The 413,498-nt window shown below is 39.3% G+C and overlaps 18 protein-coding genes across 34 annotated transcripts; 11 read left to right on the top strand and 7 right to left on the bottom strand.

The window, feature by feature from the left end:
* Positions 1-470: 470 nt before the first annotated feature.
* On the bottom strand, positions 471-125,628 carry march8 (membrane-associated ring finger (C3HC4) 8). Of its 5 annotated transcripts, XM_036574020.1 has the most exons (8): positions 125,216-125,628; positions 92,099-92,289; positions 34,530-34,580; positions 22,263-22,342; positions 21,099-21,863; positions 12,022-12,202; positions 7,213-7,348; positions 471-4,008 (listed from the first exon to the last, which is right to left on the bottom strand). In XM_036574020.1, exons 2-8 carry the CDS (start codon positions 92,201-92,203, stop codon positions 3,704-3,706), a joined length of 1,623 nt encoding a protein of 540 aa, XP_036429913.1. In that variant the 5' UTR covers positions 92,204-92,289; positions 125,216-125,628; the 3' UTR covers positions 471-3,703. The 5 variants fall into 5 exon arrangements, with proteins under 5 accessions (XP_036429913.1, XP_036429908.1, XP_036429912.1 ...); XM_036574015.1 differs by lacking the exon at positions 21,099-21,863 and having other exon boundaries at positions 125,216-125,321; XM_036574019.1 differs by lacking the exons at positions 21,099-21,863; positions 125,216-125,628 and adding an exon at positions 124,445-124,721.
* A 5,278-nt stretch (positions 125,629-130,906) lies between these two features.
* Positions 130,907-151,226, bottom strand: zfand4 (zinc finger, AN1-type domain 4). The gene is made up of 11 exons (XM_036574014.1): positions 150,237-151,226; positions 149,816-149,948; positions 148,401-148,704; positions 140,192-140,267; positions 139,726-139,793; positions 139,314-139,500; positions 138,260-138,407; positions 136,556-137,728; positions 135,818-135,872; positions 132,946-133,063; positions 130,907-131,949 (listed from the first exon to the last, which is right to left on the bottom strand). The coding sequence occupies exons 3-11, from the start codon at positions 148,582-148,584 to the stop codon at positions 131,814-131,816; spliced, it is 2,145 nt and encodes a 714-aa protein (XP_036429907.1). The 5' UTR covers positions 148,585-148,704; positions 149,816-149,948; positions 150,237-151,226; the 3' UTR covers positions 130,907-131,813.
* Positions 151,227-151,362: 136 nt separating this feature from the next.
* washc2c (WASH complex subunit 2C) lies at positions 151,363-169,299 on the bottom strand. Of its 4 annotated transcripts, none has more exons than XM_036574011.1 (32): positions 169,108-169,299; positions 167,718-167,857; positions 167,464-167,628; positions 167,280-167,348; positions 166,654-166,827; positions 166,446-166,539; positions 166,266-166,327; positions 166,022-166,075; positions 165,773-165,868; positions 164,471-164,558; positions 164,261-164,314; positions 163,748-163,869; positions 162,466-162,526; positions 161,770-161,820; positions 161,458-161,643; positions 161,165-161,325; positions 159,881-159,991; positions 159,705-159,800; positions 159,504-159,605; positions 159,318-159,419; positions 158,395-158,570; positions 158,180-158,291; positions 157,433-157,669; positions 157,050-157,256; positions 156,847-156,975; positions 156,070-156,174; positions 155,823-155,903; positions 154,794-154,850; positions 154,025-154,243; positions 152,743-153,363; positions 152,113-152,287; positions 151,363-152,009 (listed from the first exon to the last, which is right to left on the bottom strand). In XM_036574011.1, the coding sequence occupies exons 2-32, from the start codon at positions 167,853-167,855 to the stop codon at positions 151,867-151,869; spliced, it is 4,248 nt and encodes a 1,415-aa protein (XP_036429904.1). In that variant the 5' UTR covers positions 167,856-167,857; positions 169,108-169,299; the 3' UTR covers positions 151,363-151,866. The 4 variants fall into 4 exon arrangements, with proteins under 4 accessions (XP_036429904.1, XP_036429903.1, XP_036429905.1 ...); XM_036574010.1 differs by having other exon boundaries at positions 164,261-164,326; positions 169,108-169,294; XM_036574012.1 differs by having other exon boundaries at positions 164,261-164,326; positions 167,718-167,843; positions 169,108-169,293.
* Positions 169,300-171,863: 2,564 nt separating this feature from the next.
* On the bottom strand, positions 171,864-183,967 carry alox5a (arachidonate 5-lipoxygenase a). The gene is made up of 14 exons (XM_036574009.1): positions 183,666-183,967; positions 182,322-182,520; positions 181,642-181,723; positions 181,201-181,323; positions 179,879-179,985; positions 178,173-178,345; positions 177,931-178,077; positions 176,295-176,498; positions 176,048-176,134; positions 175,083-175,261; positions 173,777-173,898; positions 173,212-173,312; positions 172,249-172,419; positions 171,864-172,162 (listed from the first exon to the last, which is right to left on the bottom strand). Exons 1-14 carry the CDS (start codon positions 183,813-183,815, stop codon positions 171,983-171,985), a joined length of 2,025 nt encoding a protein of 674 aa, XP_036429902.1. The 5' UTR covers positions 183,816-183,967; the 3' UTR covers positions 171,864-171,982.
* Positions 183,968-189,007: 5,040 nt separating this feature from the next.
* On the bottom strand, positions 189,008-199,825 carry slc25a16 (solute carrier family 25 member 16). Of its 2 annotated transcripts, none has more exons than XM_036574007.1 (10): positions 199,714-199,825; positions 196,780-196,924; positions 196,054-196,146; positions 195,722-195,855; positions 195,116-195,179; positions 194,861-194,982; positions 194,352-194,418; positions 194,049-194,211; positions 193,393-193,461; positions 189,008-190,917 (listed from the first exon to the last, which is right to left on the bottom strand). In XM_036574007.1, exons 2-10 carry the CDS (start codon positions 196,877-196,879, stop codon positions 190,761-190,763), a joined length of 969 nt encoding a protein of 322 aa, XP_036429900.1. In that variant the 5' UTR covers positions 196,880-196,924; positions 199,714-199,825; the 3' UTR covers positions 189,008-190,760. The 2 variants fall into 2 exon arrangements, with proteins under 2 accessions (XP_036429900.1, XP_036429899.1); XM_036574006.1 differs by lacking the exon at positions 199,714-199,825 and adding an exon at positions 199,312-199,466.
* Positions 199,826-204,420: 4,595 nt separating this feature from the next.
* On the top strand, positions 204,421-244,937 carry tet1 (tet methylcytosine dioxygenase 1). Of its 2 annotated transcripts, XM_036574002.1 has the most exons (12): positions 204,421-204,763; positions 205,620-207,216; positions 231,307-231,357; positions 236,005-238,117; positions 238,319-238,409; positions 238,788-238,881; positions 239,640-239,848; positions 240,017-240,167; positions 240,516-240,605; positions 240,830-240,967; positions 241,365-241,674; positions 242,040-244,937. In XM_036574002.1, exons 2-12 carry the CDS (start codon positions 205,789-205,791, stop codon positions 243,131-243,133), a joined length of 5,769 nt encoding a protein of 1,922 aa, XP_036429895.1. In that variant the 5' UTR covers positions 204,421-204,763; positions 205,620-205,788; the 3' UTR covers positions 243,134-244,937. The 2 variants fall into 2 exon arrangements, with proteins under 2 accessions (XP_036429895.1, XP_036429896.1); XM_036574003.1 differs by lacking the exons at positions 204,421-204,763; positions 205,620-207,216 and adding an exon at positions 230,896-231,142.
* A 4,134-nt stretch (positions 244,938-249,071) lies between these two features.
* On the top strand, positions 249,072-256,183 carry eif4e1c (eukaryotic translation initiation factor 4E family member 1c). Of its 2 annotated transcripts, none has more exons than XM_036574005.1 (7): positions 249,072-249,190; positions 250,529-250,620; positions 251,535-251,630; positions 251,731-251,794; positions 251,909-252,022; positions 252,158-252,297; positions 254,688-256,183. In XM_036574005.1, the coding sequence occupies exons 1-7, from the start codon at positions 249,173-249,175 to the stop codon at positions 254,800-254,802; spliced, it is 639 nt and encodes a 212-aa protein (XP_036429898.1). In that variant the 5' UTR covers positions 249,072-249,172; the 3' UTR covers positions 254,803-256,183. The 2 variants fall into 2 exon arrangements, with proteins under 2 accessions (XP_036429898.1, XP_036429897.1); XM_036574004.1 differs by having other exon boundaries at positions 249,155-249,241.
* Positions 256,184-258,617: 2,434 nt separating this feature from the next.
* Positions 258,618-266,547, bottom strand: si:dkey-228d14.5 (uncharacterized protein LOC796266 homolog). The gene is made up of 7 exons (XM_036573425.1): positions 266,231-266,547; positions 265,048-265,095; positions 264,189-264,260; positions 264,026-264,093; positions 263,642-263,772; positions 262,063-262,240; positions 258,618-259,341 (listed from the first exon to the last, which is right to left on the bottom strand). The coding sequence occupies exons 1-7, from the start codon at positions 266,293-266,295 to the stop codon at positions 259,154-259,156; spliced, it is 750 nt and encodes a 249-aa protein (XP_036429318.1). The 5' UTR covers positions 266,296-266,547; the 3' UTR covers positions 258,618-259,153.
* Positions 266,548-267,203: 656 nt separating this feature from the next.
* zgc:110319 (uncharacterized protein LOC796111 homolog) lies at positions 267,204-273,884 on the top strand. The gene is made up of 8 exons (XM_036574001.1): positions 267,204-267,286; positions 269,606-269,700; positions 270,304-270,439; positions 270,837-270,903; positions 271,010-271,121; positions 271,826-271,889; positions 272,680-272,854; positions 273,035-273,884. Exons 1-8 carry the CDS (start codon positions 267,219-267,221, stop codon positions 273,104-273,106), a joined length of 789 nt encoding a protein of 262 aa, XP_036429894.1. The 5' UTR covers positions 267,204-267,218; the 3' UTR covers positions 273,107-273,884.
* A 1,129-nt stretch (positions 273,885-275,013) lies between these two features.
* ccar1 (cell division cycle and apoptosis regulator 1) lies at positions 275,014-293,527 on the top strand. 5 transcript variants are annotated; one of them, XM_036573998.1, is made up of 26 exons: positions 275,014-275,076; positions 276,130-276,285; positions 276,625-276,800; positions 277,190-277,309; positions 280,191-280,223; positions 280,709-280,905; positions 281,047-281,173; positions 281,272-281,385; positions 282,582-282,774; positions 282,884-283,025; positions 283,753-283,908; positions 284,023-284,248; positions 284,445-284,558; positions 285,197-285,363; positions 286,149-286,359; positions 287,492-287,575; positions 287,669-287,902; positions 288,063-288,254; positions 288,672-288,905; positions 289,288-289,423; positions 289,516-289,604; positions 289,705-289,851; positions 290,066-290,189; positions 291,636-291,821; positions 291,983-292,188; positions 292,287-293,527. In XM_036573998.1, exons 2-26 carry the CDS (start codon positions 276,174-276,176, stop codon positions 292,341-292,343), a joined length of 3,777 nt encoding a protein of 1,258 aa, XP_036429891.1. In that variant the 5' UTR covers positions 275,014-275,076; positions 276,130-276,173; the 3' UTR covers positions 292,344-293,527. The 5 variants fall into 5 exon arrangements, with proteins under 5 accessions (XP_036429891.1, XP_036429893.1, XP_036429889.1 ...); XM_036574000.1 differs by having other exon boundaries at positions 275,044-275,140; positions 287,669-287,857; XM_036573996.1 differs by having other exon boundaries at positions 275,044-275,140.
* A 16,015-nt stretch (positions 293,528-309,542) lies between these two features.
* stox1 (storkhead box 1) lies at positions 309,543-329,343 on the top strand. 2 transcript variants are annotated; one of them, XR_005007412.1, is made up of 5 exons: positions 309,543-310,049; positions 324,168-324,320; positions 325,245-327,555; positions 328,341-328,605; positions 328,885-328,987. XR_005007412.1 is itself a non-coding variant. In XM_036573994.1 (4 exons), exons 1-4 carry the CDS (start codon positions 309,719-309,721, stop codon positions 329,036-329,038), a joined length of 2,949 nt encoding a protein of 982 aa, XP_036429887.1. In that variant the 5' UTR covers positions 309,543-309,718; the 3' UTR covers positions 329,039-329,343. The 2 variants fall into 2 exon arrangements, 1 of the variants encoding a protein (XP_036429887.1); XM_036573994.1 differs by lacking the exon at positions 328,341-328,605 and having other exon boundaries at positions 328,885-329,343.
* A 1,834-nt stretch (positions 329,344-331,177) lies between these two features.
* si:ch211-198a12.6 (uncharacterized protein LOC563253 homolog) lies at positions 331,178-336,842 on the top strand. The gene is made up of 2 exons (XM_036573992.1): positions 331,178-331,403; positions 333,193-336,842. Exon 2 carries the CDS (start codon positions 333,327-333,329, stop codon positions 334,905-334,907), a length of 1,581 nt encoding a protein of 526 aa, XP_036429885.1. The 5' UTR covers positions 331,178-331,403; positions 333,193-333,326; the 3' UTR covers positions 334,908-336,842.
* A 3,818-nt stretch (positions 336,843-340,660) lies between these two features.
* LOC118810323 (toll-like receptor 4) lies at positions 340,661-343,442 on the top strand. Its single transcript, XM_036573990.1, has 3 exons — positions 340,661-340,770; positions 340,939-341,105; positions 341,197-343,442. Exons 1-3 carry the CDS (start codon positions 340,684-340,686, stop codon positions 343,397-343,399), a joined length of 2,457 nt encoding a protein of 818 aa, XP_036429883.1. The 5' UTR covers positions 340,661-340,683; the 3' UTR covers positions 343,400-343,442.
* A 1,549-nt stretch (positions 343,443-344,991) lies between these two features.
* On the top strand, positions 344,992-349,052 carry LOC118810322 (toll-like receptor 4). Its single transcript, XM_036573989.1, has 3 exons — positions 344,992-345,159; positions 345,338-345,504; positions 345,596-349,052. Exons 1-3 carry the CDS (start codon positions 345,073-345,075, stop codon positions 347,802-347,804), a joined length of 2,463 nt encoding a protein of 820 aa, XP_036429882.1. The 5' UTR covers positions 344,992-345,072; the 3' UTR covers positions 347,805-349,052.
* A 212-nt stretch (positions 349,053-349,264) lies between these two features.
* LOC118810324 (toll-like receptor 4) lies at positions 349,265-352,198 on the top strand. Its single transcript, XM_036573991.1, has 3 exons — positions 349,265-349,562; positions 349,741-349,907; positions 349,999-352,198. The coding sequence occupies exons 1-3, from the start codon at positions 349,476-349,478 to the stop codon at positions 352,196-352,198; spliced, it is 2,454 nt and encodes an 817-aa protein (XP_036429884.1). The 5' UTR covers positions 349,265-349,475.
* A 480-nt stretch (positions 352,199-352,678) lies between these two features.
* ftr14l (finTRIM family, member 14-like) lies at positions 352,679-359,613 on the top strand. Its single transcript, XM_036573993.1, is given in 7 exon segments — positions 352,679-353,681; positions 355,881-355,976; positions 356,106-356,339; positions 356,556-356,715; positions 356,826-356,885; positions 358,739-358,846; positions 358,849-359,613. Coding segments are annotated over 7 exon segments (1,488 nt in total). The 5' UTR covers positions 352,679-353,264; the 3' UTR covers positions 359,262-359,613.
* Positions 359,614-363,476: 3,863 nt separating this feature from the next.
* Positions 363,477-401,657, top strand: zgc:154058 (uncharacterized protein LOC795538 homolog). 2 transcript variants are annotated; one of them, XM_036573987.1, is made up of 8 exons: positions 363,477-363,865; positions 364,172-364,390; positions 371,478-371,525; positions 373,978-374,064; positions 378,049-378,116; positions 389,175-389,302; positions 397,521-397,698; positions 399,089-401,657. In XM_036573987.1, the coding sequence occupies exons 2-8, from the start codon at positions 364,326-364,328 to the stop codon at positions 399,331-399,333; spliced, it is 819 nt and encodes a 272-aa protein (XP_036429880.1). In that variant the 5' UTR covers positions 363,477-363,865; positions 364,172-364,325; the 3' UTR covers positions 399,334-401,657. The 2 variants fall into 2 exon arrangements, with proteins under 2 accessions (XP_036429880.1, XP_036429881.1); XM_036573988.1 differs by having other exon boundaries at positions 363,865-364,090.
* A 1,362-nt stretch (positions 401,658-403,019) lies between these two features.
* Positions 403,020-410,825, bottom strand: mat1a (methionine adenosyltransferase I, alpha). The gene is given in 10 exon segments (XM_036573986.1): positions 403,020-405,565; positions 406,322-406,455; positions 406,609-406,791; positions 406,913-407,131; positions 407,709-407,852; positions 407,958-408,070; positions 408,163-408,285; positions 408,712-408,789; positions 410,481-410,508; positions 410,510-410,825. Coding segments are annotated over 10 exon segments (1,173 nt in total). The 5' UTR covers positions 410,558-410,825; the 3' UTR covers positions 403,020-405,462.
* Positions 410,826-413,498: the final 2,673 nt, after the last annotated feature.

Raw genomic sequence — 413,498 nt, 5'->3', positions numbered from 1 at the left:
ACACCCCTGCTCTACAAAGACCTTAAATATGACCTTTTTCTGTTAAATTTAGTGGACAATTTCTACATACTGGAAAAAATAAAACATAAAATGTAAAATGTGCCATACATTTTGCACACAACATTTGCTTTTTTTCTCTGTGTTAAATTCAGCAAATAAACTGTAATTGTGCATTAAAGTGTACTTATTTTCACTTAGAAAATCAACAAAATGCAACAAAATGTAATTTGACCAGGGGTGCCTAAACTTTTGCACACGACTGTACATTCTTACCACTAGTTTGTATTTACCATATAATTTTATAGTCTTTCTGGAAAACATTCTCAGCACAACTGACGTTTCTGCATCGCAGTCTTACACAGCTGTTCCACACTTACTAACAGTCACGTCTCAGATTGCCATGAAGAATTTGGACGCGACAGCTGCAGTTACGCTCTGGCGGTTTTGGAGGAACCCAAGTGGACACCGACTTTTTTGATTAAGGTTTTATTTTATTGCTCCATTTCATCTCCCCTTAAAAACACGACACAACATAGTCACTTACATCTCAATTAAGAAACTTAAAGTCAACCTCCTAAAAGTGTGATAATACTGAGAGAAAATTATAAAGATACATAAAATACAAAACTATACATGTAAATTACAGTCTTTTCAATTTCACAAAACCATATTTAGCTACTGAGAAAGCCACGACAATGTGAAATGCTCATTCAGTTCCACTGCTTCGTCGCTTATTTTGACACAGTGTTCATGAAAGGCCTTCCTTGCTGACATATAACGGCCTTGAGGAAATTTAAGGATGTTCCAGGAAACGATGGTGACAGTTTGAATCTTTTAGGCAGTATCGCAACCACCGCTGATATAACGGGAGCACAGAGTCTGGCAAAAACAACAAGCATCATATTTGCAAGAATGTATAGGTTTACTTCATTTTATTTGGTTGTTTTTCAGTCTATATACGCTTGCTCAAATATGGGTAATCAAACAAATCAAAACACATCAATAGTTCATTAAAAACAGTTTTTACAAAAATTACATTTACTATTGAAAGAAAATTCACAGAGAGAAAAAATGGAATAAGATGGAGGGGCAGAAAACAGTCAAGTTGACTATGTTCAAGTCGATTCAGTAGTAATGCACTGCAGTTTTATGCAAGAAACACTTTCTAAGCACATCTGAATCGTCCGGGTGTATGTTAATTAAAGAGTGATCAGCCAAATGACCGCCAGAACTACAGGCAACCTTGAGAACGGTACTACAATGAAAAGACAAACAATACTGCTACTGCGCTTTCAAACAGATCAGAGCTGAACAAACAGGACGCAGTGCAGCAATTCAGTGAAGGATATTCCCCACAAGGCCAAATATGCAGCTGAGTCACAATGTAGAAATTTTCCAAATCCTATTTTGTCCAAATAATGATGAAGTATCACAGTTTGAAGTTGATTACACATCAATGCTTAGGGGTCCCATGCTGCTGTTAGGTTAAAGGAGCCAGCTCCTATTCATCTGTAATGTCGTCAAAAATCCATCAGTACACTGATCGTTAATTGTGAAGTAAAATCTAACATAAAAAAGACGCCAGGCTGCATTTACGTAAAACCGAGCTCATTAGGGTGTGCAAGCTTTATAAAGGGCATTCCTGCATTCATCATGTAGCAAAGCTCAAGGAAAGTCAATGGTAAGGTCCCATCTGCCCAACACAACCTCATTATCTTATACAAGAGGAGCTCATTTGGTGCAAGTACAAATTTTACTACCTGTGCAAAATCAAATCTGTGAACATGTAGTGTTATTTGCAAAAAATGGGAATTCTTTATGAGGTTATGCTGGGTCACTGCTATTAAATACAGCAAAAGTAAGAAATCTTTGTGAAACAAGGAGAGAAACAGGGAGGCCTGCAAGTACGATCCCATCAACAAACTTTATCTGCACTTTTTCTCTTGGTCAAATTGCACAGAGCAGTTTTGGTACATTAAAGTATCTATTACAAAGGTATAACCTGCCAAGTGTCACTAGATGGCAGGAGTATTCTTTCAAGTTCTGATTTCAAGTAAACCCACATTGTTTCACATTCTGAAATCATCATATTGTTAGGGAGATAAATGCGCCATATTATGTCAAAAACATTTGCTACATGCGGAAATGGTGCTAAGCTGACATGGCAATTTCTCAGCCTTTACATCATACAGTATATATCATATCCTTACAACATACTGAAAGCCTCAAGAGTAGAAGTAGAAAGCACTGCCTTGGGAAATTTGCCACCCTTTCTGCCACCATACAAACAAGTAAACACAATGTATTTGCAAAGCTGACAAATTTAACACCTTTTCTGAAGATGGTTTTGACATCTGAACAGCTGCAGGATCAACTTTAGAAACAAAACGATGTATAAACTAAGGATGATGAAAAAGAATGACAAAATGAGTCGAGGATACAATTGAAACCTGCCGTTTAAGTGTGTTACGTCAAGCCATTATGCCACATGCGATAGCATATCTTAATTATAATATGGGACAGGAGAGTCTTGCTCGAATACAAAATATGCAGAAAATCTAAATGAAACCTTTAAGTAATAAATGCCTGGTTAGGGTGAGAAAAATAAGTTGCATTTTCCACCCAAGGATATATTTCATTAAAGGAAGGTGATCAAAATAAAGACTGAATATAAAGTGTCATTCAAGCATAGAAAACAAGTTGAGTGGTGCTACAAGAAATGCCCCTCTCTGCACAAAAATGTCCTAGATGGTATTTTTTTAAAAAGTAGTCTACATTCTAGAGCCCTCGGAGGGTACATTTAAGGGCTGATTTACTAAAGTCTTCAGCTTGTGCAAAGTTTTTAGCATGTACAAAAACAGCACCATAGCTAGTGACTGGTCAATGTGACCCAGTCAAAAGTTACAGTATGTTAATGTATTTGCTAGTGCTAAGACTTTTAACATGTGCAAATGGCTTTAGTGAATCTAGCCCTTAGTAAGATGAAGATAAACTCAATTAAATTTGCTTTGATTCAATAACACACATAGAATAAATTACAGGTCAAATAAAACAAACAAGAAAGAAGAACAAAAAGTTAATAACCCATTCATCTGATACGGCCCGAAGTCAGAAAATATGGAATGATGATAATAAAAAGACGGCCATTTCCCTCCAAATTCCTTTTTTCCATCCGAAGGTTGTGTGGGAATACAAATGTCATCTATCATATCATCATATAAAATGTGAGAAAAGCTTTCAAAATTTCAAGCTTGTATTTTTTCCTCATATCTTTTCATACCACACGTATAAAGAGAAATATATGGATATTAAAACAGGGGAGCCTTAGAACAGGGAACTAAAAAAGTGCTTAAATGCATTGTTAAGGACTCCATTAGAACCGGCACAGAGACACATACTCACACACACACGGCGAGTGCAGATGCGCACACACAGCTCGACTGGCGGTTTTCACATCTCGTACGACAGCAGTACAATGGCAGTAGTCGCTTCTGGCGCACACCGATTCATAATGGTCAGCCAACAACTGACAGGAACAGAACAGACAAACGAAGAGAAAGTAACACCTAAACAACAGAAGTTCCGTCTCAGCCACTCTGTCCAGTGCTGTGTGGCGTCACCGGTGGCCTGGAGGAGGCAAAGCATCTTCTGGTCCCCTGGAAGTTGGTGGGGGGATGGGAGGGATTATAGTGGACAGGGTGGGTCACACGTGCAGTATCTCCATGCTGTAGTCCTCTGTCTCTGTGTACTGGGAAGAGTTTGTGTCCGACTGCGCCAGCCCGAGAGCCTCTTTGTTGTCCAGGTTTGGCTCCATAAATGCAGGTTTCTCAAAAACAATCTTTTTATAGGTCTCTGGGCGGTTTTGCACATATATCACTCTGTTGTAGGCCTTGAGTCTCTTCCACAGCTGAATGTAGACTTTGCATTGTACATACATGAACACCAGTCCGCCAGTGAAGCCGATGGCCACCACCACGAGCTTGGTCCAGAAAGGCCATTCAAGTATCCCTACAGAAAACAGGAACAGAGCCTTATTATCGGAATCGCATCACAGAAACACAAAATCCAGACTGAAATTCACTTTCATGGTATAGACTTCCTGTGATAAGGAACTGATAAAAAACTCTTAGGGCCAGTTTCCAAGATCGTAAGTCTACACTAAAAATATTGTCCAATAGCGGTTCACCATTGGCACTTCAATTTCCTCCAACAGTAGACTCACGTCCGGGAAACCAGCCCTTATAGACCTAAGTCAGGTTTCGTTTAAGAGGCGGAAAAAGCAATACACTGTCATGAATGAACATATATTCATTCCAGGACCAATCATATGAGGGAACCTCTTTTGCAGCACCACAGAATGACAATTGCTAAAAGCAATCGGTCATTTCTGTACACATATGATCTGATTCTGGAATGTTATGCATTCTCTAAATGTATGCCAAGCGCACTGCTCTAGCTACAGGGCAGACATCAGAGGAGATGACACTGGAATCAAACACAAGATGCTGAATGAGGAGTCCCCATGAGGAGCACTGCTTATTCCACCTCCAACTTCACCCTAACTTCTAAATGTGAATGAAAAAAGTAATTACTAACAGGATATAGACAGAGCAAGCCTATTCAACAGGAAAGAAGCTCTTAGGTAATTTAATCTGAAGTAATTTAAGCTGTAGTTTTCTTTCCAGCCTAACTCATGTTTGCCTTGACCATCTTCTAAACCTATTCCACTGACCACTCACTAATTCTGCTCTGTAATGCACTTCTTATCTTTTCAGAAGCAGTCAATTTCCTTCAGCATGTAATGGTCTACCATAAGCAATGGAAGTCACTCCAGAAAACTGCAGAGGCAGCACAAAGTTAGGGGTCCACAGTTTGCCTTTCACTGAGACTATATTCAAGAGCATGATTTTCACATTAGAGTAGAGAATCGAATCTTTCTATTGCAGAGTGTTTCTTAATGTCAAAAACAGACAGATTGGGAGGGGATTGCAATGTGGTAAATCACTATTTTCTACTGCCAGCTCACGCACAAGGCCTGAACATGGAATGAAATACTGTACTGCTTTTGGAAGCTCCGTAAGTTAGGCCAGGGTGCAGCTTTAGGGCTCCTGACATGGTGAGCAAGAATAGAGTAAAGAGAGGAGGGGTTAGTGCTGGGGGTATGGCACCATCTCTCCAGGGAAATCTGCACAAGCTAAAAAAAACAAACCTGGCCCGAGTCTAATCAGACTTGCACACCTTTGCTGATCACTGACCCAGGTTGACAGAGACACTTGTTCTGCACCACTCCTTTTTTACAGATCAACAGTGGAATGCAGTGTGTGTTTTCCTCTAGGCTTTATTTGAGTTGGGATTCTTGGGGATGGTATGGAATTCAGTAAATACTGTAGATGGTTACTTTGGCTGTGACCAAAATGGATTCCTATTTGTGTTTTACTATTTACACCATTATGTACGTTCGCCATTTTTTTCTATTTTCTGAAATATAAAATGAAAGAGTGATTTTGAGTAATTGCTGCTCATCAGAGCACAGTCACCTCATGGTAAAAGTCATAGATTAATGCAGTCATGAACCAAGAATTAAATGTGTGGCCTAGTCTCTTGGACGTGGGGTCATTTTAGCTCCTTATTAAGCAAGTGTTTATACCGTTGCCTTCTGCATGCATTAAGTCTATAAGGTTGCCATTACGAATCTGTTTGCCAGTGATCCCAGCCCTCAACTTCAAGTTCTGCAACAGGTTTGTTTATGTGACTGGTGATTGCTGATGCAGGGTGATGATGTCTGAGTGTATTTAATTATTCATGTGTATATCACCATTACTTAGTAAATTACACACTGCATTAATTAGGAAGTAGAAATCCATTTCAGTCACAGCCTTTGTCTGTGCCAATCTATGCTGCTCCCACAAATGCATTCTTTCATAACAACTGTTACTAGGTTGGACAAGCTTTACACAATGCTGACAAAAATCCCATTTAACCTAATGAGAAATTGTCAAACATATAAATATAGCTAAATCAAAATAGCGGAATCATTTGAAACATTAAAATGTTTGTTTAGTGTCATTACATGTTAAGTTTCCAGTTTAAAATGCTACACTACTCACTACTGCATTATGTTGTGGTAGCTTATCAAAACTAAGCAGGAAAGAAAAAAACACTACACCCGATCTATCCTAACAGCGTGGCCACTCACACGCATACAAAATCTGAAATTAATAACGCACTCTAAATGTAGGTATTGTGACAAAAACTGATTTTTGTCAGTATTCACACACCCTCACAACAGTTGCTACGAAATAGCACATTTGTAGGCAAAGCATGGATAGGTTAATCAAAGTCTTAATTTGAGTTCTATTCAAACACATCCGTAACTTACAAGCCTTAATATTTAAAGTTACACTGCATTCCCAATGCTCCTTCCTGCATTAAATAAAATCAGAATCAAGTGGCTTAGCCCATCAGCATTAAGCATGCACTTACAGCATACAGAAATTATTCAGAGTGTGTTAGAACTCTTCCCTGGAAGTGCTTAGCAGTTAAGGCTCAAAATGGTGGATGAAACTCTAGCATGTAGAGTTGAAGGGAGAACAGAAAAGAGGGAAGTATCAGACAATCTGAGCAGAGAGAAGCAAGGGATCAGACATCTGAGGAGAGAAGGGGAGGCAAGATTAGACATTTGGATACGTGGATTAAGAACCAGAGTCAGATGTCAGAGGAAAGACAAATCAGATGTGAGAGGAGAAAGTGTTTTACCTGGTATTCTTCCGGCTGCATGGTTAAAGAGAGTTTATTACTATTTCGCTACAGGTAGGAATAGGAGGCGTGAGCAAGTGGGGAGGGGAATTTTACTTTTTCCACTTTAATTACATCTTTAAATAGCTGCAGGAGTGACTTATATAAGCTGTGTACATAATGCAGCGTGATGACTATCAGATAAAAATGTTCTTTTGGTAGGCGCAGCTGAAAAATAGGCATTTAACTTTAGAACAAGACGGCTGAAGATACATCGGCTGAATGAGGGACATCATTAACACTCCACACTACGCTCCATTAAGTAAGACCATTCTTCGGTCGGGATGTAACAGACCTACAGCAAACCCTGAATGAGCAGCAGCAGAACAAATGGGGTCTTGGTGAGATGACTCAGGGAGACGGGTGAAGGCTGGGGAGTCAACAAGGGCTGGCTGGGATCAGGGTAGGACAACTGACCTTGTCTGATCTCCTCTGCAGTGCGGTCAATCAGGACGTACAGTGACCACACCACGCAGGTGATGGCAATGACGTGGAAAGTGACCGAGCACATGATCTTCCTCCTCTCGCTCGCAGTCATCTGCAGCTTCTCCCACTACAGAGCGAGAGAGAGACAAGGAGGGCATTAGCACAAGCCTTGTGTCTTTAAACAAAAACACACAGAGAACAGGCATCCATAATCAGAACGACAAGAATACCTCGATTTCTTTCCTAACAAGTGTACAATAACAACAGACAGTATTTACCCCTTTATTGATGTCATAACAAACAGGATTTTGGTCCAAACCCACTCATTCTGTCTTGCAACCTGCACTGTTTCATTATAGAATACTCAGACAGAGTGCATCCAGTTTAAAGACCTGATTTTACCTGGTCTTTCCACTCATAACCATAAATATTTAATGTGGATTTGTTTGTGCCATCCCAGTGTAGCAGCTTCATAGCATGCCTCTCAATAAAGCTATAAGTCCTGAAAAACAAATACCCACAGGGCCAACAAACTCAGGGCTGCTGAGAAAAGTCAAACTTAACAATCAATCAAGTCCATTTGCTAAAACACTCTTAATATCAATACATAAACTTCTTATTAAACTTCAGCCAGGAAGCTAAAGAACTGTGATTCATTTGTAGAGCCCACTGAAGGCAGAGCACATACTTATGTTCAGTAAATTTCAGCGATGTCCCTGAAAGGCTCTGCTCTAAGCAGCTGGTGTTCAGAAAAGCCACTGCTGAGAAAAAGAGCCACCCAGTGCTCTAAAATTCTGCTCTCAAAGAAAGCTACTGAAGATCAGCTCTTCTGCGTCCTGTGATCAGGACACCCCATCTATTTTGCTTTGAATAATTTATTAGATGGGCCCCATGTGATAAGTTCTGAAATCAAAAAGTCAAACTGCACTCCAAGTGCAAACAGATAAGAAAATATGCAGAGGCAGCAAGCAAGTGAGGAAGTGAAAACCCAAGTTTAAAAAAAAAGGAGTTAAAAAAATATTAAAAGATTCAGAGAAAATGGAACTCCTAACAACCGTACAAGATCTGCTAGACCACCAAAAACTGTAACGGTCAGATTAACAGTACGTAAAGCTTTCATCTTTGAGAAAATCAAGCCCTACTCTTGCTTCCACAAGCATTTCTGTCCATATTTTCACTATGAGTCAACAACATAAAGCTATGGGTCTGAAATGATGCACAGCTATCAAGTATAAATTACTGAGAAAATGAAATAGACAAAAAATTAAAGTGCAAATCAAAGTGCTGGTGTTCTCAGAACAATGGATTGGCCACCCCAGAGTCCAGACCTCATCACTGAATGTGTTTTTTTTTATTTATTTATTTATTTTTGTGATGAACTGAATTGTGAAAAGCAGAAAACACCACTAATTTATAAAACTGACCTTTCAAACTTCTACATAATTTTCAGTTAAACCTTTTTTCCTAACGCTGAAAAAAACAAGCATACTTAACGACCATGGACATTAAATCAATGAAGGGTGGTCTCTGACAGCACTGAATACACCTCCACAACTATTCCATGACCTTAAATCTTAATATCCATCGGGACAATGCTATGGTTCTATACCAGTTAAACTGACAACAACCACAAACTCAAAGTAGGGCATTTACAACCTCTGAATACAAACCACTCTTTTCCACCCATTACACACTCAGTGTGAGAAGACGGATCAGCCAGAGAGCATAATAATGTGGCAGAACTGAAGAGAATGCATTCACCGTGATCTAGGCTGACATGTCCTGTTGGTATTATCTTGTGTAACTCACAGGCACCTGGCCTTGACATGTTCTACGGCAGCCTGTTAGAGCTCAAAGCCCAGGGCAGTACACAAGCCACTCAGAGACTCACTATTTGACGCGCTGTATGAGACACACAACACAGGAAATTTAATTAAAGGAGGAACCGGTGGGCAATAAAGGTTAATAATGGCACTGCCTGGAATTGCATTTTGCTCCTTCTACTAATAAACATCCAGCATTTAATCATTAAAGTCTGCTGAGAAGGAAGTAGTTTGTAGCCTCAATTGGCTGTATGAGATGGTATGATATGAACAAGAAAGAGCATCATTTACCTCATCCACTTGGCTGATGCAAGTCTGAAACGCTGGTGATTTAGCCTTTTTGCTGAGCTCACGTTAATCTCGGGTGGTAACAACTTAAGCTAACAGTTCCACACCCAAAACATATGCTTATCCCCTCAAATTTGAGTCTTTATTCTCTAAACGTGTGTCAGTGAATCTTCAGTGAGCTGGAATGAACCTGTGCTGTGATGTGTGAAGCTGTAACATACTAAGCTACTGCAGTAGCATGTTATCTGCTACTGGCTCTACACCACATTGGACAGTTTATTAGACAGATGTCGAACATATTTATCTATTTTAGCTAACAGCTTACTGCACTGCCCATTTCAAACAAGTAAGCCACATTATTGCAGGCATGTTCTGTAGCTGTGCACAAGTTTCCTGCTGTCTATTGTAATACACTCATTAGCATACGTTAGTACATATGACCATGATAGATTCATGCTCACAAAACTAACAAACGTTTTTTGTTTTTTTTTTTAAGAAAGGCTGTGCTTTCAATGGAAAATATGAACTCTGCTCCAAAGTAACACATTTGATACTCAGTCAATATAATCAAAAGCCCTCCAAAAAGATTTATCCATATTAAAAGCACATTTTTGCATGCAGGGTGTCAAATTAGGTTTAATTAGAAATAACCGCAATCTAGGCTTTCAAGCAGCAGCAACTCTGAAAATGGTAAATGTATTTACACACTAACAACATTCTCTGCCTTTTTGTTCATGATTTGTCCAACATAGAATGAGTTGCCAGTTTATTTGCTACACCTACTTTGTAGGTACACTCAGTATCTACATTTACATGCACACCAATGTTTCAATATCAGTCTGATTAAGACTGCTAGTCTAAGATATAATCATGTAAACATGGTTCATTTGGCACGATCCAACTACATAATGTAAATTAAACATAGATCACTCCACTGACCTGACCTTGTTCCTGTAGTACCACACATTTCTGTAGTACCACACTTGTGATGACCAGGTTTTAACACCAAAACAAAGGAGGATATGACATGCCTTACGTTAAAAACGGCATGTAAACAATGTTTAACATAAATGGACAAGGTGTTTATACTCTTGTACACATCTTGGTTTGGTTCAGACTAAGAACTTAGCTGGGGTTTTATGTGAATGTAAATGTAGTTTTGCTCATTTTATCAGTCTACATTCCATTCAGATGCACTTTGTTGGTTTACACTGACATGTTTGTTTGTATGTTTGTAGCCTATCCATTATACACCACTATATTTATGTCAGCCACCCACGCCATCACCTTAAACAGGCTGGTTATGTGTATAACTAAGCAACACGTAGTGACAAGCTTCAGTCCTGCAAGATTCGCGATGCATGTTTCAGCAGACAAATAATACTGCAAAACAAGTCTCTGCATAATCACTCTAATAACCTGACCGCAATTACAGTACGCAATACCAATGCCAAAAGTATATGTAACTATTAGCCATTTAAACCTTGTGAAATTCTCTGTTATTTGAACTGACCCTTTGCAGCCTACTGGCACTAAATGAACAAAAAGAAAGAAGCTACAGTCTAACCATATAATTAAAAATGTGAAGCTTCTTTAAATAGTGATCCACAAAGACGAGATGAAGATAAGAAGACTGTTCGTCTACTGCAGAACAAGTAAACGTGCAATTATGTGTATTTTAAGGATAAAATTAAATGTGGGTTACCCATTAGAGTAAGGGCAAAGGTAGGATTTATTCAGAAGTACACAGCCCATTCACAAAAAGTTACAGTGGATATTGCCTCTTAGAAGATGTCTATGTTTTTCAACTTGTGGCTTCCATCATGATTACTTAATCTCATTATTTGTCTCAGCTACAGATGACACTAAATCCACTGAGTTAACAAAGAAACAGGACTTCAACAGGAAAGCCAGACTTGCTAGTTAGCCAATTTATCCACATATCAGACATGTTATGTGCGGTTTCTTTCACAGGTTTAATTGGTAATTCAGCATTTAACACTGTTTAATTCTCACAACAGACTTCTCGTGTCTTCGGTTTAGGAAATGGGTAAAATTTCACTTTCTCCTCCAAACCCTTGGGATATTAGGTACCAGACAACTTCTCCACACTCGGTGTGTATTTTGAGTGTTCAGTCTCAACGTGTGACTATAGATGTGACAGAATCAACAATCTGATTGGCTGCTGCTCAAATAATTTGCATAGAGTTTGTCCAGAACAAAAGAAAGCAGAGTGAGCAGTGTGTGCATCAGTGGTCTGATGCATTTCGCTGTTGTTAGAACAAAACCTCATAGCTCCATAACAGCAACTTTACAGGAGACAGAAAAAAACATACTTTACTTTTAATGTAAGTCAATGGAAACAGACTTTTTCCATGTACTTTTGGGTGATTTCTTTTGGTCCATTCATCAGGAAAAACACCTTCCTGATCTCCACTGATATGTGTTGCGTTGGTACGAGTATATATGGTACAGCTGCACTGCTGGGATGCTACAAATCGCACCCATATGGTAGGTGCTCCTGATGAAATGGCCAGTAAGGGAAGGTACAAGGTAGATGTATTTAATACCTTGACATGTGTGGTGTATTTAACATAACACATCTCTACTCTCAGAGCTCTAAAATACATTCATTGTGCATAAGAAGCTGAACATGACAAGATATCAGCATGAGTGCGTGTGTGGTTACCTTCCGCAGAGGCTTCAGTTTGGTCTCCATGATGAACTCAAACTTGCAGAGCTCACAGCAGCGCGTGTCGGAGCTTTTGATCCACTGCTGCAGGCATGCCTGATGCACGAAGCGCAGACTACCCGTGCAGTGGCAAGGCATGATCAGCGGACTCTCATCATCACCTTCGCAGTGACAGATCCTGCACACACACACACACAGCATCAAGCTCACAATCGCCCAAGAACCTAGAGAACTTCACATGAACACACAGCAGGCTGACAAAGCAGCTCCAGCTCACAAGCAGTTTTGCTCCAAAGTAAAACTGTAGGATCAGAAAGATGTGGGAAGCTTTGTGTTCTGGTAGTTCTATATCTATAACAGTAAAGGATGAGTATATGACATGCTGTGATGTGAGCTGAATGCTTTGTCTGCTTGATGTTTCTATATGTCCATTTACAGGCATTGACACTACGAAAGGTTAGAATCAGCTGTATGAAAATGACTACATGTATTACAAACAGAAAGGGAGATCACAAGGCACATGGGCAGCGGCTTTCCAGGTTCAGCACAGTCTTGACCTATATTACACTGTTACCACTGTAGACCCTTTTCATCTACTACAAGGCTGAAGCTGCGTGCATGCAGCATGGAATGAGATCTGAGATGCAAGAAAAAAAGCAAAATGTACTCATGTATTCATGGTACTCTGCGCTGAGTTATAAAGCCTTTATTACAATATAGATACATTGACATTACAGGGTTAAAGTGGCTCAAAAATCAGATTTTTTTTCCTAAATGTGTCACGGATCTGACTTTTTTCAGAGTTATATGAACAACAAAAAAAAAATAAAACAGTTCTTTTCAAATCAGTTCTGAGCCCCTTTTATATACGGCCATAAATATATACAATCATATGCCAGCGTTGGAATACCAAAATGGCACATTCTGTTGATCGTCTTAGTGAAAGTATGATGAAATAGAACACGTTTAAGTGTGTTCTACAGAGAACACACCTAATCTTGGCATCTGTGCACAGTTTAATTAGAAGAAAATAAAAGAGAAAACATAAAATGTGCCATAACATTTGCAAAAGCCTTATTTCTTATTTTTTACTTTTCACTATGTTAAATTCAGCAAATCAACACTAACTGTGAATCAAAATGTGCAGAAGTGTGTTATCTGTAGAGGAACTGAACTTATTTTTCACTTAGAAAATCAACAAAACACTATCTGACCAAGGAAACATTCAAAACTTACACAAAGACGGACTCAGCAGACACTCACAGGGTAGGAATAAAATAGGCACATAACACAGATTTCAGCAGACAGGTAAAGTCTGAACAAGCACCCTTGTTCCAAGCCAAACACACACTGAAGAGCAAAGACAATGCAACCAAACTTTCCACCACTCTAATCAGTAGGCAGGACTAGATTTCCCAGTGCTCTATTTTGATACTGTGGAACAGCACCCACACTTCTGCATGCAACTGTTTCAAACAGCAATGCAGCTATAAAGAGAACAGACAGATCAGAAAGATTTTTCTTCATCATAACTGTTATTATCTAAGGTCATCAGCAGCTAACTTGAATACACTTGTAATGTGAATGCAGCCTCAGCATGTGTGAAGAGACCGCCACATGGGGGCATGAGTCCACCACATGCTCTAATCACACCCCATCGTCCATCCTGCATTCAGATCAATGCTGCAAACATCCAATCTAACATCTCCCTCCCTATGTAGGATTTCTGGAATGACACCTCTCTCATTTCTCCCAGCTGGATCAACAGAATAGGTATGAAATCCCACCCCCCATGCCTTTACATCAGACCAGAGACAGGGACACTAGAGCAGCCTTCAATATGTGACAGAGGAGCTGGAGACATTTGTTACTGTTGAACGAGGGATGAGAATGCCTACTGAGAGAAAAGAAAAAGGGAGGCCACTGATAGAAAGCAAAGCAACTTCATGTGGTGGAAGTGGAGGAATGATTACAAGAGTCAACAAAGAAGAGGACACACAATCAATTTCACGCTGGCACACACACACAAACACACACAGAGCCAATTTGTGATTTGGAACCCACAGCTAACAGCTAAGTAGTTAGCTATGATGGTCTAAAGTATAGGCCAAATGTAAGCGGCCCTGTGGTGAAGGTGGCAGTGCCCTTGTGCTGCTGAGAAACACAGCAGTTCAAAGGGAATCTCAAAGCAGTTCACGTCAGACTGATGCACTTCAAATGGACAGCAAATGTTGCTGAAGCGCCAGGAGAGACACTGCCTGAATTTTTCTTTTCTTTATAAACTACACTCAAAACAACAAAAAGGTTCCTAAATGGTTCTTGGTTTTCCTAGATCTACATGTCCAAGCCTTTAACTAATACAGCATTTACATTAGGTAAAAGTTCTTTAAACTTAAAAAAGGAAGGTCATTCATACTTGTACATTCACTGAATGGTTCTTTAGAGAACCAAAATTGGTTCTATTATGCTCTTAAAACAATGTTCTCCAAGGGTTTTTTAGTAAAGCGATGCTTGTCCATAGAACCATGAACACTCATGAACCATTTGGATGCATAAATGGTTCTTTGCATGGTCAGATGGTTCATCTCTATGAAGAAAAAACATAAACGGTTATTTATAGAATCCTTTTAAAGTGGTTCTATATAGCAGAGTTTTTTGCTAAGATTGCTAACATTGTAGTACTATTCTGACTTACATGTGGAGGTGGGCTAATGTAATTTTACCTCAGGACGTCAGTAATGTTTACACCATTATGAAAGGGGTAAGAAATCTCAAATGTCAAAATATTTCAGTTAAATATAAATTTGTTCACTCTAATAATCTACCTAGCTGTCTTAAATGAATTCCATGTGTCATTAGCACTGTCATTAGCTTGGGATCTTAGATTAGACTGGAACATCGCCAACGTCAACATGACTTTTCTCTGTCATTTTACATGTTTCAGTGTTTTCAGTTATACACTTGCGGTAGGAGGACATACAGGGTGATTCAAAAAGATTCAGCCGATTTCAAAACGCCATATTTTTACAACCGTGAGGCTCCTAGGAACCAATCACATACCAATTGAAAGAGGGGGTCATAGAGTTTCACCGGAAGCTGGCTCCCTTCAGTCTGCGAGGAGACAGCGACCCTGAGCAGAAAGCATTTTGTGTTCTCCACTTCAATAAGAGTGAATCTGTCATAACTGTGCAACGTGATTTTCATCGGCAGTGAACCTCCAACAGCTCAGAGCATTCGTTGTTGGTTCCACAACACTGGATGATCTCTGAAATCACACTGAAAGAGCCGTGAGTGCAGTGACACCCGACATGCTCAATCGAGTATGGGATGAATTTGACTATCATGTTGATGTTGTCCATACAGCTGGAGGAGGTTCATATTGAGCACTTGTAAAATTACATAATAAACTTTGTGCTCAGTTTAACCATTTACAGTTTACTGCATTGTTCTGTAATGATTTACAAGTGAAATAAATAATTTTGAATTCGGATAAATTTTTCTGAATCACACTGTATATTGGCTTGATTTGAGCTACACGGAACAAAAGAAATGGCTTCTTTGAGTGCACCTATACTTAGGAAAACACACAAAACTCCTTTTCCACAAGAATAGCATTTTTACTGATATGTCAGTTCCTATGTGGATAATATAACCTGGGGTTATTTCTATGGTACATGTTATACTGGGTTAGAACTGCTGGAATCTTTACTGACGGGGTACTGCCCAGTCCAAAAATGACTGACATGCTGGATTCATAAGGGACTAAAATGAAAAATTATAATACCCTACCTCCTCATGTAAAACTAATACTGTCCAAACAGTATGACATTGTCCCTAGGAACCCCTCCTAAATTTTCACTGTTTTTGCATAGCTAGGGCATTCGAGTTTATGCAATACTTCTGTGGATATGCTTGCGAAAGATGTCTGTCCTTTAGCCAGATTCTGAGAGAAAGCTTAAGAAAATAAGGGGCCAACCCACAGCGAACAAACACCAAGCCACACCTAGAACGGCATAGCACGGACATCAGCCAGAGAAACACATCTGCAGACCATCCCCCGTAGCCTGTAAATGCGTTCCTGACAGTGTGGGAAGGGCGTGGGGGCATTAATGAGGGGGACGGAGGATTGTTTCCGTATTAGTGTTGAGACGCAGCTTTTCAGAGTGAATGAGCAGGATAATGATTATTTCCAGGCTGGCCTTATCCGGTCAAGGCTTTACAAGATTAACAGACAGCACGAACAAAAGAGAAAACAAGACATGCTATGTCTCCTTCAGTACACACACTCCTTTACAAACAGTGGAGATTCTGCAGATAACAAGCGTACGGAGTTGAGAGTAATGGAGAGGAACAGGCCACTTAGTGGTTGTCATCACTGATATTATTTGTATTCAGATGGCGGGAGACAATTCATTTCTCTACCCAATTCAGAGAGCTGATGAGTCTGCAGACTTCGCAAGACCTCTATGATAAACCCTACACATGCATAATGGCTGTAACGCTCAGCCTGAAACCCGGTTGAATCTATTGGTTCTGATGCGTTAACGGTCAGGCCTTTGTGAGACATGGAACAATTGTGAGTAATATGAATGAATGTAATTTGATAAAGTGAAAAATGGTTTTCTCTCACCTGCTGCGAGGCGAAGAACAGTGAATAAGCAACTAAACTCAAATGAATAAACAAAACGACTGGGCGAGTCAGCATGACAAATGAACAGCAAAAGAAACCAAATGAAATCCAAAAAAACATTTTCTATCGAAACTTGATTCAAAAACAGAAACAGAGCAAACATCAACTTTACATCAGACACAGAAGATCAATAAGTAATGACCGGATCTATTTTTAAAGCGCTATTCAAAATGTAGCCCAAAGGCAATAGCACATCAGAGCCCCCTCCACACAGATTTATTTCAGTCAGAACATCTTAAGCCCATCACACACTCCCAGATTCTCAGAGATTAGACCGACTCAATCTAATTAGCACATATAAGACGTTCCCTTTTTTCTTTATCCTTCTTCCCAACTCAGGTAACTGGTCCTGGGCTCTAGCGCTGGCTCTGTGACCTCTGCCTTTCCTGTCAATGAACAGCACAGTAGCTTAAATTGGACACCTGTTTTATATCCTACAGTTCAGGCCTCTCCCAGCGATCATTACACAAGCTCAGAGTAAAAACCACTACAAGCTAAAGATATCCACACTAGATATAACTACAAGTACTTGCGTGAAGAAAGGGCAAGTGGTCCTCTGCACAGAGTCACATCCATATTATACTGAAAATGTCAGTTTCATGTGCCATATTGACTAAAATATTCATCTATCTAGGTTACCCAGCATACTGCAACATTCCTTTTATGAAAACATTCCTCACAGCTTGATTCATTTCACTACCCAATTTTTCTTTGCAGATATCTGCATCAGTAATATTGCGCAAACATCCATGAACTGTATAAATGAAGACCCACACAGAGTCTAAGAATGCTTTCTTGCACTCATGTTACATCAACTCTCTTAGAATCAACAACACTTGCACTCATACTATACCAACTCTTTCATCAACTCTACATTCATGTTTGGCACACATGCAAACACATGAGCTTTGTTTGAGGTGCACATGCAAGTGGTGCCCTTTGACCTGGACTGACGCTTGCAAGGCTGATCCCATGCCCTGGCCATCACAGCGCTGCTTTAACCCTCTCAGCCAGGCTCAGTGGGCTCGGCTGTTCTGCTATTTGCGGAGCACGTGCTTTTCTAAAGTACTGCATGAGGAAGGAAGGGCATGTGGGAACAGAAACCTCACCTGGCCTTTAAAAAGGTGTACAAAAAGCATCTAGCACAACAGAGGGACTGTGACTCACTGGGAACGGACAGGCAGAAAAGCACAGGAAAACATATATTTGTATGTATATTTGTACATATAAATGTTCGAATTACAACGTGAAAATAAGCTCATCATCTACGGAGAACATACGTCTGCACATTTGATTCACAAATAAAATAAAACATAAAATGTGGCCTTTGCATCTTTTATGGTTTATTATGGTTGCACATTGCAAAGCAATGGCCTGAACTGTAGGATATAAAACAGGTGTCCAATTAAGCTACTGTGCTGTTCACTGACAGCAAAGCCAGAGGTCACAGAGCCAACGCATATTCCCAGCCTTGCAATGCGCAACTATATTGTTCTTCATTTTACATTATTCTTCCTTTTATTGTTCTTACTTCTCTGCCAGATTTTTGCTGTGATTCTCATCCTGCAGTTTTCAAAATGTCAGCACTGTTCCAACTCCAGATTGTCTGATCTGATTGCATGATTCAGGCTTGTATAGAGCTTTTTTGATCAGATGCACGGTTTTTACAGACTTTTTTCTCCATAGGAATAAATGGGGTGAAAAATTGCATGACAATCCTCGACCGAAAGACACTGTTTTGGATGTACTATCTCAGGGCAGGTCCCCGAATTTAATGTTGTTCTGACCCACACTCATCTGTTTGTCTTTTTTTGCCATCCCTCATTTCTCCCATAGAGTCCCATTCATTTTCGCCACCACACAAACTGTATTACTTTGTTGCCCTACAGCCACCAATCTACATGTACTTACTAATGGTAAGATCTCAAACTATACTGCACAGCCATACTGCCCTGCACTCCTCTATGTGTAATTTTTTCATCCCTCATTCCTCGCATAGCGTCCCATTCATTTTCGCCTAAACACCAGCCCTGTTTTTTTCTTTGTCCAACAGACACCAAAATGCATGTACTAACTCAGGGCAGCTCCACCAAGCTCTAATCCAGTCATACTGACCCGCACTCCTCTTTGTGTCATTTTTTCATCTCTCGTTCCTCACATAGACTCCCATTCGTTTTCAACAACACGTAGCTAACACTTGGCAACTCCCTAAGAACAACAAAATAAACCCCATAACACCATGGCAACTGCCTAGCAGCAATTTAGCAACCACCTGGGATGCCATAGTAACTGCCTAGCAACAACCTAGCAGGAAGTGGGAACAATAATTTATATGTAATAATTTAACATATAAAACTAGAAACACGTTTTTTGTTTTCTAATATACTAAATTCAGCAAACAAATATAAATTAAAATAGCACTGCAATCTGCAGGAAAATGCCATATCTAAATTGTTTACTGCAGACAATGTGTTAACTTATTTTCACTTAGAAAATTAACCTAATATGTCATTTGACTGCAGGTATTCAAACGTTTGCATGCGACTGCACGGGGGAATTCAAAGGTAATTAATTGAGAATGCAGTAAGTGTGAACGCAAGTCAGAGTCAAAATCCTAAGAACAAGATGAGACCTCGTACAATAACCAGGAAATTATCTAGAGGGCTCATGAACATAAGCCAATACACTGCCAGGAACATTTCTTCCATTTTCCTTTGTTTAGTAGTTCACTGTTTTCTTTGATTCCTCAAGCCAGACTTTCTCATTCTCTTTTAACTCCAGCACTTGCAGTATTTTCAGCTGTGCTTTTTTCTAACCAATAATGTTTCCTCAAGGACAGCACTGAATGTTTAGCGGTATAACCATTGGAGCAAAGCGTTATAGGAACTACATCTCTCTTTCTGATATATATTTTAAACAAAATTATGTGTTTAACTTAAAAAATGATGCAGTAAAAAATTATTTTAAGTTTCTCTTATGATGTTTGAAATGCAGTCACCAAGAGGGAACAGGGATGACAAAGTGATGGCCACCGTCTGTAAAACAGTCTGAAAAGATGCAGAGACAGGCTTCATGCACATTAGAGGCACCACATAACGGGAACTGCCATTAACAAAAAAAAAGGAACAAATGGAAAATTTGACCTTTTTCAGAAAAAAATGGAACAGAAATGATGTACGCATGCATGAATAACTAAAACAGATTCACAGTGCTGAGAGAAAACACCAGAACTAAAATGGACAATTAAGGGAATGATTTCAGAGCTCCATGCTCAAAAGTTTGCTGTAGGTGAACCACGGTTTACACAGCTCATAAAGTTATACCGCAGTGCATCTACGCAGCCTCATGGATGAGCAGATAGAAATGCAGTTATCTTGCTGTCTTTTAGCTCCCCGGGCTGTGGAACTACGACCTGTGCTGTAATCAGATCTACCCCTCCATTTTCTCCCACAAAACCTGGCAGCGTTCCACCAATCGATGAGCTGCCACAGGTAACTGAAGCCAGAGTCTGCTATCGACTGGACTCCCTGGACGTGTTCTCACCTGGGAACCTCCACAGAATATCCATATAAGTGTGGCTATACATCATGTAACTATATGACTGTACATAATACAGACTGTTAGTCTAACCTACTAAAAGACAATATGAAAAATCTAATTTGCACAACTTTCTCCTTGAAAAACACAAATGACCCTAAATATAATACTGATATCAATCAGCTGTGACATGTTAGCTGTAATGTAACCTGGTTATGTTGTTTCTGACACTGTATGAAATACTGTTATTAATAAAAATGGACAAAAGTACATCATATAGCTAAGAAGCAGCAGCCACTTTGAAAGCTGAATTTTGACCTTATTTTCGTCTTTTTTATAGATAACAGTATATTATACCATGTCAGAAATTACAAAAGTGACATTATTAAACAATTTGACTTAATTTAACGAAAAGTGATGAAGGGAAGAAGTTTAAACATTTCTAATTGTTGGCATTTAAGTTTCCACGACTTATTTGCTACATCGGTAGCTACAGTGAAAACTTCAGACAGCAGTCATGTCATGGCTGATCAATTACATTTCAGAATCTTTTCTACATTTCTGACTTTTCATTCATCTTGCTAAGGCAGTAACTGATCACATAATTTGATCTCAATGATAGCAATTAGCAGAGGAAAAAAAGCACACAACTACAAATCTACAGCACAGCCACACTTCCACAATAGGGGGTTCAGCCAGGCTGGAGGAGAAGGGTTTTTTCAGGACCTTATCATTTTGGAAAGGCAGGCATGAGGGTGATGGGACTCTACAGATGGACCACCTCTGCTAAAAGGCCGGGACACACGGGTAATGGGGGGCCGAGCGTGAGAGAGGAAGCCCCACCAACCTGCAGCAGTCTCCGGACAGAGAGTACGGTGAGAGAGGTGCTGCTTTTTCGGACAGTGGTGAGGAGCATCGGTCCAAGTCGCTGTCCTCTTCAAGCGAGCACAGCGGGGCGCGTCGCTCCTCAGCCTTTAGTGGCCTCCACTGGGACGGGTCATCCTCGAATACCTCGTCGTCACCCATCTCCTCGCCGCAGGCCTCCAGCAGGGCGCTGGACGATTTGGTGATGTAGCCGGTCAGTTCCCCGGCCTGCAGACTGCCCGCTGTGGATGAGCGAGGGAACGGGAAAAGGAAGCGCAGCAAGTTGGAGCTTTTCTGAAGCTCGGAGGTTTGGGAACAACGCTCTGGCCCAATGCTGCCTCCATAGGCGCAGGTGCTGGAGAGGGACAGAGGCTGGGAGGGTAATGGGGGAGAGGGCAGGTTGGCCGGTTTGCCATTGAGAGCTTTTGGTTCTGTTTCTGGGCCCAGTTCACCCTCTGAGCATGTGCGGTCGATGAAGTGCAGGCCGCTGCACAGGCCGTCCATCTTCTGGCCCACATCGTTCAAGGACTTTGAGAACTTGAGAGCTCCGCTGTTCGGCCTGAGGCCAACTGAAGGCTTCAGCAGCGAGAGCCACTCCGCTCCGAATGCTGTCTTATTTTTGGGTTTGGCGGGGGAGTCGAGACACAAGGTCGTCATGGTGACGCTCTGCGACACCAAGCCTTTGCCGTCAGAGTTCAGCAGAACCACAGCGGTCTGCGCAGCTTGAACTCGATTGCCACCATTAGAGCTGCATGCCAGAGAAAAGGGACAGTGTGGAAACAGAGGACAGTGGCAAGGATGAGAGAGAGGGCAGAGAGAACAATGAAACAGAGACATGCAACATGCATTAGACAGCGAGAGAACAGAGTGAACTGAAAAAAAAGAAAAGAAAGAGAGGTGTGAAGTGAAAAATGGGATAAAAGAGACAGCAGAATAAAGGCAGGCAGTGCCAGCCTATTGGAAAAAGGCTTCTCAATACTGCTATGAGTCACACTACCAGTCCTTTAATAAAAGCCTCAACCTCCCCCTCCATGCCTAGCATCATATTCCTCATGAGTAGCGCCAAGGATGGCCTGCTTTGAGGACATGGCCAAGCGCACACTGCAGCACCTGAAAGAACCCGCAGTTCATAGTGATGAAGTCCTACCTGCAGATGTCCTGGTTCGAAGGTGTGACTGAAGTCCGGGAGAAGCTGCAGGGGGCGTTAACAGAAGTCGGACTCCCTGCCTGTGGGGAGACAGAAACAAAAAAACATTCACACATCTGACTTTAAACCAGAGGAGAGAAGTCAGACATGAAACTGCAACTGCAGTTACAAGAATTCACTTGAACTGTTAGAGGAAGTGCAAGTTTCATTATGTCTCCCATGGTTAGCAAATATAGCACTGAATGTTTCAAGTACAAAACACCATTCATTTTGTATTAGCAATTATTCACGTGATATTCTAATACTCAGGGTTCATACTTATCATACACACATTACACACACACATTACACACACACACACACACGCACACCACAGACCGTGTTTTAATCCACAACGTATGTTCTCAACTAATTACCTATCGATTCAGTGTGTAACAAAGAGAAAACTTGTAGCCCAAAGCTTGGCAGTAATCGATACAGGATTGAGCGGCCACAGCTGCCCTTCACGCCAAAGGCATGGACACGCAGATGTTTTTGATTGAAAAATTACCACATGCTATTTTGAGTTGGGCAACTAAACCAATTAAGGCAAAGAAAAGACAGGAACTGAAAAGGCTTGAAGTCAAGATAAGCATTTCAGGAGCAAAGACAAGACTGGTCAGCTCTGTAAGTGTTCCTTATACAGAAAAACACCACACTGAACAAAACTCTCACAGCCTGTACACCTGTCAACTCAAACGCAAATATTAAAATATCTCAATTACAGCCTAGAGCCATTAAAACGTTATTAAGAAGTTATTTTTCTGAGAAAATTAGGTATCAGATAATCCACTTAAATAAGGAAGGGGGAAGTCAAAGAAAAATAAGAGAAAAACAGGAGTTTCCAAAACTGGAGTTCAAAAAATGATTAAAATATACAGAGAAAATTGGACTCCAAACTAAAAAGCTGCTGGTGTTCTCACTTGGGAGAAGCAGAAAATGCAACCAGCTTCTAAGACTGAACTTTGGAGGTGTGGAAAAATATCCCTGTAGATTTCTTTGAAAAACTGAAAACAGGTTTCCTGAAGACAATAGACTTAACCAGAATACAATAAACTCATCTGCACTGCTTGGTTAGCACTGCCTGGGTTTTTCAGATCACACAACGATTGACAGTGCTGCAGTCATAGCAAGGTAAACAACCCCAAGGCAGCAGTATTTTTTACCAGAAGTCAGGCTTTGAATGTGGATGAAATATTGGATTACAGAGGTAATATTATGTTCAAGCAGAGAGCTGCCAGTGTTAGCAAATAACACAAGTGCAAATTTGGCCAACATGCATTATACAAACATCGTTAGCATTTCCTAAATTATAGCATGCTGCTGTGTCTAGGTGGCCATCACAGTCGACAAATCATTCAAGCAATATCGAGGGACTACTTCGTACAAATAGTACCTATTTGTACCAGCTAGGATACATTCTCTCGACAACAAAGAACTCTTGTAAGTTGCTTTGGATGAGAGTATCTGCTAAATACCATACATGTAATTATAAACAATGAATCTCAAATCTCTCAGTTTTAAATATCAAATCTAAATATCTAAACATCTGTCCAATGCTGATCATTTTTTGCAATTACCTGCTGATTCACATATCACTGTGCATTATTACCTAAAACTTTCCCCAAAAAAGGACAAGTTTTTAGACTAACCAAACACAGAATATGACAAAATTGCTCATCATTTGCTGTTCTCATAAATAAAGTCACCTCTGCATGTCTGAAGCCTGCTTGCTGCTATGTGATTCAGTAGAGATGCACGACTGACATGTTCTATTAATCACACATTGCTGTCAAACACTGGCCTGCCTATACAACCTGCTGTTCGTGAAAGAGAATAGGACATGTGGAGGGAGCTGAGGACATCTGAGTGTGTGTGTGTGTGTGTTGACTAAGTGCATAATTTACACTGAATCACTTTGGCTTCCTGCAGTTTCCTCCATCCCCAGGGAGGTAATAGCACTGTGTGTGTGTTCAAACCTGACACAGGCTCTGACATTTAGCAGAACCCTACATACACACACACACACACACACACACACACACACACACACACACACACACACACACCCTACAAACACAAACACCTCGCAGTGACTGTGCCAGAATTGGCCGTTAATGAGACTCTGGGCAAAGCTTTTGTTGATGCCAGCGAGGACACAACAGAAATAGAATCAGAAAAAGCTAAAAGCAACCAAGTGATGGGCAGCGTCTCTAAATACACGCCACGGGGCAAATCCAATTTCTCTCTCTGTCCATCCGTGAGCTGGGCATTGGAAAGCTCTGTGGAGGAACACAACCCGCATGCACACACACAGTACGTTCACGATGTTCAAGATGTGCCCTCCAGTCCTTAATACTCAAATCATTACATCACTCATGTACTGCAGCAATCACTTCAAACTACTACACAATACTGCAAACACAACACAAAACAATAACAATCACAGTCTCCATCAAGCGTTTTTGATGGACATGTGGGATTCTGAATGCAAAAATTTACATAAGAAATCCTCCTCTTGCCATCTGAATGTTTTTTTAGGATGTCTAGGAGGATGAAGAACTATGTGAACAAAGCACTGATACTTAATAAGCATGTATAAGCTTTGGTGGTCGTTGTGGTAAAGGGCCTCAGATCTAAAAATAGGCTGTCAATTTTGCTTATACTAATAACAAAGTAATTGTTTTGACGATTAAACAAGCAAGTGGAGTTTTAAAAAAGGGGCAAATAATCCATATACACTTACACTAAACAATATCATAGCCTTTCAAAGATTCTAGAGCACTTTACTGGAAATTAAACAAACTAATAGGCCATTTAAAAAGACTATGTAAAATCATAAAATACAATATGTGCCAAAAAAATGCATATAAATGGGTGTGTCCATCCAGCTGTTACTTATTGTAAAATAGAGCACTAGGACAATTTAAAATTAGCATTATCATCATGCAACTATTGCTAATTCTTCACCCCTAAACCATTAAAGGGGTAAAAGTTTTGAGTTTTTTAAATCAAGTAATCGAGTTTCAAGTTCTAATGACATCCCTAATATCGTTATTATACACCCCTAAAATAAGGATAAAATTGTAGAGATCTACTGATTCTAATGCACGCTATATTCTTTTATTACGCTGTGAAGCAGGTCCCTGAACGATGATGATGATGTGACACAGAAGCTCTGACTACTGTTTAAGGAATACACATTCTTTCATGGGTCATTACATACAAACCCCTCCAATGAAATGGTTCTATCTGAAAACAAGGACAAGCTGAAGAGCTCAGCAAAAGAGCCCTTAAAACTTCAGCAAGGACTTGGATGGGACTTGGTGTATCTTCTGATTTGGTTCACCTTGAGTTCCCTACCCAAGCAATCTCTCTGATGCATACTGCACCATCACAGTGGACCTGTTCTAGAGGAAGTAGCATAATGATGTGAAATTAAAAGTAATCTTTACCAGTCATAATATGTGCTGACATTAACAACCACTTCATACATGCTGCCACAAAAAAAGAAGGAAGAGAGAAAAACGCACAGTCAAAAAAGTGAAATGAAAGTCGAGAGAAGAAGAGGAAAAAGCCACTGTAAAGCACAGTGAGTGAGAACAAGTCAACACTGCCTAAAACCTGCTGGGTCAGTGAGCTTTGCTGAGCGTATGCAGCTTGAGCTGCTACCTCTGCCAAAGTGCACTTAGCACAGTGTTGTTTTCATGGCACGATGCATTCACTGCAGTGTTTGCTTAGTATGTGGAAAGGCTGCATTCACTACAACTGTATGTTTCCTGGAGAGGCCCTACCCTGCATATTTTGGTGTTTTCACACACCTGAACACACTGTTCAGCTTCTTAACAAGCACTTCCTGGGTTGAAGTGGGTGTGTTAGAGCAGGAAAAAACATCTCAAATTTCTAAGCCAACACCTTGATGACTAAGTTTTCAAGCCTGCATTTGGGACAGACCCAGACAGACAGGGTGTAAGTATTGTATATCCTTATGCTTTTGGTTATGTTATAGCTAATTTGCTTTTCTACAGCAGCTCCATATCGATTACAAGTTTAATGCAGCTCCACAACAAGAAAAATGAATCAAGAAATGCATTTGATCACACTTGAATATCTGCTGCCATGTCGGTCAGGAAGCTGTAAACAAAACCATCTGCTAGGACTGGTCCTTGCAAAGGAAGAAGACCGCTGACAAGCTGTCTGTATCAAAAAAGCCTTCGCCAAACGGTGCAATAAGTGCACATAGAGGGGGACTAGGCGAAACCTTTTGAACACTAAAATGAGAAAAGGGACAGCCTAGAAGGCACATGTTAATAAGGAAGGCAAGGATGCGAGTGCCCCAATTAGTGCAGGACACTGGTATGAGCAGGGCAGTGATACTCCAGGACCAGGGTTGGGAACCACTGCTTTACATAGTACAGTTAGTATTAGTGGAGGCAGCACCAGCTCCCGGTTTTAATGATATATTGTGGTATAAAACCCAATGATAATCATAATCATAATCATATTTTACTTACTCTGGCAACCTTGTATGGCTATCTTCTTTTTAAAAAGTCATAGTGGAAGTATAGAATGTTTACAGTAGGGATGCACCAAGATTTTGGTCAAAAAATAAGGATAAAAGTTATGTCTAGAAAAAAACCCCAAAAGATTAAGTAAGACTGCAATGAAGTGTCAAACAATAAATGCTGTTTGGTTTATTCTGCATCAGTCAGTGCAGACGTGTTTAAACAGAGTGGCAGCAGATCGATAGTATAATAATAAAATAATAAAAGTGTTTTTTCCTTTATTACCTTGTAGTTTTTCTGTTTAGTATGTTTATTCAAAAGCATAAATAAATGATTTCCGGTTTTGGTTTTTGGCCAGGTGTTTCTTGAAATTTGGTTTTGGTTCTAGCCAGAAATTTTTATCACTAGATTACACAGTTATAGTCATTAAGCAATTGTAAGCAATAATAGTGCTGGTGATAAAGTCATATTTATTTAAACTGGTTATAAACAAATACAAGAGCTATACTTGTCAATGTAATATCTGTGATGAAATGATTTTAATGATTAATAGGACTTTTTAAACATTTTCAGTAGTTAAACTAGGGATGTGCAATCAGGATCGGGCAAATTTTTACTCCAAAAATGCAACTGGCAATCGGGCAAATTATTATTTTGACTTTGACACCTATACCAAAAAATGTTGTAGCATAATTATATTTAAGTCACTGTGCTAAATAGCACTTTATTTGAGTTATGTTATTAAAATATGAACTGATTTTTTGTTTTGTCAATTTAAAATGGTAGTTTGGTCCATTAAAAAGCAAATAATGCTATTTATATTTGACTTCGGCTAATAGAACGTACTGGAAAGGTGTTTTGTGTGTTTATTCAGCTCACACTCTGTAAGTCTAAGTCTAATAAAAATAAATCAATAAATAAATAAAAAACAGCAATCCAGCAATTTGGTGGTAAATAAATTAGAATTGGAACATTAAAGGTCATGAACGATGCCTCCCTAATTTTAACAATTTTATGATAATCATGAAAACCATGATTATTTTCTTCACTGATACCATGATAGGAAATTTTCATGCCACCTCAGCCCTGGTACAGTGTTTGGTTAGTATTCAGAGAGGCTCCTCCTAACACACAGCACAGCGCCTGACCCATCAGTCTGGGCTAGGATTATCCGCTCCACGAACCTGCCTGGGTCCCATCATTAGCATGACCCAACGTGCACCCAGAGGAGGGCAGGGGATAGTGAGAAGTCTAAACCCGACTGCAGGAGAAGGCCCTGCCAGCAGGACTCAGCACACACACGCGGCCACGTTTATTGATGGCCATACTTCTGTCTGGAGTCATTCCCATGCCCTCCTGCCAGGCACTTAACATTTCACATTGCCTGCAGACAAACTAAACTGCTCATTTAGACGCACTATTCCCTTCTCAGTCATCTGCTTCGCAGTATTTTCTGTAAATTGGCTTCTCTTTCAGGAAGGTTAATGATTTATAAAAAGATTGTTTGTGCTTAAGGATAAAATGTAATAGTACAGAATCTATTCATATAAAGTGTCTGTGCTATTATATACAATATTGTACGTGAAAAAAAAATAATGCTCTAGGATCACTGCACAATTCTTTGATTGGTATTCTAGTTAGTATGCATAAGGTACATTATCACATAATACATTTTTCTTTCAGCTTGAAGACAAGATAATATGTAACTACTCAGTCTGTATACACATCTAATGACTTTAAGTTAGCTAACTTATCCATGTCCACTGTGTTTCCAGCATGACCCCGCAAAGCACCAGAACAAAAGAGCTTTTTACGAGCTGTGAAAAGGCTGTTTACAAAGAACACCTAATTAAATCCACTAACTGAATAATTTAATTTTATTCTTGTAGCTTTTTTCTTTACTGAAAGCAATATATTAAAAATGAAACGCATCTAAAACGCTACATGATACTCACCGAGTTTGGAGAGGCACATAAATCTACAACGACTTATTTGGGCATATTGAGCTAAATACAAATTATGCTGATCATCTGCTCAATTTAAGACGCATATGTTTACAGAAGCATTAAAAGTAAGTGCATGCAGATGGTGTTTTGGGGAAGAGGGCTGTCAATCACCAGGGCGTGACAGAATAGGTGACAGAGAGAGAGAGAACACAGATGTTTCATTTACACAGACCCAGCAAAGTGAAGGTCTGTGATGCCCTTATCACAATGAAATGTAAATTAACACATTGGAAATGTTGAATGAAGAGAGTGCGTTTAGACACAGCACACGGGCAGCGACACTCAGAACAGTCCTTTTAGAAGCATCAGAGATTTGGAGCAACTGCTGGACTGACAGGTACCAATTGCAGGCAACCGGAGACATTGTAAGTAGCACAGGAAATGATAGGAGGGAATAAATAGAGAGTGAGATGCCAGTCCTGACAGGAATACTCAGTAGATCAGTATCAGGCTCCTCTGAGCTTTCAGCAGTCAAACTCTTCCCATGCACTGCGCATGTGAGAGCAATAACGTGTGTGTCTGTCTGCTGGTTGGATGCTGCTGTTTACTGAACTGAACGGGTAACAAGCATAATTGGACATCTTTCTATTATTTATGTTGCTGCTGATAAAGTGGCTGCAGAATGATCAGGTCCTGCTTCCCCTGGGGCTTGCTGCAGAGGCCTTACACTGAGTGCAGGTAAACAGTCAAATAACGACGCTCTACACCGTGCTCCAAGGCTAAATGAAGATAAAGAGTTAGGATAGCTGTGAAAAGAGCAGGCAAACAGAGAGGGATGGGTACTGCAGTGTCTGTCCAGCTTGTGTTATCACCTCTGGGTGAACAGTACTGAGGGTGCTGCTCATTACTCTCAGACAGACAAAAGCGATGTTGATTTATGAAAAACCGTGGATGGGTATTTTTATTGTTAATGCTTTGTTTATTAAAAAACACTCCATAGTGCACTTGTGTCATGTTAGGGTTGTAGCTATGATTATATTACACTTAAACTTGGCTTTTCAAAATACTTTATTGGGAAAAAAGTCCAAAATATCTTATTGGAAAAAGATAAACTAAGAAACATTTGAAAAAAAGATTTAATTTAAATAAATTCAAATATATAGATTAAAATATAATGCTGGGGCCATTGCTATGGAATCCAAGGTAGTGCTAAGGTACTGCTAGGCTGTTGCTATGGAATCCCAGGCGGCTGCTAAGGTGTTGCAAGACTGTTGCTATGGAATCCCAGGTGGCTGCTAAAGTATTGCTAGGTCTTTGTTATGGTATTCAGGGGGTTGTTAAGGCATTGCTAGGCTGTTGCTAAGGTGCTACTAGGCCATTGCCTTCACATCCCAGGTCGCTGCTATGTATTTATAATGTCTTGAAAGACAGTGCAAGAGATGTCCCTTATAACATCATTTGTGGCAGTTAGACTTAAATTTTCTCAACATATGGAAAAAAAAAGTCTGAACGAACTCTGCACGAAAACCACATGTGCACTATTCCTGTGTAGGCTCTACAATTTTGCAAAGTTTTGTGGTTCTAGCTCAAAAACCATGACCTTTGAAAACGGTACAAATAAAAGTGCAAAGTAATACATCTTACTTATTTACTTAACATAATCTTAAATATTTAATAAATCTTTATTTATACAGCGCTTTTCATTTTAGTTACAAACAACTGCACACAGAAGAAAATGAGCTACAGTACTTCTAGTCACAGTCTAAACATACATACATACATACATACATACATACATACATACAATATAATATATTTTAAATCTAGATTAAAAAAAAGAAGTTTCCTAATATTCTCTGGACCTACATGAAAATGTCATCTACCAGCTGAGCTGCAAGTGATCCTATGAGTTTGCAGTAATCCTGCCTCAGCTCAGCAAAGTGGTGTGGACAGGGTATAACACTTTAACAGATCAGGAAGATCTGTCTGCATTCAGCCGTTGAGAGCTTGAAATGTCATAAGCAAGACCTTGTAGTCGATGCAACACTTAAAAGTAAACTGAATAAGGCTGAAGCAATATGCGCAAACGTCTTTCTCCTGGTAAGCACATAAGCTGCTGCATTCTGAATTACTTGGAGCCTGTTTAAAGGGACAGCAGGGCAACTAGCCAATAACACATTACAGCAGTTGAATCTAGCAGTTAAGAAATCATTAACTAATTTCTCAACATCTTGTAGGGATTGTAACTGTCTTTTTTTTGGATAAGTTTCTCAAGTAATAAAACATGATCTTAGACATATTACTGATATTAGACTCACATGACAACCTAGAGTCCAGTGTTACATAAAGGAGTAAACATTATGGTCAATACTTCTGTTTTATCAGAATTTAGTTCCTGATCATCCAGGCTTTTATGTCTTTTATGCCTGGACAGACATGTAGAACTATCGCCTGCAAAAACAACAAAAGTGAAAAACAACATTTTGTTTAAAGACTGTGTGTCCTAGGGGTTGTAAATAATAGGAGAACAACAAGGGCCTTAAAACAGAGCCATTAGGGACACCACATTGCACTCTTCTATAAAAAAATGTATTAAAAATATGTAAATGGGTATGTCCATCAGGCTCTGCTTCTTAATTTAAGAAGAAAGAGAGACATCAAACCATGCATTATCATCATGCAGAGTGCCAACTAATCATTTCAAATTCCACAAGAAAGTAGTTTTTAGGCAGGTAATTGAGCTCATTTAAGTAATTGTTGACAGCCCTAACCATAGCTTTTACAAAATACATGCAGTTATTCTGACAATAAATAAAATACACTACAGGATATGCAACAGTATCGGCACCATTAAAGAAAATGGACCTCTGAACTACAGAAGAAGTAGAGGGAGAGGAACCAAAAAAGCCATAATAACTTGATTAGTTGATTAATCAACTAATGGCTGATAGGTTAATCAACTACAAAAATAACCACAGGTAGACAGACAGTCAGGCAAGAGTGGTGGAGTCTCAGTAGCAGGGCCACTCTGTCCTAGAGCCAGGCGCGCATTACGCCAAACAGGTGACCCTGACATCTATTAGCACATGTAAAGGCTTTATCTGCTAAGAGGCTCATTGCTGCGCAGAAGTGCACTAAATCTGCCGTAAGAGGAAGAGATCCATGCCAGAGTGAAAGTGGCTGCCAGGCCTGATCCCAGCATGAACTCACTGCTCACGGCTCAACTAGAATGCCCGCCTGTCCGCCCTGCAGCGCCTGTAAACACTGAAACCAGTGACCATTTGGCTGAGGGGCCGTTTGGACTGGGTGAATGAAAAACGTGTGAGAACAATTTCTCAGCTCAGAGCAAATTCCAGAGCAGCTGCTGTTTGTGATGAGAAACCAGAAGCCTTGGGAATTCAGTGAGACCTACAGTAACACAACTGGTTTAATCCAGCTTTGGACAAATGTGCGTTTCAGTTAAACCTTGATCCTTTAGCGTGTATACACTGCATATAGAGAGCACCAGCTGACCTTTGAGATAAAAAACTGAACATTAAAGGGGAATTCCATCCATTTTTCAAAATTTCTGCATAACTGAGTGGTTGAGATGTAAACAAAGTCATTCAGAGTGGTGTGAAATGTGAAATAGTAATATATATAGCCATTTTATTTATTATCCAAAAAGACCAGTGAACCTACATGTCTTCTGGGGTTTTATATGTAACATTTATAAACGGTAAAACAGTAGTAATCTGAAAAAATGTGTTTTCTTTTGGGGACTATTTTGCCTTATAACACTCTTCCTGTACCCCTCCACCATGAACGGCTTTTAAAAGGACAAAACCTTATCTCAAAAATTAACGTTCAACAATGTCTTAGGCCTCAGGCAGCGTAGCCATAGCCATTTCATGTAATAACTTTCTGGGAGGAAGCTTTTAGAGGCAATAAATGTTTCAGACATCTGCTTCCTATCACCACCACTGTGAACAATTCTGACTCAGTAAGTTTCTCTAGAATGGAGTATTTCACAACAACCACTCTGAGTGACTGGGTTTACATCTTAATGATTTAATTATGTAGATTTTTTGAAGAATCAGTGAAATTCAAGCAAGCAAGTCTGTGTTCAAAATATCAGTTACACAATATATTGTGGGTAGGCTTGTGGAAATATGCGTATTGCCGTGGTGGATGTACTGACAGTTATACATTTATGTGCTGTAATGCACAAGTGTAACAGACACATTGCATGCATTCAAGTCTGAAAGTGTGACATTTTACAGCATCCGGCATGTGGTAAACAAGGTCTAATGGTCAGGATTCAGCTCTTTATTTATCATTTTTTGTATAAAAAACTGCACTGAAGAAAAAAACTGGTCAGTTTCAGGCGAAACAGAGCACAGTGTCAAGTTTATCCATTAGTGTATCATCTGCTATTGTGTATGTAGAGAAAGTGAGTCCTTTATTAACTGTTGTTAAGGCTGTCATGACCCTTGTTAGTTAGTGTAGTTAGTGTATTCAAAGTAATTTAATTTTTTCAGGGGTGATTTAGCCTGTGGTTGTAGCAAGTTATTAATTTTTTAGCTTGGCATGATTAGTTCTTAGCTGTTAGCAGTTTTTTTTTTAAGAGCTGCTTTGTTTTATAGCGCTGTTAAAACTCAATGGATGATGTTACTGTGCTGAATGTGATCTGTGATCTTTTGTTGTTCACTGATAGTTTTATATCCACGGACTTACTATATATGCTGCTTTTGGGATTAAAAGTACAGGACATTCATTCTTCTGCCTCTCTCACTCTGACCAGCACCTCAGAACCACATATATATATATAGTTCTCAGAAGCACCCCCAGCACTTTTCATGTATTCATTATTCTTATAGTTTTTAAGGCTCTAAATGACCTTGCACCCGCTTACATCACAGAGTGTCTGTCTGTTTATGTTCCACCATGTGATCTTAGATCTGCAGATACTGGCCTTCTGCAAATACCTTCTGTAAAATACAGCCAACATGGAGAGGCCTCTTTCAGTTATTCTGCTTCTAAACTATGGAACTCAACCTTTTATCAGACAGTCAAGCTCAGTGCTCACTTTTAAAAATTTCGTGGTATTTATCTTTTTATTTGATTTGTATCATTTTCTTATATGATTCTAAATTAATACTTATAATTTCTTGTATTACTGTTTAACTTTATCACCTGTCTGTAAAGCACTTTGAGCTGCCACCAGCAAAAAAAGCTACAATGCTAAGAAATGCTACATAAATTAAAAAAACATTATTATTGTGGGTGAACACTGACCAAAAATATCTGTTGTACATCAAGTGTTTTTGCATCATTTTGTGATGTTTGTATCATGCTATCATATCGTGAAGTTGCTGATACTACCCAGCCCTAATTAAGAGGAAGACAGAAGCACTAGAGATGTAATTTTTAATTATATTTATATGTTATTATACTTCCTATATAAAAATACACACACACCAAGATAAACCCCTCATTGAATGAAAAGTCTATATAAAATATGAGAGGTTTTCTGCTTTTTCTTAATTCTCAGCTTCTGAGTTCTCACAAAATGTTCTGTCCATCAATCTTCTGAGCCAGACAGTTAATAAACACTCTGTCTGAAGTCTCTCGGCAATCCTCACAGTCTGGGATGAGCTCTAGTTGGGGAATTGCAGGTGCAGACCCCCTGGAAAGCTCAGCTGTTCCCTCTCACATACACACCTACATGCATGCACACAAGCAAACAAATAAACAAACATTGCGTAGGAGTGGCAGAGGAAAACAGATTTCCATACCTTTGAAATGTTGCTGGACCTGCTTGCAGAATGACCCAGTGGCTTGTCATTCTGTGGAGAAGAAGAAAAGAAAGACAACATGTTACCACAGAAACGATTTAAAGGAAGAAAACTTTCATGTATACTGGCTTTATGAAAAATGACAACCTCCAGTTAAAATGCCTTAATAATAATACAATTTTTTCTGAAGTGTCTGAGGCGTCTCTTTCACGGTATGTTCAATGCCCTCTAGAATATTAATGCTGTCAGCTTGGATGAAGAGAAAACATACTTTTATGCAGAAACTAGAAACTGCAAATGATTATAATGTGGAGTGATGAAATGACTCCTTTTAAAATGGGCGTATTGCTTGAGGCATTGATGTTTGCCAACTGCTTGATTTTACCCTAGAGCTTAAGGAACAGCCACTTAAACTAGCCAGGAAGCACAGGCAGACATGCTGTTATCAGGGCAGAGCATCCAACAGCAGCTAACCAAAAAAAACTTTAGAGCCTTCTGCATGCTCCTCCCGTCGTGCCTCAGTGCCACTAAGGAGTTAAGTAGAGAATAATAACCTTTTCAGCCGAGCCTCTTCCATTTTTGCATCTGTTGCCAGATTTCAGTTATAAAAGAGTTATCAATCAAGTTTATGTAAGTACAGGTTCCAGGCTTAGCTGTGCCACATAGTCTGGGGGAGAGAGAGGCTAGTAGATTTAATAAGCACCTTTCCAACTGAATACTCAATTTATCTCAAGAAATAAGTTGTTGGTGAGCATGCAGTTATGTAGTATGTTTACTATTAAAAGTAGATGGAAAAAAGTATGTGCAAAACATAAATATGTAATATAACCCTACGTTAATTACTGCACTGGCTACCTATATCGATCAGGATAGATTTTAAAAGTCTGCTACTAGTGTTTAAGGCTCTAAATGACCTTAAAGCACCTGCTTACATCACATTGTGTCTATTTATGTTACACGACTCGTTCAGTTACTATGCTTCTAAACTGTGGAGCTCAGTTCACCTTTTATTAGACAGTCAAGCTCAATGTACATTTTTAAGAAGCATCTAACAACGTATCTCTTTAACTTGGCATTTAATTAAAACTCTATGTCTCTTGGTATTTACCTTTTTAAATTGATCTGCGTAATTTTCTTATACGATTGTAAATGAATATTTATAATTTCTTGTATTACTGTTTAACTTTATTACCTGTCAAAGTGTGTAAAGCACTTTGAGCTGCCACCAGCATGAAAAGTGCTATATAAATAAAATATTCTTCTTCTTCTTCTTCTTCTTCTTCTTATTATTATTATTATTATTATTATTATATCATCACACTGTAGTAATTAAACATGTAAAAGATAATACATGAACACAGTGTTCTGTATGTTATTTTTTAGTTGGTAGATGGGTAGAATGTTGTTTGTTTGGTTGGTAGATCCTAGACACTCTGGATAGAAGGTCAAGTAGAAAAGGATGGAATTGCAACCCTTATGATGAGCTGTGAAGGTACTCGCATCAAAGCACATGATCATAATGTGATAGCAAAACAATAATAAATGAATAAATAACACAAAATGAGGCTGCACACTGAAAAGGGGGCTCTGGACCATCTGAGATCGGTCTGCACACCCACAGCACATGCAATTAAAACTGGTTGGAGTGCTCATTTGCAGAGTGCTGCAGTTACAACTACAAATGCTTGATTTTGCTACACCTGGTGTACTATTACATCAAATGTGATAATTACAGTCTTTTGCAATTAGCATACTGCAGGGGCAAATGCTGTGTGGTGATTTACATATGACATACAGACCCGACTAACACAAAAGCCTGTCAAGCAAATTTCCACAATTATTATACAAATGGAAAACAGACAGAGTGGAGTGATCAGTGCTTTTATCTCTCACCTTAAGACACACATGGGTGCCTAGACCTCTACCAGGCAACAGAACTCAATCAGCTGCTGGTTTTAACATGGCAAGACATTTATATGTTCTGTTTCTTGTCTTGCAATCTATTCTGAAGAGGCATTGTCCAGACTCTTCTCCCTCTGCCACATATAAGCAAGAGGACATCCATCATCCAACTCCACAATGTCCTGATTGTGACTCTGTGGCCTGCTAGCATCTGTCAAACTCTGTACACAACTGGCTCAAGGAGAGACCTCCAAACACATTTTCCAAACCTCTCCTCAAGGAAGCCCACTGTTCGCAGTTACCAGCAAATCTTATAACTGGTTCAGCTTATCAATACTTACATGATACTTAAAGTAATATGTTATATCAAGGTATTTTGCCGGCATTCTGGTGGTGGAATGAACAAAATATTGTAATGGCTGGTGTTCACTGTGTTCTTCCAAACATTTAATAGGGTAACATTTTAGAAAACAATGCCAGGCGCCCGACCCTTGGGCACAGATGACAGCTATGAGAGGCAGCGGGAAGCTAATACCCGAACCCTGTGTGCCGACAACAGCCGTGAGAGGCGGAGGAGGAGAGCGACAGCCATGAAAAGCATGAGAATGGCGTCCAAGTCCCAAGCCCTGCCTCCTGGTCTGCAGCGAGGCCACTGCACTACGTCTGATGTTTGATCCCTGTGGCCAAGCTGCAGAACAGGGGTGGTAACAGGGGGTGGAGCAGCAAGCTCTCTTGCCTGCTCGGCTCAGGTGCTCGTGCTGCCCTTAATGAGAGCCAGCTGATGCTGGTTTGGCTTTGGCAGCGTGGGTACCGTTAAGAGGAACGGAGTGGGACTAAAGAAAAGGGGAAGATGGATGAGCAGCAGCAGAAAAAAAAGACTGATGAACTGAAAAGGCTGTGTGTGAGAAAACAACTGAAAAGTTTAGCTAGAAGTCACTGAAAAGTGGCCAGTCTTTGGTTTTATGTGAGTAAAATAAATTAGAAAAGCTTGCTGCAACCATCACTCCTGCCTCCAGCATCCTTCTTTCTTCCAGGGTAGCATATGTTGTGCTACAAAGACCTTGTTCCTTTGTACTGTAGTAATATTTATTTTGATTTATTCAAATGTCATACAGTGTTTTCACACATTAAAACAGACTTACTTTCCAGAAAAGTAGTTTTGAACAATTTTAAGCTTGTCAGAATTATTAATAATCGCCTGATTGCACTTATTTAAGCTGACCGCAATCATTTTCCTCAGTTGTTAGCTGTCACAATCATATGCTTATGTTTACAAGGCTTGAGGCAATTAATGTAAATAGAATTAGGCTTAGAATGCATTTATTGAGACACTTCATGAGAACAACAAATTCTGATCTCTGAGAGGTGCTATGACATATTTCGAGTCTTCAACTGAGCCCTGCACCACTGAAAAAACATATATTAACCATTCCACCCGTCTTTTGGATTATGTCAATCCAAAAAAAAAGGGTGGAATATTGTTTTCTATTGTATTTTGTACAGCCTTTCATATTAAAAAGCCAAACTATATTTGTTTTAGTGACCCATTTATTTTAAATACAGGCAATCAAACAAAGCCATACCACGCTTATATGATTTATGTAAAAAATGACATATATACTGTTTTTCGCTGCAAAGGCTCATTAGTATCAAGGGGCTACTAAGTAGATAATTTGGCCAGTTTAGGCTTGTACTTTCACAGTTGCATACAATAAACAACGAAAAAAAGTTAAACTGTTGATCTTGCTTTGACTCGCATGAGAAAACCTTCACATCAAAGAGCACTCGGCAGACTGGGTGTTACTGTGTGAATGAATATAAGTATGTATAAGAGCACTTGTACTGTTCTTGAAACTGAAATGAACTGCAGTGGTCTGAGCAAAGTGTTGCTGGCGATTAGGATAGAGAAAGTATAGGTATTGTGGTGCAGCGCAGCAGCAGAAGGACATGTTCTTTATCTTTAATTACTCCGTTGCCGTACTCACAGCTCCTGCCCTTACACGTTACCATGGAGATGGCAGTGATGGAGGACTGTGTGTTAAATCCCTGCTGGTCTCTCTGTTTGGAATGAAGGAAAATTCAGCCACACAAGACCAAAAAGATCCACATCTCACACACACACACACACACACACACACAGAAAGAGCAATGCTCTGTAACTCTCTCACTACACACTCTCCTTTCTAACCTCAAGTGAATAGAGAGAGAGAGAGAGAGAGACAGAGAAAGAAAAGAGAATGAAGGAGCAAAAGAAAAAAGAACCAGTAAAAGAGACAGAAGGAAAAAAGAGAGAAAGAAAGAAGATAGCATGAGAAAGAAAAGAGGGAGAAAAAGCAAAAAATAAAAAAAGCAAGAGGAAATAAAGAGAGAGAAAGAGAGATGGAATGCTAGAGAGATTGAGACAAAGACAGATCAATAGAAGGAAAAGTAGAGAAAAAAATGGAGATAAGAGTGAGAGAGCGAGAGAGAGAAAGAGAGAGATAGAGAGAAAAGAAGAGAGAGATAGGGACAGTGCAGAAGAGAAAAGAGGGAGGCAGAGACAAGAAAGGAGAGAGAAAGAGAACAAGAGAACAAAAAGAGAAGGAACGAAAGAGGTAGATAGAGAAAAAAAAGCAAGAGAAAGAAAAGATGTAGAGAGAAAGAGAGAAGAGAGACAGAGAGACAGGAGGAAAAGTGACAAAGCAAGAGAAAACATAGAGAGAGAAGAGAAATAACCAAGAGAGATACAAGAATAATAAGAGACAGCGAGAGAGAAAGAAAAAAAAGAGAGAGAGAGAGCGAGAGAGCGAGCGAGAGAGAGAGAGCGAGCGAGCGAGAGAGAGAGAGAGAGAGAACGTCTCTACATGCTTATAACTGTCACTAGTCTGTCTCCTCTCTGATATACCGTCACGGCATTTGTTCTCTCGTGAACAAACACCGCACTGCTGCGTACACACTGCTGTATGAACGTGTAAACAGGCTCTTACACGTCTCCTGGTCATCTGTGCGAAGGCTGTTTCATGCTGCAGGCTAAAGGAACTTGCAGCAGGCTAGAAAAAGTGGCTGGTTAAATTGAGGTGATTAAGCTCTGCTGCATTCTCCCCAGAGTGGAGGCTCAAACAGGGATAGATGAATTAATGATGTAGGGGCGAAAATGCTCCTGAGGAACGGGTGCCTTTTGAAATAATGGCTTCAGCTACGGCAAAAGCGTCCGAGTGCGAATCTGCTATTTACCACTCACAGTATTTAGTGTTGATTTTTTTGTGTGATATCAGAACAGAAAATAATTGCTTTTTTGAATTTCTTTACTTCCTCGCTCTCTCTCTCATTTGTTTCGACATGCTGTTCGATCCCGAGTGTGTGTGGGTTCGTCTAAGGGCTGTATCAGCTGAGGTGCAGATACAGACTGGGTTGCTTTCAGGCCCCGTTGGGGAGAGCTGAAGACTCCAGCAGTGAGATAAGAGCAGGCCTGAGTGTCTGTTCCAGCCTGTCAGAACAGCACACCTCAGTGGAGAGCAGATCCACTGTCTCAATGCATTCACAGCATCCTGAAGCCACAAAGGCTTTCTTTTATCTGACCTTCAAAGAAGCTGATAGTTTGCCAAAAGAAGAAACTTTGGGGCAGCTAACTGAAGCCTTATGTCATCTCAACTTCTGAATCTTCTGCTGTTGTTAAGACACTGATTTAAAGCGTCCATATCATGGAAAACCTAACTTTAATTGCTTCTTGATGCATATTATTGTATGCTAATCATCATTAAAATTTTTCATCCTCTCTATAGTCCATGCAGTCCATATATGAAACAAGAATAGCCTCTTTTAAATTAGTCATGGTTGTGAGGTCACACCCATGGATACATTTGCTTATGACCGCCCATTCAACCTACATACATTTTGGCCCACTAATTCAGGTGCTAAGACGTGTTGTTGCTGCAGACAGCCTGTAGTGGAGATATCGGTGAATGTTATTAAATGTTGTGCTATTTCTGGATGTCGAGATGTATAACTGCAGCCTGTCAAAGAATCCAGACATCTGAATGGAGCACTTGAAGTTCTTTGTTTCCCCCAATATCTATAAGGATTTTAGTCTAAACTTGATAGTTTGTTCCATACATTTCACCCTGGATGGATTTTTTAATAAGGCACAATACTGGGCAGCCTCTCAGGTTAGCAAATGGTCATGCAAAATACAATTATGGATATTTTTGGTGCATAAAACTACACAAACATTATAAGTGGACAGGTAGAAAAATTAAAATACAAGAAAAATGTAGATTATGAGCCTTTTAACATAGGAAGACTGCATTACAAAGCCTTGTTGAAATCCAAAGGCTCCATACTAGGAGGCTTTTTGGAATATCAACAGCTCTGAGAGGCATTATGATAACATCTCAGGAACATATATGGCAGCATGCACGGTTTGCTAAATATTAATAGGAAGGTCCACCACTCTGTGCGTTCTGCTGCTCCAAGCTGAAGGGCAAAACAGCGAGGGCTAATAGGCCTCTGCTGCCGTTGATCGGGCACGATCTGTGAGCGGGCAGAAATAGAATAACGAGCAGAGCTCCAAGGTTGCCATGAGTGTACTGCCAATATAATGAGGCAGCAAATGCATGGGCAGTCCTCGAGAATAATGGGAGAGGGATGATTAGAGAAGAGCAGAAGAGAGTGGAGAGTAGAGAGTAGGGAGGAGAGATGAGAGCACCACGCTACACACAAATGCTCCTCCTGCCCAAATTACAGCATCTCTGTGTCTGCTACATGCCACAAACAGACGAGACGCGAGAGCTGATGTTCCAGATGGCTCGCACAATCAGGTTTCAAATGTTGTGTGCAAAGAGATGTCACAACTCTTACTCCGTTTTGTATGTGGTCTCGTCATTGTATGATGATAACGGCTAAAACGAAACAGCAGAGAGTGATGCTTCTACGGTTTAGGGTGGCAACAATAAAGCGCTGAATGATTTCAGTAAAATATCTAATTACGATTCTCCTGACCAATATCATGGCTGTGATTTAAGCAGCGAATATTTTCTAAAAATTGAGGTGCAGGACTTTTTTGTCCAAGAAGTCGAGCAAATTCTTTTTTTCTGGCTTGAGTGCTGAACATTTTGGTAGACTGTGCTCAGTGCTATTAGGGTAAATTTCCCCACTTCAAACTCAAGACTCAATGATGTTAATAATGTTCTTGCAACTTGACAACAGCACTCTTTCAAATTGGGATTTCAATACACAAAAACATAAAAGGACTGGCTTAAACATTTGGTTCCAAGAACACATCTGGTTATATCTTTTGGTTTAGTGTCAGATATGGCAGTGTGAACCCAAAACAAACTAGAACTGTAATGCAACTGTATCATTTCCTGCTTTGGTTCAAACCAGGGGTGTAAACAATTAACCGATTACCTGTTATCTGTCAAATAAGCAACTGTTCGACTAATAGTACTGGTTAAAAAAACAGTTAATTTAAATTTGATTCATTTCTAATAAACAACAGTTCCTATCTGAATAGGCTGGGATTTATCATAGAAGATAAGGAACCATTTTTTAATTGCACGCATGAAGGAGCAACAGGCAGTTGGGAGCAACAGGCAGTTGGTAGCAACAGGCAGTTGGTAACAGCAGCCAGACCTAAAAACAATGGCATTTTGAAACACTTTAAAACAAAGTACCAAATTGAAAGCAAACATTATCATGTGACAGGACAGACTAACTATTTCATCCATGTCCTCCAAGAGAAAGTGTGATTCACACTCATGTGAGAAAAATCACACACTGGTGCACAAAATAAATGACAGCGATGTATGGCGACAGCTTTTGAGAGCTAATAAAGTATTTTGAGTAACTTTTTGGGCAGTTTCATATGACGTTCCATGGTCCAGGATCACTTTTTAATATCTCGATGTATTAATACACAATTAACTTGACGTGCACTCATAGGTCTACATGTATTATGTATTTAACAATGGCTTTGAACATGGCTCAGTCAATCAGATTTTAGAATGGGAACTATCAGTGTAACGACTGATATTTTGATGAGTTGCTTCCTTGATTTTAGGACTGCCAGTTAATGATTAACTGCCGTCTAATGACAGTTAGTTATTGGTGAATAGCATCTGCCAAAATGTGCATCCCTAGTTCAGCCCAAGGGAACAAAACAACAGATTTAAGTGCGCCCTAGGAGTAATGCTAGAAATCCTGGAAAGACTCAGCCTTGTTAAATGCTCAGTACTGTCATCAATAAAAGCAGACATTAGCGCTGCTACACTCATATTCTCAGCCATTAGCACTACTCATCTGGCTTGCACCAGAGCTGAGAAACATTCTCCCAGACACTCAGGCAGATGGGCAGGATCTGATGGCTCCATTTTTGGGTCACCGCATCCTGAGTCTCTGTTGTGCAAGTCTGTTTACAGACTCACACAACTGAGTTGGGCAGCCACGGGAGACTCTCCATCATTCGGCGGAATAATTAAATATCCATGAAAGCCATCCAGAACAAGAGTCCATCCAGTGAGTCGGGCACAGTGGGCAAAAGACGTTTCTTGATTTGCTGTGAAAATGTGCAATCTCTTTGTGGTAACATCCTGGTGAGCTACCTCTTGAAGTCTGTAGTTTCTTTAGCCTGAAGCAATTTGTTGGAGCTTTAAAGATGGGCTTGAAGCAGGGGTCAAGGGCTCTTTATAATACATGCTCTGCCAAGTTGGGGATAGCAGTGCTGTAGAAGTATAATTTCCCCACAATATCTCTGCTGCTGTAAAAAAAGGCTGGGGAAGATCCAATGCTTTGTCAAGGACACCATAATCAAAGGACAAACGGAGAGGAGACAATATTGCTTCAAGTACAAAAAGGTCCAGTGTATCGTTTTAGCCAGGTAAGATTCTTTCAGAGCATGATTGCGAAATCTTTAAGGCTCTCTCTGTCTCTCTTTTATGTGGTGTGTCTCAGAGGAGATGGCAAGTTCATCGATGCCTCGCTCAGAAGATTGAATTATCCTGCCTGGAGAGCTGGGGTTGTTATCAGCATTGAGTGAGTGGAGATCACTGACACACCGCCATCTGCACTGCCTCAGCCTGCTGTTCGCTCTCCTGCCATCTCGTCCTCCTTCTAGCTCTTCTCCACTCCATCTTGCACTGCCTCCATCTTTCTGTCTCTCACCAACTGCCAAAGAACCGACAGATCCCTGCAGACACCTCTGCTTCAGAGTCACACTCTCCCCTGTCTAACTGCTAATCTCTTGTGATCTGTATTTGTAGTGCACACTTTTTCCTTTGGTCAAGAGTCAACCAGGAGGAGAGAAGACCAGACTTAAAATCGATACTTCAGATTTACAACAATCAGCGGGCCTCAGGCTGCTGCTGCTGATTTTAGCTGAGATAATGTAGTTTTGTCCATCGTTTTCGATAAAAAGTTCATAAAGGGTCAGAAACCACATAAGCAAGTCGATTTGAGGTTAATTCACAGCTTAGGGCAAGTGTTTGACGATTTACAGATGTTTGCGTAATGTTTATCTGGGAAGAATAAGCTTGCTACCTTCATTAGCCATTTCCTTCAGTGCAAAACTAAACAAGAAAAGATGTCTGGGGTCATCAACTACATTTAGGCTAAGGAGAAAAAAGGGTAACACTTTATTTGGACAGTCCACTGTAGATGCTTTGTGAATGCTCAGTATATCTTCAAGTAACATTCAACTAAATATCCATTAAATGCAACTGAACTTCAAGTTCAGTGTGAAAGAGTTTATTAAATCTATTAACCTCAAGGCAAAATCTACTCCTCACCATAATGTTGTTGACAAACAACTGAACATCACCAGAAGGTTTGTTAATGATTTAAGTATCTGTAGAGCATCCATAGGGGACCATCCAAAAAAAAACTGACCAAAAAAAGGTCAGTTTATTTTGATTTTTTGCTAAACTATTACTTAAAGCAGCTGATATCTCATGCCAGACAGGTAAGAAACAAAGACAGATATTTAGACGTATCCAGCATAAAGAACCTGCAGGAAGGTAATCATGGTTCAGCTGCTGTGCCATTGTATGGACGCACAATCACAGCAATAACAGCAAGATGGCTGTTATTTTAAATGAAACAGTGGCATCAAATGGTGCTTTTAGAGCACAGGGAACACAAAAGCTTCCAATCAGCTAAATTCAGACCTAGCGACTGCGTCCACCAAAGGTTATTGTTTGGAACAATTTGACTGCCTTGTAACACTGTCTGCCACAAATGCTGCTAACAGGTCAGAAAAAAATTACACTTACTCTTAAATCACAGACCAATTACAGCTTTATGGATGTCAACAGCAAGACATAACGCTGAAAGAACGCATCATGTCCACTAATTTGAACTAACAGCACGTTTTCTCAAGCTAAAGAAGCCTTCTTTAGCTCAAAGAAAGGCCTCAGCAGTGAAGCTGATGTTCTCTGAATGAATAACCCAAACCACAGTCAGACAAGAAATGATCAAAAGCCCAGCAGCCTTTTTAAAAGATAATAAATTCTCTTTAGTACGCCACTCGGCTTTCAAACACAGAAAGGCACCGATGTGCCTTTAACAGTAGATGCATTTTCCCAACCCCATCTTAGCCTTAAAAAACAACAGCAGCACTTAATATAAATACAACTCAAAATACTGTGTGTAAAATGTATTTTACATGCAGTATATTGCAAAAGGGTCAGTGGCTAGTTCAATTTCTGATCGGACAACAAATATTCTTGGTAAATGAGCTACAAGAGCTAAAGTGCCCTTCCTTTCTTAATCCCCGGTTCATGAATAACAGTAGTGCTTTACCTACCATCTCTGGTAATGGTGATTAAAGTGCTTCAGCCAACTTTAAAAAAGGACAAACATAGGTGCTCATAGTTTATTGCAATCAGACTCAAAGGTTTTTAGGGGCCTCAAGGAGTCTAACTTCTCAAAGTAAAACACTGGAGCACTCAGCATTTGTAAGAGTTTCGCAAGTCTGCTAAAAGGAAATGATCTGTGAAGATGTGAATGTGTTCAGGCCCTGCTGCTCTGACAGATGCTTCAATAAAGTCATGTGATTATCTTATTAGAGAGAGAGAGAGAGAGAGAGAGAGAGAGAGAGAGAGAGAGAGAGAGAGGGAGGGAGGTATTTTGATGAGTTTTAAAATTCCTGACGCCTAATTAAGGTAGTTGCTTGTATCTCTCCAGAAGTTATGCTGGCATTTGCTTAAATCATCGCTGACAACTTTATTTGTCCCAAATGCTAGCAGATCTCAGGATTTCACATGAAAGAAAACAGCGCTGAGCAGCAGAGTCATGCTGGCTAAAACAGGCTAGCCTTCAAACCCCGTCTGTAGATCGTACACAGGAGGGAATGTGTGTTAACACAGTTTAAACAGTGCCTACACGTAAGCATGTACAGCCACTTTTCAGGCCACCATACTATCCGTGTGGAGGACTCGGGCCTCTGTTGTGCTAAAATATACTAAAAAGTGCCTAAAAATAATCACTGGAGCTGTAGTTCCCATCTCATGGGTGACGGCTAAGTAAGTAGTTCTCAATCAAAAAGTTGAACTTTTATTTGTATAAATTCACAGAACGTATCATGGTGCACTTTTATTTTGAAAGCCACTTGCCATTTCCAATTACAACTTGCATTCAAGGCCCATCATTAGTAGCCTAGCATTAAACAGTAACACAGGGGTCTACTGTTAAATCAAATTGGCTTAATAATAATAACAAAATCAGCAGGTTGGTAGCTTTTCTCAGTACAGCCACCTTCAAACAATGATAGAAAATGTTCAGAATGGCATTAAGTGAGCAAAAGAGGAGGCCAGAAATCACATTTTATTTTGTGTGGTAAGATATAAGCAAACAAAAGAATGAAGCCTAAGCTTAGGCTTATCTGTGAAGTAATTTCCAACAGTGGTTGGAAGGTTAAAATGCTTTTGGGCTATCACTTAACGATTTAACGACAATAATAAAGGACCGATGTGGGTCCTGAGACAAGACAAGCTGAAGGCCACTGCTTTAGAGTGTAGTAAATGGACGGCTGATGCATGCAAGCCTATAAGAAATGAGGTGAAAGTATTAAATTGAGGTCGTTACCAGAGGCACTAACTCTACAGACACTGTAAGCAGTGAATGAAGGAAGCTTCAGTGTCGTGGTGTGGTGCTGCTCTATATTCAGAATAGCACACTGTGGTGGACAGTGCAGCAGCCTTGGCCCAGGCCCAATCAGTCACAGCTACGCTAACCTTTCAGCACACCACGCCAGCTCCAAACATCCCCTCAGCCCTCCATACACAGCCACAGAATAAAGCCACAGAGGGTGACTCATGGCACCAATGTAACATAACTTCACTCCCATGAAGCTCAATCAGCAGAAACCGCCACTCACACTGTCTTTTCTGAGAACTACTGCCAGTCAGCAACAAGGTGGCACTTCACAGTGAGCCAAATAGCTACATTTCACAACTCCGAATATATTCTTTAAATAGTTTACTTTTAACGCCATTCTGTTTTATGGCTCATTGTTAGAGGAGGGCGCCGATAATGTCAGCCACATTTCTGTCATTTTTAGCATGAAAACATGAAAAAAAAAGAATTTTTTTTTTTTTAGGCAGTGTGTTTCACAGTCTGAGACAGTCTCCAAAGCAGTCTGGGCAGATGCACTCTAACTGCTAACCTTTCAGCAACCGTGTATAATTATTTTATTTTTTATTCACATAGTACATTGAAATAGATTGGTTTAATGTCAGATCAGGGTGATGAAACAGCAGCACTGTGTGTCACACCTGGTTATAGACATACAAGTCATCTCTTGCCTCTTTATCCGTCCATCAAATTAAATTATCATGGTAAACGCGACATATGGCATATTCCTCTTTCTAAATTCAAATTAAGCTTCTTCAAGTATCATATATATTCCTACCTCTAGACTCAAATTCTATTACTGACTGTGTGTTTCCATACTGGTATTAACATGGTCTCATGCACTTGGCCTCGTTATCGCTCCTCAGAAATCCCCAATGGCATCTTATTTTGTACTAGATGAGTCTTCTGAGGGGCGGCGAACCGAATGAACACAAGTACCAACTTCAGCAGTATAACTTACCCAGAAATGACTGCAATCTGACTAATTCCCCCTTTAATCCCAAAAATGGCAGACAAAGTAATTTATAAGTCACAGCAGTAAAATACTTAAAACGCTTAATATTTCAAAACCACAGCATTCGACTGGCTGCGTTCAAACTGGGGTTTTAGGTAGCAAATTACTCCATAGTTTAAGTACTTTACTCTTCTAGGTTGCTACTTAGCAAGATAAGGCTACACAGGAACAATACAAAGGCAACACACCATGGTTTTGAATCAAAACTTGCAGCCAGACAGAATTTAATATGCTCAACCTTCTCCAAAATTGTGTGCATGGCTAGCTCACTGAGGCTAACCTTCTGAGGGGTGAGTGGATTCAACAATCCACTGCTCATTGTGCTGCGAGTAGCCACTTGTCGGTGTAAAGAACAACAAAGACCTGAGTTGAAGTGAGGTTTTCACATTAAAAGTCACATTAATATTTATTTATTTATTTATTTTTGCAATTAATAAATTCATCCTGTAACTAATAATCCTGCTGTAATAAAGCCCACCCTCCCTATGTTGTTTTCATGCTTCCATGGTTGCAAGTTCAAATAAATGAACTCATGCGAAGCAAAATAAACTGCTATCAGAAGCAGATTCATTTTTTTTGCGTTCTTGTGTACTTTCCATTAAAGTGAATCTGCCTTTTCACAAGTGAATCTGCCTTTTACATTTCTGCTGGGGTTATTAGTGAGGAAGCTAAGTGACCTATTGTTCATTATCTGACTTGCTTATCTCTGGAGACAAAGACTTGGGAGGGAAAAAAACACTGATGCTCTAGGTCACAGTTTAATGCATTTTAGTGGTTTACAGTTTGTTAGATCCAGCCTCAGAGGGATCCACAATACAATATCCCTTTTATACTTCTCAGGCAAACCATTGTTGCAGAAACTCTCTGACACCTACACAAATGCCATGAACCATACAAACATGCTTCCTTCACCATTATGATTACAACTGTGTGCAGAGGTAATATGATCAGCGTGTGCTGTGGGAAAAGGCTGAATGAGTGCAGAAGCAGCGGTCACCCTGAGAATCAGAGATACGGCGGCTTCCTGGAATGCGCACACTCATCTCACAGGAAATCGGCCTGCGTCCAGCAGTCAAATTCCAGATTTCCTCAAATTTTAGACTTGCAGGAGTGAAACCCAAGCGGAGGTTAATTCATGCCGCAGTGATGTCAATGACATTACTGTGATTCAAAACAACTAACGGATCTGGCCGAGCAAATCCTGTCCTGGGAAGCCTGTGGATAGAAGGTCAGAGTGCAGTGTGAACAGGATGGTTACCAATACACAGCAAACCACAGGCCTGCTGAGTGCATGACAACATGCTCTCTACTGAAGACCACAAAATAACTCCTATTTCGACAGCAGGAAAAGAGGCTGTGTCTTCATCTCTCTCTCTCTTTCTCTGCCTCACACACATACTTGAACAGAGTCACAGCAGTGTGAGAGTTCAGGAAGCAGTGTCTAGCAGCAGGCACCTGTGGGCCGTGAGCTCTGCTGGTCACGTGCAGCGTGAGGTACAGCTATGTGCTCTCTCTGTCCTGCAGGGCTGTTGGGCGAAAACCCTAATCAGCGCCTAAAAGGATCAGGCGCGGGTAATATGAGTGCTGTGAGCCGTGGCTTTGGGGAATTCCACAAGATTGTGTAAAGAGATAGCTTTGTGCTGTACGTATTTGTATGTCTGTGTGTAAGGGCATCATCCTAGTAGTGAAATATTAGCTGAAATCATGAACACTTAACCCTTAGGCTGGCTTTGCACGGTGCAACTTTCATGCAAGTTGCTTGAAACCCACATTAATCTAAACTGCATTTGCACAAATCATTTGAAATTCAGCAGCAACAGCTGCAAATAAGTTTCATGAAACAGCCAATCAAAACAGTATTATCACATCATGTGATGATGGAGAACGGCATACTTTCAAATGATTATTTTCACCGGATCAATGGACAGTAAAATAAAACAGAACATGGTTTATTTGGTGGTTGAAAGGGATGAAAAGGCGAATGATAAAAAAAAAAAGCTGCAAATGCCAGTTAGACCACCTGGATGACTATATAGAGAGAATGATATGATGCATCAAAAATACAGTGCATCTAGTGGGGCAATGGAACATGTTGCATGCATGGTTTTGCTTCATGTAACTATTAAGTTGCACTGAACTTACATTGCCTGCAACTCACAATATGCATCTAGTTGCATTAAGGTGTAACTCGGTAAAGCCAGCCAGATGAATTTGAAAATCAAACAAAGAAGCTGCTGGTGTTCTCAAAACAATGACTGGCCACTCCAGAGCCCAGACCTCTGCTTCGGGATTACCCAGACGATGAGAAGAAGAAAATGCCAACTTCTAAGACTGAACTTAGAAAATTATCTCTGCATTTCTTTAAAAGACTGGAAGCAAGTCTCATAAAAAGAATGAAAGCTGTCATAAAGGCAAAGGGTGGACACACTAAATGCTTAAACATTTCACATCATAATTAGTTGTTGAGGCTTGTGTGCAGTTTTAAGTATGTTAAATTTAAATATATGTTTCTCTTTTTTCTGATTCTGTTAAATCAATTACTTGTATTTAATGGCCTTCCTGACAGGAAATTCAATAAATAAAGGGTGGTCTCTGACTTTTGCATAGTACCATATTATTTGCAAATTTACATTTTACAGAAGCTACAGCAAAACAGTAGCATAACTCCAGACTCCACTTCTCAAGTTATGCCTTGTGAATGTCCTAATTTGAAAGTGATACCAAGTTACTTCCCAAAAAATATCTAACATTAAGCACCATTTGAGTGCTTAATTTATTTCATATCAAGTTTCCAGGCTCCTTCTGGTAAATCCTAATTAGTGCACTGACACCAGGAGCTTTGATTTCCTTGCTGAGAAACAGTCCATTGCCACCGCAGGGGACAGAAGAAGTAGCAACTCTGACACTGCTTTGGTCATAGCATTGTTAAGATAACTAATGTATGTTCTGTATGTTTCTGCAGCTCTAAACAATATAGCCAAGACAAACTCATCACTAGGTACTAAGCTGACTGTGAACGGCTCCACTAATATCCAATGTGATATTCATTGTGCGCATACTGATCATCTTCCAACTGCCTTTCTCTCAACTTGTCCTGCTAAATATCCCCTCATTAGGCTTGGCCTGCCTGCGGCACAGTTCCTCTCGCTCTGTGAGGTAAAATGAGCTACAGTATGGGGGCAAATGAGGGCTAATCTGAACCACACACAAACAGCAGCCAAACTCACTTTCAAACTAGTCTCCCAGCAGGGTGGAGGAGCGGTCACCTAGGTGATGGACGTCTGGAGACGTTCCCTGTCCCTTCCAGCCTGCCTCTCCTTAACACACTGTAAGCTGCCATGTGTCATGTGACCACTAATCTGTGCCTTCCCTCCCCCCTCATCCCCTCTCCACCTCCTGCTAGTGGATTTTCACACAAAGCCTTCAGTTTGGTGTGTTTGTCAATGATGCGATTTGTTAATCGCAAGAATCCAGAAAAAAAACATGACATATAAAATCAATCTGACACTGAGAGTGTACAGTTCTATTTTAGAGGGAACATTTAATAGGAGTCACAATTAAATGGAACAGCAGGCTAATGGCTAGCGAGAGCACTTATTCAACGCTATCTTGCGAGGGCATTATTCAACGCTATCTGAATGACACTTAATGAGTCGTAATGACAGTTAATGACACTCCGTGAGGAGGAAGACGCAGACGTGCTGACTAACGGCCGGTCCACAACACAGAGACCAGAAGTGGCCTTAATGCATGAGGCTGATCATAGATGTGCGGACTAGCGCTGCAATGATTAGTCAACAAAGTTGGCTGGTTGTCAATGACATCAGTTACAGTTAAATAGTCTGTGCAGTGCTTACTACAGAACAGAAAGTGCTCTATAACATTTATATGACATATTCCAGCAAATCACAATGCGTTACAAAAAATATGCGGGAAATACAGCTCCTGTTGATTGTACCACAAAAACTGTCATATAGGAGGATCTTTCAACAAGTTATACGCCGTGTCAGTCGATTAATTCAAGTCTTTACAGCCTGACTAGAAGACGGCACAATCATCGATACACTTTCCCGACACAGATATCGAAACCTTGAGCATCAGCTAATATCGATGGCAGTCTGATACTTTTCCTATTAACTAGGACAGTACAAAATGAGCTATTTCTCAATGAAGCACTTCATTTAAAGTGAAATTCCCCCAATGTTTTCAAATGTTTTATATAATTAAATGGTTAAGACATAAAAATCATTCAGAGCGGTCTGATCTTAAATGCTCCATTCTAGAGAAACTTACTAAGCCAGAACTGGTGACAGAAACCAGAAGAGTTTCATGGCTCTGAAAGCTAGATTACATGTTATTACACAAAATAGCTACAAAGACGTCTCCTGATGCCTGAGACCTTACTTTGTAGTAGTTGTGAGAAGATTTTGGCCTAAAATCCATTCATTATGGAGAGGTACAAGTAGTTCTTCATACGGCAAAACTGCCCCCAGAGACAACTTTTACCATTATTTTACCAGAAGACACGCATAAGTCCACTGATTGTTTTGGATAGTAAATATAATGCAAATGTTGTCAATATTATGACCCCTGGTTACTACTACCACATTTACATCTCAATGACTGAATTATGAAGAACTTTTGAAAAATGAATTGAATTCCCCTTAGAGATGAGCATCTTAAAATGAGCTATAGAGCAAGAACTACTCAAACACTCTACTAACCCACATGAAGAAACACATAGCTAACACCGTAACATCGCACAGTGCGAGTGTGGATACTTCAGGCTAGGTTTGTCGCAGGATTAGATCGGATACATTCCTTTTTTCTGATATCCAATCCAGCACTTCCAGCTGATATTGACCCAATACAATCATGCACTGAAGCAGATATGCCATCTCTAAATACTGGTATAGACTCCAATACCACAATTACACAACAGACCAGCCAAATGAGGCACACAGACATAAAGCATCACAGTGTTGTCTTCATGTAACAGCGAATAGACAATTATACACACTGCTACACCACCACTGCACTGACCACAGGGAGAAATATAATAGCTGTGCTCTATAACATAATGGCACAGCATTGTCTTCCCTCACACACACCCACTTCCATGCTGCACATGACCCCTCCAGCCAGGTAGTTAGACAGTGCTGCACGAAAAAGGCTGAGGAGGAAATAAAGAGAGAAAGTGGGTCAGCAGAAAAGTGCATTGTCCTGCGAGTAAATATAGCTGTGCACAGAGACAGACGCAAACAGAGGGGAAAAGAGGTAATTCTTTATCTGCACACACTGCAAGGGGGAAGCAAAGATGCACAGACGCACATACAAACGCACAAACCTTGCTCTCAATGTGCTCTACTGCACAGGGCGACTCATCTCCATACAACAACAATAGGCCTCACCATTACAACCATGGAGACAGTGTTTTCTCCCTCACCATGCAGGCTGCATCCTCTGTGCACCCTGCACACACGCACGATCAAACAAAACACCTACACAATCCTCACACAAACACATACATGTATTTTTATTTACCTGAAGCTTCATTTTCCAACAGGAATGCATCGGCAAATCCTTTCCACGGAAGGCTGTTACCTCCCTCTCCCTCTCACACACATACACACGCACACAGACAAAGCCTTGTTGGAAAGGTTACATGTCCCCTGTGTAAATCCAGTGGGGGACGGGGTGCTGCTGATGGCGGAAGTGGCACAACAGCGATGAGGAAAGAGCACAAACACAAGCCCTAAGGGTGGGACACACACACACTCTCAGGCGCACAGACACATCCAGCGTACAGCAGCAGACTGTCCTACATTCACATCTCCCTCTGTGCCGCTGACAAACACACGTTCCCTCGGCCACTACTTGTCTGGACTTGCTATGCGTTGTCGGTCAGTACCGCCCGCCCACACACCACTTCCTCCAGCTGACTCCAATCAGCAGAGGCAAGCTGCTGAATTATTCATGAAGAGGGGGGGAGGCGGGGCTGAACGAGCCTCCCCATCTCACTGTGGAGACCATTACGCGAGTTCCAAACCCCCGATGGCCTGCACACAGAGCCCACCCCCTGCTCACTGCTGGGTTGTAATGAGTTCAGTTCAGTTTACAGAATTGATTCTTTTGAACCGTTCAGTTCAATGAATCAGATGTTTCGGGCTGCGACTAAATTGATTAATTGGTTTATAGCTTTGATTAATTGGGAAAGTGGAGCTGGTAGCCTGTTAATAGTCTGTCAAATATTTCACGTCATACGCAATGTTTGTTTCAACAAATCAGGGACGCACATTTGAGCCTCTATGCAACATAAAAGCCTACATACAACGCTAGCACCACTTAAAAGTTGCAGATTTCAGACATAAATCTAGGCAGAGAAAGTATGCCGAGTTCCCATGACATCAGATGCTCTACATGTCAACATTAAAACACAAAAACAAACATTTTTATTACCAGAAAATACTTATGTGGACACTTTGTAGTGTTGATCTTTATTATATAGTAGATATTTATGGTCTTGAGTCTTTTAAAAGTGGGAGGGATATGTCTCCCCCCTCCCCATGCTCAAACTTGATTAAAAATCGATTAAAATTTACCTACTTGAATCAGTAATGAGAGTTTGGATAATGCACATCATCGCTGTCAGAACAAAACCTTGCATCTTCAAAATGGTAACTTTCAGGAGAACGAAAAACATTCTTAACTTGCAATGGAGGTTTATGTAACAAGACTTTTTCCCAGGACATTCGGGACCATTTCTGTTGGTCTGTTCATCACAGACTTGCAAATGCAAACAACACAATGCAAAGGGTAACTGGATCTTTTAAATTAAAAAGTAAGTAAAAAGAGTAAGGCAAAAATGGAGAAACAAGGTTTTCGCACAATGGCAACAATATTTAAAATTATCCTACTGGTCTGGTTACCACAGGAAATAGCCTGATGGACACATTCTTTTGAAAGGTTTTTTTTGTCACATGCTGTTTTAACATTTTCTAAATATAAAAGTCTTCCTTGCTCTTCCTTTTTCCAACAAAACCATTTTGTAATCATTAAAAGGCAGTGAACAGTTTTTGTCCAGCAAGTCCATTTAGAAAAAACTTTGATGATCAGTAGTTTGCTTTATTACTAACATAATTATATAACTAACATAATAATAGTGACATCCCTAATTGATTCACAAGACAAGTTAACGTTATTCTGATCTCCTCCATGTCCAATGAGAATGTGGTTCAGTGAGAGTCTAAAATCGCTACTTCTACTTGCAGATAATGCTCAGGCGAAAGAGGAAGTCTGTTACAGTCTACAGAGAGGAAATAAAAGCAAATTTAAAGAAGTTGTTTTTAATGTGTTTTGATTTCATCAGGTTAAATTGTGCAAGATTTTCATTCAAATTTTTAGTCTTCGGCCTGTAACACAAAGGTAACATACTACAAACACTTTGATTCAGCTGTACTTGTGAATCAGTTTAGCCAGTTTATTTAAAAGAACCGGTTTAAAAGAACGATTCTTTCACGAGTTGAACGCTGCACACTGTTGCTGAGCTTGGTAAATAAAAGCACTCTCTCACTCTCTCCCCTCCGCCACCTCCATCCGCATGATTGAGTCTCTAATGCAGTCAAAGGCTCCCAGAGAGAGACGACAGCGTCTTGTGTTGACACAGAGCAGAGCAGCCAATGCGCTACAGAGCAGCTAACAAAGGACAGGGATAATATAGTGACATGGTGGAAGAAAAAGTACGCTCACAGCACTGCCCCTATAGAAGGACAGATATTCAAAAAAAGGAAAAAAAAAGGAGAGCAACAGAGAAACAGGGTGAGATAGAGAGAGAACCAGCGGAGAGCAGGCAGCGCTTCAGGGAGCAGAGATGGCAGAATGTAATTCGTTAGAGAAATTACCATGGCTGAAACCAAGGGTACTCTACTCTATCCTGGCTTTATGCTGCATTAGTCTCAGCACTGCATTGTGCTGCTTCACTGAGAGGCTGCAAACTACTTTCCAGTACAGCTCAATCCACACACATGATCTATGATAGATTCAGGTAGAATTTATTTTCACAATAAAAGGGCACATTCACGAGAAATCTTCTGCTTAAAACCTTCAGAATACATGTTTGAAGAGAGTGGATCAACACAGCAGTGCTGCAGGAGTTTTTAAACACTGTCACTCTCTGCCCACTCTATTAGACACACCTACCTTGTTGGTTCACCTTATAGATGTAAAGTAAGAGACAGCAGCTCATCTGTTGCTGCACAGTTTGCATAAGTCATCTTCTAATCCTTCATCAGTGGTCACAGGACGCTGCCCACGGGACGCTTCTGGCTGGATATTTTTGGTTGGTGGACTATTCTCAGTCCAGCAGTGACACTGAGGTGTTCAAAAACTGATATGTGTCTGATCCACTCGTACCAGCGCAACACATAGTAACACGCCACCACTACGTCAGTGTCACTGCAGTGCTGAGAATGACCCACCACCCATCACCCAGTGGTGACCAATAAAGAACAGGATAAAAGGGGGCTAACAAAGTATGCAGAGAAACAGATGGACTACAGTCTGTAATTGGAGAACTACAAAGTGCACCTATATAGTAAGTGGAGCTGAGAAAATGGACGAGTGTAGAAACAATGAGGTGGTTTTAATGTTATGGCTGTTCAGTGTTTATACAGAGCATGTGCATGTGATTGCCGGAATGGCACTAGATCTCACACATACGACCCAGAGTCAGTTAATTATAACAATCTGTCTAAATGTCACAGTGCTCACACCATTGAAAACAGCAAGAGCAATGACGAAAACAAAATAACGCAGCATTGTTGTCTTTGCTACGTGAGAAAAGCACTGCCTTATGTTTTCGATTGCCCCATCATGAAAAACTGATTTTTTAAAATAAAAAAAAAAAAACACTGCTTAAGCTTCAAAGCATATCTCTCCCCAAAGCATACAGTCCATTTATGTCACATTTTTCATATATTCACCTATTCACCCTACAGCAGTTAACTCCACACATTCACAGTGAAAGTGTAAGGAAAGTTTCAGCTCAGACGGCTTCTTAAATTAATGGCACATGCACAGTGCAGCCAATCAAAACAGAATCTGTTAGCAAATGTTAGTCTTAATGGTAGAGTGACAAAATCAGCCTGTTTAATGGCAAGTTGAGAACTAAATTTTGACTGTGATACATAAAACCACATGCATGTACAACCACATTTCCAAAAAAAGTTGGCACGCTGTGAAAAATGTAAATAAAATCAAAATGAAATGATGTGCACATCATTTAAACCCTATATTTATTTGAAAATCCTTCAAAGACAACATATCAAATGTTGAAACTGAGAAATTTTATTGTTTTTTGAAAAATGTATGCTCATTTTGAATTTGACGCCAACAACACATTCCATAAAAGTTGGGACAGGGGCAACAAAAGGCTGGTAAAGTTGTGTAATACTAAAAAAACACCTGGTGGTCAATTGGCAACTGGTCAGCAACATGATTGGGTATTAAAAGAGCATCTCAGAGAGGCTGAGTCTTTTAGAAGTAAAGATGGGGAGGAGTTCACCAATCTGTGAAAGATAAATGCAAACAGTGCAACAATTAAAGAATAACGCTTCTCAACGTAAAATAGCAAAGAACTCTTGCTTTTCATCATATACAGTACATAATATCATTAAAAGATTCAGAGAATCTGGAGAAATCTCTCTATGCAAGGGACAAGGCCAAAAAACAGTATTTGCAGGCCATGACCTTTGGGCCCTCAGGCAGCACTGCATTAAAAACAGACATAATTCTGTAGTGGAAATCATTTAAAATGGACTGAGGGATAGTGAAAAAGAGTTCTGTGGTCCGACGAATCAAAATTTGCATTTCTTTTTGGAAATCATGGACACTGTGTCCTCAAGGCTAAAGACCACTCAGCTTGTTATCAGTGTATAGTTCAATGCATAATTAATGCTGAACAATATATACATGCTTTGGCAACAAATGCTGCCATCCAGAAGACGTCTTCTTCAGGGAAGGCCTTGCTTATTTCAGCAAGACCACATTCTGCATGTATTACAACAGCATGGCTCTGTATTAAAAAAGTCCGGGAGCTAAACTGGCCTGCCTGCAGTCCAGACCTGTCACCCACTGATAACCGGACTGTTGACCAGCTAAAATCCAATGTTAAGCAAAAATGGAAAAACATTTCACTTTCAAAACCTACAGCAGTTGGTCTCCTCAGTTCCCAAACTGTCCCCAACAGAGTGTTGTTAAAAGAAGAGATGATTAAAGACAGTGGTAAACATTCCCCCGTCCCAACTTTTTTGGAACGTGTTGTTGGCATCAAATTCAAAATGGGCATATTTTTTTAAAAAAACAATAAACAACATTTGATTTGTTGTCTTTGTACTATTTTCAATGAAATATAGGGTTTGAATGATGTGCATATCATTGAATTTTGTTTTTTATTTACATTTTGCACAGAGCCCCAACTTTTTTGGAAATGGGGTTGTAATTTATATATATGACACAGTCACAAAACACAGCTGACTTAATCATTTATTAAATTTCCAGTCAAAATGACCATTAAGTATATTCACTTTCAGGAGATATTTCTAAGGATATTAGACATAAGAAAATCTACTTGCATATTTATCAAAAAATACAGATCCTAACAACCATGCAAGACCTGGTAGACTGTCAAAAATGTCACCACAGAAAAACAGTATTCAAAGTATGCAAACATTGTTGAAGTTTCTTTTCATACACTCATTATCCAGTCCATACATTCTATACATAGAAACTAAACAAGAAAAAGGTAGCTTTGAATTTGTTGTTTCCGTGATGTCACGAAAACCAGTGCATTTATATGTATTCAGCGTACAGCAGTTTAGCCCCACCTACTCTTCTTGACATTAAAAGAAGTGTTTCAGTCCAGACTGCTTTTTGAATGAGGCACAATACACAATAAAGGGCAGTCAATCAGAACAGAGCTTATCCATATATACATACATACATACATACATACACACACACATATATATATATACATACATACATACATACATACATATATATACATACATACATACATACATATACATACATACATACATACATATATATATATATATATATATATATATATATATATATATACATATATATATATATATATAATATATATATGTTTTTGGTCCATATGACATAACAAATATTAGAAATGGGCCCCAGGTTGAAAAAATGATCATACTAGAAAAATGTAGAAAGGGGGCCTTTTAAAGCTCTCATCCCTGAGAGACAGAAGCTTGAATCAATGACTAAGCTTCACTCCTGTGTCAGATCTGAAAAAAAAAATCAACAGGTGTTTATGTCCATCCTTTCACCGAGAGAAGACAACTCAACACTACATCATTTGCAAATCAAACAAAGAAGCTGCCTGACAATGAACATCAACGTGTTTGGGATCATTTGGATTTTGAGAAGCAGAACATACAACCACCTTCGAAAACTAAACTTTAGAGGTTTTGAAAAAAAAACAACCCTGCAGACTTTTGGAAACCTGAAAGCAAGTCTCCAGTAAAGACTGGAAGCTGTAATAAAAGCTAACAATTGGTACACTAAATGCTGAAAAAACATTATGTTTAACTGTTGAGGCTTGCAATTTTATGTTAAATATATATTGTTATCTGCTATTTTACCCAGACACAGAAAAATGAACTTGAACTGAATGGCTGTTTTGACTGGAAGTGAAATGAATGGAAGAGAAGTCTGTGACTTTGCACAGTACTGTATACAAGCAGCAACACAAAACTATGAAGAGAGGATAAAAGTAAACAAATCCACAAAATCAACATGTCCAAATACATCCACTGTGATGTGTCAGATTTTACAAGCAGTCTTCATGGTTTACTGTTTGCTGGTTCATCTTCAATAAATCAGTTAATCTCAAGAGCAGCACAAACTACACACTGTCAGAAATGCATACACACTTAAAGAGGTTTGTCTTAACACATTCATCTGCCTTTGGCATACATTCCTGTCTTAGTTCGTGAAGACAGATAAGTCTGTGACTGCTCCATTACCAGTTTCTCATTTTCAGACAGCACAACATAGATTCCAGAGATTTAGACACGGAAAATAGCACCTGATTAAAGCACACATATTTCACTCGTGACACAAATATTAAATACATCAGCAGGTTTTTCCGTGAAAACTTAACTAGACTTTTCTAACTGACCAGTCTAACAGCTGCGTTAAAGGCAAACTTATCACGTGTGCCAAATATCTGGAACTGAAAGCCAACTTTAAGCCTCACTGTCTGAAGTGTGAAATCCTGTTTAAACTGTGTGTTCTGCTTGTTTTGTTTTTTTTTTTTTTGTTTTTTAGAAGAAGAAGAAGTTTTCCTGTTTCCTGTTTTAGAGGCTCATACATTCGGTTCCCTTCGGTTTTAAAATTCTACACATTTGTTTACTGCATGACAAACAAGAAAATCATAAAATTATTTGTTGTCCTTTATAGAATCTGTAACATTCATCTTATCAAATTGCCTGGCTGATTGCGCAGCGCGCATGATTAAATAAATCATTGTGTAATTAATGATTCGAAGTAAATTATTTCTGACGGAAGCGTTCAACAAAAATGGAACACAGTGTCAAAACACACTGAATTAAATGCACTGCATCAAACGGCTACATCAAATTAATCATCAGCCATGTCAATAAGTATGCTAATATAAAGAAATGGAGAGAAATCATAGAACAGCGAGCAGAAAGGAAGAGACACGCTTCCCTAGTGATTAATGGACTATACAATTACAAAATCTATCTCCATCACACACTTCCTCTTGGCGAGCCATGAACCAATCATATACGAGCAGCAGCTCATGAGCCTTCACATGTGTGTTGCTATTTAAGAGCAGGGCAGGCCAAGCCATTTAGCAGGATAATGAACTAACACTCCCCGCACCTGATGCTGTTAAATGACCCTTCCTTTCAAAATCTCCACTTGCTTCTATTAAAAGCTCCCTTTATGGACTTTGGTCAGTCAACATGTTACAGATTACTGCTATGAGCATAAGCCTGAATGAAAAGCACCCACTGTTCTCTTCGCTTGAGAACACAGAGAGCACACAGAACTGAGGAAATGCAGAGAGATGTTATTCTTACAAGAAATGCTGGGACTGGTTTGACTGATGGTCTTCTTTCGACACCTGGAAGACTGACCAGACGTAATGAGCCCCTTTTATTAAATCATGCATCAGTGAAGACTATTTAAAACAGTAAAGCATTTATCAGAAACATCTATGAGAATTAGCAATCGGCCAGATTAATGAAAGATAGATGAGACAGACAGATTATTAAATGAAACAATCCACGGAAATGTTATTTTAAGTCTTAGCCTATTTTTATATTTCTTTTTTAATCACCATTAAAAGTATAAATCAAATTTTTTAAATGAAAGACTTATATGGAACAGGGAGGAGAGAGAGAGAGAGAGAGAGAGAGAGACAGAGAGAGAGAGAGAGAGAGAGAGAGAGAGAGAGAGAGAGAGATCACAAGAAAAGAAAAAAAATGAAGAAAAGAAAAGAAAGAAAGAAAGAAAAGAAAAGAAAGAAAGAAAGAAAGAAAGAGTGCAAATAAGAAAAAGACAGTGAGGGAGAGAGGGAAAGAACAAGTGAGAAATGTAGAAATTGAGAGAGAGAGCGAGCACAAAAGAGAAACAGACAAAAGACAGATAGAGTGAGGGGAGAGTGGCACAGAGCGAGAGAGAGAGAGACAGAGAGAGAGAGAGAGGGAGGAAGCAAGAGAGGAAAGGAAGAAAAGAATAAAGAAAAAAGAAAGAGAGTGCAAGTGCAAGTAAGATAAAGAAAGAAAGAGAAAAGTCAGGGAGAGAGAGAGAGCACAACTGAGAAATGTAGAAATGGAGAGAGAGAAAGACAGATAGACAGAGTGATGGGAGAGTGGCACAGAGCGAGAGGGGGAGAGAGAGAAAAGGAAAAAAGAAGAAAGAAAAAGGAATGGAGAGAGAAAAAGACAGATAGAGTGAGGGGAGAGCAACACACAGAGAGAGAGACAGAGAGTGAGAGTGCACACAGGTGGAAATGAGGAGAGACGGATAGACAAGAGACAAACAGAGGGGACAGAATGAGACAGACTGAGAGAGAGAGGGAGAGGGAAAGAGAGAGGGAAAGAGAGAGAGAGAGAGAGAGAGAGAGAGAGAGAGAGAGAGAGAGAGAGAACAAGACAAAAGGGGCTGTAGGTAAGGAGCAGGGAGAGCGTGAGCAAGCTACTTGGCTGAGCTAAATCTGGTAAAGAAGACGTCAGATAACCCCCGGGGCATGAAATTGCACTGTAATAGTCCTTTCAGTCCATATTCAAAAATAAAATCATACATACTAATGGGAGCCAGGGACCGATCTCCTCAAGAGACCACTCTCCATCAGGCCTGTGCAGGAGAACTGAGCACTCAGGGGGAGCATACCAAGTCCATCAGCCTTAAATACAGCCAATATTCCAACACCTCCAGCTTTCCACTACCCATTTAGTATTCCCCATCAGTAGGGGCAGAGGGAGACACATAAGAACGTTTTTCATATCCATAGATGCAGCATATATATAAAATTCAAAGCATGCACTCACATTTCCATGTATATTCCCAGTATTCTGCAGCATAAAAAGGATTATTCATGCTACGTTTAAAATGTAACTAGCTGCTGAAAGTCTGAAAGTGCAGCAAATCCTGGAAGAAAAGTGTGCTCCTGTGAATATGATTTAGAACTGTAGCGTGGCCTCTTTCTGGAAAGCATGCTCTGGTTCCAGGAGGCTATTTTTACAGGCCGGGCACAGGCTGGAGCTAAAAGCCTGTCTGAAACGGGTCAGCCGCATACGCACACACACAGATGCCCGGTACTTGACTGTAGAATCAATGCCAGTCAATCAGTGGTCATCAAAAACAACAGCACCAGCGAGCTCACTGAGTTCATACTCTAGACAAATGCACAATCTGAGCATCAGTCTCTGAAAAACAGAGGGTCCACATTTTCCAAATTAGTATATTCTGCAGAAAACTGGACTACACTGAGACATCCAGCGCATGAGCAGCAGCTGTAATCAACATGGGAGAAAAAGCTTTCGCAAAATGGAACGCAAAGAGAAAGAATCTTTCCTCTTCATAGCTCTGTTTATTACCATTTAATTTCCATGCCTTCTGAGTTTCGTTTATCTGGAATGCCACAGCATTGTGGAGAGGACTCATTTTCATGTAAAAGCTTTCTGCACATTATTCATACAAGGTAATTGAAAACAGTGGCTTACACTGTGCGAGGAGTGCGGGACAGCCAGGGGAACTCAGCATTTCTTTTGCCTTTATAAGTGAAACGGAGTAAAGCAGAGTGGCAATCTTAAGAGATGCAATTGAACATGAGACATAAATTGTTTGCAATCTACTGTGAATAGATATGTCTACATCACTCCTCAGCTTCAGTATACACAATGATGAGAGTGTACACTGCGATAAAAACCCATTTGTGTGATTTTGATATCACACAATAATTTTAAATGCAATTGATTTTCTAAATAAATTGATTTTTTTTCAAACAAATAAGATCACACAAAGGGTTTTTTAAACATTCTTATCTTTGTGTATACTAAAGCTTTGTAGTGATGTTGATGCTTTTCTGCAGAATGTGAAATGTTCAATATAAATCAGCGTATTCACAGTATTTGATAGTATTTTTTTCAGCACTTCATCTTTTCTAATTCACCAGATGTAAAAAAAAAACAAAAAAAAAAACATATCACTATATACTGTGCATCGTGAAAACTTCTTAAAGTATTGTGATATTACATTTTTGCCATATTGTCCACCTCTAGTTCCTAATGTGCATACATGTAAGCTGTGCACAGTAACATACTGACATATAAACACTTATCAAGGCACATATTCTGGAACTCCTGCCTTTTGCTTTATCAAGAAATGTGTTGTATTGACTCTACGTGTGTATTGTTAAACCTCTAATATCTTAGTTAGGAGAAAACAGCTAGAAGAACACAAGTTTGGTTTCTGACTTCTTTCTTCTTCTTTCTGGATTTGTTCAATTCCACCAGGCGCACACAATACTGATTTAAGTATTGATTTGATAAACTAGGCATTAAATGTTAACTTTAAATACTGGGCTTTATCAAGGAGAGCTTTGGATATAGCCAACACAAAAATCACAAAGCATTGTTTACTTGTTGTTTATTTGTATTTATACTAATGTTACTGTTTTTTTGTTGTTTCAAAACAAATAAATGCCTTGTGTCTGGATGTAAACGGCTTTACATATCGTACTTATTCTCAGAGGTCTAATACTTTGCTCAGCATTGCATATATAGGCAGGAATCCAAAAACCCAAACAAGTCCAGCTACAGTTTGACCGCAGCTTTGTTTTGTCCACATGGTCTGAACATTTGTCTGGTGTCCTGGTCTAAAAGCTAAGCTCACTCTGCCAAGCCAGACGGTGATGCCTATTAGAGAAATCAATTGTGGACTTTAAAACCCCTTTTACTCTTAAGGGAGCTGATGGATGTCTGGAATATCATCGCATTTTGAAGCGCAATCAATGAGTGGGTTTGCCAGCCTTGCTTACATGTTTATGCTTGGCAGCCTAACAGTGTAATTAAGGGAGATTAAATGCCATTACACATCCTAATTCAGTGAGTTGCACATAAACAAAGTTTAAAGCATCGTTCTAGCCCCGTTCACAGGGTGGGCTGCATATTCCCTGGAGTTAAAGTGGTTACTAGGTGAGTGAAATCTAGCAAAAGGAGAACGTTTTAGTGGCCTGATGATGGCCCAGATTGTGTGCAGGAGGAGCACAAAATCTAGGAAATGATCCACTGCAGAATGGTCAAACCTTCAGCCAAGCAAGCCCAGCTTGACTGAGCTAGATGGGGCTAGTCTGAGGCCTCATGCTGGAATTCCCCCACAGCCTCAACAGAGTGGTTCTCACACAAGCAGTCAACACCATTAAAGCGTACTTCTAACGGAAGAAGGGTGGAGACTGATAAGAGCTACTTGCACAAGCTGCACTAATAGAATTTGCATTATAGGCACACAAAAAAAACTCTTAACCGTTCTAAAGCCCTCATTTATAATATATATTTAATTTAATTGTTTCTCACTCAGTGAAACAAGCAAGGAAGTTCCATCAAAAGTGCTGATTCAAAGATGGTTTATGATGACTTGTCTTGCTTTACAGAAACCTATCCTTAAGATAAATGGAAAAAAAGTCAGTATGGACTTAACCATGTCAACACAGAATGTCAACTTAATTATGCAAACGCAATACATAACTAATGACAAATTAACCATTTAATTACATTTAAATATTACAGCAAAATGGCAATATTTCTAAGGGGTAAATGCCTGAGAGACATAACACTCTGAAAAACAAAAGTGCAAATGGAACCAATATAGGGTTCTTTGCAGTGATGCCACAAAAGAACCACTTTTAGTTCTCTAACTAACAGAAGGAGAGTTGTGAAAATATGTCTTGTATTAAAATTCTGTAATTATTGTAGTGGTGCTCTTATTTTATCGTTAGGTTTAGGCAGGAAACTAAAGGCTTAATTTCATGAAACACAAACAGGAAAAACATCCAATCAGGATTTATCTTTCAATGTGGTATCTAGGTAAATAAAGCCAAGCAAGTTTTTCCATTTGTTAAGCCTTCAGGAGATCAAGTGAAGTCCTAACGTGTCAGATTAACCACTAACATAATTAGAAACAGAGGAATCAACCAATCATATTTCGATTTACAATCAAAATGAGTGGGACACCTTTCGTGAGACTGCGGTCCTGGAAGGTCAGTGTCCAGCACAGTTTGATGATTTTCCTGCTCTGAGCACACCAGCTAAACCTAGTTGCTGAGTAGAATCAGGTGTATTTGTGTAGGAAACCACTGTGCTGGACTGGAGTTGGCCATTTCTGCTCTAAGCCTTCTGGAAGTCCTAGATAGGTCAGTGACTGAGAGTACAAGTGGAAGCCTAAATAATGAGTTTCTGTCAGAGGGAAAACAGCAGCAGCTCTTTTTCAGGGCTCTGAAGGAGTCACTGCGAATGTGCTACATAGCAAAGTAAATGTTAATATGTCTATTACAAGCTTCAAAACATGGAATTTCTTTTAGAAGCTTCAAATGTCCATATTTAATGTAGAATGACCAAAAAACGAGTGAATTGCTCTTAGCTTAGTGCAAACATACTAATAAAGTCCCATAATAGTGCTAGCAGAAATTAGCATCATCACAGAGGTGTCTAGTTTTGCATTTGTGGCCTGAACTGAAGAACTATTTTTGTAACTGAAACCTGAGAGTAGTGAAGGATCTTTTTAAAGTTTAAAGAACCTTAGACATAAAGGTTTTTCTAGAACCATACATCCAATCCAAGAACCATTCAGGAACCTTTATTTTTAAGAGTGAAGGAGATAAGCAAAAGTAGTATTTTTAACACCAGTAAACGAAGTGGTACAAATCCCCCATTATAACATATTCATGTGCATAGAGGTTGGCAATATGACAATATCTGATTGTGATAAATTTGTGACAAACCATGTTTTTCTGAGCATATCATCAATATCGTCAGTACTTAGAACTCTGACGGGCTGCATGTTTCATTGAATACAGAGTACAATTAATCCTGTTTAACTGGATTTAGTGCACTACAGTATGTAAAACACTGAATAAAAATCACTGTAGCCAGAGTTTTTGATGGCAGTCTTTAAATATGGCACTACTAGTTCATTCTGTCTGTGTGTCAAAACAGTGATATGTATCGTGAAAATGTCTTTAAGTATTGTGATCTGATACTCTTGCCTATTCCCCACTCCTGCTTGTGCATCAGACATGCATCAATGTTTGCTCTAGCCTGGCCTGTAGCATCACTGGCTGCCTCTCAGCAGATGGTGTCCACCCAGTGAACCGGCACATAAGGACAGTTTCAGTGACCTTCAGAGGGGACAGAGGGAAGGACTGCCAGGGAGCGTTGGAGTGCGATACTGAGTGAAGGGATCAGATAATCTGCTGTGCACAGTGCATCACACAGAGTATCACAGTAGTGAGTCTGGAGGAACATCTTAAGCACATTTGAAATGAGCAACCCTCTTTCGATCCCAGTCATACTGACTGATCAGAAGGCACTGTAAGTGTCGTCACCATGTCATGTTCCAAAATTCTTGAAAAGTTCAGTTGTCAAGCACAGCCTCTGGTGGAAGAAATTTCACTATGAGCTTACCTTTCCACTTGGCACACATTTAAACTGACAGCCAAGAAGCACAGTGGATTCCATTTCACTCCCTTTTTGGAAACTGAAACGAGGAGGATTATAGCCGAAAATAAAGTGTTCAAACATCGTTCCTTTAAGCCACGATTACACACACACACACCGCCAAAAAATTCTCACATTCAGGTCTCAAAAGCAAGTCTATTGTGTGTGAAGTATTGTCATCCAGTCCAGCCACAGGCCTGTCCTCCAGTCTTACATGTAAAAGAGTGAGCAGACTCCTTCATCTGCATTACCTCAGGACAGAAACGCAATCTCTAGCATTAGCAGGAGGCTGCTGTTGCTAGTCGTTCAGATCAAAAACTAGGCCATTTATCTAGCCTGGGTCTACTGGGAGGGAAAGCAGCTCACTCAACATCATAATTAACAATCCCCCAGTCCAAGCATATGAACTGGATTGAGAGAAAGAGAATGTGGGTGATGATAACAAAGGAACAGAAAGCTATCTGTACAGTTACCCTGCTAATATGACTCAGGCTGGAGCTAGAAAAGCAAAGAGGTGCAGACGATGAAGAGTGGAGGACTGTGCAGCAGCGTTACCCCGCAGGCTGTAGTCCAGGATGCAGACAGAGGCTCTAATTGAGAGCAGTTGCAAGGGCCACAGGGGAAAATAGAACGTGAGAAAGCGCTTTGATTACATGTGACATTACCCAGTATTCAAGTTCCTGGTTTAATGCGACAGCGCAGAGGTGAAAATAGCACTAGAAGACCAGCACCGCAATGAGCTGTGAGACAGAAACCAAGGTATATCTCCACTGCACAACATTAAACTGTTCTCTGCTTAAGACATCCAGTCATTACCTCAGCAAATAATCAGCCATTTGCTGTAAAGACACAAGCAACATCTTTTGGCTGCCACATGCAACCCTGCAGAGCTATATAAATGCAAAGGTGATCACAAACATCTGCCTGGAGAATAACTAAGGCTGCTCTTCCACTGCTAAAGACCAGTCGTGCACTGCATGAGAGCTGCTGTCTTTGATGCACTTTAGCATGCTACACTGTATAGCACAGCTCAAGCAAATGCTGGAATCCACAAACAAGGCTGTTGTACAAAAGCTAGCACTCCTGTCTCAAAAGGAATTCCACCTCATGCCCCATCAGCAGAAATAAGCCTACAGCTACCCAAAACATGGCTTATTTCCTTTCAGTCTCTGATAAGCTGTCTCCATGAAAGTAAAATCTGTGAATAAAAGAAGGGTTTTGCAGTGTCTCAACTACTTGTATACTATGTCTACAATTGGGGACCTTTTCAGAGGTTAAAGATACCAGACCTGCTTCATTACTCTACAGCTGTGTGAGGGAAATGAACTGAATTCACTATATTCACTGATGAAGGCCAAGCGCTTAATTACTTGCAATTAATAAGAATAATGAGGTAATCTGGAAAATGCGGTTAGGCACCGGTGATTGGAAAAAACCAAAGAGGCCAAGCAACCCCTGGAACCTCTTTAAAAACAAACATATTGTAAACCAAACGCTAATCATAAGCTACTTCAAGCACTCACTTGCATGGACTGAACTAAGCTAGGAATGCAGCTTAATTCCTCTCTTTTCTTTCATTTCCACATCGTCAACCTTTAGTTAAAAGTTATAAGCAGAATTCACTTCCTGAAACGAGGCCTTTTTCACTTGCAGAAAAACACTGGCGTAAAAAACACAATCCTCTTCAAACTGGACTCATTATACAAACATTATCTACATTAACTAGAGCATGGTGCCCGAAGAACTGCCTCAGTAGGCTGGACACCATCATGTTGTCATTCATTTAGTCAGTGATGCAAATCGCCACCCAAACCATTCTGCTGTACCTAACCGGATCACTCTGCATGCAGTTTAAGACAGCAAATGCACTAGCAGATGTGTCAATGCAATAACCCATACAGTGTGTCTGTTGCTCTGTAGAGACAGCTACACTGCAATGCAGGCTATTTGTCACTGTAAATGTGAAGTGGGTCTCCACTGATCTATCAGGCTAAAAAAGGTTAAATAAATAATAACAGGTTGATGTGGTGTGATTTCATTGGAGGATGTGAAAATATCAGGAGGCAGGATGGGAGTCCCTCACAACACTAATGTTTTGCTATCTGTTTCTGACTGAAAACAAAGGAGCTTGGCACCAATGTCAATGCAGGCGTGCTGTTAATAAGTGCAGGGCAAACACACCTGGACGAGGCCAGACTCTAAGGCCTCTCTGCTCAGCATCAGCGCTTATAAATTAGCAGTGTGGTAATGAAAATGTCATTTCTCATTTAGTGGGTCTGAAATATATCATCTGCAGCACAGCACATGAATTTGCATTTAAAGGCCATCCATTTTAAAGTCTGCCTCTGAACGAGGAGTGCATCCATTAGCATTTTGAATGTTGAAATCAGAACGCTTATAATGTCATTCCAACGAGGAGGAAAAAAGCCAGCAATCTTCCACTCAAACTATAGATAACTATTAAATGTATACATATACACACACACATATACACACACACACACATATATATATATATATATATATATATATATATATATATATATATATATACACACACACATATACATATACATATATATACATATATCAGAAGTTGTAAAAGCATCTCTTCTCTGGATGATGGCCAACTCTGGCTAGTCAGCTTTAATGGTAATATGGCAAAGTATTGTAGGACAATTCTATCTTGTCTTTTCTTAAGAATAGTAAAAGTTTGGTTGGGTTGGTCCTGCTTCGTTATAAATCCTCTACCTACAAACCCCCTTCTAGATGGTTCTGGCATGTGAAACAAGCCTGAGCTGGAGGTTGGAGTTATGACTGAGGGCTGTTATGCTATACTACTGTGCATGAGTCAAGTGGATGTCCGAACTCATCCCACCAGACTGTGCTCCTGACAGCTTACCTCAGCACTTGTGAAGTACTCCAAAGGGCAGATGCTGCAGTTTATAGCTTTTAAATGACACTTCCCAGATGGTTATTTTTTCCTAGATATTACGTGCACACTAGGAGTCTGAGAAAGCACATCAATTTGTTTATCAGCCAGTCTTACTACTGCACGCAGAGACAGAAATGATCAAAAAGAGGAAATGTCAAATGTGCTGTGCATACCAAACAACAACTACAACCGCTTGAAGCCTGCTGCCTGCTAAAGAGTCGCTACTATTTAAAGACTGGGTACAACTGAGGTGCTGTGAAATGAAGCCAGTGAAGAGGCAAAACTGACCCCAAACCCCACTGAAACAGCACCCCCTGCTGGCTTTGGACCTATTCAGAGTCAGAAGAACCAGCGAGGAAAATCCAAGCTCTTACACTACCAGTGTCCATGGTTGTAGGCAAAGCTTTCTCAAATCACTCAAATGGTTTCAGCTGATAAACTGCTTATTAAGACTAAATTCTGAATGAGAAAAATGTGCAAAATCAAGAACACCTCTGAGAACAATGCACTCAGCATATGCGCTTGGCAGGGAAACCACTCACCATTTTACTTCATAAGAGCTGAGGAATGAGCCTGTGTCTGATTACAGCTCAAAGAGACCATCTGGTATGATGTTTTCCTTTGTTTTAATGAGGCACAACTCAAGAGATCATTCAGTCTGCTTGAACAGCAATCTAGAGAGTTCTCAGTCCTTGGCTTATCTTTGACCACACTAGGCAGACTCTCAGAAGCCTCCGAGTGACCACACTCTCCTGACTCAACAGGAGGTTCTATATGACCCCTACAGACTGTCTGAGTCAGAGTGGACACAAAGATAAATTCTCCCCTTCAATGACAGATTGGCGTCTGGCTGCCATTTTCAAACATCTGTCCTGGGTCGTCTGGTGTGAACAGCACTGTTGTCTCCATGGCACGTGACTGATGGCACACATAGAAGGCTCATTGTTAGTGGTGGAGGGAACACTCTGCTCCTGTTTCTAAAAGGCTGAGAGGCTTTTTCTGAAGTAACAGCTTTTTCTTGTAACTTTTACTGGCAAGTAACAGTTTGCCATATCATTTTATAATAGATTGTACTGTATCGCTGCATCTTGGCTTGTGTTTTAACTTGTGGCTATTGTGACACCTCTGGGCTAAAATATTAGCTTGGGGCTAGGGTGTTAGATTTGGGCACTAAAGAGCTTTTGTTCAGGACTTCTGTGCTGTTAAGAAACCAATTTGAATGGATCAAACAGAACCCCAAGTGTGCCATTATAATACTATAGTCTCAAATATTGTACCTTCAGAATGCTGAATGATGTTAAATGCTCTACCAAACTGAATATGGAACCATTCACATTAACACAAGGCACATTTTCAGGCTCTGCTTATTTGTGCTGCATCAAATAATGTATTAAATCGAGACACCTTTGTCACATTTCCCCTTATGAATTTTACAAACCGTTAAAGGACAGTCTCTGATTTGCCAACTACATGCCCAAAATTTAGTTAGCATCAGTGCTCGGTATCGGCTGATACTTAGCAAACAGGTATCTGTATCGATATTGGAAGGGAAAAATTATATTGGTGCATCTCTATTTAAAACCAAAGACCATAATGCGTTTACTGCCTGCTGCTCATCATATGGCAAAAGCACTGCTGTAGGCTCGTGCAATCATGAACCGAGATCTAAATGTGTAGCCTTGTCAAATATTTCTCTTTTTCCCTGGTCCTTACCCCTCTACACTCTTCAAAATGTTACGTCTATGTCAGCAACAAATATGAAGCCAACTTTATCCTCTCTCAAGCAACTAATGTTGGTTTGTTTATGCGACTGGTGACTGCTGATGCAAGTTTATGATGAGAAAGTGTCCTAATACATTTATTATTTCATATGTTTTACCACTATTATTTAGTAAACTAAATGTTTAGCACAACACTAATGAGGGAGTAGGGATCTTTTGTTAACAACCAAGCTTGTTTTGCTCTGTTTTTCTCTTAAAATCACAGTGAAAGGAACCTTATATAGGCTGTGACAGGAATGGATCCCTACTCCCTCATTAGTATTGCTCTAAATAAGGAGGAACTATTTAGTTTACTAAATAGCAGTAAAAGTGCACAAATCAGTATTTGAATTCAGACACATTCTCATTATCAGCCTGCACCAGTACTCAACAGGCACATAAACAAACCCACATTAGCTGCCTTCAAGGCTGAAGTTGCCATCTTATTCATAGCTGTAGACATGCGAGTCAAGTTTTGAAAAGTGCGGAAAGAAACTTAGACCAATTCTTGGTCCTTGACTGCAGTTACCAGCCAGTGTTTTTGCTGTACGATAAGCAGCATTAGGGGTTCTTGTTTCCAATTGTTTTTTGCAGTGCTTCTCCAGAAAGTTGATAGAGTCTGCTATTAGTTATTGTTAGCTAACCTTCCTCTGTCTTCAGTAGTAGAAGAGACTCACAATGCACATTGATATACATGTAGATGATGTAGTGATGTGTGCTGCTCAGAAACTATGAGTGCATTGTGGGAGGTTGTATTGCCCTCAAAATTACTCTGGAATTTTTTTTACGCGATTTAAAAATGTCTGATGTACATAACAGTGCCCTAATGCTGGGATGAGACTACACAATATTTTTGTCTTACACGGTGGTCACTATGTCAGATTACACAATCATGGTGCAATAAATACCGTGTCTTGGACTTGGCAGAAAAATACAAAAAATTCTGCCATGCTAGACTCGCTGCTCTTTGAGTATATAACCCTACAAGACCTGATCATCGTTCCCGACGCATAAAACACAAATATGGATCCATTTCAGTCACAGCCAAAGTGTATCGCTTCTGGTGTGGTGACTAAGTCATGACTATTTGATGAAACGGTATGTTATTGTGGCTATAATGCTTGTTATCTGTCAGTTTGCTATAAATCACATATTGGCCAACACTACTGCTCTGTGACAGTTTGTTTCCCTCATCAGGAATTTGCACTTACAATCAGTGACAGTAATAGCTTGACCAAACAGACATTGAATTTCTTGCGGTATACATTTATTCATCAATGATTGCTTATTTACCTGTCCATGAACAACTATATACACCTAATCTTGAATTTTGCTTGCATCCACTTATAAGCCCTGTTACCTGCACCGGTCAGATATTTGGCTTTTTATTTATGGGATATGAAAATGCTTCATCAAGTACCTGTTCCCTCTGCAGAGACGCACATTTGTGAGAACAGAGGAAATGAGAAGAAGATCACAGGCTTTATTTGAACCATTAGGCCAGAGCCACATAGCACTTTCGGTTCCCTGTTTCACATATGAAGACGCAGACAGCTCGCTCTAAAAGGATTTCTGTCCTTGTCGTGACGCAGAAGCGTGGCACTGTCTGAAAAGTCTGATAAGAAGGCTAGAACAAATGAAGTGGAAGGCAGCCCATGAAAGCAGAGCCACATTTAGGTAAGTGAGAGAGAGCGCAGATCAGAGCCGGAGCGGAGCCAGGGCTGTATCGGGTCTAAACACCCGCTCAGGGAGTGCTGAGACACACAGAGAGGATACAGGCACAGAAAGCCTTTTCATTCCGCTTTCCCTTTCTGCTCCTGAGCGCTGAACCTGTTGAGCAGGCAGCAGCTGTCACACAAGGCCCTGATTATCACTGTGACGCTCTTCTGCACTGCTACAGAGGATACAGAGTAAAAAGAGCATTACAACAGCAGCGCATAGACAAATAGCACGATGAGGCCGTGGCAGTTATCTATTAACCGAACATTCCCCGGCAGTGGCATCAGGCTCTAATGCACACACGTAGATGATAGATGACCAAGGACTTTGGTACTTAGCAATTAGGTGAGGCCGCTGAAAGCAATCCTTTTAGTTGGATGGCCTTTGAACCCCAAAAGCACCTACCTTGGAAAGAGACACCTCAGAGATTGTAAATGATCCCAGCGGTCCAGCTCCGTTGGTTTAAAATAGCACAGCATTCCTCAGCGTAAACTGTGGGCTTCCTTACAGTGCTGGACGGAGCTGATAAGATTCAATACCATGTTATATTCCAAACTTACCACAATATCAGGTGATATTTCAGTTTGCATTAACAACATATTGGTCAGTGAAGTCATGCTTCCTGAGTACTGTTACTCTATGCTGAAAGAATGTCTTACGAAATTGATGTAACCTGTTTTAATGACACTGTTTTGTTCTCTTCTGTTAAAGGACCCATATCATCATATTTCAAAAAGCATATGACATATGATAACACTTGGACACGTTTCCATACTGTACTGTTCACTCCCCAGTGAATGTGGTCCATATATGGAGATTAAGCTGCAAAAACAGCTCATTTTAAATTCATTATGTTTTTGATGTCACACAAAAACACCACATTTACTTATGTCCACCTATTCAGCTTAGAGTTTGGATTCACCCACATATGTTGAAGTTCTAGGGTGTGTTTCAGCCAAGGAACACAATACAGGTCAGCCAATCAGAACAAATATTATATTATATTTGTAATAAATAAACCCACACAAATGTTACTGGCACATAGAGCCACAACAAATAAGTGGACTTCAGGGAAAGGAAAAAAATTGCAGGAAAAGTTTACAATTTAAGCTCTTTCAAATTACCCCAAAGACAACTTTACATAGTATTATAACATTAACCAGACATAAAACAGATGCCTGGAAAAGAAATATATCCATCCATCCATCCATCCATCCATCATCTAAACCGCTTATTCTTCTGGGTCGCGGTGGGGTGCTGGAGCCTATCCCAATCCTAATCAAGATTAATAATAATTAGCTTTTATATATTTTGAATTGCTCTTTGAACTTAAGCATTGCAGTTAATGAAATTTCTGATATCCCAACATTTTTTGTGTGTCCTAAGACTGAACACTCAATATTATTGTGTAACACCAATACTGGTATACTGGTATAGATCAGTCAATCAATCAACCTTTATTTAAACACGGAATACATTGAGGGAGACCCTCATTTACAATGTACCCGAGTAATACAGGAATCAGGGATTGATGATATATCATCCAACGTTACTGCCTTACCTTTATTGTCTTTGCAGTTCCAGTAATATATGTTGTGCTGCAGTTTGAGCTTCAGGCTTGTAAAGCTATGTTCTGTTCTTTCCCTTGGATTTTGTTGTTTGATAATGATTCCACTCCTCTCTGTCTCTTGCTGTACCTCTGATCTCGACCACTTAACACATCACAGCTAACTAAGCTGATTATATGCTTTATTGTTCATTTTGCCTCAGTAAAGAAAATGAATATGGGTCTCTGAGTGAGTCATGGAGTCTTATTCTGTAGTGTGGGATCACAGTGTTCTGTTTCTTTGACCCAGCTCTGTTCAACATACTTAAAGCCTCTCTGTGAAAGAGGTGGTCACATAGCTTTTTTAAGCACTGTTTGCTTGCTAGCATGAACAGTGTTTGTGAAAGGAAGGACTAAGCAGAGAGGGGCTGTATGTGCCAGAAGATGTCATTGGGAAAATATCACCATCTGCTCTGGCTGTCAGTTCCGATTTTGTACAGAAATCTGATGGGGAGCTGAATTAGATATGATGTTTGTTCAAGATTTGTGTAGTCATGGGTGTGCTGGTGCTGGTGGAGAATAGGAAAGGGTAGATATGTTATATTTGTTTGCTGTTGTTTGTTGAGTTGCTGCAGCACTTGCTGTGCATGTAGATGGGTCCCTGGTTTTGGACGCAGGTTAGTTTGATGGGAGTATTTCTATGTAACCTAACTGGCCTATTAATCCTGATATTTTTTTTTATATTTTATTTTGGTGAAAGCAATGTCCTGCGTCAGAAATGAATGAATGGCATGTACACTAACTTGTAATACTAATTATATGCAGTAAATAAACAAAAACATAAATATATGTGTGTGTGTCTGTATATGTGTATGTGTGTGTATATACACACACACACACACACACACACACACACACACACACACACATATATATATAAACGCATTTTAGATGCTTCATAATCAGTTTTTGTTTATTTACTGCATATAATTAGTATTACAAGTTAGTGTTAAATTAGTATTAAAAACTGAACAATATATAAGATAAACCTGTGGTGTGTACAAATAAGCACACAGCAGCTTATCTGGCTCAGCAAAAAAAGTGCACATCCGAAATTCTCAAGTCATTTGTCTTATATGGGTATCCTGTACACTTGCAATACATCTCTGAGCATCAGACTCTGCTGGAGTTCAGTAAATATTATAGTCATTTACTCTGTCAGTAGCAACAGCTTTCAACAGATTTGTGACCTTCATCAGAGCACCAGGCCACGAGACCCCACCGCTATGTAATACAGCTGACCAAAGGAGGCTCACCACAAGTGGGGCTAGTGGACACGCTAGCCCAGGTAGCGGGCTGCTGCTGCTTAAAGGCTCCTTCCATACGTCTCTCTAACGTTTGAACCTTAAATAACAACCTGAACTAACATATACTCAGACTGTGACAGTCTACACAGCGTGAGATGAGGGATTACTGAACGAAGCATGGCTCAGCCATTCAGATAAATTAGCATGTTTTACACTGTTTGCACATTGCGTTATCTGGTGTATTTGTGGCATACTGGTGAAACTAACATATTAGGAAGAATTCCAACATGCATCAGCCACTACTATTGCATTCCCAGGAAATACTGGTATTAGATTTAGCAATAAACTGCTTGTCATCCCACCCTGCTAACATGTTGTTAAGGTCCATCTATGTGGATGCATGAACTCAGTACTGCTTTGTGGTATCGATATTCCCATCGTCAATATCAATACTGCGTTTAAGGGCCAGTGTTGCTGCTGATACTGATACGGTATCGGTGCAACCCTATTTTAACAGTACAGAGCTGCTATTCTTTTTGCCAGAGAACTGAGAGTCTGAGCAGCTAACATTATTAACATTAGCTAACATTTTTCTGTTTTTTGCATAGTAAAAAGAGACTCACAGTGCTTGTCAGTACACATTCTGGTGATGTAGTGATCTACAGTGTTCACTAGACATTTACAGGTGCGTTGTGGGAGACTGGATTACCCCTAAAATCACTCAATTCTCCAATTCACGCAAGAAAAAAAACAGCCAACATTATAACAGTGCAAATAAGGATCCGTTTCGGTTGAAGTCTTCTGGTCAATAAAGCTATGCCAGGTTTGTTAAGCAATCCATTAATGGATAGTATCAGTACTCATAAAGCATGGCTTCATTAACTTCATTAATGCAAACTTAAATGTCATCATAAATTATTATACCATGATATATATGGAAAATATGTAACCAAATTTGATCAATACCACCCAGCACTAACAGAGAGTGTTTTATTACAGCAATTTAGACTTCCATTCCAACCCATAATTCTTGCTCTCAGTGGGCATCTTCCGGCATTGATCACACTCTCTTCTAAAATGACATTCGCTGCATCTGCATCTCAGCAGCTGTGTCATTTATCGACTGTCCTGCTTCCCATGCAAGCTCCATCTTGACCGTTGCCATTTCTCATATAGAGACCTTGGTGCTTTAGCATCACTGTACGTAAAGGACAAGGACACATGGTCCACTCAATTCACCAGACCCACAAGGTCCCTTTTTCCTAGCTCTGTTTCTTTTGATGAGTAGAAGCCTCAGTCATTCAGACATGTGCAAAGGGAGCAGCGCACAAGCAACAGACTGACCTGAAAAGCACTATATCTTCTACAAAAAGAAAAGAGACCAACATTAACTCAACATCCTTGTAAAAGGCCTCTCATGAAAGCATGTTTTATATGTATGCCCATTAGAAAACAGCAGAAATGCTCAAGGGTGCTTTCAGAAGAGCTTTTCAGTGCGCAGCCAACTCTCTAACATGCAGACAAACACTGATTTGGGGGGAAAAAGATGCTGTGCTACTGCTGTTTCAATGACGTGTAGAAAATGACAATGCCATAGTCTGGGGTATTGTCAGATGAAAGAAGAACAGAAAGAAAACACCCCTATTTAGCCTTAAACTCATATCTGTTGGGAAACGGTTACCACAGCAACCAGCAATTTCTCGGCTCATGTGTCTGCGGCTGTGAATAACTGTTGCCTCCATGTCTCATGTTTTGTAGGTCACACAGGTCACTCTGTGGTCCAGCACGCTGGTCAATTTACTAAACAGGATATGCTGCTTAAATAGGCCATATCCTGCATTTTTGTTCCATTTTATTGTTTTCCCTGATGTCCACTGATGACAACCGTGTGGGTTTATGCACCAGTCATAACTCATTTTGCGTGACCATTTTCCAACCTCTCTTCATGCCTTTGAATTAAACAGGCTATTTTTTTTACTGTGCCTTTAAGACTGGTATATGTGGTATTTTGTTCTGATTGGCTACATTTATTGTATTTGTGATCCATTTCAAAAAGTAGTTTGGGCTTAAACACTCTTCATGACTGCAATGTATTGTTCCTCATTTAAAAATTAAAGTATTCTTTATAACTTCCATATAAATGGACAGGCTAAGTAGGCAGATATATGTAAATATACTGGTTTTTGTGAGATCACAAAAATAATTTACTCAATAGAGAATGTTCTGCAATTAAATTTCCAGATATAAATCTCACAGAATGATACCACGATACAGACGATACCACGAAGAAACCTCTGACGCATGCATGCGCACCAGTAGACAGAACTTAACACATCAGTGTTGTGGGACGACAAGCAGCGGTAAAAATTCTCATGGCAGAATCTGTAACGGCAGTTTTTAGTGTTACAAATGAGCTAAAAGAGAAACTTACCTGAACAGCAGAACCACTTCTTGTAGAAATCACTTGTCTGCCACTGTTAATGTTATTGAGAGCGGAAGGAACCGTCGGACTCTTGGCGCAATGATAACCTTAGCCTGGATTTAATCTTTAGCACAGCAGCCGGCTAGCCAGGCCTGTGCGTCCACTGGCCCCACCTGCAGTGCGCCTCTGTCGGTTAGCTGTATCACTAAGCAGTGGGGTCTCGCGGCCCGTCGCTTCAACCAAGCCAGTAAATATCACAACTTGATCACAACGTGATATTTACTGAAATGACGCTTAGAGATGCAGCATGAGTGAACAAGACACATGTATGAGACAAAAGACTTAAATTTGGATCTGAAAAAAAAAACAAAAAACATTCAGCTCTGTTTTTGAGCCAGAGAAGTTGCTGTATGCTGATGTGTAAACACACAGGTTTATCTATATACAGCTCAGTTTTGTTTTTAACTGTTTTGCACAATAAAGAAAGTTTTACATTTACTTAAGTTATTAAACATGGTTCTTATTACCAACAATATACTAGTAAATACTAATTATACACAGTAAATAAACAAAAATAAGTTTTCTTAAGCATCTAATAAATAAAACCCAACAAGTAAATGCCATCTAGCCAAGCTGAGTGTGTTATTTATGACACAGAAAATAGATTTTACCAAAATAAAATATTTTAAAAATGCAATTGTATAAACATCAGGAATTATAGGTGAGTTAGATAGAGTTACTATCGGTATCGGTACTCTGCCAATGCTAAAGGATCAGGTATTGGAATCGAAGGGAAAAAGTGGCATCGGTGCATCTCAGTGCATTTCTAAAACATAATACATCTTTAAAAAAGCTATTTCAATAGCAGAACTAGTAGTCATCAAGGCAATGAGCGTGTATTCTGATGAAAATGAAAGAACACTAGGAACACAACCTGTTATTATAAGTAATTTGTTACAACCCAGACACCAATGCTAATAAACCTGCTTAAAAAAATAAAACACAAAAAGCCATTAGCTGCTGATGTAAGTGTAGCTTAAACTTTCATTTTCATGATGAATCATCTCCCTGCAATTACTTGTGTGTAACTGAATCTATCCAAGCAAATAAAATCTTCAAATAAAAATCACCCATTTCCTTTTTCTCATTTGTTTTTTTTTCCTCTGTAAGGGCCTGAGGTGCACCCGCATTTCTATTTGATACGACTGCCATGAAAGACTCCTCAAGGCCCACAGTGTAAAAAGAGCACCAAACAGATTAGATTTCACTTGTTCCTTCCATGACTTTCCAGGACAAAAGAAGGCCTGTGTTTTAAAACCAGCATCAACAGCCTTTGAGCACAAATACACACACAGAAACTACTGAAAAGGATTTAACCATCCAGGGCTTGATGAGCCAAGACCTCCACATATGGCTGTCGGCTTTTGAGAGATCTGCCACGTCACACCTATCAGTGTGAAAGGATGAATACTGACTACAGCGCTTCCTGAGTAAGCACACACACACATTGTGCATAGACACTGCTTACAGAATCTGCTTGAGCTTTGTGTGTCTGTAGGTATAGCTGCTGATGAACATGCTGCCAAGGACAGATAACTGCTGAGCTGACATTCAGGCACAGCTTAAAGCAAGAGTTCAGTCAGAAATGCTAATGTCGCTAATGAAAGCAGACAGCTGACAATACGCACTGTGCAAAAGACAACACGCCAAAGGGTGGCTGCTAGACACCACTGTCTTGGTTTAGCTAGAATAGAAGTATTATTTGAACATCTTTATATGCGGTTGTGACAGCAAATGACGTCATGCTAACTAGGGGACTATTGGGTTTTAGGCAAATCAGAAATATTTAGGGATGTCCCGATCCATTTTTGGCCCCACTCTGATCGAGGAATCTTAAAGATTAAGCGTCAGCTGATCTGATTCTTTGCATGTTCATAGATATGATACAGTCACATAATCTAGTTTTGGATGTAGTCTGGCAATTAATTCTACAGTAAAATTACTTCCATTTTAAGTTTGTGCGCAATGTAACACTCTGGACAAATATGTTTTTCTGTGTACTGTGTACAAGGCAAAAAATACATTTTTATAGTGTGTTTAATGTTGATGAAGTTTGATTGGCCTCCTTGATGATTCAGCTGCTTGTTACTTAAAACTGCTGCAGTAAAATCACTTTATTTTTCATATGCGCATAATGGCATAAAATCTGAATGTATATCTTTTGGTTTGTGTTTGGATTACTTATGTAAAATAATCATTCTATAGTGTTGTGAATAAACTATAAATCTATGTTTCTCCAACATGTGTGCTGTAATCTGCTCTTTTCATGCAAATTTGAACACATTGTTTCTAGGGATGCACAATTATACTGGAACCACATGGGTATTGGCAGATAATTGCTAAAAAAATATTGGCATCAGACAGATGCTTAAACCTGAAGAGCAGAACAGTGTTGAGTGACTGGGCTAAAATTTCATTTCATTTATTTATTTTACTGCATTTTTAACCCTACAGAAATATATTTCGCTATAATGCTAATATATCTAACATTTCTAAAACGTCCCAATTTGTACATTTTATAAATGTTTATGTACCAGCATCAGTTTTGGTATTGGCAGATATGTATATGAAAAAAAAATGGATATCAAGTCCAGCTCATAATTCTCCTATCTTTGCATCTCTAGTCATTTTAACCCAGAATCAGCATTTGGCACTGCTACTAGTAAAGCGGAACAATTCTTTGGTACTTGTTTCACTCGTGGATCACTGCTAAGAAAAACATTTTGCATTTTCTACATGGTTGTGGTGGCACGTTGTTCACGGTAAACAGTTGCAGATAATGTCCTTTTACAGCACCTTTTACAACTAAAGCATGAAAAAGCAAAGAAACAAAGGATTGTAAGTGGATCAAGATTATTTTAGCCAATACCCCATCCATTAAAATATGCCTGAATCAGCCCCATCCACTGGATGGGATCAGGACATAACAAGAAATATTGTTTCAATGTCTTTTTATGCGGCTGACTTTACACTCGCACAGCAAGTCCTAAACAGCAATTTGCTAAAGTCGCTAACAACAGGCAATCATTAGCAGAGTACAAATGACCTCACGCTTAAGGACAGGTACCAGATTCCACTATTTCCTTCAGCTGGAATGGAGGTATTGTCTCAACATTTTCATGTGTGGCTGTGACAGCAGACATTACACACAGCTCAAGTCTTAAATAGCAATTTGTCCTTCCCTCAAGGCAAGCTGACTGTTCAGAAAGAGGACCCATCATTATCAGCTGTTGACATTGTAACATTTACGTACTTGAGGACCTTAAACAAATCTAATCTCCTTACTTAGACAGGCTAATGATAGCTATATACTGAGAAAATGATGGACCGTTCTCAGAATGTCTGCTCTCTCTCGCTCTCTCTCTCTCTCATACACACACACACACACACACACACACACACACGTTTGAAGATCAAGGAGAAGCAGTGCTGGACTTGCAGCTCCTCCGTCTACCCCCACTTTGGCAAAGCCCTTCTAAAAATCGCCCAGGACCGCTGCAATTGATTTCCAAGCGAGTGAATCACCCAGGCCGTGGGTGTCTAAAGAACCGCAATCAACATGTCATCATTAATTAGGCACCACTCGAAGACACCCGTGAAAGCACAGCAGAGGCTGAGCGGTGAGGAGAGGAAGAGGAAGCTCGTCTCGGAGCTGGAAAGCAGCCCCAGCTCCTCCCTGCAGAGCCAAAGGAGAGTAACATTTATCTAACGCTTATCTCCACATCTTCAGCCCCATCAGGCCAGGAGAGGCAGCGCCGCTGGCACCATGCCCAACCTTCACTGGTCAACAGATGCAGGCAGGGTGGGTCGCACACTGAGAAAATGAAGCCCCAGGGTTAATTAAGGGGTACCGTGTCCAGTTCAGCTCCTCTCCCTGTTAACAGTTCCACTGACAAACCACTCATAGGAGAATAAAATGAGGCACAGCTAAAAAACAACAGCGTTTTCACAGTGAATGGTATTTTATAGGGGTGTAAATCTCTATTCCTTAATTTAATTTGATTATGATTCTTCAGGAAATAGTTAAACTGCATTGTGAAATCTTTAATTTCACAATGATTGTTTTAGTATAATTCAGAATTATAAAAAAAAACCCTGAATACAAAAACATGCCTGAAGGAACTGTTTACCCAGTAGTGGAATTCAGATAATAAAAACACTACAACTGACTCTGCAGGGAGAAGCCGGGCCTGCTGGGCCTCCTCTTCCTTTCCGTACCGTTCAGCCTCTACTATGCATTCATAGGTGTCTTTGAGTTGTGGGGTTTACATTTGAAAATCTCCAAGGCCAAAAGTTTAACAGTGCATTTATACTAGGCAATATTATACTGAGCAATACATAAAAAACACCCCTAGCAATTGCCCTCTATGCACAACTCAGACTTCTTTTCTATGCTATCTTTAGCTTGCATGCTTTTTTAGGATTAACTGGTTTAGTGAATATCTTTTATGAAATCACACATTAAACAATAATAATACCAATAAACACTGAGTAACTCAACTTCTTTTCATAATAAACTATTTCACCACTCGTCTTGAACGTTGTTGCTACAAACACATTCATTAGCTTCTGCTGATGTGAGTTCATGGCTGTTTCTTCTTTTCAAACATACAAAAGCAGTTTGCATGCTTTAAACTTGCACCGCTATGCGTGCGCAAGTGAAAAATGACTACGTTTAAAATGAACAAAATAAAAACAGATGTTTTCTGTTGTTATAGTGGAGACACTCCGGAAGTCAGCTATACATGCCTGTGGGAAACAATTAAGCATTATATTTTCATGACTTTACAACTCTTCCAGGACCGTCAGGACAATTAAGCCGAATGGAAAATCCTGATCATTATCCTTAGACAGTATGTTGCACTGGGAAACCTGCAGCAGAGACAGCAGGAATTTGCTGTACCATAGTTTAGTAATGCCGCATAATAATCTATTGTTTTAACAGTAAAAATTACATGTTGATATTTTTTAATATTATATTTAGCAAGTTTAAATACAAATTAGTCCTCTTCAATTCTCAGTTCTTTTTGAAAAACATGGACATTTTTCCTTCTGAATCATTGTCGCAGGGTTTCTTGTCAATCAGGGAAAATATCCTATTATCGCAGGCTCTGTCACCCAGGCGTAATTTATACCTCTAGTACTTTATTGTGAACTGCGTGTTCTTGTGTAATTTTAATAGTTTGTGCCAATCTCAATCTGAAAAGAAGCTTCTCAGCTCAGGCTGCAGTAAGTGTGCTGTTAATGGGTACCGTCAGCCCAGGAGAGAGAGAGAAAGAAAGAAAGAGAGAGAAAGAGAGAGAGAGAGAGAGAGAGAGAGAGAGAGAGAGAGAGAGAGAGAGAGAGAGAGAGAGAGAGAGAAGCAGTGGAGCAGCACACCTACAGAGTGATGGACAACTTGGAGGAGTCGTACTGACAACAATATTGGTATTTTCACAGCTCACTTCTGGACAACGTCTGGTCTGATAAAAAAGGGCAAAACAGACGTGGCTTCTTGAGCATTCTGCAGTCTGACCGCCTCACTGACTCTCTGCTCTAATGTCTCAGAGCGCACAGGTCCAAACACATCAACACCCAAACAATTGTACCTGAGCCCTGCAAACATACAGCATTTCCATTAGCAAGCAAAGGTGAATGACCAGAGAAGTCATCCTGCAATGAGCTTACAAATGCAACCTGTTTCCACTTCTTATCCCATTAAAAATTCTCATTTCAAAGCAGAAGCAGAAATGATTTCAGCTAATTAACACAAAATGAAAAGACTATCGCAAGGTCCATGTAATAAAATTTTAATGCAACAACGTGTATTTAAAGTCATTTCCCAGTCCGGCTCTACTGCCCGGAGGCTTGGAGCATCGTGTCCTCCACTCCAAATTTAATTATGTTTTTCAACACTTCAGATCTCAAGTGGCCGTGTCAGATCTATGGGGAGCTTCAGGGAATCTTCTGTCTGGCCGTCTGGTTCCTTGTTAATATTACCCACAAAGGCTTATGTTTTGAAGCCGATCTGGCACCAAGCAAAGCCGTGCAAAGGCAATTAACGCCACTGACCTTGAATGCTGCTTATGACCCGTAGAGATAATATTAATACACTAGCAAAAATGGCCTGGTTTTAGCCCAAGGGTGTGCAAATCCATTCCTGGAATATGCCTGCAGCACTGTACAGGTTAGTGGTCTTTTTGCCCCAACAAACCCAATTTAATTTAATCAAATCGATATTATCTTGTGACCCACAACTCAGCTGCCTAGCTCAGACCTAGTTTGCATAATCACATGGAGTTAACACATGCTCTACCCGACAATAAACTTTAATGTGGCATTTTGTGGCAAATTTTAGAGCACAATTTCTATTTTTTTGCAGAGTTTAATAGTTTGGAAAATGAATTAAATATTAAATGTGCCATAACCTTTAAGGCAGCCCCCCCCACCCCAAAAATATGTTAAATTCAGCAAATAAACAGTAATTGTGGAATTGTGCAGAAGTGCATTCTCTAAAGAGAATGCGTACTTATTTTCCACTTAGAAAATCATCAAAAACGTAATTTAAAGCATCCAAATCAAAGGCACACAAACATTAGCATAAACTGCAGATACTGACACCCCCTGCTCACCAAAAGATCCAACTTCTTAACACTCCTCACCAATCAGCTTCCATCAACACTACACAAACAGCAATATTGTCTAAAACCTCCCCCTTTTCTTCCAAAGTACCGACTATACCCACAATATACTGAGAAAAGCTTATCATGGCCTAATTTGTTCTGATAACGTTATCACATTTTGCCCAACCCTAATCTGCATTTCCCCTTTTACTGCTAGCTACAAACCATCAAAGTTAAAATCCTTGCATGCTTAAGCTTCAAACATAGTTGCCTTGACAAATATCTGAGTATTCACCGCACGCTGCAGTGGGAGTGGTGGCAGTGTTCTGAGAATACAGTAAAGGAGGGCCTGAGGCTTGGCTTAAACCCTGAGGGAGCCCCGCAGCTGTGTGCACGAGCCTGTCCATGTTCTAAAGCCTCTGGCTCAGAGCTGATCAGCTCGCGCCAATCCCCCTGAGGGCTACCTCAAAACCGAGAGGAGCCGCTCACAATCTGCTCCAGTTCTAATAGAAGTGGGTCAGCTGAGATTACAGCCATCTTAGTCTGTCAAGTCAGCTGAAGAGTGAGCCAAAACTTGAACGTAACTGTGAGGTTTATGGGTTAAAAACAGGCTGATTCCATGATCAAAGTTGTCCAGATAGATGCAAAAATGCATATCAGAAATAGGTCGACTTAACACACAGGCAAAAGCCAGGAGCACACATTTGTGTGTACATTAAAGTGCATTTTCAACATTTGTGGAAGAGCAGGTGATTTCCACCCCCCACCCAACTCTTGCCAAATCAAGCCTTTGAGTGAGGCAGCCAGGACACCTGCACATTTTCAAAGCTAGCCTTTGTTGTAAGAAGCCAAAACCATTTGGTTATGTAGGGCAGAAACCTCAACCCAAAACGTCAATAAGCGAGCAGTCTAAAAATGCGGTGTGCAGGTGCTTCCCATCCAAAAATCTGACTACTCCCATCACGCCTGTGTTGCATGCAAATAAAGCTTTCAGATGTGTCTGTTTACCCATAAACAGCGCTGAGCGCTCCCTCTGAGCCATGGCGATAGCACTGCTAATGTCAAACAGTGACTCTGCGATGCTGTGGCTCGACTGGTATGACAAATCAAATGGCACCTTCCTCTCTCTCGCCGAGAGATTAGAGTGTTGACGAAGCTTAAAAGCGCCAGAAGAAGATAGTGCAGACGTTAAAACCCTGTCGCTGCACAGCAAACATCCCCCCTCAAGCAGCCTGATTGCTTCACTGACATTATTTTACAAAGCTGCAAGGATGGTGGGCTTTATTTGCATAGCATTTCCATTCAGGAAACCCAAAAGCAATGCGAGAGTCTGCAGAGTACAGATTTGGTCAACACAGAGGTCCTAAGGTTTGGCCTACTTCCTCCTGCCCTACAGGTGCCAAAAATGTGGGGTTTTTTTCTCCAAATAAGGGAACTTAAGGAACTCCTGATTTTATGCACATTTTTCCAAAGTTAATGGAGTTGTCTGAACGTGTGCCAGAGTGAGAAAACAGGGATCAATCTCGTCGTCCTTCTGTTCCATTCTGTCACTCAATATCGGCCTTATCAGCCAGGCACTAGATGGAAAAATTATTACAGCCAGGAGTGCTGGCATTGCTCACTTTCCTGGCTATAAAAAACATTTTTTTCTTTTCAAACCACAAAGTATAAAACATCGCTATACACACAGCACAGAGGAGCCTTGAGAACATAATTTTCCACCTTATTGGTTCACTGAAGCGTGCGTGGAGATGTTGTTTGGACACATGTGGGGCTGTCTAAACTGCTCTCTCTCGGACTAACATCAAAAACAAAAGTCTTCTTCAAAGCAGAGGCTGCGTGTATGCTCTGGAGGTCAGCGTTTGATCAGATTGGATTTTTCTGGAGTAGAACCATGCTTTTCCCGCACTCCTTCTGAGCCCTGCTCAGTGCTTTAGATGTGTCCAAACCGAGCATCACATGACTCAGTCGACATCAAACGCTCTGAATCACATACTAATCAAGGCAGTAATGTCATTAATAATGCCATCAATATGTATTACAGCACACTGGGGCTGCGTAACTGCTTCATGATGAATTCAGCATTACTTGCAAGGAGCAGGTTTTTTTTTTTATAAACCCAACTCTTTCAGATCCAGCTCCTTCATGGCTGGATGCATGCAATGAAGCAGCCAACAAGCAACAAAAGAAATGAAAGCACTCCCCCATATATGTGACATTTGGGCTACTTGTTCTGCAGAGAACATTTGGGAGCGCTCTGTGCGTGAAAGGCAGCTGACGCTGAATCTAAAGCAGAGGGAAGGGTTTTTTTTTTCCATGGACACACAGAGGAGGAGTTGTCTGCAATAGGCAGATGGGATGTGCTCTCTCTGACTGAGCGCCAGCCGTCACTCTTCACTCATCTGCATGCTGGCGGAGTGGGGAACGTGTCCGTGCCCTCCAGCCATGCCTCGGTCCTAACATTTACAGAGAGTTCCAGGTGGAATGGGAAAGATAGTGAACCACACACAGGGATGTGACAAGTCAGCATTTTTTCTAAATGTTTTAAACATTTCTTTAAAGGGGAACTACTGTCCTTTTCTAGTGTTCCCTTTCCTTTAGTGTGTTATACAGCTTTTGGAGCATATAAACGTTCTGCAAAGTTACAAAGCTTAAAGCACACGCAAGAGAGAGCAACTCTCTCCCACAGACACCACTTTTCTCAGCTGTCTGAAACACCGTGTTATAATTCAATCCCTTTGTCACAGGATGATGTAGACAAACTTTTCCCAGCCTCCAGTACTTGCTATGCATTGTGTGAGTGTGTGCTAAGCTTGCCGGTAGTTGGACAATAAAGATTGTCCAACTACCGGCAAGCTTAGCACACTCACGCAATGCATAGCAAGTACTGGGAGCTGGGAAAAGTTTGTCTCAAACTGATACGACAGAACCAACGCAGTTAGAAAAACAGCCACACAGCTGTTTACATCTGCTCAGGAGAGAAGGGTCTGTGTGCAGAGTGCAAAAAAGGGGATGAACGTGTAGGGGCAGAACCACCCTGGTGGTTGACCAATTAGAACAGAGTGGGCAAGCTGACCAATCAGAGCACACAGGGCTCATCGGAAGGCGGAGCTTAAAGACACAGGAGCTCTAGCAGAGCGTTTCAGTCAGAGGGTGAATAGAGATGAATAGAGATGTATGAGAAACAATGTGTTTCTGGAAACTGAAGCATGTTAATCTATTTTCGTAGACCCCAAAAATAAAGTTATGAACGCTCAAAATGAGCATAATAGACCCCTCTCTTGTCGTTTAACGGTTCCTCTGTCATTCAGGGTGCCACTCTCTAGGTGTTTCCTTGTCCCTCAATCATTCAGTGTGCTGATCTGTGGATGCTTCCCTGCTCCTCTATCACCTACATGCTGCTCTTCGGATGTTTCCCTGCCCCTTTATTGCTCAGTGTGCTGCTCTCTGCATGTTTCCTCGCCCATCTATCGTTCAAAGTGCTGCTTGCTGGGTTTTTCTCCACCCCTCTGTCATTTAGTGTGCTGCTCTCTGGATTTTTCTCTGCCCCTGTATCGTTCAGTATGCTGCTCTATACGTGTTTCCCTGCCCCTCTATTGTTCAGTTTGATGCTCTCTTTATATTTCCTTGCCTTGCTATCGTTCAGGGTGCTGCTCTCTGGATGCTTCCTCTCTTTCTATCGTTAAGCGTGCTGCTCTCTAGGTGTTTCCCTGTCCCTTTATTTTCCAGTGTGCTGCTCCCTGCGTGTATCACTGCCCCTCTACTGCTTTAAGTGCTACTCTCTGGGTGTTTCCCTGTCCATCTTCTGCTCAGCGTGCTGCTCTTTTGGTGTTCCTCTGCCCCTTTGATTGCCCCTCTGTTTGATTACTTTGTTCCAGTGACTAATACTCACGTTCACGCTCAGCTGTGTTAATTTCACCCTCACAGTAACAGCCTTAAAGCCAAAAACAGCAAACTGAAGGAGAATCTGTGTTGACTGAGCCTGGTAAAACTACAGTGCATTTCAATGACAATCGTTTCATTACAGGGACAATGCAAGAGACCACTCGAAAGCATCTGGGCTGACTACCTGCAGCACTTGAGGTCAAAGCTCTATTGTATGTGAATACAAACAGCACTGCTTGAGCAGCACATTGTCTTAGCATATCTTTTGTTTCGGGCCACTTGGGCGGGAGCCTGTTGGAGCCTTATCATGGCCCAGAGAGAGGCTGAGTGCTCCAACTCAAACTGAAACAAGCCAACGTGACAATCAACACATTCTGCCAAGAACATGGTAGTCAGCTGGGCAATGGTCAAGTCAGCTGCACTTGGCAAATGAATCAGGAAAATAATAAAGGCATTAAATAATAAAAAATAATAAAGGCATTAAATAATAAACCAGAATGTGCAGTACCAGCTAAAGGTTTGGACACATCTACACAGCTTTTTTCTTTTTAGTATTTTAAACATTTTAGAATAATTAGACTTATTTAGAATTATGCAGAGAGCAAAAGGTATTAAATGTTACATTTTCATATTTATGCCATGTTTTCTTCAAATTAGCCCTGCTTTGCCTTGATGCTTCTTTCTATAGCAGTTTGATGCAAAGTCACCTGGGATACTTTTCCAGCAGTCTAGAAGTTGCCATCTGCTGAGAGTTTAAACATTTTTCGGGAAATAAAAGGTATAAGCCTTTAGATCAAAATGACTTCATGGTTATTAAAAAAATATATATTTATTCAGGCATTAAAATCAGACTGTACCATAAAAATGGTACGGTCTGAGACATATTTCAGAGTAACACTATCAGCACTTTAGAATCTGCTATTCAGCTGTTTATCTAATGGTTATTTAAAGCTGTGCACAGTAGAAGCAGAACTCTCTGAAATGGTCGGTCCACAAGCACTGACTGACATGCCTGTATTTAAGCATTAACTTCCTGCTATTTAAGTCCGTTCAGGCAAAAAATGGCCCATCTCCCATTTCCTGCTCGACTGTGACAGGTGCTGGCAGCCCTGGGCTGGTCACTGACAGCACACTTATTAGTGTCATCCTCCAATCACCTTCCTCAAACAATCTGCAAGAGTAGAACAGAAGGTGCAGCTGAGGGCTTTTTGCCTTTCCTGCATGGCCGCAGAACTTAGAGAGGGAAAAAAGCGAGCAAATATTGAGCTCAAACACGCGCCAGCGTGCTATGAACCACTGACTCAGCAAAAAAAAATTCTTCAATCCGCAAACAAAGAAAATCCACAGAAACACAGCATATCAGACCACAGTGCTGTCAGCTGATAAGCTGGCCGGTGAGCAGCTCAAGCCACGATCCTGCAGAACATCTGGCCTCACGCGGGCCTGACACGGCCTTATCTGTCATTACGCTGCTGAGATGAGCCCAGCCCAGCGGGCATCGCAACAGGCCTGCAGCCCTAATGATTCTGCAGACCACCATACAGCCTCCCCCGGGCACTAATCCTCGTCTTAACCCACATTCTCCAGCTCTGGGGTGGGTGAGGCAGAGAGGATTTCAGAAGCTTTTGTTTCAAGGTAGCTTTGGACAACAAAATAAGACTGCGCTCACACTAAAAGCCTTGTTCCTCAAATCATCTGTAGGCTGTAGTTTGAAATTGACTTCTGAGGTAGATATGACCTTCTAGGCTTATGCAGCGTTTTCCTTCAGAGGTACAAAACAAAAATTTACAGTAATTTATAAAATTAATTAATTGTTAGTGAAAACAAGTTAACACAACCTCTACAGAGACCACATTTCTGTACATTCTAATGCACAATTACTGTGTATTTGCTGAATTTAACATATTGGGTTTAACATAACATAAAAGGTGGCCTATGAAAAAGTTATGGCATATTTATATTTAATGTTTTTCTTTGTTTCCAATATGTTAAATTCTCCAAGCAAACAGAAACTGTGCACTAAAATGTGCAGAAAAGTGCTATATTTAAGTTCCCCTATAGAGGATTTGTTAACTTATTTTCACTTGGAAAATCAACAAAACATTTGACCAGGGGAGTTCAAACTTTGCATACAACTGTACACGTACATTCACATTATAAGGCTTCCAGCTTAATTTGATTTTTTTTCTTTAGATCCAAGTGATTATTCGCTAGTCACATAGGCACATTTTACCATCAATTTAGCTGCTGACACTGGGTGATGACGACAGTGACGTGAACAAAAACAGTGATGTTTGACGTGAAATGAATAATTATATGTTTTTTAAAAAAGGTCACATGGTCACATACTGAATATTTATATAACCTGGGACCACACAGGAAAGTGCTCAAAATATAATATAAAACAAAAAAAAATGAATTAGTAATTAAAAAAAAAGATCTGTGTGTTCACACAGTTATGAAAAAAGTCTGATCTCAGACAAATTAAGGCAAAAAATAAAATAAATAAACAGTAAATAATTCAGACTTTATCCGAATCCACTTGTAACAACCGCTTATACACTGTAATGTGAATGCAGCCCAACACACAGCACGAGCCCTGTAATTTTCTCTTCTACTTTTCATCACACTGTGTTTCGCCCAGTCACCCCGCTCAACTTCTCTTACTGGAAACCGGCTCTCCCCCAACTCCCCCTCCCGTCCGACTTCCTCTAGTTCACCTACTTCCCTTATCACAGATAAAACCCGAAACTGAGGGGTTACACCACAGCATGGAATAAAACAGGGCGATTCCTCCAAGTCCTATAGTTTCACAAACACCAAAACAAAAAGCAATAAACGCGAAGGGGTGTTTACATGGCCTGTCGAGGAGCGCGAGAGAGAGTCTGACATCAGAGAGCAGAGAGTGCATTCAGAGTGCACTGACCCCAGAGAGGATCAGCGCCAACAGGCCGAAGCCTTGTGAAGGAAGAGGTGTAGAGAGTGAGGAAGAGAAAGAGAGAGATGGTGTGGCTAAGACTCACTTGTTTGTCCCGGTCTTTGTCCTTAGCTTTCCCGCTGCTGCCGGACCCCCTGGAGGAAGTGACATCCCGGGGGATGACAGAGATCTGATGCAGTGGCATGTTCATCCCAGCGGGCCAGTGGAGCTCAGACACACGCAAACTGAAACCAGCCCACCACCACCAGCATGATGGAGAGAACCATTAATCCAAACCTGGGAGAGGAGTAAAGAAGAGACAGAGAGTTAGAATTATAATGTCCTTTAATATTCTTTGTAAGCCTTTGTAAGATTTAGAAACACAAATGTAGCATTACATCATGAATAAACCACCAAATGAAATGAACTAAACAGTATTGAGAGAGAGAGATGTTTCACGAGTGCTCTGACTCATTTCCATTGAGTGCTCCAATGGATCAAAGGTGTTTCCATGGAGGGGACATGTGACTACTGCATGTACTGAAATGTGCAATCTCTGTTAATTGCAAATCGTACCAGCCAAAACAATCACAATTATAACATGCCATCACCATCACGGCCGTAATACCTCCAGCGTACACACTCCCACTCTTGCTTTCACACATTTCTCTGCTACTAATGGCGCTGCCCAGCCTTATAAGCTTACAAATAACAACTAAGATCGGGATGACATGGCACGGCACGGTGACCTCAGAGACTGACCTAGCATCTTATTGCTCCTGACTTCTGTAGTGTAGTGCCACCAATTATAAGCTCCTTTCCAATAAGTCACATAATGAGACACATTTATTTAAAAGGGAAGTGCATGCTCATCGCATGCTGGGAAGTCATAAAAGTCCACTTATAAATAGGCTGTGTTTCTCTCGTTATCTGCCTCTGTGACCATCTGCTGCAGCCTTAACAGCAATTAAATTTCTCCCCTTTAGTCACCGTGCCAACCACCCAGCCCCGCCACATGGGCAGAGCTGGGACTTGAACTCGCCAAAGCGCTCGACTCAACAGGCAGCGGCATCCAGCGCTGCAGAGAAACGCAGGGACTGAGGAGAAGATGTACCTGTGACTCAGCTCAGGGACGCACCGCTTAACCCCAGTTGGGAGCGCAAATCACTTCATCAAATCTAATCTCACTGCAAACAAGTGTTGCGGCACAATGGAGAGTGGCAAAGTGCACACAACTGTAAAAATGTTGACGTTGTGCTTCATAAACGGTCATGGTCATGTCTAGAACTTATCCCGCTCATGACAAAACACTCAGTACAACTCCTTTATAATGCTGAGTGATACACCATCTGTATCAGTATAGAAGTTAAACTTATATTCTTGATATAAATTCATTATCATAGCCATAATGTTGCATGAAAACAAAGATTAATGCTTAATCTCAAGATTAATATCTACTTAATCTCACAATAAGAGTAATAAAATCTAAACCTTACTTGATCTATTTGACTTTATGATTGGTTTAATTACTCATCAATTTGGTCACCAATGTCTGACCCAACCAAACATTTTCTGCAAGTGAAAAAATCAAATACTCCACTTTTGCTAATCTTCTCTTACAAGCAGCAGCTTGCGCTGCTAAAACATTACAAGCCTCTGTCAATAGTATAATGATAAAACATGCAGTTTAGGCAGGCAGTACAGCGTTGAGGTGCTTTGAGAAAATTATGCTCTGGTGTTGATTTCTCATGTTGAATCATATTGCAGGATGAAACGAACCGAACCAAATGTCAAAAACTTGAACTCTGGTGCAAATTTAGCGAGCAAACTAGGTGTGAAAACAGCCTAGAGGAGCAGAACAGAACAACACAGTCCAATTCGAACAAATTTAGATCTCACACTATGATACAGTGACACATTTGGAAAATGTAATATATAATACCGCTCAATATATAATATACCAATATAATAATATTGTGTGTGTGTGTATATATATATATATATATATATATATATATATATATATATATATATATATACACACACACACACACATACATATATATATATATATATATATATATACACATATATATATATATATATATATATATATATATATATATATATATATATATATATAAATAAATATATATATATGTATGTGTGTGTGTGTATACACCAATACCACTCAAGACTACCCCTTGATTACTTTCTCTGTGGATATGTTTACTAATGTAGATACTCTGTTATCCCTGGATATGTACCACAGACAATGGGTGAATATGTAGAAGAATGGATTCTGTTCCATTAGCACTGCCAAGAGAGAGTGATGGAAATTCAGTGAACCACTCAGCAGTAGAACAGCTGGACAGTTTGTATTGACAATGCTCTCTTGGCAGGCCTGGCATAACAGCAGAACCACACTGATAATAGCTGTGTTTTAATGTATGTGTTCTTTGTTTCCCTGTGAAACACTGATTTTTTTAGGACCTATTTTGTTTTAATTTCTTTGATTTTTAATGTCTTCATTGAATTTTCAGACATCAATCTTTTTTAGTAGTCAGACTACATCTACCAGCATTTTTTAAAGGGTCTGAAGATTCTTCTCATTAGAATGAAAAAATAGCAGTTGTTATTTAGTGGTAGAGCATTTGTACCCCGATACTGATTACTTACTAAGTCCAACAAATATTTTTCACTATTTCTTAAACTACACTAGTTTTAACTGTTATCCTTATTGTTGTTTAATGTCTGTTTTTCCATCTAACAAAAAAGAAATTCTGTAACAGTTTTCTTTGTAGTTTACCACAATAACTCTGGTTCACATTAGTGATCGGTGAGCCACACTAATCCCACCACATGAAACATGGCATGGAATCAGTGTGCTGCGAGGAGTCTGAGATAAGATGATGCTCAAAAGATCAAGATCTGGCAGGCCTACCTCGGTTAAAGTCCAAATGATTCATCTCAGAGTGATCATAGTGAGAAAGAACAGTTAGAGGTGATGGTTAAAAAGAATAAATGTACTGCTCTCCACTTGGTCAAAACCTAATTACTGAAGTAGGGACCTTGGTCAAATGAATATTTCAGGGTCACTGGTCTAGCATCAGAATCACCAGGTGTCGGCATTTAGAGTAGGGCTACAGGCAGAATAGTGAAACAATACTAGTATTGCAATTATATGACAACATTTTGTGTTTGCAATTTACCCTGTAATGGATTAAAAATGCACTGGTGAATCAGTAATGTGACATTGTAAAGAAAGGCCATTGAAATTGTAAAGAAAACATATTTTGACCCGAAATAATTTACTGTTGATGGATTACATGAATACCATGATTCAGCAAAACATCCTCAGAAACACTCATCTATCCACATTTAGACCTGGCATTAACATGCATCCTCGGTGATCTGATCACAAGTGGACAGTGCCAAGTACCGGTGTGAACAAGGTCCAGTGAGCCTCTGAGATGCACTGTGATCACTCAAACCACCTCAGGGATGCATTTGACTACAAGACATTTGTATTGTGAATGCTTAAGCGTCCTGATGGATCTCTAATAGCATGGAAGGACGTCTAATCAACAACCTTATCACAGAGGAGACAAAAACAGCTGCTGGGTGTAGCTTCTTTTTTGTTTCCTTATTGGTTTGTTTATAAGTTGCATTAACTATCTTTGCGACTGCTAAACGTTCTTAACAGCTTTTACATCTATGAGGACAAGGATTAGTTGATTAATTTCTTATTTCCGACAATAAAAGCAGAGAGAGATAGTAAATGTGACAAAATCCAATTCAATTAAAAATACATGGGAACGGCAGGTATAAACTGTTATATATCTAGCCTTGGAGTGAGCAGGGTCTTTGAATAGTCTAGATGTACTCCACTGTAAAATCCACTGACTAACTTGCATATTTGCATACCTCAATAGCCAATGAACGATTAAAATTAAAAAAATACAATACTTATTGCTGTGCAGCCCTAATTGACAGTTTTAAAGTGAGCTCATGACAACTATTTACACCACATCTTAGTTCACATACTGGGGAGCTGTGAAAAGGATAAAGGGAAGCCATGACAAAGTGCTCACAGACAGCGCTGTGAGGACACATCAATACTCCAGCTCTATCCTCACTTATATATAGTTAGAAGAGCAGAGTTAAGAAGTCAATAGACTCTCGAAACTTCTACAAAAAAAACCTAAACAGCCAAAGAAAGAATTACTGAAAGGCTAGTTCAGTATTTTTGAACCAAGTATTGATTTTTTTCATTGGGGTATGCTGTCACACACTCAGGCACATGTCAATGACTGCAGTTACATTTTCTTCAAAATTGTTGCTCAAAAATCTTTGCTTGAAAACCAATTTCAACAAAAGACCGTACCAGAACAATACAACCATCACGCATTGCATGTGAATTCATACCACTGTCAAAGCCAAACTCGACTGGTTTCATGTACCAAAGTCATAACTTATTTCTACATGAGCATTTTCTAACCTCTCTTAATTTCTTAGAATTAAACAAGCTTTTCTGTTACAGTTTCTTTTTTGTGACTGAAAATACAAATGAGCTCTGTTCTGATTGGCTGTCTCATTCAAAAAGAGCACTCAGAGCTGTAACCCTCCTTACAGCGTCAGTATGAATGCGCAGGGCCAAACTGCTGTAGGCTGAATAGGAAGACATACACCGATCAGGCATTATGCCCACCTTGTTTCTACGCTCATTGTCCATTTTATCAGCTCCTTTTACTATATAGGTGCACTTTGTAGTTCTACAATTGCAGACTGTAGTCCATCTGTTTCTCTGCATACTTTGTTGGCCCCTTTTTACCCTGTTCTTCAGTGGTCAGGACCGCCATGGACCCTCACAGAGAGGACTACAGTCTGTAATTGTAGAACTACAAAGTGCATCTTTATAGTAAGAGGAGCTGATAAAATGGACAATGAGCATAGAAACAAGGTGTAGTTTTTTTCAGTGACATCAAAAATACAATGAAAACTGGCTGCTCTTGCAGCTTAGTTTCCATCATGGAGCAAATGGACTACAGAGTGACTGGTGCTGAGTAAAACTTTATCAAATGTTTACTTACTACCAAACTCCTCTTTGGAAAAAAAAAGTTAGGAAAGTTCAGCTTTCCATCATACAGGCCATTTTATCTGGAGCAGAACAATATTTCTGATGGGAAGTGCTGGGATTTCTGTTCCTTGTTCTTTGCCTCAGCCTGGGCCTGAGATGCCCTAGTGCTAGAGGTCAGAGACAGAGAAACAGAGCCAAGCTATCAGTCTGCCTCTGATGAGCTCACCTCCCATGTCAGACCAGCTCTGTTTGCACAAAGTTGTGAATTTACAGCACATCCACACCACCTCCAAGCCCCGAGCCCTCTGCCTTGACTCCCTGCAAGGGTGTGTGCATGTAGCATGACGGGCTGCTAGCTGTAGGTTTGGTGAGAAAGTGAGCAACATGGGAGACGCCTTTTCTGCACTCATGACTGTCGAGCGCCGAAACTCGAGAGGGAGAGAAACATGCTCTGCTGGACTGTCAAAGCCAAAATGAGCAACATAAGAAGTGTTGTATCAGAGTGCAATCTGGCAGTTTGGGGTTTCTTGACAATCTGTCAACTACCATATGTCAAAAAATTATAGAAAATCAACACTTAAAATTTCAGTTTTGCAGTAACTTTTACTTTATACAAAGAAATATGAAAACAAAGAAAGCAAAGAGGAGAATAGAGTGCAGTTTAAAAGTAAGGGCCCAACCAATATATCACTGATGTATCACTGACAATGTCAGTCAATATTAAGGTTATACAGGTTTATCAGTATCAGAAGAAACATCGCCAGTACAACACTGATATTTATTTAAGTGGCATGTTTAATATGTTAAGGAACACAGTCCTATGATATGAGAAGAATGGTTAATTCATGAGAAAGTTTATGTCAACATAATTTACAAATCAATGCATTTTCCTTCTGCACCGCAATGTGTTTCAAACTGAAACAGCATGAGGGAGGTCTTGATGATAGGTTGAGGTGGGAGGGAGAGGTGTAACATGGTATTATTGATTGATTATTTTTCCTGCCCACTGGTGCATGACTATATAATCAAAAATCAAAAGACATTTTAGAGCCAGGCAAAAGTTATCACATTTTGATAGAAGATTTTGAAAAATAAAGAATTCTGTCTTTTAAAATGTATGACATGATGACATGACATACTAAGGCATAAAAGGCAGTCAGCATGATAACATTAAAAACAAAAACTTTTTTTTTGTTTGTTTTTTTGTTTGTTTTTTTTGTTATGTGAAGATACAGCAAAAATTGGGCACTGCTGGTCAAATGACGTTTTGTGTTTTTCTAAGTAAAACTATCACTATAACCACATCCTCTACAGAACACACTTCTGCACATTTTAATACACAGTAACTGCTTATATGCTGAATTTAACATACTGGAAAAAATAAAACATGGAACATGGCATGTGCAAAAGCTATGGCAACATTTTAAAATGGTTTTATTTTTAAAATTTGCATATGAACGCTATATTAAATATGTTCCCTGTGGAGGACGTGTACATATTTTCACTTAGAAAATAAACAAAATGTAACTTGATCAGGGTGTTCAGACTTTTTCCATCTGACTCTAACTAAAGGCAAATTAAGAAAAATAATAGCTACATAATAGAAACCTACAAAAACACACAGAATTCAGAGAAGCTCCACCCCATGCTAAAATATTTCAGTTAAGACTTGAGAAATATAACAAGTGAGAACTGATAGTCATATCTGAGATTCATAGTTGACACATGACCATTAAATCAGTGAGCACAGCACTGTTTTCATCTGTTGTAGCCTGTTTAATTTTCAACCATATGCAATCATACTGGCTGCTATTATCAACTATATTTTTTTATCTTCTTAAAATATCGGTATATAGTCCTGGCGACAATATTTGTTGGTCAAGACTAATAAAAAGAACATGCAGCTTTGTAAAATAACAAATGTAACTCTTTAAATATAACAGGCTATAGGGGAGAAAAAAAGAAGGTAAAATAATTTTATCTTTAACACACAGCAGTGATATTAAGTCATTTCTGGGCTCCTTTAGAACCACGCAGAGCAAATTGCTGCGTTCCCCGAGAGGGCATTACATCACTGAACCACTGCCCTTGGATGATGGCCTGAGGTCAATAATGCAACAAATCTACCCACAGGGGCAGATCAAAGCTTTTCAGCTGGCTTTCGCAGGAAAAGCCGTTACACGCTTGTTCGTACGGTGAAATGGCGTGCAGCAAGAATCCAGCGAGTCCAGGCGAGGTTTACTCATCTGCACCTCTGCAGAAGTGGCACAGTTAAGAAATCTCCACGGACTGCATTAATGAAAACAGCAAGATACTGAAGTGGTTTTAAGCAGAGCATGCTGGGAGGCACTTAGATTATTTCCTACTGCTCTTAACTTCATCTTCAAGTCTATCAGAAACTGTTCAGGCTGCAAGAAGTCTTGGCAGTGAATTTCTATCCTTAGGAAAACACCATATGACTCATGAAGTGTCTTCATTCAGAGGAGGTCCACAGTGAATATTTTAATCAGTGGCTACAGGATGTTATGATCTGACTTAACTACAGCTGTGATGACAAGCTGAACTGCTGCATCTCTTATTGATTAGCCAACACACATGCATATGCATAGGCATGCACACACACAGATATATACACACACAAACACACATATATGCACACACATACAATGCAGACTCACACACAGACACACACACAGACACACACAAGCCCATATACATGCATAACCTCACATACACACATACTGATTTCATTTCCAGTCAAAACAAACAATAAACACAAGTTATTAATTTTTCAATGTCAGGGGAAAAAAGCTGAAACACATCTATTTAACAGAAAATTACACAGAAGCATCAACAATTTAATGTAGTAAAAAAAATCATTTCAAAATTTCTAATTTCTTTGTCTCTATTTCAGCATCCATTCTTTTGGGAAACCAGCTTTCAACTTTTCAAAGAAATCTACACGGATATTTTCCCACAATTCCAAAATTTAATCTTAGAGGTTGCATTTTGTTGAGCTCTGGACTCTGGGGTGGTCATTTCATTGTTCTGAGAACACCAGCAGCTTCTTTCTTTAATTTTTTGTATTTGCTTTTCTCAGTAACGGCTTCACATCCTTTCAGGCTCATAGTGTTGAGGTGTCTTCCCAGAGTGGAAGGATGAACAGAAACACCTGTAATTTATTTCAGATCTGAATCATGAGTAGAGCTTGATTTTCTCCTCTCTCTCACATAGCAAAGTTTTAAGTACTGTTAATCTGATGGTGATAGTTTTGATCTACTAGGTCTTGCAAGGCTGTTAGGAGTCCCATATTTCAGTATCATTTGATACTTTTTTAAACAGTTTTGAAAACTCTTTCTTTTTTCACTTATTTTCCTTTGACTTCCTCCTTCTTTACACAAGTTGATTGTCTGATATCTAATCCCAGAGGTATCTCCTAAAAAACAAACTTATACTGAACAATCGTTTTAAATGGAAATTAAACAATAAAGGATCGTCTCTGAATTTTGCACAATACTGTATATCCAAAATATTTGTAGTAAAAAAAAAAAATTGTAATCTGTTCATCAAAACTTTCTTCTGAAATCAAGGTTATTAATAGGAAGTTTGCCCCCTTTGCTGCAGCAACAGCCTCTACTCTTCTGGGAAGGATTTACACTAGATATAGGAACATTGTTGTGAGGATCTGACTGCATTCTCCAGAGCATTAGTGATGTCAGATACTGAGGTTGAATGATTAGCTCTGGATCGCAAACACCACTCTAGCTCATCACAAAGGTATTAGACGGCGCTCTATCACTGCTGCAAAGCCTAATGCTGGAGGACTTGACACTCCTCTAGCCCTGTGCCCCCCCCCACCACACACACACACGTCCATCCATAACTTAACGTTACACGTCCTAGTGATCAGAACCCTTAAAGCAGGCCAGTGCTGGAACATTTTCACCGACTGTTAGCAGATTAGAGTGAGATAAGTCTGACTTGATGTGCACTGATTAAAGCCTGCTGAGCCTCACATAGTCTGTGCAGCTCCAGTGGCTCGAGCTGCAGCTAGGAAGTGGACTTACTGTTTTTATAAGTATACTTCAGACATGTGTGGGGTAACATGTAAATCACAATTTATATTGCTTAAACATATTTTGTGTACAAATATGTACAAAAAAGCTGACAGCTACTGTAAAATAAGGTTAAATTTTTTTATTTTTTTCCAAACTGGAGCCTCTATTCCTGCTTTTCTCTGTGTAAGTTTCACTATTTTGTCATTCAGATCAGAGAAATCAAGGCCATTGAGAAGCAACAAATAAAAAAGATGGAGCATGTAATGGGTCACCATTAACAGCACAAAGTATTTAAACTTGCATACAGGGCAAATCTTACAGAAACAGACAATGACAGCTACTGCTTTGGCCCAGCACTCCAGTTCATTCTATCAGGAATTAAACATGACTACTTACAAAGCGCCTTAATTTCGAAATTATTCACATCTTTACTGGGTCAACATGTAGAGGTCAAAGGCCTGTGCTGGAATAAATTAATTCATACATTGTATATACATCACAGCCATCAGGCCTGCATGTAACAGACATGTCAGCATGATGAGCAATTTGTCGGATATAAATGATGATGCAAAATGCAAAAAAGTTTCAAATGAATTTTTGATCTGTTATTACAGCCCTTTGCAATAAGGTTCACGCCGAAGCTCATATCACAACAATGATAAAAATATGATTAATAATTCAGCAAGAGTAGCCATTTCGGGGACCTCAGATGCCACATGGCATGAGCGTCTGATATCTGCACACAAAGCTGGCCACAACTATGGGCACTTGTCAGCTGCATTCTAATTCTAGAGTTTATTCTAGTGGAGTCTGTTGCTGTTGCCGTTGCCTCTCAAAACAAGAACCAAAGAACTACCAAGAGCAGTAAATGTGGAAACAGTGATATACTGTTATGCTCATATGGTAAAGGCGTAAGAACAGTGTGGTGATAGCTATATCAAACAATCTGGTAGACCACAGCCAACCAAAGAACACCTTTAAGCATGATCAAGAACACTGTCCAGGACGCAAGCAAACGTGGCAAAGAATGTGTGGCGTTGAGTGAATAACACAAGCATGAGGTTTACCACGAGATGCAAACCACTGATAGGTGTCACAGAACAGCCAGGACACAGTTCACTACAAATATTATAAAAAGTCTGTAGAGTCCTAGACAAGCAGACAGATTAGACAAAGATTAAACTGTATCAGAGAGATGGAATGAGGAAACTGCAGAACATGGAAACACTCATGATCCCCACAAATGCCTCAGAATGTGGTGGAAGGTATGTCACTTTGTAACAATGAATTCAAACACATTACAGTAGCAACTGTGAAGGTTTTCAGGGCCAGGAAAGTTCTTGAACAGCAAAGTCAGTCACCTGACCTGAAGTCCATTCACTTAGACAAGACTGTCTCCCAAAATATGCAAGAAGTGAAAATTACCACACTACAGGCCTGAAAGGAGATCCCCAGTGTTTGGTTATGTCTGAAGGTTGCAGACTTCGAGCCGTCATTGACTGCAAAAATTTTCAAGATGTATATGTACTCTAAAATTAGAGCTGACATTCTCACTTTAACCTCATTGTCACTCTTTCACTGGGCTGGAGACCAGAACCGAAACAAAAACTCTCTACTCTCGAAATACTTACAGACTACACTGTATGTTATGGGTTAAGTAAAAGCAAGCAGATTTACAAGCATTAAAACACAAGCAGTCAAGCCAGAAAGACCGGTATATTTCATGTTTATCCATAATGTTATTAAATGAGCAGCTTCAAACTCAGCAGGGTTACATGCATTCATTTTACTGCACCATTAACAGCCATAATGCATAAGAGCGTATCTGTTTCTTCACACCTCTGTACCTTAACACTAAGCTATACTTAGACTGATATATCTGATATATTCTTCCACCACCAAAGTTCACTCTGAAAGTCTTACCGAACACTACTGGATCACATTGTACTTCTCTGAATTATATGGCTCAAATGGTTATTTGTAACCTTTTTTGAAGTCTTTTTTTGGAAGACTTTTCTCAGTCATGTCCTTTTCTAAATGTTTCAGTCCCTGTCCTTGTTACTCTGAGAATGCTAATGCAGAGAGACACTGCGGTTCTTTAATTTTACATTGGGAGAGAGGGAAGAGGTGGAAGGTGAGAACAAATCACAGTTATTGAGTTTTTTGTGAACACACTGTCCTTTTAGTGAAAAAGGCCCATATCTGCATACCTGTAGCAGTGCTGTCAGAATTCAATAAAATTTACCATCTCAGGCTCTCAAGTAGTGCAACCACTTAAGTGTCAGTGCTATGGTCGGGTGACTGCCACAGCCACCCGTGGCCAGGAGTCTAAGAGAGCCTGTCCGGCCTCGTTCTGTCTAAACCTCTCTCTCTCTTAGCTAACTCTGGCAGCTAGTGTTCTCCAATTATGCTACACTGGTGGTAGTTTGAAGTTATGTGGAGGTGCTTCATGTCTCTCAGAAGAAGCAAATGCTAGCTTATACCTTCTCAGCCTGATAGCACCATGCAATAGGGGGAGATCTAGCTAGCAGGGGAGAATCAGACATGCCTAAATTGGGAAGAAATAAAAAAAAACATCAAAATAAATCAATAAACAAGGTAATGACGCCAATTTCAATGTGTTCTATCGGTCTCATCTGATAAACACACTCATTTACAGCATTTTTGCCATGTATCAAAATAAATATTTGGCAGATGATTAGTGACATTCTTACAAGGCTTCTTACATTGCAATTTTTCCAAAAATAAATAGTAAAAAATGTTAAAAAATGAAAATCTACCCTTGGGTGATGTTTGATTTAAAAGGTTTATTTATTGTGAAGACTCGCTCCACAGAAAGGAGTTTACAGAACAGATACTGAAATCTCACGATGCACTGATGTTATAAAATGTGTTTATTTTTATTTTTGGTCATTTTATTGGATATGTTTAGCATAAATCCAGCTATGAGGAATGTATTAGAATATCCCTCTGTATGATCCTTCTGAATATGGTTATGAATTTAAAAGGAAAAACACTCAAGAATGCTAGTATTCCAGATACAGATTTTTGGTTCCGAATGTTGAGGAAAAACAGTTTGAAGAATGGCTCTTAGAACTGCATCACTCAGTGAGATCTCAGAAAGCATGCAATATTAGTGTGAATATTATTGTTAGTTAAAATGATATGTACAAGTTTTGAAATTAGACATAGGAAACTTTTCAATGACAAGTTTCCTTTTCAACTTTTCAAACTACAGTTAGTCCAGGTGGACATGAACGGACTAAACACACAAAAAAAATATATATATTTGTGTCGTGTTGACAGGTTTGTGAGTATCATTTAAGAAAAGACACTATAGATGCGATTTATTCAAACATCTGAAAATTAACTGATTTAAACTTAACTGAACAAATTTATCAGTTCTGCCTGCAGTTTCTTACCTCAGGTCCAATTTTATTGTTTACTTTTCATAAGAATATTACTGTGTTCTTTCATGAAAGCTCTGATTATTAAATTGTCACAATAAACAATACATTACTTGACCAGCAACAATTAACCATGGCAGCCATAATCATAATTGGCAGCATCATACACATTCACTTTAATAATATTTTTAGAATTTTCACTCTGCCTTTAGACAGTAAGATTATCTCATTAGAGTTGAACTCCTGGGGAAGTGAAAAACGCATCACTCTCATAAAAGGTCTATAACTATAAAACCGCAGAGAAGAAAAAACACAGACTGACGCTTCAAAAGAAGCATTTTACCGGCTCGAGTTCTCAATTAGCGCTAATACCAGAGCAGACAATAAAAGATTTCTCTGCCAGCTGACAACTACTCAGAACGAAGTAGGTTGAACAAGACAACAGGAAGGAAAGCTGTGATTATTTGTAAAGTGAAGAGCAAATGTGCAAGTCTAATTCTCAATTTGATAGAGTAGTTAGGTAGAGGAAACACACAGCAGTGAAACTGAGTACTGCAGTTTTTAATTCAGCTCTGAAATGCAGAGAGAGCAGCGCTTTACACTCAGAGAGGGAGCAGGGCTGCCTAAAGGAAGACTCTGTTCTCTTCTGAAGCAATCTTCCAGATTACAGGCACTAACAGGCAAACTCCCTGAGACAGCCAGCCTCCGTCAATCACCTGAGGAGAAATTTAAATAGCACAGAAGACTTTATAACAGTCTGAACTGGCAAACATTTACAGCTCTGCAAAGTGAGTTGTAGTTTTTGACAGAAAGCACTGAATCTGCCTCTCTCCTGCTCGTGATTGTCCATCCATGACCACACGCGCCTTGACAGCTGAGCTGATTACTTATTTTGCAAGCAGAGCAGAATGACAAGTCTCAGAATTTGAAAGAGGAAGAGAACTTTTCAAGTAAAAAGGGGAAAAAACGGAAATCTAATGAAGGAGAAGGCTTCTTGAAACAAATAAACCTTAAATGTTTAATTGGAGTTACTTTTCACATCAAGTTTTTCTTCATTTTTCAGATTTCAAATGAAAATGTCTAAAATGTAATACTTAGGGATGCATAGATATTGTGGAATGATGCAACATCTCATATAGATATTGATACAGATACTAATACATTTATGAAATGTAGAAAATACACCTGGATAAATCAATGAAAAAACAAAATTAACATGTATTTGTGAAGAAAATAAAAATGCAGTAAAATTAATAAAATGTAGATACTTTAGCACAGTAACCCAGTGTCTCCTAAGCATTCTGCCCTTCAAGAGTACAATAAATACTTCAAATATTGTTTTGAAATGTCAGCCAAATCTCAAAAACTTTTCTTTAGGTAAATATCTGTAAATTACAATGGCGTTTTAGGGCCAAAATAAAAAAATGATAGACATATTTTCTAGAATAAAATCGTAATATTTCAAGAATCAAGTCATAGAATTATGGCATTAAAGTAGGATGTTACCAGGAAAAGTCACAATATTATGTCCAAAGGGTTTGCAAAAGCAAGGTAGCAACTTTGCGTTAAAACGAGGGACGCCGAGGAGTTGGTCGAGTTTCGTATCCATTTCACATCAGCACCAGATTGTTATTAGTAAAAGATACGACAAACAGCTGTGCAAGAAACTGTGTTTGTCTAGAAGAAAGAACCAGAACCCCAAAGACTGGGAGAAAACTCTCTATTGTTAAAGGAGAACTCACAGGCAGTGGTCGTCCACAAGGCTGTCGGTGGTTACACCTCCGGGCCATTCGAAGAGGGCATGTAGTTTCACAGGAGTGATAATCAAAATGATCATATCCCGACGAAGCTCGGTGTCTTCGTCATCGCCACTACAGCAACGAAGACCCCAAAGCATTATGGCAGTCCCCCTACAATTAGCCTACTGTATCCTCGAAATATCACAAGTTTATTCCTGTAACTTCAGGACTTTATTCTCAAATTGTTAGAAATTTATTCTAAAATATACAATATTCTCGAAATACTAAAGATTTTATTTTATTCTCGACATATTACGACTTTATTTACGAGGCTATTTTTATTTTTTATTTAACTTTAGCCCTAAAACGCTGTCGTAGTAAATAGGGTTGAACAATTAATAATTTGTACATCAAAATCACAATTTAATATTGTGCAATTTTCAATCACAAGAGCTGCAACTTTAATTCTATTCTATATTATTCAGTCTTTTAAGTTTTAAGTAGAGATATTTAAGCCAACAACGCAGAGCTTGTGAACTGTCAGTCTGGCACACTACACTCAGTATTCAAGCCTCAAGCCCAAAAAATAAAAGATGTGCTGATCTTTTTTGATGGCAGGGAAAAATTTACAGAAAATAACTGTATTTAAACACAATATTGGTTTGAAAAATCGCAATAATTTTCCCCAAAATCGTTCAGTCCAAGCAGATGCAAACACGATTCTGACATCATCGTGCATCCCTAGAAATATTTTTGAAAGATTGTATGTAATTTATGGCACAATAAAACGGGTTTTGTAAAAGAAAAGTGTATGGGTCAAAATGACCTGTCTATCTGATCTACAGTATTGAGCACTGTCAACTGTGTTCAAATTTCACACAAAAGGTTTCAGGGTGATGGATCAATTTAGCAGTCTAAATGCATATTCTCCGCTGTGGGAGGAGGGTGAGGAGGTGGACATTCAGCAGGAAGTGCAGAACTCAGGCTTATTGATTTCTCATCATGTGCTAGAGCAAATCACAGTGGCACACTCCTTGACCTTAAATAAAGCTCCTGGTTGCTATGCTACCAGTAGAATGATGAGAAGGAGCGCTGGTTGCAGACAGTTATAAAGCCGTTTGGCATCTTTAAAAGGGTGAACGTTTGTCACTGGCTATAAACCTGACCTGCTCAAAATGTATCAATGCATATGAAGTCAATACGGTGGGTTTCAACTGCACTGATTTTGGAATTTTAGAACTTTAGAATAATGGAATTAGAATTATAATAATTCCTTAAAGTCCTTAAAGTATGTCCTCATTTTTTGGTCAAAATAAAATTCTTAAAATATTTTGTATGTAAAAAATCCAGAAAAAGCTTGGTGTTTTGCTTTTATTGTTCATATTCTACAACTATGCAAACAGTCCTTCCAGTCTCATTTTATCATGTATTCAGTGTATTTTTAAAAATACATCTGACCAGCATCAAAATTAGCAAATAAAATTTAATCTTGGCAAATGTACATGATATCACAAAAAGCTTCCATCAGCAACACCAAAGACAACAAGAAGGCTAGTTCTTATATCAAGGTACACAAGTGTTTTAGTGGTAAGCGGCGTGATATACTGTGAGGTGATAACAGTCTCGTCACAGTATATCACTCGGCCTACACACAGATGTATTACCAGTGGCCGCTGCTCTCTGCCTGGAAACAGTGAGGTCGGCATTGACGTGCAGGGCAACACTCAAGCCATTATCTCACACATGAGAAGCTTTCTAAGTAACTCAAATCACTAGAAAGCAATGATGGCATTTCCAATCAATCACAAATCTGACAAATTCCCCGAATTATTCTTCAGTAGTCCTGATGGGTATGTGTGCCAAAGACGATGACTTTAATCTGCTTTGCTCTAGTCATCAAGTTAGACTGCCCAGACAAGTTTTCTAAGAAAACTTCTACTGAACGTTGAGATGGAGACAAACAATTAAAGCACTAGCTGACATTCTGCTGAGATTCAACTCCACCACTGCACTCACAATGTATATGGAGCTAAAAGTCCAGTCAAGGAGCTGTACAGTTTTGAGTGAATGCTGAAGGACATGGACAGCACCAGGAGCAGGTGGGAAGGAGAGGCAGAGCGAGCTGAAGTACAGTGCAGTTGTACCTCATTCAAATGGAAACACAGGTGTGCCCCAGTACTAGAAAATAAGCCGAATGTCTGGAGAGCTATGTGTGGAAAATATCTAAGCTCATAAAAAGAGGAAAAGTACAGAGTCTGCATCCAGCTGAGCTCTGAGCCCAAATTCTCAGAACGAAAGATGCAGAGACTGTCAGAACAGAACATCAAGTTTGTATATGCCATCTAAAAAGATACAGCACCATTTTCATTTGACATTTATTCAGCACTGACCCCTGAATATAAGACATCAACACAAGTAAAAAGCGACAAATAACATCTATTCATCTCACACATTAACTGTTTTTAAGGCCACATCAAGTGAGGCGCACTAAAATCATTTAAACCCATTTTGACTGCCAACCACTGAAGCTTGAGCAAGCTTTCTGTAACAGACAGTGCAATCAGCTCATACAAACAGAGAGAATGGAAAATACCATTCAGTTCTCTCAGACGAAAGCATTAATGACAAAGATAACAAAGGCTGTCCAAGCTATTATCTTTCCTGAGTTTATACTTCTTATACTCTCACTCACTCCTTTGTGTGTGTGTGTGTGTGTGTGTGTGTGTGTGTGTGTGTGTGTGTGTGTGTGTGTGTATGTATAATCTATCATTAAGTGAAAGACTGTCTATTTTCTGTCCATTTCAGCAAAACAACTTTGGATCTTATAAAGCTGAAATTCTTTCTTGTGCCTGCAATCATGTCAACGTCAAAACATCAGTGAGGCAAAAAAAATCCCAAACCTCTGCAAAGGGACAAAAACATTGTGCTCAATCACACAATCAACTCTGTAAACAGAAAACATAACAGTACTTTCAACAACCAAAACTGACCATCATCTTTTGATTTTCCAGTCATCGAGGATCATCTGAAACTGTAGATGCTTCCCATCAATACATGTGCTTGCTGAATGTACCGGGAAGTACAGTACTGCGCAAAAGTCAGAGTTCACCCTTTTGTTTATTTGATTTCCAGTCACAACGGTCATTAAGTAGTCAAGTTATTCAAGTTACTTACCCTTTAACACCTATATTGAGATACTTCCCCCTTTGCATACTTGAGCATTTGGCATCTTCATTTTGTTTTTTTGGCAGAACCATAAATTGTTTTATATCTTTAGATTTAGAACAATATCAGCTAGCAGAATATCATTCAATAAATATTTCTACACACTATATTCAGGAATTAGCAAAAAAAAACACAATAGCACAAAAAGAGCTTAATTGTTTGTAGTTTTTATTAAAAAAACAACAGTAAACCATGATATTGAAAAAAATTACCCAAAAAACTGTACAAACCCACCAAAGCCTGGGGGACTATACACTCTCAGAAAAAACGTATGAAACTGTCACTGGGGTGGTACCCTCAAGGGTACATCTCAGTACCTTTAGTCAGGGAATATAATTGTACCATAATCCATTAAATTTATATTTTCTAAGTTGTACTGACTCCACACACCCCATCTCGTCTACAGACTTTTTATTTTATTGTTCTGTTTTAAACAATTGGGTTTAAAAAGGAACAACTATGTACTTTTCACCGGGGGAAACTTATGTGGGCCTTAAAACCACGGTTATACCTTTGAGGTAGGGCTGGGCGATAAAACGATAACGATAAGTATCGCGATATAACTTTTCCTCGATAGAGCGATAAGACAGGTTCGATAAATTTTCGATATAATACACCATTCTCACACTTCCACGTTCAGCGAAAGCCCTGGTGGCGCTTTCTACTGCAAGGATAGCGACACTACTCTGCTGTCGCCAGGAGAGGGCGCACTTCCGAATTTTTCGACTTGATTAGAGAGGGAGGGGGCCACGAGTAAAAAAAAAGGGTCGCCAAATATACTTCAGCAACGGCTGAAACACGGAGTTATACAGTCCCTGTCTGAGTGGATGTTATCGGCGATCTGTTCTCCTGTGACCGAGTGTGAGTGACGAGGTCAGTGGTGTAACTGTACTGTCCTACAGCGAACTCACCTCTTTCAGTACATCCTAACAACTTTAGCGGTGTTAAATCACAATCACAATCCTCACATCTACAGCGCCAAACCGTCATATTTTAGTATTAGTGCATTCTCGAGCAACGAAAGTGAAAGAAAGAAGTGGGTTCATGTTCGAAAGTAAACTGAGGAAGCTGTGAGGCATTGGAGAGCGGGAGAGCGCTATCTTTCCAGGCTAGCCGTTTTTAGCTGCTGGCTAACTTGAAGCAGCGCTCTGGCACAACACGGTGAATTGATGATACGGTAGATCAAACAAGACACAAAATCACCGCTTTCAGTTTGAACATGCCTAAAAGGAGGACTCTGTTTGTCTGGTGTGAGAGATTCACACTGCAGATAATGCTTTTACACAGCGAGCGTCAGATATACTGCGGTTCACCCCTTAAACTACCACGATAGCATAGAGAAATCCAGCCGTCGCTAGCTGGTGTCTGAGTACTGTGATATGCTCCGACATGGATGTGGTAGGAGTGACAGCAGTGACCTACCGAACCGAGTTGACGTTGTTGAGAAAACTAAAGAGTTTAGCTCTGTTGTTGGCCACTTGTTTAGCATTTGTAACGGGGTAGCCGAGCGCTCGTCACCAGACAGCTAAAAATAATCTGTTTTCTTTCTTAAATCATGACTATTACAAAAATTGCAGCGGTGCTTTTCCAGCTGATAAAAACAGCTCAGAAACTTTCTCCCAGTCTTCCATGACAGATTAGTGAAATGTTCCACTGTTTGCCGAGTGTTTGTCATGGTCGGACCAAAAGTGATAGTTTAAAACCACAGTTAACCACCCAGGAGCAAAATCAGCCTTCAAAACGTTAAAGAAATCATGATTTGACATTTATCGCGATATGTATCGATATCGAACGATATGAATTTTGTTTATCGTGATAACGTTTTTGGCCATATCGCCCAGCTCTACTTTGAGGGTACATTTACATTGTTCGTTTCTGGATAAATGAAATATGGACCTGCACAGAACCTGTATTTCTAACAGTGTAAATTACATGAAACAAATAAAGAAGGTGGACTGAAAGCGATCTGTATACAAAACAACTGAACCAGAATCATCATGCCAAGTGCATGGAAAGGATATACGTCTTCTATAAATTTGGATAAATTGGTAGCTTTACGTAGGAACTAAACAACCCAAACCTATAATCTTGGACTTTTATTTCAGCACTGTTTAGTTTCAAGGAGAAAAGCTCTAGCTAACACTACTGAAAAGCTGTGATGCTTTAAATACAGCCCGGTATTCTGTCTCTTCGGCAAGACTAAAGGGTTATTCAGCATATATTTAATAAAACATTCCAGAAACCCCCAAGTTTAACATTAAATCAGTAGTTAATCTGTGCACTTCATTTGAATGTACGCTTGTGCACTTAATTTCCTAAAAGCAGCCAGTTACAGCTGTGTCCTCCCAGCAAAAGCTGCTCCCAAAGGTCCCTCTGATATTAAGTTCCCTTCAAAAACACAATAACATTCACATAAACAACTACCCAAACACATCCTTACTGCCTTGCAAATCTCTCTCTCATGTGTTAATAAAATGCTTAAAGGAGAAATAGAAGTTTCCAAACCTGGAGCTCAAAATATTATTCAAAGATAAAGTGAAAATAAGACTCCATCCACTACCACAGGATAACTCAATGTTACGGGTCTGAAAGGATGAGCAGTGGTCAAAAAGCCCTTCCTGAGAAAAGGAAACAGACAAAAAAAGAAGAGAAAACACTAGAACACTGAAACACTGAAATCAGACATCTGATTTGTGAAAAAAGGTTTCACAGACTGAGGATTGCTTGGATCATGAGAAGCAGAAAAGGCAACAAACTTCTAAGACTGAACTTTTGAGGAGTGGAAAAATATCCCTGTAGATTTCTTTGAAACACTAAAAGCAAGTATCTTGAAGAATGGGAGCTATAATAAAGAGTGGACACACTAAACACTGAATATATTATATTTAGTTGCTGAGGTTTCTGAGTAATTTTCTGTTAAATATGAGTTTCTGCTTTTTTTTGCCCGACGCTGAAAATTGATAACTTAATGGCTGTTTTGCCTGGACATTAAAGAAACGAAAGTGTGGCCTCTGACTTTTGTACAGTTATGTATGTCTTGCAAAGCAAATATGTAGTCTCATAACTCATCCATCCAACATTAGCAGCAAAACAACATGGATCCCTCTAACCACAAAACACACACCATCTCTTATTGTTACAAAAGTTTCTTCACATAAGAAAGAAAAAGAATAAATCCACCTCCTAAAAAAAGGTCCTTTTGACACCAGGTGCATGTGATACATGCATTGACTAATAGAGGAATAGGCTAATTAGCCTCAACTAGCAGTTCTCAAACTGAGGGCTGTAGATAAATCTCTAAAGCTGTATCTCTACTTAACTAGTTTTCATTTTGTCAGTTCATTAAATCTGCTTCCATCACATCTAAAAAAGGTGGTAGTTGTTTAAAAATGACATGATGTTATTAAATGCTATAAATGTTAAATGCTATTTAAATGTGCCAACCAATGACATTTTACAACCATACCTTGACTGCTAAACAAGTTATCTGTAACATCATCGAACAGGACCTTGTCTCTATGTGCAGGTCAGCGATACCTAGCAAAATGGACAGGATCAGATAAGACATGGTCCTCGTTCATTAAGTGAAAGTAATGACTGGGGGTGGGAGGTCACAAGGGTGAAGGGCAGGAGGGCAAGAAGGGGCGCAGTGGCCTTTACCATCCACAAAGGGAGTCTTGGATTTAAAAAGTCTGATTAGACAGACATCGTCTTGTAAACATAGACTGCTGAAGTCAGCGTCCAAGTTTAAAGCCCTTGACATTATGGTTTCAAATGTTTGTTTCAATAGTAAAGATATGACATGGAAAAGCTTTTATGAGTGTTATATTTAAGAAAAATATATACATTAATACAATTTAACAGTAAATAAATGCTCGAAAAATTCTGAGCCGCTGTCTGCTTATAACTGTGTGGGCGTGTCAGAATGCAAGACTGACAGCGGCATCTCCCAGGCATCATAAACGGCCCAGCTTCAGTGGCAGTGGTGAGCTTACTGCTGGATTACGCTCACTGCTTACTGCTGGATCAAGTTCACACAAGCTCCCTTTATGAGTCGGCTCTATCAAATTTGCCGAAACTGTAAAGAAAATAAAGTATAATTGTGAGCAAACACAGTGAGCCTTGACATTGGGGGTGTAGCTAACATAACATTATGCCAGCGTGTCATTTTATTACTGCAATTAAGGTGGACCACAAACTATTAAGCTCTTGTAAGTGAAGTTAATCACTTATAGTAGGGTCCTGCAACAGGCGGCTAACCCAAGTAGGAAGCAGCGTCCAGCTATGCTATAAAAAACGATGCAATAAACCTTCATAAGAAGCAAATTTAGAAAGGCTTAAAAAAACTACTTGTTGGGAATTCTGGCTCGAACATCACCTGCACCAAATTTTAACTGAAGAAAATGGCAAAAAAAGTTATTAAAAATCTCTCAACAGAAAAGACCAACAGATTGTGGCTTTAAGCAAATAAATGACAGCAAGAAAAATTGTGATTTTCAACCTTTCGCACAGAACAGAAAAAAAAACAAACGACCAAAATACAGGCAACTGGTTCTTGTGTTATGAGCTGATTTGCATACTGTGTGCCATGCAGTCGGATTTCAATCTGAATAGATATGTCTCACTACAAAGTGTAAAAGCATGTGGTTAAAAACTTCAGGATACACTCCAAATACACATGACCTGGTCAGGTGTAAACAAGGTCTGCAGGTCTACATGCCATACAACAGTACAAACCCTGGACATTGTGACGTGCCTGCAGACGTGCAGTCTCTTAACATATCCATCCCAATAACATGACATGAGTAAAATGCTGCTATTAATGAAGGGGAGTGAGCCAGGTAGCATTATGCTAGTGGAATAATGCCAGTTGGCCACCACTCCCTGCTTGTTTTCATTCTGTAAGCCACGTTAGCATTTTCATTTAACGGGCACCACCCAGCCCTGTTCTGAGCTCTAGGGGAATAATAACTATGCACTGCAGGTATGACTTCACCACAGATCAGACCTGATCAATACCCATTAGCTTTATAGAGCTGTGTTTAACCGGCCAGCAAAGGTATTTCATGATGCAGAATCGCTGAGTTAGTCTGACTTTAATGGTGATCACATATCCATTCGATTGGGCTTGACTTAAACTAGGCAGGTTTACTTTTTTTGCAGTTTAATAAAGTAGACAGCTTCACAAAAGCTTTAACAGTGCATACAGGGCACTACTCAGATTCTGCTTTTTTGTTGCCAAACCTTATCACCAGTTCATTCCTGTAGGAAGCCAACAAGACTCTGAAAGCATATTCAGTTGCTGTAGTGCAGTTCAACTGAGAACAATACAACTGTCACGTTTCAGTCTGTGATGATGAATGTCTTGGCAAAAGATGCAGTGCTGTCAGTGAGACGGTGTAAAGATGCTTTGTTTTTGATTTGGCATTTGTTTAGCATGAAAATCTTTCACTACAAAGTGCATAAACTGAAATGAAAGTAAAGTGATGCAGTCGAATTTAAATCACACTATATTACATAAACATTTGCACTCTGAAAATGCTTAAAACACACGCAACATATTGATGGATATCACAAACCCATGTTAACCACAGACAAAAACATGATGTAATCTCGCATACGTACATACCAAAACCTTTCCTACTTCTGTTTGTGTTTTTTTCCTTTTATGTGAGCATAATAATTTCCATCCTGACTATACTGCACATATTTGCAACTTGCATAAAATTTACAGTTCTGCTGTAATGAAGAGAAGCAAGGCACAACTATAAAGACTCTTCCATATTACTGATAAGTAACATGTCTATATATGAATTGGTAAATTCCTTTAAAGATTTCTTTTATGTATAATTATGGATTTGTATTCTTTTAATAAAGGTACAGCCTACAGCTGACAGACAATGTATATATTATTGCAATTTATTATTACAATGAAAATAAATACAGTGGAGGTACAGCCATAAGCATATCCACCGACTCAAAACAGGTGGAGCATGGCCTAATCAGGTCAGCAACAACAGCAGTGAAATCCTAATACAGAATAAATAGTGATGCTGTCATTTTAAGTTTTGGTTCTGGACAAATCAGTAGATCCTGATTCTGCAGAAGAGTGAATGGAGCTGATCCAGATTCAGTGAGCCTCACTGCTATGGGACATTTCCACTCAAAGTGAGAGTGAAACTATCTGCAACAGACTCAGGGAATGACAGGAAATGTCAACTGACCAAGGAGAAAAGGTCATGAGAGTGCACAGCACAGTGAATGCACTGGACACAGGCCTACAGCACCAATGTAATCAACAGCTTGACTCCATGTCTAGAGACCGACCCATCAGGAAAATGGTCTCTCTCAGGGCTTCCTGTAGACTTTCTGAGGAAGCTCCAAGCCTCTGCTGTGTTCCCAAGAACCTTAAGGCCAAGAGTCGGTTTACAATAAAGATTTCAAAGCATGGCAGCAATAAGAGACATTTTGAGAAGTCAGCGTAATAGCTTCTCTGATCACTTATAACCATAATTTAGACAAATATACAAGGATGATTATTTATGTCCAACATCTTTGCTTATTACTGCATCAGTACAAGTCAGAATTTCCAGTCAGAAACTACATAAAACACCTGATATCACAGACATGCAAAAATCAAAGCAAGTTTTACACCATCATTTTTGGTCTGGCCTGTCATGATCATGAAGTTTTAGCTGCTGATTAACTGGCTTAGAAATAATTGTGATTAATAACTGAATGGTCTTTTTTGTTTATTTATGCAAATACTAAAGTACAAACCGAAGTGGCCAATCTTGCTTTCTAGCTGCCAACGAAAAGACACAACTGGAGCTCAAATACACAAACATTACCCACCGCTATTCTAATCAATCAGAAGTTAGAACTTCTGTTGTTTTTGTAAGATCCATGCTGTGTCGCAACGAATGCATTTCTGTTTCGTATCATTTACATGTTTTGGACTCAACTGAGTGGATAAAAACACCCCAAGTCACATTCTGTTTGTTGTCATGAAAACATATGATCGTGAAAGCTAACAACTTCGGAAAATAATTGACATCAAATTAAATAACTGCGATCAGCTCAAATAATTGCGACCACATGCTTATGTAATATGTGTGACAGGCCTAGCTGTTATAATTAATGCAGGTGATCTCAGAATGCTTGTGAACCTCCACAATTTGTCATTCAATCATCAGCAGGTATCCATGCTTTAAGGAGTAGAAGCACTGTAATACATACACAAGAAATCATTAGCACTGACTCGAAAACATCCGAGTATGAAGCACAGCAACAAGGTGGAAAAAATAATAATACAACACAAAACAATACACTGATCATACTCAACAAGGGTGCCACAGTGACTGACAGCTGTTTCTGCTTATATTAATGGGGAGGATGTGTGTCAACCAGGCCAAGAGCAGAATTCTGAGCACCATCACTCACAGCTCACCCTGTCTAGCATGAGGCGCCAGAGTTTTGAAAACTGTTTTTGAAAAGCTGTTCCTCAACTTCAGGAGGCATTCAAGGCCAAATAAAGTCAGTGCAATACTTTTTATAGCAATTCTACCTAATAAAACCCTGATACGCTCACTGCCCACCATATAGGCCCTTACCAAGGGTTGGACTTTGTTTCCAAGGCTTTTCTGGGAAAACAGCCTCTTATTTGCTCAGTGGTCCAATGACAGTTGCAGAGGCAAAGGCAGAGGGGACAGAGCTCATGCTATTCCCATAAGCTTTAAGCAAACATGTGAGGTGTATACGCTGTATCTGAGGTCCTCCAGTCACGGAGGATCAGAGTCCAACACAGCAATGTGTATTTGTGTAACACACTTGTTTCAATGTATGAGCTAATCATCAAGATCTTCATATAAACCGGAGCTGCATATTCTGTCAAAAATGCAGCTCAGGCCATGTAGAACTGTCATATTACTACAGCTGGTACGACATACACGAAGCCATGTGACAGTGTGTCCATACTATATTCTGTGTGTGTTGCCTACATAAACAAGCAGGATGGGATATTAGGATGGACAATATTTTGTCATTATTGTGGTTTATTAAAAATTATGTCACAATCTGCTTTTCTGAGCATACTGTGGATATTGTTGGTGCATGTTAAATTGCAAAGCGAGTATAATTAGTCCTGTTTAATTAGATTTAATGCAGAATAAAACACTGAATAAAACCTTGGAGTTGTACGCTCTTAAAATTTATGCGTCTTCAAGGGTTCTATAATAAAAAAATGATTCTATGTAGAACCATGAACACACAAAAAACCCTATGGATGTCTTCTTCAGATTGATGGAGAATATGCTGTAGATGGTTCTATATAGAACCTTTTTGAAAAGGGTTCTTCTATTATTGCAAGTTTGACATTGAAACAATAACAGAACCCCTTTGGTGCTTTCAAAATGGTTCTACATAGAACCATCTACAGCACATTCTCTATCAATCTGAAGAACCTTTCACAGTGCAAAGAACCCTTTTATCATGCAAAGGGTTCTTTAAATGTTCATGGTTCTATGTAGAACCATTTTCTTTATTGAAAACCACCATCAAAACCCTTGAAGAACCATGATTTTTAAGTTTGTTGTTTCTTTTTATTATTATTATTGAAGTATTTTAATATGTGACATGCCACGTTCTATTTTGTCTGTCCCAACTTATTCAATCACAGAAAAAACAAATATTGTGATGCATATCATGTACCAAGAAAATGCTTTGAAATATCGTAATATAATTTTGTTTTTGCCATTTTGAGCCATAGCACTGAATTGCAGGACAGCATGAAACCATCCACTGCTTTCCAGAATTCGTTTAAGCAGATAAGGGCCACACCACAAACGTCTTATCAGGACGTTACAGTGCATTCTCTTGCTCATTGTGCTCTGCAGAGAGGTGCAGTGCAGAGCCCTGCATGACCTCCCAACCTCCCCATTTCACTCTCTGTGCTCTTACACTCTGAACCTACTGCATGAGCACCATATCGGAGATGCATTTGGTTGTCCAGCTTCAGGGTAGCCTCGGTTCCCTAAACGACTTAGGGGACACAAGCCCATCAAGCACACCTGTCAGAAAGTAAATTCATTATGAGACAGCTGGAGTGGCCAAAACTGATTTTTGGGCAGGTGTGGTCTGCCCAGCTAATGAAGCATGGTCCTACAGAGGAGCCATGTAAACAACACCAAGCAAAAGTGCTCACTCCATGTACAAAAAGGCTACAGTCAGTCAAAAGAAGCAGCCATCCTGCCTTTAAAGTTGACATGCATGTTTAACGTGCATGTCATCAGTACAGCATTTAAAGTAACGTTACCCACGCGCACATAGTTTAACTTACTGTAAAGTTAACTGACACAGAGCTGTCAGAGTAAAATTCGGTAATTCGAATACAAATAATATAAAAAAAACGAAAATACCTCTGATACGGCTACTAATATGTTTCAGTCCAATTAGTTACCACCATGGTCACAAACGACGACTAACGTGTCCAACGTTCATACTTGGCCATAAACAAACAACCATTTGTTTTGGCTTCAATTGTAATTGTACTGGGTTTTAAATACTATGGGGATATTACTTTTTTAGTAGCTCGGTCGTTCTGAACGAGGCGATAATATAAACCAAATAACGCTAACGAGCAAAAATAAATCAAGAAATCAATCACCTAACATTGGTCCGGTAGCTATCGTTAGTGGAGCTGCAGGGCTAAGATGCTACACAGCTAACCTACCTAGATCCCGCTACCGTAGCCACTGCGCCTGTTACAGCTTTTACCTTTACTTTCACTACACTGGCGCTTTCAGCTCAGTCACTCTCTTTGGCTTGTAATGACGACAGGATGTCACTAGCGTACGAAAATCCTTCACAAATATACTTAGGAATAGGTTTATGTACCGTTTTTGACGATCATCTCGCAGGTCGCTGAGGCTCACTGGTTTAAACACCGCGTGCGTTTAGGATCGCTTGATCCTTTTGGCTGAGCGTCCGCCTGCAGGAGGCAGCAGACATTACACGGACTTGGAAATCTGGCGATAACTGGAGTTATTTACTTTCTTAATAATGCATGACTGTTTCAGAAATTAATGTATTTAAAATTCTAATATGTCCAAGTATTTGATAGACAAGAAAGGGGAAAACTCGAATATGGTTGTTCTCATTAAGCTCACAGGGCCACACACTGGATATTTATCTAGGACCACATATGAAAGTAGCTCAAATCTGATATGAAAATATCTAACTGTGTTTACACATCTCTGGAAAAACGGAAAAATCTGATGTCAGCTTTAGAAAAGGAATCGGTGTCAATGGGTATCAGGCCAATATGAACCCAAAAAAGGCTCGAACGGATATCAGAGGATGAAAAGATCGAATACCAACACTGTAACTAAACTAGCCTGAAATATCTGTATTGAAATATGTGTATTTCTTCCTGTGGGATAGTGGAGCATTTAAACAGTTTACACCTACTTTTAGAAGTTCATCTTAAGTGAAGGGCTTAAATTTAAAAAAGCTCAGTTCATCATAAAGCTTAGTAGTTGTAAAGAAGAAATATCAGATCAGTATTGGTTATCTGCCAATAATCAAACCTTCAATATCAGTATCGGAAAAGAAAAACTGGTATTGTGCCCCTGTGATATGAACATAATTAAAAACAGCCCAAAGAGCACAGGAATCTCACAGATCTTGGTCTTAATCACATGCAGAAGAGGCAAAGAGACACGCTGGAATGCTTCTTCTCAAAAACATTTCGCAGCGTAAGGGAAGCACCGAGCCAGTAGAGACATGCAAACTAGATAAGTTGCAGATGCCATTTTTCTACACTGCTGACACAAGGCTGCGCTGCCACATCTGCTCAGCCTTAAAATGAACGACAGCGCAACAGACTCTGCATCAGCGATGCGATATTCTATGCATTATTCTGCCAAACTAACACCTCATCTATTGCAAAAGAAATAATTATTCAATGCTTTTCGATTATTCAAAGTCCCACAGCATGACAGGTATTAGGCACCTGAAATAATGCACCGGTACAATAACCAATCACTTCACTACGGTCATTATTAAAAAATAAATAAAAACTATTAAAAGTACTGTTATTATACTGTAGTGCTGATTGTTCTCAAGAAGTGCCTATCAAATAGCAAAAGCTATTATTAGTAATTGTACCAACAGAAACACAGCCTTCACTTGGTTTCCTGGCAGAGCTGGTTTCCTTTTGTACCAAGGAAAACAACTCTGGGAGCAACAATTAGAAGCAGGCATTTGGCTACTTTGTTGACTGATTTTTACTTTTAGCCTATCAGTTGCTTTTAGAAATAACAGATTAAATTAACTGAATTAAAAAAAAACAATGCAGTGCATTGTTCATTTGTTATGGCAAAATGGAAGGCATGCACAGCAGAGATATTTTCAAGCGATGCGGATGTATTTAGCTATAAGGATTATCTTGCGGACAGTCAGTGATAGTGCTGCTCATCCTATTAAAAAACTAGAGCAGAAGAGGTGACTCCATTCAGCTCGAGTGCAATACAGCTGAGAGCAGTCAGCCTAATTTTTACATGGGACCCACCCTGAGAACACAGTGTCTGAAGAAAGAATGTCTAAGACAACGTGGCCGATCATTTACAGGGATGGCAGATATACCATGTTCTCAGAGACTTCACACAGGCCACAAGACCCACAGCTGTCCGTACTGACCCTAAACAGGGAGGAGAAGTGCCAGTGAGGAGAAAAGCCCTTGATTTCATCGCAAAGATGACTAAACTTAAAGTCTGATGTAACACATGAATACATTCCGTTCTAAAGAGCCTCTAGCTATTGTTTCTCTTCTTGTGAAATACAACAGGACAGATATAGCCTGTTCCTTTTCCCCTCCAGCAAGATTTTTGATTGAAAGTATGGCCATGAATCAGCTTTACAGTACAAGCCCTGATGTATCAAAGCCTCCAGTAAACCTCAGAAAAAATGTGCAAATTTGCATATACTACCAGTTTTGACCAGCTCTTAGAATATGTCTCTCATCTCAATCACGTCAGCGTACTTCCTTTTAACACGTTGGTGTGGAATATGCTAAACAGGTTCAAGATGAAAAATGAGCACAGTAAGCTGACCAAGTACAAAGTTCAGCCTGCTGACAGAAATCTGTACCTACAAATTATGAGGGTAAAAAAATGTTTACAAGGCCCAAATCCTAGATTTTTCTTGCATTTATTTTTTATTCAGGGGTCCACTCATTACTTTTCTGTGGGTGTGTGTACCATCAATTGTATTTTTTCTTTTCACACCACCATTTACAACCTCTCTTTATCCCTCAGAATTAAACAAGCTTTTATTACTTAGCCTTTCAGACTGATATATGTAAATGGTTTCTACACTACAAGAAATGGGCCCAGAATGGGCAAACATTTAACAAAGTTAGTATGGCCTAGCTTTTCACTTTGATTTCTTTAAATGTTGAAGTCTCGTGGGTAAACTTGCAGACAACCTTTTTACAGAATGAAGAGTCAGTATTGTTTCACTCATCAAACAGCTGAAAACACTGCCAAGCTAGTTTGTGTTTAATGCGAGACCAAATATTCTCTATCGGGTTTAAATCTGGACCAGGCCAAAACCATAAACAAAAGACATTATTTTGTGCTTGGCCCAGTTTTTCCATAAGAGTGTATTCTGATTGCCTGCTCTGTATTTCGCCTCATTCAAAAAGCAGTCTGTGCTGAAACACTGGATGCGTCCCAGTATCTGCCTGACGAGTGCCAGTTCTGGCATGTAGGCGTGGTTTCCACTTCAAATCTGAAGCATTTCGCCGCCCAAAAGCTCCACAGTTGGCAAATCTGTGTCCCAACATAACAAACATCATGGGGGAAATCAAGGAAAACCCTGGCAAAGAACGTTAAAATTAAAACGTACTTTTTATCCTCAATAAGGACAGCTACATAATAAGGACAGTTTTCTTTTAATTATAGATTAAATAGGCTACACAATAGTTTTTGTAAGAGACAGCTTAAGTGCCACTGACACTCCATCTAAACAGGTTTCTACACCCTTGCTTCCACATAAACAGCAGCAAGCCAGTACAGGTAAATGGTGCGCACCCACTCCTAATAACTTTAATATAAATGAGTTAGACTACACTGCTGTAGGCTTAATAGGCAGATGTATGTAATGCTTCATTTACATGTTGGCATTAAAAAAACATTCCGTGCCTCACTGCAGCACACAGCCAACAACGGCATGAAGCCATCCAAATGTTGGCATGGTGACAATGAAACATGAAAATAGATGAGTATCAGAGAAGAGCTTTAGCTTTAGTATATATGGTTTATTTAAGCTGGAAAAAGTCAAGAGGCTCTGTATTATTTAAAGCTACATTATGTTTTTTTTTGTTCAAAAAAACAGCATTTCTAAAGCAGGTGTGCGTGCATTGCTGTGAGTCATCCTGTAAAGCCTGAAATAGTAATTTAAAACTCAGAGATGTCGAACTTTGGGGGAAATTGTTCAGACATACATCTTTACATATTAACTTCACACGCACAGGCTCAAAAAGAAGGTCCAGCTCAATAGTTAGGCCTCAAATGCAAAATCAACATTACACTGATATAGATGTGATGACAAGAGTAGATAATTCACTTACATCCTCCGAAGACACATCTTTCACCAAGTTTTGACTGAGGACTCAAACGCTCTGGGAAGGGGTCCAAAGCACAACCATCGTTACAAAATGTTCTTTTGCACATTGCGTGTAATTACACATTTCCACCAGAGAGGTCTCCAAATTCCCCAAAATTTACATAGTGTAGCTTTAATGTTGCTGCTGATGGTGGCAACAACGAAACACAATTCCACTGAAAACAATAAAATATCTGGTTTGCCATCATCCGTCTACCGCCAACATGTAAATGTAGGAGAAATGTGTTGGTTTTTGTGACATCACAAGAACAATGAATGCAAAATGGGTTGTTTTTGCAGCTTAGTTTCCTCTACTGTTTGGACAGGGGAGTGAGCGTTACGTTTACATATTGCATCAATCTCTTATTTCAAAACAACAGAGAGGTAATTCATATTTTTATGATATGGACCCTTGAAACACTGAACAGCATGTCCACAAATACAAGGGGGTCTCCAAAGGGTCACAAATAGCAAGTCCTAGAATGCAACCACATCCAGGAGTAAGGAAGAGGAGATTATATAAAAAACAATGACATGGCAGAGCGAGAGGATATTGTGCAAGATTCACAGGACAAGCTATTCATTTAGAAGCTGAAACAAGTTAGCAGTCCTACAAAAGTAAACAAATAAATGTGTTTTATGAAGATAAAAACAAATGAATAAAAGAACAAATAAAAGAAAAGCTAAAAATATAGCAAAAAAAGCTAAAAGTAATCAAAGATAGGCAGCAAAAGAAACTAGTGACGAAGACAAACATCAGGAATAATCCTCTACAGTTTAACAGACGCTATATCATCGCATAGCAGTGCATTAAGCATTAAACCGAGTCAAAGCGCCGAGAGCTGAACACTGCGCCCGAAAAAGCTGCGTTAAGCCAACAGTAAGCCCAGCGTTTTCACAGCATGTTCTTCGTTTGAGGCTGAGCTAACATGCAAGTGCCGCTCCTGCCCAGCAACGCGAGCTACTACTGCTGAGCTATTCAACGACAAAGAAAAAACAAACTGGCCAAACCTGAGACGCGGACTCTTTATCCTGACACAGCGCTGCTGAGGAATAAAACACTGCCCGAGAACGTGTAGAGCAGCAGGTCGTTACTGTAAGCAGCCTACAGACCAGGGCGAGATGTAATCCATACAGCAAGACAGACGTACCAACATCAGGGGCTGCAGTAACGTTAGCGGCACACCGCTCTCCTCGATGTCGTTAGTCTGTTAGTCTGGGTCACTTGGTGCTGTAAGCCTGTAGATACGACTTCACTGAAGTGATATGGACACTTACTCGGTTGTCAGTCAGTCCAGCGCTCTGGATTTTATCCGCGGTGTCTCACAGCGAGATATCTTCGCCGTGAATTTAGCACATTCAATTAAATCAAGCGTTTCAACACAAACGCCGTCTGTACAGGGACGCTTTGTATTGCAGCCTTCGCCGCTAATCAGATATTGTCAGTGAGGTTTGGCAGAAGGCTAACAAGTCTAGCGAGTCTATTCAAAGGAAATGGAGAAAATGGAAGTGGAGTCTATCGATGATGACCGATAAGAGCGTTTCAGCAGATGAATGTTGTTTGTGTTTGAATAAAGCAGCTGCTGCTCTGTTGAGCTTCGGTTTTGCGGCTGCAGTCGAGTGTCTTACAATACAGCTTCATGAGAAAAGCAGCGTTTCGCCGTGTGAGAAGCCCTGAACGAACACCAAATCTTTAAGAGACCAAATTCCAACTTCCAGCAGGACCTACTGGCGTTTAAAATCCGAAAGCACTGGCTGTCATTTCACTGCGAAGCTTAAGTCAGCTTCATATTCGAATTATTTCCGTTCCACCTTAAATGGCGCAGCAGTTACTGCTACCGCTGCACCATTTAAGGTGGAACGTGGACAATTTCAAACAACAAGCAGGCGATTAAGAAGCTGCCTTCAGCTTCATCATTTCACACTGGGCATTTAGAATGGTGTACGGTGATGTGTGAAACATGGAGGAAAAAAAGGGGAAAACAGAAGTAAATGGTCCCGCTTGAAATGCGCGATCAGTCGGTGTGAAATCATTGTTAGCTTACTCACCTTATTGTTCCGATGGTTTGTTTATTTCTGACTGCCCATCTGACTGCATGCGTCATGTCTCTGACTTCCGCGATAGTGTAGCTCGAACACTGGATGTGAGGGAGTGAGGCTGTCGCGCATGCGCACTACAGAGCATCAGTTCTGTGACTGCAGTGGTTTCCCAACTTAAGTCCTGTTAATCTACCTGCTCAGACACACCTGATTCGGCTCAAGAAGAATTTTATTATCTGGTCAGCTCAGATGGTGCTAGGTTACAGGGAAAACGCTAAAACTGCAGTGCCTCCAGGACTGGAGTTAGGAAACGAGGGGTTAGTCTTCAAGTCAGGGACTGGTTGCTTAAAGGGCCTGTATTTCGGTAAGACAAAGTTCCTCACTTTTTTAAAGGCCCATATGATGATTTTTTTCTCACTTTTTTAAGCTAAAAAGTTTGATGTAAACATTGCAAAACTGTACTGTTCACTCCCCAGTCCATATATGCAAACCAAGCTGCAAAACAGCCCCTTTTGAGTTCACTGTTTTCAGTTTTCTAAAGGTTCACAAACGTTTAGCTCTGCCCATTAACACTGAAGTTATAAGGAGTGTTTCAGATAGATAGATAGATAGATAGATAGATAGATAGATAGATAGATAGATAGATACTTTATTGACCCCGAAGGAAATTTAGCATTCAGTTTGGATGCTTTTTGAATTAGGCTCAATAGAGGAGAGCCAATCAGCGCTTATGTATTTACATATAATGGCACAGTTACAAAAACAACCTGTTTAATTAGAAAGAGGTTCAAAGAGGTTGGAAAAGGAGTCATGTAAAAATTAATTACAACTGTTTTTGGTACAATAAACCACACAAATGGGATGACCTCAGGGAAAACAACATGTAAAAAGAATGTATGATGTGGACCCTTTGAACAAAGGAGTGCAATGTTTCAAAACCACACTGTTCACTCCCCAGTCCAGCTGCAAATACCAGTGATGCTCATACTGAATCACTGGAACAAAATAAATCAACTCTTCTGATCAGAAGTTTCAAAAACCAAGTTTCACACATCACCTGCCACCACATAGACTGATGGTATCAAGATACTTTAGTATACATTTGGTGCAAACTGACAGTTCAGTTGAAAGCAAAATGTATTCAGTTTCACTCCTAGACATGACATATATGTGCTCAGAATAGAGCTCCTTAAAAAGTTGTATGTTGTGGATTTACCAAGGTATAAAATCTATTCTACTGAGCTTAACCTATTTTTTCATGTCATTCATGCATGCTGCTGAGGCATTCACACTAGGAATAGGGCAGGGCTGAGTTCTGGGTTTTAAAGCATTTCGGTGCTTCTCCAAGAACAAAAAAAAACAAAGAAAATCAGGGTTACTGGATATGGATTGTTACACTGGATTCTACCATCACTACTTTAGCCTTACCCATTTGTGATGAAGTTATAAAGAGTGGTTCAGTCTGGACTGCTGCTTGAATGAGTGCCACAATGCAGGGAGGAGAATCAGAGCAAAGCTCTTTGATGTATATCAGTCTTAAAGGCGCAGGCCAAGTTCACGGAAGAGAGGTTGGAAAACATTCATGTAAAAATTATGAATTGGTATACAAAACCACACAAATATCATAAACAGAAACAACAAAAAGACAAGAAAAATGCCCTATCCAGCTTACAGGGGAAAAGACTGTGGTGGTCCACTAGCAGGACTAAGAACCAGTCATAACTCATTATTCGGAATGTGATTTACTGATTCTTTTTACTACAGTGATTGATTATTGTGATTATTTACGTGATTTATGTTCCATCCTTAGCACTCTTATCATTAACAATGGATTTTAGAGAGTGAGTGAATAGCCACCAGCATTAAAGCTCCCCCTGTTCCTTGGGACCCAGTAGTCTGTTTGTTATGCAAGGTTACATTTTTATTCCCTGCTCTTCTCTGCCTCTCTGGGGGAATACAACAGAACGTCTGTGTGTTTGCATTGTGTGGGCCATGGCAGAGGGAAGGAATCGCTAAAGGCCATGTGTCGGGCTTTGTGAAATTCAGGCTTTATACACAGTGCTTCTCTAAATGCTTGTTTTATCAACTTGCGCACTGAGGGTTTGATGGGTTTAAACAATGGGCTCGGTTCATTATTATGCAACATTTGTCCTTCATGAATCGCAGATGGAGGACACATGATTCACTCTTCAAAAAAACACCTAAAAGATGCCTGTTCGTGTTGAAGCGGTGCGTGTGTTTGGACATGCAGAGATAATCAACCTGTTAAGCGAGTTTGTGTTGATCGGCTTGTTTCCACAAGGACATGCATTTTCATTAGATATCAACTTTCATGACTAAGCTGAGCAGGTAAAATGTAAATATAATGGGGAGAAGTCTTTGTTAAGAGTAGAAACTACAAATAATTAATGCTTATATGAGAATACAAGAGTACAAGAATACAAAAGAATTGTGCATCTCCCACTGGCTGAGTTGCTACAGTAAAATAAATCACAGAATTCTTACTGGCATAGTCACAACTAGATCCCACTCACTGAGCTTCTGTCTACTGCATTCAAAGACTTCTGCAGCCTTCTTTAACTCCCATGAACCACACTGTATACCATCTACAGCTTTATGTGAGCTACTGTCAGAAAGAGAGTATTCGTTCTATAACCTCCCCCATCCAGGATTTTGAATCTGTTTAAAGTGTTTGTTTTTTTTTTTAGCAAGTACATGTTCATGTATTCTATGAAGAATGCACTGAAAAGGCATGCGCCTCTAGGCTATCTGATCACAACATAGTGGCATGAAGTGTTATTGGCTGTCCGTGTTATCAGATTATGACATTTCTGGATTATCTGGATTACATAAGGCAAGCACTACCCACCAGGAACCTGTAGTAGTCAAGGGCGTCAGAAACAGTCACCAAGATTATTAATGAACAACAGTACAAACAATGGAATACACCAGTACAAACTGTGCTGAACAACTGTAGGTAAATTAACGGAACATTTTTAGCATGAGTTAAGAAACGTTCCTGAAAACAGTTCAGCTCGCTGCCCAGGGTAGATCGGAAAAAGATCGTAATTTCTGCAAAACATTTAGATTACTTAGAGCAGGAAAGCTTTCTCAGTTTCCTTGGTCCATTTGAGGATCTTATCTGAGGTACATGTGGGTAAGGCCTAATTTAAAACTGCCCAAAGAAAACTCACATTCAGAACAGTCTGAAGGACGATTACAAGAGGTAACTATTACCATTTTCAAAAAGAAAATGTCCTGCACAGGTTAAATGAAGTCATGTAATACTTTAAAAAGAATTTTTAAACACCCAAGCTAACTGTGCACTCAAAGCAGAATTAAATCATCCTATAAATGAATAAGGTTTTAGGATATGGATATACGGTATCAAATATAACAAAGTGTATAAAACTGATAAAGACAGCATGAATCATTCAAATATTGCCCCTTTCAATTGAACAGCAAAAAACTAACTCCACTTTATTGGAGTCCTTGTATCTACACTCATTGTCCATTTTGCAATTTTACCACTCGGGTCCACTTATATAATTACCATATAAAGTCAGGTCTAGAAATATTTGGACATTGTCAAAGTTATTGTTATTTTAGCTGTCTACCACAGGATATTGGACTTGAAATTAAACAATGAATATGTGCTCAAAGTGCAGCTTTCCAGGTATAATTTGAGGGTATTTACATCCAAAGTGGATGGAAGTTTTTATTTTTAAACATGCTCAAAAGTAACTGGACACTTAGCTGCACTCAGCTACTCCATGGTCAGTTGTTCCTAATTATTTCATTCACAATTAAGCAGATAAACCATCTGAAGTTGATTTGGAGATTATTTGGATTTGGAATCTGTTACTGTTAACTCTGAATATGTATCCCCAAGAGCAAGACATCACTAGGCTGAAAAATCAAAACAAACCCATCAGAGAGACAGAAAACACATTAGGTGTGGCCAAACCAACAATCTGGTTCAAAAAAGAAAGAAAAAAAGAATGCCCGCACACACACACACAACAACAAGGCCACTGAAAACAACTTTGTTGGATGACAGAAGAATTCTTTCCGTGGTGAAGAAACACCCCTTCACAACAGCTGGCCAGATCAAGAGCAAACTCTAAAAGGTAGACGTTCTGTGTAAAAGTCAGCAATCAAGAGAAGACTTCACCAGAATGAAACAGAGGGTCTACCACAAGAGTGGTAAGCCTTAAAAACTGAAAAACCAAATTAGAGTTAGCCAAAAACATAAAAAGCCTGCATATTCTGGAACATCTTATGGATAGGAGAGACAGAGATCAACTTGTACCAGAATGATGGGAAGAGTATAAAGAAGGAAAGGAACTGCTTATCATCCAAAGTGCATCACCTCATCTGTCAAGCATGGTAAAGGCAGTGTTATGACGTGGGTATTTAAAACCACAAATGAAGCTAGTTTCCTGATATTTATTGATGATGTGAGGATGAATTCTGAAGTGTACAGGGCTACATTATCAGCTCAAATTCAGCCAAATGCTTCAAAACTCTTTGGGTGGCGCTTCACAGTGCAGATGTACAATGTCAATGAAGCGTACTGCGAAAGCAACCCAAGATTTTTTTTTTTTTTTTAGGTAAATAAGTGGAAAGTCAGTCATCTGACCTCAATGCAACCAAGCATGCATTTCACTTACTAAAAGGCAAAACTGAAGGTAAAACACCCCAAGATCAAGCAGAAGTTGAAGCTGCAGTAAAAGCCTGGCAAAGCATCACCAAGGAGGAAAACACAGTGTACGGTGATGCCTATGAGCACCAGACTTCAGGCTGTCATTGACTGCAAAGATTAAGTATTAGTAGTGTTAAACAAACAATCTGATTTATGATTGTTTGTCCAATTACTTTTGAGCCCAAAATATGAAATGTGATTCATTGTTCACCCAATCAGGATGTAAATGCCATCAAAATATAGAAATTCTGTACAATGAGCTCCTATTCATTATTTAACACCAATATGCTGTTAGACAGCTAAAATAACAGTATGGTCAACATCCAAATATATTATGGACCTGACTGTAAATGCACTTTACTAGTTCTATAGTTATAGATTGTAGTCCATTTGTTTCTCTGATGGACTCAATGTTCAGGACCCTACACAACTGAGCAGGTATTAATTGGGTGGGAGATCATTCACAGCACTGCAGTGACACTGACATGGTAGCTGGTGTGTGTGCTGCTCGAGTTTTTAAACATCTTACTGTCACTGCTGGACTAGGAACAGTCCACCAAACAAAAACACCCAGCCAACAGCATGCGGTGACTATGACCTACACAACTTGTGCAATAATAGATGAGCTATCGTCTCGAACATTTCATCTGCAAGGTGGACCAACAAGGTAGGTGTGTCTAACAGAGTGGACAGTAAGTGGAAGCAGTGTTTAAAAACTCCAGCAGAACTGCTGTGTGATCCTTTCATACCAGCGCAACCACGAACTAACATGTACCTACCATGTCACGGCAGTGCTGAGAACAATCCACCACCCAAACAATTCTTGCTCGGTAGGGGTCCTGTGGCAGTCATGACCTTTGTTGAACAGGTTAAACGGAAGCTAACAAATTAGAGAAGTGTGTCCTAACTGACAAACATATTTTGCACACAACACACAACACCCACAAGAAAGCAGCTAAAATAGAAACAGAAACCCCTCAAACAACAACACCACATCTAAGGAAACACAGGTATATTTTATTAGTTGGATCCCCAAATAAATACTGAAAACTTTAAGCAACTGCTGACTGTGCAATTATTCAAAAAAATGACAGTAAAAAAGGAACCTTCACAATGGCAACCAGCTAAGTGTCCACATCTTACCATAGCAAGCCCTTCTGAAAATAGTTAAGAATGCTACGTGGCCATACTGCATAGTGGTGTTTATAGCTGACAAACATGTATAACTTGCATACTTGCATTCAAACTAAAACCCAAGATTAGACAGATATCTTATTTTATCATAGATGTATAGTACCTGGTATGATGTCGAGTAGAGTGCTGTAGGCCTGAAATGAACCAATTCAGAGAAAGAAAAAGATGATTTGTTGAATATTGGGACACTCGAACAGTCAACATAACACTTCATCACAAAAACACATAATTCAGTCAACCCATTTTCCATGAAATATTCATTATTTCTAAAGTGCATCTCTCAAAGATTTGTCTCTTGACATCATCTCTCCAATTTTATGAATCAAACAAACAACAAAATATATATACATATATACTTAAAGTCATGCATTATATTTAAAAGTTTGTAGTGTAATGGAAACATTTAGAAATCAACCTATTTTTCATGCCAGGTTCTTTTTTGTTTTTCTTACCGTATGTGAAGTAAAAACAGAGTGGAGAAAACGAAAAAATTAAACAAAAAATAAATAAAATAAAAAATCACATTTGTGCAAAAAGTAATTGCTTAAAAAAAAGCGTGTGCTATTTTTAGGTTTCTTTCTATATATAGGATCCTTGACAGATAAGCAAGCATGGTGATAAAAGCACACACTGGTGATAAGTTCTTGCTGTTTTAATCGCTTTTAATGAGTATCTCATATTCCCTCTTGAATCGTCCACTTAGTGCCTTCATATTTTGGGCAGCTTTGGTGCACTAATGATGGGGTTAGCCTCCTGTAGAAAACGGCGGCCTGCACTTTTATAGTCGTAAGTGCAGTCGTGGGTCTCTGCATAGCGGTGCGTGGAGCAGAAGTTGTTGCCACACCTTAGTCAAGGAAACAGAGGGACTTCATCAGGAGAGATACAAAAGCATTAGGACACCAAGAAGAATTAATGGAGAAAGTAGTCTATACTAAGTCCAGCACATCTTTGTTGTGTTATGTTTAAATGAGTGTCAGCTCATGTATCACTACTAAACAACAAATGTTCAATCGAACAAATTTCTTAAGTAGTCAAATGCTGTTTGAATTTAGAATTTAATTAAGGGGGAATGCCGTAAAGATAATAAGTAACCAGAAATCAATGAGTAACCAAGACGAAACAGTTTGCAGTACAGTTAGCTCTTGAGTCATCCAGGATTACTCTTTGTTCTGGGGATTTAAGATGACAAAGTTTAACGCTTCTTAAATAGCCATTCACTTGGCATCTTTATCTGTAGCCTGCTTTGAGATATCTAACAAAACTCAAGTCATTCTAAAAAAAGAAGGGTTTCAGTTTAACAGGCAAAATAGGCCATGTGGCATCTGACAGACTGAACGGTAAAAATATGCCTTTCAAGAAAATATGCCAGAGTTGAATCATAAGGTTCTGCGCATTAGGGGTGCTGGCACTGGAGCGACAAAAAGATCGGGGCCAGCCAGGGATGACATCATACCTGACAATGCCAGAACAGAGAGACATGCCTTCAAAAAGCATCTCGGAGCAGAAGAAACACCCCTGCTCCGAGATACTCTGCATATCAAAACAACAGACTTTCTCTACAAAGGCAGCTGCAAGATAATCATGGAGAAGTGAGACTAAAATACATGATGTATCCTTTGTTTGAAAAGAAATCCTGCGGACTTTACATATTAAAGAGTTCCAGCAGTTCCAGAAGGAAACCTGGCTTACCACTGAAACAAAAAGAGCACTTTATCATTCTGATCAAAACACCAAGATACCCTGCTTAGACTAAGAGCTCTTGCCTATCCAGGTCAAGCAAGAACTGCACAATGGAGCACAGAAGACTTAACAACATCTCCCTGTAGCCTTAGGTAAGTACCTGCATTCATAGCTGGTGGCTAGCCCAGTCTTCTTCCCACACATGAAGCAGTGCTTTGAAGTCTTCTTTTTTGATCCAACTGGGGCTTTCACAGGAGGGAGGTGATATGTTGGAGTGCCTGAAAACATTTTGGGCAACAAATAAAAAATGTTAGCAGCTTCTACAACAATGCAAAAGTACAATCTTCATACTGCATAACTGAATAAACAGAAATGTACTACATTTGTAATGGAAAATGTTCCTTCATTATTAATGAAATATAATTTTCCTGTTCATTTTCTCCCCAAAAAGCAGCCACTCCCCAGTGTTGTGTCTCGTTGAGCGACTGCACCACCAGAGTGGTCGGACTCTTGGATATGCTTTCATTCAAAACCACCGAAACTTCTCTTGACATTATGGATGCCGATAGTATCAGGATCATATGGGTACTGGCTAAGCAATTGCTTCAAAATAAAAACGCATTTGTAACCCTCTACAAATAGGTACAATATTTCTCTGTAATGAGAACTGAGGTGGATCTAGTTCTGACTTCTACATTTGGAAATGTGTGTGTCAGCATCAGGAAATATGTTAATGAGAAACACTGGACATCTGTATTATGATTGGGCAATACCCACGTTTTTCATACCTTAAAACAACCTCCAAATACTCCCACAGTATACAGTAATACCAGTGCATAAAAAAGCGTAAAAATGCATAGAAGCACTGTAAACCATGTAAAGGCATTTATGTCAATTTTGTGTCTTCATTTCAAAATCAGTTTGATTCTAATTTCAATCCATCATTCTATACATGTCAAAACGCCTGTCCAACAACCTCTGACAAAATGTTAAAACAATGCTGCTGGGTAGCGTTAGCTTAGCTAATGACAACAGCTGTGCTCACCACAGAACAGGTATGAATCTGGCTAATTGAAGAACACCAGACAAGTTTAGATGATAATGGCTTAAATCTGAGGGAGTGAAGACAAGTTAGTTACTTGTGTGGACAGAAATGAATATTAAACATGCGATGTTTGGTTCTGTAAAACTAGCCAGTCATTGCTTTGTGAATATGCCACACACCACAGTGCAGGCTTGATTCTGAGTAACTGAAAGTGCATGTTTCCTTCCCTGGATATGACTGGGTGGAATGTGTTTATTTGGCCATTTACTAGACAGACATGGAAGAAAAATTTGACACGGTCATAATGTTCATTTTTAACTACCATTCTATACCTTATACCATTACACAGCCCAACCATCGTTGGCATGGGCCACAAGTTCCTATATTGGGGCATCCCTACATGACATGATTGCTGTTAGACTGTACCACACCCATGGAGAACCAGTTGGGTTGATGCTGTATTACTAGGAAATACTCCAATCCTGGTACAACATGAGCAGGTCTACTCAGGAGTGAAAGCTACACACAATACATTCCACCAGTGGGACTAAAACACAGGTCTCAAAAGTAGAACTCATCTGAGATCCACCTAAGTGCATAAAAGCATCAACAACAACACAATAATAATAATAATAATAATAATTTTAAAAATCACAAGTATTAGGGTTGCCACCACCTACAAATCCTTGTTTAGGTTGCGCAGCTAACAAGTCACCAAAGTAGGGTGCAAGGGAGGTTTCCGACAATATGATAAAAGAACTCATGTGTGACGGAAACAGCCACGAGAAGCACTAGGCCAGGCACTGAGGCATGAGATTGGATTTGTAGTTGTGTTCTTCTAGAACTATCAGTTCTGATGCATGCTTCCACAGATGTGCTTCTGTGCCACTGACAATCTCAGATATGACAGCACATTGGGGACAGCATGCAAGCCCTGGCAGTAATATTTCTGGGAACATTTCAGAAAAATCACAAACACCAGCTGCTAGAGAACATCTCGCACTGAAACCCACAAACCCTGAAGACTGCAACATATCTGCTGCCTTTGAGCCTAAGTACGGTCATCTTGTATTGACTGTGCGATTCTGTGGGTATACGGCATGTATAAGGTGAATGTGAGAACATGTACATGCAAACGCATCTGTAAACTGTACTTATGGGGGAAGGGTCAAGGTTTACATTTCCTGTTGCTTGGTTTCTACCAGCAGCTCCTCAGTGAATGGTGGTAAATAATTGAAGGCGTGCTATGCCACTGCTGGGCACATACAACTTGCATCAACCTTATAAGGCATAACTGCCATTCTGTTATCCTCTGGCAGCACTTTTATCAAGATTCTTCAACACACCACACTGACCAGATGTGATAAAAATGCATACATTTTGTTCCATCAGTGCATTTATAGCTGCTTCACTGACACCTACTTCATAAATAACAATAGGAGGTAATGCCCACTTATAATTCATGTCATTTCTGACTAAAACCACAGTGGGTAACCTCTGAGGTAACAGCTCAGTGACATTCTGTCACCCTCATCATGAGAACTTAATGCATCCTATCATTAAGATAATGAACGTAGCTGTGGGGAAAAAAGCATTTTGAGGTCTGGACTGTTCAGTTTCTGACGCAAAGAGATTCGTCAGTTCATTGGCAGCCTCCTAGTCTCCAGAAGTGATAAGACATGCCTCTGAATGTGTGCAGTGTAGCATTAAATAGTTGTCTGGGATGCAGAGAGATTGAGCAGTGTGAGAAAGAGTGGCTGTAAAATGCTAAAAACAGTCCAACTGGAGAAGTATGACCCATGGTTGAGTCTCCACATGGAAGACACAAATACTTAGAGCAAAAGAGGCACAACTGCAAAAACTGTTGTTACAGAGGAAATGATTAGACCTTCTGGTGAAGGCAATAGTGCAGTGATATATGGCGAAATATGATTTATGGCATATTCATCTTTCTGACAAAGAGCTTTATGACTGTGTACAGACTTACCCTGTCTCTTTATTGAACTGGAGGGGCTGCTCAACGAGCCCAGGATTCCTGATGGCTGAAGAAAAGTATGATTTTGTAAATTTGTGGAATTTTGTTGAAAACGCATCCATTATAGCCTACTCTATGTATATCTGGGGGGGGAGCAAACATCTATAACCTAGTAGGCTACTATCATTATTAATATTACTATTATTAAGATTAATTTCTCAATGTTAAACATAACCATGGCAAAGCTTTGGCTTTACAGGAAGTTAATTAAGAGGAGGAGAGTGCTTCTGCAAACTAACAAGACTATTTTTCCACAAATGCACTCCACCTTCCATCTTCCAGCCCACTGAACGACAACCTGATTGGCTGAATGATTAAAAAATACCCACACCACAAAACTGATGTTACTCTGCACTTTTCTGAACAGTTGAACTTTTCTTAAACTTTTAAACTATTCCATTCTAACAAAAAAATGCTAGAGGCAGCGTTTTCTTAAAATAGGGTTTCCTGTATAAAATGCGCTGGTGGTTCAGGGAAAATATGACTAGTTTGAACACAGCCTAGGAAGACTATAGTAAATCTGAATATCTTCTGAAAGTTAAACCGAATAAAATCTTTATTTTATAAAACCTCCCACCATCCTGAGATCAAACAAAAGCCGAGTTCTCAGATGCAGTGCAAAATACAGAGGTGTGTAGAACACAGCTGTTGCACACATCTCTGTATTTCTGGAACGTCACGTACACTCACCATGTATGCGGCTGCTTTCGGCAGGGGGTTTATTCTGCGCAGCAGGTCCTCTTGAAGCAGATGGATGCTAGCTGGCAGGGGGGCTGAAGCACCACACAGTCTGCCCAGCGCACATGGCCCTGCCATGCTCTCTCTACCCCTGGAGCTGGCCAGAGAGGCCAGCAGCTCTGTGTTACTCACACAGCCCAGCAGCTCTTTGGAGGCCTTGTTGGCGGTCTTGGTGATGTCTCGCGCCTCGCTCTTGGAGATCACCTCTAGCCGCTTGCCAGGAGAGTCCATTTTGATGCCACAAAGAGGGATGCCCTGCGAGGGTGACCGGGGTGGGACAGGAGGAGTATCATTAGTGCTGAGGAGGGTGTGAGATGGGCTGGCCCGCAGGGAGGCCCCTGTGAACTCAAAAGGCTGAGGCATGCGTGGAGGAGTTAGTGGCTCGGCGGAGAGGTGCAGGGAGCCAAGTGCAGGTTGGGACTGTAGTGTTTTAGTGCCTATAACCCATGTGTCACTGTCAGGCTGAGACTGTAGTGTTTTAGTGCCTATAGCCCATGTGCTGACTGAGTCTGAGCCCACTGCTTGGGACAGCAGTGGAGGTGCGGCCATGGGCTCGGCGACAGAACCTAAAGAGTCCAGGCTGGCGTCCCGTTGAGTGGACACATCCAGGCTCAGGGGTTCTGGAAGCAGGCTGTTAAATGGAACAGGTTTGGGAGGCTCTATCACAACCGCATCCTCCGCAAGTGCTGCTCGGTCACTCTGCGGCTCTGCCTCGTCTTGACCAGACAGCACAGAGAGAGGTGGGTACACGCAGTCTCTTATAAGCTTAGACCCACTCACATCCAGCCTGGACACTTTGGGAGGCAGTCTAATCTTCCTAGGGGTGGGGTTATTCCATGGCTCTTCCTCCTGAAGCATGTATATGCTAGAAGCTGTCAGTGAGGGAATAGCTCTGCTAGATGCAGGACTCAGGTGAGAGGTGAGAGGCGTGCTGTAGGGGCCGGCAGCAGAGGAGGGGGCTGCAGGTTGCTGCTGGTCACCAACTGGAGGTAGATTTGTTGCAGAGGCGTGACCGATCTGAGGAAGGACACGGAACATTCGGTGGTGGCGGACGGAGCCGAGAGAGCTACTGCTAGGCCGGGGGCCGACTGGAGGCCTGACTTTCAACTTAGCAGTCTTCTTAGGCTTGAAAAAAGAAACACAAATTCAAAAACAAAAATGCAAAAGCAGGTAACATTTGACTATGACATGTAAACATTCATTTACACAATCAGTCAGAGGCTTAAGTGGGTGCTGAACAACATGAACAACCATTTACTGTAATTATTAAGTCTACATAAAGAAACATTTGCATGAGTGTGCTAACAATTTGTCAAGATCCTAATGACTGTGCTATGTTAAGTGTGAATAATTAATTCAATGTGCCAATCTGCTGAGCTTGTATTTATGACTGAGCTGGTTAATCAGAATCACTGTGGGCCAGGCGACACCCCTGCAGCCAGCTGGAAAACTGCATTCACTCAGAGTCTGCTTTTAGTGGCAAATCTAATTACATGTGTTCGAGACACCTGCTGTGTCAGATAAGATGAGTAGGCTTCTTTAACACTGCAGTTTTATGCTGCTCCAGCAGCAAGTCACTGCTTAAATATAAGAATGAAAAACTGGATGCACCACATAAAATGATGTTAAGTAGTATCACAGTCATTCCTCTGGTACCTTTTTGTTGAGGTTCATATTCTCCATCTTGGCTTTGAGGAGCTTCATCTTGTTCATGGTGATGGAGTTCTCCAGCGATAGCTGACCAGAGGAAGTGCTCACACTATCTTCTTCTTCCTCAGTATACACGTTGTGCACAGAACCACCACTGAAAAAGAAACCCATTGAAATAAATCATTTATTTGAACTTCAAGCCCTTGAAGCATGTTCAGTGCTGTCTCAAGTTGTTTATTCTAAATTCTGTTACTGCAGAGAATGCGCAATTTTTTACCAGAGATGAACACACTCTTACTCTGAATTACAATTTCTTTCATCAGACAGTTGAACCACTTTTGACAAAGGTACATTCTTCACAGGGCACAACTAAGCAACGGTTACTTCCTTGTTTGGTTGTAAGGTTGGCCTGTAGTTAACATACTAAAGCAACCAAATTTAACTTTAGACTTTAAGTAAAATAAGCCCTGCCAAGAGCATTTAACACTGTTTTGTTATTCTGTACAATTAATGAATTTGAATCTGTCTGCCAGCAACATCATCTACTTTTCCTTATTAGCTAACAAACGTAATACATAATATTCTTCCTTGTACTGGCTCACATGTCTGGAAACTATGACTAAACTTACCTTAAGTCAGAGTGTAAAATTCCTATAGAAAACTATTTCTAACCAAAACTGGCACGGACTGGGTTTGGTTTGTTTGAGGATAAACAAAAATGCACAAGAGCACAGCTTCTGGCAATTCATACAACCCTTTTGTTTCACAACCCACTATGGGGGGGGAAAACTCATCTCTAATATACCTAATATACCTCTCTTTTCTCATTTTTCTTCTGTTCGGAATATTAATGTTCATATTTGTAAATATATAAGGTTGTGAAATCATTATTTCATTACTATTTCCTTCTGTGACAAAAAAAACTGCCAAGTCATAAAAAGTTAGCTTCTGCAAACATCTGTTTCCATCTTAAAAAAAAACCAAAAAACCAAAAAAAGCAATCCAAGAGTCTAGAGGGAGCAGCTTCTCTTAACATGTGATTTCTCTACTCTGAACAGACCTTAGTGACTCAGACACAGGTGTGAGGGTTCCATCTCCACGGTCCACAACCCGGAAAAAGTTGAGCTGGTCGCCCTCTCTGTACACCAGGAAGGTCACCTGTTTATTAGACAGAGATTTTTCCCACACCTCATCCCTCCTTGAATCCAAGCATTCGGACGTCTCCTTCACTGATTCATCCACAGTCACTAAAGAAGGGCAAAACAAAGGGCAAAACGAAGCCATCCATTAAAAATAAACAACAATTTATGAACAACACAAGTCTATGTACTTTCATTTTTTCTTTAACAAAGATGTTTCTCCCTCTAACCTCAGCACCAATACAAAACATCTACACAAAACTCATTAACTTATTTTGCTTCTGATGAAAATTGATAAAAATACTTCAATGTACTCTCGGCTTGGTCAGATACCTCGTCTTGTGTTGATAGGCCCACCTCTCATGGCAAGGACCAGCTTGAGAGTGCAGCCTTCTGTAATGCTGAAATGACAGTGACAGTCACTTATTATTACAAACCAAATAACACTATTCCATGAGACTCTAAAAGTACAAGAATTTTACCTGAACATCAATTCATTCTAATTCCCCACAGCTATGTACAAAAACGTGCTCATCACATAACATCAGAAACACTTGTGGATATGTGGGATCCAGCCACATAATAGTTTCCCACCAAGCAGAAAACTAAACGACAAGCCACCAGCTGCAACCTCATCCTGAGAGACATTACTGTTTTTAACGATCTCAAAACATGGGAATTCAGCAATTTCACTTGATGTGGCTTTCAGTAACAACTACAAAATGCCTGTGTACTGAAGTGTCCTTCCTAATCAAAGTACAACAAAGGAAAATGCATTTATTTATTTAAAATACAATACCTGTAGTCATGCAAACAGTATTCATCTTCAAGTTCCAAGCTGTTCCAAATCAAATGCTGCTGAGCAACAGGGATACCTTCAACAAAAACAGGAAGTGAGTCTGTATTAATAAACATCTACACAGCAAAACACAGTAAACATTGAACTGTGCAAACGTTTGGGTATGGGGTGCAGGGCACAGTTCTACTGATGGCTTTTGTATCGTAATGCGAAAGGTATTGAAAGGTACAGGCTGTGAGCAAAAGCTCAAACTGCATACACTGTGCTCTGACCATTCTGAACATACAGCATTAACCTTCGGTGAGCATTCTTGAGGACAAGCTGTGGTGTGTACAACAGAAATGAAAAAGTAAACCTGCAGGATTACTATCATTCTGCAGGACTGCTTCATAACTCACACAGCCCCATGAGCTTCCACCTGCATGATCACAGGTGCTTAGCTAATAATATCAGTGAAGTCACATGGAACATCACGCGGCAGCTTGCAATGCAAAGCAGGGCAAAAATGTCTTCGTAGTGTAACAATCATTTAACAAAATATTATGGGACATCTGAAGTGTACTGTGTCATGGACAAAAATGCACTCCTACCAACCGTCCACACAAGTTTACTAAAAACTACACAAATTCACGTCACTACTCTTTCACTTCACAGTCAGAAAGAGGAAGAGCGATTAAATTTAAATCACAATAGCAACTTCCAAAAATGAAATTCAACTGAAGCACTGGAGAAACACCTGGAACAAAGCCAACCACAGTTCTCATAATGTCATAAGTTAAAGCACACATCCTCCGTGAGCCGACATTCAACAGAACAAACATGACTTAGTGCTGCCCCCTTCTGTAGATCACACACATCAATCAGAGCAGTAATTTACTGGTTCAATTCATTCTTTTAGTTTTACTTGTATACGGCTTTTCAACTATAGGCACTGCCACAATTAACCCAGGAGTGCTCAGCACACAAAAAGCTTCTCAGAGCAAAGCTGTGAAAATTGTAGACGCAATCACAGTGAACAATCAGGATGAAGAGGATTACATACTGAGGAATTTGTCATTTTACTCTTCTAGCATAAAACATAGCTCCCCTCATTCAAAACATGTTTTAAACAACCTGGAGGCAGTATTCAATACAAGTGGCAATTCTCCACTGGAAATCACTTTTATTGCAGGGCCAAGTTTAAGCTGTGACCATGAAATCAGTCTTTCACATAAAGTTCTATTCAGATGAGATAACACACAGTACTGTGCAGAAGGTTTAGATACCTGAGAAAATTAGATTTAAAAAGGTATTGAATTGGACTGTAAGCGCTCATCTGCTCAGAAAAAAAAACACTAATAAAATTAGAATATCAATACAGTAAGTAGTGATTTATTTACAAACCTCTCCTCATGGCAGCCCAGTACATATTGCAGTTACCTTCCAATACCTGGTTTAACTAATCAACACTTAAGAAGAAATCTGGAATTAAACCTGTGTTCCAACTAACTCAATTACTTTTTAAAACACACACACACAACAAGAAATTCATACACCAAGCAATATGGATACATCTGTAATACGGAACTGGGCTGCCTTCAGCATCAGTGCAGAACAGGACCAAACAGAATAAATTCATATTGAACTGCTGAGAGAAGGCAGTGTGGCTTGAGAGCTTCTTTGGTTTCTCTCGCTGTATCTCTCCATTCTGAAAAGACAAACCCATCCAGATGAAAAAAGAAAAGAACAAGACATGACTCATCATACCTTATTACTTTCTCTCAGTGCTCTATGGCCTTATTTTGCTCATTACACTACCTCAGGTGTTTTTGTTTACGAGCAGTTTTAAGATGCTAATGATGCACAGTGTTAGTTTACGATGAGTCACTAGACAATGGTCTCCTCTCAATGTATTAAAATGGTTGGTTGTCTCTCTTGAAAACGCGCACCTTTGACATGAGCACACAAATTCACCATTTATTATGTCTTATACTGCCTTAAAATCTCAAGTGTATTGGCTTCAAAATGTTAACAAAGGAAACAGGCTTGTGTGAGTATTACACATACTAAGAAATGTCTAGAGCATTCAATCAAAACAAAATAACCTTTTTTCATTTAACAGTTTCCACTGGATGACACCACTATCACTGTCACCAGTGACTGAAGTATAATTAAGCCCCGCAGGCTGAGGCTCACACACTTTGGTTGGACCACCCAAAAAGGCTCCTTAAATGTACAGTCAACAATAAATTCTTTATATTAGTAAAGAAGCCAAAAACACAAATAGAAATGCACTTGCTAAAATATTTTAATAATGATCAATTTATATTCCGGGCAATCAATAACCTTAACTAAGAGGAATTTGCTAGGCATTTTAACCTCAAATAGGACAAGCTTGTCATTAAAATATAATAAAAAAAATATATTTCCATGATAATCATGTTGCATATGTACTGAAAGCATACAAACATGGCTTACTTCATAGAAAAATAATGAACCAAAACACATAATATAACATTATATACATCCAATAACTACAAACAATAACCCAACTTTAAGCATGGCTCATTAAATCCAAAAGACATAAATGTCAGAATGATAGTGTGAAATCACAAGCATATTAAAGTTATGCCAGACATCAAATGCTTCTTATAGAAAGGCAAGAGGCACATGTTTTGAGTTATTGTTCCTTTTGTTATTAGGAGTCTAGAGTTTTACACATCTCAGTTATAGTCTTCAGGCAGCTCCTATCTGTTAAGTCACCAAATCAAACAAACAATCTCTATGGTGAACTGCTCAAGACTACATATTCAGCATGAGGTCAAGTGGAATCTTGTCTTTTAATAGTACACAGGTTTATGAAGCAATGAGATACCAGAGCGAGCCACACCAAAATAAGCAAGTTACTCAGCACACGGCGCCTTTCGCACTGTTCATAGTCCATTTTAAACCAACAAGAGGCAATAATAACAGCACTGAAACACAAGCGTTAGTGACAACTTTAATACTTCGAAATTAGATTATCTAGTTTAGCAAGGGGAAAGGGGCTAAATTATGTTTTCTATCCTCACTGACTCAGTATGATTCCAGACAAAAATGATCCACAGTGAAAACTGGCAACTAAAGTAATAAAAGTTATGACAAAAGGGGATTTCAGGATCATGAAACAAGTTCACCTTTACAGAGGTGGCAGGCCTACATGGTTGATAAAACATTGTATTTGTAATCTTTCTGGGCGATACATTTGTGGTAATCAGCACTTAATATGTACATTTCACTAAACAGAAGCACAGGACACTCTGCAGAACAGCAAATACTTTAGCAGTTGTAAGTGCGTGAACACTCGACAGATATCAACCCACTCAATATTCAAAAGGAATATTTTAGATGACTTTGGTGGGGCTCAAAGTACCCATGATATAAATTCCTGTATCTGTAATTAAGCACTTTTGTTAAGAAGTGCTGTAAATAATTAAAACATATTCAATGTGATTCAGCAGACAAACAGTCATATGCAAAGGTTTAAACACCAAGTCAAATGACATGTTCTGTTGATTTTCAAAGTGAAAGTAAGTTTACACATGCTCTACAGGGAACCAATTAAATATGGCATTTTCCACAAATTTCAGTGCACTTTTTTTTGCTTAAGTTTACAATACTGGAAAAAAATAAAACAAAATGTGCCATAACCAGCAATATGTTAAATTCAGCAAACTGACTGTGTGTAGAGGATGTGTTAAGTTAGAAAATCAACAAAACATGTAATGACAGTGGGTGTGTAAACTTTTGCACACAAACAGTCCAGTGGCTTAGTTCATGTTTGGCACACAAGACGTACACCATCAGCACAAAGACTGATCTTTTATGTTATTAATGAAATCATCGTTTATTTTTTGATCATCAATAATTGTAAATGATGGTGTATTATTATAATAATAATAATAATAATAACAATAATAATAACAACAACAACAACAACAACAACATGATGATGACTGGCGACCTTTATAAATATATACAAAATAAACTCCAGATGAAAAACACCAGTTTTGAGGTCCTCACACTATATCTGCTTCAGCTCTTCAGCTAAGGCCTACATGCGTTGAAATCAGAGTGTTAGAAGAGGGAAAACACTAATCTCTGCAGAGCTATGGCCCTTCGGGACTTTAGCTTGACACTCCTGGTGTAGTGGACAGACAGGTTATATGTGTGAGATACAGTAAGCAGGGGTTTGGGCTTGTCTATTGTTCTGAAACCTGCCTGATCATGTTCTTCTGCTCCTAAATACACTCATGCTGCATCACACACCTGAATGGATCTAGACTTTTGGGAGACAATACTGTATGGAAAAAACACAGCTATGGTATCAAGGATCCCAACAGAGTGAGGGAAGTGGGCTTCACATACAAGAGAGGCATAATCAATGAACTTCACTGCTGTGATGAGAATAAATTTATGGTTTACTTTCTTTAAGCACGTTCTGCTTAACGCTACTGTGAAACGGTACTAAATTAATATGACTTGGTCATTGTAGAAATCCACTTCGTAAAAGAATTCTTCTGCTTGAATCAGTGCATTGTCAGCTGTTCCTTGGTATTCCTTTGCTCAATCTAAATTTAATAAAAGTAAAATAGTAAGCTAGTATTAAAATTACATTACTGAAAAAGACGACACATACATTTATCTATAAAACCAAGTAAAGAAAGTATATGGTGTCACCACTTAGTTTCAGCAACTGGATTGACCTCACAGCGTTTTCATCATTTGCTGAATCGACTGCTGAGTGTGAGGGAGTTCTATTCTCATTATGTTAAAGCAGGAGACTTACTACTGCTAACCTGAGCTGCTCTGCATCCCAAAGGACCTGAGATTAGTTTAAAGAGCATAATTAGCAGATAAAATATTAAAGCATGTGTGTAATCAAGTCCAGTTAAACCTAAGTCTCAATGGTATCATTAAAGCATCAAAGAAAGCAGTCATTCAAAGTCTGTGATGACTCTTGCTCAAAAATGTTCTGGTGCACTGCATTTTTGAATACATTGCAGAGAGGGGGTGACAACAAAGCAAATTTTGAAGAGAAAACACCACTAATTAAATGAATAGGGATTTGTAGGCCAATGGCAATATCTGATACCTTTCATGTATGTATCTGCCAATGCCAATGGATAAACATTAATAAATTGTAGAATAGCATTTGCAGAAGCATAACATTTATCTCTACATGGTTACAGATGCTCTTTTCAACACCGTAACCCAGCATCACCTAAACATTCTGCTCTTCCAGAGTACAATAAATACATCATCGAACATCAGTCAAATCTAAACATCTGTATAATGCTGATATTTTTTCTAAGCAATCATCTCCCGATACCAATATCCACATCGTTTAAATATAATAATGACTGAAAACATTGGACTCCACAAATCTTCTCCATGAGATGTTCCCAGCACATTATATAAACCAAAAGGCACTGTTTTAAATTCAGAGACCAAATGGTATGCAGAATACAGTTTTATGTCTGTCCTTTTCTGCCACATCTACTTGATTATACCCACTGGCTAAGTCTACGGTTAAAAACCACTGAGCACCACGACTTATCGCATTCAACGATTCTTCAATTCTTGGGAGAGGATAAGCATCTTTCCTTGTTTCCTTGTATTTGTTGAGGTGTAGTACTAATTTCCTGATCTTCAACTGTGACTTCACTTCATTTCCAGATCTTGTATTGTATGCCTCCCCCGAAAACTGTGGGTCTAGGTATACACCAGCTGCCCAACCCGCAGTGAACAGAGTTGGCACACCATGATGTTTCCTTTACATCTCTGCTACATATTCTAAATGTTCTCTTGCTTGCTGATAGGTCTCCTGTAGGCGATTTTGGTGTTCCTCTCTGGTTCTAGAGGAGTTTTCCTTGTCAATGCCTAATAGAATGTCAATTGGTAAATTGAGGGGCTGATCAAACATCAAGAAATATGGTGTACCCCTAGTGCATGAATGCTTTGCGGTGTTAAAAGCAAACACTACTACTGGGAGATGCTCCACCCATCTGCTCTTCTTGGCTGGTGGGAGGTTCTTAGTAAATCACAGTGGGTTTGATTAAATCTTTCACACTGGCCAGTGCCTTGCAGATGGTAAGGAGGTGTCCAACTTTGTTTCATATTATCTCAATCTTATATTATCATGCATCCCTAATCTAAAAATATAGTTATATGAAGATTATTCTATCATTTTTAGATTAAGTATTAAATATCTGAAAGCCTGTTAGGTAAGAAGGTCCTAAACTAAGAGTCAAGATTTCTTAATAGAAGAGAAGATAGGACAAACATCTATTCAGTATCTCTTTTGAGTAATTTTGCATTGGGAAAGACCTCCTCAAATATGGTGGAAACATATTAATCCAGTCCTATAGCCAGTCTTGTTCTGTGCTCCATGTTCTCAGAGCCGTGTGCTGATCTGGAAAAAGGAAGCTCTGGGGTTATCTGTATGGTGTGTACTCAAAATACAGATCCTACAATGCAGCAATGATCAACATCAACAATAAAATAAGATACTGATACAAATTGTGTTCTGTTACGTGATTTATTATTTCTTCATCTATTCCTTTATAAATCTCATCCATGCACATGCTTCTGTGGAACAGAATTCTCTTGGCATTGATGCTCTTTCTTTAATTCACGTTTGCAGTTCTGTAAAATGCAGGTGCAATTTCAATTCTTCTAAGCATTCATCTAAAATCTGTCCTTTCTCCTGTAGACTGAATTATATCATAATCTCAGAAATATACCTACACATCCCCAGGACTAGTTAAGAAAGCAGTTGACTTCACTTCTAACCAGCACCAAACAGACGAGCAGATAAACTCACGTGGAGTCGGTAGCAAAGAGCTAAGCTCACTTCAGCCTAACAGCAGCCAGCACAGCGCGTGCTGTCTAACACCTCAAAGCTAATCAGCACATGAGGTAGACAGGCACAGCTCTGTGCACCACAGAGTCTGGCATGTTTACAGAGCTGCATATTTTATAGAACACCAATCTAAGCTCACACATTCCCCCTCTGGGAGGCAAAGTAACTGAAGTGTATGGTGTCAATCAGCAACACAAACTAAGTACACTAACTCATTATGTGAGACACAAAATAATTGAATTAAACTGCAGGCGACTGAAATAAACCTAATGTGTTCTGCTCCCTGAGAGACACTTATCTCTTTTTAACAGGGACGGGAAAGCTGTTTCACCAAAGCAAATGAAACTCTGTTCACAGGAAGCTCAGGGAAGTAGTCCTTTCTTTCTCAAGAGTTCTTTGCAATATATTTCCAAGAACTCATCCCATTTATAAGACTTAAAATGAGTTCCAAAGACAGTGGGGAAGCTTTGGCAACAGTGTTACTGAGTAATACTAGTAGCTTTGCACGACAGGAAGAGAGCAGATCAGTTCTCCTTCCTCCTTTTTGACCGTTCATGTGTTAAACTGATGAAACACATGAACCAGGAATGAATGCCTTTGTTTAACAACTTCAATTACTAAGAACATTGCGCATCTGTTGAATGTCTCTGTTTCCAAGGGCGCTTCATCAGCCTGCAACACACAGGCTGCAACACACAGGCTGCAACACACAGGCTGCAACACACAGGCTGCAACACACAGGCTGCAACACACAGGCTGCAACACACAGGCTGCAACACACAGGCTGCAACACACAGGCTGCGTGATACCGACAAAATACCATACTGTGATTACTTTATATACTATACTGCTACGTCGTTAAAAAAGTTTAAATAACACACTAGTGTCCCTATTGATGTGACAATTCATTGTTTTGAGAAAAATCTGCTGGAAAATCCAAACACCCAAAAAAAGACACTCATCTGGAACAGTGGAGGTTGGTCAGGATACTCAGTGTGTTTTTAGAAGATTTAGTTTTTATTATTATTAATATTGGGATTTGCCTCAAAATAAAGGCAGTCCTTCTTTGCAATTCATCATCTGTGTAGGATTAATGACAAACTGTATTATGCAAGATGGATAAGTGTGCTGTACCGTAACTCTATATCTATTTTACAAAATCACAAATAAGAACAAATTAGGATGCAAGCCAACAAGGAGAGAAACTATGGTTTAGTGCTGGCAATGTATTTATAGTGTCATTTGGTAGTGCAGTCAACGTCTCATTAAAACAAACAAAACATTTAGAGAGCACTATTAAAAAATGATTCATGAAAGCACACATACCCTCCAGTCTCTGAATCTTGGCTTTGACCGAGATGACCGTCTCAAACGGAGAAACCCTCAACTGGAAGCAGGTCCCAGTCAGAGTCTCTATGAACAGCTCCATGGTCTCATAGAAGGGCAGCTTGTAATGGACAACCCCAAAGTTATCATCATTGAAAAAAGGCGGATCCTTCTTGTCAGCCATGCTCGTGTGGAGAGGTAGGCACTCAGGGAGAGAACGAGATTAAACCTGCCCAGAGTGGAGGAGTGAGGGCTGTGGACTCACCACCGTCCTCCAGGCCACTCATCATGCACAGAGCTCCTGCTGTGGAAAAGATACAGGACACACTGTTTGATCTGTGCAACACACAAAACTGTTAAACTGGGCTGGGTCTCCCACAACATTGCAGCACAAAGAGAACTCTTAAATGGTAGAGCGAGCATCACACTGAACACTCTCTCCACCAGTTAAGGTGATCTTAATACAGAAATCCTTTTGGAAAACTGGGCCCTGACTGTTAAACAAATAAATCAATTTAATTACTGTTTCAAGACTTTGTTCGCAAACATTGAAAGAGAGCACACTATCATATCACCACAGCAAACTGCATTCCAATTGAACCTTTTTAAATTGTAATTTTGTACTTTGCATACAAAGTTTGGTAGCACGAGAAAAGAAAAAAGAAGCCATTGTTTAATGTTTAAAGAGGCAATAAGAGCATATCAGCAATCAGACTAGTCATGCAAACTTGTGATTAAGACTCAGCACAATTACACATGTAAGCTTCATTAAACTTTTACCAATGCTTGCCACTATGTAATGCACTCAATTAAAGTGTTACATAACACACGAGGATTAAGCACTTTAAACGTTAAATATACCGTGAATAAGTGCATTGTAAAACATCTGTTGAAAAAAGTAGCAGCTTTTAAAAATGCCAAACACAAAAATTAAAAAGCTCTATGGTCAATAATTTGTGTGTTCTTGAATAGGTGAATGGGGAAAGAGTGATTTGGTGACATCGGAATTATTTTCTGTAGTACTCAGATCACTTAAATCACGCCTGTCAAATAAAATCATCGACATCAGGTGCAGTTCAGGTTTTGCATTTAGGTAGATGACAGGCGTTCCGCTATATAAATGGGTTTCAAATATATTAATAATTGTAACATATATGTTAACCAGGTACACCAAAATGAAACGTACAATTTTATCCGATAAAAATACCTGAATCTCAACGAATGGTGATCACAATATTGATTTTACCACAAAACAATTTAACGCCACCACGATTTGACTTTGAAACAACTTTGAGGGAATAAGCAGGCTACTGAATATGCGCTTTAGACGACGGAGCCAGTAACCCAGACACTACAAGAAACCAAACCAAAGTAAACCACAGCAAACTCGTAGCCCTCAGCCAGGGATGTCTTACCTTTACAGCATCACCACCGGAGGAGCCTGCGATCCAGTGATGGACTGAACTAGGAGAAGAAAGCCGTCACTGCCACAGAAAGCAGTTTTCGGTGAAGGACGTCCCAGTCGATAAACAACAATGCATCTGTAACCTACAGGGATTCAGTCAACGAAAGAAAGTATGACGGTAAACAGGAAATGGTGTCAGTAAATGAAACAAACTAAGAAGTGCTCTAGCCAGCCAACCTCGCAAGCTAACGTTAACTAAAGTGTTTAGTAGAGAGGCGTTAGCATACAAAAGCTAACGACGGCTACAGCTGTTGATGCTAGCCTGTGGCTTTCAGCTAGCTAGCTTACTCTCTAACCTTTTCCCCGCCCCGTATTTTCGTAAAAAGTAAAAATATCCCAATTATGAAGCACTTTATGGCGTTTCTAAATACCGCTGTGGTCTTGCTAAGCGGTTCAGGGCCTCTTCTCCATGAAACGGTCCGCTCTCGTTTCTCCCGGAGACGGTGGTAATGGAATCGGTCTATTGTGACACACAATGATTGACAGGAGTGAGAACGAATGGCGTCAAGCTTTATTCGTCAAAAAGACACTGTGATCCAATAAAGGCGCAGAGAGGGTGGGACTAACTCCTGTCGGGTCGTTCCGGAGCGACTTTCCAGCGTCTCCCGGATGTTCGCTCTGGTTTCTAACAACAATTTACACGCCGTATCTACACGTGACTTACTTTGCTACCTAGAGATGCAGCTTAACAGGACAATCTATCTATCCAATCTATTATATTTAATCTACGAAGATTTCTTATATAAAGACGGCTGATTAATAAAAGAAAGTTATTAAACGGAACAGCAGTTAGATTGCTATAGCTTCAGAATAGACCTTTCGTTCAGTAGATCAGAATCCTGTTCTACTAAATCCAACATGATTATGAATCACTCTTGCATAAGATTTACCAAAACTATTAACTACCAAATGTTCCTTGCTTGCATCCCATATTGGCATGTTCCTCTACTGCTGGTGACTCCACAGAAACCTGATGTAGTAAGTAGAGAGTTGAGATGGCCTTCATGACATTTACTTGCACTTATTTTTCCTCCTACTCAGCTCACTTTATTTTTTTCCTGTAACTATCTTCTGTAATACACACCTGTGAGGTTCTAAAATTGATCTCCTTAATTGAGCCAAACTCTAATGACAGATAAATATTCCCAAAATAGCTGCAGTATGAAACTAGGTTTAATTATGTTTAACTAGGTTTGAACTGCCATTAAGCAAAGTCAGTAAGTAAGTAATACATCACAGGTGTTCACTGTACAACCACTCCCACATTTATTAGTGTTTTTAAATGATGACTCTTTTGCAGCACATTGTCTTGGACCCCACAGCTCAGGATGCATTTACACATTTACAGCTGTGAACACAATTATATATATATATATATATATATATATATATATATATATATATATATATATATATATATATATATACATACATACACAATGCTGCAGTCTGGTGGTCTGTTCATGAGAGGATTGTGAAAAATAATTTCACTCATTATAAATTTCATAAAATATATTTTCTTTAGTTTACAAAAATCATTTCACATGCAACACAAAAAACTTATAAAAACAGCATCAAAAGACAGTGAGCACTAATCATAAGACAATCGTTAAGAGTTATATGGCACAACCTGATGCAAAAGAATGCAAATTAAACCTTGCAGATGACCATGTCAGAGGAATGTATCCATTCACAATCAAATGGATCTGACTTTATATGATGCGCAAGTAATAATCTCATATTTAAAGTGCTATGCTGAAAATTAAATTAAAAAACATTGATCTAAATAGCACTTTGTGGCTGCTATGTTGCCTACTGATGAGAGATGAGTTTCTAGATGCCATTAGAGGTTACTTGAGTTTTGTCATCATCATCTATTCATAAGGATATTTTTCCAGAATTTATAAATTATCTATGAACAGTGTTAATACAGTATGTTCTAGTCTCTGTGAATCCGATAAACATCTCTACACAGTTATACAAATGGAGGATTTCAGAGATTTAGTTTCCACCAAACACGTTAAGAGGATCATCAAAAATACTGTGACCCGATTCTTCTGCTGAGCTGGGTTCCTGGGTGGGCTTCTTAGGCTTGGAAGATGGGGCCGCTACTGGTTTTGTGATTCCAGATGAGAAAATATCATCTGCAAAGAGCAGAAATAGCAGTGAACATCTTCTGAGTCTGTTTGTGCATGTGTGTTTGTGTGTGTGTTTAACGGTATCTGTGTGACTGTAGCAGTAACTCACCCATGTCATCATCAAATATTGATTTAGTTTCCACTTTCTTCTTCACTTTCTTCCCTTTTGTCTTCATTGTGGGAGTCAAATCAGCAAAAATGTCAACATCGTCATCAAATAAGCTCGCATCCAAGGATGCTTCTTTAGGTTTTTTAGGAGTTTTAGAGGGTGTGTCCTTTTCATCCTGTTAAGACAATATATAGTCAGTGATGGAGACACCCAGGAGTACAAATACCACAGCACATAATGATCGTGAAAACTCTCTGTGCTCTTTGTACTGGGTTCAGATGCTGATTTAACTGCATTGACTGTGGAATGTTAGAATAAACTGTAATGAATCAGAGTAATACTGAATAAAATGTGTGCTCCATTTTTGGCCAAAATATCCAAAAAAAAAAAAGTGTGGTGTATTGTTTTTATTATCATTTCTATATTCTGTTATATAAGTCATATTTGTGTGTTCAGTGTATTTTTAAAGTAAGTCTGAATCAAAACAATCCAACCAAACTGCTGAAATGTGGGATTTCATGGTGCACAAAACTGTTATCCTAAAGTACTGTAATCAAATCAAATCGTCAGGTCTGAGATTTACACCCCTAGTATTAAACCTTCCAGAAATAGGCTTAAAAGTTACTTTACCTGGAAAATGTCTGGTTTGGCTGAATCACTCAGCATCTTAGATTCCTTTCGTTTCTCTGTTCTGAAGATGTCATCATCATTATCATCATCAAGAAAAGGCACACCCTTGGCCTTCTTGACTGGCTTTGGCTTGACCGTAGCAAAGAGGTCCTCCCCATGGTCATCAAAGATGGACAAGGTTGGGTCCTTTTTTGAGGCTACACCAGCATCTCTCTTGGAGGCTCCATCAGGAACTGTCTCAATGGGCTTTGTTTTGGGTTGAGGGGAGGGCGTGCGTTTAGGGATCGAAACAGAAGCAAAGAGGTCCTCAGAGGCAAACAGGTCCTCCTCAGCAGCAGCAGCAGCAGCAGCAGCAGGGGGCATCTTTGGCCTGACAGACTCATCAGAATGTCTGTGTGCAGGCGCTGTGGAGGTGGTGGTTATGGGCAGGGTGAGGGCAGAGGGTCTGGCTGAGACAGGGTTGAAAGAGGGCATTGAGGAAGCCGATCCACCCCCAGAAGCGGCCTGGGGAGAAGAGTTCTCGTCCTGGATGTCCCTGTGTGCTTCTTCAGAGCGCTGGGCTGCCAGCTGCCGCGCTGCTCGAGTCTGGGGCCGCCGTCGTGTTGCGCCTTTAGCACGGTCCTGAACAGGAGAGGAGAGGGTTTGAAGTAATGGCCTTACAAAATAGGTCTCAACAGAGCACTGAAAAAAGACATAAGTCTTCTCTAAATCAAGGTGTAGAACATTAATTTTGAGGTAGCTGACCCCTTTTAATTCAATTTATCAAATTATTCAAAAAAAAGAGTCATCAAAATTTTAATTTTGGGGAACACTTTTACTTCTTTCTGGGACAATTGGCCATAATTAGTGACTGTTTTCCTGAAAAAAAAAGAAACTGAGAAAAGAAGTACTTTGGGAATGACCCCATAGCCCTTGCATTTTACCCCTGGTTCATTGCTCAGTACTAGTAAAGCCTTACAGTTGTTTAAGCCATTGCTTTGGAAAAGAAAACATTCAAATCAAAGACTCTATGATGAACATGAAGTGGTTGAAAAATATACCCATATATTAAAACAAAGCTGTTTTATGTTCATATATATATATATATATATATATATTTGTTCTTAAAATTTAACAGCATAAAGAAGGAATATTTCTAAAGAACTTTACTGACTTTTAATTTGCCAAAAAGCTAAACAAAAAAATCCTGCAATCCTGCAGTACTGAACAACCACAGAACTTCATAATGCATGTCTTGTTCCATCTTATCCTCTCTAAGCCCCAAAGGCACAGCCTAACCCACCTTGTTGGCGTTCTGTAGTGTGGTGACCTGAGCCGGTGTGTCAAAGCTCACCCCTCCCTCGCTAGGAGCCTGAAGCTCAGGGCGGCCAGCGGAACCTGGCGGTGGCCCTGCAGCTCGGGCTGAAGGGGAGGGTGCCAGGCCTGGAATTACACTGACTGCTCCCGGCACCCGTGGCCCAGCTCCTGGCAGGAGGCTGGCAGGGTTAATCCCCAAGTTGGCCTGATGGGAGAGATGATGTTTGAAAGTTCAGATATGGCATCACGCTTATTAAGTTGCACACAAATATTAAGATGCCCATCAGGAAAAATGGGTCTTGTGGCGTTAGTTTAAAAGCATTACTGGAAACTGAACATATGCCTGACGCTTAAAAACTGGATGCACAAACAGGAAAAAACATGTTAAGAGCTATAGTTTTTAGCGCAGCCACTGCAGAATGTCATATTTTGATACATGCCATAGACAGAGAGACAAGAACAAATGCATCAGCAACAAGCAACAAATGCATCGGCAAGAAGCCATGGAAGCAAAGATACATGCAGTATTCAGTGTTTATAGAGTGAATATTACAAGAATGTCTGCACAATATTAGAATATAGGCTTAAAGCTTTTTAAAAGGATCTGACTTCAGTCAGGTGCCGAAAGTAAAATGGCCAGGACCCATTTCTTTTAATAACATTATATTCAAAAAGGATGCAGCAGCAAAGGAACAGAAAGGTTGAAAGGACTCTTATAGAGCGACAGGAACAAAGAGTCATTAATTAAACTTTACTTGAAGTTTCCCAATCCTTGAGGAGGTTTCTTTAGATTTAACAGGGCCTGCAGGCTTCTGTGCAATTAATGACATTGGTTACATTTCAGTAAAACAACCAAATTAATTAAGCTACCTCAACATATGTTGCTAAATGCTGTAGTAGTACTTCAACAGATCTTACTACGTACTTCCTAATAGGCCCTATTTGTTATACGACAGTGAGACCAACTACAGTGACACAGTGAGTCTGTGGGCATAACCTGAAATAACCATGTTAGGGCCCAACCGATATATTCATTGGCTGATAATATCAGACAATATTGATAACTAGCAGTTTTATCAGTGGTTTAAAAAACAAAAACAAATCACCTACATGTCAATAATCAGCCCTATTAACTCTTTGGTTGCATTATTGCCAGGATTCAAACTCGCTATTTGTGCCACAGGGGTAGCCAGAGTAGGACAGATGCCGTCCCCATTTAAATATATATTAGAAATACAACTTGAACAGGTAAATCTTAACACAAAACACCATCATGCATAGAATAATGAAAACATAAAATGTAGCCAAACTTTTAGCATGATAATAACATCTACAAAATATCTTTTATGGAGTGAACTAACAAAAAAAACAAGAAAAAAATAGGTAAATAACAGAAATCTAGGCAGCTCTGCCCCAGTGCTGAAATATTTGCATTCATTAAGAATGTAAGATTCTGTTGTTTATGTGAGTTTAAAAAGTGCTCCAGATGAGAAATGACAACATTAGTCAATAAAGCACTGCTTAACTAAAACTATAGCATTTTAAAAACAAAATCTAAAATATAAATTATACTGACTGATATTGTTCTCTTAAGATTAGTATCGGTCACAGAATTTTCATATCAGTTGAGCCCTAAACCATTTTCTGAAATAACTGATAAAACTTCTTAAGCTTTGCATTATGATTATCATCAAAGAAGGTTTTTCATTCTCAAAATGCAGCTCTGTAAGGATGATTTAAAAAAAATCTTAATTACATTAAAATAACTTTTGTATAAACCATACCTCATTTTGGGTTGACTGTGCTGTACTTGAACCTTTGTCAGTTTCATCTTTTTTAGGTTTACTGGGCTTCTGTGGTACTTTCTAAATTCAGAAATCACATCATAAGAATCATATGCACACCCCATTTTTCTACTTTCAAAATTTTGTAACATATCAATTACCACCCCCCCAACACACACATACATACATATACAAAATACATACACACTAGACCCAGTAAAAGTTAGACTGAATCAAAACATAGTACCGGAGGAGCTTTTGGCTTTGCAGAGCTGAACAGGTCGTCATCATCATCGTCATCATCCCCAAACAGTGTAGGAGCAGCAGGCTTTGCTGAGCTAGGCAAGGGGGCCTGAAACCACAACACACCAGCCATCCTTTATAATACTCCCCACCTCCATCAAAAAAAATGAAATCACTCTACTGTTGGTTTTAATCAATGTTCACACATTGATGTTACTTAACAAATGCATACAACTGAGTCAAATTAAGTTAGTTGTGTTCTTTCAATGAAATACAGTGAGTAGTTACATGTACTTAATAAGTGTTTGTTTGGTCAGTGCAACCGTACAGAGTAAAACACATCTTTCCTATTGGCTCCTGGCACCAGCTATCTGTATACTGTTTAACTAGTTTTACTCACCTTGTTTGTGTTGTTTTCCCCCTGGTCTATACCTTCCTGTCTGTGTGCATCTTTCCTGAACTCCTTGGCTAACTACCTAGCCTCATTTTTGTTGGCTGTTAGTGAGTAAAATTGCCCTACTGTACTACACAGCTGGGTAGTACAATAAAGATTCAACTAAATTATGTAGATTTAACTTATACCTTTTACCTTGTGTTGTTTCATCTACTATCATCGACTGAAAATAGGCATATTAAGTTGAACGTAGGAATAAATAATTAAAATTAATAGTTCTTGAACAATAAAAGGATGAAAACTCACTCATGCGTTTAAACTGTTGCAAAACTGTGTATAATGTATCTGCAGAATAAATGCGTCATTGTTACTGTGGCTTAAACTCACAGAAGGTTTAGCAGTGGTAGCAAAAAGGTCCACGTCTGGATCGTTGTCTCTCTGCTGCGTCTGGCTGAAGAGAAGCTCCTCGTCCTGAAACACACCTGTGCTCTTCACATGAGGTTTCTGCTCCTGAGACTGAAACACAACCAGCATCATCACCACTGTACTCACTGACACACACATTTCTCTAGATAACTGACAAAGCCAACCTTGAATGTGCTTTTGTCTGTCGTCTTGGTTGCTACGGAAACGGGAGATGTCTCATCAGGTTCATCTTCATCGTCAAGGTCATCGTCATCATCAAACAGGCTGAGTGTGGTTTTCTTGGCCTTTTTCTCCTTGCTCTTTATGGGTGGTGGAGTTTCTTTATGCCAGTCAAGATCATCGAAGCCATCCAATGGACTCTTGGTCTGCTTCTGTGGCACACAAATAAATCAACACTGCAAATATGAAGATATCGTGAACATGTGAATTTATTGAAACACACATAACCACATTTCCAGCTAGCATGATTTCTGATGTTATTTGATTTTCTATAACAAAACTATTATTTACAAGCATTTGAAAGTGAACACAGCAGCTTCTATCTTACCTTGGAGGTTTCTGGTCCATCTCCTAGCACATTAATTCCTCCAAACAGGCTAACAGCTCCAGCAGGCTTCTTCTTACTAATACTACTCTCCTCAGGTGAAGGTGTTGTCTGCACAGGCTTCTTGTCTGAGGGCCTCTCCTCAGCAACCTTATCATCTACTGGAGCAGATGCTCCAGATGCTTTCTCTGTGTCCTCAGGGCCAAAAAGAGAGGGAGCCTGAGAGGTGGCAGCAGGCACCTGAAAAAGACGTGTTCATTTTTAAAACTCTTCTTCATCAGCTGACCAGCCAACCCAGGGCCTGTTGCAGTTTTCACCATGTCTGTTGCCTAGGAATGACAACAATCCACACTGGCCAGTCTGTATTAATTGCTAAAATGATCTTTTTGAATTTTACACAACAGATGATCTGTGATAGGCCTTTGGAACTATAGTTATAGTTCAATTGTATAGACTCTGTTAAAATCTAATATGACCTGTGGGAGACTTGATGCCATAGTCGCAGACTTGACTGTGCTTCTTATGCCAAACGTATCTGCTCCAAGCTAATGCTACAGGCACAGCAATGATGAATAAAAGAAAGTTCCATGTGAGCAAAGCTGCATGGAATTGATAGATTGCATTAATATTCATCATTATGGATGCACTGCAAATAAACCCAACAGCTCAACTGACCACAAAGCATGATTGGTGTCTGTATGTATATTGTTGATATGTCTCAATGCCTTTTTTTATTAGCCTATAACTTACTATGACTTCTGGAGTTGTTTTGTTTTCAGGTGGTTTGGAACCAAAGAGTGATCCTTTGTCTTCATCATCTTCATCCTCAAACAAGAGGGAGACTCTTTGAGGCTTCTTCTGACTGCAAGGACAAATTACAATCCAGTGTTAGTCAAGGTATTTTTTGAAAATCTCTGAAAATATGTTACAAAAAGAAGAGGTGTAAAGAAAATGACTTCACAAACCTTGTCTCTTTTGTGGCTGCAAACAGATCGTCATCATCATCGTTGTCGTCAAACAGAATGTCTTTCTGTGGCACTTTGGCACTAGGCAGCCTGGAGGGGGCGCTGGTGCTGGCCTTCAGTCCACCACTCTTTACCTCTGGCTTTACAGCGCTGGGCTTGGAGTTCATCCACTGGTCCTGACACAAGCAAAGAAAACAATGTATAATAGGTACAGATTAGATAAATTCAAGCAAAATCACATCACTGCTTATCTTACTCTTTACCTACACAGCATTTCGTACAATTCCAAACAGGCAAACAGTATTTCATACAATTTGTTCATAGTTTTAACTGCTTTAAAGCAAGATTATATATCAATTTCACCTTAAAATAACAGCTTCAAAATCATTTTGATGGTACATTGATTAATAATTGAGAGAATGGCATCTCTGTCATTGCCACTGCTATAGTGCTATGTAACCTTGGAGTAGCGGGTACAAGACCTCTCGCGAGAACTGTGTAACACTTTATGGCACCACGATACACATCAACAACTATGGCTCTTCAGCTAGATATGAGAAGAAGCTAGCTCAGTATTCTCAGCATGGACATCATAGCAGAGGCTGCCAAAAGACTAAAGAAGATGTTTTTGGAGGAAGCGAGGTAGAGAAAAAGAGAGAGAGTGACCAAGCTAGAGTAAATCTCTGACTGGCTTTTACTCGTTGACAAAAGTTAAAAGAGATAATAAGTGTAATCTCTAGCATTCATATGCCTGCACAATGTGAGTGCACGCAAAGGGGAGCCCCCTTCAAGTGTACACGAAGGGGGCTCAGCGCAATTTGTATTTACGACAGTGATATAAAAGTGCAATTTACACTGCAACTGTAGGGGCAGCCCAACAGCAAAAATATCTTGCATAATGCTTCTTTAATTTTCCCGCATACCTCATCATCGCTAAAAAGAGTGCTTGACACAGTTTTCTCGGGTTGGAGTGCTGTTGTTTTGACCTGAATTGATTTGGATTTCGGCACAGAGGAAAACAGATCCTGAAAGACACAAAGGAATTACAATAACAAATGCTTCTGCAATACTCAATAGAAGTTCTAACACTTAAACCTGCTTTAGCTCACCTCGTCCTCCTCATCATCAAATATAGAGGGCTTTGTCTTGCTTGTTTTGCTCTGCGTGGGGGCTTCATGCTTTGACTGACTTTTTGGCATTGGGGAGAATATCTTTAGGGAAAAAAAAGTCCAAAACAAAATAGAAAAGCAACTTTTAAAATTGCATTGATTAAGGATTCCATGAACAATACAAATGGCACATAAGCTTACCTGTGAGTCTTCATCATCAGAGAACAGACTCTTACTCTGGACTTTCTCTGCTATTTTAGGAGTAGCTGACGTTTTGACCTCAGGAGGGGGTACGCTCTAAAAGACAAACAAAAAACTATGATACAGAGAAAAGGAGAGAAAAGAGAAAAGATGAGAGAGGGGGAATGGTTTTATACCTCCTCAGATTTCTCAGACTCCTCACTCGTTGAAGGCTGACGTTTCTTCAGTCCCTCCACAAGAAGATTCTTTGTGCCAGGCCCAAACACAGAGATGGCACCAGCAGGTAACTGCATGCAAACAAGCTTGATTAGTCAGTGTCGGTGTGTGCTAGCAAAATAAACTCTTCAATATACAGTCATACGTTTCATGAAAAGCTTGTGACAAGTTATTTTTAAAATACATATTAGAGAAAAGCTTGATACCATTTTTTTCTGATATCGATATTAAAACCATTGTATTTAACTTCTTTACTTTTTTCCTTTCTTTCTCTTTATTCTTTTTTTCTCCTTCAGTATTTGGACCAGTGTTTTCTGCTGATTTCGACTCAATACTGATACACAACAATACAGATTTTACAGACATCCAGTCTGTGGCAAACTCCTTAAACTTTGTAATGCATTTTAAAAATTCACAATGTATAATTTATTTAACATGTCTTTTATGTAAACACCTTGATAGATGGGTACCTAAGTACAACCCATCATATGACCCATATCAGCCATTAGACATATATAACAGGTGAAAAGGAAGGTTAATTTCCTATTTATTTATTTATTTACCTATTTATATTACAAATGTAAGCGTGTTTTAAGTCCGCACAGAAAAAAGGGGCTGTAAATACTGCACCTTAGACAGACTGAGCTTCCTTATACTCCAGTAATACATTTTAGCACAGCTGGTTTAGTATGTGACTGTTTAAACTAGAGGAAAAAAGGCTTTCACACAGGCTTTCTGGTCAGAAACTTTGTTCTTTGTCAGAAGTGATCTTTGTTCTTGATATGGTTTGGTCTTGTTTGCTATAGGTTTAATAAATCACTTGTTAACAGCTTATTTATCACATCGTCTTAAAATAATAAAATGGCAAAAGCTTAACTATGTGAAGCAGCCTAAAGGCTACCTTTACTGAAGCTATGTGTTGTCTTTTGTTGTTTTTAATAACTCATGTAAACTCTTTTAAGCCCCTCTTTTAAGTGTGGAAATCTGTTGTACAACTTTTAGTTTAACAGGTACGACAACGGGTTGAAAAAAATATCTACCTTGTGCTGCTGCAGAATGTTTCAAAACCAGACAACATATCAGGGCTCATTCAGGACTAACATTATACATTAAAAGAAAACTGATCGTGAGAAAAATGTAATTAGTTTTCTGCATCTTAAAGCTGCAAGCACAGAGTTTTTGGATGTTGAAATTATCCAATTTGATTGAGAATTGCAATGGATTGATCAAGCCTTGGGCCTTACCTTCTTTTCAGGAGGTCGTACCACCTCCTCTTCCTCCACAGTTTTCTTGGTCTGTTGAGAACTGGTAGCACTTCTTGCATTGAAAATGTCACCTTCATCATCATCTTCATCACCGCCAAACAGGTCCACTGTTTTCTTTGGTTTGGGCTTCTCCTGTCCAGCTAAGTATATATAGTTATGTTATTTGCTCCAGTACTTGATGTTGACGTAAATCAAGACACAATGTTCCTGCAACAGGGCTACAGAGCCTACAAACTGATTACAAATTCCTCATCGCAGCCCTCCACACTTACCAGAAGTAGGTTTTTTGAGAGTCTTCCCACTGAAAAAGTCATCGTCATCATCATCGTTGTCATCAAAGAGACCACCTCCTAGTGCTGCCTGTTTTGGAGCTGCCTGTACTTTGGGTTTGACTGGACTGCCATTCTCTTTGCTCTCCAGTAAACCTGAAGTGTTTGATGAGCCAAAACGATTGTATTCTGACAAAAAAAAATAAAAAATCACATGCACACGTAGGCACACAAATATTAACTCCATTAAAACCTAAAATCATCACTGAAGAGCATAAAAAGTGGACCCTTTAGAGAATTGAGAAATCATATTACCTGGGAAAATGGAGACCGCACCTGTGGGTATTTTTCTAGTTTTGGCACTCTCTACAAACAATTAAATTCTCAAGTTAAAAAAAAACACAATTAAACTCTACAATTACTGGTTTGCAACACATACTTCCAACACATTTATTACAAATCTTCTGTTAATCAATTGAATTAAATCGAGTATCTACACGAAAAGAGATTACTAAAGGGGTGGACAATAGGGTTACTCTAAATTAACCATTATGGATGAATTATTTCAGAATATGCTTTTCTTGTAATTTTGTAATAAGCTATGTTCTGATTGGCTGTCCTGTATTGTGGTTCATTCAAGAAGCAATCAGGGTTAGAAGTTCAGTGTAAAAGCGTAGTAAAACTGCTGTAATGTTTTGTGACAGCAAAGAAAGAAAGAAAGAAGTGAGCTGCTTTGTCTTCTATATACAGATGTGGGAGTGTTTTTGTACTTTTGACATTTTGACAATGTTTCCAGATTAAATCAAAAATTGAAGTGCATTTGTTTTTTCATGATATGGGCCCTTTAAAGAACAACTGCAAGTCTCATTTTGGTGTGTACCAACTTATCAAACCTCAGAAAAAAAACACATGATCTGTATTGTGCATTGTTAAAAAAAATAAAATAAATCATCAAGTATCATGATACTACATTTTCACCATATAGCCCACCTGCTATCAAAGGTATGATACCTGTTTGTGGCACTGTTTGTTCCATCGGCTCATTTTTGGGTGCCTCAGAAAACAGATCACCCTGCAAAACAAAAAGGCCATAATGCCAGTGGCTATGAATGTACAGCCTTTTGAAAAACTATATGCCCATTTTGAATTGGATGCCAGCAACACATTTCAAAAAAGTTGGGACAGGGCAGCAAAAGACTGGTAAAGATGTGTCATGCTTCAAAAAAAATCTGATGGAACATCTCACAACTAATAAGGTTAATTGGCAACAGGTCAGTAACATGACTGGGTATAAAAAGAGCATCCCAGAGAGGCTGAGTTGTTTCAGAAGTAAAGATGAGGAGGGGTTCACCACTCTGTGAAAGACTGTGGGGCAAACAGTGCAACGATTTTAGAACAACATTTCTCAATGTAAAACAGCAAAGAACTTGGGGATTTCATCATCTATTGTGTGTAATATCATTACAAGATTTAGAGAATCCAGAGAAATCTCTGTATGTAAGGGACAAGGTCAAAAACTTTCAGGCCCTCAGGCGGCACTGCATTAAAAACGGACATGATTCTGCAGTGGAAATCACTGCATGTGCTCAGCAACACCTCTGAAACCACTGTCTGTGTACAGTTCATCACTGCAGCAGAAATGTTAAAATTCTACCATACAAACAGGATCCAGAAAAATCGCTGTCTTGGCACCATTTATGCTGAATGATATATACAGATTTTGGAGCGACATACAACGATGTCTTTTTTCAGGGAAGGCATTGATTATTTCAGCTATACGATGCCAAATCACATTCTGCACGTGTTACAACAGCATGGCTCTGTAGTTCCAGGTGCTAAACTGGTCTGCCTGCAACACAGACCTGTCACCTATGGAAAATGTTTGGTGCCTATGAAACCCCGAACTGTTGAGCAGCTGAAATCCTATATCAAGCAAAAATGGGAAAACATTTCACTTTCAATACATCAATGGTCTCCTCAGTTCCCAAACGCTTACAGAGTGTTGTCCCAGAGTGTTGTCCCAACTTTTTTGAAACATGCTGCTGGCATAAAATATAAAATGGGCACATACTGAAAAAAAAAAAAGAAATTCTCAGTTTCAACATTTGATATGTTATCTTTGTAGTACTTTCAATTAAATATCAGGTTTAAATGATTTGCACATCATTGCATTCTGGTTTTAGTTCCATTTTGGACATGAGGGTGTATTTTGTGAAATAAACACTTTTCTTTTCTTCTCCATAGCAGTTATTAAGTGCCTAATAACTTTAACAACAAGCTTACAACAGTTTACCTCATCATCATCATCAAACAGGCCTTTTCCACCACTAAAGATGCCACCTTTTCCTCCAAATGGAGAATATTCATCATCTTCCATTTTTGGAGGCTTGAACATTTCATCATTATCATCTTCCACTGAAACAAAAACGTAAAAACCATGAAATACAGAATAGAATTCCTAATCCCTGTCACACCACCACCCTAGATCAATAATGTTATGTGATTAATACGAGCTGTAAAAATGAATGCAAATCTTAGCATGATATTAATCAGTTCAACCTGAGAGTCTGTAAAATAAATTGACTTTGAAGCTGGCAAAATTACTTACAAAGAAAATGAACAAGCCATCTAACAAAAAAGAAAGGTGGGAATACATACTGAGAAAACATAACCATGATTATTTTACATGAATAATGATTTGCCTCATCCATAAGTAACAGATGCATTGCCATCCTTGTTACTCAGTGATTAAACAAACATCAGTAAGGCAACCTCTGCTATGCTGATTGAATGATGTTACTCATACCTGATGCCTTTGGCAGTTTCTTTCCTTTGTTTTTCTTTTTGCTGACAGATGGGCCTGATGACAATGCTTGAAGAAAACAGAAAGACATGCATATGCAAACAAAAGGATGAAAAAGAACCAAATTAAGGCATAAAAAATGGATCAAGAATAAAAATCCACATAGAAGTCTTATATTCAGCTGATGAATGGTAAGTAAAGGAGTGAACCTACATGTACGGTCTGGCTCTGGTTTGCTTGTTGTATCTCCTTTGATTCTGGCTGCCAGTTCATCAGCAAAAGATGTTTGACCCACATCATCCTGAAACACAAGAACCAGAACAGGACAAAGAGCTGATTTACATTTGCTGAGAATAACATTAGCTCAACAAACAAATCTGGATTGTTTTGATCCAAAACCAAGGTTTTCACTGTGAGACATTTTGTACTAAATCTTTGATAATTAAATACTCTGTCCTATTTGGCACACTTGTGGTCCTGTGGTCCTCATTTGTGCATTGCCATGAGGACCACAAGGCCTGTTTCTCCTTCGTGGCGTTTAAAGGGGTGCTCACGGGTGCCCTAGGCAAGAACACCATCAATGCCAACTCAACAGCAGAGATACAGGGGAGAACCAATCAGAGTGTAGGGGCTTGTTTACACTTGCCTGACCAATATAGCAAAGAACGTGCGAGTTAAACTAATTTTAATGAATTCACCTCATCATGAGCTGGTTTTGCTTGTAATCTATATTTAGACATTACAACAATCACATGCAAAAGTGTTTGTGCCCCTGGTAAAATGACATTTTGTTGATTTTCTCATAAAAAATAAGTTACACATTTTCTACAGAGAACACATTTTAATACATAATTACTATTAATGTGGGGAATGTAATGTATTCTGAAAATATACATCAGTGTGGCCTAATTTTTCCCAATGTATTGAATTCAGCAAATGCATAGAGATTTTACACTAAAGCTGTAGAAAGAATGCCATATTTCAGTTTCGTCTCTGTAGAGGATGAGTTAAATTATTTTCACATTGAAAATTAACAAAACATGTAATCTGGGTATCCAAACATTTGCAAACGACTCTATAAGCAAATTAGCTAATTCAAAAAATAACAAGTACATGCATTAAAATAATTTTGCTGGACACAGTAAACGCATAGCCTGTGTGATGCCTGGTGAAGTCTGGACAAAATGCACATCCACACACTGTTGACAGCACCAAGGACCTCTAGGTAGACCACAGGGCTTAGAATACCTTTTGAGAGTAGGGCAAAGTATATTCCACTCTAGAAAGATACTACTGTTCCATAACACTTCTACAATGAAATTAATCATTTTTACAGTATACACTTCTGTTACTCGAATGCAAAAAAAACAGCTATGCTCTACTATAATATTCTGTTTATTTTCCCATTTCCTTCATGCAAACCCAGTGAGAAAATGTGCACTGTAAATAAAAACTACAGTTGAAAACTGTGTCTGCATTCAGCTGTACAAAAAAAGACATTTTTAAATTATTAACCTTTCTGGCTTCATCTTCATCCTTGTCAGACTCCCCAAATATATCTGAATCTTCGTCTTCTTCCTCCTCCTCTTCATAACTGACCACAGATGGCTTCTGTCAAATGAATGAAAAAAACTTATATGCTGAGATAAAAAACAAAATCACTTCTCAGTTCTCACTTAATATGGCCTTGAAGGCAATGCGGTAAATACATAAAAGGTGTTGTCCAAAATAACTGCTATGAAATTATTTTCATTCAGTTCTTACCTTCTTTATGCTTCCCTGGCCCTCTTCTTCTTGGTCAAAGTCCTCATCTGAGTGCTGTTGATTTGCAAATCATATTATATAAAATCAGCCCGTTTTGTGCTGGCAGTTATCCAAATACAAACATAATCTAATCCAAAAACACTATTGCTCAACTCAAAATTAATATGTTGACAATATTATTCAGCAATATTAAAAAGGTACTGTGACACTGAGGGCACTACATAGCTGGCATATCCAGTTTTACCTCTCCATCTTTCCCCTCGTCACTCTCAATGACACTCTCTCTATCACTGTCAACAGACATGTCTGTGTGAGAGAACGTTGCACAAGTAGTTAATTACAAAGTGAAGGCTGAATAAAGATCAATTCAGACAACATCATGAGGACTATACTGACACTAATTGAAAAACTTGGAATACACTACCATCACTGGAGAAATCTCCCAGGCCAACATCATCTTGTTCCATAAAAGCTTGTGACCCAATCAATAAAGGCAGCGGCCTATCTACATACAGATCCTGAACAAAGCATTTAAAAAAACAACAAAGGTCATTGGAAAGGCAGAAAGTGCTAAGGTACAGTATCACTCTACAGTAAAATGGTATATCTGCAGTGCACATGTGGTATCTCACCTTGGGCTCTAAGATGGGTTCTACTCTATCTACTGCCTCCTCGTCCTCAGAGTCAGAATTGCCCGCTTTAATGTCTAACTGCTCAAAGGCAGACTCCAAAACCTTCAGACCGTAGTTTACAGCCTCCTGGACTTTAGGTATCAGCTCAGCTTCTTTCTGTTCTCGTGTTTTTTCCTTTAAATGGGCAGTAAGAAACAGATACTGAGGCTGTTGTACACATCATTGTTATTTTCTTTTCTCAGACGGATAGTACAGTGACCTTTTTTTCCCTTTTTATTCTGACCAAAACTAGTTTAGAATACATATTAATCATTCAGAAATTAAGTTATATTTCCTTAACTAGGACTGTTTAATTGACCAGACTAAAACTGTGCAAGCTAAAATGAAAAAATATGAATCATTTAAAAACACAATAGTTTTAAATCCAACTAATATATTTAAATGTCCCTGACATGATTGACTATACTAAGAACAAACTAAACATGTTTGCCATTTTAACCTACAAAAACAACGCTCCAGCAAAATACTAATTATTAATACAATTTCACAAAGTGTAGTGGTGGCAAGAATATAAACATCATTCCATATGCAGTGAGCTTTTTGAAAAACATAAGAAAATAACAGACCTGTTCAGGGCGTTTCTCCGGGGCCTCGGCCTTTGGAGCAGCCTCCTCGACTTCTTCGTCATAAACTCTCTGGGTGATTAAAAAAAAATACACTACTTACAGGAAGCTGATGATTTTTTCCCCATCAACAGTAATACATTTATCAGTACTGACTGAGATCAAATACTGAAAACCACAGACGTACATTTTCGATAAACTGTGTATTGGAGAGCATAAGGAAGTCGTTGAAGACAGTGTGTAGGCAGCTGTCAGTTGCTTTAGTGTCCCGAATGAGGCCGTCCAACTGTTTTTCAATCTCATGAGTTTTGGACAGCATCCTCTGAGAGAAATCTTGCAGGTAGAGAAAAAGCTGTGGAGGTGAAAAGACAGAAGACCTCTCAATAAGACATCAAAGAGACAAATTTCATGCACAAAAGATTTCTATAGCTAATATCATACCCCTGAATCTGCAGCTAAGGACCAGTTAGAGCTGGATTTCCGCATCTCATCCAACGTCCAGGGTCTCTCCCACACAGGCTCCGTTTCGCCATTGTAGTTACTGGGCCCGTTCTCCATAGTGCTTATCTGGCACAACATAACTACACACATTAATAAGTCTAGAAGATAATCATGTTAGGGACGCACTGATATAGGAATTGTAGGCCGAGGTCAATATCCAGTATTTTTCATGTGCCTCTGTTGATTGTGATACAGATACCCAAACATCTAGAAATTTGGACTACATCTCTTTGGATTTCCATTGCAAAGAAAAATAAATTTTATTTGTGCCATCTTACAAATGCAGCAGAGTAGTCCAACATCACCTTAACATTCAGTGCTTATGGAGTACAATAAATATGTCACCAAATTAACATCTAACTTAACATCTATCTGACGCCGATACATTTTTCAAGCAGTTGTGAAGCAATTAGGAGTTAGATATAAATCTAATATCATTCTGCATCCCTAAATGATGTTAAGTAAATTCACAGCACTGGTCTCTGCAGTTAGTTCATCAGAGTTAAGCATTTCTAGTTGCACAACAGTGATACTGAATCAAATATTACATTTCGTGGTGTGTGCTGATCCGTCTCACATGAGTATTACAGCCTCACAAATCATTTAAACAAAAAGCTTCCACCACCTTCCACCACCTACAACACCAGAGTGGTAATGCATTGTGAAAGCCATCAATAAAGAAGATGATGTGCATTTCAAAAGCGGCATTTAACACTGATTATGTGTCACTATCATTAAGCCCCGGTAAATCTCGAGAAGAAAACACGAGAATACATGCACCTGTGATAAGTAAGTTATCACTACACAGAGAAAAAAAGACTAACTTAAACTATGGTTACACAACGCTGGCTAACTCGCTACTTGCTTCATTTTTCAATTAGTTAGGCAGTGTTTTATTCATGTTTACCTGATTGACTCTCAGGCATGCAAAAGTTTAAGCCACCAGTTGTGAGCTTCTGTAAACAGAAGTTAGTAAACACTGCTAGCACTGAGTGGTTACACCATGTAGCTAACTATGTAGGTTAGCTAGCTATGTAACTTACAAGGTAAAATAGCCAGCTCACATCTGCGCGTTTCACTGTAAAACAGTCATTTCTGTAACGTTACCTATGTGGGTTTACCAAATCTGAGGTGTTATCAGACTCTTACATCGATCGTTTTCTAGCTAGTGCAGGTTTGGTCCTCAACTTTCAATTACTTTAGCATGCTAGCTAACCTAGCTAGCACCATCATTTCCCAGATCAACTCTGTTTTCCTGCTAGGGGAACGGTAGCTAGGCTGGCTAATGAACGCTACTGTATCTGACTGAAACTATAGGTCTCCTGTATACCTTGCAGCAAGCTCTTTCGCTCAGAATGATCTTCTCTTAAAAGTCATGAATCCGAGAGGTTTTGGGCTGAAAGGCAGCTTGTGATCAGCGGTCTCCTCATCAGTATTCCGTCTGCTCGGCCATGTCCTGTCTGCCTGCAATCAGCTGATCCATAGTCACCTGACTGGCTGACTGACTGAGTGTAGGAGCGGACGTTAGCCTTCATTCATTCACAGCCTCGACTCCTTGGTAGGAATATCGCCTGGAGCCACTACTGTATCAGTCCATATTCCTCCAACACACCCTGCTGCTCAGTCTCGAGTTCCAGAGCCTCATAAGAGTCAAAATGTACCAGTTTTAGAGCGAATGTTCAATTGTGCTCTTTTCATTATCACAACCTGCTGCATGAAGCTACACACTTTAAAAAGATGGTTCTTCAAGGGTTCTTTAGTAAAGGCAATGGTTAGAACTATGAGTTCTTCTTATACAGAACCATTTCATGCTTCTTCAGACTGATGGAGAACGCAGTGTATATGGTTCTATATAGAACCTTTTTTGAACATGGTTTAACTATTTAAGCATGAAATCGTTCTATATAAAATTCATGGTTATACACAGAAGCATTTCCTTCAGCAAAGCACCACTGAAAAGCATCTTTTTAAAGTGTGTAGTTACATGATATATATTTATATATATATTTATTATGATAATATCGACTTCCAGTAGACAAAAAAAAAGTGAGTTCAGCTTCTTTTATTATAAGGGTTTAAAATTACATTACCCATCTATTTGACTGGAAAGAAGACAGTTAAAACTCTCATATGACACCCACCTTTTGAATGTAGCTTATGAAATATGAAAGTTATATTCATATAAAGAAGAGTATGACGAAGCGCGTTTTGGAACCACCGGTGGTCCCAAGGAGTTAAAAATGTTGATAGATTGAGGACAAACGTTTTGTGCTAAATGGTTATGTGAATTCGAATTTTTCTATGTAAAGAAATCACTTTTTTATCCACCTATAGTTTAAATTACATTTTGCTCTTAGCAAAAAAAGAAGGAAGAAGAGAAAAAATCTCACCTGAATGTTTTTTTTTTGTGCCAAGTAACAGTAAAAATTGCAACCTTATCAAACTGAACTTGTGACAGAGGACATTCATAATTTACAAGTAGTTTGTTTTCAACAGGTAAATTACATAGCCTTTCTGTGAATATTAAAAAAAAAGTTTCCTCTACACAGCTTCTGTAAGAGCATTACTATTTTTGCTTAAGGGATCCTGTCAAGGATGGTAAACACAACAGTTGTTGAATAAAAACAAAATTTAAGCTTTAGCTCACCTAAAGGCTTAAACGATATCACTTCTTCATCACGTAATTAAATGTGACAGTACATTATTACTATAATATATTTTTCATAAAATGAATGTTTTTTAATGTTCAGCTGATATATGTAGTGTTAATGTAGAAACAGATATACACTTGAGCAAATGTATTTGTCAAAACAACTTTTATTTTGTAATATTTGAGAAGTAACTCCAATGACTATCTATATGGACACATGATAATGCATAGTCTTCTAAACAAATATGAATGAAAGCATAGCTTTTTCACTTATATTCATTTTTTCGTACACTGTTTAAAAAATACATTTTGCTGTTGGAAAAAAAACCTTGTATCTCCATTTTTGATGTTTTTCAGTTTTTGACATAATTTGAAAATTCCTGTTACCCTTCACATTGCATGTCAATTTCATGATGAAAGGACTAACAGAAATGACACAAAATGACTTGGAAAAATGTCTGGTTCCATTGACTTACATGAAAAGTAAAGTATGCTTATTCCTTCTCCTGTAAAGTTATTGCTTTGGAGATATGAGGTTTTCTTTAGATTTAATATATTTAAGATATTTAAGATAAGATTTAGAAAGTGTGTGTGTGTGTGTGTGCGTGTGTATTTAAGTTATATTATAAGTTATATTATAAGTTATATTAATTTTGCCCCTAATGGCACTCTTCATGAAATGACTTGTCAAAATCACTGGAGCTCTAGTTTCATAGCTTTGATCAACTAAATGTGACGGTGCCCCCTTACACCTACAACATCTCAGAGCCTTAAACCAAAGTTGCATACCGTTGCTTGCTTTTTGTTTTACTAACGAATAGACTAAGTATGTAATATTAATGGTGGGTGATTCTTTTTTGGTCTTTTCTGGTGGTCTCAGAATGCATTAATCAGTCTTTGCCTGGGTTTGGAAAATCTCTCTGAGCTCTCAAGGTTGGTCCGAGTGTGCATCAACCCACTCACAGGGGTATGTGAGCCTGCTTCATATACAAAGTAGTCATTTTCTTATTGACAGTCAAATAACCAAACAGATGCAGTGAGGTGAGATTTGCTGTATTCTTTCTTTGCCAGCAGGAGGTGTTGTTCCTGGTTTTCATCAGATCCTCAGGTTGTCAGGTTAGCTAACTCATTAAACAGAAAATGCTGCGTCATGTTTAGGCTACAGTAAAGATTGTAGCTTTATATGAATGCTACATAGAACACGTAGACTTAGCACAAACACTCAAACAGCTTTGCTCATGTTCACTCTGAATATAGAGGAGTTGTCACTTCTGATGTTAATCTTACAACAATTCTGAGCTCATGTTCTATACTCTAACAAGAGTTGGACAGCAAGGTGTGGTTCAAATATGTCTTTATTTGATATTTTGATAAAAGCAAGGAGGAAACATCTTGCAGAAGATAAAAATGGACAAATCCAGTCATAGCATAAGTGATAGGATGCTGAATTTCACCATGTTTATTTGTGTAGTTATATTACAGTAAGAATAAGAAGCTATGAAGGTGTCTGTGTATGGGGAAGTAACCCTTTGGAAACTCTGCCAGGTGTGCAGACTCAGACAGCCACGCTGTTTGGGATTCTGTCTGGGGACAGGTAGTAATAGGGCAGTTTCTTCCCCTCGTTGCGATTCTTGATCACTTTGGACACCTCCGACAGCTTTTGGCGGAAAGTCTCCACAGCCTTCTTTGTCGGTTTCTCAAAGAAGTGTTCATCGGGATACATGCCTAAGAACAGCTGTAAAGAAAATGTTTTAGTTTTTCTTAAGTAAAATCATTACAGTAGTTTACGTGTAGTGGAAAGGGTTTGTTTTCTGATCTAACCTCATTTTCCTGGAACTGACTGAGAGCCCACACGGCTCCGAGATGCCAGCAGGAGCGGCCACGGTCAGGCAGACTCTCCACTATATACTGCATATCCACCTCGCCCTTCTTGGTAGGAGGGGGTTTCCGCATGGTGGGGGGAGCATTTGGGATCCATGAACACCAGTCATACTGGATCGGTTTTGAAGAGAATGAAATGTATATCTCATTAATTTGTCCATAAATATGTAGAGACTGTCCCACTAATTTGTGGAACACCCCCGCCCACATAATCATAATCATGAACTACTACCATTACCAGAAATACCACCATTTAGTCTTATGCTGATGTGATTGCATCTATGCCTTGACTGAAGACACAAGAGCACGTGTTTGACCTTTGAGTCTGATTATATATTTGTGTTGTGTCGTTCTCCTTCTCATGTTTTCAGAACACTACAGTGTCAAGAAGATGGCCATTTCTTGAGATCGACATTGTAACTTATACTACATGGCCAAAAATACATGAACACCCCTTTAGCAGGTTTGGTTCTGTCAGCCATATCCTGAGGCATCTTTCTAACAACTCACAGTCAAATTTCTGCCCTGGTCAATTGTAAGTACTAGAAAGTGCACTAGCAAGTCTGAACTTTTATCGCACACATCTTTAACCTAAGAATAACTCAGCCAGTTTGCACTGTAGTCCACGTAGTTACTGAATTAACTTCAGGAGGTAATAAGTCTGGTATTATAAGGGGTTAATCCTATTTAATTATATTTTGCATTTGAAATGTTAAAGACTGATGTATGGTCATTAATAGTTCTAATAGTGCTGTTGTAACACTGTCTCATAGTTTGCAATTATTCATGTACCATTGTTATATCGATTCATTTTGTTTTCCCAAATATCTGTAATCTGGTATCTGTCTGGTGCCTATATCAGTTTAGGATGGGCTTTGAAAAAGAGAGAGAGTATAACTCTACCTGTCCAAAGTTGATGGCAGCATGTTGTGCAGAGGCAGTGAAGATGACAACAGTCAGATACTCCACTAGCTGCTCTTGTGTTTGCAGCGATTTAGGGAACTCTACAAACAACGACAATGTACTTTCACTTAATGTCCTCAGACATGGCTCAGAATCAGGTGAAATGTGCCTGGTTTAAGGAAGGACGTTTGTGCATGGTGAAAGTCAGGAAATATGTTTAGAAACCACTGAGCGTGGGGTTATTTTGTGCCTTGATGTATACATGAACAAGGCAGTGTGAATGAATAAAAATGATTAGGGTCAGTCTGGGGTTAGTTGCGTTAGTTGTTAGTGTTTCCCGGAGGTCCTTCACCACTGCAATTTTATAATTTCCTTCCTCTAAAACACCTCAGACATATTATGATCTGAATCAGCTGTGTTAATGCAGAGCAAACACCAAACTATGCTGTGTCAAGGGGGCAATAGGACTGCACACTGATTTAGAGGTATGAATAAAGTATGCTGCTTACTAACTGTATAGTGCTGCAAAGACATATTCATATTAGTGTGTTGACGTTGTTCTTACCGCAGTAGTCAAAATCCTGCATTCCGAAGCTGCAGACATCTTTGACGAATGCCTGTATCTCCTCATCCTCCTGCACTGCCTCATCACTGGCGTAGTAGATGTTCACCACATCTGTCACAAAACTACCAAAAGACACAAAGCAGAGTTTCATATATGTTATATTCTGCCAAATGAAACTTGCTTATCTTCCCATAGTACAAATGTTTCTACTACTAACTCCAAACTACTACTAACTCAAATTACTAACTCGAAACTTTAAAATCAACCTGAAAACAAAATTGATCTTTTCTGTCTTGTAACTTCATGTCCCTAGTCGAACATGATTCATCACATTATATCATTTATAAGACAACTTGCTGTTTTCCTGTAATCTTGCATGGAATTATAATGACTGTTGCCTGTCTATATCACGTTTTCTGATTTTTGATTACATCACCATTAGAGGTGGAACACAGCAAAATGTTTTTTTTGGAGGCGGGGTTCGGGCCATTTTTTACGTACAACATCGGGCTAATGTCTCGGGTTTGTTGTCCAATGAGTGATTTTTTTATGTAGTACACTTTTAAAAAAAGATGGTTCATCAAGGTTTCTTTACTAAAGGGAATTGTTCTATTTAGATCCATGAATTCTATTTAGAATCATTCCATGCATGAAATGGTTCTTCAGATTGATGGAAAAATGTGTTGTATATGGTTCTGTATAAAATCTTTTTGAAAATGGTTCTATATAGCACCCATAAGGTTACCTCTGTTGTTACATTGTCAAGCTTGTAACAATAGAAGAACCATTTTTTGGTTTTAAAGAGAATCGTTCTTAATACAATCATTCCATTTCCTAAAAAACACTTGGAGAACCATCTTTCAAGAGTGTAGATTTGAATTTGAAAAAATATGCCCATGTAAAAGTTACGCACTGTCAGGTCTTTTTTTTATCTACAGCTGTGTTCAGAATTGCTCCCTAAAACTTTAGATAATCCATCTCTGTTAGAGTGTGTGAGGAGGTGTGAGTCGGGTTTGGGATTCAAATTTAGCAGTACCAGTCAGGATGGCTCGGATCTTGAAATTGTGGGTACTGATCGGGTTTGGGCTTCAGTTTTATGTGCAGAGCTCTGGTTAATGTGCTCCAGCAAGCAGGGAAAAAATATTAACCAATAATATTATGTTTCACTTTCCCCTCCTGTCACCCCCATCTATCCTCAGCTGGGTCAAAGACCTCCCAAGTACAGTGTTTCAGTCAGGAATATGTCACAGTACAGAAAGGAAAGGCATTACCAATTCATTAATACATTCAGGAATTCTCTGACTACCTTTTGACAACTTCCCACACGCTGTTGCCATCATCTCTGTAGAAGTAGTAAGGCACTTCCTCTTGACTCTCCATGCCTCGAGCCTTTATGGCATCTGGGAAGCACAGGGACTTGTAGGTAAAAGTCTTCATGGCCCTCTGGACAAGTTGTACATGACCACCTCCACCTGTGCCATTAGCCTGTGCACATACAGACAACCTGTCATACTGCTGTCATCAGGGTCTGGATGTAACAGAACAAGTTTACCCACTTTCTAGTCAAACTAGTCTGCAAGATTTTGTTACTGGGATACGGTGAATTGTTTGCTTAGTTCATGAGACAGCAGTGGGATTATGGGAGCAGCAGTGGACTGAAGTACACAATGAGAACCACAATAAAGTTGATAATATTGTAGCTTCATTTAAATAAGAACATTTTTAAATGAAACATATTAACAGAAGAATTACATGAAGAAAACTGACAATCAGTAAAAGCAAGAAACAGTGTGTTAAATAAAAATTACAACAGCAGAGTCAATATATGTTCTAAATGTAGGCTAAATATATTCTGAATACGTTACTTTTTACCTAGTGTAGTGGAATATGTTACTGAATACATTTAGGGCAATGTATTCAGTGTTCAGCCAACACTAGCTGTCATATCAAAACCTCAAAACAATGTTTTTCCTTACACACAATATGAAAATTCCACCTGGCATTACACTGTGCAAACATTTCAAGATGAGTAGACCAACAGAAATGGTCCAAAACGGCCTGGAACAAAATCTTGCTATATAATTGTACATTAAAACTGTTTTTCCCTTTAACAAAATGACCGTTTCTGAGAAATGAGATTTTTAACAATGCTTAGTAGACATAGGCAGATAAATTTAAGTTTAATTACTGAATAAATAGTGAATAAACAGTGCATACAGATAGAATCACTTGTTTTGGTGAACTACAAATGAGCACTAAAGTTAAACTTACCTTGTCAAAGAGTCCATTCTCACATATGAGCTGCTCACGTGCTTTGGTGTTAATGGCAATTGTGAAGCGAATGTGCGGTAGAAGCAACTGAAAGTTGAGACCATATATCATTAACTCACAGTCATACATTCGATTACTTTGCACAGTTCACCGTGTTCTTTTATGGAGTATTAGCATTGCTTAATCAAATATGTGTCCATTGGTAATGTTTCAGTAACGCTCAAGGTTCAAAGTGAAAGATACACACCTTATAGACCGGATGAACAGCAGGCAGCTGTCTGAACATGGCGATGCCAAACACCTCTGATATCAGATGAGTCCTGAGAAGGTGCGTCACTGTCTGGTGAACATGGAAGTCGGCCGATCTCACCCAAATCTTGGCCAGCAGCCAGTCATGCTGATCGTCACTAGGGAGATAGATGGGGCTGTCTTCTCCTGGGGTTTGGCTCAGCTTTTAAATAAAAAGGAAATTTGTGTTATGCCTGACAGTCTGCAAATTAAAAGTACAACACTATCTTTCACTGAGATGTTCCTTTTTATATTTGAGTTATACTCATTACTTATACATATTATAATCCAGGTTATGTTTACACAGAAAAAAAAACAAATACAATCTCCTAGACCTAGATATTAGACATTAGATATTGCATGGGCCATAGGCCATTGAAAAACGCTTAGGATAAGTTTCCATACACTGTCAAAACTTCACTTCATGTGGTAACAAGTAATTTAATTGGTTTTATTCAACTCAATGTAATATTTTACATTAAATCACATCTCAAAAACAACTTCTTTTCCACTTTTTACAGTATAGTACAACTGTCTGAACCCCAAGATTACTATTCATTTATTAATCTTATTCAATAACCATTATAAATGTCATAAATGCTATGAACTAATATGTAAGTTAAGTAGTTATGAGTTATGAGAGTGAGCAACTGAAATGCAGGCCCACATTTAATTACATGTTTATTTAATAAATTTTTTAGAAACATAATACATTTTTATTTCCAAATGAACTGAGTAATTACTAAATTAATTAATAATGCAAATCAAACATAATCCACTGTTGTTAGTCATGCATCAGTAACATTTGTGATTCCAGAAGTACCAAAAAGGCTAAGTAGTGTTAACTCGGTTGTAGTCATTGTTTACTCGAGTAAGCTACAGTAAATCACTCGTAAAGTAATAATATGAAAGAAGGCAGAACCATACTTGATTCCATACTTGTGATTTTTTTATGACAATATTTTGGCCTGAAATATTATTTGTGAGTGCACATCAATTTGTGTCAATCATAGTTGAGGATAAAAATGTTGCTTATAGTAAATTAACAGTGAATCTCATTTGAACTGCAATGTCACATCTATGTTAAAGAGCTCAAATCCTACATTTTCATTTGCATGGTTTTATATACCAAAAACAGTCATAATTCATTTTGACATTATGATTTCCAGCCTTTCTTCATCCCTTAGAATTAAACAGGTTGTTTTTGTTACTGTGTCTTTAAATGAGCTCTGTTCTGACTGGCTGCCCTGTATTGTGCCTCATTCAAAATAGCACTCCAGGCTGAAACCCTCATTATAATTTTAGCAGTAGTGGGCAGAGCTACACTGCTGTAAACCCAATAGGCTGATATATAAACGTGCTGGTTTTCATGGCATCACGAAAACAGTGAATTCACAACAAGCGGGTTTTGCAGCTTATTTTCCATAATATGGAAACTTGGCAAACAGTACAGTTTAAATCTTTAACAATGTTTATATACTATATCAAACTCTTTTGTCACAAAAAATCAGGGGAAGTCAGTTTGGCCATGATATGGGCCCTCTAATTGTTCATTATGTGTTTAATATACTGCAGAAGAATGTACAGACAAATACCTGTATGGCAATTGGCAAAATTTTGTTCTGGCTGTTCTTGTACAGCAGGCAAATCGGCGCAGCCAAATACTGCACGGTGCACGGGTCTGTAGAGTTTGGAGATATATCCTCCATTATCTCATAATCAGCAATGTATAAGTTTCCTGCCTGCAAGCCACAAAGAAAACACACTGACAAGTTAAAATATAGGTTGAGGAGATAACAGTCAATTTCAGAGAGTTTTAACTTTAGAGTCTGCAAACCTTCAGCTCCTCCTCCAGGGTGAGGTCTCTTTCCAAGCAGTCAGCCACCATTTCATGCGTGACTGGAAACTTCTCCGGTATTTGGGTGCACTTCTGGATCATGACAGGATTGCAGCCGTTTAAGAACTGGTATCCAAACATAAAGTCTTCCCTCCAATGCTGCATCACGTACTCTAGGTAAGAAAATGAAAAATGAACATTGTCATAAGATTCTATATGTCAGATTGTTTTTTTAACACTTTACTGTGTTCATGAGACATGACATCTATAGTTACAGTCCTACACAAATATTTATAAACACTTATGTGAATTAGTGTCAATTGTCATAAAGGTTGCACCTGTCAACTTTGATGTCTATCTATCTCTATATCTATATCTATATCTATATCAAGGGTGATTTAGGGATTCTGGGGCTCTGGGCCAAAGACAAGAGCGGCCACCTGCATGCACATTTTCAAATTAGTGATGCAACTGTCTACACTGCAAAAAATGGTATCTTGGCAAGTAAAGTCTAGTCATTATACCTAATGTTTCTCATTTTGAGATCGCTGTAAAAAATATTTATAAGATTATTTAACTTATTGCTAGACATTATTAACTTAAGTAATTTTATTAAGTGAATCTCACTATATTAAAAACTAATTTTGCTTGCCTAAAGAAATAACAGAGAAAGATAGAAGTGCAGTAATGAGTAATGAGATTCTGTTTTCCAGAAAGTAATAAGTAATTTAAACCCATTACATAGTAAGGGTACGAATGAGGAACTTGTAATGCATTACTTTTTTGGAATAATTACTTCAGCACCGGAGTTATATGTACTAACATTAATGCTAGCATTATGTATGATCTGCTCAGCTGGTGCAGAACTCTGTCCTGACTGAAAAGACAAAGCTAGCTCTGGGATATTATTATCTACATTATTGGGCTTTTCCTGTCAACTAACTTACTAAATCACACCAAGGACCTCCTCTCCATAGTGTAGATTACTGCTTAATTATTTTCACACAGTTGTGTCAGTATGTAACCAAGGCCAGGGGGTCAGGCTGCATTGAAATAACTGAAAATAATCATTCAATCACAAATAATAGCTATTATTAAAATGCATACATATTTTGGAATAGGATATGTAACATCAAAACAGTATGTCTAAGTCGTATTCTGCAGGAAACTCTTGGGTCATGCCGGCTCTAGGCGGCTGCTTATTTTTGCCTTGCACAAAGCCCGCCCCTAACATCTATGTCAAGTGACAATGATTTTTATCAGACATTAAGTTAACTCGTGACACTTTCTGAGGTGAAATGACAGACTTTGTATTTGAGTGTGTCTCATACTGACATAATGCATATAATATGACAGAGCTTGCCAAGAGCTGTCATTTACCATTTATAAGATTTAAGCTGTCACATTATGAGTCTTATATGATATACACTGAATTACAAAGTCAGTTCTTAAAACATGCTTGTCATTTCACCCAAAATAGCATCATGACCTGAACCAAAAAAGAAAAATGAATCAGTCACCTGATATCGTCAGGTTGCATCAGCTTGACATCAGAAGCAGCCTTTGACATTGACTATTGTAATAAGCCTTTATAAATGTTCGTGTAAGTTTGTGTCAGTTGTCAGGGCAAGATTATGTAGTAAAGTGTCAGAAGTGATGGGATTGTGAAATATTCAAACCACACAGATAGAAGAATCAGCCTCAACCTGATATTGTGTTCTTGATCCTCACAAAGATGCGCTCAAAATCTGAGAAATCACCCCATGATGACTGGAACATGTGCATGAACTGGTTAACGTAGAGGTTCTCTATCCTGAAAAAGGAAGAACAGCCAGGTAAGAACAGGGTTGCATGTATTGTGTGAACATTAGCAGAGGTTGTTTGAAAGTGAAACAACCTCAACATGATTCAGTAACGTTCATTAACTATATGTTTGTTAAGCAACACCATGGGTTTGTGGTGTATTTTTCTGCTGCGCAAACATATGTAGTCATTCAGGAAGCCATTCAGTGAGCCACGCAACCTCCTTACATTAACCAACTACTTTAGGCTCTTTCAATTAGGTCACAAAGTCATGCCGCAGCTGCATCTAGTGGCAAATGATTAATTCATGTAAATTCATGTAAATACTTCGCAGGCTTTCATTACACTGAGCTTTGGCTGTACTTAGTCAGTCTGAAACTGCTGTCGTAAATGTTTAGACTGATGCTGCAAAATGAGGAGTCCTGAAAGAAAGAAATTAATCAGGTTACTAATTAGTACTAGTATAAGTACCAAAAGTAGGCGTTCAAGACACTCACGTACGCAACATAATGTCAAAAGCTTCATAATGTTAAGATCACTATCACTATGGAGGCTGTGCAATGTCATAACGGTAATTTTTGCTAGTTTTTTTTTTTTTTAAAGATATTTTGCATTACTTCTAATAAACCTTTTTAGGTCGTAGAGTTTCTTACTTAGAAGACTTCAAAGAAAAAAGTTATTTGAAACAATGGAGAGTAGAAAATACAAATGAATGGAGAGATGCAGAGCGGATAACCAGGATAATTATGGCATCAGTCATAGGCAAACATGGACAACATTTGTATTCAGGCATAGAGGGATACATGCAAATGTGGCTTACAACTAACAGTACAATGACTCTTCTGTTGGAAAGTCCATATAGTTAACCTCAGTGTGTACGGGAGACCGGGGAGGGTTGCCTCAGCCTCTTATGGTTATTTGCTATGATGCCTGTATTTGTCTATTAGTAAATATGCTACAAATAACTACATTTAACTCTGTATACAAATCAGTACATGGGTATCTAATGCAAAGAGCTCTGGTGTTATAACCTACCCTACTAGCAGTAGGTGGGATAAATAATAGAAAACATGTCCAAAAAAGTAATATTTATGAACAACTTTATTAAGCTATGCTTGTCAAGTGTAAATCTTTCCCTTTGTGTTTGTAAGTCCAGTGGGTTTAGGTGTTGGTTTATAACTATAAGACATTTTGCCACAATATCACACAACTCCTCGGGACTCACGCTTTGCTGTAGTTGAGGATGAAGTCTACACCTTTCTCACTGTCAAACTGGATGTCTCGTGGAAGCTCTTTATGGGTTTTAGCATCGATGCTCATTGGGAAGCCAGGGTGCCATTCCTTCCACCTTAAACAAGAAATATTCATCAGCTGCAGTTATACTTGTACTAAGATGTTGACAAAATCATTGAGAGATGATTTTGCACACACAAAGGAACCAAGCAGAACCTCTGGAGCATATAAAATGAGATTAGATTCTATGGGATCTGGTTGACACACTGTAAAACAGTGAAAACATTCAGTGCTCTGAAATAGTTTTAAAGTACTGATTTTTAAAAAATTAAATCTGCTATAATTAATTATTTGTTAAATTTGAACAAATCAAATGAAGTAAACATCCTGTACTTTGTCTGGTTGGCGAGGTTTGAGACATTTTAGGTCAGACCTGTATGTCTTTTGTCTGGTTTCCAGCTCTTTGCGCCTGTGCTGTTTCGCCACCCTAGTTTTGTCATCCTGCGGCAGTCGTGCTAGAACACACATGGAGAAAGCACACTGTGTCACGATCTTCTTTAACCTCACGGAAATTACTTATAGCTTTACAATTCTGAAAAAGTTTCAGCACCCCTGGTCACATTACATGTTTTGTTTTGGGGCTTATTTCTGAATTTCAAAATCTGCTACAGGGAGCCGTGTTAAATATGGCATTTCTCTGCAGATTTTACTGCACAATATTCATTTCTTTGCTGAATTTAACATATTGGAAGAAAATAAAACATAAAATGTGCCTACATTTTTCCAAAGCCCACATTTTAAGTGTAATTTTCTTCCAATATGTTAAATTCACAAAAAAAAAACATAAAATGTCCAGAAATGTGTTCCCTGTAGAGGATGTGCACTTATTTTTTTATTTTTTTGTCTTAGAAAATCAACAAAACTTGTAATTTGTCCAGGGGTGCCTAAACTTTTGCCTAAGACTGTGTATGTTGTCAATATGTTCCCAACTACAGCTATAGTGTATAGATGTAATATATTTTAAATGCATAACTTTTTTGTATGATCCGATTGCTTCATTTACAGCAGTTCAGCAAGCGACACCCAAATCAGACACAACAAACTGATCCCCACCTCGGCCATCTCGAAGGACAACCTCCTTATCGTCCACCACCCAGCGAAAGCAGGGAAACTCAATGTAATCTCCAGAGGGGGTCTTCACTGTGATGTATTTACAATACCAATCATCGTGCATCCAGTATTTCTTCTTTTCAATCTTCACGAGTTCAATGTCGCCAAGGTTCTCCCCCACAGTGATGTCATACGAGTCCACCTTGGATTAGAGAAGTGAAGTCGGTTGAGAAATAACAGGCTGAGGAAATCGTCCATGTTCTCAAAAGTTTACTTCTGCAGAACTGTTCACACTTTAGTAGCGATATGTGATATAAGACCTAGTGATAAACAGTACGCCCATTGAAAATACACAGGGATAGTTCCTGTAGTCCAAAAAAGAACAGATCATGATTGGACATGGGGAAAAAAACAGACCTACTGGCGAACACAGCCATTTTACTAGAACATTCACAACTTCATATTTATCTACCTTATGTATTGTGTCCATACTTAGTTTTAAAGTAATAGAAAAAAAACTTGAAAAAATATCAAACATAAAAAATAACATGCCCTTTTTTGTGTGTTTTTGTGTACGTGAGTGTGCATGTGTGTGTGTGTGTGTGTGAGTGTGTGTGTGTGTGTGTGTGTGTGTGTGTGTACACGTATGAGAATACAGCATTAAGTCAAAATAAGGTCAAATTTAATTAGTCATGAATAGGTTACAGACGTTTTGGAGTCACACTTACTTTGCAGGCTTTAAATGTGGTCATTTCCTCCTATTTCTTAATCTGTTGGTGACTTAATCTGTTCCCTGCCTGTTGCTTTATGCATATAAACTGCCACATTAGTCTGACAAATATCTTTACATTCTCAAAATCTATGTCCTAAATGGTTCTAGGAAGAGCTTTTCATTTGTATGAAAGCTTTACATTATATGAAAGTTCTTCTACCCCTAAAAACCTCAGCTTCATTACATCCTAAGGCTTATTATTCAGTATTGTACATAAAAAACAATGCCAACCAACTGTGATAACTTTAAAAAGATTCTACAGGCTTGCACATGTCATTCGCAAAAAAATGTTTCTTTAAGCACCATCAAAATAAAGTTTCCTCAGGGAACCAAGATTGGCTCTCTGCAGGGGTCATCAGTCCAGCACAGTCTGACAAATTAACTGCACACTGACAAAGCCTGGTAAATGATAGTTGAATCAGATGAGTTTGAATGGGGAGATCACCACTCTGTGAGGGACTCCGTCCCTCCAGGACAGCAATCGATTGCCTCTAATGTGCGACCCCTTCTTGATCATGAATCCCAACCAGTGAAAAGCTACCAATAAAAAGCTGCTAAGATACAAAAGATCTTACCGCTCCTCTTTCAAAGTCATTATATAAGGGTTTATCCAGCAGAGTTCTCTCACTGCAGCCCTCCGTCCCCACCAGGGTCAGGTAGATGTAATCGTCCGTACCCGCAAACCACTGGCTGCCCGTAGCGACGGTCACCGTGTAGCAAGGCATCCTTCTCTTATACAAGGACAGGGATCTGTTTCTCCACTGCTAACCTCTGCAGCCTCTTGCAGAATGCATTTCCCCTTCTCTACTGCACACACATAAATGTACGCGCATACACACACGCAACCACTTACACACACACACCTAAGCATGTGTCCCTGATCTCCCCAGATACAACATGCAAATGCAGAAACATGACGCTGATTCTCAGTAAACTCTGCTCCACAAGTAGGGAGCACTCATATGAGGATCAAAGAATCTATCTAAACTAGATAACTGTGCAATAACAAGCATTTCTTGTGGATGTTAACTGGTACTACACAATACACACGTGCTAAATACATGGTACAGGTTTTATCATACAATGTATCAAAGGCATTTTTGTGAGAAAATTCAAAGGTATCTTATGTAAAGCATGGCAACCACATTATCAGTTGAGGTTCCGTATCGTACACTCGCTGACAATCACAGATAAGGCTGCACACTAAATGTGAAAAAGGAAATGTAACTATTTGCTCTGCCTTTTCTTTTTCAGAAGGACACAGAAAGATCTGTTCGTAGGAGGTGGCGCAAAGCTGAAATTATTCATTGATCACATTATTTAGAGGATGGGGTGATTAATGTTATGTGAGAGTAGGCTACATCTTGGCCTTTTGATGACACGTAGGACACATAGTTTTACTTGTCACCTTATTTTCTTCAAAAACAACTTTGCAAAACATAAACCACAAACAGTACTCTGTGTACAACATATTTACCAGTCAAATTAGCCACTACTTTATACAGCAGTACTATACAAAGCTGCAGGAGGGAAATGCAAATAAGACAGAAGTCAGACTGCATTCGGTCACAGCTAGAAATGGAAGGTGGAAGTTTGGGCCAATCTAGCTAGAACAGTGGTTTCCAGCCATACTCCTAGAGAACCCTCTGCCCATTTCAGTGTTTTCCCTTCTCTAACACTCCCTCTCAGGAAGGGCTTGTTAATCGTCTGATTAGTTTGTTTAGGTAAGTCACAAAGAGCAAAAAAAAAGGCACACGTCATGCAGGAACCCTCCAGCTAAGTTGGGAAAGCCATTGAATGAATACCACCCCCTTTATGAGAAATGCAGTAAGGAGGGGTTGACTGGTACTGATACTGATACATCAATACTTTCAGTCCCGATGTTTCTCTTTGAGAAAAATACTGAAGTGTTTAACCTCTTAAATGGCCAAGGCCAGGGCCAGCAGGCACAAAGTTTTAATACACACTTCTATGACCTAAGAATAGCTCAACTAGTTTGCATTGAAGTCCCTGTTGGTACTGAAAAATAAGCCTTAGTATGTAATAAGCCTGTGATTTTAAGGGGCTCACTGAATATCTACCTGTTATGGAACTGAGTGTGAATTCGATGCTGATATTGAAGAAAAGTACTGTAACTAATTCCATTGCTTTTCTTGAGTGAACTCAGCTTGAGAACACCTAAGTTCAGCCAACTTAAACTTCTTAGTTTAGTTAAAAGCTCTCCCAACTCTCATTTCTCTGTTAACATAGAATTTGTTTTTTACTCCATACTCCATAGTTGGGACTCCTTCTATCACACAATCCCACCAGGCCTTTTCTCCTGCTCCAGACATGGACAGCTGTGGGATCAATGTGGTTCAAACTCACAGTCTTCTGATGCTGGAGTGAATTCTCAGACTGTTGCAACAAACATTGTTTAAAGTGTATTAAACATTTCAGCACACAAAACTCTGACTAATTTCAGGAGCTTGTGAGTGCTGCAACGGGCTAAGCATTCATACTGACCAGGAAGTTGTGAGTTTGAGCTCCTGTAATGCCATATCCATTCGTAACTGGAAGCCAAGTATAGAAAATGCCTGGCGGGACTGTTGGATGGAAAAAGTCCCAGCTAGTGGGCAAACTGTGTAAATAAACAAACCTGTATATTGTTTACTTAACTGAAAACCCTGACATCATTTGTACCTATATAATTAATTTATAATGACTTACTTTGTTGCAACAACTTATCACTCAATCTAGACTTGTTGTTTGTACTGTCTGATTGAAAATTCAAGCTACCTATTTTTGTGAGAAAGACGAACTCAAAAGACAAGCATTAGGTGAGCATGTGGCAGAGTTACCCAGAGTTCCTATAGCGAATTAGTTGATTTCTGTTTGTTAGCTCTTATTAGACATTGTTTGTATGCAAATAACATGTTTACATTTTATATATATATATATATATAATATATATATATATATAGGTTAAATATGAATTTGGATGTACTTTGTTTCTAATGTATGTTTTAATTACCCTAACTATGAATGTGTTTAGTGTCTCTGCTTAGTAGTCAGATTGGTTTTAACAAAACAAACCAGTCAACACCAGTGCTGTGCACCTTTGCTTCAGCGTGAGGTTCATTGTAACGCCCGGTTGGCAGTATAAACTAGAAAAGGGAGCTCAGAATCGGATTTTCCAGTTCAAAACTGGATATCTGGCTACCCTAGTTAGACACATGTAGGTGTCAAGCAGACACAAGTGTACACTTTTAGATTGTAAAAGATCTGCAAAGGGCCAGTATGGTGACAGGTTTTCATTTGAAACAAGCAGGTACTCACCTGAGTACACTTGAATACCGGTTACAGTCTTCAGACAACTGCACGTGAGCTTGTGCTGTGCTGAAATAAAACCCTGTGGCCACACTCGCCCTTTCGTGGATAAGAGTGGACATCCCTGTGCTAGGCCTACTATACTAGCTAGCTAACTATCACAAACAAACAAGCTGGCAAAAATTATTTTTAAAAATATGCATTATATGGCCAAATTTAAGGGTGAATTATTGTGGGTGCCGCTAAAAAACACATCCCCATTCACCTCCCTTCTAAATCTATGGCTATGGCAACTAAGTATAATATATATATTATATAAATATATATATTTCTTTACACTTTCACTCATTTCTGGAAGCTTGCTTTCAGTTTTTGAAATACATTTGCAGGAATTTACACACCTTCAAAGATTCTCCTTCCAAATAATTCAAAGCACATTCAGTGTTGAAGTCTGGACTCTGGGGTGGCCATTGCATTTTTCTGAGAATACCAGCAGCATCTTTATTTGCATATTTATTCTCTTTTTTCCCTTTTCTCAGTACCGGATTCTTGAAGCTTGATATTCTCCTCTCTCTCAAAGATAAAAGCTTTAAGCGCTGTTTATCTGATGGTGACAGTTTTGATGGTATACCAGGTCTTGCACAGTTATTCAGACTCTCATTTTCTCTATATCTTTTAGGAATTTTAAACTCCAATTTTGGAAACTCGTTTTTTCACTTATTTTGCTTTGACTTGTCTATATTTTATGGAAGTGGATTATCATATATCTCCTCAGTAATATCTCCTGGAAAGTGACTGTTTTGACTGGAAATTAAAAATAAATGAAGGGTGGTCTCTTTTTTCCATGTTTTGTATGTTATATATATTTATATATATATATATTGGAAAATGTGTTTTATTGTTTTGAAATGCCACTAAAAATAAATACCAATAAACAATAATACACCAATAACTAAAATAATAACTAAATAATACTTTATATAGTCTTTGTTGACGGTTATAAAGAGTGTGTAAAAATTCAGTGTGGTTTCCATGATGGTTTGGGAGTAGGAAAAAGTGCTGGTCATAACTTAAACCTAATAACCCACAAGATTTTAGGCATTCAGCCAGTTTCCACCACTCCTGCAGACTGTTAGGCAGGGTGGGAAAGAAAGAGCTTGCACTGAAGTAGGCTACCGGAATCAACAGTCAGAATGTTCTCAACATCACAATGATTTTGATACAAGAAGTGAAGAAAGTCACACATCATGGTGAAACATTTCAGCTGTGTGAGACAGATACAGTTGAGACATCACTGACTGAACATCACTTTATCTCTTTCCCTTAACTGGAAAATATTGTGCCCTTTGGCCTAACAAGGTTTCATAAGATGAACAGGTGCTGATAAAGGGGCTCCATGCTCCAGAAACAGTAACGAAAAAGTTAAATATATGGCCAACAAAAGAAAGCATTTTAGCATAAATATAAGTCGTAAATAGATAAATAGTAGAGTGAGCATCACACTGAACACTCTCTCTATCAGTTAAGATGAACTCAACACTAAAATGCTGCTCGGAAACTGGGCCTTCAGCTTTTAGGTCCAAATGATTATCAGTAACAACAATCTATAATAACTGTCACATAAACAATGACAGTTGATTTCACCCTGGGACCAATTATACAGTCACACACCTGTATTTTTATTATTCTTCTGAATTATTATAGCAGAGCCTCCTGAGATGATTTCTGAACAGGCTGAGGAAGTTCCACATTCATTTATATGTGAAAGTTTGAACAACACGGGACAAAGAACATGCTTCTAAGTAAAGGGAACAAATCTAAAAAAGTTTATGCAATTTTTATGCACAGTTTTGTGTTGCTGAATTTATGTGTTTATACATATACATATATTCAACTGATTCAACTGTCTTTTACATATATATATATATATATATATATATATATACACACACACACACACACACACACACACACTAAAATGTAAAATCACATTGTGCATTTATTACAACAACATTGCTACGTATTAAAGAGTCTGGGTGCTAAACTGGCCTGCCTGCAGTCCAGACCTGTCACCACTAAAGGTTTGGTGCATTATGAAATGAAAAAAATGACAAAGGAGGCCTCGAACTGTTCAGCAGCTGAAATCCTATATCAAGTAAGAATGAGAACAGACACACACACACACACACACGGAGAAGTGTCTTCTCTGAATGGGACGTGTACCTTATTTTCACATAGAACTCAACATGTAAAACCAGGGATGTTTTGCATATGACTGTATGCTGAGAACTTGCTGGCCAAAATCATACAGACATCACTTTCACTGTCTTTATTGGTCTCAGAAACAACTTTCTGTCACATATGCACTTCCAGGCTGAAATGACTTTAATATTAAAAAAAAAAAACATTGAGCTGGATGAGTCTAAACTTTTGCCTGATACTGTATGTAAAATGAAAAGCAGTGAGTCTAAACTTACATTGAATCTTGTCTCTAAACACGTCTATCATAGAATTCCATCTCAGATGTGGTTATTGGCTTTTTTAGCAGTCAGATTAGAAATGTGGATCACAAGAGATGAGGAAGTCAAATAAACACACACCATAGTAGTTCATTTACACAAACAGAAACATACATTTAATTTGTGTACGCACTGGAAAAACAGATGCAAAATTAGAATGAAAAAGTACAAAAAAGGGCATTTTCATTGATCAGTAGTTCAATACCAATGAAATATTTGTTCATAGCATTCAGTTGCATTCTGTATTCTGACACAAACAAAATACACTATGATCAGATAAATAATAATAATAATGCTAAAATTTCTCTCAGAACTGTTTTTAATATAACTGCAACATTAACAAGACGTTTCCCTTATTCTCCAAAATCCATGGCCACTTTCTCATTGAGACGATTTGATTCAATGGCACTGTTATAACAGATTATAATAATAAGCATGTTTGTACTAATCATTGTACAATGTCCCACGTCTGAGTCGTGTCTCAAATCAAACAAGGCTGTATGTGACAAATCTATAAGAGTAAACATTTACTTTCAGTCATTCCTTCAGCCAAACAGACAGAATCGTGTATTATGCTATAGAGAGCAGCAACTGAAGGTAAAGGCATGTATAGTGCATAAAGGACAGTAACATTGGGTTTAAAAGCTTTTCACTGATAAACCTGATGTATCCACTCAAGACTGCCACCAAGTGGCAATGGATAAAAACTCAATTTATTCAGATCAAACAAAAAAGGAGATTCAAGAAGTACAACTCTTGACTGACTTATGCATCTTTTTAAGCATAAACTCTAACATCAGCTTATTTTTTCTACATTAAATGATTCTGAATGGAATGACATTAGACTGCCTATGTTCCATGGTGCTGTAAAGATGCTAACACATCAGCTATTACAGCAAAGACAGCATTACAGGTAAAAGTTTCAGGTGGGTTATATGCAAGAACTGCTGTAAAGTAATTGAGAGAAACATAAAGCTGGCAAGGCAAACATGATCTTTAACCTGACCCTATCAGGTTCCCTTTCCCATCTGTAAATAAAAATGTCCATAAAACTATCCTCTACTATAGATATGCACATCTCGATTTCTCACCGAGTGTGCCTTAAAAGAAAAGAGAGATTTCTGTTCAGATAAAGTATGATTACATGTACTACAAACCAAGAGAAGATCTCGAGCTACTGCAGAAGGCATGTGAGCCATGATTGATCTGAAACATGAGTAGAAAGACGACTCTCACAGAATCATATCAGTCCTCCACTTCATAGGCAGCGGAGGTGGAGGGGGTGGGGGGATGCCGATGAAACATCTGACTGTTTCTGAGAAAGGTTTTCTGATTATTGCAGTATTATCTCGACACTGACAAGCACTTGATCACAAATATCCCATTCATGCACATAGTGGATTACAGCTGTGACATACTGTGGATTACAGCTGTGACATACTGTGGATTACAGCTGTGACATATAGACACAATGACGTTAACAGCAGCTGAAAGAAAGATCTATTGTGCGTCACTTGTTTTGCGTCACACAAGACATGTAAGAGTGCAGAACCTCGCTGATTGGTTAAGGCAGACTGTTCAGTGCAACCAACGTTTTTTCCGTAAACTGATCATTGCCAGTGATGACTGTTACGGGGCATTCCCCCTCTCTGTCTCCAAAGCGGGTTGGTGAGGCATTGCCCTCAACCTCACGCAACCCTGGGGGTTTGCTGGGCAGTCTGATGAGCTGGAGATGTAAGAGGTGGTCATTGGATTTAGCAAGCAGGGCTGCTGTGATGCTTCCAGTAGCTGTACGACAATTTGTTCTTGCTGTGGAACAGAGGATCAGCAACGGTTGCTGCACTAATTCAAGTGCAGGATTTGCTTCATAAACTCATATGTGGTGAAGGCGACGGCCTGGGATGGTACACAGCGGATGTAGTTGAGGGACAACCCACGGTACAGTCCTTTCTTAATCCCATATTGGCTGTACACATGCTTAAGGGTCTTCGTCAGGCTACTGCTCCAAACAAAAGAACAAAAACATAAATAAATAAATAAATAGTAATTAAATCAGACCATGGGCAACCACGTTAGAATTGCTAGCCCATGTAACACTGACCCAACGTTCAAGGCCTTATAGCTTTAACTGTTACAGAATAACAACTGACAAGCCAAATGAACCAGTCTGAATGGGGAAGAACATTCTAGAGTCTCCAAACAAATCAGTCTAAAAGACTGTCGGGATTTACTGGTGCTGGAGAACGTTCGGTCAATGTACTCTGGCCTTTGGATATTACGAAAGGCTTCAGAATGACTCTTGTGCTTTTCTTCATTGAACACTTAAGGGTTAAAGCACAAGCCTTAAATGAAAGCCAATTTTTTTGTTTGTTTTTTAAAAATACTCATTTAAATACTTAACATCAGTAGTTTATTCGCTCAATTGTTCATTTGCATTTCTCATTGCTCTCCCACACAATTCTAATGTAAATATAAATTGGTTGTGTTGGGTAAACCTTGATTAAGTAAGCCACAATCACTGTTTATTTGCTAAATTTAACATATTGGGAAACAATAAAAAAAAAAAAAGTGCCCAGTGCAAAAGTTGTAGAATATATTTTATTTTTATCACTTTCCAATATGTTAAGCTTAGCAAATAAACAGAAACTGGCCACTAAAATTAGCAGACAAATGTTTAAGTGTGTTCTCTGTAGAGGGTGTGTTAACTTATTTTCACTTAGAAAATCAACAAAACATGTAATGTGACCAGGAATGTTTAAACCTTTATATACAATGTCATATTACATAACCTGCAGTGATGTGGTTCTGTTGGAATGTCCAACAAATTGATAACAGAGGAAGCTTCAGATTCACCAACACCAAGAAGTTCATTTTCTCACATTTTAGAGCAACCAATCAATTCAGCTTACAGGTAGTGATGTCTTTCCTAAAACTGACCAGTGGCTGGAGAGAAATGACTTCTCAAATTATGTAGCAGTGTGGGACACTGTTAGGGTCATACACATCTGATCGGGGAACGTTTTTTAAGCCTACTGCCCGTTCCTCAGTCCAGTTAAGTATTTCTTTTCAGCATAGTAATGAAAGGTACATCACTGACCTCATAACCACATGTCTTTGCTGGATACAATGGATGCTGCCTTGGAGAAAATCATAGCAGACACAACATGGCTGCATCATGCTGAAAAATGTTTTCTTGCTTTTAACAGCACAGAATATCAGGTATATCAGGCCACACGGACAGGAGTGTTTGAATGGACAGTGAGAAGGTGTGCTAGCATGTTCTTTTTTTTTTACATTAGTTACTAATTTTATATGATATTATTGTATTATTTTCTGTTGAAACTGAAAAAAGTGGTGCTTTGAGTTTTCTATAATTCAAATGGACTAAACAGCTGTACATGGAAAAAATGTATCAACACTATTGCTGTTTATCAGCTTACTTACTTTTGGCCAGAATACTTTTGGCTGTGTTGATGTAACACATTTGTGTGCAATCATTTATATTCTAAGCACCATTTTTTTCAGCATGTTTGTTTGTGCAGTTACTGTGATTAGTTGGCTACAGAGAAAATTCAAGTTTAACTGAACAGTAAGTAACTTTCTGAGAAATGAGGTAAAGAATTATTTTCTTGATCGTATGTTATACTAAAACTCTTCTTAGCAGTTTTGGCTGAACAATAATAAAGAGTCATTTGATTTTGGTGGTATTGAACATTATCAGATATGGATTTATTTCATTTTAAAGCAGGAATTGAATATTTTGAGTCAGTTGCAACCTTTTGCAGGTGAAATAATCTGCAGCACAGTATAAACTGATGTGGTGATTGTACTTATAAATTTGATTATTTTAAAAATGCTGCAGAAAATGTTTAAGTAAATTGTCTAAGCAAAAAGAAATATTAAGAAAAGCAATTTGGAAACTGTTATTCTATATAGGAATGAATTAAACATTAAAGGGCTCGTATCCTCATTCTTTTAAAATAAAGGAACTCGAAACAATATTTAAACAGCGTCCACGTTTCAAAACATGCCGATCACTGCCCAGTCCACACAGTCCATATATGGAAATCATGCTGCAAATACAGCACATTTTGAATTTACTGCTTCAGTAATGTCACAAAAAAACTATTTACATAGATCCACTTAATCAGCTTACAGCAGTTTAGCTCCACCTCTTCACACTGAAGTTTTAAGGAATGTTACAGCCCTGAGTGCTTTTTGATCAAGGCACAATATTGGGCAGCCAATAACAATAGAGCTTGTTTATCGTATATCAGACACAGTAACAAAAACAGCATGTTCAATTGTAAAGGAGGAAGATGGACATAAAAAAGAATTATAGCCATTTTGGTGCCATACAAAAGTTATAAGTGGCTCTCAGAGGGAAAACTAAACGTAGGTAAGAGCCCATTAATGCTGACGTAGAGCTCACACAGGCAATGTTTGGCATCTTAAATCAAAAAACGACACTTACAGACATTTATCCGAGTCAGGGAGCACTGCTCCTAACTGCATTCTTCTCCGGGCAACATCTAGAGGATATCTAAACCAAAAAAGGCAGAGATACAAGAGAAAGAATTATACTGCAGCAGTAACACTTCGAAATGTACAGGTATTATATTTATACTGTACAGTGTTACAAATGAGTGTTTTAGTTCAGTGTTAAAGTCAACCCCCAACCATGTGCTGCTATACTGTACTACATCTAGCTCTATAGTGTCATTACCAGAAACCTCCAGACAGTCCTTCACTGTGATGGCTGTGTGATATAAGATGTGATAAGTAGGAACTTATGAAATGCTTAAAACAACAGTGTTTGTAATCTTCTGGTGGCACAATGCCATACAACAAAAAGATCAGGTATTTTTCAAATTCAAGAAACAAATACTAGACAAACACCTTTGTAAAAGAATGTCATACTTTTGAATGAATAATATATTACAAAACCCCTTAAATAGAGCCCTTAAATAGCAGCAGAAAAAAAAGGCTTTGGGTTGACAACTACAGTAACTTGTTATGCATACTAAAAGTTAATCCCTTACTTACTTGCAAACTATAAACTGGAACAGAGATTCAAAAACGGAGTATTGCAAGAAACGTCCAAGTAAAAACATTCCAACTGTAACTCACGATATAGTCTGAGCAATGGCCCCAGCGATCCCCCCACACAACAGGTTGACGTGAGTCTTCAGAACCAGGACATCAGGGTTGTCCAGTGATGGCTTGCCAAGAAGCTCAGGGAAGTGAGCCAGCCCCAGACTCTTCAGAGTACCAAATGTGAAAAAGGAAAATCCTGAAGAAGAAAAAGAACAGTGGTTCACTTCTTCTGTCCAAGAAAAGGCCATCAGCATCACCAAGTGTGCAGAAGCAATAAAACCAAAAAACACTAAAAATTAAGCTATTCGAAGTGACAATCGCACGGAAAAGCTTTACCTGCATAGGGAGCCATGCCAATGATGGTAGGAGTTAGACCACGGTAGAATCCAGAGATGCCACCCTCCTTTAAAGAAAAAGCATAGCTGGAAGAGATACAGACTCGCAATTCTCATTCACAAACTCTCCCTCTTAAAAGAGTGGGCGATATGGCAAAACTATAAACACTGAAATATGTTTTTTGAAATCTGCAAACAAGTTGAACAAAATGCACCAGCCAAACAGACGTCATATTTATGTTTTAATCCAGCGTTTGGAAAATTAAACTAAATAAACTAATGTTAAAAAGAAAAAAAAACTAATAATTGGTAAAAGTGAACTAATTAATTAAGATATTGACAAATGATTGAGATCCAGTCAGCTACTAGCTGTTAAGAGTTTCAGAACTACTGATGACACCCATGATGTACTCCAACAAGCACATCATAACTGATCACATAATTTACCATGATGTGACTATCAGAGAATATCATGAGCATTGTCATTTTTCCCACTCCAACCCCTTATACCTTCAAGTAGATGGTTTGGAAGGCGTTTCCTATGCCAGTGTAGCGATGGTCTCCCGTCACCTGAAACGCCAGGCGAGCACGAACCACGTCAAGAGGATAAGTGCAAATGACTGCAGTCATTCCTGAGGTAGAAATGTAGGCACAAAGAAACAAATTCAACACCAGCATTAAAAAAAATAGACATTCATTGAGCTAAGATTCTAAGAAAATAAAAATAAATCTCATCTGTTTAAGTGGATGGGGAAGATTACACACCTGCCATAGATCCAGCCATGAGCCGATGAATGTGCCCAGATATACCAAGCTGTGTACTGAGGAGCTATATGTGCAAATTAAAATCAAAATTATTACATGTAGTTTTCCAACTAGCATAGGGAAGACAAGAAGACATGTAATATTACAAATAATACTGTGAAAAAAATCAGTGCAGAAAAAGTCAGAGAAAATAAGGTAAAAAGCAGGTGTTTCTAAAACTGGAGTTCAAAAAAATTATTAAAAGATTAAAAAAAAAAATGCAAGACCTAGTAGACCACCAAAACTGTCACCATCTTTCATCTTTGAGAGAGAGGAGAAAAAACAAGCTCCACTCTTGCTTCAGATCTGAAAAAAACCACAGGTGTTTCTGTCCATCCTTCCACTGTGAGAAGACAACTCAACACTATGGGTCTAAAAGGATATGTAGCTGTCAAGAACCCCTTATATTTGCAGATTTTAAGAAAATTATAGGAAATATGCTGAAAAAGAATAACTTGTACTTCATTTTGATGTTACTTTGATGTAAAATTAAATAAATTCTCTGACTGCTGCACCGTACGTTATGTTAACTAATTGTATTACACAAAAAAAATAATAATGACATACTTTTTTATAATTGTCAAAGGCCATAAACTGAATGGCTCCATAAGGGAATATCCTGACCATCATCGCTCCATTCCCTTTGTACAGTCCGAGGAAGCCCTCTTTTTTTGGCACAGCCCTGAGAGTAGCAACCACACCTACAAAGAGTATAGGCATATTGAGTTTATTCAAACACAAACAAATTACAAACAAAATCATCTAGTTCCACCTAGTTTTATATTAAACATAACAGTGCTACATGGAAGAAAAAAGGTTCTTTGGATGTAAAGGTTCTATACCAATTAAAGCTTTTTTCCTTGAACCATTCAACGCGAGAACCATTTGATTTGGCTTACCTAAGTGTTTGTAATGAGGATTGTGGGCTTGGAGCAGAATTTTCACTCTGTCCAGAGGCGCAATGGTGGTCTTGGCACAGCATCCTGCTACACCTACACAAACAAACAGAGTGATATATCGATATATCATCTTATCTAAAGCATGACTAATCTTTAATGGCTAAACTGGGTCAGGAGGTCAGTAAAAGACGAAGAGCAGGTTTCTGTAACATGCATATTAAGGCAACAGCTGTATGTAATTCATGTCACAGTTAAGGCACAAACAAACCACAGAAAAAGTCCTATTCAACTCAAAAACCGTAAGAAGAGGTTAACAGTTTAGGTACCCTTACTCCAAATGAAGCACTAAAGTTAAAATTTCTTTTTCATCAGACTCAAACAGCATATCACAGTCTAGAATATTTTTAATAATAAAAAAATTGTTAGTGTTGTTTTAAATCATAAGCTAGTCTTTATGTAAAAAAAAACAAAAAAACAGAAAACAGAGCTCACTTGTTTGCATTCAAATACTACTATATTCATAACCATTTACATTGACACTCAGCACACACTGCACGCAAAGTGCATGCAAAATTACGAGCAAACAGAGCTCTTAGACCCACAGAGCTATCTCTCAGCACTGCATGCTGACACAGTAAAAGAGGGTTTGTCAATATATCACCGGATACACAAACTAAGCTCATTCACAACATTTATTCATCAAGAAGATGCAATGACAGACTTTACCTCCTGCTACGAAAGAGCGAAACCAGTAGTAGTAGTCCCTCTGAGCAGGACCTGGAACCTGAGGCTGACCAGCTGAGGACACCGACGCCTCTATTGCCATGCTGCCTGTATCAGGACTCCAGTGCAGCCATGTCTTCAGAGCACTCTGAAACACCAAAACAACATTTTAACAGCTTTGTACAAAAGACATCATGCAAAGCAACAAAGGGGATGAACAGTCAATAAACAACAAGCTTAAATTACTTTACATTAGACCCTGATAAACCAACAAATGCTCACTTGTAAGATATTTCAAGTCTGATCTTCGGGATTGCCCTGAAGTACATTATACAGTTGTGAAAAAATTAGAACACCCCATTAAATATTTAAATAGTTCTTTATTAGGAAACACGGACATATCGATATTTTATCATCTTTCAAACAATATCTACAGATAAACGTGATGTAATTACATCATCTTTGCAAAAACAAAGAAAATCTGACTTCATCATTTATTTAACAAAAAAAGAAAAAAAGATGCCAGCTCCTAAAAGTTAGAACACCTATGCCCTAATAGCTGGTATTGCTCCCTTTGGCTAAAATAACCTTAATTTAGGATGTTTCCTAAAACCATCTACTAGCCTTTGACATCAACTGGAAGAACAATTTTCCTATATGCAGAATTCTTTCAGCTGTGTGATGTTTAGGTACTTGCATGCACAGCCCATTTCAAATAACCCCACAGCATCTCAATAGAATTTAGATTTGGGCTTTGACTTGGCCATTCCAGAGCTTGGAGGATTTCCTAGTCTGTTTTGGCTCATTGTCATGTTGCATGGTCCACCTTAGCTTGAGCTTCAGTTTTTTTTAGACAGAAGGCCTCACGTTTTCCTCAAGCACCCTCTGATACAATAAAGAATTCACTGTGGATTCTATGATGAAGAGCTTGCCAGGCCCGTCTCTAGCAAAGCAGCCCCAAACCATGACATTTCCACCTCCATGCTTCACAGCTGGTATGAGGTTCTTGTGCTCAAATGCTGTGTTTGGTTTGCGCCAAACACGTCTTCTGTTACTGAGCCCAAATAATTCAACTTTGGATTCATCTGTCTAAAGCACATTGTTCCAGAAGGCAAACTTCAGTCTTGGCCTGATGTCTTTTTTGACAGCAAGGGTTTCCTCCTTGCACACCTGCCATGAATATTAAACTTGGCAAGTCTCTTTCTGATTTAGATGCATGTACTTTGACATCAGCTGTGGCAAGAGCAAATCATGGTTACATTTTAGGATTGGTGAAGACTTCTTTAGGCATCTTGCGGTCTGCTCTTTGGCTGAACTTGCTAGGATGGCCTGACGTGGCTGTGTTGGCAGTTGTTTTAAATGTTCTCCACTTGTAAATTATTTTCCAGACAGTGGACTGACTGATTTCTAATTGTTCTGAGATTTTTTTAAATCCTTTCCCAAACTCATAAACATTGACGACCTACTTTCTGAAGGTCTCAGAGAGCTCTTTGGATCTCGCCATGGTGATATATCATTCACTTCAACAATCAAGAGCAAACCAAATTATATGTCTGAGGTTTAAATAAAATAGGCTCCACCAAATCCTCTCTAACAACATTCTAATCATTTGCAGCAGATGTGATGCACCTTATTCTAAATTTGGCATTTTAAGTAGTAATAAATGTGGGGGTGTCCTGAGTTTTTCCTTGCATTTCTATTAATAGCATTTTACAAATGATTTTTTAAGGACATTTCTTCAGGTGTTATTTGTTTAGTTATATTACCTCCATCTCTCAATATTGTTAAAATGAGGATCAAATGTCCAGATGTTCAAATATCTTAAAAAAGAAAAAAGGTTTTCCTGCAGTGTCAGTTTTTTCACGACTATATGTCCAAAGGTATGTAGACGTCTGCTCACCCAACACTTGTCAAAGGTATTGATGGAGAATTTTAAGCCTCCCTTTAAGCCTCTACTAATCTGGGGAAGCTTTACACTAGATGTTGGAACATTGCTGTGAGGATTTGATTGCACTGAGCCACAACAGCATTAGCGAGCTGACGTTAGATGATTAGTTCTGGATCACAGACTGAACTGACATATCGGATGTTGCACAATCACTCCACAGAACACGGTTCCACTGTTCCACAGCCCAATGTTGGGGGTATTAATACTCCTCTAACTTACCTAGCTGACGACTGACATTGTTCATGGTGACCTTAGGCTGATCCAGAACAACTGTACTGGTGATTGATTTTCTATAGCGATTGCACAATCGGCATGAGCGCCCGTGTCAGCAATGAGAGCGCCTTAAAGTATCAATTAAATAGTTAAACAGCTGATCAATGTGAAATTGTCTGATTTTACAAGCTAGACAGACAGCTAACAGATGTTTTGCAACTGACTCAGTAAACCAGTTTAGGTTCATTGCTGGGAGCTTATGCAACGCTAAACTGATAATATCAACAACACAAGATTTCGCGATCTTTTGCTACTCAGTAACAAATACTCTATTACCAGAAAGCACACAGAAGCACGAAAAGCAGCCGTCCTACCCGATAACAAGGTCAAAAGCCATCTGAGGTCGGGGCTACAGACAGACAACCCCTCCAACCCTTCCACCTGTCCAGGACACACAGACTACATAGACCACACAGACCGTGGACTACAGGCCAAAACGCCGCAGAGATCAGGGGAGTAATGCAATATCAGTTAACCTTTGTACCGCCGTATGGGCTTTCGACACGAGTAGCTTTCTTTTCCGGATCACACTCAGTCGATAACGAGTGAAATGCCCGCAGGTCTGTGTGTAAACAGTGAGATCTGCTTCACTCCACAGTAAACACAGTGATTAGCGAGGAAGCTACCGAATGAACACAGCCGGGTGACGAACTAAAGTCTAGCAGGACATCATGTGTCTGAGTGTTGAGTCGTACAGATGTGGAGGGTTTACTTACTCGGGAAGTTGCGGACTTCAGATCTACACTCCACACGTGTGTGTTGGTTTCAACGCAGAGCCATCCGCAGTGCCCTTCATGGCTACTTTTTCTGTCGCATACTTACTGCGTCATCAGCGATAACGGCTGTCAAATGAGCTACGCAGCACCAAGTCATTTTTTAAAGGAGAGGTCCACCGATTTTTCTAAATTTCTACAATACTATAATAATGTCTGCAAGATGTAAACAAACGGCATTGTAAGGCAAAATAGTCCTCAAAGAAAACTTTTCACAGAAATACCACCATTATACCTTTGTCATAGGCTAAACTTTAAAGACGTGTAGGTTCACCCCTGAGAAATTTAAAAAATTGGACCCAACCAGATCAGATTTATGTACTAAATGTCAAACAAACAAGGGCACTCTCTTGCATTACATGTGGACTTGTACATATATTAATAAGTTCTGGGGTTGGATCTGCTCTGAAATCAAGCAGTTTTCATATGTATCTGTGCCTTTTGACCCCTTATTCCTAGTTCTAGGAGCGTCATTTAATAGACCCTCTGCTTATCAAGCTTTATTGATTAGAGGTCTCCTCGCTGTTGCAAGAAAATGCATCCTGGTCAGTTGGACTTCGTCTACACAACCTAGTGTAACTCAGTGGTGTAAAACAATATATAATATCCTCCCCCTTGAAAGATTAGTTTATTTAGATAATAAAAAGATTAAGAAATTGTATCAAGTTTGGGGCGAGTTCTTGGATTACACTAAACCGGCTATTAGGGATGTGCTACAGTGTTGAAATGGAGTAGGTTATGGTGAATGGGACTGTCTTTCTCAACCTTTGTGTCACCTTTGGTATTAATGTTGATAATACTGATTGCAGTACTATTGATATTTCTTATTTACTGTATTTAAATTGTTGCTTTATTTCTCTTTTGTTATGTTATTGTACTGCATTACACATAATATTATCACACTCTGTATCATATCTGTTTGCTATAATAAACAAGACTGAAGGAAAAAAAAACTATTTAACCAATTATCTGGAAAAAAAGTACTTTTGTGGCTAAAAATAAATGAAGGCTAATAGCTACCTGTTAGCCTGTAGATATGTAGGTTCACTGGTTGTGGTTCACTGGCACCCGAATGAACCAATAGCGGAACACTGTAGTATAACACAATATAATTTATGTATGGTCAAGTCATAAACTAATATATTTGAACAATATCAAGTAAGAAACCTGTCTCCCAAAGTGGAATTTCTTCTGAAATGTAACACTGAAATGTAACAGTGTGAGCTACAGCTCACTGAAAGGTGATGGCCCTAAAAACAGTAGTCAAATTGTATTACATCATTTTATTTGTGTTTTATTTTGCTGTTGTTGTCTGTAGATGATAAAATGTGTTGCTGATATAGTACAGTGGGTGACACCTCTCCACGCTAGAGACTGGGGTTTGATCCCTTTGCTAGGGCACGCATTCTACACTGCTGACTCCTAACACTACCTTTGCCTACATGTGTAAATGTAAATTGTAAGTTGTTCTGTCTAATAGTGTCTGTAAACCATCTTAAACAATATTGCAGGAGAAAATTGCAGGGAAAACACAAAACTACAGGTAGATATTTTGGTAAATTGGTATATACACATATCCATATAAAGCCCAGGAGAATCTCCTCTAAAGAGAAAATCAATCTACATTTCAGACTTCAGCTCAGATCTGAGAAATTACAAATGTCATCAGGCTAGTTCACCTTTTGATGCAAGTATATAGAATAAACAGACATTTTAGAGAATAACTAGCCTGCTAAAAACGATTTGTTTTCTCACAATGTCTGACTTTTGAAGTGAATTTATTTCATGAACACATACATAGTTAATTATAGTTTATCCAATTTATATAAAGCTAAAATCCATATCTTCATCTACAAAACTTTAAAATGACTTGTATCATACAATACATCCCTTTTCTATTCATGTATGTTTTAATTTGATGTCAATTAATTATTAGAACTCTAAAACTAGAGTTCTAAAACCTCACATTGGGCAGAGAAATGTATGTTCCTCAGGGCTATTCCTCATTATAGGACAGATTTTTCATCTTTTATAAAATTTTTCTACATTAATCTCAAAAGAGATGCTTTTTTTCAGGAGTCTGTATGTTCCAGCACATCATGAGCATGGATGGACTGTCATGTGAAGAAGAAAGCACCATTAACTTTCTTAAGAATAGTTTAATATTACAGCATATTTTACTTTTATGTTTCCCTAACCAAGTTACAGCTTCCATTTTAATTATTTATTAAACCAAAGAGTCTACCCAGATGCCATGCTCTAGATTAAAGAAGTACTGCCAAATGACTAAATAAATTGTGAAATGTTTTCTATAATAATGTTTCCTATAAGAATTTGCAAAAAAGAAAGTTTCCTGTAAGCGTTTATGAATCTTAAAAACTTCAGATCAGTGTGTCTTCTTTTATGCTAAGCTGCTTTAATTCTCATCTGCATCTCAGTTGAGTCTAGACTTTGACTCAGCCATCACAGAACCCTGATTCTTTCCTTTTTTCAGCTCTTCATTTGAAGATTTCTTTTTTGCATCATTATCCTTCTCCTACATGATCCCATTACAGCTCAGTATTAACACTTGGAGAGACGATCTCACATTCTCCTCTAATGCTTCTAAAAACATGCAGGTTCAGAGAAGTCAAATGACTTGGATCTTCTTCTCTCTATCCTGTTTCATGCACTGTAAAAAATAAGAAGTCTGCATAACTTAAATGATAAAGTAACTGATTACACTCTTATGGACACTAGAGTTCACCCATATCACACTTCATAGTTTTGTTAAAAGTTCTCTTAATTTTTACTTCCAGTTTCCTAGTTAAGTAAACAATATAGAACTTGTTTGTACTCAGTTTCTCCACTACCTGAGACTCTTTCCATCACACAGTCCCACCAGGCATTTTCTCCTTTTGGGCTTGCAGCTCCTTTACCAGCCTTGTGACCGGATGGTCACCGGTTTGATCCCCTGAGCCGACAGTATGTGACTGAAATGCCCTTGATTGAGGCACCTAACCCCAACTGCACCCAGGGCACTGTGGATAGGACTGCCCATAGTGTGTATGTGGTGTTTCACTGCGTGGATGGGTTAAAATGTGGAGGTGAAATTTCCCTGTTGTGGGACTAATAAGGGTAACTTAATTTAACTTAACTTAGATACGGACAGCTGTGGATCACTGGGGTTCCAACTCACAGTCTCCTGCTATTGGGTTTACCGTGAAGTAAACGTTTGACACAGATATCAAAGTAACGTCTGGTGCTCCTGAGTGGGGCAACTAAGCAAGAGTTTGAATCCGAGTGATGCCACAGCCATCCATAACTGGGACCCCAAGAGGAGAAAACACCTGGTGGGACTGTCTGATGCACATGTGTTAAACTCTAGTCCTTGCAGGCCAAAACACTACAGACTTTAGCGTACTGCCTCATTAAACACACCTGATTCAGCTCATCAGCTAATAAGCATGGTCTTCATGAACTGAATTTAAAGCATTAGATGAGGGTAAACCCTAATATCTGCAGCACTTTGGCCTGGAAGGAGTCCCAAGTAGTGAGTAAACTGAGTAAAATCTATATTGTTTACCTTACTGAGATGCTCATATTCAAAACTGTGAGTTAGGAGAACCTTGACTAAACTAAGAAGTGTGAGCTGGGTGAAGAACTAGTGTCCTCAAGCTAAGTTAACTCAAGAAAGGCAGTGTAATCAGTTACCTTACTATTTAAAGTTGAACTGACTTTAATTTTTAACAGTTGGTATGAGGTTTATGTGGTTCAGGTTCACACACAACAATATGTTTTTGCCAAATATTTCTTTCTCCATTACAGTCAGACAGCTGAGCTTTGATCTCAGTTACTCAAGGTCATGCTACCAGATGTTCTGTAAGTCATTGAAGGGCTGTTTTTAAATCTAAGGAATGTAGCAAATGGTCATTTTGGAGGGAAATGGGGTTCTCTTGCCTTCCCTTTCCATAAACGCTATTTATGCCCAGTCTTTTCCTGGTTATCATCAGTGCTAACATTTACCAGATCCCTGGAGGTTCCTTGTTTTGTTTTGATTTTCAGATGATTGGAATGTTTGTCGTCACAGTATGTGTTTTTTCAATTGCCATGATTGTGCTCTCTTATAAAGTTATTCAAGAGTATGTAAAGATACGTCTGTGTTTAATCTGCCATCACAAAGCACTGAAGAAGCTGCAGAAAAAGAAATAAATAAAACAAAAAAATTATTAAACAATAATTTGAAATTTAAACAAGATCTAAACTGATTAGTGTCTGAAAGTGCTATTGTGTTATTGGAGATGTATGGAGATGTCCACTGTATGTGTTTATATTTTTCTACTATTCATATAATTCACATGTGCAGCAGTAGTAGTAACAGTAATAATAATAACTATAGCACCACAAAACAACAACAACAACAACACAGCAACAACATTATTATTATTATTATTATTATTATTACAACGATAATAAAAATAACTATAACAATAACAGCAAGAACAACAGCAACAACAATAATAATAACCTTTATAATAACCATATTATTACTATTATTGTTGTTGTTATTATTGTTATTATTATTGTTGTTGTTATTATTATTATTACTGGTGATGTCGTGGTCGTTGTTATTACAGGCTATGTCTCTAGTACTGAAGTCCTGACTGACTGTGCGCTGTCAGCATGTACTCCACTCCACGTTTTCCTGTCAGCCCGCGGACGTCCATTAAATAACCGATGTGAGCGGAGAGCGTAGGTCATGTTTGGGAGAAGGGGCTGTGGTGCCTGGATTTACGGGTTGAAGTGCTGTTTTACTCCGGGGCAACATGTTATTAAGTGTTAGCTACACTATAAAGACTGCGTGTCGTCCCGCTGTTCCGTCGTCCTGCTGAACTTATGGTGGCTCGACCAACTTACCAAATTCGCCAAAGGAAAATGCAGGAGGATCAGCCGTCTCTCGCAGGCGTGGAGTATTATTAGTTAGTTAGCAGTGCAAGCAGTTCAACTGTGTCCGGTATGTGAAGTATTTGAACTCCCTTAAAAGTGTACACGCCAGTGTAACACACCAACACAGGATTATCTTTATCTTGGTGACTTGCATCTTTCCTCGGTGCAGTTGTGTAGTTATCTGCTGTGTCGGTTTCAATCCAAAACTAAAAAGTGCTGTTTCCAGACGCGGCTGTGAGCTTGTAGCACGATAACGGATCAAACGAGCAGCAGCAGCAGCAGCGAGGAAACTTGAAGTAGTCCGGCTAAGCTAGCTAAAGCTAATTTAGCCAAGTTACAGTGAGAATGTGCTAATAGACTTGCTACGACTTCACAGCTATGTTAAGCGCTTGTCAGCTGTAAGGAAAGCACTCGTAGCCTTTGCTGGCTGTATGTCCAATATCTGTTTCGGTATTTAGCCGAATATTTAAAACTTTGTTCAAGCCCTTCGTGGTCAGTGAATTCTGCCACAATAAGGCGCAATGTTTAAAGCAGCACTGTTGAAAAGTGCAGCCGTTCCTTTTTTAGGCTTAAAGTCGCTATTACTCTGTTGGGGAAATGAGCAAAGGCGTTAAGGACTAAAATGTGTTATTCTTAACAATACTAGTCCTGCATTTTAACTTTCTACATTTTATTGACCGTGTTGCCTGTTAATTACACTGTAACTAATGTGTTACTACTACCAAAGTACACTGTAACTAACAGCAGCGAAACAACTGCACAAATCATGTGAACCTTAACACTTCAGTACTGTGCATAATTACAGTTTGTGCAAAAATATGATGAGTGTGATAGGCCATTACTATTTTAACTTGATGTACTACTTAAGCTTCATGTTTAGTGGTGATGAATAGGTTGATCATAATATGTTTCATTTTTTGCAGGCATGCCCCTGTGGAGGCCACAATGAAATGCTAACTTGTTTATACTGGGTCTGATGATGGGAAAGGAATCCCAAGTGCCATATTTTAAATATATTCACTCTGAGAATTAGTCCATTTCCCATGTCTGCTGGCCTGTCTCTCAACCCTCTTACCCTCATCAAACTTAGCTATGCCTCATCCTCCCAAACCGTTAAAGAAGGTCCAGCCTCCAGGAAAGCGAAATGTTAGGAAACTAAAATCCTCCACTGATAGAAGGCGAGCAGCAAATTCAAGCAAACCCAAGGGTCCAACAACACGTACAAGGCAAGTGAAGACCAGGAAGTCCACAGGAAAGAAACCGGCAACCAAGAGGGTCCAGGCAAGTGCCGTTAGCAGGCCTGCCAAGAAAGCCACCCAGGAAAGAGCAAGCAGAACCAAGAATACATCTGACTTAACAGGATCTATCGAACTCAGACAAACACGCAGCTCTCTGACACAACATGGCCCAGCTGCAGACCTCAGGGGCAGGAGGAGGTCCTTCCGGGGCAGTCCGTTGTCGCAGAGTGGCCTACAAGAAGTGAAGCCTTCTAGGAGGGTGGCCAAAAGCAGAGAGAGAGGCCAGCAGACAAGGGAACAGGATACTCAGAGGATCATAGAACCTATAGAACATAGTGATGATGGTGATGCTGATGACCAACAAAGCGAGACACCTGTTACCAATGTAGAGGCTCTACCTGTCAACTTAAGCTCTGAAAACAAAGCAGATGAGGAGCATGGAGAACCACTTGTTAACGAGACTGCTACAGTGGAGGAGGAGAAGTTTGAGGTCACTGCAGAAATGGTACAAAGTGAAAACAGCCCTGTGCCCCTTGAAAACATGGAGAAGCCAAGCACAACTGATGAGTCAGATGATTTGTTCGCCAAAGTGCATGACCCAGCCGCTGAAGCCGACTCTGTTTGTACACTTGATACCTCAGGCCCAACAGAACTTTCTCTCTCACAGTCATGTGACGTTGCTTCTCAAAGCGCCCTAGAAGACTCTTCTCAACCAGATTTGTCTGCAGCATCTTCCATATGTGAAATTCCCAAAGAATCACCAGCACTTCAGAACCCCACAGATGCTAACCAGGTAGAGGACAGAGAGGCTGACAGCACCACAGCCGTGAAGACCAAAGATGATGATGGAGATGAGTTGTCAAGCAAGAACGAAGGAGCATTATCGCTTCTGTCATTGAGCGCAGGTATTTACAGCGGCTCTCTGGACACTGGGCCTCAAACAGCTTGCTCTTTCGACAGCAAAGTGTCCAGCAGTACAGATAGCACCCAGTTCTCATTTGATACAGAGTCGGAAGCAGGAAGTTTAGAGCTGGCTCTGGAGCACAGGGCCACTGGTGCTTCTCCGCTGCTGGAGGCAGACATACGACAGCGCTTACTGCAAGCTCAGGAGAGAAGAGAGAGGAAGAAAAGGAGTAGATGCGGGGCCTGCGGGCCTTGCCTCCTCAAGATCAACTGTGGGCAGTGCAGCTGCTGCTTGAACCGAAAGACTGGCCATCAGATCTGTAAGCTCAGGAAGTGTGTGGAGTTGAAGAGAAGACCCTTGCAGATCACAGCCGGAGAGGTAGGCCACCTGACTGCACTTTGACCACTGTTTCTGTTCCTCCCTGATAGTGAAACTGAAACTCTTGTTTTGAATTGCACTACTGCATCAGCCTTGCCTTGTTGTGATAAAGGTTACACCTATTCCATCCATACTCATACATTGTCCATCAAATATTTTGAAAGCTTGTAACTTTTCAAGAAAATGTCCAACAAAGGAGCATGTTTTTTTTCTATTTGCAATAAGAGATTGCGCTAGGAAAGTTTATTTTGAGGAAAACAATGGGACACATGTAAATATTTGTAACAGTAACTATTAGGGATGTAAATGATTAACGCTTAACTGACAAAAGAGCAATTGTTTGGGCAATGCTAGTGGTTAAAAATGTTAACATTAATTGTATTTTATTTTAGTTTATTTTATTTCTATTTGAAGTGAGTTTGATGTGTTTATCACTGAAGTTGACGAACAGTTTTGGTTCTGCAGCTGGTTCTGCTAGATAGGCCTACTAAAAAATGAAGTACGCAGCTATAAAAGGTGGTGTTCGGGACCACTTTCTGAGAGGACAATAGCACAACCACAGTGATATACAGCAAATATCCGCAAAAGAAATCACATACTGGTTTGAGAAAGACGTAGTGGATGGTGACGGCTTTTGCAAACTACTAGATACATAGCGCCAGAGCTAGCCCCATCATGACCTTTGTGTTCTTTTTAATTTGGGCTAGTAATGAGTTTGTAAAATTTTGGAACTTTTCTGTAGCCCATCTTTATATATTGCAGACATTTCATGAACTCTTTATAGCATATTATAGTTGTCAGCCTCTGGGTTTAAACAAAACTATGCTCTTATATATAATGTTTGATACAGTTTTGGGCTGTTTACCTCATATATGCACTTTTACCTGAGCCCACCTATCACTACTACACTTCATGATCCATAAAAGAAACACTTTTTAATAGAGGTGGGTGATATGGCGAAAAAGGTAACAAAGTTTTGTTCACAAAGTTTCACAATACACAAAATGTCACAATATGTATTTTACTGACCTCTGAGTTGGAACAGATAAAGTAGTGCTAAAAATAAATATAAGAAGAAACATTCTGCACTGACCTAAAGTCAATTAACCAGAGCTAATTATTCTCTCTTTTTAATCAAATGTGCAGCTTGGTTGGTGTTAAGTACTGATGATATCCATAATATGATCAGAAAAGCATATTGTAACATATTATGCAGATATTGTCATATGTCATATTGCCCAGCCCTTTTTTAAAAATCTCAGTGCATTCAGAATTCAGTTGATGTCTGTGACTTTGAATGTGGCCTATTAAGATTTTAGAAATGGATCTGAATTATAATTGATATTTTGATGAGTCATGTGCCCTGCGATGGACTGGCGACCTGTCCAGGGTGTATCCTGCCTTCCGCCCAATGACAGCTGGGATAGGCTCCAGCACCCCACCGCGACCCAGAAGGATAAGCGGTTTAGATGATGGATGGATGGATGGATGAGTCATGTCCTTGACAATTAACGGTTAATTGCTGATTGGTTATTGGTCAAAAGAACTTGCCAAAATTTGCATACCTAGTAACTAAAAAACTAATATTATTCCTGCTGCACATATTTCTTCAGTCTGTTTTCCAGGGATTTGTATGAAGACAGTGTGCACAGCAGTTTTAGCTGCTACAGGAGTTTTTATGAAGCATACTTGTTTTTAGTTATTGCTGTTGTCACAAGTATTTACTCATGCAAATTGTTTTCCTCAAAAAAAAAACAATGCAAGCCATTAATAGTCAGGGTCATTTTCAGTGCACATTGGCCATCTGGCTTTGAAAGAAGTAGTAAGAAAGAAGTTGTGAAGAAGAGCAATAGGGAAAGCTTTTAATGTGATAAACAGAGGATGGCTCTTATTAAGGCACAGGGATGGGAAACACATGGGTTTGTAATAGAGCACTGAGCACTTTTATTGCTGCGCTCCTGCTTAAGAATGCATGCGGCTGCATTCTCGGTTTTGTGTGACTGTTAGCGGTGCTCTTAGCTGAATGGGAAAACCCTATCACATGAGCTGCTGTCAGTTCAGCACGTGGTGTAAGTGTTTGTGCGTGTACGTGAATGAAAGCCTTCCATGTGCTGAAGTGTGTCTCCACCCTTCCTTATGTGCCGTTGGCGGAGAAAGCTGTAGCGTGCAGTTTTTCTCCTGAGTTGATCGCTGTGCTGTAATTCAGTGCTATTCAGAACATGTCATGTCATGCATTTTCTGTTAAACTTGCCTCAAGGCGAGTGAGAGTGCTTCGCCACCTGCGTGAGTTAAAGTACAGGCTAGTTTCTGCACATGAGCAACTGAGGGTGTCTGTATTAGTGTGTATGTGGCTTCTTAAAGAGAGAGGGAGAGGGATCAGGACAAGATTACACTAGATAGAAGTCTGGAAACACATCATTGGTGCCTAAAATGTAGGTCAGTGTTCACATCTGTCAAATTCATGTGGTCTGACTTTGTCATGGATGATATAAAGTTCAGGAATAGAAATGCTGCCCATTTATTACTGCTAAGGTTGGGGTGGTAGAGAATATGCTTTTAAAATACCAGAACACAATATAGCCTACTGCATGCATATATGGGTTGATGTTTATACCCCTAAGCAAGTCACTGAGTGGGTTTAATAAGTCTATCATGCATTCATGTGAATTTCTAACATAGTCAGGTTAGGTGGTTAACTGGTTAACTGTTTAAATTCCTTGGCCTATCATATCCTAAGACTTACTATTCAGTAACTACACAAATAGCCATGCTAAAAGGCAGAGTTATAGGAGTGAGGAAGTCCTGTTTGTTAAAGGCAGTGAAGAAGATTCAGATGTTGACATTGTCTTTGTGTTCATAAACTCCAGTGAACCATGACAACATGTGGGTGGCTGCTTTAGTACCACAGCTTTGCACCCGTTCTCACTTCAGGTAGTGCTATATGTTTTGCCCTAAAGGCATTAATGTTCAAACATGCGTCAAGTAGCCTATTGACTTAACATGATGTTATGTAGATCTTTATCATGTTGTACAATGTGTAAATTAATTCACAGAGGTACATGGCAAGTTAAAGATCAATTTCTAACAATACTTTTTTATACTTTTTTATTTTACAAGAATCATAACTTTACAGGAGAAGGAAACATTTTTTTGTTGGGCCAGTCATCATAAAATGTGAACACATCGTAATGAACAGCTGTAATTTTCAAATTTCATAAACAAATAAAAAGAACAAAAAACATAAAAAATTGAAATACAGGGTTTTGTTCCAACAACGATATGCATCACCACTGTAGCTTAAACTGATTCATGGTTCACTGAAAGATGTTTTTGGCCCAGATAGAAAATGGCCAGAGGAAACTATTCTCTTTGCTGTGCCAGTATTAATCTGAGCCAATTAAATAAGATCAGGTGGCTTAAAGATAGTTAGATGAATCAAAAACCAGTATTTTAATAGGGGTGTAACTTTAAACATATTTTCAGGTTTGATATGTTTTTCAAATCTGAGGTCAAGATTTTGTTTGAATTTGATAACAAAGTAAGTCCCAAACATCACAACCACTTGAATTTATAAATGGCTATAGAATAAAAGCATGAGTACACATTTTTAGTGCTCACCCATACCAAGTCCAATACCATACTGAATAACCTACTTAGAATAAAGTAGCTAGTGTAAATGTGTGCAGTGTAACTTAACAGTTAAGTCATTTTTAAATGACGTGTGTTAGCTAGCTGTGCTACATTAGTTACCTTTGATTGAGTAGCGCTGCATTGGAGAAGAGTGGGCTTTGTTCCACGTCATTGATACATACCCAGCATGGACGCATGCAAGCCACTCCCCCTCCCTGCCTCCCTTTCTCTGATAGGACGCACCCAAATGCATAGTTTTGATCACTGACAGTCATTTCCACAAATGATGGCAAATGACAGACCCTTGGAAGAAACCGGGGTTTATATCAATGATACAGTTTTAAATTTAATTCATTTTTTGATAATGTATTGAAATTGTTATGCCATTAGTATTAAATGGACTGACATTGACATTTAAATCATTTTTTATGTTGCTAATTTATTCAGTAGAACGAAAAAAAAAATGTTTTGCGTGAGCGAGATTATCTCTTTTTGTTTGCATTTATGGAGAAGAAATTAGAAATTGACTAATCCATTTGTTCAACTACATTCTTAAAAAATCTACTGCAGATGTGGGATGTGTTTGTGTAGGTAACACAAGGTCACAAGGTTAAAAGGATTTTGTAGTGACTCTTTCGGCAGGGTGATCAGGATCAGCCTGTCTATACACTTACAATGCCAGGACAAATATTTTCTACATGTCAAGTGACAAACTTAATCCACTAAAGCTGCTAAACAGGCTGGAGATCAGGCCTAAGAACAGAAACTGTGCAGTCCACATGTGTAATAAAGCTGAACTGCAGATTTTAAGTTAACCTTTAAAGTAGTGATGAGCGGGCTTTATTTATAAACAGACTACCTGTGAATAATCACTTAACTCATAATACACTGTAGCATGTCTGACAGTGCATATGTGTCTTCTGATTTTCAAAAAATTGCCCATGTTTCTTATAACGACCTATTTGTTTAGACAGCACTGCTGCATACTTGTAATAACTATAATTCAGTACCTGCTATAACCTGCCTCCTACTATTTCTGTACAGTAGACATGGTGACAGTAGCATTTGTGTTTTGTTTTCATCTGTATGGACTCTTCAGGCTTGTTTTCTTTCTTCCAAGTGGCAAAATAAAGCTGTGACTTTGCTCATGGTTACATTTCAAGATTATATTTTGGAGATTTACCATGTATTCATTTCCATTCCACCAGGACTCTATGATTATATGGCCTCTATTGCTCATTTATGGCTTTTTCAGGTAATGGCAGGAAAATTCTGGTCAGTGGGCACTGTAGCAAGCTAGCCAGGCCGTTCCAGCTGTGCAGTATTCTCATATGGAGGGAGTACAAAAAGCTCTTCTGTGACTTTATTTAATGTCTCAGTGTGCCATGGAGACGGGGCTACAGCAGTTTGCATTGTAAATGTGACAGAGGCTTGTTGAGCTTTGCAGAGTAGGATAAGGAAGGAGAATCAGGGGAAGATGAAGGGTAAGAGGCCGGATGGCTCAATCATGTCTGGTTTCAGTCATTTCTGACAGCACTCCAGGGTCACGTGGGATGCTGTAGCAACACCGCAGTATATAATGATCCAGAGACTTCAGCCAAATATGATTTCTAATACAGGGTGGGTTGTGTCACACCACTGGAATTTGACATTAGTGTTCTACTGTGAAGCAGCTTTAGCTGGTTACTAAGGGTAGTACGTTTATATTGACAATAAAGTTTGAGTGTTGATAGCTTGAGGGCCTTTCAGATACTCTTTGTCTTCATAGAAGATAAGAAGAGATCTCTGTGCTCTCAGTGCCTGGTCCTGAGGCTTGTTCTTGGCTTGGCTTCGATCTCTCATCTCCCTCTTTTCTTATCAGAAATCAACTCCTTCTGTAGTTTGTCAGTAAAATCTTTGGTGCACAATCTTCAGAACATGCTTATCAAAATGGTGACATTGTATTATGGAATTATTATTATTCCATTATTCAAGGCCCAGTCCTGTGTGATGTCTTGGAGTAATTCTCTTTTACTGCACTGTTTACTTGTATATGTTTGCGATAACAATGAAGTTCTTCTTTCTATTGAAATTGATATCTTGGTTTGATGAGTGAGTGTGTTGGGCCATCTTCATAAGATGTTGGGCCACCACAAACCACCAGAACAGCTTTTTGGCATTGATTCAAGTATCTGGAACTGTACTGGAGTGATGAACCCCATTCATCCAAAAACCTTCCCTCATTTGGTTTTGATGGTGGTGGGGAGTGCTGTCCAACATGATGGTCCTAAATATCCCATTGGTGTTCGGCTGGGTTTAGATCTGGTGACTGCAAAAGCCATAACATATGATTTACATCATTTCCATACTCATTAGTTCATTCAGTGACCCTGTGTGCCCTGTGAATGGGGGCTTTGTCATCTTGGAAGAGACCACTCCCAACAGAATAGAAGTGTTTAATCATAGGAAAAAGGTGATCAGTCAGAATAACTTTGTGCTGATCTGTAGTGACACTTCTCTCTAAGGGGACAAGTCGACCCAAACCATATGAGCAAAATGCCCCCCAAGTATAAAAGAGGCATCGGAACCCCTCATTGTAGGGGATCGATCATTCAGGTCTGTACTGTTCTCTTGGTGTACACCACACTCGCCCACTTATGGAGAACATGGTGAAGGATGACTCATCAAATCACTTTTTTCCAGCACTCTGCAGGTATGTTAAGTCTGATATTTGTTTTTTGCACAACTGAGCTCTCAAATGTGCATTCTTGTTTGTTTTGAGCAGTTTATTCATTGCAATTCTACTATATTATCCCTCTGTACATTTAGATATTTTTTCTCTTGCCTTCTTGATCCAAAATCAAGGTAAGCTGGGCCTGCTCAGCATTTTTGTACATGCCACTGAGGATGGTAGGATGTTAAATTGCTTAATTATGTCATACAGTACAACTATCTGGAAGCATCGGCACTCATTATGTTTCTCCACTTATTTTTTCAGAGTTTTCCTTTGTCACCTGCCTTTAGAAAGTGAGCTTCGGACATAGTCTGTAGATCTCTTTGTGTGCTAAGATCCGTTTACATCATCTGTCTGCCTGACTGCTCATCTCACACTATTTGATTAACTGAACTGAACTGTCATGGTTTCCATGGTTTCACCCTCAGTCACCTTGACATCTAGTATCAGAGCATGTGTCTGCCATCTCAGGCCTCGATGTGTTTGTTGGATATGATAAAGATCAGCATCTTTGCTGTGCTGTGATTCAAGAGTTGCTCTCTTTTTATGTAGTGCTTGAGGAGCTGGCCTCTATATTCTGTAACAATAAAATTAATAAATGTTTGGTCTACAAATTGCATTTTTTCTGTGACCACACATTTTAGCCGCAGTGCACAGACAGAGAAATAAGGCGAATTAAAAGAGTTTCTATATTAACCCCTTAAATTCCTAGGCTTATTACATACTAAGCTTATTATTTAGTAACTACACTTCAGTGCAAACTGTTTAAACTATTCTTAGGTTATAGAAGTGTGTAGTAAAACTTTGGGCCTGCCGGTGGACCCTGGCATATAAGGGGTTAAACATGGCTATATGCTAGTGGCTTATGTTCTTATGTTCACAATTTTATGAACCTTTTTTAAACATTTATTATTTCCACTATGATGATGCTAATCAAAAGGTAGTGAATTTTGCATTATGTAAGCATCAAGCTAGGAGTGCTTTCATTTTATGTTGCTCTAACGTAAATATGGATAATCAAAGCTTGTAACAGACATTTAAGTAACATATTTCTTGCTTCAGTAACCCTTTATTTTTCTGTGTACTGGATGATGGTGTTATCCATAATGCTAATTCCTGATAGCACCACTATGGCATTTGCAAAGTAATCACCAAACTAACACTTGCTAAGAGAAATCTGTGTGAATGATGTTACAAAAACACTCACTAGAGAGGTCTCCAGATCCCTAAAGGTATGGAGCTGTTTTAAAGGGGCTGTCATATTATTTCCTTAATCTGTTTATGCTTTTAGCTACAGGCTCCAGTGTGAATTTACTAGTATCGGTCAAGAACAGTGTTGGCCATTTCAGTTATGATTCTTGCAGTTTTGTGCTTCCTCTGTTTCATATTTGAGCTGGGTGGGACTATTTTGGAAGAACCTTAATGTCAATTTTTTTCTTACTAGTCAGAATTTGTCAACGACATCTTGCCACAGCCCTGCGCCATAGAAGAAAAAGTCTCTTTAGTTGTGCCTTGTCACTAGCCGATCCGCATCCTCTGGTTTGCACTGCACACCACTGTCACACGTGTACGCTGCATTAGGAACAACGCTGCCTAATCGGTACCCTACATGCATGCATCTTATGACATTGTATTAACAGATTGTCTTGGAGTGTTTAATGCTGAGAGCACTATGTAAGCAGTCTCATTCTCTTTAATACTACTTAGTATCACATTTCTTTCTATGAGTGAAAACATTCAGTTTAGAGCACCAGGAGATGAAAAGGATATGGTCTAAAACCTGCGCAATGTTACTATCATTGGTTTAGTATAAGAGCATGTCTGTAGTTCAATCTCAAATGGTTCCTTACTCCCTGTATGGTGCACTGCATAGGTCATGAAATCACAGCTTCTGCATCCAAACAGTGCAATAAATGTTACATAGGTTGTTGTGCAGCTATATCTGAATAGAAACACCTTTGATTTGGACATATAATGCACTATTTGTATGTAGAACCCATTACATATAATGACCTACATAGTACTCACTACATAGGGATTAGGAAGCCATTTGAGATTGAGCCTATATTTTATTAATTCTGTTGTCATTGTGGTGCAAATATCGGCCAAGAATGCTACTGTGCACAAAGCAGAACCGCTCAGGTGGATGATTACACCTGAAAGCTCTGTGTTTTCATTAATAAACATGTAAGATAGCATGCCAGCTGAGCAGGGAAGAGTGCTGATAAAAGTAATATTCTATACGCATGTGTGACATTGGTGCGCATGTATGGTGCAAATCAGGCAGGGGATGCAGATCGGGTAGCGACATGCCTGACTGGTTACCAGAGAGTGAGGTACCTAGAATTTTGAGTGTCATGCCTAAACACGCCCCTTACCCCCTTTAAAAGGCCAGGGCCCGCCGGCGAGCCCAAAGTTTTATTACATACTTCTATAACCTAAGCATAGCTCAACCAGTTTGCATTGGAATTCCTGCAGCTGCTGTATAAAGCCTGGGGGCTTTTTAAGGGGTTAACTGCGATAAAACCCTGTAACACAATAATAAATAAGAAAACTTGTGTCTCCAGTGCCCACTTTATGAAAATGAAACTGGTGTTTGGACAGCAGTTTGTTGACAGAACTGTACCTTCTCTCCCTTTACTGTCAAGGATGCTGCCAAGCAGAGTATGCAAGTAAACTAACCGTTCTTTCTGCATAATTTATTAGTTAGTCTAAATAAGCCAACAAATGCTGGCATTGCTTGAATGATTTGTCTCCATCTAATGACTGAAACAATACTGAAATTTAGCAACTCGTAATGTTAACACTGTTTGCATGACAGGCCAAATTCCTAGTTGGGTTCGTCACTAACACTTATCACCATGGTCACCGTAGTCATTTTCATTTGAATATAAGTTCACCTCCAAAATCTGATATCGTGTACAGATTCATAGCCCAGTTTCTGCCAGAAAAAAAAACAAACTGCCTGCTGTCATGGGGTTGTTTACGTTGCTTTGACTACGCCACTGTCAACCGCAACACCCGCACAGTTTTGATCAGAATTTTTAGCTTTTAGCCTTTCTTCCTAATCTAATGTTGGTTAATGATCATCAGGTCACAAATCTTTAGCATCAAGGAGAAAGTTGCAAATGGGTTGACAGCCCCTTTACATTAATGCTAACTCTCTGTACTGCAGGTGTTTTTCTATCTTTATGGAGCTTTATTGTATTTTTTCTCAGTCAGTTACATTCTCAGTTACATTGTCTCTACTGATTTTGTACCTCTGAGCTCAGCACTCTCATAAGAAGCCTTCAAGCCCAGGCTCTTGTGTCTTAGTGTAGCAAACATACAAATAGTCTGGCTCAATACTCTGAACACAAACATACACGCACACTGTGCCAGTGAACTCATTCAACCCTCTGAAGTTTTGCTGTTGTTCAGTCATGGAAGGAAGTCTTGAACAAAATAAGTTGTGTGACCCTCCACCCACATCCCAGCAATGGTCACTGCAGCACTGGGAAATGCCTGGCACTTAACACTGTGATGCTGCACGAAAGAACACCTAATAGCAACATTGGGAGAGTAAAGTGCTCAGTACTGTCAGTACAGCTCTTTTTGTAATTGTACCAGCTTTTATTTGTTCAGCATACAAATGATGAGGGCGATGCTTTTTGCTACATTTAAAGTGAAACATGCTTTTCCCTCAGAATACAGAAAATGGAGAAACAGAGTGTAGGAATGTGCAATGAGTGGTGTGTGGGTTTACAGGCTGTGTGTGTGTGTGTGTGAGTGTGTGATTGTGCCAGGAGAGTGGGCCTGGCTGGTAGGAGGCTGAGGTGGCAGAGAGGATTCGTGGGAATCGTGAAATGTCAGAAACATTGTGAACGTCTCTGCAGCACTCACTGCTACCGTACGATAGCATCTCATACTCTCCGCACTGCCTACAACTGTACAGAGAAGGTAGCCACACATGAAAACACAAACCACATCATGTTCAATGAGTGTTGACTTGCACTGGGCACATCGCAGCTCTGTGAATTCATTCTTGTAAATTAGGGTTGAATGAAAAAGTCACATTAAAATATTTAGGTTTTTACAAAAAATATCGCAGCATTTGAAAAATGAAAAAAGAGTCAACAATTTACCTAAGTAGTCTATTCCTGATTAGAGCTAATTTAGCAGTCTAGCGGTGGAAAAGGTGCATTTGCAGGATGAATTAACCCTTTATTCCAGGGCCACAATGAGCTATTTCTAGCTTTTGAGCTACTCTTCTCCATTAACCCTTTAAGGTCTACGAAAAAACCTGACTATTACTGCCATTTAACCTCCTCTTCTTTGTTATCCGTCGTGTTTTATCTTAGTGCTTTTTGTGAATTTATTTTTGCTGTATCAAAAAATATGTCAAATCACATCGAACCCCCATATTGTGTTGAATTGAATTTTGTCAATTGTTACACCCTCATAAATTTCACATTTCAGTCACCTTTGTTGTTAGTCTAATGAAACAAATCAATAGCGATCTGAATTCAGCTCTGAATCTGTGCTCACAGAAGATACAACACAGAGAAAGTTCCAGTTACGTTGTACTATGCTGAGCGTGGACACACACATGTTGTAACTACTCTGGCGGCAGAGTATTTACGACATGTCTTCGAATGTATTTGTGGCGAGACATGCTATTTTTGCAAATATGTTGCTACATATAGTGATTACGAATAGACCTGTCATACCTATTACACAATCGCCTAATCACAATTATTTGAGCTAACAGCAGTTGTTATCCCTAGCAAGCTTTCACAATCATATGCTTATGTCACAGCAAACAGAATGTGTGTGCATTTTTATCCATCAGACTGAGGCAAATACATGTAAATTGGCGCTATAATGCCTTTAGAGGGGGCATACTGTTTGTTTATTTGAGCTTGATCTGTCTTCAGATTGGAGCTACTGTTCAACAGCTAGGAAGGAAGGTGACCAATCAGCCAGTATAGCCACTTTAGGCATGTACTTCACAGTGAGAAATACAGGTTCTGTGCAGGTACATTTTTCATTCATCAAGGAACAAACAATGTAAATGTACCCTCAAAGGTACAACAGCTGTTTTAAGGTTAAATAAGTTTTTTGTTCCATACATATTTGTACCTTTTCATAACCCAAAGTTTTAAAACAGAACAATAAAATAAAAAGCCTGGAGATGAGATGGAGTGTGTGAAGTCAATACAACTTAGAAAATATAATTTCAGTGGATTGTGGTACAATTATGTTCCCTGACTAAAGGTACTGAGATGTACCTTTGAGGGTTCCACCCCAGTGACAAGAGGGGCACTGCCCCAGTGACAGTTTTGTACCTTTTTTTTTGAGTGTTCAATAGTTTCATACAATCAGCAAAAGAAGTTACGTTGTTAATTGCAATTATTTACATAGCAATTCATTTTCAACTAAAATTTCATGACTGTGAAAGGCCTAATTACAATATAGTTTCTAATATATTGAAAACATATTAGTGAACCTTTGATGTGACATGGTTATGGATTCCTGTATTACTTTTTACCAAAACTATTTGCATGTTGGATCATCTACAGAACATCTGTGATTGATCAGAATGCAAGTAATAAAACATTGGGATTGGTTAGAGGCTCATTTGCATATTGCACAATGTCAGTGAATAATTTGAAAATTATTGAGTTAACAATATATTTTGTAGCCCTGTTGCACAACAAAACCATACGAATAAGATTTGCAGACTTCTGCTTATAAATGAGTTACATTTGTTGAAGAAAACAAAAGCTGGATCCTGTGTCCACTTTTCACAGATATAAACAGTAAGAGCAGCTCAGCATCTGGATTGTTGGCATGTTTATGTTGCAAGAAACCAGCTTGCTATTTGTACTAGCTTATCGTACTGTAGTATCTGTGAGTACTGTTTAAAATGAAAGATGTGTTTGATACAGTGTTTCTCAAGACTCCCTGCACTTTTTACTGTTTTCCCTGCTTTAACACACCTGATTCTGATTAGGTAATTATCAGGTAAAACAAGCCCATCCCGAGTTGAACTAGGTATCTTAGAGCAAGAAAAAAAAATGTGCAATATAATGGTGCTTTCGGAGCAGGATTGAGAGCTGCTACTTTAATGCATTACAAATTATTCCACAGAGGATTTCGTAATAGGGGACTTGGGGATATGGGTCACGAAGAAAGATTAGAAACGACAGTGCTTTCTGTGGGAAAAAAGCTGTACAAAATCCCTATCCAAGGGTATTAATCTCTGTCTAAAATGTTGGTTTATTCAGTTTGATCAAGTTACTGTGGTGAGGTGAATTTAATATGCCTTGTACTTTTAGGATACAGTCTAAACAGCATTTTAATGTCAGCTTTCTTTAAGATGATTTTAATCTTTGAATCTTTAAAATCTTTTGAACTGAACCAAACTCACTGAACTCAAACAAACACACACATTCTCACATCCATTTCTAGGAGACACAAATAAACAATCGTGGAGCAGCTTACTCCTGCTGTTTTTGCTGCAGTTGTGTGGTGACACACTAAAGAAGCAGCAGGTAGAACATTTGGGTGAGGCTGTGGATGTATAGTTAGAGTTTTTGATATACAAGCACTGTACAAGCTTATTAAAAAGCTCCACATAAGTTCATTAAAAAGCTCCACTCGAGTGTCTGCCATTTTTCTTTGTCGACTCTGACTGCCTTCAAATCTGTAGACTATAGCCAACCAACCAGCACAGACCTGGCCAGACTGAGAATATGGGCTAAAGCTGGGGTAAAAGTCTTGTAGTGTAACACAACAGGCAGTTTGAACAGGTATAGGTCGCTTTTCCTTGTAAGGCCAGAGACATAAATGCAAGAATGCAAACACAAACTACAGTGCCTGGCTAATGCACTGCAAACGCAAGGCCTTAGTGTACAAATCCAGTTAAGATTCTTACATGACTGTAGCATACGGATGTCACAAACATGCTAACGATTAATTTGTCATATAAATATAAATTGTCTTGTTCAGTCTATGCATCTAAAGTAAGCCAAATTGGATTATTAGCATCTTGCTTCCTAACTATGTTTACTAGGTAGTTAACACAGGTAGCACTGTTAAATTGTGACACTGCACTATTAGGTTCACGCACACAATCTCACACAAATGGCTCTGTTACACAGAGTTATGGAGTCAAGCAAACCTTTTTTTTTTATTGAGAGTGAAAATATAAGCAAGTCCCATGACATGTCTCAAAGAATGCATTTCTCCTTTCTGTTAATTACGTTTATTTGCCTCAACCCAACACAGCCAATTTACCTTTTGCTTGTTGCAACTTAATATTATTGTTAAATGGGGAAAATGATAATCGTGATCATCTCACATAATTGCAATTAGGCAATTACGTAATAATTGTGACAAGCCTACTGTGGCGATTAAAACACCCAGTACTCAAAGGGGATGATAAAGGACAAATCAGAGCGTCCGTAGACAGGATCTGTCATTATTCCAACAGCCATGACTTATTTGTTGTATTGGAATGAAGAAGTGATGTATCATATTTTAAATGAGTGGACCAGTTCTCAGAGAGGCTGGTCTGCGCTTATAGTTGGACGGACGAAATCAAGCTGATGGTGCAAGACAACTTGGCCAGGATTGACTGTCACTATAGTGCTCCTTGCTGCAACGCTCAGGATGCAGATCGTGTCGCATTATGAATTACGTTGTGACAAATTTTAGAACTCAGCGGTGCATGAAACTGTATAAGCTCAAAGCGTTTGTGTTTGTGTACCTGTGTGCAGTATGTTTCTGCTTTAACTGTCACTGCTTTTGCCTCTTGTTTGTCTGTTTTCCCTTTTCCTCTGCTGTTATCTGAACGGGGAATGGACAATGAACGTGGCCCCCCTGTGTCGTTTGTCTGAACACACACACCACACATCCCCCCCTTTCAGGGAACCTGGTGGTGGGAGGACTGGGGTCTGTTTCCTCTGACAGTGATAGAGCAAGCTGCAGGCGCACACACTGTCTACCCTTTCAACATCCAGTACTGCTCACGAGCTCCACATTCTGGTGTCCAGAGTATGAACAGATTCAACAGTAAGTCTTAAAGAGTAACTACACCCTAAGAGCTGAAATACACTGCTCTGTGATAATAAAATTACCAGCCATGCTTAAAATGTCAACACTGTAAAAATATCATTTTTGTCTTGGTCAGTTCCACCTCTGCAGCACCCCTCTGGTTCAACTCTGCTATAGGCACAGATGACGTGTCTTCGTACCAAAGTACCATGACACGTCAGAGTATGCAAATAAGTTACTGCCCCGATGATGCCGTACTCATGCTGCGCTCATAAATATGAAAGCATAGGAGCCGAGAGCGAAGAGATAACCACGCTCACGCATTGAGCTAAATAACCCCAGCACCGCCTCACAAGGCTGTGATATGCCAGCTGTCTGTACCAACTGTAAATAACTCAATCAGTCTAAGCTTAGTTTGTAGTAAAGATGTTGGACCGATTAAGTGAGGATTCTTGCGAGTCTCCATAAAGCAGCCGGTTTTGCATCCAATTCACGTTTCCCTCCACAACTCAAAATCTTAGGCGCGCGCACTCACTGAACAGACATCAACGGCACGCAACACTGGAACTACGGAAAGCGAAGCGGTTCAGGAAAGGTTAACATTAAATTAATTTTGTTACTGACTTGGTCAACCTTTTGTCCGTACAGCCTTTCTCGGACTTTGTTCCTGCTTTCCGTAGTTCCAGTGTTGCTTGCCGTTGATTTCTGTTCAGAGAGTTCACGCGACCAAGGGTTCGATTTATAAAGGGGAACGTGAATTTGAGTGGGAACTGAATCAGATGAAACACCGTTAAGTGCCATGAACAGCTTGCAGAAGATAAGAATTTAGGGCCACTGCAGCAAAACCTGGCTGACTGGTGACGCAGTCTGCGACCTTGATGTCAAACTGAATGAAACTTAGACAGTGTTAAAAAAATCCACTTCATTCATTCGGAACTCAGTACATCTAAGAAATCAAGACTCAGGTTATATCAAATATGGACCTGCTGAACAGATAACTAGAAGCTAGCTGTTGCGGTTTTAGGGAATGTTCTACCGTTCAGATGCCTCTCCTACTCGCTGCTAATCATTTTCTGGTGCTATGTTAACTCTTCGGCGGCTTGAGTCATACTGAGTCATACTTGGCTCATTCTGTTAAGGCTCAAGATGCACTGCCTGATCAGAAAAACCTTTCCTCGTTGAAGATGGGGATGGTAGTAGAGAAAAGTCGTCAACCTCGTAAGTCCTCTCAGTTGCAAACGTGCCGTTTGATTCTGTCACTCTCCAGATTTTCTGGTAGCTAACGTATGCGTGCACTAAAAACAAAGCAGCCCAGCCCAACTGGTTTCCCTCTTAGCCACACCTCCAAACCCATACATCACTGCATTGCCCCTCCCAGAGTGCCCCTCCCATTTTTGAGCATTTTTCAAAGTTGAGCCAGGGGTGGAGTTAGCTAAAATTAGTGGGGTGTAGTTACTCTTTAAAAGTCTCAAAAGTGGTCTTAAAGTGATATTTATGTGAAAAAAAATGTATACCAATTTATCTTTATCCCAACATAGTTGACCAGTCAAGACATATTTGGTGTCTTAAGTCTTTACTTTGCACTGGTGCTACAAGGCTAATGTAGCTAACAATTAATAAAGGTTATGACCATCGATTAGCATCATGTGAACTGTCTAACACACACTTGCCTCAAACCGCATTGACTTGGTCAGTAATCTCAAATAGACTTGCTTGCATGGACTGAGGCACTGTGTAACAGACTTTTATCTATAAAAACAGACATTGTGTCGTTAAAAACAGTAAAGTCCTTGTAAGAAAGTCTCTTCACTCAACGGCCATCCTGGCAACACCCCCAGTCATACAAGATCAGGCTCCTGTTCTTTGAATGAAGACAGACCTAAAAACCTGAATCTGAAAGGCACAACATACAAAACATTTTCCAAATTCTGTGAGTGACAGTAATTTGCTACTTTCCAAATCTTAGGCTCTGACTCACATGCCTTTCTACATATTAGAAGGCACTTAGGCATATATAATGAATCATATTCACCTGGTTAATGCATTATTTTATTGGTCCATTGGTGCTGTTTAGAGAGGAGTGAGCTACATGCCTCTGCTCCAGACTCTCTGTTCCTGCTGCCTGGGGGCTTATTTAGCCTGTGGGACTCTGGCCCAGGCATTTAGTCATGCTTCCAAGTTTGTCACCATTTATTCCTTTATGTATCATGAGAAGCAGCTAGAACCTTCCACCACTGGTCCATCCACAACTACCACCTGAATACCCTGGGGATGGTGAGCCTCTCCAGCCACTTAATACATTAATGTACATATAGTAAATCACTGACATTGGCTGTTGATCGCCAAATCACTTTTTGACACATTGCAGCAGTGTGGAGGCTTATTTTGCCAACACGCTGACATGAGCATGATTAATGCCTACACTGCTCATGACTAACGAAGACTGGTCAGCTTGTTAAAGCACAACATGTGGGACATTTTAAGAGAAAGCCGTTAGGAGCACCTCATGAGAGAGGAAGGTGTTTTGGAGGGAGACAGAAGTTGTTGATTTTATCCGTAGTTCCCCCCCGAGCACTGTAGTGTAGTCTGCCAACAGTGTCCTCTGTTGCTAATGTTGCTGATATTGCTGGTATTGTGAGCGCTAGCAGTGTTTTTTGCTTGTGAATGATACTTGTGTTTGAACAAGAGGACTACAGCATGCGGGTAGCTGGGGTTCAGGCTGGAACAACAGTTTGATTAAATGGTCAAACTAGAAAAATGTATTAATGGCATTGAAAAATTGTGCCTTTAATAATTTATTGCATCATTACGTTAATAATGAAATAACCTTAACTTTGTCAACACAAGTAATTATGTAATTAGATGTTTAATTCCATAATTCCATATTGAAATACAATTACATGCATATATGTTCAATGTTGACAGCTTGGAAGTTTGAGTAAAAAAAGACTGTATACACATCAATAACTTTCCATCAAATTCAAATCATAACAAACTATATTCTGTTATATTTATGAACACACACACACACACATCTTCTAAGCCTATCCTTCTGGGTCGGGGGGGGCGGGGCTGGAGCCCATCACAGCAGTCATTGGGTGGAAGGACCCTGGACCCTGGACCCTGGACAGGTCACCAGTCCATCGCAGGGCAGACAGAGAGACATACACATTGACACACACTAGAGTTTTCTCTAAATGAGCTGCTAATGAGAAATAATTAATATTGAATTTAGGAAATACATACATACATACATACATCATCTAAACCGCTTATCCTTCTGGGTTGCGGTGGGGTGCTGGAGCCTATCCCAGCTGTCATTGGGCGGAAGGCAGGATACACCCTGGACAGGTCACCAGTCCATCGCAGGGCGGACAGAGAGACATACACATTCACACACACTAGAGTTTTCTCTAAATGAGCTGCTAATGAGAAATAATTCATATTGAATTTAGGAAATAATTAAATGATTACCTGGTTTTGTATGTAGCACATGTACATAGGGCTGGGCAATATGACTATTGTTATTGTGATAAATTATGTCATAGTATGTCACCGTGTACTTTTCTGAGTGCACTGTGGATGTCATCAGTACTTAAAACACTTTTCAGCTGTGTGTTTGATACAAAAAGAGTATGATTAGTCCTTTTTCATTGGATTTAGTGCAGAGCAATATGAGAAGTGTTAAAAATAATTTTATTCACAGTTTCTGATCCTGCTTTGTCTTTTCCAATTTATCAGATGTCAGAAAAAAACATATATTTTGACACTATGTATCATGTAAACTTTTTAAAGTATTGTGATATTACATTTTTGCCATATTTCCTACCTTTACATGTGTACAATTTTTTGAAGACACTGGAGTGTTTTTTTTTAATAAAAATTACCAAAGTTTCCAGACATAGAAATACCTATCAAAACTGTATAAAATTGTAATAAAACTGTTAGACAGGTGTAGCTCACATCCTAAAATCCCGCTCACACTATAATAATGTGTAATAAACGTTCCTCTCAGAACTGCTCTCAGATCAGGTTAAAAGGAGAACCCTTACACAGACTTATTAATGTATTGCGAAAAGAGAAACATTTTAACCACTATTCAGTCAAAACTGCAGAAAAATTCTGAAAAGCATTTTTTTATTAAAAGAGAGAAACACATGATTTCAGAGATTATTATCAGAGATTGTTATAAACCTCCCTATGCCAAATTACAGAACATGAGGGTTCATTTTAGCAGGAAAGAGGCATTCTATTCCACATGCTTAGGCACATGCAACATCATGTAAAATGTCTTTTAAGTAGTAAGAATTATATTCAAGCTGTGTTATATTTAGCACTATTACTCACATCAGCTTTCAGGTGGATTTTCACTGGTCAAATGTTACCCCACCTGACTGATTCTTTCTTCTTCCGAGTGGATCTCACGCGCACTATTATTCGGCAGCTGCAGCGTGAAGACGGCTGCTGTCTCAAGGCTGCTGACTCACTACACGACCCAAGACTCAATTCTGTTAGTCGCCACAGTCGTCATCACAGAACACACAGCAACAATAGCCGCACATCAGGAGTGCTGGGGGTGGCAGACACGCACTCCAAGAAAGCACATATCAGGGGCAGAACGGAGTGCTTCCATTAGGAACAAGGTTCACATAATATGTGTTTAGCATTACTTGGATCGTGAGAAGCAAAAAATGCAACCAACTTCTGAGACTGAACTTTGAATATCCCTACAGATTACTTTGAAATTAATGGAAGCAGGCAAAGGGTGGACACACTAAATACTGAAAGAATTGATCATATATTCAGGTGTTGAGGCCTCTGGGTAATTATTAGAAGTATGTTTTTTTCTGACATTGAAAAATAAATAATTTAATGGCCATTTTTGTCTGAAAATTAAAAAAATGAACAGTAGTCGCTGATTTTTGCACAGTACTGTACTTTATCTGTTATAACAGAAAAAATGTTTGCCTACTATGCAAAAGTTAACCCCTTAAAATCCCAGGTTTTTACTACCGGCTTATTATTCAGTAACTATATAGATTACAATGCAAACAAAAAGTTATAGAAATATGTAATAGAAGTTTGGAGCTGCTGATGAATTCTAGCCATTTGAAGGGCTAAACTCCCTTGATTTGAAAGGACAAACTACAACTCAAACTGCTGATTTTCTCCCATGTTTTTATATGTACATCTTGATAGTGTTTGGATTGCTTTGATGACTAATAGTAACCTTGCCTGACAAGTTGAGCTCTAAACTGACGTTAACTTAAAAGTAAAACCTGTCACTCCACCTTCACACAAGGTCATTTCTCCACCAGTCAACAAATGGTCATGTCAGAGAGCTGACCTAAACCTGTTGTCTGTTAGGAACACACCACCTTAGATGCAGGTAAACTCCAATTTTCTAATGAAAACATGCATTTTAAAAACCACTCTTTTCTTGTTGTGTGCTGACATAGACTGTATGTAACAAGCTGTTGTTTAGAGCTTGTGTCTGCTAACTGGTAATACCTGACAAGGTGTGTACTGCAGTGCTCAAGGTAGAAAAGTAATGTACGTTACTGGTAGTGACATTCAGAGAATTTTGGTTACATAGTAACATGTCGTTGGTCTTCAGTGGTTGGTGTTAAAAGTTAAAAGTAGCTGTTCCATTGTCCTTATTTGACCCCCTTGATCCACATGTGGCATGCGGATTTTAATGTGCGCAGACTGGCTTAAACATCAGCGTCTAGAGGCAGTGGAGGGGTTTGTGAGAGGACTCTCAGAGCTGCTCTAAACACACGTCTTACGGGAGAGAGAGCACAGCTGTGAAGTCAGAGGTGTTTTACATGTTGGTGTATCCTGAGAGAAAGACTGGAATGCCTTGCTTAAGTGTCATTTAAAGAAACATAAGGTTGACTGAAAGAGTTATATTTTGCAGTTTATTTAAACAGAATATTGTGCACTTCATCATGTGAGTGGAGAGGTATTAAAGGGGAATTCCACTGATTTTTCAAAATTTCAGTCATTAAAATGTAAACAGTCATTCAGAATGGTTCGATGTGAAATGCTCCATTCTGGAGAAGCTTAACTAGTCAGAAGACTGCTGGAGACTTTTATGATAGTTTTGAGACGGTTTTGAAAATGTATTTTCGAAAGGCCATTCATGGCAGACAGTTACATATGCAGTGCATTGTAAGGCAGAATAGCACCCAATTTCTTCCAGATTTGCCACTGTTTTACCATTATCAACATTACATCTAAACTCAGAAGACACATGTAGGTTCACTGGTGGTTTTGGATAGTAAATGGAATGGCTATATTTGTGTTCTCCTGGGGCCGTGTTACAGAAACATCATATCTTTTTGTCTTAAGATCTGACAGGTCAAGATAAAATTTTTCACAAATTCGTATTACAGAAGCAAATCTTACCTTAATTTAAGAATCTTATCTTATCTTGCAGCATCTTTTCTTATCTCAAGTTAGGAAATCTTAACTCGATTGAAGTCGACAATCAACTGTCGTGTCTGTTAACTAGCAACTGACCATACGCGCACAGCTGAAATGTAAACACATCATCAGGTTAGTTAGCCAGACAGCTAACGTTAGCTGCAGTTACTGATGTAGAAGAAAAGGTCAAACAAAACTTAAGCACGATAAACTTAAAGTTACTAATGTTGTGACAGCGCCCCCTGCTGTTTATCAGAGTGTCGCCACTCTCCAGTTTGAGTTTCATTTCCTAAACGCTTTAGCCGAGCGCTAACATTATTCCTCTTAATAAACAGACTCGTTCAGCTCTGTCTTCTCATTATTCACCACCATCACTGAAATATTTTATCTGATGGGTTTTCATCAACAATAACACATGAAGGTAATAAGAGGGGACGGTGTAGATCGTGTCTGCAGTGCCTGGGGCTTTTAAATGCTATTAGAAAAAAACTCACAAGTCAAAGCACCGTTTTCAGTGTAGCAAAATGTAACGTCATTATGCTGGTTGTAATGAACTGTGCTGCCTATCACTGCATAAAACAATATAAACAGACGTTAAGATTTAAACAGAAGTTAAGACACCTCTGGGGTAGGGTTGGGCGATAAAACGATAACGATATTTATCGCGATATAACTTTTCCTCGACATGTTCGATAAATGTTCGATATAATACACTGTTCTCACACCTCCACGTTCTAGCGAAAGCCCTGGAGGCGTTTTCTACTGCAAGGAAAGCGACACTACTCTGCTGTCGCCAGGAGAGGGCGCACTTCCGAGTTTTACGACATAATTTAGAGAGGGAGGGAGCCACGAGTAAGATGAGTCTTTAGCAACGGCTGAAACACGGAGTTACACATTCCCTGTTTGAGTGGAGCGACCGGCAATCTGTTCTCCTGTGACCGAGTGTGAGTGACGACGTCAGTGGTGTAACTGTACTGTCCTACAGCGAACTCACCTCTTTCTGTACATGCTAACAACTTTAGCAGCGTTAAATCACAATCCACACAACTACAGCGCTGTTACAGCGCTCGGACAGTCATATTTTAGTATGAGTGCATTCCCAAGCAACAAAAGTGAAAGAAAGAAGTGGGTTCATGTGAGTTACAGCCCTGATTTAAAGGAAAGTAAACTGAGGACGCACCCCTTAAACTACTACTATTGAATAGAGAAATCCAGTCGTCGCTAGCTGGTGTCTGAATACTGTGATGTCATTTGTAACGGGGTAGCCGAGCGCTCGTCACCAGCTAAAAATAATCTGTTTTCTTTCTTAAATTATGACTACTACAAAAATAGCCATGCTTTTCCAGCTGGTAAAAACAGCTCTCCAGACACTTTCTCCCACTCTCCCATGACAGATTTGTGAAATGTTCCACTGTTTGGTGAGTGTTTGTCATGTTCTGACCATAAAGGAGTTTAAAACAGCAATTAACCACCCAGGAGCAAAAATCAGCCTTCAAACTTGAAAGAAATAATGATTTGACATTTATCGCGGTATGTATCGATATCGAACAATATGAATTTTGTTTATTGTGATAACATTTTTGGCCATATTGCCCAGCTCTACTCTGGGGTTGTCTTTAAAGTCAAGAACATATTTTGGATATTTTGGCAACTTAGGATGTTTCTGTAATACCGTTTTCTTATCTGGAAATAAGATTATAAACTTAAGAACTGTTGTTCTGTAATAGCTTCTGTCCTTACTTCAGTCTTAACTGAAGTTGCCAGGACAACAAAGCGGATAAGATATGATCTTAGACTTAAGAATTTTCTGTAATATGGCCCCTGGTCCTTATCGCCCCCAAAGAAATCAGAGTCAGTGATTTTCTCTACAATTTACCATTTCATATCAAACAAGGCAGAATGACTTTGTTTACATCTCAATGACTTACATTAAAATTTATTATATAAAATATGAAATTACACACACATATATATATATATATATATAATATATATATATATACATATATATGTATATATATATATATATATATATATATATATATATATATATAATTATAATTATGTATATAAAAATATAAAAATTTAGAACAGTCAGTCTCTTCCTCCACATCCAAATGACTCTGTACTTTATGTTGCTGCTTCACTGCTGAATTGCACTACTGATGGGTTTGTAGGTTTTAATCCATATCACTGCTGTCAGAACAAAACCTTTTTTGGCAGTTTCTTTTAGTCCATTCATCATTTGATTTACACACAAAGTAAAGGGAAACAGACATTCAAATTATGTCAGAAACTGAAAAATGGAGATAGAAGGTTTTGTTCCGACAGCAGCGATATGTATGTGTTGTCTGTAGTTTTTTTATATAAGGAGAAGCTTAAATGCTGAAGGGTTCCTAAATGGTATAGAACTGGTATAGAATTGTGTAGACCTGATTTAGAATGGAATAGAACTTGTACTTTATATGGATGTTCTTTAAGCTTACTAAAGACTCCTCACATTTTCACATTTCATTAAGAAAATTGGTTCATTAAACAATCATCCATTGAAAGGTTCCGTAGGGAATTAAAATGGTTCTTCTTTCACATGGCTACAAAGAACCCTTTTACAAAACCTGTTTACAAAATTGTACACTGAAGGAAATCCAATGTAATCTACTCTAAAGAGGGTGAATTTTTGCCTTGTAGAAGAAGAAACTCCAGCCAGAGCTCTTGTCCCTTTGGTGCTGTTTTTTGAAATCCAGTCCAGTGCTGTGATTGTCCACTCCACAGCTTGTCTCTCTCCCTCGTGCGTACTTGTAGAGTAAGAGCCCACATAGGGGATCCTTTGTTTAGGAGGGTCTAGGCATGGGCGATAATTCACGAGCCGCTAAGGTCCCCACGCGATTGGCTGCCTGGGCTGTGCGTGTGTGTGTGAGAGGCGTGTGTGGGGCGTCTGCGGCAGCGGCAGGCTGCGGCTGCTTCACTCCGTGCTGATCATGACAACCCAGGCTGCTCGCTCCTCATCCGCCACCTCAGCCAGTCTGATTCTTTCTGAAGCCGAGGGAGGCAAGATGGCTACCTTTTAGGATTATGCTGCCTAAAATTGAGGGTCTGCCTCTGAGGAGCGAGAAGGTACAGCCCTGCCTTTTTAATGGCCATTGTCTCAGCCCCAGACGCTCTGAATAGCGTGCTGTGGCCGCGGGGCTGGCGGTTTGCTTTGTGCGTCTGACTGTGTTTTGTTGTCATCACTGTGTTACTAACGCGTTTATGCCCTGTGTTTTGGTTCTCCTTTACAGGTGGGGTGCAAGAATCTTCCCAAACCACGGAAAAGGACCCGAGTCTCCAAGGTAACGGACAGCCGTTTTTTTTGTGCCTTTTTAACCAGTGGTCGGTGCCTGCGGCATTTGGGTCCTTTCTCTTTCTCTCTCTCTTTTTTGACCATTTACAGTAGGGTTTTGGCACCTGCTGCTCTTTTGATTGAGGAATGCAGCGTTTGTAATCAGCGTGGAGCGGAGTTTGGGGCTGGCCGGACAAGCGGGAGCGAGAGTGAGATATTCGTCTGCGCTATGTTTAGTCTGTTTTGTACTGGGTTAAGTGAAGTTGAGAGACAGGAAAGGAGTGTGTGTATGAATGAAGCCACTACTAGCAGCTTCAGAGAAACACTCACCAGGAAGGAAGCATACTTTTTTAGAAGTCACGTTACAGTGAAGGCTCAGTACTGTGAAATTGTGCATGCAAAGCAGTTCTGAATTACTCTTTGATGTGTTCAGAGAGCACTAAGGGAGCCTCTCTAGACTCGATTGTCAACTTGAGAGAAACGAAGAAAGGATTTCGGAGCGATTGGTACCTCAAACGCGTAAGAAAGTGTACATCTGCCAACTGCTTGTTGTCACTTTGATTCTCATGTGGTGTTTTGCGAAGCTGTTTCTACTGATGAAAAGGTGAAACGATCTAAAATAGCTTGTTTTAGATGCCTCTTTTTTCATTCTCCAATGGCTTATTATCTTGAACAGCCATATCTGTTCTGTGACTGAGAGAATTTCTCACTCTGTATAGTTAGTGAGATGCTCTGCTCCTCTGTGTTCGGGTTGGAAACTCCCCCTCTGCTCTAACTTTCCCTGGTAACGCTTCCTAAGGGAGGCTTCTTAGGATTCTGTAGGCAATACGCACTCTGTTGCTAGGGGTGTGTGTGTGGTGTCAGTGTGGGAATGGGGTGTGTGCGTGAGTGCTGGACAAAGTTGTTACCGTGCTGAAAAGGAGTCTAAGTCAAGTGTGACTTTCTGGGTTTTTAGGGCTCCAGACACAACAACTAAGCAACAAAGAAGCAGAGGCACTGCTGCCTGAGACCGATACGTGACGTGCTGAGAATGAGCAAATCGTCCGCTTGTGTGGCAAGTGATCTGAGCAAGCCCTCAGAACGTGCTGGTCTAGATGTCAGTGTAAACAAGAAAACTTGATAACAGGATAAAGTGAGTCAGATATTCCAATTTAGATTCTGCTCTGATGTGCACATGAGAACTGAAAGCATGAGGTCAGAAATGACTTCAGTCCCTTAGTAATAGTGTTTCAACATCTGAAAGTACAGACTCATTGTGCCATTCATGACCACTATGGGTGTGCAATATGATGTGAAATTTATTGTTATAAAATATGACAGATTTAGACCAATTATAGAGAGCCTGTAAACAACAACAACAACCAGTGTACAGTGACTGTACAAGCTGCATAGTAACAAGTAGCTGATTGGATGTCAGTCTACTATTCCTATATCTTATTTTACCAATTCTTCGATTTTTCCTTCTTTTACTTCTTAAATACACTCTTAAAATAAAGGTGCCCTAAAGAGTTCTTTGAGTGATTTCAGTTCCCTAAGGAACCATGATTGAGAAGCCTTTCAGAAGTTTAAAGGATCTTCATTTAATGTAACAGTTCTATTAAGGATGCACCAATTCAGGAATTGCCGATCTGATATTTTTGTGTATATATCTGCTGATGCCGATTCTGATGCTAATACATAATATATATAAAATGTAAAACTTGAGACTAGATCCACCTAGATTAGCATTACGTTATTTTGGTAAGGTTACAAATGAAGTAAAATTATTGAAATACTGGTATTTTAGTTCAATAGCCCAGTGTCACGTAAACATTCTGCTCTGCTGTATAATACATGCATCATCAAATATTGGTTTAAAATATCCATCAGATCTAATCTTCTGTCCGATGCCGGTATTTTTTTAAGGAAATATCCTTACCCTGTTTTATATCATTTGGAGGTTCATCACACTCACACATCTCATTTACGAAAATGTTCTCTAAATAATCATCCATTGAAAGGTTCTTTAGAGAACTGAAGTGCCACTGCTGTTTTAGTTGTTCATTTTGTTTGTTGACACTTCTTAGCAAAACTATGAAAAACAAAATACAGTGTTGTTAGTGTATGATAAAAATGTACTGAAGCATGTCATATTTTTGCCATATCGCCCACTCTCAATCATCAGGTTTCAAAGCATCAAGATCTTGACAAGTGAGCATAGAAGATGTATTGACTGTTGATGTTGGTTAAAAAAACATTAAAAAAAGACAATTAGCAAACACCCTTTTTATATCTATTGACAATTTATCTATTTACTTTCCCGTCATCTAGTCTTCTAGAAATTCAAGTAAGCACTAGTCTAGTACCCAAAAAAAACAAACAGAGTGAGTGTTATTTAGTACACTGTAGCCATTAAGTTTTACTGTGTATGACCTATGGTTTAGTCTACTAACCTATACTACATTTTTTTACATAAGCATTGCTGTATCTGCTCATATCTGTGCTTTAATTTGGATTTGGCTTTAGTAAGCAGCTCCCCTCTCTCTCTCTTTCTCTCGTTCTCCCTCTCTCTCTCTCTCTCTTTCATATAGTCTTCCTCCAAAGTAGAGTCTTTAGAGAGTTTAACTTGTCATTGTTGTTAGCTGTTAGAATGCTTTAGAAAGTGACCCTAACTGAACTCATGGCTCAACTGAAGTTGCGGACCACCATGGGCTGTGATACAGATTCATTCAGAACCTGTACAACCCACTCCTCAGTTTAATTTGACACAAACGTTTATCATTCCATGTTCACATTTATTTTACTGTCACAGACAATCATGTACTAAACAACTAAAATAATGCAAAATAACAATAATAATAAAACTGTGTAATCTAATGATTTTATGTGGGCTGCTTGTTTATTTCTGGGGTATGGTCCAGAATACTTGTTTATGAAAAACAGTTTTAAACAGTAACCAAGGCAGTTGCTTTCATTGTCTCACTGTGAAACGTCACAGAAGCTGATTATTATTTTTTTCTACTCCAGCAGTAACAGTTGCAGAGGCTGCCAAGTTATTGCCTCACTCTCATTTTGGCCCCTCTAGTCTGTTGCATCACCCCCTGTCTTGGCATGAGGGTTAATCATAAGTGATGAAGTTTTCCAAATACAACAATATAGAAAATGCTGAGTTTATTTACACACCACACTGAAAGGCTAATGCAGTGTATAATTCAGATCCCAAGAATATTATAAAACAACATGCTCACTCAAAAATTGATTTTTACTTCTTTACTCCCTTAAACATTTTAAGTTCTCTTTTTTATATCTATGCAGAAAGTAAGATAGGTGCTTAAATTTTTGTATGAATTGTTAGAAGCACCTTGACTGTGTGAATTAACTATTGGTGCTTTCACATGCAACTAATGCTCTTCACACTGTTTTGCTGTTGTGTCATTCAGTTGATTTCCAGTCAAAACAGCCATTAAGTACAAGTTATTCATTTTTAGAAGATATTTCTGAGGTGATTAGATGTTAGATAGTCCACTTGCACATGGAAGGGAATATCAAAGGTAAATGAAAAAAAAGTGGAAAAAAAACAGGAGTTTCCAAAACTGGAGTTTAAAAAATATTTTAAAAGATACAGAGAAACTGTGACTCAACAACTGTACATGACCTGGTTGACCACCAAAACTGTCACCATCAGATAAACAGTGCTTTCATCTTTGAGAGACAAGATCAAGCATCACATCCTAAACTTCCCACAGGTGTTTCTGTCCACCCTTTCACTGTAAGACGACCCAACATTATGAATCAAAATAGAAGAAAATCTGCAAATCAAATAAAGAAGCTGCTGGTGCTCTTACAACAGTGGACTGACCACTCCAGAGTCCAAATCTCAACATCACTGAATGTGTTTGAGATCGCTTGGATCGTGAGAAACAGAAAATGCAGAAACTTCTAACAGCGAACCTTGGAGGTGTAGAAAATGTCCCTGCAGAATTCTTAGAAAAATTGAAAGCAACTCCCCTGAAAAGAATGGAAGCTGAAATAAAGGCAAAGGATGGACACAACTAAATACTTTACAATGTATATAATGGCCATTCTGACTGGAAGTTATATAAATAAAGAGAGGTGATTGACTTTTGCACAGAAATGTTATACATGAATACTTCATTGTAATATATTCTGACATCTTTTCATCCTTTTATGCAGTATCTTGGGGATGACAGTTGGATATGTTTGTATATTTGTCTTATGCATGCAATAGTGAGTCATGATTTTACAGTTTGACAGGAATTAAATCATTTCAGTAAACCCATTGTTGGTTTTAAGGTAATCAAGACAGTGTTTGAATGCTCAGTGGCTACTGTCAAGCAGCCAGTAATACTTTTGCATTCTGTTAGTATCAGTTATGACATTACCACAATAGCTTGTCTTTGTTAAATCTGATAAAAGATCAGATAAATAAATCAACCAAGATTTGTTTACAGCTGTGTTATCATACAGCAGAGCAAGAGGCAATGTTCTGCAGTTGTTTTCATGTTGTTTACTGTTAGGTTTGTATACTCACTCTGAGTTCTGGCCAAAGCCCTGCTGAGGCACCGGCTGTTGAGTACTGATGGCCAGTGACAGTGTGCGCTGCATCATTCCTGCGCCAAAACCTCTTAAATCATCTCTCTGTTTTTATCTTGCTCAGGTTGAGTTAGAGGGCATCTTAGTAAATGGCACTAATTCAGAGCAGATGGAAGAGACCTGTGTGGTGCCAGAAGACGAGGCGTGTGACGTATCTCAAGCACACTCCATTCCACCTGACTCTCCCACGCCTCTCCAGCATGATCCTGCACCAGCTGAGAGAGCCCTCCAGCCTGCTGTCAGCCCCCATGCACTTCTTACTCACCACAGCTCTTTAAGCTCCTACAATGGTGCTAAACACATGAAACCAAACACTGAGGATCACAAAGATCCCACTGACCTGCAGTCCGAGTTTCAAAGGTCTGTGAATATGCTAACAGAAAGCCAGCCACCTGAGGCGCTTCCTGAAAGGACAGTTCCCCTGAAAAAGATCAAGTTGGAAGAACTGAGCATGATGCCGGATGAACAAAGTGCATTGCACTTAGATAACAGTGGCTGCTACGAGGATGCTCTGTCTACACTAGCAGCTGTAGTATGTTCCACCATCACTGATAGGAAGGGTTTTGAGGAGACGTTGCTCAGTCCTCAGAACTCAGATGTCCGTTCTTTTAAAACTGAAAGAGAAGAAGAACCATGTCATAGCCTTTCACACCAGAAAAGGACTTCAAACAGTCCAACAGGTGCTGATAACCCTCATCAGAAAGACTTAGTTGCACTTTCGATGAATAGTGTCCAGTCTTTGGTTGAGCATAGGAGCATAAGCATGGATCAGGCCATAGCTATCGAGGCCTTAACCCAGCTGGCAGCTATCCCAGAAACAGCATCTTTCAAAACAGAGTATCAGGATCAGAACCCTCAGCAAGGAAGCACATCAACCACAAATATTTCATCAAGCAGGCAAATACCTCAAGAAACTAAATCTGTATCAGAGGTTGTCTCCAACAAAGTCTCGGTAATCAGCTCATCGTTGCATCAGACTTCTGTTATTTGCAGCCCGTTGAACAGGCAGGAAAACGTCACCCATCGCAGCACACCCACCCACCACAAGCTCTCCTTGCAGGATCTCCTGAAAGCTAGCTCAGAATGTGACAGGCTCTTGCATACCCCAGAGAATGGAAGACTCAGTCAAGCACTTTGTAAAACAGATAGGTTAGATGGCACTTTTAAGAAGTTTAAGCATGTTGAAAGGACACAGAGCTCAAGGAGGAGAGATGAAGAGGAGGTTGCAGCCCAGTTGGTGCAGCTTGCATTCATGATTGAATCAAGACACAAGCCAGTGTCCTCTGAAAACAGTCCCCCCAAGGGTATGCCAGTACAGACCATAAAATACAACCATCATGCTATTGGACAGCATTTTAAAAAGCAAAGAAAAACAAGAACAACTCCCTCAAGTCCTAGGATATCAAAAAAAAGAGCATCTGGGATTGAGGGAGGCAACCATAGGATACCACTAGCCAAGAGGACACCCAATAGCAAAACCCCATACAAGACGAAGGCGCAGAGGGAGGCCTTGCAGCGAAAAGCAAGGTTACACCCGAAGAGGAGCCCATTTTTGCCACAGACTCAAATAGACCTGAAAAAATACCTAGCACAGGCTCATCTTGAGAAAAGGCAGCTTTTCCATTTCAGCAACAAGAGAGAAGATACTCTCGTGAGCTGTGAAAACCAGAAAGCTCTGAGTCATTCCCATGGTAACCAATCCCAACCAAACGGACACTGTTACAGTCTCACGAATGGTCACATAGGTGCTACCCATGGCCAGAAGCATGAATGTGAAGAACATTTGATTTCTCAGGTATTGAAAACGTACAGTGTGCTAAACCATGGTGCTAAATCACAAGCCCAGTATGCCATGCCTAACGTCCCCGGTGCAGATCCATCTCAGAATCTAGGGGGTTGCCACAGAGTTAACAGCCTGAGCTGTGAGCCACGGCAAACTTCCCTTGATCAGAATGGATATTACAAAGTGGAGACGTCTGGCGCTGTCACAGTTTTGTCTACATCAGCTGGAAATGTGGAAAATGGTGATGGGGAATCCTTTAGAGAAAACACACCCACTAAGCATATGCTCAACAGCTTTTTGGAATCTCCATTGAAGTTCTTGGACACTTCAACCAAGAATGTAATCAACACCCCCTCAAAAAAAAACTCTGAGCTCCCGTCCTGCGACTGTAGGGGTAAGCTGTGGCATTACCTTCAGCACAACAGATAAAAAGACTATAAACAAGTATATATTTCACAGGTTTATGAGTTGTTTCAGTTTTATTTAACTCATCTTCACAGTCATATATGTTAATGGTTATGGATTATGTTCTTATATTCTTGTATATGAGCAACATTCTTGCAACAGTGAAACCAGAAATGAATTTCTTTTGTAGAGCATATCATTGAGAAAGAGGAGGGTCCCTTCTACACGCACCTTGGCTCTGGGCCAACTGTAGCAGCCGTGCGAGAGATGATGGAGGACAGGTAACATTCTTTTTTTCTTTTTTCCTTTCTTTGTCACATTACTTTTATAGGACAGAGACAGTTATTGGCTATAGGCCTATAATCTGTGTTTAATTTTCTTGATAAGATGACATGTCTGCTGCGCAACATTCATGTACGTACTTATAGAAACACCCATGCTGACATGCATAAAGACCAAAGCACGTTCTCATGCAATCTCAAAGTTACAACAGGAAGCCACTTTCTATGCTCAAGGGGCCCAGTAGAGTAACTCTTACCACAGTGAGGTCACCTTACAGCTGACCCTCTATAGGTGTGGTAGGCTTATGGCAAACTTGCATTTGGAGATTTTGTGTTGTGTATTTTTTGTTACTCTCTGAAACTACCTTTTTGTTTCAGGTTTGGGGAGAAAGGCAAAGCAGTGCGTGTGGAAGTTGTAGTCTATACTGGGAGGGAGGGACGGAGCTCCCAGGGTTGTCCAATAGCGAAGTGGGTTAGTGACCTGTGTAAATTTTTTTTTTTTATTTTAAAGGCATTAGGAAGAAATGTGTATCAATACCACATTTGTGTTAGTAGGTAGAAGAGATGTTTCATCATGATTTGAATTTTCTGAGAAATTATTGTTGTCCATAGTCTTGTTTTGCAGAAACATTGTTTACATTTTTGCCATATTTTTCTAATTTCTTGACATTTAAACAAATTGGAAAACTTAGACTTACAGACTTAAATCTATTGATACAGAATGTAAATTGAATTCATTATGGGCTGTATTCATAGCTGGCGACTTAAGCCGGGCCACGAAAGTTCAAAAGATATATCAATAGATAAGCTGGAAAAGTTCAGACTTGTGCTACAAAAAGTTGAATTTCTGGTTGACACATATTCAAAATATTGAAATTACTTGTGTGCAATTCACAAAATTATATATTTCACAAAACGTCAATATTATATAATATTTTATATTATATATAAATAATAATAATACATGCAATGGGTCTGAGCACACAAGTCTGCAGATGCATCTAAAGTCTGAATGCTGATGAGTGCAATTTCACTATTATCTCACCGCTGTGCACTCTGAATACTCTGAATACAACCCAATTCATTATGTAATTACATAACTACAATTAAATAGTAAAGCAAAATGAAAATAACTGAAAAAAAGATAATAACTTTAAGGGTTAATCAGTGCTCGTTGATGTATTTAAGTGTATTGTAATTGTGTTTGTCTGAATGGGTTACACTTGTCAGGTGATCCGTCGGGCCAGTGAGGAGGAGAAGCTGCTGTGTCTTGTGCGCCAGCGTGCAGGTCACTGCTGTCAGAACGCAGTTGTGGTCATCCTCATCCTAGCCTGGGAGGGGATCCCACGCAGCATGGCTGACAGACTGTACCAGGAGCTTACACAGACCCTGTACAAGTATGGCTCGCCCACGAGTCGCCGCTGTGCCCTTAATGAGGAGTGAGTCAGAAGCCACAGAGAGTGACCATTATTCAAACACACACATGCACAGATGAAAAATGTAATTTCTGGGGTGTTGATTGAAGATGGTTGAAGACTGCCAGGATATTTTTTGGTGTTACTCTGCAACTAACATGCTTTTTTTGCCCTGTTGTTATGTCTCCTCAGTCGTACCTGTGCTTGTCAGGGTCTGGATCCAGAGACCTGTGGCGCTTCTTTCTCTTTCGGCTGCTCGTGGAGTATGTACTTCAATGGCTGCAAGTTTGCCCGCAGCAAAGTGCCCCGAAGGTTCCGGCTACAGGGAGACTACCCTGAGGAGGTGAGCACAGAGAGAGAGATAAGTAAGGAGGTTGATGCTAAGTTTGAAATACAACTTTTTTCCTGCTAATACTGCTAAGTGTACCCTGTAATATGGTCTGCTTTGATTATACATTTGAGTACAGTGTGTGATCAGATTAATAATGAAAGCTCAGATCTTCATGTAGATCAGTATTGCTTCTTGCCTCCCAGTGGCCATAAATAGAATAGCCTCAGGCAGTAATATATTACTGACAGAGCCAGCCCAAAGTAGCGGTGCTTGTAGTGTTTATTATGCAGGAAATGAGAGCTTAACATATAGTTAGAAAACCAAATCATAAGGTCTTGCCATTTTTCTGCTTTTATCCAGGAGGGGAAGTTAGAAAGCAACCTGCAAAATCTGGCGACAGATGTGGCTCCTTTGTATAGGAAACTTGCCCCCGAGGCCTATCAAAACCAGGTAGGAAACACATAAAGAAAATAACGTTAAATTGTACTAGAAATGCATAGTTTACCTGCCCATATGAATATCTGTGACTTGTATATTGAAACTGGTGCTAAACACTAGCCGCACCACCTCACCCCCAGCCCTCAGGGCTGTCTGAAATACCCCTTCAACATTTCACAACTACAGTCACACAGCTACGTAAAACGGAAGTCTTGACGTGACTTCTGACCTTTCAGGTGGAGCAGGAGCAGTCAGGCCAGGACTGTCGCCTGGGCATGAGAGAGGGTCGTCCATTCTCTGGTGTGACAGCATGCGTGGACTTCTGTGCTCATGCTCACAGAGACACACACAACATGAACAATGGAAGTACTGTGGTAAGCATCACTTCTCACCTCACAAGTCAACCCATTCACACATTGGCAAATTACACGTGTTACACACGTGTTACATTTATATTACATTATAATCATACTAGAAATAATAAATCTTCTCACCCAAAAGAAATTTTCTAAATTAAACTAAATTAGGACACAGAATCGCTGATGCAAAGCACCACTCTTCCAAAGCTACTTGAGTTTGAAGGTCTCCCTTTGTGGAGAATCTTCATCCTGCTATATGTAAAACCCTAAATGTGAGTGATTTAAGTAATTACAAGCCAGGTCCCTCAGATGCTTCAGTTTCAAAAAGTATCATTTTTTTCAAACAGGATCTCCAGCCAGCTGGTCTGGCCTGTATCATATAAATACCGCTCTGTCCCTATTTGTTTTTTAGGTATGCACGTTAACGAAGGAGGATAACCGCGCAGTAAGAAACATTCCAGAGGACGAGCAACTGCATGTCCTTCCTCTCTATAAGATTTCAGAGACTGATGAGTTTGGTCGTGTGGAGGGCCAGTTGGCTAAGATAGAGACTGGAGCTCTGCAAGTCCTCTCTTCCTTCCCAAGAGAGGTGCGTCTGCTGGCTGAGCCTGTGAAGTCTGCCAGTAAGAGAAGACAGGAGGCCAAGAAAGAGCGAGAGAAACACAGCAGCCAGGAGAAAAAGCAGGTCACCCCAGTGAAAGTGAAGAACGAGCCCCTCAAAGGTATCATCATAGTTGCCTGCCCTCTAAGGAACTACACTGTCTTTATGATTTATTTAGCTGGTTCTTTGATCTATGTTGTTCTCACTAAGACTTTGTAGAATAGAACATCCTTGTCCAAGATTTGAGAGTTTCATTTGTACTTTGTAACTCAACAAAATAAATCATTGCATGAACTTTATTTATGTTCATGAATTAAATAGAATCAGCAAATGTAGACTTTGTTACCTCAACATTTGCTGTTTGCAAATCAAACAACTGCCTTGATTAATTTTTTTTATACAGAGAACAAGTCTTTTTACTAATTTTTTTGTTTTTCCTGGTACCTTTTAAATTTCTTACTTACAGACATTTGTTTTCCTTCATAGGTTTTAAAAGCACTTCCTCTGAGCTTTCACCATGTTTCAAAACAGAGACATGTTCCTCAACTCCTTACTCTTCCCCTATGCGACTGCCCAGGACTCCAGACATGGGGAGCCACTTACTGGACTTACTGGACTCCTCAAGCCCTTACAGGAGCACAAACTATACTCCTCCACTGAGCTCTAGCCGAGACACAGCAGCACTTTCTTCATCCCCTTGCACCATCCTTCCTGCACCACATTATCAGAATGCTGGAAAATTGTCCCAAAGCAATGGATCTCCTCTCCTCAGATACGGAACAGGGCAAGAAGCAGTGAGGCACAGCTCTCCAGAGCTCTCAGAACAGAAACCATTCAGAAACCAGCAGCATGTGGATAGCCCCTTGGGACCGAAGTCCTCGGGTTTCCGTGACAACTGTTTCGCAGTAAAAGCTGAGCCTGAGGAGGTGCGTTGTTTTCAGGGTGGAGCTGCTCCCAGACTGCTCTCTCCATCCAGGGCTGAGGGTCTCCACAGCCGTCTGAACTTCCACCAAGCGCAGCCGAGCCTGGATGACCACCATGGGCCGCCGATGACCCCGCGACCCATGACACCTGAAGAGGTCAAAGCCGAGGAAGTGTGGTCAGACAGCGAGCACAACTTCTTGGACGGAGATATTGGTGGGGTTGCGGTGGCCCCGTCTCATGGTTCCATTCTCATCGAGTGCGCTCGGCGAGAGCTGCACGCTACAACCCCCGTCCTGCGGCCGAACCGCAGCCACCCCACCCGCGTCTCTCTGGTCTTCTACCAGCACAAGAGCCTTAACACACCCGGCCATGGGCTGCAACAGTGGGAGGCCAAGATGGCGGAAAAGGCTAGGGAGAGAGAGGCGGAGGCCGAGCGGCTGGGACTGGAGCCCGGAGCCCTCAACTCTGCCAAGGCCAGAAGGTCAAAGGTAGCGGAGAGCGATACAGAAAGCGGAGAGGAAGACGTGTGTCAGGACGAGAGGGCGAAGCTACAGGTCCCGACCCGCCAATCTCTGACAGCCACCCGGGATGGCCTCATCACATCAGCCCCGTACGCCCTCACCCAGGTCACCGGGCCTTATAACCGCTGGACATGACAGTGGCCAGTGCAACTTTTTTTTAGCTAATGCCTTACCTCAGTCAGCTCTATCTCTTTGACACCTGTTTGAACGTGCTCTTTTTTCATTTGTGCTCTTCATCTCAGCTTTTTAGAACGATGCTGACTACCCATTTGTCAGTTTTGAAACTGTGAGTTTTGGTGCATATACATGTCTGGTTTTTAATGTAAAGAGATGGTGCTCAGAACAGATGTTTAAAAACTGGTTTTATAGAAAAAAGAGATGAAATTAGTGCATAGAAGATGTGACTATTTATTCTGAACGTTTTCACAACTATTTGTATTTAATTTCTGGTCCAAGCCTGTTTACTGCAATATGACTGTGTCAACCTGTAAATGATGTGTGTAGTAAACACTCAGAATTGACATTGTAAAATGTGAATTCGATTGTTGGTTTTGTTGGTTTTTTTTTTGTTTTTTCATCTTTGGGTGCTCACTTGTCAGACATTCAGTAATCGCTATTTTATGGTGCCATTGTAGCAGTAACTTACTTTGAATAACCACAAACATACATTACTCCTTTAAAGTTTTAAAGTATTGTGACACAAAAGGTTATTAGTTAGATTTGAATATACATGTAGCATTGGTTTTATCACACCATGATATTGGTATTGAAGGTACATAGATACATAGACTCTGGATTATGAAAAAATATTCCTGTTATACATGGCATTGTTTGAAAAAAGCACTTTTGAACAACTTGACTTTCGAAATGTCCTGTATGCACAGATTTTTTTTTTTCATTTGTTTGTTTATGAGCGACCTCCTTCATCCAATTTATGTATATATGCTTTGCATGTTCGTTTGGAACTCAACCATGATTTTTAAACCATGCTTATCAAAGCAATAATCATGGAACGTTATATGCTGCATTTTTGATAATGTGTCAAATTTAAACCATTTTATTACTGGAACATAAAAGATATTATTATTATTGGTTTCCCAATTTTTTAGGTTTTTCAACTCCCAAAGAGTTTAAAACATGACTTGAAACAGCCTTTTATACATGATCAGATATGTTATATTTTGTCATTCAAGTGTGCTAAGATATGTCTGAACAATATTACTGTATGTTTTTCACTGGTGCTTTCTTGAAGACCTACTATACATCCTCCTGAGATCAGATCATGTTATTTTTATTGGTGCATAGTGCTTTTTTATTTCAAATAAATCACCCCACATCTTATCATTTGTTTACTTGCTAAATGTTTGCATAATATTATCTTTTTTCAAGCCAATATAATGGTTTTTTTTTGCATTAAATGGAAAGTCCCATTTCACAGCTATATTGTAAAAATGTCTCTGTGTAAAGTTTATTTAGCTCCAGCCAAGAAGAAATGCCCACTAAAGTCCTTTTATTATAGACATTTTTATAGGTCTTTTTACATTTTGAGGTGCTAAAAATGTACTGTGTAAATATGCCACGTCACGGTGTGCTCAAAGCTCTTCTGATTCTAATTCTTAAAGCCCCTGTGTCTTCATGCCAGCTGTGTGAAGTCTTCAATGGCTTCTCTGAGAGCCACACTGTATTTTGTTCTTATTGCAGAGGCAGAAAAAGGTCCTACAAAAATCCAATGTGAATCTACATTATGGGGAACTTGAAGTCAGAGAGTGGCATGGATATGTTCACTCTAGTGGGTATTTTTATTTAAAGCTGCTTTTGCTGAACAAGGAAACTGTTGCTTTTGTGGAAAACCCACACTGACAAAGCTGTGTGTGCAGAGTTATTTTGTAAGACGTTGAAAAGCTAATTTTCCTAAATAAACGAAGAGCACCTATAGTAACACTGGCCTGTTATGTCGCTCTTTGTGGGGAGAAGAACTTGATTCTTGATGGTGCTGATAAAGAATATTAGAATCCTTTTACTGGCTGTTTACATGTAGCTTTTTGCTTTGATGATTCATTTATCGTGGTGAATCAACATGTATGATACTCAAGAACGTCTGATGACAGTTTAATGATTATTTGATGATGATAATGACTTTCAGAATTCATCATCACATTAAAATATTACAAAATGTATAGTGAATTACACTTCAAAATAAGGTTTTATCTGACTTAATTTTGAAGGATTAATTTGAATTGTTATTATTAAAGACTAAATAAAGAACATTTTAAAATGTTTCTACAGCTTAGCATGATCCGACATCCCCCCTAAGAAAGAAAAGAAAAGAATCAGGCTCAGTCTGTGGTTCAGTGCTTTTATAAATGTGCAATTGTAAAAGTTTGATACAAAAGCTCCTAGTAAGATACAGTCATATGCAAAAGTCAAACTACGGATTTTGTTGATTTTCTAAGTGAAAATAATACATCCTCTACATGAAACAAACATAAACGTGGTGTTTTCCGGCATGTTTTTGTGTACAATTTCCATTCGTTTGCTGAATTTAACATGTTGAATATATATATATATATATATATTTCAGATTTTGTTTTATTTTTTTCCCAGTTTTCTATAGAGGATGTGTTAACCTTACTTTGTAATGTCAGTTGACTAGGAGTGACCAAACCTTTTCACATGACTGTATTTTTTGTCAAGCACTGCAAATTTCACTCATCTTTAAGCTAATTTCTTAGTTACCTGCCCATTACATCAGTTTTTCTGCTGTAATGTTTCTCTTTTTTTAACTTGTGCCCAAACATTTTTAGAATTTTCACCTTGTCTTCCTGATCAGATTCAAATTCTGATATGACAGTTTCTGCACAGTAACAGTTTTGAGACTAGCATTTCTTTTGAAAGTAAACCATTAAAGGCAGTAAACATTTCCAGGTGTGTGATATATGTCATTTACACCGCCTAGTGTCTTGCTATATCATTGGGGGTATATTTTTTTCAAGGACAGTAAAACAGCACCAGCTTTTGAGTCTTCAGAAAAATAAAATGTAAATGTGGCAGTTTGAAACCTCTGTTATTCTGTTTTTGTCCGTAAATGCATCATGTAATGTAAAGAAGCTGAATCAGTCTTTTCCAAAAATGTACACAATGTAATCATCCTGAGAAACACTGTACAAATATATCTATTTTGACTGCTATCAGAGTAATAAATGAGAACTAGTATATCGCTGTTGTCAGAAGAAAACCTTGTATCTCCAAAATGGTATCTTTACAGGAGCAGTAAAAAACCTACTTTAATTTTAATGTAAGTCAAAGGAACCAGAATTTTTTCCAAGTCATTTTGGACTATTTCTTTTGCTCCATTGTTCATGAAATTTACACACAATGTAAAGAACAAAAGGCATTTACAAATTATAAAAAAAATTGTAAAAAACTGAAAAACGACAAAAACGGAGATATGAGGTTTTCTTCCGACAACAGCGATATATGTAGGTGGCCCTGTAACACAGCAGTACAGAGGCTATGGTGTGATGTGCTTCACAGTCCTATCAGCCGTGTAAAGTAGCTACTGAAATTGAGCAGGAACAATCAGTGAAAGAAGTGCTTAAATTAGGGTAAAACTAGCATCACTTGCAAAGCTAATATAACTACTAGCATCAACAGCTAATAAACATTAAAGTTAAAATTAGCTGCTACTTCATAATTAGACTACTTGTAAATGAGTAGCCTGCTAATTTTAAATTCCCTGTTTTACATTCCCTCAAACTCAGCACTGGTTAAGTTCATTTGCAGGCAGCTTTTCAGCTACACATTTTTCAGTTTGAAGTACAATAATCAGCTGTGATCCTTTCCAGTGATATGTTATAGTAGCATGTGTTGAGAGCCTTAATTTTTACTTAGAGCGATATTGATAGATAACAAAACGTGGTTAACTTTAGTGTAAGTCATTTGTTGAGACTTCTGATTGTTCTGAGTTCTGTTTGCCCCTCTGGTGATACTTTGTCATCACATTTTACAGAATCTATAATTTATGTCAAATCATTTAAAGTCTTTGTGTTTTTTCAAAAAAATGTGCTATTATTGTAGGTACAACTCTAAAAATATATTTTTTAATGAAATTGAAGCTTCTATCAATTTATGTCAATAACTCCACTTCATTTTAATAAACAAAAGACAGAATGACAGTAAGACAAATGATAGGTAAAATTAAAATGAAAAGACATAATGACAAAATAGAAGTGAAAGTAAACTGAAAACATTTGTAAACTTTGTTCATTAGTCAGTGTAATCATATTATTTACATATTATGCAAATACATTTATTATTATTATTAGTAGGTCACTATTAGCCATATCTTTTCACTCTACAGTACACACACTCAACACATACACACAACTTAAACTAATAAATACGGAGCCCCGCTGGTGACATCCTGTATGAAATAAAAATAATGTGAGGCCACGACTTAGTAAGGTGTGGGAACAAGATCCTAATGCGTGGCCACAACTTAGTAAGGCATGGGACCAAGATCCTAATGTGTGGCCATGACTTAGTAAGGCACTAAGTCATGGCTATGACTTAATTATCTCATTCCCATGCCTTACTAATTCGCGGCCACGCATTATTTTTATTTCTATGGGATTTCACCAGCAGGGCTCCGTAAATGAACAACGACATTAACAATAACAAAAAAAGCAACAAATGTCCCTCTCAGTGTGGAGGGGCGGAGCACGCAGTGCCGCATTGCATGCATAGCCACTGCCTCAGAGGTCAGCTGTCCCAGCGACTGACACAGTCCGAACAGAGTCCCAGCGGGCCCCCCATTCCTCTCTGTGGGCCCTGTCCTTGCCAGGGTGGCTCCTTGAAGCACCTTACTCCAAGCGCGCCGTCCTCCTTTGACCCTAGAGGGCAGCCAAACTGCAGCTACATGGGCGCCAGATAGCCATGGTCAACGCCGCTAGATTGCCGTACTGCTCTGCCAGCAGGTCTGCAGGCACCTGGAGCGATTTTCCTTCCAGGGCTGGGCACAGCTGAATTGAAGTGCAGCTCCCTGACACTCTTGCACTGGAAGCAGATGTGCACCGGCTCTTTCATGCCAGGCTAAAGCTGGGTTCAGCAGCCGTTCCTTGCTGTATTGTTTCTTTCACCGTCCTCCTCCAAACCTTGTTGCACTGGTTCTTTCACCATCTCCCACTACATTCTGTCTTCCTTACCATCTGTCCTGAAGTTCTTTAATACACTGCAGGCCGCATTATCCCACTTCTGATGCCATTGTGGCGTCAGCATAGAAGACTCAGAAGACGCTCCTATTTCTAGTCAAGAAAATGGTCTTTTACTCAACACAGCAGAAAAGACATGGGAATAGAAATGGAATGGTGAGGAAGGTCACTACTATTCATATCTCTTCACTCTACAGTAGATACACAACCCTCTCTAACTAAACCCACAGCCTGACACAATAAAGCACACTCGACAGATATACACAGCTTAAACTAATGAACAACAACACAACAACATTAATAATAACAAAACCAGCAACAAATATCCTTCTCAGTGGGGTGGGCGGAGCGTTCGGGACAGTATTTTGCCCTAGTCTGGAGGCCCTTTTTACCCCAAAGGTCTACATCCCTTACAAAGAATGCTCCCCTCCCCATGAGGACATTTCTTTTAGCAGTGATTCTTGTTAACTTTTATATAAATGCATGTATCGCAGTTGCGCATTGTTAGTAACGTCGGTGCCAATAAATTTCAGGAATGCAGCAATCCAGGTGAAATTTCAGAATTAATTAGGGCATCGTGTTTCAGTGAATGTTCTGGGATTAGATTTGACCCCATTTGGTCAAGAAAAAATTAGGGGGCGCATCTTACACTGGGGCCTTCTTCCTCCAAGTTACCCTTTACATACACTTAAAGCAGTACAAGGGAAAGTAATAATAATAGCACAGCTGGGTTTCGATGGTAGTGAAACGTATGAATAGTCTAAAAATGACCAGGCAGAGGTCTGTAAATAGATGAGAGCATTGACGTGGCCGGCGGCGTCGTGGGTGCTGAAGATCGGTACTTATGAGTCACTCGTGTCTACGTTGTCCTTAAGCTCGTGTCCGTTGCGGGCTGCCGTACAATCCGAGCGGTTTCGCGTGACGCAGAGGCGCTGAACGGACAGCTCAATCTCATACAGGCAAGATGGCGACATCGGAGCCGGTAAGAGGGGCCGGGGAGCACGGAGTGAGGGCTTTCTCACGGTCCGAAATGGTAAAACAGGAGACGTTTCGGCTCGCTCATGGGCCGCTGTTTCTCCCTCTGTATGAATTTGGGAGAGCCCGTGGTGCGGTGGTGTGTGTTTCTGTGGAGGAGGGCTGGGGCTGGGAGCTGGGAGCTGGGAGCTGCTAGGCTAACGCTACTAACGCAGGCGGTATTTAAGGGACTTGGCGGCGGCGTCGCCGACTCTGTCGTCGCGGGGGCACACGACAGCGCTTATTGCTCCATTTTTGGTCACATTTATCTGCCAGTGTGGATCATCTCATTAGTTCGGTGACGTTAGTTCGTTTAAGTGAAGCGACGGCTTTATTTTTGCCGTTTTGTCAGTGTGAAGCCAGTCATATCCAGACATGCGGACACGTGTGTTGGCTGCTAGCTCGGTTTACAGGCTAACACGGGCACGAAGCTGAAGTCAGCTTCTTATTCGCCAGCTTGTTGTTCGAATTTCCCCGTTCCACCTTAAATGCCGCAGAATTTACTCTCTGGCGCGAGGCGCCAGAATGTAACTGCTGCACCATTTGAGATGGAACGGAAGAATTCGAACAACAAGCTGGCGAATAAGAAGCTGACCTCAGTCTCGTAACACGGGCTACGCAGCACTGGAGCCTCGGACCGAGATTAGCCCTGCCTGCCTGGCTGACTCAGTTTAACTCGACCAGGGTGGTCGCTAGCTAAGTGAAAATAATGAAATGTGGGGGATTTGACCGTAGGTGGAGTACTTAAGCTGACCTGTGTCTCCTTATGAGGTGAATTGGTGAACGGGGCGGCGTTCCTCTACTTATGAATGAACTAACGTTAGCTACCTAGCTAACATTCATGGTATGAACCAGATTTATGAGGTTGAGTTTGGTTTTCTCGACAGTAGAGGGTGTGTTTGCTCCAAACCGAACTCGGTGTGTGGTTCCCTTTTTATATCACTGAAGTCAGTGTGCTTCTAAATAGCATAGCTAGTTAACTTGGCTCCAGTGTAGCTACCTACATACCTCGGATTGTAACTGGTAGTATGTGAGCGTAAGCCACATATACCGGGATCTAAACAGTACTGCATTTCAGCATCTGTTTCAAGTTAGTTGCACAGAGTTCAGATTTAGTGTTTTCCTCAAACTGTTCTGTCATTGTAAGGTAGATATATTTGCTGTGCTGTGTGTTTAAATAGTACAATCAAGTTATCACGCCGAGTGTTGTGACGTTATTTTTTTTTCCTTCATTATTCAATTATTTTCAAATATTGCTGTGGTTTTGTCATGAATCTGTGAATTAATTTCATGTTTGTTCATGCAGCGAGGAACTGAAAGTGAAGAAGTTTCAAATGATAGTCCGACACCAGCTGTTGCGAGTCCTGAACAGTACATTAAGCACCCTTTGCAAAACAGGTACCTCAAATGTTCTTGTATTGAATTAAAGAAACTGCACAAATTGTACCACATGGGTGTCTTTTAGGCTTCATGCAGAGTCCTCCTGGCCTCAGTTAGCCTTATAGGCTGTTCAATTAAGGATTACACTGTTTATTACAGGTAGGGTCTCTACTGGCAGCTCTGATGACAAAAAGCTGTTCCCTCTGGTTTAAAGCTGTGTTACAAAGTACATGTTACATTTGTGTAGTTTTATTACTGCATGTAAATGTGGCTTGTAGCTGCAATATTATGTCATTATCACTTTATTCTGCCTCCTCTGAAAGTCATATGTGAGCAATGCAGTGGCAGTCGGTCATTGCGCTGTATGCTGATGGGAAGTGCTGACCATACATGTTGAGCTGTCTGTTTCCAGACCCGTCGGCCTTGTCACAGTACATTGCTCACTGTTGCTCATCTCTGAAGCCACACTGTAGGCAAAGCCGTGGCAGTATACTCGGCACATAAAGATGAAGCCTTTTTAGGTAGATTTAGTGGCATTCTTGTTTCCAAGGCCATTGTACATACACCTTTTAAGGTAAACTCAATCTCAATCCAAGACCACATTGTGAATTGGAGTTTAAAATATGGCACACTGACCACCCCTGCCTCCCTTTTTGCCTGGATAAAGGGATAATGTTTCTCCATACAATGGCTTTTTGATGGGAACACTATTCATTGTTCTACAGTTAGCCTAAAAGTTGTCAAGGTTCTTTGTTGAACTCACACTGTCTCTATTCATCATGAAGGTTGACCAGATTGTCTCGTATAATAATACATTTTGTTGTGTCATCTGTTATAGTGTAAACACAGTTTGGAATGAAGACATGCCTTTGAGTTTGTTTTCTATAATTACTTAATCGGTCAATTTAACACCTGCAACTTCTCCTCTGCAGATGGGCTCTTTGGTATTTCAAAAATGACAAGAGCAAAAGCTGGACAGAAAACCTACGACTGATCTCCAAGTTTGACACAGTGGAAGATTTCTGGGCGTAAGTGTCTCAATGTTACAGTATTGGCACTGATCTTAGTCCTAAATATTGGCAGTCCTCTTAAATGTAGTCTCTTTGTCTGTTCTGTTTAATTCAACAGATTATACAACCATATACAACAACCCAGTAAACTTGGATTTGGATGTGATTACTGCTTATTTAAGGTATGATGGAAAGGAGTGTTAAAAATCAGTGTTTGGTACAAGCAAAACCCAAAAGCTTAGTAAGTCTGAACAATGACAACAGATTCACCTCGTATATGCTTCTGTGTGTCTCAGGATGGCATCAAGCCCATGTGGGAGGATGACAGGAATAAACTTGGAGGAAGATGGTTAATGACCCTCAGTAAACAGCAGCGACACAATGACCTCGACCGCTACTGGATGGAGACAGTAGGCTGCCTTGTTTCTTAGCATTAAACTAAGAACTGTGGACCAGAGAACATCTACATACAGCTTGATCATTGTGCACTGAGTTTGTCTTTAAGGTATGATGTTCTAATTTTGTTTTATTGACTTGCTTTATAGCTGTTGTGTTTAATTGGCGAGTCTTTTGATGAAGCCAGTGATGACGTATGTGGAGCTGTGGTCAACGTTCGTCCAAAAGGGGATAAAATAGCCATCTGGACAGGAAACTGCCAAAATAGAGAAGCTATCATGACGATAGGGTGGGTCACTTATTTCTTTATTTATATTTATTTTATTTTATTTTTCTTAAGCGTGTGTCATAGTAGCGGGTGGCATGGCCAAAAATTTATATTGGTGGCTAATTAAAAATTCTAAAAGCATAATATTTTGCTTAACCACATTTCCCTATCAGGCCTGGTACTGGACCCAAAAAAATCTGCCATCTGCGGCGTTGCGCCTCATTGACAACAGTAAAATCACTTTTAGCTATTTTATCATGTAGAACAAAAGCTTTCAGTGTTTTTTTTTTTTTTTTTTCTATCAGTATATAAAATATGACTTCCTTTACTAGAGGGTGCACTAGGATTTTTTTTTTTTGTGAGTGAGCATGCAGGTTTATTAAGAACAGAATTCAGATCAGTAAGCAGTTATTATTGATTTATCTAGTTAGTTATGATAAAGCGTGACTGAACTGTGACTTGTACTTTTCATACGTTTTCTTCGAAATTGTAGTTACATTTTTTACATATCAAAGACATACAACTGCATTCGGAAATCATACTTCTAAAGGAAATGTGTAGGTAAAGGGTAGAAATAGCCACTTTTTTTTTCCTTCGGCCTTAATGAGTTAACAGACCTGCCAACCTGTACACATTTTGCATAGCATGTACACAGTTGGACCTCAAAGTACGCTGGTACGATTCGTCACTTTAAACTATTCAAGAAGTGGTGACGACTCGGTTCAGTTGTGCACGTGCAGCCCTCAAATCTAACAGCAACTGGCGGTAACGTCTAGCCTTTCGAAAAACAAAACAGGAAGAGTTTGACCAGTCATAGCGCTGTGTTCATCCCGTCAAATATTGAAAAGTTGAAATTATGAATTGAATTAACATAACGTTGACCTGCCATCCTTGGGAAAATATTTAACGCTAGAAATTTTAGCTTAATGTTACGCAATCCTTAAGTTAGCTTGCTTGTTCACAAGGCATTTAAGTTGCCAAAGTAAAGTGATATTGTTCATATGTCGCAGATTGGTAAACGTGACTTCATAGTACTGTATTCATAATTATTATTGCAGCCAAACCCAAAACCACAGTGAGGGGAGCAAATAATGGTAGGATGGGGGGAAAAAAAGCGAGTGCGTGTGCTGCAGAAATAACGTTATAAATTTATTGGAAGGGGGGTGTGCGTATGTGCCTGTAAAGAATTGAGTCTAAGCCCCCAGAAGTTCCTCACAATGTATCAGGAGCAATGGCTGTGCCTCTGCTCCTCAAAACTACTAACTTTTTTTTCATTAGGCGTATATGATGTTTGCTTATATAAGCTGATGTAATTATTAAATAAAATGGAAATTCTGGACAGAAACTTGAGTTTTATTCATAATTGACAGTGTTTTACATCACAAGTTTTTTTTATACATTTCAACAAGTTTCTGTATATACTTAAGTTAAAACAAGTTACAATATACAAAATAAATTATTTCCATTTTTATCAACAGTTCACTTATGGTTATCAGTTTGTATAAGCACACATACAATGAAAGATTAATCATAAAAAATGGTTTTAAGGAAGTGTACTGAAACTTGACCTTTAGTGTATATTACAGCTTAGTGCATTGCAAGTTCTTGTTGTAGAATCAGTTTTGCCTGATCACTTCAACAGTCAAAACTAGGATTAAGCCCAGAAACAGCTGTCTGTTCCTAAATGTGAATATATCTTTTCATTAAAAGTTTCTCTCAAGAATATATGATTGTATTCAGCGTATTTTCTTTGTAGCCCATTTATATGTTGAAACTTGATATGGCGGTAAGTGTGGAAATGACTGTGGTAAGCGAAGTGGTGTAAAATCATGTGAACTAAGGCTTACAGTATTGTGGTACTCAAAATATTTTCCCAAGGTTGGTGGGTCTGGGTTAAGGTGACTTGTTATTCTGAAATGTCCTCTCACTTTTAATAAGAACCATATTTAAAAACTAAAGCAAATCTAAACTTTGTTTTTATTTTAGTTTTTATTTTACAAAGTAGAAAACACAACAACAATATATAAATAAATGTCAGCCTTACTTTCGAACCCTAACCATATCAATGTAAAAGGCTCATGCTTGTAAGCACATGTCAGTGTCTATAAGCTCCGCAAAACTGTGCTAAATGCACACTGCTGGGTTTGCTCAGTGACTACAAACAAATACGCACCGTTATCTCCCAACTTCCTTTTTCTGTATGTGTGATGCGTGTCCACTAGGGGTATTCAAGCCCTGGGAAACAACGCCTAGTTGTAAATGGCACATTTTAATGTTTTACTTCTGAACAATTTGACACATTTTATATGAGTAGAAGAGTTATACATAATTCTTTTTAGCATTTACATTCTTTTTCGCAGCATGATCAGTGCACTGATTTCTGTTTTGCTTCCCCCCCCCCTTCCATACAGGCAACAATACAAAGAGCGCTTGAGCCTCCCTATCAAAATGGTTATTGGATACCAGTCCCATGATGACACCTCTAGCAAAAGTGGCTCTACGACAAAGAACATGTACTCAGTTTGAAGAAGACTTTCAACTTGTAGGTTTATAAAATTACAAATTTGCATCACATTAATACTTTTGAGTTGTCAACTACTGTAGTGTCCTTCCTTTTTAAGAAAAAAAAAAGAAAGAAAACTGTTAAATATGTAAATGTGTAGTACTCTCCATCCTAAATGATCAGCGCTGATGGTGAGAATCAAGGAACATCTAATGATTTAGACCTGCAAGGGGGAACTGCGTCAACTGAAGCTATACGAATCAAGCTAGATGACAATATTTTAGGCATTGAAAGTTAAACTAACGTATAAAACTTCCCTAGAGGTTCTAAGGCTTAGATTGAAGAGACACCTTTCTTTCCTTTAACCTTTCTTTTTTCTCATGCTTCTTGTTAATGTCTCCACACATACAAGGAAAAAAATGTTGACAACTTAATTCACACAAATTTTAAGGGCCACAACTATTTTAACATGCTTTGGTTGGAGGTGTTTGGCATGAGCAGTGATTGCAGAGACGCCTGCAGATTGACTATCTTAAAGGTTTGTAACGGATTAGATTTGGTTGCCCTCCAGGTTTAGAATTTGGAGGAGTGGCCATTTATTGTTTCGGCTATGCTGAAATTGTGGAATCTTGCTTGTTAGACCTATTTTCAACTTTTGTGTTAGCCCCACATCTATTTATGATATGCATTGCAGTTGAACTTAGTGAGAGGATGACTGAAAAATCAAGTTCCTGTTTTCATTAATTTTTTCCTTCCTCTGAAGTTGTTAGTAATGTGGACTACTGCTTAATATAGAACATTTTTTACAGTGTATTATACAGTAAATTCCTATACATCCATGCTTTTTAGGTGTGCTTTTCACCTCTCCCCTCTTAACAACATTGTATACATTTTCTAGTTTGCACCACTTCTGTGAGTGAATTTCGAATGAAGAGAGGATATTCATTGTGAATTTATTTTGCTCATAATGTATCTATCTGTAATTTCAGGATGTATATTACCTTCTTTTGAGTAAAGGTTAAGTGCTTTGCATTAACAACAGGATGATCTGTGCTGTTTCTTAACTCTCAGTACACACAGTACTAATGAAATGACGAAGTTTACATTAGTTACCTTTGGCACTGGTATAATCGTAGTTTCTAACAGCTGAATTTACCCTTCCCTTTTTTTCTTTTTTTTTTTTTTTTTAAGAAAGTAAAAATGTAACCGTCGCTGTTGTGAAATTAGCCCCTGAGGTCAGTATACCACACCTATTATCCTGTCTTCAGACACTTGAGTGGCTAAAAATGAACAATTGCAGTCATTTCCTTGCCGTGTGTCACAGGTACAAACCTGATTGTCCGTATGCAAATGTCACTGTGTGAATACAGGTAGTAGACAAAATAAAAATAATCCTACAGTCTACTGAATGCTGTTGTGAATTATGAACAGTCTCTAGATTAAGAACCTGTTCAAGTAAGAGGATAAACTAAAGCATTGGCTGAGCAGATACAAACCATCAAACATGACAAGCAGCGTTAAAGTTACACAATAGACGGGTCAGTTTTTTCATTCCATGAACATGACTGAAAAATGTACTTACAGATGTTTACTGGCCAGTGAATGTTGAGTTGGCTGATGACTGGCAACCTGTCCAGGGTGTTTTCTGCCTTCCACATGACCACTGGGATAGGGTCCAGCTCCCCCCACGACCCAGAAGGATAAGCAGCTTAGAAAGTGTGTGTGTGTGTGTGTTGGCTGGTATTTAATATTTTATAATGCTGTTTAGCCTTCAATCAATACATTAGGTGTGAACATACATACAGATAAATAATGGCATGGGCTCAGTTAAACACACATTGTTGACAGTCGGTGCATCAGTTTTAGTTCCAAGCTGCAAGTGCACCACACCTGTCTTGGAACATGCTAACAATTTGTATGTGGTGAAACCATGTAGACCTTCCGTGAGATGTTTGTATTCAAAGCTCCAGTCAGGAATAGCTGAAATGGCCTTAGGGCCAGTTCTACGAGTTGACTCGTGGAGAGAAAGGTTAAAAATACATGTATTTTTTAGTGGCTGTGCTCTTCCAGCGTTGGTGTTCATAATCATGTGTTGTTGCAGTACCGAAAACTTTATATTTTGCAGCTTAGTATCTTAGCCTAAAACCACATAAGCATTTTTATAAAAACAAGCCTGAAGTTCAGTTTATTTAATTTTGTTTTTAATAGTGAAAATCAAGTTTTGGTTGAATTGAACCTGCAATAGTAAAGGTCTCTGCAAGCTTCAGAGCTTACAAATCTTTGGAGACCTTCAGGTAAAATGAGTACCAGCCTGTAAACAAGTGTTGACCATGATCTTAAAGCATATAAACACTTCTTAGTAGAAGAAACAATCTAATTGAACACCAAAACCAACATAATCCATTAATAGGGAAACATGGTGATAAAAACAAGACCAAAAGGCAGCACACAAGTTAAATTAACTGTTCTTTGGATTGTTAGGAGAAGTGCAGTAGTTCGTATTGATTCATTCTAAAGTCGTCTGGATGGTTTGGTTCTTTGGTTCTTTCTCTACAATTAGTATTGAGAAACATTTATCACCTCTATTGAAATTTCAAGTGTATTAAAACAGGAACGGGATATTCACAATACGGAAGATTTGAATGGAAGTTAAACCACAAAAATTTGGCTGATATGATGAGGATTTTCATTACATAGAATCAATTCATGCAAGGTGAACAGTTTCTCAACCGGCTCAAGTGCTACATTCTTCTCTTTGTCCTTCCCACCATATATGCCCCACATATAACATCTACATAGTGTACTTCTTGGACCATCAGATTTCCAGTGTTTGAGGTATTTTGTGATTAGATTACAATTTAGTTAATATTACAGGGCACTTCCTGAGAATAAATGGCCTGCACTGACGTGCAGAAATGCTGGAGGTTTGCATCTCCAATGAAGGTCAAAGGTGGCATTTCTGAAATCTACAGAATTCCAAAAACATGCCTGCATGCTTGAGGCTCTGGTTTACTGGTAATTCTCCCTGATCATCTCCAGTATTTATCATCATAAATCTCAGCAGAGCAGAGTTGGGATGTAACGGAATAGAAGTATTGGGAATACATATCCAGAATACAGAAATTAAATATCTGTGTTCAGTCCAAGTTACACTTAGTAAAGACCGTATTCAGAATACATTTACTTTTTATATTTTTGAGTACACTTACAAAACTTATCCAGTAAATAGAAAAACCATACATGTTTAGTTACTGTATTAAAATTAGCACACTGCATGTAGCAAACATGCTCATTAGAAGTTACACTGAAGTCCCTACTTAAGCCTGAGTAGACTGATAAACTAATGTGATGAGCCAGTTTTTTTATCTGTGTTACTGAGCTTTTTAGAGGGATGATCAAACTAATAATCTTAGTAGTGGACATGTTTGCGAGTGATAAGTTGAGTATTGGCATTGAGTGTGTTTACATGCTTTTAATAATCCGATAACTGCAGAAAATCAGATTTTGTCAGTAATCCAATCAATGCATTTACATGCACTTGAGTAATCAGATAATGGGGAAACTCTGGGTCTATGTGAGTCAGGCAGTAATCAGATTTCTGCTTTGCAACCATTTAATAAACTCGCACAACAAGACGTGACGCAAATGTAATGTAAACTCATGATTATGATAAATATGATTTTCTGCTTATTTCTAGTACCGCTGTAGACTAAGAAATCCGAAAGAAATAAGAGTAAGAGTATACATGCACTGAGAAATCTGATTACCGAGTTACAATCCAGCTCTCTTTATCGGATTTCTTAATCAGATCTCTAGACCTAACCCGGATCTAAGAAATTGGAGTATGCTGTTTACATGACCATTTGAAAAATCAGATAACTACAGAAATCCAGATCTGATTACGGAGTGCATGTAAACACACTCATTCCTGCTAGAGGGATTGTGTGAGCAGCAGTGGACGGAGGCAGAGGGTGAACGAAAACCTCTTTTAAATGATAAGCTTTTTTTTTATGAAATGCAATGGGGAAAACTGCAAACTAGTAACGGCGACAAACGGTGTGAATTAAGTTAACAAAAAAAGTTTTTCCCATGTAGCTTACCAAGATGTACTGTAGACGTATTGCAAATGTATTCTGAATATGGTACTTTTTAATGTACTGTAACGGAATATGTTACTAAATACATTTGTTATAGTGTATTCAGTATTTGGCCATCATTACTTTATGTTTTGTCCAACCCTGCTAAGGAGATATTATGTTCAGGTGTAACTGAAAACATAACAATATGTATAAAGGGAAACTGTGACAGTGCAGAAGTAATCCATAAAGGAAAAAAGAGAAAATAAATAATCTAAGGTGGATGTAATGCCAGTCATCAGGACAAAATGAGCGGCTTCTCTTCATCTCTCTTTGCAAGAAGTACTGAGAGCATCGCTGAGGAGAAAAAGTAAAACTCTACAGCGTAGCTGAGTTCAAAGAGCTCCAGGTTCACGCTGAGTGTCCACTCAAAGATGGCAGAGATGTGCTTGTAGTAGTAGTCCTTTTGGACAAAGAAGATACAGTCTGACAAGTGGAGGTTAAGGAACAGGGTATAAGGAATTATTATTGTTATTATTATTATTATTATTATTTACATTTTTTCCTACAAGCAAAACATAATTCGATTGGTTTGATTTGGTCTCCAGGCAGAGCACAAGGTATTAGACTAGTTAAATAAATTTCCAACTAATGTACGTCTCAAAAACATAGTGTTCTTAATTAGATTCATTTTACTGACATTAATGACTATATATACAGCTGTATGCAAAAATGCAGGCACCCCTGGTCAATGATGTTTTGTGAAATGAAAATAACACATCCTCTACAGAGAACACACTTCTTTGCATTTTTAATGCAAAATTGCTGTTTATTTGCTGGATTTAACATATTGGGGGGAAAAAATAAACATTAAATATGGCCTGTGCAAAAATCATGGCATATTTAATATTTCATGTTTTACTTTTTCCTATATGTTAAACTCAGCACATAAATAGAAATTGTGCACTAACATTAGCAGATAATGGCATATTTAGGTAAGTTCACTTTAGAGCAATTTGTTTACATAAAACTATCTTACAGATGCACTGAGATAAGAATCATATAGGTATTGGTAGATAAATTTCTTTAAAAAAAATATCAGCATCAGACAAATGTTTATATTTAACTAATATTTCAAACCAATATCTGATCCTTTTCTGTACTTCAGAAAACTATAATGTTTAGCTGAGCTACTGAGAAAATGTGTGTTTTGTTCATTTTACTGTGTTTGTAACCTTACATATATGTATATGTAAGAACAGCTGTACATCGACTTGATCATGCAGTTATCTGATCACCCAATTGTGTGACAGCAGTGCAGTGCATAAAATCATGCAGATACAGGCCAGCATCTCCAGGTAATGTTCTAATCAACCATCAGAATGGGGGAAAAATGAAATCTCAGTGATTTTGACCATGGCATGATTGTTGGTGCCAGGTGGGCTGGTTTGAGTACTTCAAAAACTGCTGATATCCTGAAATTTTCACACACAACAGTCTCAGGTCAACTGAGAATGGCCAGACTGGTTTAAACTGACAGAAAGGCTACAGTAACTCAGATAACCACTCTGTATAACTGGTGAGCAGAAAAGCATGTCAGAATGCACAACACGTTGAACCTTGAAGCAGATGGGCTACAGCAGCAGACGACCTTGTCGGGTTCCACTTCTGTCAGTCAAGAACAAAAAGCTGGCGCTGCACTGGGCACAGGAACACCAAGCCTGGAAAGTTCAAGATTAAAAAAAATGTAGCCTGCTCTGATGAATCTTGATGTCTGCTCAGGCACATAGATGGTAGGGTCAGAATGTGGTGCCAACAGATTAAATCCATGGACCCAACCTGGCTTGTGTCAACAGTCCAGGCTGGTGGAGGTGGTGTAATGGTGTGGGGAATGTTTTCTTGGCACACTTTGGACTGTAAATACCAATCACTCATCGCTTGAAAAAACTTGGAACAGTGGTGAAGTTTCTCAGGAGTGGCCGGCCTACCAAAATTTCACCAAGAGGGCATCAACAACTCATCCAAGAGGTCAGAAAAGAACCCAGACAAACATCTAAAGAACTGCAGGCCTCACTTGCCACAGTTAAGTTCAATGTACACGATTCCACAATAAGAAAGACACTGGGCAAAAATGGCATCGATGGGAGAGTTGCAAAGCGCAGACCACTGCTGACCAAAAAGAACATTTGCCAGAAACATCTAGATGGCCCCCAAGACTTTTGGGATAATATTTTGTGGACTGATGATTCAAAGGTAGAACTTTTTGGAAGATATGGGTCCCGTTACATCTGGCATAAAGCTAACACTGCATTCCACCTTAAGCAAACAGTCAAACATGGTGGTGGTATTGTGATGGTCTGGGGCTGCCTTGCTTCTACAGGAGCTGGACGACTTGACATAATCGATGGAACCATGAATTCTGCTCTCTATCAGAAAATCCTGAAGGAGCTGTCAGTTCATGACCTAAAGCTCAGGCACAGTTGGGTTATGCAGCAGGACATTGATCAGAAGCACACAAGCAAGTCCACCTCTGAATGGCTCAAAAGAAACAATATTAAGGTTTAAGAGTGGCTGTAACAAGGTCCTGACTTGAATCCCATTAAGATGCTGCGGCAAGACCTTAAATGGGCAGTTCATGCTCAAAAACTCTCTAATGTAGTCAAATTAAAACAATTCTGCAAAAAAGAATGAGCCAGAATTTCTTCATGGTGTTGTGAAAAATACTTTTTCACAGCACTGTATATACACACACACACATGCCAATAGCACTGCTGTGTCTGATCCACTCATATTAACGTAACACACACTAACACGCCACAGCAGTGCTGAGAATGAACCAAATAAGAAGATAAAAGGGGGCTAACAAAGTATACAAAGAAAGAAGTGGACTACTATTGTTGAACTAAAGTGGGCACCTATATGGTACGTGAACCTGTAGATACAAGGAGGTATACTGAAGTGGTGTAGTGAAGTGGCCAGTCAGTCAGTGTGTGTGTGTATATATATATATATATATACACATATTAAGCAAAAAAAGTAAACATTTTTTGAGTAACACTGACATATATGTAAACTATAAATCAACCAAACTCGCTGTCCTTGTCTATATTGCTTGCCAGAAGCAATCAGATTAATTGAGAAGTTGTACATGCTGAACAGCGAAAACATTTTATCAGCATGTCATAATGCTAAATGCTGAAAGGATACAAAAGATGGTCACTACGACCTGGATGCTGGTGAAGATGATGCGTATTGGGTAGAGGAAGCACTCCAGTCCTGTGAGGGCACACCTACTGGTCAGAGAGGTCAGCAAAATGGTGTAGAAGCAGACACACACAAAGCTCAGAGCAGCACCGAGGTAATGCAGCAACACCAGCTCTGCCGGCTACGAGAAGAACACAAGAGCTCAGTCATCTCTTCAGTTTAAGCATTATTCTTTGGAGAACAGATTTGATCTGGTGATTCATGTGAATGTAATACTCCATCATACACAGATGGTAATGTTGGCAATGGAACTGAACAAATCAGACACGTTCAGTTATTATTGTATACAAGATCACAGCACCGTATTCATTCACTGCAAACACTGCAATCCACTCTCACAAAGCTGTGTTGACACAGTCAGTGGCCAACCAAACCTGTTCAGGGAGATTTCATTTGTGGCCTCACCTTTGTTCATAATTTTAGATTGAGCTGATTTGAAAAAGAATTATTTACTAAAGTCTTAACAGGCCTTTTTTAAGAAACCAGGAACTGACCTCAAGAACTGCCCAGAGAACGATGCCCCTGCTGAGTAACATACAGCTTTAATTGTCAGTTTTTTCTGAATGCTTTGATTTGCTGGACTAAGTATTGCTTCAGTATGAGCACTAGAAAGTGTAAGAATGTAAATGTTCAGGAGCAGGGTGGGGCACTGCTGACCTAACTCTGATTGGGCAACGAATTACTCATAATCCAAAATAAGCTCTGCGGTAATTATTTTGTAACGTTTAAAACAAATTAAACACCTCAGTATATATTTAATGATCTCTCTCTCTCTCTCTCTCTCTCTCTCTCTCTCTCATATATATATATATATATATATATATATATATACACACATTTCAATGTGGAAATATAAGATTATAATCACAATTTAATGCACCAATCAGCCATAACATTAAAACCACCTCCTTATTTCACTCTTTGTACATTTTATCAGCTCAGGTGCATTTTGTAGATCTACAGTTACAGACTGCCGTCTATCTGTTACTCTGCATACTTTGTTAGCCCCCTTTCACACTGTTCTTCACGGGACAGGACCCCAACAGGACCACCACAGAGCAGTTGCGCTGGTACGAGTGAATCAGACACTGTTTGAGTTGACTTGTTTTTAAACACGTCAGTGTCACTGCTGGACTGAGAATAGTCCACCAACCAAAAATATCCATCTAACAACGTCCTGTGGGCAGCATCCTGTGACCACTGATGAAGGACTAGAGGATGACCAACATAAACGGTGCAGCAACAGATGAGCTACTGTAAAAGGGAGCTGACAAAGTACACAGAGAAACAGATGGACTACAGTCTATAATTGTAAAACTGTAAAGTGCAACTATATAGTAAGTGAAGCTGATGAAATGAGCAATGAGTGAACAAAAAGCAGATGGTTTTAATATTACGGCTGATTGGTGTATTCATGGAAAAGTTTATCTCCATGGAAACTCACAAAAATCTTAAAGCAAGTTTTAATTTTACATAACGGTGAGTGAAACAGACAAACGTTGGCTACCCTGTGTATACTTACATTGCAGTTCCCAGCCACAAATGCACCGATGGCTGCGACACAACCGAAAACCATGGCAAATTTACTGAGGAGGCTGTTGATGCTGCTCTTTTCCACGATATGTGCATGATGGAAAATACAGAAAACCAGGACTGCAGAAAGAGAGGATACATAGAGTATAATAGAGGTTTTCCACAGGTTAAATAAATAAACAAATTACTGGTTAATAAATCAAGTTAAGATTCTGATACTTTAGCAATTCTCTCAATTCGCTGATGTTAAAAGTAGCATCTACATGTTTTTTAGACTTAGTTATAACACTTGTTTAATACATCATGTAGGAAAAAAAATACACCGTGACTAAAATGGTTTCATAGAAGATCATGGAACAGTTGGTCCACTTACACAAAAAAGAACCAGCATTGATTGTAGCACTAAAGAGGGAATTTTCTGGAAAATTGGTTCCACTTGAACTGTGAAACAAAAGATATGACGTGTCATTCAGAACTGCTGTAACAAAGCAGTAGTGGGAGAAGTCTAAGTAGATTATGATAAAGGTTTTGCTGACCTTATAGTAGGTACATTATCGACTGTGCAACACATCTCAGTTTCATTTGTCAGACATGAGTTTCTGTATTCCCTGGAAGGAAAGAGAAATAAATAAATAAATAAAAATAAATAAAAACAGTGATTTACATTAAAGTAAACCTGAACTCTACTTTTTTACTTTGTTAGTTTATGTCTCTGGTCATATTGAGCGTGATTTGTCATGTCTTATCATTACGAGACAAAATTCTTGTTTTTCTGTAATCTTCCCTCAAAATGTAATGATGTTCACTGGTCTCTAAACTTCTGGTCTCTAAAGTCTTCTGAGTTTGGATTATGTCACAGTGCAGCAGAAACATTAATATTAACCAATAATATCTTGCGTCATTTACCCTTTCTTGATACCCCATCTATCACTGAATGCTCAGATAGCTTAAAGACCCCCTAATACCATGTTTAACTTAGAAATCACCGGGAGGGATTGTGATGCATTGTGATTCTGAGTCACTCTGAATTTAGTCAAAGAATTTTAAAAATAGGTGCCACTACTCTTATGTGTAGTTTTCATAGAGGCTGTAGTAGAGACTGTGTATCTATAGCTGTTACATATCTGTACCTACAGAGAAATTTCTTTATGTATAATTAAAGTCTCAGGCTGTGTAAAAAATTAGAACTGCAGTTTATATACTTCAGTGCTTTAAAGCTTTATTTCTTGTTAGCAATGACATCCTTAACATGTAACACTGGTACAGATCCACTGTACAGATCCAAAATCCATCTTTATCTTTATTTATCTTTATCCATCTTTAGTTTATTAACCATACAAAACAGAGAATAAGGAGAAATAATTATCAATAAGGAGAATAATTATCATCACATACCAGTTACTGAGTGGGCAGACATGGTTGAAGCTTATTGCAAGGCCATACCTGAAGAAAACAAGACGAGAAAGCAAAGTATGATTGCAAAAAGATACATATTTATTATTAAGCTCTATTGTTATTTAGGTTAAGCCCTCAATAGCAGCTGAGCTGCATAGCGCGAGTGGTTTAATGTATAACCCGGAACTCGCTGATAGTGACTGAGTCAGACATCCAGAGTTACAAGCTGCTGGACAGTCAGCCTTTCATCAGTGGGTGATACTAGCAAAAAATTAGAGGATGCCTACTCAGCTAAATTAGCCTATTCACTGAAAACGAATGACAGACAAATCAGGCCATTTAATTAAAGCCAAAACAAAACAGGCCAGGGAAAGTTGAGATTCAACAAAGTAAATACTAAGCAAGCCTTGTCTCTGTATTCGGCTACCATAATAGAGTCTGTTTGGTTAGTGGGTACAGCAGAGAATGCCATATGTCAGTCTTAGTGTGACATCAACACCCAGATTACTTACGTGTTTTTCCTCGCTGGGCTGGTTACACTGCATTCTTTTACACATCATTATCATTGTCAAATAACAAAATTTATCAGTCAATTACAAAACAAGATATAAACCTAAATAAAACATGTTGAAACATAATGCTTTTAATAGCTGTCCCTCATTCAAAGCAGACGTTACTTATACTGCAGGAAGGTTACTGGTTCTCACAGAACGCTTTTTATCTATAGAACTGCTCACAGCCTCATTAACTCAGGACTGTTGTAGTTATTGAAGGAAGATAGGTGATGTAAATATTGTCCCACAGATTATTCTTTTTTTGTAGTTTAAAATAATTTCCATAAGAAAGGTGTAAATTCCTTATGCAACTCACTTGGAAATCTTTCAAAAGGACACCTCATGCTTTTCTTATTTGTCTCCAGAACTTCTTAAAGATAACTGCTTATGTTAAGTCTGTCTTTTCTCCTAATGGAGGTTTATGAGAAAGAACTGACAAATCAGAAATCCTTCACTAACACAATATTAAAATCAGCTTTAATTTCTCCTGAAATAAAGAAAAGTTGATCTTAAGAAAGACATTTGCCCAGTAGTTCACAGTCCGCAGAGGACCTTAGGTTATCATTTGTATACCTGGCCAACACATATATTATCTGTAACTGCTAAGAAAATGAAAGAGTCCAACTTACACCACCCAGCACCCGATGAGTGAGATGGCACAGAGTATGATGGGTAAAATAATCCAGAAGCCCATGTCTTTTGGGCAGAGAGACTTGAAGGATTCAGAAGGGCTGCTGCTGTGTTCCTCTTAAGTTTCAAATGGATGTTAAACAGCCAATTCTTGAGTCAAATTCATTGTGTTCCTCTTCACCTCAGCACCTAAATAAGCATGTGGAAACTTCACTGAAGAAGACTTTACTGGTTTGCCATGCCTTCCACCACCCAGACTGCATTCTTCCTTTTCAGTGTGAAGTCATCTTTAAGAACTGTAAGGCTGACTGCCCTCTCTAACCACTCCTTGAAGCTGCTTGCCCTGTCAGAAAGCCTTGAGGAAATTTGGGTTGGGTCAAACACTGGCCTTATCTCAGTGTTTGCTTAGGCCTACTGCCTATTCACATTTAGCCATCAGTCTACTAAGTTAAAGAGTGAGCAGTAATGTTAGTGAAATGGGTTTCCTTTTATTGCTGAAAACTCTTGTTTAAAAACATTTAAAATGAAGTAGCACAAATCTTAAAATAACATTTTGAATTTCTTTATTTTTGATTAAAACATTTTCGTGTCATAAACTATTCCAAAAGCATCCTAGAGGTCTTCAAAGTTCCTCAACATAGCAAATACATTTTATGTAACTTTATATGTGATCAATTAATAAACTGACAAATAAAACCAATCAATCAATCAATCAGATAAACACATCTAAATTGGTGCCCCTCAATAGTGATTTATTAAAGACCTCTGGAATAGCTCACTAATCAAATGCCATGTAAATAAAACAGAACATGCAATTTCGACTCGTGCTACTAGTATTTTTTAAAGTTCTATTTTTTAAGGCTTTCTCAATGTTTTACGTCTAATATTCACCGGTTTTTCATTAGTTAGTGATTTATACCTATACGTGCTTTTTTCAGGAGGTGAAACGTTAACCAACTTTGGGTCCTAAATTTCAAAACAAACGAAATGGCGGCGGCTGTAAGATGGAATCTGCTGCAGTTTTTACGCTCTCAGGCCGCTTCGCCTCCGATTAGGTTTGTACTGAAACAGCTGTTTTTCGAAACATTCAGAATTTGGCCTTTTCACTTAAGAAGTGCAGTAACTTTTGTCAGTAAGCGCCAACTTTATGACTTAGCTTAGCCAGCTAAAGTTAGCAAGTATGGATAACTGTAGGGAGGATAAGCTCGTCAGCTTGTCCGCCGGCTTCTTGTTTGAATTTTCCCGTTCCACCTTAAATGGTGCAACAGTTAAATGGTGTTACTGCTGCATTATTTGAAGTATAAGGGGAAAATTCAAACAAGAAGCTGACGAATAGTAATCCAACTTCTGCTTCGTGTTGGGGAGGTTAATTCTTGCATTAGCCCGCGACCTTTATGAGCACTCACACAAGAGAAAACTAGATTTATAACCATTAACTAAAAACTGCCTAATCTAGCTAGGATAACTAGTTAGCTAGATAACCCGGCTAGTTTAAAATTTCATTATCTGGACACGTTATTATCTGCATAACAGCGCAGAAGTGAAGACGTGAACATTCGTAGGTCATGTTAACTGGCTAGCTAACCTGACACACAAGCGCTGGCTGTTTAACTGCTTGTAGGTTTAACTGGCCGTTGATTTTTTTTTTACATTAGTAAATGTATTTTTTCCTGCAGCATGACATTAGCTAAAATCACTGCTGCAGTATGTGAATAGTTAATAATCACAGTTTTATGTTAACTATATGTGTTTTAAAAATATCGTTCTACAATACTGTGTATAATGAATGTTCTGTTTTCTTTGCAGTTTGTATGAATGAGTGTATGTGTGAAAAACACTACATTAAATACTAATGGAAAAAAGACATTTCTGCTGGTTAAATGATAAACTTAGATAAAACGATGCCTCTGCACTCCTCTGCAGAAAAGGATGTTTGCCATTGTTTGTCACTGTTTTAACATCACAAGTTTCATATTACAATTACAGTTTACAATTAGTACCTATATACAATATCAATTAAACAGGATTTACACATTAAATACCCCAGACATTAATCGAAACATTGAATCCATTAAACCATTAGTTCCCTATTTTTTAAGGAATCATGCAATGATTGCATAATAATCAGTGGTTATGTTTTTATAAAACCATCACTTGCCTCTGGACCCACCCAAGTTTCCTAATATTCTTCTCCTCCCACACTCAGCCAGCAGAGCCCTTGCCTCCATCATACCATCTTACCAACTCTTTACACTCTTTACTCTTCTTATCTCAACCACCTTGTTCTGTCGCTGGCAGGTGAGGAGGCAGGTGAGTTGTTGGACTGTGGTTGGTCAATGGAGGCATCCGTCAAGTAGCCCATGAACAGCAGTTTCCTAATATGGCAACTTATTTCAATTTTACTCCTTTCTGTAACAGGCAGTCCATTGTTTGATTTGAAGAGTTAACTGCTCCATATGGTAGAAACTTGCTGCTGTTGGACAGTCATCGCAGAGCGTGAGATTTACTTGGGATGAGTGAACTAGCAGGTCAAGCTTGTGCATTATTGTGCAAATGATGACAGTTAGGATTAATTTAATATAATTGGTCTGACTGCTTTGGCATTTGCTATAGGAATTTTCTGTGTTCCAGATTATTGTAACCTTATGTTTCACATTTGATCCCTAATCCATCTCTCCGTGCTGAATGAAGTGTTTCCTGGGCCTGCTGTAAAAGGATCTTTTTTTCTGATCCAGAGAGCATGGAATAAAGCAGGTCCAGACTTTGCTCTATAGTTGCAAGCTGATGAGGACTTTTTAAACACGTGGTTATTTTGGTTATTTGTTGTTGGACAGAAAATTCTCAATGAAGGTTTTTAAAGAGGATCCTCAGCAGGGCAGCCTTTAAGGGAAACATTGTTCAGTTGTTCTTGAACATGTTCGTTTCAGCACATATGGTATCATTGAAAAATGTATATGCTGACCGTGACAAATAAAAAAAGGCTGAAGCTGCTTTGTGATTCCGTTTTTATGACAGCTGCCCTTAAAAAATTGATGTTTCAATTAATGAATGAATGATTTTACACACTTGGCTTAAAGTATTAAGATGTCAGTCAGCAACTGCTACACAAGATGGTCTAGTTTTTGTACAAAAACACAGATTTATGACCTCATACCTGAAATGCATAACTAGTGCTTGGAACTTGTTCACGTTTGTTTTGCTTTCAGAGTCCTAGCTATGAATTTAAAGAGGGCATCATACACGAAGCACTTCATTTATTGTTTTAAAGCATTTTTCAGGGCTGCTCCATTGTTGTTTATTCTATTCTGTTTACTACATTCACTGGAAAAGAGCATTGTTTGGATAAGTCAGTAACACAAGTCCTTTCTCTGTAGGTTTTCAGTGAAAGACAGAAGTCAGTGCTACTCCCTCTGGTTAGCCCAGAAGCACAGAATACAACTTCAGCAGTCAGAGAACAAACAAATCTTAGGTGAGACTCTTGAGCAACTTTTGTACATACAGTGGCCCCAAAATGTATTTGGACACATTAACCACTTTAGGTTACTTTATAACAAAGTATCAAACTGATTGTGTGTGGAAAAAGCCTTGAGAAGAATTCCAACTGGACTGCACTGAGAGTACTGTAAAGCACAGAGGTGGAAATGTCAAAGTTTGGGGCTGTTATTGTAACTGTGTCATTGGTGAGCTTGTATTAATGGATGAGATCATCAACTCAGAAATGTACAAAGGCATTTTGGATGCAAACCTGCAAAAGTCTGCAAAGAAACTCCTCAGACAACTAGATCTAAATCATACCAATCATAACTGAAGTCCACCTTTTGAAAGAATACATTGGCAAAAAGAAAATTACACTCTTGCAATGGTCTGTTTAAAATAAATACCTCTTGGTTTGACATTTTCTTTCCTAACACAGAGAACTGAATACATTTTGACACAAATATGCTGCAAATGTCCAAATACGTTTTTTAGGGGCCACTTTGTAGACCCCCCATCCCCTTCATTTAATTTTTGTCTTGTTTTCATCTTTATAGCCTAGTGTATTTCTAAAGACAACATATCCTTTCCTTGGCAGTGCGATGTCTGTCTATTTTGACACAAGACACACCAAACCCCAGGAGTTTAAAGTTTCTTCCTGGGAAGCCTGTGCTGGGGACAGGAACGCTAGATTTCCCAACCTTAAGTTCTGCAGAGTGTTCATCTTTAGCAAAGTAAGCACTTTTCTAAGTTAATTTGTGCCTCTCTTATTTCTGTTTAGGGTAGGTTCTGTGTCACAACAGAAAGTCATTTAGATTGCCTATTGTTTTAGCTCTTTGTCTAAAAGCTTATCAACACATTTGTGCCACTTGAGTTATGACATTAATGTTAGATAGAAAACCTGCCACAGTAGGCAAGAGTCCAGAACAGCTTATCTATGTTTAGATACAATCTCAGTCATTTTGTCCTTGTTCTTTTGATGCCACTTGAGTGCAGGATGATCCAGTACTCAGAATGTGTGTTTGTGGAATATGGTGAAGAACTGATGTGAGTTTTCAGTGTCCTCTTTCAGGACATAGACAGCTGGGGTATAAGACATGAAGTATTAATATTGTTCTGTTCTTTCTACAGGAATCTTTTTCAGGTTGAAGGGGTGAAAAGTGTGTTTTTTGGCCCAGATTTCATTACGCTGACCAAGGTGTTTTAGTATTTTTTTAAAGTAAATGTTTATAGTATTGATTGTGGATCCACAGCATTGTAGAAAATGGGTGCTTGGCTAATACACTGACTATTTGTGATTATAGATAGATGATGATGTGGAGTGGACAGACATTAAATGCCATGCAGTTGAGGTCATCACTAAGTTTTTTGAGAGTGGAGAACCTGTCACAACCGGAGTGACGCATCCTGAGAACAGTAAGGGAATAGCTCTGTTTTTTCTCATCATGCCAAAGCAATGATAGGTTGCTACATTTGTGATTAATTTGCCTCTTAATTAGACAGTTACCCGTTTTCCTTCCTTAAAGGGGAATTCCTCTGATTTTTTTTTTTTAATTCTGCATAATTCAATTGTTAAGATATAAACAGTCATTCAGAGCAGTTTGATGTGAAATGCTCTGCTCTAGAGAGTTGTTCATAGTGGTGTTAATAGGAATTGGATGTGTGAAGAGTTTAATGCCTCTAAAAGCTCCCTCATAGAAATATATGAAAAAGTTGTGATTACATTGTCTGGTGATTTAGACCTTGTTTGATGATAGTTTTGCGATAAGATTTATATATATCCATTCATGGTGTAGAGGTAGTTGTACATGCAGGGCGTGATAAGGCAAATAGCACCCAAAAAATTATTCTTTCAGACTTACCACTCTTTTAGCTTTGTCAGCATTACATAGAAAAGTTCAGAAGACACATATAAGTTCACTGGTGGTTTTGGATAGTAAATAAAAAACTGTATTTGCATGGTGGACATTGTGACCCCTGGTTCTCTACAATTAACCATTTCACATCAAAACTCTGTTTACACCTCAGTGGTTGACTTATGTACAAATAAAAAAAAAAGGATGGAATTCCCCTTTAAGTCTCAGTAAACATTCTTGTGTATGTGTTTTCTTCTGTAACAGGTGTCTCAGAAGAGGATGATGACATTGTTTCTATGATTAAAGAGCTTTTAGACACACGAATCAGGTACTCTTATTCATGTTGAAACGGTTTTGCACAGAAGGGACTTCCAAGTGTCATGTTTATAGCCCTGATTACTGAATTATTATTATTATTATTATTGTTATTATTATTAAAGCACAGTGATTTCAGTTTTAAGGAGAGCTTTGTGTTGCAGTTAATAAATGCTATTAAGCATTGACATAGCAGTCTGATGCTTGGCTAATTAGCCAAGAATGTGTTCTTCATAGCCTAGCATATTTACAAGAAATATAAATATGACAAGATGGACTCACTATTGCATTATTGTGATTTATATGCTACATATTGTGAGTGGTAATTGAGCAAAACAACAAGTGGAACATTTAGTGTTCCTCAAGACAGTTAAAGTTTATCACATGATTAAGACACTCGGCAGGAATGGAGCACACAGGACTCTCACAGCACAAAAAATGTGATTTGTTAATTTCCTGACATTGTTCTGTTGTGACCTTTTGTGATAACATTTTGTGGAGGTCATTATTGTGGCAGATACACAGTATCTTGATGTTCAGATGACTCATTCTTGGTGTAGTGAAATAAATGACTCACTTTTTAGATCGCTTTGTGACTTTTTGAAGCTAATGTAATGTCCGTCTTGACTAGAAATCAAATATCAAGCCAGATTCTGTAATTATGAACAGTGTATTTTGTTCCCAGTGATACATACTGTAGGGTTTTATTTACATGATAAGTTGCTTAGGATTAGTTCTGACAATACCATAGACTGTGAAGGATAATCCCAGCAAAATTTGACAATATGTTCTCTGCTTCTTAGGCCCACTGTACAGGAGGATGGTGGTGATGTCATCTTTAAGGGCTTTGAAGATGGCACAGTGAAGCTGAAGCTGGTTGGCTCCTGCACAGGATGTCCCAGTTCAACAGTTACGTTGAGAAACGGCATTCAGAACATGCTGCAGTTCTACATTCCAGAAGTGGACGATGTGGAACAAGTAAGAGTGAGAAATTTGTTCATGAAAAAAATGCTGAGGGCACAATAAAATGGCTTTGATTGAAGGGAAAAGTGCCCTTATTTTGTTGCACCATCTGCATATTGCACACTTGTACGCTTGCCAGTTTACCATTCACAGTTGCTCATATTCATTTTCACACATCATAATGTTTTTCTTCAGGTGGAAGATGAAGTGGATGAAATCAATATGAAAGTGTTCACAGAAGTGGAGCAGAAATTAAAAGACTCGTAGCATCACACATCATTCTGTGAGCATGCATATAGAGCAAGATAATGACACAGACTGCAACCAGTTACAACCAGCTGCAAATGTATTCAGACTTCTGTAAAGGTTTCAAGTTTCTTCTATATTGCAACTTAGACATTAGCACATTTTTCCATGCTTCTAGGATGGAATACTGTTACATATATATAATTTGCATAACTGCATACTGTAGTGCTTGTGTGCAATATCTTTTTTTATGAAGCTTTACAGTTTCCAGACAGCTTGTCTTGAATGCTTGTCTTTGGGAGATTAGAAATTGTATTGCATGCGGCAAACCGATACACAAGTGTGAAATCTATAAGTGGTTATAGAACAAGTGGTTCTCAAACCCCCACATGGTCCATGTTTTACCTAATTTCAGCTCCACATCTGAACCAACCCATTAGAAAATGCAGAAAACCTGTTTCAGGTTAATTGGGAGCTGGGTTAGAGCAAACATTTGGACCCTGAGGACAGGTTTGAGACATCTAATCTAGACTATAGATGACAGACTTTTAGGTTAAAGAGCATAAATTGCACAATTCAGAGGGACTGAGTTTTAATTATTTTTAGTTTTTGGTCTGTATTAGCAAATTCATTTCTTTGTGTGCAGAAGTTTAGACTCATTTAAATAAATATTTTCAGACATGGTAGAAACAAATGGTTAAATTTAGTGTAGTAGCCTTCAAAAAGTGTCTCTGCAGTTGTTCACTGTGAAGTAATGTCAACTTAAAATGTGTAAATAAAATACAGTCTAAGAATCACATTGGTGTGGATCTTTTCTTATGCAACTCCAGACAGAATTGCTTTGTTCTGTGAGTATAAAGAGAGAAGCTTAATTTTATGGTAATCCATTGTCAGAATTGAAATAGCTGAGCGTAGTTATAGAGCGATAAACTGATTTACACAAAACTAATCAAAGAATGTCAGAAGTGTTCAGAAGTGGGAAGTAACTGGTTACATTCAGCTGAACTTTTGTAAAATTTTCATAGATTTGCATTTTCTTGAGCATATTCAAATACTGCCTTATTACCCCACTTATCTGACTGTTACCTCACTTCTCCCTTTCTTTGCCACTATACACCCTTTAATTGCTGCTGCACTCAGCACTATAATATAAGACACATACTTTGCACATTGTGAGGTTTACAGGTATGACTGTGTGTGTGTGTGTGTGTGTGTGTGTGTGTGTTTGTATCAGTGAGTGATGGTAGGAATACATGTTTTATTTTATTTTATTTTATTTTGTTTTATTTATTTACTACATGTAAATGTTTGTTTGATACTGTGCACTGTGAGCTCCTGTAACCAAAACCAAATTCCTTGTAGGTGTAAGCATACCTGGCCAGTAAGGCTTGATTCCGATTCTGATTCTACTTTTAGCTCTACTCAAGTATACATCCATAAGCAAAAGTTTAAACACCCCTTGTGTAACATATTGGAAATAAATAAATTATAAAATGTGCCATAACTCAACGTTTAAATTAAAAGGTGCATGTTTTTCTGTAGAGATGTGTTAACAGTCCTCTACAGTAATATATTTTTGTAAAAACAATACAATTTCTCAGTTTCAGCCTCTGAATTGTTGTCCTTGTACTATTTTCAATTATATGTATATATATGTGTGTTTAAATGATTTACACATCATTGCATTCTGTATTTATTTATATTTTGCACAGCATCCCAACTTTTTTGGAAACAGGTTTGTAATTGAGTATTGGTCTAGGATTGCTTTAGGTTACTCTACCACCTCTGAGTCCGAAAAATGTAATCATTTATCTTCAATCAGATTCAATCAAATCAGATCAGCTGTTTCACTCAAAGTAATATTACATAATCTGATCCTATATTCGTGCTGTGGGGGCCTGACGTCGTCTTACTCTAATACGCATGCGCGATCCGCTCTAACAGCGCTGTGTCTGTGTGTCCACCGGTCCACACGCAGGACGGAGGAGGGGGTAAGCTGATAACGCAGACGGTCTGCGCGCCGTCGAGGACACGTTTTTGTTATGTTTATAGCGTGTAGGTAGATATTGAATCGTGTTTTTTTGTTGTTGTTTTGTCCGACTGACCAACAGAGCGCTTACGCTAGCTATGTATGATAAACTGTGGGCCTTATTTACAGACGGTGGTTTAACAAAGTCGAGCGCGACGCCCTCACACACACCGAATTAACGTTAACGCTGCTCGGTTAGCCTAGCCTGCTGCAAGCTCTGCAGTTTGTGCTGACTTGTCCTTTTAACCACTGAGACTATTTTCCAATGTAAGTAGATAAATGCGTTGATTTGCCTTTGCTGTTTGCCGCTCGATGCATAAATCGAACCGCTGTTGTTTCTCTTCACTAAATCGTTGTTATGAGTTGTTAGACCTTTGAGGCGGCTGGTGTTGTTGATGTTGCTTGCTAGCCAGTGTGCGGCTTGTCAGTGTGTCTGAGCTACCTAATTTAGCTCGTGTTAGCTTAGCTCGCTTCAGGTCGGCTACATTTGCTGCTAAGAGGAGGATATAGCTAGTTAACAGCTGTATCCGTCGTTGTAACCTGGCGGTAATAGTACGTATGTGTAGCAGTCAGTTACGTTAGGTTTGTTCATGCGTTTTGGAGTCATCTTGGTCGTTATCCTTGCGTTTGTAACGAAGGAGGTTGAAAGACTGTGAATAGGTAGCTAGCTTTTACGAAGCTGAAGTCAGCTTCTTGTTCGAATTTTCATGTTCTACCTTAAATGGTGCAGCAGTTACAGTGTGGCGCCTGCACAATTTAAGGTGGAACGTGAAAATTCGAACTAGAAGCTGGCGAATAGGAAGCCGACTGCAGTCTCGTGCTAGCTGGTAGGTTGTTTACTAGCTAGCTGACCTAAGCTAGCTAGCTAGGTTAGCTAGGTAGGTTGCAATCTCCTGAAGCTGATAGGAGACACCGCAACGTTTCACTTATTTGGCTTCAGTTTTATTAAAGATAACACATGTGATCGACTGTAGTCATAAGTACTGATAAATAATAACAATGACCATACCAACAGGATCGTGTCTGCTGCTGGTCCATCAGAAGCCTAAGCCGGTCTCCATGGCCCAGTTCGGGGGCCAGAAGAACCCTCCGTGGGCGGCTCAGTTTGCCGCTACGGCGGTATCTCAACCCGGCCACTCAGGACAGTCCCTCGACTTGAACAGCTTACACTGTAAGTAATATCAGACATGACTTTTTGTAGACATTCTTATCTGCTCATAATTTTGGAGATATTCTTCTAGGCAGTAGTAAATTTCCCCCTTATAGTGCCCGCATACATCTAACAGGTAGAAACGGCTCTCTAACAGAGGAACTTATAAAGATGACTATTTATAATATTTTTTAAACGTCTGTTATCTTATTGTGAGGATTAACGGTTCAATATGTGTAACCAAAGGGCAACCAGTTTGTGCTGCTGTCTACTTTGGACTCTGTCAAAGTCTGCTTTGAACTGCCGAACTGTAGAAGTGGTCCTGCAGATTTGTATTATGGCCTGTTTGTTCTCTTGCAGCGTTAGGTGTTCAGCAGCCATCTCTCTTGGGTGCTTCCCCCTCCATGTACTCACAGCAGTCTGCTTTGGCTGCAGCGTCCCTCAACACACAGTCAGCTGCCAATTATCAGATTTCCCAACAGACTGCAGCCCTCCAACAGCAGGCTGCTGCAGCTGCTGCAGCTGCACTGCAACAGGTGAGCTCCTTTACCACACTCTACTGTATTTAGGCTTTTGACCAGGCTGGAAGTCTGCAGTGAAAGTATAATTACACTATTCATCTGCCACATTCCAATATTTTTTCTGAGTTTAGATGTGTGAGACCAGATGTAGCAGTACATCCTTGCTTGTTTTTATTTGACAAGCATCTACTCTGTCATAGATTTCAATGTTCACATGTTACAACACTAATAACCACTTCTAGATGTCTGCTCTTTGATATAATATGTACCATTTTGTGTAAAGGGTTCCTTCTGGTGGTCTGTATGTTGAGGTTGTAATGGAATTCCAGTCTCTGGCATAACTGTAAGTCTACTTTTCTGGTGCAGTGAATAATCTTGAGTCACTGGTATGTGTTTAATTTTAGTCTCAGATCAATTCAGCACTGCAGCAGTATCAGCAGCAACAGCAACAACAGCAGCAGCCACCTCAAGCTCCCCCGCCGCAGCCACCCCCTCAACAGACCCTCTACAATGTTCCTCATCAGGTATGCATGCTCACACATTGCCGTCTACTTTATTTTTATCTTAAGGATGTAGAAGTAGAACTTCAGATCACAATTCGATAGAAATTCTGTGTATAACCCATACTGTCCCAAGTGATCATGTGGATTTAAATGTACTTCCAAGAGTATTACTTTTGTCCTCTTGGGAATGTTAATGTCCTGTGTTACAGCTGTGATATGCACTGTTGAGTTAGATTATTGGTAGAGATCAGACAGTTGCAGGAACATTTGCTTTTAGTACTAATGGAATTACAGTCTCTCAGCAAAATGTTGCCTGGGAACAGGTCCAGCACAGAAGTGCTCTCATTGCTGCACTGTACATTTATCAGAGGATCTTGAGCATCTTTGTTTAGCCTAATTGCTGGGTACAGTTGACTGACTTCGTTATTTATTTCTGCTTTCTGGAAGTTGACTTGCACCGTTTACAAAAGGTACCATTTACGTTTGGCAATGCACAAAGTCTAACAAATATAAGGCTTCAGTGTCATTGTTTTGTCAGTTTGTGTGACTTGAGAAAACCGCCCTATTGGTTGGATTCTCTCCAAAACAATAAGCTTGTGTGACTGAAAATCAGTATATTACTATAGTAAATTTGTCAGAAGATATTTATTGGACATTTAGACATAATGTATTTTGACCCACCCTCAGCAAAAGTCTGTATCGCTGTTATACAGGGAGATTCACTCGAAAGAGGCCCTGAATATTCTGTTGTAACTCCCGTTAGGATGAAGCAGTCTGAACCAAAAAAATACGCTACATACCTTGACGTATGTGTAATCGATTGCATTACATGCAATGCTGGAAGTGATCTCCATTTTCTGCCAGACACATTAAGGGGTACGGTGGGTATGCACCCGGAAGTTGCGAATGTTATTGCAAATAGTTGTTTTGTTCAGATTGCTTCATCCTAGTGAGAGTTATTACACAATATTTGGGGCCTCTTTTGAGTGAATCTCCCTGTATTATTAGCATTATTAGCGTCCTCTTTGTTTTCAGTTTTCTTCACATTCTGTGTATGGGAATTATGGACAAAATTGGATTGACTTTGTCCAAAGTACTTTCCAAACACTACAAGTTGGAGTTTCTGATTTTAGGAGCAAGCTAAAGCATGCTTTGTGAACAGTACAAGTACAATAGTAATTTAGCTAAATATTTAAAAATGTGTAAATAACAAGTTGTTTAACAAAGACCAGCTGTCACTGAAGGGATCTAACCAGTCAGAATTTGGGATGGAGTCTAGTTGTTTAGATGTGTGTATAGACTTCAGCCCCATTGCTCTGAGCTGCCGTGGTGATGGCGAACACCATCAGGTCCTTGCCTTTTACTAGTTTGATGCTTGTGGATCACATTAAAAGGTTATTTAAAAGGAATATGTTACAGCTGTTGTCATGGTTAAAAAGTAGTATGTTTGCTTGTTATTGGACTTCTTATTCATTTGTTTTTCTTTCTTTTGTCTGTTCTGATAACTTCACCCCGTGGCCCAGAATGATAAGCGGTTTAGAAAATGTACACACATACTTAGCCATGTTCATCAGTACAGAGATGGCAGGGCCTCCCAATGGAGAATTTGTACAAGGTAGCAGTTTTTATGAGGGAAGTCACTATCAAATGTAAACAATCTCCCCTGCTTTTAGATAACCAGAGAGCCTAAATCTGTTGTCCAACCAGCCATACCAGCGATCTGTGCGATCTGAGATGCAAATCCTGCAATAAAGTGATCTTAACCACATCAGGGCATCACCACCTAAAAGCTTGATAATAAATGTATAGAGCAGTGGACTAGACTAGAGCAAGACCTTCAGATGTAGTGTCCATTTTTACTAATTTCTTCCTGCTCGCGCTATTCTGTTAAGTTCAGCGTGAGTGGCATAGCAGGGGAGTGCTGAGTGTTGGACATAGGGATGTCAATCAAGCATGCTCGTTAGAGTATTAGGCCACACCTAAACGGTTCTGAACAGTGAAAGTAATAAATGCTGAAGTGTATCATCATACAAACTTTTATTTTTTTTAATGTCTTACGCTATGATCCTTTGGAATTTGATTCCTCTCAGAGCTGTATGCTTTTAGTCAGGCCATAGAAAGTTGAGTAGCTGTTCATTGGGTTTACCAACTTAACCCCCACAAAAATACTTTAGTGGCAAAACTGTTTCACACTTGGACTTAAACAACAAGTACAACAGCCATTTTCTGTGACAGAAGGTTAGTGCATTTTTTTTTTTACGATAGCTGTGATCGCAGGATCTGTTAGCGTAATGGTTACATTGTCACAGGACCCTGTCTTTAAAGTAAACACAAGTTTCTGAATGATTAGTCTGTTTTAGAAACAGTACTCTCCAACTAGGACAGGTTATGTACACATTCTTTATTATGTATGTTATTATCTACATATTTTACCTCTTCAGATAGTTAGTGGCAAGTAGTCATGCTACTTGCAGAACTCGATTCTGTTGATTCCGGAGCCCTTTCTCACATCTGTATAAAGTTCCTGATGTGCGGAGTACACTTGTTGACAGCTTGTGCAGTAAGCATATTAAATGGTGCAGCCTGGAGCACAGCGAGTCTTGGCAAGTCTCCTTTGTGTTCTCCTCCCTCTCAACTAGTGAGCTGCAGCATCTGTTTTAGAATTCAGTGTTATTACATGTCACTTAAACGTCTCTGGAATATACTGCCGAAATTCAGATGAAATTGTGTCTGTTGTTTATTTATAGACTTTTAAAATCGCTATTGCTACCTTAGCAGTCAAAACATGATTAGGGGTTGTGTCAAATCGCTCTATCATCTGAGCTCCATTAGCCTCTTCTCTATTCTTCTTGCCCTCATTAATTTCTACTAATGACATTTTTCCTTTCTTTTATGTTGACAGCTCCCTCAACCACAGCCTGCCCTGCTTTCACAGGTAATTTTCATTGCTGTATGTGTTCAAACCAGTTTATTCACAGTTGATCATTTAACAGGCCTGGCTCTTTATGATCCTTCCATTTGTTGCTGTTAATCCATCAACCAAACCACTGAACAGTTGGTATACATTCACACACAACACAGCACGTTTCAAAACAACAAATTTCTTCAAGTGGTAACCATTGAATAATTGGTACAGTAACCAATTATATTTTAAAAGCCCTTTTTTTGTAATTGTCATGTTTTCCCAGTATTGGCTTTGGCCTAATGATATACATTTTTGTAATGAGTTATGAGAAAACACAAGGAAAAAAGAAATTACTACTGTAAAATAGAAAATGTGATTTTCACACATATCGTACTAGTAATAATAAAAATAAAATAAACAGTGCAAAACTTACATACATGTATACATACATGCTGTTCTGCTTGTATCTGTATGGGTTTCTGTTTTGTAACATAAGTGTCACTTGTGTTTCCTAGCCCCCTGTTGCTTTGCCTACTAGTCTGAGTTTGTCGAACCCGCAACAAACAGCTCAGATCACGGTCTCCTACCCAACCCCCCGCTCCAGCCACCAGCAGCAGACCCAACCCCAGAAACAACGTGTCTTTACTGGGGTCGTCAACAAGCTACATGACACATTTGGTTTCGTGGATGAAGATGTTTTCTTCCAGCTTAGGTGAGAGCTGACAGTACAACTGGGGATTTTCAGATGGTTCTGATTTTTTTTTTTCCCACTGAATAAATGGTGGTTAGTAACACTCAGGATATTTATTTTATGGTTATTTAGTCATGTAATTGTTTTTTGTTGTGTCTCTAGTGCGGTAAAGGGAAAAACGCCACAAGTTGGTGACCGTGTTCTTGTAGAGGCCGTCTATAATCCCAACATGCCGTTCAAGTGGAACGCCCAGCGCATTCAGACTTTACCTCAGTTGCCCAACCAGACGGTGAGAAAACCTAATTTGCTAAGCTGTTTCTCCTCTTTTGCTTCCAAAAGCGTGCCATTGCACTGCCATTGATTATTTTGTTCTCAATCTCTATGTAGCACCAGCCGCCCCAGCCCTTACCTCAGGTTTCCCCACAGTTGTCCAGCTTTTACTCTGACGCAGGAGTGCAGCGCTACTCTGACATACACTCTGCGGTGGACTCAAGACCAAATGTAACCCTCTTTCCTTTCTGTTCGTTTTTTTTCATGCCCTCCATTCTCTCACTGCACAAACAGGTGTTAGTCACAGTTCCTCGATTCCTTTCTTTCTGCCCAAGATGAGTTGCTGCTACAATATTACTACTTTCTCTCTGTCTTACAGCTCTAAACTTGTGTGTTTGATGAAGGTTCTGATAAATTGTATTTTCTCACAGCTCATAGTCTCTTTGGCTAATCAGTGTTTGTCTGTGAAATTAAATCTTGGGAGGATTTTTTTTATTTTTTTGGTCTCTTCTCCCCACAAGCATTGAGTGGCTTTTCAGATTTGCCTTATAATGTTAGCATGTTAATGTGATGGAGCAAGAGCATGATGAAACAAACAGAGACTTGCTGTGGTCTGTTTTGTTTTGTATAACTAACTAATACTGAAAGTCTTGTTGTACTTCTGGATTTTAAGCTCTAGTAGTGGATGGCCTCAGCACTTCATAATTGTTTTAGGAAAGGTCTTGATAATTAGCTGGTTATTTGAATTGGATGTGTTTAAACAAGGAACACAGTAAACTGTGCTGCAGTGTTGCTGCCCTCCAGGACTAGAGATTAAGGACCATGTTCTGTTCTAGTCTATACAGGAAAATTAATTTAGACGTCTTTGCTAGGTCGGTGTACATATAAAGGAGAGAGCAAGAATCTTTTGAAACAGCAAGAATGCGCAATGAAAATGTGCATTAATTTCCCTGACCAGCTGTACATTCTTTTTCTTTTTTTTTCTTTTTTTTTTCTCTTTTTTTTTTTAAACAGTCTTGGATTTCTGTCTTTCAACAGGGTCCAAAAGTGCTAACATTTGGTGCTATAATTGATCTTCTTTCTGGCTCTTTCCTATTTAGCTATTTTTTTTTTCTTTTCATGGGGTTTGTTGCGCCTTAACACACTGGGCTTCTTTTCCCTTCAGAGTGGGTCACACCTTTCAGAACAGGTCACTTGTACTGGAAGTGAACTATTAACACTTGTTTTTCCATACACCTTTTTTGCACACTACAGTTTCAGTAACATATATAAATATATGTATAAAATACGCACAAATTTGTTGTACTTCACAAGCATACATGGCCAGCACCTCTGCATTTGGCCTAGTCTCAGATTAGTTGACATAGTCCTCTGCTGGTGAGTGAGTTCATTCTGACCCATGTCTGGTCTGTTTCTGACTGTTTCAGAGCCAGCCTCCTGGCCCCAACATGATCAAGCCAGGTCCCTCCATGCTTCAGTCTCTACCTCCACCAACTACCTTCAGCGTGCCGACCCAGGGTCCCCCTCCCTCCCTGCTTCAGGCCCAGCTTTCTGCAGCCTCTCTAGCCCCGCTCCTACAGAATCCCCCTCAGCCTCTCCTGCCTCAGCCACCCCCTAAAGGTACAGCAGTTTAACCAAGCTCCTGAAGAGCATGTAGAATTCTGTGGTGCTGAATTTGGGCAACATTGTTAGGGGAAATGCTATATCTTTTTTTCTGTCTTTTGTGTAGATTCTGTATTTTCAGGGGGGTTGCTGCAGCCTCCAGTGCGGATGATGCCCCAGCCACAGCCTGTGAGACGTATGGATCCCTCTCCTCGCTTTCCGAGCCGCAGCGACAGACCAGAGCTCATTCTGAGAAAGGATGACCGTAGGTGAGTAGCACTTCAATACAGTTGTTTTCCCCCTATATCTATTTTTCTCCTTCTCTGTTAAGACTTACCTGGTGGTTACTCTGTTGCACTAAAATGATAATTATAGACAGTAGCAGTCATTACTGTCATAATTATCACTGGCTGTTTCTTATAAACACAAAATAGGAACATAAGTATTATAATTGTATGTTGTTGAATAACACCGATTGAGGATTATTAATTTGAAGTTTGTGATGAACGCATAGCCTGTTGACTTACATAATAGTGCAATAGCAACTAAAGAGTTGTTTCTCATTTTAAATGTGTTAAAAACAGGCAAGCCTACTGATGTTTTGTTAATGTGCTTAATTAGCTTTCTCTCACTATTAATAGTGGTCTGACATCTCCCTTACTTTAGGCTTTGCACTATTGTAGGACCACTGCAAGTCAGTATCTGTGTTAACATGCTTGGAGGAGAGCACTATTTGCACAGTTTTGAATTTGATGAGGCAGCCTTGATTAGCTGGCATTACAGGGAGAAACAAAGCTAACCTACCCATCAGTTGGTGGCTCCAGATGACGTACTTGTAAAGCTTTCTAAATTGAGCCTCCTAGCTGCCCCAATGATTTGCCCTAACTTGTTTCATAAGTTTCATATCTAATTTTTAAACCAGTTTTGTCTCAGGACCACAGAAATCATAAAAAGGATTGCTGACCTTAACAAAAATGCTTTATGATTTTCCTGCAGTCGGGAGAGAGATAGAGAGCGGAGACGATCAAGGGAGCGTTCTCCAACACGCAAGCGTTCGAGAGAACGCTCTCCTCGAAGGGATCGCTCTCCAAGGCGCCCACGCAGAGTTGTACCACGATATACTGTGCAATTCTCAAAGTTCTCGCTTGATGCGTAAGTTGAGTGTGTGAACTATTACAGTTTATTTGAAATTAAAACGTGACTTTCTTATTAACACTGCCTGTGACATCTGCAAATCCTGTGTGTGCGCGTGTGCATACTGTACAGCTACAACTGTGACATGATGGAGCTTCGGCGGAGGTATCAGAGCCTCTACATCCCAAGTGACTTCTTTGATGCTGTTTTCACCTGGGTGGATGCTTTCCCCTTATCCCGACCCTTTACATTTGGAAACTACTGCAACTTCCACATCATGCATAAAGAGGTGGACTCTTTGGTGAAGAACACAGCTGTATTGGACCCTCCTGATGCCAATCACACCTACAGTGCTAAGGTGTGAGGACACATTCAGCTGTACTTTTATCTTTGACACAAGCTGTTGGATTGTATGTGCACTGAATTTTTGTGTAGTGTTTGTCATTATGATGTTTTTTAAGAGGCAGGAGTCCTATTTTTGGCTTTCTCATTCTACATTTGCTTTTGTTTGCTTGTGTGTGCATACTAGACAAACATATCTGTTTGTGGTGTAGGTGATGCTGCTTGCCACGCCCAGTTTGGATGAATTGTATCATAAGTCTTGTGCCCTGGCTGAGGACCCACAGGAGCTACGGGACTCTTTTCAACACCCGGCCCGCCTCATTAAGGTACAACCAAACTATACTCTTTTCAGCTATGCATCTGCTTCACTAACCATTGCCAGCTTACTGGGGCAATTAACTTTTGTTTTCTGTGGTTTGGTGTTTCATATGTTAATCAACATAATCTACTAATCATGGTCAGGTGTGCTTTCACAAGTCTGCAGTATGTTGCAGGACTCTGACAACAGTCTGAGCAGCAGTTAATGTTTTACTCCATTATTAAGGCTAGCCAACTTATATAATTTTTTACCTAGACTACTAAAGTGCTGATTTTAAGAGTCAGAATAAGCTTTTCTTTTGACCACAGATATAGCTGAAAGTTATTTGTCCACTCTGTTTCTCATATAATTCTGGGTTAATTTGTGTTCATGCTTTTGGTGGGAGATGACTGTGATGTCTGTCCTATTCCATTGCTGAACGCTTAGCTGTGTGGAATAAGCTCTTCTGATGTTGACTCTCCCCATGCCAAACATTCAGAGCATTTTTCCATCACATGCTTTCTGCACTTGTCAGCATTGCTTCACTTAGAGCACTCTGCTCTTGCTTCATTAAGTTGCATTTATTTCATTCCCTAATACCTTTTTAGCCACTAGATTCATATAGTGTGTGACCTTTTGTGTTTTTGTGAACTCCTCTGTTCTCAGTTTCTGGTTGGCATGAGAGGCAAAGATGAGGCCATGGCCATTGGTGGCCACTGGTCTCCCTCCCTGGACGGAGCTGACCCAGAGAACGATGCCTCAGTCCTTATAAAGACAGCAATACGTTGTTGTAAGGCTCTGACAGGCATTGATCTGAGTTTATGTACCCAGTGGTAAGTACAGCTCTGTTCTAGCACTGTTTTGATGTATCCTCTCTTTCCGTGTGCGTATTTATCACTAGGCCTGAGCAATACTAAAAAGCCTAAAAAAACGTCCAACAGTCTGTGACCCACTGCATGGATTTGACAAAAGCTCTGTCTCCTGACATGTCGGAGGCTTTGTTTTTTTTATTTATTTATTTTTTAATTTTTGGTTTCATTTAACCGTAAACCTGTAATTTTATGTATTTCTTTGCTCTTATCTTTTATTTTGCAATGTCCTTTTTGCTAATGTGTGTAGCAGTCCTGCCTCTTTATCTGTGTGGTGAATGCATTTATTCTGTCGCTCAAAAAGCAGAGCCGGAGGAGGAGTCGCCACCATTACTTTCTGTTTTATATGACCTTTGACCTGTGTTAAATATCTTACATATTTAACTTGCTTTCACCATGTCTTTGAATCTGTCTTTCTCACACCATTGGGGTATGTACGCTATCCTACACAAGCACCCAGTTCAGACTCACAAATGCTAGGGAGAGGGGCCTGGCAGGTGGAAAGGGGGGAGAAATGTCCGGATTGTCGTTGTTTTTGTTTACTTTGTCTGTCAGTTTCCCCAACACGTGGCTGCCGTTCATCGTGAGAACCTACTGTGGAGATCTGCAGACTGTATTTTCATTATGTCTTATTCTGGGGTCAACTTACCACAAAGGGGAGGTAGGGGGATTGGAGTGTATTGGGGGTTAGGCCTTGTGTGATGTCTGACAGAATGTTTCTTTCCAATGCACTTCTTCCTTTGCGACAGGTATCGTTTTGCAGAGATTCGCTATCATCGCCCTGAGGAGACTCACAAAGGGCGCACAGTTCCCGCTCATGTGGAGACAGTGGTTTTATTTCTCCCGGATGTTTGGCATTGTCTTCCTACCCGCTCAGAGTGGGAAGGCCTGTCCCGCGGACTCAAGGAGCAGCTGGCAGAGAAACTCTTGGCTGAACGGAAGGAGGCTGATGGAGAACAGGCACTGAACGCTAATCCTTCTCTTCTCATTTCCGCTTCTCACAGGCACAGGAATAGACAGACAAAACACTCAAAAAAACACACAAAAACAAAAGTATCACAGGCATCATACAAAAACCCCTTTTTATTGTCCCTGTGTGTTGTCCCTTTTCCTCAACCCCATCCCCTCCTGCTTCCTCTACCTGCTCTCCCAGCACCGCCCTCGCCCCTCCACCCCACCCAGCCTGCAGACACACACAGCGGAACAGATTAGCCCATACTTTAATGACACTGCTTCAACTGGTAAAACAGCTTCCAGCTCTGCTTATGAAAAGTAATCGCCAAATCTGATGAGGGAATTCATCATTCTCTTTTATGTACAGTAGTGTAGAAAATTTTGCTCAAAGAGCAAAGTGACATACTTCAATTTCCACAATTTCCGTGTGGGATGTGTACGAGGTTGAGTTTAATTGAGATTTTGGAGGCACATGCTGGAATCTGGAGAGCCAGTTGGGATAAAATGTGTGTTTTTAGAATGTTTTCTTTTATGATTAATTTTACATTTTAATTCAATATCTGCTGAACTCCAAAAAAACTCCTTAAGTTCTGTCTCTTGTCTGTCCCTTTATTGATTTTTACACTATTCTCGGATTGGACTGTACCTAGACTTTGTGGACTTGGTTTTTCCAGGGAGTTTGGTTGATCCCAGGTCTTCTATGACTAGATGTTGAAAAGGAGGGAAAAGGAGTAAAGTCAATTTGCAAATGTAGTTTTAGGGAACCCGTACACACATTGAGTTTGGAGACCATCTTTGAGTGCATCTCTCACATTTTACATTTCTTGGACCCACTGTCATTGATTACCTTTTTGTATTCCACAGAACTGGCATTGATTGGCTGATGGGTGGGGTTTGGATCTGTTGTAAAAGCTAGAGAGCTTCCATGTATCCTAGAAGTGGACTTTTTGTTTTGTTTTATTTTTATTTATTTTATTTTTACCCAATCGAGACCTCAGTTGGAGGAGACAATGAGAGACAGTTGTGACCTTGCTTCTTGCACGGATCAACTTTTGTTTCAGAAGCTCAGACAGCATAGAGGAGTTGCTATTTAACATTTTGTTGTCTCTCTCTTTTCTCCTCTCTGACCGGATGGTAGGAAGAAGAGGAGAAAGATGATGACGATTCAAAAGAGGTTACTACACCCACACACTGGTCTAAGCTTGATCCGAAGTCTATGAAAGTAGGTTGCCTCCATTTAACAGGTTGAGTATCCGAGTTTGCCTCTGTTTTCTTCTGAGGAGTCTCTTCAGCTGCTTGTGTGTTCTGTGTTTAGGTCAATGACCTGCGCAAAGAGCTGGAGAGTCGATCTCTAAGCTCTAAAGGGCTGAAGTCTCAGCTGATAGCTCGGCTCACTAAGCAGCTCAAGGTGGAGGAGCAGGTGGAGGAATCCAAAGAACCAGAGAAGACTGAGTCTGTTGGTGTAGAGGAGGAGGAGCCTTGTAGAGCAGAGGAAGACCGGGAGGTGAGAGAAGAGACAAGCTGTGAGAATAACTACATGACCAGAAAGGTGCCCACTTGAACTTCAAAAGTAATGTTTTATGCATGAATAGACTGTAGGAGGACTCAATATGTGGGCATTGTTTGAAAGGCCAAAGTGTTGTTTTAAAGGGGGTTCACTCTTTAGTGTTAATTTGTAATGTCAGTCTGATTACATCTCTTCTCCTCAGGAAGAGGAGCGTAAGCGGCAAGAAGAACTGGAGCGGCAACGTAGGGAGAGGCGCTATGTCCTCCCTGATGAGCCCACTATTATTGTCCACCCGAACTGGGCAGCAAAAAATGGCAAGTTTGACTGCAGCATCATGTCTCTCAGTGTGCTGTTGGACTACAGGCTGGAGGACAATAAGGAACATTCCTTTGAGGTTAGGAATACTAATCCATTTTTAAATGGCTTCATTAGAGCTCATCACATTGTAAATGCTTTTGGTCCCCGTTTTCACACCGGTCATTTACCTGAGCCCAGCTGTCAGCTCCTGGGATGCTAATATAAATCATTTAATTGGAGTACTTTCTTCAGATTAAGTTTAAATTATGCTTTCTCATGAAACAAAAATGCCTTTATTTAATAATATTTAATCATGACTGTTAGCTTTCAGTGAAATTTAAAGTGTGAATATTTTGCCTAAACTCACTAAAAGAGAGCTGGTGGTATAGGGTTCTTTTCCTGGGTTGTACGCAAAGGGAAGTTTAGGAACCAGTCGCAAAGTTGGTTTCTTCTTCTGCTCAAAAGCGTTTCTTTGAATTTTTATTTATTTATTTGTTTTTTTATTCTTGTTAAGGTCTCATTGTTTGCTGAACTTTTCAACGAGATGCTTCAACGAGACTTTGGCTACAGGATATACAAAGCTCTTGCTGCTCTTCCAAGTAAGGATGAGCGAAAAGAAAAGAAAGAGAAGGCAAAAAAAGAGGCAGAGAGAAAAGAGTTAGAAAGAAGGGATGCAAAGAAGGACAAAGAGGAGGACAGTGGTGAGCCTTCCACAAAGAGACAGAGGGAGGATGAGGAGAAGAGGAGGGTGAGTGGATTATGCATTAATCATCTTATTAATGAATTATTTAATCATTTTTATTTATAGAGGCTTTTGTTTGTTCTTCCATGTGGTTTGTTGTCTATTTCAATATATGCCACGATGAACTATCCTTGAATGATTTTAGAACAGATACCACTAACTCTTTTTAGGGAGAACCACTGTGCTGCCAAGTTTAGTTCCATTCCTAGTGTAACGCAGCTGATTAAAGTTCAGGTTCTTCAACTGCATCTGAATACCAGAAAAAGTTGTGTCTGACGTAAACACCACATTGTGTTATTCTCCAGTAGAGAATACATTGAGAGGAGAGACATGAGACTTGACGCCTATCCGGAAACAAAATGTAAATGGCCTTGTATTTGTGTAACAGGATGATGACAAAGAGAGGGTTCTAAAGAAAGAAGAGTCCAAAGATGAAGACGATAATGAAGATGAAAGCAGCAATAACAACGCTGACGAGTATGATCCGATGGAGGCTGAGGATGCAGACGACTATGACGATGATGGTACAGTTCAAACCCTGTTTTACAGAAGAAAAACCTCAGAGGCTCATGCTTAACTTTTCTTGACTGCTAAACATTTTTGTTCTAATTTTCAGATAAAGATGATGAAGACTCCAACGGTAGGGACAGAAGGGATGACCGCAGAGATGACAGAAAATCAAAAGACAGAGCCTCTAAAGATAAAGTGAGTTACGTATGGTTCACCAAGTACTTTGCAAACTGCACTTTCACCCCAGTCAGTGTGATTAAAAGGTGGTCTTTGTTGACACTTTGTATGTCTGTAGGATGAAAAAAAGAAGCAGATGTTGACATTTGATAAAGATCTGCTGATGGCTTTTGTGTACTTCGATCAAAGTCACTGTGGCTACCTACTAGAGAAGGACCTGGAGGAGATTATGTATACACTGGGCCTGCATCTCTCCAGAGCTCAGGTACTGTTGCTTTACAAGCTCCTTATTGTCAAACTAGAGCACATTTCGTGCTCTTTTTTGTATACTTTTGCTTAGATCACTTAATCTTTTGAAGGCTGCCTGAATAGCTGATTAACAATGCCATGATTTCCTTATTTTATAGCTGTTTGTAAGGAAAATATGTAGGCTGTGTAATATCAGAGCTAGTGCTGATAGAGTGAAATTTATTTTGCAGGTGAAAAAATTGTTGAATAAGCCAGTGGTGAGAGAGTCCTGCTACTACCGTAAACTAACAGATAGACCCAAAGATGAGCCCAGCCCAGTAGGGACTCCTGATTCTCAAATAGAAAACCTCTTGGGTAAGTAGAAATACCAAGCTACTGCAACTTTAAACCTCAGTCTGTTTCATGAATGAGGAGTTATGGCTTAGCCTGCTAACTTTAAACTTAGGCTTTGTTCACAGCAGGTAAAAGCGGCCCAATGACTTTAGTCATAATTTCGTGCTGCTGAGACCTCAAACATTTGGGCTGGTGTTTCTGTACAAACAGAACTGGAAGACACTTATCCAAACCACGCCACATTTGAAGAGATTTCTAAAGAAATGAATGCAAAGTTTAAAGAACCCAAGGACACAAACCAAATAAGTGGCCGTGGCTGAATAACGTGCCCTTTTTACAGCGAGTTAGAACACGTTCTGGGTGAAAAGCCCAACTGTCAGCTCCTGTGATGTTGGCGAAGATGAAGTTTAGGAGCGTGATCTGTTCAGACTAAAGTCGCACATAGGGGTGAACAGCCAAACAAAAAATTGCATTTGATGATAAAATCAGATTTGGGCCACTCTTTTCTGCTCTGTGAACGTAGCCTTAGTTAAGCTTAGCCCTGGGTTTTCCGTCTCATGACAGTTTTTGGCTACATTGCCATGGCAACTTACACTGCATGCGTAACCTGCTCCAGGGCAGGTTAAGATCAGAATTACGGATCATTAACAGTTCTTGAACCGACCAAATTAGATCCTTTTCAGTTTTTTTTTGAGAATTGCTACAAATCAACAGCTATTAATTTGTAGTACACATAAAATCAAGACACTGAAAGAAGAATGGCACAGCGAGCTCTTGGATACCCATTTGTAGTGAACTGCCAATGGCATTAAAATGGCAAAGGAACAAGACGTCATACTACATAAATACAAAGATTGTATCGTAAGGAATCTTATATCGTAACGAGAACATCTGGGCACAGTTAAGAAATTGTTACAAAATGTTGATCATGTTTATTATGGTGAAAACAAATTGAGTCTGAAACTGTAATTTTTAAACCAGTCCAACACCTCATGAAGGTGTAGCTCAGGGTAGGGTGCACTTACCAGCATTATCAAATGAACAACAAGCCTATTAGTCCATGTATGTAACACAAGTTAGCACCTCTGAAAAGTTCCTTTAGAAAAACTCCACTTAAGCATGTATATGTGGGCCGCTTGTGCGGTGAACCCATCACAAAATAAACATTTCCTCTTGCAAACTGTTCTGTTAGCTAAAGATAGCGATTCATTAGCCAGATCCAGCACCAAACGTTTTAACTGGTTGTCTTCAGACGTGTGTTCTTGTAAAGAGATCATGTCTGGGCCAGGGACACTAAGTTTTGTGAAGCTGAAATTTAGTCAAGAACCTCACTCAATTGAATGTGAGACAGGCCCAGGTCATCTGGTAAGATAATAAGCATGTGACTAATTAAGCACAAATAATTCAACATTTTCTGTCAGCACATTGCTGTGAATTAATATAGTATATTACCTGTGTGCTCCACAGGTAACCGTCCTCTGCTGCCCAGCCAGAAGACAAAGCGAGAGGCAGAGGACCACACGGAGTCTGGCAGTCTTATTGTCTATAACGGCGCTATGGTGGACGTGGGCAGCATGCTACAGAAGCTGGAGAAGAGTGAGAAAGCCAGAGAGGAGATTGAACAGAAACTTATGCAGCAGGACACTAAAATGGGTAACACAGTCTGTGTAATGTACTCCTTATTTTGGCTGATTTTTACATAGAAGTTTCTTGCTTATAAACTGTTGCTATCCCTGTGTTGTTGCTCTGTCACACTTACAAATGCTTTGATATATTTGTTTGTTGATCATGTACAACGGTTATTTGGCTTCCAGATGAAGATGCTAAGAATATGTCTGAGCTGGAGTCAGCCAACCGCAATCTGATGAGGGAGCTGGAGCAGGTGAAAGCCAGTCTGAGGGAGACGGAGAAGAATCTCAGAGCCTCTGAGCAGCAGAAGAGCAGCTATCAACAGCAGCTGCACAGCACACTGTCAAGCCTCCGCACAGTCATGAAGGAACTACAGTGTGTCTTACCTAATGTAGGTACAATCTGTCAGTTTTTATATATTAAGCTAGCTTCTTAAACATTTAAGATTCTTCTTAACATGAATATTGTGTCTTTATCTGTTTGACACAGGCTGATCATTCTGAAGACAGTGAGCAGAAAACTCAAACTAACGGCTCAGATGACTGAACTGCCTTTTGCATCTGTTTGTCACTTGTCATTCTCTTGAGATCTGTAAATAGGCACTAAATCCATTTAATTTGAAGCTAATTTTTGATAAATATTTCCTTTTTTCATTTTGTTGTTGCCATGTACAGAATTTTAAGGACAGAGGAGAACACTGTAACTTAAATTTTCCTCCTCATAATTCTTTGACCTAAAAAAAAAGTAATTTGACAAGCTACTTCCTACATAGTTAAATTATCATTACAAATAAATAAAAAGCTTATCAAATTCATGTGTGATATTTAAGTCTTGTTTTAAAAATGTCATTGATTTAAAAAAAACTTCTAGAGAAACCTTTTCTTCCCAGTTGCCAGTAATTTTAATTTTGTTTATTTTTGTGGTGGCCATCTTTTTCTGTCAATTTACAGCATCATCTGTGCTAGTATGTGTGAGTGAGTTTTTTTCAATTTAATTAGCAATAATGATGTTATTTATGTGTAAAAAGTGAATAGAGCTGAAAAGTTTTTTTCACATCAGGACCTGGGTAGAGCTGCATAATGAATGCAGAGCCAGGCTCAGGGTGAATATTTTTTGTTATACTGACATAACAGATCAATAGTTGCATTCTTTGTTTACTATCTATCAACATTTTGCTAACTTGCTGCTATCCTGTTTCTTGATATGCATCTAAACTAATGCACGCATATTTGCTTAATCCTAACTATTGAGTTTGTGAATTTGTGTAATCCTTTGAGAGTGGCATTGTGTGAATGAAGCCGTTCTTTTTGTCTCTTCAAAGGGACATTGATGCACAAAAGCTCAGCTGTTGTTTTAAAAGAGTGGTTATCATAATTGATTGAGTCTGGTGTTGTACACTGCAGAGGAATCCAAACAACTTGGCTGAGTAGTTCCAGAATAGTATTTCACAAGAATGTGTTGTCCTGGAATTGAAGCAGTTTATTTTGTTTTTTTTCCTCCCACTAATCCGTTTTGTTTTTTGTTTTCTTTGTTTTCTTTGTTTTTTGGAGGGGGGGGCCAGTCATCATAAATTGAGGCTGGCTACACTGAGTTGTGGATGTTGAATGGAAAAGAGCCAAACTTAGTAACAATGAGCCCAAAGCAACCAAGTGCATATTATTTTTCTATTCCAAATGTACTATTATGGTTGTCCTGTGTAAAAAATAAAAGTGGTTCATTTTAACATTTCATTTTTTTTTCTCTTTCTGGTCCTTTTTGGTGTAGGTCAAGGGACTGTGATTTTAATGAATCTGCAAAACAAACTGGGCCTGTCCTCTAGATGGCAGTGGTGGTCTGATTTAGAAGTGCTGTGTTTTTTAGAGGTAGAGTAGCAACAAAAGCTAGTTTCACTTTACTCTTGTAGTTTGTTGTGGCTTATTGTAAATGTGGTTGATGGGAGTTATTGCTCAAACGAATACAAATCAATCATTTTTGGGATGTCAAAATTTCACAAACAACTTTTCCTCATCCTCAGCTTGGCCACATGCATAGGCCGAGTAAATTCAGTACTCAGCCATGAAGGTTATTCAGAAACATGGGTTCCATTTTAATTCTTCATTTCAGACCTGAGCACTTTATTGTTCTTAAATAAGGATTATGTATAGTTATTCATGAGCCTTTTGTTAACTGCACTTCCCCTGCCTGGGCTTGCAGTGGATATCAAATGGAGGAAGCTGTTCTGGATGTGATGGCCTACTTGGGCTACATTCCATGGCAGACTACAGCTAACAAAGCAGAATTTAGCAACATTTTTGTTACTTCAAGTAAATGTAGTGACAAACATTTTTCCTTTTCTGTTCCAGAAATGGTCATTTCCTTTCACACATTGATGACTCTACACTTGTCAAGGCTTTGTGTCTGTTTTCCTGCAGTGAACAGGAAGAATGTAATGTCCATGTCCTGTCTAGTCCAGGTGACAACAGCGTTTAATTGCCGCTCACGACTGAGTAAAACTCGATCTGTCTTAATCCCACCATCCACACAATTCTTTAGAAAATCCTTAAGCTGTCTGCCCTGTGACAATTAAGCCCTTCCATGACTCTCTAAGACCGAAAGAAGTAATATGAAACTAGAACAGTTAATGTTCGTAAAAAACTTACAAAAATCTATTCTCTTTCGCTAGTACATTTAAAGTCATGGTCAGTCTGTGACAAATATGTCAGTGAAGGGGAAAAATGGTGAATTTTCCACTTGGGAACAAGCAAATATACCAAATAAAACAGCCAGATATGCATTGTAACTGACAAGTAGTTGTCTGCTTCTTGCCATCACAGTTTCAGCTACAGACATGATACGCATATCAGAACACTCAGCAGACCCGGCCCTCACTAGCCAGTGTGATGTCATCCAGCTGTAACCAAGCATGAGCCAGTAATCCACCTCCAAAAACCACCCAAAATCCACTCGATGTGACATTAGCTCTCTGCTTTTAGCTTTCATGTTATAACAAAAGGTTAAAAGAGTGACACGATTCCTTGCCACTGTCACCATCAGCTCACTCATGGGGGCTTGGACTCTTTTCTGTGAAGCTGCTTTGCGGCAATGCCTGTTGTAAAAAGCACTATATAAATAAACCTTGACTTGATATTTGAATACTCATAATAGTAAACATGAGACTTATTTTGAAATTAAAAACAAAGGCTGTGTCAGAGTTTTAGCAGTCAGCATGAATCCAAGAACACAGAAGATCAAAAGTATGGCTGCCTTATTATTTTTACTCAATTATAAGCAATAGAGTGAACCACTATCACCTTCTTACATTTTCAACTCGCAGCAGCTTTGGAGAAACAATTTCTGAAAAGGTATCAGAGTTGACATTTGTTTTCAAGATCTGTATAAGCAAAAACGTACAAAATGTTGCAGGCACTAAGTAATTTTTTGATTAAAAATTAGCCAAATTCATAAAGACTCAAAATTCTGTTAGCATTTACATGTAAAATGACATATCTGAGTAGCCCAGGGTCTCCTGAAATAAGATATGGCATGTGTGACTGTCTCATGTAAAACCTTTATAATTGTAATTGATCAAAATACCAAAACAATTACACCCTAATTATCATAGAGTTCAAAGAGCTAATGGATGGGGCAACTGGGTGCACAGCCTCCACTTTTCTGGGAAGGCTTTCCACTAGATTTTGGAACATGGCTATTTCACTTCCACTCAGCCACAAGAACGTTAGTAAAATTGGTCACTGATGTTGGGCGACAAGGCCTGGCTCACAGTTGGCTTTCCATGCTGGAACAGAAACGTCTTCCCTAAACTGCTGCCACCAGTTCTCCCAACCCTGGTTTTGGAGGCATGCTGCCCACTTCAACCCAGTAAGCAGTGCTGGACTGGGGACTAAATTAAGCCCTAGACGTTTCTTTAGACCAGCCTACTGCAATCACAGCTACTCTACCACGAAACCCCCCTTTTCAGTCTTCCTGTGCATAAATGCTTAGCAGATGACAGTCTCATGCTAGGATAAGGATCACTCAGGAGCAAAAATAATATAGTTTCATGCATTTCTCTGTCTTGTTCAAGTATCTTCCTGTTTTTATCACTCCCCTCCCAAACAATGCTTTTTGGAGGTTTTCTCCATCTCTCTCCAGCTAGCCTTCACAGTTTACCTTTCCCAGTATGATTTCTATTCATTTTATCTGGTACTTAATTAGATACAACAATGTGGCACATGTGCTGAGCGAACACTTTACTGCAGTTTCTCCTACTTACTGTCTTAGTAGCCCACACACATAGTGGGCCACTGGGAATTGTCCCAGTCCATCCCTGTAAGTAAGGGGTTGTTAATGAGCTAATTAGTTGAATCAGGTGGATTGTGTGCATGGAAAACATTATAATGTGCAGGGGACTGTGCCTCAAGTACAAGGGGCTTGGCTCTAGAATGTCACTGTATGCTGTAGCAGTAAGATTTCCCTTCTGGAACTAAGGGGTCCAAACCGTTATTCCTCCTCCACCAAACTTTGCAGTTGGCATTATGCATACAGACAGGTAATATTCTTCCTCATCTGCAAAACACAGATTTGTCCCTCAGGCTGCCAATTGGTGACGTGTCATTCATGATTCTAGAGAACATATTTGCACTCAGTCTAATGTTGGTGTGCATTATACCACTCCAGCTCACACTTGGCATTGCACATGGTGACCCTGGGCTTGTGTGCAGTTGCTCAGCCATGACACTCCTGAAGAACAGCTCTGTGCTGAAGCTGCTTCCAGAGGAGTGTAGGAGAGTAGTGAGTTGCAACCAAGGACAGATGATTTAATGCACTATGTGCCTGGGTGGTGTAAAGGTGTTGTAAGTTGGGGGTGCTGAAATTTTAATCAGCATATACTTGATGTGATCGATGATATCATTCAAAACAATTAGCTTTTTTCATTAGAATTTTTTGATGCTTTTCACCAAAGAGAATGTGTCATACTGCGCTATAATGAGACGAGAGATGACAATATATACATCTAACTGACATATCAGACCGCTGATGCACATCTTTCCTCTGCTCTCTCATTCTGGACAAACTTTACGCAAATTAGCTGAGAGGCAACCAGTTAAATTGTTATGTGTGGCACTATAACTGATTGTGTCATGGCCACAGTCACATGGTGAGATTTAACACTGGAAACCGCACTGAGCGGGAGATACATTTAAAAATTATGTTAGATGATTTTTTAAAAGTTTACATATAGTTTTAAGCTGCTTTGGAGCTCAGAACTGGCCTCCATCTCTGCATGCGCTTACTCTTTTTGTACCTCAACCGGTGTGTCTTTTAGGGATGCACCCTGAAAGCAGCCGAGGTCGTCGAGGGAAGCGATTCATCTCACTGTAATGAAAATACATTACTAACTTAAATAGGGCAAAGCTGCTGCAGATTTTGAAAACATATAAACAAACAAATAAATAAAAATAGAAAAATACAAACTCCTCTCTAAAACAAGCACGAATGAGTCTTGCTACACTCAAATTATGAAAAGGTTCAAATCTCTGTTGTTGTTTTTAGCAGATGCAGTTCTAAAATCACGGGATGCTGCAGCAGCCTCAGCACCTCCACTTCCAAGTCCCTGCTACATGCTTCAGCACTTGGCAGTTCTGTGACCTTGTGTTGCCCACAACGTTGCAGCTGAGCTGTTGTTGGTTTTAGACGTTTCAGCTTCACAGCACTTACAGTTTACCGGGGCAGCTCTAGCAGGGCAGAAATTTGTGGAAAGGAAAGTGGAAAGGTGACATACTATAACAGTGTCTTCAGTATGACTCATTCTACTGCCAGTGTTTGTCTGTGGAGGTCGCATGGCTGTGTGCTCAATTTTATGCAACTGTTGGCAATGTATGTGGCTGAAATAGTTCAACCCTAAAAGTGTTTAAAGACAGTAATTTTTTTCTTTCATTTTGTACTGAAACCATTATGGGATGGCCAGCATTGGTCTAGTCAATAAGTGCCACAATGTCACTCTGCGGTCCAGCTGCAGCAGAGGCAGGGGGAGTGTTGTGAAATTGGAGCGTGTGCAGGTAACCACACTCTCTCTGTGAGACAGAGAGCTTTTGTGCCTCCACCTTCTCTCAGCCTCGCAGGCCCGGAGAACACTCGCACATTAGAGAGCCACGGGACAATCGGCTCATTTAACACAGGCTTAGAGTGCTTTTTCCCTCTCTTTTCTTTTTCTGGGTGGGGAGTTTGGATGCCTCTGTTGAGACAGCATTTGAGAAAAGATAAGGTTGCAACTCGTTCTTGAAGGTACGGCTGATTCTTTGAACAGAGAGAAAGAATAGAGAGGCTTTGAAATTTCCCCTACATGTTTCTTTACTGTACTGAAAGGAATATTCTAATTTTTTACAATCAAATCTCCATCTACCACATTTAGAGTTTACAGTTGATTATCACAGACAAAAATTTCTAAACACTCCCTAACCAATCAATTTCTAAACACTCCCTAACTGCACTAACCAAGGAATGGAAAACGTGAAATCCACATGCACACTACAAAAATATTTCTCCTGTAGAGATTATTGTAAAATTCAGATTATGTAACTTATTTCTAAATAGTTTTACTTGTTTTAAGTAATTTTATTAAGTCAAATTATTTCACTACATTGGCAGATAATTTTGCTTGTTATAAGAAATGTGCTTGAAACTAGCAAAATCTTCTGCCAGTATAGTGAGACAGTTTTACTTCATAAAATGACCTAAAACAAGTAAACATTTTCTTGAAATAAGCTAGAAAATCTTATTATAAATGCACAGCCATCTCAAAGTGAGAAATGTTAGATATATTGACTAAATGTAAGATCATTTCACTTGACAAGATACCATTTTTGGCAGTGTAATAGGAGGAAATGGACAACTTCTCCAGCAACATGTCGACATCATGTGTTAACTGACCATATTCTACAAATGTTACAGTCATGTGCAAAAGTTTAAAAATCTCTGGTCAAATTACATGTTTTGTTTTCTGCAAATTTTAGTGCAAAATCTCATTTATTTGCTTAAGTTTAAAACATTGTGGGAAAAACAAAACAGTGTAAAAGGTGCCAGAACTTTTGCACAAGACACATTTTATGTTGTGCGTTCAATCCAACTACAGATTGTTCTCTGTAGAGGATGTGTACTTATTTTCACATTTTCACCCTGGGTGCCCAAACTTTTGCCTACGACTGTACATATAGAAATTAGGTGGAGTGTCCCTTTAACCTCTTTACACACTATGGAGGAGACATTGCTCATATAAACAAGGCTTTGTTCATACACTGTGCCACCAACAGTGCAGTCTGAAGTAGTTTGGGTGCTGAAAGTCTCACTTTGAAGGCGCTGATCGTCTCTCGAATCGTTCTGCCTCTCCTTTTGTTTCTCTAAGGCTATTGTCTATGCTGGAGGGCTGTGTACAGGGACCAGCGGCGCTCCTTTGTCTCCCAGTAGGCCCATTAACCCCTGATCTGTGTGTTAGATCTGCGTCTGGCCCAGACCCCCTTCTCTCTCCTCCCCCTCTGTTCACACACTGACATGCTTTCTTAAGTCAGGCCCCAACGCTACACATAGCCCCCTCCTCCCCATTACTCCATAACAATGTTGTAATTATCACAACAAAGATGAGTCGTCATTCTTGGGAGGCCTTGTCTGGCCTGTCAGGAGTGCCTTTCATAATGTGCCAAGCTTATCTGTTTATTTGTTATTTTATTGTTGACATGACTCCCTGACAGTGTTAGGAGGTTACAGGCTAAATGATAGTATTACATGAAGAGTTTCGTTCCTGTATATCCATTTGTAACAATTTTGGATATGATTATTTTTTGAAAAGAATAACAGCTGGTGTATAATGGAGAACATGTTTTATTTCTCTAAGGTGATATTAATCATAATAGAGCACTGATATTTCTTGTATGTACAAAGCCAACCCTCAACAACATATATCTTGAAAGTAATCTATGACAATTTGGAATTAAACCCTTCATATGCAAAATTGGACCACCCCTGGTCCAATTACATGCTTTGTTGATTTTGTGCCTGATTTGTATTTACTCGCTCGAGTTTAACATATTGGAAAAAAAAAACATGAAATATAAAATAACTTTTTCCACAGGCCACACTGTATGTTTTATTTTTCCCTCAATATGTTTAATTCAGCAAATAACAGTAAATATGTATTATAATGTGCAGACATGTGTTCTCTGTAGAGGATATGTTAACTTATTTTCACTCATAAACATTTTCAGCACCCACACTTTTGCCTACAACTTTACATAATACAAAACGACTACCTAAATTTGAATCAGGAATAATACTTAAAAAAGGGCGCTTGTGAAACGTAATGGAAAGAACCCAATAACATAACAGGTTCACTCTGGTGTGACTTTTTTCATTGTCCTACATACTCAAAGTACATGTGATGTGGTAATGTGAGCGCTAACCATCATAGAAAAAAAGAAAAAAGATCCAGTGCAGCAAAAGCCAAACAAACACAAAAAACCACCCACTTATGTGATGTTTGATACTTTAGGTCAGTGATACATGAGAGCAGCCATTGATGGGCGTCTTTAGCTTTGCCTTTCTTATCACTAGCCTGGGCCCCTATGGCGTGTGAAGGGTCCTTATGTGCGGCTCTGCGTCTGCTCAACGGCCTCAGGAACGAGCAAAGTGGTGTGGTTGTTGAGGAAATTATCCTGTTTCCTGGCTTGGAGGCCAGGGAATACAGGGTTACAGTGTGAATAAACCTGTGCAGTTGTTTTTGCCTGGACACTGGGCATCCCCCAGTGGGAGTGCCACACCCCTGCGTAGTCTGGAGCTGGCACAGAGGTGCAAACTTCTACACTGACTAGTACTCCTGCTAATCTGGAATACAGTGGATCTGCAGTGATCACTACTGGAAGAAGAATCACTGCATATGTGTTTTTTTTGTAACTAATTTTACATACTGTATTAAAATATTGTGCACTTACTGTTTAATTAATAATCTTAAAGGGTGAATTTCACTGAGTTTTAAAATTTTCTGGATAATTAAATGATTAGAATTTAAACAATGTCACTCAGAGTGGTTAAGATGTGAAATGCTCCATTCTAGAGAAACTTACCGAATCAGCATTCACAGCAGTGACGAAAGGAAGCAGGCGTCTCAAGAGCTTAAGCCTCTAAAAGCTCCCTCACAGAAAGCTATTACTTGAAATGGTTATGTCTGAGACACTGTCTTATGATAGCTTTGATAAGATTTGGCATAAAAGCTACTTTTTTTTAAATCCCTGCAGTGCAGAGAGGTACATTCAGGGCATTGTAGGGCAAAATAGTCCCCAAACTTATTTTTGAAGAATCAACATTATCAGCATTACATATAAAAACTCAGGACAAGTGTAGGTTCACTGGTTAATTAGGAAAATAAAATAGCTATACTGGCACTGTAGACAGTGAGACCCCTGGTTCCTATCTTAATTTTCTTAACCTACATTATTAAGAAATTTGCGTCTGTAAGTTTCTCTACAATGTGCTATTTCACATCAAACCACTCTGAATGACTTTGTTAACATTTCAACTCAACTATTATTTAGGAGACTGGCGACCTGTCCAGGGTGTATCCTGCTTTCCACCCAATGCCAGCTGGGATAGGCTTCAGCACCCCCCCCACAACCCAGAAGGATAAGCGGTTTAGATGACGATGATGTGTGTGTGTGAGTGTGTGTATTTCTTTAGGGTATGATTCAGTATTCCTTCTTAAAATTCCCTTAGGTTTGATTCAGAAATAATTCAGAATTATTTTGAAAAATGTCGCTGCTGTCGAAACAAAACCGTATCGTTTTTCAGTTTTTGGCATAATTTGAAAATGCCTTTTGCCCTTTACATTGTGTGTAAATGCCGTGAAGAGCGGACCAAAAGAAATGGCCCAGTACAAGTTGGAGAAAAGTCTGATTCCATTGACTTACATTAAAAGTAGGTTTTTTCTTCTCTTAAAAAGTTCTTATTTTGGAGATACAAGGTTTTCTTCTGCGATGTGCTGAATACACAAATGTGACCAGAGGAACTATTTACACACTAGTGGAATGTAGACATTAAAGGGCTAATGTAATGGAAAACTGAATTTTCCTTACTTTTTGAAATAAAGGAGTGTTAACTTTGTAAACATTGTTATTGTTTCACAACATGTCATTTGTACCACTGAAATGTCATAAATGGATATAAGAATGTAGGATATTGGCCTTTAAAAACAACACCAAATTTTTTTAATGAAAATTTTATTTTGAGTAGAATATGAGTGAATTTATTATTATTATGATAATTATTATAATAATTATTATTATAATTACTTTTATTATTGTCGTTGTTGTTACTGCTGCTGCTGTTGCTACTGCTGCTATTGTTGTTGATGCAGCCACCTTAATGCATTTTACACCACTAGTAGCTGCTATGACAATTTAGTAATTACTATGAAAGATGAAACAACAATAACAACTTTTTTTGTGGTGAAATGACATGTTTTGTTGATTATCTAAGTGAAACACATTTTCTACATGGAACACACATTTGTACATTTTAATACACTGTTTATTTGCTGAATCAAACATATTGGGGAACAATAAAACATAAAATGTGGCCTGTGTAAAAGTTATGGCACATTTAATATTTCATGTTTTGTTTATTCAAATATGCGAGTAAATACAGATTAGGCACTAAGGTTTGCATAAAAAGTCATATTTACGTCATATTTAAGATATTCAAAATATGCAAAACACTCGATCAGCATTTAAATTAGCATTCAAACTTTCGCATACATATGTATGTAATGTAACAGCATTTTCCAATGTTTTCTGCCCTTAACATTCTTAACACTTCATGATGAATGGACCAATAGAAATGATTCAAAATTACCTGGAATAAAGTCTTGTTATACACATTAACGTTAAGAATATTCATGTCCTACTCTTATAAAGTTACAATTTTGGAGGTACAAAGTTTTCTTACAACAGCAACAACATGTAAATGATGTAGTTATGAGCAGTGTTACTGTGCTAAAATCACAAATCGTGATTCAGACCCTACAGTGCGCTGTTGTATTTCTTTTTCTCAGTGTAATAAAAAATGCAAATTATCTAATTATCTATTATTAAATGCAATGTCACTGTACATCGCCTTCGGGAGTTTCATGTACTATTGAAAATACCAGACATGCAATTTTGAGAGGGGAAACGTTCCTGCTTGGAATAACTCTTTAGGCATATTTCCATGTATGCACCAAAGCAACAATGGGAACAAACACAGGAAAGCAGTTCTTTCCTTCCAGTCGCCAGGCTGCATCTGAGAATTTGTTGACAGGTTTTCTGTTGAACTTGTGCAGAGGAGGTCATCTCACCACCAATCTTTAACTGTGAACAAACGGAGGTCTTACAGAATAAGCCTGAGGTGTACATTTGATAAGACCAGCTAGAGGAAGTGCAGTACATGTGGATATGGACATTTGTGTTCCTGCTGTTTCTTTCCCCCAGATCTTTGGCCAATCTTATTACATTTTAGCTGCTGGAACTCTGTTGGGTTGTTTGAATAAGCGGCCTCTCTTTTACTCAGAGTGAGTAATACTATACACTGACCCGGATCGCTCTCTCATTGATGTGCAAAGAGCTAAAACAGTGCAGGAAGTCCAGCGGAGGCATTTCCTGCATGGTTTGAGTCACCCTGGTGTAGGGTCACTGGAAGCAGCAGGAGATCCTTTAAAATGCCCGCATACTTAATAACCACCAATACACATGCTGTTTGATGTTACTTTTTTCAAAAGGCACTATGGCTGAAGATTTTTCTTTTTTTTCTTCTTTTTTACTCCTGCATTATTGCATAGTAAAGCCACAGGCGGCCTTGATGTGGCAGCGGAGTAACAGATGACGCTCTGCACATTCTCTAACAGGGCCAAAAGTTGTAGTGACGGGTCGTTCTGCACAGTGTTTTCATATAATTCAGTCCTCTGAACATTCTCTCATAATCACTTCAGAATCAAAAGGAAATTTGAAGAAGAATTCCACCAATTTTTCTACATTTCTGCATAATTTAGTCATTGAAATTTAAACAAAGATATTTAGAGTGTTTTGATGTGAAATTAGAGAAACTTACCAACCTGATTTCTTCACAGTAGTGGTGATGGGAATCAGAGGTTGCAATGTCTGCAACACAAATATAGCCATTTTATTTGCTATCCAAAATAATCAGTGAAGCTGCATGTGTCTTCTGAGTTTTTAAGTGTATGAATGAATTTTAAAAAATACATTTTAAGCCAGAATTTCCTCTCGAAACTATTGTAAAACAATGTTACAGGCCTCAAGCAGTGTATTTGTAGCCATTTCATTTAGAACATTTCCTATGATGTAGCGTTTAGAGACTCTTAGTTCTTATCACTACCATCGTGACAAATTCTGACTTGCTAAGCGTCCCTAGGACGGTGCATTTCACATGAAACCATTCTGAATCAGTGTGTTCACATCTCAACCATTTCATTATACAGAAGTTTTGAAAAATCTGTGGAATTCCCCTTTAAGGAAAATCTGAGACTGGACTACTCAACAGTTCTACCAAAGTACATGTTAACTTCTGCACCTGCATCCTTGTGCATTTGTTCAGCTGCAGTCTTGGTGGCTTTCCCCCTTCATGTTGTATTCATTGTGTTACTCCTCAGGCACTAACTTGTGCACTTAAACCACTGTCATATACCTCTCTCACCCGACTGGGAACGGCACTATCGTCAAGGCCCTGGTGGGATATTACTCTCTACTGTTTATATAGTTCGGTGCAGTATTGATTACGTAAAAGCTGGTTTACAGGCCACAGGAAGCTGAACGAATCTTCATAACAGCCACAGTTCTACATCCAACACTCTTTAAACTATCTCCCAGCACCATAACTCTCCATTACCAAGAACCTGTTCTTATACTTGAAGTGAACCTGAAATCAGGGTTCACCATTTTACCTTGTCAACGCACAATTCGTCATATCAAATAATTTAAAAGACAGTTCTTATCATTTCCCATAATCTTCTATTAAACTATAATGACATTCGTTGGCCTCTAAAACGCCACCATGCACCAGCGGGGTTGGGGGGGGATAATATTAACTTATAATATCATGTTTCACCTCCCCCTCCCACCACCCCTACCTATCATCAAAACACTCAGCTAGCTCAGAAACCCTTCCTGATACCGTGCTTCATTCTGAAAAACATCACAGTACGTAGGGAGTATGTGTTACAATTTCCAGTGTAATTAAATCTAAATCAATTAAAAAAATAAATAAATGGAAAATGATGAGTGTGTAGAAGTATGTTCTCTGGAGAGGACTGTTATTTTCACTTACAAGCTGCTGTCCAATAGCAAAAGCATCTAAAATTGTCTGTGAAAAATAATGAAAAACTTTCTTTCCTTTTAGAGACTTTGCACAGGCCAGTATTATACATTCAGAGTCAGATTACATTTTCTCACATTAACTTACAGCACTGTGCAATACAAAAATCAGACACCCTTCATTTATTTCATTTCCAGTCAAAATGGCCATTAAGTACAAGTTATTCATTTTTTAGCATCAAGATTAAAGAGAAACTTATATTTAGCAGAAAATTACACAGAAGCATCAACAACTAAATATAGTACAATCATTTTCAGTGTGTCTTTATTACAGCTTCCATTCTTTTCATGAGACAGTTTTCTGAGAAATCTGCTTGTACTTAATGACTGTTTTGACTGGAAATTAAATAAATGAAGGTCAGCCTCTGAATTTTACACTATACTTAACATTAAAGCAAAATACTGTCTTTTGTTTCTTTGTGCTGAATGTAAACTAGCAGAGTATAAAACTGTTAAAAGAAAAAAACAAATTAAAGATGTGAGCTTTGGGCCAAACAATCTGCCTTCGCTCCCAATCATAGGTTAAAGTTGTGTGTGTGTGGGATAATGAAAAACTGTGTTTATGAACATGCCCTTTAGGAGACAAGGACTTTCCATACGTCCATTTAGTTTCAGTAGCACATACGTCCATGCCTAATAGCACTTTGGCTTGTTAGCGGCTCTTTATACATCAGCACACACCATAAAGATTTAACAGGGAGTGGTGAACAGCGTCTTTGATCCAGTTTACAGCCCAGCGCTTACACATGCACTCATAATAAAACAGTAATGAGGGAGAGACGTTTCATGCAGGAAGAGCAAACTCACTGTCAATGCACATGTTCTTAATAAACCAACTCCACCAGTTTCTTCTGGAAAGCTTCATGAATTTCAAATGTAGTGGCAGAGATCCATTACTCCATAAAGAGTCACTTGGATAAGACAGACGCCTGGAATGTTAATCCTTTTCACTCTGAATTAGAAGTGGATTACTGAATTTGACAGAGTTGGTGAGTTTGTTTAAACGCATGTTTACAGCTAAAGCTCACATGCTCATTAACCTTAGGGGCCAGACACGGATTGAGTCCATCTTAGACTAAGAGGGATTTTCAGTGTAGAATCCCCGTCCCCTGAGTTAATTATGTCCATGTGACATAATCATGGGTCAGGGTGAAGAGTCACACCTATATAAAATATATTTTAGATAAACTATATAAAACACACACACAAAAGATTGAACAGAGAAATGTTTTGTTGATTTTCTAAATGGAAGTAAGTTTAATGTATTGGAAAAAATAAAGTATAAAATATAAAATGTGACATAACTTTTGCACAGACCACACTTTATGTTAAACTCATCAAATAAACAGTAATTGTGCATTAAAATGTGCAAAACTGTGTTCTCTGTAGAGGATGTGTTAACTTATTGTCACTTAAAAATTGACAAAACAAGTAATTTGACAAGGGGTTTTAAACTTAAAGTATCTACTACTTTGACAACATTTGATAGTACTATATTATACATTTAAAAAAATCTGTAATATTTCTATCTCTGTATAATATTCATGCTGTGAATGTCTTTATTAATAATGCTTGGGTAGGAAACTATAATAATTCTAATACAATAGGACTCTGCTATAAAGCCTGTTGAAGTTCTTGTAGTATATGTCTTTTTCACAAGGGAATATTTTAATATAAATATTTACAAATACTTAAGAAAAGAGTACAGAGATACACTGTGATCAAATTTGTGCCTTCATTAAAATCAGAACTCATTTTGACCCAATCATGTCCAACATCTACATGTACTACTGATAAAAATGCCACAGAACTTGTTCTGATTGGTCTACAGTGATGCAAGTTTGTGTAGTTATACCTTGGATAAACATCTAACATTTTCAATTATTACTACCTATAATTTCAATACTTTATTCCTGTAGTCTATTCAATTGACTACTAATTTTAGGACATTTTCTAGAGCTTGGGTAAAAACGATTAAAGACCCAGTTTAGTAGGACAAGAAAAACTCACTTTTTAGCCATATGGTTTCATCAGTTATGAGAGAACATATCGCTGCCATCAGAACAAAACCTTGTATCTCCGTTTTTATCAGTTTTCACTTTTTTGACCTAAGTTTAAAGTATGCATTGCCCTTTACATTGTGTGTAAATTTCATGATGGACCTGAAGAATTGCCCAAAAATCTGGTTCCACTGACTTACATTAAAAGTTTAGCTTTTAAAAGTTAAGTTTTTCCTCCTGTCAAGTTATTATTTTGGAGATACGAGGTTTTGTTCAGACAGCAGCGATAAGGACCCAAGATAACGATAACTGACAACATTTCAGATAGGGACATTAATGGGTTAAAATACATTTCAGTTAACTCGACTGAGATTTAAATTGCCAAAAAGGAAATAAATGGAGCCCAATTAAACCTAGACTGCATGAAAAATAACAATAAAAAGTACCAGAAAATTAATCCAAATATGTATTTGCTGCATATTTGGGAACTAAGCATCTCTAGATGTTCACATGTATCTCCAGTATGTGAAACTAAACACTGCTCAGTAAACATCAGGATGCTGACCTCACTGAAAGCTTCTGCAGTAGGTGCAGGCTGTCACGTCTGCGTCCAAAAGCACCCAGAGGGTGATTTATAGTGGGAAGATGTGATGTATACTTTACATATACAAAGGAAACGTAGTATCCTGTTCCACTGCTGGCCCCTCATCTCATGGTCAGACGCAGCAGTCGCCTTTTGGGGGTCTGTCGAGTCATTACACTACAGCAGCAGTGCTTTGATTTCAGGGAGCTGATATATGAGGTGACTCTCCGCCTGTAAAACATGAGTCAAACCCTGCACTGATTGGGAAGGTGGAGGTGGGCCGTGCAACATGGATCCACTACAAAAGTGGCCACCTAAAAACATGAAAAGACTCAATTAAAGTAGAATTAACCCTTCAAAACTAGCAAGTTACACATATACATGTACAGATTGTATGGAGTGAAACAATACAAAAGTATTTCCAACTTTGTTTATAAATATAAATTCATAACAATAAATATATCTTCCGTCAGGATTTCTTCAGGAATGTACCATCAAACTTAGTATGAAGAATAAAAACACCCTACAATGATGTTTTTGTGAAGCTCATCTCACGTTCCATGTTATGAATGAAGCAACTACACTGTTAGAAATAAAGGTTCTGTGCAGGTACATTTTTGTTCATCAAGGTACAAACAATGTAATTGTACCTTTAAAGGTACAACAGTGGTTTTAATAAATAAATAGGAATAAAAAGTATAATTTCAATGGATTATGGTGCAATTATGTTCCCTGACTAAAGGTACTGAGATGTCCCCCTCAGAGAACCACCCCAGTGACAGACCTTTATTTCTGAGAATGTACAATTGAATAAAATTAAGCAAGTGAAAAGTATGTATAGACATATCCTCATGATCAGAATAGAAAACTATAATAAATACTGGCCGTAGGATTAATATATATGTTAAAGGGGCACTCTGGCCAAAACTGAAAATCGAACCATTATTTGTTTTCAACATGCCTTTTTGCTTCCTACAGTGGTACTGCAGTAGTCTCTGCAGCAAGATTGTCAGTTTATAGACAAGAAAAAGGGGCCCTTTCTGATGACGTATCTTGAAGGTGGGAGGAACTTACGAAAAACTTCAACGGCTTTAGGAGGATATTTTTTTCTGCGAGCTGGCTAATGCCAGATAAACCAGACAGCTACTCTGTGAGGAAGCTCAATTTCATGCCTGTATTTATTAGCCTCTACATCAGTGGCTATGCTAGCCATCAGGATTATTGCCTTAGAGGACTTCCCAGTGGTTGTATGATGAATTTGCATAACGTATGCTGGGTTTTTGTAGGAAACAAAATTGTGCATGCATGCTGTGCTACAGAATATAAGCTACATAACTTTAAAAGTAACATGTGAAATGCTAGTTTTTGGCCAAAGTGTTCATTTAAAGGAATGGTTTGCCAAAATCAAGTATACACAATTCTCTATTTACCCCTGACGTAGCCAACTAGCCAAGACATGTTTGGTATCCAATTTTTGCTCCTTTAGTTCAGCACTATGGAACTATGAGGCTAATGTTGCTAACAAACAGATACATTCCCAAATGTCTCTCAAACTGCATTCAGGTCTTCATTAATTAATGTAGTTTTGTTCACAGTATGACTTCTTACTAAACCTCACCATTTCTTTTAAGTAAAAGTCAGTTTCCCCAGCTGCACCTGCCCTGCCGCAGCAGGATGAGGACGAGCACGCCTACGTCATCATTATAAGCGCTCTTATTGGTTTGGGGTTTGCGAAGTCGAGCGCCGTGACTCCGCCCCCTCCGCCACCGTTGCCTTGGGAGCAAGACGAGCCAACAGAGCCGAGAGCGCTGAGAGGGGCGAGCGGAGCTGTAAGGGAATGAGACACGCTGAGGGGGAAACAGGGGAAATTGTGGGTGAGGCAGAAGACGGCGTCGCGTTTCTGCCTCGGGTGGTGTTAAAGATTGTGTTCTAAGGAGAAAACGCGGGGAAGCAATGTCTCAGCAGCAGCGGGTGGTGCAGCTGTCAGCGGCGTCGCTGGCTGTGGTGTTGTGGAGGGAGGAGGACAGCTCGGCAGCCGCCGGCGGAGGAGCCAGTGCGACCTGTACGAACGGACAAGAGGTTTTCATGGATTTTAAGTCCCAAAATCTGCGCAGCTTCTGGAATAAAAGACTCGTAAAGGCAGTGGCTGAAGTTTACTTCCAGGGATGGATGGAGAATTCCGTGCTGCTCGTTCAAGGGAACGGCAGTAATTTGGAGGTGTTGAGGGAGGCGTGGATGCGTAGGGCGCTGAGGTCTCCGAGGGGATTCACCATCAAGGCAGTGGGTAGGTTCTCATCAGTGTCTCATTTTGTTTTATGTGGTGCTGAACCCCAAACATGCCAGGCCTTCAGACTGCAGGAGGCGAGTTTAGCTGCGAAGCTGTGGATGAGAGCAAAGTCTGCATTAAGGCTGTGGATTGAGTCCCGTGGGAAGGAAGGGTTGTTTACATTGCACTTTGAGTTGTCATAAAACTCTAAAGGCCTGGAAAACTCTCAGTAGGTCAGTAGGTTTTATGTCTTTCTAGAGCCTCTGAGGCTTTGAATGTTACATCAGTGTCAGAATTGTAAACTGTGGTCACAGAGCAGCTGTTGGGTGTTATTAAACTACTACTACTGCAAAGCTAGCACCCCAAAGAACAGCTCCTTTTCCTCTGCAAAAGCAGAATAATGTGTTTACATCTAATCTCCACCCTATTTGACAGCCAGTAGTGATCATACTGTACTTGGTGGGCTTGGGAGCGGCCCATGGGAGCCACTTTGCATATACTTTGAATAGCTATGCATTGTATGCTTCTATTATATGGACTCTTGTATAACTAATCTCTATCAAAACTTCCCAAAGTGCTATACTTCTGGTTTCTAGTCTCAGCAAAGTTGTATTAGTAAAGCTGGCCTCATGAACCCCACCTGACCAGCAGTTCTCGGAGATATCTCAACATGCTTGAGGCATAAAAGTGTGTGCAGCATTACTGTATTATTTCCAGATGACAGGAAATATAATTTCAGCGGAGAGCGGCCTTTAACCTCAGCACACCGACAACACCCCTGCACTGCCTGCAGCATGAGCTCACCTTATATAAATTACACTCAGAATCTCAGCATTCTAAGCACGTTTACCAGTACGGATTCCCTGCCTGGGACTTCACTGTATAAAGGCAGGAGTTGTTTTCGTTGCACACATGTTGAGGTGGCAGGTCTGTGGCCCCCTCACACATGATTGCCGCTGCTGGGTGGCTGCTGGTTCACCTACACAAAGCCATCACCGCTGTGTGAGATCAGCCATTTGCTCCTGCCGTCAGGGCCTTGGAAGGTGGAGGTCAGTGTGTGTGTAGAGGGGGAGCACAAAGCTGAGGAATTTGAGGGGCAAGACCACACAGTGGGAATGGATCTGTCGGTGGGAGACTCATTTAGGTAAGACTGAGACCTCTTGGAAAGTTCAGATGCATAAACACATGTATTTTCTATTAAGTTCAGGTCAGATGTGTGGCCATTGTCATGCTGGGGTGTGAGCTCAGCCCTAGTGTCACTGTAATTTACTACCCCTTCACCATATTGCATAGTGCAGAGTTATCTCCTGTCCAGTGGCTGCTCCACAAGGCCACTTTATAGCTCTTGGTCATGGACACTGATGCCCTCTCACTGCACAGCAGAAAGCTGCAGTTGCTTTTCTTGCACCCTGAAAGAGACTAGACATTTTGTGTGGTCAAATTCAGAGCCGCTACTGTTCATGAAGGATATAAATAGTTCTGAACTGGAGCATGCAAATTTGCATCAGATTTGCATTTTGTGCTATCTGATCTGTTGTTGATACACTAAAAAAAAGTGATGCACTTAGAGATTGCACGATACCGCTTTTTTGTTATATTGATACTGTTAAGTATTACTCATAAGTCTTTCTGTAAAGCCTTTAAATAGTCATTTAAAAGTCAGAGGTCTCGGGTCGGCCTCAAGTGCAAAATCAACAGTATTCTGATGAAGATATGATGACAGTAGTAGATAATGCACTTACATCATCAGAAGACACACCTCTCACCAAGTTTTGAGTTTCCTTTAAATACTCTTTCAACATACTCGCAATCCAGGGTTCAAAGCACAATCAACATTAAAGAATGTTTTTCTGCATGTCGCGTGCAATAACACATTTCCACCAGAGAGGTCTCCAAATCCCCATATCTTACAGAGCATAGCTTTAACATGAGCATCTGGAAGTAGGCTATCATGTTCTAACTGCCTAAACATTCACTTCCTCACAGAAAGTAATATAAAGCTAATAATATCACATCACACAATGTGAGTGTGAATATTTCAGGCTAGATTTGTTATTGGATTGGATTCATTCTTTTTTCTCTCCAATATCCGATCCAGCATTTTTTGCTGATATCGATTCAATGCCAATACATATCAGTAACAACATGCCGTTTCTACCGCAAGCAATTATGTGCTATTTTAGGCTCGAAATGTTACACGATTAGATCAGATTCATTCTTTTTTTCCTCACTGATATCCGATCCAGCATTTTCTGCTGATATGTGCGTGATACTGATCCCCAGTATCAGATTGGTGCTGTTTCTAGATGTGTGAATTGGTTCAAATGTGTACATAATTTCCACATTAATAAAATATAATACAAGTTATTGCCAAACATAAGGGAACGGAAAGACAAAACTGTGTTGATACAAAAACATGTATTTTATTAATGTGTAAATGATGTACACATTTTCAAATTTAAATAAATGCAATAGTTCACTTAATTGGTGTACCTACTCTTCTGTTTTTTTAAATATGTATTTTACTTTTTGAAAGGGAAACATGTCATCATAAACATTCAGTTAAGTCCAGCTTGTTCCAGGCCTGTGTTTAGTCAGCAGGAGCTGGTTAGTGCCGGCCTGTGATTACCCATCAGCAGATGTGATGATGAATTGGTCCACCTCCCCTTATTCTGTGCTCCTGATTATCAGTGTACATTAAGTGAAAAGATGGATTGTTCTCTGGGGCCGCCGCTGTCTGACCCGGCAGGGTGAGAATGACAAGACCCTGTTATTTTTTTCAGTGGAGAAAGCCTGTTGTCTATGATCCCCAGTTTGACCTTTTTTAAGTTGAAGTTGTTTCCAGGGTCTCTTTATGCCTCTCTTCATGAATGCTTTAACTTACTCACTCCACTGAAAGCACTTGCAGCCCAGCTCCATTTACTTACATTGTTGCAAGACAGCAGCTTAGCTTGAATCTAAATTGGAGTTGGAGCAGGATCTGTGCTATTCAGCACTCATGGGATCTTAATTAAGTTTGTTTGTGAATAGTCCGTGTATTTCTAAGTGCGCAGTGTTACTCGGAACAGTGGCTCACTATTAGAAAGCTAACCAGACAAGCTTAAATGCTCTTTTTCTCTGCTGAAAGGAGTACTGTAAATAATTCCCATGGTCCACATTTAGAGTATAAAAGTGGTGGAATTCCAAAATAAGTTCTTGAGGTATACGTATAGTTACACGCTGTACATCACAGTGATGTGTTTTGACATGCTTTAATACTCTGCAGTGGAATATAGTCTTGTCAAGGCCATTTCTGTACGGTGTGCTTGTGTAGTGAAATTTGAAGCGCTACTCACAATGGTTGACTGGGGCCTCTGCATTATTGAGAGGCTCCAGATCGAGCTCAGAAGAGCCACAGGGGATCTAAAGGGTAACACATTCATGCAGAGCCATACTGAGCTGTATAGAGGTGTCCAGTACCATCAAGCACTGTTAATATGTGCTGTTTAACCCTTAAACTGCAAGAACCTGTTGATTTAATGGTAATAACTAAGGAAAAAGCCTGCAGTTTAACCTATAGAAGTTACATGGTGTCATTCAATATTTCTCACTCGTAACTCATCGAAACTAGAGGAGAATTTAAGCACAGATCGTAAACACTTCCTCTTTGTAAGTAGAAGAGGATACATTTTAGTATCATAAATTTTATAAACAGTTTTTGTTGCACATCCATTATGTTTTACTACACTGTTAATTATTGAAAGGATTTATGATATTGTGAAATCAAATCATAAGATATTTTCAATAATAATGCAGAAGACACATATCATTATGGGATATGAGAGCAACTAAGCCTTAAAGAGGTGTGAACACTTTAATAAAAACATTACTTATCTCTGTATCAGTGAAGTTAAACTATGCATACGCATATATATGTATTTGAATATTGGAATATGTATTTACACTTAAAAATACATACTTGAGATGTTCTGTGCGTATACAGTGCAAAATATAGTTTATACATATTTTAGTTGATATTTTGTTTTATTTTATCTTTTACTTTAATTTTTCTAATGAAAAATTACATATTAAAACATATCATTTTATTACAAAAAAAAACTACATACAGAAGATATATGCTTAATTACAGCTTATGTGTAGAGCCAAGTACAGCCACATCGCAGTAATCTTGCGGTCCAGGTGACTGTGAAGTCACAGTGTACAGTTGTTGTTTTATTGTTGTTTACTCTTAATATACATCAAAACAAATATTGAAACAAATTAAAAAGTTGGAAGTGCAGAGATGATGAATGTAATTAATTGGAATAAAAACTTAATTTACATTTGAATAATACAGAAAAACTAAATTTGTTCCTTATAAGAGTTAAGGGGTTAGGGATGTCATGTCTAATCTGGTTGAAGTCTGTATTTACATAATTCCTCATTTTCCCATTCTTTGGTGCAACAGAAAAGGTTTTATATTAGAGAGAGTGTTCGCAGTGTTACACACTCTGGTATCTTGTAGTAATCTCTGATTGACAGCGGTATTGGGAAATGTGGTAATGGGAGTTTGGGAGCTGTGGTTGTCTGGGAGTCAGATTGCTGGAACCCACATGACTGTTTTGTAAATGACTAGCACAGGACTGAAGGTCTGCTCATCAATGTGGGCCATGTCTCCTAAATCTCAGCATATTAGTCATGACCAGGCTCCATACCGGACTGCTGTAACCAGAGGGGAGCACCCTGTGGTGCTTATGCATTGAAGGTTGCCCTCTCATGTTAACTGGGGACCAAAGGTCACTGCTCCCTGTCCTGTCCTCAAGGAGCTCATTGCGGACCTCAGCAGATAAACACAGCGGTTCCAGGTGTGCCCCATGCACAGAGGAGGCCCAGTTCAGCCAACATGTGCTTGTAAAAGAACACAAGCCTTCTTACCCTCATTAAAGCAGAACTTGCTTTCCTTCCTGAAATTACTTAATGAGGACCAATACGAATACGTTTATGCAATTAACATGTCTGAACACAGCAAACAGTGGATTCTAAGGCACAGTATGAAAACATCTATATTTATCTGGATGTGGTAACCGTGCAAAGATAATTCAAAACAAGTGACAAAACAACTAGAAAGTTGGAGGGACAAGGGGTTTCTGGATATCCAGTGTTGACAGACAGAGTATGTTGGATCTGGTTTCTAAGAAGGCTACCACTGGAATGTTTTCTTGCGGTAACCAAACACCAAACCAAAGTCTACCATAAGCAGCTGTGTGTGGTGCCTCCTTGACTTCACCCGCTTACTCCAGTGAAACCTCGTATCCTTTATCCATCAGCGTAGTCAAACAACCTCGACGGCAAACAGATGAGTTGGAGGCAGGAGTTGTGATCTGGTCACTGGATTTCTCCCCAAGTCTTGGAGCCTCTGGCTGTTTCTGTCCCTACTTAGGCTAAATTTACTTTTCAGACTTACATCTCTCCCTGTGACTTCAATTACCTCAAAATCTCCCAGCCTGAATACTGTCAAAACATGACACATGAGATTTCCCATTTTGAGCATGAAAACCCTCCAGATTTTTGAACACAAGGGTTTATGCATGGCTTTGTGGTATTTCTAAATGTTTAATAAGGGGACAGAATAAGGGGAGTTTTTGTGAGTTGTTATGAATCTTTTTCCTCTCAGGATGTAGCCAAGTCTGGCTCATTTTATTAGCTCTGATATGGAAGGGGACCTTGCCCTCAGTTCTAGAACCTGACCTCTGTTTGAAAGCATGCTGGACATCGTTTGCTGCATCCTTTTCTCATTAGACAGGAAGCCTACTTTTTAAGAGATCCGAGTCGACACATTTATGGTCCACAAGCAAACCCAAGACCTGGGCCGATAAAAACAAATGAAGAGATTAGCCTGCTCCCTTCTAGTTAAGCGAATCCTGACTTGCTCCCATTTCCCTGACGCTTCTCATGTGGGAGGAAGTATCATCAACTTTTGATGTGAATTTACACTCTAGTGGAGATGATTTTTGACCTCTTAAAAGGGTATCCTTATTTTGATGTTTATAGTATTGCCCTAGTTCTGTGCTCTTGCTTGATTGAAATCAAGATATATTGTGCTTTTAACTCTAAAGCTGCTTGGGATTTAGACCATGATTAAGCTGTTGCAATGGCAAAGGCCTCCCACTGTAAGGATAACAAACTCTGAATCTGATGTAGTTCAGTCTTACTTAGAGGAAATGGCTCTCATCTGGTGTGAATTACTGTCATGGATTTTGATTAGTGGTGTGTGAGCGCAGTAAACGTGGGCTCCTCCAGCTTCTGGAGGTGAGACCAGCCTGAAACACCTGGAATGTCTAAACATCTCATGGAGGAAATCTTGTGAAATGGAACCCCCAGCATTTCTCCAGGCCCTCTCTGTCAAACAAGCGATTATAGAGGACAGGGACCATCAGGGTGGGTAAAAATGGAGGCGAGATATTGGTTACATGATATTGAATCTAGGAATTTGAGTCTTAAAATATCATTTTGAAAGAACATTAAAGAGAGCCTTCTGATCAAAGCAGACACTCTGTTGTGTTTAATGTTAATGTCGCTTTAAAATCAACCAGCTGTTGAATGGGGAGAAACTGAGAAGCAGTGAAGAATATACAGTTGCATGCAAAAGTTGGGACACTCTGGGTTAAATACATGTTTTGGATGATTTTCTAAGAGAAAATCCACCACAAAAAACACAATTTAATGCACAGTTATTGATTATTTGCACAGTTGAGCATATTGGGAAAAGTAAAATATAAAATGCAGCTTGTGTGACAGTTATGGCACATTTTATATTTTTATTTTTATCTAATATGTTAAACTCAGCCATATTTAAGAGTTATTATTTTCACTTAGAGAACTCATTTTCACTTAGAAAATTAACAAAACATGTCATTTGACTGGGGGTGTTAAAACATTTGCACGCAATCGTATTCTTATCTACATAATTTATGTTTGTTAAGGATGCCAGTTTAATTTTAGGTAGTTTGTTGAATTTCCAAAGAAGTTGTTCTGTCTAAACTCAGACTTGTACTTGTTAGGCACTGCCATTTGGCCAATGTTTGGCACAAGCTTACAAATGTTCATGGCCTCCTTTTGTGTAACCCGAGGCCTGATGTCTCAGAGCAGTGGCAAGCATTGCCTTTTTCTTTTGCACTGAAGTAGTGACTAGAACTGGCATGTTGATTGCAATTTGGAAATGTCAGCACACATTTTCTCACAGCGTATGTCTGTAGATTTTAAATATATCGCCGCATTGTGTGAAGGGGCTGCAGCTGAGATACAGAAAACTTGAATCACTGCTGGTTTTGCCATTTCCTCATGGGAAGATGGGAAGAAGATGATAAGCCAGCAGACTAAATATTGGTCTTTAACCACCATCTGGGCCTTCCTTTTACTTTCCTGCACACAGATGCCCTGCGCTGTAAACACTGAAATATTTATTCCCTGTCTTTTGGGAGGGAACAGGCTGATTTGAGTGTTGAAAATCAATAGAATAGCTAAGCAATCATAAAGCACTTAAAGAGAGGTTGTTTTAGATTTTATTGCACAAAATGTGGACATAATTGCAGAGGAGCATGTGTGTCAGACGTCTTATCAGAAGAACTGCGTGAAGCCGTTTCCTCTGTTAATCAGTACAAAAGTCCACAGTTATTAATAGTGTCTTTTTAACTGGAGTCACCGAAAGCTGCCAGGCATGTTCACTCAGTTGGACAAACTGTAACAGAAGTTGACAGAAGAAAATCCATGTGAAATTTGTGCAAGTCAGTATCTGCTATGTAAAACACTCATCACTGTCTAAACAAATGATGTCTAGTGGGCTACACAGGAGCTTCATAGTTTGGTCTACCCTGAACTAGTGAGTTTACTTCATTTCCACACTCATGGCTGAATGGCATTTAGACAGTACTGTAATTATCAACTTACAGGTGAAACTGGTTTAAATGCCAACCTGTTTTGTAAGCCATTTAAAGCTAAATCTGATATGTTCACTGAGTTTGATGCTTCTGTGTTATTGCAAGTATATTGGTAAATGTGTTCCTGAGCATGCAGCCTGAGTGGGCTATCCTGAGGGGCTCTTTCAGTCTGTTTATAGCTCCTCTTGACTCCCCTTTTCTGAACACCATGGCAGCCAGAACAGCACTGCCTCGTAAATGCTATTGAATGCTGTTACTGGAACCTGGCACCTTCTAGTGACATTACAAAAGCTTTAACAAGTTAACTCGCTACATCACAGTACTCAAAAAGTCCAAAACTGAGCAGGCAATGGGCTATGAGAGCATGTGATCATTGTAAATGGACTATGTCAAAAATGTAACGTCAAGAGATAGAGACATTTTCATGGTAGACAGTATCTAGAATGATATTTCATTTTTCTGGTCATTTTTCAAACAAAACCTTAAATGGACAGCATGTGCCAGTAACAGAGTAGTACCACATTTTGAACATGTAAAAAAACAAACATATTTAAGAAGGAACATGAGAAAAAAATCAAGCCATTTATAACAATAAACAAAGATAATAGCATAATAATCTGGCGTTCTGCCAGCTACTTGTGTCTATGCTGTTGCTATACACTGGTTGTACTGGTTGGACTTTTATATGATACATGTAGTTGTTCAGTGTTCTAGTACTCAAGATACCCATGATATACTCAGAAAACCATGTTGTGATAACCATTACGATAACATATCATATTGCCCACCCCTAATTGTAGATTAAAAGTGCTAATTTTTCTGCACAGCCCCTCTTTATAGAGGCTTGGAATGTAGCTTTGATTTCCAGGCCTCTGAAGCAGATAGAGAGCAACAGCTCAGTATAATCTGGTGAAGTGGTGATGTGTGTCACTGCTTTCTTCTAGCGAATCAGACGGGTAATTGCAGACCTGATGAGGCAGGATTTATTGCCTTCTTCCTTCATGTGTGGTGCTCACGATGAGACTCATCCCACTCGGTTCCACAGTGGAACTGTACCAGATGTCCAGGTGTCATTTCAGAGCTCAGGACAGCTGGACTCAGTGAAACTGTGTCTAAGCCAGACAGAGATGAGGAGAGTTAGGAATAAGACAGGAGATTAAAGCAGTGTGATGAAGTAAGCGCTTGGAGTGCAGTCTTGCCAGTGGTGGTGGAGGAGGAGGGGAGGGGGGGTTTGCTGGAAGTGCCAGTAGATGAAGGATTACTTGGATTAAGATTTCAGTTAGATAAGAGTCCCATGATCCAGAGAATGCTGGACTTCTCCACTAGGATGTTCATCTATACAATACAATAAATCATTTTTAAACTTTTTTTTTTGTAGTTTTGTGTTTGTAGGAAAAGAAAACTCAGCTAGCACAGGAAATTACATTATCATGATCTTCCCTCAGTAATATGTGTGTATTGTCATTCTGTAAGATGTAAATCATGGGGAAAAAAACAAATAAAAACAAGCAAATTATTCTACATAACATCAGACTGTATATATGCTGCTTAAATTTTGGCACCCCAACTTAAAACACTTTTTTCCACTAAGACGTAAAGTGTAGATGAACATCTTTGATTATAGAAAGGTCAACACCTCCTTGATCTACTGTACAAGTAATTTTTTTATTTGTAATAATTTCATAAATAACCTGCTTTGACATCGTACACATTGAGAAGTCTGTTACTCAGTGATCTTGCAACACTACTAACATTTCATGTTGCCAATGTACCTTTTTATGGGACCTAAGTGACCAAAGCTTAGACTTTGCTAAATAACACTTCAGGTGTTGTCCAAATGTCTCAAGGGCAACCTTAGACTATGAGTTAGCACATTTCCGCATTTTCTTGTTTGTTTTCAAAGAAGGTGCCACTCCGCTTACATCCATCCTTCACGTGAAGGTCTCCTTCAGCGGTTTGTGTGCTTCAGGAAACTGTTTCAAGTCAGAACATGCTCGGTTGTGTGTCTCTAACCATGGACACTGCAAACATGTGCAGTAGCTTATAGACAACGTGCCTTATAGGCAGCTCGCTCAGGTTCTGTTTTCTTCACCTTCTCCACCCCTCGCAGAGGGAAAACACAGCCTCAGAATCACCCTAAACACCCCTGCGTTTGCTTTTGTCCCTCACCTCACCTCCCCGCTGCTATGGGTGGGCTGAGCGGAATGGTGTTTGTGGTCATGATGAGGAATGAACCTCACCACATTAAAATCTCAGCTTTATTAGTACAAGGACATGCATCAGAGGGGAGTCTCAACCCCCTGAGTGCATATGTGTGTGAGTTGAATCAACAGCACCTTTGCAAGTTAATTACCTCTGTGGTTTGCTTGAGTAAAGTCTGGCTCCCACACACATGGCTGAATTTCCTCTAGTTTAAGCGGAGTAGATGAGTGCTCCCTGTCTGCAACTGTTTTTTCACCTCAAATTGTGTGACAGCAAACTTAAACAATAATTAAACTATTTTAAGTTAATTTATGCTCTGTTTTAGCTGCTGAATGGCCAAGCACTCACCCTTTGCCTTTTTTGAATAATTCATATTTAATGGCCATTTTCTGGGCCATTTCTCACCCAGTCACTGTAACTGAAATGTGGAGTGAAAAACAAACCAAGTTTCTCCTAAAAAGGACAAAAATTAATATTATATTAAAATAGATTTGTATTAACTTAGTAGTAAAATAGTAAAATATGTTATAGATAATCAGTTACAGTCCAGTCATCTGTAGCATTAAAGATCCAGTTTTATCCAATAGTTGAATGTAGCATGGCATAAATAGTGTGCCTTATGCAGAATTTGAATAAAAGAAATTCATAAGCATGTAAATATTGTATGCTTGCCATTTAACTGTCTGTGTCCAGTCAGTTCAGATAGGGATTTTTTTTGCATAACTGAAGGATTAAGATGTAAATTAAGTCGTTCAGAGCAGTTTGATATGAAGTGCTCTGTTCTGGAGAAACCTAGCTATCAAGTCAGAATTGTTCTCAGCGGTGGTGACGTACACTTTGTTTAGATTTACGACTACTTTACCATCATTAACTATACATATAAAACTCAGAAGACGTGTAGGTTCACTGGTCACTAGTCAGTAAATAGAATGGCTATATAGGTGTTGTAGACATTGTGACCCTTGGTTCCTAACACCACTGTAAAGCAAATTTGTGTATATAGCACATTTCATACTAAAAGCCAATGTGTCGATATGCAGAACAAGTGTAAAGAAATCTCTGGCAGTCTTTTTCTTCACAAAACACCATTTTATATCAAACTACAACTGAATTATGCAGAAATTATGAAAAATCAGTGGAACTTCCTTTAAACTAGAGTGTAATACCACCACATCAACATGCAAGACTGTCATTTTTCTTCAGGTCTAACATTCAGGGTTTGTGACCCAAAACAGGACCCTTTATTTGTTAACAAAGAATATCGGCCCTAAATGGAAGCCACTAATGACTTTTGCCCCAGTCTCCTGCCACCCCATCCATGCCTTTGTGGTATACTGCGGAGTTACCATGGCACCTGGCGGGGTATTCATGTTGTATGTGACAAAGGTCTTAATGTCCGGAGAGCTGCCTCATGTTACAATGAACACAGAGTCTTTTCCCCCGGAGAGAGGGGAAGTTACATTTACCCCACGGTTGCAGTCACGCCCTGCCACCCGCTGAATTAGAACTTTAATTCCAAGTCTTTGTGAGATGTTTTCCCACCTGCTTCTGAAATCAGAGAGAACTCAAACTGAAACCTAGTTGCATGTTTTTAAAACATTTGGCCTGTGATGTGTTAATGTGTTCGAATCAAGGAAGATTTTGTCTACGCAGTTTGTTTATTTGTTACATTTCACAAGTTATGTAAACATCTTTAGTGTTTTATTTGTGCTGTCTTATCTCCTCCAGTGATATGAAGACACACATACAGATGATTCAGAGTTGAGAGAGTTTTATATGGAGTATGTTATCACTGTCCAGAAAAAAAAAACATGTTCAAAGTACTAAGTTTACAAGAGTAAGGAAGGAAGGAAAAACCGTTCTTAAATTTTAATGTAAGTTAATGTAGACATATTTTATATCCCAAGTAATTTTGGAGCATTTCTATTGGTCCATTTGTAATAAAATTACATTATGTAATTTTCTTTTGGACAGTGATGATGTGTTTTATTCTTTCCTCTGTTTCCTCTTTCAGAGTCCAGACAGGATTTGCCCCTGGGAAGGAGAGAGAAATGAGAGAATAACAATAAAACCAAGATCAGAGAGCTTTTATCTCTAAGCAATCTAATACGACAAAAGACTTGTTAACAAGGCCTGTTACAGTAGCTACTCTCTATTGCCTTCTGATTTAAAGGAGACACAGTTAATGTGCAAGCAGCCTGATATTTCTTTAGAAAGTGTCAGTAAAATTGCCTTTCTGGCCATCAATCATATTAAAATGGTCAGGACCCACTGGCAGGTCCAAATTTGACTACACACACTTCTATAAGCCTGGGATTTTAAGTGGTTAAGGAAGTTACACATTATCCAGATGTAATAGGTAATCAGTTATAAACAGAATGGCTTCCTTAAAAAGTGTTGTTTCCTGCAGTCTGGTCTCTTTCGTGCAGCAGTGTGGAGGAGTGGCCTCGTTTAGCTTCTAGCCTGGTAATAGCAGCTGCCTGATTAAAGTTTTATTTCCTTTATCCCGGACATAAGTGCTGCAAGTGTGTGAAGCCTGCTTAAAGTAATTTTAGTGGCAAGAAAAAAGTGTTTTCTTTAGTGCCCCATGGCTGATACAAGAAACCAGAAAAGGTTTCCTTGGGCTATGAGATGGTGAGCTGTTCAGTGTCTCATCTGAACACGTGTTCTGGTATATCAGAATAAATCTGGAGAAATTAGGAAAAAGAATAGGAATTACTGATTACTAATGATGACTCTTATGCAGTCGTATGCAAAAGTTTTGACCCAGGTGAAATGACATGTTTTGCTTATGTTTTGCAGGGAACAAACTTAAATATGGCTATATTTAACATTGTAAACAACAACAACAATGACAAAACAGAACTATAGAATGTTCTATAACTGTTGCACATGCTACATTTTATGTTTTCCTTTTTGTTAATATGGATTAAACAGTAATTTACAGAAATTAACAGTAATTGTGCATTAAACTGTGCAGGAGTGTGTACTGACTTTCACTTTAAAAAACAACAAAAAATGTAATTTGGGCGCGCCCAAACTTACATACGACTGTACATATTGGTTACATATGAACTCATGTGTGATCTGAGCAACATAGCTGTGTTTTTTTTTTTTTTTAATTAGTCTGGAGTCTGTAAAATGGAGTATGTAACCAGTCTCTCTGGTTTTAATCTGGCCGTCTACAGTTAATGATTAATGCTCAAAGAAACCAGATGCGGTATAGTTGTAGGGGTTGTAAGACCTCTGTTCTCTTTGGTGTTAGAAAAATCACTTCTTCAAAACAGCACATGCTTTTTGAAGAAGGAAGAAGTCAGAACAGAGGGACTTGTTTTGAATAGCATCTGGACCATCTATTAAGAACAGTCATCTAAAAGTCTGAATATGGCCTTAATGCTGATAAATATGTGCTATTATCCCATCCCTTCCATGTACTCACCCACTAATCGTTTCAAATAGGGAACAGTAACAACTATGATTACTCTAATGCTTTTAATTACTATGATGACACTATTATAACATTATTATAATGTTCACAGACATTTTGTTGCCATTTTATAATAGTTATTATTCAGTGACTTTCTGTACTTCATTATTTTGCAATAAGATTTTTGTCTTGTCTTTTGCAGGAACTCCAGAATTCTTTCAAGTTCATAAAACTGTCACTCACTGATATATTGAAATATTTCCCTGTAATTAAGCTTCATGCCTAGTGTAACAAATCACAACTCATTCTTGACTGGATTTAGCATTCTTTGATGTTTCTGTGTTTTTATATCCTAGCTCTGAACTTCAGACAGTGTTTTATGTGGTTTTATGTCATCCCTTGTTTAATGCCTAAAAACACAGCCGGTGGCTTAGGCACAGTTTTAATGTGCCTATTTCAGCCAGGTTTGAAGACTGTATGTTAAATGGCAGAAGCAGACTGGGAGCAAACATATTCGCCTTGAAAAGAGAGCGAAGTATGAGCATGAATATGAATAATATTTCCTTTATGTGTGTGTCTTTTCTTCCTCAGGTGACTTGTCCCCGGTGCAGATGTCCCCTATTTCCCAGTCACAGTTTATCCCTCTGTCTGAGGTGCTATGCTCAGTCATATCTGACATGAATGCAGCTCATATTATGGTCAACCAGGAAGCTCTGATTAAACACATGATGAAGGCCCATCCAGGTACTATAACAAACAAAACATTATAACAGGTTTATAACTGCTCTTATTACCATTGTGGTTAATATAGTTTTTGGTTAAAATAAAAAGACCTAACTTGATATAATTGGCCAAACTATTTCTCAGTCCTTTAGTGTTGACCTTTACTGTCCTTTACTCACTTCTGTGAGCTGATCTGTCTGGATCGGGACATCCGCCTGTATTCATTAAAGTCATATGGTCAAATCAAAATGCACAAATTTTACCAACAGTTTTGTTGTTTATCATTTTTATCTTTGGTGTATTTGTAGAACGTATATCTGGTTGTTTAAATTTGAGCAAAATAGTTTAATAACCTGAAAAAAAAGACTTGAATTGCAGTTCGGTAACCAAAACTATTATCATATGTATATCATCAATATCATCTGTAATATCAATAATAAAAATAGAAAATAACAATAACGCTAATAAGTTGGCAACATTGCAGTCTAGTATAAAAGTAGATGCAAAACACAGCTGGTGTGGAATCATCTAATGATACATCATTTAAATATGTTATTGTAGGAAAATAATCATACTACACCATTAAATCATTACTACACACAACTTAAAAAACTGAAAAAAATAAACTAAAAAATTTTGTTTATTTATTTTAAGTTTGGTCAGTAGGGGGAGCAGTGCTCTCACTGCTTGACCTCAAGCTCAACCTACAAGCACTGCCATTGGCTAATAAGCTGCTGAATGCTGTCCTTTTATTGGCTTTCTACCGAAATGACTGTATGAACTAGGGTGTGTTTCATCTAAATGTTAATGAGGTGCTGGTAAGATGCTGCTTGATTTCACGCACTGAAGCTGATTCATCATTTCCGTTTTATGAATTAGAAACAGAGCAGTTTGTATGTTATTAAATAAAATCTGTGCTCAATTATTTTCTTTCCAATGTTATAGGAATGACCATTCCCACTCAAGACATCCTTTACAATGCTCTGGGCACACTCATTAAAGAGAGAAAAATCTACCACACTGGAGAGGGCTACTTCATTGTTACTCCTCAGACATACTTCATCACCAACAGCATGGCTAAGGAGAAGAACTGGTGGACAAGTGATAGTGATCATCCCTCTCCTCCTCCTGTTACCTACCTGGTAAACAATGAAAGCTGCATGGATGCCTCCACTGAAGCACCCATCATGGCCCACTGTAAGTCCTGTAGTTGCTTCACACCTCAGCCAACAGCTCCTCCATCTGTCCAGGACCAGTCTATCAGTATAAGTGAATGTACTGGGAAAAGCCTCAAGTGGCCCCGAGAACATAAGCCCACTGTCCAGCATCAGTCCACGTCTACTGCAGCAGACTACCAGGCTAGTGAGATCAGCAAGTCCACAGCGACTAGCCGCAAGGACAAGGAAAAGCCGGGACGCAAGTTCGGCCTCAACTTGTTTCGTCGTAACACAGGAAAGAAAGAGAGCAAGCTGAAGAAAGAATATGCCACGTTTTCTGGGCAGTTCCCACCTGAGGAATGGCCAGTCAGAGATGAGGATGATCTTAACAACCTTCCCAGAGATCTGGAACATGCCATCATTAAACGGATCAATCCTGAACTTACCGTGGACAACCTGGTCCGCCATACAGTCCTGATGAAGAAGCTGGAAGAGAAAGCAGAGAGAATGACAAAGGCCTTGACAAGTGACAAAGGCATGTCCACAGAGATCCTGCTCCCTAAGCAGAGACACCATTCATCCAAGGCCGCTGGAAAGAGGCCTGTCTCTAAAGCCACTAGGAGCAAGAGAAGAGGCCCTTCTGCCAAAGAGAAACAGAGGACAAAGAGCAAAGATGTTCCATGTGACAACGACTTAGAGGGAGATGATCTCATTCCATCTCGCCTCAGGCCTGAATTAGTCAAAGATGAAACTGACAATCATGAGGATTGTACTGCTTTGGATACAAAATGCGTCTACAAGAAACGCATAGAGAATCCGTTTCAGTCACTGCCAGGACGGGATGTAGTACCAACCACCAATCACAAAGAACAAAGGAGGAGAGAGGCCAAGATCTCCAGTCGGCGAGAGCGAGCAGGTCATAGGTCCAAATCCTGGGACCCTCATCGGGCGAAAGCGGTCACTGAAGAGACGGAGAAATCCCAGATACCGATGGACCGATCCTGTGAACGGCTCCATGAAAGAGGCCTGAATTTAGAATCCATCATAGATTCTAAAGCCATTAAAGAGCTTCCTGGAGATTACAGTTCTGTTTACCCCGAAAGCAGCACACTGAGGATAGAGGACAAAGTCAAGCTGAAGGACAGCAAAATCAGAGGCAGAGAGTTCAGAGATGGGAGAGGAAAAGAGATTAAACAGAAGGCTTTTCAAGAGGGAGACTTGACAAGTGTTTCTAATCAGAAGCACATAACAGACCTCACTTCACATCCATATGACACAACAGAATTACCCATGTCTTGGCCTAAACCTACAGTTAAGCGTAGACTGTCCCTCCATCTAGTCAACAGTAAGGAAGAATCTGAACACTGTCCTGACCTCTTGTCCTCACATCAGCAGATTAGCAGCCAACAGGTGGTGGACACTGTGGGCACTCTCCGAGACACCAGCCATGCAGACAGAGAAGTGTACACTGATGACGAGCACCGCATTTACCAGAAAGTAGAAAAGGACGATGATGACGGATGTAGCTCGCTCTGCTTGAATGAGGAGTGCATCAGTGAGGTAGTTCACCCTGGCACAGCTCGCTGCCGTGAGCCAGTCTGTCTGGTTGGGGACTGGGACAGCACTTTCATTGACAGGGTTCCACTTCTTCATCAAGACCCCATACGAGCCACACAAAGACAGCATGAATACAGGTGGCAGGCAACTGAGTGCCAGCCTGCTCTGTCCCACCTGCCAACAGATATCATCCCCAACCTAAAGGCTCAGTGTCTGGAAGAGAGGCTTCATGAGCCCAGCCCTGGACACTCTGAACCCATTGAGGCCCTGGACAGCAGCATCTTTGATTACTGTCAGACAAGTGAAAGAGACTCAGACACTGAAACAGTTCTTAAGTCTGCAGATGAAGTAGATGGCCAGTCCAGCCATTGGACCCGTCACCCACAAGTAAAAGACTACAATAAGAGTCAATTTGAGGCACCAGAGGTTGCTGATGACCTTCAGTGTGCAAGCATCAGTCATGGTGACCCCACTGGGGCCTGTATCGTGGAAACAGCAGAACATCAAAGCAACACAGCAGACAGTGGGATTGACTCACCAAGGTCAGTCACTCAGTCACAATCTGAATTCTACACAATGTTTCAATGTTACAAATTCCTACAATTTATTAACTGAAATAAACTGAAAAGAGCCAATGGTCATTTTGTTTAAATCAATGTTTGCTATGTTGTCTTTTGCACTGTGTGTATTAGTAACTTTGCCATATTTGAGTAGAAACATAGAAATCAAAGACCACCTTTCATTTATTTAGTTTCCTGTCAAAACAGCCAAAGTTATATATGTTTCTGGAAATATTTGTGAGGAGATTAGATGTAAGATGTACGTGCATTAAAAAGGAGGTCAAAAGAAAATTAATGAAATTACAAAAAAATGAACAACCATGTAACACCACCAAAACTGTCCCCATCAGATAATGAGTACTTTCATCTTCAAGAGAGACAGGTGAAAACCAAGCTCCACTGTATTTCTGTCCATCTTTCCACTGTGAGAAGACAACTGAATGCTATGAGTCTGAAAGGGTGTGTAGCTGTGAAGAAGCTGTTACAGAGAAAAGGAACTAGACATAAAAGAAATTTTGCACTAGAACACTGGATGCCTGAGATGTGGAGTAAAGTTTTATGGACTGATGAGTCTAAATATGAGATCTTTTGAAGTAACAGAAGGCAGTACTTACGCCACCGAACAATATAAGGCTCTTATAACCATGTGTGCAAACATCAGTCAACCATGGTGAAGGATCATTGAATGTTTGGGGATGTTTAACAACATCTGGAGTTGGTGATCATTACTGATGATACATACAAACAAATTTTAATACATCTTGCAGTACCCTCTGGAAAACATTTGATTGGGAGTGAGATTCATTCTACTACAAGATAAAGACCCCAAGCACACTGCTGAGAAGATTGAGATGTGCTAATCAAACAAAGAAGCTGCTTGTGTTCTCTGAGCAATGGACTGCTCACCCCAGAGTCCAGACCTGAACATCACTAAATGTGTTTGGGATTATTTGGATCATAAACAGCAGAATTTCTTTGAAAAACTGAAATGCAAGTCTCCAGAGAAGAATGGAAACTGTAAAAAAGGCAAAGGTTGGACAGACTAAATACCAAATTATGTATATTATGCTTAGTTGTTGAAGCTTCTCTGTAATGTTCTGTTAGATATGTTTTCTGGTTTTTTCCTTGCACTGAAAAATGAATAACTTGTTCTTAATGGCTGTTTTTAAATACATGAATGGGTGTTTTCTTATTTTGCACAATTCTGTAGTTTCTGGTTAGCTTTACCAAAAATATCTATGAAATGTTCTTGGCATGTATAGAGTAAATGTGGTGATAATATAGTGATGTTATGTTTTTGTTTATTTACAGAACACGCATGAGTCTAACCTCGAGTAACTCGTTGATACTGAAAGGGCTAAAGCAACGTGGTTTCCTACAGAACCTTGAAAAGCTCCACTCCAAAAGCAACGGCATTCATCCTCAGAGTTCACTGCTTCAGCTCACACCTGTCATGAATGTGTGAATCGAGTCAAAACACTGTGCTTTCAGCTCATTCAGATGCCTCTGTATAAATGTGTATATTTATCACTATTACATGTAAATATCTTTTTTTTCACGCAATTCTGAGCAGTACATTCAGGTGGCATTTTTGGGTACTTGGAGTATTGATTTAGGGTTTTATAGTTTTTCTTAAGTGCTATTTTTAGTACCAAGATCCTCTGTTTATAAAGAGGGATGCATTAGTTAAATTAACCTTTTATCCTTCAAATTTAAAATATGAAGATCCATGTATACAGTGAAAAAAATAAACCATGTACTTAAAAGTTTCATGCTCCAGTGTTGTCATGTGTGCTGATTTTTCTCAAGAAGAGGCTACAGAGGCTCAGACACTGCTCAGGAAACATCATGGAAGTACATCAGTGACCCTTTTTAAACATATAGGGTCAGTTTTCCAGACCCAGAATAGGATTAAGAAAGACAAACATATACAATTATAGACTGATGAAAGAGTTTGGGTTTAAATGGGGTGATTTCACATAGCCTCCTGTATAGGAGACATACAGAACCGAGGTTTTTTTTAAATACAATCACAATGTCAGCATGATGTTACAGAATCACATGGGAAAAGTCTTTTTTTTTTAATGTATTTAAGTACAATAGTATTCAGAATTGGATACTGACCCCTGTGGATACTGTGGAACTGTTACACATTTTATATATTTAACGTCCTGTTTATTTTATGCAAAATGTAACATAAGACAATGTCTCGCATCAAAATAAGAGAATTAATGTAAATTCTGTTTTCAAATTACGACTGTGAAACGAAAAAGTCTGCGTTTATAGTAAAAGCTGTAAAGTTAAAGGGGAATTCCACCACATTTTTTTTAATAATTCAGGCGCTGAGGTGTAAACGAGCTCGTGTAAATGGTGTGTGAAAGCCAAGCTGAAATGGCTCTGAAAATTTAAGCGGTTAAATGGGCCATTTAATTCGTCCAGATTGGGTCTGCCTGTCTTTACTGATGGACTCAACCCTAACACTGCTGTTTACATCACCCTTAACTGTCACTGAACAAAATGACTGAAGGACAGACAAAAGCGAGCCTCTGCGAAAGAATGAAGAAGTATGGAGCTCTTGAATGTCGACTTTCAGAAAGGTGGTTGGCTGTCTCAGGTTTCATGGGCCAGGTAGACAGAGAACAACAAAAAAGACTTCCTCCTTTGTTCCCGAATAAACGACATCTGTTTACCACGAATAAACCAGAAACAGTTGAAAATGGTTGTAGTCTGCAGTGCACTGCTGCAGGCAGTCACAGACGAGGGTACCTGACTACTACGGTCGATACGAGCGTTTAGGCTGAGGACTTAGTGCAGCCGACTACTGCTGCTAAATCCTTTTGTCTGAACAGACCTACTGAGCGCCGTCACTGACTCTGCAGCGGGGAGAAGGTGCGCCCTAACGGCTACTGGTGGAAAAACAGGAGCCGCCATTAGCGCCCAGCCGAGGTACCACTGGAGCACTGCTACGAGCGTCTAACCCAAACCTGAGTCCGCATAGTTGAATGAAATGTCCTTTCCTGTCCGATTTTCTCGGTTTTGCCTGTTATGGTGGCCACGTGCCTGTCAGTTTTGCCAGTGTGTTCCGTGAAGACGAGGCTGAAGTCGGCTTCCTGGTCGAATTTTCCCGTTCCACCTTAAATGGTAAAGCAGTTACAATCTGGCGCGAGGCTGGCGAGGCCATTTAAGGTGGAACGGGAAAATTCGAACAGCAAGCTGACGAACAGCTTCGCTCAGTGAGGCGATCGGATAGAAATCAGGCAAACTCGAGAACAGAAATTAGGAAAGGACATTTCATTCAACTGCAGCCTAAGTTGCACATCTAAAACACAATGGGTGGCTATGAAAACTGTAGTAATCAATTGTATTAACCACAAACTGAGCGCGGCTCAGACTCTGCACATGACATTTGCGCAACTCTGAATGAACACATTTTGACTGATCCTTGGGAAGCCTGACAGCAGGCGAGTCTGGATAGTTTATTATGCTCATCATCATTGTTATCGTGTATGCTGAGGCGCCGAGGCGGTAGGTGGCAGAAGTGTGATCGTGTGGTTGAAGTCCTTCCCTTTTGCTCATGCGCTTAAACACGCTTGGCGCCAGAAGCTCTGTGGCGCCAGCGCGTACACACGCACACACACTCGGAGAGAGAGAGAGAGAAAGAGAGAGAGAGGGGGCGAGCGAGCGAGCAAGCAGACCGCAGCCAAGCAGTGCAGACGCAAGCAAGCAAAAAAAAACACCTAGAGGCCGTCTGTTGTCCAAAGCCTGCAAAATAACAGCCCGCATTTTGCGCTTTTAAGCTCGATCTGAGGACAAACAGGTCGGGAAAGTAGGTACGGTTGGTTTCTGTATTCTAATAGTGGACGTGTGGATTAGCTGATTAATCCACGGTTTGAGATGAAATTTTACAATCTAGCTAAGTGGCTAACTAGCGTGCTACGGGGACGAAGTTATTTTGCGATAGGCGTTAGCTTCGTCCCGTTTTTTCACTTTTTCGTCTTAATACGCCGTATCAGTCCTCGCAGATGGTGTAAATTGGTGTTGAATCGTGCTCTCGACCGTGCCAGCAGTAAAATAGCGAGCGCGTCACTAAGCTCCTGTTGGGTAGCAATGGCGGTGGGCAGCTCGTAGTCTGCTAGCTTAGCGAGGTTCACTTTAGCAGGACGGTAGGCCATGTTGTTTCACCGAGCTAAGAATGTGCTATTAGAAATATCATCGTTAGCTAGCATTATCCTCACTGTTTGTAGCGCCCGTTGACTGACTCTAGCTTTCCTTCAGGTTTACCCGCTGTCAGCGATCACACATTTTGTTCGTATTTACAGTTATTTTGATGACAAAAGGCGCGCGTTGTTGGTTATGTAAGATGGGGGACGCCTTTCCCGGGCTTTTCGCGAGGCGTTCGGCCATGGTTAGCCATTTTGGTAGCCATCCATTTTAAGCCTCAGATGTGCTCGTTACTTATTTATTTATATACGCTATGTCCGTTTTATGATCGGTGCAGCTGTCTTTCATTGCTACAGCGACTTTTTTTGTGTCCGGTATGGCCCTCATTGTTTTAATTTGCCCACGGCGCAGCTGTGTGTTGGAGACTAAATGCGTGGCTACATGCCTCTGAAGGGCGGAAGCTAGCGGCGGCCATTTTAGAGCTAGTTAGCTGTTCCAACCTCAGTCGCACAAGATGCCCACCGCTAAAGGCGGCGTAATTCTGAGAACCGGTTCAGTCAGAATCTCCACGACTCAACACACAGGGGTCTAATATCGGACTGACGAACATCAATTAAACATTATTTTAAACTTAAAATCTATTAAAGATAGAATGCGCCTGATGTACTAGCCAAATTGCTAGTTAGCCAGCTAGTTAGCTGATATTGCATGCTTCACGAAGCTAACTAGCAAGCTATTTAGCCAGCTAACTTAGCCAACAACAGTATTCCCAGTGTTTACGTTCAGTATGTGGTTAAACATTGTAGGTTCTGAAGTTGTAGTCTTCAGTAGACTTTAGTGCTGCAGTTATCAAAACTCAAGAGGTGTAACCTCAGATCTGTTACACTTTAAGGCCTCTCAGAAATGTGTAAACTTTTTCGACAGGTATACCTAGCCAGCAAAGTTAGCTTCAATAATAACTGTCCATCGGCTAACACTAGCCAGATTTTAGCTGTACAGAAATCTGCTAACTAGCTTAATGGTAATAGCCAGGTAGCTTTATTTATGTTTACTGTACTTGTGCAAAGTTAGTACTTTGTGCTTTATGCTTTTTTTCAGTTATTGTGCCGTATTTTGCTTGGGCACCTGCTCTGTTGTCTCAGTCAGCAGTACCTTGTACTCTCATGGAAATGTTTTGTTTATGCATCGTCTTGCTCCCTTAGCACATCTATAGTTCAAGTGTTAGCCTCATGGCCAAGCAATTTGCTGTGAACTAGCGTTTTGCTGGTTCAGCTGGAGTTAGCCATAGTCATTGTTTACATTGCTAAATTTAGTTAGTGTTATAGCTGAGTCTGTTTAAGTTTGTTTATTTTAGGTGTTGTAATTCACTTAACTTGAGCTTTTCTTTATTTTTGCCGTGTAACTGATGTTTATTTACAGACCAAGATGTTAAAGTTACTGTGTTTTTGTCTTCAACAGGCAGGATTCTTCCTGGCTCAGGCTGATCAAAAGGCCTCCAGTATCTCTTATTTTGGGTTAGCGGTGCTCGTAGAGCAACGCTAAATTTCACCTAAGCTTTAAAAACGGAAGTCGTCAGACTGGAGTGCGTCCTGATGGCTGAGTCAGAGACTGAGTGTGACACACCAGGCCTCGACACGTTGGGGTCTGAGTGTGTCATAGCACACACACAAGTTGGAGACTTGCACTATGCAGCGGAGACTGAAATCATGACCCAAGAGGACAAGAGGCTTGACCTGGAAGCCATTCATGGAGATCTGGGGGCAGTCACCTGTGTTGATGCAGTAACGGAGACGGACCATGACTACACAAAATCCGAGGTGCATCATGAGCCACATTACTTTACGACTGCGGACATGAAGGGCAATGAGGCCCTGCTTGGTGAAGTGTTGCTGAAGACGGAGATGGGTGGAGCTGGTGCAGAGCATGTGGTAAAGGTTGAATCTGACCATGGAGGAGAGCTTACAGTGGAGTCAGAGAATGGTGTTATCATTCATGAAGCCCATGGCTTGCAGTGCAATGAGTGTGGGGAGATATTCGGCAGCATGACTGATCTGCACCAGCACTTTGAAATCCATAAAGCAACCAACCCCTACATCTGTGTCCACTGTGGCGAGAGCTTTGCTATAGAAGCTAGTCTGAGAGGGCATATGAAGATCCATATGAAAGAGAAGAGCTACGTCCCCACTGGTGTGGATTTGGTTGGTAAAGGTGTCATTGATGCATTCAACCTGAAACCCCACCAGATGATGCACTCCCCTGAAAAGCCACACCGATGCTCTGAATGTGGCAAGAGCTTCGCTGCAGCGATCACGCTCAGAGAGCATATGAAAATGCATTCTGATGACAAGCCCTACAAATGCACCCAATGCAGAAAGAGTTTTGTCCGCAGACGCCATCTAAAGAAACATCAGGAGCTGCATGCTCGTGAGAAGCCATTTAACTGCCCCCAGTGTGGTAAAGGCTTCGCTACGTCTTCTAATTTGAAACAGCACCAGAAGACCCATGCTGGTGATAAGCCACATAGATGCTCCCAGTGTGGCAAGTGTTTTGCTGCAGCAGCCACCTTGAGAGAACATCAGCGAATTCACTCCGGTGAGAAACCCTACAAGTGTAACCAGTGCAGGAAGAGCTTTGTGAGGAAACGCCACCTGAAGAAGCACCAGCTGGTCCACCAGGGTGGTAAACCCTACCGATGCTCTCAGTGCGACAAAGGTTTTAACCACTCTTCATCCCTGTCGAGACATCACAAGGTCCATCTAGAGGCTAAGATGTACCCCCAGCCTGACAAGGAATTCCCCTTTGACACCCCTATGAAGAGGGGAATGCACACGGGTGAAAAGCCATACAGCTGCAACCACTGTGAGAAGAGCTTCAATCACTCGTCATCACTGTCCAGGCACCAGAGAACTCACTCTGATGGGAAAACGTACACCTGTGCCCACTGTGGCAAGAGATTTAATCATTCCTCTTCTCTTGCAAGGCACCAGCGTGTTCATTTGGATGAGAAGGCCTCCTATAGTGCTATTCCATCAGGAAAGGGATTCCCTCATACTACGATCTTGAAACAAAGAATTCTGCAGAGTGAGAAGCCATACAGGTGTTCTCAGTGTGGCAAGGGTTTCAATCATTCTTCCTCCCTGTCTAGGCATCATAGAAGTCATATTGATCAGTGAGCTTGCCGCTAATATGTTGAAAGTATTTTACAATCTGTCCCAGCTTAGTTTCAGGCCAGCCCTAAACAGTTTGTCTTCAGAAAAATATGACGTGAGAAATCTCAAATTTAATCTGGGCCTTTAGAAGGATCTTGATGCTATATTGAAAGTAAGCTTTACCTTTTAAGAGCGATGAATTTCAATAATTGGTATGATTGACATTGAGCTGATACTGATCTGCCTGATGTGCATACAGAGCTTGCTGTTTTTTAATTTGACTCCTGTATGATAATGTAGACAAACTTGTAGCAATTTCCTGCTTAGTGACTTGGGCCAGTTATGCTCTTAGCAGTGTCCTTGGAGTTAATTAGGTAGAGTGGGTAGTTTTCCAAACTATCGAGTGCATCCTAGGATGTACCTTAGCTCAAGCCTGGCTTTAGGCATAAATGGAGACCAAGTAAAGCAGATTTTGACTCACCTAGTCACTCCCCAGTCCTTGTATCTATCATCCCATCTTTATGGGCTGTTCAGAAGCTGATATCATTTGTAAATAATGTTGATTTTTTTTATATATATTCATGTGTATAGGTGAGTAGTGTGCAGTTCTTCTAAGTATTGAGCTCCCCCTTCCTTTTTTTTTGTTTTTTGGTGTATGATCCAGTTAGTCTTAACCATCTGTGAGACAAAAAAAAAAATGATGGTGCTTGAGAGGGTTTCTCTGGCTCCGTGCAAGCTGTTGGTAAAAGTGGTAAAATCTTTCAAAGTTAGTTTGATGAAAATTTGAGTGACTTGGAAAGCTCTATTGCTTTCAGCAGCTGTTTAAGTCAGCCTTGTAGTGCTTGAGAAAATGCACCAACTAGGAGAAATTGAATTGTAGCATACCCTCAATGATGTGCTTGCGGTCATGCCCTTCCAAACCTGTTCACCACTTTGATGTGCTGCATTGTTCAGCTTGATTCTAAAATGAGCAGCAACGAACTTTGTAGGCCCAATGAGACTGTTGGATGAAGAATTTGTATTCTTTCCTTTCGACCTGTCTTGTCTGATTTATGGACTGATTTGAGCACACCTAATTTGGCATATGATAAATCACTGTATACTACAAATTTGGTGTAGTTTGAGCTAAATGTTCCCTCTAAAATGTTGCTTTACTGGTTTTCTTTGGTACTCCACCACTTGTTACTAATGAGTAAATTGTGCATATTTCCATACAAACTTGCTATAGAACTCCTTCAGTCATCCATATATATATATATAGCCTGTAGTTAACTTATATTCTGGACACATGCAGCAAAGTATCAAAATTTAGTGTAATAGATTGTGTATACTTATCAAAACAAATAAAACTATAGCTTGCTCTTGATTCAGTTTTTGAAAATTCCATAAATATGCGCTTTCTACTTACAGTTCTGTGTATGGAAAAAAATCTTTTACAAACTGATGTATTTTTTTAATATGGTTTGGGTAATCTGAAAGGGAAACGAAAGGAATACTGTTTTTATGGGAGTGAACGTTATTGAATTTTTCCCTTTTTTTCCGTTTGAATAACAATTGTGCTTCAACTCATAGCATAGGCTTATTCATTGTGTTAGATAGGTGCCTTATTGCATGCTGTGTAGAAATGTATGTTGAGCTGTAATAGAAAAAAAAATTAAGATTTTTTGGCTCTTCCTCCCTTTGTTCCTTTACATACTAACCAACATATTTTACTTTGACTTCAGGTAATTTGTTTTGCTTCTCTGTATATGAATATATGTTTACACTGTTACTGCTGTCTTTTAATTTCCCTGTCAGCTGGCCTCATTGTAGAATAACTAGAGGTTAAAATGAGAAGTTACAATGCCATTGATTCATATTTTGATTGCCCTCTTTTAAGTGGTCAGATCTTGTTCCATGTCTCTTCCCCATCTTTGAGTGGCACACATGGATAAATAAAGGTTCTTGACTATCTGTTTACCTGCTTCTTAAACTGATTTTTCAGCTTTTAAAACGTTACTACACAATAGGTGCTTTCTGCAGGTGGTTTTCAAGATAGTAAAGCTTTGTATGTATGAACTGTATTCTTTTGATGATGCACTCATTTTCAGTACTTTGGTCCTAATTTTCAGTTAGCCAGGTAACTTAAGCTCGAAGATGAGGGCTGTCCAATAGGATTGCACCTTTGCTCTTTTGCTATTGGATGGGTTTAACTTTGGGCTTATGTTATCTGGATAAACTATGCTTTGTGAATAACCCTCTACCCTATATATGTGATATAGGCTAATTAATAAACCCTGAGTTGAAGTGAGTTGGGAAGACCTGAACTAGAAAACAACGAAGTGGACTTGAAGAGTCTAGATGTGGGTGCCGGCTTTAAGGCTGATCAAGGCCTGCGCTATAAAAGCCACCTTTGTGGGGCGCTGTTGGACGCGGTTTGTACATTGCGGGTATATGTTGTAACACACGTCACGGCTGCTGCAATAACAGGTGTAAAAATCACCCGGGTATCAAACTGGTGGTTATGTCTGCGAAAGATCCCACTCAGGCGCGCGTGGTCCTGTGTTTAAAGGAAGCCGCAGCGTCCAGTCTCATCCGCACAAAGCCGGCGTGGCTGAAGGTTTTCATTCCAGACAGGCGCATCAGTGAGTCTCGGTCTTCACGCGGCTCAGCATGAGCGTTTCTACTTTTCTCGGAATGAAAACCAGCAGCCACAGCGGCTCTTCACGGAGAAGTTCGGAGGCCCCTGGTTTATTAGGTTCTCAGGCTAAGCAGTCTGAGCTGTTCCTGGTGGGCGGGGTCAGGTCCTCTTCATCTCCACGCAGAGCAATGCGAGCCAAGCCCGGACGTCACGTGCACGCTGACGTCGCTGCTTCTTGTGTTGATCTTTTTCAAACTGCACATAACATTGTTTTTAAGTATAAAACTAATACTCCCTATTAAAAAGACAAACAACAAATAACAAAACGTACATAAACGTCCTAATAGATGTTTATTTAGACGTTTTGTTTTTCAGCATCTCACAAACAAGCAAGCATTTCAGTATTAATGAATAACACTTTTTTAACAGTAATAAAGAGCAATACAGAGAGTGCATTTATTGTGTGTGACTGAACTTTGCTGCACTTATTTGCACAGGAAAACAGCTTAGACTAACACAGACTCTAACCGTAAGCCCTGCTCAGTCTTTCGGGTCGTTTGTTTTATTCCTGTTCACAATTTTGAGATTCTTCAACAATTAATCAGTTTCAAAAAATGTTTTCTGTGACAATAAATAGTGTAGTGTAAATGGCCATATCTACAGAGCCCTGTTGGTGACATCCTGTACAAATAAAGATGCGTGGCCGTGACTTAGTAAAGCGTGGGAAGAGATAATGAAGTCATGGCCACAATTTATCCTTGACCACAGTTTAATAAGATATTACCTCGTTAACACGCCTTATGTACGGAGCCCCGCTGGTGACATCCTGTATTAATAAAAATAATGCCTGGCTTATTAATGCGTGGGAACGAGATCCTAATGCGTGGCCACGACTTAGTAAGGCGTGGGAATGAGATCACGGCTTACTAAGTTGTGGCCACGCATTAGGATCTCGTTCCCACGCTTTACTAAGTCGTAGCCACGACTTAATCATCTCATTCCCATGCCTTACTAAGTCGTGGCCACGCATTATTTTTATTTATACAGGATGTCACCAGCGGGGCTCCGTACCTTATGACTTAGTAAGACGCGGAAACGAGATAATTAAGTCGTGGCCATGCATTAGGATCTTTTTTCCATGTGTTAATATGCTGTGGCCATCCATTATTTTTATTTCTACAGGACGTCACCAGCAGGGCACCATACATATCCTACTATAGGATACCATTACACTGTTAGACTCAACACCAGGCCCGGAAAAGTATCCAAAATTGGCCCATGAGGAAGCTTAATTTGATCAACCATAAAGTTACCCTAACTTCACCACCTCACTGAATGAGTTATTTTATATGTACTTGTGTGTGTGTGTGTATGTGTATACACTGATCAGGTATAACATTATGACCACCTCCTTGTTTCTTCCCCTTATTGTCCATTTTATCAGCTCCACTTACTATATAGGTGCACTTTGTAGTTCTACAATTACAGCCTGTAGTCCATCTGTTTCTCTGCATACTTCCCCTTTTACCTTGTTCTTCAGTGGTCAGGACCCCCATGGACCCTCACAGAGCAGGTACTCTTTGGTTGGTGGATCATTCTCAGCACTGCAGTAACACTGATGTGGTGGTGTGTTAGTGTGTGTTGCGCTGGTCTGAGTGGATCAGACACAGCAGTGCTGCTGGAGTTTTTAAACACCTCAGTGTCACTGCTGGACTGAGAATAGTCCACCAACCAAACATATCCAGCCAACAGCGTCCTGTGGGCAGCGTCCTGTGACCATTGATGAAAGACTAGAGGATGACCAACACAAACTGTGCAGCAGCAGATGAGCTATCGTCTCTGACTTTACATCTACATGGTAGACTGACAAGGTAGGAGTGTCTAATAGAGTGGGCAGTGAGTGGACACAGTGTTTGAGAACTCCAGCAGCACTGCTGTGTCTGATCCACTTGTACCAAGACAAAACACACACTAACACACCACCACCACGTCAGTGTTACTGCAGTGCTCAGAATGATCCACCACCCAAATAGGACCTACTTTGTGAGGGTCCATGGGAGTCCTGACCACTGAAGAACAAGGTAAAAGGGGGCTAACAAAGTATGCAGAGAAACAGACGGACTACAGTCTGTAATTGTAGAACTACAAAGTGCACCTATATAGTAAGTGGAGCTGATAAAATGGACAATGAGCGTAGAAACAAGGACGTGGTCATAATGTTATGCCTGATCAGTGTATAAATACTTTGAAGTGAATTTGAAGTGAAATATAGTTTATTGTTCTGAAATACATTTAAAGATTGGATTTGAAACCTGCCTTCATTTTTGTAGATGATTTCAGTTTTTCTTTTTGGCCTTTGGCCCACAAGCACAAAAAGTTTAGGCACCCTTGCTTTACAATATGTGAGAACTCTTCACATTATAAACCTCCTTTTCAAACATGGTTCTTCACAAGTGGCTTCTCTATTGTATCACTTAAAGAAAACTTTATGAGTTTTAGCCACCAAAGGGACCACATCAGCACCAAAACAAAGCATAGTCATGCAGAAAACAACTTTCCACAGTGTCGTGTTTCCAGGCCTCCAAAATCTCTTGGAACCCTATTAGGAGACAAGGCATCACATCTCTGTCCATTTAAAGACATTTTAAGGCAGAATTGCAGGTTGGTGTCTAAATAGACAGAGGTCCATGCTGTAGTTGGGTATTAAGGATCACTGTAATTCAGTCTTATTTAAATAGAACATTCATTCCAATTCACAGGCATTATTCTTAATATAGCAAAGCCACATACATTTCATGGGATTATATCAGTCTATTCATCTTTTGTTTATGGAATAACTCCTAAAAAAGGAAGTGAGAGTTGCTTACGTACACACAAAAAGTACAAAGGGACATAGTGTGCTCATCAAAGAGCTGCAAATAGCCTTTTTTGTTTCATAGAATAGTTGCTCTGCTTCATGCATTACATTAGCACTTTTTATACTAAAAATCAAAACCAAATATTGTAGTGTTGACCAGAATGAATCTATGGATTTTTGTGAGTTACATTGTTTCCCATGTGACAACCTTTGTTCATGCAGGAATTAGTTCCTTTTTTAATGACGACACAGTACAAGTTTCTCACAGTTTTAGTTTCACAAACACTTAGACACCATTGTTGAAATATCGATCCTACTTTAATATGACAACCTGTTGTATGGATAGAGGAATAATCCTGTATGTAGTTTTCTTTCTTGTGCAAAATGGAATTGGAGAGGAGTGCACACAGGTACGCTTTACTATGTAAATCAATGACAAGTCCAGGAGTGTTTTATATGTGATATGATTGGTATTGTTCTTATTTGTCTGTAACTGTTAAACATTTTCATAGAAATATGTGTGATGTATGGGAGTCAGCAAACAGTATTAGTAATTATTATATATTTTTGATTGACAGATTAGAAAGAATGGTCACTACTTGTGTGGAGGAAGGAATCTCACCTACATACCTACCAGTATTCCTTCCTCTGTGGAGATGTTGGACTTCAGTTTTAATTTCTTGCCCACCTTGCAGAGGACTGTATTCCCTCAGCTGTATAATCTGAAACTTCTAGATCTCACAAGGTAAATGAGTTTTGTTTGTGTGACCTATGACAGGTATTCTTTCCTTCTTCTATTAATGGACCTAATCTGCTTGCATGTGTTGGTCTTTCAGATGTCATATCCATCATATTACTGACGATGCTTTCCACAATGTGAAGAATGTGACCACTCTAATTCTCACTGGAAACCCTGTCTCATATACAGGACTTGATGGATTGAACTCATTACATAAACTACACAGATTAGTTCTTGTGGACACTGGCCTGTCATCTTTAAATGTCCAGTTCAGCAATCTCACCGAGCTTCGAGAACTAAACGTTGGGACTAACAACGTTCAGTCCGTGGCTCTTCCACCTTTCATGATAAACTTCAGGGACTTCAGTTCACTGGATCTTCATGCTAATAACATATCCATCTTAAGAGTAAATGACACTAATGTTCTTCGACAGATGAAGGGAAATATCACATTAATCCTCTCACGGAACCCGATATTATACATAGAACCGGGAGCATTTCAGAACCTTCACCTCAGAGAGCTGAACATACGGAGTGCCTTCGTTTCACTCGATGCACTAAGGGATGGTCTGAAAGCACTTGTTGGTCTTAATGTTGGCAAACTGATCATTGGAAACTACAGAGAGGGCAATGTAGGGACACCTGAGGGCATTTACCTTGATGGTCTCTGTATGATCAATTTCAAAGAGATAGAATTTCTCAGACTTGGTTGGTCAGCTTCTGACACCCATTGTATTGTCAATGCAACAAAGATTAAAATTGAACGAGGCATTATAAGAACAATAGAAAACATTCCGTTTCAGCACATTAAAGAGCTCTTTATAGGTTACAACGATGTACCCATGAACCTGAAGCTTTCACATCTACATTCTTTAGAAAAACTTGTGGTTCTTGAGAATAAGTACACATTCTTTAAGGGTCTCAGTGACATGCCCAAACTCCAGCATGTAAATCTGAGCGGAGGCAAAATGAGTCTATCGCGCTGCTGTTCAGAGTATTTCAGAGGGATGCCAAACCTTCGTAGCCTTAACCTGAGTGTAAATATAGACGTAACTTTGAACAAAGATCCATTTTCTGGACTTACCTCCTTGGAGGTTTTGGATTTACACCTCACAAGGTTAAGTGGACTAACTGTGCAATTTGAACTTTTTAAAAACCTCCCCTATTTACAATTTCTGGATATTTCATATTCAGATGCTACTTTTAGGAGCACAATGACATTTGGTTATCTAAGCAAACTAAAAGTACTAAAAATGGCAGGCATCAATATCCAAGGAGATGCACTCACTTATTTATTCCAAAATCTCACATTTATGGAATTACTTGACATCTCAGACTGTAAGATTGAGAGTATAGCCTGGAAAACATTTAATGGTCTCCCGAGACTAAAGCATTTAGTTCTTAATCAAAATAGACTGATGGTTTTGGATTTCTTAACCCATCCTAATCTAAAAGGTTTAAGAGTATTTGAAGTGCACACAAATAACATTGCTAGCATTGCACTAAATATCCTACAAAATCTGCCAATGAATCTCTCAGTTTTTGATTTATCATTTAATTCGATTGATTGTTCCTGTTCACAAATTAATTTTATTTTGTGGATCACTGGTCATCAACGATTATTCCCCGAATCAAATGACATTTTATGTAAAATATCATCACAAGATCCTAAACTGAGGGTCATTGACTTTGACTTTGAAGGTTGTATACACATCAGAAGACTTGCAATTGTTTTGTCCATATGTGCTGCAGTTCTTCTTGTGTTTCTGTCAGTTTTGGCCTATAGGTTCCAGTTTTACCTGCGGTACAGCTGTGTCCTGCTAAGAGGTTATAGAGCCTCCAGGCAGCAAGAATGTTCCTATGATGCTTTTGTGATCTACTCCAGCAAAGATGAATCCTGGGTGATGGATGAACTGGTGGAAAATCTGGAAAATGGGATCCCACCCATCCATCTGTGCCTCCACGTGCGGGACTTTGAAGCAGGCAAGGCCATCACCTCCAACATCATAGACGAGGGCATCATGGGCAGTCGTAAAATTATAGTGGTCATATCTAAACACTTCATTGAGAGCTCTTGGTGCCGATTTGAGTTTGAGGTGGCTCAGTCCTGGTTAGTGATGCAAGGCAATGCCAACATCATCATCATTATTCTGGAAGATGTGGAGGAGGAGAAGACCAAGAAAGTGTTCGGACTCCATAAGCACCTGAAAAAGAACACTTACCTGAAGTGGAGCGGGAAACCCATCAGTAACATGAGGTTCTGGATTCGGCTCAGGAAGGCTGTTATGATGAGAAATTGACGTGCACATCTCATTGTGTCATTGTGTTAATGAATTGGTGACAACATTTAACGGAACAGAACTGCAGATAGTATAAAACTCTCAATTTTAAAATAAAGCAGTCTAATTCCACTTCTATGTCCATAACTGTGTTTTTTGAAACAGAATAAGCGGTAAGCATACATATGCATATATACAGAAAGTACAAACGTGGATCTCATGATTGTCAACGAGATACAAATGTTCTTTTTTTATGATTTAATTTTCCTGCTATTAACCGAATTAGATTACTAAATTTTTTACTGTGTGAATAATCTACTGATGTAGGTCACAGACTGGTTTGGTGGAGCCCACAATGACCTATGACATGCAAGCTTTACACTTATTAGACTTATTTATGTATCATTCCAACCACATGTAGACATACAGCAAAACAAAATGGTGTGTTTTAAGAGTTAAGGTGCAAAATATAACATGCAAAGCATGACACAATTAAAAGAAACACAAGATTAAAGGGGAATTCCACTGATTTTTCAAAAACTGTATAATTCAACTGCTGAGATGTCAACAACGTCATTCAAAGTGGTTTTATGTAAAAAGAAACATTCTAGAGAAACTCGCCAACTCTGATTTCTTTACAGTCGAGATGGGAACTTGGGGTCACAATGTCTACAAAAACACAAATATAGCCATTTTTTACAATCCAAAAACACCAGCAAACCTACACAAGTCTTTTGAGTTTATATATATAATATTGATAATGGTAAAATAGCAATAAATCTAAAGAAACAAAGATTTCTTTGGGGACCATTTTATCTTACAAAGCCCTGCATATATCACTCCTCCAGAAATAGATATTAAAAACCATACATTTTAGGTAAAAACATCTAAAAACAAACCTAAAACAATGTCTTAGCCATCAGGCAGTGTATTCGTAATCACTTTATGTAATAACTTTCTATGAACTCAATTCAAATTAAAGAAATTCACTAAAGAAAGGTTAGTATACAGAGAGAATTGAGTAAAGAAAACTAGAAGTAACTTGCTTTGGAACTCTAGAGTGGTAGTCAGTATGATCTAATGTCTAGTCCTTCTCCTTCTGCCTTAAATAAAAAAGACAACAGTAACAATGATCATGACAAAAGGTGAGGTGGAGGAGAGCTGAAAGAGACTGCAATGGAAGAGCAGTGATTGGGAGAGATTAGTGTGAGACAATTTCTTTTAAAATAAAAGTTCCTACATTTTTTAAATGTTTATTTCACTTTGGACAGAGTTCAAAGAAAAAAACATTAATTGATACAGAACATTTACATCACATTGAGGTTCTTCAAACTTTAAAAAGGTTCTTCACACTCATCTCTTTTACAAAAATGTTTTTTTTCAAGAACCATTCACTAAAAATTTCATTAGGGAACCACAGTGTTTCTTTTATGGCATCGCTTCAAAGAACCCTTTTGGGCTCCTTTATTTTGTAGGGTGTAGGTAGAAAAGAGGAGTTTCAGACTTTGTTCTGATGTTTTCGGAAATCACAAAGCCTCATTCTTGTGGGCGTTGTTTGAATATATTGTCCATCACGTCATGTTTTAGCTGACATCCCCTGCTTTTCACAGAGTAAGTTCCTTATTTCACATTCCTCATACATTTGGTTCCACATTCAGTTAGACACCGTTGTTGAACACTGATCCTACTGTAATATGACAGCCATTTGTACAGATAGAGGCATGTTCCTGTACGTAGTTCTCATTCTTGTGCAAAATGGAAATGGAGAGGGGTGCACGCAGGTATGCTTCACTATATTATTCAATTACAGATCTATAGAGATGTATGATGTTATGGTCACCATGTCTTGTCTGTCAATGAATATTATGCCCTATGTTTATTTATCAAATATGTAACGTACTCACATATTAGTGTCAGTAAACATGATTGGTAATTATCTTATGAATTTGATTGACACAGATCAGAAAGAATGGTCACTATTCCTGTGGAGGAAGGAATCTCACCTACATACCTACCAGTATTCCTTCCTCTGTGGAGATGTTGGACTTCAGTTTTAATTTCTTGCCCACCTTGCAGAGGACTGTATTCCCTCAGCTGTATAATCTGAAACTTCTAGATCTCACAAGGTAAATGAGTTTTGTTTGTGTGATCTATGACAGGTATTCTTTCCTCCTACTATTAATGGACCTAATCTGCTTGCATGTGTTGGTCTTTCAGATGTCATATCCATCATATTACTGACGATGCTTTCCACAATGTGAAGAATGTGACCACTCTAATTCTCACTGGAAACCCTATCTCATATACAGGACTTGATGGATTGAACTCATTACATAAACTACACAGATTAGTTCTTGTGGACACTGGCCTGTCATCTTTAAATGTCCAGTTCAGCAATCTCACCGAGCTTCGAGAACTAAACGTTGGGACTAACAACGTTCAGTCCGTGGCTCTTCCACCTTTCATGATAAACTTCAGGGACTTCAGTTCACTGGATCTTCATGCTAATAACATATCCATCTTAAGAGTAAATGACACTAATGTTCTTCGACAGATGAAGGGAAATATCACATTAATCCTCTCACGGAACCCAATATTGTTCATAGAACCGGGAGCATTTCAGAACCTTCACCTCAGAGAGCTGAACATACGGAGTGCCTTCATTTCACTGGATGCACAAAGGGATGGTCTGAAAGCACTTGTTGGTCTTAATGTTGGCAAACTGATCATTGGAAGCTACAGAGCACACCATGCAAAGACAACTGAAACTAATGACCTTGATGGTCTCTGCTTAATCAATTATGAAGAATTTTACTTTTACCAAAATCAATGGTTAGATTTAAGCAGCCATGTATTCCGCTGTATGGTCAATGCAACAAAAATCACTCTGAAACGAGGCCGTATAAGAGTCATAGAACCTGTCTCATTTCGTCAACTTAAAGAACTTTACATAGGTAAAAATGGCTTAGAGGAAATACCCCAACTTTCAAACATACAGTCCTTAGAAAAATTTGTTGTTGTTGACAACGATCAAGTATTGTTTAGAGGTCTCAGAGATATGCCCAGTCTCCGGCATGTAGATCTGAGTAGAAACCTAATGTCATTGAGATCCTGCTGTTTCGAGTATTTCAGAGACACACCAAACATTCGCCACATTAATCTGAGTCTGAATGCAAATATAATGTTACTTGCAAAACCATTTTCTGGTCTTGACTTGCTTGAGGTATTAGATTTTCATCACACAGAGATAGGCGTAGTGGGGCAGTTTGGACTCTTACAAAATCTGAAGTACTTAAAATATTTAGACCTTTCATATACAAGTAATACTTTTGGCAGTACTTCGTCTTTTTATGGTCTTACTAGTCTTAAAGTTCTGAAAATAGCGGGCAATGCTTTCCAGAAGGAAACACTGGGATATTTATTTGAAAATCTCATCGCTTTGGAAGTTCTTGACATGTCAAACTGTGACATTGATCGATTAGTCTGGAGAGATTTCAGAGACCTCCAGAGACTACAGCATTTACTTCTAAGTCAAAACAGATTAATGGTTTTGGATTTTTTGGCACAGACAAATCTACCGAGCCTAACACGACTTGCTTTAGACCAAAATGGTATCACAAGTATTCCACAAAATACTCTCCAAAATCTACCAAAAAATCTCTCCATTTTTGATATATCATTTAATCCAATCAATTGCCTCTGCACCCAAAGAGATTTCATTCAGTGGATCATCGAACATCAGAAAATGTTTCCTAAACCTCATAACGTTTTATGCAAAACACTACAAACAGACTCAAAAATGAGGGCCATTGATTTTGACGTTGAAAGTTGCATACATGCACAAATACTTACAGTTGTTTTGTCCATGTGCGCTGTGCTTCTGTTTGTGTTTGCGTCAGTTTTGGCCTATAGGTTCCAGTTTTACCTGCGGTACAGCTGTGTCCTGCTAAGAGGTTATAGAGCCTCCAGACAGCAAGAATGTTCCTATGATGCGTTTGTGATCTACTCCAGCAAAGATGAATCCTGGGTGATGGATGAACTGGTGGAAAATCTGGAAAATGGGATCCCACCCATCCATCTGTGCCTCCACGTGCGGGACTTTGAAGCAGGCAAGGCCATCACCTCCAACATCATAGACGAGGGCATCATGGGCAGTCGTAAAATTATAGTGGTCATATCTAAACACTTCATTGAGAGCTCTTGGTGCCGATTTGAGTTTGAGGTGGCTCAGTCCTGGTTAGTGACGCAAGGCAATGCCAACATCATCATCATTATTCTGGAGGATGTGGAGGAGGAGAAGACCAAGAAAGTGTTCGGACTCCATAAGCACCTGAAAAAGAACACTTACCTGAAGTGGAGCGGGAAACCCATCAGTAACATGAGGTTCTGGATTCGGCTCAGGAAGGCTGTTATGATGAGAAATTGACGTGCACATCTCATTGTGTCATTGTGTTAATGAATTGGTGACAACATTTAACGGAACAGAACTGCAGATAGTATAAAACTCTCAATTTTAAAATAAAGCAGTCTAATTCCACTTCTATGTCCATAACTGTGTTTTTGGAAACAGAATAAGCGGTAAGCATACATATGCATATATACAGAAAGTACAAACGTGGATCTCATGATTGTCAACGAGATACAAATGTTCTTTTTTTATGATTTAATTTTCCTGCTATTAACCGAATTAGATTACTAAATTTTTTACTGTGTGAATAATCTACTGATGTAGGTCACAGACTGGTTTGGTGGAGCCCACAATGACCTATGACATGCAAGCTTTACACTTATTAGACTTATTTATGTATCATTCCAACCACATGTAGACATACAGCAAAACAAAATGGTGTGTTTTAAGAGTTAAGGTGCAAAATATAACATGCAAAGCATGACACAATTAAAAGAAACACAAGATTAAAGGGGAATTCCACTGATTTTTCAAAAACTGTATAATTCAACTGCTGAGATGTCAACAACGTCATTCAAAGTGGTTTTATGTAAAAAGAAACATTCTAGAGAAACTCGCCAACTCTGATTTCTTTACAGTCGAGATGGGAACTTGGGGTCACAATGTCTACAAAAACACAAATATAGCCATTTTTTACAATCCAAAAACACCAGCAAACCTACACAAGTCTTTTGAGTTTATATATATAATATTGATAATGGTAAAATAGCAATAAATCTAAAGAAACAAAGATTTCTTTGGGGACCATTTTATCTTACAAAGCCCTGCATATATCACTCCTCCAGAAATAGATATTAAAAACCATACATTTTAGGTAAAAACATCTAAAAACAAACCTAAAACAATGTCTTAGCCATCAGGCAGTGTATTCGTAATCACTTTATGTAATAACTTTCTATGAACTCAATTCAAATTAAAGAAATTCACTAAAGAAAGGTTAGTATACAGAGAGAATTGAGTAAAGAAAACTAGAAGTAACTTGCTTTGGAACTCTAGAGTGGTAGTCAGTATGATCTAATGTCTAGTCCTTCTCCTTCTGCCTTAAATAAAAAAGACAACAGTAACAATGATCATGACAAAAGGTGAGGTGGAGGAGAGCTGAAAGAGACTGCAATGGAAGAGCAGTGATTGGGAGAGATTAGTGTGAGACAATTTCTTTTAAAATAAAAGTTCCTACATTTTTTAAATGTTTATTTCACTTTGGACAGAGTTCAAAGAAAAAAACATTAATTGATACAGAACATTTACATCACATTGAGGTTCTTCAACTTTAAAAAGGTTCTTCACACTCATCTCTTTTACAAAAATGTTTTTTTTCAAGAACCATTCACTAAAAATTTCATTAGGGAACCACAGTGTTTCTTTTATGGCATCGCTTCAAAGAACCCTTTTGGGCTCCTTTATTTTGTAGGGTGTAGGTAGAAAAGAGGAGTTTCAGACTTTGTTCTGATGTTTCGGAAATCACAAAGCCTCATTCTTGTGGGCGTTGTTTGAATATATTGTCCATCACGTCATGTTTTAGCTGACATCCCCTGCTTTTCACAGAGTAAGTTCCTTATTTCACATTCCTCATACATTTGGTTCCACATTCAGTTAGACACCGTTGTTGAACACTGATCCTACTGTAATATGACAGCCATTTGTACAGATAGAGGCATGTTCCTGTACGTAGTTCTCATTCTTGTGCAAAATGGAAATGGAGAGGGGTGCACGCAGGTATGCTTCACTATATTATTCAATTACAGATCTATAGAGATGTATGATGTTATGGTCACCATGTCTTGTCTGTCAATGAATATTATGCCCTATGTTTATTTATCAAATATGTAACGTACTCACATATTAGTGTCAGTAAACATGATTGGTAATTATCTTATGAATTTGATTGACACAGATCAGAAAGAATGGTCACTATTCCTGTGGAGGAAGGAATCTCACCTACATACCTACCAGTATTCCTTCCTCTGTGGAGATGTTGGACTTCAGTTTTAATTTCTTGCCCACCTTGCAGAGGACTGTATTCCCTCAGCTGTATAATCTGAAACTTCTAGATCTCACAAGGTAAATGAGTTTTGTTTGTGTGATCTATGACAGGTATTCTTTCCTCCTACTATTAATGGACCTAATCTGCTTGCATGTGTTGGTCTTTCAGATGTCATATCCATCATATTACTGACGATGCTTTCCACAATGTGAAGAATGTGACCACTCTAATTCTCACTGGAAACCCTATCTCATATACAGGACTTGATGGATTGAACTCATTACATAAACTACACAGATTAGTTCTTGTGGACACTGGCCTGTCATCTTTAAATGTCCAGTTCAGCAATCTCACCGAGCTTCGAGAACTAAACGTTGGGACTAACAACGTTCAGTCCGTGGCTCTTCCACCTTTCATGATAAACTTCAGGGACTTCAGTTCACTGGATCTTCATGCTAATAACATATCCATCTTAAGAGTAAATGACACTAATGTTCTTCGACAGATGAAGGGAAATATCACATTAATCCTCTCACGGAACCCAATATTGTTCATAGAACCGGGAGCATTTCAGAACCTTCACCTCAGAGAGCTGAACATACGGAGTGCCTTCATTTCACTGGATGCACAAAGGGATGGTCTGAAAGCACTTGTTGGTCTTAATGTTGGCAAACTGATCATTGGAAGCTACAGAGCACACCATGCAAAGACAACTGAAACTAATGACCTTGATGGTCTCTGCTTAATCAATTATGAAGAATTTTACTTTTACCAAAATCAATGGTTAGATTTAAGCAGCCATGTATTCCGCTGTATGGTCAATGCAACAAAAATCACTCTGAAACGAGGCCGTATAAGAGTCATAGAACCTGTCTCATTTCGTCAACTTAAAGAACTTTACATAGGTAAAAATGGCTTAGAGGAAATACCCCAACTTTCAAACATACAGTCCTTAGAAAAATTTGTTGTTGTTGACAACGATCAAGTATTGTTTAGAGGTCTCAGAGATATGCCCAGTCTCCGGCATGTAGATCTGAGTAGAAACCTAATGTCATTGAGATCCTGCTGTTTCGAGTATTTCAGAGACACACCAAACATTCGCCACATTAATCTGAGTCTGAATGCAAATATAATGTTACTTGCAAAACCATTTTCTGGTCTTGACTTGCTTGAGGTATTAGATTTTCATCACACAGAGATAGGCGTAGTGGGGCAGTTTGGACTCTTACAAAATCTGAAGTACTTAAAATATTTAGACCTTTCATATACAAGTAATACTTTTGGCAGTACTTCGTCTTTTTATGGTCTTACTAGTCTTAAAGTTCTGAAAATAGCGGGCAATGCTTTCCAGAAGGAAAAGGGATATTTATTTGAAAATCTCATCGCTTTGGAAGTTCTTGACATGTCAAACTGTGGCATTGATCGATTAGTCTGGAGAGATTTCAGAGACCTCCAGAGACTACAGCATTTACTTCTAAGTCAAAACAGATTAATGGTTTTGGATTTTTTGGCACAGACAAATCTACCGAGCCTAACACGACTTGCTTTAGACCAAAATGGTATCACAAGTATTCCACAAAATACTCTCCAAAATCTACCAAAAAATCTCTCCATTTTTGATATATCATTTAATCCAATCAATTGCCTCTGCACCCAAAGAGATTTCATTCAGTGGATCATCGAACATCAGAAAATGTTTCCTAAACCTCATAACGTTTTATGCAAAACACTACAAACAGACTCAAAAATGAGGGCCATTGATTTTGACGTTGAAAGTTGCATATATGCACAAATACTTACAGTTGTTTTGTCCATGTGTGCTGTGCTTCTGTTTGTGTTTGCGTCAGTTTTGGCCTATAGGTTCCAGTTTTACCTGCGGTACAGCTGTGTCCTGCTAAGAGGTTATAGAGCCTCCAGGCAGCAAGAATGTTCCTATGATGCATTTGTGATCTACTCCAGCAAAGATGAATCCTGGGTGATGGATGAACTGGTGGAAAATCTGGAAAATGGGATCCCACCCATCCATCTGTGCCTCCACGTGCGGGACTTTGAAGCAGGCAAGGCCATCACCTCCAACATCATAGACGAGGGCATCATGGGCAGTCGTAAAATTATAGTGGTCATATCTAAACACTTCATTGAGAGCTCTTGGTGCCGATTTGAGTTTGAGGTGGCTCAGTCCTGGTTAGTGACGCAAGGCTATGCCAACATCATCATCATTATTCTGGAAGATGTGGAGGAGGAGAAGACCAAGAAAGTGTTCGGACTCCATAAGCACCTGAAAAAGAACACTTACCTGAAGTGGAGTGGGAACCCCATCAGTAACATGAGGTTCTGGATTCGGCTCAGGAAGGCTGTTATGTCTTAAAACGGTCATTGTCCAAGGTGGCAAAATATTTCATAAGTACATCTAATTTTTGCATTTGTTTACATGAATGCTATTCTCATTGCTTTTCATCTTGAAACATAGATATACTGAACAAATTAAGTATTGCTGATCCTAATAAGCAGTGGTGAAAGGCAGTGAACTATTCGATCTACTCCACTTTTGTACTTTCAGCAGCTTATTTAATTATTTAATTTATTTGGTAGTATTGCTTTGTAAACAATGATATTTGGCAGTATTATTTGCAGTACTGGAAAAAAGACTTTGAAACTGATATTTCAGTTAAAGTAGCAATTCTCTGATGAGGCAGCATTGCAATACAATTGGAGAACTTCTCCTGATCTGTACAAAGGCGTCTAGATGGATTGTCACAAATTAAAACTGCAACAGCTGAATTCAAAGAGACTTCCTTCAGGGGACTTTCTTATTTCGAAGAGTTGCTACGATAATGAAACCGAGACTGAAACTGCTATACAAATGTCTGCGATACAAACCGTAATACAAAAAGACAGAACCGCAATACAGACAGCCCCCCACACCCCACACCAACCAGCTGCCAAGCCTGCTGAGCTACGTTATGTGAAAATTCACAATTTTGTTCATTTTTAAACAAATCCAACAATTAGCTATATATTCAAAGATCTGATACAGTCATTCTTTCTAAGAGAAAAGTTCCCTGTAGTTTTTTCCAGCTCTTAAACAGCCTGGCATTTCTTCAGTTCCCAGGTTTGCTGCATTACCAACATTTTGAACATGAAAACCACATGTTTACTTCTCTTTCGATCACTACCAACCAGTTACCCTTATATGGAACTGTGGCATGTTTTTCTCCTCCACCCTTCAAACCTTCAGTCTGAGCCAAAGTCACTTTTCGTCATCTGCCACACCCCTCCAGTTTTTTTCCCCAAGGCAACAAGGCATACTGGTTTATCCTAGAGTTCACTCATTGCTCACATTCCCCCATATAAGGCTGTGACACAACAGTTTCACTGAAACTAGACAGCACACAGAGACCTTGCCTGTGGCTTTGCTCTGTGGGAGCAACAGAATGTCTCGCCGGAGTAGTGTGGCTGACCAGGGCCGGTACAGCACAACAGGGAAGTCTCAGAGAAGTGAATCATATGGCAGGTACAGCAACCCAAGACCCAGCAGCTGGGACGGTCAGCGGAATGTCCTGTGTGACTTCTGCCTGGCCAAGAAGATGAAGGCTGTGAAGTCCTGTCTTACATGCCTGACCTCGTTCTGTGAGACCCACCTGCAGGCCCACTACGAATACCCAGCACTGATGAAGCATAAGCTGGTTACAGCAACGGGGCAGCTGAGGGAGAAGATCTGCGCCGAACATGACAAACTGCTGGAAGTCTTCTGCCGCTCTGACCAGACATGCGTTTGCGTTCTGTGTATCATGGAAGAACACAAGAAACATGACATCGTCTCTGCTGCAGCCGAGAGGACAGAGAAGCAGGTCAGACATGTTTTTAACTCACTTCCATACTACCTTCCTGTACATGAGGTGGTAAAACATTCATTATGTTCCCTACAATAGACACAGTCTTAAAGGGCCCATATCCTACATATTTCTTTTATTTTATCTTTTTTCCTTGAGGTTCACTTATAATGTTTGTGTGGCTTTACGTGCCAAAAACAGTCATTTTCCAACCTGTCATTAACCCTAAGAATTAACACTGAATTAACATTATTCTTGTTATTGTGCCTTTAAGACTGATGTATGTAAATGAGCTCTGTTCTGATTGACTGGCCAATATTGTGCCTCATTGAATCACTCCTTGTAATTCCAGTGTGAGTGGGTGGAGCTGAATTGCTATAGGCTGAATAGGCAGATGTGTAATGTAAATGTTTGTGTGACATCACAAAAACACTAAATTCAAAATAGTTTCTGCAGCTTAGTTTTCATGCGGACTGGGGAGTGACTGAAATGTTTTTTGAAAAACTTATACAGTATTTCTACACTACATCAAGCTCCCTTCTTTTAAAAAAGTGAGGTAAATGTGTTATTCCAAGTTATGGACCCTTTAAAGATGTCGGTGTAACTGCACCGAGTTAAAAAGCCATATAGCTTAAACTTGAATTGTATAAGTGATTTTGATATTGTAGTGGCTTCCCCAACCTTATATAAATGGTTGCTAGTTCATTTGAAAAATCAAATGTTTACAATTGTCCTCTCACCCCAAATGTAGTATATCAGCCAAGACATGTATAATGTTCAAAGTCTGCTTCGTCAGTTTTGTACTGCAGCTATGCGGCTAGTAAATAACAAGTAATGCAAATTTATAGCAACAATTAGCATTATGTAAACTTGCAGGACTAAATCACAGCAGACACAAAATTTACAAAAGTAGCACAACATTCAGGCATCAAGATGGCTGTTACTACCATTAGCTATGTAACCTAATTTTGTCCACTTTTATGTAAAACAGTATGTGTACAGTATCAGAAAACACATAAGAAAGTCTGTTTGAGATTATTAGCCTATTAGTTGACATTACCTGAGCCACGCACCTCCAGTACTATTTCAAACAAGGCTTGCACATGTTTCTTTGGTTATTTGTCTCTGTATCTGCTTTTACCTCTTTAGAAATTATTATGGCACATAGCTTTGACAGGGAACCACACAGAATTTTGTTGGACTTTCTGCATTCAGTTGTTTCTGATGTAAAGTCATTTAGGGTGGTTTGATGTAAAATCGTACATTGTAGAGAAGTTAGAATTCTCGATAGTGATGATAGAAACTAGGGGTCATGATGTTTACAGTGTGAAAATAGCCATTTTACTAACCACCAGTGAACCCACACGTGTCTTCTTGCTTGTAATATGGCTCACACTTTATTTGGATGGTCCCCTGTTGATGATCTACAGATACTCATATTTTTAACAAACTATCTGGTGATACTCAGTTGATTATCAACAACATTAAGGTTACGGTCAGGCTTAGGAGTAGGTGTAGGTTTTGCCTTGAGGTTAAGGTTAGGGTTAAGTTTAGGCTTAGGGACAGATTTAATATAATCTTTCACAAGCAATTTCAAGTTCAGTTGCATTTAGTAGATATTTAATTAAGTGTTTGTTAAAGATAGATTGAGCATCTACAAAGCATCGACAGTGGACCATCCAAAATAAGTGTTACCGTAATATGTAATGATACTGATTATAAAGTAGTGGTTAAATCTGAAAAAAAAAGTTTTTGGTGGACTACTTTGCCTAACAACACCCTACATGTCTCTCCACCATGAATGGATTTTTAAAAATGTCGAAACAGCATCTCAATTATCTCAAAGCTATTGTAAAACAATGACTCAGGCATTTGTGACAATTTCATGTAATAGCTTTCTGTGATGTAGCATTTAGAGGCATTACACTCTTCAAACTCTTCAATGGAGCATTTCACATCAAACCACTCTGAATTACTTTGTTTACAGCTTAACGATTTAATTATGCTGATTTCTTTTTCAAAAATCTGTAGAATTCCCCTTCAAATTTAAAATTAACAATGAAACACGAGTGAAGTGTGTGATGATTTAGGAATGCAGTTGTTTGCATGACACTAATCTGTGGTTATCCACTGCAAAACTAAAGAAGCAAACTTCAGACATGAAATATGTCTTTAGCATTTGGGCTAAGGGGTGATTTTTTTGGTGCACTCCTGCAGAAACAGCTCGGGACTAAGCTGATGGCCTCTCAGCAGAAGATTGATGAGAGAGTGAAGAAGTGGCAGGATCTGAGGCAGGCGGCGGAGTCTCTAAAGGTGGGGCCTTAATGGTTGGAGAGAAGCAGACACCCCATACTTCTTTTTTTTACTCTTCTCTGCCATAATGTGTCCACAGCTCACGTAAGCTGTAGGTCAGACGCACTCTCCTCTGCTGTTTTTCCACAGCACTCATCTCAGAATGTGCTGGAGGAGAACGAGAGGATCTTCACTGAGCTGATGCGAGCACTGGAGAGGAGATATACAGACGTGAAGGAGATGATTAGAGCTCAGGAGGCAGCTCTGATGACTCAGGCAGAGAGACACCTGGATCGAATGGAGGAGGAGATCACTCTGCTTAGGATGAAGCACAACGATCTGGAGAAGCTGTCACACTCTGATGATCATATCCATTTCCTACAGGTAGATGGCATAAAAAGACCACTGAAAAACATGACTGTGACAGACATTTAACGAAAAGGATGCGTATAATAATGATTTTGTATGAAATGATCATGAAATATAAGTTAATGAAATTATTCATTGACAATAATGTGATCTGATAATGATTTTGTAACATAACTAATGTTATGTTAACTACCTAATTATGACTAAATGAATTTTCTTCTCTGGCCACAGAGCTGGCAGTCTCTCTCTGCACCCTCAGGGTATGAAGACCTGTCCAAGGTGACACTGGCCCAACAGCACTCTTTTGACAAAGCAAAGAAAGCCATCTCGGAGCTTAAAGTGCAGTTAGAGGACGTAAGTAAGGATGAACTGAGCAAGATCTCATCTGCAGGTCAGTAAAGTATAGATACGTGGTATAGATATTCCTATAATCCTCTATTGTTATCAGATGATTGAGCTTACCTCATGTCCTGTTTTTGTGACTTTGCATTTTCTTTCCAGTAAGGGAAGTTCAAATTCTGCACGCTCTGGAACCAAAAACAAGAGAAGACTTTTTACAGTGTAAGTTGCTTTTTTCACCACATCACCACCACAATTCATTCACCAGACTGACCAAAGACTACACTTCCATATATCTGTACAGTAACCAAAGAATAAGATCTTAAAACCTCAGGCCTGATTAATACACACACTGTATGAAAGGTGAGTGAAGCTGCAGTTCCAGTTTGCAGAACAGGTTTACAGGCAAAAGTTTCCATTCTGCAGGAAGATCTCAATGCAATAAAGCTGTCACTCATCCAGCCTACAGAAGTGAAAACATGACCTACTGACTATGCGTAAGACCTCAGCAATGATACAAAAGCGTTATTGTTGCCTCCATTTAGACCTCATCCATGTGAATGTCTGAATCTGTTTTTATCAGCATACAAACTGATTGATGCCATTTGCCATGACAACAGATTCATCTCCAAGGTTATATGATTTAACATATTTGAAACACAGTAAAAAAGGAAAAAAACATCTGGTCTTGCACATGCCTAGGCAAAATACTGCTGGATAGAATTCAAGGTTACTTGTAGCTCCTATCACTTTACAGTAAATCAAATTCTGAACAGACAAGACAAGACATGTTGTAGGACCACAGAAGAACCACTTTTGGTTCCCATGCAATGGATGGTTGTTTAAGGGATCATTTTTGTGAATGACTTCCCTATAAACCCATAAAAACCATTACTAGTGGTCTCCGTTGCAAACCATTAAGCCAATTCTCATTAGAAAGAAAAAACGTTTTAATCCTAATCCTAAGATTTCAAATCGTCCTTTTTTTGCAGGGTTGTGAGTGTGAAGAACCTTTTCAAAGGTTAAAAAACTAAAAATAATGTAAAGGTTTAATACCAGTTAATGTTTTATCTAGAACCATACAGTCAAGCCAAGAATGATTAAGGAACCCCTTTTTTGAAAGTGTTGAAAGGCTCAGTCTTAAACTTCTGATACAAACAAACTTCTGAAAACAGATTTAGAATCTTTAATTCACAAGGAAATGTATTTATACCAATTTTCAAAAATTTGTAGACACCTGCTCATCTAATATTTCTTCTGAAAGGGAATTAATACGGAGTTTCCACAGTGACAGCCTCTTCTCCTCTGAGAAGGCTTTACTATGAATATTGAAACATTGCTGGGAGGATTTGACTGTATTCAAGAGAATTAGTAAGGTCAGCCACTGACCTTGGATGATTAGTTCTGCATCACAAACACTGCTGTAATTCATCCCAAAAGTATTGGATGGTGCTCTGTCACTCTAGAGAACACGATTCCACTGCTCAACAGCCAAGTGCTGGGGGCTTTATACCTTTCTAGTCTACACTTGACATTGGGCATGGTGGTCTTAGACTCATGTGCAGCTGCTTCAGACCATTCCATTCTATTATGAGTGCTTTTCTATGTAGATGCAAACTATGTGTGCGCAATTGAACTCTCGTGTCAGAGTCCACCTTAAAGAAGTTTTTCTTTGAAGAAATGTTCTTCTTACCACAAAAGAAGCTAACCAGTCAAGATATATTTGGTGTCCAAAGTTTGCATCTTTTGTTTTGTCCTGGTGCTATGAGGCTAATATAACAGAAGTCTATGTAAAAAAAAGGTTTTGGGTGACACAGACTTTCATTATTTGTTATATTAGCCTATATTAGCTCCAGTACAAAACGAAAGAAGAAAACTTCTGACACAAAATATGTCTTGACTGATCAACTACATTTGGAGTAAGAAGAAAACAGTGTAAAGCTGATTTTTCTGTGAGTCATTCCTTTAAGTAGAGTGTAGATACGTTTGGATAAATAGTGCAAGTATCCAAGCACATTTACATTAGAATGTATAAAGTCGAACTGCAGGTTGATTTTATCCTGTTTTCTGTGCAGATTCCTGTCACCTTTCACTGGATCCTTTAACAGTTCACCCTAACCTGCACCTGGCTGAGGGGAACACAGTGGTGCACATGAGCAGTGACCCCAAGCATTACCCTAACCACCTGAGCGGTTTGACCACTGGCAGCAGGTGCTGTGCAGGGAGAGCTTGTCTGGCAGCCGGTACTACTGGGAGGTGAACTGGAGCGGTACAGAGATTGACATTGCTCTGACTTACAAGGCAGTTAGCAGGAAAGGCAGCGACAACATCTGCAGCTTCGGATGGAACGATAAATCTTGGAGCCTGTACTGCTCTGAGTCCAAATACTCCTTCATGCACAACAACAAAAGCACCACTCTACCAGTGCCCACTTCATCCAGAATAGCAGTGTATTTAGACCACAAGGCTGGAACGCTGGCCTTTTACAGCGTGTCAGACACAATGACTCTTCTCCACAGGGTGAACACCTCATTCACTCAGCCACTCTACGCAGGGTTTGGAGTCTGGGGTTTTGGAACTACTGTAAAGATACTATAAAAGAGTCGCATACATTCTTAAAAATAAGGGTTCTTTTATGGCTTTTTTGACTTGGAGGTTTTAGAAGAACACTTTATAATGGTATAGAAACATTACATCATAGACATTATTTATACTTTAAAAAGATTCTTCACACTCCTACATCTCATTTACAATAACACTTCTTTAAAGAACTGTCCATTTGAAGGTTTATTTGGAACCAAAAGTGGTTCTTTTCTGGCATCATTCCAAGAAATCATTCTTGGTACCCTTATTTCTAAGAGTATAAGGTCTCTTTTTTTGGTCATTTAACCAAAGGACCTACAGTTGTATGCAAATGTTTGGGTGCTCCTGGTCAAATGACATGCTAGAAGTGAAAATAGGTTTACATCTTCTACAGAGAAGACACTTCTGCACATGTTAATGCACAATTACTGTTTATTTGCTGAATTTAACATATTAGACAAACAACAAAACATAAAATGTGGCCTGCACAAAAGTTTAATTTATTTCTAGTATGTTAAACTCAGCAAATCAATTTGAAATTGTGCATAGAATTGTGCAAAAGTGGCATATTTCAGTTTTCTTGTCTGTAGAGAATGTGTTTTTCTATTTCTATGATTGTGCTTATTTAAAAGCTTTCAATTCTACCGATGAAACTGATTGACATAAAGTGAAAGGGAGAAATGACTAAATGGTTGAGGGACAATGGTGCTACAACTACACCAATCCACTAGGTGGAGTAATTCCATCTTTTTGTTACTAAATTAAAAATAAATAAATAAACAAATAAAGACCGCCTTTCTGATTTGGTTTGTCTTTTTTTTAATCCAATTCAACAAATTTCTTCTTTTTCTTTCTAATTTTAGGCTTCAACATACTTAAATTGTCAGTAAGGGATGCAACTGACTGTGGCATGAAGACTGTCACTTTTATTCAGCTTCAGACAGCTACATGCCACAGAACTATGGCGTAACATTCACAACATTAATAATAATAATAATAATAATAGTAATAATAATAATAATAATAAATTAAATGTACTAAGTAATAGTTCCTTGATATTGTTCAGAGGTGGTTATACTGAACTTTGGACATTCAGTGATGAAGGACACGCTTATAAATATAAACAATCTGAAATTGACTGAATGTTAGAAATCATGCTTATGAAAAGGTTTAATATTTCTAGACAAACTATTTATGAAACTCAAATATGATTTGTTTACAGATTACCCAGACTGCTATATCTCATTTCAAGAAGATCTGGTAGACTTTACCATTTGTCGAATTCCTATGAGCGGCAGAAATCCTGAGTCAGTACTTAGCTGAGTAAAACAAACTTAAGTGCTGTATTTATTGTAAAAATGTAAAATTATGTAAGTGTAAAAAACTCAGCCACCCAACTAAATAAGATGTTCCCACAAATTTCAAAACGCCTGAAAAGGAAGTATATAGTGAAGCATAAAGCAACATTTTTCAAAATGTAGAGCTGTCAAAATGAAACTAGCTACAAATATATATTCTGGTGTACAGTCCTGTGAAGTACAGAATCATCTTTGTGGATGAAACTGCAGACATTGGCTCTTACGTCATACATGTGAATGTGTGAAGCTTTTGAAGCAGATCTGTGACCAAATAACTCTGCACGCAGACAGGAAATGCAGACCATTTAAAACAATTTAACCTTACGTTTAGCATTTTTTAACTCTCAGATTAAGTTCAGTCATGCTAATGCGGAGAACTATGTCTCACATGTTTGTAGGAGCCAGTCTGAGTATAATTACACACAGTCTCGTTTTCTGTGAATAGAAATATTGTTCATTTAGAGATCTGGTTACGGGGATAACATCTCTGCATGTACAACATAACATTAAGACATTTTACATGAGAACTAAAACAGAAACTGCTGATTTGAGAAACCACTCAAGTTTGTTCCTCAATTAAATTAATTGCATTGTATTTTGCTTTTCCAGCAAGTTGTTTGCGTCCCTTTTCAGATCTGCAGAGAGAACACAAAAGAATGCATCATAACAGAGTTTAAAAGCTCAGTGACTGTGATTCTTCAAAACCATTTATGTGTTTTTCCTCTACACTGACATGGAAAGGCATTATGAATGATCTGCACAAATTTCATTTTCATGCAGCATACAAAGGCATACCAATGGTACCTGGGAGTCTCTAGATTCTACAACTCTTCAAAAGAGAACAGAACAGTTCGCCATAAAGTGCTCCTCTGAATTACCTTATATTAGTGATTTTCACACATTCAAGGATAAAGTCAACAACAATTAAACTAATTCTCTACTTGCAGTGTCTTCATGCACACTTCCAGCAAAAGCCTCATTTTGGTTTAGTATAGTTCAAAAAGCATCAACTTAAAATGAAAAGTTATATTTGATAATTTATTCAAATTCACTTGAGAGCATCTCGTCGATGTCCAATGAAAAACAAGTATGTCCGAAATATTAACTTTACAGGAGAAGGCAAAAACACTCTTACTTTTCAATTTAAGTCAATGTAAAGTTCAAAGTTAGAGCATTTCTATTGGTCCATTCATCTGGTGTGTTGAAATGATGTAGAAAACTAAAAATCAACAAAAATGGAGATACATGGTTTTAATTGGACAGCGATGATATCATCACCCCCCACCCCCCAGTTCCAAAAGACAAAAAAATACCACCTTGGTAAACTGCTACTCCCACAATTCTACAAATTAGAAATGTAGAGCGTTTTGTACACTCACTGGCCACCTTATTACATACCTTGTATCTACACTTATTGTCCATTTTATCAGGTCCACTTTCTAGCTCTACAATTATATATTATAGTCCCTCTGTTTCTATGCATAATTTGTTAGCCCCCACCCCCCTTTACCCCATTCATCAATGGTCGGGACTTCCACAGGCCCCCCACTGAGCAGGTGTTATCTGAGTGGTGGACAATTCTCAGAACTGCACTGTTGCAGGAGGTTTTAAAACACTGTATAAATCTACTGACGTCTGTTAGTGTTTAAAAACTCATGCACTTTTTCGCACTGGATCAGTACAATGACCGTGTCAGTGCTACTGCTGTTCTGTGAGTGGTCCACCACCCCAATAATACCTGCTCAGTAGAGGGCCTGACCTTTGATGAATAGGTTAAAGGGGGAGCTAACGCATTATGCAGATGAACAGATGGACTACAATCTGTTTACAATCCATTCAATCCCATCATTCCAAAATGCTGTATATCCATTTGAAGCCATTTTGAATATAACAGGTTTTTAAAAACAATAACAGCTGACGTATGATGGAAACACATTTATTCCCCTAATAAAGGTGGTATCAATCATAATATAGCATTTGTGTGTGTAAAGCCCCTCCCAACAGTGCATATCATGAACAATTCTGTAAGATAATTCTTGAAAATGGTCTACAATGTTTGTTGGAATCAAACCCTTCAATTGTAGACCTACAAAATGTGCATATATGGTAGGCAGGCCTGATAAAATGTGTGGATGAAAGGTACCTACTAGACTGGCTAGTGAGTGTATGTTATTCTGTATGAACAAATGATACAAAAAAATAAACACGCCCAGAGGAGAGAAATATTCTAAATGAGATCTGCTCTTTTTCTCATGTACTTCTCTTAAACATGGTCCTAAGCCACTTTCTCCCATTTCCTGAGAAATAACCCCAAGATTTTCTCACTTTGATCAAAATATTCTCACACATATGGATGAACTCTTTTGTGTCTGACACATCTCATCCCCGTCTAAATGGAAAAATATTTCCATAAGAAAAGTCTAATACCTCATCGTCTTCTTATATAGCTCTATATCACAGAACTTTCAGCAGTTTATCAGTGTAGATGATCTCAGGCCTTTCTCACTGTTCACCAGAACGTCTTACAATGAAATGTTCATCTCCTCTTTTCTCTTAAGGGAGGTATAGGAGAGAGAATTCAGAAATGAGTGATCCTGCATTAATACAGTATTGACATCTGCTTTATCTCTTTCAGACAATCTCAAGAAATACGTTTTTCCCCTGGGTATAGTCACAGTTCATAACACCCACTACAGCAGTATTACAGCGAAGGACACTAAAGGACTGACCAAGATCATTAGAATATGTGTGTTATCTGATCTTATGTTATCTATCTTACCCAGTAGCCTGAACCTCCCACCCCCCTTTTACAGTTTGACCTCTAACAGCTAAATATGGATAAGCATGGCCAGTGTGTGAAACTCTCAGCAGAAGACAGTGAAGCTGGAGTGATGTTAAGGAGAAGCTGGTGTGCTGGTGGTGTTTGGAGGTGCAGCAGTGAGCAGGGAGGGGGAGGAGCAGCTCCAGCTGTCTGATTTTAACCCAGCAGCGCCACAGAGCAGCCAGCCCAACACAGCAGGGCTACGCTAACACACGAGCCCGGAGAGACAGACACCCAGAAAAACACACTTCTGAGGAAAAAAGACCGACTTGCTGGGCGGTTCAGAATTCCTGCTGCAGTCGGAGGTGTGCGCTGGCAGACGGAGGAGGCTGTAGTCTCTCAGACACCGGCCAGTCTGCGGTGCTCAAGATTGGGAGAATAACAAAAGGTGGGAGAGAGAGAGAGAGAGGCTACTACTGTCCCTCATCAGAGGGGGGAAGGTAAGATAACGAAGGACCTGGAGCTGATATGCTACCGGAGCTAGCTACCTCTGTGCGGCTGTTCAGAAGTTGTTGCCGCTGGTCCGTTCAGCCATTTTGCTGGGAAAAGTGTTTGGAAAGTTCACGTCTCTACCTTTAGGAGGCCAACGATAACGGAGTCCGAGCCGCTTCTCCGTCACACTCGAATGTAACTTAGCCAAAAAAGAAATAAGGGCAAAACGCGAGGTATACGTTATCTCAGCGTTAGTAAGCGCTTCACCTTTTTCTTCTTCTTCTTCTTACCTCCGTGCTCTTTTTCTGCTCCAGGTACAGTAATGGTCTGCTCGGAAATGAACGCTTTGGGGTTCGTGCCAAGACCTTAAATGCAAATTGATGAGCAGAGGGTGACAGGCTGGCGAAGGCGAAGAAAGAAGCGGAGCTGTGCGGCGTGGCTGCTGCTGAGGAGAGCCGGGTGGAGACGATGTCCCTCTGGATGATTTTACCCGTCAGCCTCCCTGCCCTCACCATCACCGGCATATGGGTCGTGTGAGTTTTCCTCTCTCTGCTCTTCAGTCGGCTCAGACACACCACTTTCACCTCTTAAGACACGTTAGACTAGCAGACAAGACTAGAATTGAGAACCTGTACTTTTACTCAGAGGAAAAAAAATCTTTACTGTTTTCATTTTAGCCTACATTCACGTTTATGCATCTGCATATGACTGTCCTGCAGTTGTTAAACATGTTACAGAGGTAGATGAATTTAGCATTAAGAGTCTCGCCCAAGGACTCTTATTGGTGTAGTGAGGTGTGAACTGAACCCAGTCTGACGCGTCGAGCTGCGTGTCGATCAGTCCAGACTGTGTATTTTAATTTATTATTTTTATATCAGTGTAAAGTGAAACTGCCCACAACTATGCTAATTTAAGTTTGCATACAGACCAGTGCTGGCCATCACCGCACCACACCACATTACACATCACATCTTAAAAAATTCTAATTTATTTGAAACATTTGCTTTTATATACTGGAGTATGTTGAATTATAGATACTTTTTGACTTTCCCTCACACATAAAAGTTTGATGCAGTACTCTTACTTTTACTTGAGAACAGTTTCTCTACTTTATCCACCCCTGCTAGAAAGCAAATTATTATGCACAAGGATTTATGAAGTTTGACCTGGCAACCCAAGAAAACCAGATGTTCTCACAGTTTTAAAACATATAATTTTCGAAACGTGTGATTTTTACCTGTGTATAGTAAAAGTTATGTAGTATGTAGTTGAGAAAAAATAATCTTTTCTCATAAAATCTTATAAAATTAGTATTTAGGTTGAGTTACGATAAATGTACTTTGACCCGTCATTTGAATTCAGCAAATAGGTTTATATTGACTTCCTTGATAAAAGATGCTATGTGGCTTTTTTCAAAGGCGTATGTAGCCTGATATAAAGCTACAGTATGTACAGTAGGCTGATGATCAGGTTGTGTAGCTGCACTACTATTGCCCAATATTAAAACTACGCTCTTAGCTTAATCTTAGTGACAGCATTGGATATGACTTTTTTTGTTTGTTTGTTTTTGTGTTTTTTTTCAGAAGACTTAATTTTGAGTGTTTTTCTGGGTTAAATGAAGCTGCTAATGTTGTCTCATTTATCTTTTTTTTTGCCGTACCAGCAAAATCTTTATTGACTTTTTAAGACATTTTTAGACCTTCTCATATCCTGTACAGTAAGTTTAATTGGAATTGCTAATAAGGCTGAACGATTTGGGGGGAAATATCTAATTGCGATTTTTTTGATAAATATTGCAGTTGCGATTTAAATGCTTTAATTTTCTAGACATTAATTTCCAGTCCTGTTTTTTTGGCTAAGAAGAGCAGAATATTCACTTTTTCTGACACGAAGCTTGAATGCTGAGTTTGTCAGACTAGTTGTGATGGTTGTGATGTTACATATACGGAATACATTGGAATACATTTTTATCTTCTGATTGGCCCAGTTCATTTACAGGCAGTTCACAAGCTCTGTGTTATTAGTTACGTTTTTTTCCTGTAAAACTTAAGACAACGTTGTTGATAATGTTTTATAGAATAGCAGCTCTTGTGATTGGAAAATTGCACTTTTAAGTTGTGATTTCGATATAAAAACAATTCATCTTTCAGCCCTAATTGCTAAGGCATGTCCTCGAGTCTTTTCTCTTTGTGTGCTTTCGTAGGTCTCAGGCACGGGAGCTCTTCCACCTGAAAATCATGTAGCTAGTCTATGACTTTGTTACGTAGCCTGAGGGAATTTTTCTGATGTAGATTTCTGGTTTGAGGTGTTACTTCTAGAAGATCACACCTTCCGCTGGTAGTGATGTATTCGTATTCCATTGCTAGTGGCAATGGGTGTAAAGATAATATAGTAACTATGGACTAACTTGGTCAGATTGTGAGAACGGGCATCATCATAAACTCACCTGATGCTCCTTCTTGAACATGACACTTATACAATGCTAGCTAGTTAGGTTTCTATATACAAAGGCAGTGAGATTAAATGAGTATTCAGACATTTTTGTTTTTGTTAATTAATAAACACCCAGTGCACATATCCACTTCAAATTTACATGCATAAGGTTTTTTTGACTCTGTAATTAATAGGAACAGAAAATATGTATTCATAAGCATGAAGAAAGATATGTTAAAAAAAAAACAACAAGAAAATTGATAGGGAAAGTACACAGACACCACACATTAATAACATTAGTACTTTGTTGCGAAGCCTTTGTTGGCAATTACGTTGAGATGTCTGTGTTTGCAGAGAAGAAGCCCATGTCATGATGCTCCCACCTCCAGGCTTCACTGTGGGTTTGGTGTTCTTTGGGTCACAGGTGCAGCTCTTGCTTTTTCAGTTATGATGAGCTGAAGTATTGCCAAATACTTTCATTTTTGTCTGAGCAGAGTACATTGTACCAAAAGAGTTTTGTTTTGTATAAAAAATTGTTTAGATGTGCATTTCTCTACTTCTTTTTTAGAAGAGGAGTTTTGCATGTTGCAATTTTATTTTTGTTGCATGTTGTGAATACATGCATCTTCGTTCATATTTAGAAGTACTGAGTCAGTAGACATTATGTATATATATTTGACGTGAATATAGATACTGGAAGAACAAAACAAGAACAAAAACAAAAGTTTTGGAATACTCGTTTCCCCTCACTGTGTGTCTTGATGTTATGGGCTGATCCCTGAGAGTCAGATAGGTGTGCTGTGGAAAAGATCGGGTAGCGTACAGGCATATGAGGGATAAAAAGGGTTTGATAAAGAATTTGGGTGAAGTTGAGAGAGCATTGGGACTCTCTACCTGTCTGTGTTAGTTTTTTTTTTTCTTTACTCTGTGATCATCGCTCTGGAATGCAGGCCCAGGAGGCGAGCGCTACATGTAGCTTTCTCTTTTCCCCTTCACTTGAGGTGCAGTGGTAGTATGCTGCCGCTGATCAGCCCTAGTTCCTTCCTGAGGAATGCTTGCAGACGCCCGTAAGCGTCCCTTTCCTTCTTCATCCAGCAGGCCCCCGAGCGCGGCAGGGCAGGGAAGGTTACATAAAGCTTCCGCCAGCCTGGGAGGAGGAGAGGAACGCAGGGGTGGAGCTCATGGCCATGCTTTCCACACAGCATCAGCCACTTCTCATTGGCTAAGAGAAGGTTTGGGCTTATTCTTTCCACGTCTCCTTTAGTAATGGCCTGGGAGCAGTTTGCAATAAAACTTGGACGAACTTGCGCTGCTCCTTAAATAGTTACTTTCACCAAGAATTTTGTTTTGCCCGGTACAAAAAGGCAACTGTAATTATGACCCTACAGATGGAATTATTGGAAACCCCAGAGCTTCACACACAAATTGAAATGTTGTGTTCTTTGAAAAGGGGTTTCTGACATGTTATTGTTGTGTTGTTTAGAATGTGCTCAAGATTTTTTGTCACAAATATTTCAACACAAAACACTCAGTTAGATGCTATTTTGGTACTTTGGCTGTTGGAACACGACCCCCAGTTAGAGCACAGAAAGATTTGTTACTATGCATAATTCATTATTAGTGCCATATTGTTTAAACCTTTCCATTTAGGCTGAGTTTCCATGGCAGTGTTTCCATCCAGAGTTTTCTTTATGTTCAGGCTGTTAGATGTGAACCAGGAAAATGTGGTTTTGTTCCCACTCGGCCCTCGGGCACACACACACACACACACACACACACACACACACTGGCTCAGTCTTGGTCGGCTCTTTGTGTGCGAAGCTGTGATACGCAAACGCTGTCTTTAATGCTTATCGTCTTTCCAAGTCACTTCGAAGTCTCAATGGGGAAATGCTGAAACGGTGCCACAGCTGCCCTAGGGCTAGCTCTGTTGACACAGAGGATGGGAACCATATGACCTTGTGATGTTTTTGTCATTTGTTGTCTTTACCAAAAACTGGCCTGCCAGTTACAGCAGTCTCTAATTAAGTCTTTTAATTTTACAGCATGTTCAAACCATAAATCTGAAATATGTAAACAAGGTGAATATGCAGATGAACTGAAAACATGCTCTTTTTTTCTTACATCCAGTTTTTATTATTATTTTTTTTTAACCAGAACATCTCCATAGCTTAGCACACTGAGTGTGTGAACAGAGCTTTCTTGTCTGAGTGGATTGGAAACTCTGGGTTGGTTTACTGGTTTGATGGTATAAGATTAGAACTCGGGCTGCTCATTTAGCCCTTCCACCTCTACGACTGTGCCATGAACTCATAGCTCATAAACATGAGTTTTTGTGAGTGCCTCGGCACCGTTATGTAAGAAGGATGAGGTCTTGAAAAAGCCAGACTCTGCCATCTGTTTTACACGGCTGTTCGTTCAAACCCACAACATTTTGTCTGCCCTTAAATCTGGTAGTTATTATTCTTAAACATACTATTCTTTCTGATTTGTTTGGACTTCTTGTCGGTGAGAAAAGTGGTGTTATTTCGATTGCCTCACTTTTTGTTTAAAGGGCCTATATTATGGGAAACTGAATTTTGCTTGCCTTTTGAAATAAGGTTTTGATGTGTATTAGCCATGTTAAATGTCCTCAATGTACCATTAACTCCTCTCAATATACAGAGTTTAAGCAGCCCATTTTGAATTCATTGTTTTTGTGATTTCATGTAAACCATTTGCATATATCCACGTATTCAGTCTGTAGTGGTGTAGTGCCTTCTATTCATTCATTCAAATTTTAAAGGGCCCATATTCTACATAGTTTTTTTTCCCAAAGGAGGTCCAATTCTAACATTTGTTTGGTTTCCAATTCTAACATTTGTTTGGTTTTACCTGCCAAAACATTAGTTTATTTTTATACAACCTTTTTCCAGTTTCTTTTTACACCTTAGAATTAAACAGGCTGTTTTTGTTACTGTGTCTTTTAAGACTGATACATTTAAATGATCTCTATTCTGATTAGCTGCCATGTATTATGTCTTGTTCAAAAAGCAGTCTTGGCTGAAACATTCTTTATAACTTTAGTGTGAGTGGGTGGGGCTAAACTGCTGTAGGCACAATAAGTGGATGCATGGAAATTTGATGGTTTTTGTGACATCACAGAAACAGTGAATTCAAAACAGGCTGTTTTTTGCAGTTTAGTTTCCATCTCGCTGTTGTCGGAAGAAAACCTCTTATCTCCAAACTTGGTAACTTTACAAGAAAAGGAAAAAACCTACTTTATTTTTAATGTAAGTCAATGGAACCAGACATTTTTCCAAGTCGTTTTGGGCTGTTTCTTTTGGTCCATTCTTCATGAAATTTACACACTATGTAAAGGCCAACAGGCATTTTCAAATTACATCAAAAACTGAAAAATGACAAACATGGAGATACAAGGTTTTCTTTCGACAACAGCAATATATGGACTGTATAGAGCGGGTAGTGAACAGAATGTTTTGAAATTTTAATAATGCTTATGAAGTACATCAAACTCTTCTATTTAAAAAAGATGGTGGCTTTTTAAAGGAGTGTTTCAGCCCTGACTGCTTTTTTTGAATGAGACAAAATGCAAGGTATCCAATCAGAACAGAGGTAATTTCCATGTCTTAGTCTTAGATTCACAGTAACAGAAGCAGGCTGTTTAACTGTAAGGGATAAACAGAGGTTAGAAAATGATCATGCAGAAATGAATTATGACTGTTTTTGGTACATAAAACTGCATAGTCATCAAGGTAGACCTCAGAGACACAAAAAAATCAACATAAATGTGAGATCTGGCCTTCTTAAGTGAAAAATGTGTTTTGGTTGATTAATAAAAAACACTAATTCTAAGACACACCATAGCATCTGTGGTAAATGCGGTAGTTGTGTCCAGTAGGCCTCAACCACCCCCCCACCATTCACCCCTTTCCTGCTGGTGTTACAGGTGACCTGGTAACGCTGTGTGTGAATATTCACAATACCGATTGAACCAGATGGCAGAATGTTTGTTTACCAAATGTAATTTCACTCACTGTAATGCTAAGTACTGAACTGAGCTCTGGAGGTGCATCTCACTGTGTACATACATACATGCGCACATGCGTGCGCGCACACACACACACACGCACACACACACACAGATGCAGTGAGAGATGGAAACTGTCCTAATTGGTGTTTAGCCTGTTGCTGACCCTGCACACTGCCAGATGCAGCTACACAGGACAAACACAAATAGTGTGTGTTGTGTAGGAGAGATGAGCGCTGACAGTAGTCTGGTGTCCTGGGAAAATGCAGTTTGTTCGACTTCTTGTTGTGGGACACCTCTTGAACTTTTCTAAGCATGTTTCCTTCGCTGAAACTCCAGTTCTCTGAACGTCTTGTGAAATTGACAGTGTGGACATTCAGGAGCCATCGTTTACTCTGACCGTTATCTGTTGCCCCTCTGTTCACTGACATCCTTTGAGGGTCACTGTGAACTCTGAATCAGCTGCTCTTTGACCTTGTTGCATCAGCTAAAGAGAGGACTGAAATATAGGCATGATGCTGCTGTGAGGTCAGAACTGACCCTTCAAATCAGTTAAATTCCCAGCGCGATTGCCAGTTTTACCCAATCTAAAAATACAGCACGCAGATCAGTCGAGAATGTCTAATATGACGTGATCACTCTGCAAGTCCCCTTCCCATGCTTTGTTAGAGTGCCTAGCACTGTTCCGTTTTCATTCGGATGAGACAGGTTTATTACAACTGATGGAAATTCATGAGACTAAAGACAGTTTTATTTTGGAAATGCATTTTAGAAATTTGGTTAAATTTATAGCATAAATGGAGTATTTTAAACCCAAAAAACAGTTCAACGTTTAAATTTACTTAGCCGTCAGACTAAAATGTTATTTTGGATCTTCATTTTTGTCACTTTTCACTATATTGCATAATTTGAAAATTTCAGATGCCGTTGACATTGTTTCAAAATTTCATGATGAAGGGACCAATAGAAGTGATCGAAAATGGCTAAGAATAAAATTGTTACTTAAACTTACATTGAAAATTAACATTTTTTTCTTCTTCTGAAAAGTTTTGTTTAAGCAGTGACAATATACTAGCTAATATATATACTATATGTAGTGAGAGTATAGTAATATCACTAATTATTCCATGAATTTGCTCTCTTATATTTTACATCAGGTATGCCATGGCCCTGTACAACCAGCATGTCTGCCCTGTGGATAACTGGTAAGATTTTGAGCTTGTGTTTTTTTTACACTTAAATCACTTTTGTATTTTTATTTAATTCTAACTGCAGTCAAACTTCGTTCAATTTCATTCAGTATGAAATTTTTTGTTTGTTCAACCAATTAACTCATCTTCTCCATTTGGATACTCATTCTAAATTACTGAAAGCTACTGAGTTTTTAAGAAAAATGAGCAAAACAAAGAGTTATACCATCTGGATTCATATCATGCAGTAGTTTGACTATAAGGCTGCATAACCTTACATCAGTTTTACAGTATGTAGTGCTATTCCATCCTCGATTAGATGGTCACTGATTTTAGACTAAATGATGTATGCCTTAGTTTGAAATTGATAGCCTTTCATGCTTTACTATCTGTTTTAATGAGTTATTTATTCAGAGGCTGAAAGAATGACAGATTTGCTCATCATGGATAGGCAGGTTAGTGAATGACAGAGATCTAAAGTCAAACATTTCAGATTAACTGTTGCTGAGGACAGTTAGAGCCTTTGGTCAATCATTAGAGACTGAGAGATTGCCTGCTCACATGTAAGTAGAGCAGACATGTATCAGCGTGATTGGTGCAGATAGTGTTGGATCACAAAGTATGTGTATTTAAGTATGTCTGGAAGACTGAGTGTGATTTGCTTGAGGGAGAGTCTTATCCAGGAGCTTTAATGATCTCCCCGTTGCTCTGTGTCCTTGTTGCACTTTGATGTCCTACCCAATATATATTGTCATGTGATTAGTTTGGGGGCTTACTGTTTTTCTTGCCCAGGGTTTTTCTATGTTGAAGGAATAGTTTTTCCTTTACCCTAAATTTAGTCAGTAAGTCAAGAAATGTCAGATGGCCCAAGTTTGCCTCTTTTGCACTGGAAGCTAATGTAACTAACAAGTAGGCCTGTTACAATTTTTAACATACATGTGATCACAATTATTTGAGCCAATCACATTTCCCACAGTTGTTAGCTCTAGCCTTAGCGCAGCTACGCCTTAGTGAGCTTTGATGTCCCAACAAACAGAATGTGATTTGGGTCTGTTTTCGTCTGTTAGCTTGAGGCAAATTGAAACCTTAAGTATCGGCCAATATCAGTACTCATTACTACTAAGCTTTAAAAATTCTTTGTTAAAGCATTTCACTTAAGATGAGCATCTAAAAGTAAACTATCCTCCTTAAACACTACTACCACATAAGAGGATACAACACACAGCTAAAACACGCAGCTAAAAACAACGTCTGGTAATATTTCATGCTGTATTTGTTAGAGGACTGGATTAGATTACAGGACTGAGCAATTATTTTTCCCACTGATAAACAGTCCAGCATTTTCTGCTGATATCGGCAAGATACTGATACCTGGCTGGGATGCAAGACAGCTAATCAGCCAGATTGGCGCTTTAGGCTTGTACTTTACTAGTTGAAATTAAATTGATAATCACAATTATGTCTCATGATTGTCAGCTAAAATGTCTTGATTGTTGACGGCTGTGCTAAAAAGAAATGGAAGCTCATGTCCCACCAGTTAAATCTCAAATTGACAAAAAAACTGTAAAAGCTATCTTCAAGCCCGAATTTTGACTGTATTTTCTTCCAAATAAACAAACATCAGCCACCAAACATATGTTGGCTGATTGACTACATTTGGTGCAAGAAGAAAACAATAAATTAGATTTTTCACTAAACTTCTCATTTAAAGTTGTTAAAGTGCTGCATGGCCTGAAGTTGAATGTGAAGATGCAGTGGCACACTGGAAGAGACATGCTTATATGGCTAAACTGAAAGATAGTAGGGGAAAATAAATAAATGTTTTACACGAAGCTGATGCACGATCATCAGTTTAATATAGAGGTTTAATATGCAAAACATTACTTTTCTAATGTAAGTGTAAGCAGTTAATTCTGAGTAATCACACACCAGCTCTGCACAAATGAGCCATTTAACATTAGGTTGTTTTAAATGGCACCTTTCACCAAATGCACTGAGACTACATTCCAAGATAATTTTATGTCCTGAAAACAACCGTGCTGTTACACTGCTTTCTGTTTAGAATGATTCATCAAGTCTGTAGTGCAAAGTCAGCTCCTTTAGTGAAGCGTGACTACTGCTTAAAGTTTATCTGCTCAAAGTTTAAAGGTACTTTTAAGTATGTGAATTGAGGTTCTGTGTTTGTTTTGCTGACTTGGCTGTCAAAACATGTTAATTTTGGGTTATAATAGAAATTTTCAACACATTTTTTGTTGTGAGAGGAGCTGGAATGCAGCATGTAGTAACATCCCAGCTCTTTCTGTGTTCACAGCCAGGTGCTCTCATCCTATAAAAGGGGTTTAGACCTGCCTGTGATTGATGGCTATTTTGAGAATGGAGCCCAGACGGCCATGTCCACTATTCTGGTGGTCTAGCCAGCACTGGTTACACTTCATTGACTTTGTATGCATGTTCATGTGTGTTTTAGGATGTATAATCAGTCGTGTGAGGAGGATTTGCCCATGCAGAGGGGACCAACACTATGCTGTACTCTGGACAATGTGCCACTTATCAGGTCAGTCAACCCTCTGTATTGTACAGAATGTGTGTTTTCTCTTTCTCTCTCTCTCTCTCTCTCTCTCTCTCTCTCTCTCTCTCTCTCTCTCTCTCTCCCTCTCTCTCTCTCTATCTATCTATTTATCTCTCTATCTTTCTGTCACTGCATGTCTCTGTACAGTAATATTTAAAAATGTGAACACCTCCAGTCAAATTACAGTTTGTTGATTTTCTAAGTAACAATGACTTAACACATCCTGCAAACACATTTTCCACATATTTTTACATATTTCTACATATTAGTTTGCTTTGAGAGCTTATAGCACTGAGCACCATAGTGCCATGATGGTAACCAGTTACAACAGTGTCTGCTGAATGAGCTGAGTGTGACTGGCCAATCAGAGGCTTGCCAGCTGCTTTTGCAAGGGAGGGTGCATGAGGGGTCAACTTTTAGGCATTTGTGCTTCACTCTCTGGCACTATGGCTGTAAGGGTCTAATGTATGGCCATAAAGTTGCAGTCTTCTGGGATTGCTGTGTGGAGGTTTCCAGCCGTGGCTGGGCCATTTGCTCCGTGAGGGCTGCTTCTACTTGACACTGTTCAATATCATTTTTAAAAATAATCTGTGATATAGTTATTTACCCTTCTGCTTTTCTTCTGGCTTCTCCTTTCTCTTCTTCCTGCTTTTTGTTTTTGACATAGTCTCTTAGGGATAGGGAAGTAGGGAGAGAGAGAAAGACAAAGATAGAGACAGAGCACTTGGCGAAGGAAAACCACAGTTCATGATACAAGATGTGTTGTGTTGTTTTTTGCACTATAATTTGATACATGTTTTATCTAATTTATTTTTGTGAAAGTTTGCAAAAACAAGACTGCAGCACCTAGTAAAAGCATAAATAACCCAAACAAGTAATTTTCTTAGACATGTACTTAACTACACACAAAGTGTAAATGTTTTTGGGTACAGCGCAGAAAGTTTTTTGTACTGTCATGGTTGTGTCTTTTAAAGATATGATGAGTGTTTTTGATTAGATCAGTACAAACTATTTTGGTTTATGTTCATCAGCCGGGCAGGTCAAATAGTTCTTATAAGTGCATGGATGACATGTTTACACCTTCTAAAATATGCGCTGGCTCGCCACTATCGCTGTCTCTAACATTAGCAACATTAGAAAGTTCCTTGAACACCTCAACTAGTAAACACAATATCATGTTTCTATATTAACATGAGCTGCTGACCGAGCTGCAGTGGTGAGGGGTACATTTTGTCTTTTTCTTAAGCTGTTTTAGCAAACCTCAGTGATGGCAGTGTAGATGGTGATTATGCGAATATTACCCGTCCCCTATTTTTGATTGGTTCGAAAAGTGACCTCTCCAGCTGCGATCTGCAGCAGAAAAAAATACATAAATAACAGGCATAGTTTGAAAATATAGTGGGTAGAAAGTGCAGATTTTTTTTTTAAATGTAGTGAGTAAAAGTAAAAAGTGACAAATACTGAATAGTAAAGTACAGATACATAAACATTTTACTGAAGTACAGTAATAAAGTAACTCCTGCTGTGGAGGAACTCTGTGGTGAAGGTTTTCTGTGGTCTGTAGCGCAGTTCAGGGATGGACATGTTATTGTCTAGCAATTTGACGGAATTCCCCTGCGTTTACCCAAAAAAGAATTCAGGCTCAGATTTTAGAGGAAATGTTTAGTTCTCTTAGTTGTCGTGCCTCTTTCATACACTTTGGTCATCATTGAAGAATGTGAATATTGTTCTTGAGCAACTCACAGGATGTTGAGCTCCTGCCTTTTCCAAAACTCGCAGTGCGTTCTGTGGAATTTGATGAATAAACCTGTGCTTATACAAACGTGTTTATGTATGCTCCTGGGTGTGTCCCCGGGCCTTGTGGATGCTGGCACTGTGTATGGGGTGTGGGTGTGTATGTGTGGGGGACTGTGTGTGTGTGGGTGGTATTTTTAAACTGCTTCCCCATCATCTCCTCTTCCTGGCACAGAGGTGTAGTGAAGTAGGTGATAGGTCAGACTCAGTGTGAGATGTAACAGACTTGCTGGTGACTATAGCAGACTTATCAACACTTATCATGCCTTCTGTATATATTTATAGGATGTATATAGAAACAGAAGGGAAGAAAGGTTAACTGCATAGTATTAGGACTGCCTTGATTGCTCTGAAAGCTTTGATGATGGTGCATATTTTAAATTCTCCTACCAGGAATATCTAAATGTACACACTGCTATAGGCATTTTTGCCAAATAGTGTTTTTATATATGATTTTCAATCAAAAGCTATGCTTAGTATTTTTGTTGTATTGTTTTATTCTCAACTCAAACTCAATAACTCCAGCATCAAAATAATTAGTAGATTGCTTGATTACTGTTATTATTGATTACTATTATTATTGATTACTAGTTAAATTACTATTTTATCATTTAATTTGTACATAAAATAAGTAAAGTGTTTAATTCTGCTTTGGCTTCCTGAATGAGACTCTTTGATGCATACGGGAATAATGTATGTGCCATTGAAACGTCCACTTCAGTGCTAATGGGTGGAATAGCTTTCTTCTGGTTCGCATCATCCTCCTGCAGTGTTGTCCTGTTTGTCTCGTTTTGTTGTGCATGCAAGCTGACAGCTGTGATGAATCTCCAGCTTTCCTTTGGCCTCTGTCAGCTCTTGCTCTCCTCCTCTCGCTCAGCTGCTTAGTGCTCCCAGGGGCCCACACTGAGCCTGGTTTGATCAACTGCCATGATAGGTTCATCACAAGAACCCTTGCTTTGGTGTTTGTGGGCCTGTGATGGTAACATGGTCCTTTTACTTGGGACGGTGTGGAAATGTGCAGGAAAGTTTCTTTTCTTTGCTCCACCTTTTGTTTTTTTCCACAAAGCATTTGCATTTTCCAGCTGCAGCATTTTTTTGTGAAGGTCCCCAACACTCAATGGACACAACAAACAAAGCGGTGAATCTTTGTGAAATTAGAACATGATGGCACAGTTCAGGGAAAGATGTAGTTGTAGTAAATTGTCGTCTTTAATTTGGCCATGAAGCTGTAATTAACCTATTAAGAAAGAACAGCTTTGTGAGGGTCAGATGAACTTTACTGTTAGAGGCTGTTTTGTATGTGGCCGCTTGGCCTGATGTCTTTTGTCAGAGGCTAATTCATACGAGACAAATTCCTGATGTCTAATTGTACCAGAGCTGCAATATGACATTGTTTTTTTTGAGACGTGATGCTGTCTGATGTCTGAAACCTGACTATGTGGAAGGTCCTAAAATGTTCACAGGCAGCTTTTTGTACAGGCATGATACACCTGCCGTAGTTCCTTACCCAAGTACTTTCAACTAGCGCCACTCAACAGCTGGTTTTCTTTTTAGTGTGCAGTTTATGCAGTTACTAAACACTGGTGGTTGTTGTACAGACTATCTATAATTGGTCTGAATTGATCTAAAAGTATTTTATGACATATGCAGTTGTTCAGTTTTCTGGAACTACTGTTGTTACCCATGATGTATGGCTGAAAGATTTTTGTATAGAAACGGCTGCAATTTTTGTTATAACCTACATTACTGACATATACATGTACAACATGACAACACAACCACAACTAACTCTGCGTCTGGCAAACTTTGATTAGCATTCAGTCCTCAAGCCGGAAAAAGTGGATATGCTGGTCTTTTTAGCCAAAAAACTCCAGGCCTGTGGTGATTTGCATAAACGTCTTAAGGGAATTATGGCATTAAGCTTTTGCTTAAGTTTAAGAACTGTTTCAGTGGAAAGTGGAAAAAAAGTCCATAATTCTAAACTGAGTTTTAGACCCTAAGTCTATGTTTCAGCACTTAATGTATCCTTTAAGCATTTACTTTAAACACTTGATGTTTTATGCAACCAGCCACTGGATCCTAATTTTTACATTGAGTTTACATCTCAGTCGCAATGTTTTGCAAAAATCAGAAGCTCGGCGTTTAACCCTTGCTCTGATGTATTTTTCTTTGCAGTAAGTGTGGCACGCTGCCCCCGGAGAGCTGCTTCTTCAGTCTAATCTGCAGCACAGGATCCTTCATGGGTGAGTGTGTGTTTAACATGCTGCACATCACACAGAGGTCATTCTGACACTTTCTGCCCTGTTGCAGTTCGTTTTAACCCTTTAAAGAATAGTTTAGATTTTGTTTGGGCTACAAACTAATAATAGCTCATAGTAGACCATATAAGGAAAAACACGAACGCATTGTGGCGATAGAGATGGTGGTTTGTGTTTCTGTTTAAATTTATGGCTATTCAGGGTATTTGTGATGAAATGGTAGCTGTTCTGTGTGTGTGGTTTTGGGAGACTGCCGCCCGCTCTGTCTTGCTTTTGGAGCCAGGCTTCATGATGTAATACAGCTAGTTGACATTGACACAGCTCTGAATAACAGAGGTCCCTGCTGATTCAGACAGTTATTCCCTGCTCTGCCATACATACTCAGTGTATGTGTGTGTGTGTGTGTGTGTGTGTGTGTGTGTGTGTGTGTGTGTAGCAGAATGACTTGGGGGAAAATATCTGATTATGATTTTTTTTTTTTTATGACTGCAATTTAAATTGTGATTTTTCTCTAAATGAAGGTCCAGTTTTTATATTTTTCCTGTCATATCCACTCATAAATTTGTGTGGATTTATTCATCAAAAACAATCCTCATACATTTTTACATTGCCATTTTCCAACCTCTTTATCCCTTAGAATTGAACAAACTGTTTGTTACTCTGCCTCTAACACTGATAAATGTACAAACCTAATTCCAAAAAAGGTTGGGGGGAGTAGATAAAATGCAAATAATACAGTCATTTGCAGTTTCACTTTGACCTGTATTTAAATGAGAAACTGTATAAAATTAAGTACTTAATGTTTTACCTTTTGAACTCTATTATGTTTTGTAAAAATATGCTCATTCTTAATCTGATCCGAGCCTGCAGCATTTTAAATAAGTAGAAAAGGGGTAATTTAAGACTGGAATCATTGTAAAATGTTCAAAAACAGGTGATGCAGTCATGCTTGGGTATAAAAGGAGCATCTAGGAAAGGCCTAGTCTTTTATGAGCAAGGACTGACCGAGGCTCACTCCTTTGCCAAAACATGCATAAACAGTTTAAGAACAACGTTCCTCAAAGAGCTCTTGCAAAGGTTTTGTTTATTTAACCCTCTATGGTGCAGAATATTATCAGTCTCTTCGATCCCACAGATGGCACTGCATTTAAAACTGACATGCTTCAGTAATTAATATAACCACATGGGCTCGGGACTCAAAGCAGAAGCCATATATCAGCAACACCTAGAAATACTGCAGACTTCTCTGAGTTAAGGCTCATCTGAGATAGACTAATGTAAAGTGGAAATCTGTATATCTGATGAGTTCACCTGTCAGACTGTTTTGGGAAATGATGGATGTTGTGTTCCCTAGGCTAAAGAGGAAAAGAATCATCTTGATTGTTACCACCACAAACTTCAAAAGCCAGTGTCTGTCATTGTAACTTGCATGTCTGTGCAGGCACTATTAACGCTGAGGTGTACATACGCCTTTTGGAGCAACATATGCTGCCATCTAGACAACGTGTTTTTCTGGGACATCCCTGCTTGTTTCAGCAAGACAATGTCAAGCCATGTTCTGCCCAAGTTACAACAGGGGGCTTTGTACTGTGACAGTGCAGGTGCTTTACTGGCCTGCTTGCAGTCAAGACCTGTCTCCAGTTGAAAATGTGTGGTGTGTTATGATGTACAGTATGCAATGGAGACAAATGAGACCCCAGACTACTGAGCAGTTGAATTGTTATCAAGCAGTAATGGGAAAGGTATATACAAAAAACTGACTTTGTAAAAACTTTAAATATCTTTGCACTTTTTTAACTGAATACAAGTTAAAAAAGGATTTTTTCATTGCTTTCAGTTTTTGTCTGTATTTTACTTACTGTTCCAACTTTTTTGGGAATTGGGTTTGTAAATGAGCTCTATTCTGATTGGCTGCCCTGTATTGTGCCTTGTTCAGAAAACAACCTGGGCTGAAACGCTCCTTATAATTTCAGTTATAAACTGCCAATCAAAATCTTTTGAATAGGTGGATATATGTAAATATGTTTCCATGACAAAAAAACATTTTGAAACTTCAATAGTCTTTTTATTGCCATGTAAATAGTTCTGATTTAAGATTTAATTGTCTTTTTTGTTAATTGTGTTCAACTAGTAAGCCTAAAGTGGCCAGATTAGCTGCTATCTTGCTTCGTAGTTGTCGATACTCAGCGGCTCCTAAATGAGGACAAAAACAGCTCAAACTCAAATAAACAATCATTACTTATTGCTGCCTTCTAAACATGTTATTAACAAACATCAAATAAACAAACGTTACTCACCCCCTAAGTTATTATAACACTTATCAAAAGATTTTAGTTCCTTTTTTTTATTGTTTTCATAAGACCCATGACATGGTTTAGTAAATACATTTTCTGATTTCTTTTATTTACATGCATTTACCTCAACATTTTCTGTTTTACCTCAACCCACTATAAAGTACGAAAAGAATAAAGCTGTGGAAAGTAATTGTGGTCAGCTTAAATAACTGTGATCAGTTCACATAATTGCGATCATGTAAAAACGATTATGTAATAATTGTTACAGGCCTACTTGTCGTGTTACATTTCCTCATTTAAAACTAAAGGCAATGTTGTTGATAATGTAAGCTATAATTAAATTGCAGCTCTTATAATTTGAAATTTACACTTGTTGCAAATAATCTTTCATCCTTATGTGTGTATGTGTGAGTGAATGGGAGATTTACTGCTCCTAATGGACCAACAAAGCAAAACAAAGCCAATTATAGTTTATGCCAAGAAATAATTTGGGGTTAACCTACTGGTAGGCACTCCAAGTTGACAATGGTCCAAGCTTTAATAAGTGAATCTGCCGCTCTGGAGCTTCAGCAGACCTTTTTTCATGACATTTGCATCAAAGCATCTGAAAGTAAGTGGCTGATGTGATCATCATGTGTCTGTGTCCATGTTTATCAGGCGTAATCTGCACAGCAATGAAGATGAATCATGAAATTCAGCAGGAATCAGATCACACAGTGCAGAGAACGAAGAGTCACCCAACACTGATAAACAAGAAAACAATTACATCATTATCATCACAGTGCTAGAGAAGCAAATGCCATATCTTCCAGAGATCATGCATGCGCTGCACTTAGCTGCCAAAAAAAAAATCTTTAGCACCCACCTTTTATCAGGATCTGAGGGTTTAATTCTTTCACAGCTGACAGGTGACCCATGAATGATCAACAACAGGCCCTCATTGTAGAACCTGAACATCAGGCTAAATTTGACTGCGTGGTGACCTGAGAAGAGGGAAGTTCGTTACTGAATGGGAAACGTTATGTAAACAAGTCGATTACAGCCAGGTGTGAACTGCGCTGCCTGTCTGAGAAGGGAAAAGGCTTTTGTTTAGTGTTGCTGATGAAACATGACCTATGACCTGGTCAGTTTGGCCTGGTAGTAAAGGCCCATACTCAGGGTTGAAGGCCTGTATTGTTGCGAATAGGCCAGTCGGTCCGGTTAGATCACTATGAGCGACTGTTCCCTGTTCCGTGAGGAAAGGGCAGCACTTTTTACAACAATACCAGAAAGTTGCACTTTGTTTTTTGTTTTTCCTCTTCCTTGTTATATAATGCTGCTATGAAACATCTGGCAGGTCTGTGGTATGTGATTTATGCCTTAGCTATGTTCAAATATTACAAGTTTAATTTAGTTGCTTACACTGTGTGCAGGGAGACCTCTGGAAAGAGTTTTGTAGGAAAAAAACAGCTGAGACTACGCCTGCCAGCAGAGTAAATATCTTTCATGGTGTTTCCCTTGAAGAGCTGCATGTGCTCGCCATAGCTGCAAGTTACATAATGATCACTGTTTTTCAGTCTGAGGTGCAACTTTCACTAAAATGAGTAGGGCACAGGAGGAAACATCCATCAACATTAGAACACAATAACAAAGATGAAACAATGTAGAGAGCGCTGCAGGAGCTGACCAAGGCCAGTGGAGACGCCCAGAGAGGCTGTCATCAGGCTGCAAAAAATACTGCTTCTCTCTCTTTCCTTTTCCAGCATGAGCTTCCTGGCTGGACTGAGAGAAAAAGGCCTAAATCAAAGGCCATCTTCCTCCTGTGTGTAAATACAAAGGTGGAAATCTCTGACCTCACGGCGATTCAGTTTAAAATGGCCCCTTACACTGTAACAGCCCATAATGGCCTAACTCATGACGGATAATCTCAAACTCTGAAGGAACAGATCCAGAATTTTCTGAACAGAGCCTCGATGCCAGTGTTTGTCAACGGCTGTGTAACAGTGCTACTGATTTCTAGACATACATCAGGGTCTAATGGAGTAAACCTCTTTACAAAGATTTGATTCAGTTCTTTAGGAAACATGTGAATGTATCCTGAAATCTCCAATTTCCTCACAATTTATTATTATTATTATTATTATTATTATTATTATATATTTTTATTTTTTTATTTTTATTTTTTTCAGATTCAGAATAAAAATATATATATATATGCTTAATACACAAATAAGGCCAAAGGTAGGCCGGTCACAGTCATGAAACTTTAGCTGATGACATGACATATATAAATAAATTTGATTCATGATTTAATAGTTCACTGTATGCAGCTATTAAAGTCTAAAATAGCTGAATTGGCTTATCGGCCACCTTGCCTCCTAGCTTTATTTACTTAGTAGCTAAACAATGATCTACACTGTTGTGTGCACACAATCACACAGCTGTCAATAACAAATAAACAAACATCACTCACTGTAAGTTACAAGTTGTTTTGTTTTCATAGGCCTCATTTTATTTACATTTATTTGCCTCAGCCTTATTCAAATTTTGATTGTTGCAGCATAAAATGACTATGAAATCTAATGACTGTGAAAATTACTGCAGCCTGCTTATAATAATTGTGGTCATCTTATATAATTGTGATCAGGAAGTTATGTAATAATTGTGACAGGCCTAATCGGAGCCACTGTGTTTACACTGTAGTGGACTGTAGACAATGTTTGCTTGTTTGTTTTGGAGGGTGGGCTACAAAAAGCCTTGGAATTTTATTTTTGAAAAATTTAAAAATGAGTTTTTTATTTAATTATTTAATGTTGTCAATCAAAGTCAAAATGTTCAAAATCAGTACACCTTCACAATATTGTGTCTCCATCAAGGTCTTTTTGCAGAAGAAGGAAAAAGTCCTTGTTTTTAGTCAAGTTAATATAGAAATGATTTATTCCAAGTAAATTTGGATCATTTCTATTGGTCCATTCATCGTGAATTTCAAATCGTGTCAAAATATGAGAAATGACAAATGGAGTTACAAGATTTTGTCCTGGTGTGTGTGTGTGTGTGTGTGTGTGTGTTTTACACCTAGTATGCCAGCCTCCTTTACTCATCCAGCTTGGCAACCTACCAATGTCTTTTGGCTATTTTTGAATAAAAAAAAAAAACAATTCAGACATATTTCTTTTTGTGAGAAACTGGTGTAACACCAGTACTGTCACCTAAAAAGGTAAATTATTTTCTGCATTTATTTTGACATTTTGTTTGTCCTTAACTGCTGTTATGCAGATATCCATTATCCGTTTTGGTCATCAACTAGCTCAACTAGATAACGGATTGGTCATCAACTAGCTCTTGGAGGTCTAACAGTACCTTCATGCAGACTTTAGTTTCAACCCTAATCGACCCCACTTGTTCCATCTAATTATTGCCTTCAGCAGTTAAGGATTAGCTGAAGGCAGTGTATTAGATTTGGGTTGGGGTGAAGTCTGCAACATAGTAGATCTCCAGGTGGAGGGTTAGTGACCACTGCCACTGAAGAACTTTCACCTCCTTCTAATTTGAGTAGTCGGGGTGCTCAATTTTTATACTTTGAGTAAAAGGTGAATTTCAGTCTTTCTGCCATCCTAATGGGATACTTTTGCCTATTATCTGTGTTGCCCAGGCCTCTCTTTAGAGTATATGCATGAAATGACGCTGTTTTTCCATGGGCTGGCATTGTTAGAGAGCCAGTGTCTACTCCATGGGAGCAGCAGCCATGAAAGATCACCAGCCACAATCTGTCTTATCAACTTTACAGGGTAGTTAACGCACCAAGTGGGTGACTAACACAATGCCTGCTGTCAGCGTTATTAACACTCACAGCACGGCTTTAACAGCTCCAGTAAAGTGCAGATGTGTTTACACTGAACATTATCACGCGTTCAGTCAGAAGGCATCAGCCTCAGCTGCCAGAATGACCTCGCAGATGCTACTGCAGTGATGTTGTCGGCTCAGAAATGTGCTTGAATGGAGAATTCTCTGAATGCACCTCAAGCAGTCACAGGAGACGTGACAGCAAATTTTCTGTGGGTGTTATTAAATGGGTTTGCGTAAGTGTAAGGCTGATGAAGGGGTGGCTTATGACTAGTGGAGGAGCAGTGGCCCTGTCTGAGTGACCGTTCGCTGGGTCATTCACCGGCTCTGTTGACTCAACCTCTCAGCCATTTGGCCTCTGTTAAAGAAGGCAGCAACGCTGTGTTTATTTAGAGTCAGAAAATAATGATGGCTGATGGCCAACAGCAGCATGTGGCCCACAGCCCCGCCACCCCCTTTGTGTGCTGCCTTCTGAGGAAAGGAGTTCAGCTCTGGGAAGTGCGTATGCACACATGTGCCCAGGTTCACACTGCAGATCAGTGACCTTTCATGACCTTTTATTACCTTGCTGCCCTGCTTTCAGTAAATAGGCCTGGTGGTGCGGTGGTTATTGTCCTGAAGGCTAGAATGCGGTGCTCTAGTGCTGGTGCTCTATGGTGTGAATGATAAGACATGATAAAGTGTGTCAAGCCCTGGCATCATATTACGGTCAGCGATAAGAGTCCTGCGGTGTCGTCATTCCGCAGATAAATTTAGCCGTTTGTGAATTGCTGTGTGTGCTGGATTTGTTTCCTGCGACTGTATCCGCTGTGCGTCCTCTTCACTAGAGAAAGCCACTGCCAGCATCTGTTTAGTGGATGCTCCTGAGGGCCGACTCCAGTCGAGACTTTAATGCAATGGAGTAAACAAGCATTACCTTTTTCTCTCTCTCTCTCTCTGCTACAGCTGGGCTTGGTTAAAAAGAAAAAAGAGGATAATTTCCAAGCCCTAAAGACATGTAGTTTGTTTTTCCATGCTTGTAACTTACCTAACTTCTTATAAATGATTTAGGTCTTGTCAGGAAAGTGTGTGGTGCCCACACACGTTCTCAGGAATAAGGGTTTTGTGGTACTTCTCCCTTAGGATGTGCTGTTATGGGAATTGTGGGCCGATGGCAGTATCCAGTGTTTTGGATGTACTTATTGGTACATATTGGCCGATTCCAATACAGTGCATAAAATGTGGAACATGGGACAAGATCTGGCTGGTTTAGCATTATGGAGAAATGTTACAAATGCAATAAAATGAAAAATGCTGATATTTTAGCATAACCTCCCCCATCACCACCCCTCCCCGGAGGGATGCATATCAGAAGGTACTATACTTAAAATTTCAAAAGTAATCTTCCCAATATAAATATTGTTGGTAATTATTTCACTGACATTAACTGAAGTAACGTTACTGGTATTATGATTCACTGAATTCACTTACATTAATGTTAGGTTAGCTGGCCTAGTACTTCATAATAATTATCCGACTTTTGCCGGTGCTGCATGACATCATGACTGAATGTCCAAAATGAATGTGGTAAAATGAGTATTTGAGTAAAATCATAGTTTATAAATGCTTAAACATTTTTTTAAATATAAAAGAATACATTCATTTCCTGAATACAGGACAGCATAAAACATTTTAACATCGCTGTTATATTTTTAAGCACTTTTGAACTCAAGTTATAGGAGTTTAAAACATCTCATGTATGTCTGTGACGTCAGTGAGCGCAAACATCCAATGAGCTGCTCCGCAAGCCAACCAGTCAGCGCTCAGTAGCAGTAATGCTAGCGTCCTTCTGCCCAAAACCCATTTGCTGTAGAAAAAAGAAACATACGGCTAAGTTTTCTTTGCTTTTTTAGTAAAATACATTCTTCTGGACGTCACCGCATGTCTTCACTTCCTGTATCCATCATTTCAAATTAAAAGCCCTCGGCAGAGTTTTGTAATTGTGACTTCATGACTTTTCATAAAATTCTGAAGCTGGGCAGGCCGCCGCAGTGAAATGTATATAGTGGATATAGTGAAGATATATATATATAGCAAAAGAACACTGTGTCGCCTAAAGCCCCGCCCACACGACAAGCAGTAGGCTTTTCTGTCACATTTTTAAGCTTTTATTTTCCATGAAATTACGGATTAGAATCTGTGTGAAAAATTGAATTATGGAGGTCTGATGGCCTGCAGGGCAAAGTCTCCTGTATTTGTAAAAACACCGCCACCACGTTGTTAGAATAGCTCTGCTTTAGCTTTGCAGTGCACTCGGATTTGGTGCATGCTAGCTAACTAATAGCTAATGTTCTTCTTGAGGTGTATGACATCAAATTTTGTGGGGTCTTATTGCTTCCTGTTGGGCTCACATTCTCATGTGAGCGTTTCTGAGTCAAGATTTTCGAAAACGCTGCTGGTGTGGACATGTTTTAAAAAATGTAAATTTTTTTTTAAAGTTTTTTCAGGCAGTCATTGCCCATATTGATATGATTCCAATGAAACCATGCATTCCTACTTTATTCCATGTTATAATCAAATTTATATCATGAACATGGACTCATTTTTTGGCCAAAATAAAGTTTTCAGGCTATTGCTGTTTTCTATATGTAGGCAGTACTTGAGCAGTCCCCCGAAGTTTATTTGTAGCCCAGTGTGTTTTCCCATTATAACAGCTTACAAATGATTTTCTGTTGTTTTAACAATTTCCAAAATAATTTGTGTCAGGGACACACTTTGTGTAACATAAGACACGATACCAGCTCCTTGTGTTAAATTCCAAACCATACATGTCTTATTTGAAAACCCAGTTAAGTAAAAAGACCACCTGAGATGCTCCTCTTAGTATACTTCAGACCTATAGGAAACACTGGGCTATTTCCTAATGCAAAACTTCCAAAATAAGCCTTGCATATTGTTTTCTTTGTATGTGTTCAACTGCTGTGTAAATAGCTTCTCTAGACATATTTATGTATTTGGCATATTTTTAGAATGAATTCAGATTTTTTCCAAAATAACCAAATTGAATCATGGTTTGAGATTTCATCGTTTGAGTTGTTTCTTAAAGAATTGTAATCAAATTGTTGTGAGGTCTGAGATTCGCACCCCTGCAGCGTATTGTATTCCAGTTTGTCTCATTCTCAGCTGTTGGCAAACACAGGCATCGAGGCTCTGTGTCTGAAAATTCTGGAGCCGTTCCCTCAGCGTGTGAGGTTGATGAGGCCGTTATGGGCCGTTATGGTGTGAGGGGTGATTTGTCCCCATGCTCACCCCCCAGCTGGGCAGCTCCAGTCAGCTTTCATTAAGCATTAAGCATTAACCCAGCAGAGCAAACAGAGGAACAGGCTGGAGCGACCGAGACCGTGCTAGACGACTCTCAGCACATAAAGATCCGCCCCATTACACCCCCCGAACACACACACACACACACAGCTCTCCACTCTTTCCGAAGCCACCCCACACCCTGCTCTTCCAGGAAAACAATGAATAGGTTCTGGTTAGAGGAACAGTAGACGTTATTTTAATTTTTTTTTTGTCACGCAGGATCAGGCCATGCTGAAACGTGCACATGCCAGTGCACCCCCACTTTCTCTCTCCTGCTGGCACATCACACAGGAAGATTAAACACTGATAAGTGAAGACAATGGCTATTAAGCACTCTTTTGAGGGTTGTGCCTTAAACTGATATTCATCTTTATTGTGTAGGAGGCAGGAAAGTCCCCTGATGTACAGTTATTGCTGATACAGTGTGGCTCTTTCTTAGCTGGGTTAGATTTGCATTTTTTGCGAAATTTGTTAAAATTCTATTTTTCAAGTTTTTAATGTAAAACGGTTCATTGCAGAGAAACATTGACTCAGATTGCTTTACATTGTGGTGACAGGAATCATGATGTCTACGGCACTAATATAGCCATTTTATTTACTATCTAAATCAAACTGTGAACATATCTGTGCCTTCTGAGTTTTTATACTGTCTGTAATGTTTATCATGGTAAAACATTAGCATGTGCCTCTCTGCCATGAATGGATTTTAAAAATACCTTTTAGGCCAAAACCCTATCTCAGAATGATCATAAAACAATGTCTCAGCTGTCAGGCAGCGTGTTCAAACCCATATCATGTAATAACTTTCTGTGAGAGAGCATTTGGAGGCATCAAACTCTTCACATATCTGATTCCTATCACCACTGCTGTGAACAGTTCTGACTTGGTAAGTGTCTCTAGAACAGTGCCTTTCACATCAAACTACTCTGAATGAGTTTATTTTCATCTTAATAATGCTAATTATGCAGACATTGTGGAAATTGGTAGAAATCCCCTTTAAGAGATCTTCAAAGAACAAAGTAAAAAAAAGGAAAAGTTGTGGTTGTAAACATTGGATTGATTTCGTATGACATCTTAAAGCGTTCTGAACATAAAAATGTGACATGCTCTATAATTGGATGATTTTACTTGGCAATTATTTTGACTTTTAAACCCAACCATGCATACACTGCAGTATTTCCAAGAAACAGTATGGTATTATTATTCACTTTAACTACTACTAAGATAATGGAGTGCTGTCAAACATGGATAGAAATGGAACAAAATGTGTTAGTGGCACAGCCAGCTGGGTAAAGTATAATGCTGTAATTTAATTTTTTGTGTGTGTGTATTTGCATACTTTTGTTGTTTTTTAAGTATCGAAAATACTGTTGTTTGCATTTACAAGGTGAATCTCTAACTACATTCACTTTTTGTTTCCATCCAGTCCATGTTTTTATAAATATTTGTATAAATAAATGCATGCTTGTAAATGCATCTGTACAGTCTTCCACATCACATTTGTTTTATTATTATACAAACTGACACTCCTGAACATTTTCTTTGTCTCTCTCTCTCTCTCTTTCTCTCTCTTTCTCTCTCCCAGTGATGGTGATTGTGTTGCTTCGTTATGCTCATGTAATTGAGAAGCACCAGAACTGCGTATTAAACACTGCAAGTCTCTCCACGGGCTGGATCTGTTCTGCAGGTCTCATCATGGTGGGAAACTTCCAGGTAAGACCAGTGCTGCCTTCACTGCTTTTATCCTGCCTTACTACTACACTACCAAATAAGTGCCCCAGAAAGGAGCCAATAGGGTTTACAGGACTGATATAATATTCACTGGGTTCTCACACTGCTTCAAATGGATTGTCTGTACTGTTTGTTTGAAGCAAGCGTCCTTTGCCTTATTCTAACTGGATTAGTTCTACCATGGATTTCAGCAGTCATGACAAGACTACTGAAATCCACAGTTTTTGGTGATGGCCGAATTACAAGAAGAAGGAAAATAAAGGTACTTCTTGCAATATTCAGTACAAATAAACCCAGTTTAATAATAAGAGTAATGCTAGTCTATATGACATTTAACCACTCAACATGTTGTTACTGTTCAGAAGCATGGCACCTGTCGCATAATGATGATGTAAACGTTAGCACAATGATGTTTCAATGAAGGCCCCTTAAGGTAATTTGGGGAAATTACAGATCCTTTATAGTGCACAAAGCTATTCCTATTAATTTGCTGCATTTTAACATATAAACTAATAAAAATAAAACAACTTTTACACAGGCCACATTTTATGTTGTGATTTTCCTTCAATACATTACATTTAGCAAATAAACAGTAATTGTGTATTAAAATGTGCAGAAGTGTGGTGTGTTCTGTGTAGAGGATGTGTTAACTTATTTTCACTTAGAAAATCAACAAAACATGTAATTTGACCAGAGGTGCTCAAACTTTTACATATGGCTGTATATCGTGCAGCCCTACAGTCTATAGCGCATCACTGCAGAAGAGATAACTCCGTAAGTGCCCCAGAAGGCATTCTCTGGTTTATTGTGACTCCACTCTGATGGGTCATACTGTCTGACTGCCACTGGACACTGTCTGACCATGGGACAGATAAAGCCTTCTTATTGTGAAACATCATTCTTCAGTGTAAAGTCATGAGTCCTGTTTTAATCTTTAATCTGCTAAAGCACACACTGTTCTGTGCCTGTGTAAGTTTGTTAGGTTTGTGTTTTGGGTTTATTATTGCCTCGGTGTTTTGTAGCTATAATTCACTCATCCAGCCAAGGCAGAGCGCCCTCTCTCTCTCTCTCGCTCGCTCTCTCTGTGGACTTTTTCTCCTGGGTCATTAGATCAGTGCTGGTGCTAATTGATTTGTAAGACAGCCTGTGTAATCCCCTCAGACAAAGAGAGAATCGCTCAGCTGAGCCCAGTGTTTCACTCTGAGGGATGGACATCTTTTACCTTAATTCATGAATGCTGGCTGGTTAGGGACAGAGTTTTAGGCAGCTGAAATGTTTGGACGCTTGGCTGGGTGCCCAGCTTGCGAGCAATGCAGGGAGGTCGGCCAATGGGGACATCAGACAGAGGTTTTTATGGGCCAGTTGCCATAGAGACAAGGGGGGAGAGCAAGTTTTTGTCCTGATAATGTAAATGTCCCTGTCTTAACTATGCACTCTCACCAGTTTGTGTGTGTGGGTATGTGTGTGTGTGTGTGTGTGTGTAGGAGAAAGACAAAGTTTGAAACGTGTGTGTTCTTCACCCTCTCTTCATGGGTCTGTGTTTGAGTCTTTGCTGCAGTATTGAAGCAGAGGGCACAAGTACTGACTTCCACAGCTTTATTAAGATTTATTAAGTCTCACATTGGCCGTGTTGAGTTTCTGATATTACCACAAAATTGTTTCACTAAAGTTTGTAAAGTTCTGCTTTTCTCCTCCTTCAAGTGTTTTAAAGATTGTGTCTGTCATTAATTTTGGGAATATTCAGAATGATAAAATTTGCCTTCTTGATGAATCAGTGAGTAGTTAAAATGATGGCAATGCATAATTTAACGTCAACTTGAATTGAGAATTTACCTTTTTACCTTGTCAGTTCATGTCCCTGGTCATATTGAACATTAATTACCATATCATCATATTTACAATTTAAAGAGCTAAATTCTGGGCAAAGGTCAGAAACCACCATTAAACACAATTAAAACAGTCATTAAGTACATATTCATATTCATTTTTCAGTTTCAGGAAAACAGAAAACATATTGCTGTTGTCTGAACAAAACCTCGTATCTCCATTTTTGTTTTTTTTTTCAGTTTTTGACATAATTTGAAAATGCCTGTTGTCCTTTAGATTATTGCTGAACTTCATGATGACTGGACCAAAAGAAATGGCCCAAAATTACCCAGACAAAAGTCTGGTTCCATTGACTTACAAGTAAAGTATGTTTCTCCTTCTCCTGTGAAGTTCTCATTTTGGAGATACAAGGTTTTGTTCCAACAGCAGTGATATATTTAATAGAAAATGACCCAGAAGCCTCAACAACTAAGCAGTGTGTTCACACTTTGCCTCTATTATAGCTTCCATTCTTTCCTGGAGACTTGATTTCCGTTTTTCAAAGAAATCTGCTGGGATATTTTCCCACACCTCCAACATGAAGTCTTAGAAGTTGGTTCTATTTTCTGCTTGTGATGATCCGAGTAATCTCAAACAGATTCTATGATGTTGAGGACTCAGTCCGCTGGTCAGTCCGTTGTTGTGAGGACACCAGCATATATGTTTTTGCAAATTCTTTTCTTTTTTTGTCCACTTGCTTTTTTCAGTGATAGTTCAGCAACTCATCCTTTCAGACTCCGTGTTGAGCTGTTTTCTCACAGTAGAAGGATGGACAGAAACACCTGTGGATTTATCAGAAATACCTCTTGTAACATGAATGACTGTTTTGACTGGAAATGAAATCAAGTAAAGGTGATTTTTGCATGGTACTGTGTAATATTTTAAATAAGTCTTTTTAAACGCTTCCTGGTTTATCTTTTTTTTCCAGTAAAGTATTTTGTAAAGAAAATTTGTTGGTCACTTGTGCACATGTATGGTTGTTTCGACAAACCAAGGACCTTACAGTGTGTGGAAAGCAGTGCGTGGCTCCTCGCGGGAGAGTTCCACATTTGGTCTTAACGCATGAAATCTGCAAGCCATTAAGTCTGAATGGGCTGGTCCTCCTTTCGTCTGTGTGTGAGAGTGTGGTTTGTGGAACCCGTCCACACGTGGCCTGGTGGGAGGAACGTACAGACAGAACCAGTCTCATCGCGCCGCTCTGTTTGTGGAAGGAAGTCACATGGCCATTGCCTGCCTTTTAGAGCTCCAGTACAAGCCGTGTTAGAGCTGACTGAAATGTGAGTAGAGATTCCTGCTGCCAAACAAAATGTCCCGAGCCATGAGAGGGGGAGCTGAATACAGTGGCACCCTCGCTTTGGTTCTTAAAAGATGGGTGGCAAAGTGTGTTTATGAGTTAAGACCAAAGCATTTTCAGCGTTACATCAGCTGTTGTCAGGATTGAGTGAGTTTTAATTGTGGATGTTTCGTGTCTGAATGATCTGTGCCTTAATGAGCTCATTACATCACGGTATCAACTCCAGCGTGGCATGTATACCTCTCTTACAGTTTGATTCATTATTTCTCATTCATAACTAACATCATGGCGTGTATACATCTCTATTTGATTCATTATTTCTCACAACTCATAGAATTAAATAGGAAATTCTGTGTAACCTCTTAAAATTCGCATGCTTATTACATGAGGTTTATTATTCAGTAACTACATGGAAAACTGTGTTAACTGGCTAAGTTATAGGATTAAAGCAGAGCATGTGATTGTAGTGGAGCGGCAGATGTTTCCATTCCTCGCTCAAAGCGTTTCTGTAATCACTCCTCTCCAGAACGGCTCCAGGTTTTCTGTTTCCCGCTCTTCGCTCACTCCTTGCTCATATGTCAGAAAAAGCCTGCTCCATGTCCACTCCATATGATCCATTCGTATCGATATTTTTTTATGTTATGGATGTATGGACAAGACACTACACAGTTTATTTCATTAATTGCAGTATAAAAAATGAAAATTTATATAATTAATGAAATAATTAAACATCCTGTGCTATACAGGCTTTTTTCAGAAGTTATAGGCTTGAAGCAGATTGTCACAGCAAAATGGATGAGACTAAGTTTAATGTCTATAGAACTTTGCTGAGATTGGTGAGAATTTTCAGTATGTAGGTCTGTGGAGACATTTGCGCAGATGCTGTGTATGAATGGCCGTCGTGTGTGAGCTGTAAAGTCACTGCCGCATCACTCATGTCACGCAGAAGTAGTCGGTGTGGATAAAAGAGATTGTCCGGCTTGTGAGATGGAGCAATACTGGAGCAATTTTGGAGCAAGAGAGGACACTGACACTCCAATTTTCTGAAAAGCTGCTCCGCGCTCCGAGCAAAATCACTCTGCTCCCACTCTGCTCCCACTTTGCACTGCTCACATGCTCTGCACTGAAGAACAGAAGAAAATTCAAACAGAAAATAAACTGCAGACTCAAACCTTTCAATACAGAATGTAATACTGAATGAAAATGTAATTTACTACATCACTAACTTGGTCATGAATTACGTGAATGATAGTAAAATGACGGTTGTAACTGTAGGGGCAGTATTGTTGGGAAAGCAGAGCTCTTATGGGTGAACAAGTAAAAATGAAAGTGAGGTTAAAATGAAACCCTTCCTTCCAACCCCGCTTTGTAGAATCATACATGTTGCGAAATTGAGGGAAATTTACTGGATATGTGTGTGTATGAGTCACGTTTGCGTGGGTGTGTGTTTGTGTGCGTGTGTGTTAGTTAAGCTTGGAATTAGACACATCAGACGGGAAGGGGAGCCAGAGAGGGGAAACGAGTTTTGGATACCACATCTGCACCTCATCATCCCACCCGCCTGCTCTTCTAGAGAGTTCCGCCGCTTCTGCTCACCATGCAGAACGTCAACATAGTGACAGCATGAGAATCACATTATTCCCATTAGCAAACAGAGGAGCTTACATAATGCAGCCCCTCGGCTGTATACTCGCGGTGACCAAAACTCTTATAAATAGGCATTTCTTGAGACGCTGTGTTTTGAATCATCTGGTAGAGTTCCACTGAGACAGAGAGAGGAATGAAAGGAAGAGGAGATTAAAAGGAAGGGAGGAATGGAGAAATGAAAGGCTTTCTGGAGCAGGAATAGAGGGGCTGTGCAGGTACAGGTGTCATGGGGAGGGGCAGGAGAATCAGCCGCTAACAGACCTGCCTGCCTGTACACGCTCAACATGCTGCCACGTTAACACATACTCACTCAGTCTCTCTCTCTCTCTCTCTCTCTCTCTCTCTCTCTCTCTCTCTCTCTCTCTCTCTCTCTCTCTCTCTCTCTCTCTTTTCTCTCTGCTTTTCATTCTTTCTCACTCTCACTCTCTGTCTGCCTCTCTCTACCTCTTTCTCTCTGTCTCTTTTTCACCTTTCCCCCATCATTTTGTCTCTATCTGTCTCTCTAACTCTACCTCTTTTTCTCTTTTACTTTCTTTTTCTCTCTATCCCTCACCCCTCTCCTTCTCCCTGTCTCTACTTCTTCTTTCTTTTTCTCACTCACTTTCTCATTTGTTCCTTCTCTCCCAATTTCTTTCCACATTTCTCTCTCTCTCTCTCCAACTCTCCTTTTTTTCTTTATATTTCTCTCCCCCTCCCTTATCCTCCATACTTATCTTTCTTTCTCTCTCTGTCTCTCTCTGTCTCTTTCTTTCTCTGTTCCCTCCCTGCCTTTCTCATCTGCCTTGTTTCTCCTGTTTGTTTTTGAACTGTATATATTTGTGTGTGGGTTCAGTGTGTGTGTGTGTGTGTGTGTGTGTGTGTGTGTGTGTGTGTGTGTGTGTGTGTGAGAGAGAGAGTGGGTTCAGTGTGTGTGTGTGTGTGTGTGTGTGTGTGAGAGAGTGGGTTCAGTGTGTGTGTGTGTGTGTGTGTGTGTGTGAGAGTGGGTTCAGTGTGTGTGTGTGTGGTCCCCTATAAACATTTATTCACACACAGCTTCAGTCTTCAGTGTGTGCTGCCCCTGAAATGTTTAACCTGCTGAAACTTTTTGGACTGGTTCAAAAACCTGTGTGTATATTTTAATAGGAAGACCACTGTGAGCACGACTACTGTTTGTGTGTGTGTGTGTGTGTGTGTGTGTGTGTGTGTGTGTGTGTGTGTGTGTGCTGGAGTCTCATTTTTTAGCTAGCGCGTAGTTGGTGACATTTACAGCCTGCCAAAGCAAACTGCTGCTTCCACCTGCCAGCATGTGGATCACTTTCTCTCTTACGTTCCCATGGCCCCCAGAAACAGCGCTGAAGGAAAGCCAGGCCTATAGAGATGGATGTACACAATGACAGGCACTTATCTAATGTAGCCTTCTTGGCTGGCTTTCTGTGTAAATCAATAGTCATCCATTCATTTCTCTTTTTGCTCATAGCTTTGAATTGTCCTGACAGATTAGTCCGACTCAAACTACAGCATGGCATTTCAGACATGACATTTCAGGCATTTGTCTTGAGCAATACACAATAGCTATCTGCTATACAAGCAAGCTGCTATTTTAAATGCCATTATCTACTCCCGTGGTCTAGACAAGATATTCTTGATGCATGTGTTGCTGCCTATCGTTCACTTGTTGTGTAGCACAGTCTGCTGAGACAGACTTAAGAGGCTTATATTTAACCAGACCTGATGTTCAAACAGCCACATGTTACAGCAAGTATGTCTGAGAGAGACTTTTCACCCCCCACCTCCCCTCACTAATTAGGCACTTTGAGACTGAGCAGCATAAGAAACTGACCTGCACACATGGACTTATGTAACCAGTTCCTGCCTCAGATTTCTAACACGTTTCTGTTCTGAATAAAAAAAACAAATAGCTGTGACTGAATATCTTAGAACTGCAATAGCAGCCTTGTTGATTTTGGACTGTAGGTCTGTTTACTTTATGATATGCTTCCTTTCCTGTAAACCTGGCTAAAATCTCTGAATTCTGCTGTGGCGGGTTAATGGTTCATTGGCTGCAAGTGCTTTATCACATCAGTACAGACTCAGTGTGGGAGGAAACTTCTGCATGATCCTGTGGCCTGGGTCACATGATCACAATCTGCTCCATTGTGCATTGTAGCTGAGAGCCGCTGGACAAGGAGACGTTAAACCACTGTGGGGTCTCTGAGCAGCCTGAGCCCACTGTACATACTCAGCACACTTTACACCTAATAATGTGTGACCACCACTGGGAACATGCATTGGCAGAAGGGATTTCATTTACACCTATGAGGGTGAGAGATTTGAGCAGATGCTGTAGGACTTGTTACTGAGTGTCTGAGGAATTGGGAGTTATTATTTGATTTGGTGAATTCTGCTGACCTCTGCTGGTAAGGTTGAAGCAGTGCATGTACATGTGCCGCTCCTAATCAAAACAGATAACTTGATGTGTTAAACCTGTTAAATGTCAGTGCTTTTACACTAAAAAGTAGTGTGAAGTTACCATGGGGGGAGGAGCATCAAGCAGATCTGCTTGAATTATACTGATTGTTTTTCTCAGCCTTCAGATCTTCATGCACAGCTTTGTGCACTGAGCAGCATAAATAGCTCGCAGCTACAGAAATGCAAGTCTGTGCAAACAGTAATTACCATTTGTGCCGCGCTGTGTTTCAGGGTAATTTTGGGGAAAATGTTTGCGGCTCATTTGGCAACTTCTCTAGACTAGAGGAAGCCTGTTTCTAACAGCTATTTCAGCTTACTGCTCCTGCCAGCTGTCTCAGAACCCAGTGATTGCTAAACTGTGTTATTGAATGGTTTGTCTTTACATTGTGCATTAAGCCATGGTACTTGTGTACAATAGAGTTCAAAACTTTGGAATTACTGTTTTTGAATACATTTTTTTTGAAAGTTCTAGATAAATGTAAAAACATCGTAAAACATTGAGAATGAAGTTATACTAAAATTAACATCCAAAATGCTCATATTTGCAACATGGTGATCAAATCCCAGGTGGGAGACTTACCAAGAAATTACTGTAAATACAGTCATATTATTTATGAGACACAGTATTATTCATGATTTAAAACACAAAAACTTTAACCTCCTGGTGTCTGGCTTATTTCCATCATTATTGAATAAAACAATAGCAGTTATTAATATGAGAAGTGATTCCAAACTTTTGATCGTCAGTGTTTATAAAATGAACAGTGTGTAGCACTGTAGCTTAAATGTAAGACATTTTACTTTTAGCTTCTCTTCTTTCATCATCATTCATTCATTCATTCAGGTTTGGCTACATACTGGAGCTGCCCGTCTGTATGTTTACTCAAAGAATGCTGTTGTAAAAACTCACACTCTGCTTCTGTTCTCTTTGTGTTTGTGTTCCAGGTGGATAATGCAAAGGTGCTGCACTACGTTGGGGCCGGTGTGGCTTTTCCCACCAGCATGCTGTTTGTGTGTCTGCAGTCAGCGCTCACTTACCGCCTCGCTAAGACTCAGGGCGAATACAACATGGGCCACTTCCGCCTCATCATGACCCTGCTGGCTTTCGTAGCGCTGGTGCTCAGTATCCTTCTCTGTGCTGATCTATGTTTTGCAAGCTTGCTCTCCACTAATCTCTGTAATAGGACCATAACTAAGGGTAGGAGGTATACTGGTATACCAGTTTATTATACTAGTAGATTTGACATTTTCTCATGCTATGGATTTGGCCCTCTCCGATTAACCCAAAACAAGCAGTGTTGAGCAGTAAACGTTGGAACTGTGTAATAGCGAGCTGCCTTTTGTTAGATACAGCAAAAGGTGAAATATTATTTTAGAGACCATTTGAATGTAAATTGAATTAAGGATCAGGAGGAGAGGCTGTAAGAGGAAAAAATCACAGAACTTTTCCCAAAAGAAGCTACTAGAGTGTGGTAGTATTTAATAAAGAAATGTAAAGAAATGCTTTTTAGTTGCAAACTGTCTCGTGGTGTTTGGTTTTATACAGCTTTTAAGGAACCTTGAACTTTAAAGTGCTTACAAAATATATGTAATTATAAGTATTATTATCATAAAATTGACACAACAGTTGTTAGCATTATTATTAATATGATTAATATTATTAATATAATTTGCAGATTGTAATGTCGTTATCATCTTAACAGTGTAAAATACTGTGATATACACTTATTCTCATATCGCCTCCCCCAAACTGCAACTATTGATTATTTCTATAATCAGTTATTCAACTATTATTCCCTTTTTCAACAAATTGAATGGTTTTCTTATTTTACCCCTCACAAATCTCCCATTTTGCCATGCTCTATATGCCTGTGTGACTGTCTGTTTATCTGTCTGTCTGTGTCTACCTATATACAGTCATATGCAAAAGTTTGGGCGCCCTGGTGAAATTGTATGTCTATCTAAATGAAAATAAGCACACATCCTCTACAGAGAACACACTTCTGTACATTGCAATACACAATTACTGTTTGTTTGCTAAATTGAAAATATTGGGGGAAAAAAAACAAAAAATGTGGCCTGTTATGGCCCATTTTATATTTTATGTTTTATTTTTATATTACGTTAAACTCATGTTAAACAACTTAATAAACTTTAAGTTTATTAAATTTGCAGGAAAAAATGCCATATTTAACTTTGTTCCCTGTAGAGGATGTGTATCAATACATCATGTAATCCACACACACACACACACACAGTCTATGCCGCTTATCCTTCTGGGTCGCAGAGGATGCTGGAGCCTATCCCAGCTGTCATTGGGCAGAAGGCAGGAAACACCCTGGACAGGCTAGAAAATCAACAAAAAATGTAATTTGACAAGGGATGTTCAAACATTTTCACATGACTGTAGACTTTTGTGGAATTGCTTCCGAGTATAGTTCAGTGAACATGGGGCGGCTCCTGTGAGCCTCTATTTTTCAGTGTTGGCACTCCTTAACTCCTCTGTCCTCCAGGTGGAGTGTTTTTCGTCCAGGAGAGCTTTGTCCTGCAGCATGCGTCGGCCATCTTTGAGTGGGTCTTCTGCGTCATCATCATGCTCTTTTATGGCACGTTTGCCTTTGAGTTTGCTGGCATATCCAGCAACACCATGATGGTCTTGGCTGGAGGAGGCAGGTTAGGAAGCTCTAGAGCTGACCATAAAATGGAATCGCTTAGTGGAGCCAGTCAGCACCAGCCTGAGAGCATGTCCATGCTTTAACCTCAGGGAGAGAGAGACAGAGGACAGGCCTGCACCTGCCACTCTCTCTCTGTCTCCACGTCCTCTTCATCAGAGACACATGCACATGTACATCAGGGTGCAGAGGAAGACACTAGACCAGCGAAAGGAAAATCCAAACCGACACTTGATCCTGCATCTCCTGCCCTGAACTGAGTTTTGCCAAGCGACTCTGCTCACGTTTTGCACATTGACATTGTTGAGTGACCAAAATAGTTGTCCCTTCACTTGTCAGTTCTTCCTCAGTGTCGGTCTCTGAAGACCTATAAACAAAGGGGCTGTAAAGCAGTGTTTTTGGGATTGTTTGGACTGGAAGTAGTGTGAAAGCTAGACCTGTTATACAGCGAAGTTGATAGCAATCAGCCACGTCCATGGCTGGACATTGAGATGAATGTTGCTGTGCCAATTCTACACATTTCAAAACAATAAGACCAGAAATGTTTAACCAATGCAAGTTTAAGGACTTCATCTTGGCCTTTTGTATTCATCCAGTGCTGTTTAAGCCACATTGCCTAAACATATGCCTTTTTTGTTTAGATGTTTTGCATTGCGTAGACTGCAGCATTGCATCTTCTGTTCAGGGGGACTATCGTTACCATTGTGCCTTATAAAAGAGGCCAAGAAAAGCTGTCTAATAGACATAAATAATCTATCATTCTGTGTTTATCACACAGTCAAGGAAGCTGTCTGGTAAGTGTTGAGTTCAGTGTGTATTTTTTTACTACAGATGTTATTAAAGAGGTGTCATTGATGCCAACGAAAGGATATTACACTAATGTAAATCATTCAGATATTGTGATATTTTGACCTGGTGTTGGTGTCTTCATGTAAATGTGGTTATATATTTGCACCTCTCTGTTTTAATGGATAGTATTGTGAGAGGTTAGTTGGGAGGTGGTTTTGTGTTTACATCATTGTCAGTCTGTTAAGAAAGGCCCTAAACCAAATCCCTTTTTCTAACAAAAAGATGGATTCAGTTTGCCCGATACCAGTCGTCTTCAGTGAGCCTGACATTCACCCCAGTAGCGAATGATTCGTGCAGGTTGTAGCATCAATATTGATCCCAAGAGCTTGACATGGTTCGTTTTTTTAACATTTATGCACCTTGTATTTGCTTGGTTCATTTTGTCAGCAGCTGTTCCTGTAGCTCGTCAGAACACACAGACTGTTTTGGCTATCGAGAAATGGCTCCCAGAAGGATTAATGCTATACTCGATCTGAGGACGAAAACCTTAAGCTCACAAGAGCCCCCTTGTGACATTCATTTTCAAAGAGCTGAGCTGTTTTGACAGCAGAGTTTGCAGCAGGACTGCAAGTTTATTATTCAAAAGCTATACGTTTCAGATAGATGTACTTTATTATGCTCATACCTGTTTATGTTGGTAGCAGATTAAAGTGACCTTAAAGAAAAAGTCATGAAACCTGTTATACAGTTTCTAGATATGTTCATAGTACAAATTAATAATTTGCTACTCATTATCAAAGGATGCGTGTTTTTCACCCAAAGCCAAGTCTAAAGTCATACATTTAATATATTCCTTTAACATTATGTTCTTATGTGCTTGTTTTGGTCTCTAGTCTCCTCCTCAGGAAATTTTGTTACAACACCAGCTTGGAGTCCGTTCTTTTAATAAATTAGTTGTTTATAAATGGTTGGAAATTGATTGCAAAGAGTATTTGAGTTTTAATTAGTGAGATTTTTGCGATGAGTGAAAGTTTTACAGTGAAATTGAAGTGTATATTCGTCATTATGCCAGCAGGATCTAGGTATTACCCTTAATTTGCAAAAGGTTTAAATAGAGTCTATATGTTCTTTCTTTGATTTATCTGTGATGGCTTTAGAATTGCATTACCTCCAAGATCCTGATTAGGATGGATCTTCTCAGCAAAGGGAGGTGATTTGGAGGATCACCTTTTACCTTGATTTACCAATGATGACTTTTGAGGACATGGCTGGCTATTTGTTAACTCAGTCTAGTCTCGGAGGTATTGCTTAAACTCGGAGTCACAGAACATTCCTATTGAGTAAAGCGTGATAACGCACTCAAAACACACTCAAACCGACAGCAAGTGCAAATGTACGGCCACTGCAAACATACCATGGTATCATCTCACAGGAAAGCCTCCCCTAAGTCAGGGCGGAATAACTAATGTGCTGGCGAGCAAAAAGCACCTTTCTGTGCCTTTATTTTCTTTAAACCAAAGACTGAAATGGTTCCTTGTAGAAATCAAAAGATATGTTTGATTGTAATGTATATTTGCCTTAAGTTGTACAAAAAAAATAAAGCAAATCATATCTGACTATAGTGGAGCTATTTTATCATATACACTCTCATTGTATCCGTCTATTGTAAAAATATAAAACTTATATATCGCTGCTGTCGGAAGAAAACCTTGTATCTCCAAAATGATTTACAGGAGAAAGAAAAAACCTACTTTACTTTTAATGTAAGTCCATGGAACCAGACTTTTTTCCAAGTAATTTTGGGCCGTTTCCTTTGGTCCATTCATCATGAAATTTACGTCCAATGTAAAGAGAAACAGGCATTTTCAAATTATGTCAAAAACTGAAAAATGGAGATACAAGGTTTTCTTCCGACAGCAGCGATATATTAGTGTGTGTTGTGCTGGAACGAGTAGATCAGACACAGCAGTGCTGCTGGAGTTGTTAAACACTGTCCACTCACTGTCCACTCTATTAGACTCTCCTACCTTGTTTGTCCACCTTGTAGATGTAAAATTAGAGACATAAGGAGATAAAATGGACAATGACTGTAGATGCAAAGAGGTGTACTTAATGAAGTGGCCGGTCAGTGTACTCACCAATGTTATCTAACACTCCTGCACATGTTTACCTGCTTTTGAGCTGGCGTACAAATCGATATGATTGAGTTACTTTGAAGAGTGCTTTTATATATTTTGTGTAGGATCCCTGTGTTCATGTACAACATTACAGTTTTGTTTGAATTATTAATGATAAGTCTACACTATGTTTTGAATAATGAATGAGTTAACAAGTGAACTATTTATAACACTATTGAGAAGACACTGAAAATAGGTGTTAGTTTAATAATTAACAGTGTTCATTCAGTTATTCAACTCAACGACATCAGACAGAACACACAATTGTACAAAGACGTAATCAGTAAATGCACATTCCGTCCTGTGAAGTGAAGAATTGAATTTTATTTAATAGAAAGATTTAAACAATATGTCAATCTTTTTTTGGTTTTTTTTGGTTTTACATTTAAAAATAGCCTGAGAATGTTATTTTGGTCAATTTTGATTGGGTGCATATTTTGTTGGATATTATTATGACTAATATCATGATTCATCATGATTTTTAATGGCAGATTCCGATTCGGGTTATTTACAGCCAAATTGGCCAATGACCAAATTTTTTGGCTGCTTTTTATTGGCCTGTGTTTTTAACCTGAAGCTCACACTGACTGAGCAAAATGAACTTGTGAAACACAAGTCTGTGAATCAAGCCTGTTGGATGAATTGCATCCAATCTATAGAATGACTTTCTTATATACAGAGTTACAATTTAAATAACATTGTTGTATCTCCATTTTTTTATATTTTTATCTCAGCCACAATCACTTGATCTATCTGTACTCTTTTAAAACTTTCTAAAAGTTTGAGAAAAGATACCGGAAGCAAAATGAGTTTTTTTTTTTTCAATAGTTTAATTATTCACAATTATTTACATGATCAGATCACAGATTTTTAAGACACAAATTTCTTGGACAGAACTTGTGTGATGAGAACAAGGACGACTGAAGAAGTAGCACCTTTCGGAGAATGCTTGGGCACAGAAAAGAGATAACAGTCCCACTGAGGCTGACCAACACCTCACAGCATCTACACGGTGATGATGATGATGATACACGCACACATACACACACTGGCCTCTGGTGAACGATGTGTTCTTACACCACAGTGGATCTATACATGTAAACAGGCATCATTCACTCATGAGATCAGTCCGGAAGTACCTCCCCTACACTAGTTTCAAAATAACATTAATGCCAAACAGAGGGTATAAAAAGCAAACTTTATAAGCAATAAGGCACACAGATCATTTCTTATGGTGTATGCTTCCTGCAAAGTCTCAGCATTAGAAACAGCCTTTCTAATGCAAAGCTTACAGTGGTCCACCAGTTTATGCCCACTCTTCAAAGCATGGTATTTAGTGATCTATAGATTCATATATTATATTACAAACTGAATTTACAAAAAAGAGAGAAAAGAGAAAAAGAATTAATGCAAAAAAGAAACACTATCAAACTATATAAAGTTCAAAAGAAGCAGTTCTTTTGGGTGCTGCTGATAAATAAAGAGAACACTGAAGACAGCTAGACGTTTACATACTAACTGTAGTAGAATTATAGAGACGATAGCTGAAGGGACTATCACTAATTCATTGAACTGTGATTTGTGGCCATTTGTAACAGGTTATGGTGAAGATCACTGAAATCCTGATTTCAAAAAGTGACCTTTCTACCTGTAAAGTGAAACAGCTGAGAAGTGGGAACTGACTGTAGCACCAAGAGTGAAGTGACTTAAGACTTAAGATATGATTGTATTGAAGAAATGCATCCTTGAAGCTCTGAATTAGAGCTGGTCATTGCCTGCTAAGCACCACCCATAAGGTGAATGCAACCCCACATGGTGGGTTTGTTACAAAGGCAGCCATTGCTAGTCATTAAAAGAAAGCTAAAAATGCTGCAGGATTGTGTGTTCAATTGGAAAATAATATGTGTGAAGAACTAACCCTGACAGACAGATTCCTACATACACAGCATCAGAGGATTTTCATTTGTTTTAGATTATATGTTTCACTCTGGTCTCAGATAAATGTAATAATGTCCAAATGTGCAGATGAAGAATCAGAGAGGGGGGTGGGAGCGGGCGAGATTGGATGAGATTTGAACCCTGCTACATAAAGCTAACATTACCATGCCACAAACGTCATGCTGTCAGGAGTTGTCATGACAGATTTTGTTCAGTAATGTAACAGTGACATGTCACCATTGCTGTTCATTGTTATGACACATGCCATAATGTTTGATGTCATGACAGCTTATATCACATGCTATTTTTTTGTCATACTGACATCAAACATAATAAACTCAAGCACATTAGACAGAACACATTTATTCATGACAATTAACGGTAATGGTAATGTGACACAGTGTTGCAGAACCATAAATTGATGGTCTTGGTTTTGTCTCAGTCTCAACATCATTTTGACTCAGTCCTGTCTCAGTCCTGGGGTAAGATGGACTCCTGGCTCTACATGTATAAACATAAAACATATATAAAATCTGTTCGCTGCTGGTTAAGGATCTAAATGATTTTTCCATGATGGCTTAACTTGGCATTATTTGTTTATTGATGTTCTTTGGATCCAAAACTCAAACATCCCCTGAGGACAGATTGGAATGTTGTTATTATTATGTTTTCATTAAATAATAAAAAATGGATGTATGCTGTTTGGTTCATATACAGTTGACTTTGTGTGGTGATTCTGAATTAGTTTTAGAGAAGAATGGACAGAGAATGAACATATATATATATATATATATCACTGTTGTTGGAAGAAAACCTTGTATCCTCACCTTTTACGTTGTATGTAAATTTCATGATGAATGGGCCAGAAAAAAACAGCACAAAATTGTCTGGTTCTATTGACTTACATTAAAAGTGAAGTATGTTTTTTGGTTCTCCTGCAAAGTTACCACTTTGAAGATATGAGGTTTTCTTTCGAAAAAGTGAGTCTCAGTCTCACTACTCCTAGTCTCGGTCTTGACTTGGATTAGTTTACTATAAAGTCTTAGTCTTCACTCAAACTCGATGTGTCCAGGTCTCGGTCTTGACACAGACTCGCCTCTTATAGTCTTGACTACAACACTACATGACCTGTTATATTCCTGGACATAATCTGTCAAAACAACTCACGACAGCAAATAACACCTGCTGTGACATGTTAATGGCATGGTTATGTCGATGTTATGTAGCAGGGTTCAAGGAAGTGTACCGTTCTCTGTTATTCTGAGTTTTTCTGGTTGTCTTGTGGAAGCATTTCTACTGGCTTGCACAACTTTAATACTTCAGGTCCTTGGGGTCCTCCCAGGAAAACTCAGAGCGGCCGAAGTGGCCGTAGCAGGCAGTGCTCTGGTAAATCGGCCTCTTCAGCTTCAGATCCCTGTGAACAGAAATAATTTAGCACTGTTCAATATTTTATTCCATTTCTCTACACAAAGCAAACTTGCAAGTTTGTGTACAGTGGTGGAAAATAATGTAGTTTATTTTGTCCCTTAAGTGGATTCTTAAACATAAAGGTTGTTAAATGGTTCTTGGCTTGGACGTACAGTTCTAGGAAAAATGTTTATTTGGTATAGAACCTTTACATTATGTGGGAATTTTTAAAAACGTTTAAAAGGTTATTCACACTTGCACACCTCATTTGTAATACAGTTCTTTTTAAGGAACCAAAAGTGTTTTTTCTGTGGCATTACTTCAAAGTACTTGTACTGTCACCTTTATGAAGAGATATTCTTGGGTAGTTCTGGTTTTTGAAACTTTGTTTTCTACTCCACTACTTTTGGACCCTTTTAATACATTCAGAACAATCATTAATAGCAGCCTCTTATATTATCTGTGTATCTTTATGACTTGCTATAGATAATAAAACATGAATCACTGACATATATAAACATCTGATGAACCTTCATTTTTGCTTTCAGTACTTGGGCCAAGTACACTGAATGCATGGTAGCACTTTCTCCAGCAATGCTAAAACCTGTGTTATACATGTGGGCATTTTGTAAAACATGTTGCAAAACCATTTAACGTCTGGACTGATCTTGTTTAACATTGATTTTTAGGCCAAAACGTTCTGATAAAAACTAGTTTTCTCGTGTATTTGAGTCATGAAAAAAACAACAACATGCATGTTTACCTAACAATGACACCAGGCCGGAGGTCAAAGTTCTTGTTGACGATCTGAAGCAGTTCTTTCTCTGTTTTCTCAGAAGAGCCATAGGTGAAGAGTGAGATAGAGAGTGGGTGGGCCACTCCAATTGCATAAGATACCTGAACAACAAGAGAACAAAATACTGCATTTCATTCAAATGTTAAAAGTAGATCATGACCTCTAGCAAGCTCTAAGCCCCCTTTTTAGCAATCACTGTCATGGCTTGATCATGCTTTTTTTCACAGTCTCATGAGTTTTCTGAGTCTTCTCACCTGCACCAGCACTCTCTTGCACAACTTGGCCTTCACCAAAGACTTCGCCACCCAGCGGGCAGCATAAGCTGCAGAGCGGTCCACTTTGGTGTAGTCCTTTCCAGAGAAGGCCCCGCCACCATGAGCACCCCATCCACCATACGTGTCCACAATGATCTTCCTTCCAGTGACTCCAGCATCTCCCTGAGAGACAGAGTGGATGTTTTCGCTATGAGCCTGCTGATGGAGCTAAATCTTGATGGGCTATTAAAGAATTCTGTCAATAGTATGCTTAAATTTCTAAAAAACCAAAAGATAAGCTCACCTGTGGTCCTCCAATGACGAAGCGGCCACTGGGCTGGAGATGGTATACGGTCTTCTCGTCAAGATACTTGGCTGGCACCACAGCCTTGATGACCTTCTCCTTCAGAATCCTCTTCTGCTCTTCCAGCGAGATGAGATCATCATGTTGGACTGAGATGACCACAGTGTGCACACGCAGTGGGACCACAGCTCCATTCTCCTGCTTGTAGTGCACAGTGACCTGCAGGCATGGAGAAGCAGAAGAGGGTGCTTACAGAATCACCTTATTTTAACCATTCCAAGATAGAGTTCTTAGAGTTTAGCAAAGATAGTAGCACCATCTGCACCAATCTGCACCAAAATCTATAAGGACATTTTGTACCAGTTCGGCCACTTGGGGGCCATATACTGCAAATGTTAAACCCTTTGAATGTTCCCAAGTCACCAGTATGAAAATGTCAAGAACTCTAAAATAGCCAGAAGGTTTCAGCTTCCAGAGATGATGCCAGCTTGGGTTGCTGGTATGTTCTAAAGGCTGAAACTGACAAGTGGACGGCAACGTCCAATCAGCTGTGGGGACAGTGGCCCCAAGACGTCACTCTGAGGGTCATTTTTATCCTGTGGCATAAAAAATGCTGCCACCAACATGTCATCTTGTTGGGAATGCACCCATTGCCCAACAGAGTGGTGTAAAGAGCACAACAGCTGATAAGATGTTGAAACACATGGTCAGTTTCATTGAGGACCTGGCAGCCTGGACATTATAGATTTGAGTGGTGTTCCACTGCAAAAACACCTGTTATCTCATTTTTTCTAACCTGTGTTTTTGAGTCTGGACGAAGCCAAGGAATGGTGCCGTCACGGCGGAGTTCAGCCATCTTGGCATTCAGTTTGTGGGCAAGGACAATGGTTAGGGGCATGCACTCCTCTGTCTCATCAGTGGCGTAACCAAACATCAAACCCTGCCAAAGAGGAAGGTGTAGCGTTATTCTCCCATTGCAGTTATGGTTAATTCACATTTTTTTGTTTGATCACTCTTACTTTCGTCTTCTCTGTTGAGTTATTACCTGGTCTCCAGCTCCAATGTCCTCCTCATGCCTGTCAACATGGACACCCTGTGCAATATCAGGAGACTGCTGCTCCAGAGCCACCAACACATTGCAGGTCTTGTAGTCAAAACCTGAAAGCAAAAGTGGGTATGAGACGAAAAAAACAATAAACACTCTAAAAAAATTATTATTTCTATAAATTCTTTTGCCAGTGTTTTTCTACCTTTATCAGAGTTATCATAGCCGATGTGTTTGATGGTGTCCCTCACAACTTTTTGGTAGTCCACATTAGCCCGAGATGTGATCTCACCACACAGAAGCACCATACCGGTCTTACATACAGTCTCTGTTGTTAATGACAATCAATGAAATCAGTAATACATACATATAGAAACTGAGCAGTGTCTATTGCTGTGAATCTAAGCAAGGTAAAGATAAAGGTATCTAATCAAGCCAAGACTAGTGCAGGTCTTCAGTGTTAGCAGTCTGATTATTGGCAACTTTACCTAAAACTTGGTGAGGGTACTAGTCACTGTGTAAGAGATTGTAAACAGATGTAATAAACTACCATGATGAGGAAAGAAAGTTTCAAAATGTATGCTGATGTAGATTATTGATTAACTGTTTCAAATGTCATCTGCAATAATCCCTTTCCATTTTTTCAACATTGTTTTCTGTTTAAAGACACATAAATAGTAAATGAAGAAGTAGCTGATTATGATGAAAATTGTCTGCGTAAAGTGATTATTACATTAGAGCACTAAAGACTTACCACAGGCCACCTTCGCATCAGGGTCCTGCTTCAAATGTGCATCAAGCACAGCATCACTGATCTGGTCGCAAATCTTGTCTGCAGAAAGGAGGAAAAGAATATTTAAATGCAATCAAATTAAATGAATAAAATTAAACAGATAAGAGACACTTTTCCTCCAGAATATTGATTACAAATTTCATTGTAAATTCAGCAAACAGTGCAAATTGATTGAGGAATGAAAACCTGGATTTGTTGGTGGAATCTGGCCATTTAAGGGGATAAAATAAAACACTGTAACCTGTGATAACTGTGAAAAATGGCGACAGAAAAAGAGTGATTGAAATATGAATTCCAATATTAAAGCAAGAACAGTATATTCTTTTTACTATCTTTTATGCCCCAGTTAAATTCCTGAGTCTTTCATGCTATAGGGTTGTAAAATGTTGCTTTTGCCAAACAAAAGTATCCCAGTAAAGAGATGCCACAGGCGAGCGGCACTGCAGGACAATACCCTCTGCTTTCAGCTGCACTCCATCCCACTCTGCACTGAGGCAACAACTTATGTGAGTTACATCAGAAACAACACCATCAATAACAAGCCTCTTTGATCTCGCAGGCCTGCACTTTGGTTTGGTAAAATCAAATGGCAACGCTGCACGGCTGAAACTGAACCAAGAAAAGATGTGTGGATTATTTTATAGATTATGCATTTTCCCCACCACATCAATAACCCTCATTGGTTTAATGTCAAAGCTTGAGTGAGAAAGCGAAGAGTAACATATTAGAGCTCTAATAATAAAAAAAATAGAATTCTAACTTAACGTTCTTTAGACTGAATATAAGAGTGAATGCAATGGACCTTAATCATTTTGGTGAAGAGGTGAAAATATCCCTGTTTAGTAGCAGTAGGCATCAATCAAGTAGCCCCCGGCTTGAAGTGTGCTGGCCTTGCAGCATGAGCCAACAGCAGATAAGAAATGTAAAGTCTGGCAGATTCCCACACAAGAGTGCAAAAACGGCATAAAAATTGTTTTCTCAGTCAACATGTAACAAAAAGTCAATGCCAGGCTCGGTTCTGAGTGGCAGACTCAAGAGCTTTGACTTTCTGGATTTGTGCATTTTGTATTGGCAGTTATGGAGAACGTGCTATTTGTGCATCATGAGAAAACGCTGAAGTATTTTTAGCAGCTCAATAAGACTCTCAGATACTCTTCCCGTAGTGCAATGTAATATAACACCGAGCACTTGTGAGCAAAGCAGTAGTACTCACTGAATGAAATACCAGCTGAATGCACTTTCACTTTAAGCGTGAACCACCTGTGTCGGTCTGCTTCCCAAACCAACCATATGCCACCTCAATCTTCTGCATGACGTGGTTCAGTGCAATTTAATTACAAAGCTTCATCAAAAGTTAGTAGGTGTACAGCTTAAGCACTTTATCCCCCTCATATCTGCCACAGATTTAACCACACGTCTGCCATGCAAGAGGAATCAATCACTGCCATCCTGCCTAGCAGACTCAAACCTCTCAATAAGCACTTGTTGAGGCAAGCAGAGTGCTGTGTCAGCAGCTTGCTGTAGGAACTGCATGTATGGCACTAAACAGGTTAAGAACATACTGAATTTGCAGAAAGATTGTCTACAAAATTCTTCAAATGGGCACATAAAGTCATGACACAAGGTTTTACAGCACTATCTAGAATATAAAAAGAGATATTTATAGGCATTATGTGTACACCAAGTACATTAGAAGCTCAAGCAAAGTAGAAGTGAATACAAAGACTCACCCGGGTGGCCTTCTCCCACTGACTCTGATCGTGAACATGAAGGAGCCATCATCATCAAAGTCATTCATTCCTTCCATATTTGCAAGGCAACTCAGAAATTCACTACAAAAAAAAACGGTCTACAGCGGGCTTCCAACTGCAGCTGAAAGTGGGCCTAGAGTGCAATGTTCTTTATATTCCTCACAGGCTGTGTGTAGGACTCGAAGGGAAGGAGAGACAAAGAGAGAGAGATTTGCAGTCTGATCACTGATTATCAACAGCTCTGTAACCAAACATGCTCCTATATATGGCCCGGAGAAACTCACACTCTAACACACACACACACACACACACACACACACACACTTATGCACACATATACATATGCCTCATGTGAACCAGTGGGGCTGACCATTCCAGGGGGAGTTGTTGGAGGGAGGGGATTCAAAGTTGCAGAAGCACTAGTGTTAACCCCTTGCACTCCAGTAGTGCAGGGTTGAAAGGCTATGGGTATGTGAACATAGTATAGGGAGACCTGACCACTGAAGTTCAGTGTGTCACTCTGGTCTCATGTTATTTACAATGAAGAAAGTGCAAGACACCCTACACATCGAAAATAACTGGATCATATTATAGTATTACATTTAAACGTATTCTCCTTATACAATATTTTGGGTTAAAAATGTGCTTTATAAATAAATACTTACTTACTTACTTGCTTACATATGAATTAAGAGTTTTTGTGCTTTTTACATTTGTGCACACAAGGAACTTTTAGCTGTAATAGAACTGGTTATAAGATATGATGTCAGGTGTCATCAACCACAGGGGGTGGGGTGGACCCTTACAGCTTTTTGTTAATTTCATTGGAGGACTGTGTTAGGCATGTGTGTCTGGCAGAAAGTTCTTGGTTGTGAAATAGAGAAGAGCACCGTAAACTGCTTTTAGTAACAAAAAAGCTTACTAATAGTTTCTGTACACATCATTAAAATGTCCAAGGCTTAAAACTATTGGGCTGTTTAATATCTAGTATGGCAACACTGTTACCAAAACTAAACTTTTGCACAAGCCACATTTAGATAGTTCTTTATTTTTCTTTCAATATGTCAAATTCAGCAAATAAACAGTAATTGTGCTTTAAAATGTGCAGAAGTTTGTTCCCTGTAGAGAATGTGCCAACTTAATTTCACTTAGAAAATCAAAAAAGCTTGTAATTTGGTCAGGGTTACCTAAGCTTTGCACACAACTGCACACAGTGCACAGTCATGGTAACACTGGAGAGGGCAAGCACTATGTTAGGACACGTGGCACAACAGCACGAGGGGCACAATGTATCAGTAGGAAACCGTAGCTTTTGACCTTACCAGTGTTGCATGATTCAAAACACAAACAGAGAATGTGATCATACATATCCCACTATGCACTGCAGCAGACACATAAAGTGAGATAAATAAGGATTGGTCATTTTATCAACTTTCTGTCGCTAATCCACCTGGCATGAGGATAAGGTTCTAACTGTCAGTGTCATCCTACAGGAGAAAAAGGAGAATTTTGTAAGAGATTAGTAGCAGATTTCAGTCAAAAATTGGTCATGATTTCAACTTGGTGTGTGATGTACAACTTTTCATAACAGATTTTATAGTTAATATGCATCCCAGTTGTGTTCTCGTCCTTCCTTTCTAGGAAAACAGGTATGTAACCTGTAATATGAATCGTTAAATCCATTGCTAAATGAGAGCTGAACTCTGCAAGAGTAGCTTTAACTTTGATTATATTACTATGGGAGTCATGCCAGGGTTTGGCCATGTGTCAGATGGTAAGTTCTTACCAACCTCCATGACCCTTTTACGGGATTTATTTTGATAGTGGACAACTTGTAGTAAAATGCAGCGCATTAAAAGATCTCATCTACTCACCGATTAAAGCACAGTGAACTTTGGACAGTGACATGAACTGACACTGCTCTGCTGCTGTGACCCTGGAACGGTACATCGCTGTTTGATTTGGCATCATGTGTATATATAAAACATTCATTTCTGGCACTGAGTAACATAAGAAATGCACAAATAATAAGTGGGTGGAAAACTGGACACGAAAGCAAGAAGTTAATGACTGACAGAAGCAAATTTTTCTACAACAGACAAAATTGCTCCAAGTAGAAAGATAACCATATCAGTGCTTTGGCCTTGCCAATATTTCACTTGCTTAACTGTCAACATGAAGTGTGACCGGTGGAATAGTGAAGTGTCCTGAATGTGCAGTGTCATCACGCTTCCCATGCTGAATTGTGGGTGAAATTTTTTAAATTTGCTGAATTTAGATTTAATGTATCGTCATTTAATTTTATTGCCACAACAGAAAACAAGCATGGGTATTAATGGATTGTTACTGTGTTCTCTGTTGGCTTTATTTATGAAAACGTTCACTTTGTGCTAAACAAATAATCATACTAGATCAGTTCTAAACTGCTGTGTCGCAATTTGGGAATTTGAAAAAAGGGTGACCTCAGCTACGGTCAACTACAGTCCACAAGCGTGATGAGGCTGGAAGATGATACAAAGTGCAACATTTCCTTGAACTCTCACCTGAAGAGATACGGACCCTCAGAAGATGAACTCTGAGGAGGGTTAAACTGCAAGATGAGGCAGGGTGGCCTATTTTAATTACCTGAATTTTTTTCTGGCAATAAAATTGTTTATACTATAAATGCGTAAGAACACTCTTTCTAACTTCTGCATTAGATTCAGTTTCAATTTTCAACTTTTTTTAATGGAGTCAAAATGTTTGGTTTAACAATTCTTTTGGAAATGCTCTTTTCTGGTTTGACAATCCTCACATTAACTGAGATCTTACACATCTCCTCTAGTGTCTTTGATTTGAGAAACAAGTAACAACTCACTCTTCCTACCAATTTTCACATTTACAAATATGCTGTAGCATGCCGTAACGTTTTTCAGAGATATTCCAAGCACAGTTGCAGTTGCTAGGCTATGAAGGACCAAGTTGCTACAGCTGCATGCTGAGACAGACCAGTGCTGC

The sequence above is a fragment of the Colossoma macropomum genome, unplaced genomic scaffold, assembly GCF_904425465.1.
Source record: "Colossoma macropomum unplaced genomic scaffold, Colossoma_macropomum, whole genome shotgun sequence".
Lineage (NCBI taxonomy): Eukaryota > Metazoa > Chordata > Actinopteri > Characiformes > Serrasalmidae > Colossoma > Colossoma macropomum.
The sequence above is the reverse complement of the archived record's forward strand: the minus strand, read 5'-3'. Positions and strand labels throughout refer to the sequence as shown.

Excerpts from the sequence above, each read along its gene's own strand:
- march8 (XM_036574020.1), bottom strand. The coding sequence starts at position 92,203 with ATGAACATGCCACTGCATCAGATCTCTGTCATCCCCCGGGATGTCACT. Across the intron at positions 7,349-12,021 it reads AACTGAAGCCTCTGCGGAAG|TGGGAGAAGCTGCAGATGAC; the intron begins GTAACCACACAC and ends CTCGCTCTGTAG. Across the intron at positions 4,009-7,212 it reads TGCAGAGGAGATCAGACAAG|GGATACTTGAATGGCCTTTC; the intron begins GTCAGTTGTCCT and ends TGTTTTCTGTAG.
- zfand4 (XM_036574014.1), bottom strand. The coding sequence starts at position 148,584 with ATGGCTGACAAGAAGGATCCGCCTTTTTTCAATGATGATAACTTTGGG. Across the intron at positions 139,501-139,725 it reads GCCTATCAACACAAGACGAG|TGACTGTGGATGAATCAGTG; the intron begins GTATCTGACCAA and ends GCCCTTCTTTAG. Across the intron at positions 133,064-135,817 it reads CAGTTCAATAAAGAGACAGG|GCACTCCAACATATCACCTC; the intron begins GTAAGTCTGTAC and ends AAATGTTTTCAG.
- washc2c (XM_036574010.1), bottom strand. The coding sequence starts at position 167,855 with ATGTTGTGCCAGATAAGCACTATGGAGAACGGGCCCAGTAACTACAAT. Across the intron at positions 163,870-164,260 it reads GAAACTGCCAAAGGCATCAG|TGGAAGATGATAATGATGAA; the intron begins GTATGAGTAACA and ends TTTTTGTTTCAG. Across the intron at positions 157,670-158,179 it reads AAACAACTCCAGAAGTCATA|GTGCCTGCTGCCACCTCTCA; the intron begins GTAAGTTATAGG and ends CGTCTTTTTCAG.
- alox5a (XM_036574009.1), bottom strand. The coding sequence starts at position 183,815 with ATGCCTTGCTACACGGTGACCGTCGCTACGGGCAGCCAGTGGTTTGCG. Across the intron at positions 178,078-178,172 it reads CCCTGGAGGAGGAGCTGAAG|GCAGGAAACTTATACATTGC; the intron begins GTTTGCAGACTC and ends TGTGGCTTGCAG. Across the intron at positions 176,135-176,294 it reads CTGTTCATCCGGTCTATAAG|TTGCTTCTACCGCACATTCG; the intron begins GTGTGTATCTTT and ends CTCAACTTTCAG.
- slc25a16 (XM_036574007.1), bottom strand. The coding sequence starts at position 196,879 with ATGGCAATAGAGGCGTCGGTGTCCTCAGCTGGTCAGCCTCAGGTTCCA. Across the intron at positions 196,147-196,779 it reads TCGCTCTTTCGTAGCAGGAG|GTGTAGCAGGATGCTGTGCC; the intron begins GTAAAGTCTGTC and ends TTGTTTGTGTAG. Across the intron at positions 195,180-195,721 it reads CCTTTGACAATTATAAAAAA|CTCCTCAGTACACAGCTTGG; the intron begins GTATGTCATTAT and ends TTGCACATATAG.
- tet1 (XM_036574002.1), top strand. The coding sequence starts at position 205,789 with ATGCCTCATCCTCCCAAACCGTTAAAGAAGGTCCAGCCTCCAGGAAAG. Across the intron at positions 207,217-231,306 it reads TGCAGATCACAGCCGGAGAG|GTGGGGTGCAAGAATCTTCC; the intron begins GTAGGCCACCTG and ends TCTCCTTTACAG. Across the intron at positions 240,606-240,829 it reads CCGAGGCCTATCAAAACCAG|GTGGAGCAGGAGCAGTCAGG; the intron begins GTAGGAAACACA and ends CTGACCTTTCAG.
- eif4e1c (XM_036574004.1), top strand. The coding sequence starts at position 249,173 with ATGGCGACATCGGAGCCGGTAAGAGGGGCCGGGGAGCACGGAGTGAGG. Across the intron at positions 251,631-251,730 it reads ACAGTGGAAGATTTCTGGGC|ATTATACAACCATATACAAC; the intron begins GTAAGTGTCTCA and ends TTAATTCAACAG. Across the intron at positions 252,298-254,687 it reads GAAGCTATCATGACGATAGG|GCAACAATACAAAGAGCGCT; the intron begins GTGGGTCACTTA and ends CCTTCCATACAG.
- si:dkey-228d14.5 (XM_036573425.1), bottom strand. The coding sequence starts at position 266,295 with ATGGGCTTCTGGATTATTTTACCCATCATACTCTGTGCCATCTCACTC. Across the intron at positions 264,261-265,047 it reads GTCTGCCCACTCAGTAACTG|GGAATACAGAAACTCATGTC; the intron begins GTATGTGATGAT and ends CTTTCCTTCCAG. Across the intron at positions 264,094-264,188 it reads GATAATGTACCTACTATAAG|TTCAAGTGGAACCAATTTTC; the intron begins GTCAGCAAAACC and ends TTTGTTTCACAG.
- zgc:110319 (XM_036574001.1), top strand. The coding sequence starts at position 267,219 with ATGGCGGCGGCTGTAAGATGGAATCTGCTGCAGTTTTTACGCTCTCAG. Across the intron at positions 270,440-270,836 it reads GAGTGTTCATCTTTAGCAAA|GAATCTTTTTCAGGTTGAAG; the intron begins GTAAGCACTTTT and ends TTCTTTCTACAG. Across the intron at positions 272,855-273,034 it reads AAGTGGACGATGTGGAACAA|GTGGAAGATGAAGTGGATGA; the intron begins GTAAGAGTGAGA and ends GTTTTTCTTCAG.
- ccar1 (XM_036573998.1), top strand. The coding sequence starts at position 276,174 with ATGGCCCAGTTCGGGGGCCAGAAGAACCCTCCGTGGGCGGCTCAGTTT. Across the intron at positions 287,576-287,668 it reads TTGATCCGAAGTCTATGAAA|GTCAATGACCTGCGCAAAGA; the intron begins GTAGGTTGCCTC and ends TTCTGTGTTTAG. Across the intron at positions 292,189-292,286 it reads TACAGTGTGTCTTACCTAAT|GCTGATCATTCTGAAGACAG; the intron begins GTAGGTACAATC and ends TGTTTGACACAG.
- stox1 (XM_036573994.1), top strand. The coding sequence starts at position 309,719 with ATGTCTCAGCAGCAGCGGGTGGTGCAGCTGTCAGCGGCGTCGCTGGCT. Across the intron at positions 310,050-324,167 it reads ATTCACCATCAAGGCAGTGG|GTGACTTGTCCCCGGTGCAG; the intron begins GTAGGTTCTCAT and ends TTTCTTCCTCAG. Across the intron at positions 327,556-328,884 it reads AGTGGGATTGACTCACCAAG|AACACGCATGAGTCTAACCT; the intron begins GTCAGTCACTCA and ends GTTTATTTACAG.
- si:ch211-198a12.6 (XM_036573992.1), top strand. The coding sequence starts at position 333,327 with ATGGCTGAGTCAGAGACTGAGTGTGACACACCAGGCCTCGACACGTTG.
- LOC118810323 (XM_036573990.1), top strand. The coding sequence starts at position 340,684 with ATGACAACCTGTTGTATGGATAGAGGAATAATCCTGTATGTAGTTTTC. Across the intron at positions 340,771-340,938 it reads TTGGAGAGGAGTGCACACAG|ATTAGAAAGAATGGTCACTA; the intron begins GTACGCTTTACT and ends TTTGATTGACAG. Across the intron at positions 341,106-341,196 it reads AAACTTCTAGATCTCACAAG|ATGTCATATCCATCATATTA; the intron begins GTAAATGAGTTT and ends TTGGTCTTTCAG.
- LOC118810322 (XM_036573989.1), top strand. The coding sequence starts at position 345,073 with ATGACAGCCATTTGTACAGATAGAGGCATGTTCCTGTACGTAGTTCTC. Across the intron at positions 345,160-345,337 it reads ATGGAGAGGGGTGCACGCAG|ATCAGAAAGAATGGTCACTA; the intron begins GTATGCTTCACT and ends TGATTGACACAG. Across the intron at positions 345,505-345,595 it reads AAACTTCTAGATCTCACAAG|ATGTCATATCCATCATATTA; the intron begins GTAAATGAGTTT and ends TTGGTCTTTCAG.
- LOC118810324 (XM_036573991.1), top strand. The coding sequence starts at position 349,476 with ATGACAGCCATTTGTACAGATAGAGGCATGTTCCTGTACGTAGTTCTC. Across the intron at positions 349,563-349,740 it reads ATGGAGAGGGGTGCACGCAG|ATCAGAAAGAATGGTCACTA; the intron begins GTATGCTTCACT and ends TGATTGACACAG. Across the intron at positions 349,908-349,998 it reads AAACTTCTAGATCTCACAAG|ATGTCATATCCATCATATTA; the intron begins GTAAATGAGTTT and ends TTGGTCTTTCAG.
- zgc:154058 (XM_036573987.1), top strand. The coding sequence starts at position 364,326 with ATGTCCCTCTGGATGATTTTACCCGTCAGCCTCCCTGCCCTCACCATC. Across the intron at positions 371,526-373,977 it reads GTCTGCCCTGTGGATAACTG|GATGTATAATCAGTCGTGTG; the intron begins GTAAGATTTTGA and ends TGTGTGTTTTAG. Across the intron at positions 378,117-389,174 it reads CAGCACAGGATCCTTCATGG|TGATGGTGATTGTGTTGCTT; the intron begins GTGAGTGTGTGT and ends TCTCTCTCCCAG.